Source organism: Homo sapiens, chromosome 12 (genome assembly GCF_000001405.40).
Source record: "Homo sapiens chromosome 12, GRCh38.p14 Primary Assembly".
NCBI classification, from domain to species: domain Eukaryota; kingdom Metazoa; phylum Chordata; class Mammalia; order Primates; family Hominidae; genus Homo; species Homo sapiens.
In genome coordinates, this window is record NC_000012.12 from 28,145,031 (window position 1) to 28,708,846 (window position 563,816).

Below are 563,816 nucleotides of genomic sequence, written 5' to 3' on the forward strand. Positions count from 1 at the left end.
GAAATGTGAACTAGCATGGCATGTTTGCAAGAAGACAGTCGAGGCTGAACCTAGGTAGTGGTTCAGTAAGGCAGTAAGGCAAATCAGGGAGATAAAATTAATGGGGCGAGAAGGAGCCAAATCAGGAAGGGCTGTTTATGTTCATCAAGGAAAGGAGGTGATGTTTTTTCTTACGGGTGTTCTAAGTCACTGAAAGGTGTTAAACAGAGAAGAAACATAGTTTTGTGCTTTAAGTACCAGAAGCAAAAATGTAGGCTACAGATTCAAGAGGAAAAAAAGGTAGGAGAGCCTGCCAGCAATGAGAACTGGTAGGAGGCTACTGCAGCAGAACAGGCAGGAAATGATGAGGCTTGGAAGCGAGACAGAAGCAGTGGTGCTGGAGTGGATTCCATGTATATCCATAGAGTCGCTGAGACTGAATGACTGATTGGATACGTGAGTAAGGAAGAGGAAGTGATCCCGAAGTTTCTAACTTGGACACTAAGATATAATTAAATGAAAGGAAGTTGGACTGGAAAGATGATAAAAGAGAATTTAATTTTGGATATGTTAAGTTTAAGGCATTTGTGATAGATTTAGCAGGATATCTATTAGGAGCCTAGCAAGTCTGAAGTTCAAGAGAGGGGTTTATACTGAAGATAAAAAGTTGAGAGTCATAAATACATGGTACTTGATATTATAGGAGTCGGTGAGATTACCCTGGGAGAGTGTATAGAAGAAAACAACAAGTGCAAGTCCCGGCACTTTGGGAGCTTGAAGCAGGAGGATCTCTGGAAGCCAGGAGTTCGAGACTAGTCTGGGTGAAATAGTGAGACCCTGTCTCTACAAAAAAAAAAAAAAAAAAAAATTAAGAAGCCAGGTGATATGGTTTGGCTGTGTTCCCACCCAAATCTCATCTTGAATTGTAGCTCCCATAATCCCCACATGTTGTGGTAGGACCTGGTGGGAGGTAATTGAATCATGGGGGCAGGTTTTTCCCATGCTGTTCTGGTGACAGTGAGTAAGTCTCATGAGATCTGATGGTTTTATATAGGGCAGTTCCCCTGCACACACTCTCTTGCCTGCAGCCATGTAAGTTGTGCCTTTGCTTCTCCTTCACCTTCCACCATGATTGTGAGGCCTCCCCAGCCATGTGGAATTGTGAGTCAATTAAACGTCTTTTTCTTTATAAATTACCCAGAGTCGGGTATTTCTTCATAGCAGTATGAAAGTGGACTAATGTAGTCTTAGCTACCCAGGAGGCTGAGGCAGGGGGATCATTGAGCTCAGGAATCATATTTCAGCCTGGGTGACAAAACATGACCCCACTGAAAGAAAGAAAGAAAGAAAGAAAGAAAGAAAGAAAGAAAGAAAGAAAAAGAGAGAAAGAAAGAAAAGAAGAAGGAAGAAAGAGGAAGGAAGGAAGGGGAGAAAAAACAAGTGTAAGGACAAAATCTTATCTTGGAGAAAATTCAGAGTGTAAAAGAAACTAATGTAGAAAAAGAAACTAAGGAAGGAGAAGATGGAGCAAATAGAAGTAGAAGATTAAGTAATTGCCATATAAAGGCAAACATTTCAAATGGCGCTTGGTAAATATTTTAAATTTTTTTGTAAAATAGGTTGAGATAATAACTGAAAAGTGCTCATCAGATTTTAAAGCTACAGAGTCTTTGGAAGCCATCACAAGAACAACGTTTTGGGAGCAAAGCAGGGAGAAGTCAGACTGCAATGGATTCAAGAGCGAAAAAGGAAGGGAGGGAGTAACAACATCAGGGTGGGTTACTTTTTTCAAGAAGTTTGAGTATGAATAAAAGGAGAAGGAGATCTCCTCCTCCTCCTCCTTCTTTCTTCTTCTCCTCCTCCTCCTTTCTTCTTTTCCTCCTTCTCCCCCCTCCTCTTCCTCCTCCTCCTTCTTCTCTTTCTTTGTTTTTAAGAAAGGAAACATTTTTCTCTAAAATAAAGGAAAAAGGCTCTATTCCATAGAGGTGCTCTGATTTGGGAGACTGCTACAAACATCTGCTTTTAAGAATAATTTTTTCATCTTAGGTTTTTCTCATCTATAGTTATGTTTCCAGGAGCACAGTTTGATCTATAGCAGACCGACCTCTATGTTAATAGCCTTTTGCCCTACAATAAGATTCTATTCTATTTACACAGAAGAGTATGTGGACTGAAGCCAACAACTAGAAAGAAAGGAAAATCACTCAGTGAAATGAAATCTGCTCAGCAAAATGTGTAACAGTGTAACCATATATCATAGTATTTTTTATTATTTTCTCTTTACTAAGTTTATTTGATGGATCAAGCATTAATTCTTTTTTCTTTTTCTTTTTTTTTTTTTTTTTTTTGAGATAGAGTCTCACTCTGTCACCCAGGCTGGAGTGCAATGGTGCGATATCGGCTCACTGCAACCTCTGCCTTCCGGGTTCAAGCGATTCTCCCTGCCTCAGCCTCCTGAGTAGCTGGGGTTACAGGAGCCCACCACCGTGCCTGGCTAATTTTTTTATTTTTAGTAGAGATGGTGTTTCGCCATGTTGGCCAGGCTGGTCTTGAACTCCTGACCTCAGGTGATCTGCCCACCTTGGCCTCCCAAAGTGCTGGGATTACAGGCATGAGCCACCGTGCCCAGCCTCAAGCATTAATTTTTAAAGCTATTCAACATGCACTTACTTTGTACAAAGTCGAAAGTGTTAGAGGTAATCTAATGACAATTATGTACTAACATACCTGAGCCTCTCTCTGTTTCCTTACATATGTAGAAAAAATGCAATGCATAAAGTGATTCGAATCCATATGGTTCTCACATTTGGGAAATTTAAAACCTATTTCAGACATTACCTTAGCCAGCTTCACAGCTCTAAAAAACTCTTTTTCTGAACTCTATATTATCACCTTAGGTGGAAAGTAAGGTGTGTGTCATTATGTTGAATTCTGCCTTCTATTCCAGACAGTACAGCTTTTGCAAACAGTTTTGTCTGACTACATGGTTTTTTGAGTCCCACAAATGAAGTACTCTGTTATCTACTTTTCCCACTCCCAGCCTCTATTTTACAGATGAGAAAACCTGAATGTATATCTTTACAGAGTTTGAAGACAGAGAAGAATCTTGAAGACTAAGGCTGCTTTTTGCTTGTAACTAAAAGCAGAATGACTGGAACTGGCAACAGGAAGGCTGTCTTGAAACCAGGCAGATTCTCTCTCATTTCTCATTTCTCCTTCATTCTTCTGTGTTTCTTCAATCCTGCTTCCTCTATGTCTTAGTCAAAAAGGTAGAATATAGCCCTACTTTATATGCTACAACATTAAATATGCCCTAAGCATAGAATACTGAATCTCTTTCTCTCCAACCACAGTTCCAAACCCCTGAGGGAAACACAGTGGTTCAGTTTGTAAGCCTAATGGATGCTTCTTGCCGGCTGCACAGGTACAGCTGGTTCACTGAGACAGTGGTATTGCTATAACGCAAGAGTTTAATTAATGCAGGGCTAAACCATGTGCAATACGGGAGTTGATTACTCAAATCAGTCTCCCTGAAAATTCGGAAACTAGGGTTATTTTAAGAATAATTTGGCAGGCAGGGGGCTAGGGAATGGGGAATGTTAATTGGTCAGGCTGGTGATGAAATTACAACAGATCAAAGCTGTTTTCTTGCAGTCTTCAGTTCCTGGGTGGGATCACAAGACCGATTGAGCCAGTTTACGGGTCCAGGTGGCACTAGCAGGTGCATCAGAAAGCAGGGTCTGAAAAATACCTGTGACACTAACCTTAGGTTTTAAAATAGTGATGTTATCTATAGGTACAATTGGGAGGTTATAATGCTTGTGACCTCTGGCTACATGACTCTTGAACCATAATTTCTAATCTTGTGACTAATTCGTTAGTTTTACAAATGTGATTTCAATACCCAAGCAAGGAGGGAGCAGTTTTTGGGAAGGGCTATTATCTTCCTTGCTGTAAGGTTAAACTATAAACTGAATTCCTCCTGAAGTTACCTTGGCCTACACCCAGGAATGAACAAGGTCTGCTCGGAGGTTAGACGCAAGATAGAGTCAGCTATGTCACATTTTTCTTACTGTCATGATTTTGCAAAGGTGCCTTCCAGTTTGGATTGAATATCCTCTCAGAATACAGTCAGCTGTGGTCCAAAAGTACAATCACATTGCCTAACATGGCTTCCAGGCATATATCTCTGTAGCTGGAAGCAGAAATAGTTAAAGGGATCATTGTAGGCCAAGCGGATATTAAGCAGATATTCTAAAATGTGTCCATTAGAAAAGCTACTCCCACTTTGTGTTATCAGAAACGCTACTCCCATTTTGCCTCCACTCCCCATCCGAAACACACTATTCTATAGGTCAAGGTTATATGGGAGAATTCTTGATGCACTTCTCTTTTCACTACATGATTTATCTTTCTTGACAATAGGCTGATTATCATTAAGTAAGCTGCAAGAAATGCCAGTCAGCTTCTTTTTACGCACTCTAAATCCCTTTCTCCTACTTTCCTATTCATTTCTTTCTGAGAAATTAAAGATAATGCTGCATGTATGTTAGAGAGACAATTTTTTTCAGAAGATCTTAGCCTGGTAGTAGCAATTCCTTCTTTTTTAACAATAAATTTTACTGTGTATATTTGAGTTTTTCATGTTGTTATGTGATACATGTAGATAGTAAAATGGTTACTGTAGTGAAGCAGGTTAGCATATCGATCATCTCACATCGTTATCTTTTTGTGACAAGAGCAGCTAAAATCTACTTATTTAACAGAAATCCAATCCAATACAAATTTGTATTAACTTTATCCCTGTACATTAGATCTCTAAGCCTCTCTATCCTTCATATCTGCTATTTTGTATTCTTTGACTTATGTTTCTCCATTTCCTCTCCCTGCAACCCCACAGTGGTAACCACTGTTTCATTCTCCATTTCCGTGTATCTGGGCTATTTTTTTTCTTTAATTCCACATTTAAGTAAGATCATGCAATATTCTGTGTTTGGCTTATTTCACTTAGTATAATGTCCCCAGGTCTATTCATGTTGTGGCAAATGGCAGGATCTTATTCTTAATAATATTCCATATGAGTGTGTGCCACACACACACTCACACCTGCCACATTTTCTTTATCCATTTGTCTGTCAATGGACATTTAGGTTGTTTCCATATCTTGGCTATTGTGAATAATGGTGTAATGAACATGGGACTGTGGATATCTTTAAAAGGTGGTGATGTCACCTCCTTTGGGTATATACCCAGAAGAGGGACTGCTGGATACTATGGTAGTTCTGTTTTTAATTTCTTTAAGAACCTCCATATTCTTTCCTGTAATAGCTGCACCAATCTATATGCCTACCAACAGTGTAATAGAGTTCCCTTTTCTCCACATCCCTCACCAACTTTGTTATCTCTTGTCTTTTTGCTAATAGCTATCCTTACGGGTATGAAGTGATATCTCATAGTGGTTTTGATTTGCATTTCCCTGATACTAAGTGGACGTTGAATACGTTTTCATACACCTGCTGGCCATTTTTATTTCTCCTTTGGAGAAATATCTGTTCAAGTCCTTTCCCCACTTTTTAATCAGATTGTTTTTCTCCTGTTGAGTTGTTAGAGATCTTTATAAATTTTGGATATTAACCCCTTATCAGATATGTGGTTTGCAAATACTTTTCCCAGTTTGTAAGTTGCTGTTTCACTTTGTTGATTGTTTCCTTTGCAATGCAGAAGTGTTTTAGTTTGATGTAGTCTCCTTTATTTATTTTTGCTTTTGTAGCCTGTGCTTTTGGATTGATATCCAAAAACTACTGCCAAGGCCAATGTTGAGGAGCTTTTCCCCTATGGCCAATATTGAGGAGATTTTCCCCTATGTTCTCTTCTAGAAGTTTTATGGTTTCGGGTCTTACATTTAGGTCTTTTATTCATTTTGAGTTGATTTTTGTGATGAAGATTCAATTTCATTCTTCTGCATGTGGAGATCCAGTTTTCCCAGTACCTGCAGTAAATATTTATTAAAGAGACTATTCTTCCTCCATTGTGTCCTTTTGGTGCCCTTGTTGAAAATAAGTTGGCCATCTAAGTTTTGATATATTTCTGGGCTCTATATTATGTTCCATTGGTCTATGTTTCTGCTTTTATGCTAGTGCCATGCTGTTCTGATTACTGTAGCTTTGTAACATACAGAAAGTGTGATGCCTGTGACTTTTTCTCTCTCAGTATTGCTTTGGGATTTTTTTGTGGTTCCATACAAATTTTAGGATTGTTTTTTCTATTTCTGTGAAGAATTGCCATTAGAATTTTGATAGGGATTTGCTTTCCTTTTTTAAAAAATAGATTTGGGAGTTACAGGTGCAGATTTCTTACAGGGATATATTGTGTAGTGGTGAAGTCTGGGCTTTTAGCCTACCCATCAACTGAACATTGTACCTAGTAGGTAGTTTTTCAACCCTCACCCACCTCCCACCTTCCCCTCTTTTGGAGTTCCCGGTGTCTGATATATATATACACACACACACACACACACACATATATATATATATATATATATATATATATATTTTATGCTTTAAGTTCTAGGGTACATATGCACAACGTGCAAGTTTGTTACATATGTATACATGTACCATGTTGGTGTGCTGCATCCATTAACTCGTCATTTACATTAGGTATATCTCCTAATGCTATCCCTCCCCCTGCCCCCCACCCCACGACAGGCCCTGGTGTGTGATGTTCCCCTTCCTGTGTCCAAGTGTTCTCATTGTTCAATTCCCACCTGTGAGTGAGAACATGCGGTGTTTGGTTTTTTGTCCTTGCGATAGTTTGCTGAGAATGATGGTTTCCAGCTTCATCCATGTCCCTATAAAGGACATGAACTCATCATTTTTTATGGCTGCATAGTATTCCATGGTGTATATGTGCCACATTTTCTTAATCCAATCTATCATTGATGGACATTTGGGTTGATTCCAAGTCTTTACTATTGTGAATAGTGCTGCAATAAACATACGTGTGCATGTGTCTTTATAGCAGCATGATTTATAATCCTTTGGGTATATACCCAGTAATGGGATGGCTGGATTAAATGGTATTTTTAGTTCTAGATCCTTGAGGAATCGCCACTCCCAGTGTCTGATATTTCAATCATTATGTCCATGTGTGCTTATTGTTTAGCTTCCACTTACCAGTGAGAACATGCAGTATTTGGTTTGCTGTGTCTGAGTGAGTTCACTTAGGATAATGACTTCCCACTCCATCCATGTTGCTGTAAAGGATACGATTTCATTCTTTTTTATTGCTGAGTAGTATCCCATGGTGTATATATATGACATTTTCTTTATTTGGTCAACCATTGATGGACACTTGGGTTTGTTCCTTGACTTTGCTATTGTGAATAGCACTGTGATAAACATGAGGGCAGGTGTCTTTTTTACACTTCTTTTCCTTGGGTAGATGCCCAGTAGTGGGATTTCTGGGTCCAATGTAGTTCTATTTTTCAGTTTTCTGAGAAATCTCCATACTGTTTTCCATAGATGTTTAACTAATTTACATTCCCACCAATGGTGTATAAGCATTCCCTTTTCTCTGCATCCATGCCAACATCTGTTGTTTTTTTTGACTTTTATTAATAGCCATTCTGACTGGTGTTAGACGATAGCTCAGTGTGGTTTTAATTTGCATTTCTCTGATGATAGTGATATTGGACATTTTTTTCATGTGTTTGTTGGCTGCTTGTATTTCTTCTTTCGAGAAATGTCTGTTCATGTCCTTTGCCCAGTTTTTAATGGGGTTGTTTGTTTTTTCTTGTGAAGTTGAATTCCTTGTAGATTCTGGATATTAGCCCTTCATCAGATGCATAGTTTGCAAATATTTCTTCCCATTCTGTGGGTTATCTGTTTACTCATAATTGGTTCTTTGGCTGTGCAAAGGTTTTTAGTTTAATTAAGTCCCATTGTCTATTTTTGTTTTTATTGCATTTGCTTTTGAGGACTTGGTCATAAATTCTTTGCCTAGGCCAATGTCCAGAAGAGTTTTTCCTAGGTTTTCTTCTAGGATTTTTATAGTTTCAGGTCTTACATTTCAGTCTTTAATCCTTCTTGAGTTAATTTTTGTATATGGTGAGAGATATGAGTCCAGTTTCATTCTTCAGCATATGGTTTTGATAGGGATTTCTTAAGCTCGACCAGCATGTTTTTAAGTATATAAGTGGAGGGAGATTATCTCTAGAACACGGGGACAAAAGAATCAAAACACATGACCCTTGCTTCCCCAAAATGAATTTCCAAAATATTGAGAAATAGCATATGCACATATGAACTAAATAGCAAAAGCAAACATCTAGCAATGTAAGCCATGCTGCGTATTGATTACTGAAGAAATGGAAAATAAGGACAAAGAACGGGAATCTTCAGGGAAATTTTTCTCATGAAGGGAAATTTTTAACAGGTCTTAAGGAAGATCATAGTAATTATACTTCAGAGGTTGCAAATTTATGGCCCATGTTTTGCTAGGCCAGCATGATGTTTTAAAAAACAACTTAGATTTGAATGCCTGTCTATGAAACATGCCTTATCCAGTTTAGCCATCCTTGGTACCACTACGTAGTGTTTTATTCCATCATTTACTCTATCGTGAGTATATTGTTTGCCTGTCAACTGAGTACATTTAAATTTGTAGCTCCTAGATGTAAGTTGTCATAAAGTAGTGGGCAATCATTCATTCTTGGGAGACGAGTATGTGCAAAGGCAAAGAGATGTGAGCCATAAATGTGTGTGTGTGAAATAGGGATGTAATAGAAATTGTCCTATATGAAGCTTAGAGACTGTTGGTGGAATTACAATAGATGAAAAATGGTTAGTTCCAGAAGGACCAAGTGATTGAGACCTGTAATTACTAGTCCAGAGAATTTAAATTTTCCCCATTAAGCAGTTGTCTACTACTTTAAGTTCTTGGGTTCAAGAGTTATTTGAGTTACTTAAAAAAAGATATTTGACTGCTATATAATGGTTAAACTTGATTGAAGAGAAAGATATGACCTTGAAAGCTTTGCAGTACTCTAGGTAGGAGATAATAGTTTGGATAAAGGGGGTAGTTCTGGAGGTGAAAAAAAACAGAAAAGAGAGTGTCCTAACAAGTAAGAGAAAAAGTGTTAGACAAGAACTATACAGAAATAAGTTATGAAACTACCGTTTCCACAGAGAGTAAGAAAATTGGTGAGAAATGGCAGGATCTAATGTGCTGTTACAAAGGTGGCAAAATAAATAAAAGCTGTTTTTCATATTAGCACACAGCAGCTCACAATCCTGTTCATGGGTTTATTGCCTTCCAGCAGTTACTCACGGCTCTAGCTGCTTGACTGTGCCTCTTGTCAAGAAAGAAATAGCAGCCATATGGGGTCTTCTGTATTTTATTCATTAAAGCTTCTTTTATTTGTTGTTTTAATGTATTTAATTCACTAAATTATTACAGATGTTTTATATTACAATGCTAATAAGAAAAATACGAAAAGATGCCCAACTTCTTTTAAGCCTGGTAGAAGTGGAAACATTTTTCCTTCTGCCTGTTCAAGTTTCAGTTGATCCTTTCTGAAAATGCTGACTTAAAATGGATGGTCTCTAACAATTTTAAGTAGTGAGAAAGGGGAACAAATTATAATTGACATTTTGAAGAAATCATTATACATTCTGCTTTGAGAAAGTTCAAGACATTGAGAATTTGGAAGCCTCATGAAGAGCCCACAAAGTGCATTATTTTTTCCCTAGTATCTTCAATACTATTTGAGTACATTAAATATATAGAAATGCTTATAGTATGTTAGCATTTTTTGGTTGTATTTGTTGAAGTGTGTGAAAATCTAAGAACCAGCTTTTGTGGATGGGTTTTGTGGGAAGTACACTTCATGTTGAACAAAGGGAGATAGTCTTCCCAAGCAAGCACTGCATTTATGTGTGATTCATATATGTGGATTAGACCACTTAGGAATAAACACAACAAAGAAAAGAAACTTCCCTCTGGGCTTCATGATTTATATGAATTAAATTTGTCACTGTTAAGGTAGATCCAGAAGGCTCACTTAAGATTGTATTCTCCAAACCCTGGGCTGCATTAAAGCTTATGATATAGCCACAGGTAACTATGTTAGATTTTTCTTTGAACTTGTCTGCTAATTGGAGCCCTGTCACTGCAGAAAGCAGTTTAAATTTAATTAAGGAACAGGAAACTCCCAAGTCTAATTTTGTCCCTGAGTTGCTGTATGGGTTGTCTCTCAGGACTTTAACAGCTGTTGAGTGAAGGTTTGTGAGTGTATACTAAAGCATAACCCAGTGAAACATCACAATCACAATCTAGCATTGTGGCTTCTTTCTACATAGGATAACTCTCCCAATTCCATACACATTGCATTAAACCATTAGACTCCTGCTTACTTTGATGCTGTTTTTAAGGGTACCTTCAAATAAGGGCCAAATTTAATAATAATATAAATTACAAGTTAAACAAATAACTCAATTTTCCTTTCTTCTAGTCTAGATGTAATTTTCCTAATTGTTTTTGGTGCTAAATCCTCCCAAAATAATCAGGTCATCTGAATCTACAGAGAAAAACTGAAATGCAATTAAATTAGAAAATGCATATAAAAAATCTTTGCAAAGAATTAGGAAATTTTAAAATATTATCAAAATACAATTTCAACAAAAACCAACTTCCCAAGACACGTTTATAAATTTCTCTAAGATTGATGTCAAGGGGATAGCAGAACTCTCCTTCCTCCATTAGCTCCTTGGAGCAGGCACAGTATGCATTCATTTTGAACAGTTTGCCTGTGGAGGCAAGAGCTTCACAAGGTACTGACATGGGAGACTTGCGCTAACATTAAATAAAATTTACAGGGGCCATTGGTTTGGGCTGAGCTCCTGCATTAGGCCCAACAAACCAAAGTAAACTGGAGTTACTGATGCTGAAGTTCCACACCATCAAGCCAAAACTAAGCTGTTTATCTGATCTTCTGAAAAACCAGGAGAGAGAGAGATTTAATAGCAAAATCCCCAAAAGAGGCCCATTTTAGCTGGCATGATAAGGAAGTCCCCACTGCTTTAAGCTTTACAAGGAAAGTAGCTGAAACGATCAATCCCTTTTTGCTCTGTTTCTGCTTTCTTCAGCTATTTTCTGCCCATAAAGCCAAACTCTCCTGCTCAGCTCGTTGGAACACTCATTCCATTTTATAGAATGAAGTGTTGCCTGATTCTAGAATTGCGAATTAAAGCAAATTTGAACTATGTTTGTTATAATTTTGTCTTTTGACACTAACCATGGATGTTCAACTTTTTTTGGTGGAAATTATATTTGCATATAGAAGAGACATAAAATATAATTAGTAAGCATTCTCAAATTGCCAACAATACTAACACTTTTAAAAAACTAGCAGTTTTATCTCAAATGAATAAAACGTTGGGATAATTCTGTGAAATCTTTCACTCCTCTTCCAAGTATGTTGCTTTGAATAAATACAGCTTAAGAATCTCCCTAACATATTGTTACCATGTTACTATGTGCTGTAAATGCAATAGTCTTAAAGACCAAATTCTAACCACAACCATGTATTTCCTTTGTTTTATATATTTAGGTCAGGCACTTAACATGGCTTTAACATAGTTCCTTTGTGGTTTAATTTCCTTTGTGATTATTTATTTTATGTAATGGGAGTGTAAAAATGTCCCAAGGACTGAAAACAAATTGCAGCTCCTTTTTAACATAGGCACTAAGAAGTACTCTGTTACTTTGCCTTTGGGTGAATATTAAACTTTCAGGATCATTTTGGGTAAAAAATGCAACAGTGAGACATTTACATTTTCTTAATAAAACAAACACGGGAGACTACATTCACGGGCATTCTTTCACACTCTCTTGGGCCCAAGTCTTATAACAAACAAGGAATGAGAAAATATGGACTCCTCAGTGTGCAATGCCACTCAGCAGCTCATAACGGCTCCCTGGAGATATGGAAGGATTCCTGGAAGTATGAAGAAGGAAAGGTGAACTAAATCATCAGGGCAGGACCCCAGGGTCGCTCTGAGCTTCCTAACCGTGCAAAGGGAGATACGCATCCAGCTTGTAAGTGCTAAAGCTGCAAAGAGGTTTTTCACTCCAAATTTACCATCGAGCCTACTAATGTGTGTTTGCTTTGGGCACTTCAGCTTATACCTTGATAGCGAACAGGTCTGTTTTAATGGTACGTGTAATTTTCAATTCTCATTAAAGGTGTTGTTTCTCAAGACGGGAGTTTTTGTGGGTTTTTTTGTTTTGTTTTAATATTCACTTACCTGTTCATTTAGTAAGTAACAGAAATATATTCTCTTATGCTTTGGACTTTATGAACATAATGTATTCATCAAATTTTAAAATGCATCTCTACTAGAATATCCTTTTATTTTACCTGGGACTTAACAAAACTTTAACACCTGGATAAATTTAGAGTTCTTTTGAACTAAATGAAATCACTCAATATCTAACAGTTACTTTACAGCTGTTAATAGTTTTAACAACTTTTTTCAGTTGCCCAGAGGAGGAAAATGTGGTCCATTTCACCTCCTTATATAAAATAAAATGAATTTCAGTGGGAACAATAGTTTAAAAAAGGGAAGGCCGGTTTATTTTCATAGGACGAGCATTTCAGTTAATTAAAAAACTAAGAATCATGCTTAAATTAAATCATTTTCCTTAAATTAAAAATAAGAATACTCTAAGAAATAGATAAAAAATGAATAATGATTTTCTTCCAATTCATATTTTCATTATGGGTAGAGAATATATTTTGAAATGACATGGAGAAGTGTTTTCCTAAAAACATTTATTATCTGAATCACGAAGTGCAGTTTTCCTAAAATGTAATAAAAGTCAACATTATGTTAAATTAATGGTAAAGAGAAACACATTTTTAAATAAATTTTTTTTTATTAAAACACATTTTAAATAAATAAATAAATAAATAAATAAAAAGAAAACACAATTTTAAATAGTCTTTGTCTTTTTTTAAGAGGATGTATAGTCAAGAAAATAAAGACATAATTATAATAAATATTATTCTGAAAATTTACAAAATTATTAAACAAAATCAGATACTTTAAAAGCTGGTTTAAAAAATTTAATATTATTAAAACTTTCATAAGTTCTTTTCTTCACCCAAGAAAGTTATGATCACAATACTGCCTAATTTGTGAGGACGTGTTTTACTACATAAACAAATAATTGCATACAAGCATGATTCTGCAGTTCAGTTCACAATGTTTAAGACCAACCATGCTGATTTAAATAAAAATATTTCCCTAATGAACCCTTATTAACTTTCTTTTTTCATAAAACATGTGTTTCCACTACTTCCAAAGGTCTGGTAATCGTTCATGCAAATGAAAAAAAAAAATATGTTTTCCATACATGCATAAGTTGTTCCACAAACATCTGGTAACGAAACTTTGAAAGCTGCTAGATTCTGAGCCAGCCCAGGTGTTCACTACAACATCTCTAGAACTAAGAAATTGCTCGCAGTAATTTGTTGCAACTCGTATTGGCATTTTTACGGTTATGATGAGGCAAAGGGTGATGACATCATGTACTAATGTTATGAAGGTGCTGTGAATTCAGTGTGAAAATTCCATCAATGAGTGATTGTTACTGAAATTGACTACATTGGTGGCCATCACATGTTGCCAAATGAAACATCTGGGCACAAAGTTAGCAGTGGCACACCTTGTAAATAACTTAATTGAAATTAATTGCCAGAAGTTTGCAGCACTGTACATAGTTAATAAGTACCATTTCTCATTCTTCTGCAATGTTTTGGGCTTAAGAATCTTGTATTTTTGAATTCTGTTGTAGTAGCTTGCGATGAAAGTAAAACATGTAGAAAATGTATGATGAAACAAGAAGACCATAAGGAAATAAAAAACATTATGTAAGGAAGAAAACATTCAATCTTCTATACCTTCTTTCATTAATAAAATTTTTTTCACAAAAATAATTTTTAAATTTATGTATAAAACCATTTTTCAAAAGAGGAATAATTTGAATAAAAGAGGAAAATGTTGAATAATTAGATATAGGTCTCCATTTGTCCAGAAACAAATGTCCAGTATTTTGCCCAAGTTGTAAATGTCAAGTGCTTGTTGTGTTGATAAAAACATTTGAAATTATTATATATAATAAACCCACACATCTGAAGAGACCAAAAGGCTGTTCTATGGAAAAACCTGGAAACTAAGATTAAGAAACACAGGTCTTATTTTTGCTGTACAGATTCTTACACATTTAGCCTCTTCATACCTCATAAATGCAGAAAACAGGTAGCCAAAAATATAGACTGCAGCAAAGACGTTGCAGTCAACACAAATGAATTGTGGTGTCACTAATGTAGCATTGCTCAGCCTGAGAAGATGTTCAGTAAATATTAACATCAATTCCTTGTTCTTTCCTTCTTAGCTCCCCTTACCTTTCAATTTTTGCTTCTTAAAAAAAGTTTTGCGAATGTAAAGCTGTTTAAAGATACTGAATGTCGATATTTTAAAACCGGCTTGAAACAATGAAAACCCAATTAACAAACTGAAGTTTATATTTGCCTTGAAAGTACCACAACTTATATTGACATACTGTGACATAAACTTCCATAATGCCCTTAATATTTCTGAAACTTATATATAAGATATTTATTTTTTTAAATATTATTTTGTCCTGTATGGTCAACATGAAGATCCATATGATTAACCTGTTTTAGAGTTTAATACTAGGAAGAAGTTTTCCTAACTGGTATGATTCTTTTTATTATATTTTAAAAACCCGTGTAACTAAAAAACCCTGTATCTTTTGGCTTGACTATGAAGGTCAAAGCTAATTTTTTTTCCTTAAGTCAATAGCTATCCTGAGGCCAGGCCTTCTGGTACAACCAAATTGCCTTTTCTGCCCTTTCCCTTTTATATTTCTTGAATTTTGTGCTTTTACCTTTGCTTCAATCATTAGTTATATCTGTTCTCTATATAAATTAGCTGGGGTTTAAATAATACATACTCTAGAACACCTAGAACTGTCAGTTGGTATTCTCTCATATAAAATATTTATGATTCAAAAAGTCTATTCTTCCTAGAGCCGTAGAATATTTCATATCTGAATTTTTTGCTCTTTATAGCTCATTATAGAAAAAAATCACACTTTATAACAAGAATATTATATTTTGTTTTTGATAAGAGTCTCTTATGTTTACAAATATAGCTTTTCATATAATCACACAACCTAGGTTTTACAAAAAAAATTTAGTTTCTTTTTCTGAACAGAAAAAAATACCTTCTATCTCTTCATAGAAGTAATGGTGGTACTTTGTCATAATGGACGTATTGTTCAGGCAGAGTGAGTTAAATGCGCCATCCAAATGCAAGAAAGGATTTGATTTAATCTTTGCTTTTGTTAGGAACACGCATGGAGAGTATGGGCAGAGAAGCAGTTTTCACTTATGGTTTTAATCTTAAATGTTTGAATCCCTGTAAGTTTCCTTGAGGATAATATTTTAATGGTATCTGAGCAAATTAAATAGAATGGAGAATATGTGGAAGGAATGGCAATTAACAGAGTCATATGAAATCAATGACAGTTGATTTCTAATCGCATTTCCACTCGGCTAGTTTTCACTACAAATGAATTTATTTTATAACAAAAATATATAAATATTTTGGAGTTGCATACAGAGCTATATGATTTTAGGGTCTATCTCCATGGTTTAAGGAATAAAATAAGTTCTAGTTCTTAAGGATCTTGCTATTAATAACAACAACTGCATGTATTAAAGCTATACAAGAGTTTAGAGGAGAACAAATGAGTCAGGGATTTTGCTAATTAATTGTAGAATTGACAATTTAGGAAGGTTGTTAGGAGACAGTCCTGAACAGCAGTAGAAATAAAGAGCAGGATGTATAAAAATGCTGAAGGAAGGATCAAGCTAAAAAGTATTTCTCAGAGATAAATGAACAGTTCTAATTCTTGTTTTGGTGTAGCATTTTTCTTGCCAATATCTGCATACTCTAGGAGAAAGTAAATTCTTTAGCTAGTTTTTTTGAATCCAAAGCACTTGCAATGGCTTTGAGAAAGTCTTACTAAAAAAACTGGTATGTAGCGGCCAGGCGTGGTGGCTCACGCCTGTAATCCCAGCACTTTTGGGAGGCCGAGGCGGGCAGATCATGGGGTCAGGAGATCGAGACCATCCTGGTTAACACGGTGAAACCCCGTTTCTACTAAAACATACAAAAAATTAGCCGGGCGTGGTGGCGGGCGCCTGTAGTCCCAGCTACTCGGGGACTGAGGCAGGAGAATGGCGTGAACCCGGGAGGCGGAGCTTGCAGTGAGCGGAGATCGCGCCACTGCACTCCAACCTGGGCGACAGATGGAGACTCCGTCTCAAAAATAATAATAATAATAATTAAAAAAATAAAAAATAAAAACACTGGGAAATAGTAAGATTAATAGCATGGGAATGGATTATGAAGATCCATTCCTTCACTCAACTAATTTGGCAGCATCCATTATGCTTCAGGTCCTCTGCCAGGATCTAGGAATACAAGACCAATAATCCTACTACTGCCTCATCCTGTAATTAATATTCATAATAATGATCTTAACTTGTTGAAAAAATATTAAATTACATTAGGTAAGTTTTATTTCAAAAGACGGAGAAGTACAGAGACAACAAGTTGACTTACGGTGTTAAAAGTCAAGTTAATGGTTATGCTTGGTAGAAATGGGGGATGGGTAGTGAAAGGAGGGACCACAAAAGAGGCTTTTGAGAATCTGGCAGTGTGTTTCTTGACTGTGTGTGGGTTACAGGAGTGTACGTGAGTGTATTTGCTTTGTGAGCATTCGCTGACTTGCACATTTGGGATTTGCACACTTTTCTGAATTTTTACTTTAATAAAGATGTACATAAAGTTGAAAAAAAAGGCAAGGAAATATTTCATAGGTAATTGAAAGACATGTCTTCCTTTCCTTTTTCAGCCAAGCTTCGTCAGCTTTTTCTAACTCCTAAAGCCACTACAACATTCCAACAGATTCCATCTGACAGTCCAGTGATCCAGCTCTGAGATTGCTAATGACAGAATCACCATCTCCTATGGCCACTCTTCAATCCCCTCCTGTGATGGCTCTAGTCCCTTTGATGCTTTGGCTATTCTTTCCTTTTGAAACTTTCTCCTAATTTGGCTTTCGTGATGCCGCACTCTCAGAGCCTAATTCTAATTATTAAACTGTTGCTTCTCAGCCCCCATCGCTAGATTTTCTTCTAACCACTTCTTAAATATTGGTGTTCTGGGTTCCACCCTCAGCCTATTCTCCTCCCTTCTTTCTGGTTTTAACTACAGTCCATCGAAAATGCTCAAATCCGTATCTCCATCTCCAAACTTAAGATTCATTTTTATATTTTGAATTGTTTAGTTGGCATTTCCACCTACTTTCTTTTAAATAACTCAAACTCTGTAAGTTCCAACTGAAATTATTGTCCAAATGTCAGAATTCTGATTTTCATCAACTATTTCCTGTCTCAATTAGCAATCTATCCTTAGCCCAGTCATCCAAGGTAGATATTTGTGAAAAATTCTCTTTATGTCATTTTTCCCTCAATCCCCACATGAATAAACCACCATGTTTGTAATTAATACCAATTAAATAATTTTCAAATTTACCCTCTGTTCTCCATTTTGATGAAGTAGGTTTAGTTTGTACCCTCATTTTCTTTTTTTCTCCTAGAATATTTTTTATATCCCCATAAATAGGTCCTCTGTCTTAGATCTGGACATCCCTCTTGTCTGTTATTCACATTGCTGCTATAGTCATCACACTGCTGCTATAATCATCACACTGCTATCAATACTATATATAGCACAATCCAAAGAGCATTTCCTGGTTAGGATGGCAGCATGAACACAGCTGTCTAAAACCTCAATTAACATCTTCCTATTGAAATTCAAGAATGGTTTAACCCCAGAATTGGTACTAGAAACTATGGAAGGGTACCATTGACCTGTCACAACACTCAAGAGATTCCTAATAGTTTTAGGGCAAATGGAGCCACGTTGAGGAAAAAGTCAAGAGAACCTGCTCTTATGAAATAACAGAGGAGGCCAGGCACAGTGGCTCACGCCTGTAATCCCTGCACTTTGGGAGGCCGAGGCTGGTGGTTCACCTGAGGTCTGAAGTTCGAGACCAGCCTGGCCAACATGATGAAAACCCATCTCTACTAAAAATACAAAAAATTAGTCAGGCGTGGTGGTGGGCACCTGTAATCCCAGCTATTCAAGAGACTGAGGCAGAAGAATCACTTGAACCCAGGAGGCGGAGGTTGTAGTGAGCCGAGATTGCACCACTGCACTCCAGCCTGAGCAACAAGAAAGAAAGAAACTCTGTCTCCAAAAAAAAAAAAAAAAAAAAAAAGGAAAGGAAAGAAATAACAGGAAAGATCAGAGGCAAGTCTATAAACTGAGACAATGGAAAGTAATCTTTTAAAAAAGGACAACATTTAAAAGTGGTTGAATGAGAAAAGGGAAGATTTAATAAACTAAAAATGCAATGGGTTTTTTAAAAAGTCTTCATAAGAAAAGAAGCAACATTGCAGAAAATAAAATTAGTTTTCAGAAGAAAAAGGGTGGCGAGACAAAGGGATGAGAACAAAGATGATAGATCTATATTTTTGCCATCATAAGCAAGAATGTAAAGAGCATTCTTATATATAAATCTTTGCATGTTATCTGCTTATTTCTTTAAAAAAGTTTTAATTGTAGAAACACTTGGTTGTGCACTTAGAAAAAATCTGCAATGTGTTATCGAATTACCTTACAAAATGATTATATAGATTTATCTGTTACCAACAGTGTTTAAAAAATATGAAAGATGGCCAGGCACAGTGGCTCATGCCTGTAATCACAGCACTTTGGGAGGCCGAGGCAGGCAGATCACTTGAGGTCAGGAGTTCAAGACCAGCCTGGCCAACATGGTGAAACCTCGTCTCTGCTGACAGTATGAAAATTAGCTGGGTGTGGTGGCACGTACCTGTAATCCCAGCTACTTGGGAGGCTGAGGCAGGAGAATTGCTTGAACCCATGAGGCAGAGGTTGCAGTGAGCCGAGATCACACCACTGCACTCCAGATTGGGTAAGAGAGTGAGACTGTGCCTGAAAAAATAAAAATAAATAAATAAATAAATAAATATAATACAAAATATAAAACCAAATTCCCTCATATTCAATTTCATATGACTATTGTAAAATTTTAAATCCTTATGTTGCTATATTGTTTTAAATTCTATTAATGTTTATCTTCAATATTTGAAAATATACATCTCAAAATTTGTTGACAGTGGCATTAAGTTTGCATCAGGATTTCTGTTATTTAAATTGAACTCACTGTTGAACTACCTTTGGTACTCTTCCCAATTCCTTTTTTACTATCATTTCTCCTTTCTTTTATTGTTTATTTTGATGCATCTCTCATTGGGCTGGGACACCTCTTGATACATTTTTCATTAAGGATATTTGGGTTTTTATCCATAATATGTACACCCATATTCCTCTTCCTTGGTTCCCTTAACCCTCTAATTAACAATTGTATCTATAGCCCAATTTTCTTTAGGAATAATCACATTTTACATAAGGTATAACTACATTGATAACTCCTAGATGTTAAAATATTCAATGAACATGAGTTTAAGAAAAAAAATGAATATTTGGGTGGTATACTTTCTGAGCCATACATATAAGAGAATGTCTTTCTGTTGCCATCATATGCAAACAACAATCTAGCTGGGCATGACTTTTGTTCTTTTTTTATGGTCTCCTGACATTTGCAGAGCAGAAGTCAAGGGCTACCACTCCTCGTTAGAATTTGCCAATAAGAAGCAAGTGCTTCTTTCTGCAGCCAAATACTGCAGAAAGGTGCAATGGATCAGAGAATCCATGTTGACCAAATGTACCAGCACAAAAGTGGAATTGAATCTTCTCTAAAAGAGAGCAAGCGATTTTTTGACAAACTCCATAATGAAGTTAATAGTTAACTGGAGTGACTCATGCCTGCAGTCCTAGCTACTTGGGAAGCTAAGGTGGGTGGACTGTTTGAGCCCAGGAGTTTGAGGCTGCAGTGAGGTATGATTGCACCACTGCACTACTGCCTGGGCAACAGCAAGACCTTGCCTGTAAAATAAATACATAAATAAATTTTTAAAAGAAATTAGTAAGACTTTGGAAAAGATCAGCCACTGTGAAAAGTACATCAACCATCAGCTTGAGCACAGGGTTCAAGAATATCCTGCAGCTCAAACCCAGCTGAGTGATGTAAGGAGCCAGCAAGGAAGTGGTGGAGTAATTGAAAGGACCAGACTTCTGTCTGAGGCTACAGAAGACAGAACATGTAAAACTAGAAATGGAAGAAAAGTGCAGCAGCATGACTGATGGTGATTCTTTGGTTAAGAGGTGGTGATTCTTTGGTTAAGATTAAACAGAGCTTAACAAAACTGAAGCAAGAAACTGTTCAGATGGACATTAGAATTGGTGTTGTGGAACACACATTACTCTAATCAAAACTGGAGAAACCCAGTGTGACTAAGGACATACACGTGACCATTATTCCAGAATCAGCAATAGATTCATATTAAAACAGGGTTTTTTCATGCTTCTGATTAGTCGTTCTTTATTTCAAATTACATCTCATGTTGCATAGATTTAAAAACATAATTATACCTCTTAAGGCATGTTCAATGGGTATTTTTTATACATACACACATATTCTATCATGGTGATTATGGTGGTTAAAGCCTTTACATTGAATATAATGCTTAATAAAATAATTACATTTTTTTAAAAAAAGAAGGATTGAGGAGATTTATAGGGTAGATGGGCATGGTAGCTCACATCTGTAATCCCAACACTTGAGAGGCCAAGGTGAAAGGATCCCTTGAGTCCAGGAGTTTGAGACTAGCCTGAGCAACATAGCAAGACCTTGTCTCTGTAAATAAATAAATAGCTAGGCACTGTGGCGTGCACCTGTAGTGTGAGTGCTACACTACAGCTACTCGGGAGGCCAAGGCAGAAGGATCACTAGAGACTAGGAGTTCGAGACTACCCTGGGCAACATAGGGAGACCCTGTCTCTAAAAAAAAAAAAAAAATTCCATGCCTGGTGGTGTGTGCCTGCAGTCATAGCAACTCAGGAAGTTGAGGCAGGAGGATCACTTGAGCCCAGGAGTTTTAGATTACAGTGAGCTATATCACATCACTGCACTCCAGGCTGGGCAACAAAGTGAGACCTTGTCTCTAAAGATGTGAAAATAAAAATACAATTTAAAAATAAATAAATAAGTAAATAATTTCAAAAAGAGAGAGATTTATAGGACACAAGAGGAGAAACCACTTCTCTGGAGGCAGTTGGAAACTAACATGAGCAAATATGAGATTCACAGTGGCTGTCATGAGAGTCCTTGACAACTACCTGCCATGGTGTTTCAGGCTGAGCTCTTGAGTTTTGAACTTCCTGATCTTTGTTTTTTCAGGTCTTCCAACAGTTGAATAAGCTCATAATTATTATAATAAACTTTGTATCTTAATTACATGGAGTAACTTCTGTTTTCCTGGATGATTACTGATTGATATAATATAGAAAATGTATTTGATAAAATTCAATATCCGATCCTTAATCAAAAAATAAAACCCATAATAAACTAAAAATAGATATTTAAAAATATGATAATATATCATTAGGTTCTATCATGTTTAATGATAAAACATTACAGGCATTCCAGCAAAAGTCAGAAATAGTACATGATGCATGCTAATACCATTATTATTTGCTGACGTATTTCTGTAAACTTTAGTCCACGAACATCAGGGTGTAATTACAGGATAGGAGAACAAAATATTCATTATTGTCAGATGTGATTTTCTTTTACTCTATAAAACCCAAATGAATTAAAATCAGTAGAAACTTATGAATTTTTCTTCATGCCAACAAAAACAAAGTCCAGTTATGAAATGTGGCGGGGAAAATTTACAATAGTAATATATATGCACATACATATGTGTGTGCATACCTATTTATATCATGATCAAACTTAACAAATCCATAGAAAGTGCATGAAGTAATCAATAAAACTTTTCTTAGAGAGACAAGTTTTGAATAAATGGAAAGACACATTACATTCTTGGATGTTGAAGATTAGGTATTATGAAGGTATCAAGGGCCTTCAGATTAATTTTCACCAAACTAGTCAATTACACTGGTTGTTTCAATTTTTTAATAAACAGCACCATTCAAATTTTCACTCCCTCAACAATAGCATAAAATGTTTATGGTGTCTTTCTAGTGTTTTAAATTAGAAAAAAAATGGCCATTGTTCTTAGCCTTAAAGATATATTGGTGATTGAAAGACTTAATCGTGCTAAAATGCCAATACTATCCAAAACCATCTACAGGTCTAACATAGTCTTTATCAAAATCCCAACAATTTCTTGTCTTATGCTGAGTAAGAAAAATTCACCTTAAAATTCATATAGATCTCTCAAGCCCAGGAGTTCAAGGTTGCAGTGAACCATGATTATGCCAGCGCACTCCAGCCTGGGTGACAGAGCGAGACCCTGTCTCAAAAACATAAATAAATAAATAAATAAATAAATAAATAAAAAGAAAAAATTTATATAGACTCTTAAGGGAACACAAATAGCCAAAAAAATCTTGAAAAACGAAGCAAGTTGAACCTCTCACACTTCCTGATTTCAAAACTTGTTACAAAGCTAAATGAATTAAAACTGTGGTATTGGCATAAAGACAGATAAATAGACCAATGGAACAGAATAGAGAGCCCAGAAATAAACTCTTGGATATATGGTCAAATGATTTTCAACAAGGGTGTCAAAACCATTAAATGGGAAAGAACAGTCCTTTCAACAAAAGATGTTGCAAAAACTGGATATCCACATGCAAAAGAATGAAGTTGGAAACTTACCCTATGTTATGGTTTGGATGTGATTTGTCCCCACCAGAACTCATTTTGAAATTTAATCCCCAACATAGCAGTGGTGGGAAGTGAGGCCTAGTGGGAGATGTTTGGGTCATGGGGACTAATCCCTCATGAATGGATTAATGCCTTCCTGAGGGAGTGAGTGAGTCCTCCTGCTCATGGGAATGAATTGGTTCCTGAGAGAGCAGGTTGTTAAACACGGTCTGGCTTCCTTGGTTTCTCTCTCTTGCTAACTCTCTTGCTATGTGATATCTTTGCCCCACTTCTCTTCAGCCTGAGGCCCTCACCAGATGCAGCTGCCCAATCTTGAACTTGCTAGCATACCAGAATTATGAGTTAAATAATCCTCTTTTCTGTGTAAATTACGTTGCCTTACATTGTAAGGTATTCTGTTATAGCAACACTAAGTGGACTAAGACACCTTATATCTTATATAAAATTAACTCAAAATGGGTCAAAGACCTAATGTAAAAGCTAAACCTATAAAACTCTTAGCAGAAACAGAGACGCTTCATGATATTGGAGGTGGCAATGCTTTCTTGGATATGATACCAAAACACATGCAAAAAAAGAAAAAAACGATAAATTTGGACTACATCAAAGTTTAAAACTTTGTGTATCAAAGGACACATTCAACAGAGTGAAAAGACAACCCATGGAATGGGAGAAAAATATTTGTGAATCATATATCTGATAAGGGGTTAGTATCTAGTATATGTAAAGAACTACAACTTAACAACAAAAAAAACCAACTCAATTTAAAAATGAGCCAGGGTCCTGAATAGATAGATATTTCTCCAAAGAAGATATACAAATGACCAATAAGACCATAAAAAGATGTTCAATGTCACTAATCATTAGGTTAATGCAAATCAAAACTACATGGAGATACCACTTCACACTCATTAGGATGGCTACTATCAAAAAAACAGAGTAAGTGTTGGTGAGGATGCCGATAAAATGAGCACTGTTGGTGGAAAGATAAAATGGTGCAGTCACTATGGAAAATAGTATAGTGATTCATCAAAAAAATTAAAAAACAATAACTGGCCAGGCGCAGTGGCTCACGCCTGTAATCCCAGCACTTTGGGAGGCCGAGGTGGGCAGATCACGAGGTCAGGAGATCGAGACCATCCTGGCTAACACGGTGAAACCCCGTCTCCACTAAAAAATACAAAAAATTAGCCGGGCGTGGTGGCGGGCGCCTGTAGTCCCAGCTACTTGGGAAGCTGAGGCAGGAGAATGGCGTGAATCTGGGAGGTGGAGCTTGCAGTGAGCCGAGAACGCACCACTGCACTCCAGCCTGGGCGACAGAGCAAGACTCCGACTCAAAAAAAAAAAAAAAGAATAACCACATGATCTAACAATTCTACTTCTGGGTATATACGCCAAAGAATTAAAAGCACGGTCTTGAAGAGATCCTTGCACACCCATGTACATAGCAGCATTATCCACAAGAGCCAAAAGGTGGAAACAACCCAAGTGTCACTGATGGATGGAGGAATGGATAAACAAAATGTGGTGTATGCATACAACAGAATGTTATTCAGCCTTAAAAAAGGAAGAAAATCTGACACTTACTAAAATGTGGATGAACCTTGAGGACATTCTGCTAGGTGAAATAAGCCAGTCAGAAAGAGACAAATACTATATAATTTCACTTACATGAAGAATGTAGAGTAGTCATATTGATAAAGACAGACAGTGGAATGATGGCTGCTAGGGGCTGGTGGGATGGGGGGAAAGGAGAGTTATTGAATGGGTACGAGTTTCAGTTTTGCAAGGTAAAGGGAGTTCTGGAGACATGGTGGTGATGGTTGCACAACAATGTGAATGTACATAATGCCACTGAAGTGTACACTTAAAAATGGTTAAGAAAATAAATTTTGTTAGATATACTTTATCACAATTAAATGAAAAAATAAACACATGCTTTCATACAAAAATACATGCAGATATATTAGATAGATATTTAAGGAAATAAAAACTAGAGATTTTTAATTCTCTTATGCTTTTCAATTTTCAGATAATAATTATAATCTAATTTCCCTAGTACTCCCTTGACTTCCCTTTAGGATACCAGCCAATGTTTTGAATTTTCCTACTGTCAGAAGTCTTGGCCCAAGATAAACTTTTCACTCCCTCCTTGTTTTCTAAAGGGTTCAGGCATTCAGACAAACTCCTAAAGTAGACACTGTCCTTCGCCTCAGATGGCTTAAATTCTGTAGGGGTATATTAACAAGAGAGGAGGCAATCACAGTACAATGTGGTGGTCTCATCTTCTAAAAGTTCACCTGATGTCCTGAGGGTGCTGAAATCATGAATGCGTTAGCACAAGTAGGTGACCAAGCAAAGTGACTCTGATAAATTGCATAAAGCCTTTCAATTAGAATTTGTCCAGACACACATTAAAATATAAAGCACAATAGCGCATCAATACTAGAGGCTATTTTTGTTCTAAATAATTATATAGGTATGAGGGCAGGGTGGAGAGAACAGGATTAATATGTAGAGGACTCCTCTGTCGTTTACACAGAAAAAAAATTCAAGCTATAGGGTCTATAACTGTGGACAAGAGATATCTGTTTAGTAGGTGTTTCAGGGGCCAAGAAAGATATGATTATAAAACTCATGTGGCAAAAATATGCTACTAGATTTTGTTTTTTGGTGACCAAGAAATAAGTCTATGCTACTTATAATGTCATATACTTAATTTGAGTAGACAAATTAACAGATGAACTCAAGACAACTCCAAAACTTTCTATACAATTGATTGAAAAAATTGCCACAAAAGCAGATGCTTCAGCTTGGAAAAGTTTCTTTGACAGATTGGTCTCTGGGTTTTGTAATTGTTAACCAAGTTAGGGAAAAATATTACAATATATTTGAGCCTAACGGGGCTCCATCACAGCCATTTTCAGTTAGTACATAAAAGATGTTTTTATCAGGGAGTTACATTTTATTCTTTCTTTCTTCAATAGGATTATTACTGATTCCTTCAAATGTTCTTTTTTTATTAGAAAGAAAAACATATAGAACATGATTACATAAGAGAAAGGTTGCAATTGTCTCTGTGTTAAGCAGAAACTTTCCATTTGCTAAAATTAGGGTACATTTACATTTTTAATAACAGCTAAGTTTAACAAGCCTTATTTTCCTCAGTGGTGGGAGGACACCTTGCAGCTCCTCCCATTTATTGTGACAATGTAATTCAACTCTGTTAAGCTTAAGTGAACAATATAGCCCTCTGATTTTCACTTTTAACAATTGCAAAACATTTTAGTAAACAAAATGTTGCTTCTGTAGACTTTTGAAGGTATCAAGAATAATGAGCCCTCCAAATACATCTGAATTAATTTATAAAAGATGAAAAGATAAGAAACTATTTAGCTTCATAAAGATTTTGACTAGGATTTTTTTATTTAAGATTTTTGGTAAACACACCAATTTCTTTCCCAAATCTCCTTCGCCTGGGTCCTGTATTTCAATGAATGAAGTCATCGTCCTCCTACATCAGCTCAAAACCTCAGACTATGTTTTGACTTCTTTCTCTCTTTACCCCACCCACATCTACTTAGTTTTTACTCATACCAATTCTACTTTTACAGAATCCCTTGCTTGCCTTCTTTATTCAATCTCAAAGCCTACAGGATTAATGAGATACCTTTTTAACAGATCTCCCTACCTTTGGGAGCTTATTTATCAGTCCATCCCACAAAAAAACTGCTATATCAATTTTTTTAGTACAAAATGCTGAAGCTGATCTTTTACTCCTATAACAACTTCCTGTTGTCAGTTCAGTTTTTGGAGTATGGCTGGTATTCAGTACACTCAAAGACATATTCACTCTATGACTCTTTAGCATTATTTCCCACTACTACCTTTCATATACCCTAACCGTCTAGGTCCTTTAATTTTGTGCATCCATGATGTTTTCTTTATTTGGCATGTGCTTTCATTACTCTCAATATGTCCAAATGCTTTCTGCCTCACCTGTGAGACTCAGCTCAAATTTTGAACCCTTTCCAAATGCCTTTATCTTTTCCTTCACTGAATTCTCTTAGTATTTTATATGTAACTCCCACTTTATGTAATTTTGATAGTGTATTAATTTTCATTTACACTTTAATCCCTTGATAGATTTCAAGTTTCTTGTAAGCAGGATTTATAGGTACTTTATCTTGTTATATCCCACATTCTAATTGTTCGATTAATATTCACTGAATAAATCTGTATGCAATACTGGAAACTCTTGAGAATTCAGGTGTGAGATATGTGAAGCAAGGCAATTTATCGACCAGTGGATATTATACATTTTTAAGTCTAAAAGAGACACTTGACCTCAGCAATGCCAAAATCATTGTCATAAAATTGAAACTATTATACAGAATTCACTAAAACCTTATTACATGATCTCTCATGCGGTAATTGGTTAATTTTTCAATGTTAAGAATTCCATGTACAGGGCACAGTACAACAAATCTAATAAACAACTTTCATAACCTATTGTCTTGCCTGTTGTCTGGTTCTGATTATTTGACATTGGTTTTTCCATAGGAGACATCCAATGCAGGAAGCAAAAGAGTTGATTACTGCACACTGCCCTCTGGTGAGCCACATGGGTAATCTAGAGGGGGAAATTCAGAGTTGAGAATGTAATTCACTCTCCATGCCTAGGATGCCAGTTAGTGCCAAAGAATTATGTCACATTTTGTGATGTGATCACTTCTCTCAACTGTATACTCTCCTGAGCCTACTAATTCTTTCCATGCAGGTCATCAAATGGCCATCAGTTGGTAAAATTTTCCTCTTCATTTAGCCAAAAATGGATCCAGAATATTTGTAATGAGTCTTACTAACCCAAGCTTTTCAAAAAATTGTGCTATTACTTCTACCATGACATTTCCCTGCATCTTCATATATCCCCAAAGCATTGTATGAAAACAATGGTAAAACATGTTGTATTAGTCCGTTCTAGCATTGCTATAAGGAACTACATGCAACTCGGTAATTTATGAAGAAAAGAGGTTTAGTTGACTCATGGTTCCACAGGCTATACAGGAAGCATGGCTAGGGAGGCCTCAGGAAACTTACAATCATGGTGGAAGGTGAAGGGGAAGCAGGCACATCTTCACATGGTGCAGCAGGAGAGAGAGAGCAAAGAGGGAAGTGCTACACACTTTTAAACAACCAGATCTCATGAGAACTCACTATCACGAGAACAGCAAGGGGGAATCTGCCCCCAAGATCCAATCACATCCCACCAGGCCCCTCCTCCAACACTGAGTATTACAATTTGACATGAGATTTGGGTGGGGACACAGAGCCAAACCATATCACATATTGTTCTCAGCTTGCAGAGAAGTCAGATTCTTTGTAATTGACATGCTAAATTCTCTACATTCACATAAACGAGTCTTATTTCATATATAAAAACATGGAGCTTTCTCATTCTTGAGGAGAAGTCCAAAAATCAAATAATCAATCTTATAACATTAGAAGTACTCTTTGATTTGGAAGGACCACAGGTATGTCTAGCTTTTGACCATATCAAAACTGCCATATTGCTGGGTGATATTACTCATTTATTACCAGCTGACTGAATACCATTCACAGCTAAATCAATAATGAAAGCTTCAGAACAGGTATGAAACCACTCAAACCTCACATTCTAGGAGGTACACAAATAACCCAGTGTCTAACGTTCATTAGCTTCTGAAATCAACTCTATTTGCTGTTTGTACACAAGTATATTTGTCCATTTTTAATTCTATTCCTAACTTCAGGAATCTGCATTTTGTAAAAGTTATACAAATAATGGATGATCTTCAAATAAGTGTAAATATCCTTACTGAAAAAAAAAACACTTGTAAAAACATAGAATAAATGCTTTCTTGTTTAACGGAGTGCTAAACTTGATAAAAATATGTCCCCATTTATCAAAATTTTGACTCTTCAAAATCCAAGCAACTGATTGATCATCTAGAACCTACTAAAATAGAAATGTAATTTTTCCTTACGTTCTTTATCATGCAGTTGAAAGTTTAAATTATATAAGAACAAAAAAGGGGGTAAGGAGGAAGCTGGAGGGCCAAAGTGAGGGTGGAATTTTTCAAAAAAAGAAAAAAAAAATATAAGAACCACATCCTTTCTTGAATCTCAATCTTTTAATTGTCTGAGGCCATTTATGCGCAAACTCAGTAAACTGGTTTTTACTTATTGTTAATTTATTTTGCTTTCAAATAAGAAAGCCTTCTGTGAGACACTTTCCTGCTGGTTTCTGCTGATTTGTTGCTTAACTGTGGGTACTAGTTTCCTGAATTCAGAGAGGAGTTCAAATAAAATTGCATCTAAGTTCATTTAACTGTAAAACTCTGTTTCTAATGATATCAGACATTAATGAATAATGATTTTAAACCAACAGATATTAACTGTATGTGTACTATATATTTAAACTCAATTTTTGTATTGTATATTATGTAGCTTAAAAGGTACCATAAGGATAAATGGTATATATCAAATTGCAATTTCCCATAGAAATAATTCACTCAGTTTTGTTTTCATTTTGTTTGTTTTTAATCTTCTCTTTTGACTACATTTGAGAGGGAATTTCTGGCTAGCACAGAATCCTTTTTAATTTGTTTCTGTATAATGTGCAGCAGATATACTTAATTAATGAACTGATTAGCAACTTCCTTAATTACTTTCCAGTAGTTTTTTTCATTATTAAATGTTCAGCCTTTGAATGAATATCTACCAATATATGCCATCACAATTTAATCAAATAGAATATATCTGTATTTTGTATTGTACTGAAACCGTCTAAAATAAAGCAAATATTTATATATCAAATAGGGAAATTGACAGCATTGTATGTGATACAACACAATATTATAATGCATTATATGAAGTCCTTAGTTTGCTTTTTCTTATATCTAATTTGTTTTGGTTGGTACCATGCAAAAAATAAAAGGCAACCACTAAGTCATAGAATTTAAATGGCATATTTTAAATGACTTTGACAATTTGTATATAATGTTGACTGACATCTTATCTTCATATAAGGCTTTACAGTTTTTTAATTAATAAACTTTATTTCTTAGAGCAGTTTTAGTTTCACAAACAGCAGAAAGTACAGAGTTCCCATATATTCCCTGTCCCCACACATGCCTTACACCCCTACTACCAGAGTACACGTGTTACAGTTGATAAACCTACATTGACACATCATTACACACAAAGCTCATGGTTTACATGAGGGTTCACTCTTGATGTTGTATATTCAATAGGTTTTGACAAATGTATAATGACATATCCATCACTGTAGTACCTACAGAATAGTTTTACTGTCTGAGAAATTCTCTGTGCTCTGCCTATTCACCCTTTTCTCCTGCCAATCCCTGTCAACCACTGATCTTTTAACTGTCTTTATGGTCTTACCTTTCCCAGAATGTCATATAGTTAGAAGCACAGTATGTAGCTTTTCACAGATTGGCTCCTTTCACTTAGTAATATGCATTTAAGTTTCTTCCTTGTCTTTTCAAGGCTTGATAGCTCATTATCTTTTCATGTTGAATAATATTCCATTGTCTGATATACCATAGTTCATTTATCCACTCACCTTCTGAGGATCTCTTGGTTCTTTTCAAGTGTTGGCAATTATGAGTAAAGCTGCTGCAAATATCCATGTGCAGATTTTTGTGTGGACCTAAGTTTTCAATTCATTGGTTAATTACCAAGGAGCATGATTGCTGGATCATATGGTAAGAGTTTATTTAGCTTTTGTTTATTAAACTTGCATCCTGAAACTTTGTTATAATTGCTTATTAGTTCCAGGAGGGGTTTTTTTGGTTAATTGTTTCAGATTTTCTACATAGTGTTTCTTATGTGAAAGACATTATTTTAGATGTTGTGGATACAAAAATAAACACATAATCCATGTCTTCAAGGATTTCATAATATATAGGGCAAAAGGTGTAAGCAAATTATTACAATGTGGCTTGTGAATGGCTATAATATTAGTATAAATGAAGTGTGATGAGGCCTCAGAGAATAGGCAGCTAATATAATCTGGAAATTTCAGAGAAGACTTTCCAGAGGAGGTTGAGTCTGAGTTGAATCTCCAGGGATGGACAGATGCTATCCAGGAGACCGACAGAAGGAAGATTATGCCTGGAAGAGGAAACAGCATGTTCAAAAACAAAGATGAGAATGCTTCATCCACAGAGAAACTTCCTAGTGGTTTAATGTGATAGACACCGAGATGCACCCCCAGATTCCTCTTCAAAGAGGATTTCCTATGCAGCTGCAGGAAATATGGCCAGTAATTTATAGCTGTCTGTTCAGGTTCAGAGAGCAGTCTTTTCCAAGGTCCTACCCTTAACCAGGGCAATCTGCATCTGGTAGAGGAGAGAAGTCTGAATACAAATGCAGGACAACTCTGATAGACATATTTGTTCCAGAGCTTTCTGCTGAGTTGGCTGAAGTTCTGTTGCGTCTGTATCGCAGTTCAACTTCTCTCTCTGACCAATGCTGTTTCACTTCACTTCCTATCAAAGGTTTGATCCCTAATAAGCACCCTGCATGCTGGCATGCTGAAATTCTTGTTTTGGCGTCTGCTTCCTGAGAATGCAATCCATGAATTTGGTACCAGGACTGGTCCAAGAGAGTAGGTGATGGGCTTTTTGCCTGAGTCATTCATTGCCTCCTGGCATTACTTGTGGTAAATGGAGCACAAACAGCTATTATCACAAGGTAGTAATCAAATTATTAACATTTTCACTGTTTGTGAACTGGCCAGATGAATCAGATATATTTGAGATGTATGGGGAATAAAGTAGCGATAAAGATAAAGGAATTGGATGGCTATTGCTAAGCGGTATTGATGCTCTACACAAAGATAATGAAAAAATCAGAGCGAATAACAAGCAATTAAAAACCAAGTGAGATTGTCAGAGGGCCTCTTTGGCTGCATAAAAAAGAAGCTCTCATTTCCTGCAGGAGGAGGCTGGAGAAAGGTGAAGACCAAGACTAGACTTTATAGTCAGAGTAGCTGAACTTCAAAGATGGTTATATGCCCACTAAGATAGATGGTTAATAATAAGCAAAGTTGAAATGCTGGGATTGCCATGGAAGAAGGTTGAGGAAGGGAAAGGCTGAGGAAAATAAGCATGCTGGAATGAAAATACAAATAAGGCTGGAAGACTGAGAGGAATATGTTCCATGGGAAGGCCCAAAGGATACACAGTTTACCAAGGCTGTAATGAATGAGCTGGTGAAAGAAGCACTAGCAACACTAACAAGCAGAGTAGTGATGCTCCTCTTTAGGCCAGAGGTCACTGTAGGAGAGGCCATTACAGAACCTGACTCATTGGTAACAAAGAAGTTGATAGAACCCTGGAAAAACAGAGGCCAGTTGTGGCATTTAACTGCCAGAAGCCAGGGATTTTAAATAATTGTAAGCATCAACAAGGTCAGAATGGCAGCCCAGAAAGAACCACAGAATTATGGAACATATTAATAGAATTTGACAATGCTAGAGACAAAATAAATTGGTAGTGACAATGGAATCACTCAGCATGTACTGTTAGAAGAAATCAAGCATGAATAACAGAGTGATACTTTATTGTGTCATAATCCCTTGCCCAGTTTATGGGCCTGAGTCAATTTTCAGACCTGTATCTCATTCATTGACGTGTTTAGGCCTCCTGGGGATGGACCTTGTGATGCCATGGCAAGTACACCTGGTAATGATTCCCTTAGTCCTTCTTCAAAGGGACCAAAGGCCATTTACTTGGTGATACGGTTTGGCTCTCTGTCCCTCCCAAATCTTATCAGAAATTATAATCCCTACATGTTGAGGAAGGAACCTGTAATCCCCACGTGTTGAGGGAGGGAGGTGGGATCATGGGGACAGTTTTCTCCCTGCTGTTCTCATGAGATCTGATGGTTTTATAAGGCAGTTTTCCCTGCTCTTGCTCATTCTCTCTCCTGCCTCCTGTCAAGAATGTGCCTGCTTCCCTTCTGCCATAACTGTAAGTTTCCTGAGATCTCTCCAGCTGTGCACAACTGTGAGTCTATTAAACCTCTTTCCTTTATAAATTACCCAGTCTCAGGGAAGTTCTTTATAGCAGCATGAAAATGGACTAATACACTTGGGTAATGTGAACCAGCTGGACATTTAGTTGACACTGATACTAGGAGAACCAACACATTAGGGCCTTAATTTATAGTTGGAGCATGTGAAGGCCAGTTTTAAAAATGGAATTCTGTCCAGATTCAGCTTATATTGGGCCCACTGGTTGCAACAAGGACCACCTGACTTATAAAGCTTAAAATATTAACTATCTGTTCCTGTACATAAAAAGTTTGCTAACCCCAGATCTAAAGGATGCAGAATGGTCATACCCATCCACTGGATTCACTCGTCTTGCTTCTGCAAAAATAGGATGGATCCTGAAGAATGACTATAGACTTCCTCAAGCTCAACCAAGTAGTAGTAGCCCTCCTGACAGTTATTATGCCAGATGTGGTATCTTTATTAGAGTGAATCAACATGGCCTTAGGTACATGGCATGTGGTCTTCAGTTTGGTGAATGCATTCTTTTCCATCCCACTTAGATTACAGGATCAAATATCATTCAATATGCATTCACATGGAAAGAATAAATATACATTAACAAGGCAGTAGCAGCCGTGAAGTAGAGGAAGGAGAGCGAAAGCATTTAAGGAACTGCATCTGAAAAGAACCAGTGGCTATTCCACACTATATATCATCCCACTCCTCTTTGTAATAAAATCCCCGAATTTTAGCAGGCCACAAAGCTGCCCAGACAAAGAGGGCAGTTTGAAACTTACCCTGTAGCTCGGTATGGCTATGTGGCCAAGTTCTAGCCAGTGAGATGTGAGAGTAAAATGTTTGCCTTCTGTGCCCTGCTCTGCTAAAGAAGAGGTATGCCCTTCACTTCCCCTTTTCCCTTTTCCTGCTAGTTAGAATGCGGACATAATGGCAGAAATTGGAGCACTTATATTAGACCGTGGAAAGGACGCCATATGTTGAAAATGGGAGAACAACAAGATGTAAGGAGGTCAAGTAGCGTCTCCTTACGTGGAGCCACTGTATCAGCCCTGCATTGCCTAGGCTTATGCTTTTATGTGAGATAACAATTAGAACTTATCTTGTTTAAGTCACAATTATTTTGGAGTCTTTGTTAAAGGAGCTGAAACTAATGTTCTAACTAATGCAAGTGCTTACAAAAGCAACTGAGCAAGGAGGTTGGATAGGTTGTGTGGAGGACAGATGATAACTTTGTTTTGGAACACGTAAGTTCTAATTTCTTGTGGGACGTCTATGTACATATCTAGTAGGCAGCTATAAAATCTAGTCTTAACTGAAATCTATTCTTAGCTATTCTTAGATAATTCTGGACCGAATAATTAAAAAAAACACCAAACTTTCACTGGGTCATCAAATGTGGATATGGTAAATGGGTTTTGTGTAGATATGTAGAATACATTAATGTAGATTGAGAAATAAGTTTATGTAGAAGATATATGTGTATTCCAGAATTATTTACGTTAAGGTGATATCGTTTGTGATGAATAGAAAAGATTACCAGAGAATGCCTAAATCCAAGTGAGAAGAGAACAAAGGATAGAAACTTGCAGCATAGCTACAATGAAGAAGAAGGTGAAAGGAGACTGTGAATTGGATAAAGAATCATCTGAAAAGTTGGAAAATCAGGATAGAATAATTTTGTTGAGGTTAATACAAGAGTAAATTTCTATAGACAGTGACTTGCTCTCTCAAATGCATGTGTATTTTAGTGAATAAATATAATTAAGAGTTAATATATCCCATAGCTACATGTAGTGATTATAAAGCATATTCATGTCACTACAGATGATTAACAATGGACATTTATGCTATTATTATAAATTTGGGGAAATGATGCCTATGCAAGAGGTAATCATATGGTGATTAAGAACTAATAACATTTTCTTAGCAAAGAGCATGCTGTTATTCATATTATTTTTAATAGGATTCTTATAATCCATATTTTACTCAGCTTAATTATCAAATATTTCCATAAGAGATTAACTTGTGGGTATCTTACAAACATAACTGTACTAAAAATATGACTTCATTAAAGCAAAAGACAATTTTATTGCTACTTAATCTCTAGTGAAGGCATTATCAACATTTGTTAAATTGTATAACTTTGATAGAAAATTATTAGGCAAATTATCATATGACTCTGGGGTTTAAGATACATATCTTAAGCAAAGATTCTAATAAGTGTATGAAACTAATATATAGTATGTATAATAGGCAAAATAATGCCTTAGCTCTTAGTGAATTTCCTTTTTTCCTCAAAAACACAGTGGGTTTGTAGCTTACTACCACAGGCAGATTTAGACAACTGCAGGCTTGATACGCTCTCTGACTTTATGTCCTTATAACTATGTATTCAAACTTATAAAAATGTTATCAAAGAAAAATTTGACTAGTCTTTATTTATATTTTAAATTGGAAGCCAAATATTCTTGAATTGACAATATAACAAATTTACAGGCAGAGTTAGTGCCTAATAGACATAATTTTCTTTCAGATGTTTGGATAATTTTTTTCTCAAAGTTAGGTTAAAGTTTGACATAAGAACACAAAATTCCCTTTTATCATTAGGATCATATAAAATCCCTAACCTAAAGAAAGAGGAAAAAGCAGGAGGACCTTCCACTGCTCACATACAACACTTTACTTGTTCTTGTCAAGTTAAAAGAGTGATCAGACTCTCAAGAGAGTGCTGCTTGGGGTTCGACTGTGTTCTTTAGAACTCCATTTTTCAAACTTTAGAGTTTTCTCATGATGTGTAAATTTTGTGGTGCACCAAAAATTTTGAAAAAGTTTAGTTCAAACTCAATTTATCTTAGTCGTAGTAGCTCTTGCCTGGCTTTCTGCCCAGAGTATTGCTTGGTACATCTGCAAAAGTGGTGCAGTAACTACTAAGGAAGCAATACAATAGTTAAATACAGATGTAAAGCCTAGCTTGCTTTTTGATTTTTTAATGCGTATCATAAAAAGTAGCATTTAGTTGGAGAAAATATTAACAAACCATGCATTCAACAAAGGTCTAATGTCCAGAATCTATAAGGAACTTAAATCAACAAGCAGAAAACAAATAATCCTGTTAAAAAGTGGGCAAATGACATGAACAGACACTTCTGAAAAGAAGATATACATGTGGCCAACAAACATATGAAAAAATGCTCAACATCACTAATCATCAGAGAAATGCAAATCAAACCCAAAATGAGATGCCATCTCACACCATTTAGAATAGCTATTATTTAAAAGTCAAAAATAACAGATGTTGGCGAGGCTGCAGAGAAATGGGAACTCTTATACACTGTTGGCAGAAATGTAACATAGTTCAGCCCCTGTTGAAAGCAGTTTGGAGATTTCTCAAAGAACTAAAAATGGAACTACCATTCAATCCAGAAATCCCATTACTGGGTATATACCCCAAAGAAAATCATTCCACCAAAAAGACAAAGGCACTTGTATGCTCATTGCAGTACTATTCACAATAGCAAAGACATGGAATCAACCTAGGTGCCCATCCATGGTGGACTGGATAAAGAAAGTGTGGTACATAATCACCATGGAATACTATGCTGCTATAAAAAAGAATGAAATAATATTCTTTGCAACAACTCGGATGGAGCTGGAGGTCATTATCCTAAGTGAATTAATACAGAAACATAAAACTAAATACTACATGTTCTCACTTATAAGTGGGAGCTAAACAGTGGGTACACACAAACATAAAGATGGAAACAATAGACACTGGAGACTACAATAAGAGGGAGGAAGTGGGGGAAGGGTTGAAAAACTATTTACTGGGTACTATGCTCACTACCTGGGTGATGAATTCAATCATATACCAAACCTCAGCAATGCACACTATAGTCTTGTAACAAACCTGCACATGTGCACCCTGAATCTAGGGTAAAGGTTGAATTTTTTAAAAGTAAAATTTAGCAGCCAGAGGTATGTTATTTAACAAATGATTAAAAATTATATGAATGATTTAGGTGTTTAATCCAGAATACAAAAAATATTCCAGCATAAATTTTTGTTTATAGAAAGTTTAATTTCACAAATAAAAGTTATTTGTTCATTTATGTTTTTTAAGTATGTAATGAAGACTAAAGGAAATAGAGTGGACACATGTACTTTCTATTGATAGTCACTACATTTTTTAGTTATTTATTTGGAGATAATAGTTGAAGGCAACTTATCATATAAATTAATTTTGTTAATTTGTTGTAATGATTACACAGATCAAATCATGGCTTCTCTTCTCTTTCTGCTTGGGCTTTCTTTTCTGTATTAGGCTCTGAGATACTTGAAGCAATTTAAGGGAGTGATTCTTGCCCCGTTATGAGTTCAGTTAACCAGGCAAGCCAATATGGTGGCCAATGACAATTTTCCAAAGAGTGAGAAGTTAGGGATCATGTGTCTCCTAGGTAATGGAGATTTCATAAATGGGTTATGTACAGCACTGAATCCAAAGGAGACCTGATTAGAGAAAGGGCCAGAAAAGTGTTATTTAAAACTTTCACAGTTTACTCTTTAATTTTGTATATACACAGTGTTACAAATAAATATTTGAAATGCTTTTCTATTGGTTTAATGTGGGAAGCTGAGTAGTGCAGGAATCTGAGAGAACTGCACTCAGGAACAGTAGCTCATATTCAGCCTCATTCTGGCATGAGCATGGACACAGAAGAAAGTAGTTATGGCTCATTTCCATTTTTATAAAAAACAATTATTTTCTAACATTTAATAAGAGGTTAGAAATACAGAATCTTTCTACCAGTTAAAACATTTGGGATTGCAAGTAACAGAAACCCTAATTCAAACTAGATTAAACAATAGAAGGGATTGTTCACATAAATGAAAAGTCCCATGGAGGTGAAGGAAGCTTTAGAATTGATTTGATCAAAGTTTCAGCTCCATTTCTCTGCATTATATCAACTTAGTTTTACTGTCTGCATCTGCTTTGTCCTCAGACTGGTTTCCTTTACAGTCACAAATTAGTTGTTAAAAGCAGGAGGGGTTACAGGCTTCATCACTTATAGGAAGTTCTTCCTGACAACTATCGAACAATTGTCCTGAGGTTTGTACTTGTTGGATAATCCCTGAAATAATTCATATGATTAGGGTAATGCTATGATTGGGCTAGGACAGGGTTGTCCACTCACAATAACTGTGTCAAGGAGGTTGGGGTAACTTTTAGCTTAGACCAATCAGGACTCACCCTTAGAAAAGGGATGGGGTCAATCTCATTGAACACGGCTGAAAGCTACACAATGGGGTGAGGGTAAAATGCATGTTTGAGTAACAACTACCAGGTCCACTGTAGTATACTCTTGTGCTCCCCAACCATTGTAATTAACATGTATCTTTCTTTTCCCCACTCTCTCTCTCACTCCACAATATGTGATATGGCTTGGCTCTGTGTCCCTACCCAGATCTCATCTCCAATAGTTATCCCCATGTGTTGAGGAAGGGACCTGTGATCCCCATGTGTTGAGGGAAGGAAGTGATTGGATTATGGGGGTGGTTCCCCCATGCTGTTATCGTGATAGTGAGCGAATTTTCATGAGATCTAATGGTTTTATACGTGTTTGACAGTTCCTCCTTCACAGGCTCATGCTCTCTCTCTCACCTGCCGCCATGTAAGATGTGCCTGCTTCTCCTTCTGCCATGATTGTAAGTTTCCTGAGGCCTCCCCAGCCGTGCAAACCTGTGAGTCAATTTCCTTTATAAATTACCCAGTGTTTGGAAGTTCTTTATAGCAGTAAGAAATTGGACTAATACAATATGTTAGGTTTACCTGGAATTCCTTCCTTATGGTCTAGCAACTAACAACAAATGTTAATAAATGCAAAAAGCAATAAATGTAAAAAGCAATGAAAAAGAAATGCAAAAAGCAATGAAAAAATAAATGCAAAAAGAAATGAAAAATGCAAAAAGCAATGAAAAAGAAAGGTCAAAATCACTGCAATAAAAACTCCCAATTAAAGAGGGGACACAGGCTGGGCACAGTGGCTCACTCCTGTAATCCCAGCACTTTGGGAGGCTGAGGTAGGCGGATCACCAGAGCTTGGGAGTTCGAGACCAGCCTGACCAATATGGAGACACACTGTCTCTACTAAAAATACAAAATTAGCTGGGTGTGGTGGCACATGCCTGTAATCCCAGCTACTCGGGAGGCTGGGGCAGGAGAATTGCTTAAATCGGGAGGTGGAGGTTGCGGTGAGCTGAGATGGCACCATTGCACTCCAGCCTGGGCAACAAAAGCGAAACTCTGTCTAAAAAAAAAAAGGGACACAGTGGTTTCTGATCCCTGTCATACTCTGTAGACAGGAATAATGAGGACTGTTGGCTGGCAGTGGTATGTGTTCTTTCAGCAGTTACTCTTTTGCTCTCTATGTCCTCCACTGCCCTATCTGAGATGGTCATTGGGGAAGATCCTCTTTTTGGGAGGTTGCATCATTTTGCTAGCTCATCTCCTATTAGGTTGAGTTTAGATATTTGAGGATACTCCTAACATTAAATAGTCACAGGCTATCATCAGTCAGCCTTGAGATTTATTTAACAATACATTTTCCCTTAAATATTAGGTTTTAGAACTATTTGCTTCTTGTTATTTCTGTAGGCAAGTAACCATGGCAAAGACCATGTCTAGCCCTAGTTTTTTTATCTTGGAATTTCTGTTTCCTAGTAATCCTTCATGTTCTGCTGGTCTAAATTTAGTTTAATAGCTTATCCCGATATCTTCACTGGGGATATTTAAAAAATGAACTTGCATGGTAGAGGGAAAGGCAATAACGTTTTATTCCTTATCTCCATAATGGGCATGGTATCTCTAGTAATCTTCGTAACGAACATGATTCTCCCTTTCGTTAAGCAGAACATTAAATTTTTCCACCTTTGGCATGCTATGATTACTGAAATTTTAGACATTCAGGTTTGAAATTTGAAGGGTGCTATTTCTAAGTGTGTAGGCTACAGGGTTTGCTAGCTTCTTATAACCTTGCTCACGTAAGGTAGGAGCCGTCTCTGAAATACATTACCCAATTTACATATGGTGAGCATCATTGATTCATTAATGGAGAGTCAATTTATAACTTCCATTACCTAAATTAACGAACCACAAATTTCACCCATTAAAACCTATTTTTAACATTAATTTTATTGATTAGCAAGGTCTCCAGTAATGGGAAATAATAATAAGCACTAATGGTGGCTACATTTGGAGTGCAGCTCTTCTGATTACCTATCAACCTGGAGTATAAATTCTATATGATGGCAACTGACAATCATTAGAGGGTAGGGTAAATCTGGAAACACACATGTACATTTATATCAAATTATATACACTAAAGTCTTTTAAGGTGAAGTATAATAATAACAAATTTAAACTGACTTAACTAATATTCAGTACCAGTGAGGGTAAGTAGAAAAATCAAGCTCTGTATTAATTTGACCTAAAAGCTGCCATAACAGAAGAAACCAGTAGATTAAAAGGAAGGAGGCAGAAAAGTGTTTATTTAAAACCTTCACAGTTTACTGTTTATGTCCTTCTTCTTATATACAAAGTTATAAATCTTTGCTTATTTGATCAGGGTTCCAGCTTTTTTATTTTCTTGGTTACAAGATGACTGCCCTCAGTAACAAGAACCACATGCTTTCTCATTTATCAAGGGAGAGAAAGGAGCCACAGCCCACAATTTTGGGGCTAAAGTCCTGTAATTGGTGCCAATTTGCTCAACCCTGAACAACATCTTGTGGCCAGGGGAACAACGTAGGTTGGGATTGGGTTATCTTAACTGGACTAACTTTGGAGATAAAGGTGAGGTTAATTTCACCTCAATTTCTTAGGTGTACTATGCACAATGTGGGAAGAGTGGAATAAATGTTGGGATTGCAACTACAGTGTCCATGATAATCACTTTCAAAGCATATATATATGTAACAACTATATTGTTAGTTGCAGTTAAACTAGATCTAAGAATATGTAATTGTGTCTGACATAATTTTTTATGTTTGATTCTTAACAAGTTTTAAGTCCGGCTCCTCACCTGTTCCCTTTTGTATGATATCTGAATCTAGGCAACTTGATGAGAAAGCTTGCCTAGATCCAAATATGGTGCAAAATAGGTATTTCCTATTTTGGTGCTGGTGGAAAATTTGAGCCATACAGTCCCTGCCCTGTGTGGGCTTTTTCACCCAAGCGCCATGTCCTAGCCATGAAAAAAATCCCAATAGCTTTTTCTCCTACTCTCTCAAGTCATTTTAAAACCTGCTTAGGAGGTCTGCTGTACTCTTCCTAGAAAGGCTCATTATGTGAGTAATAAACCTTTTTATACCCTGTTGGTGCATATGTGGTATGCTAAGTCTTGAAATAGGAGCCAAAGTTTGGGTGAGGGTTCATCTCATTTCTGTGGGTGACTGCAACAGCACATAAACTTCAATGGCAGTTTAAATTCCTGCAACCTATCTGCTGTGGTCTGAATGTTTTTGTCCCCCCACAATTCATATGTTAAACTTAATCACCAATGAGATAGCGTTAGGAGGTGGGGCCTTTGGGAGGTGATTAAATCATGAGGACACAAGCCTCATGACTAGGATTACTGCCCTTATAAAAGAGGCTCCAGAGAGCCGCCCTGTCTCTTCCACCACATGAGGACACAGCTAGAAGGCACAATCTATGACCCAGAAAGCAGGGCCCCACTAGACATCCAATCTGCTGGTGTCTTAATCTTGAACTTCTTAGACTCCAGACCTGTGAGAAATAAATTTGCATTCATAAGCTACCCAGTATTTTTCTATAGCAGCCTGAACAAACTAAGATACCATCATTGTAGTGTTTCATTATTCTTATCACCAAGTGCCCAATCTTCCTCTTGATGACTACAGCCAGAAACCTGGAATATATCTTCAATTCTTTCTTCTTCTTCTTACTCCTCCTTTTTTTTTTTTTTTTGAAAGGGTCTTGCTCTGTCATCCAGCTGGAATGCAGTGGCACAATCACAGCTCACTGCAGCCTCCACCTCCCAGGCTCCAGTGATCCTCCTACCTCAGCCTCCCACATTGCTGGGGTTACACGTATAAGCCACCGTGACTGGCTTCTTTCCTCCTTTTTTGTTGGCCATGTGCCTTTAAAATCCTTTCTGCCAATTTCATGGGTACCATCTCGGCTCAGGCAGTCATTAATTCCTCATTTTAGTTATTTTATGTCTTCTATCTGGTTTGTTTGTTTTTCTAGTCTTGGCCCCGTCTCTCCTACCCAATAATCCTTCCTCTATACTGCTGCTGAAGTAATTCTTCTCCAACCTTGCTTAACTAATTCAGCAATTTCCCATTACCTTCAGGATACAGTTCAAACTCCTTAACACAGTTTACAAAACTCTTCATCATCTTACATCTACATTTCCCATTTCTCCTGCTGCATACCTGCATACCACAATGTTTGCTTCTATGGTATGCTTACCTGCAAAATATACTTACCTCCACAGTTCATAGACAAGGAAATATATACAAAGGTATATGTTCCTTTTTCTGGAGCATACTCATGTCTTTCCTTAGCTTGGTCAATTCCAATAGATTCTTCAGGACTAATCCTGAGCTTTGATACATTCTATGAGAAGTACTTCCTGTTTAACCTAGGCTGAGTGAGGTGTTCTTTCTCCACCTTTTAGCAATAACCTTTATTTCAGTGTTTATTATCACTGTAATATCTGATTTGATTGTATATTTTTCTAGATGTGATTCTCTTAAGGGCAGGCACCATGTTTTTCATCTCAGAAGGTCACAAACTATTAGGAAAATGGGCTTGCAGATACATGTACAACAAAGAATAATAATTGAAGATGGCTCATGGAAAAAGTATTCTGAAAAGTAAGAGAGGCACATGTTCTAGAGAGACAAGAAAAGGCACAATAGAGAAATTAGAGCCCTCATACATTGCTGGTGAGAAAGTAAAATGGTACAGCCACTTTGGAAAACAGTGTGGTAGTTCCACAAGGGGTTAAACATAGAGTTACCATATGACCCCGCAATTCCACTCTTAGGTATATATCCAAGAGAAATGAGAACATATGTTGACACGAAAACTTGTACATGAATGTCAACAGGAGCATTATTCATAATATTCAAAAAGCTGAAACAACCCAACCGATGAAGGGACTTTGAAAACATGTTAAGTGAAAGAAGCCAGTCACAAAAGACCACACATTGCATGATTCCATTTATATGAAATGTTCAAGATAGACAAATGCATACAGACGGAAAGTGGATTACTGGTTGCCTAGGGCTGGGGAGAGGAGGGAGAAGTTGGGGCCAAAGGGTATGGGGTTTCTTTTTGGGGCTGTGAAAATACTCTAAAATCGAATGTGGTAAAGCATGCATAACTCTGTGAATATACTAAAATCACTGAATTGTTTATAAAGAAAAAGATTACTGTGGGGAAGGAAGAAAGATTTCATGGAGTTGGTAGGATTTGAATTCACTGATAAATAAGTGATATAAAAAGCAAAGTGATGTGCTATAGTGAATAAACAAGCCCTTCTGTTGGGCAGATCTGGCTTTAAATCCACTTGGTCAATTTACACTTCCTAAATCTGTAACCTCATCTAAAGTGTAAATATATTAATATACCTACTTTGTAAAATTATTGTGGTAAGTTATATATGGGATTTAAAATATTTAATCTAATGCCAGGCACATAGCAAATATTAATAATAAATATTAGTTACTTATTATAAATCTGTTTAGTATGGAATACAGTTTAGTATTGAATATCGGGACAGAGTGAACATGTAAGTACATCAATGGGAAGGAACTCCCAGAAACTAATCTGGTTTCCAGCAGAAAGAGATATGAGAGACAAAATAATATAAAGGTAACCTTACTAAGTTTAAGAAATATTTATGAATACCTTTTTTCTAACTACTAGACACTTTGCTAGACTGCTGGATACACAAAGACAAATGAGAAGTGAGTAGATTGCTGGATATACAAGTGAGAAGTGGTCCTTGACTTGGTAGTCTAGTAGACAGATAAAAAAATATGTGTAAGAAAGCATTACATTTCTTACAATAGAAATGTTTTTTGTATGCATAAAGAAGGGGGTGGGCTGGAAAAAGAATGTAGTCAAGGTGACTTGCTCAATACTGAAACTGCTCATTAACTACTTAGGCCAGCACTTATGGCAGACTTGTCAGGATGCCTTGCTAATATTTTCCACTTCCAGTACAGAACAGAGATTACAGGTTTAAGCCAATTTTGTTCAACAGATGAGAAACCCAGTGTCCAAGGATGAAAGAATACTTGTTATACAAGGAATGTGAATATTCCAGAGATTTATGCTCAAAGTCCCCAGGTTAGTGTCTTTCTTTCTCACTAGACTGTAAGCTTCTTGAAGACAAATATCTTGAGTGTTACCTTGCTCACTCTTGAATTGTCAAAACTTGGCCCAGGACTAGGTATGTGGTATACAATCAATAAAAATTTGTTGAATGAATGTTCTTCAAAATCCTTCCATGGCAAAAACAGAAGAAACATTCACGAGTGGACTGCTAGTTGACTGTTTCTCTCATCGCTATTGACAGTCTGAAATGGACAAAGACATCTATATAATCATTCCTTCCTTTCAAATAAATAATCTGTGAATTACGCTATTCTTTTCCTATTGCTTCAGGACAAGCTATTTGACAGAAAGCTTTTAAGAAAGGCTTTGCAAGAAAACTCTGCAACAGAGATGGCACGTATGAATTGCTGTGATCTGGAGTTGAAGACAAGAACAAAAGTAACTCTAGAGCAGAATTCTTTGACCAAAGTCATCTTACTGGTTGGCGGAGGCTCTCAGTCTACTTGCATCCGGTGCTTGAGAGTTCAGACAGGCAAAGATGAGAGGTAGCATCTAGTCAACATCCATTTCTTGAGCACTTACTACATGTCAGCCACTTTGCTTAGTCCCCGGTTTTACTGTGCTCTGCTAGGAAGTGGTGAAGAGATTCGGCGGGATCTTCTTAGGACCAATCCTACAAAGTTCCAGATGGAACTCATTTTGATTTGGGGGACGGTTTACTTGCAGGGATTAGGTGGAGAAACAGGGCCTGCTACTCAAGAGGAATGAGAAACTGTAACTAACAGGAGGTAGACTGGGAAGGAGCATGGCAAAGTCACCCCTTTTCACAGGGCAACGCTCCAAAGACCACGCTCAAGCTGGGGTGGCAGGGCTCTGAACATGGGGCCCCGACCCGGGCCTCGGCCTGGGGCCACGTGACGCGCGTGTTTACGTTGAGTGACGGGCGCTGTGTTGGGCGGGCCTTGGCGGAAATCAACTTCCGGGGGCAGAGGTGTTCGAAGCCGGGTGGTGCGTGGGCTACCCCAACCTGTGTGGCTGGGCCGCGGTCTCCCCTCAAGGGCCTGGGGCCGTGCCTCGGGTGTACGCGTAGGGGTCTGTGTGCTGGGGGTGGCTCACCGGGCAGCGTGGGTGAGCGGCGCAGCGGCGGCAGCGGAGAGCGAGAGAGGGGAGCAGGTAAGTGAACGCTCGCCTTCCGGGGCCTGGGTCTTGGGGTCGGGGCCGCGCGAGGCGAGCGGAGAGCGCCCCACCGGGGGAGGAGCGCGGACGAGCTTCCGCCGCCTGCAGCCCGCCTGCTGCGGCCTCGCCCTTGGCTGTCGCAGCGACCAGGAGTCAGGGGGCGTGACCAACCTCCTGCGGGAACGGAGCCAGCTCCCGGGGGTGGGAGTGCCCACTCGTTCCTGCGCTCGCCGGTGGGTACCGGTATCTGCACGTCCCAGAATCGAGTGTTTTCGAAAGTCTACGCCCACGAACACGTGATTATTGTGTCACCGAAGCGCCTACCGAACGGAGACCTTGATTCTTGCTTAGATTACACAGAACGCGCCTGGTTTATGTATCCCCTTTTACTTTGCCAAGTACATTGGGGTAAAAGCTCTACAGCGTCTGCCAGCCACATTTCCTTAGAGTTTCTTGGGCCACATGTTGCAATAAAAGTGGCATTTCAGGGTCAAGGCAGGAGCCAGTAACTTTGCCAAGTGGTGAGGTATCCTTCGTCCCCGTTAGCACGCCTCCCTTTCCCAACAATAAAGATATTTTCTCCATCTGCGCGTGTCGCCTACTGCGGAGGAAAGCTTTGGACATGAAACCTATTTTTGGCTTCACTTTAAGGAGTGGAACTCTATTAAAAGCTGCGCTGGTGTTTTTTTGGTAGGATGATGTTGCTGCTGCTACTCTCACTTGCTTCCTTGATGAGAGTTGGGGCAGAGCTCGATTTCCTGGAGGGTAAAGTCTTGGCCACAATTTTAGGTGACTCAGCGGCCCCTTATGAATTCTGACTCTTTCCTTCCCTCCCCTCTCAGCTGTGCGGATACTGATGCCACCTTTCTCTCCAAATATTAATCCGGGTGGGAGTTGGATGATGGTTTTTGGAAGCAGTTTGCATGTTGCGTGGTGGAGTTATTGGAGTGGGCTGACATTTTACTTCACAATTTAAGGCAACCCTTCCCCCCCCCACAATATTTAGTTGGGTGGGGTGACAGGGACTGACAACAAATTCGCTGTTGTGTTCCCTGCTGTCGGAGAGTTCTACACTTAATGATCACCTGATTGCCCTCTGCTACAATTTCTATTGCGTTGAGGGGATTGGTTATACTGTCTGTACCTATTAGGTAAATGTAGTAAGGGTCATGCCAGGCAGAGTGCACCTGCATGGTGTTGGCTAACCAGTAAACTGTGTGGTAGAGAATTGCCCTGGTTACGAAGTTTGGTATCCTCCAGGCTGCCTAGGAGGGTGTTCTGTGGGCTGGGAAATCTTATGAACTGGTTTCCTAGCAACAGTATAAGCCCAATGGAATAAACATAAAGAAAACAAAGTGATGAAAGTTACAACTTACCTCTTAACTTTTATTAAATGGAAAAATGTAGCTTCTTATTGGAGTGATCCACTCAAAACTTCTGAGACATTTTTGTTTATTTTGATCATCTTAGTACTTAATAACACACAAAAGAAACTGCAGAAAATCATTCCAGAGGGACATCACTTTGGTTTTGGGTGGCATTAAAATAGAGAAAAAAGACGTTTAAAAATGAGCTTGTCTGGAGCTTAAATGGACAAACAGGAATTTGGTGTAATAGGCATTTTATGTTGTACTCTTATCTATATGTGTCAGATGTATGCATTACATATGATTGTTATGAATGAAGATAGTAGAAGACGGAGTGGGAGTGGAGTAGAGTGGATGGGTGGATAAGACTGGTTCCATTAAGTAAAATGGAAGGGGAATGTTTTAGATAAGTTGTTCCCAAACTGTAGGTCATAATTACAGCACTCCTTTGTCAACCTGTTCCTTGTGATTTTTAATCTTCCTTGAAAGTTTATCAAATTTTCTTATTTTCTGTCCAAACAATGAGAACTTAATTGAAAAAGGCATCTCTCTTTGGATTAACTCTTGGTGTTTATGTATATCTGTTTCTTATTTACTAACGATAAATTAATATTTTAGATTTCCAGTATTTTAAGGATTTTTGGTCTCCTTACTGTTCCTCCCTGCCCTATTCCCATACCCAGTAAGTTTGGTTTAGCTCATTTAAACTGATGCATATTTTTAAAAAGGGCATATGTTGCTTTTTTTAAAAAAAATCAAGTTTTATTGAGGTATGATTTATAAGTAAAAAAGTAATTTTTATTATATTGCTGTATAAAGTCTGACAAATGCATATAATGGAACCACTGCCACAATCCAGACAAATAATATTCCCATCATTCTAAAGTTTCCTCCCCTCACTCATAGGTCCTAGCAACCACTGATCTGTTCTCTGTCCCTGTCTATAGCTTTGTCTTTTCTGGTATGTTATGTAAATGGAATCATACAGTATGTAGCCTTATGTTTCAGGTTTCTTTCACTTAATGCTTTGATTCATCCATGTTGATGCATGTTTGTTGATGCTTGGTTGTTTTTTACAGCTGAGTAGTATTTCATTGTGTGAATATATCATAGTATGTTTATTCGCCATTTGATGAACAATTTTTGGCATTTAGGAATGAAGGTACTGTAAACATTCATGTGCTGTTCTTTGTACATTAAGGTGCAAGTCTTTGTGTAGACATATGTTTTCATTTCTTTTGGTTACACATCTAGGAATGGAATTCTTGGGCCGTGTGCAAGTGCATGTTTAACCTTAAAAGAAATTACCAGCTGGGCGCAGTGGCTCAGACTTGTAATCCCAGCACTTTGGGAGGCCGAGGTGGGCAGCTCACGAGGTCAGGAGATTGAGACCATCCTGGTCAACATGGTGAAACTCCGTCTCTACTAAAAATACAAAAATTAGCTGGGCGTGGTTGCGGGTGCCTGTAATCCCAGCTACTCAGGAGGCTGAGGCAGGAGAACTGCTTGAACCAGGGAGTCGGAGGTTACAGTGAGCTAAGATCGTGCCACTGCACTCCAGACTGGTGACAGAGTGAAACTCCGTCTCAAAAACAAAAAAAAAAAAAAGAAGGAAATTACCAAACTGTTTTCCAAGGTAGCTGTTTCATTTTGCATTCCCGCAAGTGATGTTTGATGTTCCAGTTGCTCCACATTCTGGTCAGCACTTGTCATTTTATTTTTAATGTTAGCTATTCTAATATGCGTTTAGTGAAAACCCATTTATGTTTTAATTTGAATTTTTCTTCTAACATATTGAGCGTCTTTTCCTGTGCTATTATTTGCCATCTGTGTATCTTCTTTGATTAAGTGTCTGCTGAAATCGTTTGTTCGTTTTTAATAGGGTTGTTTGTTATTGGTTTGCAAGTGTTTTATACAGTCTGGATACAAATTCATTATCGTATATATGTTCACAGCATTTCCTTCGAGTCTGAGTCTGTAGTTTGTCCTTTCATTTTCTTAACAGTATCTTTCAAAGAGCAGAAGTTTTAAATTTTGGTGAAGTCCAGTTTATCAGTTTTTTCTCTTATGATTTGTGCTTTTTTATCATGAGAAATTTTGCCTAATCCAACGTTGCAAAGATTTTTTTTCTTATGTTTTCTTCCAGAACTTTTATAGCTTTAAATTTTAGATTTAGGTCTGTGACCAATTTCGAGTTAATTTTTGCATATAGTGTGAGGTAGGGGTCAAGACTCTCTCTCTCTCTTTCTCTCTCTGTGTGTGTGTGTATGGATGCCCCAGTCTTGCAGCACCATCTCTTGAAAAAGACTATTCTTACTGTGTCCAGAATTGGTTCCTTCCAGTGGGTTCTTGGTCTTGCTGACCTCAAGAATGAAGGCACGGACCCTCGCAGTGAGTGTTACAGTTCTTGAAGATGGTGTGTCCGGAGTTTGTTCCTCCAGAAGTTCAGATGTGTCTGGAGTTTCTTCCTTCTGGTGGGTCCATGGTCTTGCCGACTTCAGGAGCAAAGCCACAGACCTTTGCAGTGAGTGATACAGCTCTTAAAGGTGGCGCATCCGAAATTGTTCATTCCTCCTGGTGGGTTTGTGGCCTTGCTGGCTTCAGGAGTGAAGCTGCATCCGAAATTGTTCATTCCTCCTGGTGGGTTTGTGGCCTTGCTGGCTTCAGGAGTGAAGCTGCAGACCTTTGCGGTGAGTGTTACAGCTCATAGAGGTGGCGTGTCCTGAGTTGTTTGTTCCTCCCAGTGGGTTTGTGGTCTCGCTGGCCTCAGGAGTGAAGCTGTAGACCTTTGTGGTGGGTGTTGCAGCTCATTGTTATAGCTCGTAAAGGTGGCGTGTCCGGAGTTGTTCGTTCTTCCTGGTGGGTTCGTGGTCTCGCTGGCTTCAGGAGTGAAGCTGCATACCTTCACTGTGAGTGTTACAGCTCATAAAGATAGTGCGGACCCAAAGAGTGAGCAGCAGCAAGATTTATTGCGAACAGTGAAAGAACAAAGCTTCCACAGCATGGAAGGGGACCCGAAGGGGTTGCTGCTGCTGGCTCGGGTGGCCTGCTTTTATTCCCTTATTTGGCCCCACTCACATCCTGCAGATTGGTCCATTTACAGAGAGCTGATTGGTCCATTTTACAGAGTGCTGATTGGTCCGTTTTACAGAGTGCTGATTGGTCCGTTTTGCCAGAGTGTTGATTGGTGCATTTACAAACCTTTAGCTAGACACAGAGCGCTGATTGGTGCATTTACAATCCTTTAGCTACACAGAAAAGTTCTCCAAGTCCCCTACCCGATTAGCTAGACACAGAGTGCTGATTGGTGCGTTTACAAACTGTTAGCTAGACACAGACTCTGATTGGTGCATTTACAATCCTTTAGCTAGATAGAAAAGTTCTCCAAGTCCCCACCTGACCCGGAAGTCCAGCCGGCTTCACCTCTCATTACTATCTTTTCTTCATTAAATTTCTTTGGCTTGCCTTGTTAAAAATCAGTTGAGTATGTTTGTGTGGTTTGCTTTGTGGACTCTATTTTGTTCCATTGTTCTGTGCGTCTGTTTGGCTAAAACCTCAGTCCTTATTATGGTAGCGTTATAGTGTATCTTGAAGTCAAAAAGCCTGAGTCCTCCAACTTTGTTGTTGTTTGCCAAAAATTTTTGAGTATTCGAGTTCTTTTTCTTTCCATGTACATTTTAGAATCTCTTTATTTCTATATAAAAGCATTGTGGAATTTTTAGTATGATTGCATTGAAGTTATGGATCCATTTGGGGAGAATTGACATCTTAAAAATGTTGTTTTCTAATCCATTAATAAAATACCTTTCCTGTCCCACTGCTATGGCTCATGCTTGTAATCCCAGCACTTTGGGAGGTCAAGGTGGGAGGATCGCTTGAGCCCAGGAGTTCAAGAGCAGCTTGGACAACATGGCAAAACCGCATCTCTACAAAAATGAGAAAAATTAGCTGGGTGTGTTGCCATGCACCTGTAGTCCCTGATACTTGGAAGGCTGAGGTGGGAGGATTGATTGAGCCTGGGAGGTAGAGGCTGCAGTGAGTTGTGATCATGCCACTGCACTCTAGCCTCTGCAACAGAGAGAGCCTCTTTCAAGAGAGAAAACAAAATGAAACAACCTTTCTACGTTTATTTGGTCTTTGATTTCTCTCTGTTTTTAAGCTTTCCGCATAAAAATGTTGCGCATATTTTGTTATGTTTGTATCTAAATGTTTTATGTTGTTTGGTTCTGTTGTAAACAGTAACCTTTAAAAATTTTTAAATTTCCAATTACTTATGTAAGTGAATCAGTATTTTAATATTGATCTTGAATTTTTGAATTTTACAACCTTGTTAAACTCACGAGTTCGTTCTAGTAGCTTTTGTAGCTACTGCTGTCTGCTGGTAGAGACAGCTTTATTTCACATTTTCTCATTTGTTTGCCTTTTATTTTGTTTTCTTGTCTCTTTGCACTGGCTAGGACCTTTGCTAATGTTAACTAGAACAAGTCAGATCAGCACAGATATCCTTGCATTGCTCTTCATCTTAGTAGAGAAGGTATACAGTCTTTTACCATTGAGTAGTTAGCTGTAAGTTTTTTGTGGATATCATTTTGACCCAGCCAAGGAAGTTCTCTTTAACTCCTGCTTAGAGCTTTAAAATTTAATCACAAGTGAATGTTATATTGCTTTTTTTGATTGTGAACATGATAGTTGATTACAGTAGAAAGTTGGAAATAAAGGAAGACTATAAAAAAAGTTACCCTATTTTCAGTAATCTGAGGTAACTGCTGCAAACATTGTGGTGGCTTTTCTTTCAGTCTTTTCTTTTGCAAATATATTTTAAAAACAAAATTGTTAATATTGTTTTATATTTTGCCCTTTTCACTCAGAATCACATTGGGAGTACTTGCATCATGAATTATTTTGAAAACTTGATTTGTAATGGTTATGGGTTATTGTGTTATATGGATATGCCCATCATTTAATGATTTTCTTATTGTTAAATAGTAAAATTGTATTTCAGTTTTCCCTGTTGAAATTAACATTAAATATTTGTGCTTAACTCTGATAATTTTTCAAAGTAATTTATAAAAATATGATTATCACTCAAAGTATATACATTTTTTTTTCAGGTTCTTATATCCACTGCCTCTGTTTGGTGCTCTTGAAATTTGTTCTTTAGGCTATTTATTGTAAGAAATTTGGGGTCAGTATCATTGGCTTTTTGGGCATCACCTTAAGGTAGAATCTTTGAATTTCAGAAACAGAGTTCCTTAGAAATCGGTCTAGTTCAAACCGTTTTTTAAGCGGTTTAGAGTCTGTAATCATTAAATAACTTTTCTGCCTATACTATTTTGTTTCCACTGATCTATACAGAATTACTGATGAATTACGTATAATGTAATATACCACCTGTGCTCTTCTTTTGATAAGAATTATAGAAATCTTTGTGCCTAGCTTCATGTAAAACCCTTTATGTATGTTGTTTTATTGAATTCCAACTGCTACTTTTTGGTAGTAACATTTTTTTCCATTTCATAGACAAAGGAAACTGTCTCCAAGTGAGCAAACTTACCTAAGGTTGTATTAATAGTAAGTGGTAGAGCTTGAGTTTGTTCACAAGTCTTCCTGAATCTGTGCTTTTATTTGTAGGCTATACTATGAGTATTATGTTATTTTAGGTATTTTGTATATATTATGTTTATTTTGAATATATTAATTTTAATGCTAACAATAAATTTACTAAGCAGATTAGCAAATTAGCATGAGATGTTATCAGTACTTCTGAAATGTTTGTCCAAATTTATATCCTCTTAAGTCTATTCTTATTTTCTAAGTGGCGTAAAGATTATTGTTGGCTATATGCCATACAATTTTACTTAAATAATTAGGATCATATTTACTGTGACTAGTAGAGGATACAACAATTTATTTATTTTGAAATGTGAAGAATTTTGTAATTATAGGTTTAATAAATGGAGATAAAAAATAATGTTAATTACTTTATAAAATGAGCTCTGTTATAATTCTGGTAAAACAATTTGTTTTCCTTAGAAGGATATGTACATTTTGGTATTTACATTTCAACATGGACTATGTGAATGAAATAATTAGTTTGTGAAGTATGAAATCACTTTTTCCTTGTATTCAGAGAAGGTTGGCTTTTCTGTGTCTACCACCTCCTATGTTTTTTATTATATTCAGCCCTGTGGTTAAAGAGTAGGTCTACATAGTCATTTTAAAAAGCTGCTTACATTTTATATTATGAGAATTCAGAACTTCTGCAATTGTAGTAAAGACAGTGCTGCAGTGTTATGCAAGATCCATTAATCTATGAATATGCTTCACTGACAGATGGGCTTATATGAATATTATTTAAAAACTACATGCTTAGACATCAGTAAAAGATAGTGATTAAAGATGAGATTAAGTATCATTTTAATTACGAATTTTATACAGACAACTTAAAATTAGGTTAGACCTTTTGCTTAGTTTGCCAAAATTGGGCATGAAAAACAAAATAAGCCTGTGAAAGCTGAATGACATTAAATGGGCCACCCTGAATCAGAAGACAAGTGGCAATGAATACCTATTTTCCATTTTGCTGAATGAGAAGAATGTTTAATAAATGGTGATAGTTTTCATGAGATATTTAGATATTTTAAGTTTTATCTCTTGTTGGTTATGCAGAAGAGATTTATTTCTCTTTTTATTCAGTCTAGCAATTTCTGACTTATGAGTGGAGTGTTGAATCCATTTACAATTAATGTATTTACTAATGCTTAAGGTAGTATTTATGTCTGTCATTTTGCTATTTTTTCTGTATATCAAGTAATTTTTTTCATTCCTTAATTACTACATTATTGCTTTCTCTGCCTTTTTTTGTATTAAGTATATATTTTCTAATGTACCATTTTAATTTCCTTGATGTTTCTCTTTTTTTTTTTTTAAGAGACAGAATCGCCTAAGCTGAAGTGTAGTGGCGCCATCATAGCTCACTGCAGCCTCCAGCTCCTTGGCTCAAGTGATTCTCCTGCCTGAGCCTCCCTAGTAGCTAGGACTACAGGTGTGTGCCACGATGCTTGGATAATTTTTTTATTTTTTGTAGAGACAGGTTCTTACTCTGTTGCCTGAGCTGGTCTTGAACTCCTGGCCGCAAGTGATCCTCTTACCTTGGCCTTCCAAGTGCTGGGAATACAGTTGTGAGCCACTGCACCCGGCCTTGACGTTTCTTTTACTAAATATTTTTTGAGTTCTCAGTGGTTGCCCTGGGACTTACAAATAGTACCTTATTTTATAACAATCTATATTAATTAATACTAACTAAGTTTAAGTTTACAAATTTTGTTCCTATATATTCCCTCCCCTTCCTTCATGCTATTATTGTGTAAGTTACATCTTTCTACATTAATACAGTATCCATTAACACTGATTTATAATTCTTGATTTATGCAGCTGTCTTTTCAATCACATAGGAGAAAAGAGCCACAACCAAACATACATTTATATTTTCTTTTATATTTACCTATGTAGTTATCTTTACCAGTGTTCTTAATTTCTTTATGTAGATTCAAGTATACTGTCTCTTGTCCTTTCAGTTCAGCCTGAGAGACCCAGGTTAGTATTTCTCATAGATAAGATGTGCTAGCATACATTCTCTTTGGTTTTGTTTATCTGAGAAAGTCATAATTTCTTCATATTCAAAGAATAGTTTTGCTAGAATTAGAATTCTTAGTTGGCAGTCTTTTTCTTTTAGGAATTTGAATGTATCTTTCCACTGCCTCTGGCCTCCGTGGTTTTTAGTGAGAAATCAGATAGGAAATCTTTTTGACGATTCCCTATTTTTGATGAGTTGCTTCTCTCTTGTTGCTTTCAGTATTCTCTCTTTATGTTTCGAAAGTTTGGTTATGATGTGTTACAGTGTGGATCTCTTGAATTTTATCCTACTTTGAGTTTATTGAGCTTCTTAGATGTATAGATTAATGCTTTTCATCAAATTAGAGAAGTTTCCTTGTATCGTTTCTTCAAATATTCTTTCTGTTCCTTCCTTTTTCTCCTCTTTTTCTGGTTCTCTCATTATGCATATGTTGGTATGCTTGATGGTTTCCTATAGGTCTTTGATGCTCTGTTTATTTTTCTTCATTCTTTTTTCATTCTGTTCCTTAGCCTGGATAATCTCAATTGACCTATCTTCAAGTTCACTGATTTTTGTGCCAGCTCAAATGTGCAGTTGAACTCTTCTAGTGAATTTTTTTTTTTTTTTGAGTGGTAGCTTTTCTATGTTTCTTTTTATTTATTTATTTATTTATTTTTATTGATTATTCTTGGGTGTTTCTCGCAGAGGGGGATTTGGCAGGGTCATAGGACAATAGTGGAGGGAAGGTCAGCAGATAAACAAGTGAACAAAGGTCTCTGGTTTTCCTAGGCAGAGGACCCTGCGGCCTTCCGCAGTGTTTGTGTCCCTGGGTACTTGAGATTAGGGAGTGGTGATGACTCTTAACGAGCATGCTGCCTTCAAGCATCTGTTTAACAAAGCACATCTTGCACCGCCCTTAATCCATTTAACCCTGAGTGGACACAGCACATGATTCAGAGAGCACAGGGTTGGGGGTAAGGTCACAGATCAACAGGATAAGAATTTTTCTTAGTACAGAACAAAATGAAAAGTCTCCCATGTCTACCTCTTTCTACACAGACACAGCAACCATCCGATTTCTCAATCTTTTCCCCACCTTTCCCCCCTTTCTATTCCACAAAACCGCCATTGTCATCATGGCCTGTTCTCAATGAGCTGTTGGGTACACCTCCCAGACGGGGTGGTGGCCGGGCAGAGGGGCTCCTCACTTCCCAGTAGGGGCGGCTGGGCAGAGGCGCCCCTCACCTCCCAGACAGGGCGGCTGGCCGGGCGGGGGGCTGACCCCGCCACCTCCCTTCCGGACGGGGCGGCTGGCCGGGCAGGGGGCTGACCCCCCAACCTCCCTCCCGGACGGGGCGGCTGGCCGGGCGGGGGGCTGACCCCCCCACCTCCCTCCCGGATGGGGCGGCTGGCCGGGCAGAGGGGCTCCTCACTTCCCAGTAGAGGCGGCAGGGCAGAGGCGCCCCTCACCTCCCGGACGGGGCGGCTGGCCGGGCGGGGGGCTGACCCCCACCTCCCTCCCGGACGAGGTGGCTGCTGGGCGGAGACGCTCCTCACTTCCCAGACGGGGTGACTGCTGGGCGGAGGGGCTCCTCACTTCTCAGACGGGGCGGCTGCAGGGCGGAGGGGCTCCTCACTTCTCAGACGGGCGGTTGCCAGGCGGAGGGTCTCCTCACTTCTCAGACGGGGCGGCCGGGCAGAGACGCTCCTCACCTCCCAGACGGGGTCGCGGCCAGGTAGAGGAGCTCCTCACATCCCAGGCGGGGCAGCGGGGCAGAGGCTCTCCCCACATCTCAGACGATGGGCGGCCAGGCAGAGACGCTCCTCACTTCCTAGATGGGATGGCGACTGGGAAGAGGCGCTCGTCACTTCCTAGATGGGATGGCGGCCGGGCAGAGACGCTCCTCACTTTCCAGACTGGGCAGCCAGGCAGAGGGGCTCCTCACGTCCCAGGCGATGGGCGGCCAGGCAGAGACGCTCCTCACTTCCCAGACGGGGTGGCGGCCGGGCAGAGGCTGCAATCTGGGCACTTTGGGAGGCCAAGGCAGGCGGCTGGGAGGTGGAGGTTGTAGCGAGCCGAGATCATGCCACTGCACTCCAGCCTGGGCATCATTGAGCACTGAGTGAACCAGACTCCGTCTGCAATCCCGGCACCCCAGGAGGCCGAGGCTGGCGGATCACTCGCGGCTAGGAGCTGGAGACCAGCCCGGCCAACACAGCGAAACCCCGTCTCCACCAAAAAAATACAAAAACCAGTGAGGCGTGGCGTCGCGTGCCTGCAATAGCAGGCACTGGGCAGGCTGAGGCAGGAGAATCAGGCAGGGAGGTTGCAGTGAGCCGAGATGGCAGCAGTACAGTCCAGCTTCGGCTCGGCATCGGGAGAGGGAGAGGGAGAGGGAGAGGGTTTTCTATGTTTCTTCTCTAGTGAATTTTTGAATTAAATTATTATACTTTTTAATTCCACAATGTTTGTTTCTTTATTTTGTAATCTCTATCTCTTCATTAATAATCTCTATTTGGTGAGATATTGTTATCATACTTCATATATGGTTTTCTTTAGCTCTTTGAAACTGTATCTAAGAAAATATTTAGAGAAAACGTTTTAGTGTCTTTGTCTCATAAGTCCAATGTCTGGGCTTCCTTAGGGACAATTAACTGCCTTTTTTCTCTCCATGTATAGATCATCCTTTCTTGTCTCTTGCATGTCTCACAATTTTTTGTTGAAAATTAGATAATTAAATAATATCTAATGTGGTAACTCTGGAAATCAGATTCTCCTTCTCAGGGTTTCTTCTTGTTGCTGCTCTTGTTATTTGTTTGCATAGTGACTTTCCTGAACTCTTTATGTAAACTTTGTATTCTTTTATGTGTGGCCACCAAAGTCTCTGCATGGTTAGTACTGGACAGCGAATGATTGGACAGTTATTTCCCTAATGCTTGGAAGCAATGAGTCTCCCAGCCTTTGCTGGTGGTCTCTGTGTGCATGATGGGGCATGCCTTCAATGCTTAGACAGGCAGTTTATAACTCTACTTTAGCTTTTAGTTCCCACTTGTACAGAGCTTAAAGTGTAGCAAGAAGTCAAAGCTTAGGTCACCTTTTCAATTCTTTACTGAGTACTTGCATGAGCTTGGCCATCTGGAGTTCAAGGAATATGTTGGATCTTATCAAAATCCCCTATTGACATTTCATTACCTAGCTTTTCCTTTTAAGATTCTGGTCAGCTTGTTGTTTGCCCCAACTGTTACTGCCACCTCAGGCAAGCTGATGTTAAACAGTTGGCTCTGTTTGTTTTTGACAAATGCTATCTGGGGAAAAGGTTATTGGCACTGGACAAGCTCTTAGGTCAAATAAAGACAAGTAAAGGAGTGGTGTTTTCCAGGGAACTGCCAGACAGGTCAATAATGACAATTTCTGGGAATGGGGTTTTGGAGGAGGTCCAACCCTATTTTGCCCCTCCTGGTGGCTGCTAGGCTGCTGGATTTTATTGTGATTTTTGAGCCTTCTAGTTTTCAAGGCTCTCATGGTACTGGGGATAGAGGGATGAGATTAAAATGCCATAAAACTTGCTTTTCTTAATGAAAATCAGCCATTTTTCTGTAATATGTTCTTCCTAGATTGATGCAAGCCTTTGATTAATTTCTAGAGTTCTGAAAAAAGTTGACTTTGACAATTTTTGCCACTGTTGTTCTTGCTTTATGGAGGAAAGGATTTTTGGAGTTCCTTAACTCCACTATTCCTGCTGATGTCACTGTGTAGTATTTTAATAGCCCAAGTTCTTCTTAATGTCACCTTATCCCAATTATACTTATATTCCACCACTTTGCTTCATGTTTATCATCTGTGGTATACAGCTGCATATAAGAGATCATTTAGGGATTATTCTAATTCAGATATGTAAAAATTTCCCATATGTAGCAAACCATTTAACAATATTAGGCATCTGCTTAGTGCTGTGAAAATTCTGCAGGATGAAAATTACAATCTGTTCCTAAATTTAGGGAGGTGTCTGCAGTATAGTTAGGAATTTATACATGTAGAAAAAGTTGAATTGTTGATTATATGAGTGAAAGAGATCTGATAAGGTAGAACGTAAGCTACTTTTATTAATAATAAGTAGTATGGTGCAGACATAGAACATTATTAGCCATTATGTAATTTTGTTCTTAAATAATTTGAGTCAGTTTTGAATAGAGGAAATCTTCAGTTTAGGCTTGTGAATTATGGCTAAAAATTCAATTGAATTGCCAAAATGATTATACTGAATATTATTAAACACTGTGTGCTATGCCTGAACATATTACTTGGAGAAATTAGATTTTCTGGTTAATGGAATTTCCTAGTTAAAAAAAACAACCAGAAGCCCAGTTTTTCCTTGATTTTGTGAAAATGTCTAGACATGTATTTGTGGGTTTTGATGCCTTAATTATTGAAGGTAAATGATCTCTCCCTCTGTCCCTTTTTAAAGCATTTAACTGAATGCTTATCAAGCTATGGTACCTGGCAGTCATAATTGAGAATATTATTTTCCAGTGCTGTAGAAGAGAGTCACATGATTGGTGCCCTCAAAAAATTGGTAAGAACATGGGGTTAAAATGTAGCTGTATTGCATCTTCGGGTTCTTACGATATGAATATATGTGAGTTTTTGTGTTTTATTTAATTTATATCACTTTTCTGCATGAGGAAGACATTAATGGTTTGCAGATGTTGTAAATGATTACTAGAGATGCTTTTTCATGCTCATATTAGCCAGTCCCTGATATGCATTTATTTTGATTATTAATTTTCTGATTAAAAATAAAATGATGCATACTGGCATTTTTTGGGGAAGTAATGCTATGATATATTTCATCATTCAGAATGCAAAATTAGCAATTCCTAGTGTAAGCAATTTCAAATTTTCACACTCATCATGAATTTAAGGATGCAAAGGACCTGCTTTATATTCCTGCATTTTTTTGTGAGGGAAAGTCATGTTAGGTATTTCTAAGATGTATTTTTCTCTTCTCTTTACTCTCCTTATTACATTTGAATCATGTGTAGTTTTAAGCTAGGTATTTATTTACTTATTTGTTACCAGACAGGTGTCTCATGTTTGGGTGGTATATATTGCTGCCAAAGGCTCACCACAGAGTTGCTCAAGGTGAAGAGAGTGGGTTTCTAGAAGTACAGCTAATTCTTCTGTAGCGTCTAGTTAGTGTAAAATATAAAAAATCAACCAAATACATTTATACACAATTAAAGGAATACTTATACGCAATTATAGGAATTTAGTAAATAAAACTTTTTAGTATCATTGCTACCATGCATAATTAACATTTTTAAGATTTATTACGTATTTACTCAGTAGAGGAACAGAATCAGTTGACATTTCTTTAGGACCCTGACATTATGGCATATGAAGAATGTTGGGAGTGCCTAGATTGCCTGTTGGAAAGCCTTGGATTTTTAGTTAATGACTCGGCTAGTCTTCATAATGGTGAAGAGGAAAACTCTTTCAGATATTGCTCATAGGATGTCAGTTTTGTCAGGAATATGCTCAATTATAGAGAGAAAGGAGAGTGAAGAGAGAAGGGAGAATGAAGAGGGAAAGGCGAATGAAGGTGTGCTTCAGACTTTTTTTTTTTAACATGCAAGTCTAATAGTTATATTGAGTGGATTAAAGTCTATATGAATTAGAAGTCATTTATAGATACTGGTACTCAATTACATATTAAGTACAGAGGTAAAAAAAAATGACAGGTTATTCATACTAAAGTCAGGATGAGATGAAAAATGTGCTGAGTATACCAGCACTTTTAATTCAAGGAAAAATGAAAATGAGTGGTTAAAACAAGTGTTAAAAGAAAAACTTCAGCCAAATTAAATTTAAAGGAGTTTAATTGAGCAATGAACAATTTGCAAGTTGGGCAGCTCCCAGAATTACAGCAAATTCAAAGAGACTGTATTGCAGCCACACGGTGGAAGAAGTTTTGTAGACAAAAAAGAAATGACATACAGCAATTGGAAGTGAGGTATAGAACATTTGGATTGGTTCCCTTATTTGAACACAGTTTAAACACTCAGCAGTGTATGAATGGTTGAAGTCTTTCTGCTGGAATTGGCTAAGACTCAGCTATTGTTACAGACGCATACTCCTAAGTTAGGTTTTCAGTCTTGTCAACCTATTAAGTTAGGTTGCAGTTGGTCCACAAAGACTCAAATATACAAGTATAGAGTCCTTCTCAGGCCATATTTGGTTTGCTTTAGCAGTTCTCCCCTTTTGCTCATTTTCTCAATTTTTGAGAGATTGAGCACAACTTTAGTCATTAATGTCACAATCATTGTAGTAAATGTACTTATTTGGTCTTGAAACCCACCAGGAAACAGTAGAACAGTGAGTTTTGCAAAGGTAGGAACAAGAGTACCTCCTTATGCTGGAATGTCCTGTTTACAGGGGAAAAACAAACCAGGTCTGTTCTCCTGTAGGATCTATGTGTTTCCTTAAAGTCTTAGTTTGATTATGTCACATTCAGCATGAGCAACTCCAGTTTTGTTTGGTTTGGTCTGTTGGGGCCTAGTGAGTGAGCTCAGTCTAAAACAATGGCCACCCATAATTTTGTTTAAAAAAATTCCACCTTTTTGGTCAGGTTCTCAGGTGAGAGTGTGACCAAAACTTAGGGCCTTAGCACCACTCTCTGTTAACATCATTTGGGTTTCCAGTCTCAGCATGTCATTCATAGGTTACAGTATCCTCATGGTCACACATTTCTTTCAGCTCTTGTCATTCCACTTGAAGAGAGACCGTTAGATATTCTAGAGATGGCTGCATGCAAACATTTAAAACCTTTGAGAGAATACAGTGCACTAGGGAGACTATTATTATGACTACGGGAGGATAATACCAAGGGTTTGGAGTATGCTCCTTACCTAGGGTCCCCATAAACCAAACCTCCTAAACTCAAATAGATCAGAGAATGAGCTAGATAAAGAGTCTACTCACTTAACTAAGTAGTTTTTTCATTAATCCCCTGCAACTGAGTTTCTATAATACCTGATGTTTTCTCTATAGGTCGTAAGTGCCAGTGGCTGCAGGTACTTCTGTGTTTAGCCACTTAATACTATTTAGCATGACTTTTACAAGAGAATTTAAAGTCTGTTGTGTAACCCTAGCCTTTACAGTATATAAAGCCTATCATGCTATAGAGCCTATCATGAGGGATACATTTCTAATCATTGCCTCTTTTATTCCAAACCGTGGAAAAAGGACCTAACAAATGATGCCCTTCCAGGGAAGTGAAGGCCTCCAGGCAATGTTTTCTTTAACCTAGGTTGTGGGTTAAGAGGAGTGAATCAATGTTCTGTTTCTGACTGATTATGAGGCAAAGTTTCTCACTCACATTGGGCCTTCATCTTTTATCTCTCAAAGTGTAAGATTATCCATGTATAAGGCTGGCTGCAAAATTCTTCACAAATGAAAGTATATCCTGTAAGTGCATACAACAGACCTTTTTTCCACTTCTATTGTTCATAGAGACATAAGCAAGGAAGAAAATATTCAAAGATAAGAGTCTAATGATAGTAGAGAAATCTTAATCTGTGATCTTGGGAAAAGCTGTTCACATCAAGGATGCTGTCTTCTTCTGGGGAGAAACTTCTCTGGTTAGCTTTACCTTAAGGATTTCAATGGGTGTACAGTTCCAAGAGTGTGGAGGGACCCTTCTCAGTTGTGAGATTATGAACCCAAGGTTCAAGGTTCCAAAGTTTTGTTGCAGAATGGATGGCAAGGGCAGTCTTTCTCTGATGTTCTCAGAAGATCCAGTCTTTGGATTCTGAAGGGGTTAATTGTCCTCAAAACCATAAAAAGCTTTATTGACCTGATGAAAATACACTGGGCACAATAATTTCGTGTTATAAGATCAGTCCTCTTGCATGGGAAAGTTTGTATACAACCAGAAAACATGCATTGAAAATGACAAATGAAATCCCTTTATAAATGTTTAAATGGCCCATCAGGTAGGCAAATGTACCTGAAGCTTTGATTGTCTTCTGAAGAATATGGAATGGAACATTGGTTATAAACTATTTTCACAATTTATAAGTCACCACATCAATATATTTAATTTGGATCATTTTATCTTTTCCGTGATGAGTCATGGAATGCAGAACTTTTAATAATAAAAGGTTTAAGGACTCAATAAGGACAAGGCAGCTGTTCTGGTTTTTCATGAGTCCATGCTTAACATTGGACTTGATTCTCCAAATTAGGTGCATAGCACTGATAACTGATAGGTTATCATAGGTAATTTGACTTAGACCATGGATTTTATTCAAATTGTGTATCTAAATAATTTCAGTATTTGCTCATTTAGCATGAAAATCTGGCAAAGTATTTCCTTGGTATTTAATTAATTTTTGTTCTACTTGGATTAGCAGTTTTATAACCCAGTCAGTCTTTTCATTAAAGTTCCAGGAATTCTTACCCAGTTCAAATGACATGATTCTAAAGCTATTAGAAACCTGTATTCAAGAGTACTTTTCAGGGTCCTCTCCATCTTTCATGAACCTCCTGAAAGACGCCATGCTTTTGAAATTTTGAGAAACTGCATCAGCATTAAGCAATTAACTGTGGAAATGACTTTAAATAGTTATAATTAAAAACACAATTGACAAAGAAATTTGGTTATTTCTGTGGTCTACAATAACTTAACATAACTTTAATTATGATTGATAGCATATACTCAGACATAATAGAATTTTAGAAGTCCCATACAATTTTGGAACATATATTAATATAATTCACTAAAGTATAACTTGGAGACTAAACATTATTTTTATTTTGATAAAGTTTCCCATGTAACTTAACATGCCAAATAATCCTGTTTACCTGTCTCTTAAATGCTTCAGGGGCCCTCTGGAGCATTCCAAAGTTGGATGTCAGAAAAGACCATTTTAAAGGTGAAATTTGATTTTGAGAAGCCTATCAAATATTTTAAAGGTTTAAAATACTTGATATTATGAAATAGAATCCAGGTTACTGTAAGTCATTCATTTAGCCAAAATGATGATTTAAAAAATTTTTAAAAAGGTAAAAATCTTTACTCATTGATAGAGGGAAGACTTAACTTTTGTCTCTTGTCTTTCCCTTCCTTTTTGGTAGTTTATTCAAAAGGCAAAGAAAATCTTTCATTATTTTATTTTATTTTATTTTTTGAGATGGAGTCTTGCTCTGTCACCCAGGCTGGAGTGCAGTGGCATGATCTTGGCTCACTGCAAGCTCTGCCTCCCGGGTTCACGCCATTCTCCTGCTTCAGCCTCCTGAGTAGCTGGGACTACAGGTGCCTGCCACCATGCCCGGCTAATTTTTTTTTTTTGTATTTTTAGTAGAGATGAGGTTTCACCATGTTAGCCAGGATGGTCTTGATCTCCTGACCTCATGATCTGCCTGCCTCAGCCTCCCAAAGTGCTGGGATTACAGGCGTGAGCCACCATACCTGGCCCATTATCTTTTAATAGTTCATGAAAATATTGTTCAAGAGAGAAAGCCAAATTTCACCCTTGCATTAGTCTACTATTAATGTCAATCCCAATTTTTAATAAACCTTATAAACAAATCAATTCAATCTTGGTTTGACCATAAGGTGAGATTCTCATAAACCTTTTATAACCTTTTACAATTTTTGTGAAAGAGAAGGTTAGTGCTTTAAGAAAAACCCTGTTGTGCTTTTATTCCCATTTTCAATTTATGGAAAAGCTGAAAAATACCACTTTAAATTTGGCCAATGTGTTCACACACAGAATTTCTTTAATAACGTTAATTATTTATTATTTCTTCTTCTTCTTCTTCTTATTTTTTTGAGACAGAGTTTCACTCTTTCGCCCGTGGTGTGATCTCGGCTCACTGCAACCTCGGCCCCTGGGTTCAAGTGATTCTCCTGCCTCAGCCCTCCGAGTAGCTGGGATTACAGGTGCCCGCCACCAGGCCTGGCTCATTTTTGTATTTTTAGTAGAGACAGGGTTTCGTCATGTTGACCAGGCTGGTCTTGATCTCCTGACCTCAAGTGATCCACCTGCCTCAGCCTCCCAAAGTGCTAGGATTATAGATGTGAGTTGCTACACCCAGCTCAAGATTTTTTATAACACTTTCACAACTTGTTTAAAACTTTAGCTTTATCTAATTTTAAACAATCCTTTAACCCTTTAAACTTTGCAAAAATTTACATCCCATGCTTTCTTATAATCTTTTACCAAAACACATTTCATTCTCCTCATACTTTGCATGTAAACCTATTTTTTTCAGTAGTCTCAATTATATGTTAAAATGGTAATTCTTAGCAACTTTCACTTTTGGTGCATAAATTTCTTTTCATTAATCCTTTCATAACTTCCGTAGACCATCTACAACATGCTTGTACTTTCTGACTTGTCCTAAACATCCTTCTTTTTAAACAACCAGTCATTTTTTACTTTAGGACAATAATTTACCATACAAGATCCTTTCTTATATAAAATCTCTTTTCTTTATAACCCTCTTTGCATAGCTAGGGAACTTGGCTAATTCCATATGTCCCCAGGGCTTTAAAGTCAAGGCAGTGTATGACCTTAAAGCATTTAACAAACCTAGTATCTGACCTGAATAATTTAGATCGTATATCTTTATTTTTGCCAAAAATCTTTAAAATGTTTTATTTCCCAAAGATTACTAAATTCACTTGAACTAAAAGGCATTACAGTTTTTATTTTTCTTTCAAAATATTTAAGTGCCTATTTTTCTTTAAACCAATTAATTAGAGCTCTTTTATATAAACATTACACACACAACACATATATAACTGCACAGACAGAAGATTATTACAGTTGTTGTAAGTTTCTATTTACCAGTTTCTAAGTTTTTAAATTGGATTACTGGCTATAGGATGAAGTCTTTGGAAGAACAGGGCCAGGAAAGGGTCTCTGGTGCCTCCTGTTTTTCCCAAGGAGTCCCAGGCTGTTAGAGCTTGAATATCTGCTTTTAATTAAGCTGACTTTTAAGCATAGGACTCTTTAATAAAAGTTCTTATAAATTTTTTATTACCTGACTTTAGCCAGGACAAACAGCTGATATTTTTGTGTTTAAAGATAGAAAAATTGAAGATGATTTGTGGAGGGTAAGATAATTAAAAAATGGTAAAGGACACCCAAATATCAAGCAGAAAGTACTCATTGCCTAAGCTGGGAATTGCACCCTGAGCCAGCAGCCATTGTGATGGCAGAGACTGAGACAGTATTGCCAAATAGTTACAAAGTCAAGCTTCCAGGGACATACAAAACAAGACGGAGTCTCATTTATTATTATTTTTTTCTTTTTCTTCTTTCAGGTATCTGCAGCAAAGGTTATTACTGACCAGTTTGCTGGGCCATCTTGAACAGCGAGGCTTCCAGGGTTTTAGGCACGTATTTTGTCCTAAGGTACCCCTCTTTATGACAGAACAATACAGAAAGACTAAGCACACTAGATTCACTACAGCTTAAGACCAGCCTCAGAATTCTTTTTTGTGTTAATTAAAACTTCACAGAGGAGATAAACAGTGATTTTTACCATTCATTTAACCAGTTTGAACAGAGAAAAAGAGGCCAGAAATCTGAGTGGTAAGAAATTCTTACCCCTTTGCCAACATGCCAAGCCTCTGGGTTTCCTTTCCCTGAGTGGCCCTAGTGACCTGGCTCACCGCACCATAACCCTGAGGCCCAAGCCACAACACAAAGGAAAATTATCTTTTTCCATTCTGGCCAGTGCAAAATACGTGTGACAAAACATAGACATTAGCGAGTCTGCCTAGCACCCAATATCAGACTGGCAGGTTTCAAAATTGCCCCCAGATGGGCCCCATCATCCCTAAATCTTTTTTAGAAGCTTCTGCATATTAATAGGCATCCCTAGATGAGATTAATTTGGGAAACTTCATTTTTAAATGCACTTCTGTAGATTGTTGTTCACTTGGAATGTTTTACTGTAAGTTATGTTTAGTAAGATTTTGTCATTTCTGTAAGAGTTCGTTGCCTCTTGGGTCTAATGTGTAAGCTGGAAGGAACTCAGTTTTCTAGAAATTAAGGATCCCATTTTTTACCTAAAATGTTGGCTTTACTCTCAGGTTCTCTTGATTAACTTAGCCAGTTCTTTTTTTTTTTTCTTACCTAAGCACACCAGAAAAATGAAACAAAGGGGTAGAATGTAAAAATCCCTGTGTGAATTTTCAAATGCCAAATTTTATAACCCCTACAATATTACAGTTTGCTACCAGTTTCTTTGTGACCCAGTCAGATGTAAGAGGCCTCTAACTGGTCCCTAGCCAGTTAATTTCTGGATCAAATCCATTCCTGGACCCAGTCCAGTTTCTGTCATGACTTCCAAACCCAGTTTGGATTAGAAATTTGGTCAAAGAAACTCAGAGAGCTCAAAACACAAATCCATGGAGTTCTGAAATCCAAGAGAGAACTTACCGCAATCCCCAGCCACTGTGAGATCAGTGGACACAAATGGGTCCTGCAGGTACCTTGCTTGTTCACTCAGTGCTCCTGGGGGTCGTTAGAAGCTCTGCTTTGGATCCCGCTTCTGACACTATCTGTTAAAAGTGAAGCTTCAGCCATATTAAATTTAAAGGAGTTTAATTGGGCAATGAACGATTTGTGAATTGGGTAGCCCCCAGAATCACAGCAGATTCAAAGAGACTCCAGTGTGGTGGCCACATGGTGGAAGATTTATAGACAAAAAAAGGAAATGAAGTACAGAAATGGGAAGTGAGGTACAGAACAGCTTGATTGTTTACAGGTTGGTGTTTGCCTTATTTGAACACAGTTTGAATGCTCAGCAGTGTATGAATCATTGAAATATGGCCACTGGGATTGGCCAAGACTCAGCTCTTTTACAGGCGCATACCCCTAAGTTAGGTTTTCAGTCTTGTCAACCTATTAAGATAGGTGCAGTTCATCCACAAGGACTCAGATATAGAAGTATGGAATCCCTCTCAGGCCATATTTAGTTTTCTTTAACACAAGTTTTCTATCATCTTGGGAAAATGTGAGCAAACTAGTTATTTATGTGTTTCCCTTGGTGAACAAGTCCGTTTTTTATTAATGAGGCACTACTAGCAGACCTTTGATTGATGCATAAGCAAAGATTTACTAACTGCCAAAACTGAGTCTATGAAAGTTAAATAATGGAGAACTGAGGTATGTTGAGAAGCAAAATTCAGTTTAATAGAAATCTTTATTTGAGTCCTGACTATATTTCAAGTACCTGTACTAGGCATTGGGGGATACAGGAGTAAGTGCCACTCTGGGTCTTCAAAGACCTCACAGTCAATTATTTAAGAGTTTTAATAAACAAATAAGTTATAGTGAGTTTATTGATTGGGAAGGAATGGGATCTTGAAAATTGGAATGGGGATGCATGGAAAGACCCTGATGAAGCTGGGGACTTTGAATCCCTAAATTCTGATGAGTCTTCTTTGCCAGTTGAAGAGACCCCCACACACCTAGTGGGAATGGCCTCTTTACCCACCTCCCCTCTGCCCCTCCTTTCCCCCCAGGGGAATTAATTCTGCATTGCCCAAGCAAACTGTAATGGCTTTCCCTGAGGAAGTTGGCATGCAAGACAATTCTCAAGACCTCTCCCCACCGACTCCTCTTTGTTTCTAGACCTATAACTACACTCAAGTCTTAGTAGGCCCCTAAAGATGAGGCACAAAGTGTGACCCATGAAGACATGTACTACACTCTGAAATAAATGCTTAAGTTTTCTATTTATACAGACAAAAGTCCAGAGAACATGTGTGATCATGCATATTAAGGGTATAGGATAATGTCAGAAGGAACATAAAGCTGGATCAGACCAAATCTATTGATATGGGCTCACTAAGCAGAGATTCTGCAGCTTGGGGAATTATAAAAGGCTCTAACATTTTGTTTTCTTAGTTTGCTCCCATCATGAAAGGGACAGTGTTTTGTTCTTATTCCTGCTGGAGTAGACATTGAATATAGATTTCCTTTCCCTGCATGCATTGCTTCTGCCAAAACTACCAGACATGGATTTAAAGAATACCTTATCTACTATCATGGTATTAATATTACACACAGCATTATTTCTGATCAAAGAACTCACCTCACAGCAAAAGAAATGTGGCAGTGGGCCCATGTTCATGGAATTGACTGGTCTTAAGATGGTCTCTACTGTAGTGAAACAGCTGACTTGATAGAATGGTGGAATGGCTTTTTGAAGACTCAATTATGGTGCCAGCTTGGTGGCAGTGCCTTGAAAGGCTGGTGCAGGATTCTCCAGAAGGCTGTATATATGCTGGATCAGTTTCCAATATATGGTGCTCTTTCTTCCATTGCCAGGATTCATGGATCCAAGAATCAAGGGGTGGAAACAGGAGTGGCACCAGTCATTATTATCTCTAGTGACTTGCTAGCAAAATTTTTGCTTCCTGTTCCTGTGAACTTATGCTTTGATGACCTAGAGATCTTAGTTCCAGATGGTGGAATGCTTTTACCAGGAAATAAAACAGTGATTCAGTTGAAATGGAAGATTCTAGCCTGGTCACTTTGGACTCCTCATATCTCTGAATCAATAGGCAAAGAAGAGAGTTACTGTGCTGGCTTGACTGATTGATCTTAACTACCAATGAGAAATTAGATTGCTGTTCTATAATGGAGGTAGAGTATGTCTGGAATACAGGGTATCCCTTAGGATGTCTTGGTCAGTGGAAAACTGACCAACCCAACCCAACCCAAGCAGGAGTACTATGATCCAGATCCTTCAGGAATGAAAGTTAGGGTCACCCCACTGGGTAAACAGTCACAACCAGATGAGGTGATTGGTGAAGGCAAAGCAAATACAAAATAGGCAGTGGAAGAAGATAGTTATTAATACCAGCTATTAATACAGAAACAAGGCCTGTAATTGTCATGTGTATTTCCATCTTATTTTGTTATGTTTGTGTGTGTGTGTGTGTTTGTTTTCTGTCCTCTTTTATTCCCTTGTCATGTAATATAAGATAGTTCGACTATATATAATAGTATTTAAGTATTGTTTGCTTTACATCATAGTGTTTAAATTACAGGATATCAAGGGAAATAGAAATGTCATTCAAAATCTTTACTTCCTCTTCTTGGAAAGGGGCTAATACATTTCCAGTTGTAGTCAGGATAGTTGCATCACGTTAGGTGGAATTATGACCTTGTTATTTTCTTTATTTGGAGACTAAATATGATTTGAGGAGGTGCAGATGTGTGCCAAGTGGACTTGTGATGCTTAATTTTATGTGTCAACTTGACTAGGCCATGAGGTACTCACAGATTTGATTAAACATTATTCTAGGTATGTCTTTGAGAGTATTTTTGGATATTAACATTTGAATTGGTAGACTGAGTAAAGCATATTTTCCTCCTTAATATGGGTAGCCCTCATCCACTCAATTGAACATGTGAGTAGAATGAAACAGTTGTATAATAAGAAACTGCTACTTCTTGACTGCTTGAGCTGGAATGCCAGTCTTCTCTTGTACTTGGACTGTAACTTACACTATTGGCTTTTCTAGTTCTCAGGCCATTGGACTCAGACTAGAACTTACACCATCAGCTTTCCTTGTTGTCAGGCTTAACATTATTGATTCTCCTAGCTTTCCAGCTTGCTGACTGCATATCTTTGGACATCCTGGCTTCTATAATCTTGTGAGCCAATTTCTGAAATTAATGTTTCTCTCTTTATTTATATACACACATATACCTCCTCTTAGTTCTCTTTTTCTGGAGAACCCTGATTAATATGCTTACCAAAAAAGTAGAAAATTAGTTGATTATTTCCTCTTCCAGTATAACCAACAGTTTGTGGTTGGCATGATGTAATGTCAGATATGAAGCTAATAAAATTTTGAAATAATGTAGGATTATCTTACCACTGTATCTATTAAGAAGAGTGGCCTTTAGCTTACTTCATAATTTGCCTTTATTCTTTGTGGTATCCCAAAGGCAACTTAAGAAATAAATGACTAAATACTATGTAAAAGGAAGATGAAAAAAAGTGAAATGCTTAAAATGCCTAGTACAAGCAGAATTTATAGTAAATATTTTAGAAAGCCAGACATAGACAGAAGCAGTGGATGTACACTGTCAAGTATATGAACATTTAACAAAAGTGACACATACCTGCTGTGGCTTCAATATATTTGGTAATTCTCAGGAATTGATACATCTTTTTTAATTTTCACCACAATGCCATTTTAGATTATTGAAGATAGTCATTATGCCCGTTTTCCCTGTTGAGGGCTAAAATGTTAATCAGATATACTGGTTAAAGATTTAATATACTTAAAATGGAATCTTATGCTGAATAATGCTGCTTAAATTAAAAAGAGAGGAGAAACCCATCAATAGCAATACTTAGTAGTACTTAATCGTTGTTGTTTTGTTTTTTTAAGTAAAGAAGGAGTAATCATGAAGACTCTAGGATTTCCTCTTTGATCAAAAGCTTTTAGGAGAAAAGAATGATCCTTTGGATATTTTCAGCATTTAAAGCTGTCTAATTACCATACATTCTTTCCATTGTGATTGTGTAGCAATGCTGAGGTTTGGAATTATGCAGATCATTTAAGCTTTCTTTGTTGTTCATCAACTCTCACTAGAATCCTTTCTCTGTGTTTCTCACGTTGGATTATATAGCAAGCTTTTGTTGGTTCTTAGCTTTAGAAAATGTAGTCATTTTCTAAGCACAGCAAATATGTATTTCTCTTGCAATTCAGTTACTTTAACATGGTTTCAGTAAGTAAAATAAAATATATATAGTGCCTCAAAAATATCACAGAATTCAGTTATGCTACCGAGAAAGTTGTGCCATCTTTTTGGGAACTTATGTGTAATGAACTGGTGGACTTTGTCTACTCTCCCGGAGGAAGGTAATCATAATAATTGAATAAAACACCATTAATTGGTTTTGTATGTAGAGAAGTTGGGGTGTGTGTTTGTGAGTGTGTATAAACTGTAGCATTCTTTTTATATAGTTATATATTTTTTATTCATTCTTAAAATAAGGTAACAGGCAATCGTTGAGAGCAGTGTTCTTATAATTGCTCTCTTCATCTATGAAACTGAAATTTCTTGATGGCTTTAAGTGTGTTTGTTCAGGAGAGAAAATCGTTGTGAGGGAAGTAAATAGAATGTTACTTTCATGTTAAGGGATTCTTTGTTTTAGCCTTTTAGAATATAAACATCAGAGAATATCATAAGCATCAGGGAATCACTTGTAATGATGGTAAAGGAACCAACACTTCAGAGAATTGCACTTACACTTAAAGACCTGTCAGAGAATGTTTAAAATTAGAAACAACTTAAATGTGTATGAACTAGTATATGGATAAAGGAATTACAGTACATTCGTATAATACTACTCAGCAATAACAATGAACATTATTACTACTGCTTCCCTGTTACCCATAGTGTACACATCTTCCCTTATAATAAGGAAATTACGGCCCGAACTAATCTCTTAACATGCTACTAGGAAATATGCAAAAATGAGCAAGATGGTAGTATTGTGGTACTGACAACAGAGGTGCTAGAACAGATTAGAATACATAATTGAATATGTGTACGTGTAAACACACAGAATATATGTATATGTAAACACACATATTTGAAAATTTTAATTCATTATATCCTTTAAATATCCTGGGGTGGTAGTAGTTTGCAAATGAGCTAAGTTTAGTTGAACATATTTGAGTTATACGTAGCTTGTGGAAAAATTTTAGGAAATTTTCCGAAACAGCAATTTTGAACTGACTGCTCAAGCTTGTATTCATTTTTATAGGTAGACTTCAGATGTTTTCCCATGTATTTGAGAAGTTGAAGTCAGTAAGTGAATCAAAAGATATTAAGCATTTATTAATTATTTTTCTGTGCCACAAAGGGACAGAATTTTTAGAATTGCTGGAGAAAGGCAGAAGACAAGACTGTAAAGGTAAATATGAACCAAATTGTGAAAGGACTGTAGGATTTCATGGTAGGAATAGATTACCAACAGCAGAGTGGGAGAAGTAGGTAAGTATGGGCATGATGAAGGCGACCCTAGGCAGGCTAGGATAAAACTCTATGTAATCATTATTTTATGTAACTACCTGAAAAAAAAAATAAGGCTTTAGTTTGGATGCAGGGTGGTGGTATGCTCTTATTTTCAAATTAAAAGTAAGATACAGACTTTTACTAAGCAGAAAGATGATTATAATTTGGAAGAACCTGATAACTTTCACTATCCGTGGCAGCCTGGTTTACTGTAGAGAGCTTAAAAAATCTTGATGTAGGTGACATCCTTTTCTTACTTATCATCTAAGGTTGTCTTCCTGTTTACCTATTATAACTGTCCCCTCCTGTTCCAGTCTCATTCATTTTCTAGTTTGGTGACTCCTTGCTCTGTTCTCACTTCCTCCATCCTCCGTGTTTGATCCCTTTAGATATCCTTTTTTTAAGCTTACTTGCCTGAGACACTTTACATACACATTGCACATCTTTTTCCCCTAATATCTTACTCCTTTCCCCTTTTGATTTTGGTAGCTACTGTAGTTCTGCCTAAGAGATAATCTTTTTCTCTGGGCTTTCAAGGGAATGCGCATTCGACTGTTGGTCTACTGTGATCTTTCTACTCCCATTCCTGCTAGAGGAAGGGATTTAGCACTAGTGACAAGCATAGAGGCTGTGATAAAAGTCTCTAATAGAAAGCTCGTTTTCATTACTTCTTTCTGTATATCATAGTGATTTAAAAATCATTTTAAATTTAGGTGTATAAACAATTAAAATCACCAATAACTCCTCAAGCTGGAAGACAAAATTAAAAAAAAAAATCACCAATATTAAGTATGTAATTTGATGACTTTGACAAATATTTACATATGAGAAACCACTACCATATTATATGGAATATTTAATCACTGCAGAATGTTCCCTTGTGCCTCATAAGACTAGACCCCGTCCCACCACCTCTGGTCCCTGGCAACCACTGATTTGCTTTTGGTCACTGAAGTTTTGCCTTTTCAAGAATTTAATATAAAAGGAACATTGCAGATGTTTGTGTGTGTGTGTGTGTGTGTGTGTGTGTGTATGTATGTATGTGTGTGTGTACGTATTTGGTTTCTTTGACTTGGTGTAATGAAGATTCTTTCATATTGTTGCATATATAAATAGGTTTGTTCGTTGTAATTGCTGAGTAACATTGTATGGATGTACCATTATTCCTTTATCCATATACTAGTTGATACACATTTGAATTGTTTCTAGTTTTAAACATTCTCTGACAGGTCTTTATGTGGACATATGTTTTCTCTTAGGTCAATAGCTTGGAGTAGAATTCTTGGGTTGTGTGGCAAGTGTATGTTTAACATTATACACAATTGCCAAACTTTTCCAAAGTGGCTGTATCAGTTTACATTCTCACTAGGTTACATGAGAATTCTAGGTGCTCCATATTCTCACCAACACTTGATATTGTGAATCTTTTTAAGTAGCCATTTTAGTAGATTGTACTGGTACCTGCATTTCAGTTTTAATTTACATTTTTCTAATTTCTAATGATGTTGTACGTCTTTTCATGTGCTTAATTGAGATTATTAGATCTTTTATAAAGTGTCTATTAAAATATTTTACCAATAAAAAATTAGGTTATCTTATTATTTATATGTAAGCTTTCTTTTTATATTCTGGATATAAGACCTTTTCAGATAGGTTTGTCAAATATTTTAGTCCAATCTGTGGCTTGCCTTTTTATATATTCTCAACAGTATACATTTTTAATTTTAAAATTTGGCAAAATATACATAACAAAATTTACCAGTGTAACCATTTTTTTTTTTTTTTTTTTTTGAGATGGAGTCTCACTCTTTCACCCAGGCTGGAGTGCAGTGGCATGATCTGGGCTCACTGCAAGCTCTGCCTCCTGGGTTCATGCCATTCTTCTGCCTCAGCCTCCCAAGTAGCTGGGACTACAGGTGTCTGCCAGCACACCTGGCTAATTTTTTGTATTTTTTTAGTAGAGACGGGGTTTCACTGTGCTAGCCAGGATGGTCTTCATCTCCTGACCTCATGGTCCTCCTGCCTTGGCCTCCCAAAGTGCTGGGATTACAGGCGTGAGCCACTGCGCCCGGCCCCCATTGTAACCATTTTTAAGTGTACAGTTCATCAAAGCTTAGGAGATATGTATACATTTGAATATTATAGTATCTTGATTAATTTATCTGTCATTATGAAATTTCTCCCTTTAATATTCTAATTTGTATAATATGAATATAGACATTTCAACTTTCTTTTGATTGATGTTTGCATGGTGTATCTTTTCAACCCTTTAATTTTATCTCTTTTGTGTTTTCATAGTAAAAGTGGTTTTTTTGTATGTGGCATACAGTTGGGTCTTGCTTTATCATTCAGTCTGCAGTGTCTGCTTTTAAATTTAGTTGTTTAGACCACTTACACTTAATGCAATTATCATTACATGGTTGAGTTTAAATATATCATTTTACTATTTGTTTTCCTTTTTTTCCTTCTGCTTTTTTCCTTCTTTACTGATTTATATTGGGTTTGAGGATGCTTTTAATGATTTCATTTTAGACCGATTATGGACTTCCTAGGTGTATATCTTTGCTAATTAATTAATTAATTAATTAAATGCTGTAATGTCTACAATATACATCTTTAACGTATTAGTCCACTTATCAATATTTTTCCGTTTTATGTACAGTGTAAGAACTTCACAACAATATGCTTTTATTTCATCTCTCATTGTGGTATTGATATGCAATTTACTTCTACATATTCTATAAAGCCAACAATATGTTTTTTAAATTATTACTTTATATATTCAGTTATCTTTAAATTTTTAGATTTACCCACCTGTTTGCTATTTCTGGGACTCCTAATTTCTTTTGTGTAGATTCAGATTTCAATCTGTTTTTGTCTTTCTTCTCCCTGAAGAAATTTCCTCAATATTTCTTTTAGTACAGGTCTGGTGGCAAATAATTCTCTTACCCTTTGTTTATCTGAAAAAAAAAATTCCTCTTCAATTTTTAAAGGTATTTTCTCTGGGCAAAGAAGTCTATACTGCCATGTGTTTTTTCCTCTTTAAGTTGAAAGACATATCTCCATTATATTCTGTTTTACATGGTTCTGGCAATAAGCCTACTTTTATTCTTATTTTAGTTCTTTTGTATATAATGTGTTCTTTTTTTCTGGCCTAAATACAAATATTCTCTTGTATTAGTTTTCTGTAATTAGATTATGATGCGCATTAGTATGATTTCTTTATGTTTGTTCTTTCTCGCTATTCTTTAGCTTCTTGGGTCTCTGGTTTTATAGTGTTCATGAAATTCAGAAAATTTTCAGCCATACTTTTAAAATAATTTCTTCTGTATCTTCCCTTTTTGGGGGCCTCCAGTTACACATGTTTTAGACCACTTGAAATTATCCATTTTTTCTCAGTATTTTTTCCTCTCTGTACTTTATTTTGAATAGTTATACTATTGCTGTTTTTTTAACTTCATGATCTTCCACAGTGTTTAATATGCTGTTAATCTCATCTTTTATGTTTTTTGTTTCAAAGTTCTCCTCTGTAAGTTTCATTTGAAACTTTTTTATATCTTCCATGCCTCTCATCATCATGACCTTTTCTCTGCTTTCTTAAAAGTTATAAAGCATATTTATAATAGCTGCTTTTATGTCCGCTGATTCTCTCCATCTCTCTCATTTCTGTGTCTGTTTCTATCAAGTGATTTTTCTCCTGGTTATGCGTTATAGTTTTCTGATTCTTTATATGACTGTTATTTCTTTATTAGATCTCAGGCATTTTGAATTGTTTTTTGTTGATTGCTGAATTTTGTTGTTTTAAATAGTTTTGTATTTTGTTCTGACTCTTTGTTATGTCACTAGCAATCAGTTGGATTATTTTGAGGCTTACTTTTAAGATTTGTTAGCATGGCTCCAGAGCAGCCTTTTGTTTAGGTCTAATACAGCCCCACTACTAAGGAGATACCCTCCTGAGGATTCAGCTGAATGCTCCATATATTACTAGGTTTATCCACTCTGACTGATAGGAATACAAATTCTTGCCAGCTATGTGTGAACTCCAGATAATCTGTTCACTCACTTTTGTTGTTCTTTTCCTGTCCTTGGGTAATTTTCTCCCACGTTTATGTAGGTTAGAACTCAGTTTAAGACTTGAGAAGACCTTTCTTTCTCTGGAGCTCTATTTCTCAGATGCTTGGACTTGTAAATTTTAGCTGCTTTGTGAACTCTTAACTCTGCCCCTTTAGCTCAGTGAGAGGTCAGTTTTACTTGGCTTCCCCCACCATACTCTTTGGCCTGGAAACTGACTCCAGTTTGTAAGTTTGGGAGTTATAACTTTGTTTCGTTTCTTTTGGGAATCACAATTTTGTGCTGTTGTCCAGTACTTGAACATCATTATTTCATCTTGTACATCCTTTGTTCAGTTTTCTAGTTGCTTTTTCTCATCTATTGTTCATTTTTCTAGTTGCTTAGAAACTAGAGGTTAAATCTGGTCTCTGTGTTTCCACTTTGGTTGGAAGTTAAATGCTATCTGTATACTGTAATTCATATTTCCTTCCAACCTTTATCATAATTTTACTTTGAAGTAACCACAGTGTAGAACCACAGGGGTGGCGGTGGTGGTGGTGGTGCTGGTGCTGGTGAGATGTCTGTGAGTAAGCTATTGGTGATATGTAGGAAGTATATGTTTTAATTTTTCATTTACTCTGTTCATCTTTTATGATACTTTATAAAGTAAATCTTGTCACCCTGTCTATAAATCTTTGCATAAAATGTATACACTAGGGATATGTACTATATTTTTTGGTAGTTCCTATATTTTAGACTTCTCACTTCCTATTTTTACTAAGCCTTGAAAAACCAGGCATTTCTTACTTCTGTATCCATAATAAATCATGGTATTCAGCTGCTACTTAGAATACAGTTGTTTTACCATAGAATGAATTTTGGTGTACAAATTTTATGTTTGGTTAGTTAGAGATCCTCAGTATAGTTATAGAATTTCCCTTTTCGTTTTCTGAAATGGATCTAATTTGGTCATTTTTTAAATCTGTATTCTTTCTGAGTAGGTGACAATCCTAGGGCTTTTCATCCTTGGCATTATTATCCTTTTCGTTGTGTTGGAACTATATAAGATAGCTACAACTGCACTTGGGTGGCTCTTAGTACTTTGGTCTTTTTAGGATTTATATATGTGGTAACAAATACCACCAGTAATATCATCTCTAAAGGTTGAAGACTATAGATACATAGAATTTAAAATTGTTTCTTTTGTGAACTCATCTATTTTTCCATTCTTCTTATTTCTTCTGGAAATTATATGTGTTCTTTAAGGGTATGCAGGGTCTGACAAGGTGAGCTTCGCCAGCCTATCCAAGGGTGAAGTCAGCACCTTACATAAAACCAAAGTAGAGGGGGAAAAAACCTAGTCAATTTTAGTGGCAATATGGCAGGAAATTGAAAGTGTGATGAAGCCTGTGTTTGCACATAAAGGTGAACTTGCAGCTCTTGCATGTTTCTGGGTTTTATGGTGTTCTTATCTCTCGTAGGGACAATATAAGCCATGGTTAAAGATAATCCTTTACTTATTTACTTAAAGGAGTAGGTGGACAGTTGGTGATGCTGAGGGTCAAGGTAAACTTTCTGTTTTCTGTTAACATATCTAGTACCTGTCTGATATTTCCATATGTAAATGAGTTTCTTTGTCATCTTTGCATTATACTCTAGGCAATGCTACATGCTAGCCTGACTGTGGTTTCATTTGGCTTCCTTTTTCTGAGTCTCTATACCTGTTCAGTGTACTTAGCTTCTAGCGTTCTGGTGCAACTACCTGGCACTCATTTCTTGCTTTCTCCTTTTGACTGTCTCTTAAACAATATTGTCTCCTGTATATTTCTTCCTTTCTCTTTTGAAACTTACCTCAATATTTTATATCTGATGTAATATCTCACTAGGCTATTATTATGTAATTTGATAAATTGAGTAATTGTAATGTATTAGTGATGCTGCTACTGATGCAAAATCAGTTTTAGGAGGTGTTAACTTATACTATTGTAGCGTTAAGCACTTTTGAGTTAGATTTAATTTAATTCATTTTATCTTCAGAGCCAATTTTTAAGCTTTATCTAGAGTCTTACTGTGAGGAAAAGAAATGTCTTCTTAAAAGAAGTAGGCTTTTAAAACTGTAAGATTCTCCTTGGAGAAAATTATTTCTCTTGAAACTCAGGCCATTGGAGGTATGTTTGCAGTGTTTCCTTGGTAGTTCTAAATCAGGTATTTTCATGGATAGTCTGCTTGTCTCAGAAAGCCTAAAGCGGAGTCTTTTACTTGGGGAATGCTTAAGTGCTCCACAAATCAGTGACCAGAATCGTTTCATTTTGTGCCCATGTGGTTTCTGTGGGTGGTTGGTTGTTTTAAAAACTGTTTCAAAGAAGTACATTTTTTTTCCTGGCAATACATGTGTATCCTGTGTAAGTATTTTTCATTATTAATAATTTTGAGAAAAACCAACTCCAGGTCATAATGCAGTTGGCTTAAGTCATGGGGTTTTATCCAGAGTCATCCCATATGATTTTGGGTCTGCTTTACCAACAATTTATTAAGCTGAGGTTCCCAAAGGGCATGTTTCTACTGTCATCAACCTATTTTTGGAAATTATTTTTGTCCATTTTGTGTAAATCAATAGTTTTTAAGAGAAACTCATGAGACTTTTAGGCTTAATTTCTTCTAGGCTTATATACTGGTATAGGGGGGAGTATTTCCTCCCTTTTTCTTTCTCTCTGTATAGAAATTTCCATTTCTGTTTGTGACTTGTTTGTGATTCCAGCTTTTTCATTGTGCTTTGATTTTCATCTTCTTCCTCATTTAGGCTTAGTGGTTAGAAATCTTGTCTTTAATTGAATCTCAAAGTGGTTAAGTTTTTGTCATTTTGCGTTTTCCTGTCCAACAGGGAGGGTTTGCATCTGTAGGTACACTGAAATCTTTAATAATGAACTTGGGTTTAAAGAGAAATTGAATTAAATTCTTGAGTTATTTCAGAAGTTGTAACATCATGCTATTCACATTTCTGGCCACAGTGAAAGTTTTTGTGAAAGTGAAGTTTTGTAGGAAAAAGCTTAATGTGTCAACAGCCCATAGTCTTGGAGTGGATCTTTAGGAATTGGCTAGCGCAGAATTACAACGGTAAATAATCTGTGTAAATTTTCTAGCTAACAAGTGAATATTATTTTTAATTAGGAAATAACCAGGAATAAGACTTGAGAGATCATCTCTCCTAACTTACTTATTTAAGAAAGGAGGAAATTGGACCCTAGATATTAGGTGACCATCTTCAAAAATGGTGTAATTTAGTTGAAGAATTAGGACTAGAGCCCCATGCCCTGATGCCAAGTTTAGTGCTCTTTCCACTACCTTGGGATCTCTTCTCATCCTATTCCAACAAAATAAGAGTTTAAAGTGTAAGATACAAGATTCTGCTTTGAAAATATCCAAATACATTGTATTTTTGCAATATAAAATTGGAGTGATGAGAGAAAACTTATAAATTCTTGTGCCATTTTCCCCCTTGATCTGTGAAACAGTACTGATAGTATCTGAGGTTGTCATTTGGTTATTTTAGGAAGGAAATTGTATGGCCCTTATTTTGTTTGAATCTCTTCTTCATCATATTAAGGTAATTTTTAAAAGTTCTTGAGCTAGAAAAACATGCAAATAAGAACCTCCTGTATTGGCTGCTGTTGACTGCCTATTTAGCATTACCCCTTTTCCCACTACCCCCTTTTTTTTTTGAGACAGAGTTTCACTCTTTTTGCCCAGGCTGGAGTGCAGTGGCATGATCTCGGCTCACTGCAACCTCCGCCTCCTGGGTTCAAGTGATTCTCCAGCCTCAGCCTCCGGAGTAGAGTGGCTTGGATTACAGGCACCTGCTACTACACCTGGCTAATTTTTGTATTTTTAGTAGAGATGGGGTTTTGCCATGTTGGCCAGGCTGGTCTCGAACTCCTGACATCAGGTGATCCGGCCTTCCTTGGCCTCTCAAAGTGCAGGGATTACAGATGTGAACCACCACGCCCAGCCTCCCACTACCTTTCTAACAGATCCTTTGTTTTGTTTAGGCTTCTAACCCTCCTTTATGTGACTCAGAGAAAGGAGACCTCATTCCAAGTTCCAGGATTAATTCTGGTAAGTCTAAGTGAAACATAGTAATTCCTTTTCTTTGCTGGCAGCAGGTTTAAGGATGGGCAGATCACAATCTCAAAATATTTTTGTCATCTTGCTTCCAGCCTGTTGGTGAAGCTAAATATAGGAGGCCAGAGCCAAGGGAATTAGAATTTCTGAAGCTCTGACTTGCAGTATTTAAAGACTGCTCTACCTTGGGCCTTCTTGTTATGTGAGATACTAGTTATACATCTCCTTATTGATTTAACCAGTTTTATTTTGGAATTTTCTGTTACTTCCAGATGAAAGTATTCTGTCTCATGCATCTAATACTTTACTTGTGAATGAAGATTCATTATGAGGTAGGTTTTTGGCGATTAAATGGTTGTGACTGGAACAGGGAAGACTATTAATAGATTGGAAACTAGGAGAATCTTTTATGAGATTTTTAACTGGGTGAATAACAAAGTCGTGGTTCATATCCTTGTAGCTCCACCTCGTTTCTTTTCCCAGTGACGTCTTAAATTCTGTGGATTCTATTTGTTCCTTATCCTCTTTGACCTCTATGACATATGTTAGATCTGTCTATATCTTTCTGTATTTCTGGTCATACCTTTTAAATTTTATTTACTGACCTATTTTCCTCTGCTTATCTCTTGAATAGTAATGGTTTTCTGTGGTTTTATTCTTGGCCTACTTAGAAATATAAACATTATTATTTAGAACAGTTTTATCTTTATAGAAAATTATGACAATAATATAGAGAGTTCTCAGAAACCTCATACCTTTTATTAACATTTTACATTATTGTACATTTGTTTAAATGAATGGCCAATATTTATACATAATTATTAACTAAAGTCCATTCTGTATTAATATTCCCTTTATTTTTATCTACTGCCCTTTTTCTGTTCCAGGTTACTGTCTAGGTTATCATACATTTAGTGGTCATATCTCCTTAGGCTGCTCTTGGCTGTGACAGTTTCTTAAACTTTACTTGTTTTTGATGACCTTCACAGTTTTAAGGAGTATTGGTCAGACATTTCCTGGCTGTGGTGGTTTCTTAAACTTTACTTGGTTTTGATGACCTTGACAGTTTTGAGGAGTATTGGTCAGACATTTTGTAGGTTATTCCTCAGCTGAGATTGATATGATGTTTTTCCTCATGATTAGACTGGGGTTAGGGTTTTTAGGAGGAAGAGCATAGAGGTGAAGTGCCATTTTTATCACATTGTATCAAGGGTACTTACTATCAACTTATCATTGTTAAGCTGTGACTTATTGTGACTTATCATTGTTGATGTTTACTTTGATCATTTGGCTAAGGTGGTTTTTATTAGGCTTCTTCACTGGAAAGTTATTCTTTTTCTCTTATTCTGTATTGTACTCTTTGCAACAAAGTCACTATGTGCAGACCACACTTGATGGGGAGTTATTTTCCACCTTCTTGATAGTGAAGTAGCTACATAGATTTTTTTGGAATTCTTCTGCATGGATGATGACCATGGATATTTATTTTCTACTTGGCTTGGCCAGTTTTAAAATTGTTGATGTATGTTGGTGATTTCTAAATATGTTTATCCTAGCGATTCTTTCTACCTCTTTTTTTGAACTCTTTCTCTTTCTAGTCAACTTCCTATTAGACCTTTTCCTTTTGGTCTTTCTTTTATTGAAACCTCGAACTCAAATGTGTCCATATTGTCTAAGCCCAAACTAATTATTCTACACCTCATCTACTTCATTTTATGCCTTTTTGTACCCAAACTTGCTTTTTCTTCCCACTTACTGAAGGTAGAAACCGATGGGATCCTTTAGTTTTCCTTTTCCTTATTCACACTCCCTTATTACCTCTTACTTTGGATTATTAGTTTATTGCATAGATTTCCCTCAAACTAGCCTATTCTACTTTCACACTGTTATCTACATTGCCTTATAGCCATTTTTTTCTATTATGCATGTCACTTATTCAAAATACATCTTATTTCTGTTTTCAGAATTCTTCAATGAGTTCTGTGTTTGCCTCTAACTGATTTTAGGTAAATTACTTGATCTCACTATAGCATTGTTTTCTTATTGAAAAAGAGGAGGTGATATAGAAATTTTCTAAGGATTAAAAGTGATAGCGTGTCTAAAGAGTTTAGGAGTGTGTCTGGAACAAAGTAGTACACTCTAAAAGACAGTTATTTTTATTGTTCTTTGCCTCCTTCCAAACTCCTTATCATGACTTTTCATAATTTTGCTTCTAGCCACCTATCTAGTAACTTCATTTGTAGTTATTCTCCCACCATAGGTACCTTATCATTCAACAATTCCGCATTATTTGTGGTATTTTTGGTTTGCCATACTATGTGCTTTATAAACCTGTCCTTTTGGCTATGTCTTTGCCAGGAATGTGCTTATCTTTTTTGACGAACAGGAAAACTGGCTTTTACTTATTCATAGTATTTAACTTAGATATCCTCACCCATGAAGAGTAAATTACTATCTTTCTCAGTTGTTGCATAGATATATTGTGTACTATATATACGTTTGCAAGTCTGTCTTTCTATTAAACTGTGATATCCAAGGACATAAGGACTTAATTTAATTCATTGTATGATTCCTAGCACTTAGTATTTTCACTCTGTTAACATTTGTTGCATAGATTACCTCACGAATACAGAATTCTTATCGATGGTAACCAGGCTTCTGCTTGAACCCTTCTAATAGTGGGAAATTTATAGTTGGAGAGCCAGTGATTACTTGTGGACAGACCTAAATTTTAGAAAGTTATTTTCATACAGGTTTGAAATCTGCCTACCTTTAACTTTCATTTGTCTGTTCTCTGGACCCATAAAGAGTTAGTCTCTGCATTCAGCATTTTCAAGTATTTGGGTACCAAGTATGTGTTAAGCACATTTCAGAAGTCTCTTGGTTGGAAATGAAAGAAAGCTGAAACATGTTAGGTTAAAAGAAATAAATTTGCTCTTTAACTTTGATTGTCTCCAGACTTTTTGATTGTTCACCTCTACCAAGAATACATTTTTGAGGATACATCCTCAGTGTGGGTATATTTATCTGTACATTTTGTACATATATGATTATAACAATACATTATGTACATTATAAAACACAGAGTATGGCACTTTTCAAAGGATAGTACAACATAAAAGTATCTTATTTTATGTATTGTAGTCTTTTCTTCTTACATTCTGGTGGATTGTCTTACACATCCCTCTTCTCAGGGAGGTGTATACATACCATTTTAAAGGCCACCTATATATGTAATCAAACTGTATTATGGGCAGTGTTGGAGCTGGTCTTAGAGATGACTGTAGATAGCTCTGGGGGTTCTACTTTTTTCATTGCTGCTGCTGCTTTTTTTTTTTTTAAATGGCTTTACTCTTTCAGACTGGCTTCTTTCTGGAGCTAGGATCATGGCTGCTGCTGGCTTTGGGCTAATTTCTTCATAGCTTTTATTGATTTATTCAACAAATTATGAATGGAGTGCATATCCTGAGCCAGATACTATTCTAGGTGTTAGAAATACAGCAGAGAGCATAAAAAAGAAGAATATTAAAGTGGTAAGTGCTATGCAGAGAATTAAAATAGAGTGATGTGACAGTAATTAAGTGACTACTTTAGGAAAGCCTTTGTCTAGAAGAGACATTAAAGCTGAGATACGAATCAGAAGAAATAGCTAGCCATGTAAACATCAGGAGGAAGAGCATTCCAGGGACTGGCTAAGGCAAGATTTCTAAAATGGGACTGAACTTTTGCATGTTTGAGGAAGTAAGAGAAGGCAGTTGAGTTTAGAACTTAGTAGAAAAGGAGAGTTTTGTGATCAGAGAGAAACAGAGCTTTTCTTCTTCCATCTCTAGTTGGAAACATCCCAGGGAAGGACTCTGATGGATCCAGCTTGAGTCAGTTTCCTATCCCTAAGACTGATTATTAATGATGGGGACATATTTTGGTTTTTTTAGCTCACGTTGGACTAATTGTCTGTGTTTGTGGCTAGAAGAAGGTTTGGAGGAAGGGTTTTGGGTTGACAAAATTAAGAGATGCTACTTATTATGGACCTTGTGAGCCAAGAGCTTTTCATTATATCAGCTAAGAGTTCTGTCTTACCCTATTTGAAGATACCTGTTCTTTATCTTTGTTGACTTTTTATCAAGGCTAAACTTTTCATTATTCATTCTTCTCAGAAATGATTCTTTAACCACAAGTATTACTTTAACATTGCATTGTACTTCTGAGGGTGAGAGATGGAAAGAGAAGATGGAAATCTCAGTGTATTTTGGGAATATATCCTTTCCATTCCCTTAATGTCCATTTATGTATAAAGGATATGTGTAATCTGGGGTCATTCTGTACTTCATTGCCTAAGGCAGGGAAATTGGCCAATGTATTTTTGATAGTGCTTCTTAAATTAAGTTGAAAACTCAATCCTCCATATATTCTGGGTAAGCAAGTTTTGGGGGGCATATTTTTGCTTCTTGGCTTTTGGTAGTATTAAAAGCTTTGATAACTTTGGTAGTGATGTTTGCATGGTTTGAATTATGTGCAGCAGTGAGTGGACATAATATTAAATAGTGGTATTTACTAGTAGGAGCAAAACTGAGTACTAAATTTCAATGTTTCTGAAATGGTGTGGTTGCAATAGGTCAATAGCTACATGCATATTTCTTGAAGTCACTGGAAATAGGTGCCTACACAGAAGCATGAGGCTAATTTCTACAAATAATTGAATATGAGATATACTGTTATTAAACTGTAATAATTATGTATTTGATTTTTTTTAAAGAAATTATGCTTTTTGTTTTTTGGAGACAGGGTCTGGGTCTATCACCCAGGCTGGAGTGCAGTGGTGTGATCATGGCTCACTGCAGCCTCCACCTTCTGGACTCAAGTGATCCTCCTGCAACAGCATCCAAGTAACTGGGACTACAGGTGTGTACTACCAGGCCCAGCTACATTTTGTATTTTTTTGTAGTGATGGGGTTTCACCATATTGCCCAGGCTGGTCTCGAACTCCTGGACTCAAGTGATCTGCCTGCCTCCACATCCCAAAGTGCTGGGATTATAGGCATGAGCCACTGTACCTGGCCTTTATGCCATTATTTAATTTACAGTGTTCAAGCTAGGTTAGCTTTTACATTATAAAGCCAGATCTCTTACATTAGAGTATCAAGGTGAGCCTTCTGTGTTTGAGTGTTTAATTTAGATGTGAAATGTTTGATAGGACACTATACTAGAGGCTCTAAGAAATAGAGCTCTGTGGTGAATTTCTTTTCTTTACTATTACAGATTTCTAATGATACTTTTCTATGTTGTAATTTTGGGTTTGTACATGTGGGTTGTGAGAAATAAACTGGAAATCCTGTCTCTGTGGGTTGGAATCTGGTGTGGCTTCAAAAGGCAAACAAAATATTCTAGCATTTACATGCCAGGTAAATTTTTTAAATGGACTTTCCATAGGTTCCAAACTTCTGGGGCCAAATAATATAAAGTAATATTGTAGTTGCAGACAGACTTCTGTTGGCATACATTTGGTTTCTTAATTTATGATGGGACATCAATAGCTGATTAAGCAAACAACTAAAGAAATATCTTTGTACATCCTTAGTACAGCTTGTTCCTGTTCATTTGTGACAAGTTGTTTGGGAAAGAGTTTTGAGATGGCATGCTAAGACTTGATTTCCTAAAAGTCTAGTGGGTTTTCTTTGTATTTTAAAAGTGAAGAGTGTATTTCAGGATTGAGAATTTTCTGCTTTTTATAAAAGACTTTATAATTGGGTAATTTTAGATTTTTAACTGTACTTAAATGAAGATGCACATGTTTTTACCCCCTCCTTTCTTCTATTAATAATTTATTAGATAATTTTAAGAAAGGAATATTGTAGTATTATGGTGGCCAGATTTAGAAAGGTCTAGGTGAATTTACTGTCTTTCAGTTCACTTTATTCTTGTTTATATGAGTGGCTGGAGATATCACATATAATTTGAAGTTTACATCTGGTTTTATGTTAAGTGAATCTGATTCAGGCACAGCTATCTTCAATGGTGATTTTCCCAGCTGTAAATTAGGAACTTGGCATTGAACACTATGTGGTTTTGTGTAAGCAGAATTTAGATTGTGATATTTTCTGTCGCTTCATAATTCTAATTTTAGACTTTCAAAGTAGGATAATTCACTCCAGAAAGTCTGAAATCTGTGATTTTCCATACACTGCCAGGTACATTGATGTCAGTGGTTTGAATCAAACTGAATATCCTTTATAAAAAATATGGTGGATCATTTTATATATCTACCTGTAGAATTGTGACCATGGGTTTTCTGTTTTTTTATTTATAAAAATGTAGGAGATTCTTTTTATTTGCATTTGAAAATTTCTTGGAAACACATAATACAGTGATATTTATGGAATTTTCCTGCAGTGGTAGTAAATGTGAAGAGTGAGGGATAAGTTTAGAGCACAAGCCTCTTACTGGTCTTTTGCTTTACTTAAAAATTTTTTTTTTCACTTTTCTAATTACTTGTCTGAATTGCACAGGGTTTCAGTTTGAATATTGCAGGTACCATGAAGTCTTTTCTTGTAGCTATTATGTACTTGTGTGATGCCATCAACTAGATTATAAGTGCCTTGAGCATAGGGGTTACTATAAATTCATCTTTGTATTCTATTGTACTTAGCTTCTCACATAACAACTAATATAGGATAAGTATAATGAGTTTGTTGAATTAAATTAGATTGATCTGAATTAGAGGGGAGGAATTAGACAATAGAAAAACAGGGATGAACTTAGAGAAGCTAAGTTTTGTGGTCATTTGAGATACCTTGTTAATTTAGTTTTAAGTAATCAAGAGTGGTGATGTTTTATTCATCTTTAAAACTGTTATGACTGAACGGTCAGAAATGATGGTATGTCTTGTTCTGTTACCAACTAGCAATTTATGTTTCAGTAAACTGCTCTATGTGATAATTCTTGTGTTAAAAATACCATTACTCAAAAATTAGCTGGGCGTGTTGGTGCATGCCTGTAATCCCAGCTACTCAGAAGGCTGAGGCAGGAGAATCACTTGAACCCAGGAGGCAGAGGTTGCAGTGAGCTGAGATTGCACTCCAGCCTGGGCAACAGAGCAAGACTCTATCTCCAAAAAAAAAAAAAAAAAAATATCATTACTGGTTTTTGTTTCAGGGGATACATCTCATGAATTAACTGATTTCCTAAGTCTTTTTTTTCCCCAACCCTCCATTAAAAAAATTAATGTGTAATTTACATATATCACAAAATGTACAGATAGAGGGTGTATCGTGTGCTGAGTTCTGATAAATATATACCTGTGTAACAATACTCCAGTCAAGATACAAACATTTCGATCTCCTCAGAGAATTCCCTCATTCCCCTTGTAGTCTATCTTTCTCCATACCATTCTCCCCCAACCCCTGGTGTCTACTCTTCTGATTTCTGTTACATATATTAGTTTTGCCTATTCTTGAACTTCATATAGATGAAATTTTATAACATGTATTCTCTATTACTGGCTTAATTTATCCAACATGTTTTTGATATTTATTATATTTGTGAAGCCTTTTTGAATAGTGTAGTGAAAAATGTTAGAGAACATCTCCTTGTTATTGGTGAGAAAATTTCTGTGAATGTTAATATTTAATTCAGAGATTAAAGAAGAATCTATGTAAAGTGACAATACCTACAATATCCTTTTTTGACCCAAATAGGAAGTAGTTCTTTTGATACTTTGAATATTGAATATTGGAATAGCTTTGTGAATACAAGGTCCAGTTTAATCTGGAAATTAAAATCTTCATTTATTTATTTTGTTAGCATAAGTCAATTTTGTCCTAATTATTGAACCCTGACTTCTCTGAGAAGATCATCTTTCAGGTTTGGGAGGAAGAAACTCTATTCTTACTTAGTTTTTAAACTCACATTTTTTTTTTCGTATTGTTAGATAAGGTTATATAGACATGAGCCTCTGTTACTTTAACAGTGCTTTTGAAACAGCTAACAGTTCATTCTGGGATATAAGTCAAATATGTATTGCTTAACTCTTGGTATCATCTTTATTTTTTCAAAATTGTAAAATACCGGTAAAATTGATCATCTTTACCATTTTAAAGTGTACAGTTCAGTGGCATTAAGTAAATTACATTGTTGTGCTGCCATCACTATCATGCATCCACAGAACTCATCTTGCAAAATGGAAACTTCATCATTATTTCTTAATTTAAAAAGCATTTTTCAAAAAGGGATTATAATATTAGCTCCTTTATCCATTTAAATTGGTCCCATAATTAAGTTTATAAAAATATTTTTGGCTAAAATGGATAGTCATGAAAATGATATGTACATGCTTTATAACATATTTGTAGTGTAGCCTTTTGGTATTAGACCCAAATCTTTTCTATGAACACAGGTCTCCTTATTGGAATTTATTGTAAATTTTTCTTAAATCACACCTTTAAATATCCTCTTTAATTTCTAAGTGTAGTGAGACAGTTGCAAAATAGTCTCAGTGGAGATTGTCCTAAATTTTTATAGTCTTGTACTTGACAGAATTTTTTTAAAAAGCAAGTGGTCCTTATCAAACTGTTACAAATAGTCAACTTTTTCATGGAAACAACTACTTCTGCTGCTATCTTACAGATTTTTAAAGATATTTAGTGAAATTATACATTAATAGACATAACCCAGATAAAAATGTTTGGAAACAAAAATAACTGTTTCTTGATAGTATACAGTTCAGCTAATGGGAGCATGAGTGCTAGGTCTTGTCTTATTAACCACTACCCCTTCCTTCACACTGTGAGAATCAAAGGTAATGGAGAGCATTGGTTAACATCATGACACATGAATTTGTTATGTGGCAGATAATGCAAAGAACTTGTAGCATGGATAGTAAGTTGATAATTTGAAAGTTTTTTTTTTTTTTAAAGTTTCAGTATCTTACAGCTACCAATTGTCAGTCTTCTTTTCTATTGTTATAAATAGGGAGTTTGTTCATACTGTAAAATAAAATTACAGTTTTTGTTTGTTATTTATTGCTGTTTAACAAGCTACCCCAAACTTAGCAGCTTAAACAACTGTGTCAATTTGCTCATGATTTTGTGAGTCAGGAATTTGAGAATGATTTTGCTGGTCTTTGCATAACTGGCAGAGTGCAAGTTTGATTAGGTGTTTTCTGTCTTCATGTGCTCTCTCCACATGGCTAGTTTGGGCTTCTTTACAGCATGGTAGTCTCAGCATAGTCAAATTTCTTATATGGAGGGTCGTTTTCTCCAGAGTTAAGTATTCATAAGACAGGAAGTGGAAGGTGCCTATTTCTTAAGGCCTGGGCCCAGAAAATGGCACATATCTCACCCATGCTACTGGTCAAAGATACCACAAAGCTCACCCACATTCAAGGGGAGGAGACATAGACTGCTTCTCTGTAGAAGGCACACCAAATAATTTGTGGCCTTTTAAAATCTGCCAAAGGTTTAAATGGTGTATATAATTAATGGCATTCTTATTTTTAAAATCCTGAGAATATTTCTGGTGGATGTCAATGTTAAAGACTATGGAGGAACACATAGGTCTACATTTAACTGATTCAAATTATAAATGAGTATGAAACAACTAGAGAGAGTAAAACTGACAAAGGATAGAATGCTGGGCACAACTTCATTATAATAAGGACTACTGTAAAGTTTCTATTTATTAATCCAACTCTTGTTCTCCCACCATTAGGTTTCAGTTAATGCCGCATAGCATTAAAAAAAAAAAAAGACGAGGAAAATGAAGCTCAGTAATGTGTATAGATGAATTTGAGTTACAATCTTCTGGCATGCTGCAAATCCCATTTGGATTCCTGGTAACAGACATTTTAGACTACAGTATGAGATAATTTTGTTGAGTGGACTAGGTCTGAGTATCATGTTTGAGAAGGCAGCATTTAAAATGAATTTGACATTTATAAGTATTTTTTTTTTTGGTACTTAAGCTGTGCGTAGTGTTATTTTTGTGTATGAGGAGGTAAATTTTACCTTGGATTGTTAAATATAGTGTCTTATATCATCTGTAATCATAAAGGACAGATTTTCTCAGTAACATTTTGTCAGTGACACAATTTTTCATGACCAGTGAATGCTAGCTGAAGAAACTGAAAATTTTCTGAAATTGTCAGTATAAATCATTTATTTCAGTAGACCTTGCTATGCTTTGCTGTTGGAAGTAAATATAACTTTTCCTAAGATTAGTCAAAATTCACTGAGTTTGTGTCATGCTTTGTTAGATGCTGAGAATAGATCAAAGTTTGATCTCTATATTTTATTTAATTGATATCAAATGAACATAATTAATGATGATGTTGAATTTTTTTTAATACAAGTATGAAAATGCCCTTTCTCTTTGTGATTGTTTGGTACTAGTCATTAACTTTGTTCCCATTTTGTATAAATATTATGTATTAGAAGTTAGAGGCAGTTTTCTGTGAAGAGTATTTCTACTTGATTTTATGTTATTTGATAAATAGATGTTTTGAATAGCAGCATAAAATTAAATGTATAAATTTAATATTATTGCTGTATTGTAATCTTTTTCTGTTTAATTTTTTGGCTTGCATTATTTTAGTCGAGTAAAGTATTTTGTATCTGTTATTTTTATGGTAATATATCTTTTCTTCATATAAAATAAAATTTGAGACCTCTGCATCCAAAATACTAAATATAAAAGTTTATAAATTATATTAAAATATGTCTCAGATTATATAGAGTGATGCGTAGTCATTGTTACCTTCAAATTAGCCACTTGGTGAAATATGTCACTTTTTAGTCGCTAGACTATGTTTGAAAGCTGTAAAATACTGGCGAGCCACAATTTAGGACCACGTAAAATGTGAAAATCGGGTTTATGGAAACAGATTAGAATTTATTTTCATTATGGAATGTTTTGTTTCAAAGTTTGTTGAAAAAATATATTTTGATGTATAATAAAGGTATATAGTATGATGTTTGTGAGATTATTTTTCAATAGTTTAAAAATACTTTTTTATTTTATGTAACAATATAATGGTACATTTCAAGTAAAGAATTTGTTCAAATCTCTATCTCCCTTACAAAGCTAATGATTTTATGTCCCCCTTTAATCTGTTTTATTTGAATATAGTAGGGACTCTTTTTAGAGACTTCTTTTATAGAAAATTGTAGGTAGAAGTGTATACAAGTAAGGTAGTGTATGCTAATGAAAATGGAAAATAGATCACTAAAATTTTGTTTGTGTATCTCATATTATATTGTAAGTGATTTAATTATTTTCTTTGATTTTCATGCAACTCTAAATATATCCCTCACTAATAGTTATGTTTAATTTCTCCCATCCATTTATGTTAATACATACATACATGTGTATTACACATACACACACACACACACACACACACACACACATTTTTTAAAAAAAGTTGTTGTAGGCAGAATAATGTCCTTCAAAGATATTAGGTCTTAGGAACCTGTAAGTGTTACCTTGTGTGGAAAAGGGTTTTTGAAGATATGGTTAAGTTAAGGGTCTTGAGATGGAGAGATTATTCTAGATTATCTGTGCGGGTCCTAAATACTATCACAAGTGTCCTCATAAGAGATAAACAGAGGCATAATCTACAGACATACAGCAGAGAAGACAGTGTGAAGATAGAGTAGAAAGAGATTTGAAGATACTAGCCTTGAACATTAGAGTGATGAGGCTACAAACCAAGGAATACCAGCAGCTATCAGAAGCTGGAACAGGCAGGGCATGGATTCTCCCCTAGAGCCTCCAGAGGGAGCCAGCCTTCCCAACTCTTTGATTTCAGCCCAGTTTGAACTTCTGGCCTCCAGAATTGTGAGAGAATAAATATCTGTTGTTTTCAGCCACCAAGTTTTGGTAATTTGTGACAGCAGCCACAGGAAACTATTATGTGTGAATATACATTTTTGAAATCACTGAAATATTTAATCATAGAATAGGAAGGGATCCCCGTCTTAATTGACCGGCTCCTCTCTTCCTTTGACTTGAACATATTCACATGTGGACTTCTCTACTCTTTTTACTATTATTACATCCTTATACATTGGGTCACAGCTTTAATATCAGCTCCACAGATGAGCCCTCTTTTACTAATTAATTCTTAATTTTTTCCCTATATCAATCCCTTTTTTGTTTTCTGTATCATTCATCATGTACATTCTTGGGGCGAGGAAAATCTTAACCCCCATTGTAAGTCTACAACCTATAAAGAAAGATATATTTGTATGAAACTTAACACATGAATGGAAAGATATACCACACAAACAATTGGTAAAAATATGTACAGTGCAGAGAAAGGACAGAGTTGATATCTGTTCTATATAATAACTTCTTAGATAATGACAAAAAGGAAACAAACAGCACTATATGAAAATGAGCAAAAGATATGAAGAAGCCAGTCCAAATGGCCAACAACATATTAAAAGATGTTCTAACTTACTAGTGTGATATATAACCTTGTATCTATCATACTGCCTCCTTCAGCCCCCACCTTTAATGAAAAGAAAGAGAAAGAGAGAAAAGAACCAGCAATAACATTGTATTGGCAAGAACCTAAGGAAAGAATTAGTTTTTATATTTTGCTGGTAGAAATGTGAGTTACTAGAGCCTTTGTAGACAGTGATCTGATAATATCTATTAAAATTAAAAAAATATATTTATACCAGTTGACCGTGCAGTCTTACTCTTTGAAATCTAGCTCATAGAAACACACTTCCATATATAAGCATTTCTGTATGAGCATTTGTTTCTAGTGGCAAAAACTGGAAATGCAATTTATGTCTATCAGTAGGGGAATTGTGAATGTATTTATTATGTATCTACATAATATATCTACATAATAGAATCTTAGTAGTCATTAAAAAGAATGAATCAGATATGCACCAGTAAACTTGGTGGGATTTGCATGGGGAATTATTACATGAGAACAACTAAGATAATTAAAAATGTGTGTGGCAGCCAGGCACAGTGGCTCATGCCTGTAATCCCAGCACTTTGGGAGGTCAAGATGGGCAGATCACCTGAGGTCAGAAGTTCGAGATCATCCTGGCCAAAATGGTGAAACCCCATCTCTACAAAAGTACAAAGATTAGCTGGGCATGATGGTGGGTATCTGTAATCCCAGCTACTCGGGAAGGCTGGGGTGGGAGAATTGCTTGAACCCAGGAGGCGGAGGTTGCAGTGAGCTGAGATCACACCATTGCACTCCAGCCTGGGTGACAGAGCGAGACTCTGTCTCGGAAAAAAAAAAAAAATATATGTGGCATCTTAAATTAAAAAATGTAGTGATAACACCATTATATATGTAGACATATATATGAGAATACATATTTTTATATGTATGAGAATAGAGGTATATAGTAGATGGTTAACTTGGACCATTTTAATGGGCAAATGGATGGAGCTGTCATGTTGTGGGAGGGAAGTTGGAGAGGGTATTTGAGGTAGGGAAACATGACTACTAATTTATGCTTTAAAGTTAAAATTAACATTTATGTGTTTATGTATAAAGATTTTTTAAAAATTGCATGTGATGGCATTAATTAGTATAGCTCCTGTGGAAAGTGATGCAGTAAACCCTGTCAAGCAGTGTTCATACTCTTTGAGCTAATCATTCTATATCTGGGAGTTCATATTAAGGTATTAAATTAAAAGAAGAAAAATGTTAATGTGTGAAGTCATCATTGTGCTATTAACTATGTAATATGGAATATTATATGCTAGGAAATATAATAAAGTGTATCCAACATAAACTCATGCTGAAACTTCCTCTTTTTGGACTTTACATCCAGAAAAATTGTTGTCATATTGATGGGATGTAACACACAGGTAAATAATACAATTATGAAGGGTACAATGATAAAGGCTGTTACTTAGAACTATAGACTATATAATAAATGAAAAAGAACTTATAATTGCATGTAGAATTAAAATATATATGTATTTATTTGAGTACTAGAAGGAGATAAGATAAAATGAAAACAGTGTGGGGGGATTATAGTAAATTGTTTTTATCTTGTTTTGACAAATCTGGAGAACAGTGTTGCTCAAATATTAGCAAAATTTAGAAGAAACACTAAAATTTAATATCCAGCTCTTGTAACTGTGGAATATATTTTCTTTATAATAAAACAATTTTGTAATTTTGCATAGGCATTGGCAGAATGTTTAAATTTGGAATCAGATTGGTATTTCTGTCAATACTTACTCTGAAAGCTGCAGTGTCATCATGAGTTATTAAAGATAAATCTTTGGTTTCATGTGCCATATTTCTTACTAGGAGTAAAACTAGGTCTAAGTCCATTTTACGCTTTCTAATAGTTTCCTTTTATCTGTTGATTCCCTCTTATGCATGTTTTCTACCGTTTTCACTGTATTCTTGTATTAATCACAGTTTTTAAAAAGTTTTTGTCTTAATGCTTTAACGAATAGATTATCTCTTGGTCTAGTTTTATTGATTACTTCTTGACTTTTTTTTCCTTTTTGTTTATCTCACAATTTTTGTCACCCACTGTAAAAAACTGAGATAAATTATATTTATTCTCTGAAATGGGAACACCTATTCTTCTGTCAGGTCATTGGTTTGTGTTTCTAAAATATACTAAACTAATGTGTTATGAAGCTAAGGCAGATAGGTGATAAATTTGTAAAGCAATTGAAGGAAAAACTCAGTAAGTCAAAACACATTTTAAAAGAGACACGTTTAAAGTTTTTTTTATATAAATGGAATCGTGCATTATGTGACCTTTTGGGATTGGCTTTTTTTTTTCACTCAGTGTAATACCTTTGAAATCTCTCCAACTTGCATGTATCGGTAGTTCTTTCCTTTTTATAGCTGATAAGTATTACAGTGGTAGAGATGTGGCACAGTTTGTTTAACCATTCACCTATTTTAGGACATTTTGGTTGTTTCCAGTTTTTGGCTATTACAAACAAAGCTATGAACAATCATGTACTGATTTTTGTGTGGACATAAGTTTTCATTTTCCTGGGATAAATACCTAGGAGTACAATTGCTTGCCCTTATAGGAGGTATATATTTAATTCTTAAAGAAACTGAACAACTGTTTTCCCAAGTGATCATACTGTTTTACATTCCCACCAGAAAAAGTGGATCTTTCAAACCACAAATGTTTGAAAGAGCCACTTTCTCCACATCCTTGCCAGCATTTGGTATTGTCATTACTTTTTATTTTTGCTAGTCTGGTAGGTATGTGGTGGTGTCTCATTGTGGCCTTAATTTCCATTTCTCTAAAGATTGGTGATGTTTAACATCTTTTTATTTGCTTAGTTGCTATCCCCTTTGTATATCTTCTTTGGTGAATGTCTCTATCTTTTGTCTATTGAAAAGAACATGCTTTCTTTTCATATGTGCATGGAACCTTCACCAGAATAAACCATATCCTTGGTCATAAAACAAATTTCAGTAAATTGAGAAGCATTTCCTGTTCTTTTTTCCTGAAAAAGTTTGTGTAGAATTTGTGTACTATCTACTGACTCCTGGTATTTGTCTGGTTTCAGAGGGTGGGAGGGTTTTCTGCCTTTCCCCCAAGTGGCAGCTTGCAGTTTTGCTTTGTATGAAGAATAGTTCTAGGATATGAGTAGCTAATCATTTCCTTCATTCCTGTACCATAAGAAAAACTCTCTCAGGTAATCTAATCTGTCCTCATCTTTCTCTAGAGTTCTCGATGCGCATTTGGGTTGTTTGTGGGGTTTACTATTGCAAACAGTGTTACCATGAATATTCTTGTGCAAGACTTTTGGTATCCGTGTGTGAGAGTTTCTCTAGGGCATGTTACTAGAAGAGGAATTTCTCAAAGTATACCTGTGTTCTTGCGGGGCGTGGTGGCTCACACCTGTAATCCCAGCACTTGGGAGGCTGAGGCAGGCAGATCACCTGAGGTCAGGAGTTCAAAATCAGCCTGGCCAACATGGCAAAACCCTGTCTCTACTAAAATTACAAAAATTAGCTGAGTGTGGTGGTGGGCACCTGTAATCCCAGCTACTTGGGAGGTTGAGGCAGGAGAATTGCTGGAATCCAGGAGGCGGAGGTTGCAGTGTGCTGATATAGCGCCATTACACTCCAGCGTGGGCGACAGACCGAGACTCCTTCTCAAAAAAAAAAAAAAAAAAAAACGAAACAAAAAAAACTCATATTAGGACTGATCACCTTGTTATCATATAAAGTTGTTATAATATACTGTCATATTAAATATACTGTCATATTTTTCTTCTAATTTTGTCTTGAGGTCTCTCAAGTGGCTGTAAACTCTAGCCCTGCCCTGAGGGGGTGCCAGGGGATTTGGTCATATGATGCTTATAATGGGCCTTTCACAGGATACTTCTTTATCCCTGTGGACAGCCTAAGTGTTTGACATGTGACCCAGATGTCCTTCTCATTACAAACAAAGAAGCTTGTTTATACTGGCAGGTGCCCTTTTGGCGCTTGCCTGACTTGTGTCCAGTTTATTCTTAACAAGTTAGCTATTCTGTAGGAGAGCCCTGACCAGGAAAGGAGTTAGATTTAGATGTGTTGGTCAGGTGAGACACAGAGGAGGCAGCACAACCAAACATAGGAAATAACAGAAGCAGTATATTACTTACGGATCCCACAGAAAAGAGGGCAGCATGTTTCTCAGGGCCAGATGGGAAAGGGGAAGCCATCTGGGACTTGGAGGCTCCACCAGTGGGTGGGGAGAGAGAGAGAGAGAAAGAGAGGGAGAGAGCAAGGAACCTGTGAGTCAAAGCCATTATTGGGGTCTAGGTTGTTATCAAAGAGTTTCCCTGCAGGGAATTCTAACTGTGGGTGACGTGGTTTGGATCTGTGTTCTCACCCAAATCTCAGGTCAAATTGTAATCCCCAGTGCTGGAGGTAGGGCCTGGTGGGAGGTGCTTGGATCATGGGGACAGTTCCTCACGAATGGTTTAGCACCATCCCCTCTGTGTGGTGCTGTTCTTGTGATAAGGAGTGAAGTTATCCTGAGATCTGGTTTAAAAGTGTGTAGCGCCTGCCCCCCTCTTGCTCCTACTTCTGACATGTAAGAGGTGTCTGCTTCCCCTCTGCCTTCTGTCATGATTGAAAGTTTCCTGAGGCTTCCCCAGAAGGCAAGCAGATGCCAACATTGTTTCCTGTACAATCCTGTACAACCTGCAGAACCGTGGGCCAATTAAACCCCATTTCTTTATAAATTACTCAGGCTCAGGTATTTCTTTAAAGCAATGTGAGAACGGACTAATACAGTGGGTTTACAGCAAACAGACTTCATTTCCTTGGTCACGCTGTGACTGAGAGATGGTCACTGCAGCTTATCTGGGCAGTCCGTGCAGGGTATGGGAGTCAGTAGGGTGAGTCAAGTAGGTTGTATCCAGCTGTCCCATAGGGAAGTGGTTACTGGGAGGCGATCGTATAAGGTAGATATCTGGAACAACAACATAGAGGAACTGGGTGGAGGCAGACAACTGGAAACTGTGTCGAGTGTGACTAAGCCCAGTTTCTGATATGAGAAAGTTAAACATGTTTAAAATGTATGCCAAGGCAACATAAAATTATTAGAATTCACTACATTCACCAAAAATATATAACATCAAACAGGTAGCAAAATTTGATAGATTGGTATACGTAAATTAGTACCTCTCCTATTAAAGTGGGAAATTTTAAATTAACATTTGTGGTTATTGGTAGATAAAAAAGTCAGCAAAGGGTATACAATATATGAAGAATACAGTTCATGGACATATACAGAATTCAATATATAAAGAATGAAAAAGAGATATATAACATAAATCAGAGATTAAAAGGAAAATGAGAATACTGTTAATTATATGTGACCTATGTAAAAATAGACATTTCTAGGAAAATATTACTTGTAAAAACCGAGGGAGAAATTAAAAGTCTGAATCTTCCCACAAAGAAAGCAACAAGCCCAAGTGATTTGCCAATAAATAAGTCTCTACCAAAATTTTGAGGAATAGATTATTCCAATCTGTTGCAATCTTTTAAAATTAATACAAACAGAGGATAATTCCCCAGCAAGTTCTGAAAGCCCAGCATAATCCTGACATCCAAATCAAATGAAGACACCAAAACAGATGACAATTACAGATGTATTTCACTTTTAATATAGAGCTGGTAATCCCAAACAGGACAGTAGCAAATTGAAACCAACATTTAAAGAAGACAAACATCATTGCCAAATTGGATTTTTCCCAGGTATGCAAGGATGATTTACTAATAAATGATCCATAAATGTAAGCAACATTTACATTGATAGATTAAAAGTGAAAAACTGTATAATTAAAATAGATACAGAAAATCATTTGATAATCAGCATAAATTCATGATAAGAATGCTTAGCAAATTAAGAAAAGAGGGAACATCTCTAAACTGTCAAGAAATATTTAAAAAACAACCAGTCAACCAACCATCATCAGCAATCTTCCTAAATGGGGATAGATGAAAAGATTCTCTTAAAGTCAGAAATGATAAAAGCATGCTTATCACATGTTCTGATTATTATTGCTGTATAACAAATCCAAATTTAATGGCACAAAACAGCTGTTTTATTATGCTTATGAATTCTGAGGGTCAGAAACTTGGACAATGTAGAAGAAGGCTTTTTTTTTTTTTTTTTTTTTTTTTTTTTTTTACAGCTCTACTCTTTTCAGTGCCTCAGTTGGGATGATGTGAACGTTGAACACTGGAGGTGACTTGCTGGCTAGGGGCTGGATTCATCTTAAAGTATCTTCATTTATATGTCTGGTGATATGATGCTGGCTGTTGGCTGGGAACTTAATTAGGCAGTCAGTTGGAAAACTTACATACGGCTTTTCCATGTGATATCTCAGTGTGGGCCAGTTTGGTCTGTCTCACATAATGGCATCTAGGCTCCAAGAGCAAGCAATACAAGAGCAAAAGACAGAAGCACATTGCAGTGAGCTGAGATTGCGCCATTGCACTCCAGCATGGGCAACAAGAGGGAAACTCTGTCTCAAAAAAAAAAAAGAAATAAGAGTTTACTAAAGTTGAGTAGGTAGATTAATATAGAAGTCAATTGGATTGTTATTATAGTAACAACAAATAACTAGAAAGTATAAAAGAAGACATTGAAATAGTATCATAGATACTATCATAGGTGCATTCCTATTTATTGAATGCACCTAACAAGAAATTTTTGAGACATCTTTAGGGGTATTTATAGAATGTTATCAGTAGTCCTTTTAGAAAAAACTTAACCATGGTATATCTTAGTTGTAGGGCTCACTCACTATCATAAAGATTCCTTTTCTGCTGAAATAATCTTATAGCTAGAAACAGACCCACAGTGTTTATGGGTCTGTTTATACTAGAATAAATTTGGTGTATGATAAAGATGGCTTATCAGATTAGCAAGGAAAGAAGTTATTGTATAATAAATGTAATCAGGAAAAATGATCCATATCAGGAAAAAAAAAGAATTAGATCTCTGCTTCTACCATATAAATACTCAAATACAGATGGCTGAAATACTTAAATGTCAAAAATAAAATTTCCTTGTAGTAAATAAAGGTATATACCTTTTATAGATGGCAAAGGATTTAAAAAATAAGACTAAGCAACTGATAAATTGTTATTAAAGAATAGATTAAGAATTTCTGTTCATCAAAAGCTGCCTTAAATAAAGTGGAAACACATGTTATAAACTAGAAGATGTTTGCAATATACACAGCTGACAAATGATTAATATCAAGAATTATTTTAAAAAATTTATCCAATTAAAAACACAACACAGTCAAAAAATAAAGATGTGAATAGGCATTTCACAAAGGAGGAACCACATATCATTGATAATCATATGAAGAAATTTTAACTTCATTAATGATCAGGGAAGTCAAATTAAGTACAAAATGAGATGCCATTTAAAACCAAGTGTCAGGAAGGATGAAGATTTATGGGACCTCTGTATTCATGCCACCATTTTGGAAAGTACTTTTTCATTTTCCTGTGAAACTAAACATAGACAAATGTTACAACCCAATTATTTTACTCATAGGCATATACTCAAGGGAAGTTCTGTGTATAAACAAAAGTAGATGTATTGAAAAATGTTCACAGCATTTCTGGTCTCAATAACAAAATCCTGTAAACTACCCAGATGTCTCTTGATAGGAAAGTGGCTGAATAAACTTTGGCATATAATTAATATAGCAGCCAAAAGAATGAATAATAGCCATAATAATATTAGCAACATAATATCATAAGAAAAAGTTAGGTCCCCCAAATTGACATACTGCAGGATACCCTTTAAAAATAGTTCAGATAAAAGTAATATGCTTTTTGGTAGTAAATATAGAAGAGATGAAACATCATTCATTTGAAAGTAAGGGAATGATGAAAAAATAAATTAAGGATTGTGAGTCCAGATAAGCACAGGGAAGAGTTATATGTATTACAACTTACTGTCAGGGTCTTCAGGTTTATGTTGTCAACACTGATTTTACCGTGATTACTATGTGACACTTTTCTCTATTATTTGTTGTATAGAGCACATTCTTGTGCCTTGATATTGTGATATATTTGTAGACTTTTTTTTACAGGACCTATTTTTACTTTTAATCATTAGTACCAATGCAAATCACAATTTTGTCATCATGCTTATTTTGCTTATATGGGGGACTCCAAAGATCATATCCCATAGAGGCATGGATTTGGCATTCTTGTTTTGAAAGATTTGGAGTTGAGATTGACATGATAGTTTTAGGGTCTAAAACATGATTGTTTTAGAAATAGTTATACAGTATAATGAAAGGATTGGAGAGCAGAATGACAAGAAGTAAGTTCTGGTAGTTTTCAAGAAATAGTGATAGAGATCCAAGCCACAAAGATGGTCACTAGAGGAGACAAGAAAGGATGAGTGGGGAAATAATATAGAATTAACTGACTTACCTGCTGTGGTGTAAAGTGTCAAGTGAAAAGTAAAAGGTGACACCTGGGTTTTGCATCCTGGATGGATTAAAGAAGGATAATACTATTGACTGAAAAGAACAGATTGAGGAGAGAAAGTAGTTTGTGAAGAAAAGGTGAATTTGGCTATAGTAATAGTGTAGTTTCATATATTTAGAGTATCTTAGAGTGTAATACCTTAGAAGTCCTCTGATCAGCCTGTTCATTTGACATATGAGGACACTGTGGCCCAGAGAAAGCGTAGTGATTTGGCCAGCATCATATGGTTCAAACACAAATTTCTGTGTGATTACAGGATATGGATCTGATGGAGATGAGGATGATAGAAGCAACTAGGTTACAAAGGTCCATTAATTCTTGTTAGGAATTTTTACTTTGGGCTGGGCGTGGTGGCTCACGCCTGTAATCCCAGCACTTTGGGAGGCCGAGGCCGGTGGATCATGAGGTCAGGAGATTGAGACCATCCTGGCTAACATGGTGAAACCCCGCCTCTACTAAAAATACAAAAAATTAGCTGGGCATGGTGGAGGGCGCCTGTAGTCTCAGCTACTTGGGAGGCTAAGCCAGGAGAATGGCGTGAACCCGGGAGGCGGAGCTTGCAGTTAGCCGAGACCGGGCCACTGCACTCCAGCCTGGGTGAGAGACCAAGACTCCGTCTCAAAAAAAAAAAAAAAAAAGAATTTTTACTTTGTAAAATAATGAGAAGCCATTGAATAAGGTTTTAAGTAGGAGGAGTATTTAGAAGGAACACTTAGGTTGCAGAGTGGAGAATGGACTAGAAAGGAGCAAAATTGGAAGCAGAGTACTGTTTTGGAGTTTGATGCTATAAACTAGATGAAAGATAATGGTGACCTTGCTTAGGGTGAAAGTATTGGGGATTGAGAGGAGTAGATGTATTCTGGAGGTATCTGGGACAGCGGTCCCGAACCTTGTTGGCACCAGGGACTGGTTTTGTGGAAGACAATTTTTCTATGAACTGGAACGTTGGGAGATGGTTTTGGGATGAAATTGTTCCACCTCGGATCATCAGGCATTAGTTAGATTCTCCTAAGGAGCACACAGCCTAGATCCCTCATATGCACAGTTCACAATAGGGTTCGTGCTCCTTTGAGAATCTAATGCTGCTGCTAATCTGACAGGAGGCAGAGCTCAGGTGGTAATGCTTACTTGCTGGCCACTCACCTCCTGCTGTGCAGCCTGGTTCCTAACAGGCCAAGGACCCAGACCGGTTCGTGTCCGCGGGTTGGGGACCCCTGCTCTCGGAGATAGGATTTTGTGATTGATTTTATATATGGGGTGAGAGAGAGAAGTATGAGGCAAAGATGACTGCAAGTTTTCTTCTTGACCAAATGTGTTATAGAGGTAGTGGCAATCACTGGTCTAAAGACCCCTGGAAGAAGGGTAAATTTGAGGTTGGTGGGGGAGATGTTGAATTCAATCTTGAGTTTTGGTTGTATTGCATTTGAGGTTCCTGTTAGATTACAGTTGTCTCTTGGCTATGTAGATCTGGAGCTCAGGAAACACATCTAAATTAGAGATAGAGATACCATAGCTTATGTTTGTAAATGAATCCAAAGATGTGAATGAGATAGTCCAGGGAGTGTATCTAAAGTGAAAGAAAGGAAGGGTTAGGTTGGAGCCCTTTGGAGCACCAAAATTTAAAGGATAGGTAGAAGAACCTGCAAGAGAGATTGAGCTAAAGCAGTTAGAAAACTAGGAAGAAGGAAGGAGTATGATAGTCTTATATAGCATGAAGTGAGAAGTGTTTTGAGAAGAAAAGACTAATCAAATGATGTTAATGTTCAAATAAGACAAGGAATTGTTTCATTTTGCATAATAAAAAGGATGTAATTGGTTGCAGGCATGAGATATAACAATAGTGTCTGAAGTTGAGCTGTGAAAAGGATAGGACTGTGGTTGGAGGACACTGTATTTGAGGAAGGTTTTGTTTTTGTTTTTGTTCTGTTTTCATTTTTAAACTGTAGGGCTTGGAGCATGTTTCATTGTTGATGAGAAAGAGCTAAATAAGAGGAGGTTGAATAGTTAAGAGGAAACAATTGAGAGAGCCAAGTCTCTGAGAGCCCAGGTTGCTGGGAGGGTTTGGGGGTTAGTCTTAAGTAGGCAGAAGGGTTCCTTTTTCTTTGTGAGCAGAATGAGTTGTAATAGCTGAGTACAGATGCTGGTAGCTATAGTTTTGGTAACAAGAAGTTGAGGGACTTCTCTTAAAATGCCTTCTGTTTTCTTTGTTAAGCAGGAGGCCAGGCTATTTGCTTTGATAGCAGAAAGGAATAGAAAGGCTGGAAGTTTGAGGAGAGTTGGCAGTCTTTGAAATAGCTTTTCTGGAGAATGAGAGAAATAACTTTAAAGAAATACTGGGTGTGTTGGGCAGCACTGTGAATCCAGTTGAAGAGGGGAAACATGAATTTTATGTGATTTTGTTCTGATAGTTGTCAGCAGAAGACAGGTAATTGGATATTATTGGTGGTTCCTGGGGTGGGAGGGAGGTGTTATCAGTTGCCTTGCAACCACTCTGGATTCTGAATCAGCTGAGGAATGGAACCAAGAGTTGTATAGAAATCAGAGTAGCAACTTTATTGTTAAAACCTGGCTTGGGCCTAAATCTGAAATGAGGTCTCCCACAGGTTTTCTTCTAAATTAAATTTACCCATCTGGTCACAGGCAGAATAGCTAAAAAACAAGTCTCTGTGCTTAAAGAATGAAGTTTTTCCCTGATGAGCTTCTTTATGGGAGCTAAACTGCAAGAATAGTATATTGTTTGAAGGCACCAAGTTCCCAGTAAGGAGCTCAAAGAGGTTGTACTTTGCATGCACACTAAATTTTATAATTAATCTTAGCTAACAGTGACACTTAGGGATGTTTTGCTCTCACTATGATTACTTTTTTTTTTTTTTGAGAGCAGTAAAGAGGATAAAGGACTACAGTACTTCTTCAATCACATTTCCTTCTATTGAAAACAGGCCTGTGCTCTCTTTTAAAATGTGAGGAGAGGAAGTAGTATATCTTACCTTTAGCATTCATTGAGCGATGAGATTTTGCCAGATAAGAATACAGTTCATACAGTGAGAATTTTGAGTTGATAGAGGGATAGCCCTGTAAAAATGTTCATTTTTTGGTTGGGAATGTATGACTGGCCCCTGAGAAGTGATTAGTTCTGCAAAATCTGTGTAGACTACTAAGATTATGAGAGGGCATACATTTTTTGAAGGAGAAGATAATGAGATAGAATCAGAGGGCTATCAGCCTGGGAAAAGATTGCTATTAAGGAGTTGGAAGTTGAAGACTTAACCAAAGAGGGTGAGGGTAGATATAAGGGTTTGGAGAGTAAATGTCTTGTAGTTTTTATTTTTGTTGTTACTTTTTGGGATGTGTAAGTTTTCTGAATGAAGGTTGGTAAAGACAGACTTAATTGATAACAGATGAAAATTATAAAGGAAAATTTAGTTATTAGTAGTTGGGATGTTTTCCTATTGGATCATTTATGAATATAATGTTTTTTAGGTAATAAATTTACACCTCAGTTTGCTTTCTTTGGACTTGTAATAATCTGCCACTGGCCAAGTTTCACTGGTAGTAGAATTCATAGTATGGCAATACTTCTTTAATTCAGCTTCATAGGCAGTTTCAAAATTATTAACCCCAATAATAATTGGACACTTGATGAGAATATAAAGTAGCAATGTAGTATCTTTTAAGATATTGGTCCTTAGGCACAGTCTTAATATGGGTAGAGCTGTTTCAATGCTAGCAACTGGGTCTTCTAGTGCCCAAGATCCACTGTAATTTTCTTGGAAAAGTAAGAGGGAAAAGGAAGTCATGTGGGAACTATTAGCAACTAATTTGCTGTCATTCAGTCATTTATTTTGAAGGCATTAATTCAGAAATATTCTTTGAGCCCTTACTATGTGCTAGGAACTGCTCAGTTCAATTGCTGGAGGGTAAAAAAAAGATGAATAAAGAAAGGATCCCCACACTACCTCCAGATTTCTTATATAAACTTAGGTAGACAGTTACATTTTCTTGACCCAATAAGCCTGAAATTCTGTTCTTACATATTTTGACTCTTCTAATTAGCTCAGTCTTAATTGCTTTCTATTTTTAACTTTAAGGTTTGAGTGTGTGTGTGTGTGTGTGTGTGTGTGTGTGTGTGTATTTCCTTTGTTCTGTTTTCTCTAATTTCTGTTTGCCCAGAAGAGTCAGAAAAAAAACCACTTGTCTCTGTTGCTTCTAGGAAACATGGCATTAAACAGGATCAAATGGAAAAGTATTATTGCGACTGTGAGGATGTTAGCAAGTAGTTTTCCAGATCAGATGGAGATTTAGTTGAATGCTAAGTGGACAGTGTTAACTAATAGGATATTTGGGGACGATCAGATAATTTGGGTGGTCTCTTGAGATTTTATTTTTTGAAGTCAGTTATCAAAATGTCTTTATTAGACCTTTTTAGAAGGGGAGGGGTGCAGGTTGGTTAGGTTTTGAGCAACTTTGGTGTCTAGAGATACAATCTTGTATTTGGTATGAATACTTGTAATATGGGAAGATGTTATAATGGAGACTATTATGAAAAATCCTAATTTATTTGTTGAGTAAATGCAAATTTAAAGCATTTATGTCTTTTATGGTTAGTTTTGTAAAGAAAAACTTTCTTGAGTTTTTCTCAGAATATTTTGATAGAACTAATAGGTAGCTGGCTCATCATGCCATGTTGTTTTTTTGTGCTCATAGTTTAAAATTGTAATAAGGCTTGCTATGAAATACTGCTGTCTTCTGTGTCCTCCATGCTTTTCCAGCCTCCTCATCTCCTTCATACTGGTTTCTCTGTTTTCATTTGGTTAGTTCTCTAGTCACTAATTCAACTCTGAAGTTTCCCCTAATTGTTTAAAATTACACTCATGATGGTAAAACATATGAGCTAGTCTATTTCATTTCTTGAATACATGTCTCAGGAGCTTTCTGATTTGCTCCAATCTAGACTGGAGGTATCTCTTCTTGCTTCATAGGTATTGTGGAACTCAGTTCACTATTATTCTGGGAGAAATCCCTTTGCTTTTCACTTTAGTTGGATCTTTCCTAATCCTATGTCTTTTTCTTTCTTGTCTTATTCTCTTGGTTTACTCCATAGCTTTTAAAGAAAGTGTGCAATAAAAATTGTTTTGAGACTTTACAGGTGTGAACATGACTTTATTCTTCCCTCAATTATATGTTGGTTTGGTTGAATATAGAATTCCATGCTGTAAATCATTTTCCCCCAGAATTTTAAAAGCATTATTAGTCCATTGTTTTTTACCTTCCAGTGATGCTGTTATGAAGTGTGAGACCATTATGTTGTTGGTCCTTTGAATGAAGCCTATTTTCTCTCTGGAAGCTTGTAGGATCTTCCCTTTGTCTCTACTGTGCCTTGCTGTGGGTTTTTTTTCTTCTTTTTTTCTCTTGGACAGTTGATATACCCATTACTGGATATAATATCCTTTTGTTTTAGAAAATTTTCCTGAATTATTTTGTTGATGATTTCTTTACTTTTGTTTTCTCTTTTCTGTCTTTCTTGAACTCCTAGAGTCCTAATAATTAGATATTACGTATCCTAGGCTGGATCTTGTAACTTTTTTTTACTCTGACTTCCCATTTTTTTCTCTTATACTTTTTTAAAAGAAAATTTCCTTAATTTTATTTTCTATCCGGCAGTTTTTCATTTCTGCAATTATATATTTTTATTTCCAAGGCCTCAGTCTTGTTGTTTACTCCTTTCTTGATCATTTTCTCCCCTGAAATTAGGGCATCCTGTTCGTAATTCATGGATGAACTATCTTCTGTTGTTAACTTTCTGAAGATACTATGGTTTTGTTTTTTTCTTTCTTGGATAGTCTTTGTTTATTTCATCCTAGTTTTCTTTTATGGTTTGGTCTCTATTTTTTTCTTCTATTTGTTTTTTAATTAGATGCTTTCTTCATCTCTTTGGTCGTCCTTGATAGTCTGTTCACATGTAAGATTGAGGCACTAATAAAGTAGCAAACACTTATATAATGCTTAGAATGTATCAGATACTGTTCTGAGTGCTTCATCTGTTTTAACATATTTAATCCTTGTACTGACTTTAGGAGTTAGCTATTATAATATTCGATAGATGAGGAAACTGAGGCACACAATGTTTTAAGTAAAATGCCCAATGTAACACAGTAAGTGGCAGAGCTGGAATTTGAATCCAGCCATCTTAACTCTATAGTCCCTTCTTTTAACCTTTATGCTGTTCTGCCTGTTATTAAAATTAGAAGCTAATTGGAAATTTTGTGCTTGTGGGTGGGATTTGTCAAAGTAGTATTTCATGAGTGAGTTGTTTCTTTGTGGAACGTCTGATAAGGTCCTTTTCATGGGTTGAGTAGATTCATCACTGAAGAATCTGCAGCTCTTCTGACTAGAGGTTTCAGCCCAGCCGCTGTTGTTTTGGTTGCTGAGTAGTGAAAGATGTCTGGAGTTACTGGTCTACATATTTAACCACCCTCTCCCCTCCCCAAGATATAACTTCACCTAGTCCACCTGTGTTGATATCTTCCTGCCTGGAGACCCTCAGCTTTACCCTGTCCAGGGAATGAACCTCCAGTCTTCTGCTGTGGTGATAAATTGTAGGTTACCCAGTTGTGCAGATTCTGGCAGTGGTCTTAGCATATACCTATGACTCTTAATTTTGAGTTTCGGTTTTACTTGACTTTCAGTACCTCCCATTGCTGAGCCTTTTGAGGATTCTCTTATGTATTCATAAGTGTGATTCTCATTTTTCCAGTGACTCATTTTCCTTGTATTTGCTTTGAAATTTCTTGTAGTTTTCTCATTTCACATTCTCTTTGACCTAATTTTTATGCAGAAGCCAATAATCAAAAGAAATCTTTGTATTCTTACAGGGATACCTTTCCGTAAAGATGAATAAAATGTGTGTTTTGATGTGCCATTTGACATTTTCTGTCAGATCTGTTGAAATCTTTCTCAAATGTCTCCTTCTACCTTAGGCATTTAATGATGCTTCCAACCAGATATATCATCTTCTGAAAATCTTTCTTCTTACTTTGGAAATTTTTTCTTCTCTTTTGAGACTCTTTTACATCTTATGTTATTTGTATTTGAATGCTTTTCTTACACTCTGCCCTCCTCTGTACACCAGACTGTAACTTCTTTGAGGACCTTAACTGATACAGAATTGCTGAATAAAAGTTTATTACATTGTGTATTCTGTATATGTTTTGTCCTTTTGTATGTCTTTCTTATAAAACATTTTTAGAATATCAGCAGTGTATTAAATATTCAGACTAGCAAAGTAGGGAATTAATACAATAAGGCAAAAAAAGAGATTAAATTTAGATATAAAGAAGTTTGAGAATTGTTAGACCTTGATATTGTGAAAACTTTCAGCGTAGATTCCTAATTATAATGAAGTATACACCTGTCTTTCTGCCATTACACAAAAGAATGAATTATGTGATCTGTTAATGTTTTGGCCAGGCTTATGATTCTGTAACTTAGATGTCAGATATATTTGCTGTTGCTACATTCTTATAATATTTGTAGTTTAATGGGCTATAATGTTAAATGCTAGAATATTCTAAAATACTTGATAAGAATGCACTTTAGATAAAGTAAATATTTTAAATGTATTGGAGTAGCTAAATACATAAATAAGCCCACATTTGTATATTTCCTTTTAAAAACTGTTGATTTTCATATTTTATAAATTTTATTTTTACAAGTCAATGCTGTTAATTTTCTTTTCTCCTATTTAAAATGCTCAGAAGTAAACTATTGCAGGAATTGAAGTCTAAATTATATGCAGAAAGATTATTGCTTTAAAAATATTTCTCTAGAATTATATGTTAAGTAACTTGGGACATAATTTGTTTTTTTAAACGTATTAATATTTCTTTGAAAATAAAAGGAAGAGTATCATCTGCTTTTTTTTTTTTTTTTTTGATGGAGTTTCACTCTTGTTGCCTGGGCTGGAGTGCAATGGTGCGATCTCGGCTCACTGCAACCTCCACCTCTCAGGTTCAAGCGATTCTTCTACCTCAGCCCCACAAGTAGCTGGGATTACAGTCGTGTGCCACCACACCTGGCTAATTTTTTGTATTTTTAGTAGAGGCAGGGTTTCACCATGTTGACCAGGCTGGTCTTGAACTGCTGCTGACCTCAGGTGATCCGCCTACCTCAGCCTTCCAAAGTGCTGGGATTACAGGCGTGAGCCACCGAATATGTAAAAGTTGCTGGAGTCTGGAAAACATCAGTGGTCACTAGTATGTTCTTTTGCAGAGCTAAATCAGAACTTAGGAAACTGACTGTATTTGGTTCATTACCACAGTCAAACAAGCTGAAATGATTGTTAGATGTGGGTATTTGTTTTTATTTTCAAATTTTCTGTCACCTTACAAATAGTTTATTGGGAAGTGACTTAAGAAAACACACAGAAGCATTACTCTAAAAATTCCATTCTTTTGAAACCATATTATTTGAGTACAGCATATGTAGATGCTAAAAATTTTTTGTTTCTTCAGATTCATGGGATACATGTGGAAGAGATAAAGTTGGTGTTTATAGTTTGACTTGGTTAATTCTTGATGTTCATATCACTCTTCTTTCATAATTTCTTCATGAAAAATGTAGCCACATACAGATTTCTGTTCACTTGCAACACAGAATAATGTGAGTTCCATTTCAAACTAAACATCATCAAAAGTTTCTGAAAGTCTGGTTTATATTTTTTAGGTGCTATACGTGGATGACCTGCTTAGTTTTAATTTTTGGAGAAATACATTTTATAAAACATTTTCATCAGATTGCTAAAATTGTGAGTAATGGTAATGATACCATGATTATATTCTGGTTAATTTAATACCTTTCCTTTTTACAATATGTTTCTGTCTAAATATATATTTTTTAGTGTCATTACCTACTGAGTTTCTGTGAAAAGAATTTCCTTTGCCTGTTAAAACAATCGTTGAAATTAATGTTTTTACTGTTTTTTTCTTTGACAATTTTTTGAATTTTCTTTTTGAAGGTGTTAGCACTAGTTTCCAGAAGGTAAAGCACAGATATAGATGACTACTTAAAGCAAATGACCTTAGAAAATGCCCTTAAGATTAATGTTTAACATATAGTTTAATATGTATAGCTATTTTTATTTTAGAAGTGGGAAAGGATTGTTTTCCTGTAATGAAGTCCATCTTGTATTACTGAGTCAAGGAAACTATAATCAACATTTGGGTATGTTCACTTAAAGTTTTCTTTTTAATTTAAAACATTGCTTTTTAAATTAACTTTTAGGTTAAGGGGTACATGTGCAGGTTTATTACAAAGACAAACTCCTGTCATGGGGGTTTGTTGTACAGATTATTTTGTCATATGGTCACTTCTGAATGATAGAAAAATAAACCAATTATTACTGACTAGAGTATTACTTGCAGCTATAGATTCACAATTACAGGTTCCAAATTGTAAATTAAGAAACAATCTATATGAGAACTTATTTTTCATTTTAATGTATACTTCCTCTTACTAATTTCACCTTTTCAGGTTATTTAGTTCTTGCATGGTTTGTTTGATAAAGCTGCTGCTCCTTTTTTTTTTTTTAAAGCCCTGATACTAATGGTTTTATCTTTTCATTTTTATGATATACATTTAGGACTAAAAAAGCAAATAATATTTGAGTGCTTGTCTCTCTTACATACTTTAAGAGTAAAGAAAAGAGGAATTCTGGATATTTATTTGTGTTTTTCTCATCCCTCATCTCCCATGAATACATGACTTGATTTATCTTGATCAGCCTAGTAACTTGCTCCACATTTTTCCAAAAGTGCAAAGCAGTTTCAGCTAAAAATACACATATCAAAATGATCCAAAAGTTGTGGCCACAGCTCAAAAATGCTGATCAATTTTGAAAATCTAAATCAGCCTTGGCCCTGAAACCGAGGGAAGAACCTTTGTGGTAGGGGACAGATTTCCAAAAACTCACCACAGTCCTGTTCTTAGCTGGAGTTTGTGCTGATGTTGCCAGACAACTGAGGAATAGATGCAAAAAGCAGGAAGCATTATTGAATTGAGCTCTAGTGCCAATTTGGGAAAAGCAAATTAAAATGTAAAAGAATATTTTTCCACTCCTGGCATCTCAACATAAAATGGCAAAATACATGGTTGCTGAAAAAGTTACAGAAATTGCTAATTTTGCCAAAAAGTAAAAGCCAATTGCAAATTCTTTTTTGCATAAAAAATGCATAGACAGTTAGAAATTCTAATTTACAAATAAATATGTATACATTTAAGTTGGAGAGTATTTTGACATAAATGACTGTGTGTGTGCGGGCTTGTTTCAATATCTTATATTTTTCAGGTGCCACTTGAAGAATGGATGATGATGATTTTGGTGGTTTTGAGGTATGCACTGTTATTTACATTAGTTTGTTTTAACTTTGTGGGATTATAATGGAGTAAACTATTTTGAAAATGTATTATATTTCATTGGCATTCATGATATTTCCTTGATCATTTTAATGTAATTCTGGAGTAAAAAGATGAAATCAAGAAAAATAAAAAAAAACCCTCTAAAAATTAAAACTGATGTATTATTATAGAACATTTGGACTTGCCCATAGGAATGGTTTAAATTGAGTTAATTAAGTGCTACCAGTGTAAGCACTAAAGGAAAGATTTTAAAAATTGTCAGCAGATGATTTTATTGGGATACATGTCTGTTAGGAAATACTTGTGAGATGATGGATGAGTACTAAAGATCCTGTCACATATTTGCATGTTTATACCTGCAATGAGTTGATTTAGTATATTAAGTACATAGCCTTTTGGTGGTTATAAAGTTAATTAGTATGTTTGTATTGTTAGATTATTCTAGTAGGTTAGGAATGGATACTTTGTAAGTGGAAATTGTTAGCTGAAGGAGCACTGTCTTTTCCTTAATCCTTTTCAATGTGTGTTCATTTTATTGAAATATTTTATAACCCAGTTATTTTTATGGAGCCAGTATAGTCTTGCAGGAAAATCTCTGGATTAGGAGTCAGGAGGCCTGAGCTCAAGTCCTGGAACTACCATCAAGGGAATGCTGTGATTTTTTTTTTTTTTTTTAAAGAATTTTACCTACTTTGGATTTGGTAAAAAGGGAATTATAAAAACCAGGGATTGTAATTAATGACCTTAATAGGATGAATAAGATGTTAAGTATATATTCAGTGTTGTGAATTTCATGAAAGAATGGTGTGAGGTTTTTGTTAGGATCTTCTTCTCTTTTGCTGATCTTTAAAATCAGTCAATATGGAGTATAGACATACCTGTTTTCTCTATTTCATCTAAAACTGGTTTTTGTTTAAGCATGCTTGTATGCTTAATATTTTGGTTTTGTTGAGTGATTGAATCTTATTTATGTTACTGAAATGTAACATTTATTTTTGTTAAAATGCCTTCCATTTTGAGGAAAATGTATGTTTCAGATATCATCTGGCTTAGTTTATTGTTTAGAAGTTGTTATTTGAGGGTTACAGTCTGGCATAGTCTTCTTTATTTAAACCACACTTCATGTATTATTTAGGAAAAAAATACAGTGGATAGTGTTCTGTAGAATAACAGTATTACACTTTGTTATATTCATCAAATTGATTCCTTTCAGTACTGCATAGGTACAGGTTAACCAGTGTTACAATTTAATTGTAGTTATTAGGTTTTTCTTTCTTTCCATATCCTGCTGTATAAATAGGGAAGGTCTCTACCCTTGGTTATATAAAATATGTTCATTTTTCATAGTTGTAGAGAATAGCTACTGTATTCTGTGTCACTTAGCTCCTGTGTCAGATTACCCCTTTTAACTTCTCCTTAAGGGGTTGGCAACTCAGTGGAGAATACACATTGAAATTCTGGCTCTAATTTTTAGTAGAAAATTTGCTGTGACCTGGGCATCTAACAGACAGAAAACTCTGTGCTCTTACCTACAAACTCAGTATTCAGTAATTGTTCCAAAATAGGACGGCTTGTTAATTGAAAACTTGAGTTTTAGAAATTCTCTAAATATTGAAAGCTATTAACTCTAGGTAGTATATTATTCAAGACAGATGAATCCTATTTCTTTGAATTAATCTCTAATTGGGTCTTGTGCTAATTAATTAAAAGAATTTGGTGTCTATATTTTTTAAAGACAAATATTTTTCCTACATAGATGGTTAAATGTGGTAAGTTAAGTTAAAATACTTAAATATAAAGTTTACAAGTGAAAATGTGATTAAGAATATATAAAATAAAAATATTGACTAACAGTAGAGTTATCTGAATAAGGAAAAAATTTTTACTTGAAGTTAATAAGGCATGGGTACTGGGGGTGGTGAGTCATGATAGGAGTGGTAGGAGTTAAGACTGAAAAGCAGTTATTTAGAGGGAATATGAAAATGTCTGGTGTGTTATAGAAGATATGCCTATTGAACTGGAATGCTTGATCACTTAAATAGCATTTCTGCTTTTCACATCTTCTAAAATAATCTTGCCTTTGTCTTGTAGGCTGCGGAGACTTTTGATGGTGGAAGTGGTGAAACCCAAACAACATCTCCTGCTATTCCTTGGGCTGCCTTTCCTGCAGGTATTGGTATCCAGGAATTAGGGTTTTTTTTTTTTTTTTTCCCATGTAACATTTTTGGCAACTCTTTGAAACCCTATTTCTCAACTTTTTTACTTGTCCTTCACTGATCTGAAAAATGGAGTGATCCAGATTTACTCTTTAGGTTTTTAAAATAACAAATTGTGAATTACATAACACATTTTGTGATGGTGACTTGAGGCTGATTCTAAAGATGATATCAGGAACATTAAATGAAATTAAACTACAATTTACATTTTTAAATTTATCTTAGTTTTTGGAAGGTGAGGTGCCCAATAACTTTTTTAGGTTGTCCAGTTCATTAAAGATTCCTTTTTATAGTCCAAAAATAATTTATCATCTCCAACATATTTAAATTTAGAAGTGTGTTTGCAATAAAATTACTTAAAAATATTGAAAATTAAAATTAAAAATTAAATACAAAAATAAATCCATTATTGACAGATGTTTCTTGGAAGACCTCATGTTTAATATTAATTTATGTCAAAAGAATATTTTGAGCTTTCAGAGTTTTCTGTTAAATCTGTTAAAGTTGGGAGAAGATGAAAGTATTTTCTTCAACAGCTCTGCCTAGACCTCAAATGTTACAGTTATTTATTGTAAAATATTAATCAAGTGCTTATTATGCATTAGGCACTATGGGGATATAGAGATGTATGGAACATAGTCTAGTCCTTTACTTCAAGGGTAGATAAGGTAGGCACATGCATATTTGTAATATGAAATAGATTTGTCATTTGGGAAGAATGATGATTTTATCATCCATTTATTTAGCAAATTCTTATTTTCATACCTGATCTGAGTCAAGTAGTAACCTGGCAGCTGGAAATATATGTATATGTTTATACAGTTGATCTGTTCTCTGAAGGGTGCATATAATTTCAATAGGCAGATATGGGAGAATGAGGAAAGATTTTGAAGGGAGAAAGATAAATGGAACAAAAGTGTAAATGAGAGAAAGGTGATGGCATTGTTAGGATGCTCATTTTTATTTGAGGGCTGTGTGTTATTTCCTTTGCTGGGAATTGTCTTTATTGCTTCTCATTGCTGTTCATTCCTACCCCCTTATGATACTAACTCCTATGTTTTAAAAGTATTTCTTGCTTTAATTTTTTTTTCTGGGTCACCTTTCCAGCAAACCCTCCCATGTCTACGTGCACCTATTATCTGACTTTCATGTTGGACAGCAAGTTTTGTGGGTTAGCCACTATGTCTGTTTGTCCTGTTGTTATATCTTAAATGTGGGGCATAGTATCTGGCTTATAGTTGGCTCTCAATAAGTATTTGGAGGATGAATAAAGAATAAAGTGAACAAGGGAACTAGTAACTGAATGAATTAACAGATTAGCATGGCATTGGAAATGGATAGGGAGAGCTGGGATAGTAGATGATATTTATATAATGGCTCAGGATTTTTAGTGTGCTGTCATGCATTTGTTTATTGTAAAGTAGGCAGAGCAACTATACTCTTTCCATTGTGTGGATGACAAAATGGTTTTAAAAAGTTTTATCATTTGATACACATAACTGTGTTTAGGGATGAAGTGTATTCTTTCAGATTCTATTTCAGTTCTTTTTCAATAACTCAGGTTTTTTGAAAAGAGTTATCAGCAGGACTGTCTGGATGTGACAGTGAAGGAGGAGTTAAAATTGATTTTTGAGGTTTCAAGTCTTGGTTCTGAAAGAATGGTGTTACCATGAACAGAAATAGAGAATTTGAGACTTGGATTTGGACAGATGGAGCCTTAATGAATTAATGTTAGACATGTATAATATATTTAAGGAACCTGAAACTCAGAAGAAAGGTTAGGGCTGGAGTTCTTGGTTTAGGAGTTTTCCCATTGATAATGACACTTAAAGTTGTAGGAGATTGCTGGGAGGAAGAGTACATAGATAGAATAAGGCTGAGTAGATTAATTTGGATGTTTAAAGGTGTGGAATAGGAGGAGGTAAAAGAGATCTGAGAAGTAAGGGGATTGTGGGCTAGTGCTGCAACACAGAAATTAGAAGTAGAAAATTTCAAAGAAGCTATGGGCACTGATGCCAAAGGCATTAGGGAGGTCAATGAGATTGGAGGCTGAGAAAAAAACCATAGATGGTCATAAGTGGCTTTTGAGGAAATGATTTCAGTAGACTGGAAGTTTAAGGCAAATTGTACTTCTTTACTTTTTATGAAAGCATGAACAGAGTCTCTTTTCTTATAATAAAACTGTGGCAAAGTACTAAAAAATTGTATATTATGAGCAAATTATCTAATTCCTCTTCTCTAGGAGTGAATATTATATGTCACATCTGCACGTCTGTGTATTAGTGGGTCAAGTTCTCAAACCTTCGCGAAACTGGAATTAAAGGACAAATCATCTGGCACACACACACATGCACACACTCACACTCACACACTCTTTTTTCCCTCACTCCCTTTGAAAAATTAGATCTGAAGAATTAACTCTTTCTAGATTTTCTCAGTGACTTGCAGAAATGGAGAATAACAAACATGGCTAAGGGCTGAAGTTAAAGACATGGTGCATGTTTGCTCAGCCAAAGCTATCTTTTTCCTTTGTTAGTTGTCTTCCTCTGACTGGAGAAGTCTGCCTCTTGATTCAGGTAGCTGGAAGTTGTTTAGGTGAGTGTGATGTGAACAGCTTACGTAGCTAACAATGTAATCATTTCCACAGTAAAGACCTGAGAAGATAGGAACCCCTTAAGAGATCTAAGGCAGATTCTTTTCAGTTGAAGAAAAGACTAATTTTCTCCTTTTTTCCCACCTACCTGTATCTTAGCTGTCTATAATCCATATGGAAAATATTTTAAAAAGACATGATGATTAACCAAGCTTTACCACAGCTTAAAATCCAAGAAGAGCACTAAGAAACATTTGGTTTACATTTTTAAAGTTTTTTGGGGAAAATAAAAATCTTCATTCTTGGGGTTAGGATAAAGGATTTTGTTAAGTAAAGAATGAGGTGGGTTTGGTGAGCCTAGTGATTCTACTGCTTCAGGACAGGCCAGTAGGTGGAGGAGGATTTCATAATAGCAACTGGGATAATAATGTATTTCTTAAAGTGTCTGTATAGCCTGCAGTTCTGTCAATGGGTTGAGGTGCCTCAAGACATGCATCTTACTGTATGTTAGCATTATTTACATAGTGAACTCTTAAAATGCTAGCTTATAGGCAATGTTGATGAAATTAATGAATTGTCAGTAAGAATAAATGAAATGTGCATGCTGATGCTTTATACAAAGTATTATCTCTAGGCCTGTATCTCCTTAAGTTATGATATCTAACCTGTAAAATGTGTCTTTACACCCTTATTGTCATAGGAATTGCAGAATGTAAATACGAGATGAATGAATATGAAATTATCAAGCTCTTTTCCTAATTCCTTTACTCTCCATAAACATTTAGAAATTATTACTTTATTTTAGTGAAAGCTACCCAAGGAGAAGAACTGCCTTTCTTTAAGCATTTTCCTCTCTGTTTCATAGCCTAACCCTCCACATTGCCTTCCATGCTATTCTGCTTGAAGCCTGTAAGCCAAACTGTGATACACATAGTGTTCCCATTGTCTGTTCCTATATTTTTGTCATTGCTCCTGATTGTATTACTTACCTCATCTTCCATCCACTTACTTGAGTCTTATTTTTCTTTCAAGAAAAAGTATGGAGCTATCACTGAATTTGTTCTGCATCTCATTAACTGCTACTTCTTTTGAGTTTACCGTTCTTTTACTTCTGTACCAGTTGTTTGGTCCTTAGCATATGCTAATTTGTATTTTTAAAATTTGTGGTAAAACACATAAAACATAAAATTTACCATCTTAACTATTTTTAAGTGTACAGTTCAGTATTGTATATGTAAAACCGAAACTCCGTATCCAGCAAACAACTCCCCATTGCCCCCTTCCCTCAGCCTCTGGCGACTAGGATCCTATTTTCTATGAATTTGACTATTCTAGATACTTTATAAAGTAAAATCATACAGTATTTGTCATTTTGTAACTGGCTTATTTTACTTAGAATAATGTTCTCAAGGTTCATCCATGTGGTAGCATGTATCAGAATTTCCTTCCTTTTTAAGCCTGAATAATATTCCATTGCCTATATAGACCACATTTTGTTTATCTGTTCATTTGTTTATGGACACTGGGTTGCTTCTACCTTTGACTATTGCAAATAATGCTGCTATAAACATGGGTGTCTAATTTGTATTTTTAAATATTTTATAAGTATGACTCCCATCTCTTTATGTCTATGTTAGTCTGAGATTTGGAGGGTAGTGACTGTGTTTTAAACCTGTTGAATCCTTGGTGTCTAGCATAGCACTGTGCCTTTTTAATAAACAATGTGTAGTAATTATTTCTTGATGAGTAGAGCAGATTTACTTTGTTAACTCTTCTTGATTATTTTTAATTCTTTGGGGATAATTAGTCTTTCTATCATAAGTTGAAAGAAGGCAAAACCAAACTTGCCTTCAAAAATATATTAATCTCAGAAATCTTAGCTAATTACTCAAAGGCAGCTAAAAAGCTGTTTTTTTTTTTTGGTGCTCAATTAACTTTCCTGGTCATTCTCAATGCAAACATATGACCTGGAAATCATGATTAACAAGAGCAGTCACAGATTTTCTGAAAGAAACAACAGCTATTTTGGTGACCTTTTCTCATCTCTTCCCTGGTCCTGCTGTATGCCAGTAGGTAACAATAGAGACTAGACTAAATTTTAGTTTAATATATTACAGGTCTAGAAGGAATAAGAGTAGTATGTAGTTCTTTTGCCTTCTTTTTTTCTAACTTACTTTTCTAAACATTTGTTTCCAAAGAAAAATCATCTCCAACTTTGCAGAGCATCTAACATAAGAAAGTTTTTGAGTTGGCTACTCATAGCACTGTATTTTATAAAAAAATTAATAATTTTTTTTGGCTAAGAAATCTCTTTTAAAAGAAATTATTCACAAGTAACTGTCTTTTATAAATGTTCATAAGGCTAGTAATGCTCTACTTTTTAGTAAACTAATAAGAGCAGAGACTTTTCAAAATGAATGGCTATCTTCTTATATATAAATATGTATGTATATATGTATATATATGTGTATAAGAATATAGGCACATATATATATATGTCTGTCTGTGTGTGTGTGTGTGTGTGTGTGTGTGTGTGTGTATTCTGATTTCTTCCTTTTCCCCCTCCAATGTAAATTCTTTACCTGTACTGATTTGAAAGGACTGTATCATGACTTGACCTTGCAATTTCTAAGAAGTTAGTCTTAGTTTGGTATTACTACATGTATTTTATTTTATTTTCTCATTGTAGCGGACTCAAAGTTTCAGAATCCATGGAGTTTATTTAAATTAATTCTTTGGTTTGTTTGTTCATTTGTTTATTCATTCACTCACTTAGCATATATTTGAAAATTTACTGTGTTTCAGACACCAAATGCCATGACCCGTGCACCTTATTTCATTTTCAGTGATGCCATATAAAGGCTGTCATCTAAAAGGACAGGATGTCTCATGAAATGTGTTGTTAATATTGGCAAACACTTTCATCAGTAACTTTAAGTTCAAATCTTTGATAGCAGCTACATGAAAAGAATATTATGTCAGAAAGTGTTGTCATGTTGCCATTGTGTACAATGTGGGTGGTGCTGTTTTAGAGGCAAAGAACTGTTCACTTTTTATGTTTAACTGTATAAATATAAATTGTCTAGAAGGCGAAGTGGGAGGCAAAACCTTGAATAGTGTCCTTTCTAATATGTTTCTAAGTTCCTTGTAGCACTACACAGACCACATTAGAATGCATTGACCATCAAAGGGAAAAACAAGCTATCCAGATAGATACTTTAATCCAAATTAGCTCCTTCCAAACAGCTTATATAGAGGGCAAACTAAACTGTCACAAGCTGACCCTTTAGAAGGAATAATGGGAATTGGACCAGCAGATGTTGAACCAAATAAGTTAGATGTGGTTCACTTTGCATCTGGAGCTATTTGCATACAAAGCCAACAGGAAAGTTCAAACATTTTTCTCAAGACATTGGCAGAGAGAAACCTGGAAGACAGATGCCTTTTGGATTTCATGGTTCAATTTTTCCATTCTCCATTCTGTCCAGGAAAACCTAGGACAACAGATCGGTCATTTTATTAATATCCCATTACTCTCCTTACTAACCCTGTTTTTCCAGTAGAATCTGTGTTACATATCTATGAGAGCTCAGAACCTGAGTCCACAAATTTTTGTTTGAGGAAAAATTGTCTCAATATTTTTCTTCAGATTAATCTGTAGTTTGTACCTAGTAATAATGAATGTTAATCAAATTCATTTGTCTGATTTATATTTGAGGTAAAATTTGAAGGTGACTTATTACATAGTCACATATGTGCATTATGGTAGGCAGTATAGGTAATGCTTAAAAACTTTCCGTCTGTCTTTGTATTTACATTAGACATTTTTGTCAGGACATAAACCAGATTTCTGTTGAAGTCTAATAATTTTGTAGTGCCTTTACACAGATTATTTGAATAGAAATTTGTCACATATCTTCTTTTTGCTACATCTTGTATTTTCTGTTTAACTCCTAGGTTATTAACTCACCTTCTTTTACTCTGGAGCCAGTTTTTAAAAATGACGCCTAAAATGATAGCTTCTATAAAGCTGTGAATTATTACTGTACATATAAATACTAGTCTTGATGTGGGTTTTCAGTAATTTATTGCAGTTCATGTTTTTATTAATGCATATGATAGGAAGTATACAGTGATATTTGCTATGCTTCTGAAGATTAGGTTTATTATAGTGTGGATTAGAGTCAAATATCCGTGTTGTGGAGTGAGGATTTCTGTCTTTGCCTTCAGCTAACTATGTAACTTCTGTGAATCTCAATTAGCAAATCTATAAATTGAAAGACTAGATGATATCTAAACAATTCTTTGAGATTTTGAATTCTCAGTTTAGTATTTTATTTTCTGGTCATAGTGTCTGTAACATGAATAGCTTTTACTAGGTGAATTATGGTGCCTGGTTTAACTGTGTGGTATAACTGACAGTACTAATCTAATAAATTACGGTGGTTCTAAAAACATAGAACACAAATATTAATGTGAAGAACTATAATTCTTAAGAGAAACCTTGTCTTTTTCGGTATCTTTTAACAATCAATTACTGTTCACATTGCTTTTTCTAACAGTATTTTATGGTACCTGCTTTATCTGTTCTATCTGAATCTGAATTTGCTTTTTAAGGACTGTGGTGTGCATTTTAGGATATTTTAGGATATATTTAGAGAAAAGTAAAATAGTTTGAAAATAGTGCTATAGGGATTTTCTGATACTGCTAAAAAATGAAGGTTTGGCAATGAGTATTTTTTCTATAATATGAAGATAGTGCTCTGACTCTTTATAATCCTAAGTTAGCGCCCCCCGCCCCACCAAAAAAAACCACTGGAAATAAAACAAAATTTAGATTCCATTTAGCTCAGAAACAGTAGGAATCATTGCCTACCATTCTTATACCAGTATATACAATTCTCATCAGCTATCCATCCTGAATTACATTTTTTGGCCTCAGAAAAGATACTTTTTATTGTTTTTGAGAGACACACGTATGTACATATATATATATAGTATAAGGGTATGAAAGAAAAGGGAAATAATGCAAAAGATATACAGTGAAAAATTTTTCTTTTATCTTAGTTCTCTAGTCTCACTTCTGATGCTATAGTTTTATAAATTCTTTTTTAACCATCCCAATATCTTCCAGGCATGTACAATTGTGTCGTGTCTATTTTTTTAAATAGAGATGACAGTGTATTATATATACATAGTAATACTCCTTGCTTTTTTTTCCACAATAATTTGGAGACCTTTCTGTAGAAGTACTTATAGATTTTCCAAATTCATTTTAGTGGTCGCATAGTACTGTTTTTTAAGGATATATTATTATTAATGTAACTAGTTATTTTCACTTCAGTTCTTGCCGTTACAAACAGACCTGTAGTGAATATTCTTGTATTTTCAGCAAAGCTATTTTAATTAGGATGATAATGTATATTGTTTCTGTGACTTGAAAGATTATTTAAAATTAACAGTTTACTTACTAATTTTACTAATATAAACATAGAACAAGACATGCTCTTTGACTCTGAACAGTGTCAAAATTTATATTTGAGGTCATATATACCTAATTAATATATATACCCAATTAATATATTAATTATATTATATGTTATATAAATTATTTATTATATATAATTATATAATTATATATATTATTTATTATATATAATTATATATTACTATATAATTATATATAATTATATTATTAATATATAATTATATATAATTATATAGTAATATATAATTATATTATTAATATATAATTATATATAATTATATAGTAATATATAATTATATATAATTATATATAATTATTATAATTATATATAATTATATTATATATAATTATTATAATTATATATAATTATATATAATTATTATATATAATTATATATAATTAATATATACCCAATCTTAATTATATAATACTTAATTATATGATTAATAATTTAATTATTAATTATTAATTAAAAATTAAAAATTAAAAATAATTAATAATAATAACTTTTTGAGACAGAGTCTTGCTCTGTTGCCCAGGCTGCAGTGCACTGGCACAATCTTGGCTCACTGCAACCTCTGCCTCACGGGTTCAAGAGCTTTTCCTGCCTCAGCCTCCTGAGTAGCTGGGATTACAGGTGTGTGCCACCATGCCCAGCTAATGTTTTGTAGTTTTAGTAGAGATGGGGTTTCACCATGTCAGCCAGGATAGTCTCCATCTCCTGACCTCGTGATCTGCCCACCTCGGCTTCCCAAAGTGCTAGGATTACAGGCGTGAGCCACTGTGCCCAGCTGGATTATATTTATATAATAGAACACCATACACCTGGAAAATTAACAAACTATAGCTACATATTAACAACATGGAAGAATCTCATGACCATCTGTACTGTTCTCAGAGTACCTTTAAGAGATCAGTAGGAAGCCTTAAACTGACAGACTGTTCTATAATGTTAGATTCTATAACACCACATTTTCATAGAATCTGTGAAGTCTAGAATATCAGTCTCCCCTTTGGTTCTGGAATTCTTCTTGTTCGTTAGAATGAGGGCTCCATTATTTTGGCCACAGAGCTATATCCAGGACTGCTTCAGAGCAAGCCCCGTGTCTGAATCTTCAGAGGGTAGAAGTCATCATCCTGTTTACTCAGTAGGGATGGCATGGGGAAGGGAGGAGGGAGTAGATTTTACCTAAAATCTACTGTGGATGAATAGTGCAATATGAGACTAAGAAAAATTTTTGAATCTGACCTCAAGTGTCTGGTATGGAGGTCACAGACTAAGACTGGACCTGAATCAAACAGAATAACCTCCATCACTCACTTCCTCCCTCCCTTTACCCCTGAGATTCTTGTATTGGACTCTTGGGCCTAGCTGTAGCTGGAAACAGTAAATGCTTTTGCTGTATGAATTTTCAAGTGGCCAGACAGGGTTGAGGGACCCACAGGAACATGAGACTTACAGGACAAGTACAACCAGAGGTTCTGACAGATATGCCCTATGCACATTTGGCTTGATGTCTCTGTACTGATGCCCGTAATGAATACTGTTGTTGCTAATGTGTATTTTAAATGAACTTATACTTTGTATTTACTCAGGTTGAGTTTTCATGTATTTCCTCCCTCTTTTTAAAGGTTGGGCATTTGAGCTTCTTAAACGGTGTCTCTAATTCTTGGTGGTATTCTCCTCTGTATTTGTGGTACTTCCTCTTTGTGGCAGGCGGAGTGGGAGGGTACCATGATTTCTTGAGATTCTGGAATCTTCCAACCCCTTTTTGTGCCCATTCTCTCCTTGTGATTATCTATTCCATATCCCACCCATCAGCAATTTCTGTAGTTTCTAAGTTCATTCAAACCAGGGATGTTTTCAGTTCTCTCTACTTCCTTGGTCACTATCTCAGTCAAAAGCCACCATCATATCTTTCTTAGATGACTTAAGCACCTTTTTTTCCTGCATCCACTCTCAGTGTCTGCTCCCCCCAACCAACCCTGCCACCCATGACTCCATTATTTTAAGTGGCACCAGAGAGGGCTGGGACACAGTGAATGATCAGTAAATGTTACCTGTTTGTGACATTTGATTTTAAAGTTTAGAAATGTGTAGGATTTATGTTTTCATTTGTTGTGGATTCCTGAATATCAATAAAACATGATTTGATTATAATTTTGGAGGTTGTAATTTTGACTTATGATATTCCTCTGAATATTTTGTTGTAATTCCTTTGTTGGGCACTAAAGATTTGTACCTGTTATTAGGAATCTCCTGAATAAATTTTACAAACTAATTGCAGTTATAAAATCCTCCATGATTTGGGTATTGCTGTTGTGCCTAATCAAAGTTTTTTTTAGTCCCAATTCTGATTTTTGTATTAATTTACATGATTATATTGGCTTGCAGCTAGTATGCATTAATTTTTTTCCTTATTAAAGCATTGCTGAGGTGATAATCATTTTTAATAATGATTTAATTAATAAAAATGTTTAATAATGATTTAATAATTTCATTAATAATGAAAATTTCCTACATTTACATTAAAACGGAAAATCTTCTAGATTTGTTTTTTTTGGAGTGACTGTGTTAAAGGCTAGTTTTATTGTGGACCTCCTCAGATAGATTGTTTTAGTTAATGGACCTTCCCAAGTAATTTTAGAATAAATCACAGAGACTGCCTAAAGTACTTAGAACACAAAGATGTTTAGAGATATACTTTAGAACTGTGAATCAATAGGGAAGGTATTACTTAAACTTAATCCTATAGAAAGTTTGCTAAAGATATGAAGAGTTTGATCATTTTGTATCTGTCAAGTCTGAGGCCATAGAAAAGTGGATAAAAGGTGATTTAGCTGGTTTGGAGGAAACTTTAATTCAATGTGGCTGACAATACAGCGTTGACAAAATACTGTAATCAAATATTACACACAATTTGATTATTAAGAAATGCTTTAGTTATGTAAATCAACTGTTACTTTTCTTCATCTCTTAAAAATTTACGAACACAATGTTAATTTTATTTCAAGGAAACATTTGCTGATAGAATTGTACATTAAATGTGCGAATAAACATTTACTCAACTCATCAATCCATTAGGTTCCTAAAGGAGCAACCTTAAAGTAATTTCAACCCTTGGTCTTATAATCTAAACACAAGTATTTTGCGTCGATGGAATATGTTTGATTAAATTTGTGAAATTTACTTCTCCTGATTTTTTAAAAGACAAACTAGATTCTCATTGGTTATGATCCTGCTTGACGTTAGGAGGTAAGACTGTTTACGTTCAACCTTCTATTGTTTGATTTCTCCCCCATTCAACAAATTATTGTATATCAAGCACAGGTGAGACAATGGGGAACAAACAAGACAAACAAGATGTTTGCCTTCCTGGCTTTTGCAAACTAGTAAGGTACACCGAAATTAAATAATTATTCAGATTCTTACTTAATTATGACTAGGATACACTTTTAAGGGGAGATATGGAGTGCCAGCATAGCGTGTAATAAAGGGATAGAGAGAGTGAGGTAGGTACCGCATTATAGCTAGGAAGAATATCAGATACAGGCAGTGTTTGAGTTCAACTCAGGATTAGCAAGGCAAACGCCTATGATGTTAAGGGAGGCAGGGCTTACAAAAAGCTTTACAGCAGAGACAGAGGGAAACAGAGAGCATGTTTTCAAGTGTTAACTTTTGGCAATGTAGATACACTGTCAATTTTATATTTGTTTTCTGATTAATTTCTCTTTCATGATCATTATTTTCTATTGTCTATTTTATTGTTTATTATATTTTTCCTAATTTTGTAAATTTTATGCTTATCTTACTACTTTTAACCTTTCTTTTCAGACAGAAGTATTCCAGGCTATGATTTTCCCTCTGATTACTGCTTTAACTGTATCTTGCCAATTTTATTTTTAAATTACAATTTTCAGATTAAGTGATACTTGAATTTTTTAAAAAGTATTTCGTAATTTCCAAGTATGGGGCTTTTCCAGTTGTTTTTATTGTTATTGTTTTCTAATTTGATTGCTTTTTATTGTTATTGTTTTCTAATTTGATTGCTTTTTGGCCAAAGAAAGTTATTAGTTTGGAAGTTATGTACTCTGCTTCTTTTCTTTCCGTAGTATCCCTGGAAATTTTCATAAGCATTCTTAACTCACTAAAACCTGAAACTAATTAGTATCTTTAGCCTCCTCTTGAAAAATACAAAGAATGTGGAACATTTGAAATTTATTAATTTATTCTTTTGTTATTATGCTATTGTGTAGCATTTTAAATGTGTATATATATAAGTATTGTATATGCATATGAAATACATACTCAATACATAATATATGCTATATATTATATATAAATATAGATATTATATATATAAGTCCACAAGACATTATTATTAGCAGTATTATGCTTGTTTGGAAATACTTATTCTTGTTAGATAGATTCCTCTAGCTTTTAAATTGACAGTTATTTCTTTGGTCTGCACAACGTAGATATTACTCCGCCATCTTCTGATTTCCGTAATTGTTTTGGGAAGTTAGTTGATTCCATTAGTTGTTGTTCCATTGAAGATAATTGCTCTTTTCTTTCTGGATCACTTCATGATTTAACACTATGTAATTGTTCTGTAGTTTTACTGTGATATACTACATAAAGATACCTTATTTTCTTTGATTAGAATTTTTTGGGCTTCTGAATGTATGGATTGAATCTTTAGATTTAAGAAGCCCAAAAAGCTCAACAAATTAATTATGGGAAGTTTTATTACTTCTGAAAATTCTTGGCCGTTGTTTTTACCAATGTTGTTGTTGCTCCATTCTCTTTCTCCTTCTGGAACTCTAGTTAGTGTTAGTAAAGTCGCTTTTTTTTTTTTTTGAAAAAAAATTAAAAAACTCTCTCTACTATGTCCATTAACCTCTTTTTCACGTTTTGGCTGTTCTGCCATCTGAGTAATTTCAGATATGGCTTTTATTTCACTACTTCTTTATTGTCTAAGGTGATGTAAATCTGTCCATTGAATTTATAATTTCAATTTTCTTTCTTTCCTTCCTCCTTCTCTTTATTCATATATTCTGCTATTTGATGCCGTAATGCTCTCAAAAGTGAAAAACTATTCATGTGAAAAGGAAGCATATGGGGACCTTATGTGCTAGATTCTGATATTAGTGTGTTTCTACTGCTAAGACATTTGTACCTTTAATGCACTTTAGAGTATTGTATCATTATTGTAATATATGCTTATGGCCTAATTAGAAATGATGTCAACTGTGCTTGTATAAAAATTCTTTTTTTTTAAATTATACTTTAAGTTTTAGAGTACGTGTGCACAATGTGCAGGTTAGTTACATATGTATACATGTGCCATGTTGGTGTGCTGTACCCAGTAACTCGTCATTTAACATTAGGTATATCTCCAAATGCTATCCCTTCCCCCTCCCCCCACCCCACAACAGGCCCCTGTGTGTGATGTTCCCCTCCCTGTGCCCATGTGTTCTCATTGTTCAGTTCCCACCTATGAGTGAGAACATGCGGTGTTTGGTTTCTTGTCCTTCTGATAGTTTGCTGAGAATGATGGTTTCCAGCTTCATCCATGTCCCTACAAAGGACATGAACTCATCCTTTTTTATGGCTGCATAGTATTCCATGGTGTATATGTGCCACATTTTCTTAATCCAGTCTATCATTGCTGGACATTTGGGTTGGTTCCAAGTCTTTGCTATTGTGAATAGTGCCGCAGTAAACATACGTGTGCACATGTCTTTATAGCAGCATGATTTATAATCCTTTGGGTATATACCCAGTAATGGGATTGCTGGGTCAAATGGTATTTCTAGTTCTAGATCCCTGAGGAATTGCCACACTGACTTCCACAATGGTTGAACTAGTTTACAGTCCCACTAACAGTGTAAAAGTGTTCCTATTTCTCCACATCCTCTCCAGCACCTGTTGTTTCCTGACTTTTTAATGATTGCCATTCTAACTGGTGTGAGATGGTATCTCATTATGGTTTTGATTTGCATTTCTCTGATGGCCAGTGATGATGAGCATTTTTTCATGTGTCTTTTGGCTGCATAAATGTCTTCTTTTGAGAAGTGTCTGTTCATATCCTTCGCCCACTTTTTGATGGGGTTGTTTGTTTTTTTCTTGTAAATTTGTTTGAGTTCATTGTAGATTCTGGATATTAGCCCTTTGTCAGACGAGTAGATTGCAAAAATTTTCTCCCATTCTGTAGGTTGCCTGTTCACTCTGATGGTAGTTTCTTTTGCTGTGCAGAAACTCTTTAGTTTAATTAGATCCCATTTGTCAATTTTGGCTTTTGTTGCCATTGCTTTCGGTGTTTTTGACATGAAGTCCTTGCCCAGGCCTATGTCCTGAAGGGTATTGCCTAGGTTTTCTTCTAGGGTTTTTATGGTTTTAGGTCTAACATTTAAGTCTTTAATCCATCTTGAATTAATTTTTGTATAAGGTGTAAGGAAGGGATCCAGTTTCAGCTTTCTGCATATGGCTAGCTGGTTTTCCCGGCACCATTTATTAAACAGGGAATCGTTTCCCCATTTCTTGTTTTTCTCAGGTTTGTCAAAGATCGGATAGTTGTAGATATGCAGCATTATTTCTGAGGGCTCTGTTCTGTTCCATTGGTCTGTGTCTCTGTTTTGGTACCAGTACCATGGTGTTTTGGTTACTGTAGCCTTGGAGTGTAGTTTGAAGTCAGGTAGCATGATGCCTCCAGCTTTGTTCTTTAGGCTTAGGATTGACTTGGTGATGCAGGCTCTTTTTTGGTTCCACATGAACTTTAAAGTAGTTTTTTCCAGTTCTGTGAAGAAAGTCATTGGTACCTTGATGGGGATGGCATTGAATCTATAAATTACCTTGGGAAGTATGGCCATTTTCACGATATTGATTCTTCCTACTCATGAGCATGGAATGTTCTTCCATTTGTTTGTATCCTGTTTTATTTCATTAAGCAGTGGTTTGTAGCTCTCCTTGAAGAGGTCCTTCACGTCCCTTGCACGTTGGATTCCTGGGTATTTTATTCTCTTTGAAGCAATTGTGAATGGGAGTTCAGTCATGATTTGGCTCTCTGTTTGTCTGTTATTGGTGTATAAGAATGCTTGTGATTTTTGTACATTGATTTTGTATCCTGAGACTTTGCTGAGGTTGCCTATCAGCTTAAGGAGATTTTGGGCTGAGACGATGGAGTTTTGTAGGTATACAATCATGTCATCTGCAAACAGGGACAATTTGACTTCCCCTTTTCCTAATTGAATCCCCTTTATTTCCTTCTCCTGCCTGATTGCCCTGGCCAGAACTTCCAACACTATGTTGAATAGGAGTGGTGAGAGAGGGCATCCCCTTTGAAACCAACGAGAACAAAGACACAACATACCAGAATCTGTGGGACACATTCAAAGCAGTGTGTAGAGGGAAATTTATAGCACTAAATGCCCACGAGAGAAAGCAGGAAAGATCTAAAATTGACACCCTAACATCACAATTAAAAGATCTAGAGAAGCAAGAGCAAACACATTCAAAAGCTAGCAGAAGGCAAGAAATAACTAAGATCAGAGCAGAATTGAAGGCGATAGAGACACAAAAAACCCTTCAAAAAATCAATGAATCCAGGAGCTGGTTTTTTGAAAAGATCAACAAAATTGATAGACCTCTAGCAAGACTAATAAAGAAGAAAAGAGAGAAGAATCAAATAGATGCAATAAAAAATGATAAAGGGGATATCACCACCCATCCCACAGAAATACAAACTACCATCAGAGAATACTATAAAACACCTCTATGCAAATAAACTAGAAAATCTAGAAGAAATGGATAAATTCCTCGACACATACACCCTCCCAAGACTAAACCAGGAAGAAGTTGAATCTCTGAATAGACCAATAACAGGCTCTGAAATTGAGGCAGTAAGTAATAGCTTACCAACCAAAAAAAGTCCAGGACCAGATGGATTCATAGCCGAATTCTACCAGAGGTACAAGGAGGGGCTGATACCATTCCTTCTGAAACTATTCCAATCAATAGAAAACGAGGGAATCCTCCCTAACTCATTATATGAGGCCAGCATCATCCTGATACCAAAGTCTGGCAGAGACACAACAAAAAAAGAGAATTTTAGACCAATATCCCTGATGAACACCGATGCAAAAATCCTCAAGAAAATACTGGCAAACCAAATCCAGCAGCACATCAAAAAGCTTATCCACCATGATCAAGTGGGCTTCATCCCTGGGATGCAAGGCTGTTTCAACATATGCAAATCAATAAACGTAATCCAGCATATAAACAGAACCAAAAACAAAAACCACATGATTATCTCAATAGATGCCCAAAAGGCCTTTGACAAAATTCAACAACCCTTCATGCGAAAAACTCTCAATAAATTAGGTATTGATGGGACGTATCTCAAAATAATAAGAGCTATCTATGACAAACCCACAGCCAATATCATACTGAATGGACAAAAACTGGAAGCATTCCCTTTGAAAACTGGCACAAGACAGGGATGCCCTCTCTCACCACTCCTAAAAATTCTTTTTTTCTTAGATCCATGACCTATGTAAGTAATTTATGAATTTATATTCCTTGATTATTTTTAAAGACATTTGGCATCTTTATGTAATAGAATATTGTATGTATGTATGTTTGTGTGTGTATATTTAATCATGTAATATATATGATTTTCAGAATTTTTGAGTTATTTTTCTTTAAAAAGAAAGGGAATTATTATTGGTAATGATAGTACTGTTGAATAAACCTGATGTCATTTTGGATTCACTGGGTGTAAACCAAAGAGATATATTTGTTTTCTAGAATCTCCTACAGTAAAGTGAAATAAACAGGCAATCATACTTCACAAGTGCATGAGGAAAATAACTATTTTCTTTCTCTTAATGGGAAGGATATAAATTATATGAATGGTGGAAAATGTTTCACATTTTCCTGTTTCTATCATATACAGTGTGCAGTTCCCTGTGTAACTCATAAATTGATAAAGATCTTGGCTGAGGGGTAGATTGTAGTATTTGCCTTATTCAGATTGCTGAGTACTGTTAGGTTCTTGAGTCTGAACCAGCCTTTCAAGGTCTTGGGGCAAATGATTTTTTTCATTTTCATAAAAGGACAGTGATTTTTTTATGTTTGAGAGTATAGAAATTTAACTGGTCAAATTTACTTTAGAAAAACTGTTTATTGTTTTGCCCATTGTGAATATTAGTTAAGATTTTTGTAAGCTAACAAAAAAATCGAATGTTACAGAATCTGTGCTATAATCCCTGTGTTCATCTGTTGAAAATTATATGTATATTTTTAAAGGTTTATATACAGTTATGTGTGTAATTTAGAGAAATTTCAGCTGTTTGTATTAGGTATTAAATTTTTAATTATGTTTTGCTTACCTGCTAAGACTTACGGGAAATGAAATTTCAGAGATATGGTATCAGTTTTCCTAAAGGCTAATTGAAGCCATATTTCATAAGCTTATAACTTACAGTGATATAGTTACAAGTTTGGTAAGTAATGTTAAATATTTCTCTGTAAGATCACGCAGAGTAGATGTTAAAATTAACAAATGTCTGAGAACTGAAAAAGCCTGGGTTCAAATATATTTTTATAACAATAACCCCAAAACTGACCTTCTTCATAGTATTGAACATTTTAGAGATTTATAAATGACATTGTCACAAAGGGAATTTCTAATACTCATCATGAATTCTATAGGTATTACCTCAATTAAATTACAGTTTGGGTTTTTTCTTTGATGAGGATAATAAATTTTTGGTATGTCAGATGTTCTTTATTTTAAAATTATATTGACTTTTAGCTAATTCAGTTATTTAACTTTTAGCAAAAACTGAATACAACTGCATTTGGTAAGTACCATTATAGGTTGAACATCCCAAATCCAAAAATCCAAACTGTGAAATGCTCCAAAATCCAAAACTTACATGATGCTGAAAGCAAATGCTTATTAGAGAATTTTGGATTTGGGACTGTCAAATTTGGGATGGTAAATATTCTGAAATCTGAATACTTCTGGTCTCAAGCATTTTGAGTAAGGAGTACTCAACCTGTAGTCAATTTTTTTCTATTTCTTGCATCAACCCTCCTCCTTTTTTTCACTTTGATCAAGTAGGTCAGATTTAACATCTCATCTGGGCTATTATAATACTAATTTAACTGGTTTCTTTGCCTTGTAATTCATTCTATACATGGTTTCCAAAATAATTTTTATGTAGTCATCTTTACATAGTAGTTAGTTTAGAACTACCCTAAGTTCTTTTGTCTCTCTTTCAAGGGCCTTTGTGATCTGGTAGTAGCCAGACTGTAGACTTTTCATTCACTGTTATCCTTGTCATACTAGTGGCCCAGTGAAACTGAAAATTACTTTGTACCTCCCGGCACATATTTGCAATTTGTTCCTACTTCTGGTTCTTTGTTCTGGTTGTGCTATTCAGCTAAAACATTTTCTCCATCTCCGCATGTTCAGATCACACTCTTCCTTCATAGCCCAGTTTAAATGGCTCTTTCTCTACTGAGCTTTTCTGTCAGTCCTCTAGCCTGCCTAATCCCAAATTTTGAAGTGACTGTTCTTTTTCATTAATTACTGTTTAGTTTCGTCTGTGGCATTTTATACTGTTAGCTAGTCTCTTTTTCATTGTCAGTCATGACACTGCATACCCCTGGTTCTTTCCTACTATTCTGATCTTCCCTTTTGACTTCTTTACTTATCTTCTCTCTCCCTTCCTCTTAACAATTGTTTTTAGGGTTTTGTCCTTGATCCTTTTATATTTTCACTTCGATGAAATCTTTTAATTGAAGATATCCAGATTTATGCCATCATTCTTGACCCTTCTTTGGAGCCTTCCTGCCTTGATCAATATGTAACTTAAAGTCAGCATCTCTAAAACATATCTCCCCTTTTACTGTTCCACACTTGAACTCTTATTTCTTTTCGCACTTAATAAAATCACTGTTCATCTAGGAGCATAAGCCAGATAACTACCTGTATAAGTCTTTCTCAAGTCTTTTTGTTTATTCAGTATAGTTAGGACTGGAGTGTCTGTAATCATCATGTTCCTTTTGAACTCTTTACTTTTCAATTATATTGAAGTACTTGCTGTTCCCTAAACACATCCTGTGGTTTCATGACTCTGTAGCTTTTAATATGCTGTTCTCTTTGCCTGGAAAGTCCTAGTAAGAATTATACAGACTTGGATATGAATCCTGGCTTCACCATTAACAGCTATGTAACCTTGGTCAACTTAATTAGCCTTTCAAGTACCTGTTTCTTTATTTGTAAAATGGTAATAATATATACTTTAAAAAAGTATTGTGAAAATCAAGTGTGAATATGCACATATACATGCATACATATTATATAACTTATATACAGGTATATTAATATGTACAATAGTTAATTATGCATATACGATTACAATGATAATATATACTATTAAAGATTAAATGTGTATATATGCTTGATATGGTGCTGTTTAAATACTCATTTTCCTCTTTTTCTTACCTTTCCTCTCTTGCAAGCTCTGTGTCATATATTAAGCTTACCTTAGGATCATTAGTTTTGTGAAGTCTTTTTTTTTTAAATATGATGTAATCCTTTTCTTCACTGTACTTGTATTTTAATCTTCCAAATCTTTTATGTGATATAAAAGTTTGTCTCTGTATCTTTTCTAGAATGTGAGCTTTAGGATTGGGAAACTGTCTTGTTTATATTTGTATCCTCTTTAATAAAACTTTGAAATAGCATCTTATGAGACCCCTCAAGTTAAGTACAGAAGTCATGCACGTATAAGTATATAGACTTTCCTAGGAGAGAAGTTCATAACTTCTTTTAGATTCTCAGAGCAATCTATTCTTAAGGTGAAGACTTACTGGCCTAGATTTTGATGCACAAAACAAATATTCCACTGAACTAAACCATGCATTTCCTGACCCTGGGAAGGGAGGCACCAGCTCCTTTCTGGTTCTGAATCACTTTGGTGGGAGAGTAAATGGAAAGCTGCTGATCCCACTCCTCACTTTCCTGACTCAACTTTTGGTCCTCCAGCTCTTTCAATTATGATTTTGTAATTAGAAATTTCCCTATATTAAATCTTTCCACTTGAAATTTCTAGGGAAGTTTGTCTATTCCACTAAATCCTTTTTTTTTTGTACTAGCACATTATAAGTTTTGGTTGAATTAATAGAATATTACATGAAAAAATGCTAGAAACTTTATTTTTCTTTCTGTAAAGCATATTCTCATGGTGCTGGACAGATTAAAAAACAATATATTTTCTTTGTAATATCTCTGTGTATATATACGATGCAGTGTTCATACACTTTTGTTTATGCAGTCGGGTGTGGTCTAAAATATGATAACATCATATCTACTATTTTAGATATAGCTCATATTTATCTGCCTCCTTCATTTGAGTAGTTGAGAATATAAACAGAGGAAATGGAATTAAATCTCCAAATGTATTTGATTCTTTTTAAAAATTTGTCTCAAAGGCACTCTGATATGAGCAGAGTGTCACCTTTTAAAAAGTCAGTGTACAGACTAGAACAGAAAGTACACAATTCTTTTCTCCTGTATTTGATCTATTTAAACTAGCAGTCATGCTTGTATTTTGATAATACTATAAGATTTTAGTAGAACTTTTTAATAATCTTATACAGTTGAATAAATCTTTTATGTTTTATATGTGAAGAGAAAAAATTATTTTTGTATATTACTTTCAAATTCTTCTACTCTTGTAACTATTTCTTATAGGTCTTTCACTTTTTTTTCCTGTATACATCTCTGATGTTTGGATTTACCATCTGAGTGTGTTTTATGGTTTAATTCAGTCTGAAATACTGCATTTACAACATGACACTAGCTGTAAAAACATTCTGTCTGTGAGGTAATAACTGATCTTACTGTAGTTGTCATTTCTGTTGAATGAGTAATATATAATATAGAATTCTTTTTATAGTCTATATGTCTATAATGGTGATGGATTAGATCTTGGATTAGAAGAACATATAGGTAAATGATTTGTATACCTTTGTAAATACCCTTCTATTAAAGATAATTGCTAATTAATGATTAGTGAGTTACTAAACCTTTTATTGAGATATACTGTGCAGCCTGATGCAGTGGCTCATACTTGTAATCTCAGCACTTTGGGAGGCTGAGGCAAGAAGATCACTTGGGGCCAGGAGCTCAAGACCAACCGGTGCAACATAGTGAGACCGCGTTTCTTTAAAAAAAAAAAAAAAGCCAGGTATGGTGGCATGCATCTGTAGTCCCAGCTACTTTTAAGTCTGAGGTGAGATGATCACTTGAGCTCAGGAGTTGGAGACTGCAGTCAGCCATGATTGTACCATTTTATTCTGTCTTTGGTGACAGAATGAGATTCTGTCTAAAAAAATAAATAAATAAAAAGATATCCTATGCAATATGGCTTTCTGTTTGAGACTTGTACTGTCCATTTTTTTCCATCTCTGTATGTCTTCATTTATCAATTACTTTTTCTAGAAAGTGTTTGAAGCATTGATATTTGGCAGTAGTCTATTTGGTCTTAATGCTATTTAGTCTTAATAAATTTGGAAGTTTTTATTCATTAAGCAATTTTAGGAAAGATTTCAGTATCATTGTTGTATGGACATGGTATTTGTATCAGTCATGGTTCAACCAGAGAAGCAGACCCAGTAGGAGATACATGTTATAAATAGTTAGCTTACATGAGTGTGGAGCTGACTAGACAAGTCTGAAATTCATAGGCTGTTCCATCAGGAAGGGCGGGTTAGAACCCATAGGCACAGGTTGAAACTGCAGTCCACACACAGAATTTCTCCTTTACTAGGGAAGTCTCAACTCTGCTTTTTAAGACCCTTCAAATGATTGAATCAGGCCATAATTATCTAGGGTAATCTCTTACTTAAAGTAAACTTATTATGGACTTTAATCACATACAAAATACCTTCACAGCAACATCTAGATTAGTGTTTCATTACTAGCTTATCCAAGTTGACATTTCAAAAGGCTATCACAGTATTCTTATTTTCTTTTGTGTATGTGTATGTTTCTCTGAATCTATTTAAGTATAGGTTTTGCTATAATAATTATTATTTTTCCTTAGTCTGCCATTAGCAACAGTGTTGTTAGAGTAGTGTATAGAAAGTAGCTGACATAATTAAAAGGGAATGATTTTAACCCAGTCTTTTGATCTTGTTTCTGTTTTTGCAGTTTTGTAAGTTTTCAGAAACTTGCTGACCATTGTTGCTGAAAGGACATACTTTTTTGGTTTGACTTATCCCATAGTACCTTGGATTTAATGTTAACAGTGCGAAAATCTGTTTGAATATTTCTCCTATTTCTCTTATCTGTGCATGTATAGAAAAGACTTGTAAACTGTTGAATTGAAATATTGATTGAAAAGATATTTTAAAAGATAAAGGAGCCTTCTGAATATCATAACTTAAAGGTAGAAATGTACATATATCTCAGGTAAAAGACAAAAAGGATAACTAAAAGAATGAAGATGAACTTTACTCAGAATATTTACAATGAATAAAATACAGCCTCACGTACTACCGTTAAGTTGGTAATGCGTTTTATTTTTCTTACCTTCGATAATTTCCACCATCCTACCAATACAAAACATTTTTTTACTCCAAGTTAAATCTAATTAAGATGATTTAAGGAGCATTGGGGGATAATGATGCTATTTATTATAGAAGCTGACTACTCTGTGTGCTTTTGCATAACCACAGCTTAGCTACCACTTATAAGTGAGAACATGTAGTATTTGTTCTTTTGTTCCTGACTTACTTCACTTAGATAATGGCCTCCAGTTCCATCCAAGTTGTTGCAAAAGACAATATTTCATTCTTTTATATGGCTGAGTGGTATTCCATGGTGTATATATACCACATTTTCTTTATGCACTTGTTGGTTGATAGGCACTTAGATTGATTCTTTATCTTTGCATTTGTGAATTGTGCTGTGATAAACATACACTTGCAGATGTCTTTTTGATATAATGATTCCTTTTCATTTGGGTAGATATCCTCTAGTGTGATTGCTGGATCAAATGGTAGCTCTACTCTTAGTTCCTTGAGAAAGCTCCATACTATTTTCATAAAGGTAGTTTAATGAGGTTCAATTTATTTATTTTTGTTTTTACTGCATTTGCATTTGGGATCTTAGTCATAAATTCTCTGCCTAGGCCAATGTCCAGAAGCATTTTTCTTAGGTTTTCTCCTAGAATTTTTATGGTTTCAGGTCTTAGATTTAAGTCTTTAATACATCTTGGGTTAGTTTTTACATATGGTGAGAGATAGCGATCCCGTTTTATTCTTCTACATGTGGTTATCCAATTTTCCCAGTACTATTTATTTAATAGTATGGTGTCCTTTCCCAAATTTATATTTTTATCTGCTTTGTTAAAGATCAGTTGGTTGTAGGTATTTGGCTGTATTTCTAGGTTCTCCATTCTGTTCTATTGGCCTATGTGTCTACTTTTGTACCAGTTCCATGCTGTTTTGGTTACTATAGCCTTGTAGTATAATTTGAAGTCAGGTAATGTGATACCTTCAGATTTTTCCCTTTTGCTTAGGATTTGTTTCTTTGAGCTTTTTTTTTGGTCCCATATGAATTTTAGGATTTTTTTTTTTTTTTAGTTCTGTGAAAAATGATGTTGGTATTTTGATAGGAATTGCATTATATCTGTAGATTCCTTTGGGGAGCATGGTCATTTTCATAATATTGATTCTTCCTATCCATGAATATGGTATGTTTTTCCATTTGCTTGTATCATCTATGATTTCTTTCATCAGTCTTTTGTTGTTCCTGTGTAGATGTTTCATTTCCTTGGTTAAGTATATTCTTAGGTATTTTATTTATTTTGCAGCTGTTGTAAATGGGATTGAGTTCTTGATTTGATTCTTAGCTTGGTCATTATTGGTGTATAGCAGTGGCACATTTTTTTTGTTTCATGAAAGTTAATGGTTGTGTAAAGGTTGAGTATCCCTTACCCAAAATGCTTGAGACTGGAAGTTTTGCAGATGATAAGAGTTTTTCGGATTTTGGAATATTTGCATATATATAGTATTTCTTGGGGATGAGACCCAAGTGTAAACATGAAATTTGTGTTTTATGTATAGCTTATACATATAGCCTGAATGTAATTTTATACAATATTTTAAAGATTTTTTAAATATGAAATGAAATTTTGACTGTGACCTGTCACATGGGATCAAGTGCAGAATTTTCCATTTATGATATCATGTGGATGCTCAAAAAGTGTCAAATTTTGGATTATTTTAGATTTCAGGGTTTTGGATTAGGGATGCACAATCTGTGTTAGTAATGAATTTAGTGGGGGTATGTTTGTCTCTGCCAGGCATGCTATTCTTTTTCAGCAGTGAGTGTGTTTGACATGGTCTGGTTCTTCTGAAATCAGATTTCTCTTGTAGCATATTTAACAGGAATTTCTAAAGTGTTTCTTATATAAGGATAGCACTCTTTCTAATTGTAAACATTCATGATACAGCCTTTCTTCTTCTTTTTTTTTATATTGAGTAGGTTTTTTTCCATTGGAGTATTGGAAAAAAGGAGTTTTCTAGGCATGTACTTCTTGTTATATGGAATACTGATAAACTTTGTTTTCTTGCTAAAATTTTAGTGTGCACAGGTAGCTTTTGAAGATGTCTAATGCAAATTAGGCTTTCTGGACTGTCTAGCACCCTTTGCTTTCACCCTTTGTGATTATACTTTTTTGTATTTAATGCATATCTATAGAAATAGTGATTGTTGGCCGGGCATAGTGGCTCATGCCTGTAATCCCGGCACTTTGGGAGGCTGAGGTGGGCGGATCATCTGAGGTCAGGAGTTCAAGACCAGCCTGACCAACATGAGGAAACCCCATCTCTACTAAAAATATAAAATTAGCCAGGTGTGGTGGCACATGCCTGTAATCCCAGCTACTCAGGAAGGCTGAGGCAGGAGAATCGCTTGAATCCAGGAGGTGGAAATTGTGGTGAGCCGAGATCGCGCCATTGCTCTCCAACCTGGGCAACAAGAGTGAAACTAGGTCTCAAAAAAAAAAAAAGAAAAAGAAATAGTGATTGTTAGCCAGTCCTTCTCCATCTCCTTAAATACGACCAGATATTACTTAGGTTTAATGAATTGTATATGTTGGGATGAAAGTAGCATGACTGTATTCGTGGTCAACAGTGAGGATTAAAGATAGGCTGTTTACTCTGAGATATATTCTTTCTTTTTTTGCCTAGTCGTTGGACTACCACCTGTGAAATAGCGTATATTAACTGTCTCTTCCTACAAACATTCTAATGAAGTAAGGTTTTTACTATGTGAAACATAACTCTCTTTGTATGAACTCAACGTTTTTTGAGGAATATTCTCTAAACGGAATTCTAGTATGGAGGGTTGGTGGAAAGAGCACTGCTTTTAGGAATCAGAAAATGTCCATTGTAGTCTTAATCTGTTAATGTTTGACAGGATAATTTAGGCAATACTTGATTTTTTTTAGAACTTATTAATTGTAAAATGTGAAAATGGAGAGGATTGAAATGGTTATCTAAGGTTTCTTCTATATGCTGTCTCGTTTGCAGACACTGGGATGTCATAACCAAGTGAGAAGTTTTTCAGAGTTTCTCTGAAGGGGCTTTCGAGATGAACAGTTATTTTCTTGTTGAATTTGCTCCTGTTCGAGGTTGGAAACTGAATCTTGCAGACTCACTAATCTCATTTTATCACTATATTGAGAATAAATCCACCTCTCAGAGACAAGCTAAGCTTATGAAACTTAAATATGAAGCCTGAATGTTAAGTTAATTTACAAGGAGAAATTTCTGTGCCAGAGACTGGAATACTCAAGGTCCATTCTCTCCCTACATGCAGAACAAATGTTAAGTCATATTATGATCAAAAGGTACATAATGAGCTTGGAATTGGAATAAAGAGAATTAAATAAATCGAGTTTAATGATATTGCAGCAATTTGCCAATAGGACTGGCAAAATTTAAAATGTTGGCTTAAGTGCCCTTTCTCTGGATAATACTTAGATGAACCCTGCCAGTGTTTATCTGTGTTTCTTTATTTAAATTTATTTCCTTTATTTAAGTTTCTATGGCTGATTTCCCAATCTTTCTGATTGATCTTATTATTTATCTAAATATATTAACTGGATAAATTAATATTTTGTATTTTAGTCTTTCTGGCTTGGGAATAGCTAGCTCTCCTTTATTTAGGAGACTTTGCATATCTATGTTTTGATCACCTATTTGATGATTATTCTGATAATTTTACTTCGTAAAGCAATTCGCAAATCATTATAATTATTTATCATAAAACTTTTAAAAGAAAAATAATGTTGTTCTGCTCATTTTTTAAATGAGGAACCTAAGGCTCAGTGTCTACCCTGGAGTACTGAGCTCTAATGTAGAACTGGGATGTGAATCTAGTTCTCAAATCCAAGTTCTTTTTCTACAGTATGCTTTCTAATTGGAAGTGGCTTGAGTCAAGGGAACACAAAGAGCTAAGTATATATTTAAGGTATTTTAAACTTCCAATAAAGAAGTTTTTTTTTTCTTATCTAAGTTATACCTTCATAGACATTAAAATAAAGCTTCTTTTTAAAAAACTTTTATTTTAAGTTCAAGGTTACGTGTGAAGGTTTGTTATATAAGTAAACCTGTGCCATGGGGGTTTGTTGTACAGATTATTTCATCACCCAGATATTAAGCCTAGTGCCCATTAGTTATTTTTCCTGATCTTCTCCCTCCTCCCACCCTCCACCTTCTGGTAGGCCCCAGTGTCTGTTGTTTCTCTCCATGTGTTCTCATCATTTAGCTCCCACTTATAAGTGAGAACATAGAGTTTTTGGCTTTCTGTTTCTGTATTAGTTTGCTAAGGGTAATAATGGATTTTAGCTCCATCCATGTTCCTGCAAAGGACATGATCTCATTCCTTTTTATGGCTGCATAGTATTCCATGGTGTACATATAACACATTTTTAAAATCCAGTTCATCCACTGATGGCCATTTAGGTTGATCCCATGTCTTTGCTATTGTGAAATGCTGCAGTAAATGTACACTTGCATGTGTCTTTATGATACAACAATTTATATTTCTTTGGGTATATTCCCAGTAATGGGGGGACTATTGGGTCATATAGTAGTTTGTTTTTAGTTCTTTAAGGAATTGCCACACAGCGTTTCCACAGTGGTTAAACTAATTTATACTCCCACCAACAGTGTATAAGTGTTTCTATTTCTCTGCAACCTAGCCAGCATCTATTATTTTTTTGACTTTTTAATAATAGCCATTATGACTGGTATGAAATAGTATCTTACTCTGGTTTTGATTTGCATTTCTCTAGTGATCAGTGATGTTCAGCTTTTTTTCATATGCTTGTTGGCTGCATGTATGTCTTCTTTTAAAAAGTGTTCATGTCCTTTGCTCAGTTTTTAATGGGGCTGTTTTTCTCTTGTAAATGTGTATAAGTTCCTTATAGATGTTGGATATCAGATCTTTGTCAGATATCTAGTTTGCAAATATTTTCTCCCATTCTGTAGATTGTCTGTATACTGTATTAATACTTTCTTTTGCTGTGCAGAAGCCCTTTAGTTTAATTAGATCCCATTTGCCAGTTTTTGCTTTTGTTGCAATTGCTTTTGGCATGTTTGTCATGAACACTTTGCCTGTTCCTGTGTCCAGAATGGTATTGCCTAGGTTGTCTTCCAGAGATTTTATAGTTTTGAGTTTTACATTTAAGTCTTTAATCCACTCTTATGTTAATTTTTGTATATAGTGTAAGGAAGGGGTCCAGTTTCAATCTTCTATATGTGGCTAACTAGTTATCCCAGCACTATTTATTGAATAGGGAGTCCTTTCCCCATTGCTTGCTTCTCTCAGCTTTGTAAAAAATGTGATGTTGTAGGTGTGAGGCCTTAGTTCTCGGGTCTCTCTCCTGTTCCATCAGTCTGTGGATCTGTTTTTGTAGCAATAGCATGCTGTTTTGGTTACTGTAGTCCTCCTGTAGTACAATTTGAAGTCAGGTAGCATAATGCCTCCAGTTTTGTTTTCTTTGCTTAGGATTGCTTTGGCTATTTTTTGGTTCCATATGAATTTTCAAATAGGTTTTTCTAGTTCTGTGAAGAATGTCATTGGTAGTTGAATAGCAATAGCATTGAATATATGAATTGCTTTGGGCAGTATGGCCATTTTAATGATATTGATTCTTTCTATCCATGAGTGTGGAATGCTTTTGCATTTATTTGTGTTATCTCTGATTTCTTTGAGCAGTGTTTTGTATTTCTCATTGTAGAGGTCTTTCACCTCCTTGGTTAGCTGTGTTCCTAGTTATTTTATTCTTTTTGTGGCAATTGTGAATGAGATTATGTTCCTAATTTTGCTCTCAGCTTGACTGTTGTTGGTGTAATAGGAATGCTAGTGATTTTTGTATATTGATATTTTGTATCCCAAGACTTCACTGAAGTTACCAGCTTAAGGAGCTTTTGGGTGGACACAGTGGGGTTTTCTAGATATAGAATCATGTTGTCTGCAAGCAGGAATAGTTTGACTTCCTTTCTTTTTATTTGGATGTACTTTATTTCTTTCTCTTTCCTGATTGCTCTGTCCAGGACTTCCAATAGTATGTTGAATAGGAGGGATGAGAAAGGGCATCCTTGTCTTTTGCTGGATTTCAAGGGAAATGCTTTCAGCTTTTGTCCATTCAGTATGATGTTGGCTGTGGGTTTGTCATGTGTCTCATTATTTTGAGGCATGTTCTTTCAATACCTAGTTTATTGAGAGTTTTTAACATGAAGGAATGTTGAATTTTATCAAAAGCCTTTTTTTGCATCTATTGAGATAATCATGTGTTTCTTGTCTTTAGTTCTATATAGGTGATGAATCATATTTATTAATTTAAGAATGTTGAACCAACCTTGCATCCCAGGGATAAAGCCTCCTTGATTGTAGGTTTTTGATGTGCTGCTGGATTTGGTTTGCCACAAGTGTTTTTGCATTGATGTTCATCAAGGATATTGGCATGAAATAATTATTTTTCGTTGTATATCTGAAAGGTTTTAGTATCAGGGTGATGTTGACCTCATAGAATGAATTAGGGTGAAGTCCCTCTTCCTCAGTTTCTTGGAATAGTTTCAGTAGGAATAGTACCAGTTGTCCTTTGTACATCTGGTAGAATTCAGATGTGGATATGTCTAGTCCTGGGCTTTTATTGGTTGGTAGGCTACTTATTATTGATTCAGTTTGCGAGCTTGTTATTGATCTGTTCAGGAATTTAATTTCTTGCTGGTTCAGTCTTAGGAGGGTGTATGTGTCCAGGAATTTATCCATTTCTTCTAGATTTTCTAGTTTGCATGCATGGAGGTGTTCATAATATTCTCTAATGGTTCTTTGTATTCCTGTGTGGTCAGTGATAATATCCCTTTTGTTGTTTCTAATTGTGTTTATTTGGATCATTACTTTTTTTCTTCTTTATTTGTCTAGCTAGTGGTCTATTTTACCAATTTTTTCAAAAAACCAACTGTTGGATTCGTTGATCTTTTGAATTTTTTTTTTTTGTCCCAGTCTCCTTGAGTTCAGCTCTGAGTTTGGTTATTTCTTGTCTTCTGCTAGCTTGGGGGTGGTTTTGCTCTTGGTTTTCTAGTTCTCTTAATTGTGATGTTAGGTTGTTAAATTGAGATCTTTCTAACTTCTTTTTGTGGACATTTAGTGCTATAAATTTCCCTTTTAACACTGTCTTAGCTGTGTCCCAGGGATTCTGGTATGTTGTATCTTTGTTCTCATTAGTTTCAAAAGACTTCTTGATTTCTGCCTTCTCTTCATTATTTACCCAAAGTTATTCAGGAGCAGGTTATTCAATTTTCATGTATTTGAATGGTGTTGAGCTTTTTTCTTAGTTTTGAATTCTATTTTTATTGCACTCACATCTGAGAATGTTTGTTACGATTTCAGTTCTTTTGCATTTGTTGAGGAGCATTTTATGTTTGATTGTGTGGTCAGTTTCAGAATACATGCCCTGTAGCGATGAGAAGAATGTGTATTCTGCTGTTTTGGGGTGGAGAGTTCTTTTCTTTTCTTTTTTTTTTTTTTTTTTTTTTTGACGACGGAGTCTCACTCTGTTGCCCAGGCTGGAGTGCAGTGGCGCGATCTCGGCTCACTGCAAGCTCCGCCTCCCAAGTTCACGCCATTCTCCTGCCTCAGCCTTCCGAGTAGCTGGGACTACAGATGCCCGCCACCACGCCTGGCTAATTTTTTGTATTTTTTATTAGAGACAGGGTTTCACCGTGTTAGCCAGGATGGTCTCGATCTCCTGACCTTGTGATCCACCCGCCTCGGCCTCCCAAAGTGCTGGGAATACAGGCGTGAGCCACCACACCTGGCCTGGGTGGAGAGTTCTGTAGTTGTCTTATCAGGTCCATTTGATCCAGTGCTGAGTTTAGGCCCTGAATATCTTAGTTATTTTTTTTTGCTTTGATGCTCTATTTCTGTCAGTGGGGTTTTGAAGTCTCCCACTATTACTGTGTGGGAGTCTAAGGCTCTTTGAAGGTCCCTATGACCTTGCTTTATGAATCTGGGTGCTCCTGTGTTGGTCGCATATACATTTAAGATAGATCTTATTGAATTGAGCCCTTTGCTATTATATAATGCTCTTACTTGTCTTTTTGGATCTCTGTTGGTTTGAAGTCTGTTTTTTTCTGACATAAGGATTGTAATCCTTGCTTTTTTTCTGATTTCCATTTGCTTGTTAAGAGTTTTCTCCATCCCTTTATTTTGAGCCTATGGATGTCATTACATGTGAGATGGGTCTCTTGAAGGCAGCATACCATTAGGTCTTTGTTCTTTATCCAGCTTGCCACTCTGTGCCTTTTAATTAAGGCATTTAGCCCATTTACATTCAAGCTTAGTACTGAAATGTGTGGATTTGATTCTGTCATCATGATGTTAGCTGTTTATTATGCAGACTTGTTTGTGTGGTTGCTTTATAATAGTGTCACTGGTCTGTGTACTTAAGTGTGTTTTTGTAGTGGCTGGTCCAAATAAAGCTTTCATCAATGCAATAGGAGCCAATTGTTTTTTATATTTTGTTCATTGTAGATGTAGGATCATATTATAGTTAAATTATCACTTTTTAAGGAGTTAAATGCTGAATATTCTAAATTTCTGATTGATATTTACCTTAAAGATTAGTTTGTGAGGCTTCATACCCAACTCATGTTTTTTAAAAGTATGCTATATTTTAGCATTGGTATTTCTGGTTAAAATGTTAAGTTTTTTGTAAATTTTAGTTTTTTATGTTTATCAAGAGGTATAACTTTGGTATTTTACTGTACTCTTATGGCAGAACATTCTTTATATGAAGGTATTTCCTCACCACCGTATCCTTGTTTTTTTTACTTTGAAAAAATGTTAGGTTGGTGCAAAAGTAATTTCTGTTTTGGACCATGAATTTTAAATCATTATAACTAGGCTTGAACCATCTTTATTAAGCAAATTAGGAAGCATTACAATCAACACATTTTTGCCAACAAGAAACAAGGTTGTTTATTCCTGTAGTGTAAAAATCCATGCTTCAGGATTCAGTAACCTCTTGGAAAGCATTTTCTGCACCCTGCTGGTTGTGGAAATGTTTTCCCTGAAAAAGTTGTTGAGATGCTTGAAAAAGCGGTAGTTGGTTGGCAAGAGGTCAGGTAAATATAGCAGATGAGACAAAACTTCATGGCTCAATTCGTTCAACTTTTGAAGCATTGGTTGTGCAACATGTGGTCAGGCATTGTCATGGACAAGAATTGGGCCCTTTCTGTTGACCAGTGCTGGCTGCAGGCATTGTAGTTTTCAGTGCATCTCATTGATTTGCCAAGCATACTTCTCAGATGTAGTGGTTTTGCTGAGATTCAGAAAGCTGTTGTGGATCATACCAGCATCAGACCACCAACCAGTGACCATGAACTTTTTGTGGTGCAAGTTTGGCTTTGGGAAGTACTTTGGAGCTTCTTTGCGGTCTACCTACTGAGCTGGTAGTTGCCAGTTGTCATATAAAATCCACTTTTTGTTGCATGTCACAATCTGATTGAGAAATGATTCATTGTTGTTGCATAGAATAAGAGAAGACAACACTTCAAAATGATGATTTTTTTGATTTTCGCTCAGCTCATGAGGCACCCACTTATTGAGCTTTTTCACCTTTCCAGTTTGCTTCAAATGCTAAATGACTGTAGAATGGTCAACGTTGAGTTCTTTGGCAACCTCTTGTATAGTTGATCAGCCTTGATGATTGCTCTCAATTGGTTGTTGTCAACTTCCAATGGCCAGCCACTGTGATCTTCATCTTCAAGGCTCTTGTCTCCTTTGCAAAACTTCTTGAACCACCAATGCACTGTACGTTTATTAGCAGTTCCTTGGCCAAATGCGTTGTTGATGTTGCGAGTTGTCTCTGCTGCTTTATCACCCGTTTTGAACTAAAATAAGAAAATTGCTCATATTTGCTTTTTGTCTAACATCATTTCCATGGTCTAAAATAAACATAAAATAAACAGCAGGTAATATGTCATCAGCAAAAGAACATAAAGTGAGAAATGCCCATTAAAATGATGTATGACATAACCACATTAATTTAAGAATGTGTTCCAACATCAAACAGCGAATTCCAACAATGCAAAAACTGCAGTTACTTTAGCAACAACCTAATACAAATGAAAGTCTACCGTTTTCAATTTATTTCACCCTTATGGCTGATTAACTTTAATGGATATAATAACAATAGAACTTTATTTAAACTACATATTCCTTGTAAATTTGGGCATATAAAATTTCTTGGAGGTCATTTAAGAGTTTAGGTGTCTAATAGCTGCTATTTCTTTTAACCTGCTTGAAAAGAGGAGATAATGACACCTAACATTGAGTTGAGAGTTGGAGTCTTTAGTAGGCTCAAATTTTGCTTTTGAGTCCCTGTTATGGGTTGATGGCACATGTGTTTAGGTATCTAGCTCTAAGTATATGTTGGTGTGATGACTAAGTTTTTTTTTTTAATAAATAGTATTTTCACCATATTAATATAAAATAGGCTGGTCTTCTGCTGTTGAAACTATTATGATTATCAAATTTATAAAAGCCACAAGAATGTAGTATATAAATTGTCAGGTAGACGTACATTGCCTTTGTTAATACTTAAATAGAGTACTCTATTTGGGTAGTACCCAATGCTTCTCAAACTGTAGATGTACACTTGGGCAAAGTGCCCTCAAAACTCTAAAGTGAATAATTCTGTTTATGTACAATAATACTTACGTTGTGTGTACTCTGGAAATTATTATGGGGCTGTTTATGTCATTTTAGGATGCTGAGTCAGCTTCTGGCAAATGGTATATTTGTAATCTGACAACTGTCAATAAGGTGCTAAAAGTCTTTTTCATAGATATTTCTATTTTATGATTTAAATAACAGGCAAAGAAAAGAAAGAAGATTTTAATTTCAAAATACATAGTGATTAAGTCAAAGATTATTAATATACATTATAAAAAGATTAACAGCAAGAGTGTCTTGGGCATATAGATAGAAAATAGAACAGAAGAAGCTCATTCAGAGAATAAGACATAAAATCTGCAACTGAAGAAAAACTAGCATACATAGAAGTAAGAGAACTGAAAATAATCTTCGTAGCTTAAATGAATGCAAATTGTGGCAAGCTTTATATTGAAGGTTCAAAGAAAGAGAAGAAAGAACAAATAATTGTGTTTCATTTTGCTAATATTCACATACTGTAACTAGATTTCCTATTATAATTAACTGGATGGGCAGAAGGGGACTTTAAAGTAGTTTTGTTTTACTTCATTAAGTCTTGTTTTCTACTGGCAGTAGGATATAGTTAAGAGCTTATTTGAGGACTGTTGCTTTTATTTTATTCTTTTAATTGGCATTGTTAAATCACTGTATATATGCTAGCTAGTCATGTTTTGCTTTCTCTTTAGGCATTTAATGATAGACTGTTGTTGGTATCAATTAAATATATACTTTATGAAAACATTAGTTTCTTAAAATTCTTTTTGAAGTTTTCATCTCTCTGTCTCTTTTTAACTTATCCTTTTCCTATTTGGTTCTCTGTAGTCTGTTTCCTTGTCTGTATTTTTTTTTTTATTCCAGGAGATGGGGTCTTGGTCTGCCACCCAGGCTGGAGTACAATGATGTGATCATAGTTCACTGCAGCTGCGAACTCCTGGGTTCAAACCATCTTTCCACCTCAGCCTTCCCAGTAGCTGGGACACTGTGCTCACCTCCTTGTCTGCAGTGCGCCTGGCTCCTTGCCTGTATTTTTCATTGTTTTTTTAACTACTGGAAAAATAACACACACACGCCCAAAATCTTAACATGATTTTAACTTGCATTTTTAGTACTTGTGGAGTGGAGAATATGAGCTTGAGATTTAGAGTAAAACAGACATGAACTCTGCTCGTGACTTGACAGTCTTCTAGTTTGTGAAATTTTGTACTTTATAATTAAACTCAGAATCTTAGATTCTTCATTTATGAAATGGTTGTTATAGGGAGGACGAAATAAGTTGACACACACACAAAAATACTGCACAGCACCTAGACCAGAGTATGTACCAGGTCAATGACAGTTCTCTCCGCTTTTTTCATTTCACTTAACAGAAATTTGAGCTGTTCTTTTTGGTCATTGATAGGCTTTGGCTCTGTGTCCCCATCCAAATCTCATCTCGAATTGTAATCCCCCCATGTCAAGGGAGGGACCTGGTGGGAGGTGATTGGGTTATGGAGGTGGTTCCCCCCGCATGCTGTTCTTGTGGTAATGAGTTCTCACAGGATCTTCTGGTTTGAAAGTGTCGCCCTTCCCCTTCTCTGGCTCTCTTTCTCCTTCTGTCTTGTGAAAAAGGTGCCTGCTTCCCCTTTGCCTTCTGCTGTGATTGCAAGCTTCCTGAGGCATCCCCAGCCATGTGGAACAGTGAGTCAGTTAAACCTGCTTCCTCTTTTTTTTTTTGAGATGGGATTTCACTCTTGTTGCCCAGGCTGGAGTGCAGTGGCACGATTTCGGCTCACTGCAACCTCTACCTCCTGGGTTCAAGCGATTCCCTTGCCTCAGCTTCCCGAGTAGCTGGGATTACAGGCAGGTGCCACTACACCCAGCTAATTTTTGGATTTTTAGTAGAGATGGGGTTTTGCCATGTTGGCCAGGCTGGTTTGGAACTCCCGACCTCAGGTGATCCACCTGCTTCAGCCTCCCAAAGTGCTGGGATTACAGGTTTGAGCTACTACGCTTGACCTAAACCTGCTTCTTTATACATTACTCAGTCTCAGGTAGTATCTTTATAGCAATGTGAGAATGAATTAATAGTCATGTAAAAAAAGATATTTTAAAATGAAAACTATTCATTGTCTACATTCAGCACAAGTTTCAGGGTTATCTGATTCTAGCCCTGTTCATTGTCTTTGAGTTATTTTATATTTACAGCTCTTCATATGTTGTAGGAACTGATAGACATGAAATTCTGATTGACTCTGCACCTTTAGAAAAAAAGCAGTTGGACCTCCATTTGCAATTTATTTCAATATTTGTTCACTCTCTATAAATTTGTCCTATTTTAAATGATTTTTCCTTTGAAGTGATTATAACATTTGCCTGGTTCCCTCATTGTGTGAGTAGACTAAAATCTTTAATATATATCTACTTTATCGCTGTGAGTCAAGACTTTATCTTTTTTTTGAAAATCATGTTTTTATATTTAAAATATTTCCAAGAAATGTCAAAATGAAAATTTTAAATTGATTTATTGAACACCTTTGATATACAGCACACTAATATTTTAATCATTTGCTATTTGGAGTGTTGCAATAGTGATATTAAACTACAAACAATGGCAAGTCGTTCCATGACATCTGACAACTAAGTACTTTAGATAATAATTTATTTATTTTTTATTATTTTAATACCAATGTGATAATCTCAGGGTAAAGTTTTCTAATGTAAAGGATTGCTCTGTATCTTACATTACATAGTGTCTTGAATATAGTGCTACTCTACGATTGTATTTTGAATAAGTGATTAGATAAATGAGTCCAATAAAGAACACAGGCACTGTTTTCTTAAGTGTGTCATTATGTTCTAATGAGTTTAAAAAATTTCTTAAGGATCTAGTTTCCAGAGACTCAGGAACCAAAAACTACCTCAGCAGGAACTTAACATTTTAAAATGATGTGTTCGAAATGTATCACTTTAGCTTAAGGTGTGATATAATTTTTTTCTTGCACTTCAGAAATTGCTTAGAATTTTGTTCACTCAGTGTGAGCAAGAGTTAAAAGAAAAAAGCCTTTTATTTTTAGATAGTAAATTTGGATAAAAAGATACTATGATTTTGGAATATTCCTCCCATATTCTTCAAACTGTTTAGACTCCTTATATCATTTTTTATTGTATTTTACTTCATTAGTTTATTTCTATTTTCATTTATTTTTGGATGCTGTGGTATTTTCTTGCTGTGATATTAAAGAAGCAGTGGGGAATGAAATTTTTTTAAATTTTATTTTTTAAATTTTTTATTTTTTAAATTTTCCCATTCAAAAAGTTACATTTATATTTATGTTTATATTATATAATTTTATGTTGACTATGCTAGCAAAAGATTACGAGGCCTCTTCCTCTGCATCTCTTTTAGAAATGGTAACAGTTTTTTTTGTCATTTGCAGAATTCCGAAATTTGATTATTGCAATTTGTAGTATACAGGGTTACCCAAACAGCCCTCTGGAACACTGTTATTCCTCAAAGAAGCGAGTAGAGGTGGAGTCTTTGTTTATAGTATGCCAATAACTCTAGAAAATAATTAAAAATAACTAAAATGGTAGACATTTTATCAATGATGTAATCATTTTATTAAGGAAGTGATCATTTTTATTTCCTATGTTCCTCCATCTTGGCCTTTTAAAAGCTATTATATATTTTTCCTTCAATTTCCAACCTAGATGTCTTAGATACATCCTAAAATCCATTATATTACATCTATATATCTATACATATAATGTATAAACATATACATTATATATCAAGGGTCATTTCCTGTGAGTAACCCTCCTTGGATAGAAACAAGGATTTTCTAAACACTGACTTTCACCATTTTCTGTAAATTTTAAAAGAAATGTGTACACTTAGTTTCAAATTTTTTTTAGTAACATCTTCATATTTAGATATGTGATTTGGATCTCCATAAGCACTTGCAAATTCTTTGTTTTTTCATAACAGTGATTTCCCTACATGAGTGATTTTCAAAGGTGTCAGCAATGAGCATTGAATAGGAAGATGTGGGTTCAACAACATAGACCTGAAAATACATTTGGGGATCAGAGGTGAGATGACAGTTTATGAAAGCAGATAGTCACCAGCCTCTAATGTACCTAAAAGATGAAAGAATGGGATAAAAACAAGGACCTGCATTGGATAATAGGGTGTTTGAATGAAAATTAAAGGTCAAAACTATTTTCTGAGTTACAAGATATAAAAATCATTATTTTATTGGCATATTCTTCTTGAATTATTTTAATCATTAACAGAGATAAACAGATTTTTTTGGGGGGTATAGGTAAAAGTGCATGGCTATTTTTACCCATTTCTTATTTAGAATTAATAAGAGTTATTATGTTTATGTAAAATGAAACAGAAATGACCACAAACAGAATTACTGGGAAAAAAAATTGCACACTGTTTGGAAACTTGGTGCTCCTTCGCCTGTGTCATGTTTTGACATAGTTAGCTTTTTGTGCTTTAGAAGAGATCTGTCAATGAAAAATGATATGTCCAAGTGACTTGCTAGTTACCCTTACAAAGGTAAAAATGAAGAACTGCCATTCATTGCACTTTTGATTTGCTTTGTAGCTGTGAAGGAATATTGTGCTGACTTATATTCTCTAAATCTTAGAACACCAAGGATTTCACATTTAAAATAAAGCAAATTGTATCTATACTCTGCTTAAGCATTAAAAGCAAGCAAACAAACAACATACCAAAAGAAACAAAATTTTATAGATTTCTCTTAAAAAATTTTGGCTGTGTTTTTGTGGAAGTAGGTGTTGTTGGGCACACCTGATTTCCTGCATTTAAAGATTTTGGGCATGAGGACTGACATTACACGATTTTTAATAGACCAAAGAATACTGTAAGCACTTTGGAACTTTAAAAATTGCACCTTGACTAAGTGAGAAGATATTTATATTTTACATACTAGAATTTGTAATTTTAAAATTATGTTTACAATTTCCCATTTATTAAGCACACACATTTAAAACATGTATACCATCGTTACTATAAAATAACATTTTGTGTCTATATACGTGGACAATATTTACTAGGACAGATTTTCTTCTAAGGGTTGAATGTTATAGGGCAGTCACCTTAAATTAGTGAAGCTATGTGAATTGTAGCATAGCAAAAACTGTAGAGGTTTAACTGAAAAAAATCTAGTTCTCACTTAGAGGGAAATAATATGCTCTCTTTTCTTTCACAGATGCTATTCATTTGTTTTCTCATTTTATATTAAAAATTGGATTTGGGTTATGAAACACTTAGTAAACATAGTATCAAATTCAACAACTTTCTGAAAATTCCTCTGATGCCTCATAAATTGATAGTGCCTATGAATTGTAAGCACTTTACATTCAACTTTTCATATGTCTTATTGGTCTGATTAGCAGGATGCCAGAAAGGCTTGCATCTCCAAATTTTGTGTTTATTGGTCTGTTGCTGATTGTTGAGTTTTTTTTTTTTTTTTCCCCCCACAAAAGCTAGTTGGCCCCTATTAGTCTTTACTTTGAAGCTGGATCTTTTCCTATCCTATTAACTCAGAGCATGCTTTGATTGGGGGTTAACGTGACTCCTGGGGGTTGATTATTTCAATTAGGTAGGATATTGAAACAAAAGTCTTTAGAAGTATATTTTTAAGCAGGTATAGTTATTTTTTTATTTTTTCTTTGTTGTATTTAAAAATAACACACCTGAATCTGCTATTTAAGAACTAGAGTGTTAACCAATTTCATAATTTTTCTTCTATCCTATCCCTTTGCCTTTGTCCCTAGAGGAACCACTGTCCTCCATTTTATGTTAGCATTTCCTTGATTTTGTAAAAAAAAAACAACAACAACAACAACAAAAAATTGTGTGTGCTTGTGTGCACATATATATATATATAAGAGCTTTGCTTGTTTATGTGCTTTATAAAAATGGGTTCATACTGTTTGAAATCTTCAGGATTTATATTTTTAACCCAAATTTTGTCTCTAAGATTCAGTCATGTTGTTTCATATATCTGTAGTTTCTTTATTTTCACTGATAAATAATTGATTATGCCACAACTCAGGTACCCATCTTATGTCAGTATTTAGGTTGTTGCCACTTGTTTGCTGTTATGAACAGTAACTGGTGGAAACTTTCTGATATATATTTTTAGTGGTAGCAAGTCTTTCTTTATTTAGCAGTTTTGCCTAGGGAAGGATTTTGTGGAGACCAAGTTATTTTTCCTCTGGTGAGTAATTCTTGAGATGTGTTGTTTCTTTTTTATTATATAATTTCCCCTTTGCTGTTTCCTCTTTACTTTTATTGTGACTTACAGAAAACCTTGAAGAAATGGACAAATAATTCCCATATATCCTTCATTCATTTTCTTCAAAGGTTAACATTTTACCACATTTGCTTTATCATTTTCTTCCCTTTCCTTCTCATTTTTCTTATTCTCCTCAGTATTTATTTAGTGTTCTTTTTGTTCTTACACTGAGGACATTCAATCAAAATACTATGTCCCAAAGTAACTTGGGTTAGTTCTTACCCCTCCCTCTCTCATACTGTGTTATGTGATCAGGTTATTCATTTGCAAGTTCATTTGTTGTTCTTTGTATTCTGTTTTAGGATTTCTCATTCCCCTGCCTGTTGATTTCATTTTTCTTTTATTGAGTATGTGAAACGTTAACATGGTGCCAAAAGTTGAGAACTGTATTAAAACCTATATTCAGAGAAGAGAGATTTCTTGCCATTCATTTATTATCTTTCGACCTCATTCCTGCCGATCTTCCACTATCAGTCCTGTTTGTTTTTGGCTTTATCCTTCATACATTTCCTTTACAGCAAATAAGTAGATGTATGTATCTTTGTCTTTTCATATATTTAAGGGCCTTTTGTATATTTTCATTTTGGTAAATCGTTCACATCTTTTGCTCATTGTATGGATATTTTTTATTCCCTCAACCTTTTTTTCCCTCTAGGTTTTAAATGTTCTTTATTTATTAGGAATATTGGCCCTTATCTGTGATACATGTTATACATATTATTGTTTTCCCCAGGTTTTAAATGTTCTTTATTTATTAGGAATATTGGCCCTTATCTGTGATACATGTTATACATATTAGTTTTTTTTCTAAGTTGTTAGTTGGTTTTTATATTTGTTTTGACAGAAAAAACGTTTAATATATTATATGATGAAATTAGTCAGTCTTTCCTTGTGTTGTATCTATAATCAAGCCATAGTTAGAATGCCCTTTCTTATGTCTAAGGTAAAGAAGAACTCACTCATGTTTTCTCCTAGGGTATATGATCTCATTATTAGACTGTTTAGATCCCTGATCCTCTTTGGAGTTTCTTTTTGTGTATGATATGATATAAGGGTTTAATTTTATTTAATACTTTTTTCCAAACAACTAATCAATTGTTCTATCACTATTTATTAACAAGCCCATCTTTGACTCAGTGATTTGAAATGCTGCTTTTATCACATACTTGCTTCACACATACTTGGATCTATTTTTGGACTTTCTGATGTGTTCTTCTGATCTGTTAATTGCTGTGCCAAATAATATACCATCTTATTTATAGAGATTGTATAACATAATTTAATACAGCAAATTTTGATAAATAGTATGTTTTAATATAGTTTAATTTAGTATATTTTAATAAGAGGGAATGGTATTCCTCATATAGCTTTTCTCTTTTAGGGTTGTTCTGTTCTCTCAAGCTCACTTTTTTAATGTCACATTTAATGCCCATTTATCTAACTTCATTATAAAAAACTTATTGGGATTGTATTAAGCCTATACATTAATTAAGAGAGGACTGGGATTTTTATGATATTTAGATGTTCTATCCTATTACAAGAGATATCTTTACCTTTGTTTAGGTCTATTTCTTTGTCTTTCAGGAGTGTTTTAAAGTTTTCCTCACATTTCTTGCTAAATTTATTCTTAAGTACTGTATTGTGTCTTTGTTGCAGTGAAAAATACTTATTTTCTTTACCATTACATTCTCTAAATGGTTATTGTTTTTACATATGAATTATATTGGTTTCTGCTGGTCAAGTTTATATCCTGCTGCTCTTCTGAATGCTTTTATTATTAGAGTTAATTTTATATGTATTCTCATGATAGAAACATGAAATTATTTTCACCTTTTTTCTTTTTTTATGGTGCTATTTCATTTCTCTTGTTGACTTGCATTGATTTGTGCCTTTAGTACAATGTTTAAAGATAGAGAGTTAGTAGGCATCCTTTTCTTATTCCTCATCTTTACGGAAACACCTTTAATCTTTTCCCATTAGTTAAGTTGCTGCCTTTAGGGCTGAGGTTTATATATTTTATTTTCTTAAAAAGCGTCCATCAGTTTCTATTTTCTGATTGTTTTTAACTGAAATGGGTGTTCAGTTTTATCACGGGCATTTCCAGAGTCTGGAGATAATCATATAATTTTTTTTAAAATTCTGTTATTATGGAGTATTATATTAATGAATTCTTTAATAGGTAACCAGTCTTGCATTCCTGGAGTAAGTTCTATTGGTTCATTACATATCATTTTAATATGGTGCTGGATTCATTTTTTTAATATTTTATTTAGAACTTATACTTCATTATAAGTGATACTCTAATCTGAAAATCTTGAATTTTTCTGATTTTTAATGTCTTTATAAGGTGTTACTATTAATGTTATGTTAATTGTAGTGTTAATGAAATTTTCCTTCATTTTCAGTGTTCTTCTCAATTTTAGAATATTGGGTTTGTATAATGTTTGAATTTTTGGTAGAAATCCTCTTGAAATAATCTGAGCCTGATGCTTTCTTTGTTGGGTAGTTGCCTATTTTTTTCACAGAAAATTTATTTTTAAAAGTTGAAAAAAATATTTAATCAGATCAACTTTTAGAAACTACATTTCTTTAGGAATTTTTTCATTTTTCTAAATGCTTTGATTTACTTAGAAGTCTGTAGAAGAGCCTTATTGCTTACTAATTTTTTCTGTTTTGATAGCTATATTCTCCTTGTCATTTAATTTTGTATATTTGAGTTCTTTCCCTTTTATTGTTAGTTACTATTTTGTTTAATTTTCATTTGAAATTCAGGATTTTGATTAGTTATATGTACCCTTTTTTCTTACTAATCTACTTCAATGAATGCAGTATCTTTATTATTTTCCTTATTCTACTTTTTAAATTTTCTTTTTTGTTTCTTTTTTAGTTTGAGCTCGGAATTTAATTCATTGTTTTTTAACTTCAGGGCTATGAAGTTTGCTTTCTAATCACTGCTTTAAATGTATCCCATATATTGTTATGCAATGGTTTGTCACTATTTCTTAGAAATCTTATAGTATCTTAACAGATAATGAAAAATTAGAATTATATTGTGCTTGGGTGAATAATGGGATAGGTGTGAAAAGATTTCTGGAAAAGCTTGTTTTGAATGTTGCCAACTTATAACTTCAATGACAACTTCCATTTACTGAATGTTTAGCATGTATCTGTCACTGAGCTCTAGGTGGTTGGTATGCATTATCTCATTTAAGCTGTATAACATCATTTTGAGCTACCTATTATTTCCCCATTTTCACAAGAGCAAACTTTGGCTTAGAAGAGTTATTGTAATTTGCCTAAGGCTGCATAATGCATAAATTGTTAATGTTTAAATTTGAATCCATTTCTTATGGCTTTTACCTAGACAGTAATATTGTGAGGTCACAGAGGTCAGTACCTCTGACGGGGCAGAGTCAGGGAATGTTAGTAGTATGGTGTGACTGGAGTGAAGTTAGCACTTAGTGGTATCATTTCTGGCTTGAGCAAATGGTTTTTTGATGTATTATTAACTGAGATGGAAAACATGAAGCAAAGCAGGTTTATTTAAGATGATGGGCAAGCTTGGTATACCTGTTGGACAACTGAATGAAACTATCTGGTAGTAAGGTGAGTATATAGATCTAGATTTCTGCAGAGTGATTTATACTGGAGATGTATTGGGTATCATTAGCTTAGAGGTGGTAATTTGAAGAGTGGGTTTTGAAAGTGGTAATCTGGAATATTCAGTACAGTGAGAAGATCAGAAGAGATATGAAATAATGAAACTTGTGGTTTATTGGAGAAAGAGCCTGAAAAGGAATCAAGGAAATGGTAGTCAAAGTGTTAGGTAGAAATATAGGAGATCATGTGTAACAGGCACCAAAGGAGGAGTTTTAAGAAAAATGGAGGGTCATTATCATTCTCTGGAGAACTAAAGAAAGATAAGATCAGAAGTGTTTATTTGATTTAATAGTATCTGATACAACAAGTAGTATCTTAAATAACAGATCCAGTGGAGTTATGAAGATTGGGTCGAGGAAGAAGAAAATGGAGACGGGTTATGAACTGTTGAAGAATTTTTGTTATGAAGAGAAAGGGTCATAGTATGGTACTAGCTAGTATGTGATTCAGAGTACCTTCATTCCCTCTCTCTGCTGTCCTCCTTCAACCTCTCCCTTTCATCTCTTTCTTTTTCTCTTTTCTTTCTTACTCGCTCCCACTCTTCCTGTTTTCTACCTACTTTCCCTCCTTTCTCCCTAACATGATACACTTGAACATTTAATGTTACAGGATGAGAATTTAACTTGGGACAGCATGACATCTTATCTTATGCCTATAAATATGAGTAACATAAATAAATATTAAAATAGGTGTTAGATCAGAATGAAACTGTTAATAGTTTCTTGAATACAGGATCACAGCCACATATATACCTTTAAACATACTTGCTCAATAAATTTTAATGATAATCTTTGAAATAATAAAATATCAACACTTTACTAAATGCTTTACATGTTTTCCACAATTTCAACCTTATCAGCAAAATCTCTGCCCATTTTATAGATGAGAAAACTGAAGCACAGAGAAGTTAAGTAACTTGTCCATTGTTCTATACCTGGTATGGCAGTGTGGTTCTAGAGTCTATGCTCTTAATCACAAGGCTGTATTCCTTCTCACTCCACTGTACTAGTTATTTTCATGCCTTTAAAAATTCATTAGTAATATTTTTGTTGTAAATTATGATACAGAATTAGAAGTGGGAATATTTTGACATTTTGAAGAACTCTCACTATTCTACTTGTATAGAATAGTGAAGATTAGAAAAAAAATAATTTCCGAAGTAGGGATACCAAGTACAAACATCAATTAAAATTTCACTTTTCTGTATTTGAGTTAAAGAATTGAAATGCTTGGCCAGGTGTGGTCGCTCACACCTGTAATCCTAGCACTTTGGGAGGCCGAGGCGGGCGGATCATGAGGTCAGGAGATCGAGACTATCCTGGCCAACATGGTGAAACCCCATCTCTACTAAAAATACAAAAATTAGCTGAGCGTGGTGGCGAGTGCCTGTAATCCCAGCTACTTGGGAGGCTGAGGCAGGAGAATTGCTTGAACCCAGGAGGTGGAAATTGCAGTGAGCCAAGATCACGCCATTGTACTCCAGCCTGGGTAACGGGGTGAGACTCCGTCTAAAAAAAAAAAAAAAAAAAAAAAAAAGAAAAAAAAAAAAAGAAAAAAAGAAATGCCTATGGGTGAAGCTAGACTATATTAATTATATAGTATGGCACATAATATGTCAAAAATGCAATATTGCTAAAAATGCAATATTGCTACATAATAAAAGTGTGTATAAGATAATTGAATTCTTAGAATATCAATCACAAATTGATGTATTTGTTATTTTGTTTATATCTAATGGCCTTATAAATGTCTTTCTTCAGGGAAACATGCAATTTTCATTGTGAGCTGCCTTCCAGAGTTTATGGTAGAACTTCACTGAAGTTGCTGATGCCAATGTGGAATAAAGGTCTTTATAGTTTAGAAAGTTAAAATGTATAAATGGGCTGCACCAAAAAGTGACTCACTTTCCTTAAATTTTAAAATACATAATACAAACTTATTTGAATTTTTAGAAAGAACACTGGAAAATCAAGTAATATATGTACGACATGTTTATCTTGCTTATATCCGTACTTTTGTCCTATGTCATACTTGATATTTGGATTCCCTTTCAGGACCTTTATATTTGAGCTCTAATCACAATCTATTTTTCTTAAAGCTAATTGAAAAAGAAAAGAAAAGTTATTATTTTTCTGTATGGACAATTCAGCAAACTTAAACTGACTTTATTTTAGCATGAAAAACCTTTTGTTTGTTACAAAAGAGACTTTAATGCAGATATTGTTGGATTAGTTGTTTCAAAGTAATTGTTCTTTCCCCTTACTTATTTTATTGTAATAAATATTAATTGGTTGACTTGCCTACCGAGTCATAAAGCCATTGAGTACATGGGTGCATCTGTATTGCTCACTGCTGTCTCTTCAGTCCCTAATGCCTGTGACTGGCACTGGTAGGTACTCTAGCGCTTTTTAAAAAAATTAAATGGATTTTTCTGAATGAAATGTATGAATATATAATATATATATATGAGTATTTTCTCTATGTTGGAAATGTACTCCTTATGGCACTGTGTTGGTATGTAAACACTAAGACTTTATAAAACTATTTTGTTTGCCTGGATCTTACATGGAAGTGTCATGTTAAATTAAAAACACTAGTTTTAGCTTTCACAGATTGGGCCCTGAGGAATAGTCATAGAATCCTGATTTTTCACTCTCATTGCTTTTACTTTCCTTACTTTTTTCTTTTCCTCTATTTCAGCTCTCTTTCTTCCTTTCAACCTGTTCCCTCTCTGTTTTCTCTTTAATAATCCTATCCTTTTTGTTGTTGTTGTTTTTCTTTAGTATCTGGAGTCCATCTTTCACCATCTTCTCCTGAGATTGTACTGGACCGTGACCACTCTTCTTCCATTGGCTGCCTCTCTTCTGATGCCATTATTTCATCACCAGAGAATACACATGCAGCAAATAGCATTGTGAGTCAAACTATTCCAAAAGCACAGGTAAAGACAAACATATTTTTAAAGGAGGTTTGCATATTTAAAAAATTGCCTGCTAATTTAATTGTTGCTTTTTTAATTTCTTTTTTAGCCTATTTGTCTAAAAGAAGTATTTCTGCAATAGATATTCTAATTTTGAGGCTAATACTTAGAATTCAAAAAAACTATATAATATGTTTGTGTCGTGGCACAATTGCAAAGTATTTAAGTAGCCTTAGTTACCAAAGTATGATTTGAGTATCTCATTTATTAAACTTTACTTGGCTTTGCATTTCAAATCTTGAACTTGAAAAGGGAAAATAATACAAAGAAGAATAAGTATTTCTCTTTTCAGCGAATCTTACCGCACATTTTCAGGTATTCAAGCAACTATTTCAATTTTAGAGTAAAAACCAAAAATATAGCAGTTATAAGGTTTATTCATTCAAATATTTTTTAAAGCAAGAATTTATGCTAGCTGCTGAAGGTAGTCCCAATTTCTAAAGTGCTGTACACAATTTTGAGTCACCTGTTAATTTTGCGAGACAGTGGTGATCAATAGAGGTCATTGATAAATTTCAGAGTTTGATTTACAGTTTAAAATATAAACAAATTCTAGGTCTGTGTGTAAATTTAAGAACTGTTAACAACCAGATATGTCTATCCTTATTCATACATTTTCAAGCACAGGAAAAAGTTAAGTCTTTTAGTGCATTGGTAGCAAAATAATGAATACTTTAGATTTCAAAATTAAGAGGAAATTTTGTTTCTTACAGCAAAGATCGGGTTGTTGTAAAAGTTTGAGGTCTTCTCTTGATTTACTTAAAGGGTGAAATAATTTCGGAACCTTTTCAACAACTTAATTTCCAAATGTGGTTTCTAGTGCCCTTTGGATGTTTTCATTATTGGTATAGTGTAAACTTTCCTCTCTTGTGTATTTTTTTTTTTATGTGGTTTAGATTCAGCAATCAACACACACTCATCTGGATATCTCACTTTTTCCATTGGGTTTAACTGATGAAAAAAGTAATGGAACAATTGCCCTTGTGGATGATTCTGAGGATCCTGGAGCCAATGTATCTAACATACAGCTTCAGCAAAAAATTTCAAGTCTGGAGATTAAACTCAAAGTATCTGAAGAAGAAAAACAGAGAATTAAACAGGTATATTTACATTTGCCTAAGAAATGTTTGAATTGCAAATATTAGAAATTTGATATAATCTCAAACTCTGATTAAAAACTCATCAGAGGAAGAAGATACTTTTCTCCCTTGGTTGTAGGTTTAAAGCAGTCATGAGCTTATCACTTAGAAAAGCCTTTGATAAGAAATATATTTTACATATGTACTTTTAAAGATATGAACATCGTTTACTAGGTTTTTTCTAACTATTGCTTTCTTTTTTGGTTTATTTTTATTTACTTTGAAAGCAGGTAGTATTGTGTTTCTTATGAGGAGGTGAAATTTTGCGACATCAACTTTTCCCTATGGGAAGTTAGGCATCACAGGATATTTGACAAGAGTACTTAGGTATACAGCCATTTTAGTAAATTCTTTACTTATGCTTTCTTCCCTGTGAATATATAGCAAATTTATAGAAAGTGTATGTAGAGGTAGATTATGTTGATGAAATTAGTTGAGATGCTCATATTCATTTGTTGGAATGAGTAAATGTTGTGTCCATGTTTGATATTGGCCTAGAAATTAGAGTGAAGCATATAATTTATAATATTGTTAGATTTTAAGCCGTACTTCCCATGGATTCTTTCTCTGACAAATGTTTTCTGACATGTTCATTGAAAAAACTAATTATATTTTATGCCATTAAATATTACAAAGCTTGTATTTGTATTTTTATTTTAGGATGTGGAATCATTGATGGAAAAGCATAATGTCTTAGAAAAAGGCTTTCTAAAAGAAAAAGAGCAAGAGGCCATTTCTTTTCAAGATAGATACAAAGAACTTCAGGTAAGGCGATTGAACTTAAGATTTAAAATGTAAGCCTTTTGATGAAGCATGTGCTATAATTTCAAAAAGTGCATAATGAATATCTTATGAATGAAGAATCAGATACTTGCTTAAATATATAAAACTGACCAACATGGGCTAAATTAATGGGAAGACACCCATTTTGAAAAATATGAGTCTGTGAGCAGCCCTGAGGATTAGTAGTTTGAGGCCCAAACAATTTGGTAAGAAATATTCTGTTTCTGATGGATACATTTTGGGAACTGTTTATTCTAATTTTTGTTATAATAATTACATTTGAATTACATTTAGAATCCTGTAATCCAGAACTGAGACACTTAACTTTTTTAAATAAATTGTCTCCTTTTCTCCTTCCTAAATTTTCTTATTTATTTCTTCTACAGTCTAACCTAACACAGTAAATGGCAACTCCATCTTTCTAATTGCTAAGACTAAAACTAACTCATTCCTTTTTGTACTTACTCAATGTCTGTTTCTTTAGCAGGATTTGTTGGCTGTACCTTCAGAATATCCAGGTTTCAACCATTTATCATCATGGTCAGCGCTATTAACATATTGTATATTATCATTATTTCTCCCTTGGATTACTAAAGTATATTCTAACTAGTCTTTTGTTTTTGTCACTGCCCACGTGCAGACCATTCCCCCCATTGCAGCCACTGTGATCTGATTGAAACTTAAAGCTAGTCATGTCATTATTCTGTTCTAAAACCTTCGTGGGCTTCTTATCTTTCCCACACTAAAAGCCAGGTCCTTAAACTGGTTTTCAAGGCTCTGTGTTCCCTTATGTCCCTTCTTCCTCTCTTTTCCTTGCCTCTTTTTCCTCAGTCATTTTTCTTTTTCCTAATGTCCAGAGTGCTCAGATTCCCTCAGATACCTGCATGGTTTTCTTCATAGCCTTCAAGTCTCTGTTCAAGTATTACCTTATCAGATAAGCCTTTCCAGACAATGCTGACATCCTCTCCATCCACCTTATCATAGTCTGCTTTATTTTTATTCCTAGCACCTTTTACATTTGACAAATTATATATTTACTTGTTTATTTGCCTGGATCACTGTAATAGTCTCCTAAGTGGTCTTCTGGCTTCCATCCTTGTTCTTTTCCTTCATGAGTTTTTAATTCAGCAGGTAAGAGTAGTGTTTTAAAAATGTAAATCAAATCAGATCCCAGACTCAATTCCTATTTTCATTCCAATATACATTTTCAAGCTTCTCCAGTTTACCCTCAGGTATTTATTTACACCAAGCTTTATAATAAGGTATAGGTGAATGTGTGAGTATGCGTGGGGAAGGACATTCTTTGCCTGTTGGAGGGGTATGGTCCATGATTCACTCACATATCTCTGCCTGGAATGCTGTTCCTCCTGTAGATAAGTTTCTTAAAAATACAAAACTTGGAAATAAGAAAAACGCAGGCAGTGTGTCTTTTCAGTGCCTGTGATGACATTGTTTAATGTGCCCACCTCAGGAGTACTTAGGAGAAAGTACTTTATTTGACTCACTGTTTATTCTTGAATAAAAGTCTCAGATGTAGTGAAGTTACATGTTAATTTATAGATTTTTTCCCCTGAAGAGATGCGAATAATTCTGTCTGTTAGAAAAGATAACTTCTAAGAATATAATTAATTGCCCTGTAGGATATTAACAAGTTTTATCTCTAACCTAGTGCTTTTAGTCCAACACTCCATGTTGTTAAATTTCCTATCTAAATCCTGTTCTTCACATGCTGCTTAAACCAGTCTTAGCATCTTATTCATTCGGTCTTATAGGATATTAACCAGTTTCGTCTCTAACCTATTGCTCCTAGTTAACACTCCATTGTTAAATTTCCTATATAAATCCTGTTCTTCAAATGCTTCTTGAACCAGTCTTAATATTCATTCAGTCTTAAGATAAATGATTAATTCATTAGTAAATGAACAGAATAAATCTTTGGTATATCTTCAATTGGTATTTACATGAGTCAGATTAACTTTTTGAAAATTATACTTTTAACAGCTCTCGCTGAACTCTAGCTTCCTTCTGATATTTGCTCAAATGCTACTCTTGTGGAGGCTTTTCTTAATCGTGCTGTATAAAATAAGGCCCTTTGTACTTGCTCAGCATCCCCTAGCCCTTTTTATTTTTTTCTTTTCCATACCGCTTATTCCTACCTGTTATTTTATTTTGATTTGTTTATTTTCTGTCTTTTCTCCACTACAGTGTAAATTCCTTGAGATTAAGGAGTTTTCCTTCCCAGTAGTACTTGGCATATAGTGCATGTTCAATGAATACTGTTGGATGAATTGAATAGATGAACTAATATCATGCACCCTGCTCCCCAAGGACTAATTACATTGTGTATAGCCACACTTACTGACCTCATCCTTGGAACTATGGTGCTGATTAAAAGGCATAGTACTGAATAATGAGATAACTTTGTGTTTCTTTGTCTCCACTGAATGACTTATTCTGGACCCTTTAGTGAGACATACATCTTTGAGAGTTCAGTTTTTCCATCTATAAATGGGAACAGTAACATATCAGAGAGACTACGTGAGACTTAACGTATATCACTTTGGGTTGTTTTTACATTAATGACCAATATAAATGCTATCTGGCATTATCATTGTTGTCTCACTGCGTTTACTATTAATAGTGATAATCTAGGAGTGATGACTTGAGTCTTCAAAGCTAGTTCCTTTTGTAGGAATCAGTACTTTCAAAGAAAACTTTTTTCAGATGACTTCATTTTAGGACCTATAGGCTTCTCTCTCCTTTTTATAGCATGGGAATAAAAGAGTAACTTACGGAGTGTTAAACACCTTGGCTAAATAAATTATAGAAAAATGTACCAGGAGGTCTCATAGCCAAATCGAAGTTAAAGTAGGCATACTGTTCAGTTTGTATGTCACCATACCATCTCTGAGGAAAGCATTTCTATCCTCAGTCCCTTCCATTCATTTGATGTGCCAATTCTTTGTTTTTTATTTGGTTATTGTATATTTCAGTTCTAAAATTTCCATTTGGTTCTCCTTCATATCTTCCATTCTGTGCTTAAACTTTCTATTCTGTTTGTTTCAAGCATGTTTCATAATTCCCTGCCGAAGCATTTTTATTATGGTTGCTTTAAAATCCTTGTTAGAAAAATGTCATCTCAGTGTTACTATTGATAGTATTTTCTTACCCAAGTTGAGATTTTTCTGATTCTTAGTATGATGAGTGCATTTTAATTTTATCCTGCATATTTTGGGTATTTTGTATGATACCTTGGATCTTATTTAAATCTTGTATTTTAGCAGGCCTCATCTGATACTGTATAGTTTGGGAAAAGATTAACCATTTTGTTAATGTCAGGTGCAAGTAAAATGACAAGTTTTCCACTCAGCCCCCTTTGACACCCTGGGTAGGAGGGATACTGCCTTACTCCTGAGATAAGGTGGGATTTCAGGGCTCCCACAGGCCTTAGCAGATACATCCCTGGCTGGGAGCAGGAGAGGCACCTTATTACTGTTCCACGGGTGCCTTACTGTGAGATTAGGTGAGATCTTCTTACCTCTGGATAGTTATAAAAGTTCTGGCTTCCCACTCAGCTTCCTCTGACACAGGAAAGGAGGGAGAGAGAGTCTTTTTCCTTTTGGATGGGGATAGAAGTCCTAAAACTGTCTTCACAACCACTTGGTTTTCTCTGATACCACATCGAGGTCATCTATGGGCACTGCATTGTTGCTGGGGCGAGAGTGGAAATCTAGGCTCAGTACTCGGCCTTTTGTGACAGAGGTGGTTTAAAAATAAAGGCGAAACTTGGAAATAAGGAAAAAGGTGAGCAGTGTGTCTTTTCAGTGTCCTATAGGGACATTGTTCAATAGGCCTACACTATGACTATTTAGAAGAAAGTATTTTGTTTGAGTCATTGTTTACTGTTGATTAAAAGTTTCAAAGTTAGGGCCATGCGTGTTTTTTTTTAAATTTTTTTTCCATGGTATTTGGTTGGTGTAGGATGTTTATTGTCTAAAAGTTTTCTGTCTTGCTAGATTGTGCCTTTCATGGATGGCCCTTTTGTTACAGAGGATTGACTTTTATTGGGGCTTTTGTGCCTGTTGGTGTTTCCTGGTTGCTGGCTATTCCACTCCCCAGTTTGGGATATATGAGGCTAAAAGAAAACTCACAGAACTCACTGCTTTGTCATTCCTTGGATTCCCAGGTCCCTAGTTAGTCTGCCTTCCCTCTGCATTCCAGAATCCTCTTAAATTTGTTTTAATAAAATGTCCAAACTTTTTAGCTCTATTTATTGATAGAAATAGGGAGAAGTGTGTCTTTTTAATTTTAATCTGGAAGTGGGATAGAAAGCAACCTTTTAAATTTTAGTTATTCTTTGTTGTAGCTACATCAGGAAATTGATATCAAAGTTAAAATACATTAATTTGAAACAGGTAACTTTGAGTCGGTTTTTTTTGGAGGTGGGGAAACAGGTTAATGAGCTCCCATGGAGTCATTCTAGATAGAGGAAGGATGCATAAAAATATATGGATAATTCGAAATGGGAGATAATACATAAATCTCTATATCTGCTTTATATTTACTAAGTTTGTGCATATTTATGTGTATGTGTTAGATATTCTGAAAGTGTATTTTCAACAAAAATATTTACATTGTACTGTAAATACCTGATTCAGGAAGAATTTAGAAATCTTAGGCTTCCGTATTTGACCTTTCTGCAATCCAGTTCTTTCTGAGGGTTATGGACTTCTTTCAAACTAACACAAAGTCGTTTCTACCTAATAATTTCTTAGGAATAAGAGATGTGATTAAATTTGTGAGTGTCAAAGGAGGCTACTGTATGTTAAATATGTATAGGATGAAATATTAGCAAAGTAAGTTTTTAAATAGTGATATGGTTTGGCTGTGTCCCCACTCAAATCTTATCTTGAATTGTAGTTTTCATAATTCCCACATGTTGTGGGAGGGACCTGGTGGCAGATAATTGAATCATGGGGATGTGTCTTTCTTGTGCTATTCTTGTGATAGTAAATGTCTCACGAGATCTGATGGTTTTATAAAGGGAAGTTTCCCTGTGCAAGTTCTCTTCTCTTGTCTGCTGCCATGTGAGACGTGCCTTTCACTTTCCGTCATGATTGTCAGGCCTCCTCAGCCAAGTGGAACTGTGAATCCATTAAACCTCTTTCTTTTATAAGTTGCCTAGTCTCGGGTATGTCTTTATCAGCAGTGTGAAAACGGACTAATACAAACAGTGAATATATATTAAATTTCTTGTTTGGATTTATGGTCTGCCAGTCATCCTTTAGATAATTGAATCTTATTTATGACATATTTTCTGTAGAATATGGCAATTTTTTAATATCAAGGTATCTAACATACAGGTCTTTTAAATGTCTGTGAAGCTTAATGAAATGAAAAGAGTTATTTATGATGACAGGAACAATATACTGGTGCCTGCATCTCTGTGGTATCCTAAATAAAGCAAAACATTTAGGAGTCCAGTAAGATATTGCTAGATTAAATTAGCTGAGAAGTTCTTTCTCCTTAAGAAATGTTAGTATGTGTATGTATTTATAAAAATAGTATGTGTAGTCTGGAAAATGTGGACAATATAGAAAAAGGAAAACAAAATTTATAGCTATTTCTCACCATGAAAATTCTAAATATTTTCACCTGATTTCAGAATACTGGGCTCTGAGTTTTCAGTTTTGGAAAATCTACTCCTCTACTTAGGCCAGGTTTTGGATGTATCTGTCAGAATTTTTGTCTGACAAGAGAAAGAGTAATTAATAAATGGAATGTTTGTAAAACCTTTAAACAAACTTTTAAAAAACAACATTAATGATTACAGATAATTCTAACAGTGTTATTTTATGTGATATGGTCTAATTACCAGGATAGGTGGAGAGGCGTGAATGTGCCATAACAAAAGGAAATAAATACTGTGAACTCTATAGTACAATGGGGGTGTGTGCTATGTCCCCTTTTCCTGTTCTGTCCAGGGTGTGTAGCCTAACCAGAGGAAGAAAAGTGAGTCATGCTGCATTTATCAGAAATAGCTATTTAAAGGACTTTCACAAAACTTGAATAGAGAACTCCTCATTTTAGTACAACTTGGATTCCAGTCCCTTTTGTCTCCTTTCTTTGACTCCTGTAACAAGTGGGTCAACACCTGTGACAAGCACTCAGGAAACTTGGCAGCTCATCAGATAGCACATGTCCTCATGCTGCCACATTTCTAAAAATTCAGTTACCAGACACAGCTGGTTATAAAATTATTATCTTTGATAGTCGTCAGTATTGGTATCTATGGCTAACTTTGGGAATTTTTTGTGTAAACTTTTTAAAGACTGGACTTAATTCTTTCACATTCCATTTTCTATTGCAGTGCCTCGTGGCTACAGCAGCTTGATTATTTGGCTTGAAAATTTAATTAAAAAAAAAACAACTAGTACTGTTTTATGAAAATAAAGTGTTTCAGAGGACCTTAAATTTACCTATAAATGGATTTATACAGCCCCAGACTACTACTTACATTCTGTTGCTGATTTCACAGATTGTATTATTTAAGTACCAGTAGATATTAATCTAAATTTTTTCATGTACTCTTTAAAAATAAGTACTAATCAGGTGTTGGACATTGGGCGCTTGGCAAGAGGCTACTATAATAATTGTGCTTTATAAAGTTGGTTAAGGGGTAGATTAGATCAGTTGCTTGACTACCCAGAATAGTTAACTTGATAATCTGGTATGTAGAGAATTTAGCAGTTATGTGTAGGTAACCCAAAATATAGTTTGCGGTCTTATGTAGGATTGGAAAATGCTGAAGGAAATATTAGTACACATTAAGCATCACTTGAAGACATTCTGTTCATTTACATATTTTTTGGCATGACTAAACACTCTGAAGATGTATCTTTGTCAGAATTGTAGTCTGACAAGAGAAAGAGTAATTAATAAATGGAATGTGTGTAAAAAATGAAACAATAAGGATTTTATATTTTAGTTGGTCTTACATGCATTTCTTTTAGTAGTATATTTTAGATTAGATTTGATGTTGGGAAATGTATGTATTTCTGTTGTTAGGAATCCCATCCTCTTCATAGGCCTTATAAAATGAGAGTCACTGTGAGAGATCAATCATTGTGAGATATGGTCAAGTATTTTCTTTCTTATTTCAAAGCTAATTGAATGATTGAATTATTCAATCCATAGGTTAAATACTAAAATTTGGAAGACCTCTTTGTCAAACTGTATTAGAATAATAAACATTGCCATAATAAGCATTTACATTCATTAAAACATGTCTATATAGTGTAGAAAAGTTTATTCAAACCAAACAGGTAGAATTATTTATATAGAAAGAACAACATGTTAAGGGTATTTTACTTAATGTGTCAGTTGTATATATATATATATATATTTTTGTTTTTGAGAAGGAGTTTCGCTCTTGTTGCCTAGGCTGGAATCAGTGGCATGATCTTGGCTCACTGCAACTTCCACCTCCCTGGGTTCAAGCGATTCTTGTGCCTCAGCCTCTGAAGCAGCTGGAATTACAGGCATGTACCACCACACCCGGCTAATTTTTGTATTTTTAGTAGAGATGCGGTCTCACCATGTTCACCAGGCTGGCTTTGAACTCCTGACCTCAGGTGATCTGCCCACCTTGGCCTTCTAAAATGCTGGGATTACAGGCATGAGCACCATACCTGACCTTGTATATTCTTAAAAATAAGACTTTCAGGTCCAAGCAATGAACTTGAAAATTTTGCTTTATACAGTAGTTTTCATGAATTTCTGCATTTCATCTGTTTTGCTTCACTTATTTGACTTCCTTAAATTTTAGAACAATAATCTTCAATCCAGGATCACATTATACTTTCCAGGAAAGTTTCAAAAAATGCTAAATTAGTGGCTGACACCAGTTAATTAATGTGTTCAAGTGATTCAAACATCAAAAACTGCATATAGTAAATAAAGATATATAGTGAAAAGTCTACACCTCATCCTCTGCTACATCCACCTAGTTCTTTTGTGCCCTCAACAGGTAATTCCTGTTTTTTTTTTTTAATCCTTGTAGAATATTTTATAATGCAAACCAAGGCCAATGATAAATATACATATATCTCCTTCCTTCTGTCTCATTTAGATAATAGTGTACTAAATATTTATTTAGTTAAGATTATTTCTTGGAGGCCTTTTCATAGTGACTCATATAGAAATTCCTATTCTTTCTATGAACATCTGAAATACATTATTTTCTTCTATCATAAAACATTGCTGTCAAAGTCTAATAGCAATCTAATTCTTTTTCCAGTTTCTTGTTATATCCTGCTTTTGGTGATTTTTGGTTGATTCCTCTAGGTTTACAATATGTCTTTCTAATATATGTAGTTTCAATTTCTTACTTTACAGTTTTAAGAAGTTATTACATTATAAATTTAATGTTTGTTTTATTCTCTGACTGTGTCTTCCTTATGGTGACTCCTGTTATTTGTATGTTGGATAGTCTTTGCCTTCTACATTTGTCTTTACTTGACTCCTTTTTATTGCTTCATTTCTTTTTGATCTAAAATTTGCTCCCCCTTTTATTCTTTAGTTTAAATAATCATTTCTGAAATGATTTATTCTGTCATAATTCTTTTCTAAAATCTCTCATCATTTCTGAGTTGTTCTAACTTTGGTTTATGTTGTTCTTTAATCTACTTTATCATTTTCCAAGTATCTTTTAGCTTACTGTGTTGAGTTTTTAATCTTTCTTTTTATTTTATTTATTTATTTATTTTTACTTTCAGCCAACTCACACCTTTTTTTTTTTTTTTTTTTTTTTTTTGCTATTCTTTTATTTTCTATAGGGCTGTCATTCTGGTCCTTCTTTTTTTCATATAATAGCATTGTATGGGATTCAACTAATGTGCTTCTGTTGTTTTTACATGAAATTGGTTCTCTTAAACTTTTTAAATGAGTCATTTAAGATAGTTTTTTTCTCTCATTTTAAAATTCTGTGTTTTTGTCTGATAAAAAAAATATAGTGGCAACATTTTATAATTTTCTGACTTCATTTACTTCTTCCACTTTTATCTTGACCCTCTCTTTCTTCTCTCTCTATTGTCTCTGGTTTGGTCAATTTGGATTTTCCCAGCAATTTGTCCTCAGTGTCGGGCTTTATCTGGAAAGTATTTAGAGTTTTTTGGGCCCACTGACTCCTTATTGAAGACTGCTTGTACTTACCTGAAATTGTGTAGACCTCTCTCAGTTTCAGCTACTGTTCTTATCTTGGCATGCTGACCTCTCCAGTGAGTTTCTGTTAGCCATTTCAGAGTTGCCATGTCTGTCTGATGTCCTGTTACTTTTACCTTTTTTCCTGCACAGATTCGGATGCCATACACGTTTTGGGACTATTGATGGTTTGTCTTCACCTGTTCATATTTTGGCATTCACAAGGGATATAGATTTGTGATAGGAATATCCCAGTTTGTGCTTCTATTTTTTAAAAAATTTGTTCTGTAAGGGATTTTTGAGACATCTAAAAGCTATACTATTGTTAATACCATATTCTTAGATTCTTTTCCCTGCTGATTGCTGTTAAAGGGAATTATGTGTGGTAAGAAGGGTTAAACACATGCTTTCCATGAGGATACTTATTTTTTATGGAATTAGTTAGTAGATTGCTGGGACCTGGAGTTCTCAATCTCATAGCAATAAAACTTGAAGGAAAAGACCATGTTTTCTTTATTTTTGTATACTGTTATTAAGCACTTACGGGTGTCTGTGTCTCTAAGAATTGTTGAAATGAAAAAAATGTTTGGAGAAAAATGATTTTTTCAAGTAGTTTTTTTATTGTTTATTTTCACCTTGAGTTTTATAGAAAATTGATCATACATTTGCCTAAGAGCCACTAAAGTTGACAAGCTTCATTTTTTATTTTTTAATTTTTTTAGAGAAGATGATGAACTAGTTTTATGTCCATGTGTAGGGGTGAGTGCAGTGATCACAAGCATATCTGTAGGGTTACCACTTATTTGATTCTGTGCACTGAAACATATAACTTGTATTTGTACCTTTTTTTAATCAGTATTTGCACCTTTTTATCAGTATTTGCAGATACTGATTACCAACACCATGATTGATGTTCCTAATAAGCACCTTAAGTCATTTTTCTTTCTTCACTAAAGTATTGATTTATAGAATAAACATTTCACTTTTATACTGTTTCTCCTCATTCACTATCTTTATTCTCTGATTAGTAGTCAGCAACTTAAGTAAAATAAGGGCCATTTCACAAAAATAAAAATTTATTTTTAAAAATGAAAATAGCTTTAACTCTTTTTTTATTAGAAAAAACTAGCTTATTTGATACCATTTAAACAATGAGAAGAGTATACAAATTTTATTAATTTTATCACCTAAATATTCAGTTTTTAATAGAAACAAAAACAATTTATTACTTTTCTAACCATGAGGGGAAAATGTACAACTTAATAATTTGATTATTAGTACGGTGGTTCATATCTGTAATCCCAACACTTTGGGAGGCTGTGGCAGGAGGATTGCTTGAGCCCAGGTAAATCGAGACCAGCTTGGGCAACTTAGTGAGACCCCATTTCTCAAGAAAAAAAAAAAGAAACCAAAAAACGAAATTAGCTGCTGGGCATGGTGTGTGCACCTGTTGTCCTAGCTACTTGGTAGGCTGAGACTAAAGGATTGCTTAAGCCCAGGAGTTTGAGGTTGCAATGAGCTATGATTGCACCACTGTACTCTAACCTCAGTGACAGAGCCAGACCCTGTCTCCAAAAAAATTTCTTTTTCAATTATTTGTTACGGAATAACAATAGCAATGAGAAAATTAACTGACATTTTAGTCTCAAAAAATGCCAAGAATTGGAGGCAGTTATGAGAATTAACAATATAGGTACAGGTTTTTGAAATTTTGTGCTGGCTTTTATTTTAAAGGGCTTATGTCATTTTCTTATCCCTGTTCTAATAATTGAGAAAATCAAATTGTCATTTTATTTATTGGAACTAAATGGAACAGTTTTGAAGTCATTGGGAGAATATCATTTTCAAAATCTACAAACTAATTGATGCCAGTGAGAATGTTTTTCTTCCGCCTTGCTACCTTAGTCATCATCCACAGTAGTAGACATTTAAAGTAGTTGCTAGTACTTCCTCAAGTCCAAGATGACATAGATGTTTAAGGAATGCCATCAATTTACTGATAGGTTTTGAGGGGACAGAAAAGACTAAATTATATTTTAATACCACCTAATTCAGAAATCTTAAGGTGTGATGAAATATGCATCTTAGACTTGACTCAGTAAGTAAAATGAGTTTTTCTGTTCCAAATGTTTTTTAAGGTATTTAGAATTTGTAAACAGTTAGTTTGGAAATTTAAAATGTTTTTAAAAGAAAAATCAAGTAAACTGTTTCGGTGAATTTAAGCAAATAAACTTCATGTATTTTAGCACATAGAAAATAAATATGCTTATAAATGTAAAAATAATTCCATGATTTAAGCAAATTAGCATCATTAAACAGATTTGCAGCAGAAAAAAGTATTAATGCCAAAAAATGGATTAAAAGTCCACCTTAAGTTTAGGTGCTTAGATTCTCATGATTCTGCATAAAGTCTTTTAAGCAAACATCTATTCTGTCAGCAGTAATTCCGCCTTGGATAAACCTCATTGGCTACGATACTGCCATTGTGCAAAGTTAAACATTTATTCTAAATACAGTTGTCCCTCAGTATCTGTGAGGGCTTGGCTCCAGGACCTCTCTTAGATACCAAAATCCATAAATGCTCAAGTCCCTGATATAAAATGGCATAGTATTTGCATATAACCTGTGCACATCCTCCTGTACACTTTAAATAATCTCTAGATTAGTTATAATACCTAATACAATGTGAATGCTATGTAAATTGTTGTTATATTATATCATAATAATACAATATAATAATAAGAGAAAAAGTCTATATATGTTCAAGGTTAGTTATAATACCTAATACAATGTGAATGCTATGTAAATTATTGTTATATTGTATCATAATAATACAATATAATAATAAGAAGAGAAAAAGTCTATATATGTTCAGTGCAGTTGCATTTTATTTCTTCCTAATACTTTTTTACCCCCAGCTGGTTAAATCCCTGGATGCAGTACCTACAGATGCAGAGGGCTGACTATATTCACTTGGCCATACAATTTTTACTCATTTATTATTGTGAGAGATTCCAGGCTGTATGCTAAATCTTCATACTTTCTTGCAAAGTTAGACAGTACATGACCTCTTTTGATCTACGCTAATACCAAGGTTTATGTGAATACATTTCAGAAATGCTATGCTATTATAATTATGATACTTTTTCTATGACATTATTTCATCTCTTATAAATTTAAGAACCCTTTAACATGGTCTTTTTAGGAACATATAATTTGGTAGAATATGGTTTTGATGTTTATTTACGGTTACTCCATATGCTATTAGGTTGTTTATAAGTACATTTATCACTTTAGAGGGCTATGTTTTATCTTCTTTGCTAGATAGTAAATTACCCAAGGAACATTCCCAGAGTGCACACAGACTTTTTTTTGTAGTCAATACATGTTTTCGACAAGTGCTTAGTGAGTTTTTTCTTTTTTTTTATGTGCTTAATGGCAATGCCACAAAATAGGAAAACATGGACTTACAATGTGGCTAAGCCTCATCCTCATGCAGTGGTGAAGCAAACCTGTTATTTTTGAATATTCTAGTTTACAATCTCTAAGGATGTATTTACTGTATTTCCCACTTATCTGAGGTCAGACTTTGACCTCAGCCATTCTAGAACAAAGCCACAGACCTCAGCAGTAAGTGAAGACTAGTTTGAAGCAAATGCTTATAAAATCAGTACACTTTATTTTGCAGGTAAGTAAGTCATAGAGTGTCTCAACCAGACAGTTAACATATAAAATAAAAGAGAAAAGATACATTTGATCACAGTGGCCAGAAAAGCATGTTGAAGGAGAAGACATATTCAGAGTTTGGAAATTTGAGAAAATTTTGGTAAGGGTTTAGGTGGCTCCCAGTGTCTTTGTTGTCTTTATATTCATTTGCTGAATTTTGAACTTTGGACTTTTCTCAGGTATAAGTGATTTAAGCGATATTGCTATATATTGGTAAGAGTTGAAGAGCTGTACTCTCCTTTTCTCATTGAATGTTTACTTGTTGAGAAGGCTGTGTGTGTTTACATATTCTGTTTGAGGGAAGAAGGACATTGTGGTTTTGAAAGGAATAGGTAAGAAATCTACTATGTAAAACTGTTTAACAATGCAGAGAATGGTGTCTTGAATGGAAGAATGCTTATGTATAGTAAATGCTATTTGAGCATTTTTTTTGCTTGGTTTAGTTTGTTCATTGCTACTTCATCTTTATTATTTAGCTCTCTATTTGAAAGCCACTTGCTGAGACAGCCTTTTTCTGACCCTTCTGGTTAAAGTAGTTCTTCCCCATATCCCATTCCTCTTTTATTTTCCTCAAAACTTAGCTGAATCATACTTGTTTATATAGTTATTGTTTGGCTGTTTCCCTTTCCTCCCAGAATGTAAGTTCCTAGTGGGATAAATTTTCTTACTTAACTATGATATTATCAACTCCTAGAATAGTGCCTTGCACATAAAAAAAATGTTGATTGGTTGACTGAAATGTGTGGTTTGTAGACTGCTATGGATTGAATGGTTTCCCCCTAAAATTCGTACATTGATGCTCTCATCCCCATTTTGATGGTATCTGGAGATGAGGCCTTTGGGAGTAAATTAGGTTTAGATGAAGTCATTAGGATGGGGTCCTCATAATGGAATTAGTACACTTATAATAATAATAGACATCAGAGAACTTGTTGTCTATGTCTCTGCCATGTGGGGATACAGTGAGAAAGTAGCTGTTTTACAAGCCAGGAAGAAAGCCCTCACCGGAAAATGATCATGCTGGCACCTTGATCTTGGGCTTCTAGCCTCCAGAATTGTGCAAAATAAATTTTTGTCATTTAAGCTACCTAGTCTATGTTATTTTGTTATATTAGCCGAACAGTCTAACACATGGAGTATAGCTGTTTTATATTTAAAGCTATAGTGTATTGTATCATTATATATGTCATATATTACATCACTATACGTATATCATTATACGTATAGTATATATATGTGTAGTGTATAGTGATACATATATCACTATAGTGATATACATGTAGTGATGTAATACACTATAGCTTTAATTTATAAATATATGGAGGAAGTTTTTGGGATACAAGCATTAGAAATGTTTATTTTCTTTAAAGCTAAGAAATGACTTCTACCCTATTAAATAAAAATTTCTAGGAAAATAATGAATTTACTTTTAGCTATAGATACAGTGTAGAAAGCATTATAATTATGCAAGATAGATGTAATTATGTTACCTACTCCATCTGCATCTAAAATTACAGGATAGTTGCTAGGGAGCCTCTCAAGTTAAAGCAGCATGTGAAATCACAGAGCAGCATGAAATCTGCAGAATCTGAAGAAAAGCACCCTTCATGGCAAACATTAACCTGCTCTTTACTGCATAGGAATTTGTGGATATGGCAACAGCTCCAGTCCTTCTTCTGCTTTGAGACATTACCAATGACCTCACACATTTAAAAAATCCTTGGCCTCTTCTTTTGCTTTTAATTTCTTGAAACCTTTCTTCCCTATCATTTTGGACTTTTTCCTCACTTGGTTTTTGAAGTTTCTCCCATTTTTTTGTAGTTTCTTACTCTCAAGTCATAAGTTTCCATTTCTTTTTAGTATGCGTATATTTTCTATGTGTCTCAATATACCTTCTCTGCTTCCTTATTTTTTTCTCTGTCATACAAATTTTTTGAGGTTTTTCTTAAAACACATAATTTTTCTAGTAACATAGTCTAGTAAAAATTTCAAATATAGAAATCCATAACTTAGAAAGTAAAAGATGCCTATAATTTTATACTTTATGGATAACTTCTAGACAGATAGTATTAACTTGTCTTCCAGAATATTATACATATTTATACTTTCACCAAGAAATACATGAGAATGCCTGTTTTACCATATCCTTGCCTACTGGGTATTGCCAGACTTTTAATATGCCAGTTAGAGAAGTAAAATATAACTTTTGATATTTTAATTTTTATTTCCTTATTAGTATGTTAGATTTTTTTCATATGGCTGTTGATCATTTTTCCCCTACATTTCCTGTATCTTTTTATTTTTAATTTAAAAAATTCTATTTATCTTAAGTGATTTATAAGAACCTTTATATATTAGGATTATTTACATTTTATCATATATTCTGGAATTTTTTTATGTTGATAGCTTTTTCTACAGTTGATTTAAAAAATTAACTCTAGTAAATTTTTTAGTAATGGTGTATACTGTTAATTATTATATATTTTAGTATATAATAGTATAAGGTTAGTCTCTTATATATGAGTTTTGGGTTAGAAAATATTTGTCTATGTTCAATTCCGGTCATTTTGTAGTTTCATTTTACATTTAACTTTTGATCTATCTGGACTTCGTATTGATAGAGTGAGATAGAGTCTAATTACTCCTTTTCCCACACAGTTAGCTTGTTACCATGACAATATTTGTAAAACAGTCCCTCTTGTCCCTTCTTATTTGGAATGCATCTTTGCCGTATATTAAATTTCCATATATACTTAGATATATTCTAGATTTGATTTCCATTTCTGTTGATATGTGTCTGTGTATTCCTGTGATAGTACCACCTACATTTCTGTTTTATTGCACATTTAGAGATTTGATAGGGCTATGCTTTCTTTTCTTAACTATTCTTGCCTGTTACTCTTAACAGTTGAATTTAATAATCATTTAATCAAGGTTTTAAACCCTGTTGCGATTTTGATAGAAATTTTGTTAAATTCTTAGATGTATAGATGCAAAATTGACATTATTCTCTATTTTTAGGGGGAAGTCATTAGAGTTTAGACTCAGAATATAAATAGGTCTTTGCCAAATAGTCAGGTGGGGAAGGTAGCTTCTTATAGACGGAGTGGCATATGCAAAGCCCTGCAGTTGTGAAATAACATGACCTGTGTGAAAAACTGCTAGTACTAGAGTTTCAGTAGTGAGGGATATTGGTATGTCAGCATAGGATGTGAGGGGAAGGCATTTTTGTAGCTGAATCTGAAAATTTTGTTAGAAACTGTCAAAATGTTTTTAGCAGTTGAGTAACACTAAACATACTTGCATTTTGGAAAGATATTTCTTGCAGTTGATATGGATGAGTTGGAGGGAGATGAGATGGAGTTAGAGAGACCTTTTTAGAGTCTGCTGCATTAGTCCAAGAGAAATACAGAGATCTTAATAAAGTAAAGAAATACAAATAAAGTTGGAGGAGAGGGAGAGATGTTTGAAGGATATTTAGAACATTTAGAAAATGTAACTTGGGGGTGAGAAAGAGGAAAGAATCTAGAATGGCTTGGCTTTGAGATTTGTGAAATTCTTCAGACCCTAATTTGTAAAATTTCCTTGTGAAACTTTAAAAAAAAGTATGGTTCACAAAAATAATGATTGTTTCTTTCACTCTATAGCAAATTAATAACAGCAAAGTGGGGAGGGGGACTGTCAAGAGGTGGGCAAATAACCTTTATGTGCATTAAATCTTCTCTTCCTCAGTCTCTCTCAAATCATTAACATTCTTTCCCTCAGCAATGCCATTGCCCTAGCCTAGGGAGCAATCACCTTTCACTCAGATTACTGTAATTTTACTTTTCTCGAATCCAATATTCATGCTGAAGCCAGAATAATTCTTCAAATCCGATCATTTTATTCTCTGGCTTAAAACTCTTCAGTGGTTTTTCTCTTTTCCTTAGGATTAACGTCAACCTTTGAAAATACCTTACAAGGTTTCATTTTCCTTACTTGTAAAATAATAATAATAATAATACTTCCTTTTTGAGTTATTGTGAAGATTAAGTTAGTTCATGTTCTGAAGTGTTTAAGAACAATGCCTGGCACACAACACTGTAATAAATGTTTGCTCATGTTATTTTTATTTTTTGTTTAGTATCTTACTTTCCATCCCATCTAGACCGTAAGAACCATACAATTTGAAATGATATTTTTCTTTTGATTGATATTCTCAGTATTTAGCACAGAATATATTAATATTAAATATTAAATGTATAACACATAATTTTATGAACGAATGTCACTTGGAAGCATAATAATGAAGCATTCAAAAGCTCTCAAGCAGAGGCAGAATGTGCTATTTGTCATAATGTAATAGGAGAATGAATTTTTATAGTATTCTGTGTTGCTAAGAAAAACAATTGCATCCAGTTGCTTTTGTTATAAGACAGCAGCTCTGAAATGTTTTTATTGTTTGAAGAAAGATATTAGATAAATTGGGAATCACATAAAAGTAATTGAATGTATACAAATAGAAAAGAAAAACAATGGCAATGTTTGGTTATTAACTAAAATTAATAGATACCGTAAGTGATTTCTTTATGTAAGAAAAAGTTGCTCTGTTAGGAGGTCTGAATGTACTTTTTCTCCTGAAATGGTTAAGAAACAGGTTTATTCATATATTTATTCATCTAACAAAAATTTTAAAAGATGCCTTCTATGTTCCAAGTTCTATTTTGGGTGATTGTGATACATTAGCGGAAAAACAACAAAAATCACTGCTTATGGAGTAACATGTTAGTGGATAAGAAAGACAGTGTTTAATAAACATAAAAATAAGTTAATTATAAAGTAGAAAGTGAATAAGTGATGAAAACTATAGCAAGGTAAAGGATACATTGTGAGTATTGGAGTAGAGGAGGGGTGGGTTATAATTTTTAGTGAAGTGATCAGGATTTCATTTAAAAGATGACTTTAAAGCCAAAAGTTGAAGATGGCAAGAAGAGGAGATTTTAGGCATAAGAAACAGCCAAGGAAAATGCACTGGATTAGGAATCTATTAAACCAGTGTTGCTGAAGCAGAATGAATGAGGGGGAAGTATAATGGGAGGTGAAGTTATTTAATGATAGAGGTAGGGCAAGGGGGTGGGGAGGGCTTAATGATTTTGAAACTTCTATTTAGGAAATATTATTCTATTTTAGTTGTGTTTAATTTTATATTTTAAAAAATGTATAGACCTAATCAAATTATGTTTAAACAATATGGCACAGTAAGGAACTATAGGAAATAAAGGATTTTACATTCTGCAAGATATTTGATAACAAGTATATTCCTTGCATACAAAACTTTATCAGCAAAAGTAGCACTCTTAATTCCTTTATAGTTGAGGCATATATGCCTGGCCATATGCTTTGCTTCCAAAAAAAGTTTTTTTGTCTAAGAGATATTTGTGGCAATCTGTATTTTTCCCTCCAGTGGACCCCTCATTTGTTCTCTGTGCCATTATATACATGATGCTGAGATTCTGCTTAGAAGTAAGACACAAGTCCACATTTGTTCCACTACAATTGTGAGACATTGCTGTGGCTCAAACTACGGTTCGTTTTTGAGCAAGACTAAATTTTTTGGACCATTTGGGATATTTTTTATTATACATCTTTTGTAGACTTATAGCAAATTTAATGTTTGAATGATTTTTATTTTTATTTTTATTTTTTATGTTAGAATTGTTTTTTTTTAAATTTATTATTATTATACTTTAAGTTTTAGGGTACATGTGCACAATGTGCAAGTTAGTTACATATGTATACATGTGCCATGCTGGTGCGCTGCACCCACTAACTCGTCATCTAGCATTAGGTATATCTCCCAATGCTATCCCTCCCCCCTCCCCCCACCCCACAACAGTCCCCAGAGTGTGATGTTTCCCTTCCTGTGTCCATGTGTTCTCATTGTTCAGTTCCCACCTATGAGTGAGAATATGCAGTGTTTGGTTTTTGTTTGAATGATTTTTAAAGCTATTTTCTGAGACAACGTTAAATCTCCATTCTATTTATAGAAAATTCCACAGCTAATTTTAAAAAAAGAAACAAGTGATGATAAATGAAACCGGCTTTATTGTAAGCGGAATTCAAAGTGTTACTAACAAAGCAGGTCCCCCCCAAAATGGGTTTCTCTGTTGAGTGCCATAAAGCCAGTACACAAAACTGAAGGTGAACAACAAGCAATGAAGGTTTTATTCGATGCAATAGAATTGAAAAGCAGGAGGTTGGCTCACAAATCAACTTCTCAGCTCATGAGAGCCGAAAGTCACAGATATAGGGCGTCTTTAATGAAGAGGTTGGGCATTAAAAGTAAGGAGAAGAATATTCATGTCTGTTCTGAAATGGGCAGAGAACTTCTCAAAACCGGAGCGCTACCTTTTTGTCCTTTTAGGGTTTCTTCCAATACTTGTCATAGTGATATAGGAGTTAAAAAGAAATTATTTAGGCAGATAGAGGGAGGGTAGGGAAGTCCTCAGTAAGGTTTTCCTTTTAATGAAAAGCAGCCCCCAAATCATTTTCTTTTCTAACAAAGGGCAGCCTGTAAAATTGAGCTGCAGACATAGACAAGCAAGCTGGAAGCTTGCACAGGTGAATGCTGGCAGCTGTGCCAATAGGAAAAGGCTACCTGGGGGCTATGCATGTTCAACATGGTGGCTCCATCTTCCCTGTCCCTTCCAAACCATGTGTGTGTAAGGAGCAGACAACATGGTGCTGGCCAAGTAGAAAATCCATTTGTATAATAAAAAGATTAGGGTGGAGTGGCCATCTTCCTTGCACTATGTAAATGTCACACCTGGTCCAACCAATCTTTGGGCCCTATGTAAATCAGACACCACCTCCTCTAGCAGTCTATAAAAGCCCATGTACTTCAGCATGGGCCAGAAGTCTCACAGGAGAAAAAGAGCTATTCCCCTTTTTCTTTCTTTTGCCTATTAAACCTTTGCTTCTAAACCCACTTCTTGTGTGTCCACATCCTTGATTCCCTTGGCGTGAAACAACGAACCTTGGGTATTTACTCCGGACAACGACGCCACTTCAGTAGTGATTGTCAGCTGTCCTGGCACTGGTGGGAGTGTCATTTAGCATGGAAATTAGATTATAATGAAGTCTGAAGTTCTTCAGAGGCCAAGTGAGCTGCCATGTTGAATCTCATCAGTCTTAGCAGGTTTGGTCATAATAGGGAACTTCTGACCTCAGGCATCCTGTTTCCTAAAGATAAGCAGAGTTAAGGTGAGATAGGAATTCAGCTAGGCAGATCTTGTAGGCGTTATGCTGGGTAACAAAAAGATCCCCCTGTGTAATATATTCTTGGTAATATAGGGGCACTCTGTTAATTTAACACTGAAATTTAACTTTTAAATTTCTTTGCCTTTCAGGGCATCACAGTTTATTTGATGTTTGTATGGCTGTCAACATCTCTAAGAATACAGGAAAAATGAGTCTTAGACATGTTGCCATCTACCTTACATTATTATCTAGAGAAAGGTATTTGAACTACATTTCACCTTCGATTTCCACATCAGCTGTTTGTAGCTTTGGTTGTTGTTTTCTGTGTGCTAAACATATTGTATTTTTTTTCCATTTACTTATTTGCAACTCATTTTTCTGCACAAAAGTTTTGGATGTCTTTTGTGATTTTCAGCATCAAACTAGAAAACTATAAATTAAAAAAAATCAGAATTAGTGACTATACACATATAATGGAATATTGAGGCCAAGAAAAAAATAAGTCTGTAGTTATTGTCAAAACATTTGTTGAAACTGAACTGCAGCTTTTATTTTCAGATTGCCAATTTAGAAAGAGCAACATAATAATTTGTAAGGAAAAGCTGACTCCTTGCATAGTGGAAGTTGTATAGACATTTCATAGGATTTGCAGTAATGATCCCTTAAAATTTGGGTGAAGTGCTTGTGCTTAAAAGCAGTAGAATTGTTAAGATGTAGTGAGAGAATATAAAACTTTCCTCTGTCCATAATGATGTTCTGTTGTTCATTTTATGAGAGAGGCATCACATTTTCCAAATGGCAATGACTAAAAAGAATTATTATTTTTTATGAATGTGTTAGATATGATATAAACAGATGCGATTTTTTTTTCTTTTTAACTCCTTTATTGTTTATAAACTGAACATAATCTTTCTTTTTAGGACACTCAGCTATAGGATAGTTTATTGAATATAGATGCTTAAAATAAGAAAAACAGTTTAAGTCAGTAGCTTAAAGGTAGGAAGCAAATGATAAGCTTCAGACAATGGAAAAGAAATGAGAACCAATGGTGTTTGGAAAAAAATTGTAAACCATTTACTTTCCACTAACCTCATAAAATGTGTCTTTCAAAAAATAAAAATGCATTTTTCATACCTGGACTCTACATATGGTTTTGAATGGAAAATAAAGAAGTCTTCCTGAAATAATAACTGAAGAAAGCAAGTTAAAATGTGAATCACTTGCCTGTTATGCAAATAATGATTCAGTTCAATGTTGGATTTCAAGGGCCAATAATTTTTATGAAAGTATTACTAAAGCAAGGTGTTTGGGTTGGATTTTAAAGTCTATGTCCTTTGGTTGACTTTCCGTCGTTTTATTCATTTTAGAGAGCTTGTTTATAATATTGTGGCATGTATTTCATTCCCACCAAATTCTTCCTTTTGCATCCTTGGCACCAATGTGGACATACAGGATCTAAAACCTAAAGATATATTTCATAGGTGAAACTGTTTTTCCATGTCATAAACTCTCTTGTGCATATACCTAAATATATTATATTTAATTTTATATGATAAGGTCTACATATACTTGAGACACCTTTTTATTTAAATAGGAATTTGAATCAGTAATTACTGACTAAATGACAGACATAGTGTATATAGATCTTATAAATTGTCAGATATTAAGGACATTATTAAGGATTATTATTTTTTTTATTATACTTTAAGTTCTAGGGTACATGTGCACAACGCGCAGGTTTGTTACATAGGTATACACGTGCCATGTTGGTTTGCTGCACCCATTAACTCGTCATTTACATTAGGTATTTCTCCTAATGCTATCCCTCCCCCAGGCCCCACCCTGTGACAGGCCCCAGTATGTGATGTTCCCCGCCCTGTGTCCAGGTGTTCTCATTGTTCAGTTCCCACCTATGAGTGAGAACATGTGGTGTTTGATTTTCTGTCCTTGTGATAGTTTGCAGAGAATGATGGTTTCCAGCTTCATCCATGTCCCTGCAAAGGACATGGACTCATCCTTTTTTATGGCTGCATAGTATTCCATGGTGTATATGTGCCACATTTTCTTAATCCAGTGTGTCTTTGATGGACATTAGGGTTGGTTCCAAGTCTTTGCTGTTGTGAATAGTGCTGCAGTAAACATACGTGTGCCTGTGTCTTTATAGTAGCATGATTTATAATCCATTGGGTCTATACCCAGTAATGGGATAGCTGGGTCAAATGCTATTTCTAGTTCTAGATCCTTAAGGAATCGCCACACTGTCTTCCACAATGGTTGAATTAGTTTACACTCCCATCAGCAGTGTAAAAGTGTTCCCATTTCTCCACATCCTCTCCAGCACCTGTTGTTTCCTGACTTTTTAATGATCGCCATTCTAACTGGTGTGAGATGGTATCTCACTGTGGTTTTGATTTGCCTTTCTCTGATGACCAGTAATGATGGGCATTTTTTCATGTGTCTGTTGGCTGCATAAATGTCTTCTTCTGAGAAGTGTCTGTTCATATCTGTCGCCCACTTTTTGATGGGGTTGTTTTTTTTTTTGTAAATTTGTTTGAGTTCTTTGTAGATTCTGCATATTAGCTGTTTGTCAGATGGGTAGATTGCAAAAATTTTCTTCCATTCTGTAGGTTGCCTGTTCACTCTGATGGTAGTTTCTTTTGCCGTGCAGAAGCTCTTTAGTTTAATTAGATCCCATTTGTCTATTTTGGTTTTTGTTGCCATTGCTTTTGGTGTTTTAGTCATGAAGTCCGATTAAGGACATTATTAAGGATTATTAAGCAACATTGAGGTGGCTGCTAAAATATTTTCATAGAGTGCCTTGATGGGCACACTATAGGGGTTGCAGCTAGACTGATAAATACTACACTTTAGATTATTGCTGTTGTAGAGCTTATAACAATCCAGTGGGTTATAGGTATTTAACTGTGATTACTTCTCATACTTCAAAGTTTTGCCCTTTAAAAAACAAACCAAAAACCCCTCAGATATTGGAGAAAGCCTATTGAGAAGAGATTGTCATCACAAGTAAGGATAATAAAACTGATTTTTTGCCTGCTCTTTTGGATTTGTTTCATTTCAGCAAAGAAAGGTTATGCTTCCAGATTAGAATTTATTTTTTGTGTTTTCAATAAGATATCTAAGACAAAGGCATCTGTTAAAACTGTGATCTAGTGGCTTCTAAATGTATTAAAAAGATTAGGAAATATTCTGAGGCAAAGACTCATTGATTTCCTTTTATATTTATTTCACCTTGGTGATAATAAAAACGGATGGAACTACAGGCTAAATACTACTTTCTAGCCCCACAGTATGTTTAAATACAATCTTAACGCCATGCTTGTGGTTTTTGAGTTGTCAGTAATCTCCTGGATGAATATTGTAGACTGGGTATTTGCAGCCAGCACAGCTGTCTTCCTGACAGAGGTTCATGTGAGGAAAAAACGTCAGGCTGGGCTAAAATTACAGGACAAAATAGAAGCAAAAGTATTGTATTCTATGAAAATGGTGATGATGGGGTAGTTTTGCCTTAAGCCCTTTTGAAAAATCATTTTTAAAACATTATGGAAATGCCACAGTTCTTGAAATATTTTTTTCCCCTTGTTTTGAAGCCTAAGATATTATGGGACAATAGTCATAACAAATTAGACTATGTTTCAAAAAATTACTTTGTATGGCACAGTTCTTTACCCAGAGCTAGGAGATAGTTCACTGTTTTTGTGCAGTTATATTAGCCCTGATATGCCTATTTAGTAAGCATATAGTAAGCATGCTTTAGTAAGCATGCCTTTAAAATCACTGTTAGAAACTCTGGTCTTTGAAGTGTGCCTCTTTGGGACACATTTCTTAGGGCTTGGAAACCAAACAGATTCTTACCAGCTGAGCTCCTAGTTTTTTCTAGGAATAGATTATGAAATACGTAAAAATATATAAGAAATGGTTCCTACTCTTAAGAATCAAACACTGGAGATATCATATGTGTAAAACAATGTGAGATGTGATACATTTTTAAGGGTGGAGTTTAGTAATTTTGTAGATGGGGGCTACAATCTTCAATCCTTCTTTAAAAGAATTGTTTATTTCCTTCATAGTCAGAAAATACTTAATGTGATTAAATGTTTCATTAAGGTTTTTACAAATTAATATGTAAATTTATTTTTATCCTTCATTCAGAAAGGATTCTAAGTGTCTATACTTACTAGTAAATTACATGTTTCATAATTAAACTGTAGGAATGCTATTCATAACATACTGACATAGGAACAGGTAAATCAGATCTGGGACTTATTGCTTCAGTAAGGACAAAAAAATCAGTAAATAAAAGGTCCAGATAGTACCACGATGATACATTAACTTGTGTTAAGGTACATTTAACATCTCTTAAGCGATTTAAGAGTGACTTTCATGCCTAGTTTTTGCAGTTTTCATTTTAAGGAAGATATTGAAAATCCTGGAGGAGATTCAGAAAAGAGCATCCTAAGTAACTGAAGGGGAAGCATGACCTAAAAATATGATAGCTTTTAAAGATTATTTTTAAAAAGATGATTAGAAAACACTACTTTTATATACCTGTATATTACCTTTCATAGGAATAAATTAACAAATGAGAAAAAATATTTGATCAAACTACTTATCTTGACTTTTGATTCAGAAAATATGCTCTATATTTTGTGGAAGTTAATAAAGATTTGGGAGTATTAGTGGTCTTAAAATGGACCAAACTAGTTTAATGCTCTGCTCATCCCCTCTGACTTTTCTAGGACGTAGCTCCTCAGTTGTTTTCCTCACTCATCAGTATACAACCTTGTTTTATGTGTGTTTCTGTGGAAATCCCCTTATTAGATATTCCTGATTTATTAACATTGACCTCATGGCCAACAGCGCTGTAACTCATGCCTGAGGGAAGCTTATCTAACACAAGTGTTTTTTTTTTCGTAAGGCATGTCATAGCCTTTGCACTTATGAACATTAGGCAGCACCTTACTACTATGCTTGGGGACCATTTTAAACAGTGAAATCACAGCAGTAAGCAAAAACTGTGAAAAACATGGTGTTAAAAAGACCAAGAAAATGATACTTGTTTATAGTATGACAGTTGAAACAAGAATCATACAATGCTCTACCTGGTATGACCTTAGCTGAGAATGTGTATGTTGGGCAACTGAAAATTTTTCCCACTTTGGGGTCAGGCATGGTGGCTCACACCTGTAATTGCAGCACTTTGGGAGGCTGAGGCATCCTGATCACAAGGTCAGGAGATCGAGACTATCATGGCTAACATGGTGAAACCCTGTCTCTACTAAAAATACAAAAAATTAGCCAGGAGTGGTGGCAAGTGCCTGTAGTCCCAGCTGCTCGGGAGGCTGAGGCAGGAGAATGGCGTGAACCCAGGAGGTGGAGCTTGCAGTTAGCCGAGATTGCGCCATTGCACTCCAGCCTGGGTGACAGAGCAAGACTCCATCTCAGAAAAAAAAAAAAAAAAAAATTAAATAAACAATAAATTTTTTTTCCCACTTTGTGCATGTCCACAAATGACCACAAAAGCACCTAGGATATTTATTTTTGGGTTACAAATAAGTTTAGCCAGTAGGCAAACTCTTAAATATGGAATCTTCGAATAATATAGATTGACTCCATCTGGGAACAGATGGCTCTGTTCATGTCTCATCTTTTGCTTTTCACTTTTATCTCTATCTTGGTATCTTTCTAGAGATACTCCTCAGGGAATCTCGGCTTTCATTATTTTATTTCCTGTACTTGAAAATCTATTCTTGATTACCTTTATTGCAGCTTTAAATTTAGAAATCATTAGGATTATTTTTCAGTGGCGTTTCCATACGTCAGATTATATAGACTTTATGACAGTCTAGTTTCTCACACGTGTAATTTGTCCTTTTAAGTTCTAATGCGAATGTGAGTTACAAGTTTTCCAAAATGTTTTTCTATTTTTTTGTAGCTACATCTCTGTTGAAGATCTTTTTGTTAATCACTGAGTTATTACCTTTTAAAAAATATTGATGATGATTTATTTTGGTTTGTTTTTGTACTTACATGACAGACTTCTGTGCTTATCTTTTATTTGGAATTGAAACGACTTCTGGCAGAATTTATGTGTGTGTGTGTGTGTGTGTATGTGTATGTGTATGTGTATGTGTGTCTTTTAGCCTTAAAGTATCAAGTGCAGGGAGGGGTTTATGAGTTTTATTTGTTAGAAGTCTAACAGCTTGAGGAATGTGAGGCGCTATATGTGGCAGGGATGTTTTCTTGTTTGGGAGACTTGCTTCCAAACAAGTGCTTGCAGATATGGATATCTGGTGTGGGAGTTAGGAGTTTGTATAGTTCTATTCTTTATCTAGCTTCTGGCCTCGGGCAATTTGAAGGAATGGTTTTTGAAGAGGAAAACGGGTTTTATTTAAAACTAAAATATTTAAGCACCTAATATGAGCTCTTTATATTCTTGGCATTATATTAATAGGTAAAAACCTCTTTTCTCTAAAGAGTTCAGGTGGCCTAAAATCATCTATTTTTATTTCTTCTCTATCCTTGCCTATGGCATCCTTTGTCTTTGGTCTAGTCTGGGGAGGGGTTAGAAACCAGATAACTAGCCTTGTTGGAATTGCTCAAAGAAGGGCAGGTGGCTTGCTTCTGTATTAGGGTTTGGGAACATTCTCCTTGCACATAAATTCTGGAGCACAAATTTTGGATACTTTTATTTACTCCTTAGGATACATTTTTTTATACTTTAGAAAATGGTTTTTTGGATTTCTGGGTTGCCTAATAAAGTAAGGAAATCCAATGGGGCAGTATCATATACATTTACCTTACAGGAAGTGTAACTCAGTGTAATGGCAAAAGCCAAAAGCACTTGGGCACCAAACCAACCAAACATAACAGTAACAATCCTCATATCCAAATAGACAAAATTAGCATATGCCCTAGAGTGTGAAATGATAGGTATATAGCCTGTTCGTTTCATCAGTCAGTCTTCTAAAATGTCTCCTTAATAGGGTTTAGAGAAGATACCAAATATTAGGTACTGTTTAGTTCAGTGTTTATGTGTGTGTGTATAAATATATACAAATTTAAATATATAAAAATATATAAAATATTTAATATATAAATATTTAAAAAGTTAAACATTAAAATATATAAAATGTAAAAAATATAAAATATAAATATACATTTATATTTTATACATATATTTATATTATATATATTTATAACATATATTAAATATAATGTTTATAATATAAATATTATATTTATAAATATATATTCATATAAATATGTAGATAAATACATAGTATACTTATATAATATATAATACATATAATATATAATATATAATACATATTATATATAATATAATATATAATACATATTATGTATAATATAATATATTATAAATATTTATATATTTAAATATATATTCACATATAAAATATATATTTATATATAAATATTATGTATATATAAATATATAAAAATACATATATATATATTTGAGACCAGGTCTTGCTCTGCTGGAGCGCAATGGTGTGATCACAGCTTACTGCAGCCTCGACCTCCCAGGCCCAAGCGATCCTCCTACCTCAGTCTCTTGAGTGGGTGGGGCTACAGGTGCATGCCACCGTGCCCGTCTGATTCTTTTATTTTTTGTAGAGACTGAGCTTCCCTTTGTAGCCTGGCTTATCTCAAACTCTTGTCCTCAAGCAGTCCTCTGGCTTTGGCCTCTCAAAGTACTGGATTACAGGCAGGAGCCACCACACCTGTCCTCAGGATTTTAATTTTAAAAGTATTTTATTTAAATACTTCAACCATTTTTAGTAGAATTCTCCCATAAGGCAAACATTCTTATCTCCCCTTTTTTTCTCATTATTTTTGTCTTTTTAGAGATTATATTAACTCTGTGTTACCATATGTTTGGTGGAAGGACAGCTTTATGAGTGCCAGTTCTTAAACTGACATGTAGACAGTGTTGCATCATGGCCTATAGAAAAGTTTGGACTGTTTTTTTTTTTTAAAAAAAAACCACACAATTTTTTATCTATAGCAGAGATATTTGCCATAGATTTTATTTCCTCGGAAATGATTATTGGTTTATTATCAGAGAGTAAATTTGAACTACTTTTTTTTTTTACCCTTAATCCCCTTCCCAAAGAAACACAAATGGCTCATTCAATCTAATTTCTTAGTAATAAATAGAAAAAATAAACAGGCAACTCCTAGTCACCAGGGCCCTAATTCAGAAGAACAGGATACTCCCAGAGTAGAACTGGTTGGAATATTTTATGCTTGTCTAGCCTGGTTAGTTGTGAGCAGAAAGTAATTACTAATTGATGGCAAGGAAGGAAGAGAATCTGATTCATAGGTACTCTAATCAGAATAATAATAATTGGAAAATTGGGACGTATCCGTATTATTTTAAGTGTGATTTTTAAAGTGCTCCTTAAGTCCTAATAGAACAAAAAAGATTTATGCTGTGTATTATACATATTAGAAATTTTAGCAATGGTTCCAGTGTTGTGATTTTTGTAGTTATGGTTACATTATCTCTTAAAGAAAACTTTCATAGACTTAATAATTCAACTTCAACATTTTATTTTAGGCTAACATTTTGGCAGGGGTAGGCTTGTTGGTGACTATTTTCTGAAGCTTGAAAAGTCTTGCTTAAATCATAGTAAATTGTTATTTCTAGTATGCATGGCATTTTTCATTCCTAGAAATGAAGAGTCATTTTTGGAGATGTTTATAAAACATGAAAGTAGACAGGAGAATAGGAAGGTCTGACATTGTTCATGCTTTTGCAGCTACAGGTAATTCATTTTCAGATCACCTATCTGCCCCTAATGTAATATTCCCATTCCTGAAAGTAGAGAGGAAAAAAAGTAGTCCTTGCTAGAATGTCCTGTGAAAAAATATTTTTTAAACTAAAATTTGATAACTATTCAAACTTTATATATTTATATGGATTATTACATGTAATTTTCACTTTAAAAAGTTAACTGAAGACAATATTTTTCATCTTTTAGTATATTCAAATTCCTTCTATAATAAAATTGTCAATAGCTCTGTGTTTCATCCTGATGATATGCAAAATGCTTTTCCTGCATCATTGTTGGTTCAAGTTACTAAGCGTTAGTAAAGCCTCAGTATCAAGTAGCTTTTCCATCCAGGTCAATTGCCCCCAGTTAGAAATCATTAATTTCATTATATTTATCTCAATTTATTGCATACTTTTGAAGGTAATCACTGTTCCTAGGAGATAAGTTATCTTTCATGCCAAGAATCAGTTGTAATATTTTCCATAATACTTCCACCAAATAACAACATGTATTTGATGTTTTTCGTTAATGAATAATTTGAATGTGATTGAATTCATACTGCTCCTATAGCATTATCTATCTAACATAACAAACCTGCCCCATTTTAAAAATAAATTCTTTATTAACATAACTTTATAATATCTCATCTTAGCAATGAAACATGCTTTTCAAAATCATCTTGTTTTTTATCTAGATCATTGTTTTCTTTATTATTTTAAAATCATGTTATTTCTGAATATCTTTATGCAGGAAAGTCTGTCTTGATTCATGACCTTGTTTTTTTTTTTCTTTAAAGTTACGGTTATTTGAAGAGGAATTATCATAGGATGGAAATACATACTTTAAATTGGTTTTATGAAAGTTTGAACCAAGTTACATTGTCAGTGCTTATCTCATACTCATCTATTGATCCACTTAATACATGGAAAAAGAGTTTTAGTACTTGAAAGTTAGAAAAAAATACTACCTTTCAATTTGAATTTTTGAAAATTACTCATTGCCTTGGACTAAAATATTTTTATCAGGTAGTTTTTGTTTTGTTTTTCTTAACTCTCTATTCCCATTTTTTGAACATTTTTCCTTTTGGGATTGCAATATTTCTTATAAATTTCTATAGTTTTTTTTATGCTATGAGTATTGATTTAAACTCCATTATCTAAGTTCTGTTTTTTGGTGAATATTTTTCCTAATAATTTAATGCATCATTAATAAATAATGAGCACCAGCTCACCAGATATTGTCAGGGGTGAAAGTTCTGAACCCAAGAGACAGAAGTCTTGAATTTACAGTCTATATTTTAGTGGTGTATAGACATAGAGCAAATAGATGAATTTGTAGTTTCTCAGGTGGTGATGGTGCTTTGAAGAAAAATGAGGAATAATAAGCAAGCTGGAAAATGGTAGGATATGGTCTTTTATATAGGGTGGTAATGGAAGGCCCCTCTGGCAAGATTATATTTGAGTAGAGACTATTAGCAAGTACAGGTATTGGCCCTTATGGATCTTTTTTTTTTTTCTTATGTACTTATCACAGACTTTCCCCTAAACTCACCCCCATAGTGTTTTTTTTTTTTATTATTATACTTTAAGTTCTAGGGTACATGTGCACAATGTGCAGGTTTGTTACATATGTATACATGTGCCATGTAGGTGTGCTTCACCCGTGAATCTTGAGTGTGTGTGTGGGTAGAGAAAACAGTGTGAATGCCCTGAGATAAGATTGTGCTTGATGTGCTTTCAGAAAGTACAAAGATGTTTGGGTGCTGGAAGGGGTAATCATGCAAATAATAGAGAGATACCAGGGGGCCACCCTACATAAGGCCCTGTAGGCCAAGGTAAGGATTTTGGATTTTACTCTTATTGACGTAGAAAGCTATTTTAAACAAGAGTGCCATGATTGTCATGAATTAAAAAAAAAAATCACTCTGACCTCTGTGGGGAAAATACACTGTATAGGGTGGGGAGAGACCAGTAGGATGCCATTGCCATGTTCTGGGGAAGAGAAAATGGATGCTTTGGACTAGGGCAGTGGCAAATGGAGGTGGTAAAAAGTGGTTGTATTCTGGTATATTTCTTTTTTTCTTTTTCTTTCTTTCTTTTTTTTGAGACGGACTCTCGCTCTGTCGCCCAAGCTGGAGTGCAATGGCGCAATCTTGGCTCACTGCAACCTCCGCCTCTTAGGTTCAAGCAATTCTCCTGCCTCAGCCTCCCAAGTAGCTGGAATTACAGGCATGCACTACCATGCCTAGCTAATTTTTATATTTTTAGTAGAGACAGGGTTTCACCATGTTGGCCAGGCTGGTCTGGAACCCCCGACCTCAGGTGATCCACCTGCCTCGGCTTCCCAAAGTGCTGGGATTACAGGCATGAGCCACCATGCCCAACTGGATTCTGGTATATATTTCAAAGGCAGAGCTGACAGGGATTTCTGTCAGACTAACGTGAAGCATGAAGGAAAGGGAGTAGTTTAGATCTTTGGTCTGAAGAGCCTGAAAAATTTTCCATTTACTGACATAGGAAATCTGAGGGAAGAAAATGTTTGGAGAGGTGAGGGAATCAGTTTAGTTTGGGGAAGGTTAAATTTAAGAAGACTTTTAGTTATCCAGTTAGATAGTTGAATAGGCAGCTAGTACATGAACCTGGCATTAGGGGTTTGGGGCTGGCATACTTAAACATGTGGCTAGATGTGATCACCTTCAGAGTAAATGTAAATAGTATCATCCCTCCTTATCTGTATCTGCAGATTTGATCGACTGTGGATCAAAAATATTTGGGAAAAAAAAAACAATAAAAATAATATAGATAAAAAATACAATATAACAAGTATTTACATTTTGTTAGGTATAATAAATAGAGATGATATATAAAGTATGCAGAAGGATATGAAGAGATTATGTGTAAATACCATGCCATTTTATATAAGAGACTTGAGCATCTGCAGGTTTTGGTATTTGCCTGGGATCTGGAACCAATCCTGCATGGATACTGACAGACAACTCTGGAGAAATTTGAGCCCTGAGAAGCAGTGCCCAACCACGGACTTGAGCTAGAATGCCCAGGTTTGAATCTCACTTCAACCAGCAGTGGGGCATGTTGTTTACTCTTAATGAACCTCAGTGTCCTTGTCTGTAAAACAAGGATAAACACAGTACTTATCTGTAATAGTTATTGTGAGGATCAAATCACTGTATTAATATGAATATACACACATATATATGTATATATACACACACTACTTATAGCTATATTTTGTATATAGTACCAGTGGTTGCTAAATATTTTGACATTAAGACCCCTTTACACTCTCAGTCATTATTGTGGATCACAAAGAGCTTATGTTTATTGATATTTACCATATTAGAATATAAAACTGAGAAATTTAAAAAATGTTTAACTCATTTAAGAAACTATTGTAAACCCTTACATATTGGATAATATTTTGGGAAACATAGCTATATTTTCCAAAATAAAAACAAATTTAGTGAGAAGAATGACATTGTTTTATCATTTTGCAAATCTTTTTACTCTCTGTCTTCATGGAAGACAGCTGTATTCTCTTATCTCCTTGTTTATTCAGTCTTTGGTGATATCATAGGTCATGCAACCTCTGGAAAACCCCAGTGTATATTCATGAGAGAATGAGAGTGAAAAAGAGAATATCTCAGTAGTTTTATGAAAATAGCTTATGAACTCTCTAAAAGGGTTGCAGGAATACTCAGTTCATTACATTTCTTTTGCTGTGGTAATGGCCTTCATTCCTTGGCTCATGGTCCTCTTCCATCTTCAAAGCCAGAAATGGCTGTTTGAGTCTTTCTTATATTGCATCACTGAAAAGGGAAAGGTTTCCCTATCCCCCTTGCAGGGTGTGTAATGGGGGTGTGGCTTGCTTCTTTGGTGGCCCGCTACTTATACCTGTAAGGGAGCATACAGATGGGCAGGTTGTGGGGCTCCAACCCCATGGCAGTGTCTAGGGGTGAATGTTTACAGCTCCTGAGGCTGCAGTGGGTGTGTGTTATCATGTGCTCTTTTAGTTTAGCCATCTGCGGGCTGCTTGTGTTAGTCAGCTTAATTAGACCCCCTGCCTATGGCAAGGACAGAGGGCTTTCTGTATCCCGAGGTTCTTGCCTTTGTGTACTGGAAGAATTGGATCCCATGTGGGCTTGGAGAATGAGTGCAAGGTTTTATTGAGTGAAGGTAGTTTTCAGCAGATGGGGTAGCCAGAAGGGAGATGGAGTGGGAAGGTTGTTTTCCCCTGGAGTTGGGTTGCTCAGTGATGCGGGCTTTCTTCTGTCCACCCCAATCAAACCCTGTGTCATTCTGCCAGTCGATGGTCTGCTGCCTTGCTGACGTCTGTCGGTGTGCTTTTCCACTGGCGTCCTCTCAACGTCCAGCCACTACATCTTCTTCTGCTGATGTGCTCCCCTTGAAATCCAGCTGCTTGTGTCTCTGCCTGCTAGGGTCTCAGGGATTTTATAAGCATAGGATGGGGGCATGGCAGGCCAGGGTGGTCTTGGGAGATGCAACATTTGGGTGTGAAGGCAGGAGTGCCTGTCCTCACCTAGGCCCATGGGCACAGGTCTGGGGGTGGAGCCCTAGCCAAGGACCATGCCCTTCCCATCCCAGCACTTTCCGGCCCCCCTCCCATATCATCACTTTGATACTAACTCTTCTGGCTCCCTGTTCCACATTTAAGGACTTTTGTGATGACATTAAACTCACCAGAATAATCCAGGATAATCTCCCTATTTTAAAACCATCTGATTAGTAACATTGATTTCATTAACTACCTTAGTTCCTTTGTCTTGTAACCTGATGTCTCCATAGGTTCCAGAAATTAGGATGTACTTGTTTTTAGGATGCCATTATTCTGCCTATTACACTTAGGATTCCTTGACCACACTTTGAAAACTATAGTTCTGTGTAGATGTTTCCTGCTATTATTTCATCATCCTCATTATTTCTGAAATTTGAGGTACTTCCACATGTTGAGAGATGTGGAGGAACTAGTAAAAGGAGGCTGAGAATGCGTGGCTAGTGGGTTTGCCATCCAGGCCAAGAAAAGTCTGTTTAAAGGCAACAGTAGTTAACTGTGGCAAATGCTGCTGAAGGTTATCTAAAATCAGGACTAAGAAAAGACTGTTGTGTAGATGTATTAGGCAAAATATTGCCCTCTTAAGATGTCCACCTCCTAAATTCCAGAATCTGTGAATATGTTGCATGTCAAGAGATTCTTTAAAATAGGTGTAATTACGATCTCAGACCTCAAAGTAGAGAGATTCTCTTGGATTCCCCTGATAGCCCCAGACAAATTACATAATTCCTTAAAAATATCGAACCTTTTCTGGCTGTGGTGAGAGACACAAAGAAGCATGAGAAGAATTTGATGCCCTGTTGTTTCTGAGATGCAGAAACTGTGTGCAAAGAACTGAATTTTGTCAACAGTTCAAATTAAGAAACAAAAGAAGCCCTTCCCTAGAGCCTCCAGATAGAAAGGCAGTCCTCCCTACCAGCATCTTCATTTTAACCCAGTGAGACATGTTGACTTCTGACTTATAGAACTGTAAGATAATAAATGTGTGTTGTTTTAAGCCACCGAGTTTATAGTAATTTGTTATGACAGCAATGGAAAACTAATATAGTAGGCCATTTGTTATGTCAGTGGCCAGTTGTGGCATAGTGGTGGGGATGAAAGTCTGTTGGAGTGGATTTAAGAGAATGAGAGGAAAGGAAGTGGAATCAGGATGAGTATAGAAAATTCTTCAGTGTATGAGGGGCAAGAGAAGATTTATTTATTTTTTTGCTGAAAAATATTATAGCAAGCTTCTGTCATGGGATTGATGCAGTTGAGTGGGAAAATTGATGACCAAGTGAAAGAGAGGCCTTGAAGGTTGAAGATGGGGAGAGCAATACCCCTGAGTAGATGAGGGAATATAGGATCTAGTGGATAAGTATGGGGTGTTATCTTTAGATGGAACAAAGTTCTTGCAGTAATAGTAGGGAAGACTACATATGTGGGTTCAGGTACATACAGACTAGTGGATGTAATAGGCATATGTGGAAAGGCATTTCTGTTAGCTTCCATTTTATAAGAATGGAGTAAAGAGAGTTGAGGAGATATTGGAGGTTTGAGTGTGAAGAAAATGTGAAATAGGCTGAAGTTTGTAGACAGACAGAATCACTAATACTGCATATCATGCCTTTTTATTTGACATAGCCAGATAACCTTAGATATTCCTCTTAGGAGTCTGGCCTATCAAACTTAAGGCATTGAAGAGTAGAAAATGCATGTTTTGTGTAGTCAGGGATATGTTTGGTGGGGATGGGGAGGTGGAGAGAGAGATTGAGAGACATTGAGCAAAGAAAGTAATAAAAGAAATATGTTGAGAGAGACTGAAATAGAGTGAGAGCAGGAGATATACACATACATTGACATATATTGTGTAATATATATATATATATATATATTCAAATACATATACAACCCCTCTTAATGTCCCTATCAATTTATCACATATAATAAACAGCATAATGTAATATATACACATATGTTCATATGTGCAAGCACACATATTCATTCGCATAGCCATATATCATATGTATATATGGAGGTGGGAATGGGAGAGTAGAAGGAGGAGCTTGAGGGAGAGAGTTTGAGAGGAATGATACTGAGCCATACATTCTCAACTTTTCCTTACCAACTCAAGGATTCAGGTCACCTCACCTTTTATGTGTAGAGAGGGAGAGAGAAAGGGTGGGGTAAGAGGTCAAGAGAGTTGTTGAGTTTCCTATTACACAGAAAAATGAGCTTAGGGAAAAGGTGTCTCCAACAGTTCAATTTCTTTACCTGTACTTTCATTATTTATAAAATATGGAGGGGAGAGGAATGTTCCTTTTTCATCTTTATGGTCTTTTCTGGTTCTATAATTATACAACTAAATTTATGTAACTGGTTTGATAGCAAATTTTATACAGCAAATTCTTATGGAATATTTGTTTCTCATTTTATAAAACGACTTCTCTAGAAATAATGTATCATCTGACCTTTTGGTACACTGGTAATTTTGTAGTCCTATCTAGGCTGATGCCTCTGTTTTTTGACAGACACTATGCATTATTCTAACATTAATTTTAGGAAAATTGACATTACTTTTCTAAGAGTGAGGTAATGTTTTTGCTGGCTTGCCAGCTACTTTTGCCAGGATAGGAGAGAGAGAAAAATAGCATCTGAAAGATGTGATTCATATTTTATAAGTCACAAATAATTTTTTCTGGTATTTTAAATTCATATCTAAAATAGTTATTTTATTTTGGAACCAATAGATATTTTAACAAAAGGAAAAAAAATAGTGCAGTGTGAAATTTTTGGAGCATACTTGTAATAAGAAATCAAAGTTATACTAAAGAGGTAACATTTATATAAGAATCCAATGTAGTCACTAGCAAACTTAAAAAAATCTTACTTGGAGTTAATAAAACCACATACTAATCATTGCTTGACTAGTTTTATAAGGAAATAGTGAAATTTGGTGATCTTTTTGCCAACAGATAATATTTGCCTATTTTTCCTTCTGTTTACTTTTCATCATCATTAAACTCCAATGAATATGTATTAGAAAAAACATTATCTCTGTGGTAAAATATAGAGTAGAAGAAGTTTCCCTGTAGCAATGGGCCTTCTTTCCATTTCTATGAATATTTTACTCTCATTTGAAAAAGATTTATTTCATATGTGTCATATGCTTATCCATATTCACCATCAAATTTTATCGGCATATATAGTCTTCACTCTGAGACAGAAGGTTATGATAAAATCTCTTTATTATCCTCCCAGTTGTCATCAAAAATAAAAGGAAGACTCTGAGGAAAACTAATGTTTCCTGACTGGTTACTATGTGCAAGGCACTATGCTATCTACTTTGAATGCATTTTCACAATAACCCTGTGAGATTGTTGTTATCTGTTTTACAGATGAGGAAAATCAAGTTTAGCTATTAGCCTTTGAATGAGGGTTTTCTTTTAGACCCATGAGCCTTCCACTATTTTCTCCCTCAGTAAATATTTTCTAAACATTGGTTGTTTATATCCATTGCTTAATGTCAGCCAGATGCCAGTAGACAGAGAAGGCATCTGCCTACACTGAGTTGAGGGGAAGCTGGTATTATTATTTCCTCTCAATATGTCAGCCTTTGTTCCTCAGCTTTGGTGTCAGCCACCTCATCATTAGAAATTTATTTCATTGAGTTAGGTTTCTAAGATAGACACTTAGTATTTTATTATTTTAAGGTTAATAATATATTTTTTGAAATGGCAACATCTTCATGCAGTTCAGAATTTTAAAAAGTACAAAAGGCTATACAGTATAAGGCCCCCTTCCCATGGTATCTGCTGCCCACTTTTCCTTTCTTGTGTCAGCCAATGTTAGCAATTTCTTATATATCCTTCCAAATATATTTTAGGTATATATATACAAATTTACTGTGTATATGTGTATGCGTGTGTTTGTGTGTATGTATACATACATATATATTCATGTTTTAATATAAAATTTATCATACTTTTTCACTTAACATAACTTAGATTATGTCAGTATAGTAAGAGCTGCTTCTTAATAATCTATTTAATGGGTGTACTATCATTTATTTAACAAGTTCCCTATATTGAACATTTAAGTGTTTTCTGACCTTTTACTACAGTTACCTTATGTATTTAGATACTGTTATTAAATATGGAAACTGAGACTTTTATAGCTATTTATTCACTTACTATCTACACTTACTGCAGTGTAAGCTCTAAGCACAGGTAATGTCTCAATTAAAACAAAAAACTCTTACCAAATTACAAATAAACATAGTTTAAAGAGCCATTTCTAAAGCTTTTTTTAATGAAAAACACTATTCACAGGTCCTTTCTCCTTCCTGCCATTTTTCTGGTGCCCCAACAGCAATTACTTTCAACTTTTAAAATTAATATTTATGACCATGTTTTTAAATAACATACTTTACAATATTTCTGCTTCTTGATTTTTCGGATCTTATGTATTTTTACCTCTGACCCAAACCTAGGAGTTCCTTTATTCCTCCAATATAGTTATATCATAAATTTGACTAGATCAGTATTCAGTCTTTACAGTATAATGGTTATGTCAGTGCCATTGATCCCTGAATTATATCACATATTATGATTAATTTTTTCTTCCTGAACAACTTTTTATCTTTAAATGAATATTGTCTTTTATGCATTTTTATTCATTGTGATTTTTTTCCATGCAATTTTTTTTTGGCTAATTTTTATTGTGATCTTATATATATTTGATCTTAATTAACCGAGTTCTTGGGACTTAATTGACACTTCTGTCTCTCACAGGTGAATTTGTGGTTAGTTCTGTTGAGAGCTGTGAATCTCAAGTGTCCTGGCGCTATGCTGGTTATACATCCCAGGGTCTTTAGTGTAGTTGTCTATAACTAGTTATTGTAATTTGTTGCCACCCCAGTGCGTGTTTTTCTGATTGAAAACCATATAAAAACCTTTGTTCTTGAGACAGCCTTGACTTTTAGAAGTGTTTTCTCTATAAAAATCAAGTTACAGTTCGGTTTTGGGTTTTGGACTCTTGGAAATTTCCCTTCTTGTAAGCCAAGTACTACTCTAAGCATTAAGCTATGTTATGATTTAGTTGTGTTTTTACTGGAGACACTTTTAAGTATAAAATAGTGCTGGAGATGAGTTTCTGGGCCTATATTTGTCTATTGTCTAGAAACTCTAACCGTCCCTTCAGTGTGTAGTATTTAGTTATGGGAAATTTATTGAATTCGTTTTTTGCTTTTTTATTTTTTTATATTTACCAGTTTATTAAGAAGAATATTTTAGAGAATACAAATAAAATAGCTAGATGGAGAGATACATAGGGCAAGGTATGGGAAAAGGGCATGGAGCTTCCATGTGCTCCCTGGGATTGCCACCCTCCAGGAACCTTCATGTGTCCAGTTATCTGGAAGCTCTCCAAACCCTGTCCTCTTGGTTATTTATAGTGGCTTTATGAGGTAGGCATGATGATTAAACTGTTGGCCATTGGTGATCAACTTGACCTTCAACCTCTATCCTTTCCCTTGATGTTGGGGGACGGGACTGAATGTCCCGAACCTCTAATCCTGCCTTGGTCTTTCTGGTGACCAGCCCTACCCTGAACCTATCAGGCAAAAGACACATAAAAGACAACACTTTGGAGACCCCAAGGATTTTAGGAGTTATGAGCTAGGAACTGGCAGTGAAAATCAGTATATATGTATATATCATAATACTGGAGGCCATCCTCTGGTTTTTGACCATGGATTTCTCACATCAAAAGAATATACATAATTATTAATAATTTGTTCAGTCCATCATATTGTTTGGGGGTCTCCCAGGGTGAGGCCATTCACGTTTGCAGATTTCCTATCAATCTTCTCAGATTCCAGAAGCAGAAGTGGTCCTGACAAATGCACAGCTTTATTTACCCTTTCAGGGATCTGGAACAATTGAGCTAAGAGACAGTATCATCTCTTGCTCTGAGACTCTTTAGAGTTGTTAATGTAATATGGAATTTCCTTCAGTTAATAACCCACTTATTCATTTCTTTACTCTCAGCTGTTACTTCTTCTTCTGTCCATTAGTACCCTATCTTTTTCACCTTTGGAAGGGACATTAGAATTGCTGCTGTGTTGGTCTGGATTGCAGGGAGCAGGTTAAGTTTACCAAGTACCTCTTCCTCAGTCCATTCCCATTCAGATTAGGTACAGTTACTTAGGTACAATACTAGTGAGCTATTTTTACCACCAGACAATATAGCTACATTCACTTTTAACCCCAATTTTGCTAGATGGGGGTGAAGATGTAACCCACCCCCATCAGGCCCTTTAGAAATTATGAAATGAGGTTTAAAAACATACTGACAATTCCTTGCTTAGAAATCACCCATGCTTCCAGCATTTGTAGTTGCAGCTCTGGTCCTAGGACCACTATATCAGGTAGGGGAAAAAAAGATATTTTTAAAAAGTGATTTGAGGAAGAAATATAAAAATGCAGTTGTTATATCAGTGTATTTCTCCCTTGGCAAGAATTGTATAGTGTGCATCACCCCCTCTCCCCCAGATCAGCCAGAAAAACAGAAATCTAGTGGGGACACTCCTTTAGTCCCACTTATGTTAAGTGTGAGCACACACTTGTGAAGGCATGTAAGCCAACCATTCATGCCTTTATTTCCCTGTTTTAGACAACCAAGGTTTCAACTGCCCATCTACTTCTCTATCAGACTATTACATTACTCTAAGGAGGCCATCTCTCTGTCCATTGTTGGACATTATGGGCTGCACAGTGTGTTCCTTGGTGTGAAGAAATGATGGTCAACTATCCAAATTCATACAGTATCTTCTACTCTGGTGGAATACTGTCAATTCCTGTCAAGACCCATGTGTAGCCCTCCAGGGCTACCAGCATCGGTCTCATTTGCCAGCTATGTTTAGGGCCACCAGGGAATTTGCTCCATAGCCATCTGCAGCCTCTGTCTCCCTTATTGACAAATAGAACAGTTCCTACTGGCATTATGTATCTGAGAGTGTGCAAAAGGAACATGCCTAGATTCAGCCCACGTCTGCACTGCTGCAGTGCCCGCGTACCCACTCATGTCGTAGACCCAGGTGGCCACCCCAAGGCAGCACACAGGGATATCTGCTTGTTGATTTCAGTCACCTTCCAAACATGGAAAGGAGTTCTGATGAGCATTGACTTGTTCTGTTTTAATGCATCCCTCAAAATGTTGATAGCACCATGATCTACATGAACCTTGAATTATTTTTGATGTGTTACTGTTTTGTTTTCTCTCTTCTTTCTGTAACAACTATTGTTTGGTTGCTCGATCTACTGAATTGCCTGTTTTATTGATTTTTCTTTCCTTTATTTTCTCTCTCTAATCTGTCTGATTTTCTTAACTTTGTTTTTCTTTTCTTTTTTCTTTTTAGTCAGGGTCTCGCTCTGTCACCCAAGCTGGAGTGCAGTGGTGTGATCTTGGCTCACTGCAACCTCTGCCTCCCAGGCTCAAGCGATTCTCCCACTTCAGCCTCCTGAGTAGCTGGGACTACAGGTGTGCGCCACCGTGTCTGACTAATTTTTCTACTTTTTGTAGAGACGGTGTTTTGCTCTATTTCCTAGGCTGGTCTCAAACTCCTGACCTCAAGCAATCCACCCACCTTGGCCTCCCAAAGTGATGGGATTACAGGTGTGAGCCACCATGACTGGCAATCTTATTTTTCAATTGATATTTTTATATGAATTACTATGTTTTGTATTTCCAAGAGCTTTATTTTTTGTTGTTCTTTGAGTCTTCTATTTTTATAGCATTTGGTTCTTGTTTTATGAGTGTCATATCTTCTCTTATTTCTTTGAGGATGTTAATATTATTTTTTATTCCTATATAATGTTTCTTCTAACTGTGCTTTTTCCTTTTCTGTTATTGTCTGATGATATTTGTCTTTCATTTAGAAGCTTTCTCTAAATGTTTTGTTTTCCAGAGGTATCTTTTATTTAGGAATAGGGCGCAAAAGGTTGTTTGGAAGCTCTATGCTGACAAATGGGGCATGATGTAGAGCAGACTTGACTGTATAGTTATAATGACGAGGCTGTTTATTGTCAGCCCTCTCCCACTGTCAGTGTCTTTGAGCAGGGCTAGTTTTATGAGTGTACAACCTCTGTATTTGCACAGGGCCCTATGCTTATAAGGGCCTCATGCTTGGTTTAATCTACTATTGACATCTTTAATTTCTTAGTTTTTGAGTAAGGTTTCCACATTTTTATTTTATACTGAGTCTCAAAAATTATTTAGCTGGTCTTTCTTGCTTGGTTTGATAACCTTCTCTAGAGAAGGTCCATTTAGTCTCCTGTCTGGTGAGGATAATTCAGGCTAAACAGGAAAGATTTCAGGGCCTTTATATTTACTGTGGAAACTTTCACTCCTTTTCTTGTTTACTCTGGTACTCCTGCCCTCATCTGTGCCTAACGTTCCCAGTTTAGAGACCTTCTGTATTCCCCGCTTCAGAGAATAGACCCTCATTCCTCTGTTACAACTGTATAGGGTCAAGCTCTGCAGAATGGTAGAAGTGATCTGGGGAGGACTACAAATTAAGCAAACTTTCAGGCAATCATCCTGCTCTTAGGATTCCTTTTACCTACTCTTCCAGAGTACTTTGCTGCTACCAAATCCTGAGTATTTTGGGTTTTCTGCAGTATTATTGAATTATTTCTCACTTTTCACACTGCTTCTTTAAGATTGTCTTTTTTTCATTTTGCTATTAAAGTTAGCACACATGCATCTGCTTTTAGTCTTTTGTTTTCTCAACTTTGACTCTTTGCCTTTATACCTTTGTACTATTACAAGCAAAACAAAACAAAACAAAACAGAAAACCTATACTCTTTTTCAGATATTTTAGTTGCATTTTAGGTGGCAGCAACAGTAGGTACCTATGAATAATCTGCCATTTCTTTTAAAGATCTGGTATTATTGCTATTAATTTTTATTATTAAGATCTGTGTTAAATAGTTGATATTCTGTTTAGGAGAGGTAATTTAGACAAATAATTATTTTTAGATGATTAATTTAGACAAGTAATTATTTTTAACACTTAGGTAAGAAGTAATTTGAAAAAGGCCATGTCATAATCAGGAGAAATATCTTATTGTATTAATGTACTGGTGTCCCGGGCATACACTGGACAAAGTAGAAGTTGAGGTACTTGAGGTTTTTTGGTGTGTGAAGGAAGAAGCTCATTCAAAGGACAGTGGAAAAGTACAGTGTTTGACTTCTAGGGCTGCTATAACAAATTACCACAAACTTGGTGGATTGAAATACAGGAAATCTATTCTCTCACAGTTCTGGGGATTAGAAGTTTGAAATTAATGTGTCAGCAGGGCCACACTCCCTCTGAACTCTTTCCTGGGAAACTCTTTCCTGTTCTCCTCCAGTTTCTCATGGCACGTGACATTTACTGGCTTCTGGCAGTATGACTGACTCCAATTTCTGCTTCTATCTTCTCCTGGCCCTCTTCCCTGTGTCTCAAATATCCCTCTCTTTTCTCTTATAAGGGAATCAGTCATTGAATTTAGGGCACATTCATAAATCTTTACCTCATGGGTCCTTAATTATAATGCAAAGACCCTATTTCCAAATAAGATTGCATTCATAGGTACCAAGGATTAGGACTTGGACAAAACTTTTTAGGGGCACAATGCAATCTGTTACCGTGTTCTTCCTGGCCCCACAAAATTCCTGTCCCTCACTGTGCAAAATACATTGACTGAGTCCTAATGTTCCCAGAAATCTCAACTCAATAAAACATCAGCTTTACATTGAAAATCTCATCCAAATAACATTAACTCAAAAGTCTCAATGTCATCATCTGAATCATCTAAACCAGATGAGGGTGAGACTGAGTGTGATCAAAGTTCTTTTATTGGTAGACCTGTGAAACTAGAAAACAAGTCATCTGCTTTCAGAATACAATGGTGGTACAGGCATCAGATTCCCGTCTGAAAGAGAAAATTGGAGAAATAAAGGAATCACCAGTTCCAAACAAATTTAAAACACAGGAAGGAAAATTCATTAGGTTTCAAGGCCTAAGACTAATCCTCTATGGCTTGATGCTTTGCCATCTAAGCCCATGACTACAGTTTGGTGAGTTTCTGGACCTGTGACTCTAGTTTGATTATTGTCTGGGCCTGTGCTCCAGGTCAGTTGCCCTCTGTGCCCATGGCCCTGGCTTGGTTATGTTTTCTACTTGCAGTTCTGTTGCCATCTGTGCCTGTGGCTCTGCTGGCCTCTGCCTCTGCACCGGTGGCTCAAGCTATGCCTCTGGGCCCTGGGCTTTGCAACCGTAGATCTAACCTCAGGTCATTCCTCCTTTTTTTTTTTTTCTGAAGATTAGCACATATTTATAGCTTCCTAGTCTAATGAGCCTACTTCCTCCCTGTAGAATCTCAGCAGTCTGACAGTCATTCTTCATTTCATTTATTTTTCCTGCATCCTAGGCTTCATCCTAGGCTTGCTGTATATCTCCTTCATTCTAGGCTTGCTGTATTTCTCTTAGTACACCATTTTCAAAAACCTTGTGAATCCTCTGAGTTAAGGGGATTCATGCTATTAGACAAACAAGTTCTCCACAGATCTTTTCTGGATAACCCTATACAGGCATGCCTTGGAGATACTGCAGAGTTTGGTTCCAGACTGCTGCAGTAAAGCAAATATTGCAGTAAGTGAGTAAGATGAATTTTTTTGTTTCTTAGAGTACATAAAAGTTACATTTATACTATACCGTAGATTATTGTATGTAATACCATTCATGTCTAAAAAATGTACCTAAATTAAAATGCTTATTGCTAAAACATGCTAAAAATCACCTGAGCTTTCATTGAGTCATAATCCTTTTGCTGGTGAAGGATTTTGCCTCAATGTTGATAGCTGCTGTTGATAAGGGTGGTGGTTGCTGAAGGTTGGTGTGGCTGTTGCAGTTTCTTAAAGTGAAACTATAATGAAGTTTGCTGCATCTATTGACTCTTGCTTTCATGAAAGAGTCCTCTGTAACATGCAGTGCTGTGTGATAGCATTTTACCCAAAATAAAACTTCTTTCAAAATTGGAGTAAGTTCTCTCAATTCCTGCCACTACTTTGTTAATTAAGTTTGTGTGGTAATATTCCAAATCCCTGGCGGCCATTTCAACAGTGTTCACAGCATCTTCACCAGAAGTAGATTCCATCTCAAGAAACCACTTTCTTTGTTTGTTCCTAAGAAGCAACTCCTTATCTGTTCGAGTGTTATGTAATTGCAGCGTTCAGTCACATCTTTTACTTACAACTCTAGTTTTCTTGCTATTTCTACCACATCTGTGGTGGAAAGGAATTTATTATTATTATTATTTTTAGCAGTAGTTCTCAACAATGGTCTTAAAATATTTGGTAAACCATACCGTAAACAGATGTGCTGTCATCCACGCTTTGTTCTTCCTCTGATAGAACACAGGCAAGAGCAGCATAATGCTTAAGGGCCCTGGATTTTGTAGATGGTAAGTGAGCATTGGCTTCCACTTAAAGTCACCAACTGCATTAGCCCCTAACAAGAGTGTCAGCCTGTCCTTTCAAACTTTGAAGCCAGTCATTGACTTCTTCCCTCTGGTTGTGAAAGTCCTGCGTGTCATCTTCCAAGAGAAGAATGTTTTGTCTGCATTGCAGATCTGTTGTTTAGTGTTGCCACCTTCATCCACTATATTAGCTAGAACTTCTTGATAATTTGCCGCAGTTCTACATCAGTACTTGCTGCTTCACCTGACATTTTTATCTTATGGAGATGGCATTTTTCCTTCAACATCATGAACCAATCTCTGATAACCTCAGATTTGTCTTCCACAGCTTCCTAACCTTTCTCAGCCTTCACAGAATTGAAGAGAGTTATGGCCTTGTTCTGAATTAGGCTTTGGCTTAGGGGGAAATGTTGTGGCTGTTTCAGTCTTCTCTCCAGACCACTAAAACTTTCTGCATATCAGCAATAAGGCTGTATCACTTTCTTATCATTTGTGTCTTCACTGGAGTAGCACTTTTAATTTCCTCCAAAAACTTGTCCTTTGCATTCATTCCCATCTTGGCTGTTGACCTGAGAGCCCTTGGTTTTGGCTGCTCTCAGCTTTTCATATGCCTTCCTCACTAAGGTTAATTATTTCTAGCTTTTGATTTAAAGTGAGAGCCATATGACTTTATCTGTCATTTGAACATTTAGCTGTTATTATAGGGTTATTAATTGGCCTGACTTCAATATTACTGTGTCTCAGAGAATAGAGAGGCTCTAGGAGAGAGGGGTAGATGGGGAAATGGCTGGTTTTTCAGTCGAAACACATACAACATTTATTAAGTTTGCCATCTGATATGGGCATGGTTTGTGGCACCTGAAAACAATAGTAACATCAAAGATAACTGATCACAGATCACTGTAATAGATGAACTAATAATGAAAAATTTTGAAATATTGTTACAATTACCAAGATTTGACACAGAGACACAGAGTGAGCACACAACTGTTGGAAAAATGGTGCTGATTCATGGGGGAAACAACACACATTGGGGCCAATTGGAAGGTGGAGGGTGGGAGGAGGGAGAGGATCAGGAAAAACAACGAATGGGTAGTAGGCTTAATACCTGTATGATGAAATCATCTATACAGTAAACCCCCATGACCCAAGTTTTCTACGTAACAAACCTTCATGTGTACCCCTGAACTTAAAAGCATTCAATTTGTAAAAAATGCAGTATCTGTGAAGCACAATATAATGAAGTACAGTAAAATGAATTACATGCACTTAGTGGCTTAAAACAGCAGAAAATTATGTTATGGAGGTCACAGTTTTAAAAATCAACATCTTGGCAGGGTCATACTGCCTCCAAATGATCTAGGGGGAATATTTCTTTACGTCTTCCGGCTTCTATTAGTGACTGATACTCTTCAGCATATGGCAGCATAACTCTATCCTCTACTTCTTTCTTCACGTGCCTTTCTACTCTACATCTCTGTCTCAAATCTTCCCCTCCTTTCTCTTGTAAGGATACCAATAATTGGACTTTGGGCCCATCCTAAGTCCAGGATAATCTCATCTTATGATTCTTAACTAATTGTATCTACAAAGACACTATTTCCAAATAAGGTTACATGCGCGGCTACCAGGTTTTAGGACTTGGACAAACCTTTTAGGGAGGTCATAATTCAACCCACTACAAGTACCACTTTTAGTATATTTAAATATATGAAGGCAAATAATAATACTGTGGACAGGAAAACACACTACACAGATAAATGACAAGAGCATTAAAAAGTGATTTTTAGTATTCAGCCATATTCCTTTTTTTGATCAAATTTTAAAATGTGTTGAGAAGCTGTGTTATTAGCAAGTTCCTTTCTGCTTCTGGGGTTAAAATTTACTCAAACTTTGGAGACCAGACTTAAAGTGGGAAAAGCCATACAATATTACAAGAATTCTAGAGTGTTTTAAATTCTTATTGATCGGGACGTTTGTAGATTTATTGTGTATATATAGGTTACAGGCCTTTTCTTTAACATTCAGTGACTAAACATTGTTTCTTGCTGTAACCACAAAGTAGGGAGGATTTGTTGTAATTGTCCCATACAAGTAGGCAAAGCTGGTCTTAGGATTGCAAACTTTGCTCTTCCCTTCTCCCTCCTGCCTCTCCTTTTTTCCTCCTCTTTTATCCCTCTTTCTCCTTCCCTTGCTGTCCTTCCTTTCCTTGATATTTTCCTCTTCCTACATCGTTTTCTTCCTTCTTTCTGCCTTCTATTTTTTTTTCCTCCTGTGCTTGGCCTGAGTTAGTTTTGAGCATCTGCCTTTCAAGGCTCCATGCCTTTGAAGATCTTAACAAAGCTAAAGATAAATAATGATCTGAATCTGATGCTAATAAACTGAATCTGATGCAAAGTGGAGTTTCTTTCCTATTGGAGCACTTGATAAGGTGACATTGAAGTAGCAGTGGGAACAGAGCCAATCCAATCAACAAATTAACCAGGATCTCAGCTGGGGTTTTGCAAAAGGCTACATTTCTCAGGCTGTGTAGGATTTGGCCTTCATTCTTTGACAGAATGTGGTTGGTAGAGGACATGTTGTGCTAATGGAGAATTGACAATGGCAACAATCATGGCACTGTTGTAAACATATCATCTTCTCTTATGAAGTTCATTTGAGTAGTTGTTTTCATCTTCAGGGTGATGAATTTAGTGTGACCTGTTTATTCATTCCGCTTTGGCTCACCACCAATTTCTTTCCTTAATGTTTTGCCTTAGACATGGATATAAAATTGTCATTTCTGGGGTTTGTAAATTAACATATAGGAAAATTGATTACTTCTGTGCTTGTATGAGTAGATTGTGAGGTCCTTTGCATACCTTCCTCACTGTATCTGTTAGGAGAATTCCAGGAGAAGTTTGCTTTTTTAATCCTGTTTCTGATTGAGAGGATTCAGCAAAGCTGATGGCTTTGGAATCTGCATGCCATGAAATTCATGCCATGTGTTAAGGCAGCCATTATTGGAATAGGAGCAGTGATTAAAATTAGTCTTTTGAGATTTTGGTTATCTTACTCTAGAGGGACAATCTTATTAAGGGCATCCATTTTAGTATTGGAGATAGAATCCTATGGCAAAATTCTTTATTTCCATTTGTAATATTTATACTTTTAGACTGATTCTTATCATGTGTGTTTTTTTTCTTCCATTTTATATTTATCTAAATTTGGAATTAGTTTGTGAGACTGGGGATGATTTTGAAGGGTCTGTCATGTGCTGTTATTTGTTACTACATGTATAGAGAGACTGAGAAATGAGACAATGTAGAGGTGGAGACTAAACATTTATTCTATGGGAAAGACTTCTGTTGCATAATGTTGTATCATGCTCATGAAACCTACTTTCGTTGCAAGGATTATGGCTCCTTTAGGAAAAACAACCAGGCTTATTGCAGCTGTCAAGTGATGTGGTTGATGAGAACTGAAGAGGTGTTGTTTTGTTGTTTTTCTTCTGTATTGATGGTATGCACATATGGTATAATCTTATCTTTTTTTGCACTACTCTGGCATTTATAATTAGGCCATTTAGATGTGTTGGATTTTTCAGATTTTGGGAGGGGTAATTTTGTACCATTTCTCATTCCGAATTTTTTCATGTATGGGTTGTATGTTATCACACCATCTTTATTTTGATTTCTTGCCCCACAGATTTCCTTTTGGAATATCTGGAGGTGTTTGTGTCTGCCTTCTCCAATACAGTGGATTCGTTGTTGTGAAAGGGATGTAATCTTGTGGCTTCCAAGAAGGTGGTGGTGAAGCCTATATTGGAAAACCTTTCTCAATCAGATATTATTTGCTAATTATGTTCTATAGTGGAAAACCTTTCTCAATCAGATAATATTTGCTAATTATGTTCTATATTGGAAAACCTTTCTCAATCAGATATTATTTGCTAATTATGTTCTGGTAGGCTAATTATAGACTGGCTCTTGACCAAATAATTTGGAAGGTGAAAAGCAGCTGCTTTCTGATAGATGGAATATAATGTGGTTAGTTGATCTTTGGAATTTCTTTATCTTTTTAAGATCACTGTAATAATTCATTCCAAACACATCAATTAAATGCTGACTTTTAGCCATCCGTGTAGCAGAGGATCCTGTTGCTATGCATGAATTAATTTCTTAGAAGTGATTAGTAGAGGTTCTACTTGGCTTGGCAATTGCCAACAAAAATAGAATATGAGCTTTTTAAAAGAAAGCCTTGGTTCAGATATTCATATCGTGTATTGTCATCAATATACCAGTGATGGTTACTGAACAAAATTTTTGTTAATATTTCACTTTTTTTGGAAAGCACCTTTATTTGTTGATTGTATGGTTCCTTGTTTACATGTGTCTCTATTAAAAAATTTCTTGAATACTCATCATGTCCAGGCATATTAAGAGTATGAAACTTAGGTATATTTAATCATTTTAGCTAAGAAGCAGTTGGGATTGGAGCAGTTATGGGTAGTGGAGGCTTGGTTGGAATATGCTTCCATTTACCTTTGAAAAGCACCTTTGCATCAGTTTTTCAGACCAAAATTTCTGGTTAGCAGTAATAAATTGATGAATGACTATTTCAGATTTTACGGACCATGACTAGTTATATGTCTTTGCTTCACCAGAATGTATGAAATATGATATGTGATTCTGTGTTTTATTGAGTTATATACAGAAAACATACCTGTTGATGAGGGAATGAGAATACATTCTAATAGCTTGATTTTTGATAGGATATTTTCAAATAAGCATTAGGGTGGCTATCAGGAGATCTGATTTAGGGTTTGCTGTGCCCTTATTGAACAATACCTGGCACACAATCATATTATTTTAGTGACCTTGAACACATTTTTTGACTTATCTGGGCCTCAGTATCCTCATTTATAAAATGAACATATTGGAATAGTTTACTTTTGAAGTCTTTTTTTGCTTAAAAAATCCACAGTTTTATTTAAGGTGAGGATATTTGCTTTTGTCATCTCTTTCTAGTGATGTTTTGGGGTTTGACATTTTGAAAGAAAGTTATTATTGTGGTCAAATTTGGCTTGACTCCTTTAAAGATAGGCTGTAAATATTTGGCTGCATATTCTTGAAATGAATTTTAGTATGACTATTTGGTTATTCCTGTGGACAGACTGTTGTGTCACAGTGTGGTTGTATGATTGCCATTAGTAACTTTGAAGTAAGCAAAGGAGGGTTAATTGATCTGTTTGTAACATACTGTATTATAGGATAGTATTAAGGAAGTTGGAAGTGTATCTTAGAAATAATTTATTCCATCTCCCTCATTTAACAGATAGAGAAATGTACCCAAAAAATTTTTTTAATTTATATGCTTAGCTTGTATCAGAAAAAGAACATTGATTTTATTCTCATTCAGTCATTCAACAGACATCTACTTGAACCTGTCAAGGAGCCTACTTTTGAAGACCAGGTTGTGAATAATGTTATTAACACTTTTATTTTGATGTAAAATAGTTCTGCTCTAGTTCTGTCTCTCTCTGATGAAGAAGGAAACACCTTTCGTACTTCCCAAATATATTTGGCCTTCAAATCTTGGCCATTCTAGTTCTTCTTTATTCAGTGCTTATTGACTGAGCTGACATTTTATATAAGGCAGCATTTAAGTTACCTATATTCAGTGTCAAGTAAAATTTCACGCTCTCAAATTGTATTGTCAAAGTGTGAAATCTTTCTGATGTCCTTTTTTCCTCACTTTAATAAGTGCCATAGTGTTGTGGAGTACTAGCACTACCTCTTCCAATATAGTGGGGGCACACAGGAATGAACAATAAATGTAATACATAGTGATAGGTGCTATGAGAAAAAGCATGATTAGTGGATATTGATCAGTGGTGTACTATTTTATATAAGTGGTCAGGAAAAGTCTCTCTAGTAAGATAATTTTTGAGCATGATGTAGAGGAAGTGAACATGCAATATCTGGGGTAAATAGCCTTTGAAGCACAGCAGCAAATAGCAAGTATAGCAAGTGTAATAGTCTTACACTTTTAATAGCACACCAATACTTTTTTTTTCTTTTTGAGACAGAGTCTTGCTCTGTTGCCCAGGCTGGAGTGCAGTGGCGCGATCTCGGCTCACCGCAACCTCCGCCTCCCGGGTTCAAGTGATTCTCCTTCCTCAGCCTCCCGAGTAGCTGGGACTACAGGCTTCCACCACCACGCCCAGCTAATTTTTGTATTTTTAGTAGAGACAGGGTTTCACTATGTTGGCTAGGCTGGTCTCGAACTCCTGACCTTGTGATCTGCCCGCCTCAGCCTCCCAAAGTGCTGGGATTACGGGCGTGAGCCACAGCACCCAGCCTACACACCAATACTTTTTAATAACTAATGTCATTATTCAGAGCCATCGATATTGAATGATTACACTATAATTATTCAGAGCCATCGATATTGAATGATTACACTATAATTGAAATGATATACATTTATTTTCAATTTGTAATGAATTAGGCCAAATAATATATTCGTCTTTAGTTTCATTTAAGGCATCTAGGGTAGTGTGCTTTGCCTTAGGCTAATTAACTCTAATTTTTAAAGATTGTCGAATTTTTTTGGTAGTCTCTTCAATTTTTAAATTAGTAATAGGTATTGTCAAGAAAGAAAGAAAATAATATTTAATCAGATAAGTTTAAAAAATCCTGATTTTAGTAAAGGTAAACAGATTACTTATGAGTTTGTCAGAGGTTTTAATATGTGAATATATGTTGTTAATTTCCACAATTTGTTTGACTATGGTAGCCTATTTTATATTAGCTTTTCTATTTTGTAAAGCAGTCTCTGGGTAACACTAGTGTATCTGACTGCATATATCCCCAGGGTAGGATATATGCATCCCAAGAACTGCCTATTATGATCCACTAGGTTATAAACATAAAATGGCAGAATATTTCTATTTACTTTTAAAATCTTGAGCAATGAGAATAAAAGCTATGCTAATATTTAGTATATGGGTTGGTGCTTTTGCCTTACCTAGGTCCTTACATGAGACAGTAATATACTATTTGTGAAATAACTTGACATGAATGGGAGTTCCAAAGTGATGAGTTTTAGTGATGTCCTCATTTGTTTGCTTGTTTATAGTGTAGTATATTACAGGAATTTTCTTAAACAGGTTAATGGATTTAGTTATTATTACCTAGTTTTAACTAAAGGAGCTCCCACAAAAATGGGAAACTATCTTAAAGTAGATCGTTGCCATGAAACATGGATTTATAATCCTACTAACAAAAATCTGTGTTTTTGACAATTGCTGTTGATTCTTTATGATTAGGTAGTTGAATAAATTGTGATTTAGCTGTAATATGACAAGATAAAGGGCTTACCAGAAAAAAGAATAAGATGTTGATAATGAAATGGAACCTGTTTAATCAGTAAGGTATAATAAATAAGGGGAATTGATGAAAAAGGAAGTGGTAGCAGTAAATGGACAAGAACTATCAGCATTCTCTTTTATCCTAAATATAGTTGCAGCTTAATTTTCTCTCAGAGCTCCTTCAAGTGACAGTGAGTTATCCTTTGCAGTCATTCACGGTGGGTCACAGGCTGGCAGAGGCAGTGCCAGTTGCAGCACGTGTCTTCTGCTGTCATCTTAGGCAGTAACACCCAGCAAGCCAGTGTCAGAAGGGGAGTGTGTGGAAGATTGTATAGGAAGTTTATGTGGTTCATCACTACAACCAACCTGGCATTAGTATAATAAATCCCACTTGATTGAGATGTATTCTTTATGTCACTAGGTTTAATTTGCTATTATTTTCTTTGGGATTTTAGTTTTTGTATTTATAAAAGAGATTTAACTCATAATTTTCTTTTCTTCTAAACAACTCTGCAGATTTTAGTATAAGGGGTATGTTGTCCAAATAAAATATGGTAGGGAGTATTCCTTATTTTCACATTCTCTGGAAGAGTTTGTGGAAGATATCTGTTAATTTTTTCTTAAATATTTCTTAAAATTCACCTATTAAGCTTTCTGTGTGTACAGATTCCATGTGTCTGGAGAATTTTTTGTGTATGTGTTTGTTTTTTTTAGTTAATACAGGTGCAGTTTCTTTAACATATATAGGACTATTCAAATTTTGTAATTCTTTAGTTTTGGTAAATTGTGTTTTTTATTTTAGTAGTTTTAAAATTTTATGTAAAATGTTATATTTATTGATATATTTTGTAATATCTTTTCATTTTTAGAAATATTTATAGATTATATAATGTCCCACATTCGTGCCTGATGTTGGAAGTTTTGTGGGTTTTTCCACTTCATTATTTATCATCTTTTTTAAATTTTTAAATTTTTATTATTTTATTATTATTATACTTTAAGTTTTAGGGTACATGTGCACAATGTGCAGGTTAGTTACATATGTATACATGTGCCATGCTGGTGTGCTGCACCCATTAACTCGTCATTTAGCATTAGGTATATCTCCTAAAGCTATCTCTCCCCACTCCCCCCACCCCACAACAGTCCCCAGAGTGTGATGTTCCCCTTCCTGTGTCCATGTGTTCTCATTGTTCAGTTCCCACCTATGAGTGAGAATGTGCGGAGATTTATCATCTTACTACTTGTTTCACTTTTTTCTCGTCTTTTTTCTCTTTTTGCTTTCTTTGGCTTCCTCTGTCCTATATGTCTTTTAAAAGATTTTTAAAAATATTTTCCATCATATTAAATATTCCTTTTGCTGTAGTCTTTATTTTTTTTCACTGTCTTTTGGTTTCCTAATTCTGTTTCCGGCTCTCTTTCATCTGATTATGTCATCTATTGAGTTATTAATAGTACATATTTCATAGATCTAGAATTTCTATTTTATGGATTCCAGTTCTCTGGTGAAAATCTCTATCCTATCTGTTTTCTCCATTTCCCTTCTGTTTTTTGGATGTGTTAGGAACTCTTACATACATTTTAAAAACTCTGTGATAACTAGCATCGAAACCACCTATGGACCTATCTCTGGAACTATTTCTTTTGTCTTATCTGTTTTCTGTGTGTGTGGGAGGGGGGCGGGAGGGGGTGTTTCTTTTTGTTTTTTCTGTTGTCATTTCTGATAATTTTGTTTTGGAAGCTGGACATCATATGTGAAAAACTGGAAAGATTGTAGGATGTTAACAGTGTCCAAAGAGACTTCATCCTCTCCTGTCCTAGGTAGGTAGAATTGGGGTCTAATCATATTCCAGTGGTTCTCAAACTTTGGGATGTATTAGAAATATAGAGGCCAAGGCTTGTTGCAGTGACGCAGGGTTTCCCATCTCTTGATCCATGTCAAGAATTGGCAGATGCCCCAAGGGAAAGTACCTTTGCCTTGTGTTATCTCACCTCTCAACATGGTTTTCCTTTTTCTCTTGTTTCCCTTTAATTCCTCATTGCCTCAGTGTTCTCCAATGCTTTTAAGCAAAGCTTTATATATATATATATGTTTTCTCTTTGTTTCCAGCTGTAGCATTGATGTGCCACAAACCACTGAATCATTCGTGGAAGCAGCAAAAGTCTATGGTTTTATTATTTTGAAAACAAAACAGAAGAAAAACTCATGGTTTTAGTTTCTTTTTTCTTTCAGGAAAAACATAAACAAGAATTGGAAGACATGAGGAAAGCTGGTCACGAAGCCCTCAGCATTATTGTGGATGAATATAAGGTAGAGGTTTGAGAGTGTTTACTTTTTTAAACCTTGGATAACTTTAGTAAAAAATGTACACATGTAGGTATGTGCAAACATATACAAATTATATGTGTAGTCTTATTTTGCTATAGAATTTCTTTCCATTCAGCAACAAATATCCATTGAAAGCATACTCAGTGGATTACAAAGGTAATATTAGACACTGTTCTGAATTTGAGAAAGTTTGAGAATATTTGAGAATATAGTATCAGCAGGTAAAGAAATTCAAGTACAAAATAATATAGAATTAGTTGCTAGATTATCTTTTTTGTCTCTGCTGTGGTTCCTCTGACAGGAAAAAAATTAAGGCATGAAATATATCAGAAAAAAATATTATACCTTTTTGCTTTTCTTTTCTTAAACAAATTAGATAGATTTGGGTACACTTTAGCAATAACAGAAATTATCATGTCAGTATCATACAGTAAAACATTAATATTTAAAATTATTTTAAAAATTATTCAATTCTGTGCCTGCATAAGCTGAAATATTTAAAGCACATTGAGCATTTAATGTCAAATTTTTATTTCCCTTTAAACTTCATGTTAGATCATTTTTCTTTTACAAGTAATTAAGGATGAATATGTTTTTATTGAAATAAAATTCAAACAATTCTCCCTAGAAGTAACCAGTATTGGCAGTTCCATTGTATATTCTTCTAAGAGATTTTTCCATCTACTTTTATATACTTAAATGCTCATAACAAGCTATATAGTTTTGAATTGATTAAAAAAAATGTTATCTTACTAAATTTACTCTTTCTTGCTGTATTTACTCACTGACTTGGAGATATTTTCATGTCAGTACATATAAGCTTTTCCTATTTTTGTTACTCTTCTTTAGTTTTTACAGTATAAATATACCATAATTTGTTTAACCATACATGTTTACATAGGCATTTTGTTTTTCATTGTTCATTATAATAATAAATATAAAAAATCCCTATTACAGTTAGAATATAGAAATTTTTGTGTTGTTGATTAAACTTCCTCACTAGACTTGTTAGAAGTTAATGTCATTTTAGTTGATAATTTAGTGTCAGAAGCTTCCGTAAATCATTTGGGCCGGGCATGGTGGCTCACGCCTGTAATCCCAGCACTTCGGGAGGCCGAGGCAGGTGGATCACAGGAGATCGAGACCATCCTGGCTAACACGGTGAAACCCCGTCTCTATTAATAATACAAAAAATTAGCCGGGCATGGTGGCGGGTGCCTGTAGTCCCAGCTATTCGGGAGGCTGAGGCAGGAGAATGGCATGAACCCGGGAGGCGGAGCTTGCAGTGAGCCGAGATTGCGCCACTGCACTCTAGCCTGGGCAACAGAGCAAGGCTCCATCTGAAAAAAAAAAAAAAAAAAAAAAGAAAAAAGAAAAATCATTTGGATAAAAGTAGGAAAAAAAGTAGATCCAGAATTAAGTGAAAAGTGTTTTTTTTTTTTTCTTCACCTAGGGTATTAAAATAGTCTACTAGATATGTCTTAGGACATGAAAGGCCATTTTTGTGACCATACCCAATATAGTAGTTGATGCTCATTGTTAAAAAGGTCATTAAAAAATGTCTGATTTTGGCAGAGCATGGTGGTTCACATCTGCAATCCCAACACTTTGGGAGGCCGAAGTGGGTGGATCACCTGAGGTCGGGGGTTCCAGACCAGCCTGGCCAACATGGTGAAAACCCGTTTCTACTAAAAATATAAAAATTAGCTGGGCCTGGTGGTGCACACCTGTAATCCCAGCTACTTGGGGGAGGCTGAGGCAGGAGAATTGCTTGAATCTGGGAGGCGGAGGTTGCAGTGAGCCGAGATTGCGCCATTGCACTCCTGCCTAGGTGACAGAGCGAGACTCCGTCTCAAAAAAAAACAAAAACAAAAAACAAAGTCTGATTTTTATAGCAATGATAATTGGCCCTTTTATAATGTTTTTAATATTTTTTCTGTTAATGTAAACCAGTTTTACAGTTATTGAGTTGAGGAAAAGTCCTATATTATTATAGTATTGATTTTGTCAACTTATTTTATCCCTAACGCTGAGGGTGGGAGGAATTAAAATACAATTGGCCTAATATATTTGCAGATTCCATAACCATGGATGAGAAATGTTTGGGGAAGAAAAGCAATAAAAATAACAGTACAACGGTAAAAAGTAACACAAATTACTTGCTATCTAGAAAAAGAGAAGCATACGGTAAAATAATTATCACATGAACTTCTCATGCATGAATGTAGGATCAGGAAGAAAATCATTCCACTTCTTGTTCTGTAATGTACCACAAACCATCAACACATTATGATTTTTTCTATATGAATTATTTTACCTTTTTTCCATATTATTATGAAAGCTGATTCTCAGCATATTTTAGAACACCTTCGTTGCAAAATTTTACATGATATCCAGTATATCTGATAATATTTCTCCTCAGAGTACTATAATATTATTGTACAAGATGTGGAATTCAACAAGTCATATGATTAATCAATATGCAATGAATTTTCACTGATTTAAAAGTATTTATATCCTTTGACTATAAACTGACTGTGAGCTATGAAATAAAAAATTAAATATAACTTCGTAGGCAATTTGATTGAATTCCTAATCCATTTTAGCAAGTCATCTTATAACATCTGAAAATTTTACATTTCTCTTTAACTGAGTGCTAAGTAATGGCGCTGGACAAATATGTAAAATGAGTAGCTCTTAACCAAATTTCTTCAAAATGCCATTTGTAAATACTAGAATAGTTTTCACTTATGATTTTAACCTCCTTAGTTACCAGTATTGAAATTTATACCAATAAATACGTTTGCAGCGAAGAAAATATTGTGGAGTTAGAACCAAAAAATGATTTAAAAACATCAAAAGCAACCTGTTTAGAAAAACAGCTAAGCACACTCACAATAACAAGAAAAGTAATTTTTCATTAATATTTTTAAAGCCGTATTTTACTGTAGTATATGAAAATTTGATAGATGATTTGTTAATTATTAGGTATTTCAAAAGGAAACCAAAATATCTCTAGTTACTATTGTTAACAAAAGTTGTGTGAACATTCTCTTTGCATTTATTCATTTCTTAATTCAACAAAGATTATTCATTATCTTCTTTATACCAGGGATTATTGTAAATACAGCAGTGAGCAAAATATTCCAATCCTTGTTTCAGTGGGATATAATTCCATATCTACATTCCATGACTACATATAATATTTAGGAAGGAAGGAACTTAAAGTCATAGCATTCCTTGACATTTCAGTTTTCAGGGCTTCACACTTTTACCTCTCCCTCCCCTGTAAATGTTTACTCAAATATGCAACTGGAATAGAAAAATCTGTTACTGTCTCACCACCAGTCCTGGCTCCTGGGGATCTTACGTCTTTCTAGTTATCCTGGACTAGATGTAATCAATCACTTTTTTCCTGTCCCTGTTGAGCTGAAATATTGTTGAGGAGTTTGAAAAAATGCTCCTTAGAAAAGAAAGTGGAAAATACCAAGTAAAGTAAAACAAAAATGGCAAAAGCCTAAAATGTAATGCATAGGAAGATAACTTATGTTTGTATAAACCTCTGCTTTCAGAAATATGAAGACATGACTTTTTATATTTTTCCTACTTAGTACAGATTAAAAAAAAAACTGGATATTTTATATAAAAATATAGTCCCTGAAATAAGTCCCTGAAAGTAAGACAGAAACAGGCAGACTAGCTAGGAACCATGACACCCAAGTAACTACATAGTAGTGGGTTCCCCGGATTTTCTTTTTACCCTTTTTGTCCCACTAAAGCACTGGAGAAGTGAGTAACCCAGAAATAGCAATGGGCGTATAGAAACAAACCTCACGAAAAGCCTGCTTTCTCTAACCAAAAGCCTCCACCTAGTAAGACAGAAAACTATTAGATAATACCCATTCTACTTCCACCAAGTACCATAGGAAGAAATGGCAGTGAAGGCTTGTTAGAGAGAGAACTTAGATTTTCACTTTTATCAGCTTATAAATGAGGAACTCTTCTATCTCCTCACTGGGGTGGTGTTAATGAAGGTGAGGCAGGGAACTAGGACTTTAATTCATGCTGGGCAATAAGCCCCCTTCCTACGAGTGTCGGGATAGGCCATCTAGGAAACTAGACTTCTGCCCTAAGCTGGCGTTGATGAGGTATTCCTCCCTTACTGTGTTGGGAAGGTATCAAGGGATACCTAATGGGAATCAAGACTGTCATTTCTGCTTGGTAGTAATGAGGCCACTCCTCTGTGGTTTCAGTGGATGGTTTGTGGGGAACAATAATGTGGTACCCTTACTCCTCACAGCCGGACTGGTATTGATGGAGGCCTGGTGGGAAGCTGAACTCCCAACCATGTCCAGAAATAACAAGGAGATCCTTGTTCCCTGTATGCTGAGTGCTAGTAGAGGCTGAGTTGGGTACTTAGACTTCCACCCTACCTGGAGGTTTTCATTTTTCTCGGCTGGAGTGGTGTCCTGTCAGAAGAAATCTCCTGAAACATGATTTCAAACGTCTAGATTTCAATTAAAAAATACTTATATAATACTCATATCAGGAACCAAGAATATTTTGTCTTGAATGAAAACCAAAAAGGACAACAGATGCTGAACTGAGCAGATTCCAGTTTTAGAATTATTTGTCAAGAATTTTAAGTATCTGACAAGGATTTTAAATCATTAATTACAAAAATGTTTTAACAAGTGATTATGAACATTCTTGAAACCAATGTGAAAACAGAAAATACCCGCAAGTGTCAGCAAAGTAATAGACTGTATGAAGAAGAACCAACTGGCAATTTTAGAAGTAGAAATACAATAACCAAAATTAAAAACTCAGAGATGGGCTCAATAATGGAATGGAGAAATAAGGAAAGAATCAGTAAATTTGAAAAAAATAGAAATTACCCAATTCGAACAGTATAGAGAAAACAAACTGAAAACAAATGAATAGGGGTTTAGGAATTTGTGGGATTATGATGAAAGACCTAAAATTTATGTTATCCAATCCTGGAAGGAGTGAAGAAAGAAGGCAAAACTTAAAAACATTCAAAGTAAGATTAGCTCACAATTTCCCAAATTTGGCAAAAGATAATACTGCATATTTCAGAAGCCAAATGAACTGCAAATATGATAAAGACAAAAACAAACAAAATGCATGTCAGCACCCACTATAATGGTTAATTTATGCATCAGCTTGACTGGGCAATGGTTTCTAGATATTTGAGCAAATTTTATTTGAATGTTTTTGTGAGGATTTTTTTTTTTAATTCAGATAAGATTAACATTTACATCTGTGAACTTTGAATATGGCAAATTTCCCTCCATAATGTAGGTGGGCAACATCCAATCATTTGAAGGCCTTAACAGAACAAAAACTGACCTTCCCTGAACAGGAAAGGATTCTGCCAATAGACTGCCTTTGGGTGCAAGCTGCAACATTAGTTCCTTTCTGGGTCTCCAGCCTGTCAGCCTTGTTTGCAGATTTTGAACTTGATAGCCTGCATAATCACATGAGCCAATCCCTTAGAGGAAGTTTTTCTGTGTATTTGTACATATATGGATTTATTTCTCTGGAGACCTTAATACACACGTAGCTAAACTTCCCTCAACCAAAAATTGAAAATCTTTAAAGCAGCCAGAGAAAAATGACATTTTACCTACAGAATAACAGAAATATGATAGACGTTTCATCAGAAACTATGGAGGTCAGAGGAAATGGAACAAGTGCTGAAAAAAGAACTTTTAACCACAAATTTCATATCCAACCCATATTTTTCCTTTAATTCTTTTGTTATTGAATAACTTATTTTTGGTGACTTTAATTCTTTTAAAATTACTGAGGCTTATTTTATGGCCTAGCCTCTGATCTATCCTGTGCACTTGAGTAAATGTATATCCTGCTATTGTTAGATGGACCATACTCCAGATATCTATGGGGTAGATGGTTTATAGTGTTGCTTAGGCTTTCTCTATGCAGTTGATAATCTGCCTAATTTTTCTAGCCTTTATTTAATGTGGGGTGGTGAAATCTCTAAATATTATTGTTGAATTGTTTACGTCGCTTTTAATTCTGTCAGTTTTTACTTCATGCATTTTTTGGATATTTTGTTAGTTACATATCTGTTTTTAGTTGTTACATGTTAATGTTAGTTTGTTTTCATACTGTTATAAAGAACTACTAGAGACTAATTTATAAAGAAAAGAGGTTTAATTGCCTCACAGTTCTGCCTGGCTTACAATCATTGCAGAAGGTGAAGGAGAAGCAAGCACCTTCTTCACAAGGCAGCAGTGGGGAGAGAGAGAAAGAGAGAGAGAGAGAGAGAGAGAGATCAGAAGTGCACACTTTTAAACCGTCAGATCTTATGAGGACTCACTGACTACCATAAGAACAGCATGCTGGAAATCTGCCCCCGTGATCCAGTCACCTCCCACCAAGGCCCTCCCCTGACACATGGGAATTACAAATCAAGATGAGATTTCGGTGGGGACACAAAGCCAAATCATGTCATTCTGTCCCTGGCCCTTCCCAAATCTCATGTCCTTCTCACATTTCAAAATACAATTATGCCTTCCAATGTCCCCTAAAATCTTACCTCATTGCAGTATTAACCCAAAGTCCAAGTCCAAAGTCTCATCTGAGACAAGGCATATCACTTTTGCCTATGAGCCTGTAAAATCAAAAACAAGTTAGTTACTTCCAAGATACAGTGGTAGTACAGGCATTGGTAAATGCTCCCATTCAAAATGGAAGAAATTGGCCAAAAAAAAGTAGCTACAGGCCCCATGTGAGTCTGAAACCCAGCAGGACAGTCATTAAATCTTAAATCTCCAAAATCATCTCCTTTGACTCCATGTCTCACATCCAGGACATTCTGATACAAGAGGTAAGCTGCCAAGGCTTTGAGCAGCTCTCCCCCTGAGGCTCTGCGGGGTGCAGCCCTGTGGCTGCTTCCACAGGCTGGCATTGAGTGCCTACAGGTTTTTCAGGCATACAGTGCAAACTCTCAGAGGATATACCATTCTGGGGTCTCAAAGATGGTGGTCCACTTCTCACAGCTCCACTAGGTAGTGCCCCAGTGGAGACTCTGTGTAGGGGATCCAACCCCACATTTTCCTTCTGCACTCCCCTAGTAGAGGTTCTCTGTGAGGGCTCCTCCTCTGTAGCAAACTTCTGCCTCGACATCCAGGCATTTACCTACATCCTCTGAAATCTAGGCAAAGGCTCCCAAATCTCAACCCTTGCCTTCTGTGCACCTGCAGTGCCAACACCACATTGAAGCTACCAAGGCTTGGGGCTTACACCCTCTGAGGCAATGGACCGAGCTGTACCTTGGCCCTTTTTAGCCACAGCTAGAGCTGGAGTAGCTGGGACAGTGTGCCATGTCCAGAGACTGCATAGAGCAGTGCGGCCCTGAGACCATCCCACACAACCATTTTTCCCTCCTAGGCCTCTACGGGCTATGGGAGGGGCTGCCATGAAGATCTTTAAAATGCCCTGAAGACATCTTCCCACTGTTTTGGCTATAAACATTCAACTCCTTGTTACATATGCAAATTACTGCAGCCAACTTGAATTTCTCCCCAGAAAATGGGTTTTTATTTTCTATTGCATGTTCAGTCAGTCTGCAAATTTTCCAAACTTTTATATTCTGCTTCCCTTTTAAAAATGAGTTCCAATGTGAGATCATCTCTTTGTGAATGTATGACTGTGCACTTTCAGAAAAAGTTCACTTCTAGAATGCTTTGCTGCTTAGACATTTCTTCTGCCAGATATCCTAAATCATGTCTCTCAAGTTCAGCATTTTACAATTCTCTAGGGCAGGGGCAAAATGCTGTTGAGTCTCTTTGTTAAAGGATAGCAAGAGTGACATTTGCTCCAGATCCCAATAGGTTTCTCATCCTCCTCTGAGACCACCTCAGCGTGGGCTTCATTGTCCATATCAGTGTCAGCATTTTGGTCAAAACCATTCAACAAGTCTCCAGGAAGTTACAAACTTTCCCACATCTTCCTGTCTTCTTCTGAGCTCTCCAACATGTTTCAACCTTCATCTTTTACCCAGTTCCCAATTTGCTTCCACATTTTTAGGTGTCTTTATAGCAGCTCCCCACTCCCAGTACCAATTTTTTGTATTAGTCAGTTTTCACACTGTTGTAAAGAACTACTTGAGACTGGGTAATTTATAAAGACAAGAGATTTAATTGACTCACAGTTCCACATTGCTGGGGAGACCTCAGAAAACTTATAATCGTGGCAGAAGGCAAAGGAGAAGCAAGCACCTTCTTCGCAAGACAGCAGGAGAGAGAGAGAGAGCGAAGTGGGAAGAGCCACACTTTTAAGCTGTCAGATCTCATGAGAACTCACTCACTATCATGAGAACAGCATGGAGGAAATCGCCTCCATGATCTAATCACTTCCTGCCAGGCCCTTCCCCTGACATGTGGGAATTATAATTCAAGATGAAATTTGGGTGGGGACACAGATCCAAACCATATCAATCTTCCTGATGGATTCACTCTCTTATCATATTTTTTTATCTCTAGTAAGATTTTTTTTTTGGTATAAAGTCTATTTTTTTCTGATATTTAATGTAGCCACTCCCATTCTATTTTGGTGGTGGTTTGTATAGCAGGGGTCCTTAACCCCCAGGCTGTGGACCGGTACCATTTCGTGGCCTGTTAGGAACTGGGCTGCACAGCAGGAAGTGTTGGTGGGCAAGCAAGCATTACTGCCTGAGTTCCACCACCTCAGATCAGTGGCATTATATTCTCATAGCCATGCAAAACCTTATGGTGAACTGCACATGTGAGAAATCTAGGTTACATGCTCCTTATGAGAATCTAATGCCTGATGATCTGAGGTTTAACAATTTCATCCTGAAACCATCCGCTTTACCCTAGTCTGCGGAAAAATTGTCTTCCATGATACCGTTTCCTGGTGCCAAAAAGGTTAGGGACTGCTGTATATATTTTCCCATCCTTTTACTTTGAACCAATTTGTGTCTTTGAATATAAAGTTTGTCTCTTGTACAAATAGAATTATATGCATATTATTTTAAACAATTGCTTTTTAAATCAGTTAAGAAAAGAGAAGCAGCATCCAATTATGCTGTCATTTAAAATTACCCTTATAATTACTGCTCCCTCCATACCAGTGGGTTCTGCATCCATGAATTGAACATTGTATTCATTAGGTGAGAAATCCATGGATATGGAGGGCCACATTTTTGTATCTGCAGGTTTCACAGGGCCGGAGGCTTGAACAATCTCAGATTTTCGTATCCTAAATGGTCCTGGAATCAGTCCCTTTGGATATCAAGTGGCATCACTACCTTTACTGGCATGCTTTGTTTTTCACATAGATCAAATTACTATCTGGAGCTGCTTGCATTAGTGTGAAGAACTTCCTTTAGTATTTATTTTCTTCTTCAAATTTTATGGTTTTGGGTCTTAGATTTAAGTCTTTAATTCATCTTGAGTTGATTTTTGTGTATGGTGAGAAATGGAAATCCAGTTTTATTCTTCTATATGTGGATATCCAGTTTTTCCAGCACCATTTGTTGAATAGGGTGTCCTTTCCTCAATTTATGTTTTTGTATGCTTTATCGAAGATCACTTGGCTGTAAGCATTTGGCTTTATTTCTGGGTTCTCTATTCTGTTACATTGGTCTAAGTATCTAATTTTATACCAGTACCATACTGTTTTGGTTACTACAGCTTTGTAGTATAATTTGAAATTCGGTAAATATGCTTCCAGATTTGTTCTTTTTGCTTAGGATTGCTTATTTGGGCTTTTTTGTTTTATATGAATTTTAGGATTATTTTTTCTATTTTGTGAACAATTATGTTGGTATTTTGATATTAATTCCATAGTATCTGTAGATTGCTTTGGGCAGTGTGGTCATTTTAATGGTACTGATTCTTCCAGTCCATGATTATGAGATGTATTCTCATTTGTTTGTGTCATTAATGCTTTTTTTTAAAATTTTTTAGCAGTGTTTTGTAGTTCTCCTTATAGAGATCTTTCACCTACTTGGTTATGTATATTCCTGGGTATTTAAATTTTTTTTTTGTAGCTATTGTAAATGGATTGTGTTTTTTATTTCATTCTCACCTTTGTTGTTATTGGTGCTACTGATGTGTGTACATTGATTTTGTAACCTGAGACTTTACTGAATTCATTTATCAAATCTAAGAGTTTTTTGGAGGAGTCTTTGGGGTTTTCCAGGTATGCAGTCATGTCATTGGCAAACAGAGATAGTTCAAATTCCTGTTTTCCAATTTAGATGCACTTTATTTCTTTCTCTTGTCTGATTGCTCTTGGTAGGACTTCCAGTACTGTGTTGAACAGAGGTAGTGAAGATGGGCATCCTTGTCTTGTTTCAGGTCTTAGAGGAAATAATTTCAAATTTTTCCCATTCAGTATGATGTTGGCTGTGGTTTGGCATGTTTGGCTTTTATTACTTTGAGGAATGCCTCTTCTGTGCCTAGTTTGTTGGGGTCCTTTAGTATTTATTATAAGTTGTATCTCCTAACAATTAATTTGTGTATTTTTTCACTTGCATTCTTTAAAGTTAGTTATTTAAAAAATAAGATTGTAGGCAGTTTTTGTTCGTTGATTTTAGTACTTTGAATATGTCATCTCATTGCCTTCTATCCTACATATGAGAAGTAAGCTGTTAATCTTTTTCAGATTCTCTTATACACTATGAGTTATTTTTATCCTGTTTTCAAATTGTCTGTTTTTCACTTTTAGTATTTTGACTGTGATGTTTCTAGGTGTGTGTCTTTTCATTTATTCTATTTGGAAGTCATTTAGCCTCTTATATGTGTAGATTGTTTTTCATCAATTTTGGGAAGTTTTCAGCCATTCATATTTTTTCTCCTACTTCTCTTTTCTCATGTGTTACTTTCATTATGTATGTGTTAGTTTTCTTAATGGGGTCTCACATGATTTTTAGGTGTAGTCATTTTTGTTTGTTATTTATCCTTTCTCTGTTCTTCAGATTGTATGATCTTTATCAGTAGTTCTTAAGGTTTACTGATTCTTTCTCCTCGTAACTGACATCTATTAATACAAGTTTCTATACATTTTTTTTTTGAATAAATGCTTCTCAATTTGTTGTAAGACCTTTGATCAATTTTCCAGAGACTGAATGATTGCTTTGCCAGTTTACCTTGTCACATGATTTGGCTGTGTCCCCTTCCAAATCTCATCTTGAATTGTAGTTCCTATAATCCCTACATGTCGTGACAGGGACTCAGTGGGATGTGATTGGATCATGGTGCAGTTTCCCCCATGTTGTCCTGGTGATAGTGAGTGAGTTCTCACAAGATCTAATGCTTTTACAAATGTCTGGCATGTCCCCTGTTTGGACTTCTCCGTCCCGCCACCCTATGAAGAAGGTGCATTGCTTGCCCTTCACCTTCTGCCATGATTGTAAGTTTCCTGAGGCCTAACCAGCTATGCAGAACTGTGAATCAATTAAACCTCTTTTCTTGATAAATTACCCAGTCTTGTGTATTTCCTTCTAGCAATGTGAGAACGAACTAATACACCCTACTTAACAGATGACATTCTGGAGTAGAGGTTCCCCCTGCTAGCTCCTCATATTGCCATTCCAGAAGTTCCACCCCCCTTTCCTTGTTTTTTAATCCAAATTAAAATAGTGGTTACTCTGTTATCAATATTCTTTATTTCAAAAATGATTATCCTGAGGTCAGTATTATGAAAGACTCATGACATTCTCTTTATTCTCAGTGCATTGACAAAAGTTGAGGGTTTGTTTACGTCATCTGGTCGTATTGGATCACCTCAACCCATGGATCTTTGCTGATTTCTTTTTCCAATTCTTTTTTTAAAATGTAGGACTGTTCTTTTGCATGAATAATTTGAGATTACACATTTCATGAGTTTCAGAATATATATTTTGGGTTTATCATTTAAAAAATTGCTGTTGCTTCAAATATTAATTTAAACCTTAATAAAGTGCCATATTTATTTTCCTCATGGATAATCGGATAAAACAATATCCTAAAGCACATTTTTATTAGCAATATCTTATGTACCTAACACCATTTAAATGAACTAGCACTTTTTAAAGCTCCCAAATCATGTGATCAGCTGTTTCTGATTTAAAAATAACAGTAAGTTATGATAGGACTTAAACTTTTCACAAATAATTGAACATTCTGATTCACCTAGAAATAGTCCTGTATTTAAGAGATTAGCTGACCTCATCCAACTGGAATTTACTTATTTTGAGTATGTAACTCTGTGTTCATACAACTTTAAATCATCTATTCCAGGAGCTGGCTAAAGAAAATCTGTAACCCAATCCATGTTTAAACCAATTTAAGACCTAAAGTTATTATGTTCTATTAGGCCTAATATTCTTATTCTGTCTTTAGTGATTTTATATAATAATTTATAGACCTTTATTCTTTGATTTCCTGAAGGAATGTTACATGCCTGCCAGAATTTATACTTTGAGACTGCTAAGTACTTCTGTTAGTAGAGCTGATTACGAGCATAGATTTTTGAATTCAGACAGACCTGGATCAGAGCCCCACTTCTGCTATTTACTAATATTTTGACCTTGGGCAGTTTTTTTTTTTAAACTATTTTAGTTTCTTCTTCAGTAAGTGATGGAATAAACCATGGAACCTATTCATAAGAGTGTTGTGGGGATGCAGTGAGAAAAATGAATATTGCATGGCTAATAATTAAGCTCTTAAGAAATATTAGGTATTATCATTATCATTTCTATATGTAACATGTCAGATTTTTTTAGTGTAGCAATTGCAATACTTTTTCATTATCTCATAGCTGATCATTAGTTGGTTGTCTTCGTATAGATTCTTATTTCAGTCTTCTTAGAAATATCCACTTCGGAATAAAAGATTGTGGCCCATCTCTTCACCTTCTTGGGCTCAGTTAAAGGCAGCATTCTTTCGTTAACTTTGAAAATAAATAGATTGCTACAGATTGATGAAAAGGACGTGAAATTTTGTTGAAGTACAAAAGAAAACAAACAAAACTAACCTAATGTGCCTCATATGCCAAATTTTCCCATGTTTACTTAATTTTTTTCTCTTATGTCATGATTTCAAAAATCTTTTATTCTGATAATTAATGACAGTAAAATTAATGTACATCTTGGAAGACTACATAGGCACATGCCACATCGAAGATTGTTTACTGCAAGCAACATAAGAATTTTCCTTTACTTGTTTAATTGGGCTTTTGTCTTGAACTTGTCATTCTCTAATATATGCACTCGCTCAGACTTCATGAGTTCTTAATGTCTCATCTTAATGTTCTCCATCAAAGATTACCATCTTATCTATTATGTAGAGTATCATATTTTTGAGATAATGAGGAACTGTATTAGCATGATCCTTTTTTGTTTTAAGGTCCACTCAACAGTTGTGATTGATCAGGTTACTTTAATCCTTTGATTCTCAACTTCTACAGTGCATAGTAAATTATTTGTGTTGCTTTTTAAAAATGCATATGCCAAGGAGTTTTCTTTCCTGGAAATTCTGAATCTGTAGATGTAGGTAGGGGCTAGACATTTGTCGAGTTTTTCTTTTTTAAAAAAAATTCTATTAAGTTATTCTGCTACCCCATGGGAATTATTAACCATTGTCCTATCTTTTTATATTTGTTGGTCAATGTATTCTATTTTCTTTCAGCCATTATTTTTCTAATTTTTGTTATTAATTAATATTGAGTCTCTTAAGGTTTTGTGGGTGGGTGTGCATACGTGTATGTGCTTATATTGTATCCCATTGAAATTACTGAGAATTTTTTTCCATATAAGAAAGATGAAACAAACCCTAACAGAAACCAAATGAGTGTATGATGGACTGCTGTTTTTAATACTTAAGAAAAAAGTGAGTTTTAGCTGTAACTAAGAAACAAAAACTTGTCCTACGTCAAGATTAAAAAAAACAAAAACTTATTCCTTGTTTTCCTTGATGTGGGATAAGTGATCACAGTAAGAAAAGAATTCTTTATAGTGCAGGATTGGTATAATAGCACAGAGGGACTATCAAAGAAAGTCATACATGGAAAAAATACAGGCATATTTGCTAAAATAGATGTAACATTATAGCTTAAGGAATATGATGCCTTGTATTTTTAAAGAGAAAGTATCTTTTTGCATAGAGGTGTTTACTTCTCATTTTTCTTTTCAGAACTTTCTCCGTATACATCTATTCAGTTAATAAGGTAGATATTAGTGCTTGAGGTAAAGTCAATTCAAATGTTAACTCATTCTCAAAATGACTGTTCTTTGCATCCTAAATAACATTTGGGAAGAATTTTCCAAAGGAAGTATTTAGTTGACTCAATCAGTGTGTTAAAATTCAAAGTTGGAATTCCTGCTAACATGGTACAATAGTGAGTGGAAAGCACTCAAGAAATTAAGTTCAACATGTTGTTTTTATTTTGTCTCATTTTGAGCTCAGTTCATTAAAAATTCCAACTTGATGCAAATAAGGTATGAACATTTAGGTTAAAACTTTTGTTTTGCTACTGTGTAAGGAATCTCTTTTAAGGCAATGACAGCTGCCTCCTCTCTTCCCCCTATTTTTTTTTTTTTTAATATCGTGTTTACTTAAAGATAGATCAGTTAGAAAAGGGGCTTTCCCTTTTGAAACTCTCATCTAGAGAGGTTTTTAAAATTTCATTCTGTAGTGATTTTCACAAGTTGTTTTCGTGGTTCTGGCTTGCCTTGTTTGTTTTTTTGATGTTATACTCCCTGTTGTTTTCGTTTTTTAACTTAAGGGATTTAGACGTTTCACAAATTATACCACATAGGAAAAGTGTTGAAACATTATCGAATTTTGATGTAGTTGACAGATTAAAAAGAATGCTAAGTAGAAAAATAGCCTGAAAAAGGCAAAAAAGAAAATGTAGTTTGTTTTAATATTTTATGCACACACCAGATAAATTATAACTGTACTGATTTAAAGGCGTATTTATGTTTCTTGGCCCATCTGTGGGTGCCTAAACTAAACATTCTCTGTATTGTTTTTTGGACATGTGAAAATTAGTTACTTATTATTACATTCATTTTGAAACCAGAAGGGTTTATTTTTTAATTTTTTTATATCATCTTCTCAAACTCTAGGGTTTTCCCCTCTGGTATTTTGTTTGCATGCATTTGGCCAAGCAGAATACATTTTAAAAACTTATCATTATAAGTACCTATACATTTCAAGATATTGCCACTACAGCTAGACATACAGACACACAAACTCATTTTGCATTTGCAGTCTTTGTTTCTGATGCTTGACTAAGTTGGTGATCTTTAATTCTGTGTATTATATTCCAGATGGCAAAAACCAGTCAATGCTGGTCACTTGAATAGTACTTATAAATACTTTACCATCTTAATGAGAAAGTAAGGAATGAGGAGATTGTTTTCTAAAGCTTTACTTAGATCATTTTATGAAGATAATTTTCTGATATTTTTCTCTTCCTCTTATATTTAAATATTAGGGTATTGAATTAGGTACAATGAAGTTTTAACTTATTAGGCACATGAAATTTCTGCTACTTACAGTGAAAAAAGATGCAAAATTGCTACATACACTTTAGTAGCTCTAAAATCATTGTGATGAAAATTCTCAGTATACTAATTTCCTATGTTAACCAAAGTTTGTTTTGTTGAGAGTTTTGGTCTTTTGTGCATTTTCTGAAAAGGTCAGATATATGCTAAATACTTTTTGTTAAGGATTGCTTTGAATTTTAGCAATGTAAAATATGTCACATGCCAGCTTGAGTATCACATGACTGCTGTATTCTTATTTTTCAAAAGCATCCACTTGCTAGTATTTTATTTGAACTCTTAAATTGTTTGTACCGTTTTATGAAGGAGAACATATTACATTTAGGAGACCAATATTTTCCCAGGGTGTAGAGTTACTTGTATTGTATAAAGTTCTTTTCCAAGGAGAGAGAAACAATTTTGTTTTCTCTTCCTTTGATATTTTCCCTTGATTGGATATTGCTAAGTTTTTGCTCAAAGAGAGGAAAAGTAAAAATTAAGATATGTAAGACCTGACAGCATATCTTTATTTGAATTCCACCATTTTGTTAATCCAAAGGTATAAAATAAATTTATAGTTTCAGTTATTTGATTGAATAAGGATTCTCATAAATTCCAGCTTTTATCATATGATCAGATTTTTCCTGGACAAATAAAGATGTTTGCTGTTGCCAATAGAGTTTGGCCCACTAGCATGCTAGCTAGATACTAGTGATTGGTTTGGAGCTAAGGACTTGGCTTGTCCTTTCTTATCCCTCCCACCAACTTAACCTCAGTGGAGGATTGAGAAAGATTTGGTAGTTGAGAATACTTCTGTGTGCCTCTGTGTTTCCTGGGCTTAGCCAGAACTTTGCATGCACAGCTATTCTTGTGGTTTTTCAAGCCAGGCCAAAACCAAAAGGTATTGGAAACCTTGCCAGAAGCCTCATTCTAATATAGATTTAAAGCTTGCCTTTATACTGTGACTGGTCCATTAGCTGATAGTCAAAGGAATGAAGAGGAAACCTTCATTCTATTTTAGGAATAAAAATTTCAAGTTTCTGTTGTGTAGCAGACTTTTAAAAATAATTCCAAAGATAAAAGACCTTAAGATGTGTAGAGTTTACATAAAAACCCTAGAAGAAAACCTGGGAAATACCATTCAGGACATAGGCATGGGCAAGGACTTCATAACTAAAACACCAAAAGCAATGGCAACAAAACCAAAATTGACAAATGGGATCTAATTAAACTAAAGAGCTTTTGCACAGCAAAAGAAACTACCATCAGAGTGAAGAGGCAACCTACAGAATGGGAGAAAATTTTTGCAGTCTACCCATCTGACAAAGGGCTAATATCCAGAATCTACAAAGAACTCAAACAAATTTACAAAAAAAAAAAAAAAAACCATAACCCCATCAAAAAGTGGGCAAAGGATATGAACAGACACTTCTCAAAAGAAGACATCTATGCAGCCAACAGACACATGAAAAAATGCTCATCATCACTGGCCATCAGAGAAATGCAAATCAAAACCACAGTGAGATACCATCTCACACCAGTTAGAATGGCAGTCATTAAAAAGGAAACAACAGATGCTGGAGAGGATGTGGAGAAATAGGAACACTTTTACACTGTTGGTGGGAGTGTATATTAGTTCAACCATTGTGGAAGACAGTGTGGTGATTCCTCAAGGATCTAGAACTAGAAATACCATTTGACCTAGCAATCCCATTACTGGGCATATACCCAAAGGGTTATAAATCATTCTACTATAAGAACACATGCACACGTATGTTTATTGCAGCACTATTCACAATAGCAAAGACTTGGAACTAACCCAAATGTCAGTGATTTAGTTAGTAACTTAACCCAGTGATAGACTGGATTAAGAAAATGTGGCACATATACACAATGGAATACTATGCAGCCATAAAAAAGGATGAGTTCATGCCTTTGCAGGGACGTGGATGAAGCTGGAAACCATCATTCTCAGCAAACTATCACAAGGACAGAAAACCAAACACCGCATGTTTTCACTCATAGGTGGGAATTGAACAATGAGATCACTTGGACACAGGAAGGGGAACATCACACACCAGGGCCTGTTGGGGGTTGGGGGGCTGGGGTAGGGATAGCATTAGGAGAAATACCTAATGTAACTGACGAGTTGATGGGTGCAACAAACCAACATGGCACGTGTATACCTATGTATCAAACCTGTACCTTGTGCACATGTACCCTAGAACTTAAAGTATAATAATAATAAAAAAGATGTGTAGAGTTTAGTTAGTTGTTTCAGACATGTAAGAACTCTTTTCCCTCTCAATAATTTTTCACTTACTAAAATGAACTTTTCTGTTTTATACTACATCAGGTTAATATTTGTGACTAATGTTGCTCAGACCTGAATGTTGTAGCAATGTGAGTCTCATTCTATCAGAATATTCTTGATTAATTACAGATTTCTGCTCATTATAACAAATTCAGGCCACTGTATCATTAGTTTCTTCCAAGGGCCATAATAAGATTATTTATTCATTTTGACCTGATTGAGATTTGACCTGTTCTGATGCAGTTGAAAGTTTTTTTCGAATCTGTTTCTAAGCTTGTTCAACAGGTTTCTATCTTCAGTAATAATGCTGGAGGACTGATTATACAGTAGCATTTGTAAAGGGCATATTTCTTTAACAATATCAATCAATATAATGTCAATTATTTAGTTTTTAGTCTTTCATTATTCTAATGAACTGAATTATCAGTAAGGTCTATCTAGATTCAAGCATTTTCAGTATTAGAGAAAAGCACTACCTAATTATACTGCAGGAAAAGTACTTGTATGTGTGTGCTACAGATTTATTTTTATTTATTAGCCACCAATATTTCTGTTTGTGAAAGGCCACACAATATAGTTGTTACAGGCAAGGGAGATAAACTGATGAAATTTAGACATGCTTACACTCATTAAGGATATATACACAAAAAACTATTTGTAAAGATGATGGTCTGTAAAAGTTTACTTTTGATTTTTAAATTTCTTTCCGGTTTGAATAGATATTGAGAATGGTTAAATTTATTATTTATTCTGAACTATAAAACAGACTGAAAAGAAAAGCAGAGATGTAATAATTAATGTGAGAGAGAATAGCATTTTAATATGTCTGTTTTGTTTCTGATTGCAACCCAATATTAAAATGGATGTTTTGTTTTTAATCCCTACCTTCTAGGTAATCAACTTTGGGAAACCTGATTTATGAGAATATTGATTTTATACCAAGGATAAATTAATAGGGGATATAATAATTTGCCTTATCAAAATATCATTTTTTTTTGTCATGGTAACATATGCACTTAATGCAAAATTGAAAAGATATAGAATTATGTATTATAAAAATTAATTTTGCTCCCATTGGTATTTGGGCATCAGTCTTCTCTTTTTCCTTTATCTTTTCCAGAGATGGGATAATATGCATAAAGTTGTCACATTTCTGATTTTCGGTAATTTGACTGTCAAATTGCTTTATAGCAATCGGAGGCAAATTCCATTTGAGAACTAATCCATAGTCTGCTTTAGTTCATTTTACTCAGTTCATCAAGTTCAAAGGTTACTGTATTTTGTTGTTTTAGTAGGATATTCATGTAGCCAATTTTTTTGATAATTTTGTAACAACCCAATCTGAGCTGTTGTTAAATCAGCAAGCACTACTTGGTGCCATTTTATTATAGTGAGGTATTTCCATATCATTTACTATAGTAATAATTACCCTGAGCCACTTGGATGGCTTTGTCCCTTCCTCTGAGGCTTCTTCTCAACTCACAGTCAAGGTGGAGCTTGGAACTGCAGGGGACCTCTGGCCCTGTATCTGTTCTGGGGATGGCATCTCTTCTAATTTTTTGATGCCCAAACTGATGGATTTTAAATATTTTTATTCACCCTTAATGTAATCACATCTGTCAGGTACCAATGGTAACTTTAAACTGAGAAATAACTAATAGAAGTATTTATACTTGTTATCTAAGTTCACAAACTCATTCACTTAGTCTCACAATCTAGTCTGCCTCAAAATTTAGTCTTAACATGTTTGCTGTAATAACATTGATTTAAGTCAAACCTGTAATCTCTTAATGTTGATGGCTTTTCAGTATGAGGAAAAGTTCTAATCTTTGAGATCTATATTTTATGAATGGAACTGAATTAATTGGGAGGAAAATACTAATTTTAAAATAATATTTATAATAAATTTTAAAATATTTATTTTAATCATCATAAACCTAGTAATTAAAACAATAATGTTGATCCTAGGTTGAATCCACAGAACATGAATTTCCTATGTCATAAAAAGTAGGTAATTTAACTCTCAAACAACAAACTGTTAGAATACAGGATTTCACCATTAATGTAAAAAAAAATTAAGTGTCATAATTTGTCAGAATGCCTTCATCATTGGGAGAGAAGAAACTCTTCTTCTCCTCATATATGAGATAAAATGAGGAATCTAATACATAGAGAAACATGGTGCCTTGATGGAACACATGTAACCAACAGAAGAGGAGTTGTAAATAAAAGCCACATCATTTAAGGCTTGATTCAGGGCTCTTTTCAAGAGTATACCGCCTCCTTGCAAAGTTAATTCATATGTATTTAAACAAATATTTTAGACATCTAGATGAGTTTATTTCTTCCCATGATCAGTGATTTTATATTTCAGAAAATGAGATGCATAGGCCTTTACTGTATTAATAACTAGGTGCTCTACTTAATTGTATGAATGATTATGAAGAGGTTATTTTGGTCAGAATTTTTTTTTCCCTTTCCTTTTTTTAAACTGAAACTGTAGCTCTTATTCAAGTCACAAGGAATAATGTGGCATCTGAGGGAGAGGGATATCCATATGGCAGCCTTTCAAAAGGTTAAAGTATCTGGAAGGCAGACATGCAGAGTCTCTGTGCTGTACTTAATTTTAGAAACTTCTTAATTTTAATGTGTTGTCCATGGCACAAAAGAAATTTTCACTGGGAGACTTTTGTGGTGTTTGAGGTAACAACTCTTATGTTACTAGATTCCCTTAACAACAAGGCCAACAGGAATGATTCCCTGTGTCCTGAAGATTTTCTTTGGCTTTCACAGCTTCCAAGGCACTTTATAGCGTGGCTAGACTTTATTGAATTTTCATGTTTAGATCTACACCCATAAGTTAACATTTTCCTTTTTGAATTGTGTAGTACTACTGCACTGTAATTCAAATACACAGAAAAATCTGAGATTCATTGCAATTCCAAATGCTTCAGATCTGTAACAGGATAAATTTTCAGCAGCCTCAACTTGACCTTGCTACTTCTCTTCCTTTTTTAAATTAAGGAAAAATTTGGAAGGGAGAACTTGTTTGTTTCTTAATTCAGCTTTTCCAAAATTTTAGGTAATAGTTTCCATCACTATCACTCTTCAGACAACTGTAATTTACTCTTGAGAAACATGTACCTTCATTCTTCCCAAAGGTTGAGTTCACAGAGTCTGGATGTTGCCTAACTTCTGCCTGGCTGGGCTGCGGGAGACCATGATCCTGGACTTGAATTTGGATCCAGATTTGAGTAAATGAAATTTTTAAATCTAAATTGAGTGTTTGTCCCAGAGAATTACAAAGAATTTTACATTGAACTTTTAGATCATCTCTTGATGATAGATTTTACTCATATTATTTCTTTTATATTCCAACAAAATTTTCTGAAACGTCTAAATACTGTTTTCAGAGATGCTTAATGTTTCTCCTCTAATACAACCATGTACCTCAGAGATTATTGGTTCACTGATCTGAAGCTCTTTTAAAATACATGGCTATGTGTGTATTTGTGTGTATGCATAATTAAATCAAGCTATCAGTTTATTCTTCTGAATTATAGGCAAACAAAGCTATAGATTGAAGTTTTAGACCTCCAAATTGGCTAAAGATATATTTAATTAAGCCAAGAGCCATTGGGGATTAAGACAAGTTGGTAACCAAGAACAGCATTCAGGGCCAAATCTAGTCATTTGCCATCATTTGGATACTATTTCTTCATTTTCATAGTCTTTTTTTAACCAGTCTCTTCATGATAAAATGGAGAATGTAAGTATTGCAGAAGAAATGTATATTAATAGACAAAGTATCCAGATGAGGTTCAAGTAATTATTACTTCATAGATGTACTTGCAGTAAATATATAATTATTACTGATAGTAAGTATATTTACAGTACTGCTTGCAAGAACATGTAAAAACATAAACTCATGTAGTTCTTATTAGGATTAACTCTTTCACTACCAGAGAGAATAATTGCATTATCTTTAATTCTAGAGCATATACAAAAAAGTTCATGCATGGTGCATGAATTATCAGTTTCTAACTTCCATGCATATGTGTAGCCCACCAAAATCAATGCTACATATTTTCATTCTTACACGTTGTCCATTAATGGAGAAAATTTTAATAGCATTTGAGTGTCTTTGGTATTTTTCCAGTACCTAGAACAGTGTTTAGGAAAATATTTATTGACTAAATGAATAATAAATGAATAATTGAGTGACTGATAAAAATGAAATAGCTGCTTAGTCCACGAAAAGAGAAATCTGCTTTACTGGGCTAGAAAAGCTAAGACAAATGGAAACAAATGGTTAAAACTGATTTTTTTTTTGTACCACTGTGTCTTTTCATGTGATTTTGGCCATATTTATTAACCACAGTGTCTGTCTTCATTTGTAAGGCAGGTATGTAAAGTTCATGGAGGAAAAATAGATGAATGATTCTGTAAAACGACTGCGATTCATCATTTTTACAAATGTACCTCATTCAAGTAGGCTCTCTTTTTGAATAATAAACTTACGATTTGTTTGCAGTTTTGAGGGGATATGATAAGACATGCTAACAATTTAATATCCTTACAAAACTTGAAGTAATATTTTGCTGAAAAAAGGGCTTGTACCAGAAAAAAAACATAAAAATATCTCTTCATAGCTTTAGCTTATTCATTTGGCAGATACCTTTCAGTTTTGCTCATGTTATTTTTAGTTAAAAATGAGAAAACAGAAGAAATAATAGAAATAAATTTTTTAAACGATAGAAAAAAGATGTTTAAATAATTTGTGATATTTTTCCAAGAAAGGTGAAATTGTGGTTGATTTCAGATGATACTTTATGATTATTTTGTATATACTATTATCCTCAAGCTAAACTAAGTGTATAATTACAGGTATAATCAACATAAAAGTTTTAATAATTTCTGTATGAAGGGACAAATAATCAGGCTTGCCTAAATCATGATTAATTTGTTTAGTTACTCAATGTATTTGTCATATATCTTCTATGTGTCAGGCACTGTTGTAGGTGCATTGGGTATTATCAGTGAGGTAAACACAGATTCCTAGTCTCTTAGGTCTTAAATTCTAGTTGAGAGATTATATTTGTTATACGTTTTGCTTCCTGCTTGCACTGTATCTTTATATTGTTCTCCATTTGTAAAGTATGACTTAATGGGTTGTTAGATAAAATTATTTTGTGACTTTCAATATAATTTAATTATTGTTGCTTACAGTTAGCTATGTAGGATTCTTTTATGGTCACATAATCAGTACAAAGATGATATTAATATTTTGAAGACCTTATTCCTTAGACACATCTGCTCTGCAAATCTGGACAATCATTTAATTTGATGAGGCTGGAATCAGATCTGAAACAATGGGGCTATTTCAAGGGAGGAGAAATCTGTGGATTTGTTGGGACAATGGACTGTAGTCTGGGTTGCAGTAGTCTACTTTGGCTATACTTATGTCATTCAAATTCCAGCATGCAATCAGTTCCACTAAAGAAATACACATCTAATTCTCACGTGTATTAACAGTTGGGGTGGTGTGGCATGATTTTTGACTTAATACCTTTGTTTTCTATGAGTTTATAATATACTTTTCCTTCCCAGAATTTATAGTCCTTCACACTATTTACTCACAGTTGAGCCCGTGGAGTAAAAAGAATGAATATTTCTTGTCTTAGATAATAACTTAAAAAATTGAGATCTCTGGTCGGTACCAAATGGACTTGGTAACAATTTTGGTGACTTGTCTTGGTAGTTATAATTTGTAGCTTAGTGAACTTTTCAATAAATATTGGTACTGTTGATAGTATATATTTATGTAATATCAGTTTTCACACAGGGATCATTACTTACCAAGTAGCTATTACATCAGCTGGTTATGTACAAGGCAGTCTAAAAAGCTGTTCATGAAGTTATAGTTCCCGTATTAAGAGACCTACAAATTTTTTAACACTTTAAAAATTATTCTTTTTTCTTTTTTCTGAGATGGAGTCTTGGTCTTGTCGCCCAGGCTGGAGTGCAGTGGCATGATCTCAGCTCACTGTAACCTCTGCCTCCCGGGTTCAAGCGATTCTCCTGCCTGAGCCTCCTGAGTAGCTGGGATTACAGGTGCACTCCACGATGCCCCACTAATTTTTGTATTTTTAGTAGAGATGGGGTTTCATCACGTTGGTCAGGCTGGTCTCGAACTGCCAACATCGTGATCCGCCCGCCTCGGCCTCCCAAAGTACTGGGATTACAGGCGTGAGCCACTCTGCCCAGCCTAAAAATTATTCTTAAAGTGTGATAGTTTTCCTCAAGTTTAGTGAATTAAATCCTCTTGGATAATACTACAAATCTCTGATAAAACTGTAGCTAAGACATAAATATGTTCAAAATCAACAAAACATTTTCTGCCCTTGATAGCATTCTTTTATATATAGAATATGTTGGTATGTATCTTGGCATTTCTATCTGTATATACTGTGAGAGTCTTAATGCTTTATGGGTGTTTAGAATAGTTGAAAATAGATTAGAAATGAAATTATTCTTTCATATATCTTTTTTTAATGTTGTAGAAGCTCAAGGAAGCCTCTTTGTCTTGGGTATCTGTAGAGACAGTTACAGAAGAAGACAATCAGCAAATGTTAAGATTATATTATGAGATGTGAGAAACGTAAAGGAATCTCTGTGTATTATGATATATTAAACTGGAAGATAAATATTCAGTTATACAATAATAGAGCAACTTATAAAGGCATGTGGCTAGTATCAATGTGTATTTGTATATCCACAGTGCTTAATCTAATAGTAGGGACAGTTTTGGAAATTACCTTATTTGCTTGGACTGTGGCACTAGTAATCACACAATGTTGAGCCATAGGACCAATGCTTAAACTCCTTGTTGTTATACAAGTTCTTTTAATACCCGACACCTGCCTTCTTGCCTAATCATTTAGCTCCACTCTTAACTCCAGCTTCTGTACTCCAGCTATTAGTTTTGTTTTTAATTTTTTAGTTCCATAGGATTTTGGGGAAACAAGTGGTATTTGGTTACAAGAGTAAGTTCTTTCGTGGTGATTTGTGAGATTTTGGTGCATCCATCATCTGAGCAGTATGCACTGAACCCAATTTGTAGACTTTTATCCCTCACCCCCTTCCTACCCTTTCCCCCAAGTCCCCAAAATCCACTGTGTCATTCTTATGCCTTTGCAGCCTCATAGCTTAGCTCCCACTTATAGATGAGAACATGTGATGTTTGGTTTTCCATTTCTGAGTTTCTTCACTTAGAACAATAGTCTTCAGTCCCATCCAGGTTTCTGTGAATGCCATTAATTCATTCCTTTTTATGGCTGAGTACTATTCCATCATATATTTATACCGCAGTTTCTTTATCCACTCGTTGATTGATGGGCATTTGGGCTGGTTCCACATTTTTGCAATTGTGAATTGTTCCGCTATAAACGTGTGTTCAAGTATCTTTTTCGTATAATGACTTCTTTTCCTCTGGGTACATACCCAGTAGTGGTATTGCTGGATCAGATGGTATTTCCACTTTTAGTTTTTTAAGGAATCTCCACGCTGTTTTCCATAGTGGTTGTACTAGTTTACATTCCCACCAGCAGTGTAAAACTGTTCTCTTTTCACCATATCCCTTCCAGCATCTATTATTTTTTGATTACGGCCATTCTTGCAGGAGTAAGATGGTATTGCATTGTGGTTTGATTTGCATTTCCCTGATCATTAGTGATGTTGAACATTTTTTTCATATGTTTGTTGCCATTTGTATACCTTCTTTTGAGAATTGTCTATTCATGTCCTTAGCCTACTTTTTGATGGGATTGTTTATTTTTTTCTTGCTGTTGTAAGTCCTAGCCAGAGCAATCAGACAATAGAAAGAAAAAGGGCATCCAAATTGGTAAAGAGAAAGTCAAACTGTTGCTGTTTGCTGATGATATGATTGTATACCTAGTAAACCCTAAAGACTCCTCCAAAAAGCTCCTAGAACTGATAAATTAATTCAGCAGAGTTTCAGGATTCAAAGTTAATGTACACAGATCAGTAGCTCTGTCATACGCCAACAGCAACCAAACTGAGAATCAAATCAAGAACTCAACCCCTTTTACAATAGCTGCAAAAACATAAAATACTTAGGAATATACCTAACCAAAGCGTCAAAAGACTTCTACAAGGAAAACTAGAAAACACTGCTGAAAGAAATCATAGATGACACAAATGGAAATACATCCCATGCTCGTGGAAGGGTAGAATCAATATTGTGAAAATGACCATACTGCCAACAGCAGCCTACAAATTCAACCCAATTTCCATCAAAATACCACCTTTGGAGAAAGCAAACAAAAACAAGTGGGGAAAGGACACCCTTTTCAACAAATGGTGCTGGGATAATTGGCAAGCCACATCTAGGAGATTGAAACTGAATCCTCATCTCTCACCTTATACAAAAATCAGCTGAAGATGGATCAAGGACTTAAATCTAAGACCTGAAACTATAAAAATTCTGAAAGATAACATTGAAGAAACCCTTCTAGGCATTGGCTTAGGCAAGGATTTCATGAGTAAGAACCCAAAAGCAAATGCAATAAAAACAAAGATAAATAGGTGGGACTTAAACTACGGAGCTTTTGCATGGCAAAAGGAACAGTCAGCAGAGTAAACAGACGACCCACAGAGTGGGAGAAAATCTTCACCATCTGATTCAAAGGACTAATATCCGGAATCGACAAGGAACAGCTATTCTTATCTACTGAATGTTCTTTGTGTATAGTGGTGAGTCTAACAGGTCACCAGGGTTGGGGCAACTTTCTTTCTCTGATACCCATCCTGCATATACCTACAGTGTGTGATGATCAAGGGAATGATTGTCTTCAACTTCAGACTGGGCGCAATGTGGAAGACTTTTAAAAAAAAATCCTTATATACCTACCTTTGTGGGCCTTTTGTTGATCCATGGATTTAAATGACTGAATGGGGCTAAAATGAGACATTTGAAATATATAAGAGGCCAGTTACTCTTGCATAACTTTCCTTTATGCTCCCTTATCACATCTTTGGCTCTTATTTTACTCATTATCCTCCTTGACATTTCAAGGAGAATGAGTATATAGTGTACAAATCAACCCCTAGAGGAAGACTACCTTATTCAAATTGTACTTCTTAATTATGGAGAGAGAATATTATTTTATTTTATTAACTTACCTGTCCTCCAAAGGATATAATATACTAAAAATTGCAGTTGAATATTGAGTATTTAAATATTGAATATTTAAATTGTGGGATTATTTGGAACCATGGCAAATAGGGAAGTGAACACAGTTCTTTCTGTTAAGCAAAATGATTCTATAATACCCTAAGTCCCTAAATAGAATGACATTTTTTTCTCTTTACAAAAGATGCTGTGATTATTCTAAGGGAATTTTTTATAACTATATTATTTTTTAACTTTTCTGAAATCCCAACAAATGGTATGTTTCCACACAGGTAAGTTAGATTTATATCATCTAGTCACATTTTAAAAGGATTAAGCTTTTGTGCCTTACATAAATTAATCATTGTGGAATCTTTGGAAGACACTGTAAATCAAGGGTTAAAGCAATTCTAGTAAGCATTTTCCTTATATTTTGATAAAACTCAGAGCTTTATTTTCCTTTACTAATGTGCTAGTAATTTGCAGCTTCATAGTGACGAATACTGAATTGTAGGAGTAGTAGCATCATCAGAGAATCTTACTTTTGCACAAGAAAGTTAGTTTGAAAATTTGAGACTTATTTAGAAGTTTTAAAAATATTTTTGTCTCAGCTTTTAAAAATACATGCCTATTTATCCAGCATCTTAATACATGGTGTTTTCAACCAAGTAAATCTGTATTCATAACAGAGATTAAGAGATTTGGCTGATTTTTTTTTTCTTGGTGAATATGCCAACGGTCTGTTTTCTATAAGACATGTCTGTTTCAACTTATTATTTTGGTTATGAGTAGTTTAAACAGACATCTAAAAATAGAATATTTGCTAGAGTTCTTATAGAATGATTTAGAGTTTATAAATAGCATGAAAGATATTACTGAGAACTTGTTGATATAACATACAAAGCTAAACAGAGAGAAAGAAAAAAGATGATAATATTCTAAGCATCTCTAATAAGGAAGTGAGTGGGTGAAACATCATCAAATGCTGATTTGGTTTTCCTTGAAACAGTGGTAATATCTTTATATTTATCTGACTTGAGTTCCAGCATTTACAGTATCCAATTAAGTATGCTCAGCCTCCCAAGTTTTATTACTTTTTATGCGTACTGCCTTGAGACTCTTGACTTACCTACTTTGACTTATACCTTTTCACATTAGGAGCGTGAACTTCCTGGGGGGCAGTTCTTTAATGTTTGAAGTTGCTCAGAGTTTCCATCTGCTTTTACTTGACTTGTGGTCTTGAAGATCATGCTTGGCCCATGGGATATTACAGTGTGCCGAGAGGATGTGGAGTTTTGTCAGCCAGTGAAATATGTCTGGCCTTTTTTTCCTTTTTTCTTTTTCTTTCTTTTTTTTTTTTTTTCAGCAGCTTTCATACACTCTTCATCCTGTGTGGTCTTCACTGAACCAAATTTATATTTAACAGAACTACTCACCCTCTCTATCATCTTCTGTGACTTGGCCTTTTTAAGGAGAAGATGTGTGGAAGGAACGTCTGAGCCAAAAAATTGTTATCTTGGCAATAGGAAAATGTAAAAGCAAAAGCTGAAAGTAATGTTATATATAAATGTGCTTCAGTATTAACAAATACATATTTTGTAATTTAGGAGAATATCGTATTACAGTATGTACAACTGTCAAAAATATTCTCGTGCCAACAGTAGATTCCCAAGTTTTGTCTGTGATCCAAATGACTTTTTTGCTTGTTTTCAGGCACTACTGCAGTCTTCAGTTAAGCAACAAGTAGAAGCTATTGAAAAACAGTACATTTCTGCAATTGAGAAACAGGCACACAAGTGTGAGGAGTTGCTAAATGCTCAGGTAATAAAAGTGCACATCCATTATATATTTATACTTTTCCCCTGACTCTCTCCCCTGAGAGCTCTATAACTGTTTATTCAGTTCTGTTCCATTTACTTGGTGTATTTTGGAGAAAAAATGTGCTTATGTAAACTCAAAGATTGAGAATTTTATGACAGACTCAAAATAGAACGTAAGACCTGAAATATGTGGGTCTCCCCCACATTAATGATTATTCTTGTGTTAATTTATGGGTTATAATATATTCTCCAAATAACAGAAGCAAAGAGATATCTATGAATGCATTATGGCGAGTAAATGATTTTTAGTGAGATAAGATTTATAAATAACATTTGAATTTTTAAAGCACCTATGTATGTTTATGTTACCTTTCATTCTGTACAGGCATTGGCTTCTATTTGAGTTTTTCTATTCAAATTTTTTTCTTTTCTTGATTTAATATCTTAGCTTAAATTATTCACTGCTTTACATTAAACAAAGCAGCTGAAGATTTATAGATGTGTCATAGCATAAATAATGTATGTAAGAATTTCCTAGTAATATTTCTCAAAGATATAAAATTTGGAATGTGAAAATTAAATTGACTTCATATAGAGCATCTGTGTTATATCATTGGAAGAAAATTTACTGAGAATTAAGAAATAAAATTAGGAGTAGAATTTAAATGGAGATTATAAATATACCACCTTATTCTCAAGATTGGGGTCAGTTCTATTAAGTATTTTTCAATGTCATTTTAATAAGTGGCTTGGAAGAGGAAATACACAGAGAAATACACAAATACAATTATACTGTTTTAGGTAGTGAAATACCAGGCTGCCAGAGATATGAAATATAAAACTTTATGAATGGATAGAAACAGCATGAGGCATATATTAGCCGGAATGGACTTGGTTGTGCCCTAAACTCTCTGGCTTCAAATAGCAAAAGTTTATATTTTACTCATGCTACATACTCATTGAGGTCTGTCTTGGGGCCCTGTCTCATGTTGTCCTCACCCTGGGAACTCTACTGATATTGTAATTGCGACGTGGAACATTACCTGATACAATTTCGAAGTGAAAGAGAGCCGTGTTAGATTTGTATCTGTAATTAAATACTCTGGCCTGGAAATGACACATTCGATTTCAATTTATATCCACATGGTTCCACCCAATCACAATGGGGCCAGAGAGTGAGAGCCTACTATGAACTTAGAAGGGAGAGAACTGGAAATACTTAGTGAATAGCACAAATATACCACATTCTTTTCTTTTGTTCACCAAATAGTCAAAGTCTCTATCTCACAGGCAAATTAACCTATCTTGTCCTCCTGGGAGAAAATCTAAAAGTTCCATTCAGCCATGGCCTCAAGCTCAAAAGTCCAGGAACTCTGGGAAAATAGGAGGGGAATAGTGTGCTGTATTCTCTCCATTATCAGGTCCAGATGTGGTCCCTTTTGACCTGAAGAAGTAGAACTAAAATCTAAATTGTTTATTCCCAACATGCCTAGTATACAGTGGTGAGACAAAGGTAGGGTATTTACTGTAAACATTTTCAATAGGAAAGGTGAAAAATTAGAGACACACAGCTATCATTAGTATGTAACAACTTTAAAATCTCACTGGATAGATTAAATAAGAGCCTCTGCCCACGAGTAGGGATTGCTCTTTCATTTCCCATGATTATCTTTTCAGAGTTTTTTTTGACAGCGTTCCTAGTCTGTTGCTCTTTGGGGTCTTGTAGGTTTTTTATTTTTCAGTATCTTTGTTTACTATATTTCAAATGGATTTTGAAGATTATACCATTTCTGAACCTGCTTCCTGTCTACAAAATATTGGGAGCCCAGGGGTCGTTTTAAGTAGCAAATAGTTACAGTTAAGGGTAATGATTCCTTTGGTATCTTGTCCTTTATAGTAGTCAGCTCTGTTAAGGCCGTATCCACAGTTGTTTTAGAGAACTACTTTGTATTTTTTTTTCTTTTTGAAATTTTTTTTTTTTTTACTAGCCTGCCTTTGTAAAGTTAGAGAACCGCTTTCTAAATTTAATATGTTTATATGCTTTGAACCTCATATTTGTCTGTCTGTCTCTCCTATTTTATTGCAGAGATATGTTCATTTTATCAAACTAGGGTGGAAGAAATCTTGTCTCTTTTCCCTAAACCATATAGCCTAAAACAGCCATAGCTTTATTTTATCTGTGCTTGGAGGCACTTTATTGAGTTTTTAATAGTGAGTGTGGCTAACATACTTAGTTTACTACTTGCTGCAAGGCCAAATGTAGTTGGTATTTGTTGCTGAAAGCCTTCTCAGTTGTTTCTTAAGTGGTTGTGCATGCAAGTCTTCAGATTTCTGTACTTTTCTATTTCCTGTGATTTGATGCTTGAGAATTTTCTTTTTTCTATGAATTCGGTGTTGAGCTTGTCTTTTTCTTATAATGCCTTCTCAAAAGTGGCCTATTATGGAGTTATTAAAAGGATTCAGCCAAGTTACAGATTAAAAGATTAACACATGAAAATCAGTGTGTTTCTACACACCAGAAATGACAAATTGGAAAGGAAGTTAAGAAAGCAGTTTCATTTACAATAGTATCTACGTTTAACCAAGGTGATAAGAAACTTGTATTCTACAAGCTACAAAACATTGCTGAAAGAAATTTAAAATGACGTAACGAAATGGAAAGATATCCCCTGTTTGTTGATTGGATATACTTGGTGAAGAACACCCCAGGACGTTTATAGGATTATAAGCGGTTCAGTATGATGCTTTTTAAGTGCTACTTAAAAAGCAAAGATTAGTCGTTGCAGTGGCTCACGCCTGTAATCCCAGCACTTTGGGAGGCCACGGCGGGCCGATCACAAGGTCAGAAGATTGAGACCATCCTGGCTAACAGGGTGAAACCCCGTCTCTACTAAAAATACAAAAAATTAGCCGGGTGTGGTGGCGGGCACCTGTAGTCTCAGCTACTCCGGAGGCTAAGGCAGGAGAATGGCGTGAACCTGGGAGGTGGAGCTTGCAGTGACCCGAGATCATGCCACTGCACTCCAGCCTGGGCGACAGAGAGTCTGTCTCAAAAAAACAAACAAACAAAAAAAAAACAAAGATTAAAGGGAGATTTGATTAGTATGTATTAATAACATCATGTAACATATAGAAATGGTGACTCCACATTTGTTTTTCAAATTATATTTCTTAAGATGCCATTTGAAATGAAATTAGTACCTTCAGTTTAACAACAGCAGAAATGTCTTTGAGAAAAGCGCAAATCTAATAGCTGGATGGTTCCTTAGGAATCATTTGGTTCAACCTTTTCTGTTTCTTGCTCTCTCTCTCTCTCTCTCTCCCCCTTTTTCAGATTAAGAATTTCAGTTAATTCTAAAGCAGAATAATTAGAAGCCTGCACTCTAGAGTCAGACTATATGAATTGATCCCTGGCTTTGTCACTTAGGGCAAGTCTCTTAATCTCTCTGTGCCTCATTTTTTTCCTCTATGGATGAGATACACAAGTAATTACTACCTCATAGTACTATTATATGTATTATATGACATCAGATGTGCAATAGTGCTTAGATTAGAGCTTGACATATTCTGGGTGTTTATTGGCTGCATTATCTTTGTAATTCTTAGCTAAGACTGTTTGTATAGCTAGTATCAGAACCAGGGCTGGGATTCAGGTTTTCTAATTTCTAGTCTTTAGAAGAAAAGTTTGTTACTGGTATTTCATATGTTGTCTTGTCAAAGAACCTTTACTTTTTACAAAATTTACTTTGGTGTCACTGTTGTATATGAATACTAGACCAACCTTTTCTTCCTCTGTACTGTTTCAACTTACACTTTTGACACCAGATGTGTGGGAGTTTTCTGCATCAACAACCAGTTCTCCAACTGCCTGGACACCAAATCGGTGTTCTACAATTCAATTCCATTCTGACACTAACTCATCAAAGTTAACGTTCGACTTCACAAGTTTAACAGCTCAGTCCCAGAAGACTGACCTCACTTCAGATGCCAGTTGCAAGTATTAGGTCCCCAGGGTACCCACACTTTCCTCTGACTTGACTACAGTGTTATGAGTTTCCACAACTGGTCTCCCCTTCCAGTTTGATAATTTGCTAGAATGGCTCACAGAACTCGGGGAAACATTTTACTTACGTTTCTTGGTTTGTCATAAAGGATACAACTCAGGAATGGACAGATGGAAGAAATACATAGGACAAGTTATGGGGAAGGAAGGAGCCTGGTACAGAGATCCTAAAATCTTGGAATTTTCAGGGTGATAAGAGTATCTGTGGTAGCTTCGAGATCAGCATGGGGGCTATCATCAGAAAAACCGAGGCATGAATAAAGGGTTGAAACTTTCAGCCTCATCCCTCCAGCATCCAATGGCTTAATAAGTTACACCTATATAATGAAACTCCTAAATGAAGGAGTTCAGAAAGCTTCTGGGTTGCTGAATACATAGAAGTGCTGTGCTTTATGACACTGTACAAAGACCAGTGTATTTCTTAGTGTATCACAGTCCCTCTCTCCTCTTTATTTAATGAGGGACTTTTGTATGACATGGCACTCGGCTTGGTTATAGGAACGTAACAGTGAGAGAGGGAGTGAGACATAGTTCTTCTAGTAAGCAGTAGAACAGATGATATAATTTTAAAATCATATAAGTTAGGATGGAATAAATAGTAATACAAAACTACATTCAAGGGCATAAAGTTCCATAGTATTAGGTGAAGGAAGACTTATAGGACTAATGATGAGTTCTCTCAAAGTTAAGGCATCTAAGTGAGGTCAGAACTGAGAGATTAGCATGAAAGAGGCAGATGGAATTGCATATTAAAAATCTTTCATTTGAGAAAATATAAGTGTTAAGGGTAAGACCATATGAGGGTGCTAAATGAAAAATGACTATATTTCATAGGAAGGATCATAAAGGACCTTACCTGCCACATTGTCTGAAAGAACATTGGGTGCTATTAAAAGGGATTATCTAGAGAAGTGACATTTGTTCAGATTTGCATTTTAGAAATACTACTGTGGCTAAAGTATAAAAATTGATCGGAGGGAATATTAGTAGCATGTAAAATAGTTAAACAGCTATTTTAGCTACCCAAATGAGAATGTTGGTAGCCCAAACTAAAGTGTGTGGGTAAGAATAGAGAGATTTTGATGGTTTTGAGTGATATTAAGGGAAGAGAAACCGGAGACTTTGTGGGAATACAAGAGCAGCAGTAGATGCTCATTGATAAAGGAGATTTTGTGTGTGTGTGTGTGTGTGTGTGTGTGTGTGTGTGGGCATGTGTGTGTGTGTTTGTGACACAAACACATATATTTTATATATATAAGTATGTTTTTATGTAATAGAATATATTTTTCTGTATGGGGTCCAAATTTTTGGTTTTGGCAATTCACTGAAATAGGCAACTTAAGACACGAAGCATGGTTTGGGTTGAAAATTTTTAGTTTTGGATATGTTGAGTTTATATTGCCTGTGCAAGATGCCAGAGCTGTCAGACAGTTGAATCCAGGGTGGAGAACTTACGAGAAAGCTGGTAATAGATGAATTTGAAAGTCATGTAAGTATATAGTCCTAAGTATATAGATGGTCATTGAAAGTGTATCTATGGATGAGATCAGAGAATATATAAAATGAGAAAATAATTCAACTTTGAGAGACCTTAACATATAAGGGATAGGCTAAGACAGCTCATGAAGGAAACTCTCTGGAAAGAAAGATAGTAGGAAACCCAGAAATACAGAGCATTTTGCAAAGAGAGAGTTGCTAACATTTTCAAAGTTTGCAGAATAAACAAGATAAGGACACATAAATGACCATTTCATATGGCAACAAGAAAGTATCACTAACAAGAGTAGTTTCAACAGAGTGGTGGAAGAACAAAGTAGATTACAGGATGAGAAGTAAATGAAAGGTGAAAGTAAAGAAACAGATGACAAGTCTTTGAGGAGCTTAGATGATAAAAGTAAGAGACAACACTGTAGGTAGAGGGACCTATGAAGTGGAAACATTTTTATTTGTTGGTTTCCCTTGTATTTCGGCCTAGAAGTAGAGCTCATTTAAATGTATGGGCGAGAGCCCCAGTCTAGAAAGATTAAAAAAAAAAAATTGATGGAGTGGAGTCCTAAGAAGGAAGCAATGAGTGGAGACTAACCTGTCTTAGGTAAGCAAATATTTTGAGGGGCCTATGTGTGTATGCAGTGGGGTATACATGTGTATAGATGTAAATATAATTTTAAATACTATTTGTATCTTTGATTATAGCATTTATGAATTTTTTTTGAGTTACTTTCCATCACTACTTATAAAATCCAAATTCCTATAAAGGATAAGTACAATATGCTATTTATAATTCCTTAAGTGCTATTAATAGATATATATAAAATGCTACCAATACACATAAGATAGAGACACTATCTGTATTATTATGTTGCCCTTAATCTTTTATTAAAAAAGAAAACCAAGCCTGGCTTTTGCCCATAATGCCTTGTCAAAAATAACCGATAGCAACCCACACACATTTTAAACATATTCCTGTTTATTCCCTTAGAGTTACAAGTACTTTGTTGAATTGAGTGCTAGAATATAAATTCCATGAGAGCTAGGTTATATATTTATTCTGTATTCCCCAAATCTATCAACTTTTTGGAGTGAGCTCTACATAAAATTAAATGTACTCATTCTATAGAAATATATACACTCATATATCTATCATCAACAATCAAGATATAGAACATTTCTATCAACACAAGAAGTTCTCTTATCCTTTATAATTACCTTCCTTCTATAAACTCTGGATCCTGACAACCCACTAATCTATAGTCTGTCTATTGATTTGTTTCATTTTTTCTGTTATTTCATATAGAATGAATTATATGGTATCTATTCTTGTATGTCTAGGTGCTTCTTGTGTGTCTAGATTTTTTTGAGATTCATCCATATAGTCACATGTATTAATAATTTATACCCTTTGATTGCTAAGTAGTATTCTATTGTATGGAAACGTAGCATTTTGTTTATTCATTCACTTATTAAATATTTAGATTGCTTAAATTTGGGGCTGCTTTAAATGTTTGCATATAAACTGTGTGGGGATATATATGTTTTTATTTTTGTTTGTAAATATCTAGGTAAGGAATTGCTGTGTCATATGGTAAGTATATGTTTAACTTTAAAACCAACTGCCAAAATTTTTTCCAAAGTTTTATTATATTTGACATTCTCACTATCAATGTATGAGAATTCTCTTTGATCTGCTCTCTCAGCACTTGGTATTGTCCATCTTTTTCACTTTAGCCAGCTTTGGGGGAATGGGGTGTGGTATTTCATCTCATTGCACTTATTTGGCTGTTGAAGGTTAACATCTTTTCATGTGCTTTTTATTTGTACATTTTCTTTGTAAAGTGTATATTCAAATCTTTTTGCTTATTTTATTATGTTGTCTACTTTCGTAAATATTCATGAGTTTTTCATAAATTCCAGATACAAATCCTTTGACAGATATGTGCACTACAAATATTTTTTCATAGTTTCTGTCTTCCTTTTCACTTCTTGGATGGTATCATTAGACAAACAAAGCTTTTTAATTTTTATTTCAAATTTATCATTGTTATTAGTCAGCTCTCACACTACTATGAAGAAATACCCAAGATTGGGTAATTTATAAAGAAAAGAGATTTAACTGACAGTTCTGCATGGCTGGGGAGGTTTATTAGTCTGTTTTCACCCTGCTAATAAAGACATTCCTGAGTCTGGGTAATTTATAAATGAAAGAGGTTTAATTGACTCACATTTCAGGAAACTTACAATCATAGCAGAAGGGGAAGCAAACATGTCCTTCTTCACATGACAGCAGCAAGGAGAAATACCGAGCAAAGGGGGAAAAGCCCCTTTAAAACCATCAGATCTTGTGAGAACTCAACTATCATGAGAACAGCATGAGGGTAACTGCCACCATGATTTCCTCCCACTGGGTTTCTCCTGCAACACTTGGGGATTATGGGAACCAAAATTCAAGATGAGATTTGGGTAGAGACACAGCCAAACCATATCATTTCACCCTGACCACTCCCAAATCTCTTGACTTCACATTTCAAAACCCAATCATGCCCTTCTAACAGTCCTGCAAAGTCATAACTCATTCCAGCATTAACTCAAGAGTCCAAGTCCAAAGCCTCATTTGAGACAAGGCAGATCCCTTCTGCCTATGAGCCTGTAGAATCAAAAGCAAGTTAGTTACTTCCTAGATACAATGGAGATACAGACATTGGATAGATGCACTTATTCCAAATGGGAGAAATTGGCAAAAATAAAGGGGCTACAGGCCCCATGCAAGCCAGAAATCCAATAGGGCAGTCATTAAACCTTAAAATTCCATAATGATCTTTGACTCCATGTCTCACATCCAGCTCACACTGATGCAAAAGGTGGGCTCCAAAGGCCTTGGGAAGCTCTACTCCTATGGCTTTGCAGGGTACAGGCCTCCTCCTGGCTGCTTTCATGGGCAGGCATTGAGTGTGGCTTTTCCAGGCGCACAGTGTAAGCTGTTGGTGGAACTACTATTTTGGGGCCTGGAGGATGGTAGCCCTCTTCTCACAGTTCTACTAGGCAGTACCTCAGAGGGGACTGTGTGTGGGGGCTCTGACCCCACAGTTTCCTTCCTCACTGCCCTAGCAGAGGTTCTCCATCATGGGTCCACCCCTGCAGCAAACTTCTCTGCCTGGACATCCAGGCATTTCCATACATCCTCTGAAATCTAGGTGGAAGTTCCCAAACCTCGATTCTTGATTTCTGTGCACCTGCATGCTCAATACCACATGCCAAGGCTTGGGGCTTGCACCTTCTGAAGCAATAGCATGAGCTGTACGTTGGCCCCTTTTAGTCATGGCTGGAGCTGAAGCAGCTGGGATGCAGGGCACCATGTCCTGAGGTCTCTCCACACCCCCACCCCCACCCCCACCCTAGGACTGGCCCAGGAAACTATTTTTCCCCCCTAGGCCTCCAGGTCTGTGATGAGAGGGACTGCTGTGAAGACCTCTGACATGCCCTGGAGATATTTTCCCCATTGTCTTGGCAAGTAACATTTGGCTCCTTGTTACTTATGCAAATTTCTGCTGCAGGCTTGAATTTCTCCTTAGAAAATGGGTTTTTCTTTTCTGTCACATTGTCAGACTGCAAATTTTCCCAACTTTTATGCTCTACTTCCCTTTTAAACATAAGTTTCAATTCCAAACCATATCTTTGTGAATATATAAAACTGAATGCTTTTAACAGCACCCAAGTCACCACTTGAATGCTTTGCTGCTTAGAAATTTCTTCCACTAGATATGCTAAATCATCTCTCTCAAATTCAAAGTTCCACAAATCTCTAGGGCAGGGACAAAATGCCGCCAGTCTCTTTGCATAGCAAGAGTGACCTTTGCCCCAGTTCCCAACAAGTTCATCATCTCCATCTGAGACCACCTTAGCCTGGACTTATTGTCCATATCACTATCAGCATTTTGGTCAAAGCCATTAAGTAAGTCTCTCAGAAGTTCCAAACTTTCCCACATCTTCCTGGCTCCTGAGTCCTCTAAGCCTTTAGGAAGTTCCAAACTTTCCCACATTTTCCTATCTTCCTCTGAGCTCTCCAAATGGTTCCAATCTCTGCCTGTTACTCAGTTCCAAAGTCACTTCCACATTTTCGGGTATCTTTACAGCAGTACCCACTCTCTGTGGTACCAATTTACAGTATTAGTTCGTTTCATGCTGCTAATACAGACATACCCAAGACTGGGTAATTTATAAAGGAAAGAGGTTTAATTGACTCACAGTTCAGCACGATTGCGGAGGCCTCAGGAAACTAACAATCATGGTGGAAGGGGAAACAAACATGTCCTTCCTCACATGACAGCAACAAGGAGAAGTGCCAAGAAAAAGTGGGAAAAGCCCCTTATAAAACCATCAGTTCTAATGAGAACTCCCTATCACAAGAACAGTATAAGGATAACTGCCCCCATGATTAAATTACCTCCCATAAGGTACCTCCCACGACATGTGGGGATTATGGGAACTACAATTCAAGATAAGATTTGGGTGGGGACACCATATCAGGAGGCCTCAGGAAACTTAAAATCATGGCAGAGGAGCTGCTTCACAGGGCAACAGGAAAGAGAATAAGTGCTGAGGGAAGAGGGAAGCCTCTTATAAAACCATCAGATCTGGTGAGAACTCACTATCAGGAGAACAGCATGGGGGAAATTGCCCCCATGATTCAGTTATCTCCACCTGGTCCTGCCTTTGACACACAGGGCTTATTACAATTCAAGATGAGATTTGGTGAGGACACAGAGCCAAACTATATCAATCATGTTTTCTATTATAGATTGTGTTTTTAATGTTGTATGTAAGAAATCTTTGCCTAACCATATGTCACAAAGATTTTTTCTTGTATCAAAAGAAGTTTTGTATGTTTTCCTAGGTTAAGTTTGTGATTCTTAATTATGATTAATTTTTGAGGTAATTTGGAGATACAGTGTGATGAGACAGTCAACGTTCTTCTCTCTGCCAGTCTATTCCAATACCATTTATAGAAAAGACTATCGATTACCCCCATACCTTTGGAGAAAGTCTTACAACTATATGAAATGCAGATTTCTGGACTCTGAATTTTGTTCCATTGATCTAGTATTTCTCAGCATTGGCATTATTGACATTAGGGGTTGAATTTTTTTGTGTTGTGGGGGATTCCCCTGTGCGTTACATGATACTTAACAGCATCCGTCACGTCTACCCCTAGATGCCATGGCACACGCTCAGTTGTGATAACCAGAAATATCGCTAGATATTGCTGACACTTTGACAATATTGAGTTTTCTTATCTATGAACGTTGACTGTCTTTATTTTTGAATAGTTCTTTGATTTCTTTCATCAGAGTTTTGTAGTTTTCCTCTTATAGATCTTGTACATATTTTGTTAGATTTAAAGCTAAATGTTTCAATTAGAAGGATGCTAAATGTTAATGTGTTTTAAATTTCATCTTCCACTTGTTCACTGTGATATATAAGAAAGTATTTGACTTTTTTGTATATTATCCTTGTATTCTACAAGTTTGCTGAATCACTTATTAGTTCCAGGAATTTTTTTTTTTTTTTTTTTTTTTTGTCTACTCTTTGGATTTTCTACACAGACAATCATGTCATCTGCAAAAAAAAAAAAAAATTATTTCTTTCTTCTCAATCCATATACCTTTTATTTCCTTTTTTTGTATTACTGCATTAGCTAGGATTTCAGTGCAATGTTGAAAAGCAGTTGCGAGAAAGGGAATACTTGCCTTATTCCTGATTTTATTGGAAAAGCTTCTAGTTTTTCACCATTAAATATGATCTTGGCTGTAGAATTTTTATTGTTATTCTTTATCAAGTTGAGGAAGTTCTCTTCTACTCCTAGTTTGCTGAGAGTTTTTAATCATGAACGTGTGTTGGATTTTTGTAAAGTGCTTTGACCATTTTATTGATATGATTATGCTATTTTTCTTTAGCTTGTTGATATGGTGGGTTACATTAAATGATTTTTAAAAGTTGAACCAGATTTGCATACCTTGGCATAAATGCCACATCGTTGTCATGTATGATTCTTTTGCTATGCTGCTGGATTCAATTTGTTAATATTAAGGATTTTTGGTGTCTCACAAAATGTTTATGATTATTGATCTATAGTTTTCTTTTCCTGTGATGTATTTGTCTGGTTTTGACATTAGGGTAATGCTGGCTTTATGGAATGAATCAGGAAGTATTCTCTCTGTTTCTATCTTCTGGAAGAGATTGTACAGTATTGTTATAATTATTTAATTAGATGTTTTGTTGGAATTCACCAGCAAAGTTATCTGGGCCAGGTGCTTTCTGTTTGGAAGGTTGTTGTCTTAGCCTCTTTGGGGTGCTGTAACAAAATACTATAAACTGGTGGCTTGTAAACAATAGAAATTTACTTCTTACAGTTCTAGAGACTAAGAAGTCCAAGATCAAGGTACCTGCAGATTTGGTGTCTGTTGAGGGCCTGCTTTCTAGATGGCTGTCTTTTTACTCTAATTTCATGTGGCAGAAGAGATAAGGGATGTCTCTGGGGTCTTATCCCTTCTACCATGACCCCATATCTCTGGGGTCTCTTTAATAAGGGTACTAATCACCTAACTTTCATGACTTAATACTTCCCAAATGCCCCCCCTCCTAATACCATGAACTTGGTGGCTAGGATTTCAACATATGAATTTGGAGACACAAACATTCCAACTATAGCAGTTATTAATTATTGATTTAATGTATTTAATAGATATAGGCCTACTCAGATTGTCTGTTTCTTCTTGTGTGTTTCAGCAAATAATCTTTTAAAGACTTGGTCCATTTAATGGAAGTTATCAAATTTGTAGGCATACAGTTGTCCGTAGTATTCTTTTATTTTTCTTTTAATGTTCATGGGATCTGTAGTGATATCCCTTATTTCATTTCTGACATTAGTAATTTGTGTTCATTTCTTCTTTTTTCTTGGCTAGTCTGCTAGAGCCTTATCAGTTTTTACTGATCTTTTCAAACAACCAGCTTTTGGTTTTATTGATTTTTCCATTTCTTGTTTTTAATTTCATTGATTTCTGCTTCTCTTATTTTTAGTATTTTTATGTTATTTTAGATTTAATTTACTCTTGTTTACTTATTTCCAAAGGTGGAAACTTAGATTGTTAATTTTAGATCTTTCTTCTCTTCTAATACATGAATTCAATATTTTAAATTTTCCTCTAAGCACCTCTTTCGGTGTGTCTATAAATTTTGATAAGTTGTGTTTTATTAAAAATATTTTCAATATCTTTTGAGATTTTTCTTGTTGTTTAGTAATGTGTTATTTAATCTGTAAATATTGTTGGATTTTCTAGCTATTCTCCTATTATTGATTTTCTAGTTTAATTCCACCGTGGTCTGAAAGCAGACCACATTTTGTGATTTCTACTCTTTTAAATTTCTTGAGTTTTGTTTTATGGTCCCGAATTTGGTCTATGTTAGAAAATGTTACATGTGAGTTTGAAAAGAATGCATATTCTGCTATTGCTGGTTGCAGTATATAGACTTCCTTTATATTGAGTTGATCTTGGTGTTGTTGAGTTCAGCTACATCCTTTCTGATTTTTTGCCTGCTAGATCTATTTCTGAGAAGTGGGGGCAATTGAAGTCTCCAACTTTAATAATGAATTATTTTATTTTTCCTTGCAGTTTTGTAAGTGTTTGCCTCATGCATTTTGCTGCTCTGTTATTAGGGACATACATACTAAGTATTGCCATGTTTTCTTGGAGAATCAACACTTTTATTATTATATAATGCCCTTCTTTATCCTTAATAACTTTCTTTGCTCTGAAGTCTTCTGAAATTAATATAGCTACATGTGTTTCTTTTCATCAGTGTTACCATAATACCTCTGTCTTTATCCACTTACTTTTAATATAAATGTGTCTTTATATTCAAAGTGGATTTCTCATAGACAGCATACTGGAGGGTCTTGTTTTTTGCTCTATTATATTTCTGTCTTTTAATTGGTGTTTTTAGACCATTGACATTTACAATAGACCATTGACATTTACAATGATTATTGATAGAGTTGGATTCATTTCCACCATATTTGTTATTCTTTTCTATTTGTTGCTCTTTTTTTTGGTTTCTATTTTTGTCTTTCATACTTTTTCTACCTTTTCTGGTTCAAATTGAAAATTTTATGATTTAATTTTCTCTCCTGTCTTAGCCTATTAGTTATAATTTTTTTTCTTACTTTTTAAGTGGTTGCCCTAAAGTTCACACTATACATTTACTAGTAACCCATATTCATTTTCAAATGATGTTATGCCATTTCACAGGTACTGTGAGTACCTTACAATACTAAAGTATTCCAAGTTTTTTTATCCTGGTGCTTATATCATTGATGTCATTCATTTTACTTACACAGAAGTATACATACTCATATATATTGTTGCTATTGTTATTTTAAAGAAACCATTATATGTTGCATCAGTTAAGAAAAAGAAAAAGTTTTAATTCACTTATTCCTTCTCAGATGCTTTTTCCATGTTTATGTAGTTTCAAGCGTCTGACCTATATAACTTTTCTTTTCTCTAAAGCTCTACTTTTTCTTTGGCCAGATCAAAAATGTTTCTTTTTATTCTGGTGAACACAAGATGATACATAAATTAGCCTCAGCTTAAAGGTACTCACTGAAATTTGAAAATGCTGAATAATTCTCTTCAAAGCATCCATCCCTTTCAGGGCTTCTATTTTTCAACATGTGACATCAGAATAAAGTTCTGTATTTTGGTTTTGTTGGCTGGAAAAGTGACTTCTTTGGTAGTGGTAGAAAAGCCAAGGTTTGTGACTTGAAGGCAGATTGTGATGCTATAAGCAAATTTTGGATTTTTTGAATACTTTTTGTCCTATATATTTAGATAACAGATATGAGATATGTAGATAAATAAACATATGCAAGCACATATAGTTATAATGTCTATGTAATGTCCATTCAGTAGTATGTTTTGTAAAAAAAATCTGCAAAATAAGAGTATGTCAGCAGTAACTACCCTATGCATCCCCCTTACGAATGGTGAATCCAATCAGGTAATTAGCTCATTCCAGGTGATTCCCATCAGCCAGCTAGCTCAGCCCAGGTGACATTATTTTTTCCTCAATTTTTAAGTTCCAGGGTACATGTGCAGGATGTGCAGGTTTGTTACATAGGTAAGCGTGTGCATGGTGATGGTTTGCTGCACAGATCAACCCATCACCTAGGTATTAAGCCCAGCATCCATTAGCTATTCTTCATGGTGGAAATCTCTACTTTTAACATTTCTTGCGAGCCTGTTCTTCCAATAAAAAAAAAAAAAAAATCCCTCAATTTTTGAGAAAGTCGTTATTAGTGTACAAGTCTTTGTATGGACTCATGCTTTTATTTTTCTTGGATAAGTTATTAGCAGTAGAGACCTAGCTAGGTCGTATGATCAAATACCTAGCTAGGTTGTATGGTAAAGTATATGTAAAATGTGTTTTCACAATTTTGCTCATTTGTTGTTTTCTTATGATTGAGTTATGAGAGTTCTTGATATATTCTAGATATAAACCCTTCATCAGTATGTGATTTGCAATTGTTTTTATCACAGTCTGTGGCTTGTCTTTTTATTTTCCTGATATGTTTCTAAGAGCAGAAGTTTTAAGGTTATATGAAATCCAACTCATCAATTTTTCTTCTGTGGTTATAATTTGGGTGTCTTATCCAAGAAACCATTGCCTAACTCAATATCAAAAGAGGTTTTTCCTATGTTCTATTAAAGTTTTATAGTTTTAATTCATAGTTTATGAATCATTCATTTTGAGTTGATTTTTATATATGGTATCAGATTTTAACTATTTTTTTTTGAATATCAATACCCAACTCTTCCAGTCTTATTTGCTGAAAAGCCTATTCTTTTACCAGTGGATTTCTTTTGTACATGACATGGTTTGGATCTTTGTGCCCACACAAATCTCATGTTGAATTTAAATTCCCAGTGTTGGAGTTGGGGCCTGGTGGGAAGTCATTGAATCATGGAGGCAGTTTTCTCATGAATGATTTAGTACCATCCCCTTGGTTCTATCCTCATGACAGTAAGTTCTCCCAAGAAGTGATTGTTTAAACGTGTGCCACCTCCCACCCCGTGTCTTGCTCCTGCTTTTACGATGTGATGTGCTTGCTCCCCCTTTGCTTTTCAACATGATTGGAAGCTTCCTGAGGCCTACTCCCCAAAAGGAGATGCTTCTGTGTTTTCTGTACAGCCTGAAGAACAGCGAGCCCATTAAACCACTTTTCTTATACATTATCTAGTCTCGGGTATTTCTTTATAGCAATGCAAGAATGGAATAATACAGTACGTTTGTCAAAAATCAATCGACCATATATATGTGGATCTATCACTTGATTCTCTATTCTCTTTCATGTATCTATTTGTCAAACTTTACTCCATTATGATACTGCTTTATTTAGCATGGATATTTAGTCAGTTTTGAAATCAAGTACTGTAAGCCCTCCATTATTTTTATTTTGCAAAGTTGTTTTGGATATTTTAGGTTCTTTGCATTTCCACATAACTTTTATAATCCAGTATTGTTTTTATTTTACAAAGTTGTTTTGGATATTTTAGGTTCTTTCCATTTCCATGTAACTTTTATAATCCACCAAGCAATTTCTACAACAAGGCCTGTTGGTATGTTGATTTTGGTTGAGTTGAATAAATTTAGGGAGAACTGACATTTTCACAATATTGAGTCTTTGTACCTATGAACCAGGTACATTGCTCCATTTATTTAGGTCTTCCTTAATTTCCCTCAGCAGTGTTCTAAGTTTTCAATATTCAGGTTTACTACATCTTTTGCTAGATTTATCTCTGACTAGTTCATATTTTTCAATGTTAGTTTAACTTTTATAGTTTTTAGTTTTCAATTTCAATTATCTCATGCTTGCTGCTAGGACATAAGGACACAATTGGTCTTAACCATATACATAGATATATACATATATATATATATTTTTTTTATTTTTTATTTTACTTTAAGTTCTGGGATACATGTGCAGAACGTGCAGGTTTGTTGCATAGGTATACATGTGCCATGGTGGTTTGCTGTACCTATCAACCCGTCATCTAAGTTTTAAGCCTCACATGCATTAGGTATTTGTCCTAATGCTCTCCTTCCCCTTGTCCCCCAACCCCCAGTAGGCCCTGGTGTGTGACGTTTCCCTCCCAGTGTCCATGTGTTCTCATTGTTCAACTCCCATTTATGGGTGAGAACATGTGGTGTTTGGTTTTCTGTTCCTGTGTTAGTTTGCTGAGAATGATGGCTTCCAGCTTCATCCATGTCCCTGCAAAGGACATGAACTCATTTGTTTTTACGGCTGCATAGTATTCCATAGTATATATGTGTCACATTTTCTTTATCCAGTCTATCAATGATGGACATTTGGGTTTGTTCCAAGTCTTTGCTATTGTAAATAGTGCTGCAATAAACATACTTGTGCATGCGTCTGACTTTTTAATAATAGCCATTCTGACTGGCGTTGAGATGGTATCTCATTGTGGTTTTGATTTGCATTTCTCTAATGACCAGGGATGATGAGCTTTGTTTCATATATTTGTTGCCCACATAAATGTCTTCTTTTGAGAAGTGTCTGTCCATATACTTTGCTCACTTTTTGATGGTTTATTTTTTTATTTTTTTATTTTTTTGAGGCAGAGTCTTGCTCTGTATCCCAGGCTGGAGTGCAGTGGCATGATCTTGGCTCACTGCAACCTCTGCCTCCTGGGTTCATGCAATTCTCTTGCCTCAGCTTCCCAAGTATCTGGGATTACAGGTGTGCACCACAATGCCTGGCTAATTTTTGTGTTTTTATCAGAGACAGGGTTTCACCATGTTGGCCAGGCTGCTCTCGAACTCCTGACCTCAAGTGATCCACCCACCTCTGCCTCCCAAAGTGCTGGGATTACAGGGGTGAGTCACCATGCCTGACTTTAATCTTATATTCTGTAATTATCTAAAATTGTTAGTTTTAGCAGCATTTTTTGTAGGGTTTATAGAATTTTCTACATAGATATGTTTTCTAAGTATAAAAGGATGTTGTTGCATCTTCCTTTTTAATCTTGATACCTTTTATTTCTTTTTCTTATTGCACTTGCCAAACTTCTAATACAATGTTTAAATAGAAAGATGAGAAGCAAATATTTTTGCCTTTTGCTTGATCATAAGAAGAAAGCATTAATTTTTCCATTATTTTAGCTGTACCTGTTTTTGTCAAAGCCCCTTTATTAAGCTGAGTATTTTTCTTTCTATTCCTAGTTTTTATTCCAGGAAAAAATGTTGCATTTTGTTGAACAAATGTATATACCTGTTTATCTTTGTGTTAAGTATAAGTGTGTGCATGTTTTTCATATATTCCCTTATCCTTTTAAAATATCTATAAACTTTGGTGATTATCTCTTGTCTTAGTCTAGATAATTGTAATCTATGTTTTCTTTCTTTTTGCTGATTAGTTTATTAGAGATTTATCAATTCTTTTTTCTTAACCTTCTCAAATACCAGCGTTTGGTTTCATTGATTTTTAAGTTTCTATGTCACTGATTTCTTCTGAAACCTTTATTATTTAATTTACGTAACTTAATTGGCTTTCAATTTGCATTTATTCTAGTGTTTTAAAATAGGGGCTTAGGTCTTGCATTGAGGCTTTTCTTCTAAAATGTAGATATTTAATGATATATATGTCCTTCTAAGTACTACTTTAGGTGCATTTTTCACATTTTCAAAGGTCATGTTTTCATTTTCAATTCAAAATACTTTTAAATTTATCTTTTGATTTTTTTTAACCACTAGGTTATTTAGAAGAGTTTTTATTTAGTTTCTAAATATGTCGGTGTTTTTCAGATGTATTTCTTTTTTTTATATTTCTAATCTCATTCTGGTTTTGATAGATAACATACTTATGTGGTTTGAATACATTTTGAGGTTTCTTTTATGGCCTAGACTATAGTCTGTCTTTGTAAGCATCCCTTGTCTACTTGAAAAGGTTGTACATTCTGGTGTTGGTGGAATTTTGTATAAATATCATTTAGGTCAAATTTTTTGGTGTCTTGTCAAGTCTTGTGTATTGTTACTAATTTCCTGTGTACTTGTTCTGCTAGTCATTGAGAGGCAAGTGTTGAAATCTCTGACCGTACTTTTGGATATGACTAGTTCTCCTTGCTGCTCTGATTATTTTTTGAGTAGTTTTGACACACTTATATTTAGTGTATTCACATTTAGGATTATGATGTCTTCTTTATATATTTGTCCCTTTATTACTATGAAATGCTCATCTCTTTCTCTAGTAATATTATTTCCTATGAAATCTACTCTGTATGATATTAATATAAGTTCTCCACATTTATTTTGATTATTGTTAGTATGATGTATTATCCCCTATTCTTGTACTTTTAATATATTGGTTTATGTTTCAAATGGGTTTTCTTGTAGGAAGCATATTATTGCATCTTGTTTTTTATCCAGTCCAACAATCAGTAGCTTTTAATTGTGTGTATGTGTTTTTTGTTTGTTTGTTTGTTTGTTTGTTTTTTTGAGACAGAGTCTGGCTCTGTCAGCCAGGCTGGAGTGCAGTGGCATGATCTCGGCTCACTGCAACGTCTGTCTCTTGGGCTCAAGCAGTTCTCCTGCCTCAGCCTCCTGAGTAGCTGGGACTATAGGTGTGTGCCCCCATGCCTGGCTAATTTTTGTATTTTTAGTAGAGACAGGGTTTCACTATGTTGGCCGGGCTGGTCTCAAACTCCTGACCTCAGGTAATCCGCCCGCCTCAGCCTCCCAAAGTGCTGGGATTACAGGCATGAGCCACCACACCCAGCCTTAATTGTGTTTTTAAAACCCTTTAAATTTAATGTGATTATTGACGTTTTTTCATTTTAAATGTATCTCCTCATTCTTTGTTTTCTGTCTGTTCCTTGTGTTCATTATTCCCTCATGTTTTTTTGCTTCCTTTTAAATTGGATATTTTAATGGTATCATTTTAGGTCTCCTTTGTTGGCTTATCATCTATATGTCTTTGTTATTTTTGTGGTTGCTTTAGAGGGAGGTTAAATAATTAAATGAAGGACAGTTCCTACTGTGTGGTAATGCATAACAACTAAAAGCTATAGTTATGATGGTAAATTTCTTAATTAGTTCCACTGTGGTTACTTTTACACTGAGGATGTCCATTCTTCTGAAATACAAGAAATAGTTCACTCAGACATTGTTACAGATTTTTTAAGGTTTTCTTTTTGAAAAAAAAAAGTATGTTTTAAAATTTTACTGCTCTTACCATTAGCATTTAGCAGTTTTGTGTTTTTAAAACATATGATTTCCTTTGAAATATGGAAAATTTCTTCCCCATTTGATTTTGGAAGTTTCTATATCACATATTTTAATTAGAATATTTGTAATTAAATTGAACAAACACAAAAATGATCTTATAGACGGTGTCAAGATTTAACAGATGATTTTATTGTGAGATATATGCTCCAGATCTATTATGTTTAGAGGAAAAAGTTACAAATAGAGCTAACTCTTGACTTCTTTGTCATATTTCACTTTCTCTTCCTTCCCTAAAGCACCAGCTTTATACAGAATTTACTATGTTTTTACTCTTTCCTTCCTGTACCCATAATTGTTTAGTATAGTCATCCACTGAATAATGATGTTTTGGTGAACGATGGACTGTATATAAGATGGTGGTCTTATAAGATTATAATAGAAAAGAAATTTTCCTATCACCTAGTGACATTGTATAAATGTCATAAATGTCACAGTGCAGTACATTACTCATGAAAATCTAAAATGAAAAAAGAAACCAAGCAAACCACCATGGAATATTTCTGAAAAGAGTGACACCTCAAGAAAAAGCCTCAGGCAGGTCCTTCAGGAGGTATTTCAGAAGAAGGCATCACACCATTCATGAGGGATCCACTCCGATAACCCAGACACCTCTCACTAGGCCCTACCCCCCAACACCACCACATTGGAGATCACATTTCAACATGAGTTTTGGTAGGGACAAACAAACATGGCAAATATGTTTAGATGCACAAATAGTTACTATTGTATTACAGTTGCCCAGTGTATTTAGTATGGTAACATGCTGTACATGTTTGTAGCCTAGGAGCAATAGATTACACCATACATTCTAGGTGTATAGTAGGCTATATCATCTAGGTTTGTGTAAGTACACTCTATGATGTTCACACAATGATGAAATTGCCTAATATCACATTTCTCTGAATGTGTTCCTGTCATTAAGTGATGCATGAATGTATTGAGTTCTTTGTTATTCTTAAATTCTTCCAAATATTATTATTGTTACTTATATTTAATCATGTGGGAGACCAGATCATGCTACCCCAAAATATGAAGAATTGTTGAGTTGAAGGCAGTTAAGAAGAAGCAGATACAGGAAAGCTCTCTGCCTAAAAGTAGGACATAGATTTAGAAAGGCAAGGTATCCTGCCATCATCTCTTCCCCATCTTTCACTCACCATTCTGTGTCTGGAGTTGGTTCCTGCTGGTGGGATCGTGGTCTTGCTGACTTCAAGAATGGAGCTGCGGACCTTCACGGTGAGTGTTACAGCTCTTGAAGATGGCACGGACCCAAAGAGTGAGAGGTAGCAGGGCTTATTTTGAAGAATGAAAGGACAAAGCTTCCAGAGCATGGAAGGGGACCTGAGCAGGTTGCTGCTGCTGGCTGGGGTGGTCAGCTTTTATCCCCTTATTGTCCCCTCCCATGTTCCATTTCTGTCCTTTCAGAGTGCCCTTTTTTCAATCCTTCCTGCGATTGGCTGCTTTTAGAATCCTGCTGATTGGTGCGTTTTACAGAGTGCTGATTGGTGTATTTTACAATCCTCTTGTAAGACAGGAAAGTTCCCCAACTCCCTACTCGACCCAGGAAGTCCAGCTGGCCTCACCTCTCAATTCCACCAGGAAGAATAAAGGTTAGTCACTGAAGATAACTTTAAATCCTTTTTGGCCTGGAGATGGTACCAGTGGAATCTATATTAATAGGCTTTACTAACTGGCTTTTATCTGCCATTTATTTGTCTCACAAATTGCTGCCTCTAGAGACTCAAAAAAGTCCTTTTCCATTGTTTTCTCATTTCTCCAAAAATCGACTGTTCTTTGTTAAAGATACTATATAAGCTAGAACTCAGAACCACCTCTTGAGAACTACTCATTCCCTGGGCATCTCCCATATATATATGAAATATACATGTTAATAAACTTACATTTTTCTCCTATTAAACATTTTTTTGGTATAGGGGTCCTTTCCAACTAAGAGCCTGTTGAAGCAGAAGAAAATATTCTTTCCCCACAGTTCTTAATGGATTTTTACCCCCATATTTTAAATGTTCCTAGCTGCTTCTTGCCTCTTCTCCCTCCTCATGTGTTTAATTTCTTTCCTAAATTATAGTCTTTATTAATTGTAAAGTGTAAACTTAACTAATATTTGTTTTTGTCTGAACATTTTTGATGTTTTTTAGGTAATTTATCTTTTCTCTTTGGTTGTTTTTAATAGTTTTACTTATTCTTGATGTGCTGTAATTTTACTCAGATGATCTTATCATTTATTTTTGAATTTATTTTGTATACATCCTGCTGAGGCGTGACAGTGATAACAAACTGCGCACCTAAATTTGTTCTTCCTCTTTCTTAGTATAGCGTTGTCACTGGCAAGTTGCTCCTCCCACAGGGAACCTTTTCCATTGCTTCTGTTGGGTGATTGCAGTTCATAAAAGCATGCTTTTACCTTTATGCTCCCATGAAATAATCTTTCAAATAAAACAATTGACATGAAATAATACTTTTCAAATTCAATAGTTTAACTTTTAATTTTCCTGGACAGTAAACAAGGTTCAGGTTGCTTAGTGTTTACCAATGATTTGTGAGTGCAAGAAATATGTTTCACTTTCTGATGAATACGGTACATGTCCTTTCTCTACGATCTCTTTCCCTTTTTGCCTGTTAGATAACACATTAAGATGTTTGTCAATGGCAGAACCACGAGTGAAAGGAAATTGGGTCTGTGATTTACCACTTGGAGGGAATCTCCTCATTCAGGAACATTTCCAAGAAAGAAACTTATGTGTGTTAATTTACTAAAATTTTGGGGTTTATTTGTTGATGGTAGCTACCTTTAATACATCAAAACTCGTTTGTCTTTGTCTTTCTAAAATTTTTATACTGTTAGATATATATTTTTTACAGCCCAAAATTTATGACAGAAATATATACCTCTAGAAATGTGTAACAACATTTAAAAAGTTGAGAAATATTGTAATAATAAATGATTATAGACAACAAGTCAGATAGTTTGGATGCCAAGCAAGTAAAAAAAATTCTTATTTTGTCTGTGTGTAGGGGAAGGAAGAAGGTGAAAGTTGCTTTTAGCTTGAAAGTAGATATAGATTACTATTTAAATATTAATATATGAGAATATTCAAAAATATAATTGAAATGTTCAAAAAGTACCCCAACATTTAAGGAATTATTATAATTTAAACATTTTATTTTTGAATCTGCATACTTTATGTCTAGGTTTAATTAAGATTAAGGAATGGGTGCTTTATGCCTGGTCTCCTGTGTGTCACATGATTCTTTTCTGTATGGCACAGGCATTTGATCACACTTGGCTATTCATTTGAGTATCAGTCATTACATTTCCAGATCATGGTAATGTTTTAAAATATTCCTTGTATTCATTTAGAGGAAAATTGGTAATGATATATTGTTACAAGACACCCACTCATTCTGCTTGGGAAGAACAGAAAAATATTGTGGTCTTGGCACCTTAAACAGAGAAAAGAAACATAGAGCAATGAACTTGGGGCAATAAAGTAGAAGTAAAACAAATGACATATTAAGTCATACACAAATGAGATACTCCATAGGTGAATGCCTTAGAAACAATGAAAAAACCCGTTCCTCTTGTTTAATGCATTAACACTTTCATCATATTGAAAATTAAACTCTTTCTTTCTTTGGGAAGGCACTTTTTCTTACTGGTCAAATAATATAGAAAACACTTATGCGGAGATACCTCTAGGGTTTTAAATATAATTAGCTAACATTTTGGTAATATTATGGGCTAAGGTATTCAAGTTATTTTGTTTTCTAGAGTGCTTTAAGGTTTATCTATTTTTAATTTTTTTCTACTTTCCTTTAAGGCTCTTCTCTTTAGGTAAATTTTAGAAACCATGTGAAATGTTATTTGTTTGTAAAGCGGATTTTTTTTTTTTTGAGATGGAGTTTTGCTGTTGTTGCCCAGGCTGGAGTGCAATAGCACGATCTCGGCTCACTGCAACCTCCACCTCCCAGGTTCAAGCAATTCTCCTGCCTCAGCCTCCCGAGTAGCTGGGATTATAGGCATGCACCACCGTGCCCGGCTAATTTTTTATTTTTAGTAGAGACGGGGTTTCTCCATGTTGAGACTGGTCTCGAACTCCTGACCTCAGGTGATCCGCCTGCCTCAGCCTCCCAAAGTGCTGGGATTACAGGCGTGAGCCACTGTGCCCGGCTGTAAAGCGGATTTTAAAATGAGTAGTTAAAAGCAAGTCTTGTTACTGAGGATATATCCATGAAAAAAATAATTATAAAAACATGGAAATTTTTTTGTAATATTGATTTGCATATAGCCTTTATTTAACTAATAAAGATATATATTTGTGTGTGTGTGTGTGTGTGTGTGTACATTTACTTTTCACTACAGAAAAAAATATTTTGAGTCAAAATTTGCCTCCCTACCTGAAAATATTCTTGTGAACTTATATAGTGGTTACAGTCAATATAGGAGACATGATTTTAAAAACTAAGAATAAAGTGGAAAAAAGGCAATGTTGACATTATTTTCTGGAGTTTCAGCATATTTTGCAAATTAAGTCTGGTTTTGTTCTTGATATCATTCAGTACCAAAGCTATTCAAATGTAATTGTCAGGCTGTGTCCTGAATATTCAGCACTGAGGAATGTGTTTTTTTTTTTCTTTTTTCTTGGAAATCCAGTCATGAGGTAATTTATCATGAAGGAGGAATGGCTCTTAGCGTTTTTTGTTATATTTAGATGAGGAGTCAGCACCTAGACAGCACTCCTCACCCAGCTGCTTCTTGGAGTTTCCAAAAATCTAACACAGGAAAAAGGGTACTAATGTCTTTATATCTAATAAGCTTCTTATTAACTTTTATGTTTTTATAGCATTATTTTTGTCAGTAAGTGTTATATCCCCACAACTATTATCATTGTTGTTGCTGCACTAGCTTAGCATTTATATTAAATAGGTAGAGACTATTTCTGGAATTGTACTTTTCTTAAACCAATTCTGTCTTACCCAAAAGCTTCTGGTGTGTATCAAAGGGTATAGATATTGTATGGTGTGTACTGTTAGAGAAAAAAAAACTATTCTGACACTTTTTTAAATGATAAGGAAGACTTTATTCAAGACTACTGCAATAGAAGAAAGAAATTAGGCTCAACCCTGAATACAGTAAGAACAAGAGGGGATGTATCGGCAAGGACAGGTGGGAGTGGGTGGGTGGATGGAAAATTACTGAAAGGATACATCAAGGATAGGGGGAATTGTTGCTAAACTGACCTAACAGGAGGGCAGGCTAGGATGATCAGATGGTGAAGATCGGGAGAAGAATTTGATGAGATATCAAGAAAGGGGGATTTTGTCCAAACCTACTACTAAGTTAGATTCTTGCTGAAGGTGGGTTAAGCATTTCTGGCAAGATCAGGAGCCAGGGTCAAGGCCTAGTCAAAAACAGAGCTTAGAAGAGTCTGACTGAAGATTTTGGTCAAGCAGAGTATCTTGTCAGTACTCAGACACAGACAACTATAGCAATGGTTATACACACACACTTATCATATGTAGTATTATGTATATGAATATATATATATGATTATGGACATAAATATATGAATTGACCACTTCCTATTGGCCTTGACCTTTCAATTTAGTTATGTTGCTTTGATGGTCTCTGGTTTCATCTTTTTCTGTGTATGTATATGGATCTCTTGAGCCTCTCTACCACTCCTCCTCTTTCTAGCATTTGCTGTGTCTGTGATGTTCAGTCCATTGAATAATGGCAGTAGGAACCTGTATGAACTTCTAGATTTTGGGCCTGAAATTTAGGATATTTGCTTTTACACAGTTCTTTACATTCAAAATGTGTGGTTATTGGGTTTCCTTTTTTATTAATTTTTAATTTTTTTGCTTATCTTATTTGTGATGTTGGCTTTCATTTATTTTTTCATTTAAAAAGCTATACTTTGCATGCAGTAACATTTGTCATTTTGAAAGTACAGTCCTGTAAATTTTGACAAACACAATCATGCAGCTACTACCATAATCAGAATATAAAACAATTCTGTTACCCCAAAAGATTTCCTCGTGCTCTTTGTAACCAGTCTTATTCCCCATCCCTGATACTTGGCAGTGATCTGTTTTAGGTCTCAATAGTTTTTATTTTTCAATAGTGTTATATGCTTGGAATCAAATAGTATGTTACCTTTTTTGTTTTAGTATTTTTCTTTTGTCTTTTTATTTTTCCCCAGCTTTATTGAGGCATAAATGTATATATTAAAATTGTGTGTATTTAAGCTGTACAACGTGAACCTTTGAGATATATATATATATATATATACACACACACACACATTGTTAAATGATTACCACAGTCAAACTAATTATTAATAACGTATCCATCACATCACAATGTTATTTTTTTATGTGTGTGGTGAAAACATTTAAGATCTACCCTTTTAGCAAGTTTCAACCATGCAATACTGGATTAACTATGGTCCCAATGCCGTACATTAAGTATGTTGCCTTTTGAGTCTGGTTTCTGTTATTTAGTATAATACATTTCCAGTGCACCTATGTTGTATATTTATTCATAGTTTTTCCTTCCATTACTGAGTGGTCCTACATTGAGTGGTAAATGTGTTATATTTTATCCATTTAGCAATTGAAGGAAATTCAGGTTGTTTTCAGTTCTTGGCAATTATGAATAAATCTGCAATAAAACATACATGTGCAGCTTTTGGAATACATATGTTTTCCTTTTCTGGGTTAAATACTTAGGAGTAGCACTGGTGGATCATTTGGTTAGTGCATGTTTAATTTGATAAAGTGTCAGACTATTTTCCAATGTGGCTGTACCATTTTGCATTCTCACAAGCAATGTATGTGTGTTCAGGTTCCTTTGGATTCTCAGCAGCTCTTGGCATTGTCTGTTTTAAGCCATTCTAATAGCTTACCAAAATTTATGAAAAATTTACCAAAAACGTAATTTGTAGTAGAAACTGACAACAATTGCTAAAGCTAGATAAAAATTTAAAAATGAAATAAAACATTCATCAATAAACTGAGACAAAAAACTGTTTTAATTATTCTAAGATGGAAGGTAGTATTATATAGTTGTCTGAAGCACAGTAAGGTAAAATTCAAACTGTACAACTTTTAGCTATTGACTTTGCCTGAATTTCCTTATCTCTTCAAAGACCATCTACTCAAAATTATTTTCCTTTAATGAGATATAATGTGCCTTAATTGGGATATAATCTCAAAGCATAGTGCTGTCCTTTAGAAAAAGCTGAATAGTAGCTATTGAAATTATTATTATGTTAATGGCAGATTAATACTGTAAAATAGATTTCAAAGTTTTTAAGATGTGATATTTCAAAATTAGATTAAACTACTGGATTCTTAGAATGAAAGAAAGGATCGGGCCAAAAAGGTCTTATTTTCTTCTTCCTTAAATTAAATAAAAAGTTTTGGTTGTTATTATATGCAGCCACATTTAGATAAGCGTGACATTCAAAATGTTTGTTGAGAGCTTTATTCTGGCCATTATGAAATTTAAAGTTGAATATCTACCATCAAAATAATTACACAAGATAAAGGCAAGTCAAACAAACTCCAACAGTTAAAAGTAAAAATAAGGCCATTAATTATAATGTTTAATGAGGACTAATCATGTTCTAGGTATTTGTCAAAATGCTTATGTACATTATTTTATACATCCATCCATTCATTCACTCTTTTTTTGTCAGATATTCTACGGGAAAAACAAGCATTTTTTTACATATGTTTTATACCAAACCCTGGAGGGGTCCTAGGGATATAACAGTGAAAAAGTCTGTGCCAGTAAAAGCCTGCAACCCAGTGTGGAAAGCCAAACTCTAGTACTAGGCCATTACAATAAAATAAGAGTAATTAGTAAGAAAAGGATAAGCCCAGAATGCTGTAGAAATCTTCACAAGACCATTTAATCTCACTTTATTCTACCACATCTGTGTAGAAACAACACTGGAGTCAGGCCAACTAGTAAAACTATCATAACTATCATGACGGTAAATATAAGTGGTCTTATTTTCTTTTGCAGTACAAAAATTTTATATCAGATTGGATTTAAAAGCAAAATTCAATCATTACTTATAAGAGTCATAAAAAATGACACAAGAAAAATATAAACCAATAAATCTTTTTTTGTCAATCTAATTTCAATAAAAAGTAAGCAGATGTAGCAGTATTAGCAAAATGGCTACTTTTGTCTAAGTAGAATATTGGACAAAATTTATTGACAGACGTTTTGTAAGTCTACTTTTACTGATATTGGTCAATCAGTAATAGAGGATAACCACCTGGAGACATTTACTTATTAATCAAAATAATTAGTGTCATCAATGCAACATTTACTATGTGCCAAGTAATACAGTTGGTCTCTTTCATGTGCTGTTTTTTTTAAATTATCATTTTTTTTTTTTTGTTCTTTGAGATAGGATCTCACTCCATCGCCCATGCTGGAGTACATTTGTGTGATCATGGCTCACCATAGCCTTAACCTGCTTGGCTCAAGCTATCCTAACACCTAAGCCTTTTGAGTAGCTGGGACTACAGGCACATGGCACCACACCTGGCTAATTTTTGTGTTTTTTGTAGCTATGGGTTCCTACTGTGTCTCCCAGGCTGATCTCGAACTCCTAGGCTCAAGTAATACTCCTGCCTTGGCCTTCCAAAGTGCTGGGATTAAAGGTGTGAGTCACCATGTCTGGCCTAAAAATTTCTTTGGAAAACCACTGTAAGATAGATAGTAGAGGTGATAATCAGTTATTCAGTAAAATTTAGGAAGCTGACCCATATCACATAACCAGTAACTAATAGGTAACAAAATTTGGATTTGATTCCAGATCTAACTTCAAAACTTAAAGCAAAAAAATCACAAATCATAACAATGCATTCTGTTATGTAGAAAATTTGATACATTCAAAGCTCTAGATGAAATTTTTCTATGGCTTGAAACTCTTCTAGACAGGTTTAGATTAAATGGATATGTTTGAGCACTGTTATTAGCTGGACTTTGATGTTCACATAGCTCTAAATGAAATAGAAATGTGAATAATTCTTTTATTTAAAATATTTTTGTGTTATTTTTCCTACTTTAAAAGTCTGATAATCATTAGAGGAATTGTTATATGCCATCTGTATGTATCAGACACTACTGAGTGCTAGCTGATTGACAGCACATAAGACACAGTCCTTACCCTCAAGGTTTGTTTGTTTACCTCAGTGTTTACATGACCCATGGAAAATGAAAGGTAAAGGAAGAAGAAGAAGAAAAGCAAACCCAGAGTCTCACCACTTAAGCGTTGTTATTGTATTTCCCACCTATTTGTTCCTTTTCCCATACTTGCAATTATAGATTATATGACATCTTCCTGTTTTCACTTAACAGTGTTGCAGGTGTGCATTTTATGGTTTTTTTTTTTTCAGTAGCTTGAAAACTCACTGAGGGCAGTGATATTTCATTAAATATTTCTTTATTTTCAATATCTGACATTTAGAATCCGCAAAATTTTTGAATTCACAAATGTTTTTTGAGTTCTTAAATAACTTTTTACTGGTGGCTTTCTATTGTCAGAACTTAGTTTATTCATGTATTTTTCCAGTATACAGAATGTTGCTATGAGTAATTATATCCATGTGTTACTTTCCTTTTTTTGCAATTTTTTCTCAGCATAGATTTCTAGCAGTGGAATTACTATATGCAAGGACCTTTTTTCTCTTCATCTTATTGTTCATGTTATTGTTAACATTTTAAGACATTTTAGCATATACTGTGAAAATTCTTTGTATACCAATTTATAAATCACAAACAATACAAGAAGATGATCATGGACTTAGCTTTTACCAACATTTAAAAAACTATGTTTTAAAACTTATTTTAGGTTCAGGGATACATGTGCAGGTTTGTTATATAGGTAAGTTGTGTGTCGTGGGGATTTGGTATATAGATTATTTTGCACCCAGGTAATAAGCCTAGTACCCAGTAGATAGTTTTTAGATCCTCTCCCTCTTCCCACCCTCCACCCTCAGGTAGGCCCTGGTGTCTATTGTTCCCTTCTTTTTGTCCATGTATTCTCAGTGTTTAGCTCCCACTTAGAAGTGAGGGCATGTAGTATTTGGTTTTCAGTCCCTAGTTAGATTGCTTAGGAAAATGACCTCCGGCTCCATCCATGCTGCAGCAAAGGATGTGATCTCTTTCTTTTTTTTTTTTTATGTCTTTCTTTTTTATGGCTGCATAGTATTCCATGGTGTATATGTCTGTCACTGATGGGCATTTAGGTTGATGAATCCAGTTTGTCATTGATGGGCATTTAGGATGATTCCAACAGTTTCCTGAAGAAGAAGAAATTCCTCCTCAACACTGTAACATAGAAATTCTGCCTGTGTTTACAGTCTGCCTGTTTCCCTTAAGGATTTTGTACTTGCTAGCCCCCACAAGCCTGTGAGCCTGTTCCATAAAATCAGCCAATCTCCCCCTTTTCCTTTATCCTTCTTCCTATTCCTTCCCTGTATCCTATCATTTCTGTTCCTCTGGGGAACCCTGGCTGATACACTTTGTAAATTTGTCTTTATTTGCTGATCCTTGAGATTGACATCACTTTGTAAGGAGTCTTGAGTACTTGTTGTGCTTTTCTAATTTGCCTATACATACTTTGTGCTACTTGTCTCCTGGAGTCTTGTTTCACTATTAATGTATAATAGTCTTTGAAACGGTGGAAACCTGTACTTGCATCAATCACTCTATCACTTTAGGATTTGCCAAATGCTTTAATGTAAATCATTGATTTATTTATACATTTAGACGGATATTGAGGAATTCTGGTTGTTGTCTTTAACATAGTATCCAAAAGTACCAAAATCAATCACATCAAAATAGAGTTTGGCTTTCTTATACAATTCAAGTGGAATTTATCCAATTATATTTAATTCAATACTTTTTTGGTAATTGCCTTTTCATACTAATATTTATATGGGTTATAGGAGGTAAAAGGGTACTTATCAAAATATAAATTTTATAGTAATTAATGGCATTTAATACTATTTTTATCTTCTTAATTTTGTATACAGTGGTTATAAAAATAATACTAATTTTATTACTTTTGGTGTTATTATTCTAATCCATTCTAAGCATACCATCAGGATCACTTGAGTCTCATTCTCATAAAATAAGCCGAAAAAGTGTGCCTTGAGACCCTTTATTTGCCAGGAAAAACACATTTTATTAACTGCTAATTATTGTCCCAAATGTATATAGTTATATGTTAGCAGATTGTGGCTAGCCATAAAATTGTTTTTCTCTTACCACATGCTTCACTTTTCTTTATTCTCCACATACAGTGAATTTAAGAGTTATTACAAAGTGACATTTTAAACTGAAATCTGTTACAAAATAAGAAGTTTGTTTTCTCTTTCTCTTTAATGTATTCTTTGAGAGAGTAGGAAAATCATCATCCTCACTTTAAAAGTATATGTTCACATTACGAAAACCAGGGAAAGAATCGTCCTACTCATTGGTTGGGAAAAATTTGTAATAGTGAGAACTAAATTAGAACTTCTTAACTCCTGTTTAATACTTTTTCTGTAATTCCAAGGTTGTTGTTGTTGGTGTTTGTTGTTGTTGGTGGTTGTTGTTGTTATTGTTTGGCTTATTAATCTCCCTCAATACAAAGATAACTTCTTTCTGACAGAGGAAATTATTAAAAGAAAACAGAAACTCTAGAGTAGTGAAAATACAACAGTTGTGCACCAAGCTGATGCCCTGTCCAGGAGAATTGTGACCAAGGGACATGCAAAATAAAAAAATGAAACATTTCCTGTGATCTTCTGAGGCATTTAAAAATAATGCTCTAAGTACCCTAGACTACAAATAGAGAAAAATTCTTAACTTTCAAAAAGAATATTTATATTTTGCAAACTGTTGATTGTCAGGCTAAACTTAACTTTTGAGGAGATTTGCTAGGCTAGTCAGTCAGGAAAATGGGGAAGGACTTTAATATCTAAATATTAGTAAGTTTCTTATGCAGTCCTAGTGAACAAAAGTATGAAATATACGGGGGACAAAGGCATTAGAGAAATAATTGGCCACACCACATATATCAATGTATGGATTGATATCCACTTGGAGGATAGGACTATGGTAGAATGTCAAGGGGTACTATCTGTATCTTTATTCTGCTCAACATTTATTGCTATGAAAATATTGAAGCATATTTTCACATTTGTATATGACATAAGGTCATATTTAAAGTATTTTAAAACGCTGGAATAGTGGGGCTGAATTCAAAGTGAAATTCAAAAGGAATAAATACTATGATCTTACAGTAAAAACTTCTGCATCAGGAGAGGATTTGGAGGAGCCAAACTCAGCCATACAACATGTATTTAATATTTTTTAACAGTGAGTTTTCAAAGAAAATTTTAAAAACTAATGTAATTTAATTGTGTGTAATTGAAATTTAGTTTCCAAAAAAGAAAAAAGATGAGAAGAGGTAGCCCCAGTCTAACTTAAATTTATATCATATAATTCCTTTTAGTTCTGCATATCATACTTCTAAAAGGTTGTATTCAAATTGGGACATATTGAAAGGACAGTGAATGCAGAGTTGTAGAACAGTTGAAGGCACTTGAAATAAATTGCATATTTGGAAGATTGTTTTATGGAACTTCATACTCCTGATCTTGAGTGACTCTCCCACCTCAGCCTTCCAAGTAGCTGGGACTACTGGCTTGCACCACCAAGGCTAGCTAAATTTTTATTTATCTTTGTGGAGATGGGATCTTGCTGTGTTGTCCAAGCTGGTCTCCAACTCCTGGCCTCAAGTGATCCTCCTGCCTCACCCTCCCAAAGTGCTGGGATTACAGGAGTGAGTTACTGTGCCTGGCCCTAAATCCCATATTTTAAATATCCATCTGTTACTTTGTGAAACCTAATTTTTCCAAATTGAAGAATCCATTGTATGAATCCACCATGTTTTTCCTATCTACTCTCCCAGTAATTGGTAGATAATAGTTTATGCATATATTTAAGTCCTGCCGATTTGTTCGTCAGAATGTTGGTGACAGGCTACAGTCCTACCAGCAATGCACAGAGATCCTGACATCCCCATTTCCCCCTAAATACTTAACATTTTCTAGTTTCTAATTTTTTACTCTTTGAATAAATGATACCTCATTTCTAATTTGCATTTGTCATAAATTTGTTAACTTTTGGAATTACCTTTTCATTAAATTGCCTATTTATTAGTCTTTTTTTCCATTGAAGTTCATCTGTTTTTCTTGTTAATTTTGAGGGATGTGTCATATTAATAATTTAAAATATTAATCCTGAAAAGCTTTTGGGTAGAACACATTTCTTTCTTCTGTAATGTGAATACTAATATTGTCTTTAGCTAAACAATATCCCGAATTTTCATGTAATCCAATTCATCAATTTTTGCCTTGTGGTTTGTACTGTTTTCTTTAAGAATTCCTTTACTTCCTCTTTAGTCAAAGATTTACTCTATGTTTTTTTCCGCCATTAACTTTGTAATTTTACCTTTCACATTTTGGTATTTTATCTGTGTAGATAAAGTTACAGAGCTTAACATTATATATGATGTGAGGCAAAGATCCAATATCCATTTTCATTTATTTCTTAAAGTGAGCCGCTTTTTCTAGTGGCATGTACTTGAGGAGTCCAGATCCTGGTTAAAAACCTATTGTGATTTTTTTTCAGCCTGACCATAAGTATTTCAAAAGGCTTTATTTAGCAAGCTTCACAGGGAAAAACTACTCTCCCCGCACCAGACTTGGTGCACAGCCAATACATTGTAGTCTTTGAAGGAATTTGCCGTCCAAGTACTCTGGACTTCCTGGCTAGCTATGCTCTTCATGTATTTCCATTACTAGCCCAGGCACCTTTTCCCCTAGTTCTCTTTATCTGAGGCCTTTGGCAGAGGTCTTTATCAGGCAACTCTGTCAAACCTCCTTATTGGAAGAAGGAGGGGAAAACCTTAGAGACACTTTTCCCCCTTCTCACTCACTGTTCAGTACTTTCTACTCCTAGCCCTCTCCCCTTTCTTCCTCGTCTACTCCAGGCTCTATAAAACTGCCAGAGCCTTTATTTGGGACTCCAACAGCAGTGAGTTGACCCCATTTTTCTGCTGATCTATCCACCTGACCCTCGACTTGTGTGCTGTTCCATAGGGAAATTAGAACAGGAAGAAATTAGTGCTTTCTCAAGTTTTAGCTTCTCTGTTGTTCTATAGCAGTTAATGATTACAGACTTTCTCATTACTTTCATTTTGGTTTATTATTACCTAATTTTTTACTCTGACACCTGACACTTGAGTGCTCATGGAACTCTCTCTAACTGTTGAGCTCCTGCTAATACTTAAGCAGTGGTTCTCAAAGTATGCTTTTTGGACCAGCAGGCTTCAGTATCAGCATCATCTGGGAGCATGTTAGACATGCAAATTCTGTGGTACTTCCCCAGACCTACTGTATCAAAAACTCTGCATGTGGACCCATCAGTCTGTTTCAGCAATCCCACCAGGTGATTGTGATGCATACTTAAGTTTGAAAACTACTCAACTAACAGTGTACCTTTCACACAATGTTCATCCTGTTTCTGTATCATATATCGTGTTGCTGTATGTACGTGGGCCTCTGAGCTTTCTATTCTGCTCCTGTAGTCTGTTTATTCTTGCATAAATACCATAGTATTTTATTACTATCTTTTATTATAATGTGGTATATCTTAATATGTGATATCACTAGTCTCTTCTCTCAACACTAAATATGTCACTTCACACTTTTTTGCTTACATGGTTTCTAAAGAGAAATCCACTATAATTCTGAACCTCTTCTATGAGTTAGATACTTTGGATCTCTGGCTGTTTTCAAAATTTCCTCCTTTTCTTTGGTTTTGTGTAGTTTGAATATAATACATATACTTTAGGTGTACATTATTTGATATTTATGCTGCGGTAGTGTTCCCTGAGCTTCCTGAATCTGTGGTTCAATGTTTGTCATTAATTTTAGAAAATTTGTGGCTATTGAAAGCTATTACTTGAAATAGTTCTGCTTCATTCTTCTTTTCCTTTTGATTTTTCAGTGTGTTACACCTTTTGCAATTGTCTAACGGTTCTTGGCTATTTTTGTTTGATTTTTTGCCCTTTATTTTTTCCTAAATCTCAAAATTTTGCACTAGATTTAGGAAGTTTTTATTGATCTATGTTCATGTTTGTAATTTTTGCCTTAGTCATGTTGAATCTACTGATGAGCCCATCAAAGGCATTCTTCTTTTCTGTTTTGATTTCTAGCATTTTCCTTTGATTCTTTCTTTGAGCTTCTGCCTATATATTATCCATCCATTCTTGCATATTGTCTGCTTTTTCCATTAGATTCCTAATTATATTAATTGTTATTTTTAAATTCTTACTCTGATAATTTCAAAAATGTTTGTCATATCCGAAACTAGTTCTGATGCTTTCTTTGCTCCTTCAGACATTTTAGCCTTTTAGCATGTCTTATAACTTTTTATGATGTACTATATAATAGCAACTGAGTTTAACAGAATTTTGTGGGACTTTTAATGTAAATTTGGCTAAGAAGTAGGCTATGTTTAATATTTTCTCTTGCTGTAAGTTGCCAGAGGGTTCAAGTTCCTTAAGTATTCCTGTTTTTGTCTCCCCTATTGTCTTTGGCTTCCCTAAGAACTCCTCCTTATACAGAGACTTACAGCTCTTTCAGCTATTATTTATTGTGAATATACCACAGCCCTCTTGTTTTGATGGCAAGGGGTTGGGGAAAGAAGCATTCCATAACATTATGATTAAATCTCAATGAGCCTGTGACTTTCACAAGTGTTTGCTAGCTTCCTCCCCAACCCCCACCTCCTTTATGTGAGATAAAAAGGCTAGAGCGCGCTGGAATCTTGATAATGCCCTGACCCTAGATGAGATAAGGTTCTGATAAAGTATCTTCACCTGAAGAATAGGCCTTTCCTATTAAGAATGCTCTGGGCATATTTCATAATGGTTACACTTCTCTTCCCTTCGCCAGAACCATGAGAAGAGCTTTTATGGTGCATTACAGGGAGATACTGATGGGATTCCTGGAGGGAAGACCCATGAAAGTATGAGAGCAACTAACCCCCCGACCCCACCCCTCACCACCATCGCAAAGCCTTCTGCCCCCAGGAGTTCTCACTTTCATATTTATCCTCACTCAGCTTCCAACAATTCCTCAAAATTGTCATTGAAATAATTGAAATATTTTTACCAGTTTATATCTCCAGCAACTTCTGCTGTGGATAAACAGATTTTGGCTATGATTCACTAGATTTGCATATTTCTCCAAATTTTGAAGTGGCAGTTTGGCTGTGACAGTTCAGATGGATATAAGGAGACATCATTGATCTTTAGTTTGTTCCGTTTTTTTCTTGTTGTAAGGATAGGAGGAGTAATGACTTCCATGCTTTTTATGTGTCAGAGCTGAAACTAGAAAATATATCTAAATATATGTTTTCATTATCTACTTTAGCAGTTTTTGAAAGTTTATTTCAAACTTTAAGCCTTTTCTTAGATTAAAAGCTTTTTTGGAAGGCCTTTCTTACAAATAAGACCAGTAAAGGCATAAAGTAGGGATGAGGATGTCTAGTACTCTGCTGGAGGGACTTTGAAAATTATTGGTACTAAGTATAAACTAATCAGAACCAGAGCTGAACACTTCTGAATACAATTGTTATTTATCAAGCAATCTGTCTTTTATTGATATAAGTACTTAATATTCTCTTTTTCACTACACATAGTACTCAGTCATCATTATTCACAGTGTTCACTGTGTGCCCTCATATACTTCATAGAAATATAGTTTATTTTGGGGGCAGGGAGTATATTGTATAATAGATATTTTATATGAGTGTAGAAAACAAAATATTCTGCATGAAATTCCCCTTTTTGGCCACGCGTAGTGGCTCATGCCTGTAATCCCAGTGCTTTGGGAGGCCGAGGCGGGCAGACCACCTGAGGTTGGGAGTTTGAGACCAGCCTGACCGACAAGGAGAAACACCGTCTCTACTAAAAATACAAAATTAGCCAGGCTTGGTGGTGCATGCTTGTAATCCAGCTATTTGGGAGGCTGAGGCAGGAGAATCGCTTGAACCCAGGAGGCGGAGGTTGCAGTGAGCTGAGATTGCACCATTGCACTCCAGCCTGGGCAACAAGAGTGAAACTCCGTCTCTCCCCAAAAAAAAAAAAAAAAAAAAAAAAGAAAGAAAAATATCTTTTCATCTAGGGAATGTGTGTTTCTTGCATATGGAAGAGTAAGGCATCGTTTTTTAATTTTCTACATTTTTTCTTTAGATGTATGTGTATCTTTTACGGAAATATATCAAAAGAGTTTGATGTGATTACTTCATTTCCTATCTAAAATATATTTAAAATATGATAATCTTTCTCAATATGTTACTTATCAAATCTGCATTTCATCATAATTATAAGGTTTTTGTGAGTGAACAGATGGGCTTTTCTTAGGTCTTCTAACAACTTAAAACTCTCAGCTTAATTTTGAGGAGTGGGCAGGGAGTCTAATGTCTATATAAATTTTTTTTTATTGACCTTCCAATTTCTGTCATGTTATACATGCTTCTGACCTGTTTTGCCACTAAACCAGTAATTTAGTCCATTACTGGTCTGTGTAAATCTTAGCCACAGCTATTTCCCAAGGTGGTTTTGGGTCTAACTAGTGGTTGGTGTTGATGTCCAGCAGGAAATCGTGCAAACCAGATGATTGGTGTGGTTCAAACTGTAACCTTGTTAAAGGATTGGTCAGGTTGCACTTAGGGGAGTTATTTAATTAGTTTCCCAATAATGTTTGTGCACAATTTTTAGGTGACCACTGATTTTTTCTTTCATCATGATTCAGAAAAAGACAGTTACTTGTTTTTATCACAGTCAAGTTTTAATCCAGTATTCTTTCTACTTTATATTTAGGCAGACATTTTGATAACCAGTAGTACTGCTCTTGAACAAGAGTATCTGTAATGATATTATGAAGTTAATTTGAGGGCTTTCAATGTACCAGGCAACATACTAGAAAGGATTTTTTTAATATAAAACATTCTTTGCCTTTAATAAGCTAGTAACATTATCATGGGAAACATATAAAATGAATTATAATATATAATAAACAATACATTCGTGATGGAAACATGCTCTGGGATTACAGATAACAGACCAGTCAATTCTTGACTTTTTAGGGAAGAATTCACAAAAGAATTGACATTTAAAAGGGCCTTGAAAGACTGGCTTTTGACTAGCAGAGAAAGTAAGGGTATTATACATAGAAATAGTATGAGTTAAAAATTAAGTTCCTTAAATGCATGTGTATTTTTTCTTCAGGTAGATTGAAATATTACTCATGTAAAGTAAGATGCACACATTGTAGATGTGCCACTCTATGAATTTTGACAGACTTACACAATTTTGTAATTACAAATCAAGATTAAAAAAAAATTTAATCGCATCCCAAAAAAACTCTCTGATGCTCTCTTGTAGTCAATCTGTAATGTATTTTTAAGAACTATCAAGTAGAATCTTTAGTGGAAATTATTTTGACCTTTTGTGATTTTGAGTCACTTCATTCTGTATGGTACATTTCATCAGGAATTTTTTTTTCTAGCCTTCTAAATGTGGCTTATTTTGTTGGGTGTCTTAGTACAGTAATTTAGGGAAGACTATTATAAGTGTTAACTTTTAATACTATTACAAATATTTATTTTCATTTTATGTTACAATAGCTATTTCTAATAAGTGGGAAATGTATGATTAAAATAATCTTAAATAGAAAACTTAGTTTATGATTTTTATAAAGGTCAAGGCATCCCCCAAAAATCAAAATGATAGTTTTTAAAAGGAAAGGATGGAATAGAACAAGGGAGAAAATGCTTAAAATAAGTGTTTTGACTTACAAACTTCAAGGTAATATTACCTTAGATGTAGGATTTACTCTCTATTGTCAGAATAATTCTTAGCACATTCTTGTATGATTTCCAAAATCAGATATATTCACTGCCCTAAAGGAGTTCACACTCTGGAATGGAAATCTTATTACTAACATTATATTTATTGACACACAACATTATTGGAAAAAGTAGACATTACATTGAATTTGTTATGAAGAAATTACATACTGTATATATTAGAATAAACCTAAGAAATTATGTATAGATTCCATTAAATTTTTGTATATGAAAATGTTAGCATTCACTATTTAAAGGATAGTGACCTTCATTACAGAATTGATAATCCATTTGTGAATTTTTCCATAAACATGTATTAGCCTAAAAATTATTCCACACTTCTCTGTTTCCATATGTAGTTACTTTTCCTGGAGAAATATTTCTAGACATCTTTATGTCATACTCACTGTTACCCAGTGAAGGAAAGTTCCTTATGTAATTTGTGAGTTTAGATAAAATAAATAAACTTGGCTGCTTCAGTTCCTTCTCCCCATGCTTTTCTTGGGGTCTGCTTACCTGCAGAGACTACATTTTTGACTACTTGTCTTCGTATTAGTTTATATAGAGAAATGCTCTGCCCATGGCATGAATGGCCTGTACTTGCTCAGTATTGCCATTGACTTAGGCTTGTAAGTGTGTCTACTTCAGCACAAAATTTTATGTAGAATATTTAAAAACTTTGCAAGTATGACATTTTTAATCTCTCTTCATTGTTGAGTCTTAATTATTACATTGTGTTCAGAGAATTATATATCACACACACACATATGATATTAATTCTTTGAAATGTGATAATGTCCTACTATTGGGTGAGTTTCCATAAATGTTTCACATATGTTTGAAAAGAATGTATATTCTCCAACTGTTGGTTTTAGTGTTTCCTATGTATCTATTAATCAAGCCTGTTAAATTCACATTTTGTTAACATACTGATTTTCCATTGCTTGATCCATTGATTATTGAGAGAAGCATGTTAAAATGCACTGCTACAATAATAGGTCTGTTAGTTTTTCCTTCTGTTTCTCTTACTGCTTGCTTTATGGAATATGAAGTTATGTTATTAGGTACAAACAAAACTGTTCTGTCTTCCTGTTGTTATTTTGTAGTGATGTCTACTTTTGCCTAAAGTCTATTGTAGATATTAATATAACTATTTCAGTTTTATATTGGTTACAGTTTTCCTAATACCTATTTTTCCATTCATTAATTTTCAGTTTTTCTGGGTTTAGATATATCTCTTATAAGCAGGTTCTAGCTAGATTTTTGTTCTTCGCAGCATCCTTGAATGGAAAGTGCAGAAAGTTCCCATATACCTCCTGTCCCCCAAAGTGACCTCTCTGCCATTGTGAATTCCCTGTACCTTTGTTACATTCCATGAATCTACGTTAATAAATCATTATCACCATAATTTGCATTGGGGTTCAGTCTTGGTGGTGTACATTCTAAGAGTTCTGACAAATGTGTAATGACATATATCCAATAATGTAATATGATACAAAATAGTTTCACTGCTCTAAAATTTCTCAGTGTTCCACCTAGTCATCCTTCTCTCCCCTCAATCCCTGACACTGATCTTTTTACTGTCTCTATAGTTTTGCCTTTTCCAGAAGGTCGTATATTTGGAACCATACAATATGCTGCAACTTTTTAATACTGACTTCTTTAACTTAGTAATATGCGTTTAGGTTTTCTCTGTGGCTTGATAGATGATTTCTTTTTTTCTTTTTTAAATTAAATTTAATTTAATTTTAAGTTCCAAGATACATGTGCAGGATGTGCAGGTTTGTTACATAGGTAAACATGTGCCATGGTGGTTTTCTGCAGATGAGTTCTTTTTAGCGCTGAATAATAGTTCATTCTTTGGATGTACCACAGTTTATTTATCCATTTACATACTAAAGGACATTGCTATGGTTTGGCTCTGTGTCCCCACCCAAATCTCATCTCGAATTGTAATTCTCATATGTTGAGGGAGGGACCTGATCACCTCCTGTCTAGGGAGGGAAGTGTTTGGTTTATGAGGGCAGTTTCCCCATGCTGTTCTCGTGATAGTGAATTCTCATGAGATCTGATGGTTATATAAATGGTAGTTTTTCCTGCATGCTCACACTCTTTCTCTAGCCTGCTGCCACGTAAGACTTGCTTGCTTCCCCTTCCACCATGACTGTAAGTTTTCTGAGGCCTCCCAAGCCATGTGGAACTGTGAATCAATTAAACCTTGGTTTGTAAATTTCTCAGTCTCAGGTATTTCTTTATAGCAGTGTAAAAACAAAGTAATACTGACATCGTGGTTGCTGCCAAGTTTTGGCAATAGATAAAATGGATGTAAACATCCATGTGCATGTTTTTTGTGGACATGAGTTTTCAACTTATTTGGGTAAATACCACAGAAGTGTGATTTCTGGATTGTATGTTGAAACCACATTTAGTTCTGTAAGAAACTGTTAAACTCTCTTCCAAAGTGTCTGTACCATTTTGGTTATGCACCAGCAATAAATGAGAATTGCTCTTGCTCCACATTCTCAAAAGCCTTTGGTGATTTCAAATGCTGGATTTTGGCCATTCTGACAGGTATGTAATAGTATCTCGTTTTAATTCACATTTCCCTGATATGGGAAATGTGATGTGAAACATCTTTTCATATGCTTATTGCCATCTCTGTATCTTCTTTGGTGAGCTGCTAAAGTCTTTTACCCATTTTTTTTTAAGTCAGGCCTTTTTTTGTTGTTGAGTTTTAAGAGTTTTCTGCATGCTTTGGAAAATAGTCCTTTATCTGATACATCAATCTTACGTATTTTATCCCAGTCTGTGGCTTGTCTTTTCATTCTCCTGACACTATCTTTCATGGTGCAGATGTTTTTAATTTTAATGAAGTTCAGCTTATCCCATTTTTGTGTGTGTGTGCGAATTGTGCCTTTGGTGTTATATTTAAAAGTCATTGCTGTACTTAAGATCATCTAGATTGCTTTCATATATTATCTTCTAGCAGTTTTATAGTTTTTTGTGTTTTATGTTTAGGTCTTATTTTGAATTAATTTTCATGAAAGTTATATGGTCTGTGTCTAGATATAGTTTTTTGCGTGTGGATGTTCAGATGTTCTAGCACCAATTTTTTAAAAAGACTATCTTTTCTCCATTTTATTCCTTTGCCACTTTTCAAATATCAGTTGACTATATGCAGTTCTATTTTCTCTCTGTTCTGTTCCATTTATCTATTTGTTGATTCATGTGCCAGTATCATAGTTTTGATTACTATAGCTTTATAGTAAGTACTGAAGCCAGGTAATGTCAGTCCTCCAACTTTGTCCTTCTCTTTCAGTATTGTATTGGCTATTCTGAGTGTTTGTCTCTCCCTGTAATCTTTAGAATCAGTTTGTTGATATCCATAAAATATCTTGGTAGAATGTTAATTGAAATTTCATTGAAACTCTAGACCAAGATGAGAAGAACTGACATCTTGACAATATTGGATCTTCTGATTCATGATCTCAGAATATTTCTCTATTTAGTAATGATTTCATTCATCAGAGCTTTGTAGATTTTCTCATATAGATCTTATGCATATTTTGGTAGATTGGTAATTACTATTTCCTTTGTTGGAGACTAGTGTAAATAGTAATGTGTTTTTAATTTCAAATTCCACTTGTTTTTTGCTAGTGTAAAGGAAAAAGATTGACTGTTCTATATAAATCTTGCGCTGTGCACCCTTACTATAATTCCGTATTACTTCCAGGAGTTTTTGTTGATTCTTTGGGATTTTTTATATAGACAGTCATGTCTTTTGTGAACAAAAGATGGTTTTATTTCTTTCTTCCCAAGTTGGAACATCCTTTCCTTGTTATTGGTCTTAACAGGAAAGCATCAAGTCACCATTAAGTATGTTAGCTGTAGATTTTTTGTAGATGTTCTTTATCAAATTGAGGACATTTCTCTTGTTTTATAGTTCGATAATTTTTTTTAAAAAAATCATGAATACCGATTTTGTCAAATGCTTTATCTGCATCTATTGATATGATCATGTGATTTTTTTTTCCTCTTTAGCTGTCCATGTGATTGATTACATTAGTTGATTTTTGAATGTTGAGCTATCCTTGCATACCTAGGAGAAAAACCCAGTTCATTGTGACATATTATTCTCTTTATACATTGTTGGATTTCATTGCTAATCCAATTAATTTGCTAATTTTTGAATTTATGTTCATACTGTTCTGCAGTTTTCTTATTAGGCCTTAGGCCTTGGTCTGGTTTTTTTTTTTTTTTTTTTTTTTTTGATTGGGGGGTGGGTAATGCTGGCCTCTTAGAATACATTAGAAAGTATTCCCTCTGCTTCTATCTTCTGGACAAAATTATATTGAATTAGTATAATTTTTCCTTAAATATTTGATAGAATTCACCAAACCCATCTGAAGTTGGTGCTTTATGTTTTTGAAGGTTGTTAATGTTTTGATTAAATTTCTTTAATAAGTATAGGCCTGTCCATGTTATCTATTTCTTCTTTGTGAATTTTGGCAGATTTGTGCATTTTTAAAAATTGGTCCATTTTGTTTCAGTTAAAAAACTTGTAGACATAGATTTGTTCATAGTACTATTTTATTTTCCTTTTAATTTCCCTGGGATATGCAATGATATCCTCTCTTTTACTTCCAACATTAGCAATTTGTGCCGTCTCTCTTTTCCTTGGTTAGCCTGGCTAGAGACTTACTGATTTTTATTGATCAAATAAAAACCAAATAACCAGCTTTTGGTTTTGTTGATTTTTTTTCCTCTATTTTCTGTTTTCAATTTCATTGATTTCTGCTCTTATTTGTATATTTATTTTGTTTTGCTTACTTTAATTTGCTCCTCTTTTTCTCCTAAAATGAAAGCTAAGATTATTGATTTAGTATTTTTCTAATGCTAAAAATATATTCTGGGCACTGCTTTTAGTACCTCCCACAAATTTTGATAAATTGCGTTTTTTTTTTCTTTTAGTTCAGAGTGTTTTTACATTTCTCTTGAGACATGTTTTTTATCCCATGAGTTATTTAGAAGTGTGTTGTTATCCAGGTATCTTGGGATTTTTCAGCTATCCTACATCTATAACTATCCTAATTTCTACTTGAATTCCTTTATGGTGGGAGAGTGAGTATTCTGTGATTTCTATTCTTTTAAATTTTTGAAGGTTTGTTTTATGGCTTAGAATGTGGTCTATGCTAGTGAATGTTCCATTTGAGTTTGAGAAAGAATGTTTATTGTGCTGTTGTTGGATGAAGTCTACAGATAGCCAGTATATGCAGTTGATGACAGTTTTGTTCAGTTCAGCTGAGGTTCTTATGATTTGTGGCCATCTGGTTCTGTTCATTTCTGATAGAGGTGTATTGAAGTTTCCAACTATAATAGTGGACTTATCTTTTCTCCTTGCAGTTCTATCAGCTTTTTCTCCCATATTGATACTTTGGTTGTGGGTGAGTTTGCATCCAAATTGTTATGTCTTTTTGGGGAAATTGACCCCTTTATCATTATGTAATGTTCCTTTTTATCCCTGATAATTTATTTTGTTCTGAGGTTTCCTGTGTCTGAAATATAGCTAGTCTGTCTTTCTTTTAGTGTTAACATAGTATATCTTTCTCCAACCCTTAATTTTAATCTACACATCTTTACATTAAATTTTTTATTTTGGACAACATATAATTCAGCCTTTTTTGCTCCACTCTGACAATCTCTGTCTTTTAATTGTTGTATTTAGATCACTGATGTTTAAAGTGATTATTGATCTATTTAGCATAGTGTCTACCATAACTATTCTTGTTTTCTGTTTGTTACCCTTTTTTTCCTAATTTTGTCTTCCACAATTTTCTGCCTTTTGTGGTGGTTTTATCTGACCATTTTATATGATTCTTTTTTTCTTTTTCATCAAACTTATCAAATCTTTCTCTTTTTAAATTTCTTTTTATGGTTGCCTTAAAGTTTGTACTGTACATTTACAACTAATCCAATTTAACTTTCAGAGGATAGTATGCCATTTCACAGATAGTGTTAATCCTTATAATAACATAATGATTCAAATTCTTCCATTCTGTCCCTTGTATCTTTGTTGTCATTCATTTCACTTATACTCAGCAGATATTAATATATGCATAAGTGTACATATCAAATATATTGTTGCTATTATTTTAAGCAAACTACTAGATCAATTAAGAATAACAAAAATAAAACTTTTAAAATTTTACCTACACTTATTACTTCTCTAGTGCCCTCTTTTATGTGGATCTGTATAACTTGCATCATTTTCCTTGTCTCTGAAGAACTCTTTTAACATGTCTTGTTGAGCAGATTTTCTAGCAACAGATTATCTCATTTTATCTGATCAAGTCTGTATTTATCCTTCACTTTTCAGGGACAATTTTGCAGGGTACACAATTCCAGATTTTTTTTTTATTATTATCTCATACTATGTATCTCAGCATAGAAATCTAACATGTTCTGTAGAAAAACATGGTAATGCATACTTTTAGGAATTCATGTGTACTCTCCTCCAATCTTGTAGTTTAAAATGCCCATCGCCTTATTAAAGATTTTATATTAAAATTGTACAGCTGCTGTTAATCTTCTTTGATCCCAGAAATCTTTTTTTTTTGAGACAGAGTCTCGCTCTGTCTCCCAGGCTGGAATGCAGTGGTGCAGTCTCTTTTCCTTGTAGGTCACTCCTAATACTTGTAATGCCATTTTCTACAAAGTTGTTCTATACTTCATGTTTTAGATTGTTATTAAAACAATATTTAATTAAAAAAATAAAATTCCATCCATGATTTATCAGTAAAAGTGTCCTTTTTTTGTGGGCCTTTTCAATATTTATTCACGTGTACATTATTTTGCATAGTTACAATGATGATAATGGTTTCAATAATTTTATATTTTTTCTTCAAATAACATTTTATAAACATATATCTAGCTTGAGGCATAGTTTTTATTTAATTGTACCATACTCCCTTGTTGTACATTTAAAATATTTTGGGTTTTGCACTTTCTAAAGAATGTTGCCTTATATATCTTCATGCATATTGTTTTTATTCCTTTGTATTACATGAAGTGCCCTGCTTTTACAAATAATCCATTGTTAAATATATAAGGCTGATTAATAACCTTTCGTGATATAAGAGTTTTTATTTCCAAGAGAGCTAAACATTTTGACATTGATAATTCTACCTTACCTTTACAGCTAGATTCTTCAATTATGTTATTTCAATATTATGTACTGGTCTTTGAATAGAATTCATTTAGACCATCCTGTGTCCAATAAATATCTAGCTAAGGATGACAATTCATATCTTTTTAAATGTTTAATGTTTTCATTTTATCACACTTGCATTCAGCTTATGAATCCTGTGCCTCTTATCACTGGTTTCAACACTTTTCATTTTCCTTTTTTTTTAACAAAATAATTTGGGTAAAATTCAATGTTCTGTCATAGAAACGGAATACAAATGATAAGAACTATGCACCTGAAACTGGTTTTGTGTCTGGTAGATTCTCACTCTGCAATAAAGTATTCTTTTGTCAACTGATTTTTTTAAAGGTCTGATTCTAACTGTATTAGGCACATTACCATATAATTTATGAAAGTGGAGTTTATAAAATAGACATGCATGAAAAATTGAGGACTAAATACGTAGTATTTTCTGATGATACATTTTTAGGAATAGGAATTGTAGAGTGTAAGGATGTTTATGACACTTAAGCATCAAATTGTTTCCTCAAAAGTACTATGTTAATTGTGCTACAGTTTGCAAGTGTGCATTAATCTGTTTCTTTCTTTTCTCTGCTGCTATGGTATGGATGTTTGTGTCTCCTCCAAAATTCCTACTGCAACTTCAGCATCTTTGTAATGTCCATATCTCCGGTAGTAAGAGGTGGGCCCTTTGAGAGTTGATTAGGTCATGAGGGCTCCACCATATAAATGGGACTAGTACTTTACAAAAGGGCTTGAGGGGCAAGTTTGGCTCTTCTACCATGTGAGAACATGGCCTTTGTCTGCTCAAGAGGACATAGCATTCATGGACCATCTTTGAAGCAGAGAACAGGTCCTCACCAGATACAGAACCTAACCTGCTGGTGTCTTGATCTTAGACTTTCTAGCTTCCAAAACTGTGGGAATTTTTTATTATGTATAAATCATCCAGTCTGTGGTATTTTGTTACAGCAGCACAAATGGACTAAGATACTTGCTAAAATAATTATCTTATATACATGCATTATTTATTTCAAATGCCCATTTGAAGGCAACTGTTAGGTTGAAATAAGTTTATGGATGCTCCCTGACTTAATGACAGTTTGACTTAGGATTTTTCAACTTTCTGATGTGAGAAAGCTGTATGCATTCAGTAGAAACCATAACCCTGTCATGAGTTGAGAGACTTACAACTTAGGATGCATTTTCAATTTATGATATTTTTGACATAGAATGGATTTATCATGGCATAACCCCATCTTAAGTTGAGGAGCATCTGTACTAAGTTGTACATAGGCACTCATAGGGAATAATAGAATTGGGATACATTTTCAAAAGCTATTTCACTTGAAAATGGTTGAAACAGAAATAATCCTCTGCTTAAATTGAGGATTGTCACAATCTTTGGCATTTAATAAAACATACACTATCCAAATATAGAGACATCATATGAAAATATAAACCAGGCCTGCCTTTTTAATGCTGATGCATCTCCCAATTTTTGTGTCATTCCTAATCACTCCCTTAAGTCAAAGTCCTACTTAAATAGGAAGAACAACTTATTTGCTAATTTTTTTCTCATGCCTATCAGTAATATGGCTATTTGGTTGAAGTAAATCTGCTATTATAGTTTTATGTTTTATTCATAGTAAGAAGCTTATTGCTATTATTTTGGGCTTGTGGTAACTTCTTTAAGTAGATTTAATCTCACAGTTTATCTATGTTAGGTTTTGTTTCCAAATATTATTTAATCTGTTGGCCCATAAATGGGTGAAATGTCCGTGAATCATTTTATTTTAAGAAGTTTATTAAATTTATTTAGTGTCTTTTAAGTCATGTTAAGTGGAGGCGTATTTACGAGTGTGTTTAAGACAATCTTACCAGATCACTTGATCTTACTCAATGTTTAAGCTTTATAGAAGGTAAAATAAGATGCTCATGAGTTTCTGTTACAGAATATATACTAACCCCCTCCACACACAATACACAAAATAATGTGAAGTTTGTGGATGTATGGTCAGTGGAAGTTTATACCTGAACATGAGCCACCATGATTGCTTAGTCTAAAATGTAATGTACAGAAAACTGCCATGTGTGATTGTGATTAAATTTGTCTACAATATCTTTTGTGACTCACATTCCAGGAAAGAAGAGGTTTTTTTTTTCTTTCTTTTTTCTTTTTTTTTTTTTTTAACAGGAATCAAGTAAAAACCACAGAACCTCTATATTTATATTTGAGTCTGAATCAAACATTTTCACTTGGAAGAATTTTTTCCAAAGGAGGGGAAAACAACTGTTTCTGAGTGCCTTTATTTTAGGTTAATTTTTTCAAAAGATTATCTCTGACACCTTTGCATTAAGTATCTAATGTATTAGTGGGACTCCATGGTTTGCATTTATTTCTTCAATTTGCTAAAAAAAAAAAAAGTCTACTAAAATTTCAATTTTTGAAAAGCAATTAATAGAATATCTTAGATAAGCAAAATGTAATAAACTCTTCACTATTTTTGGATGAGGTCTACTGGTATAGATTTCAGTTAATTTTCCTAATGCCTTTTTAAATTCTGGAAAGCCATCTTGTTAACCAGAGCAATCAGGGTAAATGACCACATGTAACCTATGTTACCGTGAAAACAAAGCAATATTAACTTTTCCTTAACTAGTGGCTTTGTTTATAAGTAGGAATAATAGTGAAGCTGTATGGCCTGTTTTGTTTCTCCCATATTGCCTCACTAGGTATGATGGTAAGTAATTATTGCCTAATTACAGAGCCCTGCTGTGAAATGAACACAGCCTGCATGTGTCCTATGCCTTTAACCCAGTTCGTATACAAACCAATTAGTATACCAGTCTAAAGCTAGAGTTAATGATTGCACAACTCTTAATTTTAGATTGATCATTGACCTATATGTAAAAGCTCTTAGAAGAAAATACAGTAGAAGATCTTCTTGACCTGGATGTAGGCAATAATTTTGTGGTACACACAAAGCAATAGTCATAAAAGAAAAATCGATAAATTAGGGTTTATCTGATTGAAAACTTGAAAACTTCTGCTACTTGAAAGACATCATTAAGAAAGTGAAAAGGCAAGCCACAAACTGGGAAAAACATTCATGAAACATATATCTGACAAAGAGTTTATATCCAGAGTATATAAATCAGTAATAAAAAAAGAGAACTAAAAATATATGAACAGCAGGCTTAAAAGAAAAAATTTAGAGGCTGGGAGCAGTGGCTCACGCCTGTAATCCTAGCACTTTGGGAGGCCGAGGTGGGCGGATTGCCTGAGCTCAGGAGTTCAAGACCAGCCTGGGCAACACGGTGAAACCCTGTCTCTACTAAAATACAAAAATTAGCCAGGCGTGGTGGTGTGCACCTGTAATCCCAGCTACTCAGGAGGCTGAGACAGGAGAATAATTTGAATCCGGGAGGTGGAGGTTGCAGTGAGCCAAGATCGTGCCACTGCTCTCCAGCCTGGGTGACAGAGCAAGACTCCATCTCAAAAAAAAAAAAAAAAAAAAAAAAAAAGAAAAGAAAAAGAAAGAACTTAGAAAATATAAGAATGGCCAATAAGCACATGATAAAATACTTAACATTTTTAGTCATTATGGAAATTCAGTTTAAAACCATAATGAGAGAGAGACTTTTGTACATCCAGTAAAATAGCTAAAATTTAACAGACTGAAATCACCAAATGGTGAGTGTGTAAATTAATAGGAACTCTCATACATTACTGGTAGTACAACCATTTTGGAAAAAGATTTGACAGTTTTTTATAAATTTAATCATACACAGTCCTACTAAGTATGCAAAAGAAATAAAAATGTATATCAAAGAATGTCTGTGATTCCTTTATTCACAGTAGCCAATAACTGGAAGCAGTTCTAAATGTCTATCTTCAGGAGAATGGGTAAACAAATTATGGTATATTTATACAGAGGAATGCTGCTTAGTAATAAAAAGGAATTTACTGATACATACAACTAACTTGTATGGATGAGTATTACAGATTTTTTGGCAGAGCGATGAAGCCTGTGTGTATGTATACATATATATATATATATCTCATATGTGTATATATATCTCTCTCTCATATGTGTATATATATATATCTCATATATATCTCATGTGTATATATATATCTCTCTCATATATATATCTCATATATATCATATATCTCATATATATATCTCATATATATATGTATATGTGTATGCATGTGATATATGGTCAGAGGAAAATATCAGAACACTTGTTGCTTTGGGGAAAGGGAATTTTTTGGGTAATGAAAATATTCTATGTCATGATAAAGATGTGTATCACACAGCTAAGTGCATAGCTAAGATTGTTCAAGCTTGTATAGCTAAGATTTGTGTATTTTCATATATGTAAAATCTACCTAAAGAAAAAGACTTTTAAAATAATCATTATCAAGTAGGTAGTGGGTGGCATTACAGATGATAAAAGATTGGCAGAATATTGATAATTGTTGAAAGTGAGTGATAGGTGTAGAGAGTTCCATTATTCTATTTTGTTTACTATCTATATGTTCAAAGCATTCTGCAGTAAATGTTTAAGTGTGAAAAGACCAACCACAAACAAAAGAGGAATTACTACTGCCTGTGTATTCAGAGAACACATTGAATCCAGGAGGATGCGTTGTCATTCTCTAGGTGATAGACTGAGGAGTATTAAGAATGAAGTGTTGAGAAAAGGCTATTTCAGGCATTCATGAAAATTCGTGACATATTTTACTTAGAACCACATTGTTATGTGTATGAAATGATGAGGAGTTTAGACGTTATACAATAGACCAGAGTTTTTGAGTCCTTGTTTGCCAAGGATTCTTTGAAGATTTGAATTCACAGTGTCATTATACATAACTCTGAAAAAAATAATACAAGGGCAATTTTCTGAAAAGGCCAATTTGCCGCTGTGAATGGCACATACTGTGTAATAAAACTGTTCTAGATTTTTAGAGTGATCTGAAAAAGATTTGTGAAGTCTGAAAGTTTCACATACCAAGAACAAAAATATACTTTCAACTTTTTGGTTTATCTTTCTTGTTCACTCAGAGGGCATGGATCTAGAATACCAAATCAAAAAATGAGTATGAACTGGGAAGATAAACTCTTGAGTGAGTATTCTATATTCTCAGTAGATAACAATGAGAAAGTATATATGTTCATTTTAGATCAGAAACAAAAGACCGTTTTTGAAATAATTGATTATATTTTACAAGGGAACAAGGTTTTAAAGTATTTTATGATCAAATGTCAAAGTATGTTTGTTTGTTTGTTTGTTTTCATGAATGAAGAGAATAAGTGCCTAACTTGTCTCAGATTTTGGTATCAGTTCTATAACTGTTTCCTATAAGAAGAAAGGCCTGTATAAAATAGTATTGAATATATGCAGGAGGCTTTTATGAGGTAACATTGTTTATGTGTCTGTATATGGATTGTATGTTATGACGGCTCACAGCTAAAAAGGTTTCTAGTATCCTGTATCTGTTAAAGTTGGAAGGAGATGGAAATAGGATGTTCTCTAATTTTTTTAAATAGAAATCTCATGGTTTGAATTTTTTTCCCAGGTCTAGTTTAATGAATTATCTGTTATGATCTAGGTCTCTAATTCTTCTCCCTTAATAGTTAATTAGGATAATCCAGAAAAGGAGTCCTAGGCAAAAAAAAAAAAAAGAGAGTTAAGCAACATTTCTTAGTCTAGGATATATTCCATTTTTCTTGTCAGAACTATAATTTGCTGCCCTCGACCTCTTTTCTAAGCTTTAAACTAATATTTCAACAGACTTCTGAACAGCATACTAAAAATTAATACTCCATTGGCATCTGTAATAAAAGCAAATAAAAGAGGCTATATAGAGCAAAGTGGTTTGTAATTTTTTATTTATTCATTCATTCATGCATGCATGAATGCCTATGTTTGTTTATTCTATAAATACACTGAGAGCCTCTAGAGGGTAAACTTCTGTAAGGTCTAATGGAAGCAACAGATGGATGGCAGGCAACAGAATGTTTGATAGTACTTAATGACAATAGAAAGAAAACCTAATATGATGAAAAAAAGAAAAATGAGACTAGCAGTAGAGCCATTAGCACTGAGACTTAGACATGTGTGGTGCCACTATTAGCATGTACTCTTGACAGTGTTTCTCAAGCTAACTGGGATGACAGAACATTTTTTAAAAATCTGTCAGGGGTTTATACTTGTACAAAATAGAATAAAAATTATTAGACAAACGAAATGGAAAATAAATACAAAGTACAACCCTGATGTTTTGTTATTAGGTCCAATAGTTATAAAAATTAATAAATGTTTATAAAACTTGCTAAACGCAAACTATAAATTTCTATACTGTGGTAACAATAGTTTGCAGAACCTGTTTACTGGTTTTTGACCATACTATTTCTATATCCCTAAACCCTTCAGTGAAGGGGAATGGTGATAGCATCATTGGTCACAGGCCTCTAGGAATAGCATAGCCCTGTTTCTATAGGGTTATTTAACAAACTGAATGATAGCACAGTAAATTCACTTAATGTGCCCCTGATGGAATTGTTGTGCTAAAGAATTTATTCGTTATAGAAGTCTGCCCATCAGCAACAAATTAAATTATATGTTATGAAACCTATTGAGGTGGAGAAGAATGGCATTCATTTACAAAAATTTTCTATCACAATTTTTAAATGCTGAAATTTGTCTTAGGGGCATAGTTACGATAATTTAGAAATTTATTTTCCACTGAACAATTCGTATTTCAATTGTGATGGGTAAGATTATATGAATGTAATATTTGTGAAAAATAATCACAAAATAAAATTTGGGCAGCCAGCTAGCCAAGAGAGATTGCATTTGGAGAATAGTACCAATATAAGTCCCGCGGAGGTACTTCCTCTGCCATTTTAAGATGGAATACTCTGCAGCCATTAAAAAGACAAGATCACGTGTTTGTGGGAACATGGATGGAGCTGGAGGCTATTACCTTTAGCAAACTAATGCAGGAATAGAACACCAAATACAACACATTCTCACTTACAAGTGAGAGCTAATTGATAAGAACTCATGAATACAAAGAAGGGAACAACAGACACTGGGGTCTACTTGAGAGTGGAGGGTAGGAGGAGGGAGAGGAGCAATAAAGATAACTCTCGGGTACTGGGCTTAGTACTTTGGTGATGAAATAATCTGTACAGCAAACCAACGTGACACAAGTTCAACTATGTAACAAACCTTCACATGTACTCCTGAACCTAAAATAAAAGTTTTTCTTAAAGATTTTTTTTTTTAAAAGCAGTTCCTTCTGCTCAATCATGGGAGGATAGAAAGATTAGAAATTTATTAAAACAATAGAAGCATTTCAGCAGAGAATATCCTGCACCAACACCTTTTCTTTTTCTTTCTCACTTCTTTATTAGCTAAACTATACCTTTTCTCCTTCTGATGTTTTGACCTAGTGTCATCTTAAAGAAATTTAAAATGTTAGTCTTAGTTATATATCAGTTTGTTTAAATCTGTTTTCAAAGGAGTGCTATCTAACACTTAGATTTATTATTGGCATGTACTGTTTTAGGAACTAATATCAAATGAGTGATAATTTAGTTGACATTTGACTATGCAATCCTCCTAACAGCATATTATGGTGGGTATTAGAATTATTTGGGATAGTTGGATAACTTGCCAAAGGTTCAGAGCTGGATTTGGTGAATTAAAACACTAATCTATCCTACCTCTTAGTCCCCCTCCCCCACAAAAAACCCCAGATCAGTAAAATGACACATATAAGGGACCGAAACAAAACCAACAAGCAAAAACTAACTAGGACAAATAACTATGAAAGGAGATAACAGGTGTACAATTATCAACTAATTTAGCAGAGAAGAGCAAGTTGTAATCTTAGCTTATTGAGGTGAAACCCATGAAGAAGCTGGTTTGTCCTGCAAAACCCTAGAAAGCTGTGGGAAATACAAGCACTAGGTGCTGTATAGCTCTGAAAACAAGAGGAATGGTTGAAAGTCTATATGACTAGCAGTTGTGTTCTCAAGTCCTCTTGTGCACTGTCTCAGTCAGCTCAGGCTGCCATTAAAAAGCACCCACCATAGACTGGCTTAAACAACAGGAATTTATATTTACAGTTCTGGAGGCTAGAAAGTCCAAGATCAAGGTTTCTGCTGAGTAGGCCTCTTCTTTTGGCTTGTAGGTAGCCACAGTCTTGGCTGTGTGCTCACACAGAGAGAATACGCGAGTGCTCTTTTCCCCATCCTCAGGACTTTGTCTAATCCCAGTTACCTCCTAAAGGCCCCATCTCCAACTGCTATCACATTGGGGATTAGGGCTTTGGCATATAAATTTGTGGGGGAGGGAGGTAAAAAATATTTATTCCTTAACACACATCATACTTAACTAGGGGATTTATTGTACATCCTAGCAGAACAAAAGAGAAATCAAAGCAGATAATCTCTGAACTCATAAAGGGCAAGAGCAAGGCATGGGACTAAAAACAAGGAGATTAAACCAAAGACCATTACTGAGCAGTGAGGTCTCCACTATGCCTCTTAACACATTGCTCCTAGAATGCTGAAAGTTTGGCTCATAGCACCACTTAAGAGACTGGAGAATTTTTTTCTAAGCAAAAAGACTGGCTCAAGAGAAAATGTTCATAGAACTAACATTTGGGAATCTCCACAACCATGAAAAATCAGTTCAATATCTTTTGTGGCTATTGTGAAGCTTACTCACATACACAGAATTTCCTTTCAGCATTTTTCTGTTTGAGGTTTTAATATAAATGAACATAAAATTGTTACCAAACAAAAACATCTCAAATGAAGAAGTTACTGACTCAAAGGAACAAATAAAAAGAAACTTCAAGGAAACAGAGACAGTTTAGAAGTAGGGAGAGCCCTCCCCTTCAAAAAACTATATTTATATAGTTTTTTGTAGTTTTAATATAAATACAGTTTTATGAAGGTGAGAGGTCCTCCTACTTCAAGTGATCCTCCCAACTTAGCCTCCCAAGTAGCTGGGACTACAGGCTCATGCCACTATGCCCAACTAATTGTTGTATTTTTTTGTAGAGACCACGGTTTTATCCTGTTGCCCGGGCTGGTCTCTAACTCCTGGACTCAAGTGATCCATCCATCTTGGCCTCCCAAAGTGCTGGGTTTACATATGTGAGCCACCTTGTGCGGCCTCAAAAAACTATAATTCTGATTTATAAGAGAGAGAAAAGAACCAAGTAACTGCAACAAAAATGTCCACTTCAGAAAGGGAGAATGATGAAATAAATAACAGTGATTGGTCAGTAGCAGATACAAAGTATTTCTGGACAAAAAGAGCAAGGATTCCTTTCTCCAAGAGTGGAACAATTTCATTGATTAGGTGCTCTGGCAGTCCATGATTGTTTTCTGTAGGGGAGTCTCCTTTGCCCGTTGTCCTGTTATTGTTAGAAAAGGTGTAATTTGGTATTTTTGCTAGAGTACAGTTTGAGAGTATGCATTAAAATATACAACTTGCTCAACCTTCAGCCTGTTAATATGGTTTCTAGGAATTTCTCATAAGGCTATAATTGTACAATTTCACAAAGATGCATGCATAAAAATAAACATTTTTTAAAGTGAAAAATTGGGAACAACATAAAAGTCTATAAAAAGGAGAATGGTAAAATATATATTAAATTTAACAAAACAAAAAGAATAATGCTATATACTATAGAGTTCCAAAAGGTTACAGAATACTACTTATATATAAATTCATTATATAAAATATTGAATAAACAGCTCTCCAGAAGGATGTTTGCCTAAGTGTTATCAGTGATTTTCTTTGGGTAATGGGACACTGGGATATTTTCACTTCTTTATATTTTTTATAATGAGCATATATCAGTCTTACAAAAATCAAAATACATTGTATTGAAACACATGGGTTTTGAATAGCCTCTTGTGAATTATTTGTTTGCTTTACAAATTATCTATGTTTAATTTTAAGATCTAAATTTTGGCTGGGCACGGCGGCTCATCCTGTAATCCCAGCACTTTGGGAAGCTAAGGTGGGAGGATCACATGAAGCCAGGAGTTCAAGTCCAGTCTGGGCAACATAGAGGATGAAGGAAGGAAGGAAGGAATGAATAAAGAAGAATGGGAAGGGCAGGGCAGGGCAGGGCAGGGCAGGGCAGGGGAGGGGAGGGGAGGGAAGGGAAGGGCAGGGCAGGGCAGGGGAGGGGAGGGGAGGGGAGGGGAGGGAGGGGAAGGGAGGGGAGGGGAGGGAAGGGGAGGGGAGGGGAGGGGAGGGGAAATTTTCCCCTTGCCATTAAGTATCTTTCTGAATCATTTGTCCTAATACCAATTGCAATTTGTTCAGGAAACATCTTATTTTAATAATAGTAGTAGTCTGAAATGACAAAATCGGAAGCATAGATTACTCTTATTCTGTTACAGCCAAATGGCAATGAGGCCTTACTTGACATACGGATTACATTATGTAGCTTTTAATTACTATAGGTAATAATGAGGTATAATGTACTGGGCTGCTTTTAGTATTAGATAATTACTACTACCGATAATGATTATATAGGGTAGGATTATTGTTGAAATAAAGACCTAGTAACTTACCTAGCCTCTCTAAGTCTCAGCTGACTCATCTGAAAATAAGAAGAATGTGGAAGAATTCGGCAGTTTGTTGTGAGAGTTTAATGTGGTACTACTACATATAAAGCACTTTCAACAGTGCCTGGAACCTCAAAAGTGCTATTATTATCTATAAGTATGAGAAAAGCCAGTAACCCAGTTGTATTTTCTCAAGTGAATCTGTGATTTTACTTAGGATATATTTTATGTAGGATGCTTCTTTCAAACAGTAAATTTCAGGTTTGTTCTTACACAAACAAGCTCAAAAATTGTCTTCTGTTGTAGGATACTGTCAGAATTAAGAAATGACATTCAGGAATGAATTTTATAAACATCACATTGTCATTTTAGCTAATGTACCCTCTTCAAATTTAGTTTTTATTGGACCACTTAGGAAATTTAGCCCACTTATAATGAATTACTTAGTGATTTCTATTAGTTTGACTTCTAACATTACCAGTTCTTTTTAAGGAACATTTGTTTTCTAAGTTATTAATAACTCCAAAAATTTTATTCTGTATTTTAATTCTAAACATTTTTGTTTTATTTGTGTTATGTTTACCTCTTCCCAAGCCTAAATTGAATATTTTTGGTCTCATACAGTTTTTAAGTCTAATTATTTGCCTGGTATAATATCTTTGTATATTTTCTCATATGTATATTTCAAATAGGGTTAGGTATTGTTTCTGATCCTATGAAATTCTGCGTGCATCTAGATTTACAGAGAATATAAAATTAAAATCTCAGTTATTAATACTTATACGTTAATTATGTGGTAAGTCTACTCATTTGTTAATTAGCTGCCTTACATAATTTCATATAGTACCCATAATTTCTCAGAGTCATGTAATGATTTGTATCACAGTTTGGATTTGTTTTTAAGGAAAAACACATCTTTCATGTGATTTTACTTACTCTCTTGAAAAACACAGATGAAAAGTAACATAATTAAAAGCAGGAATAACAGATTATCTTAAGTAGACATGGACTGTTTGGTCACTTACTCTCAATATAGACTGTCTCCCTAAAAATGTTTTAAATAAGAACAACTTTAAAAGACACAAATCTATTTTAAAATATTGGATATCCAATGAGTTTATATTTAAAGGAGGCTTGGATATAAATAGCATTCCAAATCTGAGAAAATATCTTACTTGCCTTTAATAACTGAATGAAAAATATATGAGTAGCAATACATATTTTTTAGTTTTGTTTCCACATCAGTGCACTGTTCTGGAACAGTATTTGCCTCATCGTTATTGGAGATACTGAGGCTGCAAAAGTTGAATATTCTCAGAAAGGTCTATTGAAACATCAAGTGCTTGGTCCATGGTAACTGGTTGATAGTTATGTGAGCTTTTTCTGTAGCACATCAAAATAAAAATAGATACATTAACTTTATACACATTTATATTACCTGTTACATAATATTTCTTGGACTCATTTCATAGATTTAGTTTTTGAATCTGTGGTAAAATCTTGAGGTGACAACAATTAATAAATCTTTCAATTTTTTTTAACAATGCCTTACTAGGAACACAAATAATCTATGATGATAGTTGTTCATCAAGCAGATATTTTATATTTCTCAGTTATCATCTAATTGCTTCATTGCTTCTGTTGCTGCAAGCTAATAATAATCATTTTAGTGAGTAATTTTTCGAAATTTAATCTTGGAAAATACATCATTTTCTGATTAATTTTTCAATTTTGAGTAGTTGTTCTTAAGTTAGATTTCTTGTCATATACTCTGTTGAACTTGGGGCTAAGAAATGTATCTTGGCTGATTGTAGAAAGATGAATTTAGTGTTTTTTTCTCCTGAACCTTCGTTTTAGGGAAATTCTCATTTTTTCCTTTTGTAACTACTTCAATTTTCTGGACAAATGAATTCTACCAGCTACTCTCCTTGTTGACAGATACCTGTCTCAGAGCCATAATATAATTTGCTTATCATTCCTTGTAGCATCAGAGGCTCCTTGAAATGCTAGATACAGAGAAGGAACTGTTAAAAGAAAAAATAAAGGAAGCTTTGATTCAGCAATCTCAAGAACAGAAGGTAATACTTTAACTGTGCTCAGAGTGTAGAAAGAATGTGTTCTGTTACCTCAAATAATACATTTAATGTCTTTCCAACTGTTTTATCATTTGACAGGAAATATTGGAAAAGTGTTTGGAGGAAGAAAGGCAAAGAAATAAAGAGGCATTAGTATCCGCTGCAAAGGTATTTCCATCTGTAATAGTGGGTTGCTTGTAAGTAAGTGGAATTAAAAAATGGAATATATTAATAGTATTCTCAATCTTTTATAAAATGTTTCATTCCATAAAAATCGTTTTTATTTCTTTTATTTACTTTTAAACTTAAGATATGACTACTTATATTCTTATTAAATTCACATCACACAAGATAATGGTAGCATTGAAATGCTTTACAATGTAGGTTATTAGTTACTTATTATAAAGAACATATATGTTGCAACACTAATATCCACCTGCTATTTGTTGCATCTAATTAGAGGTTGTGTGTGCATCTGTGTATCAAGGTAAGTAATTTTTAAAGCCAAGTTTAAAATAACTCATCTAAATCATGTATTCATAGATATAAAATATACACACACCAACAAATACACTTTTAACACTTACTTTTGAGTTTTAGATTTAAAATTAAATTTAGCAAACAAATATTGAATGTCTCATATCTGTGTATCACTATGCCAGGGTTAAATTCAAGGGTGACTATGATTTTGTCTTTTTCTTAAATAATTTATAATCAGATAAGAAAAATACTATTTATATACCAAGAGGGCAAGGAGGAATGCACTAAATTATTATGAGTATGTACATCATATATCTATGTCATAGAAGTTTTTTTAAAGCAATAAATTACTTTTGAATTGAGCCTGAAAGGATGGCTAGCATTCTGAACAGAGTTTGAATTTTATTCCATAGGATAAGGGAGACATATTGACATTTTAAAAACATGTTTGTGATCTAATGGTAATTGACATTAAGTTTTGGGAAAGTAGAGGCAACAAAAGCTAGAGGCAGGGAAAGAATTCATAGAATGCATCAAAAGTCTGTCTAAGAGATACTGAGTGGTAGAAACAGACCAGTAGTAGTAGTTTGGAAAGGAAAGAAATAGACAAATTCTAGAAATATGGAGAAGATGGAGTCAACATATATGTTTGATGTGAATAATATAGAAGGTGGACAAGTTGTATACTGCTAGAGTATGGATTTAAGAACAAAATGGAAAGTAGCCCTCTTTCTTTGGAATAGAGTTTGAGGTGATTTAAAGCAAAAAGTCAAATTTTAGAAAACTCGTATCTGTTTTCCAATATGTATGTTCCTGATGAGATTTATGGTAACATTAACAAATGTGATTTTTAAATTATGATATACAGAAATGTGTCAGCATCTGGAGAAGACATGTAACTCAGTGAATCAATATTTTTCACATAAAAATGTTAAAAATTATGCATCGATAAATGATTCATTCAGATTGCAAGAAAGGACTGTAATATAATAGCATGAAAATTTCATTTGACATAATTTTATTTTCATTATGACACCTAACCTTTAAGAACTAGTCCTTGTCAAGTTCTGATGTGAAATCATCAAGAATATCCACAATTATTTAAACTGGCTACTAAATACTCAGTTTTTCCTACAACCTATCTGTGTGAGACTGGGTTTTCTTTATATACTTCAACTAAAAAACATCATTACAGATTTAACACAGAAGGAAGAAATAAGAATTAATTTAGCTGTCTTCTGTTAAGTCAGATATTAAAGAGATTTACAGACACATACAGTAGCATTTTCCTTTTTTAATTTTAGAAAGTAGTTTTTCATAAAATATATTATTTGTTAATATCATGCAATTATATTAATTTTAAATGAATTAATAATTTTATTTTTTCTTGAATTTCTAATATGTATTAATACATATGATCAACATAAACAAAATCTCTTTGATATCCTCAATAATTTTAAGATTGTAAAGGGATCTTTAGACCATATAGTTTGAAATCTGCTACTCCACCCTAAGGCCTGATTTCTTTGAAGATTAGAAATGCCATGGAAATTAAGTAGGAATATTTGTATAAAAAAGAATAATAGATTTTATTTTGTAGCAGTTATTTACTATGCATAAAAACAGCAATGTTAGAACTAAACACTATAGGATCAAAGTTTTTTATCTTTTAGGTTAACCAAGTCTGTTACTCAAGAAATTATTATGCAGTCTTTCAAATTTGTTCTGGTCTTTATTTATTTTGAAGCTTGAAAAAGAAGCAGTGAAGGATGCAGTTTTAAAAGTCGTAGAAGAAGAAAGAAAAAATTTAGAAAAAGCGCATGCTGAAGAAAGGGAATTATGGAAGACAGAACATGCAAAAGATCAAGAAAAAGTATCTCAGGAAATTCAAAAAGCTATACAAGAACAAAGAAAAATAAGTCAGGTTAGTAATATTAACTGTTAGTAAATATTTACTTTTTTCTCATTTTTCTCAAAATGAAGTACCCTTACTCTATCTTTTATCTTACTTAAAACAACCTTAGTAGATATTTATGACTTTTTAATTTTTAATTTTCATTTTGATGTTTATATTTTGAATTAATCATTTTTAATATTTTAATGTGCTTTCATCTTTCTGATATTGAAAACTTAGTAACTGACCATTTTACCCTTTTACTTTATTTTCTAAAAGGTCAAAACAAAATTTATGTTTAGTCATTGCAAATATATTAACCTTTCTGTGTTGTTTTTCCTTTTCTCATACATAGAGACACATACGCACACATGCACACAGACTCAATCAATACAAAATAATATATTTGTGTAGAAAACAATTTGATTCAATTAATTTATAATTCTAATTTGTAAATCTCTATACCTATAGTTGGTAACAATAATTAATAAAACCTCACAAATATTCCCTATAGTCTCATAAAGATACATAATGATCAACAGGCATGACCTACATGCAGAATAACTTTTGATTGTTTATCTGACAATTAAAAACACTACCTTAGTTTGTTTTTCTGTAATTGAATTTGCACAGTTCTATTTTACTTGAATTAGTCTTTTTATATATATATAGGCAGAAGTACTTAAATAAATCTTCCCTTAAGTATCAAAAGCAAAAGAATAACATTCATAGAAGTCTAACATGTTCAAACTGTTAAATATACTACAATTGTTCATTCACATTATAAATGCAGCTAAAATGACTAACCTTTCAGATCAACCCAGATTTTTTTTATGACTCATTAATCTTAATGAAGCCGTAAAAAGCTCAAAGTTTTTAATATCCAAGATAAAAGTTATATTTTTAAAAGATGTCACTTGTTTATTCTCAGGAACACACAGTTACCCATTTATTACAAAAATTAAACAGATCTGTAGGTACCATCTATGTTAAAATAACAGTAGTACAGTAGCAGATCTTTTTTTTTCTTGCGTTTTTTCACTAAAGCAATATTACCTTCTAATTCTTACCGTAACCTATCAATAAATATATATTGAGTACCTATTGCATATAAAATGTTTGTCACTTCAGTTGGTTGGAATTTCATGCCAGTAAGGTCAAGTTCACTGGCTAAGTTCTTATTCGGGAGAGTTTATTTAAATTTGTTTTATGACCCCGAACATTCCTGTAACCTCACATAGATGTGGGCCATTCATCACTTGAATTGGGTAAGAAGGCATGAAAAAAATCAGCACATATTCGTCATCCTAATGGAAAAATATATATTTTAAAGAGCACACTTCTCTGCTGATTTGTCAAGAGTCTACAAGAAACATGCAGTATATGATACACTACTTTGAAATTTGTCTTCTATAGGTTCAGAATATGGTGAAGACAATCTAAACATGTCTTGAATAAATTATATTAATTTCCTTACAAATGTTTGCACGTTTTGCTAGAAAGTCTCTGCCAAGTTAAATTATATATCTCTGTATCATTTGGGTGGATTTCAGGACATTTATTTCTTTGTTTGGAACATTATTCCTTATTTATTTTTCTTGACTCTATATGTTGGTTTCTATGCATTAGAAATAACAGCTACCTCTCACAGTCTTCACTGACTGGCCTTGTACTGGTGAAGACCCACACCAATCAACCTAATCAGAGATTTTGTGGGCCTCTCAAACCTTTATGCTAATCCAAACTGCTGTGTTTGTTGTTGGCACCGCATAGCTGTCTATAGTACATGGTGTTCCAATGCTTGCAGATAGGTGAGACAGAAGCCAGTCTCCCAGGAGCCCCTGGAAAAATTCGAACTTTGGACACGTAGTCCAGCTCTTTCCCTCCCTAGGGAGAGGCTGCAGTCTGAGGTTTTTTGCCATCTTTCTTGGACTGGGCAGGAGAGTAGGCTATAACAACTGTTTGCTTGTTAATTTAAGCCGCTATCTTTATTCTCACAGGCCCCCAGGCATCAGTAGTATGCCAGGTCCTGTTACGGCTCTGAGATAGGTAAGACAGAAGCGAGTAACCTGGGCAGTTTCTAGAAAGGTTGGTTGGACATGTAATCCAACTTTCTTCCCACCAGAGAAGTTGAGAGCTGTGGGTTTCCTTTGATCATATGGCACTGTACTGGGGATAGGGATTGTGGTGAGAGTTAGGTCTTGAGTTTTCCTACCAGTTTCAGTATAGCCGGTTTCATGCTTGCCCAGGGTGAAGGACCCTTTCAGTTTGTCTCTGGATTTCCCACAAAGGGTATTTGTGCATGCGTCGTTGTAAATTGAGTGTTTCCATGGAAGGACAGAGGATCCAGGGTTTTCCTGTTTCACCTCTTGTTGACATCATCTGGTATTTTAATATTTTTCTAAATTCCCAAGGTAAAGGAAAAAGTAAATGAATAATGTATCTGATTATAATCATTCAAAAAAATGAAAATTATGCTAGTTGTAAAATACCAGCTACAAGAAAAATAGGCATGTAGAAAACATGCAGTAAATATCCTGAAGAGTATACTTCCCAGAAGATGCTTTTTAGGACTTAATTGTATTTGTTGTCCAAAATTTTCAAATAAGTTTATAGATATCATTTATTAATTAATCATATTAGTTTCCTAGGAAAAGCCAATTGGAAAAACTAATATATTACTACAGATTGGTTTGTATAAAGTCCCATGAGCTTAATTAATTACCCTAAATTAGTTTCGTTGCAAGACTAGAAGTATAATTTATAAATAGACTTTACCCCTGGGCTACTAGTGATAGGAATCTGAAATACTGCCTCTTCATTCTGTACATACCCTGGAGGATTTTAACTGAGTTTCACATTTATAATTAATGTCCTTGTTACTTCTTTTAGGGAAAATCCCTCAAATAAAGGGCATTACAAAAGCTGACAGATCATTATCTGATAACAATAAGGGAAACAATAATAGTTCCCCATGTTCAAGTTTCATTAAGTTGCCTTTATTCTAAGCAAATATATTAAGTTAGTTTAGCTAAAAAGGTATTTTTATGTTTTTTTTTTTCTTTGTAGCTTTGCCTGCAGAAAATAATAGCAGTAAGATAATAGCAGAACTGGTGGTGGTGGAGATGGCAATAATTAACAACATTGACTATCATTAATTCTAAGTGCTGAGCACTTTTCTAATTTTTTTAGATGTTTTATGTCAATTCCTCACAATGACCTTATGAAGTAGGTACTATTATTATCCCCATTGTTACAGATGGGGAGACTAAAGCTTACAGAGATTATGTAACTTGTTTTAGGCCATGTGACTTTTTAGAGGAGTCAACAGTCAGTATTCAAATTCAGGCAGTTTAACTCCTGAGGCCTTGTATTTTGCCACTACTCTATTCCATCTCCCTGTGTTCTCATCTTAGTATAAAGTACAGATTTATGTCATTTATCATTTAGTGTTTGAAATGATCCTAGGAAACTGATAGATAAGTTCTATAGGCAAAACTTTAAGAAGGTGTTATTTTTATGTATTGTCCATTCTGTAACATTTATGGCGCCTCTGCCATGTTTTGGCACTGTTACACGTTTCTGACACACAACATTAAGCAAGATAGTCAAGGCCCCTGTGCTTTCACAGAGCTTACATTCAAGTTGGAAAAGAGCTATGATAAGCAAATCATGCCGTGTGGTGCTGTGGGCTAGGAAGAAAAAGTTTGGGGTTATATATTTAGCTGATAATGGTTGTAGGGGATTTCTTTAGACAATATAGTTAGGAAAGAAGCCAAACTCAGTAAATTTTCATTTCATATAAGTCAATTTATATGAAATTCTAGGGAAGACAAAAGTGATATGAGAGAAGACACATCAGTAGTTACAATAACTGAGGGCAGGGGAATTTTTTGAGGGCGATGATAATGTTTTATGTCTTGATTGTGATAGCGCTTATATTTGACAAAACATATCAAATTACACACTTAATATTTGTGAAAATTATATGTAAGTAATACCTTAATAGAGCTGATTTTTAAAAAACAAATGACTATCAGAATAACTGACTGGATGGATGGTGATTTTGGATGTAATTTCATTTACTGAGGTGAGAAAAGGTTAAGTTTCATGGGGTTAAAAAATCTAATTTGTGTGTATTAAATGTGTGATGCTTATTCATGAGCCTAGAGGAAATGTTGAGTAGGCAGTTAGAAATATAGAAATGGAATTCAGGGGAGTTGTCAGGCCTGGAGATAGAAATTTTGGATTAATAAGCATATAGTTGTTATTTAAAGCCAAATAAATAAAAAGGAAATAATTTCTAGATAGGGTTCTATGACATTCTTTTATGGATTGTGTCCATCTTCTACCTAGAAAGAATATGGCCACTTTAGATTAACTGTAAATAGTTTCACACGTAACAGTTTTACTTCAGATGAAATAATGAAAGTGTTAAAGTTATTGGTGCTGTCTGTGTCACCCTGTAACCCATGATTGAGTAGCCAGGCATTCATCCAGACTTTCTAGGAAGCTCAGGTCACCACTACGAACAACAGCTTCTGCCACTTTCTGCTGAGCCCCAGCCTAGATGCAGAAGTCAGTGCTCATTCTGTCTTTTAGGTGTTTGGCAGCTAGTTGGGATACATAGACCTGAAGAGCCTCTCTCCAGGGACCTACAAACTGTTTTGAGTATTAACTGAAGGGACTGACTTTTTAAAAGCTTGGAAGCCGTTTTTGAATTCTAAGGTTTAGGTCACTTCACAGCACTCAAATGTTCTTTTAAAGAAAACTAAAAAGCAACCATAATTAATAGCAGTTAATATCTTTCTTTGTCTACTAAGTCACAGTAGAAATTAGGAAATGATCTAGTATGGCAACACAAAAACATTGTGCAACTTAAGCCACTTCAATTATTCCTGAGAAATGAAAAGGGAAAAATCAGCTTCTGCTTTAGAATTTACCTCCAGATTTCCTCTCTGCTAGTACTGGCATTTACTGAGGAGATAAATGTTAAACTATGACAGAAAACCGAGTACCTAAGGATTGTGGTAGATAATTCTCAGAATTTACTTGAGAGATGTTTTCCTTTGGCCTTGATCGTAAGTTAAGACTAAGTCTTAGTGTTGATTGTAAATTGTACTTTTTTTCTGAGATAATAAGAGGAAAATTTATGACCCTGGCTTATTGATTTTCATATTAAATTAATTCTGGGTCACTTAAAAGTCTTTGTTAAGTAAAGGAAAAGACGTTTGTTATTGACACCAAAGTAGGCAAAAAGAGGATAGTCATTAATTTTGCTGTTCTAGCAAAATCCTGTAAAAGAACTCCAGTGCACACAGACACTCAAACTATGTCTGACGTTGGAAGCTCTTCATAATGGTTTATAACCACAGCCACTGTAATTTGGGGTTATGTTTTCCCGAGAAGCCACAGACATTACAATCAGTGGTTAAATTTTCCTTAAGAAATTTAGTACTGCCACCTGACCCTTCTTTTAAAAAAGGAAATAGCATTTCTATTTTAGCTTAGCAGGCTATTTTCACAACCCTGAAATTTTTCTGTGCTGACTTCTTTAGTTTTGATTCATTCATTCATTTTAAATTTTTTATTTACAATACTTTGATAATAATCTAGATGATAATAAAATCATAATGACATTTTAAATTATCAAATGTATCATATCTATAGAGAAATTATACCTTTTCATCTAAGTCCTTTTTTCCTTCTATTATATTTTTTTCAGTTATAGTCATTCAGTGAGATGTCTGTAATACAACATCTGCCAAGTTTTTCAGTCCAGAGAATGAGAATTCATCCTAGATTTTCCCTTTTGTCCTCATTTGCACACCTTTTTTTTTTTTTTTTTTTTTTTTTTTTTTTTAAGATGGAGTCTCACTCTGTCGCCCAGGCTGGATTGCAGGGGTGCTATCTTAGCTCACTGCAACCTCCCCCTCCTGGTTTCAAGCAATTCTTCTGCCTCAGCCTCCTGAATAGCTGCAACTACAGGTGCACACCACCACACCTGGCTAATTTTTGTATTTTTAGTAGAGATGGGGTTTCACCATATTGGCCAGACTCAAATTACTGGTCTCAAACTACTGACCTTGTAATCCACCCACCTCACATCTTTTTAATTATCAGAACCTTTCCATTTTACCTGAAAAATAATCCTTAAACATATACACTTACTTCAAACCTGTTATCTTTGTCTCAATATTCTTATTGCTTACCTTGACCTCTTATGTAGACTTCTTTACCTCCAGTTTTGTGCCTTTTCAACTTGGAGTGAAAAATGGATATCATTCTCCCACTTTAAATTCTTCCAGTGCCTCCCTGTAGCCTATAAGATAAAAGATAAGATAAAAGTTCAAACTACTTAGCATAAAATATACATCTTTCATTGACCTGGTCTTTACCTGTCTAGCTCGTCTGCTGCTGCTCTGTTTCACATTTCATGCTTTTAGAACCAAGTGGCTGGTACACATAGTGGGCTATTTTATGGTCTTGGGCCTTGGTTCATACTGCACCATCAGCCTAGAATCCCATTGCTTCCTGACTGGCAAAACCCACTCTTATTTCATAATTCTTCATTTTTACCCTCCATAAAACTTTTATTTCCTCCCTGCAGATTAAATCAAGTGCTCCTCTTGAGCATTCAGTATATAACTGTACCACTGCTCAGCCATATTATTATAAAAAGACCTGTTTCTATGTCTTCTCCAATAGATTATGAGCACCTTGAAAGGAGGAGCTGAGTATTAACAAACTGCAATAGATTATAATATATAGGACCAGCACTGTTTTAAGGAGACATACTAATCTTTAAAAAATCAACTGGGTCTCCAACAACACAATTTGGCTCTTAGAGTTTTGGTAGCTTTTAATTGGAACATTTTACCAAGATTAGAGTTATTTAAAATAGTGCTTCGGATGTTATTATCCCCTTTTTAAAGAAGTATTCATCACACTGTCAGTTGGATGCCAAACTGAACTGATTCTTATTATTGTTACTCAATGAAAAACTTGGAAAATACTCTGAGAGGTCAAGGATAATTACTTTCAGCTTCAGAAAAATGTTTACTTTGAACGACTAGTATATATTTGCTCTACAGTGATGAATGGCTGCATGAATACAAGTAGAATTTTTAGGTCATAGTAAAGTAGTACACTCTCTCTCACTGGTCAAACGGAAGCATTACATTCAACTATACCATTCATGTAGATTCAAAAGATACCATGTTTTAAAAGACACATTTCCAAATCAGAATGAGAATGTCTTAGACATTCATTTGTACCTCCTCAGCATCTATTCCTCTGTTCCCAATGTGATAGTTTATTTTTTAGCGATGTGGTTTAGAGGAAATTTAACCTACTTTCTAATTTACATATAGGTACTTGTTGATCTAGGCTAATAATTATTTTCCATCCCCATGTTCCAAGGATGCATACATAATTTGAGCCAAGCTCTTCAGACTCAATTTGAGGACTTGCCTCCTCAGGTATATAAACTCTGTTGTTCACAGTAAGAAAATGAGGAAATCTTTAAAGCTGTTAGTAATTGTCTTGGGACCATATATGTAGAGCTTTTGAGAAAATAGAAGCAACATCATTGGCAGAGCTAAGAACTGAAGAAGTTTGCCTCCTGATCACATTGTTTGCGTACTAGATGGAGCCCACTCTGAAGTTCGTTTACGTTCTCTCATATGAGACTGTAACTGCTTTTTTTCCCCTCAAGTCAATTTGTGCTGAATTTTCTGTTACTTGTGATCAAAAGAATTTTAACTGATTGTCAAATGAATGTGCTAAGGAGTAAAGAGGGTTAGATTTGAGTCCTAGCTTGTGACTCATGTAATTTTGACCAAGTTTTAAAAATGTATGAGGCCCACTTTCAGATGTCTAAATGGGATTAATAATACCTGCTTTGCATAGTTATTGTGAGGCCCTTAGAAACGAGACAAAAAAGAAAGATAATAGATTGGTGAAAAAGCTTAGAAACCATAACTATCATGCAAATGTTAGGTGGTATTGTGACAAAGCAGGAAACCTTGTCAAATACTATTGAAGGAACTGAAGCGTTTAGCCTTGAAAAGAAAAAAAGATAAAGCCACATTCTTCACATATTTGCATACTATATATACACATGTAAAAATATCAAAGGGATATTATATATAGATATAAATATATCTGTATGTGTGTGTGTGTGTGTATATATATATTTTTTAACTTAGCTGGAGAGGGACAGATAGAAGAAGTAGGTGAAAATTTTTAGCTCACTGCTGTCTTTTGGTCTCTTAACCATGGGGATACATTCTGAGAAATGCATCATTGGGAGATTTTGTAATGCAAATCTCATAGAGTGTACTTCTAGAAACCTAGGTGGTACAGCCTACCACACACTTAGGTTATTTAGGTATAGTCTGTTGCTCCTAGGCTACAAACCCATACAGCATGTTACTGTGCTGAGTACTATAGGCAGTTGTAACACAATGGTAAGTGTGTATCTAAACAAAAAAAAAGAACAGTAAAAATACCTGTTATAATCTTAAGAGACCAATGTTGCATACACAGTCCCTCATTGACAAAAATATCATCATATGGTCTATGACTGTACAAACTGAAACTATGAAATCACAGTTGATCTAGCAAAATGTGCATCGTTTTATCCAGGATTGATAAGATGAATTGGGTGGAAGGTTGAAGAATGTGTGTATTAGAGAATATAATCTCTACTGTCCTTTCTACACTATGGATATCTGTTTCTATTCCTGTATTATTATAGGTGCAGGGCAAATTCCTACTTCACAGATTTGCACCCAATTACTAATATTTCAAAAATCTATCATTTTTATAATTTAATTCTAAAAAGTTCTTTTTTCTGAAATAATTACAGTAAAATCCTTTTACAATACATTTAAAATACTTATATTGTTGTTTTATAAGCTTATAACTTTGGTTAAGTAGCCTAAGTTTTCTAAATTTCAGGGTATACATGCCTCTCAAAATCATCCTGAGGATCGAATGATAATATACCTGACCATTTTGTTAACTTTTAACCTAAAAACGTAAAGCATGACTTTTATATTTTTATTTTAATCCTTTTTATATTCTATTTCATTTAGCTCTATGTCTTTCACACACATCTTTGTTGGGTCACAGAATCTTCAGTACCACTAAATTGCTAATAAGGCAGCATAAATTCATTTCATTTACTTAGCACAGTGCCTGGAACATAGTATGTGTTGTTCTTGCTAGGATGGCCACCGTTGTTGCTTACTACTATTATTATTACCATGTTATTTACTGATGTAATTTTCACATCTAACATAGTGCCATGCATAATAAGCAGCAGGTAAACAGATGGTTACTGATGATTACCAAAATGCTGTAGTTTTCCAAACTGTGTATCAAGAGAGGGTGCTGCAACGAATTCATAAGGATGCTGCAAGTTTTTTTTTTTTAATCAGAAGGTAATGCAGCAATACTTGAGTTCTTGAAACCAGATGAACTACCAGCTTGTCGATATTTGTTTATGTTACATTTCTTTGTCTTTTATTGTATCTTTGTGAAGCTGGCATTTTGGATGTTACTGAGATAAAAAGCAAATACTATGCAAAAACCATTGTGGAACAGAACATGAGAGTGTTATTATCCCATCTTATTCCAAGGGTTAAGAAGTTGTGCAATGCCTAATATGTACAAAATTCTCATGAGTAGGGAACTATAGTTAAGGATGAAATAAAAATAGTTTCCTTTCAATTTTTATATATTATCTTTTCAAATGGCTAAGTTATCACCTACCTAATTAATATATGGAACAACTAGGTATTTCTTTTGGCCTAGTAGGAGCATGAAAAAAATTACTGAGACAGCAAGAGAGCCATAAACTAAGACAGTTGTAAGAAGCTATAATCTAGTGTGTACCCATAGAATAAGTTGCTCTGGGAGACACAAGAAATGTAATATGTAGTCTCTACTGTTAAGTAGATTTTCTTTGAATTGGGGAAACAAATCCACATGTTCATTATGATGAACTGTGCATCTGCAGTTTGTACCAGATACTATCGTAGTATTCTAGTCATAAAGACTATGCTATGTCATAAATATAGTCTGTGGTTTCAAAGGGATATCCAGTTGGTAAGATAGACAAGTAAACTGATTATTATAATTTTGAGCTACAGAGTGCTTTGAGAGTGATAAAATATAAGATATTCTATGAGCACATTTGAGGAGTACTAGATCTACCCACATTGTGATGTAGAAAGCCTGGAGCATTTCAGGAAAGGCTCCTAGAGATGATGATACTTAAACTGAATCAGGAAGAAGGAGAAGTAGGCTTATTAAACAGAGGAGAAGGATGAAGAGAAATCATTCCAAGCTCAGAGAGCATGGCATGTCCGGGAAACTGCAGTATTTCCTATATACATGACATGAGTATTTACTATATACATGAAAACATGGTAGCTTCTACAGAAGTTACAAGTATGAATGAGACTTTCTCATTGTTTTCAAAGATATTACAGTGAACTACAGAAATATGTCAAATTTATAAATTGTTCCAATTTGAGATCGAGTGAAATATTACAAAGTACAATATGTTGAGGCAGTTGAAAACACAGAGATGGAAATGAGCACAGTGTTTGGTGGATATCAGTTTGACAAATCGAAATGTTTTTTGGGACAGTATTATAAAACAGAGATGGAATTAATATACATGAGCCAATTATGAGAACATTGAAGTCAAAGAGACAAATTCGGATTTAATATTATCACAAATGGAATGCTACCAGAGGCTCCACTGGCACAAAAAGGACAAGAGCTAAATATTTTTTATGGAAGATGAACTGGACAGCCTTAAATGTGATGCACAGAAGCAAGAAAAAGTCTAAACATAAGAATACTCTTTAGAAGTTGCTGGAATACTTGACATGCATGAAGAGGGCAGCATAGCCCACATGATGGCAGTTGAAAAGGTGAAGAAAGGACAGATAAACACTTTAAGGGGAAGACTGAACCTGGTGACTGGAAATAGGATATGAAACCAAACATGTCTCTAAGACTTGACATTTTGGTGACTGACAACATTTGCTTCTGATAAATATAATTCAGCATGTCTGTCTCTGGGGGTAATAATAAAAATTGACCATTTTGGGGTAATCCTGGTCAGAATAACAATAAATGAACAAAAAACTTTTTTTTGAAGAAGTATAGCAAGATGGTGGAATAGAAGGCTTCACTGACCATCCTTCCTGCCCGGACACCAGTTTAACTTCTACACAGAAAAAGCACCTTCATAAAAACCAAGAAGCAAGTGAGCCAAATACTTGATTTTTACTTTATATTGCTGACAGAGACACTGAAGATGTAGGCAAAACACTCTTAAATCTCTGACACCACCCCTCCCCATCCAGAGAGTGTCTCTCTGCCCTGGGGAGGAGAACCAGCAATTGGGAGGCATTGATTCAGTGCTGCCCTTGTTATACCAGAAAGCAAAACCAGACCAAACTTACCTGACTCCTGCCCACTGAGTGAGCATTTAAATCAGCCTTAGCCAGAGGGGAATCACTGATCCTAGCAGTCAGTAGGAACTTGAGTTCCCCCAAGCCTTACCACCATGGGCTAAAGTGCTCTGGGGCCCAAAATGAATGCAGAAGTCTAGGCCACAAGGACTGCAATATCTAGGTGAGTCTTAGCACAGAACCAGGCCAAAAGCCAGTGGAATGGCGGTGCATGCAACCTACTGAGACATTAGCCAGGATGGCTGAGGTAGTGTGGCATCACCCATCCCCAGCCCCAGGTTGTACAGCTCCCAGCTCCAAAAGAGACCCCTTCCTTCCACTTAAGGAGAGGAGATGTAACAGTAGGGAGGACTTTGTCTTGCATCTTGGATACTAGCTCAGCCACAGCAGGATAGAGCATTGGTCAGAGTCACGAGGCCTCCTTTCCAGGCCCTAGCTCCTGGGCGACATTTCTAGACATATCTTAGGCCAGAAGGGAACCTGCTGCCTTGAAAGGAAGGACCCAGTCCTGACAGGATTTATTCCCTGTCAACTCAAGAGCCTTTGGGCCCTGAATAACCAGCAGCAATACCCAGTTACTATATCAAGGGCCTTGGGTGAGCCTCTGAGACTTGCTGGCTTCAGATGAGGCTCAGTACATTCCCAGCTGTGGTGGCTAAAGGATGAGACTCCTGCTAGAGAACGGTAGAGGGAAAAGTAAAGGGGACTTTGGCACCTCAGATACTAGCTCGGTCTCAGTGGGGTAGAGCACCAAGTAGACCCCTAGGGTCCTCAGTTCTAGGACTTGGCTCTTGGATGACATTTCTGGAACAGCCCTGGGCCAGAGGAGGAGTTCATTTTCCTGAAGGGTGAGTCCCAGCCCAGGCAGCATATGCTACAAGCTAATGGAAGAGCCCTTGGGCCTTAAGGGCTCATGAGCAGTAATCTGACATTACTTTCTGTAGGTCTGCAGTACTTCACATAGGCCTGAGGTGCAGTAGCCATTGGGTGAGGCTCCTCTACCTTTGGAAAGGGGAGGGAAGAGTGGGAAGGATTGTACCTTGGGGTTTGAGTTCCAGCTCAGCCATAGTGTAATGGAACACCAGGTAGATGTCTACAGTTTTTGACTCTAGTCTTTGGCTCCTGGACAGCACACCTCTGGACCTGCCTGAGGCCTAAGGGAACTCACTGCCCTGAAGGGAAGGACATAGGCTTGGCCTGCCTTGCCACCTCCTAATTGTAGAGCCCCAGGGCTTTGAGCAAACCGAAGTGGTAGCCAGGCCTTGGGTGAGACTTAATGCTGTGCTGGCTTCAGGTCTGACCCAGCACAGTCCTAGGGGTGGTGGCCCCAGCTCTAGTTGGCTCAGAATAGAGAGAAAAACTTCATTTGTTTGGGAGAAACTAAGGAATGAGAACAAGAATCTCTGCCTTGTAGTTTGGAGAATTCTTCTGGATCTTGTCCAAAACCATCAAGGCTGTACCTCTATGAGTCTACAAGAACCACAGCATTCAGTAAGGGTCTCCGCTAAAGAAGTTCCAGCTTAGATTATAACATCCAAGTTCCTTTCAAATATTTGGAAAGCCTTCCCCAGAAGGATGGATACAAAAAAGCCCAGACTGCAAAGAATAAAATAAATACCTAACTCTTCAATGCCTAGACACAGACAAACATCTGCAAGTATCAAGATAACCCAGGAAAACATGACCTCCCCAAATAAACTAAATAAGACACCAGAGACCAATTCTGGAGATACAGAGATATATGACCTTTCAGACAGGGAATTCAAAATGGCTGTTTTGAGGAAACTCAAATTCAAGATAACACAGAGAAGGAATTCAGAATTCTATCAGGTAAATTTAACAAAGAGATTGAAATAGTTAAAAACAATCAAGCAGAAACTCTGAATTGAAAATGCAATTGGCATACTGAAGAATGCATCAGAGCCTTTTAGTAGCAGAACTGACAAAGAAAAAAAGAATTACTGCACTTGAAGACAGGCTATTTAATAGCAGAATTGATCAAACAGAAGAAAGAATTACTGAGCTTGAAAACAGGCTATACACAAAGGAGACAAAAGAATAAAAAACAATGAAGTATGCCTCCAGGATTTAGAAAATAGCCTCAAAGGGGCAAACCTAAGAGTTATTGGCCCTAAAGAGGAGATAGAGAAAGAGATGGGGATAGAAAGTTTATTCAAAGGTATAATAACAGAAATTCCCAAACCTAGAGAAAGATATCAGTATCCAAGCCCAAAAAGTTTATAGAACACTAACCACATTTAATCCAAAGAAGACTACACCTCAAGGCATTTAATAATCCAATTCCCAAAGATCAAGGATAAAGAAAGCATCCTAAAAGCAGCAAGCGAGAATAAGCAAATAACATATAATGGAGCTCCAATATGTCTGGCAGCAGATTTTTCAGTGGAAACTTTACAGGCCAGGAGAGTGTTGCATGGCATATTTAAAGTGCTGAAGGAAATAAACTTTTACCCTAGAATAGTACATTCAGCAAAATTATCCTTCAGTCATGAAGGAGGAATAAATGCTTTCTCAGACAAAAGCTATGGGATTTTATCAACACAGGACCTGTCCTCTATAAGAAATGCTAAAGGGAGTACTTCAGTCAGAAAGAAAATGACCTTTATGAGCAATAAGAAATCATCTGAATGTGCAAAACTCTCTGGTAATAGTAAGTACACAGAAAAATACAGAGTATTGTAACACTGTAACTTTGGTGTGTAAACTTTTATCCTAAGGAGAAAGAATAAACAATGAACCAATCAAAAATAATGACTACAAGAAGTTTTCAAGACAATACAGTAAGTTATAATAACAAAAAGCTAAAAACTGTGGGGATGAAGTTAAGGCAAAGTATTTTCTTTTTCCTTGATTGCTTATTTGTGCAAACAATTTTAAGTTGTTATGAGCTTAAAATAACGGGTACTAAGATAGCAAGAAGAGGAGACTACAAAACAACCACACACAAAGAAAGGCCAGAGTATGCCCTTCTTATCAGTAATGACATTTAATATAAATGGACTAAACTCTCCAATCAAAAGCTGTAAACTGGCTGAAGGTATTTTAAAAAAGACCCCTTGATCTGTTGCCTATAAGAAACACACTTTATGTATAAAGTCACACATAGACTGAAGAAAAAGGGATGGAAAAAGATATTCCATGCCAGTGGAAACCAAAAATGAGCAGGAGTAGCTATGCTTAGACAAAATGGATTTCAAGACAAAATTATAAGAAGAGACAAAGGTCACTATATAAGGAAAAAGGAATCAATTAAGCAAAAGGATATAACAGTTTTAAGTATATATTCATGCAGCACTGGAGCACCCAGGTATATAAAGCAAATATTAGAGCTAAAGAGAGAGAGAGAGAGACTCCAGTAAAATAGTAGCTGAAGACGTCAATAGCTCACCTTCAGTATTGGACACATCTTCCACAAGGAAATCAACAAATCAACACTGGAGTTAATCTATACTATAAAGCAAATGGATCTAATAGGTATTTAGAGAGCATTTTATTCAAAGGTTACAGAATTCACATTCTTCTCCTCAGCACATAGATCATTCTCAAGGATAGACCATATTTAAAAAGTACAAAATAAGTTTTAAAACATTTTTAACAATTTGAATAATATCAAGCATCTTCTCTGACCAGAATGGAATAAAACTAGAAATCAATAACAAGAGGAATTTTGGAAACTACACATATACATGAAAAGGAAACAGTATGCTCCTCAATGATCAGTGTGTCAATGAAGAAATTTCAGAAGGAAATTGAAGCATATTATGGAAACGCAACATACCAAAACCTATGTGATACAGCAAAAGCAGTACTAAGAGTGTAGTTGATAGCTATAAGTGCCTACATCAAAAAAGAAAAATTTCAAATAAACAACAATGCATCTTAACTAGAAAAGGGGGAGCAAACCAAACTCAAAATTAGTGAAAGAAAAGAAATAATAAAGATCAGAGCAGAAATCAATGAAACTGACATGAAGAAAACAATACCAAAGATCAATGAAACAAAAAAGTTGAGTTTTTTGAAAAGTTAAACAAAATAGACAAATCTTTTGCCAGACTAAGAAACAAAGAGATGATCCAAATAAAATCAGAGATGAAAAAGGAGACACTACATCTGGTATCTCATCTAGTATCTATACTACATCTAGTATCTCCTACTGGCTACTAGGAGCAACTATTTGCCTATAAATCAGAAAATGTAGAAGAAATTGACAAATTTGTAGTTACATGCAACCTACCAAGATGGAATCATGAAGAAATTTAAAGCCTGAACAGATGAATAAGAAATAAGGAGATTAAAGCTGTAAGAAAAAGTCTCTCAGTAAAGAAAAGCCTGGAAACCTGATGGCTTCACTGCTGAATTTCACCAAACATTTAAATCAGAACTAATACCAATCCTTCTCAAACTATTCCAATTAATAGATGAGGATGGATTACTTCCTAACTCATTCTATGAGGCCAGTATTACCCAATATCAAAACCAAACAAAGACACCAAAAGAAAGAAAACTACAAGCCAATATCTGTTAAATATTGATGCAAAAATCCTAAACAAAATATTAGCAAACCAAATTCAGCAGTATATTAAATGATTATTCATCATGACCAAGTGAGATTAACCTTTGGGATGCAAGGACGGTTAACAAATGCAAGTGAATTAATGTAATACAAAATATTGACCAAATGGAGGACAAAAACCATTTGATCATTTCAATCGATGTTGAAAAAGCATTTGATGAAATTCACCATTTCTTCATGATAAAAACCCTTAAAAAACTGGGTATAGTAGGAACATACTTCAATATAATAAAAGTTATATATGACAGACCCTCAGTGGGTATCATACTGAATGGGGAAAAACTGAAAGCCTATACTCTTAGATCTGGAACACAACAGGGATGCCACTGTCATCACTCTTATTCATCGTAGTACTGGAAGCCCTAGCTAGAGTAGTCAGACAAGAAAAAGAATAAAAGGCATCCAAACTGGAAAGGGAGAAGTCAAATTATAATTATTTTTTTTGCAGATGATTTTATATTTGGAAAAAACCTAAAGATTCTACTGAAAAAACTATTAGAACCGATTTCAAAATTCAATAAAGTTGCAGCATACAAAATCAACATACAAAAGTCAGTAGCATTTCTATATGCTAAATGAACAATCTGAAAAAGAAAACAAGAAAGTAATACCATTTACAGTAGGTACAAATGAAACTAAATGTTTGGGAATTAACCTAACCAAACAAGTGAAAGAGCTCCACAATAAAAACTATAAAACACTGATGAAAGAAATTGAAGAGGACACCAAAAAATGGAAAGATATTCTGCATCCATGGATTGAAATAATAAATATTGTTAAAATGTCCATATTTCCCAAAGCAATCTGTGGATTTAATATAATCTCTATCAAAGTACAAATGACATTCTTCACAGAAATAGAAAAAAAAATCCTGTAATTTATATGGAATCACAAAAGTCTCAGAATAGCCAAAGCTATCCTAAGCAAAAAGAACAAAAATTGGAGAAATCACATTACCTGATTTCAAATTGTATTCCAGAGCTATAGTAACCAAAGCAGCATGGTACTGGCATAAAATCAGACACACAGACCAATGGAACAGAATAGAGAACCCAGAAACAAAGCCACACACCCACAGTGAACTCATTTTTGACAAAGGTGCCAGGAACATATACTGAGGAAAAGACAGTCTCTTCAGTAAATTGTGCTGGGAAAACTGGATAGCTGTATACAGAAGAAGTAAACTAGACCCCCATCTCTTGCCGTATACAGAAGTCAAAATGGATTAAAGACTTAAATCTAAGACCTCAAACTATGAAACCACTTCAAGAAAACATTAGGAAAGCTCTCCAAAACATTGAACTGGGCAAAGATTTCTTGAGTATTACCCTACAAGCACAAGCAACCAAAACAAAAATGGACAAATGGGATCACATCAAGTTAAAAAGCTTCTGTATGGCAAAGGAAACAATCAACAAAATGAAGAGACAACCCACAGAATGAGAGAAAATATTTGCAAACAACCCATCTGACAAGAGATTAATAACCAGAATATATAAGGAGTTCAAACAACCCTATAGGAAACAATCTAATAATCCAGTTAAAAAATAGAGAAAATATTTGAAAAGACATTTCTCAAAAGAAGACATACAAATGACAAAAACACATATGAAAAGATGTTCAACATCATTGATCATCAGAAAATTGCAGATAAAAACTGCAGTGAGATATAATCTCACCCCAGTTAAAATGGCTTGTATCCAGAAGACATGCAAGAACAAATGCCTGGCAAGGATGTGGAGAAAGGGGAACCCTCATACACTGTTGGTGGGAATGTAAATTAGTACAGCCACTGTGGAGAAGGGTTTGGAGGTTCCTCAAAAATCAAAAATAGAACTACCATAGGATCCAGCCATCCCACTCCTGGATATATACCTAAAAGAAAGAAAATTAGTGTATCAGTGAAATACTTGCACTCCTCTGTTTGTTGCAGCACTGTTTACAATAGCCAAGATTTGGAAGCAACTTAAGTGTTCATCAATAGATGAATAGGTTAAAAAAATGTGTTACTTATACACAACAAGTACTATTCAGCCATAGAAATGAATTATGTCATCCTTTGCAACAACATGAATGGAACTGGAGTTCCTAATGTGAAGTGAAATAAGCCAGGCACAGAAAGACATACATTACATATTCTCACTCATTTGTGAGATCTAAAAATCAAAACAATTGAACCCATGGAAATAGATAGTGGAAGGATGGTTACCAGAGGATGGGAAAAGAGTGTAAAAGTCGAAAGAAATGAAAAATAGAAATGAAAAGATCAGAAAATTAGACAATCAATTCAAGAAGTTCTTCACATAATTTTGAAGAAAAAAATACAGTGCAGGAAATCCTAATACTATGTTACTATCTCATGAAAGTAAATCTGGAATTAAAGAACATGAATTTCTAGATTGTAAGACATGAGTTTCTAGATAGACCTGTAACTAGGTTCATCATGAAATTTTTGAGGAACAGAGCCAAGATACATAAAAGTTCCCTCAGAGGGAAAAAACAATGTGCAAATTATGAAGACTCAGAATATAATTAGGCTTCTCAATAACCTATGAAATTCCGCAAAATATTTCAACCTAAATACCTATATATGAACAAACTATCAATTGTGTGTGAAGGTACAATAAAGACATTTTACAGAGAAACTAGATATCGAAACTTTTACCTCTCATATGTTTTCAGGAATCTCCTGGAGGAGGTACTCTACCACAGCAAAGGGTAAACCAAGAAGAAATAATCCACTGGGATCTAGAAAGCTGGGAGATTCAATTCAAGGAATATATAGGGAACCCTCAAGAATAGGACTGAGGGAGATCTCAGAATGGACATTTATTTAACAGACCCAGAGAACAACCAGTCCAGTTTGGAGATAGGTCAAGGAAGTTGTATCTCCAAGAAGACAAACAGAATGTTTCATATCTTTAAGCATATTGAGAAGATATATACAACTAGGAGAGAATTTGGGCATTAACTCATAATAATTATTTACTCAGGCCAATATAATATAGCTGAAGTGACATTGTTTTGTTTATTTTCTCTCTCTTTTTTTTTGAAATGGGGTCTTGATCTGTCACCCAGACTGGAGTGCAGTGGTGCAATCTCAGCTCACTACAACCTCCGCCTCCCGGGTTCAAGCAATTCTCGTACCTCAGCCTCCCTGAGTAGCTGGGATTACAGGCGTCTGCCATCATGCCCGGCTAATTTTTGAATTTTTAGTAGAGATGGGGTTTTGCCCTGTTGGCCAGGCTGGTCTCGAACTCCTGCCCTCAAGTGATCAGCCCGCTTCATCCTCCCAAAGTTCTGGGATTACAGGCATGAGCCACCACGCCCGGCCCATTGTTTCATTTCTGAGATCATGTCTTAAGTGGCCTTAAATGCTTTCACACTGTTTTGAAACCCTCTTCAGCTTCCATGTGAAAAATCTTAAACTAGTCTATTGGAGAATGGGAGACCACAGAAGGAAGAGACAAGCACTCCTATCTGAAGCCATTCTAATAGTAGCCAGCTACGTTAGATTGAGCGGCTGATTGCAGATACATGAAAGAGCCCAGCCAAGACAAAAAAGAACCGCACAGCTGAACCCCTCCCAGATTGCCACCTTGCAGAATGATGACCTAAATCAGGGATTGGCAGACTTTTTCTGCAAAGGTCAAGACAGAAGGCTTTATGGGCTAAGAGGCTTAATTGAGAATATTATATAGGTGCTTATATAATGAGAAAAAAGTTAACAATTTTTATTGAAATTAAAAGTATAATGGATTACAATTTTTAATATAGATCTAATGAAAAGAGGAGAATTCTCTTTGGGGTAATAGCATCTGCTTGTTATTTAAAGCTAGTTATACCTATCATGAAAATTGGTCACAAATGTTTGTTAGTTGGTTGTTAATGCTGATCTGTAATGAGAGATTCTACATATTTAATCTTTAAAATGTCTTTTCACACAGACAAGTATGCTAAATATTTATAGTAATAAATGAATATATAATTTTGATTGAGTACAGTCATCACTTGGGAGGCATTTATAGAATTCTAGGTTCTCTTAATATTTTCCTTTTAGCATGTCATTGCAGTGCAGATTAATTACTTCCAGTTGAAAGTTAGATGAAAGTTTCTCAAATGCATAAGTGGATTTGGAAATACAGAAGCTTCCTTTGCACTTGCATCCATGTCTGGAACTTCTGGAACTGTAGTTTGAGTTCATAAATTTGTGTGGAATAGAAGTCTTACTTTTTTTTTAAGCTGTTGTTGCACAGGAAGTGTATAAAGGAGCTAGACTTTGTGATTCAAACAATGTTGATTATAGTTCAAATGACTACCCCATAGTATAAGTCTTGCTGCAGATAAGTGCTATTGTGCATTGTAATTTTTAATTTAATTTATTAAGAAACATTATCTAGCTTGAAACAAAAGCTAATGTCTTAAGCTATTCATTGTTTGGTAATTATGATTGAGTGGTTCTTCTTATTCAGAAAAACTTTCAGTCAAAGCCCTGAGCTCAAAAACAATCACAGCAACTCTTTACTACTGCTAAGCCATTGGACTGCTGTATAGGATGGCAAGTCAGGATATTGAGCTTCAGTTTCAGACAGAAATTAATAGAACTGACAATGGCCTAGTCAGCACAAACAAAAGAAGTTCACTCTTAGCAGTATTCATTCAGTAATACATGGTGAATTCAGATATTTTCTTCAAAACACTTCCTGATGAGTAACTATGAGTTTTAAATAATTTACTTTTTCACAAATTTTAGATATTTGTTCAAGTAAGCCTTCTTTCATTCCACACATATTTTTACTATTGTCAATTGTTAACACATCTTAGCAGATTCCAAGCCAGGTTGTACTGAATTAGTGTTTCTCACCTTTTTTGAAAAGTTTCCTACCTATAGTTGTTCCATGCAGACTATTCATAGAGCCTAAGTTTGAATAACTTCAAACTTGGCATTGATTCCTGAAATAAATAATTCAACAAATCATCTGACTCATGAAGAGCCAAGAAAACTACTCAAAAATCATTTACTTTGTTTTTTAATTTACTATTGATTTTGCAACCGATGCCGTCAATCTCATCAAGCCCCTGTTCTCACAAAAAGCTATTCCAAACAAGCTCCTTTCTTCCCCCTCAGGAGAACATTTACCTGGCTGCTTTAATTAAGCACAACTTTTAAAACTCACCATTGGTAAATGGCATTTCTGACTTGACTAACAAATGATCCACTCGGAAATTTAATTTTAGTTGTAGTGTGCATGTGTGTTTGTGTGTGTGTGTGTGTGTGTGCACGTGTGTAAGAAATCTGTTGTCTTGAAGGATTTTAAATTTTGTAATTTTTCGATGATTGCTCTCCTGTTGAGAATATTGTGATGAGTGCTTACTCTGGTAATATTCACATTTATTATTTCTTTTAGCACAGTTACAGTCTCATTGCATAATAAACACTTTTTTGACATCTAATCCATTATCAAAATATCACACTCCACTCTGCCTTAAAAGTGCAACAAAGTCGTTTTTTCTTGTTTTGGCATGATAGACATGCAGTGAAGTTAAAAATGATAATAATGTTACATTATGACAACATTCATGGCACTCAAATGCCGCCAAATTATTACTGCATCACTATAGTTTGTAATGCACCAAACAGCACTATGATGGGATGAGAATCATGTCATAAAATATTCTCTTTTTTTCAACATTAAAAAATGTAAAAAGTATTCTAATCTAGTGGATTGTACCAAAACAGGCAATGGACCGGATTTGGCTCATTGGTAGTAGATTGCTGATCCCAGGTCTACATAAATGGTTGTATTTTAAGCCACTAAAGATTAATGTTGTTGTTACACAGCAAAAAGTAATATATTTACTATAGATTTACTCAAATCCATAATCTATCTAAAGAGGGAAGATAGGGGGACTAAAAATATCTATGTGTTAGATTTTGCAGTGTTTCTAAGAAATAAGGCAAATTCTTCATTCTCCACACTGAAAACTCAAAAAGTAATGCCTGAAATTGTAAAATTGCAATAAGAATGTTGGAGATATTGAGAGAACATGAAAAAGAAAAAAAAAAGAGCAAATGTAAAAGAACAGAAATTATAACAAACTGTCTCTCAGACGACAGTGCAATCAAGCTAGAACTCAGAATTAAGAAACTCACTCAAAACTGCTCACCTACATGGAAACTGAACAACCTGCTCCTGAAGGACTACTGGGTACATAATGAAATGAAGGTTTCTTTTGGGAAGTGGGAAACTGGTAAGGATGGAATTCATAGGAATGGTTACACAGGGACGTCACCATTATTGATAATATTCTACTTCTTAAACTGAGGGGCAAATGGTGTGCTGTGCATGGTATTTTATTTATCTTATTTTGTGTGTTAAAATTTTTCTTTACATATATTAACATAAACAAATTTTAAGGAATTAGAGAGTTAAAATTTTATTCAAGAGAATACAAGTATTGACTCATTTTTATCTGACTTGGAAGTCAACTCTAACTTACTGCCTTCCTTCATTTTTTTAAGGCTTATTATCACTTTGAGAAAAGCATGCTGCTAATCATGTGAAAACATTTGCAGGGATAGAATGTAGGATACATGAACTCACACTGAGGGAGAAGGAAATATTTTAATCCCTTCATAAGTAGCTGTTAGAGTATTCATGAAAATATTTTGGTAGCCTTTCTTACAGTGATTTATATTATGCTTTTAAGCTACATGGTACTGTATATCTATTAAAATTTTTAGAGGATTAAGACTGTGAGATTTATTGATAGAGTTTACAGAAGGGCTTGTAGCTCCTTCCTAGTAAATTAACTTTGGCCTTGATTGAGAACAATACAGAACAACTTTAAAATTACGTGTGTTGCAGGAAAAAAGTTCATTGTATACCATCATGTAATACCACATTTTGGCCCCCATTTTCCCTCTGTCTTGAGTGCTCTTGCCCTCTCTCCCCCTCTTTTATCATGTAATGTATTCTACCATGTTATGATGCAGTAAGAAAGCTCTTACCAGATGTGGCCCCAGTAAGAAAGCTCTTACCAGATGTGGCCCTTGGTCTTCGACTTCTCAGGCTCCAGAACCATGAGGCAAACCATGAATCAATTTTCTATATAAATTACCCAGTCTGTGATATGTTACAGCAGCAGAAAATGGACTAAGATATCTATTTAGTAATACCTATGAATGGAGACATTATGGTTACTAGAAAATTACATTTCTGATTATACAGGCTTGTTTCATTTTGGGGGTTGCTTGTTACAGACACTAAAATGTCACTCATTTTCCTAGTATTTTGGTTAAAAAAACTGCATCCAATACAAGGAGTATAGTTCATTACCCCCAAATCACTCTACCCATACTACTGAATATTAGTTTTTCTTAGTAAGAATGGAATTTTGGACAATCTAAAAGACTTTCTCGTAACTTTAAATGAAACTGTTCTAAATATACATTCTTCTCAGCACCACACTGCACTTACTCCAAAATTGACCACATAGTTGGAAGTAAAGCACTCCTCGGCAAATGCAAAAGAACAGAAATAACAACAAACTGTCTCTCAGACCACAGTGCAATCAAACTAGAACTCAGGATTAAGAAACTCATTCAAAACCGGTCAACTGCATGGAAACTGAACAACCTGCTCCTGAATGAATACTGGGTAATGAAATGAAGGCACAAATAAAGATGTTCTTTGAAACCAGCGAGAACAAAGGCACAACATTCCAGAATCTCTGGGACACATTTAAAGCATTGTGTAGAGGGATATTTATAGCACTAAATGCCCACAAGAGAAAGCAGGGAAGATCTAAAATTGACACCCTAACATCACAATTAAAAGAACTAGAGAAGCAAGAGCAAACACATTCATAAGCTAGCAGAAGGCAAGAAATAACTAAGATCAGAGCAAAACTGAAGGAGATAGAAACACAAAAAACCCTTCAAAAAATCAATGCATCCAGGAGCTTGTTTTTTGAAAAGATCAACAAAATTAATAGACCACTAGCAAGACTAATAAAGAAGAAAAGAGAGAATAATCAAATAGATGCAATAAAAAATGATAAAGGGGATACCACCACCGATCCCACAGAAATACAAACTACCATCAGAGGATACTATAAACACCTCTATGCAAATAAACTAGAAAATCTAGAAGAAATGGATAAATTCCTGGACACATACACCCTCACAAGACTAAACCAGGAAGAAGTTGAATCTCTGAGTAGACCAATAACAGGCTCTGAAATTGAGGCAATAATAATTAATAGCTTACCAACCAAAAGAAGTCCAGGACCAGACAGATTCACAGTCGAATTCTACCAGAGGTACAAGGAGGAGCTGGTACCATTCCTTCTGAAACTATCCAAATCAATAGAAAAAGGGAATCCTGCCTAACTCATTTTATGAGGCCAGCATCATCCTCATTCCAAAGCCTGGCAGAGACACAACAAAAAAAGGAATTTTAGACCAATATCCCTGATGAACATGGATGCAAAAGTCCTCAATAAAATACTGGCAAACCGAATCCAGCAGCATATCAAAAAGCTTATCCACCATGATCAAGTGGGCTTGAACCCTGGGATGCAAGGCTGGTTCAACATATGCAAATCAATAAACGTAATCCAGCATATAAACAGATCCAAAGACAAAACCACATGATTATCTTGATAGATGCAGAAAAGGCCTTTGACAAAATTCAACAACCCTTCATGCTAAAAACTCTCAATAAATTAGGTATTGATGGGACATATCTCAAAATAAGAGCTATTTATGACAAACCCACAGCCAATATCATACGGAATGGGCAAAAACTGGAAGCATTCCATTTGAAAACTGGCACAAGACAGGGATGCCCTCTCTCACCACTTCTATTGAACATAGTGTTGGAAGTTCTGGCCGGGGCAATCAGGCAGGAGAAAGAAAGGGTATTCAATCAGGAAAAGAGGAAGTCAAATTATCCCTGTTTGCAGATGACATGATTGTATATCTAAAAAACCGCATCGTCTTAGCCCCAAATCTCCTTAAGCTGATAAGCAACTTCAGCAAAGTCTCAGGATACAAAATCAATGTGCAAAAATCACAAGCACTCTTATACACCAATAACAGACAAACAGAGAGCCAAATCATGAGTGAACTCCCATTCACAATTGCTTCAAAGAGAATAAAATACCTAGGAATCCAACTTACAAGGGATGTGAAGGACCTCTTCAAGGAGAACTACAAACCACTGCTCAACGAAATAAAAGGATACAAACAAATGGAACAACATTCCATGCTCATGGATAGGAATAATCAATATCGTGAAAATGGCCATACTGCCCAAGGTAATTTATAGATTCAATGCCATCTCCATCAAGCTATCAATGACTTTCTTCACAGAATTGGAAGGAACTACTTTAAAGTTCATATGGAACCAAAAAAGAGCCCGCATTGCCAAGTCAATCCTAAGCCAAAAGAGCAAAGCTGGAGGCATCACACTACCTGACTTCAAGCTATACTCCAAGGCTGCAATAACCAAAACAGCATGGTACTGTTACCAAAACAGAGATATAGACCAATGGAACAGAACGGAGCCCTCAGAAATAATGCCGCATATCTACAACCATCTGATCTTTGACAAACCTGACAAAGACAAGAAATGGGGAAAGGATTCCCAGTTTAACAAGTGGTGCTGGGAAAACTGGCTAGCCATATGTAGAAAGCTGAAACTGGATCCCTTCCTTACACCTTATACAAAAATTAATTCAAGGTGGATTAAAGACTTAAATGTTAGACCTAAAACCATAAAAACCCTAGAAGAAAACCTAGGCAATACCATTCAGGACATAGGCATGGGCAAGGACTTCATATTTAAAACACCGAAAGCAATGGCAACAAAAGCCAAAATTGACAGATGGGATCTAATTAAACTAAAGAGCTTCTGCACAGCAAAAGAAACTACCATCAGAGTGAACAGGCAACCTACAGAATGGGAGGAAATTTTTGCAATCTATTCATCTGACAAAGGGCTAATATCCAGAATCTACAAAGAACTTCAACAAATTTACAAGAGAAAATCAAACAACCCCATCAAAAAGTGGGCAAAGTATATGAAGAGACAGTTCTCAAAATAAGGCATTTATGCAGCCAACAGACGCATGAAAAAATGCTCATCATCACTGGCCATTAGAGAAATGCCAATCAAAACCACAATGAGATACCATCTCACACCATTTAGAATGACATTCATTAAAATATCGGGAAACAACAGGTGCTGGAGAGGATGTGGAGAAATAGGAACACTTTTACACTGTTGGTGGGACTGTAAATTAGTTCAACCATCGTGGAAGACAGTATGGCGATTCCTCGAGGATCTAGAACTAGAAATAGCATTTGACCCAGCCATCCCATTACTGGGTATATACCTAAAGGATTGTAAATCATGCTGCTATAAAGACACATGCACATGTATGTTTTTGGTGGCACTATTCACAATAGCAAAGACTTGGAACCAACCCAAATGTCCATCAATGATAGACACGATTAAGAAAATGTGACACATGTACACCATGGAATACTATGCAGCCATAAAAAAGGAAGAGTTCATGTCCTTTGTAGGGACATGGATGAAGCTGGTAACCATCATTCTGAGCAAACTATCACAAGGACAGAAAACCAAACACCTGCATGTTCTCACTCATAGGTAGGAATTGAACAATGAGAACATTTGGACACATGATGGGGATCATCACACACTGGGGCCTGTTGTGGGGTAGGGGGAAGGGGGAAGGATAGCATTAGGAGATATACCTAATGTAAATGACGAGTTAATGGGTGCAGCACACCAACATGGCACATGTATACATATGTAACAAACCTGCACGTTGTGCACCTGTACCCTAGAACTTAAAGTATAATAAAAATATATAAAAAAAATAAATGAAACTGTTCTGTTTGTATGTTGGGATTACAAACACAGATACAAATTTCTGGCATATATACCCTAGATCAGAGTTGTTGGCTGTGGACATAGGATCATACTATGTGAGTAATACTTTGCCCATATAGGAAGGAAATGAAAATGTGTCTATCCTTTTCTTTGTTTAGACCAATGTTTAAGAGTTAGCAACTTTTGAAGATGTTGTGCTAATGAGCTAGCCTATTTACTTTTGATATATCATATGGGGTGAGGCAAGGATGACTATGTATGAGATTAATAAAGACTGTGTTTGTTGACTCATGTAAAGACTATATAAATGGCAAGAAGAGCAACCAATCTCCATGCTATTATTGGTAGCTCTTTACATCTTGGGTTGCTGACATCGGCCTTAAGCCTTCAGGGTCCCCACTACCTGGTCCCAGCCTTTCTTTCTTTCCACTTTTCCCAAGAGAGCCTTCATCTGTAGCCAGAAGCCTGAAACATATACTCAGGTTCTATTTTTGCGCTCTTATACCCAATGTCATATAAACTATTATTCCTAAATAACATTCAACATGAGCTACTTACACAGATCCCTCAGTCTTCATCTTCTTTCCACACATGAAACACCTATTAAACCTCAAGTCAGAGCTCACCTATTTTTTTAAGGTTTTCTCTGACCATTGTAGACATTGTGATATCTCCTTCCTTATAACTCAAACTAGTATTACCACCACTCATTAACCACAACGTCCTTTAAGATCTCTTTTAGTGTATGGTTATTTCAGTTTCTGTGCATTTATATTTTATTTTCACAAATAAATTAGAAACTCATCAAGAGATAGACAAATATAGCTTTCAGTATTTGGGACTATTTTTTACACAAAGTAGGTATTTAGGACATATTTGACAAATGAATGTATGAACAGAGTTTGCTACCAACCACAAACTAGAACCCAGCATAACATGTGTATCTCATCTTTGCACCTCTAGTTTATCACTCATTTTCTAAGGTGCATTTCTACAACCACATGTAACTTTTAGAGTAATACATAATTAGATAATATGCATGTATTTTGTGTAGAAACAAAAAATAAGTAAAACACACAATTTCCCCAGAAAATTAAACAACCACATAGTACTATGGTTTACAACCCACAGACCAGAATTCAGTTAGTTGGTGATACTTGTTTTCTGTAAATAACTGAGCTATGTTTACAGTCCTTAACAAAATTGCCCTGATAAAGGGCAGACAACCACAGGCATTTCACTTGTTCATGATCCTGTGATTACTGAAATGTATAGTAGATTTAATGGATGCTAAAGCATAACTATACTTTTAAGCAATAGAGAGAAATTATAACATCTTATGTAAAATATCATATAAGTTTTTAGCCCTGAATGACATTCAACATGACCTATTTAATCATAACAGTATAAAAACTGATTCCAGTCATTTATTTTTAAAAAATAGTGTATGGAACTTTCTCCACATTTGAACACTAGTTAGATAATCATTTGGATAGGATGTTTCTGCATATATTTTTAGATAAAAACATTCCAATATGACTGATGTATTTTCACAAATACAGCATAACATATGTGCAATTGAGTACCTTTCATTCCAAACTATTCACCTTAGGATAGTGTTTCTCAACTGGAAGCCATCTAGTGGGTAGATACTCGGTATGCTGCTTACACACAGGATGCTCCCTTACAGCAAAGGATTGTCAGTAGTTCCAAGGTTGAGAAACCCTTCCTTAAAGAATATACCATGTTCAGTGGTGGTGTGATCACCAAAATATTTTGGAAAATACTTTTCAGAATTTCCTGTTTGAATGTACTTATTGGTGGCAACTCTTCATTCCTTGCAAGCTATGTTTTATTTTAGATTAATTCTCATGACTCCCAGGAATGATATATTTAATTTATGGAACCAACAAAACATGCAAGCAGATATTCACATACCACTTGCATACATGCAAACAAAATTTATTAATCAATTCTTACTAATTCAGAATTGGGCCTGATTAGAAAGTAGAAGGCTTAAACTTTACTTTTATATAACATTCAAAGGAATAATTTATACACGAGCAGTTTTTAAGGATGAGCTTCACAACCTTGACTGTCAGTTAACTCCCAACTGGGGAGGATAGAATCAAGTGAAATTTTGTACTGTAAATGGTCTTTTGCCAGCTCAAAAACAAGGAATGGTAGAGCCTCAAAAATTTCAACTGAGAAGGTATTAATAATATAAACACTCAGCTCCCTCAAAAGTGTTAACTGAATAACTTTCACTAACTCTTCATGTTTTTTTGGTTATAGCCCATTTATTTAAATTGATGCTTTTGCTTTTAGTTAATATGTTTCTTATGACAGTTTTTTATCTGCAGTTGTAAAATTTCAAAAGCCCTGAAAACTAAGGATTTTTGTAACTCACCTGTTAGCAAAACCTGACTTGAACTAATGTGAAGCTATTTATACTTTTAATTGACTCATATAATGTGAATATTCATATTCTTCACTACAGAAGTATTAACATGTTATATTTCAGAGAGCTTAGTATGTATGTAATATTTTTACCTTTCTAAATTTGAATAACTTCAAATTCTAAATTTGCAAGTGTGAAGTCTATAAGAATTATAAAAGCAGATGCTGAATAGTTTTATTCTTATGTTTTTCTTTTATAAATTGCTGTAGTTTTTCAACTTTAATCTTTTGAAATAATTATGGAAACAACTTTGTACTCTATCAATGGAACCAACATTTAATGTACTCAGTGATTGAAAATAAAATAGTAAAATTTTTCAAAGACTTTCAGAATTTTCAGTTAATTTTATAAGGAAGGGAATAAAAAATAAGTATACCAATATTAAAGTGATAGATGATATGATCAAGCAAATGACAAGAGAAAATGTGTATTGCCAATATTTTTCTAAATTAAATGCTCAACATCACTTGGTAATCTTTTAAGAGTACAGGGTAAAATGAGATGTCATTCTCCCCAAGTAAGCAAAGATTCTAAAAACCGATGAAAATAAATGTTATCAAGGATGCAAGAAACTAGCCATTCCTATGGGCTTCTTATAAGAAGAAATTTGTACAAAATGTCAAAAGATACATTGAGTTTAAATCCTTTGGCCAAAAATGATTCCACTTTTTGAATTGGTCCAAAGTAAATATCTGCAATGTAGCACAAAGATACATATGTGGATGTTTGTCACTGCTGTATTTTATTTAAAGTGACCAAAATACCCATGATTAAAAATTGGTAAAATAAATTATTATGCAACCCTATAATATAATGGAAATCATATTATAGAAGAATATGTAATGTCTCCAGAAAATGTCCAAGATATAAGTAAAAAATGCTAGAGTTTAGAAAATAGTATGTACAGTTTATCCCATCTTCTGTATATCCAAGTATATATATGTGTGTCTTTCTTTGTGTTTGTATTTTTCCACGTTTCCATTTTTTACAGTAAATAGATTTGAAATAGAGAATCCTTTATATTATTGTATATTTTCTGAGTTACATATAAATATCTAAAATTAATTGGGGAAAACTAAGCAAAGTCATACATACAGTCCACAAAGTGAAGAACCTCCAAGAATCAAAACTGAAGCAAATATTCTGAGAAACTCAAGCCATTTTCCAATTGATTGCCTTGATGTCCAATAAAAAAGGGTGGTACCTATAGATGGGAATGAAAAGATTTTGCTTCGTGGCATTCATTCCATTTCATGATACACTATTGTAGCAGAAAATATCATGACTTCCTGAGAAGTGTAGTTTTACAGAATTTTAGTTTGCTTTCTGTATTTGCAATTCTGAAATCTCTTAGCTACCTGATTACTATTTCAATAAACGGAGAGTACCATTTCCCTCCCTAGATCTCTCATTTCAAATACTAGCACACTGGGTGGAATTTTTACCTCTTACTTATGGTGTCCAGCTCACAACATCTTAATCTGGCAAGAGGACCAAACTAGCTGTAAATCTTACCACTCAGACCACACTTGATTATTGTGTGATGGCAAAATTAAACGTGAATAAAACAGGTAGAGCATTAGAGTGTTCTTGGAAGAATAAACACAAGTTGGAAGTCTTATGTGGATAGTGCAAAATACAGGAAGGCAATGAATCATGTAAACATCAAATGAAAGGTTGGTAGGGAAGCCATTGGAATCTGTCAGGCACTCCCTGCAATAAATGGCATATTCCGTTCCTTTCCTTTCATTCAGTTTAGGAAAGGGAGTTCTGTGAACTCTCTAACAGATCGCAAAAGATTCTGTAAGTTCTTATTCCTGTGTAAAGGTACACTTTGAATAGAATGAGCTGAAACCCGCTGAAGAGGATGTTTAGTTTATATGAAATGGACACAGATATGTCATAGTGCTCACCTCCCTGACTGTTTTGCCTTCTCCCACAAACAGGAAACTGTTAAGGCAGCAATAATAGAAGAGCAGAAACGAAGTGAAAAGGCTGTGGAAGAGGCAGTGAAAAGAACAAGAGATGAATTGATAGAGTATATAAAAGAACAGAAAAGGGTAAGTATCTCCTGAAGAGTTTTAATTTGTGCTTCAATAAACTGAATCAGTGACTTCCATACAATAACATGAAATTGTAAAATATTTAAAATGTCCTGTGTCATCTAACTTACGGATCTTCATCTAAGGATATTTTCTGATATAATTATGTATTCTGATAGTTATGTCTATAAACATAAATCCCATCTGTCAGCAAAAACAACAGTGAATAATTTGTTGGTAGACTCCTAGAAATAACCTATATCATTTCCAATTTAGCTTTACTTACAAAGATAATAGACAGTTCTACATTTTTAGTCTTTTGCCATACATTTGTTAATTTCTTATAATATTCATAGACATGTGTATGCATCATTTAAGCTTTCTGACTGTATTAACACCACTGTAGTTCTAATGGACATAATTACAGTTAGCAAATTCAGGCTCTTCTGCCATAGTGCCATTTCAAAACCATAACTCAGAATATGCTTGTAAGAATTTAGGATGCATATTAAAGCTTTGAAAAAAATAGCATTTTCATACAATGTGGTTTTATTAATGTTAGTCTGAAGAGTAGCTGAAACTAATGGATCTAACTTGATTTGTTGTCGTTTCAATAAATCTTCAGTCCTCTAAGCAATACACAAAATAAGAAACTCTTTAAGATTAGATGTTTACTGTAATCTTCTCTGTAATAAATATATATAATAAAATATATAATAAAATTTTTCACATGCAGTGTTTTAGGATGTTTATATGTTTAGTATATGTTACATATTATATAAATATATTTATTTGTGCAAATATATAATATATTGCAAACATATATTGCATTACATAATGTAACAAAACACACATAAACAGTGTGTATGAGGAAATTTGACACAATAGCTAAACTTAATTGGTGGTCAAAATGGCAAAATAAATAGAAAATATACGATAAGATATTATCCTGCAGTTGGCAGTTCAAGAAGTGCACTAAAAGCTCATGACACTACTTTAGTCCTATACTTTTTTTTTTTGTTTTTTTTTGAGACAGAGGCTTGCTCTGTTGCCCAGGCTGGAGTGCAGTGGCGCGATCTCCGCTCACTGTAACCTCTGCCTCCCGGATTCAAGCAATTCTTCTGCCCCAGCCTCCTGAGTAGCTGAAATTACAGGCGCCTGCCACCATGCCCAGCTAATTTTTTTATTTTTTATTTTTAGTAGAGATGGGGTTTCACCATGTTGTCCAGGCTGGTCTTGAACTCCTGACCTCAAGTGATCCACCCACCTCAGCCTCCCAAAGTGCCAGGAATACAGGCATGAGCCACCGTGCCCAGCCATCCAGTGCTGTTAACTTGAAGTCAAATTTGGTATGATACAAAGAAAATCCCCATCTCTTGATGGCTACAGTTAGGTTTCAACAGAGGAGAATTTGTCACCAGAGTAAAAACTTCCTAAGTAGTCTTTCCAGATAAATTAACCACTCACAGAAACATTTTATATTGGATTAAATCTTTGTACAGTTTACCTCAGAGTGTTTTTAAAAGCATTTTCACTCAAACAAATTCCTGATAGATGCCTAACCTTCTAAGGGGAAAATTCTGGGCCAAAGAGTCAATTGGCTTTTCAAAGGAGTATTATGTTCTCAGAAAACTCCTATTTCCATATGTACCTACAAAGAGTTTATTTTAAATAATCTTGTTCAAAAGTAATCATGCAGCAAAGGAATTATAGGTACATTTTATATGCATACAGGGATTGCAATTGTGAAAGAACTTAAGTATCAAATAAATTCAAAGACTTCTTGTGGGTATTTGCTTTTTTATCATCTCTTTTTAAAATTGTTTATTTTATGTTAGTAAGAACACTTAACATGAGTTCTTCCTCTTAAAATTTTAAGTCTATAATACTTTATCATTGACTATAGATGTAGAATGTTGTACAGCAGAGCTTTAGAACGTATTCATCTTGCTTGACCGAAACTTTATGCCATTGTTTGGGTATTTCCTGTTTCTCTCTAACCCAATCCCCTGGTATCCACCAGTCCACTCTGATTCTATGAATGTGACTAGTTTAGATACTCTGTATAAGTGAAACCATGCAGTATGTGTCTTTCTGTGACTGGCTTATTTCACTTAGCGTAATGCCCTCAAGGATCATCCATGCTGTTCTGTATTGCAGAATTTCCTTCATTTTTAAAGCTGAATGGTATTTTGTTGTACATATATACCACATTTTTTATCCATTCCTCTGTCAATGGATATTTAGTTATTTCCACATTTTTAGTGTCTAGTCTTAATAGTATATGGCCAATCTTTATTTGAGCTCTGAATCTGAATGAGAAATTATATAACAAAGCAAACTCATTCATAAGATTATTTTAGACTAACATTTCTTTGGTTGAGATGGATGATTTTTCTTAAAAGAATTTTAAAGATAATGTTACTTTTTTTGTCAAAGGGAGTTATGTGGCTACCATAAGAAGTGCCTATAATAAGAATAAGAAATGCCTTTTTAAGAGATATCTGTTCCCCACATGAAGCAAATTAACTTTGAAAAGAGCTGACAATGAACTCTGGCATTTAGTCTGTGTGTTCTTGCAAATCATACTAAAGGCCTAGTATTCACTTGTATTAGTCAGTAAATCAGTTACCACATGTAGAGACATTATTAAAATAACAGCCAAGAAACCGTGACATTAGCTTTCATTTGCACTGAAGTTCTACTTCTCTTTGCTTGTTTCCTTATATATTAAGGAGAATAAATCTAATACCTACCTTGCAGAGTTGTTATGAATTAATACATGTAATAAAATAGCAGCTACAGTAAGGACTCAATAAATATGTGTTATGCTTATCATCTTTACCACATTATTTACAGAAAGTAGAAATAACTAGCAGCATTATTGTTGCTAATTAAAAAATGTGCTCTTTAGAATAGTGTTTGGTGTTCTATTTCCTCTGAATTTAAAGTGTGAATTCTAAAATTTTATTTCTCTTCTGTTACTAATTCACAGAAGATTAAAACTGATTTAATCAGTACACTTGTAGGAAATTTATTACTTCCACTTTGGGATTTTAAACTTTTATTAATAATACATGCTGTGGCATATTTTTAATATTTGAATGTTTGTATCTTTCCAAACAGAAAAGCTATAAAAAAGTAAATAAATGATCTGAAATGGAACTAATTACTAATTACTAGACCTCTTTATTATGTAAATTTTAAAAAATTGAGATTCTCTATATTCTTATTTTCCAAAAATGTATTTCAGTATTTTGAGTTAATTTTTATGAATATCTTGGGGTTTGGAAAATTTTCATACACAAAAAAGATATCTCAGAGCTTATAAACTAATACTTAGGAAAAACAAAAGTTTTTTAGCAAATTCATAATCTTCTTGTCTGTTTCCAAAAGACTGAATTAGGGCAACTCACATCTACTTCTTCCTTTGGAAGATGGATTTCTATTTACATCAGAGAACACATTTCCAGAATAAAAATTTTCCTTTCCCTTCTCCAGGTTTTTTTTTTTAAACTAAAGAGTCAACTTGAGATTTTCAACATTAGACAACTTAAAAGCCCGATAGACCTTGTTTCCAACTGAGCTTGAATTTCAGTTTGTGAAGTAATCTTCTGTTCTTGAAGTTTTTGAAAATCTTTGAAGGAAGAAGTCTACTTGTATTAGGTCCTACCTTTTTTGTCCTTTGTCCTAGTAGTCTTTCATTAGACATCATCATACTTTTACCAAATTCATTAAAAGTTTGAAATGAATACTTTTCCCCTACATCTTTTTTTTAGTCTTTTGCTTTTAAAAGACAGAAAAACACAGAATTAAAAATTCAAAATGCTTAATTTTTGAAATACCTTATGGATTATCTAACAATATAAAACACAATGGATTTACAAATTGCTATATGAGGTTACATAGCTCTTTCTGTGTATCTGAAATTAAGTACTTAATCAGTTATCCATTCCTGTTAAGTAGTAAAATTATACTCAGAATTATACTAGAATTAAAGTTAGAATTCTGAGAAAATTTTAATTTTAAATGCTATTTACCAATTTTTATGTGTGAAATCAATAGAGATGTCACTAAACTTTAAAAATACCTAGTATTCGTCTGGTCTAAACATCTTAGGACAAAGGGGCTACCTGTACATGTACTAATTAAGTAAATTATAATTTACATTCAAATTACATCCTAAATTATTTACTAAGTCAGATACATAGTACTTGTAATATTAGTCCGAGTCATAATCATAACCAAAAATTACTATGTAATGAAAATATCCAAATAAGGAGAGCTTTTAAAATGATCAACCAGAAAGATAATTTAAATCAATGATGAATTAGTTTTAGTAATAAAAATGCCTTTTTATAAGAATTCTACCTCATAATCTTTTTAGAAATTTCTCTGTAAAATCTATCATGCTAATCCTGAGGAAAAAAAAGGATCCTTACATTGAATTTACAACTTTACTGTGGAATCAAAAAGGTAATCTGTAGCCTTAACACTCATAAATTTTCCATTGAACTTGGCAGAAATTATCTAATTTTAATGGATTTAGACATTTCCAATATAACTTATATAATAGAGAAGAAAAGGCAAACAGGAAAACCTAAAAAGATTTAAAAATATATTTAATCTTTCTGTGGATCAGCAAGGTACCTGCAAGTACAGTGATTTGCATTGAAAGACCATATTGTATTTTATTAAAATGTAAATTTTGGTTTCAGACTCTCTTCAATCACTGTAAATTCTATAGCAGAAGTTGCAAACTGCAACTCATGGGTCAAATCCGGCCTGCTGCCTGCTTTTATAAATAAAGTTTAATTGAAACATACATTCACATCCATTCATTTTTGTATTGTCCACTAACTGGTGTCATGCTTCAATAGCAGAGTTGAGTAAAGAGAGACCATTGGGACATACAACCCAAAATATTTACTATCTGGTTCTTTAAAGAAGAATGTTTACCAACTCCTGTTCTAAATCATAAAAATTATCTTGCGGGGAAAGTTTCTTCTTTTCAGCCCTTTAAAATTTTTATTCGCTTCTTATGCCTCAGGGTAACTAGACAATTGAAGTCTCTTAGGTGCTATTCTGGAGAAGATTTCTCTCTATGTATTAATTGCCAGATAAGATATTATAATACATCATATCTGATCATTAGTGCCATAAATTTTATTTTATAAATGGAGATGGCAGAAAAATGAGATGGGAAAGAATACATCCCTGACACTTCCCTAGGGAGGAATAATTTGTGGTTTATAATGACCGACAGCCCTTGGATTAGAACGAAGAGTTCCAACCCATCCCACAAGTTAAGACTGTTACACATGAGTTTGCTATGAGGGAGGAAGTGTGAATAACATTCAGCAAGCAACAACTACTCACAGCCAAGCAGTGATTCCTAAAAAATAAAATCTCATCCAAATGTAATAAAATACTATTTTTCCTCTTAAGAAACAAAATTATTGCCTGTGTTTTCTAAATCACCTCCAGGAAAATAACCTTCACTTTAGAGTATCCTTTTAATTTAGGTTTTTAGAGAAGAGTAAGAAGCAATTTTCTTTACTTCAAAGGTTTTGTGGTCAAGGCATTGTCAGAATTTTTTAAATATAAAAGGGCTCTTTTAATCCAGTTTTGCTGCAATATTCTTGGATGTTTGCATCTCCAACTATTAAAAGATAATATTTAGACAAAATGAACTTTCCTTATGTTCTGACCAGTTACACAGTTACTTGAATAAACCATTATTTCAATATAAGTTATTTAATATTTCATGGTCCCTTACTTTTCTCTTCTTAGAAATATAGAAGTTTGACTAGCTGATCTCTAATGACTCTTAAAGTCCTAAAATTCTGTTAAGACTATGAGTAACATTTTCCTTGACAGTTGATAAACCCCTTGAGAGATTTTTAATTCTTGATATAAATCAGTTGCATCATAGTAGTTACATTGTATGGTATTTATAAATTAGTGTAGGAAAATGGCGCTTTCCTGACATTTCCCATCTTCCTGCCCCTTTCTCATCCTAATTACTCTTGCTTCTATCCAATCTGGAGGAGGCTGTGTAGTTGTATGTGCAAGAAGTAGCTCATTAACAATTCAGCATCTGTGGTCTAAAGCATCTGCCCTTGTAACTTTTGATTTGGGTCTCATATTTGAAAATGCTTTTATGTAACCAACACATATTAAAAAGCATACTATACCCTTACATTCATTATTGCCTGTTTTCGGTTGTACCTCATTTTTTGATGCCAAAGGGAATTTAGCCTTCTCTACATAAGCTATATTGTAATTTAAATCATCAGAAGTTTACCTTCCAAATTTGTATAATTATATCCATTTCAGGTGGCACAATAAACAAATGGAAAAATATTTGGATTTAGAAAAATAACCAGTACTAACCATCTTGCCAAATGATGTTTCAACTAGGTCACAAATTTATCCTTCTTCTTAAATTAAAAGCTTAGGAAATTTGATGTGAAAGAGAGGTTAGTGAAGGCAATGAAGTAAACAGATTTTAAAGGTTTTATAGTTGTTTAAGGTTAATATAATTATGATTTTAAAACTTATTCACTATTTCTCTATCTTAAACTCTTTGACAGTTTATTTCACAAATTATACTTTAAAATCAAATTTATTGCTATCTCCCACTTTATATTTTATCAGTCTTCTTGATGGTCTGTCTTGTTTTGCTCTTTTCACTTGCATAAGAATAATCTTGAAAAAACTTACTGACATGTGGACAATCACACACTTTGGTGAGATGACCCTATTTGTCATTTCCATTTCAACTGTGGTAATTGAGATGATGTTAAAGATAAAGCCCAATGCTTAGATTATATCCCATTATTCCTGTAGCAAGGAATATAAAATACGTTTTAACTTAAAATCAAAATGTAAATTTATGTATGTACACATAAAAACTAGTTTGGTGTAGCAGTTAATGCGGTATTTTTCATTGGTTTTTGGGTGGATTCTAATCGAAGTACAGTGAGCATAAAGACTTTGGAGGCATCTAGTATATGAAAATGTTTATCTCTTTTTATGTAATGATTCAAAATTGTTCATCTAAGTAATCACTTCTTGAATTACTATAATGACAACTAACTTTATTCTTTGGTAAAATGATTTAACTTTAAAAAACATATATTCACTGATGCAGGAGAATCACTTGAACCCAGGTAGATCAAAAAAGTTGTGCGAGACCAGAAGCACCATGTCTTTTAAAGCTTAAAGCCTTATTTTGGAAGGAAAGTATAAGAACATACTCCTTAACGAATTAAGTGAGGTCAAAATAATAGCTTCAAGCAATAATAGACACCATTGGCACATGACAGTGCTTGAATAAAGACCAAATGCATTATGGTGACAACAATTGACAACAGAATTCCAGAAGATCACTTAAGCCTATGATGATCAGGATGGACTTTTGGTTTCTGTCAAATGAAAACTAAAATGTGGACTAGGCTATATAATAAAAAGAGGAAAAAGAGTCTGCGAGAAGCCAAAGGATTTGGTTTCTTAAAAGAATAAGCAAATTTATATATAAAAATTTTTGTAAAGAAGTCTATTTTCTAGATTCTTGATATACCTTTTGGATGCAATTCTAGAATATCTTGGCTCATAAAGCTCAGATTATTGGGGGCAATAGACATGGAGGGAATTTTTTTGGCTTATTATATTGATATGCCCTTCAGCCATCCTTAGAAGTCAAAAATTTTGTGTGTGTGTGTGTGTGTGTGTGTGTGTGTGTGTGAAGGTGTAGGTGTATGTATGTGTGTATATATCAAAATGTGTGTGTGCGTGTATGAAGGTGTTGGGGTGTGTGTGTGTGTGTGTGTCTGTTTGAAGGACCTCTATTTGTGAGCCGTTTATTAAGGGACCACAATTGCCTTCACTGTTCTCACTCCAGCCCATGCTATTAAACTGTTTAGAAGGAAATGGAGAATGAAGTGGTATTACAAATTGCCAGCATCTTAATCTGTCTATATCTATATATTTACACAGCATGCATCTGTGTATACTTTTCACTATCCCATCTTAAACTGCATATGGAGAAGCTTCAGTATAAATGTTTTTTTTTCATTCTATAAAGAAATGTTATGAATACCCTTAATAGTTGGAGCACTGTGCTTAGGCTACAAGGACAAATAAAATAACCAATAAAGAGAGCCTTATCCTAGTATTCTTAATAATGATACATATTTGTTTAGCAACTGAAATTTATAAAGATTTTTTTATATGTTATTTGACTCTTATAATCTATAATCACTTGCATGTTTATTATTCTTTTGTAAACCAGAAAATCAGATGGTAGAAATTATGGTTCTGAGATTACATCTAATAATGGCATAGCTAAAATTTGATCCAGTGCTTTTTCTACTATATCACACCAGTGGCCCTTGTCAACTTCCTGTATACTAGCAATTTCACTTTACTATCTAGGATGAAGCCAATATCTGAAGAAAATTATTAAAGCCCGCAGTAGTTAGAACCAGTGAAGAGTTACAGCTGTAACATGAACAGCTAAGAGAACTAGAAGGGCAGGAGGTACTCAGTAATATACAAAAGGACTGGCCAAGAGAACAGCCCACATGTCACCACTATATTTTATTATATACTTTAACTATAAAACTATGTTGTTTTTGTTTCTTATTTAGGAAAAGATGATGATAGTTTCATGGAAATCATTGTTCAGAGTGAATTATTAAAGATATAACCTTGAAAAAGAGTTTCAAAGATGTGAACTTGTTCAACTAAGAAAAAGTTGCTTGCTGTAAAAATTCAGCAATATAGGCTCCCAGAAAACAGTACCACAGTTATCACCTCAAAACTAAATAAATACCTAGAAATACTCAACTTAAATGGAAATTTAAGTTGTTTAAGTAAAATGTTCTGTATTAGAAAAAATATATAAAAGAACCACCATTTATTGGGTCCCAAGTTTGTCCAACATACAATAATGGGTGCTTTATATTTACTGTCTCAATCCTCACAACAACCCTAAAATAATACCTCATTTTACAGATAAGGAAAATTGAGAGTCAGTGATATTAGATAACTACCCAAAATCAGTACGAGGGTCAAGATTTTAACTTGGTTCTGTTTGACTGCAAACTATATGGTGAGATTGTAGGATCTACCTTGGTAAATTTTTAAGACTGATTGAATAATTTACACATTATTTTTCATATAATATTCTAGGAATTATTACTTTTTCCACTAACAGGAATTAGTATACCTTTCTGTTTTTACAGGCTCCATCTAATTTGTGCCTTTTCAGTAAGACCCAGATAAATTGGGAAGAAAAGTAGAACTTTGGTCACATGTGTATATATGTACACTGAACACAAAAGCAGCTAAGAAAATGCTGTTTGTGGATTTTACCTTAGAGGGACAGAACTTACATGCATGGAATATGCCCCAACATGTAAGGATTTTCAAAAAGTGCTAAAACAAGAAAACTTAATAAACATACACTACCTGGCTGTCTAACATCAATATATTCCCATTGCCAATATTTAAACCTAACCTTCAAAATACATTCTTCTTCCATACTTACATATAGTAACAGTAATACAACTAAAATAATAATAAAATACTGAAGGTATCTCTTATAAAAACAAAAATGTGCTCACTCATTGTCTACAAAGAGGATGACCTGAAATATTCTGTGGCACCCAACCACAAGACAAGTATTGCTGAGAGCGTGATTGGTCTGATCATTCAACTTCTGCTGTCACAATCATCTTGAATCTCTGTCCATGTATATGAGAGTCATTTGATATGGCTTTCTACTTGAGCATGCCCAATTTAATAGGTTGGAGGATTAGCTAAAACAAGTTCATTTTAGGCAGATCAGGTCACATTTGTTTTTTCACAGCCAAATATACAATGTTGAATAACACTTAGCAATGAGCTCAGTGCTGCTTTTCAAAGGGATAAGATTTCCCTGCCTGATGACTTTGTTCCAAAACCTTAGAGATTTCTGCTGGGATTCCTCTATTAGAACTTTTCACAGGCTCCACATAGCATCTCAGTAAACTGCTAACGGTTCTAACACCCATTGAATCTATTGGTCGTTAATTAGGGCCAGGTAGATGTGCTATAGTATGGACTAACAAGGAAGCCTCCTTTTTTTCTGGGACCTACTCACAACTAGAGGCTTTCAGGTCACTTCGTAAATAGGTTAAAGCAGGATTCCCAAACTAATGTATAAATACCACAAAGAGTTCCACCTAGCAATGTGTCTCTTTCTTAGTAGCAGGAGGTACAAGGTGCATTAAGTTGCCTTTAACTTTGTAAAGCCTATCCTGGTATATGCAAGATCACTGGACCTCCAGAAATTTTACTGAGGTATAGTTCTTATATTTTCATGTGCTATATCTTACACCTTACTGGATTCATAGGTATACTTTCACTTATTACTTCCTGCTTTCTAGGTTCTGGACACATATGTCATCAATGTAGTTGTCATACGTGATGGTGAGACACTAATGATCTTTGTGAAATATATTGTAGTACAGAGCCAAATAATTTATATAACCCTAAGATGAAATGGTTTACTATTGTACCTGTCATATAAACACAGCTGTTATAGGTGTTCTCTGTGTATTGAGATACAGGGAAAAAGCATTTGCCAGATGAATAGTTGTATACCTGGTCCTAAGAGCTCTAGATGTACATTTTTAAATGCACATCTACAACAGCAGCTGCATTTGAAATCACTGTCTGATTAGGTCTCTTATAAATCACTTCCTCCAATGTCTACTGCATACTCTGGAGATAACTATATTATGTGTTTAAGGCCCAGTTGGGCTGGATATGAGACAGATTCAGATGGAAACTTCATTCACCATTTGATTCTGATAAGCATCCATTCTGACCAGTAGTACAACGTGGTCTTCTAGGTCTTCAGTTTTAGTGTTGGTTCAGAGTTACTATACAATGATACACAAAAGACCTGATATTTCCCTTTCTCCAGTATAGCTACCTTGATGAGGAAGGCCAAACTGAGGATTTACAGTCTCTATCTGTGATATTATTGCGATAGACGTTTTCAAGGATGGGCAATCTCCTCTTCACTCAAAAAACCGTGGGCATGTGAATTGACTCAGGACTGGACATTGGGGAAGACATTACAAATTTTTGTTGTAGTAACTCATGTCAGACCTTTGTTCATTAAGTCTGGATATTTTTATAATTTTAAGTTGGACTTTTTTGGATGCCTATCAGTTTTGTTCATATGATTCATCTGATCAAGTACCCAAAGCTGATGTCCCTGCAGGTCAGAGCATTCTGATTACAACTCAACCATGCTAGCAGTAACAGTAACCATTTCCTCCTGCTTCTTGTAATTAGGTGTATCTACTTGAGTTTTGCTACCTCAGCGTCCCATAACATTGGAAGCCACGTAGCCCACCAGCATTCGTAGCCTACAGAAGGCAGACACTGTTGTTCACAGACACTGACTTTTACCTTTCGAGGAGCAATGTTACAGAGCAATTGGTGGCCTTGATTATTGCTTGAATTGAGAATTTAGCATCGTGAGACTTTAATTATCTTTTTGAAGCTGTTGTGTGAAATTAGGATCAACTAATTTTGTTTTTGAATTCCTCATGCTCTTCATATTTTTCCATGTCCATAGCCCCTGGATCTGGTAATAGAAGTATCCAAATGTTGGGCCACTGAAAGTCTTGCCTTCAGTGGTCACTTTATTTCAAGTGGCTATAGTTAATAATTTGTTAGTTTGCTGCTGCACACTATGAACTACCAGATTTTACATTTTTTTAAAGAATACCAGCTGAATCTTTACAGCCATCGACCCTTACAGAACCAGGTAACTAAAATCTTTCCGATTTTCCTGAGGTTATATTGTCTTCAACCACTTCTAGAACCAATTTACATATCAACCAGGGTTCTTCTTTTAAATAACAGAAGCTGCTTTCATCTGACTAAGCAGCAGAGGAGTTTATTAAAACGATATTAGGTAAGCAGCCAAGTTGCTAGAGGGCTGGAAAACCAAGGTTAAGCTTCTATGAACAATAGCAAAAACTACACTGCAAAACTGGCTAAAGATAAACCACTCTTTGCTGCACATTCCCATCAAGCACTAGGATAAACTATTGCATAGTTCAATCATTTCCATCCCCCAAATTTGGATACTTCTATTATCATCGTCACGAGCAAAATAGATGCTATACAGAGACCTCTAATTCCTCACTTATGAATCAAAGTCTCGCACATTTGACTCTGGTTAGTGGAGCCATAGGAGCAGAGCAGGCTAGATAACTGAGTTTTCTTGGGTTTTATGCAGGGGAATCATACCTCATAAGGCTGGAAATTTTTTAAACATAGGGAGGATATCAAAAATCAGAAAACATTACAAATGGCCACTACATTCTTTAGTAAAGTCTCCCAAGTTGCTGTGGTTACTGAAGAAATATTTTTCCAGCTTTTTAGTCTTTTGGCTAATTCTAAAACTGATCCTTTGAAGTTAAACTAGGTGGGTTTCATTCTTTCTAGAACAGAACATTAGCAATTGCTAGGTTCATCATTTTGTAGAAAGTTTGCAGCTTGGCCACCATAATATTCTTTTTCAAGTAATCTGAGATTTTCTACAGTTAATGCCTAAGTTATACAACACTGTTCAAAGGATATGCAATACTTTGGATAGATTAGGTTCTGGGTTCTATGTAGTTGTACTAAAAATAGTTCTTAAGGTATATATATATATGTATATATGTAGATATAAGGTATATATACACACATATATAAGGTATATATATACATATATATATACATATATATATATATATATGTAGGATTTTTTGTAAATTTTAGTGATTAAACTTATCATTGTGTTAATCAACAGTGTTTCCCCCTGATTACTCAGGGATATTTCATATATGTTAGTTATAGTACTTTTTTCATAGAATGATGGCCACCAAGTTTACTAAAAAAAGAGCTTAAATTTCTTTCTACTAAATTCATCTAGATGAGATTTCCATTGTTTCTTGAGTCCTTGGCATCATCTGTTCTCTGTATTTATGTGTCCCTCTAATCAATTAATCTGTTTCTTCTCTCCTTCTCCCCATTTTCTTGCTATTGAACCTGTTATCCATGGCCTCTGCTATTTTTCAACTCTGATTGTAAGTATAAAACTGAAGAAAATAATGAGAAACTAGACAGCAGAGTACTGTATCAAATTAAGTCACACATGTTAAGCTTGAACAAGGAGAAATTTCCATCTTAACTTTGTAATAAGTATACAGGTTTTTTGGTATCTGTTTTCACAGGTTCTTATCACATCTTTGATGTTCTGGTTGTTAGAGAAGGTTGTGGCTCGGGACATTATACTACTAAATTGCAAAGTTAGATTCCACCAACCCATTTGAATCTTTTCCAGATGACTTTTTTTCCAATGTGGATGATTTTATGAACATCTGATTTGAAGTAAAATATTCCAGGATAAGCTGTATATCCAGCAGCGTACATTGAGATTGAGTCATAAAATAGTCCCACTATTCTTTTCACTATGGTTTTTTATTAATTTTTGCATGTATAATGTGATTAATACCTTGTACTAGGAGCATATTAATCATATCTTCTTTGCCATTTTACAAAAATTTAAATGTATACTTTTTATTCATCTGTGGGGATATATGACATTTAAAATAACTTTATGGCTTAGTATTTCCTTTGTAGTTTAGAGTACTTATTCGTTTAAGCTTTAGTGTGACTATAATGTATTCAACCCTTTGCTTTTGTCCTCAATATTTACTCCATTCCTGTGGTTCACATTTCCCTTTCCTTATGTATCATGTGTTGAAAATGAAAATATCTTGTCTGGGGTGGAGCTTAGCCATGGAACTAAACAAACATGCCCTCTCCTTCTGCTCTTAGTTGGTTTTACAGGTTAAGTTACTTAAGAATCCTGTTAAGAACAACAAGAACAACTTTACATATACCTTTCTGCATCATTATATAATCATAGTTAGTAAAAATCTCTTTCACTTCCTCCACCAGTGTACAATGTGATTCATTCACTCCTTTTATATTTATGACTCACACATCAGTAGAGAGGTTATTGAAAATAGCATACATATTCAAAAATGAAAGCCCTTGAATTTAGTGAAAGAAATTAAGCCACTTGAACAGAATTTCCAGTACTCAAAAGGAAACTGTGATGGGCACAGAAAACTGTGAACAAGGCATGTTCTTCTCATGTCAAGAGCAGAGTGCAAGAGAGAAAGCCCAAACAGGTAAACATTGCAAGCTTCTGATTATGCCTTATCTGCTGATATCTCCAAAGCAAGTTATATGGTCAAGTCCAAGGTCAAGAAGCAGGGACGTACATTCCATATACCATGAAGCCAAAGCATGTCACACAGTCAAACTCAACATCAATAGGTGAAAAAGCCTATTTCTCCCACAGAGGTGAGGAAAAAGAATGGCTAAATATTTGATCAATAATTATTTAATCTACCATACCACCCAGTATAAATTAGCTATCTTCTCTCCTACCAACCTTACTTTATAGTATCACTACTCTATTTTTTCTTCTTAGTGCATAAAACTCTTTGAAATTATGTTCATGTTTTTATCATTCACTATTCATTCAGTGAACAAATACCATCAAATACCTAATATATGCTAGGTAGCACTCTTAAGTGCTAGGGATATATCAGTAAATAAAACAGACAAAAATTCTTGTTAATTATCTTTTCCCCCTACTATAAAATATAAGCTCTAAAAGAGAAAAGACCTCATTTGTTTTGTTCACTGCTGTATTCTCAGTATCTAGAATAAGCCTGAAACATAACAGATGTTTAATGAAATGTTGCTTAATGAAGGAATGCCATTAAACATTTATCTAATCTAACTCTGTTTGTTCAAATTCCTTGCTCACTAAGCAGCTTTCTGATTGTGATTTGTTTCTAGCATAGGGGAAGCTTTTATGGTCAGTTTTATGAACTTGAGTTATTTCAAGTCTTCTCTTAAGAAAAAGATCTATGCCTGGTATTTTGATAAATCTGTACCTGCATAGCTGAAAAATCAATCCTTGAATGTAGTAAATTCACAAACGTAAAACCACCCTGAGCCTGAGCAACTTCTGTTGGTTAAGTAGTATACATTTAATTCCCTTCTAAGCAGATACAGTTATTAACAGTAATGCAAAGAGTTTTCACTTGGAATATATGGCACCTCACTTTTATTATTATTATTATTATACTTTAAGTTCTGGGGTACATGTGCAGAATGTGCAGGTTTGTTTCATAGGTATACATGTGCCATAGTGGTTTGCTGCACCCATCAACCTGTCATCTATATTAGGTATTTCTCCTAATGCTATCCTTCCCCTACCCCCCACTCCCTTACAGGCCCAGATGTATGATGTTCCCCTCCCTGTGTCCATGTGTTCTCATTGTTCAACTCCCACTTATGAGTGAGAACATGCAGTATTTGGTTTTCTGTTCTTGTGAGAATAATGGTTTCCAGCTTCATCCATGTCCCTGCAAAGGACATGAACTCATCCTTTTTTATGGTTGCATAGTATTCCATGGTGTATATGTGCCACATTTTCTTTATCCAGTCTATCAATGATGGGCATTTGGGTTGGTTCCAAGTCTTTGCTATTGTGAATAGTGCTGCAGTCAACATATGTGTGCATGTGTCTTTATAGTAGAATGATTTATAATCCTTTGGGTATATACCCAGTAATGGGATTGCTGGGTCAAATGCTATCTTTAGTTCTAGATTCTTGAGGAATCGCCACACTGTCTTCCACAATGGTTGAACTAATTTATACTACCACCAACAGTGTAAAAGCGTTCCTGTTTCTCCACATCCTCTCCAGCATCTGTTGTTTCCTGACTTTTTAATGATCGCCATTCTAACTGGCATGAGATGGTATCTCATTGTGGTTTTGATTTCCATTTCTCTAATGACCAGTGATGATGAGCTTTTTTCCATATATTTGTTGACTACATAAATGTCTTCTTTTGAGAAGTGTCTGTTCGTATCCTTCGCCCACTTTTTGATGGGGTTTTTTTTTTTTCTTGTAAATTTGTTTAAGTTCTTTGTAGATTCTGGATATTAGCCCTTTGTCAGATGGATAGATTGCAAAAATTTTCTCCCATTCTGTAGGTTGCCTGTTCATTCTGATGATAGTTTCTTTTGCTGTGCAGAAGCTCTTTAGTTTAATTAGATCCCATTTGTCAATTTTTGCTTTTGTTGCCATTGCTTTTAGTGTTTTAGTCATGAAGTCTTTGTCCATGCCTATGTCCTGAATGGTATTGCCTAGGTTTTCTTCTAGGGGCACCTCATTTTTCATTGAGGATCCTGCTTACTTTAGATACATCATCTTCTTTGCTTCAAGGCTTCTGCCAAAAATAAATAGTTTAATGATAAGATATGAGTCATTTCTCACTAGGCTCATACATAGCACCACAGAAGGTATTGGCAAATAGCTAAATAAATAGATACCGTTACCAAGTTTTGAGTCTAATGAAAATTTATCTACCTATTAACTTTGGTCAGTTTAGCTATTTCAAGAACTATGTCTTAGAGTATGTATTTACTGTATAAAACCAAGTAAAAACTTAAAAGATTCTCAGAATAGATGTATTCCATAGATATTTGAACTGCATTATCAACAGTCAGCACTTGGAATGTTCCCTGCCCTCCCCCTATTATCTCTGAAGCCATAATTTTATTTTTATACTCAATCTGTTAGAGTCTGATAAGTGTATGATCTGGCAAATCTTTCATTTCAAATGAAACAAGTCATAGAAATTCTCATATATACTTCAGGTTCTTCAATTTTTTTAAATGTGTAAGGCTATTAGATGCCCTTTATATAGTCATTCAAGAGTTACCACCATTTGCTGAAGAATACACTATTATTTAACTATAGTGGTTCATAGTAAAATACAAGTGATTATAAATTGTTTTATACAAATGGTGATGTAGCACCAATTCTATAAGAAGCACTCTAGTCATCAGCAAACAGGGACAATTTGATTTCCTCTTTTCCTAATTGAATACCCTTTATTTCCTTCTCCTGTCTAATTGCCCTGGCCAGAACTTCCAACACTATGTTGAACAGGAGTGGTGAGAGAGGGCATCCATGTCTTGTGCCAGTTTTCAAAGGGAATGCTTCCAGTTTTTGCCCATTCAGTATGATATTGGCTGTGGGTTTGTCATAGATAGCTCTTATTATTTTGAGATACGTCCCATCAATACCTAATTTATTGAGAGTTTTTAGCATGAAGGGTTGTTGAATTTTGTCAAAGGCCTTTACTGCATCTATTGACATAATCATGTGGTTTTTGTCTTTGGTTCTGTTTAAATGCTGGATTACATTTATTGCTTTGCGTATATTGAACCAGCCTTGCATCCCAGGGATGAAGCCCACTTGATCATGGTGGATAAGCTTTTTGATGTGCTGCTGGATTCAGTTTGCCAGTATTTTATTGAGGATTTTTGCATCAATGTTCATCAAGGATATTGGTCTAAAATTCTCTTTTTTGGTTGTGTCTCTGCCTGGCTTTGGTATCAGGACGATGCTGGCCTCATAAAATGAGTTAGGGAGGATTCCCTCTTTTCTATTGATTGGAATAGTTTCAGAAGGAATGGTACCAGTTCCTCCTTGTACCTCTGGTAGAATTCGGCTGTGAATCCATCTGGTCCTGGACTCTTTTTGGTTGGTAAGCTATTGATTATTGCCACAATTTCAGAGCCTGTTATTGGTCTATTCAGAGATTCAACTTCTTCCTGGTTTAGTCTTGGGAGGGTGTATGTGTCGAGGAATTTATCCATTTCTTTTAGATTTTCTAGTTTATTTGCATATAGTTGTTTGTAGTATTCTCTGATGGTAGTTTGTATTTCTGTGGGATTGGTGGTGATATCCCCTTTATCATTTTTTATTGCGTCTATTTGATTCTTCTCTCTTTTCTTCTTTATTAGTCTTGCTAGCGGTCTATCAATTCTGTTGATCCTTTCAAAAAACCAGCTCATGATTGTATATCTAGAAAACCCCATTGTCTCAGCCCAAAGTCTCCTTAAGCTGATAAGCAACTTCAGCAAAGTCTCAGGATACAAAATCAATGTACAAAAATCACAAGCATTCTTATACACCAATAACAGACAAACAGAGAGCCAAATCATGAGTGAACTCCCATTCACAATTTCTTCAAAGAGAATAAAGTACCTAGGAATCCAACTTACAAGGGATGTGAAGGACCTCTTCAAGGAGAACTACAAAGCACTGCTCAATGAAATAAAAGAGGATACAAACAAATGGAACAACATTCCATGCTCATGGGTAGGAAGAATCAATATCGTGAAAATGGCCATACTGCCCAAGGTAATTTATAGATTCAATGCCATCCCCATCAAGCTACCAATGACTTTCTTCACAGAATTGGAAAAAACTACTTTAAAGTTCATATGGAACCAAAAAAGAGCCCACATTGCCAAGTCAATCCTAAGCCAAAAGAACAAAGCTGGAGGCATCATGCTACCTGACTTCAAACTATACTACAAGGCTACAATAACCAAAACAGCATGGTACTGGTACCAAAACAGAGATATAGATCAATGGAACAGAACAGAGCCCTCAGAAATAACGCTGCATATCTACAACTATCTGATCTTTGACAAACCTGAGAAAAACAAGCAATGGGGAAAGGATTCCATATTTAATAAATGGTGCTGGGAAAACTGGCTAGCCATATGTAGAAAGCTGAAACTGGATCCCTTCCTTACACCTTATACAAAAATTAATTCAAGATGGATTAAAGACTTAAACGTTAGACCTAAAACCATAAAAACCCTAGAAGAAAACCTAGGCAATACCATTCAGGACATAGGCATGGGCAAGGACTTCATATTTAAAACACCAAAAGCAATGGCAACAAAAGCCAAAATTGACAGATGGGATCTAATTAAACTAAAGAGCTTCTGCACAGCAAAAGAAACTACCATCAGAATGAACAGGCAACCTATAAAATGGGAGAAAATTTTCGCAACCTACTAATCTGACAAAGGGCTAATATCCAGAATCTACAATGAACTCCAACAAATTTACAAGAAAAAAAACAAACAACCCCATCAAAAAGTGGGCGAAGGACATGAACAGTCACTTCTCAAAAGAAGACATTTATGCAGCCAAAAAACACATGAAAAAATGCTCACCATCACTGGCCATCAGAGAAATGCAAATCAAAACCACAATGAGATACCACCTCACACCAGTTAGAATGGCGATCATTAAAAAGTCAGGAAGCAACAGGTGCTGGAGAGGATGTGGAGAAATAGGAACACTTTTACACTGTTGGTGGGACTGTAAACTAGTTCAACCATTGTGGAAGTGAGTGTGGCGATTCCTCAGGGATCTAGAACTAGAATTACCATTTGACCCAGCAATCCCATCACTGGGTATATACCCAAAGGACTACAAATCATACTGCTATAAAGACACATGCACACGTATGTTTATTGCAGCACTATTCACAGTAGCAAAGACTTGGAACCAACCCAAATGTCCAACAATGATAGACTGGAATAAGAAAATGTGGCACATATACACCATGGAATACTATGCAGCCATAAAAAATGATGAGTTCATGTCCTTTGTAGGGACATGGATGAAATTGGAAATCATCATTCTCAGTAAACTATCACAAGGACAAAAAACCAAACACCACATGTTCTCACTCATAGGTAGGAATTGAACAATGAGAACACATGGACACAGGAAGAGGAACATCACACTCTGGGGACTGTTGTGGGGTGGGGGAAGGGGGGAGGGATAGCATTCGGAGATATACCTAATGCTAAATGATGAGTTAATGGGTACAGCACACCAGCATGGCACATGTATACATATGTAACTAACCTGCACATTGTGCACATGTACCCTAAAACTTAAAGTGTAAAAATAATAAAATAAATTAATTTAAAAAAGACTCCAACTCCAAAAAAAAATAAGTATATTCAAAAGAATCATATTAAATTTGTAATTACAGTTTAAATGGAAGGGAATTTAATGAAATTTGTAATCAATCTTTGAATATTAAAAAAGTTTCAAAAAAAAAGCACTCTAGTAAGAAGAAAGTTTTTGTACAATCCTATACCAAGAAAATGTTTCCCAATACTTTTATTGACAAGAGTTTTGAGTTCTGTTGCACAGATTTTATTTATTCTATTCATTCATTAACAAATATTTGTTGAATATTTATATACTGGCCATATACCAGGACCCTGAAATGGGAATTAACCAAGCTCTAATGGATCAGAGAACACTTCCCAGCATAGTAATTTCTAAGCTAAAATTTTAAAAATGACTTCTGTCTCCACTTCCCTCATATCCAATACATAGTGAAATCTATCTTCAATATATATTCAGAATCTGATATATATTGCTGTGAACTCTTATCAACTCTTGCTGTCACCACTGTCCAAGCTATTATGTTTTGCCTGATTTCTACAAGAGCCTCCTAACTGGTATCCTTACTTTTACTCTTACACTTCAAAGTCTACATGGCTCCTTATGTTTGCTTCTTTCTTTCACAAGCTACGTATGTAGGCATGCTTATGTCACTTAAAATATTCTTACGCATCTGTTTCACTTATATTATAGACCAAGAAAAAAATGCCGTGTCTGGCAGCTAACTGACTTAAGTGAAGTTTAGTAGAACAGTTTCTCTGTAGTTATAAATTTACCTGTAGAAATTCTTTTGGAGTTGTCATTTCAGTTTTAGAAACTTGCAACAAAAATGACAGATCAGTAGTGGCACTTACAGAAAAACCTAAACTATACACTTCAAACTCTAAAAGCTATTTCCAATAGTACTGAAAATAACAATGGTTACCCATTGTAGTATCTGCGGAATGAACTAATTTTCACCTTATGTTTTTTAATAAATAGTTTGCCAAAATATTTGGCAGAATTATTCAGCAAGGACCAGAAAATCTTTGCCCTTCTTTTTAGTTTTTCCAAATTTCCCTGCTCAAAGAATCATTACTATTTGCCTTTTTTCTAATTTGGGATGCGGGAAAACTAATGGAACGCTGAATTTTGTATATGAAGTGATGGGAAAGAAAAGATTTTTGTACCCTGCACTGAAATCCCATCTTACTGGCTTCTTCTTATTGCTACCTACCGGAGAGAGGCATAATATTCCATGTCCTTGAAAGAGTTATTCTGCGAATCGAATGCTACAGTAACTCAGAGAATTGAGTTTCGTCTACGGCCATACCACCCTGAACGCTCCCGATCTCGTCTGATCTCGGAAGCTAAGGAGGGTCGGGCCTGGTTAGTACTTGGATGGGAGAGAATTGAGTTTCATCTTTCCACATTAAAAAATGAAGTTAAAGCATCTGTAAAGCAAAACCCAAAGTGATTATTCATTTCTTTCCTTGTTTAAGAAACATGCAGTTACTACTGCTGCACTCCTCTCCTAATGATCCTGATGCCAGGAATTGCAGATTCAGATTTACCACACAGAGTCTTGACCCACAGCTATACCCCAAAGAGCAACCACATCCAAGACACAGAAGTGAAGCCAAAAATAATGAAAGCTTCTGTATCTGAAAAGATTCTTATTTAAGATCTCAGGTGAGCCTATAGAATTGTGGACTCAGGCAATCAAACATCAGTCAGACATTCAGTTTCTTTTCATTTGCCTTGTATTTCTTGAAGTCCTACCAAGAAGTGCTCCAACGGAGAGCAAACAGAGATGACTGCTTAAACAGCACCTTTGCGCCACAGGAAAATTTCCTTTAGGTAAACAGTGTTTCAATTCCTATGTAGATTTCACTGTATGTGGATGTGTATTAGGGCTAAAATCAAAAAGCAAATTAATGATTACACATATTTCTGGAAGCAGAGACAAATTACTAAGTCTTATTTGTATTTACTTTAGTTAAACAGTTTAAATGTTTGATGTGAATGTGATACATAGCTACTCTGTATCTATAGGGTCCTTTAATTGCAAGCAATAGAAACTGAATCAGACTAACTTTAGGAAAAGGGAATTTGTTGAAAGGTTATCAGAGGCATGATAGGAAGCTGTATACCAGACTTGGTAATGGGTAAAGAAGCAAGACATCTTTGGAAACTCAGAGGCAGCAGCAGCCTTAACAGTGCTCTCATAATGAAAAATAAACTGGCCAGGGCACCATTACTAGGAATGAACAAAACTAACCATTCCTGCATCTTTGTTTCTCCACTGACTATGTAAATTCCAAGGAGGAAGCATCTAATTGAACTAGTTTGGGTCACATGCTTGCCTCTTTGCTAGTGAAAGGCAGGATTCCTAGTTACAGTCCAGTGAGTAAGAATTAATTCCCCAATGGAATTCAAATTGTCATTAGGAAGGAGAAATAAATGCTGGAAGCTAAAAAGCAACAAATGTTTAACACAGCCACTATTTATTCATTGTGTATGGTTTACCAGTCACTGTGATTCATGTGCATTATCTCATTTAATGCTTATAACAGGGCTAGTAGTTCAGATCCTGTTATAATCCTCATTTTACAGGTAAGAAAACTAAAGCTTTGAGAAAGGTTAGATAGCTTGTGCAAGGTCACACCACTAGAAAGTGGCAGAATCAGAACTTCAGAGAGAACACTCATAAAAGCCATACTTCTCTTGACAGAGCTGTGTATTAGCATTGATGATAATATTTACTGAATCTGTCCTTCAGGGGTAAAAAAAAAAAAAGACAAAACCAAAACGATAAAAAACATGGTATGTAGATAGATCAAATCTACCAGTAGTCACATAAAACGTAGACATTCTTTATGGGAATCAAGCTTTGGGAATAAAAGTTGTGTAAATGCAGAATTCATATATGTGCAGATAATTTTTCTCTGATGCAAATTCATGATTTAATTTCTTAATACAGTGAATGATTTGAATATCTTAGTGAAGCACAGTCTTGAGCCTGCAAATCAAGCTTTATAAATAGGCTTGTATGTTTCTTGGTTTATAGAGAAGAGATTAAGGGGGTAAAAAACTTCCAGTGTTCTCCAGTTACATAGTTATTGCCATCTGGAGATGCTAAACAATCTTAGTAATCCCAAGAATGAAATGAGATAATGAGCATAATGTGGCTGCTAACCTCTAAACCACACTTTTGTAACCTTGGCATAATTGACATTTTGGACCAGATAATTCTTTGTTGTGGGGGCTCTACAGTCACTGTCCCATCTGTAGCAGCATTTGGTGGCCACCACCCAATAGATGCCAGTAGTAGCCACCCCCTAGTTGTTACAATCAAAACAGCTGACTTCAAAATCACTGCCAGTTTTCTCAATGACATTCTTCTAATCACTAAAGTAAGTATTCTGTTATAAAGATATTTGTCCAAGGGATTTATACAAACTATTCTGAATATTTGTCAGTTGTCTTTTCTTCCTTTCCTCCCTACCCTTGCCATTTTTCTAAATTCATCTTTGGAGAAAACACTGTTTACCATTGAACAGGATGTTCTTCCTAATTCCTTCCAGCTCTAGGAGTTAATGTCTTTTACTGTGCTGTATCCAGATTTAATAATCAGCTGATACTAGGTACTAGTACAGTCTTACCAGTTTGCCTTAGGTCAGATGCCTTCAAAAAGGGCTCTGTGATAGAGATTCATGTGCAAAAAATTCATTAGGGAATGCCCTGAAGTTCAGCACCTATCGGGGTGGAGGAAGTGTAGGATCAGGCAAAATATAGTTGCACAAGGGCTTCAGCTGATCCCTTAAGGAGCTCTGGAGCTGGGATGGCCCTTCAGGGTTGAATCACCTTGGGGAAAGGGGACTGATCTTTTGTACCCATACACTGACCGTTGATTGGTTGGGGGAGGCTCTCAGGAAGAGGGCGTGACCTTGGCCAAGGTAGCAGTTGTTGGAGAGGGACTCAACTGAGTACCACAAACCACTACTTCCAGCAGCTGGAGAAATTAGTACATTAGTCCTGAAGGCAGGCTCTGAGTAGTGCGCCACAGGCCATGTTTTGTACACTCAGATCCACTTCCTCTATATAATAAGTTCTTGTAACAGCTCCTCTATGATCCTGTTAGTTTCTCTGGTCTTTTCTGGGGAGACTTAAAAGAGAAAAGTTAGTGGGAAAAGCTGTAACTCCTGCTACAGCTGTTCTCAGGAGCCAACTGATTCTCATCTCCCTTCTCTGTTCTTTTTTCTGGACTCCTCTTATGCTTGGTTGAACTCTTGTTCTAGGGGTTTACCTGATGGGATAGCACAGACCTGTATCCATGGGACCTATAAGGCCCTGGGTGCTGTATTATGGCTATGACTGCTGTGCTTGTCTATTTACAGTCAAAATTAGGCAAGGGAGTTCCAAGAGATACCCTACTGGATCACTTGGATGCCAATCATAATTTTACTTTATCCGATTGTGTAACAGCCCTACCTCCTTTTATTGATCAGGATCAATTACCTTTGCTTTATTTCCCTGTATAGCGTTCTTGACATGTGGAGCCTGAAGTGACCAGGTGACAGTAGTAGCTAAAAGTGTAATGAAACTCATTCTACTGTTTCCTCTCGTGGAAGCATTCCCCCTCCAAGAGTCAGTACCTCTAAAGCCCAGAGTTTGCAAGGGTGAGAAGCACATATTATCTGAGTCAGTTATTAAGAATGGCGATAAGTAAGTAGGGCCACTCTTATTTCTACCCCTCGGTTCCTGAACCCATAAATTGTACTTCTGGGAAACATAGGAAACATAGCTCTATTTAATGGTTATTGATATACAGTGTATTCTGTGACCTAGAGAGTGGATTACAGGATATGATCTCCAAGGTGAAGTCTTAGCTCTGCCTTCAATAGGCCATTCCATCATTCTGTTAGGCCAGTAACTTCTAGTTGTATAGTCTGTGATAAGACTTCTATCTGCCATAGCAGTTATGGCATTTCTATTTCACGTAATGTGGACTGCTTTCTGTATGCTTCCAGGAACCACCGTAGTTGTGTCTTAGCATCCTCTCATGTAGTCTTTCTGGGGTGCTAAATCCTGTGAGAGAATGTTCCCATATCAATAATCTCTCCATTATGCAAACACAGGTTCTGTCTCCTCTTGATCTAGCACTCTCTCATACGTAGTCTCCTGCCTCCTGTGGATACATGTTGGCTAGGTCCTACAGTTCATTTGATATATACTGCCTTTCTAAGCTGGATTATGATGCAACTTGATTCATGGCATTGGTCTGGGATCCAAATGAGGAGGTGCAAGGTAGATCTTGGTGGCAGGATAGGGGTGGTAGTAGTGGAATTGCATGTGTCATCATGAAAGACTGAGTATTATTTATTATGTTTAAACAAAAGGGAAATGCTAGTCTCTAGGTAGGAGTATAATACACATCAACAGTTTAATAGAGCTTATTTCTGGATGAAAACATGAGTGACTTAAAGGGTTTTATTTATATCATTTTTTAAAGTTATCTTTAAAAATAATTCTCTGTAATCATTGTATAATTAAATATACATTGTATTTAAAGAGCCATATATAGGCTGCACACTGTATTAAAAGATATGTGTGATAGCCAGCTAGGTACTATTCGAATGAAAATATTTGTATTGCTCTTCAGCGCTGATGATTATGGGAACAAGAGAGTGGGGAGAAGAAGGAAACATAAAATTTCTATTTATTACAAGTGGGTATTAATATAGTAGACTCATGTGTAAAGACTATTTCTAGTCCAAAATGTTTGGTAAGGGAATATTATTTTCCCATAGATATGAAATCCATATCTCTTGATCCAAGAACTCACCTCCTATTTCTGAACTGGTAATAGTTTTGCATGCTCTAGTAATGCATCAGTTATCATCCTTGAACTCTTCTTTCTTGAGAGTATGATTATCAGGCAAGTAGGGGTACCCATGTAGAAGGGAGTAGAGACACCAAGGGCTGAATCTTGAAATTGCAAAGGATGGAGAAGCTGGTTTTTGATAATAAATTGAAATAAAAGAGTTTCCCTGAAAGTCTTTCATGCTTCTTACCTAACATGAAATTATTTTCAAATAATTAGACTTTGAAAAATAGTTGGTATATTAGGATTCTCCAGAGAGACAGAGTCAATAGGGCATGTGTGTGTGTGTGTGTGTGTAGAAAGAGATTTATCATAAAGGACTGGCTGTCATGATTCTGGAGGCTGAGAAGTCCTAAGATCTGTAGTCAATAAGCTGGAAACCCAGGAGAGCTGATAAGTGGTTCCAAAGGCCTGAGAAGCAGGAGAACTGATGGTGTAAATTCCAGACTAAAAGCTGGAAGATTGAAATCAAATAAGGGCTTATGTTTTAGTTTCATTCCTAAGACCAGAAAAGATCAGTGTCAGACAGGAGTTCCTTCGTACTCAGTCTTTTTGTTTTAGTCAGGTCTTCAATCAATTAGATGAGGCCACCACATTAGGGCAGGCAGTCTGCTTTACTCAGTCTACTGATGTAAATGTTAATCTCATTTATAAACACCCTTACAGACACGCCCAGAATAATCTTTAGCCAAATATCAGTATCTCAGTTTAGTAGATACATAAAATTAACCACCGCAGATAATGATTTTTTGCATAAATTCATTTATCATGTATTTATTGAACCTCTGTCTTGTATTTAATCTTTTGAATAATATAAAGAGCTATGAGATAATTTTTTTAGCTGGAGGAACATAACATCCAAATTCCTCTCTTAAGAATAGTTTTGGACATGGGCTGGGAAGAAAGTCTTAGCATGTTCAAAACAGAATTCTTGATTTCCACCACCCATCACCTGCCACATTTGCTCCTTCACAAGACTTTCTTTTCTCAATAAATGGCACCAGCTGCACAAACCAAAATCCTAGAAGTTATCCTTTCTTCAAAGCTCACATAAAGTCTTCTGAAAAGGTCGACATGTGTACTTCATAATAATTCTAAGTTCATCAGCTTACCACCTTTCTTCACTGTATCCCCTGTAGCCCAAGTCACTATGAACTTTCACCAGGTCAAATCTGTCTTCAGAATATCTCTCAACTATGTCACTTATCACCATCTCCACTACTGTGTCACAAGACCAAGCTACCATTATCTTTACTAGGACTACTCGCTTTCACTCTTTCACCCACTCCCACCCTACTACAGTACATTTTCCATACAGCAGCTAAATTCCCAGAGCATAAATCAGATCACGGCATTCCCATACATGAAATCTTCCAAAGGTTTTCCAAATGTCACCTCTTCAGAAAAGCCATTTATGGCCAATTTAGGCCAAAATAACTGCATATTATCCTCCCTGCACCTGGCATGTTGTACCACCAATGCATTATTTTTTTTCCTAGCACTTATCAGTAACTGTAATTATCCTATTTACTATTTCAAATGGTGGTCGTCTGTTTTCCCCTCAAGAAGAATGAGGGGCCTTAAAAGAGCCATGTGGTTCCAGTATAAGCAAAGGTGCTGGATAGTTTGTAGGCACTCATTAAATATTTGCCGATTGAATGAGAATGGAGGTCACAGCAAGGATTCCTCTTGCCAAAATACTTGTTCTTTTCAGCAGAGTCTGAGGAAAAGCTGTACTTGTTTTGTACTTTGTTTTATGAAGGAGCTTCTGCACTGTGTCTGCGCACTCATATGTCAATTTTGTGTTGGAAAAAAAATGATGTGGTCCTTTGCTGTCATTTTATGCGGCTGGCAGGCTTCTGTTTCCACCATAACCGGGAGCTTTGCTTGTTGCTGGCAGATGAGCATGATTATCAGCCATGAGAAAATAATAAAAGGCTCTCAGTTCTAGGATACTCTAGGACTTTTCATGTTTTCAATGAAGTAAATTAACTCTGTTCTTTCATTTTATGGAAATGGCTCTGAATCTCATTAAAAACACACATGTATATGACTAGATGGATTTTGGGACTTACCATCTTGTGTTCATCTTATTTTTAAAAAATCTCATTTTTAAAATTCCAACCACTTTTGCCTACTCGGAACACTCATATTTGGGTTTCTATGGTGCATTCCTCTGCGAATAGGTTCTTTTTTCCAGTGTATTTTCCTACCTTGTGTACAAATGTCTTTTTTGTATTTGCAAGGGAAAAAGTACCATGCCAAGCACCAAAGTTTAAGCTTCTCCATCAATATTACTTTTTCATCAGTTTTTTTTCCCCTTTTCCCAAGGGAAAAACACCTTAAATCAGCATGAAGAATATTCTCTGTAGCTCATGTGGAGTCTGATTTAGGACAGAAATAAGTGCATTCCAATTTTCCTGTTTTCTATATTTTCTTTTTCAATGCCATTGACTCTTTCAAGCAAGACATATTTACTAAGGCCAGCTATCTATCTAGCACAGTAAGACGTATTGTGGGATAAAGCAGGGGTCAGCAAAACATGGCGAATGGGCCAAATCCAGTTTGCCCGGTGTTTTCTTAAATAAAGTTCTGTTGAAACACAGCTTCACCCATTTATTTACGTATTATTTATGGCTGCTTTTACATGCAACAACAGCAGAGTTGAGTAGTTGTGATGGTGACCATATGGCCTACTAAGCCTGAAATATGTTCTCTCTCTTCCTCTACAAAAGTTTGCCAGCCCCTGGTGTATAAAGCATGACCTCCATTCCGATAGGGTTTATGAACTAATTGGGTTGCTTGTTAAAACACGAAGCAATTACTGAATCAATAAATGCCAAGTTGTATGGTACGGAAGGGATTCGATGCCACAGAATGGTCATTGGTTAGGAAATAAATCTCATTTATAGAGAACTGATTAGTTAAGTATGTCAAAATGCAGAAAAGGTCCTTATATTATATGGCCTTTCCTCCCTCATGCTGTACTTCTTTAAGTCTCAGCTATGCTGTAAAATTAAAAGATATTCAAAACTGTTAGCAAAGCTTTTCCTAGATGTAAATCTTCCAGGACTCCCTCAAAGGTATGCTTGGCAGAAACAGGACAGGATTAAGATTGCTAAATTGTTCAGAACCCTGCCTGGCAAGTCATAGATCCTCAGCTATTGCTTGAATAAACAAAAGAACATGCAAACTATAAAAGAAGGGAAATCCGATGCAGCTACATCATAATAATAGCTAATGTTATTGAGTATTCATAATATTGCTGGTATTTCTCAGCAGGAAATATCCTGATTCTTTAAAGAGTAAGTGGTAGTGGGCATGTAAACTGCTTAGCTCAATGCCTAACACATGGCACATTATAAGTGTTCAATAAAAGTTTTTACTGTCATTTTTTTAGAGGGAATTGTATACAAGTTGAGAATCCCCAATCTGAAAATTTGAAGTCCAGAATGCTTTAAGTAAAAACTTTTTGAGCACTGACATATGTTGCTCAAAGAGAATCCTCATGGGGATATTTTGCATTTAGGATTTTTGGATTTGGGATCCTCAGCTGGTAGTTATAATGCAAATATTCCAAAATCAAAAAAATCCAAAATTCGAAACACTTCTGGTCCCAAGAGGGATACTCAACCTGTGTTCTCTTTCAGAGAGAGTGCTAATTGTACTCATATGCATGAAAGTAAGAAAAGCAGATAAACTGACCCTTAATTGTATCACTCTCTTGATTAAGCATTAAGAAAACATTTGTATTTGATTTTCTAATCCTGTATTAGTTTGTTAAAGATAATGGCTTCCAGCTCCATTCATGTTCCTCCAAAGAGCATGATCGTGTTCTTCTTATGTCTACATAGTATTCCAGGGTGTATATGTACCACATTTTCTTTATCCAGTCTGTTATTGATGGGCATTTAGGTTGACTCCATGTCTTTGCTATTGTGAATAGCACAGCAGTGGACATATGCATGCATGTGTCTTTATGATAGAATGATTCATTTTCCTTTGAGTGTATACCTAGCAATGGGATTTCTGGGTTAAATGGTAATTCTGTTTTTAGCTCTTTGAGGAATTGCCCACTTCTTTCCACAATGGTTGAACTAACTTACACTGCCATCAGCAGTGTATAAGCATTCCCTTTTCTCCTCAACCTTGCCAGCATCTGTAATTTTTTGACTTTTAAATAATAGCTATTATGACTGGTGTGAGACAGTATCTCATTGTGGTTTTGATTTGCATTTCTCTAATGATCAGTAATACTGGGCTTTTCTTCATACGTCTGTTGGCCACATGTATGTCTTCTTTTGAAAAGTGTCTGTTAATGTTCTTTGCACATTTTTTAATGGAGTTGTTTTTCTCTTGTAAATTTGTTTAAATTTCTTATGGATGCTAGATATTAGACCTTTGTCAGATGCATAGTTTGTGAAAATTTTCTTCCATTCTGTAGGTTGTCTGTTTACTGGTAGTTTCTTTTGCTGTGCAGAACCTCTTTAGTTTTTTTTTTTGTTTGTTTTTTGTTTTGTTTTAGTTTAATTTAATCCCATTTGTCAATTTTTGCTTTGGTTGTAATTGCTTTTGGTGACTTCGTCATGAAATCTTTGTCCATTCGTATGTCCAGAATGGTATTGCCTAGGTTATCTTCCAGGGTTTTTAAAGTTTTGAGTTTTACATTTAAGTCTTTAATGCATCTTGAGTTGATTTTTGTATATGGCATAAGGAAGGGGTCCAGTTTCAGTCTTCTCCATATGACTAGCCAGTTATCCTAGCACCATTTATCAAATAGGGAGTTCTTTCCCCATTGCTTGTTTTTGTCAGCTTTGCCAAAGATCAGATGGTTGTAGGTGTGAGGCTTTATTTCTGGGCTCTCTATTCTGTTTCTTTGGAACAACAGATGCTGTGACCTACTAGAGGGTAGAGGGTGGGAAGAGGGAGAGGATCAGGAAAAATGACTAATGGATACTAGGTTTAATACCTGGGTGATGAAATACTCTGTACAACAAACCCCCATGACAAAAGTTGACCTATGTAACAAATATGCACATAGACCCCTCAACTTTTTTAAAAAAAGAAAGTGGTGAAAATGGAGGGTCTAATTTACAGTCTGTAGATAGGTCAAATACTCTACCCAAACTCCTTTCTTCCCCACCCCCAAGAAAAAAAGAAATCATTTGTGTTTTTTTTCCCCCAACTGTACCACCAGTACTCCAGATCTCAAAACCAGTGGTTTCTAAGATTGCTGTTTTCTTATTTCTTATGGGGGACTTCGGCAGGGAAAAATTTTTGAAAGGCTAAAAATGACTGGAGAAGAGGACTTTTTTCCCCATTAGCTAAAGCTTTCATTTTGTTGAGGTACCTCCTATTATTGGTTTTGTGAAATGTGACCTTCTCCCTGTTTCACATATCCATGTATTCTCCCTTGGATCTTGTAAAATGGCCTCAAGAGAATAGATTGGGATTTCTAGAATATTTTAATAATGTAGCCCTGTTGGTATTTCCCTAATTGATCTTATGCCCTTTTTGCTAACTCTTTAGTTAACTCTTTAATTCAATGTAGACTATTTGTAAAATAAATTCAGTGGATTTAAACTTAAGAAAAGAAAACATTCTTGTTTAGAAAATACATAGGAGAGTGATAAGTGATAATCTTAAACAAGCTGTTGTTTCATAAATGCAGAATCATTCTTTTTATTTAGTAATGCTGATTATCAATAATAACCCATTAATATGTTTTAACTATCAACAAAAATTATAATATCTGAGGCTGCATCTACTCAGAAGCTTACTTTTATAAAAACTCAGTTTCGTTTAACATAGATTCTATGTTATTTTTTTCCTCAATGAATTTTCATGAAGGAAGCACACCTGTGTAACAAGGACCCAGGCCAAGAAGCAGAATATTACCAACATCCCGGACCCTCACCTCCCCATCCACTCCTTCCAGTCACTACTATCCCCTCAAAGGGAACTACTTTCTTGCCATAAAGAACATATATTACAAAGACTAATTGAAAGGGGTTAGTTAGTATGTCCTTTTAATAAGTTCACAGAAGTATTACAAGAGCAATCTGGCATTTTAAGAAGAGAATAGTCTTCTGACATTGAAGCATTTCATGCTAAACATGTCAAAATGTTTTCTACATCATCAGTAATGTGCTCAGACAAGTTTAATATAAAAGCCTTCAAGAGCAGACAGTTATTTTCCTCTTCTTGAAGAGTGAGGCAGACTTTACCTGAAAAAGTTAATGATTTTAAAAAAAATCAATCTGTTGGGGTTTCATTAGGATACTGTCTTGGTCTGTTTTGTGCTGCTATATCAGAATACCTAAGACTGAGTAATTTGTAATGAACAGAAATTTATTTTCTAGGCTGAGTGTAATAGCTCATGCCTAATCCCAGCACTTTGGGAGGCTGAGGTGGGCAGATTGCTTGAGCCCAGGAATTCAAGACTAGCCTGGTCAACATGGCAAAACCACATCTCTACAAAAAATACAAACATTAGTTGGGCATAGTGGCATGCATTTGCAGTCCCAGCTACTCGATAGGCTGAGGTAGAAAGATTGCTTGAGCCCTGAGAGTCAGAGGTTTCAGTGAGCCAAGATTGTGCCACTGTACTCCAGCCTGGGTGACAGAATGAGACCCTGTCTTAAAAAAGAAAGAAAGAAAAAGAAATTTATTTTCTCACAGTCTCACAGTTCTATTGGTGAGGAAGTTCAGGTCAAGGTGCTGGCATTTGGTGAAGGCCTTCTTGCTGCATCCTCCCATGGCAGAAGATGAGAGGGCAAGAAATAGAGAAGGGGGCTGAACTCATTCTTTTATAAGGAACCCCCCTGACATGTCAACCCTACTACCTCAGTAATGACATTAGTTATCCCTTCACAAGGGCAGAGCCCTCATGATAATCACCTCTTAAAGTTCTCACCTCTAAATACTCTTACAATGGCAGTTAGATTTCAACTTGACTTTTGGAGGGGATATTCAAACCACAGCAGATGCCCACTAGTCAGTCATGCAAACTAGCCAGAAATAGAGATGTGAAAAGTAAATTTGAGTGAATCTTTGTTGTGTCAATACCCTATACATTCAGTAATTTTATGTTTTTATATTTCACTAATGTCTGTAATCAAATTCATATCTCTCCTTCTCCTGTGCTCCAAAGGCTGTGCTAATCTATTTCCTCATCCTAGTTTTTCTTTGTTTTACTTCATGTTATATGCTTTTAAATTACTTAAACAAAAAAGGATGTCATTATAATTGTTTTTCCCAAATGTTTAGTTTGGCATCTGTTGCAAGGCCTTAGTTATAGGCTGAAGTGCCAAAAGCTTGAACTGAAAACAAGAATGTGGTGGGCAAGCCTGAGATCTGAATTCAGAAGTGGTGTTTATATTTTCCCAAGGGCCTTATTAGTGAGAGTCCAAGCCCTAAATGTTAACTTGCAACACGTTTGAACAGACTGACTTTTCTGTTTTGTTAAGTATAATGGCATATCATTCTGTATGGGTACTTCTGTAAACAATCTTCTCTTTTAACTGCCCTTTAAGCTACTAAACAATGTTGTCAAATTTGAGGCTGTGTTTTTGTTCAATATTCCATGGCACATATTCACACAATAGAGTTTTATTTGTTTTTATTTTATTCATTTCCATAGATTATTGGGGAGCAGGTGGTATTTGGTTACATGAGTAAGTTCTTCAGTGGTGATTTGTGAGATTTGGGTGATATTTGGTTTCATGCTTAACTCCTTTAGTGGTGATTTGTGAGATTTTGGTGCACCCATCACCCAAGCAGTATACACTGCACCCAATTTGTAGTCTTTTATTCCTCACCTCCTTCCCACCCTTTCCCCCTGAGTCCCGAAAGTCCACTGTGTCATTTTTATGCCCTCACATCCTCACAGCTTAGCTCCCACTTATGAGTGACAACATATGATATTTGGTTTTCCATTCCTGAGTTACTTCACTTAGAATAATAGTCTCTGGTCCGATTCAGATTGCTGTGAATGCCATTAATTTATTCATTTTTATGGCTGAGTAGTATTCTATCGTGTATGTAGACCACGGTTTCTTTATCTACTCATTGATTGATGGGTTCCTGATGGCTTCCACCTTTTTGCAATTGTGAATTGTGCTGCTATAAACATGTGTGTGCAAGTATCTTTTCATATGATGACTTATTTTTCTCTGGGTAGATACCCAGTAGTGGGATTGCTGGATCAAATGGTAGTTGTACTTTTAGTTCTTTAAGGAATCTCCACACTGTTTTCCATAGTGGTTGTACTAGTTTACATTCTCACTAGCAGTGTAGAAGTGTTCTCTGTTCACCACATCCATGCAGACATCTATTTTTTTTTAAATTTCTTATGGCCATTGTTGCAGTAGTAAAGTGGTATTGCATTGTGATTTTGATTTGCATTTCCCTGATCATTAGTGATGTTGAGCATTTTTTCATATGTTTGTTGGCCATTTGTTTATGTTCTTTTGATAATTGTGTATTCATTCTTTTGATAATTGTGTAAAGTCCTTAGCCCACTTTTTGATGGGATTCTTTGTTTTTTTCTTACTAATTTTTTTGAGTTGGTGGTACATTCTGGATATTAGTCCTTTGTCAGATGTATAGATTGTGAAGATTTTCTCCCACTCTGTGGGTTGTCTGTTTATTTTGCTGACTGTTTCTTTTGCTGTGCAAAAGCTCTTTAGTTTAATTAAGTCCCAGTTATTTATCTTTGTTTTTATTGCATTTGTTTTTGGGTTCTTGGTCATGAAATCCTTGCTTAAGCTAATGTCTAGAAGGCTTTTTCCAATGTTATCTTCTAGAATTTTTATAGTTTCAGGTCTTAGGTTTAAGTCCTTGATCCATCTTGAGTTGATATTTGTATAAGGTGAGAGATAAGGATCCAGTTTCATTCTCCTATGTGTAGCTTGCCAATTATCCCAGCACCATTTGTTGAATAGGGCGTCTTTTCCCCACTTCATATTTTTGTTTGCTTTGTCGAAGATCAGTTGGCTATAAGTATTTGGATTTATTTCTGGGCTCTCTATTTTGTTTTTGCTTAGTCTTGCTTTGGCTATACAGGCTCTTTTTTGGTTCCATATGAATTTGGGGATAGTTTTTTTTCTAATTCTGTGAAGAATGTTGGTGGTATTTTGATAGGAATTGCATTGAATTTGTAGATTGCTTTTGGCAGTATGATCATTTTCACAATATTGATTCTGTCCATCCATGCGCATGGAATGTATTTCCATTTGTTTGTGTAGTCTATGATTTCTTTCAACAGTGTTTTCTAGTTTTCCTTGCAGAGGTCTTTCACCTCCTTAGTTAGGTATATTGCTAAGTTGTTTGTTTGTTTTGTTTTGTTTTGTTTTGTTTGCAGCTATTATAAAAGGGGTTGAGTACGTGATTTGATTCTCAGCTTGGTCACTTGGTGTACAGAAGAGCTACTGGTTTGTGTATGTTAATTTTGGATCTGGAAACTGTTGACTTTTGTCAGTTCTAGAAGCTGTCTGGAGGAGTCTTTAGGGTTTTCTAGGTAAACAGGTCATCAGCAAACAGTGACAGTGTAACTTCCTCTTTACCAATTTGGATGCTCTTTGTATCTTTCTCTTTTCTTTTTTTTTTCTTTTTTTTATTATTATACTTCAAGTTCTAGGGTACACGTGCACAACGTGCAGGTTTGTTACATATGTATACATGTGCCATGTTGGTGTGCTGCACCCATTAACTCATCATTTACATTAGGTATATCTCCTAATGCTATCCCTCCCCCCTCCCCCCACCCCACAACAGGCCCCGGTGTGTGATGTTCCCCTTCCTGTGTCCAAGTGTTCTCATTGTTCAAATCCCACCTATGAGTGAGAACATGTGGTGTTTGGTTTTCTGTCCTTGCGATAGTTTGCTGAGAATGATGGATACCAGCTTCATCCATGTCCCAACAAAGGACATGAACTCTTCCTTTTTTATGGCTGCATAGTATTCCATGGTGTATATGATGTGCCACATTTTCTTAATCCAGTCTATCATTGATGGGCATTTGGGTTGGTTCCAAGTCTTTCCTATTGTGAATAGTGCCGCAATAAACATACCTGTGCATGTGTCTTTATAGCAGCATGATTTATAATCCTTTGGGTATATGCCCAGTAATGGGATGGCTGGGTCAAATGGTATTTAGTTCTAGATCCTTGAGGAATCGCCACACTGACTTCCACTATGGTTGAACTAGTTTACAGTCCCACCAACAGTGTAAAAGTTTTCCTGTTTCTCCACATCCTCTCCAGCACCTGTTGTTTCCTGACTTTTTAATGATTGCCATTCTAACTGGTGTGAGATGGTGTCTCATTGTGGTTTTGATTTGCATTTTTCTGATGGCCAGTGATGATGAGAATTTTTTCATGTGCCTGTTGGCTGCATAAATGTCTTCTTTTGAGAAGTGTCCGTTCTTACCTTTTGCCCACTTTTTGATGGGGATGTTTGATTTTTTCTTGTAAATTTGTTTAAGTTCTTTGTAGATTCTGGATATTAGCCCTTTGTCAGATGGGTAGATTGCAAAAATTTTCTCCCATTCTGTAGGTTGCCTGTTCACTCTGATGGTAGTTTCTTTTGCTGTGCAGAAGCTCTTTAGTTTAATTAGATCCCATTTGTCAATTTTGGCTTTTGTTGCCATTGCTTTCGGTGTTTTAGACATGAAGTCCTTGCCCATGCCTATGTCCTGAATGCTATTGTCTAGATTTTCTTCTAGGGTTTTTATGGTTTTAGGTCTAACATTTAAGTCTTTAATCTATCTTGAATTAATTTTTGTATAAGGTGTAAGGAAGGGATCCAGTTTCAGCTTTCTACATATGGCTAGCCAGTTTTCCCAGCACCATTCATTAAATAGGGAATCGTTTCCCCATTTCTTGTTTTTGTCAGGTTTGTCAAAGATCAGATGGTTGTAGATGTGTGGTATTATTTCTGAGTGCTCTGTTCTGTTGCATTGGTCTATATCTCTGTTTTGGTACCAGTACCATGCTGTTTTGGTTACTGTAGCCTTGTAGTATAGTTTGAAGTCAGGTAGCATGATGCCTCCAGCTTTGTTCTTTTGGCTTAGGATTGACTTGGCAATGCGGGCTCTTTTTGGGTTCCATATGAACTTTAAAGTAGTTTTTTCCAATTCTGTGAAGAAAGTCATTGGTAGCTTGATCGCGATGGCATTGAATCTATAAATTACCTTGGGCAGTATGGCCATTTTCACGATATTGATTATTCCTATCCATGAGCATGGAATGTTCTTCCATTTGTTTGTGTCCTCTTTCATTTCATTGAGCAGTGGTTTGTAGTTCTCCTTGAAGAGGTCCTTCACATCCCTTGTAAGTTGGATTCCTAGGTATTTTATTCTCTTTGAAGCAATTGTGAATGGGAGTTCACTCATGATTTGGCTCTCTGTTTGTCTGTTATTGGTGTATAAGAATGCTTGTGATTTTTGCACATTGATTCTGTATCCTGAGACTTTGCTGAATTTGCTTATGAGCTTAAGGAGATTTGGGGCTGAGACGACGTGGTTTTCTAGATATACAATCATGTCATCAGCAAACAGGGACAATTTGACTTCCTGTTTTCCTAACTGAATACCCTTTATTTCTTTCTCCTGCCTGATTGACCTTGCCAGAGCTTCTAACACTATGTTGATTAGGAGTGGTGAGAGGGGACATCCCTGTCTTGTGCCAGTTTTCAAGGGGAATGCTTCCAGTTTTTGCCCATTCAGTATGATATTGGCTGTGGGTTTGTCATAAATAGTTCTTATTATTTTGAGATACTTCCCATCAATACCTAATTTACTAAGAGTTTTTAGCTTGAAGCGTTGTTGAGTTTTGTCAAAGGCCTTTTCTGCATCTATTGAAATAATCCTGTGGTTTTTGTCATTGGTTCTGTTCATATGCTGGATTACACTTATTGATTTGTGTATGGCAAACCAGCCTTGCATCCCAGGGATGAAGCCAACTTGATCATGGTGGATAAGCTTTTTGATGTGCTGCTGGATTCGGTTTGCCAGTATTTTCTTGAGGATTTTTGCATCAATGTTCATCAGGGATATTGGTCTAAAATTCTGTTTTTTATTGTGTCTCTGCCAGGCTTTGGTATCAGGATGATGCTGGCCTCATAAAATGAGTTAGGGAGGATTCCCTCTTTTTCTATTGATTGGAATAGTTTCAGAAGGAATGGTACAAGCTCCTCCTTGTACCTCTGGTAGAATTCGGCTGTGAATCCATCTGGTCCTGGATTGTTTTTGGTTGGTAAACTATTAATTATTGCCTCAATTTCAGAGCCTGTTATTGGTCTATTCGGGGATTCAACTTCTTCCTGGTTTAGTCTTGGGAGGGTGTATGTGTCGAGGAATTTATCCTTTTCTTCTAGATTTTCTAGTTTATTTGCATAGAGATGTTTATAGTATTCTCTGATGGTAGTTTGTATTTCTGTGGGATCGGTGGTGATAACCCCTTTTACCATTTTTTATTGCGTCTATTTGATTCTTCTCTCTTTTCTTCTTTATTAGTGTTGATAGCGGTCTATCAATTTTATTGATCTTTTCAAAAAACAAGCTCCTGGATGCATTGATTTTTTGAAGGGTTTTCTGTGTCTCTATCTCCTTCAGTTCTGCTCTGATCTTAGTTATTTCTTGCCTTTTGCTAGCTTTTGTATCTGTTTGCTCTTGCTTCTCTAGTTCTTTTAATTGTGATGTTAGGGTGTCAATTTTAGATCTTTCCTCCTTTCTCTTGTGGGCATTTAGTGCTATAAATTTCCATCTACACACTGCTTTCAATGTGTCCCAGAAATTCTGGTATGTTGTGTCTTTGTTCTCATTGGTTTCAAAGAACATCTTTATTTCTGCCTTCATTTCGTTATGTACCCAGTAGTCATTCAGGAGCAGGTTGTTCAGTTTCCATGTAGTTGAGTGGTTTTGAGTGAGTTTCTTAATCGTGAGTTCTAGTTTGATTGCCCTGTGGTCTGAGAGACAGTTTGTTATAATTTCTGTTCTTTTACATTTGCTGAGGAGTGCTTTACTTCCAACTATGTGGTCAGTTTTTGAATAAGTGTGATGTGTTGCTGAGAAGAATGTATATTCTGTTGATTTGGGGTGGAGAGTTCTGTAGATATCTATTAGGTCCGCCTGGTGCAGAGCTGAATTCAATTCCTGGATATCCTTGTTAACTTTCTATCTCCTTGATCTGTCTAATGTTGACAGTGGGATGTTAAAGTCTCCCATTATTATTGTGTGGGAGTCTAAGTCTCTTTGTAGGTCTCTAAGGACTTGCTTTATGAATCTGGGTGCTCCTGTATTGGGTGCATATATATTTAGGATAGTTAGTTCTTCTTGTTGAATTGATCCCTTTACCATTATGTAATGGCCTTCTTTGTCTCTTTTGATCTCTGTTGGTTTAAAGTCTGTTTTATCAGAGACTAGGATTGCAACCCCTGCCTTTTTTTGTTTTCCATTTGCCTGGTAGATCTTCCTCCATCCCTTTATTTTGAGCCTATGTGTGTCTCTGCACATGAGATGGGTCTCCTGAATACAGCACACTGATGGGTCTTGACTCTTTATCCAATTTGCCAGTCTGTGTCTTTTAAATGGAGCATTTAGCCCATTTACATTTAAGGTTAATATTGTTATGTGTGAATTTCATCCTGTCATTATGATATTAACTGGTTATTTTGCTTGTTAGTTGATGCATTTTCTTCCTAGCATCGATGGTCTTTACAATTTGGCATGTATTTTCAGTGTCTGGTAGTGGTTGTTCCTTTCCAGGTTTAGTGCTTCCTTCAGGAGCTCTTGTAAGGCAGGCCTGGTGTTGACAAAATCTCTCAGCATTTGCTTGTCTGTAAAGGATTTTATTTCTCCTTCACTTATGAAGCTTAGTTTGGCTGGATATGAAATTCTGGGTTGAAAATTCTTTTCTTTAAAAACGTTGAATATTAGCCCCCACTCTATTCTGGCTTGTAGAGTTTTTGCCAAGGCATCCACTGTGAACGCCACAAAGATACTCCTCAAGAAGAGTAACTCTAAGACACATGATTGTCAGATTCACCAAAGTTGAAATGAAGGAAAAAATATTAAGGGCAGCCAGAGAGAAAGGTCAGGTTACCCACAAAGGGAAGCCCATCAGACTAACAGTGGATCTCTCGGCCAAAATTCTTTCTCTTTTCTGATTGCTCTGACTAGGACTTCCAGTACTATGTTGAAGAGGAGTAGTGAGAGTGGGCAGCCTTGTCTTGTTCCAGTTCTCAGAGGGAATGCTTTCAACTTTTCCCCGTTCAGTATTATGTTGGCTGTGGGTTTGTCATAAATGGTTTTTATTACCTTGAGGCATGTCCCTTGTATGCCAATTTTGCTGAGAGTTTTAATCATAAAGGAATGTTGGATTTTGTCAAATGGCTCATGTGATTTTTGTTTTTGATTCTGTTTATGTGGTGTATCACATTTATTGACTTGCATATGTTAAACTATCCCTGCATCCCTGGTATTAAACCCACTTTAATCATGCTGGATTATCTCTGATATGTTGTTGGATTCAGTTAGCTAGTATTTTGTTGAGGTTTTTTGCATATCTGTTCAACAGGGATATTGGTCGGTAGTTTTCTTTTTTGGTTGTATCCTTTCCTGATTTAGATATTAGGGTGATACTGGCTTCATAGAATGATTTAGGGAGGCGTCCCTCTTTTTCTGTCTTGTAGAATAGTGTCAATAGGATTGGTAACAGTTCTTTTTTAATGTCTGGTATAAAGCTGTTGTGAATGCGTCTGGTCCTGGACTTGTTTTGTTGGTAATTTTTTATTACCCTTTCAGTCTCACTGCTTTTTATTGGTCTGTTCTAAGTATCTAATTCTTCTTGATTTAAGATAGGAGTGTTTGTCTTTCCAGGAATTTATCCATCTCCTCTAGGTTTTCTGGTTTATGCACATAAAGGTGTTCATAGTAGCTTTGAATGATGTTTAGTATTTCTGTGATGTCAGTTGTAATATCTCCCATTTCATTTCTAATTGAGCTTAGTTGGATGTTCTCTCTTCTTTTCTTGGTTAATCTTGCTAATGGTAATTCAATTTTATTTATCGTTTCAAAGAACCAGCTTTTTGTTTCATGTATCTTTTGTATTGTTTTTTGTTTGTTTCAGTTTCACTTGGTTCTGCTCACATTTCGGTTATTTCCTTTCTTCTGCTGGGTTTGGGTTTGGTTTGTTCTTACTTCTCTAGTTCCTTGAGGTGTGACTTTAGATTATCTGTTTGTGCTCTTTCAGACTCTTTGATATAGGCGTTTAGGGCTGTAAACTTTCCTCCTAGCACCACCTTTGCTGTATCCCAGAGGTATTGATAGGTTGTGTCACTATTGTCATTCAGTTCGAAGAGTTTTTAATTTCCATCATGATTTCATTGTTAGCCCAATGATCATTCGGGAGCAAGTCATTTAATTTCCATGTATTTGCATGGTTTTGAAGGTTCCTTTTGGAGTTGATTTCCAGTTTTATTCCACTGTGGTCTGAGAGAGTGCTTGATATAATTTCAATTTTCTTAAATTTATTGAGGCTTGTTTTGTGGCCTGTCATATGGTCTATCTTGGAGAAAGTTCCATGCACTGTTGATTAGAATGTATATTCTGTGGTTGTTGGGTAGAACGTTCTGTAAATATCTGTTAAGTCTACTTGTTCCAGGGTATAGTTTAAATGCATTGTTATTTTGTTGGCTTTCTGTCTTGATGACCTGTCTCGTGCTGTCAGTGTAGTATTTAAGTCCCCCCACTATTATTATGTTGCTGTCTATCTCATTTCTTAGGTCTATTAGTAATTGTTTTATAAATTTGGGATCTCCCAAATTTATATATTTATGATTCTGATACTTCCCTGTTGGACAAAGCCTTTTATTGTTATATAATGTCCCTCTTTGTCTTTTTTAACTGCTGTTTTTAAAGTTTGTTTTATGTGATATAGGAATAGCTACTCCTGCTCACTTTCGGTGTCCATTTGCATGGAATGTTGTTTTCCATCCCTTTACCTTAAGTTTGTGTGAGTCCATATGTGTTAGGTGTGTCTCGAAGGCAGCAGATATTTAGTTGATGAATTCTTATCTATTCGGCAATTTTGTATCTTTTAAGTGGAGCATTTAGGCCATTTATGTTCAATGTTAGTATTGAGATGTGAGGTACTATTCCATTCATCATGCTATTTGTTGCCTGTATACCTTGGTTTTTTTTTTTTTAATTGTATTTTTGTTTTATAGGTCCTGTGAGATTTATGCTTTAAAGAGGTTCTGTTTTGATGTGTTTCCAGAATTTGTTTCAAGATTTAGAGCTCCTTTTAGCAGTTCTTGTAGTGCTGGCTTGGTAGTGGCAAATTTTCTCAGCATATGTTTGTTTGTCTGAAAAAGACTGTATCTTTCCTTCATTTATGAAGCTTAGTTTTGCTGGGTACAAAATTCTTGGCTGATAATTGTTTTGTTTGAGGAGGCTAAAGATAGGGCCCCAATCCTTCTAGCCTGTAGGGTTTCTGCTGAGAAATCTATTGTTAATCTGATTGGTTTTCCTTTATAGGTTACCTGGTGTTTTTGCCTCACAGCTCTTAAAATTCTGTCCTCCATCTTAACTTTAGATAACCTGTTGACAGTGTGCCTAGGTGATTATCTTTTTATGATGAATTTCCCAGGTGTTGTTTGAGCCTCCTGTATTTGGATGTCTAGGTTTCTAGCAAGGCTGGGGAACTTTTCCTCAATTATTCCCCCAAATATATTTTCTAAACTTTTAGTTTTCTCTTCCTCCTCAGGAACACCGATTATTCTTAGGTTTGGCCATTTAACATAATCCCAGACTTCTTGGAGTCTTTGTTCATATTTTCTTATTCTTTTTTCTTTGTCTTTGTTGGATTGGGTTAATTTGAAAACTTTATCTTCAAGCTCTGAAGTTCTTTCTTCTGCTTGTTCAATTCTATTGCTGAGATTTTCCAGAGCATTTTGTATTTCTATAAGTGTGTCCATCATTTCCTGAAGGTTTAATTGTTTATTATTTATGCTATTTATTTCCTTGAATAGTTCTCCTTTCACTTCTTGTATTATATTTTGGATTTCCTTACATTGGACTTTGCCTTTCTCTGGTGCCTCCCTTATTAGCTTAATAACTAACTGTCTGAATTCTTTTTCAGGTAAATCAGGGATTTCTTCTTGGTCTGGATTCATATTTGGTGAGCTAGTGTGATTTTTAGGGGGTGTTAAAGAACCTTGTTTTTTCCCATTACCAGGGTTGGTTTTCTGGTTTCTTATTTGGATAGGCTCTGTCAGAAGAAGGTCTAGGGCTCAAGGCTCTTGTTCAGATTATTTTGTCCCACGGGATACTCCCTTGATGTAATACTCTTCTCCTTTCCTAGGGATGGGGGTTCCCGAGAGCTGAGCTGTAATGATTGTTATCTCTCTTCTGGATATAGCCACCTAGCAAATGTATCAGACTCTGGGCTAGTACTGGAGGTTGTCTGCACAGAGTCCTGTGATGTGAACCATCTTTGGGTCTCTCAGCCATGGATACGAGCACCTGCTCGGGTGGCAGTGGCAGGGGAGTGAAATGGACTCTGAGTGTTCTTAGCTTTGGTTGATTAGTGTGCTATTTTTGTGCTGGTTGACCTGCTGGGAAGTGGCACTTGCAAGAGAGCATCAGCTATGGGAGTATGGGGGGGGAACATTTGGTAGGTGGGGCCCCATAACTCCCAAGAGTATATGCCCATTGTCTTCAGTTACCAGGGTGGTAGGAAAGGACCATTAGATGGTGGCAGGGCTAGGCATGCCTGGGCTTGGACTCTACTTGGGCAGGTCTTGCTGCAACTGCTGTGGGAGATGGGGGTGAGGTTCCCACGTCAGTGGAATTATGTTCCTAGGAGGATTATGGCTGCCTCTGTTGTGTCATGCAGGTTGCCAGGAAACTGGGGGAAAGACAGGAGTCACAGGCCTCACTCAGCTCCCGTCTAACCCAAATGGCTGGTCTCACTCCCACTGTGCCCCCCCGCCAAGAGCACCAAGTCTGTTTCCAGGCAGTGAGTGAGCAGGGCTAAGAACTTGCCCCATGTTACCCACCTCCCAGCTGTGAAAGTAAGCAGGGCTTTCCTTCTCCCCCCACCTGTGGAGTCTGCACGCTGGATTCATGCCCTCTTCAGAGTTCTGGCCAGGAGACTTCTCAATCGGTTCAAATTGTTGCAAAGTTCCACTGGAGGTTTCCTTCTCCCTGTGGTTTTTTTCCCAGTGCCTCTGGCAGCCCTCCTCAAGGGCCCCTGTGAGGCAAGGCAGAAAATGCCTTGCTAGGGGACCCTAGCAAGCCCACAGGGGGACCCTAGAGCAAGCCCACAGGGCTTTGCATGTTGCTTCCTCTACCTCTGTATTTCCCTTGGCTCTCTAAATTGACTCAGTTCCAGTTAAGGTTAGAATCTTTTCCCATCATCTAGAGCTTCAGGTTCCCCAGTGTGGGGGTGTATTCTGGGGCAGACGATCTCCCTTTCCTGCTTCCACAGTTTGGGCACCCACAGTATTTGGGGTGTCTCCCAGGTCCTGCAGGAGCAATCCACTTCCTTCAGAGGGTCTGTGGGTTCTCTTGGCTTTCCTAACGTTTTCTTGCACTGGTTCTGGAGCAAAAGTTCATGATGCAAGCCTCCATATGATGTTCTGTACGTCCAAGTGGGGGCTGCAATCTAGTCCTGCCTCCCGTCTGCCATGATCTGTTTCACCCCACTGAAGGTTTTTGAGCAGGAGTGGCTGAGTCTCATATTTGTGACTTACCCAGAGGATGGTTTAGGGGTTTTTATGTTTGTTTTTTTAGAGACAGTGTCTTGCCCTGTCACTCAGGCTGGGCGATCTTAGCTCACTCGAGTTTTATTTTTTGATATTTTCAAAAGTATAAACAACTTAAATGTCTATCAATCGGAAACTAGTTAAATGAACTATGTTACTGTGGAATACTATGCATCCATTAAAAGAATGATATTTATCTATATTTGTTGATATGGTTGCAAAATCACCTGAATCATATGATCCTATTGAAATATATTTTGCTATATCTGTTTCTATGTATATGTATGTATGTATATATATATAAAAGTATATTTAAATAAGCAAAGGAAAGATGATTGATGCTTTTCTGTGAGAGGTTGGATTGTGAGAGATTATGCTTCCTACTTTGTACTTCTTTATTTAAACATATGACATACTGATTATGTCTTACCTCTAAAAAGAGAAAAACAATTTTAACAGACTGTTATTTTGTGTTTGTTTCTTATATGTCTAGTGTTTTGCTGTTTTTCTCTTAAATTTTAAAAGTTTATTCAGAATCTTCCGCAGAGCTTTGCCTAGAACAGCACACAGGTTTGACTTGAGTATACCAGACAGATGTAGCCTAGAGTTTGAGCCATGTCATGCATAAGGGGACGTGATGACTGGTGAAGTCAGTACCAAGACTGGCAATGGCATCAGGGTCAGAGAGAGTTCTTTAGCTGAGTTTTCTACTCATTCATCTAGGGGAGTTTTGTAACTTTAATAGGACTAGAGAAACATTTACATTGAGGCATTAGGAGCATGTTCACACTGCTCAACCCACAGGATTAAGAATGAGATTTATGTAAAGTGAGTAGGGTTAGATGAGTGCATGCACTTGGTCCTCCTGTTTTCTAATTGCCGAAGAAGCGCTTTGAGATGGGGAACAGGAATGTATGTGTAGACAAGGGCATATTTTTCAGTGAGACACGATAGGATATATTCTTCAATAGAATGAAGTTAAGAAGGCGAATCTAGTTATTAGTGGTTTGTTGAAATAAAACTAATTTGGAAAATAACTTGTTTCTCATATGTATCTCCATCAATTATTTGCTTAATCTTCCATATATGTCTTTTTTTCAAACTGGCTTTTTCATGCATACCAAATCCCATAAAAATTGAAGTTATTCTTTCTGACTAGAAATCAGAGAAGATTTATAACTGCTTGTAATTTAGGTGAATATTGATTTACTGCAACAGTCAGATGAACTGGAGATAGCATTAACACCCTCAGGAAATGAAAAATGCTAAGAAATAGTACTTAATTAGAAACTGTGACAGATTGTATTTTCCAAAAATGGCCACAGCAGTTTCTCCAGTCCCACATTCTCTCTGTCAGTAAACAGCATCTATTTCCCTTCCCCTTTAATATGGGGCTGAACTTTATGCCTGTATCAACAAACTGAGTGTGATGGTTATGACATTGCATGACTTTGAGTCTATGTCATAAAAAGCAATAAGGCTTCTACCTACCTCTTTTTCTCTCTGAAAACACTCACTTTTGGAACCAGCCACTATGCTGTGAGAAAACTCAAACTAGCGTATGAGAGAGGATCCATATGGGATGGTCCACATGCAGAGGAGCTGAGGCCTCCAACCTTCATCCAGCATCAACTACCAGATGAGAGAGCGAATGAGCCTTCATATGATTCTAGCTCCTAGCCTTTTAGTCTTCCTACTGAAGTCCCAAACATGGAGCAGAGACAAGCTGTCCCAGCAGTGCTGTGTTCAAATTTCTAACCATAGAATTTGTGAGCATAATTAGTAATTATTTTATACCATTGAGTTTTGCAGTAATTTGTTTTACAGCCATAGTAACTGGTACAGGGCCATTTCTCCTATACTCAGAGTGGATAAGGATGTGTCAGCAGAAAAGAACATGGTTCTTTTTAAGAGATAATTTTATATCTCCATGGTGTGACCTGGATTCAAAGAGTAATTTTTAAAGATATTTGTAGCTAATATTTTATTTGAAGTGCACAAAGAAGAGTAACCAGAGGACTGGTTATTTTAAAAACTGCTAAATAAAGCAGTTTTTCAGTGACCACTGAAAGGAGTCTCCTTTAGGTCCAATTAAATACCCCTTGAGTGCTGTGGTTTGAATGTGTCCCCAAAAAGCATATGTTGGGAACTTAATCCCCAGTGCAACAGTGTTATGCCAGTTATAAGAGGGCTTGAGGCTCTCTCTCACCTTCTGTTTGCCCTTCCAGCATGGGATATCACAGCAAAAAGTCCCTTACCTCCAGAAACATAAGCCAAGAAATTTCTGTTCATTATAAATTACCCAGTCTCAGGTAGTCCATTATAGCAACACAAAACGGACTAGGACATTGAGATTCTAGGTTGTTTTACGATTTGGAATGTTATCCAGACTGATAGACCAATCCAGAATATTGTCTTATGTGCTTTTCAGAGATATTTCAACATGGCATTAAATAATTCCTCCAGTTTCACAAACACAAAATTGGTAATGCCGTGAAGAAATAATTAGGTGAGAGCGCTCAGTACTTTAAATAGATCTAACAAAGTTTGGAAAATGAATGATCCTCAGTAAATGAAGATTTTATGATAAAAATTAAGACTCGACAAATTATCAAAATTTTTTATAAATTTCAAAACGTATGTAATTTTCAAATAATCTCATATATTATTACTAATTTTGTTTTCCCCTATTCAGGTTGATTATATGTGTGTACCATAAAAATAAAGGCAACCTGCTATCTATTATTTAGTGATGCAGACCTCTTTTTCATGTGATACTGTATTTTATTAATAGATAATGTAAAATTTAAAGAGTACCATCACTCATGTACTGAGTACTTTGAAAAATAACTTGCAGTTTCTTGTAATTGTTTTCTGTCATTTGCACACATTATTTTTGATGGCAGAATATCATTTGACTTCTGAAAATTTTGAAAATACCTTTAGTTTTTTGGAGCAATTGCTAAAATAAAGTAAGTAATTGTCTCTTCTATATTTTTGTTCTTTATTTAGTAAATTCAGCAAACATTTAGTCAGCTGCACCATGTGCCAGGTACTGCTCTAGCCTTTGGAAATACAGAAGTAAATACATCAGAATCTCTGCGTTTCTAGTTTTTCTTAGGGAGCTTACATTTTGGTGGGGTATGGAACTGACAATCAAGTATGATGTTTTGGGATGGTAAATAGCATAAGGAAGGAGCAGGGTAATGAATTAGTGATGCAGATGAAGAGCTGGGGTGCTCTTTTAGATAAAGTGAGTGAGATCAGGCCTCAGAGATTAACTGAATTGGCACTTAAAAAGAGACTTGAATGTAGAGAGTGGGACCAAGTCATGCAGCTATTTTGAAGAAGGAAGTTCCTTATAGAGGGCACAACATATACAAAAGCCTGACTGATAAAGAAGAGAACCTTTGAGAAAAGGTAAGGAGAACAGGATGGCTAGAGCTAAATGAGCAAATGGAATACCTTTATGAGATGAAGTAAAAAAGGTGATGGCCCACAAGGAAAGTGAAAAAAGTGATTGAGATGGAGGGGTGAATATCCCTATCAAATATTGCTAATATGTCTAGTGAAATGTGGATTTACAATGGAGTAGTCATTAATTCATGTAGTATCTTATTATGTCACATTGAAGGGACTCAAAAAAATTGTAATTTAATGTCTAAAAGGGATTAGTGGATTTACAGTCATAGCAATTATTTTTAGTTTTTAAATATCTATATATATTTCAGAGAAGTAAATAGATGACAACTAAGTTTTATGCATAAGATATATTACAAGGATAAAATGGGAGAGACAGAGGGATGAATACAAAAGTTTAAGGAAAGAGAAGGAATGATGTAAAATTTTCTAGTTAATATGTTTATATATTTTTTAAATAAGTGATGGTTAGGTATACATAGGTTATATCAGAAAGAGTAACTGTTCGAGTTATTATGTCAACAAGCATAGTACACAGGAAACTCCATGTTTTATAACTAGGAAGCTTATGATAAAGTTTTAGATGGCAACTTAAATATATGTGAGGGTCATACAAGACCTAGTATTTGAAGACCACTGAATTAAATCAATTTGAGAACGGTATCAAGGATTTGTAATATACTGGTTTATAGTTAGTTTTCTCTATTTCATATGATGTATTGTACCTCTAACTTTTATCAGCCATGAAGAAAATGGGTATCATTGGCTATTGGTCCATGAAAATAATATTGAGATGGGTCAGTATAAGTTCTGTTTGAAAACCGTCTCAAAACTTACGGGTTAGTAGCATTCGTTCATTCAGAAAACCTTTATTAAACACCTACCAAGAAGATACAACTATTATTTCCTCATAGTATGCCCTATTTGGGCACTGTTGATTAGTTACGGTAGCCCCAGTGGCATAGGTGATCTGGAAATTATATCAGTGCATTTCTTTAATATTTATTATGCTTAATTTATAAGCAAAGCACATGTCTCCAAGAAGCTTTAATCAAGTTGCTTGCTTTTACATATAACATAATTCTATTTTAAAATATTTTCATTGAATCTCTTTTCCATTTTTTGAGATTCGTAGAATTGTGCCTGGCTTATTCACAGTCAAAACCAGACACCTATAGTCTTAATTATGTGCAAGTTTCCACAGTAAATAGTTCTTATTTTTAAATTAAATTTGTTCATTTTATTTTCCATCAATAGTTTACGTGGCTGTAAAATATGTACTATCTTTGAATCTTTGCTTCCTCACTAACTTTTGTGGTTTTGACTATCGAGTAATTAATGATTAAGTAATTTTGCCAATAAACCACACTTAAATTACTTATTATTGGTAACTATAGTTGAGATGTTGTGACTATTTGATAAAAAATATATCTGTTTACTTTCCCTTCTTTGTATTATCAAAGATTATTTTGTTGTACATGTAATTTAAAAGTATGTAGTTCTCTTTATAAGTCAAAAATACAGAAAATATAGCCATTACAATGACCCTTAATATATATTTATTTATCATGCTCCTCTTCTCCCTTGCCTTTTTAGAATAAAATAACAGAATAATGAGAACCAGATTTTTAAATGTCGTTTTGCTGCAATTTTTTTTCAAGCATTATTTGAAAAGTGTTTCCATAGCCTTTCCACTAACTTTACTATTTGATTTGATCAAGAGAAGTACTTTAGCACATATGGATATTTTGATTCTAATCAAATGTTTTTGTTCATTAATTTTTTCTTATACTTGTTTTATTTTAGGTTCTGAATAGTCTTTTACTGTATTACTTATTCTTCCTTAAAAATGTAATACAGTTGTTTTAAAAAGATAACCACACTACACATATTATTTTTATTAAATCTTCATCTTCTATCATAAAACTATGTACGCTAATTCATTGTAGCAGTATGAGTTCAGATTCTGGAGCTAGACACTTACATGTTCTAACTATGGTTATGCTACTGATTTCAGACATAGAACTTTTTGGTATTTTAATTTCCTAATCTGTAAACTAAGAATAATGATCATAATTTAGGCAGTGCTTACTTTCCATCCTACTTTTGAGACTTCCTTTGAAAATCATAAGTGAACACAGTGAAATGAAGGAAGGAATTCTCAGTTTTAATATTTATAATTTATACAACTTTTTTATGAATAGTTATATACCAATGGCCATGACAGGTCATTGGCTTTTCCAATATAAGGAACCTTGTAGAGGGAGCATCAAATAGTAAGGTGAAGTTCTACAAGGCAAGGAAATGCCAGTCAAGCTTTCTTTGCTTCCTGGGATTTTGTCCCATTGTTTGATGATTGCTCCAAATGGTCAGTTTCTCAACCAAATCCAGCACTTATGATTTTTTTTCCTGTCTACGGGACATGTGTAGAAACTCTTCCTGATACTCCCTGGAGGCCTCAATCCTTCGATTGCTGATCTTAACTAAGCAAGACTCAAACATGTCTTTTCTTAATTATGGTTCAAGACTCCTTTAAAAATGGAATCCATATTGGTACTTTTTAGACTAATCCATGAACTAATGAACTTTTGGTACTCCTAGCTCTAATGCTATATTTGAGAAAAACTACTGCAGAGGACTTTTAAGTCTGCATTAGTGTAGTGATCATCCTCTCCAAACGTTATTCCTGCTTTCCCTCATTTCTCTATCATTTAACCAACCCAGGCAAGGTTAGACACTTAATCCATTTAAATCTAAACCTCTGCTATCACCAAAAGACTATATTTTTGGTAAAGTTTGTGTGTGTATATATGCTGACTGTAAACTTAAAAATATACATCAGTGTTTTTATTGAAGAAATAAAGAGCTATAAAATGAGACACTCATACAGCTTTTGACTTCCAGATTTTTATAGAAAAGTAGGTAGGACCTACAAGTGTTCAGAAAATATGATTAGATTTGCTGTTTGGCATGCATACATTTAACAGATGTTTAATGTGTATAGTTTCATTTGGTACAGCTGTCTTGGTATTTCCTGAATACTTTTAAACTCCTTAGTATCTTTTATTTAAAGAAATCTGGAACTACATCAGCAAAACTGTCTTTATTTTTCATCCGGGCATAATGATATCTATATAGGAAATGAAGTGGCAAATCACATGGATAAGCCATACCCATGGAATGTCTATATGATAATAGTCTGCATTTGACCACAGATTATTTTTATTACTTGATCCTTCCATTCCCTTGCACAACGCCATTTATTTATGTTAAAACAGAAGAAGACAAAGAGTTTCAGTGCATTTGCATGAATTAATTGGATCCTCAGAGAGGACACTGCAGCAAAGAGCAGATCTCTTAGGATAGCATGACTAATTCATATGGTATTTTAGTGGCATCCCAGTTGCAGTGTGCACTTGGATAACTTTTTTAAACAACAAAATTATTCTCCCTTTGCCCTTATTAATATTACTCCCTAACTTCAGTACAGTAGAAATGATGCTTGGTAAAGATTGGTAACATAAAACATTTTAAGTAACTTTTACCAGATTTTATTCTGAACTTTGTTCTCACCTATAAAACATATGTGGGAAACGGGCCTGGTGCGGTATCATGCCTGTAATCCCAGCACTTTGGGAGGCCAAGGTGGGCAGATCATGAGGTCAGGAGATCAAGACCATCCTGGCTAACACGGTGAAACCCCGTCTCTACTAAAAAATACAAAAATTTAGCCGGACATGGTGGTGGGCGCCCATAGTCCCAGCTACTCGGGAGACTGAGGCAGGAGAATGGCATGAACCCGGGAGGCGTAGCTTGCAGTCAGCCGAGATAGCACCACTGCATTCCAGCGTGGGTGACAGGGCAAGACTCCATCTCAAAAAAAAAAAAAAATATATATTGTGGGAAATGGAAAGTTTTATCTATTGAAATAACATTTTAGAATGCAGATAATGGCAAAGGGACCAGTTCTATAGGAAATGTTTACAACAATTTCCTTGTTTGGGATGCCTAAAAATCAAATATAGTAGGCCAGTGTTAGTTGACAAGAAAAGAGAATGACTGAAAAAGAAACAAAAGTTGCAAAAGCTTTTACGCCAGCTCATAGATTCCACAGTTATGACATTAACTTACGAAATTTCTATCTAAAATGCTACCAATTGTGGTTTGTAAATGCCCCTGCAGGTTTTAAATGAAAAGGACAGAAAGATCATTGGCCTATTCTTGCTTTCATTTGTTTAACATCACTGCATTGTCTCATTTTATTGAAAAACCTAGCATTAAACTATAGCATGACCTAGAAATATGTTTCATCATAGAGAAATATAGTATACAATTAGGAGTATGGGATTTTAAATCAGATTTTCTGGATGAAAACCAAGCTTTGTTTTTTATTGGATGTGTACATTTAGACAAGTACTTTAACCTTTCTGGGCCAGTTTGTTCTTCTGTACAATGGAGATAAAATACTGCCTACTTAATTTATGATTATTATGAGAAATAAATGAGTTAGCATGTGTAAATTGCTTAGAACACTGCTTGGGATATAAGAAGTTTACTTTCAGCATTAACTTTTAATGCTTTTATTATCATTGGGACAAATTTTCCTAAATGATGATTTTGATCAGAATGTCTTTGGTTCTACTCATTCTTTTTTAAAGTATTTATTAATTTAAATACCTTTTTGTTCCAGAAGTGATTGTGGCAACTTAAAACAATATGTACTGTTAAAACTGGTGAATAGAAAATGAGCATCAAAATATTGAGACTGAAACTGATATTCAGTATAAATATATATGCCATAAGATCCTGCCAATCAAAATTATTCTGCAGAACCAGCTTGTTCTGGGGAAAACCTACTATCATATTTTATCCATGATATTTATGATTTTAAGTTGATTAGGAACCTTATATTTTTTTCAGGACCTGAGTTAAATTTGTTGTTGTGGCAACATTTCATTGCTGTGGTTTTAAATCCATCCCCATAATATATTTTTAACATTTTTAGGTGCTGTTTTTTTTCTTTTTCACTATTCTAGCTATAACTGCAGATGCTCTACATAGCAGAGAAAGGGGGAAAAAAAGGAGGAGGCACTTGCCAATGCAAGTTAAACAAATTTTCTTTCGTACATATATGTTCAGGTAATAAGCATAGCTTGATCATTACAATTTTTTTACTCTTCATAGACTCTTAAGCTATTATAGGAAATTCTATTCCATTGGTTGTTTTCCAGTCTTCACATTAAAATTTCCAACTTTTCCATAAATTTTAGTGTCATTTATTTAGTATTTTGAGCTTGTTCTCAACTTCTCAAGCTGATCATGTAAAAACTAAAGTTTTGTTTTTGTTGTAACAGATATGCACAGTGTAAAGTTGGTACCTTTATCACTTAGGATTTATATTTGCCTCCTTGTACCATAAACTAGAAATAACAACAGCATAAGCAAGGTCAGAAGTAAACAGTTCAGAGCTAGTACAGAAGCTAAACAAAGTCATAAAAGGATTCAGAAATCATTCTGTCTTTGTACTTTTTCTATTCTTAGCATTGACTTACATCATTAAGGCTACAAAAATGACTGCCAGAGCTCCAGCAAAGATATTTGTGATGACTGGGGGAAGAAAACAAAAATCCAAGGAACAAAAGGGGAAAAGAACAAGTGTCTGTCCCACTTTTAAGGAGCACTGTTGATGATTTCGCCCAATAACTGCCACTCTCATTTCTTGGCTATTTCCAGCTGGGAGGAAGTCTTGGGAATAATGGCCTGCATGTGTGTCCATAATTCCTAAAATTAAATGGGAGCTCTATTGATAAAGAAAAGTACATATTAGAGAGGCAACTGGCAGGTTTTGCTATAATCTCTAATTTCTTATATATTCTTTTTGATAGGTGTTTAGTGTTCTTTTTCTTTTTTTTCTTTTTTTTCTTTTTAGGGGTTTTTTTTAATTTTAGGGTTTTTTTATTTTTAGGGTTTTTTTTTAAGTTTTAGGGTACATGTGCACAACGTGCAGGTTAGTTACATATGTATACATGTGCCATGTTGGTGTGCTACACCCAGTAACTCGTCATTTAACATTATGTATATCTCCTAATGCTATCCCTCCCCCTTCCCCCCCCCCCACAACAGGCCCCGGTGTGTGATGTTCCCCTTCCTGTGTCCAAGTGCTCTCATTGTTCAATTCCCACCTATAAGTGAGAACATGCGCTGTTTGGTTTTCTGTCCTTGCGATAGTTTGCTGAGAATGATGGTTTTCAGCTTCATCCATGTCCCTACAAAGGACATGAACTCATCATTTTTTATGGCTGCATAGTATTCCATGGTATATATGTGCCACATTTTCTTAATCCAGTCTATCATTGTTGGACATTTTGGTTGGTTCCAAGTCTTTGCTATTGTGAATAGTGCCACAATAAACATACATGTGCATGTGTCTTTATAGCAGCATGATTTATAATCGTCTGGGTATATACCCAGTAATGGGATGGCTGGGTCAAATGCTGTTTCTAGTTAAAGATCCCTGAGGAATTGCCACACTGACTTCCACAATGGTTGAACTAGTTTACAGTCCCACCAACAGTGTAAAAGTATTCCTATTTCTCCACATCCTCTCCAGCACCTCTTGTTTCCTGACTTTTTAATGATTGCCATTCTAACTGGTGTGAGATGGTATCTCATTGTGGTTTTGATTTGCATTTCTCTGATGGCCAGTGATGATGAGCATATTTTCATGTGTCTTTTGGCTGCATAAATGTCTTCTTTTGAGAAGCGTCTGTTGACATCCTTCGCCCACTTTTTGATGGGGTTGTTTGTTTTTTTCTTGTAAATTTGTTTGAGTTCTTTGTAGATGCTGGATATTAGCCCTTTGTCAGATGAGTAGGTTGCAAAAATTTTCTCCCATTCTGTAGGTTGCCTGTTCACTCTGATGGTAGTTTCTTTTGCTGTGCAGAAGCTCTTCAGTTGAATAAGATCCCATTTGTCAATTTTGGCTTTTGTTGCCATTGCTTTTGGTGTTTTAGACATGAAGTCCTTGCCATGCCTATGTCCTGAATGGTATTGCCTAGGTTTTCTTCTAGGGTTTTTATGGTTTTAGGTCTAACGTTTAAGTCTTTAATCCATCTTGAATTAATTTTTGTAGAAGGTGTAAGGAAGGGATCCAGTTTCAGCTTTCTACATTTGGCTAGCCAGTTTTCCCAGCACCATTTATTAAATAGGGAATCGTTTCCCCATTTCTTGTTTTTGTCAGGTTTGTCAAAGATCAGATAGTTGTAGATAAGTGGCATTATTTCTGAGGGCTCTGTTCTGTTCCATTGGTCTATATCTCTGTTTTGGTACCAGTACCATGCTGTTTTGGTTACTGTAGCCTTGTAGTATAGTTTGAAGTCAGGTAGCATGATGCCTCCAGCTTTGTTCTTTTGGCTTAGGATAGGTGTTTAGTGTTATTTTTCAACATCTGTTTGAGAAGGTGCTATTGCCATTTTTAGGCAATAACATCCCAGTTTAGCTTTCTTAACTGAAAGAAAATCTCCTTTACTTGTTTACAAGAAGTAGGGATGTTAGGATTTTCTTACATTCTTAGATCCAGGTGGGAGGCAGCAGTGATTTTAAGAGTACCGACAAGGAGGGCGTTTTCCTGCTTGGTTCCCTCAGTAGGATAAATCTGTTTTAAAATGTGCCAGATAGATGGTATTATTTTTGTTTGTTTGTTTAAGACTTCAGTGATTCATCACTGTAAAATCCTGAATGATGAGGAAGAGCAGCTCTTTTTATGTAAAAAGAGAGAAAAAGTCTGTTCACAGTAACTTTCATTTAATTAAGTGGTGCTTTGTTACCTTGGTTTAATTTTGAATACCAGGGGATTAGAATTCCTAGTGGGAATCAGGCAGCTTTCACTTGTGTAGTTAGCCAGTTTTATCAGTAGTGGAAATATGAAAGTAAGCAGGCAAAGATTGTACAAGCCTAGCAGGTAGCACAAGGTGAGATTTGTACCCCACATTGTCTTTATGCGTGTTTCTCCTTTATTGCATCATGAACCTAGAAAGTAGTAAGTAGTCTGTTGTTTTCATACATAGCCACCGAGGTTACAGATTCTTTAAGGCAAGGATTTTTTATATGATGTATTTAATGTGCCAGGCTTTTTTAAATGCTTCTGTTGCATTTTCAGGGAACCATTTGTATATTGCTATAAAGAAATCTGTCTGAATCTACTGTATATTAAGAGAAGATAATTACATGGTTTAATGACTGCATCTACAGGGCTTTTGGCACCTTGACAGGTTTTTGCATTAGTGTAATGCAATGCAAGAAACTCCTGCATATTTACAGCAAAACAGATATTGTGCCAAGGCCTCTAGCCATAACTGAAGTTCTTATCTGAGAAGGCAGCGTAGTATTGTGGTTTAAAGAATAGATTTGGGTGTCATATGCACCTGGATTTCAGTCCTAGCCCTGCTACTTGGGCAAGTCATAACTTCGCTAAGCCTTAGTGGCTTCATTCATACAGTTACCAAGAGAATAAAAATTTGATAATACATTGTAGATGTCTCCAATGGTACTTTGTCCTTATTAATCCCCTGCCTTTGAGTCTCGGCTGGACTGAGTGAGATTGGGCTATTAAAAGATTGTGGCTTCTGTCTTGAGTGCTCTCTCACTCTCATGGTGCACTCTTGCTTTCTTTCATATTCTCTTGGATTGCTTATTTTGGGGGAAACCAGCTGCCATCTCATTAGGCAGCCTTATGGAGAGGCTCACATGGGCTAGATTGGAGCTGGATATTTTGAGGCCTCTCAACAGCTACTGAGTGGGTTTGGAAGCAGATCCTTCCCCAGTTGAACTTTGAGATGACTAGAGTCCTAGCCTACAACTTGATTACAACTTCAGTAAAGAACATGACCCAGAGGCACTCCTGTAACAGTGCCCAGTTTCTTGACCCATAGAAACTGTGAGATGATAAATATTTGTTGCTTTTCATTTTAAGCCACTAGGTTTTGGGATGCTTTGTTGCACACCGATAGATAACTAATACAGCACATAAAGAGGTCACCTGTGCATAGCAGGGAGCAAGTACTACCAATCAACAAGTATTAACAGTTAAAACAAGAAAAGGTCAGACTTAATCTAGCATTATAGGATTATTTGTCATGTAATATAAAGTAAGTTTCCATATGTGTGTGCAAAGAAAAGAATAAGACTTGTGGACAGTCTCTCTTGCTTGTTTCTGTAGATTGAAACACAAAGTGAAATATCAATCATTTGAGAATTTAAAGATAGTATAGGAAGACAAGAACTTAAAGGTCATCTAACTTCTGCTAATATTAGGTTTAAATTGTTAAAGGTCAAAACAAAAGGAAGGATACATAGTAATTGACAGATATTGTTCTTTAGATTGAAACAATAGGATTGCTAAAATCTATAAAAGTTGAATTGATAAAAATACAGCAGAAGTTGTGTTTGTTACTTCAGCAGTAACCTAAATGATATATTTGGGATCCCTATGTTAATTTAATTTAGAAAAGACTATCCAACAGATTGTAATATTTTTATTATATCATGATCTTGAAAAAAAAGATATAGGAAAAGGTTTTTCATTGTTTTGGAGCATGTAATCAAATTAGGTTGAAAAACTTTATGTGGCCTGTTATATTAAGATAAGTTAGCCTGCCTTGCCGGAATCAATTCATCTTATATTTGAGATAAATTGTTTATTTACCATTGAACTCTATAAAGTAGGATGTGGAACATATTTATTAATATGTAAATATAGCCTTATGGATCAGAACCCCAAGATAGGATTTCTGTGCAGCTACTATACAATATTATCCACCTTTGCTTTTCTCTAAAATTCTAAATCTATGGCTTTTGTTTTTTAAGTTGTTTTGGAAATTTTTAGATTTTCTTTGGAAATTGTTGGAAACAGTTGTTACCAGAATTATTTTCTTTTCAAATTCATTAAACTTTACATATGGAAAGTTATAGTAGATTCTGCCCAGATGATTTCTTGAAGAGCAAAAATGAGTATTTCCATTTCCCAGTGGATTATTTGGTAGTTTGGGGTAAAAAGACAGAACTATGCAAATACGATGAACTTACTTTAGATGACTCAAAACAGAGAATTTACTTACCAGGCATCTTTAAAACAAAAGAAAAAAATAGTTCTTTAGTTGTGGTCAAAAGGTTTTAAGACTCTTTATACCCATTTTTCATGCTCTAAAAGAGCATCTGTAATTCATCTTGTGCATGCTGGGAAGTTACACAGCTTCTTTATATGTTGACATTTTTGAACTATCTAAATAGATAGATGTGGAATATACTCTAAAGTCAAGAAGTATTCTCAAAGAATAGGAGACAGGAACTCTGATTTGAAGTCTTCATGGAATGCGAATGATGGCTTTGAATGTTGTGGTGAAGAGGTTAGGCCTAAATTTTCTGACGTTCAAAGTTAAGGCACCCAGCACTGCGTTAGTTCAAACCACTGGCCAGATTATGTTGAATATTTTAGAGTCCAAATTATTCTTAACATGTATTTTATATAAAACTATTATCCTGAAATTGGTTCAGAGTCTCTTTCAGTGATTCTGAGAAGTTCATAGAAAGTGAACATTTTTAATCCTCCATTTCCCAAACTTACTTGACTTAAAGGTATTTTTTTTATTTTTAATAAGCAGGACACATGCTGTACAGAAATGGCATTTTGTGGAACACGTTGTAAGAAACACTACTCTGATATATGAGGACCTTAACAATCTGGAAAATAACTGTTTGTTTCCTAGGGCTACTGTGGCAATTTACAACAAACTGAGGGGCTTGAAACAAGATAAATTTATTTTCTCACAATTCTGTAGGCCAGAAGCCCCAAATCAAGATGTCATCAGGGCCATGCTCTCAAAGGCTCTAAGGAAGTCTGTTCCATGCCTCTGTCTTAGCTTCTAGTGATTCGGCCTCCATCTTCACATAGACTTCTCCTTTGTATCTGTGTCTCTGTTTCTCTTCGTGTAAAGACACTAGTGATTGGATTGAAGCCCTACCCTAATCCAGTAAGAGCCCATCTCAGTTTACATCTTAATTACATCAGCAAAAACCCTATTTCCAAATAAGCTCACATTCACAAGTGTGGGGGTAGGACTTGAACATATCTTTTTGGGGGACACAATTCAACCCATTACAATAATTATCTGTTGAATCGAATATCCCACTGTTCTCTTACAAGATCATGTGCTAGCAAGCTTGTGCAACCCGCCTTATTTTGTTGTTTTTGTTCTGTTTTGTTTTGCTTTAGGTTTTTAGCAGCTTGAAGCCGTGGTTTTTAGTTTCTGTTTCTAGTGATAAGCAGAAAAGAGCGATGGGGAAGGGACTTTACTGGCCCAATCAGAAACAGAAACTAAGAACCCATGACTGTATTCTCTTCCTTGGACATCCCCGAGTGTCCCAGGACTTAGTCCTGTAACCTTTTCTCTTTTATCCACTTTCATTCCCTAAATATTTTTATCTGTGCTTTAAATGCCTTCTATATGGAGATGACGTCCACGTTTTTATTTCAAGGCCTGATATCTCCCCTGAACTGCAGACCCCTATATCTGACATCTCCAACATGTCTGATGAGATTAGACAAATTTATCATGTCTGAAACAAAACAGTTTTCCTCTGGCCAACTCACTCCAGCTCCAGTCTATCATATCTCAGGATAGGACACTATTATTCAAAGAATCGCCTTTTATTTCTCTTTTCCTTTCATCTATACTTCCAATCCATCAGCAACTCAAGTTGGTCCTGTCTTAAAATCCTAAACCTGAACTGTTCTTAAGCCACCATTGCCAATATTCTGGTCAAATTTATATCTTTTCCAGACTGAAAGTCTCCTAGCTGGCTTTTCTTCTTCCACTCTTGTCCCGCTACAGTCTGTTTTCCACGTAATAATTTGTACGATATTTTTCAAACAAAGCATGGTCATACTCCTGCTGAAAACTCTCCAATGTCTTCCCATCAAACTGCAAACCTTTAGGGCCCTTTATGCTCTGGCCTCCATCTACTTCTCTGATCTCCTCCCCTACCAGTCTCCTCCTTGGTAATTTTGCTCCAATCTTAATGGATTTCTTACCAGTTCTCCATCAAACCAAGTCTGCACCCCCCTTTTGGAGTTTTTTCCTTGTGTTTCCAGCTACCTTGAGAATTTCTTTCCCCATGTTTTTAGATAGCTCCCTTCTTGTCTCTTTTCAAGTCTCTTAATTACCACCTTCTCTAAGTGGTCTTCTCTAGTCACTTTACCCATGAGTGGATTTGCTGGATAGCCATCCTAGCTCTTTGGAAAAATGAAGTCATTTTTAAGCATTAATTTAAAATATGTAGGAGTGTAAGTTGGAAAAGTAACATTGATAAAGGTAGATGTAACATGTTCACATTTCTTAGTGTATTTTGTTGGTAGAAGCTCAAAACATTGAAAGTGCAATTAGTACTATGTGTATTTGACACACACACACACATACACATACACACATATATATATTTCAAAACAATGAATTATATCTTTTTGGATGTGAACAGTCTTCTTAATAAACAGTCCAATTAAAATAAGCCAGATGTGTTTGTAATTGACTTTGAATGTTGCACTTTAGACCAATGTAAATTCACCATCATATTGCATTTTAATGACTGGCAAATAAAAAGCTAAGGTCAAGAGATGTTTTATTTTTCTTTTACTTTTGCAATGGCATGAAACACTCATGAAAGGGTAAATCTAATACATGAAATTATTAAGAAGACATGCTATTTCCCCCCACAAGCTTAATAAAATTAAAAATTTTAGTAAGTAGTATGCTTCTAAAAGGCTTTCAGCAGTTATACCAGCAAACTGAAGCCTAGTTGTCTATTTCAGAAACTTCAGAATTTCCAGATTTTTCAGATATGTGTAAGAGCTGAATAGAAATTAAAGCAACAGAAAATGGAAGAGAAAACAAATCGGTTAGAGCTACTCTATTATGAAGAGATTTTTAACCCCATATCAAAAAAATATTTGCCACCACTACTCTGGACATAATATTTTTCATTACTATGTCACAGAATACAAATCTTTGATTCACTTTGAAATGAAAGCCACAAATACAGAACTAAGTCCCATACCTTAAGGAGCAAAAAAGGTGAATATTTTGCCAAAATTCTTCTCGCCTCAATAAAGGATAAGAAGGTCATGCCTAATAAAACAGTAACTGTTGAAATTCAGGAATTTGCCAAGAACATCAGTTTGATGTATTTGTTTCAAAGAGAGGAATTCAACATCCTTATAAGAGAAAGGTTGTATGTGTTCCATCCCACAGCCATGATCTATGTACTATGCCCAAGAAGGACCCACAAAAGTGGAAGCTCAGCTTTGTGATGGCCCAATCTCTGTTTTCCTCCTCATACAGTATCGGTTCGCCTTGTTGCTTCTTAAAGTATTGTGCTCCTGTTTATTTAAAGGATTCTTACTTTCAGAGTGCTCTGGGGAGGGAGTGGTAAAGATGTGAAGTGAGCCTTGGCAGCTGCCTAAAACCAAAACCTTCATGCCTACCATCTTATAGTCAGTAATTCCTTGGTGACATCTAACACAAGCAAGAGAAGCGTGTGGTGTGTTTAAACAGAAATCTATCAAACTTTTTTTGTCCTTATATATATATCCTCTTAAAAAATTACAGAAATACTCCTTTTGAATGCACAAATTCAGATTATTGTTACTTAGCAACAGAGGTTGAATGCTTGTTACACATTGTGAAATTGTACTATATTCCCTCAAAAGGAGAAAAGTTTCTCATTTATCTAGCTTCTAAAAATTCTAAGATATTAAGTCATATTTGTTTTTAATGTATCTCCTGATTGTTCTGGGCGATTTGTGAAGGATTTTGAATTGTTAAAGCTAGCACATATGTTATATGTACACAAGTTATGAAGCATAATAGTAAAACAAACACCCATGAAGCCACCTCCAAACTGAATTACGTATCTCATCCTGCCAGATTCATCCTCCAAATACAACTATCCTCAGTTCAGTTTTTATTGCATTGTTTACTTACCTTAAAAAGAAATGGGTTTTTGCCTACTTATATGTCTCAAAATAATATACCGCTGAGTTCTGCTTATATTTTGTGCCTATGATAAAAGAGTTATGAGACTATCTGTAGTCTGGTCACTTCCTTCTTAAACTCAGTTTTCTTACAAATGCCCACTAATTTATATTCTTCTGAAATATTTTATATTGGCAATATATGTTATATTAAGGTTTATTATAAAGCTGTAGTAATTAAAATAGCATTACATTTGTGTAGAGATAGGTGAATTGTTCAAGGGAACAGGATGGAGAGCCTAAAGACAGGTTCCTGCATATATGGAAAGCTGATTTATAATTGGAGGTAGCATTGCCAACTACATATTCTTTGGCTCATACAATTTCCACAAGCTATACTAGCACGTGTATACAGAGGTCTGTGTTGAAGGATGTTCATTACAGCCTTAATTATAATAGCCAAATATTATGAACAATCTTAATGTCTGTGAATATAATGCTTTAGAATATTAAAATATCTGTTACATATATTATAACTATAAAATGAAAACTATGCAACGGTTTAAAAGGAAAAAAAAACAAGAGACACTGATCCTCTATAACACTGCAGTTGGGACTGATAACTTAGTATACTCTCTGGGAAGAAATTTGGCAATATGTATCACAATTTACAATATGCAGATGTGACAGATTTCAGTACCTTGAACATCTTTTGAAGGGTGTGCACTCAGGTTGTAAATTTTATTGCTTGAAAAACAACAAAAAAGTTAGAATAAACTTACATGTCTGTCAATGGGAAAGTAGCTAAATAAATTATGAAATACAGTTAAGCAATTTTTTAAAATGAGATAGGGAAAACTTCCAGTAATGGCAATGAAATAAAGTGATTGTGTGGACCCTCTCAAACTTAAGAATTATAAGGATTATAAGATGTGGACCACATATTTTTAAAAACCCATCTTTAAATGCTTAAAAACATCCAAAAGTAGACAGAAATCACTGGAGAATGGACTGGAACTGAGTATTGGTATATTCTTCTGTACTGTTTAATTTAGACCAAGTGCAAAATAGTTTTAGAAGCTGAAAATACTTAGATTTCAATCTGTTTTACATATATTAAAATGAAACTTTTAAAACTATGACTTTAATCTCCCATGTATCTTTTAGATTAGGTTAGCATGCTTTGGTTCTTAGCATTAAAAGTACATCTGTCATTTTCCAGTAGATTGCCTTGTTTGATTGGGGTTATGTATCTTGATTCACTCAATCTCAGCAAATATTTATTGCTTGTCTAACATGTGCCAGACCCCCTCTAGATGCTAGGGATAAAGTAGTTAGCAAGACAGACAAGATTTCTGCGTACCTGGGTCTTACATTCTAAGATCTCTTTTGTTTAATAGTCTTATAAGCATAAGGTATGTATTCACCTGAAGGTATCATCCAGTAGAGGAAGAAGGAAAAAAAACTGTGAGGAAAAATGATAAGCAGAAATCTTACTTCTGTATATATAATAGAATCTCCGAATATTGGAATTGAAGGGATTCAGTATAGTTCAATGATTTTACAGGAGCATTTTGCTAAATATAGTGATTCTGTTTGTTTAATTCTTAGAATATTTCAATATTTTAGTCATCCAATTTTTCAGCCATTTTGAGTATAGTAGATTATGGAAGTATACTTTAATGAGAATTATTGTTCAGGTTTGCCTTTGTGGGGGATGCAGGGGCTTGTGAGAAGAATGACAACTTTTACATAAGTATGACAAGTATATTATGAAATGGAATTTATTTGTCTTTTAATTCCTCCATTGTTCTGTAACCTATAGGGAATGTGTTTGCCTAGTTTTGTTATTTTTACCCTATGGGCAAATTTTTTAGGGCCAAAAAGTTTGAAGCTTTTCTTCTTATATTCAATAATGTTTACCATCCAGAGAGTTCTTTATTATATATAATCCAAATGATTTCCCTTACTAACCCTCTTGTTTCGTTTACCATATGAGTTTGCTATTGAAATATTAAAACATCCTAATAAAACATCTCTACCTTAGCCAAGGGACAAGAACAAAAAAAGTTTCAACAGTATCAAATATTTTGTGTGTTGTTTTATTTTTTTAAAACAGAGTCTCACTCTGTCACCCAGGCTGGAGTGCAGTGGCGCAATCTTGGCTCACTGCAACCTCTGTCTCCTGGGTTCAATAAATTCTTTTGCCTCAACCTCCTAAGTAGCTGAGATTACAGGTGTGCACCACCATGCGCAGCTAATTTTTTATATATTTAGTAGAGATGGTGTTTCACCATGTTGGCCAGGCTGGTCGCAAACTCCTGACCTCAAATGATTCGCCCACCTCAGCCTCCCAAAGTGCTGGGATTACAGGTGTGAACCTCTGCACCTGGCCTCAAATGTTTTTTAAAGCATACTTTTCCCCAAAACTTTCTCTAATTTCAGCAAATTGTTTATCTCCTCCCTTATAATTTGTTCCACTAAACCCTGTGTATGATGTGATTATGCTGTGTTTCTGTGCTATGTACTTATTTTGTTACTTGTATCTGTAATATATTTGTGGATGTTTGGTTGCGTATATACACTAAGAACTGGCATTTTAATACTATTTTATGTTTTCTGAAATCATTCTGATCAAATGTATGATATTTCTCTAATAACTGAGTAACAACATCAGTTATAAAACTATAATGATTATCATCTCATCTTAGATGATTTAGGCCAGAAAGAGTGACTTTACTGTCATTCAGTTGAAAGTACTATTTGATTTCCTAAATTGTCTCATCTGGAAAGTTTTTTCTAGTGGGCTTCAGAGACATAATATTCTTTATCCTTCAACTCAGTATTTTTTTTTCTCTTTCTCTCTCTCTTTAAAAAAATTAAACAGCTCGATCAAGTCATCCGCCAAAGAAGCCTGTCCAGTTTGGAACTGTTCCTCTCCTGTGCACAGAAACAGTTAAGTGCTTTAATAGCTACGGAACCAGTTGACATTGAATAAAAAGAACATGACAAACCCACACTGGCATTGGATAAATCATATTACACCTTCAAAATACACACTCTGAATTATAAAGATGTGTTTGTTTTCTTTCCAAATCATGTAGAATTGATTTCCAGTTCAAGGATAAACCAAAACAATATTTAGAACTATCAAGTGATCTAATTTATTTTCTTTTGGTTTCTTCTTTACATTTACTGTTATTTTATTATTATTAGTAGTAGCAGCAACAGAGTATGATATGACCCAAAAGCCATTGTAAAGTGCCACATTACCAAAATTAATTAAGTAAACTTTATAGCCTGTGGGAGTCTATTATATATTATTTTGCAAAAGTAGTAAATATATTATTGTTTCATGATGACTCTTGATGAGATGCTAGAATGTAACCATACATTTATCTTATTTTGAGGATAGAAATAGCATGGATTTCAACATCACTTATTTATCTGTATAATTGGAAATAAAACACCGATATGATAGAGAATCATTCCGGCATTACCTAACCTCTTCTGCAGTTGGATCTATGTATTTTCATTGGTCTACTGAAAACAAACAATACAATTAAAAGCACTAAAGATTATTATATTAATTCAACTTTGATCTGATATATCACTTAAACTAAAGGGGTGTGTGTGGTGTATGCTTGTTTCCTATTTCTGCTCTTTAAAGATACTTTGAATCAATAAAACCATTAGTCTACAAATCAAATTGTGAACTTAATCTCTAGAAAGAGAATATAACTCAGCCATTTATAGGAATTTAGGTTCAAGTACAGGATATATGAAATCTTTTCCCAGTATTTCAGAATGTACTTAATTCACAGGCAGGATGCTTCAATGCAAAATCATGAATATTTTTAATTCAAAACTAAAATGTCATTAATATGTATGTATGCAAATGTTTTATCTTATTTTCTGAAATGCATCTACTTTCATGGGCTTTGTACGTTTCTGAGATTTCTCAGTGTAATAAAAAGAGCTCCCAAACTTATTTGGTTGTTACTTTTTGTTTTTTTTTAAATTTCTTTAAAAAATATATTTTATTTTTTTTTAGAATTTTTCTTTCTCAAGTTGAAATTTTCTATCCTAAGTCGTTTTATCACTCGAATATTTTAAGAACAAGACTAGCCTTCCTTATAGACCTGCTTGGCCTTCTAGCCCTGCTAAATTTTAATTGTAGATCCTTAGACAAGCTGCCTAACTAGTTAGTTAGACAAGCTGCCTAACTAATTTGAGTCTCAGTTTTCTCATTTGTGAGGTAGAAAGAGTGATTTTTATAGGCTATTAAAAAAATAAATCTTGTAAAGTACCCCATATAGTGCTTGCTGGTATAGCCTCCAGTTTATAATAATTTCCCTTTCTCTGGAAATTAATCACAAAATACAGGTGTGAGTACCTACAAACAAGTGGCTAAAGCATAGCATTCTGCCCCTCTAACCTTGACTGACTGACCCACAGGTGAAGACCTGACCCCAAGTGGGCCTCTTATGAAAAGTCTTATGGTGACATCACTTCAGCTTCCTTACCATAGGGAGACAGACATGAACCCCTATTTCTGAGGTTAGAGGTGACCCCAACCCTTTTTTTCCTGAGTCTCAGATTCTGTGAGATACCTGAATATTCTTCCAATATGTTATATTGAATATTCCAATATTCTTCCACTTAACTTTTTTCCCTTAAGCTAGCCAGAGCCAGTTTCTATTATGTGCAACCAAAAAACATTACCCAAAGCAGTCAAGCACAGATCCCAGCAAGTAATCCCTGGATACTTGGCACTTGTTGGCTTCTCATTTCCTCTACCGTACCAATCCGCATCCAAAATGGGAACACTCTTTGATTTATTTTAAGGAATGTTAAAAATATAACTGAACCAAAGCCTCTATTGTCTAACAAAGCCAAGTAAATCACAGATACCCAAAACTATGAACAAACAGTGCCCTATTTAAAAGCTTTCTGTCACTCAGAATCTAGAGTAGAGGTTTAAACTCAGCTTTGCTGAATGCTGACTCACGTTCCATTTCAAAGGAGGCTTACTCAGTGATTGCTTTGAAATCAAAACCAGAACAATGTCCCTATGATTGGTGTTATTCTTCAGTGAGTCAGTTATCTATTATTATAACTTCTTTTTTTTTATCTGACAATTAAACTGAACGGAATCAGGAAATGTTCTCTATATTTAAAAGAGTAATACATCTGAATAATAAAAAATGTATATATAAACCTGGAAAATATTTATAAAACTCCCAAAGAAAAGGAGACTTTGATCAAAGCACTCTGCCTCTAGTCTTCTGTTTACATACTAGTAAACAGCTCTGCCATATCTCCAAAGACTCTGCTAACAAAAAGCAGAAAGCCAATGTGTTCTGAATCCACAGGCTCCTTACTTGTAGGCATCACCATCAGCATCACAGTAAGTGGATGTTATCACTATATATGAGAGCCCACAGTTGTGACTGCTGGGCTCTTTTTTTAAGCCAGGCAAAACTAAAACTGTTCTCTGAATTTAACTGATAAACACATTTTTAGCCCACCCAGTCCCCCATAATCCACAGGCTACTTGCTCACCAATCATTGGTATATATAAGTAGAAGGGAAAGAGCAGGTAGAATTTTCTTTGATCTGGTTTTGTTTTCTTACCCCACCTTACCAAGCATTCATTCTCAACAAGTTGCTCCCCCTTAAATTGTCCCCATTCCTGGGGTCACTATATATTGAACTTTTCCTATGGAGTACTTATATAATTAAATAATGTTTTAATTGTTATTTATAATTAATAATTTGTGTTTTTATTTATGTCTGCCTCCTCCTAAGCAGAGAGACCACATCTGTTTTGTTTGTTATATCAATGCATTTCATAGTGCCTAGCCTGTAGTGAGGACTTAGTGTATAATTGAGTTAATAAATAATTGAATCAATCAATAAAACAATTATTGCACCTGCAATGTAATTAACCAACTAATTCCCAGCTAATAGATTCTGACTACCGCTTTAAAGGATTTAGCTAAAGTTGCTGTGTTTCTGAATGAGATCCTGTAAGAAAATTAACGCTCATAAAACAGTAAAACCTACTTTCTATATAAATCAGTAAAATTTCTGAAAACTCTAAAATGAACTCTGCATTTCCAATGATACTCAAATGACTAAATCACATTGATTGAAATGTGCTACCCAAATTTAGAAGATCCTCTAAATATAAGTAGGGAAGAACATATGGGAAATTATATGTGAAATCATTTCATATGGTGCTGAGTTGGGCCTAGCTACAAGAGTAAACAGCGTCTGCTTGAGAGGGCCATAGAACAGCATTAAACCTACTGGTCCGTCAGTTTGGAGTTGGAACACATAGGGAGCAACAACATTTAGAGGACAGACTGAGTGCATAAAGTTTTGTGATCAAGAGTAGAAGATTCAGAGGGCCCAGTGGAAGTTATGTGTAAAGAGAGGAGAGGTGCTTAAGATTGGGTCAGATCAGGGAATGTCCAGAGCAGTGTATGAGTCCTGGTGATAACGATGCCAAGAATATCTGACAGTATTTTTCAATTCATTTCTGACTCTGAATTGTGATACAGATTGGCCTTGTTGTGAGAAATACACAGAAATCAAGAAACAAACTTATTCAAAAGGTAGGAAAATTTGACTCAGTCCTGGCAAACATTCGGTTCTCAGAAGTCTGGTAGCTGATTTAAAAAGAAAAAAAAAATGAAGCCACAGAATGTACAAATTGCTGACTTCAACACAGCTCAGATACTGAAAATAGATAGTAGAAGATTTCTTGTGACAAGATATATATGTAATGAATTTTGAGTTTTGTCCCTTTTATTGAGGTACTTTTTTCTGAAATTGTTACAACCACTAAACAGCACTACATTTTTTGAAACATTTTTCCTATAGTATTTTTTGGTTTTTTGCCTGATTAGCTGCCAAATGTAAATGTTTAATTCAACTCTACAAAAATGTTTAACACTTAGTGATTCAATTAGTAAGTTTATACCTATGGTCTCAGTGAGCTATTCTTTAAAATTCATTATATGTTATAATTTTATAGGCAAACTAATATGTTTTTATGATTCTTGGCTTTTTATAGATAAAAATAAGCAACAATACATGTTTTTCTTATAATTTTCTCTTTTTTTCTTATAAAGCAGGAAAAAACTTCTATATTCTGTGTCAGTTGGTTGCAGTTATAGAAAATGCAGTAAACTAGGTAGAAATATCAAATAAGATTTTTATAAAACTGGTCTGTATGGTTCCAAGCAATCCAGATAAATAACCAGCTACGGTCATTGAAGAGTAAGATGTATTCACTTCTATGTGAATGAATTCAAAGTGCAACAGTGATTCTACTTAATATAAATCCTTTGATATACTGGCATTTCCGCACAGGAAGAATACTTGTGTTCAGAAATATGTGTTTTATGCCTATTCCTTAGAATTTTAGATGCATATTCTCAATTATACATATTAAATAGTCCACAGAGAAACCTAAACTTCTGTAAAACTCATAACGCAGTGTTATTTAGACCCTAACCTCAAATGTAACAAGGATGGTACCCTCATTATTTTTTTATTCCCTCTTTCTATGTGATTCCATGGCTTTAAATAATCTCCATGTGCTAAAGACCACCACATTTGTAGCTCCAGCCCATTTAAGTGCAGAGTCCTAGATTCAGCTGCCTACTTGATATTTCCACTTAGATGTGGTACTTAACATATCAAAAACAGTATTCTTCATCCTCACTCCACCTCTGCCACCCAAATTCTTTTCTCATGTGTGTCTTTTCTAATATTCCTCATCTCAGTGAATGTCAGCATCATCCCTCCCTGCTTCCCCTCCCCATTCCCTACACCAAACTCAGTCCTGTCAGCTCTACTCAAAATATATCCTGAATCCATCTGTCTTTTTCCATTCATTCTGACCACTACCTACCAAACCAGTCTTTATGATCTCTAGCCTAGACTTTTGAAATGGCCTTCTAAAAGAGTACTTGCTTCCATTCTTGCCCCCAAGTATTCTGTATTATAGCCAATGATCTCCTAAAACCTAAATTTATTGAATCATTGTAAATGTAATGTCTTTATGGTAAAATGTATTCATTGTCTCATTCTGATTCCAGGAACATATACAATATAGTAGGAATAGATGTAAGCCATTTGTTGTGATGTATGTCACTGAGGCAGGGATGCTAACAGAATCAAGTCTGCAGATGATAAAAGTTCAACTGAGTTGAAGAAAGGGAGAAAGTAAATGAATAGTTAAGAGACATGCAAACCTCCATTGATATGTATGTAACCTCTTGGGAGTCAGCTGGCTTCTTTTTCTTCCCCTTTTCTTCTGTATGACTTAAAGTTTGACCTGCCTGCTTCTTTCTACTCTACTGTTAGTTACTCTCAAACTAAAGTTTCTCTCCTTGAAAGTTTACTTGGGAACAGAATTCAGTGTTATAAATATCCACACTCTCGTTCAGTTTTGATTAAGAGTTCCATTTGTGATGGTGAGAAATCTGGGAGTAAAAAAAGGACTCCTTCCTGTTGTCTTTTCCTCTCTGGCCCCTTTACCTTTTGGTGAATCTTTTCATACAGAATTGCATATACTGCAAAAGAATATGCAGCTTCAGGCTATTCTTGACATTCTCTGACTGAGTTGGAGTGTCGAGCAAATAGGAGCTTGGTACAGGGTAGTTAAGGAAAAGCCCAGCAGGGCATGAAGGCCCAACAACATGTAACTAGCCTCACTGGCCATGAAAAGTTTACTCTTGTCTCTTCTTCTCCCTGCTGTGTGACATCACCAATTCTGTCATCATGGCAAACACTGACCAAGAAATACCAGATAGGAAGCTTAAGTAAAATGGGAATGGGGTCAAGAGGGAGGGAAAATTGCAAAATCCAATAAATCTTAAATAAGAGCAGCAGGAAAGGAAAGGGCCATTTTATTGCCTAAAACCACCTGGCTTTTAGGTAACAGTTCCAACATGTCCTTTTTTGAATAGCTGTTCTAATTATTATATATTCAGCTGATTAATAGGAGTACTTGATAGGTGGACTGTGTCAGGTAGCCTCAGGCAATCCTACTTCAACAAGCTGTCAGGGAGCCATGCCATGCTTCTTTATGACATAGGTGAATTTGATAGGCTCACTAGCAGAACATGGGATCACAAGGCTGGAACCATTCCATTTCCATGAAATAATTTAAGTAAGCCAATACAAGGGGAAGGGGTGGGAATAAAGGTCTGAGATGGTCTTTAGTTTTACATTTTGTGCTAGAGGTATTTTTACATACTTTTAAAGAATAGAGGGTGCCTGTATCTTAGTACACTTAATAAGAAAGAAAAATTATACTGTAATTGGGTATCGTCGTTGTCAATCATTTGGCAATGTTACCTGATAAAAGTTTCTGAGATGATGGAAACTCTCTCTATATGCACGGCCCAGCTTGCTTGCTCCTAGCTACATGTGGTTACTGAACACTTGAAATGTGGCTAGTGTGACAGAGGACACTAATTAATTTTATTTTATTTAAATTTTATAGTTACATGTGACTAGTGGCTACTCTTGGAAAATGCAAATATAGAGATTCCCTTGCCAGAGGGGAAGCAGTAACCAAGTTATTTCTCCTAATCACACAAACACAGTTACGTTTGTTTCCTTCCTTTCTTTTTAAGATTGGTGTGTAGAGTAGGCATGTCATGAGTACAAATGCATGTGAAACACTTCAAGAAAAAAAGAAAGCTGAGAACCCAGTGCTGTTGATATATTATTTAATTGCATAATGCGTACAGATTAAAGGAGACCTTACTGGAAAACTTTCTAGTGTATGATTCTTAGAGCTGGGAACACTTCTAGTTTAGTGCCACCAAGAAAGGATTTCTCTGATCTTCGGCCAAAATTATCCTAAAAATAGAAACTCGTCTATTTAAATTTGAATTTCTGCCTTGGTTTGTTTTTGAGAGTTGCCTGGAGAATCATTATGACCATAGTTTTAAAGATTAAGCAGAAAATGAGTAACTGCATATAAAGATTCAGACTTCCAAAATGGACTTTGGGGAATGCAAAATAATGTCTAATTATTATGCCTTTGAAATTATTTTACTTACACCACCGCCCCCCCCCCCCGCCCCAGTAATTGAATTTGTTGAGAAGTAGCTTTTCGTTTTAAAAAATTACTGAGCTTGAATTATACCATGTATTGTGCTAGTCATATTACAACTAGTGAGTGCCTTTAACAGTTCTGTGAGGTAGATACCTCCTATTAAAGAAGAGGAAAGCAATGCTTACAGAGGCTAATTAACTTACCAATGATCACTGCCGGTTCCATACCAGGTCGGCCTGATGCCCACGCTTTTCACAAGGGCAGGTATTGCCTTTTGCAAGTAATATTCACCTACTTTTTTAAATTTAGCCACGCATTCTGTTTGGATTCACTTTTGTAATATATCTCCCACCAAAGGATGCTAATGATCTTTCTCAGCACAAGCTCCAGGCACAGCTTTTTGACAACCAGATTATGCTGAGTGGTATATCACCAAAGCTGCACTAAGCCCTCTGGCTTGTGAGGCATCAGACCAGTTTGTATGCTGGTGGGACAAAACTGTGGGAAAATCATTTCCCTTCTATGCCAAATTTCATTTAATTGCTATTGTTTACCTAGTGGGAAAAGACTTATGTTCCACAGCTCAAGAAAATCAATCCTACTTCAATACAGTGACTTAACCTGGAGTTACATTAGCTTAATGAAAAAAAGGCCTGGCTGAAATATAAAATCAAGAAATCAACTATAATTTAGCTAATATAATGTAACAATAAAAATTCTTCCAGAAGATTAATCTTCCCCAAAGCTCTAATCAATTCTTAAAATCATCAGTCCAAATCAGTAAGTCAGTGGCATAATAAGCATTATAATCTTAACATTTTCAAAGAAGAAAATTGAAAGAGTGAATAAAGTAATTTCATTCTGTCCTAAATTTTATTCAAAGAAAGAACATAACACAAAACCTGAAACTACCAGCTTCTTTCCTCAAATTTTACCTATTCATTGAAACTGATACAGCTCATCCATGATATCAGCATGGGAAACCACATCACATATTATTTGGAAATACATAAATGAGTATTGTTCCCATTGCAAAACTTAGAGATTTGCGTTCCTCCCTTTCATAACTTACCATAGTTCATCCAGCATGGAGCCAGCCTCCCTGGTTCAAGTCTCAAGGCTGTCATTTACCAGCTTAACATATAAGATCTCCAGTGCCTCAGTTTCCTCAGTTTTAGAAAGACGACAATAGAATGTACTTCATAAGATTGTTTGAGTGCTAATACATAAAAAGCAATTAAAACCGTGTCTGGCCCGTAGTTAAGAGTTTATGTCCTGTATTCATAAAGAAACAGTGGCTGTTTACATCATCCTTACTTTTAAATTTGTCACTATTTTTGTTAATATTTTTAGGATTGATGATATATTATTTTTTGGCTTTTAAAAATATGTTTGGGCTGAGTGCAGTGGCTCACGCCTGTAATCCCAACACTTTGGGAGGCCGAGGCCAGTAGACCACGAGGTGAAGAGATCGAGACCATCCTGGCCAACATGGTGAAACCCCGGCTCTACTAAAAATACAAAACTTAGCTGGGCGTGGTGGTGGGCACCTGTAATCCCAGCTACTTGAATCCGGCAGGCGGAGGGTGCAGTGAGCCGAGATTGCACCTCTGCATTCCAGCCTGGCAACAGAGCGAGAATCCATCTCAAAAAATATATATATGTTTGTTATACTGATTCATTTGTTCTGATTGACAGTTTTCTGTTAAACTGTGTCTTACTTTATTTGAAGAATGTTTATGATCTATCATCTTCCAGCGAGATGTTCTGTTAGCTTCTAAGTAAGAAGCTTAGAATTCTGCAAAACATTTTCAGAGAGGGTGCATAAAAATAATGCTTTATTGCATGACTTTTTTTTTTTTTTTTTTTTTTTTGGTGGCAGCAAATATGTTGAGAATTCTAAGATGCTCTTTCCTTCAGTGGTTATCTAAAAAGTGTTAAACTGTGAGCATCTGCCTGGCATGCAAACTTCATGTTTTACTGTTGTGATTATCCCAGGCAGCAGATCACAGGTATGTTTACCTTCAACAGACTTAGTCCCTTAATTTCTTCCCTGTCCTCCTTTTCCTTCTTCCCCAGTCTGCTGAATTCCTGTCTGCTATGAAGAGTGGTGACAAATACTAATCTGAACTAGACCACAGTCATATAAAGTCAGATTGAGGACTTGGCCTTGTATCAAACCTGAAGTGGAGGGGAAGGGTGGAAACTGCTGTCTTGTAAATAGCCACCCAGGGCGTAAGCCCTGAAAACATGTAAATATCACTATGTCCCATATGCATTATTTCTCAATTTTGTCATGCTACCTTTGCCAGCTAGTTTAACTGAGTATGATTTACAGTTATTTTATTGAACATTTTTTGACAATTTGAGTACAGTTCTGGATGTAATATTAAATCCTCTTCTGGCTCAGCAGATTGCAAAATTGCACGTTCTGTCTACACATCAAATCCTAGGTCTGGAGGGGAATTGCAGACTTTACCTAGTCCAGTACATCCAGAAAATACTGCGTTTGAGCTTTTCCATAGCAGATGGTATTTCACCCTATCCTAAATGACATCCAAACAAGAAGATTGATGATATGATTAAAGACTGTGAAGAAAGGTTAAAATTAAGCTTGGCTTCTGTTTCTTTTAAATTCATAAAATTTTTTCTTCTTCAAGGATCTCTAGCCAATTCCAATGGCTGAGCCAATAAGTTTAATCATACCTTTATGACTGAAGAGGAAACTAAATATGGTAAATAAATGTTAACAATTTAGTTCTAAATTGTTTGTGTCAACTTTATATATCAGGTTTGAGATTGATCAGTTTTTTAATCTATCTGGAATCTGGTGTTGAAAAGTCCCAGAAATAAAAGCTATTCTAAAGAAGTTTCAGAAAATCAACTCAATTCTTGTAACCTTCATACCCGAAGACTGAGTAATTTATAAAGAAAAAGGTTTAGTAGACTCACAGTTCCACACGCCTGGGGAGGCCTCACAATGATGGCAGAAGACAAAGGAAGAGCAACGGGACTTCTCACATGGCAGTGGGCAGTAGAGTGTGTGCAGGGGAACTCCCCTTTATAAACCCATCAGATCTCAAGAGATTTATTTATTCACTATCGCAAGAACAGCACAGGAAAGACTTCCCACAGGGTCCCTCCCACAACATGTGGGAATTATGGGAGCTACAATTCAAGATGAGATTTGAGTGGGGACACAACCAAACCATATCACTCTTTTATAGATATTTTGCTATGACCAGAAACCAAAGCTTTGCCTACATGAGTTTACATTATAATTACATTACATTATAATATTTTTCTAAGAATTCCAAGAAAAAAGTGTAAATGGTCCAAGGAAGGAAAATTTGCTTTTTGTCAAACTCCCATTTGTTGAATATGATATATTTAGCAATAAAATGAATATTTGGCTCAGAACAATACATTCTAATCAGCTTTCCATTGAACATGCCATCATCACAGTTTCTGTAATTATTTAGAATTCTTTATTGAGCTATAATTGACAAAGGAAAGATAGATTGCATTAAAATACTAGATACATGGCATTTAAAAGTTGTTTTAAAATAAGTTCCCCTTGATTTTAACGTAAGCTTTGGTTAGGTTAAATAAAATGTTTTCAAACTCAGAGTTCCCCTCTGTAATCAGCATCTAAGATCTGATGTTACTTATTATTACTAAGGAGTTTCTTCAACAATTCATTTTTTATGATTTCTCCACCTTAAAGGCTTATGATACTGTTATGAATTTCATAACATTATGAGATCTCTGCTTCTGGGACAGAAGGATAGATTGATCCTATTTCCCTACTCCATGGCAGGTAGGTGGAGCAATGCCACGAGCACTGTGGGGCTGCAGGCAGAGTGATGTGTATCATGCCAAGCCAAACCATTTATTTACTGCTGCCAGACCCTCCAACCCAGAGCTCTCCCTCTGGGTGACAGTGGAAGAGGCCTTTTGTTGAGATTGTGGAGACACAAGATCAAAACAGCATCACTGAGTTACCACATGAAGTACAGTTACCTTAGAGGGTCTCCTATATCTACAAATGGTTATAATTGAAAAATCAACCCTTTTTGGGGTAAGTCACCGAGAACTGGGAGTTTTCTATTATTATAGCATAACCTGATCTGTCTTATAACTACAAAAGATAAAGCAAACCTCAGGAGAACATCTGGCCTCTTTACATTACCATTCCTTCAGAATCTCTAGAGACCCACCTAAATCTTGTTGTTCCAAAGATCACATCAACCTCAACAACAATGATTATTTTTTCAATCTAATGTTTATATGCACTACACAAGATCACCTGGGATGCAAAGATGATCAGGATACAATCCTTTGCCTTGGGGTTAATATAAAAGTATTTTCCAAGGTTATGTTGAATCATTTTCTGTTGGGAAATTTTACTGAAAACTTTTTCCCTTTTTTAAAAATTTCTTAATTTGAAAATGGTGTGCACACGTATACACACACATACATTAAGAGTGTATGTTATATTGTTATACATTCAGTCTGTATGAATGTTATAAACATACGTGAGTATATACATTTGAAGGGGTAGGGGAGAGAGAAAGATACAAGGTGCTACATACCTCAGTTTGTCTTTTGATAAATTCCAAAATCCAGACATAATAAATTTATAATCAGTGTAATTGTAACCTACCTACAACATCTTGCACAGAATAAAATATCGTTTCCAGATAATAGGGAAATCACATAACTCATTTCCAGCCAGTTTGTAACTGGTATTTTTTTTCTTTTTTTCAGAGTTGTTTGAAAGAAATTGGTGCAAGAAAAAATAGTTTTGCTATTACGTTATATTTACACTTAGTAGCAGTGTTTTTTGCTAAATCAAATGCACGTCTTATTGAATTAAAGCCAAATAACTGCTTTTCAGCCACACCTTACTTAGCACCTTAGCTTGCCTCTGGCCTGGGTATGCTACTGAGTGTTGACAAGCCCGTCCTTCATACTTCAGATAAATGAAAACACTAATTTATGGAAAAGGCATGTGTGACATCTGGGCTTAGCTTTTCTTCATTTAGTTTGATAATCCAGTTTTTAAAATTGTCAGTAATAAAAGGGTCATTATTAATGTTTCTATTCTATTTTTCATGCTAAAGGTTTTGTTGTTTTTAACCTGTATTATCTCATTCATCCCTACACACCTCCTTCAGTGGCTAATGGTGTTATTATGGTATGTATTAGGAAAGTAAGACTAATTAACTTCCCTGAGGCACACAGATATCGAGTGAACAAACTACCATCCCAACTCAAGTCCTTGCTTCCATCACATTTTTTAGTATCACAGTTTTTAATATAAAAAAATCATTTGGCTGGGCACGGTGGCTCACGCCTGTAATCCCAGCACTTTAGGAGGCCGAGGTGGGTGGATCACGTGAGGTCAGGAGTTCGAGACCAGCCTGACTAACATGGTGAAACCCCGTTTCTACTAAAAATACAAAATATTAGCTGAGTGTGGTGGCGTGCGCCTGTAATCCCAGCTATTCAGGAGGCTAAGGCAGGAGAATCACTTGAACCCGGGAGGGAGGTGAAGGTTGCAGTGAGCCAAGATCGCACCATTGCACTCTGGCTTGGGCACAAGAGTGAAACTCTGTCTAAAGAAAAAAAAAAAAATCATTTTACTAATATTCCCCTCTCTAAAGTACTTCTTTTTAAACACAACATTTCAAAACTCCAGATTCCCTTTGGAATTGCTAAATAACCTCTAACAGAGTTTCTGGAAGTGTAGACTATGGATTACCTGCATCAGAATTACTTGCTTGGGTGATTATTAAACATGCAGATTCCTGGTTCTCTGCCTAAACTTTTCGAATCAGAATCTCCTAAAGAAGCTTCAGAAATTTTTATTTTAATTTATTTTCCAGATGATTCTAAACACATAAACATTATTCCCAGACAACTAAAGAAATATCTCTAAGTCACCACAGATGTGACTGACTTCATTGAAAGTGTACTTCAACAAGTCCCTTTAAGTTTGACCACTTCATGTATGTCAAGAATCTGAACAGTGAATTAACTTTAGCTAATAGTAGGAGCCAAGAAGGTGCAATGGTAACTGAAGAGAAAAGGGTAATAAGAAAATTTTTTCTTAGTTTGAAGTGTAATTTGAAGAGACACTCAACATAAATATACTAGTGGATTAATTTTAAAATATGATGTTGAAGAAGTAGAGAGTAGAATGGTGGTTACCAGAGGCTGGGAAGAGGAGTGGATGAGGAAGATGTTGATCAAAAGGTATAAAATTTCAATTAGAGAGGAGGCATAAGCTTTAGTGATCTATTGCACAGAATAGTGACTGTGATAAATAATAGGCACTGTATATTTCAAAATTACTAAAGGAGTAGGATTTAATGTTTTCATTACAAAAAATGATAAGTATGTGAAATGATGGATTCAGTAATTAGCTTGATTTAGTCATTCCACAACGTAAGCATGTATGAAAATATAGCATTGAACCCCATATATAGTTCTGATCAATTAAAAATAAGATTAAAAACAGGATGACTACAGTCAATAATAATTTATTGTATATTTTAAAATAACTAAAAGAGTGGAATTAGAATGTTCCTACCACAAATGATAAATGCTTGAGGTGATGCATACCCCAATTACCCGGATGTGATTGTTACACATGGTGTGTCTATATCAAAACATCACATGTAACCCACAAATATACACATCTATTCTGTACCCATAATAATTAAAAATACAAAACTTAAAAATAAAAATATATATGTAAAAAAGTAAAAAAATCAAAAACTAAAAAATTAAAAACTATTTAAAACTAAAGATGAGAAAAAATATGATTTTATAGGAAAAGTTATCCAAATAAAATGTCTATAGTTTAAAAATAAATAAAATACAATATTCAATGCTGGCTTTAGGAAACATAAAAAACAAAATTTGTGAACTAGGAAGCCTATGATAAGGAATAATTTGAATATAAAAAGGAAAATGAAGCAGGTTCCTGGTGGAGAAGTGAGGTGGGGGTTGTCTGTCACCGTGCAGAGATAAGGAAAGAGGCGTGGAAGGGAATAGCCTTTGAAAACAAAATAGCCTTTGCACACATTCTTTTAACCCAAGGTTAAGTAATAATATCCTGTTTTCCAGTTTAAAATTTGAGTCACAGAGAAGTTCCATGAATTGCCAAAGGTCAGTCAGTTAGTCAATGGCAGAACTAACCATATTCCAGTGACTCCAAATCGGCTGCTCTTTCCACCTAATTATATTGCATTTTCTTTTGTTTTAAGCCTTCCAACTAGTTTTCAGCCCATCTGAGGATTTCATATCTGCCCAAGTCAATTTGGATTAATGTAGCAAGGCCTTGGGAAACCACATTCATATTTTTGTGCCTTTCTTAGTATGTTGTTTTCCTTCAGAATAATTACAAACTTCTGTGTTTTAATTACAATGACTTTTAGGATGCTGCAGATTTCTTCCAATCAGTTGGCTTTTGTATTTTCTTCCTGTACCTTTTCAGCACAAGACTTCTAAACTGTCTTATACCTGAGTGGGAGTGTTCCTTAGGCAGAAACCCTAACGGATAGAGCCTGTTTCCATGGCGCGATGGAGGATCACTGAAGTAGGCTCTACTGAATATTAGGTGTAAATGCTTTCAGGTAGCCCTTCTTGGTTGACTTAAACTATAAAGCAGTATTTCTTTCAAGCCATTTGGAGGCAATTTACAGGCAAAAAAACAATGTGGTCTACATAAAAGCCATAACTCTGATTTCCATGTGTCATGTGCATGTTGCACAACTCCACAGATTATTCATAGAAACAAATTAGGAAAAGGAAGCAACTCCGCAATATGTTTTGATGAAAGAATCACTGAGCATCTCTTACTTGGCTGATGGTTAGTATCTATGTTTGTTTATAAAACCTATGCCAATGTAATGAAATGGCTCCTATGATGTTCAAGGAAATAGATGATTGTATTATTACGATAGTTGTGGCTTTTCCATAAATAACTTAAAGGCCAGATTTCTCTCCCCATTAAGAATCACTTCCTTATGCAATTTAGTTCATATTTGTTTCTGAGGCATCACTATTACCACTCATCTGAGATACATAGATTCCCCCTCTCTTCCTTGGTGTGGTTCTGCCACATCTTCAAAGGCTTCTGTGGAGCCGGAGATGGTCAAGGAGGTGGTGACTGAGCATGGGATAAGCTTCACTATCATTGACAGTTCTGCCATTACGCTCTTTACTGCCACCTCACAAGGTTATAAAGATGTAGCTGACTATTCTTGTTTTCTTTTTTTTTTTTTTTCCTGCTTCAGGTTTATTTGTACAAATAGCACAGGAAGACACCAGCCCCATGCAGACGGCAGCCCAGGGGGGTCGCACCAGTCCTTCTGTCCTCACGTTGACAGATGGAGATCTCTACTCTGAAGCCTTTGTAGGGCCCTGGGCACCTTTAGAAGCCTGAACTGGAACTGAAGCTGGAGTTGCAGCCTGGGCCTTGGTTTGATCCTTGGCCTTTGGCTTGCACAGCCTGAGCCCCTTGGCAATGCGGGCATGAGCACGCTTCCCAAGCTTGGGGTGGGCAGTGTAGGCAAGTTGATCGAGCTTGCAGCTGACACCCTTTGGGATCTTGGGCTTAACCTCAAGGGCTTTACAAGGGCCTTGATAGCCTCAGCACGTGCACTCATGGCCTTGGCATTGTTAGCCTGCATCTTCTTTAGGCCTTTCTTGTGCTTCTTGGCAAAGTGTATGCTCCTCAGGAACTTGGGGTCCACTCCCTTTAGAGATTAGTGATTGGGGTTCCTTTGTGATTGGAGTTTCTTGATGCCATTTCTGTGCCATTTTCAGGACTGGTTGTGTGTGGTGTGGTTCTTGGACTTGGCGATGTTTGCACCATAAGCCACAGCTCCCATAGCTGACTATTCTTATGCACGAGACAAAACCAAAGAGAATTATGATATATCGTGGGAAAAAAAGTTGACCATCCACTTAATATTTCTGTAATCAAAAAGAAAAATCTCCAAAGTTAAGGCTTCATAAGCAGAGTCCTGTCCACCCCAGTTCCTAACCTTGTTTCTTGTCCCCAGTTCTACTTTTCTTTCCAAGATATAATGCCCTTTTTTATTCCTCCACTCTTTGAAATCAACACCTACTTATTGGGAAATTTCACTCTTTATCCACAAAAGTTATCACCACAGGACACATCCTGTTAGCATTATTTTCGAAACTCTAAGCTTCTTCTTGGAACTATTAAGAATAAGAGGCCAGTATGGTGGCTCATACCTATAATCTCAGCACTTTGGGAGGCTGAAGAAGGAAGATCTCTTGAGCTCAGGAGTTTGAGACCATCCTGGGCAATATAGTGAGACCCTGGGTGTAGTGGTGCATGCCTGTGGTCCCAGTTACCTAGGAGGCTGAGGCGGGTGGATCACTTGAGCCCAGGAGTTTGAGGCTGCAGTGAGCTATGATGGCACAAATGCACTCCAGCCTGGCCAACATAGCAAAACACTGTCTCAAAAAAAAAAAAAAAAAAAAAGGAAGAAGAAAGTATCAAGTACTAAGTCATAAACCTTAGCCTGCTACCTTATAAACTAAGTTGCTCCCTTACCCTAAAAAATCTTGGGCATGGGTTTGAATTTATTCCCTGAATTGGCCTAATTAACCTCTTAGACAGATATCATCCTTCTTTCCAATCTCTATGAGATGAACAGGCCTCATTCATACTTAGGCAGTTCCTCTAGTCTCTGGAGAGGTGGGGGTGAATTATAGGTAGGTCATATTTATGCAGCCATAAGGAAAGAAAGGATTTAGTCCAGTGAACAGATTACAAAGTGTTGGTGTATTAATCCTGTATTAGTCTGTTCTCATGCTGCTAATAAAGACATACCCGAGACCGGGTAATTTATAAAGGAAAGAAATTTGATGGACTCACAGTTCCACATGGCTGGGGAGGCCTCACAATCATGGTGGAAGATGAAGAGCGAAGGGACTTCTCACATGGCAGCAGGCAAGAGGGCGTGTGCAGGGGAACTCCCTTTTATAAAATCATCAGCTCTCCTGAGACTTGTTCACTATCACGAGAACAGCATGGGAAAGATCTGCCCCCATGATTCAATTACCTCCCACCGGGTCCCTCCCATGATGTGGGACTTATGGGAGCTACAATTCACGATGAGATTTGGGTGGGGACACAGCCAAACCATATCAAATCCTTAGTAACACGAGCATTTTATGATGTTATAAAATCACTCTTCTTCTTTGTTTTTGTTGTTTCATGAGTGATGGATAACTTCAGAAGATTGTGTTGGCAGTTAGCAAGGTTTGAAAGAGGTGTGTTCAAAATTTGATAGATTTTTGACTATTTAAAAATAATTGTTGAGGAGGAGCAGTTCTCATGTGGCCTTCATGCAGAGGGAACTTAGAAGTGTAAGCCTCCTGACTTCTGTCTGTCCCTTCACCCACTCTGCCTCAAAGCGGCTAGACTGATTTTCGGATTGGTCTATTTGAAATGGATATGATTGAGTTTAATACCTCTATCCCTCTTCCTTTGGGAGTGAGCTGTCTACATGATAATCCTTTCTCCACCACTCCGTGGGGTCAGCCTTCTCCCCATCTGCAGGAGGCAGCTCTCACTGAGTACCACCTACCACCACTGAGTTCAGTGGACAATGAGGACACCCAACCGCCTCGTTCTGAGTTGTGTCTTCCAACTTCATCTTTAGTAACTCATCTCTTATCTCTTCACCTCCCTGTCTTACTTTTCTAAATGTTCATCACTCTAACTGGGAAGTGAGATACTGTGTATTAGGCCCCCAGCCCTCACAAACTCCAGCAATGAACACTAAGCTACACAAGGTGGATACAAATAACTATTGATTGTTTTGCGAGGTGAGTAGTTTGTATTAGGTAGAAGAAGAAAGGGTAGGTGAATCTTCTTTCCTTCAAGGAACATGTAATGACACATAAACGGTTAGAAACAATAAGAGAGGGATTATAGGCCTTAAATGAGTGGAGCAGACAGAACTAAGGAAAATTAGAGGAGAAAGATATTGGTTGGAAAGCCTAATAGGGAGTTAAAGTTTCAGCTGAGCTTTAAGGGAAGGTTGGTACATGCATTCCAAAAAGTGCAGAGTGTTCTATTAATGGAAAAGTAAGCACATCAAGCTGGTTCTATTGCAAATATATATTTAAAATTACATCCTGTAAGTAACTGAAACCTCTATCATTACATTAAAAAATGTAAAACCTTCTGGAGCAGCCGAGTACATGGCAGCAGCTGCAACATCAGCATGTTCCGTCTCACTCTTTGCACAGACAGCACAACTGCTAGTGATGTTCACAATAGACTTGGGAGAAATTTTGACACGGAATAACTGTGATATTTAAGGAAGAAAAAAAACGCTGAAAGTTGATGCAAAAACTGAAGTCTCTCCCATGTAATTACAATGAACATGCTAAACAAAGATGGAATTAACCCTGAGAACTTAAAGCCAACAAGAGGAGTTGGCTGCACCTGCATCAGAACAAAATGTGGTTGGTCCCTGACCTGGCATAAGACAGGAAAGTCACCTGTGTAGTAGAATTGTGGGCACAAGCACACACTTCATTCAGGCGAAGGCTCAGTGAGAGACCTTATGTCCTGTCCTGCCCTGAGAGATGGAGGCTTTTAGATAAGCAGAGGAAAGGGGGTAAGACACCCAGCACATGGAGGGAAAACAAAAGTCTCAAGCAGGAAAGTATAGAAGATACTTAGAGAAGACAGGGCAGGAGTGCAGAGATTTTGATGTCTATAAACCTTGGTTGACCTTGAAGATTTATCTTTTAATGCCATTATCTCATGTTAATTAATAATGGCAACTTAACTTTTTGTCTTCATGGCATTGTGACAACACTGCCTTTCAGCAGCCATAGTGATGTTACTGATCTGCTTTTGCCTGGTTTTCTATGAGTAAACTGTGTGCTGAGCCAGCCACGTGCTGTGACTCAGGCCTTCTTATGACCAGTACCACCAGGCACTCACACTGCTGTTGGCCAAGAGCTGCCTGTGGCCATACAGCAGAGACAAATTAATACTAACACCATCCTTACGTTTGGGAGACAGGCTAACAGTTTACAGGCTCCAGAGCACTTTCACATCCCTTCACATTTAATCCTTGGATCACATCTGGTGTTATTCAGGCACAACTGGAAGGCCACGTGCTGGTGGACCACATCTGGAATAGCCTATGTTGAGAGACACATCTGGCACTCTTCCCCCATCACCTTCCTTCTTTTCTCTTCAGAGAACTTGGGACACGGAGTCAAGACACCTTGCTTTCAAGCCCAGGTCTTCTATTAACTGACCATGGGCTTGTAGGCAAAGTCACACCACTTCTCTGGGTATAATTGCATACTGGGTGATTTCTAAAGCCTCTTCCTGCTCCAAGATACTATTATGCTGTGACAAACTGGAGAAGTAGACAGTGACGATATTGATAGGGAACCTCCTTAAAAATGGAGACCCTGTTATTCAGAGAATTTAATGGCTTCTAATCCAGGATTACACAGATGGTAAGCAGTAACATCTCTGGTTGTTTCATTTAGTGTTTTTTCCACTACATTGCACACATGTGCGTGAGCACAATGTGGATTAACCTTGACCCGCTTAGCTCTAGCTCAGATAACCAGATGCAGATGGAGGAATCCATGCTTTCAGCGAAATTACATTAATTACTTGGACGGTATGTGGCTAAATAAGATTCCACAAACTGACAGCCTGCAGACAGGATTTGTCCTGAAGCCCTGTTTTGTTTGGCCCCTAGCGTGTTTTATTTAAAAAATTGACATGTTGCTATACTTTAAATTTGGGATATTTACATAAAAATCCAAAATTTCAAGTTCTCTTAAAAAGCCAAAAGATTTATGATTGGCTGAAATGGGCTCATCATTATATTGTCCCTTCAGTTAGTGTTTTCAAACTTCCATACTGTTGACATTTTGGGCTGGATAATTCTTTGTTGTGGAGAGGCTGTCCTGTGGATTTTGGGATGTCTAGCAGTATCCCTAGCCTGTGCTCAGCAGATGCCAGTAGCACCTTCTCCTCTGTTGTGACAATCAGTGTGACATTTCCAAATGTCCTTTGGCTGGGGGGCACAAAATTCCCTTATGTTGAGAATGATTGTTGTAGGCATTTGAATAGGAATCCTTGGAAAACAGAAGAGCTGGAGAAGATGTAGTCCAATGCTCTCAGTTTACAGAGAAGGAAACTGAAGCCCAACCGGAGAGGTTAAGTAACTTGCCCACGGTGACACAATTGGAACAATGGTGACAGACCTAGGACTGGAACCCAGGTCCTCTGACACCTTGTGCAGTGCATTTTTCACCTAGATCTGCTTCCAAAGCCCTCACCTGCCAACTGTGTGAGATGACGGGTACATTAATTTGCTAATTTCCCACCCACTTTAATTGCTGATCAGGAAGGCCTGACGGCTGCTTTCACTTCCTTGCAAGTGTGTCCAGAGGCAAGCAGAGCAGCTCCCCATTCCAAGGGAGCATTTCCTGGATATAGGCGGCCCATATTGTTTCACTCAGATTGGAAGGGGTGTTGCATAAACATTTGCCTTATTCTCTGATCCAGTCATTTAAATAAGATTTTTCTCATTCCCAGCCAATTCAGATCATCAGTCTCTTTTGCATTCTTGAATCAACATTTCCTCCAAAGCCGCTAAGAAAGTGTACAGCCAGAAACAAATGTTTGTGTGAAGTCATTTGTCACTCTGCAAATTCCTTAGGAATGTGGTTATACAACAAACAGTTGGATGTTATCATTTATATGCCTAGAATTTGTTTCATTATCTGAAAGCTCATCCTTTTTGATAAAAAAAATTTTAGAAGTATATTAATGATTTATCACAGGAAGTATTTACTTTTCACAATAATAAATTCCTCTGATGTGAGAAAGTACCTACCAGGCTCACTGGACCAGAAGCCCTGAGTGCTTAGGCTTCAGTTTTGGCTCTGTCACTATCCAAACTGATGGCCTAAACAGGGCCATATCTTTCTCAACAGTGTTTTCTGAGCTACCACTGAGATCCCTTGACACTCTCATATTGTATGAGTCATATTCCTGTTTCATCTATTATAGTCCCTGTGAGCTTTCTCCTATAATTGAGTCTTGTTCTACCTGGTTTGACTACTGCATTTTTGATAGAGAAAGCCCAGGAAACACCTATTGTAAAATGTTATTCATTTACCCACTTACAGTGGGACCAGCCCACAGGTTAATTTGAAATTTTTCTAGTTGTCAGTGAAATATCTTAGTTAGAAAGTAACTTTGCCAGACAGTAATTTTAAACTCTGCTTTGTGGGTACAATAGTCCCCTCTTATCCAAGAGGGATATGGTCCAACACTGCTAGTGGGTGCCTGAAATCATGGATTGTAGGAACCCAATCAAACACAGTTCTGTTCACATCCACCCACAAATTTAATACCTTTTCCATCCTAACTAAGCGCTTGTCATGCACTGTGGCCATAATTTTGCAGTTTAAAGGGCAACAGCAAAACTAGCACACATTTTTTTTTTCCTCTCCACAATTTAACAGATAGGTCTGTTTTTACTGTAGGTTTTAGCAACTTCAGCATACAATTCTTTTTTTCTTATTAAGTTGAGAACCTCCTCCTTTTCATGTAAAGAAGACTATGGTTTCTTTTTGGTATATCCAAATTGCCTTGCATCACTACTCTTGTGGTTAGGACCTTTATGAAGTAACATAAGGGTCCCTTGAACACAAGCACTCTGCTATCATGACAACAGATCTGTTAACCAAGAAATCTACTAAGTAAATCACAGGCAGGGAGGGTAGATAGCATGAAGACGCTGGACAAAGAGAGGATTAACCTCCTGGGTAAGATGGGGAGGGAGGGCACACAGTTTAAAACGTATGAATTGTTTATGTCGGAATTTTCCATTTAATATTTTCAGACCACGGTTGACCACAGGTAACTGAAACCACAGGAATGAGATGACAGGTAAGGGGTTACTACTGTATATCCTTCTTGGATGTCCTACTGAGTGTCAGAATCATTTGAGAATGCAATGATGTGGGAATCAACTTCCTCCTGCCTCCCACTCCACTTAGTCCTCCCCTTCAATGTGGTGGACTTTTCATATATTGTGACCTGAAGTTTACAGAGGACTGTTGTGTGACCACTCACTACTGCAAAATCATACTGCCCTAAATGTGTTCTTATTTTCTTGGCTTCTATCCTGGCACATCTCTCTCTGGCACAGTGTCCGTCCACCTCAGCTTCTGATTGTCTCCTTCCTTTCTTTCCTTTGAACTTGATAGGGGATCAGAGCATGAAAGACAGATGGCTCTAAAGAATAACAGAATTGCCACATATGCAAGAGTTGTGTGTCACCTCCCTTGTGTAATGTTTGGGTGGGCTTGATCATAAGGTCCATTTGGACAAGTGGAGGAGGGGAACAAGTGGTACAGAGGCTCAGATGCATGAGTTGGAAAAATGAATAGAGTGTTAAGGGAGCTGCAATTTGGACTCACCCAAGACATGCCAGATTCTGAACACAGAGCTGTAAGACTCCCTGCCAGAGAAATCCTCATTAAGATTAGTTGAGGCACTGGGCAAGCCTGGGCCCATGGATAAAGCCTTCAGTACCCAGAACTGAGCAGGTCCAGGAGGCCAATACAAGCAAGTCACTTTATCTCCTAATGTCACTCGTTTATAATCTGACCCTTATTGTAAGTCTCTGTGTGAAGGTATAGTTTTCTTTTATCTCTTTATCAAGAAGGAAATCAAATTGACTGACTTAAATTTTTGCTTATTAAAACACCGTTAACAATTAGCATTGAACATTGACTTTATGCGAGACATTCTGCCTGTAGTATTTTAGCAGAAGATCACAGGGAAGTTTAAGGGTAATTGTTGGCTGTTCTTGAGTATGCCTTCTTCCTTGCTTTGTTAATGAAATAAGTACTGAGTTTTAACTGGGTCCATGGTATCCCAGCTAAAGAGTACATCTTCCAGCTTGTCTTACAGATTGTGGTGGCCATGTGACTAAGTGCTAGCTCATTGGATGTGAACAGAAAAGGTGTAAACAACTTGAGGTTTATGCCCATAAGGAAGGATTGTGCCTTCTCCCTCCCCTTCTCCTTTCCCTCTGGCTGGAAGGTGAACGTGAGGCAAGAGTTGAGAAAAGACAATGTAGCCACAAGATGAAAGCTGAGTGTTGAAGATGCAGAACAGGCCAGGAGGAGTCTGGTCTCGAGACTGTGGAGCCATCCTCTCAGCTCTAGACTGATTATGTTCAGACTAGCATGAGAGAGAAATAAATGCCTTCTTCTTTTAAGCCACAATTATTTTGACTTGTTATAATAGCCACACCTGTTTCCTAACTGTTACTGCTATTCATTTTGTACCCTTTGTGCAAATGAGCATCTAAGCCTCAAAAAAGACAAATAACTGGTCTAAAATTGCTTCTGGAGTGGTCCCCTCATACAGCTCAAATGCAACGCTTTCTAGTCGAATTCCTCTCTGATATGGAAATGCCAGTGAAATCATACAGTCCTTTCCCCACACCAAAGGAATGCCCAGCTCTGAACAAAGGGTGCCTTCTGGAACATGTGCCTGGCTGGGCTTTCTTATGTGTGAGCCCATGTCCGGGGTGGGCAGGGATGCATTCTTTGTTAATCTCCAACCTGGGACTCCACCCACGTCACAGGCTGGGTTCCTGTGGATATTAAAATAACCGATGTGGTGGGTCAATAAATCATAAATATTATCACATTTACCTAGTATCAATATTACTAGTATTTAAGGGCTTGTGTTTGGAATGTTATATATTTTAAAAAAAGGCTTTAGCACCGAAATAAAGAATATGTTCCAAGTTACTTTGTTTGTTGACTTAAAATTTTTAAATATTGCATGTTAGTGAGATTTGGGTTGTGAGAGCCATGATGGCATCTCTGATTTACTTTTTTTTTCAGGGATACTGAGGGGCTACTTGTGAGATGGCAAAAAAGAGATATGGCAACCAGAATTTCCCTCAGTCGCCCCTGACAAGTTCTCCTACATCTTCACACAAAGTAAGAGGGCCGCCACTTCACGGTGATCTCAGCACTCCTAATGCCATTTGGAAAATTCTGGACTTGGATTAAGCACTACTCAGGCAGGACAGTTCACAGATATCTGTGAGCCATGACTTAAGGCCCATCATCTCTGAAGCTATTTCCAAGTTAGTTAGCATCATATGGACAAACAGAGGGAGAGGCAGAAAGAGAAATTTCTTTTCCTGCAACGTATGTGTTATGTTAACAATAGGATACAATGAAGTTAGGGAATCATGTATGAATGTAAATGCCCCTGCATCCCCACCGTGTTCAGTACTTTATGTATTACCTTTGTCTTTTCCATGATATGCTTCTTACACATTCCCCCACTCTTTCCATGGTTATCTGTCAATTGTCAAATGCTGTTTACCTAGAGCATCGGGGTTCTCATTTGCTAGACTTTTTTTTTTTTGCAGTTTATTATTCTTTACCTCTGTTTACTAAACTCCAGCATCTCACCTACATTATGTAACTTTTTATCAAAGTTAAGTGAAATGTAGATCTTGAATTTTCTCTTTCTTCAATAATTCTTTATTGCTTGTGAAATATATTCCTATAATATTGTATATGTGACCAGGGGACCAGATGGGACAGGAGAAGGAAAATGGTTTTTAAGTGATGCAAGGCGATGCTTATTGTCTGTCAAGTCAGGACTATGAGGCCTCACAACGTGGAAGCAAGGCAGGCACATTTCTTCACCTCTGAACATTCTTGACCGGCTACTGTATGCCACAGCCTAGGGATAAAAACTTGAGGAAGGGTCTACCTCTGCCTCTGGAAGCTTATAATCTGTGGTATAGCCAAGTAACAAAGGATTTCAGAACAGTGTGCTGGGTGCTGCCATGGGGATAGCCACAGGGTGCTGGGGGAACAGGCAATAGTGATACCCAACTTGGTCTCGGGAGAATCAGGGAAGGTTTTCTGCATGGGAGGGTGGTGTTCAAGTGATACCTGAGTAGAGGCTGTCCATGCAAAAAAGTGGAAAATATCATGGCAAGCTTCCAGAGATGAGAAAGTTTGGGATCACCGACTAGTTCCATGCATCTGGAGCATAGAGTGGAAGTAGCTGAGTACTGAAATCCAAAGACGGGGATGAAAGCAGAGACTGGATTAAAAATCCCTGAGAGCCAAGATATCAAGTAGGTAAGGGGCAGAGGTCAAAATAAATGGATCCAGCCAGTCTGAGGAAGATTCACCTACACCAATGCTGCAGTCTGAAGCTGGATAAGAAGAAGGGAAGGAAATAAACATTTTTGAGTGTGTACCATATACCAGACCCTGTGCATCACCTAATCAAATTATCACACAAAGCTTTTAGGGGGTATAATTGTCACCATTTCATGGCTGAAAAACATGGCCTCAAAAGATAGCATGATGGGTATCACACAGCTTTTGAGTAGTAGGTCTGGGATTCAAATTCAGGTCTAATTCCAAAGCCTGTGTTCTTTCTGACCATAGCAATGACTCCAGAGCAACAGGCCAGCGAAGAGAGGGCAGGCTTTAATGAATGAGATAGAAGCTACAGTGAGTCAGACTTGGGCTTCAGGTAACCACATGGAGGCAGGGTAACAGCTGGCACAAGACTTCCAGGAAATGGGCAATGTTTGGAAAGATATGTTGACAAACTGCCCAGGCTGTGGGGCATGAGGTCCAAAGGTCAAAGTTTAGAAGAATAAAAAGCAAAATCAAATTTCTATGTAGAAGAAGCTAACTAGAAGTTGATATAGAAGCATGAAACTAGACAGAAGAGGGAGGAGTTAGAAGAAGAGACAGGGCCAAGTGCCATGCTGAGAGGCCGAAGCTACAGAAAAAGTGTCCAAGGAGAGAGGCTCCTGGTGATGGGGTGGCTGAAAGACTTTAAAGAATAGAAGTGTCTGATATGTAATCATAGGTTGTTTGGTTGATGTCCTGTAAACTCCAACAATTGCCCCAATTCTCCTGTTAAAATCCATCCCACACATCACATAGCCTTGTGTTTGAGACAGGCTCCCGTAGAATGTCCAAACAGGAAGACGGGGAATGTTCAGTGTGGAGTGACAGGGTACACAGAACAGAGAGCAGGCACAGAAAAGAGAGGGAGCCCGTACATGGAGTGATTAGGCCTCAGCCAGAGGTAGCCAGGAACATTATAAACAACTTGCCCACATGTCAAAGATTAGCAGAGAGTTTGAGAGAGTTGTTAAATGGCTCACCACATAAGGAAGGAGAATGCAAAACAATTTCATTTGAATCCTGAAAGGGCAAGCTGAACTTAGCTGATGTGTGGCTTATGAAAAGAAGATATTGCTAATAGAGCTGATCAAGGATTAAGTAGGCAACCTTGGACAGCAGTTAATTTTCCACCCCTGGGAATGTGTAGGCAAAGAGGACACAGACCCAGACATGGCAGTGGTAGGACAGATTCAGGTGTCAGATGGGGACAGACTGCATAACCCATTGAACTCCCTCCCAACCCTGAGAGTCCAGCCTAGGAAAGCAAGTTTAAGGCTCCCAAATGAATTAAGTATCCAAGCAAATCGGACTTGCATTTGGGAATGCACGTTTGACAAAACTCAGAATGAATGAGTCAATAGGAAATCCACCCAAACAGGTTAAAATTAAAACTGAACCATTAACATCCAAGAGAAGGATAAAGCTGCCTTGCTAGTCGACTTTCTGATTCAATCCAAGATTTCTCATGTGTTTCCTGCTCCTCTTAATGAGTCACTTGGTTTAGACAGTCTAGGATTTGCTTTCAGAGCAGGTGGATAAACTTACCTGTCCCAATGGAGATTTAGGTTTCAACACCTGCTGAAGATGCATCTAACCTGTTGAAGATTTTCTTGCATTTTTAGATTCATGCCCGGACCTAGCCATCCTTTCTCCCAGTTCAGTAGTGATATCCACCAGGCTGGAGGTGTGTTGAAGGAATGAAAGTGCACCAGCTTCAAGAGAAAAGGAAACAAACAAAAGTAGAGCAAGAAAGATTGAGAACAGCAATGTAGGCAGAAAGCTGGTAACAATGAGCTCTCTTCTCTCCATGACCTGGCCAGAAAGAAACAAGCAAATGCTGTTACAACCCCTTAGACTGTGTGCAAGGACAGGGTACACACCAATTGCTAAAGCACATGTTAAAAGGTTAAAATTTTAAACGATTTCCTAGATTTTCTCTTATACTGTGCTCAGAACAATATGTGCAATTTAGAGGAAAAAAAAAACCTAAGTAAATATGATATTCTGCTAATGCTCTTTTATGTGTCAGCCAGGAATGAAGATAGCTTAGGTACATGAAATTCATAGACAAACCATACGTTTTAAAAAAGCAGACTTTATTGGTTGGAATTTCAGCATGAAAGGTATTTCTGCACCCACCCATGGTAGGGCAACAGTCAGAATAGTTAGAAGTCACGAAGGAGGAGGAGGCAGGAAGAACCTACAGCAACCACAGACTAGATCGTCCGCCCTAAGAAATTGACTGTAGACCTCAAATAGTTGCTGATATTTGAAATAAGAATAAAATTTCCCATATGCAACCAGTCTAGGGAGGCATTCTTGGTGACATTTTCAAATTGTCCCATCTGCCACAATCCTCCACTCAGCAGGACTGAACACATCTCCAGGGGTCAAACCCACATGGATTAGATTTGAAAGACCACGAAGTTCAGTTCTTTCTTCAGAATGTCCTCCCTTTGTGGAAACTAGAAGTAAATTAACAACCCCACCTAGTAATTCCAAAAGATAGAATCACATTTAAGCTACCCCTTGGCTTTAGAAATGTTTTTCTTCCAAGAAACTACTTTTGAAATAAGTAAAAAATGTTAAAGCTGACCACTCATCTTTTCATTTTAAGAAGTACTTTTGAATCCTTCCTCCAGGCCACCATGCTAGACATGGAAGATACAAAGATCTATTGATGCCTTTGAATAGCCTAGAGTCTCTTGTTCGTATGAACAAGATTAAGATCCAATAAATTAATCACAAAGTGCAGATGTGCACCCTGAGCCTAAATCTGCCCCCCAGGTATTGGGAAAGGCCTCACAGCAAAGGTGGAGACTGAGCCGAGCAGCTGATGGTGAGTGGGAGTTTATCAGATGACAGACAGGTGAATTGCATTTCAGAAGGAGGGAATAGTATGTTGCAAAGGTACCAAAGAGGGAAAGAGTATGACAGTGGCTTGAGGAGAGTAAGTGGCACCAGGGTCAAGGGAGTGTGTTGCATGCTCTAGTCATGCAAGTGTTTTCCTGGAAAAAGAACAAATGCACTGTGGTAAAATTCAAGTGCATTCCTATACTTAAAATTCAACAGATCTAAAGATAGTAATTCAGAGCAAAAGGAAATTAAAATATTTGAGCAGTTTCTTTGTGACACCTGAAAACAAGTGCCAGGGGATTTATGAGTTATTATCTCTAGAATAGGTCGCTTCATGGGCCTGTAGCCTGCCATCACTCAGGGACCCATGCTGAGAAGCCTCTGCTCTTGGGCAAATGCTCTGCCCTTGCTGTCTTAAAATTCTTTAGTACATTTTGAACAATGAGCCTTGGCTTTTCATATTCCATTTGTCCCCAGAAATTATGCAGCTGAGCCTGAGAACAGAACATTTTCAGATAACTTGAAATAGCTCAGTATTGTATTTAAAGTGGAAAGAGGGAGAAGTGGTAGATGAGGTTGAACATGTAGGCAGTGGCATATATTGAAAGGCCTGGGAGTCTCGCTAAAAATTTAAAATGTACCTGTAGGATATAGAAGGTCATTGAAGAATTTGAGCAAGAAGTAGCATGAAGAGATGTGCTGTTTAGATCACTCTGGTGTAATGAGTCGATAGAGTGGAAATATAACAAAAAGTTTCCCATTTAAAATAAATGCACTTTCCTTGTTTGAATTTCGTTTCTTGGGAATAAAGTTTTGATCCGTCTTAAAAGTCTCTACGAGGAATAATTGCTGTGATTAACTTCCACCTTAGGGTAAATTAAGATAGCAAGATCTGTGAGCTCTCTTGAGAACTGGATGTAGGAAAGGGAGAACAGAAAACAGGAGGCAGAAGGTTCTGTGTATAGATGGGCAGGCCATACAGAAGCCGGGCTTCTGGGGAAAAGCTTAGCCGTCTCTTCATTCTTCACAAGCCTAGCCTGATGACACATAGAGATTTTTTTCTTTTCCCAAAAAATGGCCTTTTGGCATTCTCCCTGCCTGTTTCATTATTGCAGTGTTTCTTGTGTGTTCCCCAGGAAATCAGCATCTCCATCACCTGGAACTTGTTAGACGTGTACTCTCTGCTCCACCCTAGTAGCACCAAATCAGAAACTCTGGGGCTGGAGTCCAGAAACCTGTTGTTGTAATCCCTCTGAGTGATCCTCAGGCAGCCAGGAACTGTTGCTTCATTGTAAATTATCTGTGCCTCTAGAACTCAGATATTATAAGAAAAATGGTGGAAATGTCCATTTAGTATCAGAATGAATAATCAAAAGTGACTTTAATATCAAAAAATGTTCAGTCTTGTTCTAAACATATTTTTACATGAATGTACATTCAGCGAGTGATCTAGGGCATACATGATTGCAAAATCTTCATAGGTGTTAATGCCATAGTTCCAGAATGACTTTAAAAGGGCATATATTACTGCACGAGCAATGAATCATAGCTTCTGCAGTTAATGGTGGTATTTAACAAAACAAAATAAAGATGATTCTTTTCTTCTTAAGCAAGCATGGTCATTATTTTGGAAGAATGTTTTTCTTGTACCATCATCTTCTAAAGGATCATGTCTGCTGATAGTGCTGGAATTTTTCATTTATTTGTGCCTGACATTGCACCAGTAATATTGCAGCTATGATAATACATGTCCAAAGGTGACGTGTTTACATAGCCTATAAGGTTTCTGAAATGCAGTCTGATTTGCTGCTAACACCAGCATATCTCAGATTCTTTCCGTTGTCCTCCACGAGTAATCCAATATACAAGGAAGGATAAAAGAGTAAACACTTTTGTGATAATCCAAATTTTTCCAGTGGAATTTTAAACAGTTTGACAATTCAGTCTTGTTAAAAAGTGATATAAAATAAATGCTTCTTTGCAAACAATTGTCCAACAAATATTTTAATTCTGTCTCATATTCTCACAGTGGATTGTTTTCTGAGTCTTTCAGTGGAATTCTTTCAAATTAGAGCTCAATGATCTTCTTTATATTTTATCCAAAGTTTAAAATACATGAACCTGTCTCTACTTACTTGAACAATGGCCTCTATTATGGTGTCTTTTTCTTTAAATCCAAATATTATACTCAGCATTTTAGGAATTCTCTATCCCAAATACAGCCAATTAAATTGTCTATAAGTTATTCAGAGCCTTAGAAAATGAAATGAAATGGGAGTTTGTACTTTGAAATGAGTTCAAAAATGTGTACCATTTGTCAATGCTAATCTCTGTCGAATAGGCCTCATTATCTTCTGGTTCTGCGGCTAACAGATGAAATAATCTGACACAGACTTCTTTAACAGAGATATTTCTTCCTAGGAGAAGTCTGGCCTAGGAGGTGGAGGATGCAGCGCACCAAGATCGCACCACTGTACTCCAGGATGGGCACCAGAGTGAGACCTTGTCTCAAAAAAAAAAAAAAAAAAAAAATGGTCCCCAGTGTGGGAGATGGGGCCTGGTGGAAGGTGTGTGGGTCGGGTCATGAGAGTGGATCCTTCATGAGGTGCTTGGTGCAGTCTTCACTGTAATGAGTCAGTTCATACAAGATCTGGTTGTTTAGAAGAGTGTGACACCCTTCCCATCTCTCTCTTGCTCCCTCTCTTGCCACGTGGCACATCTGCTCCTCCTTTGCCTTCTGCCATGATTGGAAGCTTCCTAAAACCCTCACCAGAAGCAGATGCCAGCACCATGCTTCTTGTAGAGCCTGCAGAACCATAAGCCAAATAAACCTCTTTTCTTTATAAATTACCCAGCCTCAAGTATTCCTTTATAGCCATGCAAAACTGAGACAACACACATATAAAAAGTTCATCCCCCAAACATTTAGGTGTTCCTCATCCTAAAGGACCTCAGTTATGGTGTCATCACCTTGTTGGCCAAGTGAAAAGTTTGGAGATGTTTGATCACCTCACGGGTAGTTCAGATGTCATGAGGGCATGGAGTTTCCATTGGGAACAAAGGGAAGAGAAGGTGTTTTGGAAGAAAGAGGTTAATTCTCAGCCTGGAGCATGTGAGGAAAGGCAGGAGATAGGGACGGAGGTGCAGGTTTTGCGCAGGCAGGGTCAAGTGTAAGGATCCAAACTAGGGCAGAGGCTAGAAAATGAGTGAAGGGGGTGGGAGGAGAAAAAGGAGCTCCAGACTCTCTCTTGTCCTTGCCAGTAACTGGTAATGAGTGGGTCCCCCTCCTTCACTGGGGAATACCCCTTGGCAGGACATTCCTCCAACCCCCTAGACGAGAAACGTTCCTATTTTCTTTTCTCCTCAGCTTCCAGTGAGAATGTTTCCAGATGGGAACACCGTAATGCATGGGATTATTTCACAGACAGGACAAGGTTGTACCAGACAGGCTGGGGTCAGGAGGTGTCATGATCCCATCTCACAGAAAACACACTCCAATAAGCAACCAAAGAAGTAATTTGAATTAATTCATAGTTTTATCCAGTCCCTCTAAAACAGTTCAAAATGGGACTGGGGAAGAGAAAGTGCATTTTCATGTCATAGAAAAGCAGCAAAACGTTGTACAAATTCATTCTCCCTTAACTTCACCACTTTTTGTATCCACCACTCCTGTATCTTCTGAAGCTTTCTCTCATTTTTCAACTCCCAACCTTAATTCCCATTCTCTTCCCAATATAAATATACTAGCTTCTCCAGGTCACCCCCAGTTATTTACTTACACCAAACTTCATAATAAGGTCTAGGTGAATGTGTGATTGCGTGGCGGGAGGACATTTTGATTTGTCTTCTGTCTTCCCCCGCCAGAGTGTAAACTCGTTGGTGGGTTAGAGACTTCACTCCCTTCTGCCTGGAGCAACACCTGGCTTGTACTGAGTACTCAGTGACATTCATTAATCAATGAATATGCTTATATTTTGTATCCATGTTCCCTAAGGGGTAATTACATTGTTTGTAGCTGCACTTACCAACCTTATACTGGGAATTACTCTGTATATTAAAAGGCAAAGCATTGAATAGTGAGAGAAATTTGTTTTCTTCTGTCTCCATTTAATGATTTGTCCGGGGCCCTTTATATCTTTGCAAATCCAGTTTCTCTATCTGTTATTGGAAACAATAACACACCTGAGAGACCATCTAAGACCTAACATACAGAACTTTGAGCTTTTCACAGTAAAAGTCAGTGGCATTATATTGTTGTCTCACTGCTTTTAATGTTAATAGAGACCAGCTAAGAATGATGACTTGAGTCTTCAAAATGAATATTCAAACTTAAAATGTCTTTCTCTAGTCTAGATAGTACTTCCAAGGAAAGCTTTTTTCAGATGATTTTACTTCGGTACCAATGGCCTCTCTCCTCTGTATAGCATGTGCATAGAAGGGTAAACTAACTGATGAAATATTTTATCACTTGGTCTAACCAGGGGATAGGACAATGTACTCATAGTCAAATTGAGCACAGAGGAAGGCACGCATCTGGGCACCACATCCAAAGAAAGCCTCACTGTTAAATATATATTTGTGTGCATCTCAAAACATAAAAAGTCAGTATTTTTAAAATACATTTCAATAGCTAGAAAATGTCTAAGGAGAACGTGTCTTCTCCAGAACAAAGAACTATCTCCTTTTCGCTCTCTGCCCTCAGAGAAAATAAGATGACCAAAAAGATTGGAGTTTCCATAGCCTCAGCAGTTGCAGGTAGGAAGCTGAATAGAAACAACTTTTCACCAATGGAAATGATCTGGTGGTAAGTGCCTCATTGGCCCACTGGAAATTTGTTTTCAGAAACTAAAATCAATGGGAAATCCTTAACCTGGGAAGGCTCTGAGCTTTAGCAGCTTCGATAGCAGAGCTGGTAGCATGCTAAAAAAGGTCATGGAAGTAAACCATACATCAGGGAGCACATTTATTATAACGAGATTAGGGACCACATTTATTATAATGGGATTTATTAGAACAGGATATTACAATTATAATTGCAATTAGGGATTACAATTGTTGCTAACAATTGTAAGCATAGAATGGCTCTATCTAAGTTCAAAAGAAATTAGGAAAATTCTCAGGACACCTCTGGGAGGAGCAGGAAGCATTCCCTATGCTAGACATTCCTGATCATGCCATCAGAAAGTGGAGTGGTCTAGAGTCTTTGATAAAGAAAGGTCAGAGATCACCAGGGCATTTGACTTGGTTCACCTCCGCCTGCCAGAAGACTCCCCGAGAACACTTTTTCTTCTCTCCCTGATCAACTGAAAGAGTGTAGCAGCAGGAAAATAGCATCTTACTATAAAACAGATAAGGATTTCTATCCTATACTCCCAGAAGAATGGTTAATGGGTGGTTAAATTGTTACTGATTTAATTCAGTATGCTCCTGCAACAGAATATGTACTTAGCAGGCTGGTGAATTAGAAACTGCTCTTCATTAAGGTGACAGTGAGTAAGCCTACTTGAAGCTTTTCTCTGTTGTCAAAATGATAACGATATAATCGTTATTATACATAGAGAAGGAATAATGGTAGAGCGCATGGGTCATGGAATCAGTGCCTGCTTTTAATTCCTGATGCCATAGCCTACAGGCTCTCTGGTTCCCAAGCAAGTTACTTAACCTCTGTATGTTTTAGTTTGTTCAACTGTAAAATAAAGATAACCACAACAGCAACAGCAAGTAGTTTATAGTGTTTATTATGAAGTGTCATGCCAAGCCTTATCTTAGTGTTTCGTCTTCATTGACTAATTTACTGCTTTCAACAACCCTATGAGGTGGGTACTTTTGTTACATGACTCCTGAATCTTTTCTCCTCTACTCCAGTGAGTCCCTAGAAATACTAGATAAACATGAAGGATGCTGATGTGCTTTATGAGCATTATTTCATTTAATCCTCACAACACTGTGATGCAGAGGGTGCTCTTATTTTACTCATTTGTCACTTGAGATGACTGAGGCACAGAAGGGTTAAGTAACTTACCCAAAGACAGGAAGTGGTGGTGTTGAGAATTATAGGCCGTCAGACCTATAATGGTATAAATGGTCTAAATGGTATAAATACCATGTTCTTGATTATAATACATCCTATCAGAGTTTCCCTCATTTGTTAAAAGGGGGATGAAACCAACTCAAATCACATGTTTGTGAATGGGAAGCATTTAGAAAGGATGACTGAAGGGCTACCTTCAAGGCTTGCATCAAAATAAACAGAACTGATAGACACAATCGAAGCTCTGGCTTTAATTTTGTTGTTGTTGGTTTCTTTTTCCATGGTACAGGATTTTATGATGACGTTTCCATGAGAAAAGGGATCATGTGGTCATGTAAAGTAATCAACAAAAAGAATGTAGGAAAGGGTACTGGTAAGTCATATGAGGAAATCGCTCACAAGATGTTTGTCTCTGTACTGACATGAAATTCCCCCGAATGTTCTGTTTCACAATCTACAAGATGGAAGAAAGTTGCCTCTAGAGGACGCCAAAGTGATCATGGCACTTTTTAAATTTTTTTTTTTATTTTTTAATCTTCCTTGTTTCTGTAGATGTGGCATAGACTCCCTGCATTTCTGAGGGTTTCTGGATGATCCTTAAAAATCCCCTCAGGGCTTTTGTCTGGTTTGGAGTGTGAGCCAGGGTCACCCAGAAAGCTAAATGCAGCTGCTGGGTGATAAAAGTCCTGTGGTAAACTGACTTCCAGCTAACCACAGGCGGCAGAGAGCATCTAATGCAACCACAAAGTGGTTTGCTGGCACAGAACTTCCCCAACCCTTGGAATGAGATACCAGGGGATGTTGTTTAGTCTCCATCTTGGAACTCTTTCTTGTAGCAAGAGGAAAATTCTGATATCCATCAGTCTGAAACCATTTGAACACAGCTTTATGTGGAGATGAACATGTTGTCTGTGGGATCTCACAACCCCAAGTCCTATGATCTTAGAGGAGATGCTTAAACAGTTAATTATAAAACAGGCCGGCATAAACATGCTGCTGCGGATTGACAAACTGTAGTAGAATATCAGAACTCCTTGGAATATGACAGAGTTATTTTTCCAAAAATACGAAATTAAATTTTAACACAAAATTTTAAGCTCTTGGTGAACCTCCGGAGTCTTCAGTTATGCATGCCACCCCGAACATGCTGTCAGCTCAACCTGCAGTCCTTCCAACGGACATCCTCTGTGAAGGTCACTCTGTGGAACTTGCATAGAACCACTGGCTTGTTGCAATCAGGTGGCTGCTTTGAGGACCTTGTTCTGAAGAAATTGAAAAGGACAGCATTAAGACCTTGAGTTTTTTCTTGAAAATATTGCCACTGCTTATTCTTCAGCACTGCCTTTAAGCTAGAAATGGATGTACTTAATGGCTGGTATTCACTGAAAAATGAAAACTATGTTAAGTTTTTAAAAACTTTAATGGAGAGGGATGAGGCTGTTGCTGTAGCTCTTCAGTGGCCTTGGTTGTGTCCATTTTTTTTTTTTTTTTTTTTGAGGACTTGGAGCAAAAGCCTATTCCATGCTCATTCCATGATTCCTGCTAGGTCTTTCTTCTCCAGACACTGGTAACCTAGAACGGAATGGCCCAACTGTCTACATTCTGTGGGCTATAGCAAATGCATGAACTCTGCTTTCAAGGAGAAGAAGATTCTGGCGTGGGGCTTTTAAATTGCCTCCAGGGGTTTTCTAAGTTGCTCTGTATTAAAATGTTCACAGTTTTGGGTAATGCTGTTGGAATTGGGAACTGAGTAGTGCCATCCAAAACCCTGGGCCCTGTACGGCCACAACACACTGTTTTATCTCCCACTCTCATACCTAATTTCAAGCCATCAAAGCATGATAAAGCTTATGAGTAGAATTCTCTGCCATTGGCTCAGCTCCAGGTCCTATGGCAGGTGCACGAAGAAAGCGGAACAATCAACATTCTCTGTTCTTTCTTTGATTCCTTCAGTGTAAGAGGTAAGGCTGCCTGTAATCCTAGCACTTTGGGAGGCCGAGGTGGGTGGATCACTTGATGTCAGGAATTTGAGACCAGTCTGGCCAACATGGTGAAACCCCGTCTCTACCAACAATACAAAAAAAATTAGCCGGGCATGGTGGCACATGCCTGTAATCCCAGCTACTCAGGAGGCTGAGGCAGGAGAATCACTTGAACCTGGGAGGCGGAGGTTGCAGTGAGCCAAGATCATACCACTGCACTCTAGTCTGAATGACAGAATGAGACTTAAAAAAATAAAAATAAATAAAAATTTAAAAAAGGTCAGGCTGTTCTTGGTGTGGTATGGTGGTATGGCTTATAGCTAGCTAAGGCATGCGGGACTTCACTCCCTTTCATGGACACAGTTCTCATGCAACCCTGGTATTCCTTAGCACCTGGGAGGAAACTGATCTGTAGCCACCTGAAGATGCTTTGGGGAGTGAGCCCAACCTGATCCCCAAGGGAGGCCATTAGGATGCTTCTGTCTCCCAATGGAGCTAAATAAATGACGCGTGTAAACCACCTAGCACTCACCCCAATGTAGGTGATAACTCTTCTAAAAGCAATGCTAGCAAAAGCCTGATGCTGCTAAGATAAAATCCTGTAGCCACAAGAATGCCTTTCAATTCCTTTGTCTCCAGAAAAAGCAGTTCCCTGATTTCATGTGCTAACTACAGGATGATCTTAGAATCCCCAAATTAGACCTCTTTAAAAATCTCAGTATTAATCTTGCATGTGCTTAGGCCTAAACAAGATGGAGATAGCAGGTGAATAATCATTACATTGAAGCTAAGAGTTTTGAGGATTCTACAAGGAAGATAATTATTACTTGCTATTATAGGCATTGAGATTTCTGGATTCTCATTTCTGATAGCTAACAGCCATCATCATAATGTGGTGTGAATTTTGGACACTTAGAACCTATTTTTAAGGCCTACTTTAAACATTGAAAATAAGAATATACCATGCAACAGATTTGCGAACTACTGCCAAAGGAAATATAATCCATTCTTTAGAGACAAGAAATAAATTAGTCAAGTTCACTTTACGGATACCATACAATCTATGAAGACACATTCTCCTTTTTATTTTTCTGTGAAATTCCAAGGATATTCTGTCACTTGACTAGATAAAGCCCAATTTCCAACCATTACCTTTTTTAAAACCATGTTCTAAATTCTTCACAACTTTGGGCCTACCTGTCTCTGTTTATTCTCAATTTTAAAATGTCACTGAAATGCTAAACATCAGCGCTGGAAAGAACAGTTAGAAACTTGTAGTCTCATCCTTTCATTTCATAAATGAAACAGAGACTTAGAGAAGTGAAATTTCATTAGGTTAGGTAATGGCAAAACTGGAATGAAAACCCAGACTTCCTGCCCCCAGTCCAACAAAATTCAGATCCAAATATTACAAATGACACGTGATCTTCTCTGAGATATGACTTGCTGCTGCAAGATTCCAGGCAGAGAGCATCAAACGCAGCTACAAGGAAAAGGAACAGGGCAGGAAAGAGGAAGATTTGGGATCTCTGAGGCAAGCCTTCTATGCTTCCTCTAAATATTGGCTCTGGGACAAAGCCACGTTGTGCTACCCAAGAAATGGCTCTGAAAGTTCAAATATTGAGGTAGGAGTTTTCTTACGTCCATGTGTGATACCATGGAAGTTATTACAATTAAACCTAATGGGAGTAGATATTAATCCTTAAGAAAAATATTTTTTGAAGGCAAGTTTCCTGAAGCATTGTGATATAGACTTAGGCTGCGCTTATAAATTAATGCAGATCTGATGGCTGTCACTACTCATCCATTCATTTATTTCCTCACTGATTTATCCAGCAAATATGTATTGAGTGCCTAGGACATGTCAGGTCATAAAGTGGTGAGCAGGAGAGACACAGCCCGGGCTCCCGAGAACTTATAATTTAGTGGCCATGGCAGACACTGAACAAGCATTTATAATCAATTATGGAGGGGCACACCACAGAGCTTCACCAGGAGCTAAAACCCTGGATAGACATTCTAGCTCAGTGCATCTTGTGGATGGTATTTTGAGGAGTGGTGGGGCATTTGGGGTTGTTAGAAGGCTGGAAAGATGCTACCGGGCTCCACATTTGCTGCAGAATTGCTGGATGCCTTGCACTGCACCACCCAACTCTGCAATACAGGTAGTTGTCCCACATCCCTGAAGACTTTTGAGTCCTTGCTGGACATTCACAAAGGTGAAAACCCTGTTCATAATTACCCAAGCCTAGACTCTAACTCTGTTTTATTTATTATTTATTTATTTATTTATTTTATTTAATTTTTTTTAAGACGGAGTCTGGCTCTGTTGCCCAGGCTGGAGTGCAGTGGTGTAATCTCGGCTCACTACAACCTCCGCTTCCTAGGTTCAAGTTATTCTTCTGCCTCAGCCTCCTGAGCAGTTGGGATTACAGGCACCCGCCACCACGCCTGGTTAATTTTTGTGTGTGTTTTTTTTTTTTTTTTTTTTGAGACGGAGTCTCGCTCTGTCACCCAGGCTGGAGTGCAGTGGCACAATCTCGGCTTACTGCAAGCTCCGCCTCCCGGGTTCACGCCATTCTCCTGCCTCAGCCTCCCAAGTAGCTGGGACTACAGGTGCCCACCACCACGCCCGGCTAATTTTTTGTATTTTTAATAGAGACGGGGTTTTACCATTTTGGCCAGGCTGGTCTTGAATTCCTGATCTCAGGTGATCCACCAACTTCGGCCTCCCAAAGTGCTGGGATTACAGGAGTGAGCCACTATGCCTGGCCTCTAACTCTGTTTTAAAGATCTACATGAAGTATCTTTTGCACAGCTTTGACATATACTGAATATTCAAAGAATGCATCTAATGTAGAAGAACATATTTTGTTTTGATCAAAACTTAAGAACGCAGTTCACAATTTTATAAAAGCATGTCAACAATGGCAATACTGCCAGTAAAACATAATTACTGGCATTTCTATCAGGCTACATTTAGAGCTCTCTCAGCCATGAGGATTAAGTAAAATTACTCTTCTTTTATTACTCTGTGAATAAAGGTAGATTATTTTATCTATGAATTTGATTCCTGATTGGTTTGTGAAAGCAAGTGAACAGACATCAATAATAGACAGAAAATTGTACTCTTCCTCCTCTCTGCTGTCTAAAATTGCCTTTGATGATGTCCCACAACTGACAATGTTTGTGGCTCTGCCGGCTAACTTGTTACTTGGTTAGGTAAAGCAGAGGTGCTTTTCTCCTATTTCAATGACTCTGGCTTGAGAAGATGACAGATGGAGGAGAAAACCAGAAGCCTGAAGGGATGTAGATGGTGTGACTGCCCACTCCTATGTCATCTTCAGGCTGCACCATCCTAAAAACATGTATCAACCTAGATTTTGGATAACTAGAAGACTACACTCAGAAAGGATTTAGTGTGAAAAAGATACACTATGGAGCTAAAGCCACAAGAAAGAGTCCCAAGATGCCAACTGATGGCAGTGAATGCAGGGAGAGCCAGGAGGTGGGTGGAGGAAGGCATTTCTCTGGTTCTACCCACTACTCCAGTCTTCTGGCTGAGGCGATGCAGGAAAGAGTCTGAGTTCACAATGTATGTAAGTTCTGGACTGTAGGCTTAATAATACTCAGAGGGTCCCCGTGTTTCTCAGAAGCCTCCTGGAAGTTCAGCAGCCTCATGTGCCATAATGTTCATAGACATTTTTATGATAACCTCTTATGTCCTAACCTTCTGAGAAACAAGGGTGTAGGCAGCTGGACAGCTGGCAGACAATGACCTTTCTAACAGATGGAGAAGGGTAGAAAACGTTGGTGACTTAATTTTATTCTTTTTGCTCTGAACACTCAGATACGCTAGATAAGCAAGGGTAGAGGAGGGTCCTTGGAAGGAGGACATAACACAAGCAGGAGGCCCTCCCTGGAATCCTCAACTACACTCGAAGACAAGGCAGACTTGGCCTGTGAGAAATAACCTCTGCACGAATTAACTGAACTCCCTATGGCTTACACTTACCAAAGCCAGCATGCTTCTTTCTTAGATGTCTTAGAAGAGTTGTTGTTGTTTTTGTTTTTGTTTTTGTTTTTGCAATCTCAAGTCTTAAGAACAGAAGCCTCTTCTGGTTACAGAGCTGGAGTTTGCGATTGGCGCATTCTTCAGATAACATTAGTGGGACTCCTGCCACTGCTGTAAAAGGAAAACTGTAGCATGACCACATGTATCAGCTAGGATTTTTGACTCTTGGGAAGTAGACCCCATGTGTGAGGTTAGCTATCCTGGTAGCTGGGATGAGATGACCAACTTGTTTTTCCAAGGCCTCCAAATTGTCTCAATTGGCAACTAATTTTAGTCAAAATGAACTTATTCCAGATTTGAACCAAGGACTGAGAAGAGCAAGGCTGAATATCCCATTTCAACAGCTATCCAGATTCTCCATAATACTGTATATTGAATCCTTATAATAAGCTGCTTTGTGAGTCTTGGTGCTGGTTCAGTATTTTCATTGCAGTGATTACCCTATGGTCTGTTGGCCAGCTGAAGCTGGAGTACTCTTTCTCTTGACACTTTTCCATAACATCTCTCATCGGCCCAGTGAAACTTGTTGTTAAGGGCAGAGTTAATCTATTGCAGTCTGCCTTGCCGCATTATGCCAAGAAGCTTGGTGTATTTCTTTCAGTTATTTCCATAAGGACAATTCACTTCTTTGGAAGAGTTTTAGCTCCATCGAGTTAGTAAACAATGCATCTACAAAGAACGCTCTTGAAAACAGTCTCCCCACCCCATCCTAAAAGTGGGGTCCCTATTGACTAAACTGACACCAAAATGGAGGCACTATTCTACATACTGGATTTCAATATGTGTATGCATATGAGTATTTAAATATTTGTATTGTTCCAAAAGGAATTTGTAGAAACTTTTAAAAAAGGAACTAGAACATCCTTCAGTGATGTTGCTTCCTAATTCCAATTCATGTCTACCGACTGCCACTCCTACTACTTGCTTATAGCTTGTAACTGTGCCAGGCACTGGCAATACAGAGATGATTAAGGTGATTCCATGCTAGTAGGAAAGAAAAACAAATAAATAAACTAGATTTCTGTGTGATACATGTAGAGGAGCCAAAAACCTCAACATTACCAATCACTGCTAAGAGAGCCCAGCTGATTTTGCTTTAAATACTAGGGCTGGGGAAGTAAACACATTTGTCAGCAGCTGGACAGCCAGAGTGTCCCAGATGAGGGATATGCAGTGAAGCTCTCACCCAGCAGGAATGAACTCTGGGACGACACCTCTGCTGACACCCCTGGCCCCGTCTATCCCACCCTCCATCTAGTTTGCCCCCTCACCCTTGTATTTTCTCTAGCTGCTCACTTACGGTGCTTTCACCATTGTGATTTTTTTCCTTGGCTCTATTGTGATTCCCTGGCATAAGCCACATCTGGCATCTTCTCTCTTGGACCCTGTCTCAAGAACAACATTCAGTCCCCTGGCTTAGCATTCTCCCCTCCACCAAGTATCGAGGGTTCTACCCCAGGCTGTCCTCCCTCCACCTGATCCATTGTCTCTGGGCTTCAGGAGTAGGTGCCAGTTCAGTTCCAGCCACACCCCCACTCAGTTCTCAGTAGGGCCAAGGGTTTTTTTGCTTTGTTTTGTTTATTCCCTCCTTAGGTCCCACCCTTACCCTCTTCCTGCCATTTTGATAGAAAGTCCAGTGCTTTAACAAACTGAAAAACATATTAAAGGCCAAAGTCTGGATCAAAAATTAAAATAAAACATAACTAAAACCTAGAACACGTTTACTTTTTTTTACAGGACTTGTGCCTTTTCCCCCCATCCCCCAGAGTGATAAGTGTTACTGGTGTAGCAGAACATGAGAATCATAAGGCCAAAAAGAGGCTGCTGAGGGGAGTGTCTGAACCATACAACGTCCCCGTACCCAGAAGAGGCTTCCATTTGCTAGAGATCTTGTGGCTTGTGCTTTTAGGACATTTTATACCAGTATTATCAACAGAAATATGATGTTAGTCACATGTATAATTTTATTTTCTAATAACTACATTAAAAAAAGTAAAACAAAAAAATAAAATTATTTTAAATATTTTATTTAACTGAAAACATTCTCATTGCAAAATACTACATAAAATTGTTACTGAAACAATTTACATTGTTTTCTTTTCATAGTAAGCCTTAGAAATGTCAACCCAGATGCTAAATTTTCAACAAAGTTTAATATAGAACTACCAAAGGAAGTGCTATTAACAAAACAGTGGAATAGAAAGTCTGAGCCCTTGGTTCCTCCACCAAAAACACCAATTTGGCAACAGTATACAAACCAAAATGCATGTGTGAGAGGTCTAGAATTCACTTAAGCAATTGCAGTACCCCAGATGAGCATAAAACTGGGAATAAACCACATTAAAATGAATAAGAAGAGCAAATTAACTTTACTCGTGTTAGCCCATCTCCCAAGGCTGCACAGCTTAGTGCTGAGACAGAGATTTCTTTGGTCCATGACTTCTCCCTGAGGAAAGAATCAGAATGAAACATAATCCATTGTTCCTAGCCTTTTGTACTGCTGCTTGAGGGACCAGTTTCTGTTTTACCTCACCTGGAATGCTGATGGGACTGGCAGACTTTGAATACCTGGGGACAGCTAAGAACAAAGGCAAGGGACAGGCAGCTTACCACAGCCTGCATATTTCAGCAAGATTTGGTGAAGGCACACAAATAAAATTTATCCTCAGGGAGGGAGGAAGAGGAATAGAGTATGCCTCCAATGACCTGGCTCATGGTACAACAGTCAGACAACAGAGGGTGCAAGACATTATTGGCTTTTGAAAAAAATGAAATACATAGTAACTCTCTCCCTCCCCCAGTTAGGTATCTACACATGCAAATCCAGAGAAGACATATCATAGAAAAGATCTGAAAGGCTCCCAGAATCTTTAGCCACGATAATTGATGAAATTCTTTCCCTGTAGAGGCCAGTCCATAAAAAAAGGGAGAGGTGGCAGTTTCTTCAAATGCGCAGATACTAACAGAAAGCCACAGGAACATGAAGAATTGGGGAAACATGACCCACTCAAAGAAACAAAATTCAAAGTAATTGTCTTAAAGAAGCTCAGTGACTTAGTTTATAATACAGACAGACAACTGCCTGAAATCAGGAAAATAATACATGAACAAAACTAGAATATCAACAATGAGAAACTATAACAAAGAACCAAACAAAAATTCTGAAGCAAAAGAATAGAATCACTGAACTGAAAAATTCACCAGAGGTCTTCAACAGCATATTTGACTAAACAGAAGAGAGAAACAGTGAAATCAAAGAATCAAAGACAAGTCATTTAAAATTATCCAGAAGACCAAAAAAAGAAAAGAAAAGAATAAGAACCAAACACATTATGGAAGTTCAAGAAAGGGAAGAGAAAAAGGAGCAGAATGCTTATTTAAAGAAATAATGGTGGAAATGGTCATCCGAGATTCATGAAGCTTAACAGACACAAATACGAGGAATCCAAAGAAGTCTATGCCAAGAAACATAATTAAATTATCAAAAATCATAGACCAAGACACATGATTAAATTGTCAAAAGTCAAAGACAATGAGAGAATTTTGAAAGCAGCAAGAAACAAGCAGCTCATTGTGTATAAAGTAGCCCTGTAAGACTATCAGTGGATTTCTCAGCAGAAACTTTGCAGTGGGAAGGAGATGGAATTATATTTTCAAAGTGTTGGGGGAATAAAAATGTTACCAACCAAGAATACTACACCCAGCACAGCTATCCTTCAGAAGGAGGGAGAAATAAAGACTTTCTTAGACAAATGCTGAGGGAGTTTATTACCACTAGATTTGCCTTACAAGAAATGTTAAAGGGAGTTCTTCAAATTAAAATGAAAGGACACTAAACAGCCACATCAGAGCATATGAAATTATAAAAGTTACTGGACAAGATACGTATATAAACAAATATAGAATAGTATTATATTGGTGATATGTAAACCACTTTTAATTCTAGTGTAAAAGACAAAAGTATTGAAATTACTGTAATTATTAATACACAATATAAAAATTGTTTAAAAATTTGTGTAAATTGTGACAACAATAACATAAATGTATGTGTGAAGTAAAAGTATAGTTCTGCCAAAACAAATTTGTGTTTAATAAAAATAATTTACATTGCTTCAACTTTTTAAAAATTAAAACAGTACAAAGCATTTCTCAGTTTCACTAGCCATATTTCAAGTACTCAATATCCCACATGTGGCTAACAGCTAACATATTGGACAGCACAGCTTTATACAAAAAGTGCTTATTCATAAGCTTTACCTCACATCAGGTCAGCAAAATTTGGAAACTATTTTCCCCAGTGAGCCAACAACAGTCATTGAATGGGAAGAAGGGAAACAGGTCCCACTTACACTCTCTTGGTCTTTCAAAGGCCCCACAAATGACATCAATTGGCAAATTATTTCCTGTAATTTCAAACTTTTCTTCTTAAGCTTAAATTTTTTCAGAGAAGAAAAAAACCTCAAATACAACACAGATGGCATTTACTAGTAAAATATAAATTTTCTTTACCCATAAACTTCCCATTTTGAGACTTTGCTAAGAAAATGAAAACTATAGTTCATGTTAAATATTTGTGTAATAGTTAAAAAATAAGAAATAAAACTTTAAATTGAAATCCAGCAAATAGAAAAAATAGATCCAAGAAAACACCCTATTCCATTGGAAGACAGAAAGAGGAAGATACAAGTAGAAGAAACAAGGAAAAAGTATGGTAAAAAAAACAACAAAAAAAGATGAAAGAAATAGGTTAAAATTTATTATGAATCATAATAAATGCAAAAGGGATAAACTTTTCTTTTAAAGTGGGAAACCCCAGATTTTAAACAAATCTAGCTCTATGCTCTTTATGAGACCCACTTAAGATGAAATGATGCTAAAAGGATGGATAAGGATATAGCAGACATACTCACTGTCTACCAAAAAACTAATGTTAGCAATATTATATCCATTGAATTTAAAATTTGGCTGTTATACAGGATTTAAGCATAATGAATTATTACTACGTGTAGCAATAAGAATAGATCTCAAAAATATAATAGTTCATGAATTAAGCAAGTTGCATAACAAATGAACAACATATGATTTACATATAATTTAAAAATATGCACAAAGCAATAACATGGTTATTCTGTGGATATGTACACAAATATTTACAAGTAATTTTTTAAAGATGTGAAGGCTATACACTAATTTATAGTAGTGATTACATTGCAGAAATGGGGAATCTTGAAAAGGAGACACAGGCTAAAGAAAATTTCTATTTCATCAGTAACTTTTTTATTTTTTTATTTTATTTTAAGAAAATGATGTATTCATATACTTCTGTGATTTCCTTTAACATATATTCATGGGGAAAAAAACCTGAGAGCAAATAAAGCAAAATATTAAGAGTATTTAATTGTCAATAGTGGGAGTAAGAATGTCTGTCATTTAATTCCTTGTACTTCTCTGTGTTTTTTAAATTTTCAGAAGGAAAAAAGAGGAGAGGGAGGAAAAGATCAAGGGATGGGGAGAAAATGACATAAGTAAATGATCTGTCCAGCTGTTATATTTTATAATTAAAAAATAGACAAAGCACAGAAACTAAACCTAGAAAGTCAAGAAAACCTTGGAAGTGTCACAATTGGTTACAGAAGTGAAATTGTCCAACCTTTTCTATCATTGCTTGTCTAAGGTAACCAATGCTTTCAGTACTTAATAAAACAATGCCAACATTTTTGGCTGTTTTAAATGTTTCTTAATGTTCTTATTCAAAGCCATGTGTTTAATTTTAAAAATCTTCAATATTTTAAGTTGCCAATCTGTTGCTGCTTTCAGATTTCAAAGAACCAGGGGAATAATATTTTATAAGCCTATAAAATGTTAAAAGTCTTTACCATTTAATTATATTACACAAAGTTATGGCTCCTAGCTTAATAGCTGCTGTATTAAAGAAAAGTAGGTTTTGGTAAAGACCAGAGTGGCCCAGTAAAGCAAGCACTACTACATTTTATTGCTTCATGTAACTTTACTTACAAGATATATTTGCAATAAACCTTGTGTAAGTTTTCATGACCATGTGGATAGGTAAATCTGAGAAAGTGGTTAAAGCTATCCTGTTTTAAATATTAGAAGTATATTGCTATGTTCTAGCTCATCAGCTAGAATACTCTGTAAACTTTGAAATCATTTATCAATTCCACTTAAAAAAAGAAACCATTACACATGGGTTTTCACCAAAGGCTTAAGATAATTGGTGTCCAACAGTATAACAGCTTTCCACATTATTCTTTTCATATGCTATCCCAAAACTATTACCTTCTTTTGGACAGGATATTTGAATCAGTCAGTCAAGTATTTATTAAGCAGCTACTGATTTTGTCCTTCCTTTTACCTCACGGAATCATTTTATTCCTTGATTGTATGTGTGTGCATGTGTGTGTGTGTACAGTCCTAAATTCTTTCAGAGGAAAGCTTTGTTTCTTAAGTTTAAAGCCTCTGTAGAAAATGAGTCTTTGAAGGCACGTTTTACTTCTTGGTTTCTGTAAGCATCATTGAAATGAGATTTAAAAAGTACAAAATAGTATAAAATAACACTAAATAAATACAAAATAGAGAAAATCCATAACAATTTGAGACTAGGTTAGAATCATCAGAAGACAGGACAAGAATTTCTGGAGTACAAAAAGCAGGTAGATAATGGGGAAGTGTTGACTGAAACAAGACTGTCTCCTTCAACTAAGGTAAAATCCGGTTCCTTAATTGAACCCTAAATGAATTCTAAGTTTCATATTGAAGGATCTCAGGGAATGTTACCTCAAAATATAACACTTTAGTATGCTGATTACTTTGAACTGAGTCCTATGGGGAAGAGCAGATGCAGGCAGAGGCTTTCTCTGAGCTCCCCTTATCTCCCTAGAGAGAGATCCTCTAAAGGATCTCAATGGTCATGAATCTCCCTCCCAGAAACTTACCAACTCAGATCACAGGAGAGGAGACTAGAGGTTGACCTTACACCCAGACTAGCACTTCTCCTTCTGAGGGCTGCTTCTAGCCGATCTGTATTATCTGAGAGACTTTTTATCTGTATATCAAGACCTTTATTCACCTTATAATTCCTCCTCTGACTCTCCCATAACTTGTGCCACCCCCTGCCAAGAATCCCCAAGCCTCTATTATTTTCTGTAGCTCAGGATGCTGTATAAGCTTCAATATGAGACCCTCTTGGCGTGTCATATTTTGTGGGACTCTCGTGCATATGTATATAATTAAATATAGTTTTTCTCCTGTTAATGTATCTAATGTCCATTTAATTTGTAGCCCAGCCAAGGAAACTAAAAGGGTAGAGGAAAGCCATTTTCCACTCTCCTACAGTATTAGAGAGCAAACAAAGCAGGAGTATAAAATTTGGTGTAGATTGGGTATTAATTGCAGATCTGCTATGGAACATCTGATCTGCCTAACCTTCCACTATTCTCTTCTCCCACCTCTGCATTTACAGGGCAACTGACAGTGGCAGTGTATATCCACAGGTCATAACTAAAGAAATGCTCTGAAGAAGTTAATCAAGCTTCCTAGAAATAACCAGTTCTTAGGTATGAATGTGCACATGCCATAGCAAATCTATCTTCAGTTTGGCAGATGATGGCCACTCTACCGTTCCCCGGTGCAGCCAGTTGTGAAGTCTGACCCATGCACACAGCTCAAGAACAGCCCTCCACTCAGCAGGGAGGTCTGCTGGGAAAGCAGACTACAAATCAGCACAAGCTACTAATATCGATCAATCAAATGCCTTTATGCCAAACATAAATGGGCAACCAAGAGAGGTGAGGAAAGCCAACAGTACACAAGAGAGGGCACACAGCATTTAATCATGAGGAAAGTAAAGATAACTCAGGAAACTGAAGATAAGTTTTTAATAAATTAGGAAATCCAAGAACAAAGAGATTTATTCAAATTGAAAACTAGAATTTTCATAGTTTTCAATAGGAGGCTGGATGAACACTTTTCAGAATGTAGACCAAAAAGAAAAGAGAAGAAAATTAATATAAACATACAGAGACGTAGAAGATTAATTCAGGAGACCAAACATCTATGAGAGGTTCCAGAATCTAAGAACAGAGAAAATAGAGGGGAGGAAATAATTTTAACACTTTTTGAAGAAATTTCTTCTTCTCCTGGGCTGGACAAAGGCATGAATCTTTTTATTGAAAGATAGCACACTATACCAAACAGAAATTAAAGAAAAATATATTCATATTTGTACATAGACTACAGAGGTTTTAAAACACCAATGACAAAATCTACAGAGTAGAAAAAAATGAAACAGGTAATATAAATTTCTTTTCAGAAACATTGCATGCTCAAACTAGTGATGCGATGGCTTCATAATTCTGAGAGAAAATTATGTTGAACTTAGCATTCCATACCCAATGAAATCATCAATCACTAAAAGACAAAACAATGACCTATTCAAATAGGTCTGAGAAAATGTTGCTTTCTCCTTTCTGTAAAATTTTCCTTGGAAATGTACTACTGCAAAACCAAAAAGGTATCCAAGAACAGGAAGATGTGTGTGTCAAGAGAAGTATTATAAAAAGAATTCTTAGAATGATTATTATGCAGCAGGCCTAGAAAGCAACCACTCAAAATCAGAATAGGCAGCCAGAGGGTTCTAAGTAGGATGTCTTCAAGAGGAAAGTGAAATTACTGTATGTTTACATACAGTCATGTATGTAAACCATTAAAAATAGAAAAAGGCGCAGAAACTAAACTTAGAAAGTGAGGAAGCATGTTTAGGAAGCTCGGTGTGCTTAGTGATTACTACATGCATAGTATTATCCTGACAACTACAAAAAGAGAGAATGAAACACAGAAAGAAAGAAAATTAGAAATGCTAAAGAATCTGTAAAAGGAAGTTATAATGTAAGTATAAAGCAAATGAAAAAGGCATAATTTTGAGCAAATAATGAAATACGATAATTTTTTTTGAATTTAAATGTTTGAGATAGTTTCTCTCAAAAAGTCCAGTTTTTGTGTCACAGGATTACGTTCTTTCCCCCATGTTTCATCTTATACATGATGTATTTCTGCAGCCTTTAATGTTTACATAATCTTAATATTACCAATGCTGTTTATGGGTCCTCAGCTTTTAAAATCATTTCATTGACATATCATGGAAGACAATTATAGATTCTGAGAGCAACATATACCTTACCAAGTTTGATAATTTCAGAGTACTGATACAGCTCATATAAATTCAGATAGCAGAGCTGGAAGGAAAATGAGAAGGCATGTAAGGACTCTCGTTTTTAAATTTTATATCTAACTTTCTTGAGAAGTAGAAATAGAGGCTTCAGTAAATTATCTAAAGATAGAAAGGCAACCCCAAAAAACTAAAAATATAACTAAAAAATATCAGTAGACATAGAGGAGAAAGGCAGTAACTTGGGCGAGCTGAATTTGTACCTTTCAAACTGGGTTGAGGTTATGTGGAGGGATGGAGATGGCAAAGCAAAGCAGGATTAATGCTGTAATTAATCCTCAAAACTATGAAACTTATGAAACCCTAAACCACGAAACTAATGAAACTTAAGCTTCAGGGGTCCTTACTTGTCCAGGCCCCTTCCAAGGCCTGGAAATACACACACACACACACACACACACACACACACACACACACACACACACAAACTGTCATTTGAATTATGTTCCTTTAAGACTCTCATAGAGTGAATACCCTTCAAGCTCCACAAAACCTACACCTGGCCCTGGAGGTGATGAGCTGGAGATTGAAGAGGTTGAACAACTTACCTTTGGGGAAAAACCTGGGGAGACAGAGTTCTGAGAAACTGTTGCCCTTTAATTTGACTCACCAATGCTGTTTAAACTCTTGAGTATATATACATATAGCTTGCTTTGTGTTGTAATTTATTTTGAAGTATTAATAGAATACTTCCCCCTTTCTGTGCTTATCTTCCTTCATTATACGGTAACATCCATCTCTCCCCCATTTCCCATTCTACAACCTCCTTCCCTGATCCTTCATCCACCATCCCAAACAACTAGACATAAAGCCATTCACTTGGAAAACAGAAAACGAAAGCTGCAAATCTTCTTTTATTAATTTCAATAGGCACTCTTCTGAGTGAAAGACAATATTCAGGTGTTATTTGCAGAATGAGATTTTTTGTTGGTTTGTTTATGTTTAAGGAACATATTAAAAAAACACCCAGGTGCTGATAAGGAGGATGAGAGTCAGGGACCATGGTCCATCCAAAGTGAGATGAGACACTGAGATACATGCTCCATTGCCAGTGTGGTTGGAGGTTGAATTAGTGCCTCTTTGTCCTTCCTGGTGAGTGTGGCCAGCAGATTAATAGTCAATTATTCGTTCTACATCTGGAGAGTCTATCTGGAACCCCCACTGGATTCCTGGTCCAGTGGCCAAGGACATTTGTAGGCCCTTGAAAGAGAATGTAATAGCATGAGGGAGTAATGTAATAGCATGAGGCGGTAGCACTTGCCCCTGACCCAAGAAAGGGTAGACAGGGACAGGAGAGTGGTGAGCTCTACAGCTCTGGCCATGAGCAGTATGTTTCTTACTATAAGCATATGAAGAAAAGAATGCTGAATCTTAGTGCCAAGTTTCTTCACCCTCCCCAACAAACATATTGTATAAATATGTAAATTATATAATGTATAAATTTTATATGTATTATATATATTTTTTTTCCTGCAAAAACATTTACTGAACTCTAAATATTCCCAAGGCTAGTCTGCTAAAACTGAACTGATGAAGTCCAACGGTGTAACTATTTAAAAGTGCCCAATATATTGTGCCTAATTGCTTTCAAAAAGCCGTGGGCCAATTCATACTTCCACTGGCAGTATATGAGCTTACTTCCTCTAGGCAATGTTATTTTTATTATCAGTTATTTTCAGGGTCGGCATAATGAGGGGGAAAGAACACTGGATTCTGTTTTACCTCTGCCTTTTAGTTGTCAAGTGTTTTTGGAAAAGCCCCTTCATCTCCCCAGGCCTCTGTTTCCTCACCTGAAAATAAAGTGAGATTGTATCGTTGGTCCTCAGATCAAGCATTGACCTCAACTCAGCAGCATTTGATAGAAGAAAATCACCTAGAATTTGATAGACATGAAAATTTTAAGATTCCACCCAGAGATACTAAATTAGAAATTCTGAAACTGGGGCCCATCACTCTGTGTTTGAACAAGCCTCAAGGTGATACTGAGGCAGCTAAAATTACATCAATACAGCTAAAAGTGTTGTATTGGATAATATCTAAGTTCCATTTTAGTTCCGGCACCTTGATCCATCATTTTCAAGAAGATAAGAGAACCAGAGAAATTTTCAATGTGGGTTTGTTGGCATGACTTTTTGGTGTACATGAGAACTGAACTTGACAGAGATATTGTTGCATCTGGTTTCTCAAACATTTTCATCAGCATCTCATGATGGATTTGATTTTACTGTGGAAAAACAAGATTACCAACAATGAGTTGTGGTGACAAGAAGCAATATGGTGTAGTGGATAAGAGACAATTGTGACATCAGGTAAACTTGAGTTTGAATCATGGCGGATGCTAAGCTGTGTACTTGGGGCTCACTGCCCTATTCTGCAAAATTGAAATAATTAGAGTATGTACTCCATCGAATTGTGGTCAACATTAAATAAGGACCTACATGTAACTAAATCTAGTGTCTGACATATAGAAGGTGTCTAATCAATGTACACTATTACTTATTATTAAAAAGATATTAAAATATATTATTAAAAAGATAAAAAGCTCAGATTATTTGCATAAAAGCAGTGCTCATTACAGCACAAGTCCACTAAGAAATAAGTAACACTAAGAGCTAAAAAAATCATTAACTAAAGAATTAACCTGGGCTAAGAAACAGGTGAGCTGTAGAATGGTGGGAAGACATAGTTACAGGAAATATGCCATGCAGTTTGTTCTTTTTCAGTAAAGATATCTTGAAGCCATGTATAACCATTCTTTGCTAAAACTACTATAGGATAGGAAAGGGTAAGATTTTTCCCCCCAAAAGCTGGTGTACTGAACTTTTCTCATTCTCTTTGGCAATTTTGTGTCCCATTTTTATTTTTTATTTCACAAACCCTAACAAACTAGGATAGTGTCTATTTATAATCAAATGACCTAATTATCAAGGTCCTTCAGGGGAACTGTATCATGATCCTAAGCAGGGTGTTTCCTATACAAGTGAGAGCACACTTTTTAATTACAAATGAATTCCTTTCAGGCCCAAACTAGCTTCCCTTCCTCTTACCGTAGCCCTGTCCCAGTTCCTAGAAATGTTGACCTTTTTCTTCTACACCATGTGACATCCATTTTCACTCTTGTATTCAACTTTTCATTGCTGGTTTCCTTCAAACAATGTCTCTGTGTGACTAATTCTCACAGTAAAAATAGGATGCTTTTCTGCATTTTCTCAGTTTATCAACGATTTTTCTGTGGATTGGAATTTGGAAAAACAAATTTTCCAAAAAATGCTGGGAAAGACTTTCCTACAGAAACACTAATCCCTATAATTTGCAATCCCATCCTAGAAAGAGGTCCCTTGTTTTAAACAACTAACAATATAAACTTGCTCTATTTTGTAAAACAGTTTTGTCACATTGTCAGTTTCAGGTTCTTGACTTTGCCACACAAAAGAATCTGAGAGGAAGTCCAAAGTAAGAGTAGGCAAAGAAGTGTATTGCAAAGCCAAAGCACATTGAGAGAAGCAGAGTGGGCTGCTCAAAGTTAGTGACAGCAGCTAGTGCCTCAAGAGGGATTCCCTTTACGCAAGCTATTCATACATATTCATAAAATACTGGTGATATCAAGAATGCAAAAGTGGACATGCAGTTGGAGCATGTGCTCAGTATTTACATGCTTTAACATGAATTGCATGTGTCATTAACATGTAAAATATCCACCTAGAGGTGTGTTTTTTACTATTAAAATGAGGAAAATGTCACTCACAGGTAAAACCCAAGCCTAGCTGCACATGCGGGACCCTGGAGACATCCTTAGTTTTCCCCAAGGCAGGAATTTGTAGCGTATAGCTTCTTGGGCTTTTGGTGCTGACTGGCTGGAGACTGAGGAAGCTACATTATAAATAAGGGACTTTTGTTCTCTTCCCCAAGCTATATTGCGTATTAGGAACTTGTAAGCATCTGGCGGTCTGCTGGTGTCCTGTAGGACTATTTATCTTGCAAAATAGTTAGGTGCTGATGCACAAGGAACCCACTGCAAAAGAGCCCACGGGGCTTCACACAAGGGGACAAGGCAGTATGGCCTCCTAATCTTACTTATTCTGCTTCAATATGTCTATCTTTGTTGTCACCCAAAACTGTATGACTAATTTCCTTTTCCTCGAAAACCTAGCTTTTGATGTTCTGATAGCTTATTGTGGTACAAGTCAAATCTACTTCCCATATCATCATGATTTGCTCATTAACCTCCAAAGCCCAGGTACATATGGATTTCAGAAAATGGTGGTTAGCGAGAGAACATTAATTTGAAGAATTGGACCCACAAACATTAATTCATTCTACAGGAATGTATGACCACATAATAAAAGCCATACGTGCTAGAATTGGGGTCATAAAAAAGAATAGGACATAGTGTCTGCCTTTGATCAGTTACATAAACAAATGATATGGGTTCCTGTAGAAGATGTACTAAAGTAGTGGGGTGGGAGAGTTTTGGTAGAACTTCATAGAGGATAGACCTGAAGGTGAGTAGGAGTTCATGTGGGAAGAAAAGGGAGAAGATATTTCAGTTTCAAGGACTACCATATATAAAGACATTTTCCTTTAAAAATCCTTATGAACGTTGCTAGACTGCACAAAGACCTGATGTGATAGCAAATGTGTTGGCCACAGAGTGCAGCGTGGTCAGAGTGAAGTGTGCATTGAGCAATGCTAGCATTGTTGAGGTGAAGCTGTAGAGAGTTTATTATCCGAAGAGGATGGTAATAGAGCTGCACGGCCCTGCATGCCATGCTAAGTTTAGACAATCTGTGAGCAGTGGAAAGTTATTGGAGGTTACTGAAATTATTAAATTAGCTATGCTTCATTACATTCCCTTATCCAGCGATTTGATAGAAGAAGCTTCTGAAGCTGTTCTCTGTGATTGTTAGTTCTGTTAGAAAACTGTCAATTTGAGAATTTTATTTCTAATTCAATTCTCTTGAAGAAACCAACTTAACTGCTCAAATTTCAGTTTTGCTGAACAGATATTTATTTAAGATCTTCTATATGCCACACGTTATTGTTGGTGTTGTGTGTACAAAGAAGGGTAAGGCAGATGCTCTACCATAGATGATTTTTGTAGTCAATGGAGCAACAGACATCTAAGCAGATAATATCAGAAAGTATGTACAGAACACTGTGAGCTTATCCTAGTTGGGCTTTCATGGGTATTTTGAAAGATTTCTTAGGTTCTGTTGTATTTGACTATTTACTGTGAGTCATAAATAAATAGGTCAGCATTCAAAAGTTAACTAGGTTGGTTGAGAATAGAGAGGACACAGATGCTGAAGTAATTTCTCTCTCTCATCCTGTCTCATGGTGGAAACATAACAAAAAAAAATAGGCAATCCTCATGTGGAAGCTGCGAAAAATTACACAGTTACAACATCAAAATTGAATTATGAATTTTATGAACATAACAAAAAATAGGTGATCCTCATGTGGAAGTTCTGTGAAAGAATAGGCAGTTTCAATATCAAAAGAGAATTATGAATTTTCTGGGGTTGTTTTAAAATATGGCTTTTAGAGCAACTGGAATTCATTAAAAATCAACTATTCGAATTATCTTTTCCTAATGAAGGGAACTGTTTCCAACTACTTTAAAATGTGTGTTTCAGGTTAGACACAGCCCTTCTTTGTTCATACTTGAATGATTCTTTCTTCTTGTCACTAATTCAATGAACACAATACTTCTTCTGTGCAGTCAGTGTAGTCTCATTTTTTTAAAATTAGGAAACACAGAGAGGGTAAGTAATTTACCCAAAGCCACACAGTCAGACAGTGTTTGAGAAAGAACAAAATTGAAGTTCCTGACTCTCAACCCAAGATGCAGTTCAATAGGCCATGTAACTTCCTCTTGAAAATAGTTATACACACCATAAGGCTATTTTTTCTTGTTTTCACAAAACATGTAGTCACTGTTTTTTTATACTAAACTCTTGGAAGCTCTGGGAATAAATTAGTTTCCTTGAAAACACTTAAACAAATCTATCCACATTGGTTTGTTATTTTATGGCTGCTCATGAATGCTGGATTCCTGGCATTGTTTTTATTTTTTTTAAGGGAGCAGTGATTTGTTTGCCTTTAAAAATGTATGTCTAGAATGAGATTAGTTTACTCTGCTATTTTGTGTAATAAAACTTTGGCTATATTGGATAAAGCACAGTACTAGGAATGGCTCTATATTTGTAGTTTTGCTGTGTAGTAATCAATTATTATATTTCCAACTTTGTTCAAAATACTCTGATTCCAAGGTATTGGCATCTTGCAGGATGACGTCTTCTTACCTTCTATTCTATTCCCCTCATTTAGCGTATTGGGACAGAATACATCTAAAAAGGCAATGAAAAAGGTGTTTTGAGACATCCAAGTTAAATGAGAGGACCCTGGGGTCATAGCCAAATAGAATCTAAACACCAAGTACCTACTTTTCTTGAGCAGAGATTGCCTTTATGGTCATTTTGTTACTGATATTGGATCAATCAACAAATATTTGTCTGTACTATGTGGTGATTGCTAGGATTATTTCCCCTTTCATCTCGAATTTTCTTTCTTTTTCTCCTACTGCCACCCTATTCCTTCTCCTCCCCTTCTCTCCTCTCTAAGACTTCTTGTCCTCATTTCCTCCTCTCTGCCCCTTCTCTGAGCTTCTACTATGTGACAGGCCCTCTGCTAGGCACTGGAGGTAGGAATTTAAGACACGCTCTGTTTACAAACATCTCATCATCTACTGTTGTGGTTTTCAAAAAGGTTTGACTCACATAGAAAAGGCAAAAGGCTTGCCAACCTCATTATCTAACTGTTCCTACTTTTTAGCAAATAAAGGAAATGGTGATAATGAAGAATTAGAGAATCCCATAATAAAAATTGTACTAAATTTTAATATCTCAGAGAGATAGTTTTGTTTAATCATTAAGATTATAGACCCTTGAGCCCAGCTGTCTGAATTTGAATCCTGACTCTGCTCTTTTGAGTTATTTATGTTAATAATTCCTATGCCATTGGGCTGCTGGGAAGATTAAAGCTTACAGAAATGTGCCTGCTGCATGGTAGGCATCATACATATAGCCATTATTATGGTTACTGTTATTAATAATATTCCTAAGTTATTTGAAAAAGTAAAGACTATGCACTTAAAAATAGAAGAAAGGTGTTACATTTCAGTACATCTAGAAGCCTGTTGTGACTCTGAGGGGCTGAGGACCATACTTGAGAATCATGTATTAGTGAAAAAAATCACTGGTATAGATGTTATACTAGAAACATGCTCAGGACAAGTTTCAATGGATGCACAGTGGAGAGAAACATAAAGATCTAGCCTCAGATACACTGGTCATTCTGAAGAAGATGAGTTACTTGTAGGCAGCATAGAGTTGGATCTTATTGTTTGATTCACTCAGCCACTCTATATCTTTTAATTAGATAATTTAATCCATTTACATTCAAAGTTATTATTGATAGGTATGGACTTACTCCTTCCATTTTGTCAATTTTCTAGTTGTTTTGTGCAGATCTTTTTTTCCCTTCTTCCTTTGTAGTTTGATGGCTTTCTTTGGTGGTATACCTTCATTCCTTTCTTTTAATCTTTTGTGTGTCTATTATAGCTTTTGCTTTGTGATTACCTGAGCCCCATATAAAATGTCTTATACTTACAACAAGTTCATTTAAGCTGATGACAGCTTAATTTTGAACACATGCACAAACTCTCCACTGCTATTATCCCTCTTTTCATGGTTTTTAAAATTAATGTCACATTTTATATCTTGTTATAATATTTATCTTTTTAAGCAAATGATTGTAGCTTTGGTTGTTTTTAATAGTTTTGTTTTTTGGCCTTTACCCTGGAGATATTATTTATTTACCTACTGCTATTACAGTATTAGAGTGTTTTGGATTTGACAATGTATTTATTTTTACATGATGGAGTCTTGTTCTGTCAACCAGGCTGGAGTGCAGTGGTACAATCTCAGCTCACTGCAACCTCTACTTCCTGGGTTCAAGCAATTCTCCTGACTCAGCCTCCCGAGTAGGTGGGACTACAGACATGTGCCACCATGCTCGGCTAATTTTTGTATTTTTAGTAGAGACGGGGTTTCACCATGTTGGCCAGGATAGTCTCGATCTCTTGACCTTGTGATCTGCCTGCCTTGGCCTCCCAAAGTGCTGGGATTACAGGCGTGAGCCACTGTGCCCAGCTGAGTGTTTTACTTTCATATGATTGTGTTACTAGTGTTCTCTTCTTCAGCTTGAAGAACTTCTTTTGGCATTTTTAGTAATGCAGGTCTTGTGGTGATAAACTCAGCTTTTGTTTGTCTGAGAAAGTCTTTATTACCCTTCGTTTTTTGGAAGAGAACATTGCTATTGCTGGATATAATATTCTTGGTTATCATTCTTTTTCTTTCTGGATTTTGATTATATTATCCAACTTCCTTTTGCTTGCAAGATTTCTGCTGAGAAGTCCACTGATAGTCTCATGAGGGTTCCCCAACATGTGACAATTTGCTTTTCCCCTTGCTCTTTGTCTTTAACTTCTGACAATTTGATTATGATGTGTTGTGGTGTGGACTTCTCTGGATTCATCTTACTTGGTGTTCTGTGGGCTTCCTGGATCTGGCTTTTTAATTCCTTCCTGAGACTTGGGGAGTTTCTGTCATCATTTAAAAAATACTCTCCATGCCCCTTTCTCTCTTTCTTCTTTTTCTGGCATGCCAATTATACATAAGTTGTTCTGCTTGATGGTGTCCCATAAGTCTCTTAAGTTATCTTCACTCCTTTTTATTCTTTTTTCTCCTCAGATTGGAAGATTTTCAGTGATCTATCTTCAGATTCTCTGATTCTTCTGCTTAATCTAGTCCATTTTGGACCCTTCAAATGAATTTTTCAGTTTTGTTATAGCATTTTTCAGATCTATGATTACTGTTTAGCACTTTTTTATACTTTCTATTTTTTGTTGTTGTTGTTGAAGTTCTCATATTATTCCTGCATTGCTGTCTTTACCTCTGTGAGCATCTTTATGACCATTGTTTTTGAATTAGCTGCAGAGTAAGTCCCAAAATTTTGCTTCATTTGGGTCAGTTTCTGAATATTTATCTTGCTCCTTTGTTTGGAGTATATTACCCTGGTTATTTTCCTTGATTATCTGTGTTGGTTTCTGCACATTAGATAAGACACTTACCTTTTTCCATCTTGTTAGACTGCACTTGTGGAGAAGAAGATTCACCAATCCATGCTGCTAGAGATTTTAAGTTGCATTCCAAATCTTTGTGTTTGTCCAGACTGCTATCTCTGTTTTTTGTGGCCCCCTGGGGCTTAGGGTGTGCCACATTTTGTCAGTAACCTGAGACTGGTATGATAGGCATCATGCTCCTTAGATGTAGCTGGAAAGGTTGAGTGCTGTGATTTTGGGAGCTGTATGTGAGTTCCAGTTTTTTTTTTTTTTTCTATCTTGACAGTGAGGGTGGGCTGGGTGTAGGTGTTTATTTCCTACTTTCTCTGGGCTAAGCTAGGGAGAGGATCTTTGGAAAATATCTGTATTCACTTTCAGGCTACACCTTCTGATCCTGGAGGGATAGCTGCTGGAAACGAGCTCAATATGCATCCACCTGTGTTTTCTGTTGTCTTGGACCACTCTGGATTGCAAAGCCCCCCTGGAATTCTAGAGCTAGGTCATCAAAGAGACAGTCCCCTAAATGGGGGCTATGGAAGTTGTGGTGCTCTGTGCATGATCAAACTTCTTCCTAAAAGATTGGACAGGCCTGGATTTATCTCTGGAGTGAACCCAAAGGAGATCTCATGAAGTGCTGAACTCTGGCTCTGGCTATTAAAAATTACTGTTTGTGTGCCCTGTTAGCTCCCACTGTAAGTTCATTAGAAACCATGTCATCAAGCAGCCACTGGGACTGTGTGTCATAAGCACCTTCTAGAGAGAAAGTGAGAGCTGAATGCTCCTGCCCCTTTTCTGCACTCCTTCAAGGGAGTGTAGCCCCTGGAAGCGTTTGGGCATCCATTTAAAACCACTTATTTGTTCTGGGATCAAGGGAGACTTACATATGCATAGGCCCTTCTGTTCTCAGAGCTACTAGATTTAGGATAGAGTCCTTCAGAAGGCAGCTTTATCTAGATCTATGATTACTGTTTAGTACTGTTTTATACTTTCTATTTTATTGTTGTTGAAGAGCTGTTGATGTGTGTCCTAAACCTTTTCAGGGGATAAACAGGAAGTTACGTTTCCTTCTTTTTGTTTTTTCTTTTTTTTTTAGGCCCTTTCTGCATAGCTCCAGGAGGATAAAGTCCCTGGAGGTACTTGCGTGCCACTAAGAAGATACCTATATATGCCAGTCCCTTCTGCTCCCAGAGCTAGAGGATTTATGGTGCAGTAACTTAGGTGGATGTTGTAAAATCTAGTGCTCTCAGTGTGAGTACAATTTCCTCCCATGCTGGTGGTGGGTTGATGATTGTCTCTTCGACTCAACAATATAAATTAGTGAGAAGTTCAGATCTTCAGTTAGCCACTGGATGGCTGTTTTAAAAATCCCTTCTGGAAGGAGACAGGGAGCTATGTTTTTAAGGCTCTTTTTTGGCACTGCTTGCAAGGGGACAGAATCCCTTAAAAAGCCTGTGTGCCCATATAAAACTGCTGCTTTATTTCCTAGGGTCTAAAGGAACATGGCTGTGTTTAATTCCTTCTGCCCTAACAGTTGGTGAATTAATAGTCAAACTGTGAGGAAATTTGGGGTCAGGGCCCTATATGTGAGATCCAGATCTTCCTCTACACTGGGGAAAACTGGGTGTTGGGGACTCCTTTCCCTATATTATGGTGCATGTCTGTGGTGGGGCCATGCCCTAGTGTGCCTCGGCTTCTCTTACCTATTTGATGTGTATATTTCAGCTTTTTATACCCACAATGTGTATATTTTCTCAGTTGCTCTGTGAGTAGGAGTCTCTCAACTCATCTCTGACATTCTGTCAAAAGGAATTGATCCATAGATAGATGTTAATTTAGTGTGTCTCTGGGTGGAGGCAGAGTCAGAAGCTTCCTATTCTGCCATGTTGGTGATGTCTTTGTTAAATAAACTTAATAATATAAAAGTAATACATACTTATAGCAAAAAAATTCAAGTCCTATAAAAAGGTATTAAATGAAAAAAAGTTCAACTCTCTTCCCATCCTCCTGCCATACCTCATTCTCTCTTCCCAAATATATCAACTCAAAACTGTTTTCTATGTAGTTTTCTAAACATGTACCATATCAATACAATAAATAAGTATTTTTCTGTCTACTTTAACTTTTTAAACATAACTGGGAGTCACCTATACATACTTCTCTGCAAATTGCTTTCTTCCCTTTAACAATCTCTCTCGGCCAATTTTCCAAATTAACTCAAATATACCAACTTCATGATTTTTTTACTAGATATATATTACTCCAACATTTGGATATGCACTGGAATAAGTACTAAGCAAGCAAATATGTGAACATCTATATGTGTATGTGTGTGTATTACATGTATATTTTAGTGTACCTGTATGAGTGGAATTTCTGGGTCAAAGAATTTATACATTTTAAATTTTGATTAATATTGCAAGGTTGTATTGAAGAGGATGTTTTTTCTTCTGTTTTCCAGTTTCATTGAGGGGTAGGCACTTCAGCAAAACCCTTAAGAAATGAAAACACATTGCAAAAAGCTAACATTGATTATTTTGATTTGGATATAGTCAGAGGAAGGCCATTAGCATAGTAAAAACTATCCTAAAAGAAGTCATATAACATGAGAAAGGAAATGCGGATTTAGCCAAAGAAGATTTGAAATAGAAAGGGCAGAGACAAGGGAGAGAAACAGAGGGCTGGCTGCTAGCCAGTTGACACATACAAAGAAGTGGGATCCACAGTTAAAAGCAAAGTAGAGAAAGGGGGGTTTGGCTATACTGCTTTAATTTTTTAAGAAAGGGAAATAATTTTATGTTAACTTATACAGATCAAATCAAGTAAAACAAAAAGAAAATGAAATTCAATTTCTCTATAGAGAACAGTAGGCTTGATGTGTGAAGAAGGCAGATTTCATCCCTCTCAGAGGAAGAACTTTCTCACCAGGACCATCCACATATGGAGGGGCTGCCTCAAGCCCATTGGGTGGTCTGACATAGGCTGGGTGCCCAACCCTCAGCCAAGGCCCTTCCTGCACTGGGCGGGAGGAGACTGTGTTAAATGATCTCTAAGACTCTATTATACTGTCATTCCTTAAACTAACATTTATTGTTTACTTTGTACCAGGTAATCTACTGAAGTGCTGAATGTGAGTTATCTCATTTAACCTCACCACGACTCTGTGAGGAAAAGAAATATTATTATATACATACAGTGTTTCCTCCACTTAACAGACAATGAAATCACAGTTTTAAACTGACCTTCTTTTCACCCCTGTTGCTTCCAGTCCAAGTGTTTTGGTCTTAAACATAGTGACTCAGAGACACCAGCCAGTTGCAACACTCTTGAACTGAAAAGATATACTATATGCAGAAAGTGTTCCTGATGATGTAGTTACAGGAATCCTGAGGGGAACAGGGAGGGATGCTTCATTTGGAACATACTAATTGATACCTAGTGTTACTGGATACTCTGCAGGATGTTGGGGAAATCATGGTGATGAGTCTCTGCCTTCCCAGGGGTTTCAGATTCGTGAGAGGAACCAGCAAGTTAACAGAAAATTACAAAGAAGCAAGTGCTTGGTTAGGAGTTAGGCCAGGAATTGAACCTCCCTTGGTGGTTTGGATGCTCAAGGAGAACGTTTTAGAATAGAAGGGCTCTAAAGCTGAAGGAGAGTAAGAAGTACTGAGGGTGGGTGGAGAGCTGGGTGTGCCTTGAGATGGGCATTCAAAGGAAAAGGAAGGCTGAAGCTACACTTCTGGCCAACAGCCAGGGGTTTAGTTAGGCTGGAGGGCAGCATGGGAGGGGCCAGAGGAGCTACCTTTGAGTTGAGAAAGCAGGCAGGACCTTTTTATGGCCTAGCTAATGAGTTTGGATCTCTTCCTGAGGGCAATGCTTACTTAAATTTATATAATAACTTTATTATATATTTATAAAATAAAATTGCAGTTACATTCCTATATTCTTAACAATAACCCTGTTCATATTTGAGTTAATTTTAAATTGGCTGCATTTTACCTAGAAGCTGAAAGTCCAGCATTTTCCACCTTTAGCTTAGGTAAGGTGAGGAATTGGAGCTCATGTTGACTTTGACATGCTATCTCTGCAGGCTACTTCACCCAACAGGTTAAAAAATTACACTGAAAGCAGTGCCCCCACGAAACTTCACAGTTGAGATTGGAGTTGGGGGGTGCAGTAGAATAGGTCTATCAGGAAGAAATGCTTCCCTCACTCTTTCCACTGTGAAATTGATCACACAGATAGTTCCTCAGGGCAGTCAGCAGGTTTGGGAAAGGTGAGAGGCAGATCAAACAAGCATAATGAGTCATTTAGACCCAACCTTGGCACAATCTTTTGTCATCCTCATCATTCCCTATGGAAGCCTAAGGCAGGTGGCACAGACTCTGTTGTTTCTCTCCTCTGGGCTTCTTTGTGAGCCATGTCCTACACTCCAGACCTGGAGGTCCACTCGTGTCAGTTACCCTGTGTAGATGAAATAATGCACATTGTACTGGGGATGGGGACATTATGTCTGAAGATCAATTCTGGAATTCCACCCAGGATCATTTTTTCTTGTTGGTGGTTTTCCTGCTTTGTCCCATGAAGTATTCTCTACAATTCAAAGCAAAGAAAATGAAAAGTCTGAGAGTCTGAGTTCCTAGAGATAGGAATACCTCTATAAAACAACCTCTAAATAATTCCAAAATGCTCAACATGTCCCTATTTATGTCAAATAGTCTACGGACAGAAAGCCTATTGCTTATCCTTGGATGGCTCCTAGTGAAGAATGTCAGATAATGCAAGAATTTTTCTTTTTTGCTAATTTTATTATTTCTAAAATTTTAGTTTTTACATAAGAAATATATGGCATCTGGTGAAATTATCTCACCCTATCTGAATTTAACTCCTTCCATCAGAGGACAAATGTAGATTTCCACTGACTTCACCAAAAATGCTGCATTTGTGTCTTAGATCAAACAGTGACCCATGGGATTATATAAATCATAAAATAATTGTTCTAGAAGAAGCTTGTACATAAAACATTCAAATGCTCCAGTGATGAAAGTCCTCCCTAACACAATGTGTGCCCAAGTGGAATAGCAGCACTCCCTCCTCTCCCCTCAAATCTTATGTGTGTTGAATATAATAAGACATTTGAAGGTATAAATCTTATAGCGAGCCAGGAGAGAGATACTTTTGATCATAGGATTGTGAGGCCAGTAAAAAGGCTCAGAGGATGAGCAATGGCATGTGTAGTGCAGGGTTAAACTAAAGCAAATTATATATATACATATATATGTGTATATATGTATACATATACGTGTATATACACATAAATACAAGCATATATATGTGTATATATACTTGTTTGTGTTATGTATATTTGAGTGTGTGATATATATCACATGTGACATATATATTTGATATATATATCTCTCTCACACACACACGTATGTATAGGCTTGAATAGAGATCATACATGGAGGCAGATGTTAAGTCAGGAGGCCAGCAGGTGGGAGAGGGGAAATATTTGAGTAAGCAGTGCTGAGTGTGGCAAAGGAAAGGATTTATGTGAAATGCTCTGAGGTGTAAGTCCTGCCTAATGGATTTCTGTCTATGCTGTGGTACCTAAGGAGAGAGAGACTTGTAACAGGGTTCTAAGCACAGGATCTACATGATCCAGTTAATGGGGGCAGAGGTATTGACAGGGCACTTCATCCTGGAGCTGAAAATGTGGCTTGGAGGCAATATAAAGGACTGAATTCTTTTCCAGAGGTAGTTTCTGGCTTGGAAGATAAAGCAGGTTCAGATTATAAAAGCCAATATATGTATCAAGTTAGATTTAAGGAAAACTGAGTATTCTATCTATTAGTGTATATGCCTCTCCCCACTGCAGTACATTATAACACATATCCAGAATGTTTAGTCCTGGAATATGCTGATGAGCATCTCTGGGGAGGCAAGGATGCAGAGGAGTAGGGAAGAACTGAACTTGGATTCCAAATTTGCACACTAGAGAGAAGAACCAATGTTTATACTCTTAAGCAGAGTATACTAGTTTCTTAGAGATGCCATAACAAAATGCAACAAAATGCATGGCTTTAAACAACAGAAATTAATTATCCTATTGTTCTGGAGGCTCTGGGGGAGTATCTGTTCCATACTGTCTCTCAGCTTCTGGTGGTGGCTGCAATCCTTGGTGTTCCTTGCCTTGCAGATGCATCATCGAAGGAAGAAAGAGGAAAACAATATGAGAAAAAGATAAAAAATGGGTGGAAAGTAAAGAAAGATAAGAACTTCTAAAATACTTTCTTTAAGTCACAGATGTTGGATCAGTTCAATCAAAGCTTAACATTCTAGTTAGATTTATAGAACTGCAAAAACACAGAAATAGATACACATTTAAAACATGGAAGAAAAAAACTTTTATCAATAAAAATTATTGTAAACATTTGAAAGCATGCTATGCCATAATATGAAGTTCAAAGTAGGTTTGAAATTTCTGTTTTGTGAAAGCCTAACAGTTTTACGTATCACAAGGATGATGAAGAATGGGCTCTTGTGATGGCAGTTCACCATTTCCAATTCATTTGTTGGGTTTAGAAAAATATTTCAGAGTCTCCACTTCTCTTAAGAGGAATCTTGTCTTCCATTTTTCTGTACACATTAAGCCTTAAATTGCTCCCACAGGCCCACGTGTGCAATATGTACTACACTGTTGCCCACAAGGGTTTAATATAAATGTGACATCCTGCTGTGTAAGAAGAATTGTGCTGTGATTTTATAACTAACATTTTCAGAGGGAGCCATTATTTAAAAGACATAAGAATTCAAGAACCATTTGGCTGATGAGATTTGAGCCAATTGGGATCAACTACCCTGTCATCATTCATGCAACAGAACATAAATTTGAATCAGATGAAAGGAAATTTGCAGGTCAAATGCAATGGGTTCTTCCAAACTGTCACAGTGAAAGACAATGCCTTGCTTGAGTAGAGAGGAAGAAATAAGTATCCTTTTTAAAACATTAAATATCAGAGTGAAACCAAAGCAATTGAACGATAGCAATTGCCTCAGTCTAATGACCTCATTTCTGTCATGCAACCTGGAGAAACAAGATGTCAAAAATAATCCGTTAAAAAGTAGAGCAAGATACATACAAGACCTATATGAAGAAAACTATAAATCTTTATCAAGAACATAAAATAAGACAAATAAATAGGGCATGTACCATGCTCTTGGATGTAATTATTCAATATTGTAAAGAACTCAAATTACTCCAAAGTACTATATAAATGTTACATAATTTCAAAGCTCCAATGAAATATTTTATGAAGCTTAATTAATAGTTTCTCAAATTTATCTAAACTTGCAAGAATAACTAATAGGAAAATAGTTTAAATAGAAAAATTGTAGGGGTCTCGATCAATTAAACTAAGGGTTACTGGTGTCGGAATAGAGACAGTGATCATTGAAATAGAACAAAGTTTAGTAATCAACTTTTTACACGTAATAAATATGACTATGATAAAGGTACATTTTGAATGAAGAGGGGAAATAATTTCATGGGGAAAATTGGTATCTCATTTGAAAACTACGTTAAGATATTTTATGGAGCTCACATAATTCATTAAAAAATTTAATTCCATGCAAATGGAAACAAAAAAAGAATGAGGAAAAGCTGTAGTTATATCAAATAAAACAGATTCAAGACAAAAACTATAAGAAGAGACAAAGAAGCTCATTATATAATGCTCAATAGGTCAATTCAGTGAAAGGATGTAACAACTGTAAATATGTATTACACTGCACTGGAGCACTGAGACATATAATGCAAATATTATTAGAGTTGAAGAGAGAGTTAGAACCCAATGCAATAATAGCTGGAGACTTCAGCACCCCACTTTCAGCATTGGACAGATCATCCAGACAGAAAATCAACAAAGAAACATTGGATTTTATCTGCACTGTAGACCAGATGGACCTAATAGATATTTACAGACCATTTCATTCAGTGTCTGCAGAATACATATTCTTCCCCTCAGCAAATGGATCATTCTCAAGGACAGACCAGATGTGAGGCCACAAAATAAATCTTAAAATATATATTGAAATAATATCAAGTATCTTCTCTGACCACAATGAAATAAAACTAGAAATAAATAAGAAGAGAAACTTTGGAAACCATAAAAACACATGCAAATTAAACAATATGGTCTTGAATAACCAGTGGGTCAATGAAGAAATTAAGAAGGAAATCACAAAGTTTCTTGAAACAAATGGTAATGAAAACACAACATACCAAAACCTATGGAATGCAGCAAAAGCAGTACTAAGAGGGAATTTTATAGCTATAAATGCCTATATCAAAAAACTAGAAAAAACTTTATATAAATAACCTAACAATGCATCTTAAAGAACTAGGAAAGCAAGAGCAAACTAAACCCAAAATTAGCAGAAAAAAAGGAATAATAAAGATCAGAGCAGAAATAAATTAAATTGAAATAAAAAGTACAAAGGATTAAAGAAACAAAAAGTTGGTTTTTTGAAAAGATAAACAAAATCAAAAAACTTTTAGCCAGACTAAGAAAAAGAGAAGACTCAAATAAATGAAATCAGAGATGAGAAAGGAGACATTACATGTGATACCACAGACATTAAAAAAATCATTAAAGACTACTATGAGCAACTATATGTACATAAATTGGAAAACCTAGAAAAAATGGTTAACTTCCTAGACACATATAACCTACCAAGATTGAATCAGGAACAAATCCAAAATCTCAATAAACCAATACTAAGTAATGAGACTGAAGTCAGAATAAAAAGTCTCCCAGCAAAGAAAAGCCTGTGACACGATGGCTCCACTGCTGAATTTTACCAAATATTTGAAGAAGTAATATCAATCCTACTCAAACTATTCTGAAAAATAAAGGAAGACGGAGTATTTCCAAACTCACTGTATGAAGCCAGTATTACCCTGATAGCAAAAGACACAGAGAAAGACACATCAAAAAAAAGAAAACTATAGACCAATAACCCTGATGAACATTAATGCAAAAATCCTAAACAAAATACTAGCAAGCAGAATTCAGCAACACACTAAAAAGATCATTTATTATGACCAAGTGGGGTTTATTCTAGGGATGCAAGGATGGTTCAATATATGCAAATTAATCAATGTGAGATATCAACAGAATGGAGGACAAAAGACATATGATCATTTCAGTTGATGCTGAAAAAGCGTTTGATAAAATTCAATATTACTTCATGATAAAAGCCTTCAGAAAATTGGGTATAGAAGTAACATATCTCAACACAGTAAAAGCCATGTATGGCAGACCCACAGCTAGTATCATAATGAATGGGGGAAAAAATGAAAGCCTTTTCTCTAAGATATGTAACAAGATAAGAATGCCCACTTTCACCACTGTTATTCAACATAGTACTGGAAGTCCTAGCTAGAGCAATCAGATAAGAGAAAGAAATAAAAGGCATCCAAACTGGAAAAGAAGAAGTCAAATTATCCTTGTTTGCAGATGATATAATTCATTTGGAAAAACCTAAAGACTCCACAAGAAAATTGTTAGAACTGATAAATTCAGTAAAGTTTCAGAATACAAAATCAACATATCAAAATCAGTAGCATTTTTATATGCCAATAGTAAGCAATCTGAAAAAGAAATCAAGAAATTAATTCTATTTACAATAGCTACAAATAAAATGAGATACTTAGGAATAAATGTAACCACAAAGTGAAAGTTCTCTACAATGAAACCTACAAAATTTTAATACAAGAAATTGAAGTATACATAAAAAATGAGAAGACATTTCATGTTCATGGATTAGTAGAACCAGTATTGTTAAAATGTCCATACAACACAAATTAATCTACAGATTCAATGCAGTCTCTATTAAAACACCAATAATATTCTTGATAAGAAAAGAAAAAATAATCCTAAAACTTACATGGAACCACAAAAGACCCAGAATACCCAAAGCCATCCTGAGAAAAAAGAACAAAACAGAAAGAATCACAATACCTGACTTCAAATTATACTACAGAGCTATAGTGACCAAAACACCATGGTACTGGCATAAAACAGAGAGATAGACCAATAGAACAAAATAGGGAATCTAGAAATAAATCCATACATTTACATTGAATCATTTCCAACAAGCGTTTCAAGAACATACAACAGGGAAAGAACAGCCTTCAATAAATGATATTGGGAAAACTGGATATCCATATGCAGAAGAAAAAAGTAGACCATTACCTCCTCCATACACAAAAGTCAAATCAAAATGCAAAAAAGACTTAAATTTAAGACCTCAAACTGTGAAACTATTAAAAGAAAGAATTGAGGATACTCTCCAGGACATTGGACTTCTTGAGTAATACCCCACAAGCACAGATAACTAAAGATTTCTTGAGTAATACTCCACAAGCACAGATAACTAAAGCAAAAATGGACAAATGGGATCATATCAAACTAAAAGCTTCTATACAGCAAAGGAAACAATCAACAAAGGGAAGAGTCAACCCACGGAATGGGAGAAAATATTTGCAAACTATTCATCTGACAAGGGTTTAGTAACCAGAATATTTAAGGAGCTCAAATAACTCAATAGGGAAAAAAATCTAATAATCTGATTTAAAAATGGACAAAATATCTAAAAAACATTTCTTAAAAGGAAGACATACAAATGGCAAACAGGTATATGAAAAACTGCCCAACATCAGTGATCTTCAGACAAATGAAAATCAAGACTACAATGAGATATCATCTTATCCCAGTAAAAATGACTTTTACCCAAAAGCATTTTAACAAATGCTGGCAAGGATGTGGAGAAAAGAGAATACTTGTACACTATTGGTGGGAATGTAAATTAGTACACGCACTATGGAGAACAGTTTGGAGGTTCCTCAAAACACTAGCTAGAACTGTCACAGGATTCAGCAATTCCATCACTGAATATTTATCCACAGGAAATGATATCCGTGTGTCAAAGAGATATCTGCACTCCCATGTTTATTGTAGCACTATTCACAATAGCCAAGATTTGGAAGCAAGCTAAGTGTCCATCAACAGACAAGTGGATAAAGGAAATGTGGCACATATATACAATGGAGTGCAATTCATCCATAAAAAGAATGAGAGCCTGTCATTTGCAACAACATGGATGGAACCGGAGGTGATTATATTAAGTGAAATAAGCAAGGCACAGAAAGGCAAACTTCCTAATTTCTCACTCATTTGTGGGATCTGAAAATTAAGACAATTGTACTCATGGAGATAGGGAGTAGAAGGATGTTTACCAGAGGCTGGGAAGGGTATTGGGAGTGGAGACGGTTAATAAGTAAAAAAATATAGTTAGTTAGAATGAATAAGATCTAGTATTTGATAGCATAACAGTGACTATAGTCAACAATAGTTTATGTTTAAAAATAACTGAAAGAGTATAATTGGAATGTGTAGAACATATGATTGAGGTTAAGGATACCCCACTTACCCTGATGTGATTACTATTCATCGTATGCTTGTATCATAATATCTCATGTACCCCATAAATATATACATGTACTATGTAACCATACAAATTAAAAATTAAAAATTAAATTTAAAAAATCAGATGAATTAAAGTATAAACTGTAAAAAATGAAATTGTGGAAGTATTAACAGAAACTGGAAGATAATTTTCTAAATCATATGGGAAAAAGGCTTTTCTCTCCAATACAAAACTCAGAAGTTATATGAGAAAATGATAGATTTGATTACATAATTTTTAACGAGTTTTCTACTCAATAGGCATATAGATGCCAGAATTAGTGGAGGAAATATCTGTATCACATAAAGATTAATTTCGTACTACAGTAAGAGCTCTGAAAAATCAAGAAGAAAGGACAAACAACCCAACAGGAAAAATACAAAGTTAGAATCAGCCCATCATAGCAAAATTACTAACCTCCAAAGGGGACAATCAAATAGTCAACAATCATATGAAAATAAATGCCCTATCTCACTACCAATCAAAAAAGTTTAAACACAATGAAATATTCTGCTTATTGGATCAGTGAAAGTAAAAATAATAATACTTTCTATCATAAGTGTGATGGCCAGGATACAGTTACTCTCCTTCTGAGAGAATTTTCAAAATCTTTGGAAGCAATTTTGTAATATCTGGTAGAATATGAAACATGTGTATCCTTTGATCTGCAATTTTATTTCTATTTTTATTCTAAAATTATTCAAGTATGCACAAAGATATGAGGATTCTTATTTCAGGATTATTTATTATATAAAAATTCAAGCTAAATAAAATGGTAGTGAACATGGGGTTGGTTAAACAAATGAAGGTATAGAGGGCAAGATGGATTAGTTTCTGCAGCTGTAAGAAAATAATCTTAAATTCTCAGATGGTTAAATAAACAAAGATTTATTTTTCGTTCATGGTACATATTCATTGTGACTGAGATAGGTGCTGTGATCTGTGTCATGCTCACTCTGGGACCCAGGCTGATTTAGTTACCACTATCTGGAACATTGCCAATTACTAGGACAGAGAGAAAGAAAGTGCTGAATTGAAAACACAGTGTCTTTAAAGCTCCACCTTAGAAGAAACGTGTCACTTACGGTCACATTTCATTTCATTAAGTGGGCACACCTAACTTCATGGGGCAGAGGAATTTTGTCCTGATGTAGAGTTGAAATAATTAGTATATAACACTAATGACTATGATTACAAATACCACACAATTGTTTAACAAGAATAAATTGGATCCATATGTATATGTATGAAATGCTATACAAAATAAATTAAGTGAAAAAATTAAAATGAAGACAAATTGTGAACTCTGTAGATAATGCTAACCTTCATTGAATTGCACATTTAAAATGGGTGAATTTTATGATATGTAAACCATGTATTAATAAGACTATTTTTAAAAAAGTACAGAACATGTAGGTATTATTTAGTATTGCATTTGGCTTGATGTAGCAGAAACTCAATTATAGTGGCTTAATCAAAAGAGATTTTTGCTTCTAAGGGCTCCAGAAATGCAGGGGATTCAATCCCAACGGAGCTATCTTTGACCAGTTTGGGACATGAGCTGATAAATGCTTTCCCATTTCTTTCCCTGGGCAATCCATCCAGATAATGTGTTTTGTAAAGCTCCTTCAGAGAATCCTGCAAGACTGAACTCAGTTTTCCCATAGTGGTAGCCAACCTTTTCTCCTTCCCTGACCTACTTTACTCCTGCCTTCTGCTGTTGCTTCCTAGAATCACATCCCAAATTAAGTGTCTGATCACAAGCTTTTGTTTTTGGTTCTGCTTTTAAAAGAACCCAGTCTGATGCAAACCATAAAGATAGGAAAGCTATTTCAAGAAGGGCTTTACAAAATGACAGTACTTATGTTGGTCATTTACAATTCAGAAATATAGTTTTATTTATTCATGTATTATAAATTTGATACATAAGAATTTATCCCCTGTGAGACCACCAGTGATTCTCTAGCACCTAACACAATATCTAGTACAAAGTAAGTACAAAGGCCCGCTAGACCACCTACACTACCACCATATACATGTACGAAATCTCAAGCAATGCTTTTTTACATTAATACTCATTGCTGAGGTTTCCATCTTAAAATATTGATTCTCATACTTTGATTTAAATTCACCAAGTAAATTAAAATAAACTAAAAACACACATTTAGAACGACTCTTTAGAACATATTTGTAATTGGCCTACAGGACCACCTAGGACATAATGAGACCACCAATGGCCCTGAGATTCTAATTTGAGAACCATTCATCTGAACCGCAGCAAATGCACATTCTGGCAGAGAATGAAGTGAAATAAACATGCCTCATATTTGTTAATTTAGCTTTTGTCTTCTTTTTAAAAACAGACTTTTTTTTCTTATCCTTCTTGGTTGAATTGCAGAAAGGCAGCCTTAACATCATCACCTTCTCTAGTTCTGGAAAAACAGAAACATAAAAAGAGAAAGGCTAACAGTAGCCTTAAGATCCAACTCTATGGCTTATTGATTGGCCTGATATTAGTGAATTAAACATTCTGGAGAGCTGCCTGAGTCAACTTGCTATGTGCTTCTGAAGGTAATGAATTTATCTCCAGTAGGTGTGTTAACTGCAGTTCATGTATATTTGCTCATTTAGGTGTACCGAAAAACTTAAAATGAGGTGTGGCTGACTTTTCTAGGTGCTGGTCTAAGATCTATTCTATCATTCCTTTTGATATTTTGCCCAGCTGAAAGTCTAGAGTACCCTATTTCTCAAGACTATTATCTGCTGCCAACATCTAATATTCAGGTAATTTTATGAACTACCCAATACCCTATCAATAAATACTTTTCCTACTTAAATCAGTCAGAGCCAGCTAAGATCCTAACCATTTGTAAGACTGATTTCCTTGAGTATTGTTATAAATATTTTACAACACAAAGTGAAAATAATATAAACTACTTAAAAGCAAAACATCCGTAGGTACTTTAAAGTAGTGTCATATTTTTTTTCCTCTGGGTAGGAATATATCCATTTGTACATTTCCATTATATGCTTCTAAAGGTTTTTGCTATTTTAATACCATGATACTATGATTTGGAAAAACCCGTAGTCTTCATGTGAGTGATGAGTCATTAAGAGAATCTGGAAGCTGATTAGTCCTGAGCCTCAAGGAATGTCTCACTAACTCCTCTATGAATAAAGAGCAGATGCTATACATTAGAGAGAAAATAGAAATGAATAGTGTCACCCTGAAAGGAAGCAAGCCTTTGCAAAGGGGCTTGTTCTGGCTTTTAAAGGCAAGTTCAGGTAAAGCTAAGAATTTAGAGCGTAAGCTAGTACTCCACAACTGGGGAACTTGGGCCTGGATTCTGACTTTGAAAAACTGATGGTATAATCAGAAATTCAAAAAATAATAGATGCTGGTGCGGTTGGGGTGAAAAGGGAACACTTCTACACTATTGGTGGGAATGTAAACTAGTAAAACCACTATGGAAAACAGTGTGAAGATTCCTTAAACAACTAAAATTAGAACTACCATTTGATCCAGCAATCTCACTACTGGGTATCTACCCAGAGAAAAAGAAGTTATTATACTAAAAAGATACTTGCACATACATGTTTATAGCAGCACAATTTGCAATTACAAAAATGTGGAACCAGCCCAAATGCTGATCAATCAATGAGTGGATAAAGAAACTGTGGTATATGCATACAATGGAATACTACTCAGCCATAAAAAGGAATTAATTAATGGCATTCACAGCAACCTGGATGGGATTGGAGACTATTCTAAGTGAAGTAACTCTGGAATGGAAAACCAACCATCGAATGCTGTCACTCACAAGTGGGAGATAAGGTCTGAGAATGCAAAGGCATAAGAATGACACAATGGATTTTGGGGAGTCAGGGGGAAAGGGTGGGAGGGAGGTGAGGGATAAAATACTACAAATTAGGTTCAGTCTATACTGCTCAGGAGATGTATGGACCAAAATTTCACAAATCACCTCTAAAGACTTAGTCATGTAACCAAATACCACCTGTTGTTCCCCCCAAAGCCTATGGAAATAAAAAATTAAAAAAAAAAAACTAAATTAAATTGAATAACTGGTGGTAAAACAAGCTTCACAAGCCAGTGTATGTGAGGAAAACAGAACAGGCCAGGTATGAGAATAGAATTTCCAGGTGTCCAGGACTATGGACTTCTTGGAAAGAGATAAAAGAAGCACAGGTGAAAGGACCTAAAGCCCAGGAAAAGACTTATGGGAATCAGGTAAGTAAGTATCTTCCTCACTTGGGAAATAGGAAGGTCCTAAAGAATCCAGAGCAATTATCTGGGGCAAAGGAATGGACGTAGGAACTCTCAACTAAGGATGAAATCAGGAGTACTGGATTGGATGGTGTCCTTCTAAAATTCATGTTTTTCCTAGAACCTCAGAATGTGACTGTATTCATAAATTGTCATTGTAGATGTAATTAGTGAAGATGAGGTCATAGTGGAATAGGGTGTGCCCTTAATTCACTATGACTGGTGTCCTTAAAAGAAGAAACACAGAAAGATGGACACACAGGGAGAATGCCATGTGATGATGGAGGTGGAGGTTGGAACGATGCACATACAAGCCAAGGAATCCAACAATTGCCAGCAACACCAAAGCTGAGAGACAGACCCAGAGCAGATCTTTTCCCAGTACTTTTGGAGAGGGCAAGGACCTGCCAACACCTTGATTTCAGACTTGTTCACTCCAAAGCTATGAGAGAATAGATTTCTGTTGTTTGAGGTCACCTGGGTTGTGGTAATTAGCTACTGCAGCTCTAGGAAACTAATACACCAAGAAAAAGGTGATAGGGACAAGTGTGACTCTTGCTAGACTGAAAGCTCATTTTAAAGTCACCTTGTGTGTTATTGTGAATTGTGTACTTATAATCCACCTTAGAAAAAGTTGAACTTGAGAAAATATATGGGTGCTAGAAACCCTACAAATTCATGGTAGAAAACCCACTCTTTGCTTAGATTTAAGTAAAAATAGTTCAGATATTTGTGCTTCATAAATTATGCTATTGGGGAGAGTGTGTGTGTATCTTGCAAACTCTCCTGTTTGCTATGAATTATGGTAAGAGTGAAAGGGATTTCTCTCTCCTTTGCTCAGATGGGGAGAAGTCCACACACCCCAGGAGTCTAACGGCAATGACACTAGTGGAAAGACCCTGCTCTCTGACTTAGAAATAAACCTGTGAGACCTCTTGAAAGTAATAAATGGCTACTTGAGAAGAATCTATGGCTTCTTGAGAAGATGCATTTGACCTCAATCCTTTCACTCTTCCAACACAGTGTATAGCATATAATGAGCACCCAACACTAACTTGTGGGAGGAAGGAGACAGCAGTTTCAGGGCAGGTAAAACAGGTAAATTGACAAAGGTAACAGGTAAATTGACAATTGGAGACTTTACTTTTCTCCCTCCTGGAATCTCCCCTCCTAGAGTAGAGACAAAGTCTATTTTAAAAGAGCTTGGCCCGGCGCGGTGGCTCACACCTGTAATCCCAGCACTTTGGGAAGCTGAGGTGGGTGGATCACTTGGGGCCAGGAGTAAAAGACCTCTTCTTGATTTCATTTGCTCAAGATAATCTTTTAGGCAAGGAAGACCAGTTTTCTTCTATCTGTATTTCTTCCTCCTGCTGTTTGGGAACTCTTCTAGTCTAAGTTTTCATCAGCTACTTGAGAAAACTGTTCCCTTTTTTGTGCCAACCTCGAGTTTGTTATATTAAATATCTTTGAAATATACACATACTATATGTATTTTAATATTTATGGTGTCTTTATATTCTTATTCATAACTTTTGTATTTCATATCTATGAAAAGGCCAGCAGGCATTTTATATCCAAGTATCTAGTAACAGTAGTAGTAGTAGTAGTAGCAGTAATGATAATGGTGATGATTTTTAATGTTGTTAGCTATCATTTATTCAATACTTATGTTCCAGGCACTACCAGGCACTTTACATGGGTTATTTCTCTTAATCCTTACATTGACTTTATAGTGTACCCATTATTTTTATTCTCTTTTTAAAAATGATGAAACTGAGACCTAAAAAGTTTAAGTAATTTTTCCATGGTCACAAGCTAGCAAGTGTTGAACTAAAGCTTCTTACTCCATGATATGGTTTTGCTGTGTCCCCAGTGAAATCTCATCTTGAATTGTAGCTCCCATAATCCCCATGTATCATGGGAGGAACCCAGTGAGAGGTAACTGAACCACGAGATCTGATGGTTTTATAAAGGGTAGTTCCCTTGCACACACTTTCTTGCCTGCCGCCACCTAAGATGTGATTTTGTTCCTCCTTTGCCTTCTGACATGATTGTGAGGCCTCCCCAGCCATGTGGAACTGTGAGTCCATTACACCTCTTTTTCTTTATGAAGTATCCAGTCTTGGGATACTTATTCATAGCAGTATGAAAATGAACTAATACACTCCGGAACATGTGCTTTCAACTGCCACTCATTCCATTAGTCAAGAAACATTCATGGAGCACTTGTATACCAGATATAACTATTCGAGTGCCTACTCTGTCTACATCTGTCTCATAGAAATGCCCCATTTTCTGCCCCTGCCAAAGAGGCAACTCCCTGAAGCTGTGTTAATGACCGCATGACCCTGCCCACTAATTGTGGATGTCTGTACCAGGATTCAGCACCTAATCCGGGACATAATCAATCTACAGCCTGGATAGTAATGTAGGATCTATATATGATTTCTGTTCTTGAAATTTCATGAAATATTGTTTTCCCTTTTTGCTTAATCTGAAACACATTATTTGAGTTAGCTCAAGTGAATTTATGTCTCAAAAGCCAAGCACCATAACGAAAATACCCTACTATAGTCTAGGAAGGGTTGCAGACATTTGAAGGCACAGATGGTAGTGAGCAGTAGGTGGAGGAGATAATCTCCTTGCCCACATCTCACTGTACTTCTATGTGCTTACAGGTTGCTGGGCAAGAAGGCAGAGACAGATGGCAAACCCATATGGATAAATGAAGTTTCTGAAGAGTCAATAGAACTGTCCGTATTCATGGGTCTTTAGCCAATTTCCTAATTGTAAAGCTCCTCCAACCTCCTTGGGTTGTTCACCCTTTTAGGTGGCTTGGTGTTCTAGGACTGTTGTGTGGGTGAGGAAGGGGTGTAAAGGTTGCATAATCAGATGAAGTCTGAGGGTACTTTAGAGGATTGACTGGCAGTCACTCTTGCTGACCTGGCAGAAAAAGAGGGAATAGAATCAAGTCTTTTTCTCAGGGCAGGGGACCTTCTCCCTCCCTTCAGTGAGGGCGGGCAGATAACTGAACCATAACTCAGGGCTGCAGGGGCACCTGAATACTCTAAGAATGTGTCCCGCACTGACTCTTCACAAAGTCCTTTCTTCTGCAAAGCAGATCTCTTCCTTCTTGGGCCACCTCCTGGAATCAGCAGTTGCACTCACAAGAACCCTGTAGTTACCCCCTCAATTCTTTTCTCTTCCTCTGATATTTTGGGAGAATCCAGCCCCCATGCACTCTGTTTCCTCCTTGTGTGTCCCCCATTATCTTTTGGATCTTTCATAAGAGATTTTGAAGATCCCATAAACCCTGAGTCAAATCTTGGACAAAAGAAAACTGCTTCTCTTTACTTTAGGGCAGGGTGGGCTTATTTGTCAAATACTTTTGGGGCATAGAAGAAACATTTGTATCCCATCATTCCAACATAGCAAAGAAATTGAAGAAAAGCAAAAGAGGTCTTTTTATATTAAAAAAGTTGACTTTTTATATCCTGTCACATGAACTATACTAAGAATAAATGTACCAAAAGAAAGTAGAGAAACGACACCAGATTGACCGCTAAAGAAGGTGACAGTTGAGAAGAAGAATGAGTAGGGTTTAAACAGACAAACAAATGACAAAGAATTTATTTGTAGGTAGAGGAAACTGCATATTCTTATGCAGAGAGGCGTAACAAAGTGGACATGGTTTCCTCACAAGAGCACAGTATAAACTACTTTGGTTGAAAACAAAGAAACCAGAGGATATGATTCCTACTCTTTCCAATGTGTAATTTGATTTGAGAATGCAAAACAGATATGAATTTTTTAAAATCCCAAAATCAAACCAAACAAAACCTTCATTGCGCATACACAATAATAGCTAACATTTACTAGATATCTATGAAGCACTTAAAAATATTGTCCCACATATAAAAACATTCTGTGTCTGGTTTAGTCTCTACAACAACTGAGGTAGATTCGTTTTTATCAGTCTCATTTCACCGAGACTAGAGAGAAGAAATCACTTGTTCATCATTAGAGGGGTGGCAAATGTTGAGGCTGCCTCAAAGCAACAGGTCCACCTGAGCAAGCGAATATGTTAACATAAAGAGAACATTTTGCTTTATTTGATTTTGGAACATGCTTCAAAGAATGCAACCAGATGGAGAACTTCTGGGGCCCATGAGGCTCTGACTGGACACCTAAGCATAACTTTTGCTGAGAAAATGTGTCGACCTGCTGTGTGCCAAGTGAATTTGCACCCTTGGTAGCCAGACCATGAGGAGAAGCCACTGAGTGTGAAGGACACAAGGCCTGGCTTGGGGGCAAAGACCAAACGGTTAGAAACAGAAATGTGTTCCAGTGTTCAGGTTCAGTTCACAATGCAATGAACAAATTGTAATATTAGGTTCTTTTCCTCAATCATCACCAAGGTAGTGGGAACACTTTCTTTAGCTTGGCCTTGTAGAAGGACAGTGAGACCCTCTCTTTAGAGAGAGTAGGGAGTTGATGCTAGCTTTTTCCAGGACACCAGCTTTCTTCAGGACCAAAGCTTTTCTCCAGGACACCAGAAAAATGATGCCCAGGAGACAAGGGTCTCAGGATAAAAATAAAGAATGATTTCCACTTGAGGGCACACTCTTCTTTAGCCAGGAAAGCACCCTTGAAGGCTTATAGACCAGGCAGACACAGAAATGCCTGGGAGCTGAAGAGGCTAAATAGCTACCTTTTGTTTGATTTTTCTGTTCAACATTGTTTTCTCTATTTAGTACTTACACATTATGACATGTCACAACAATAACAATAACAATAGCTACCAGTTAGCATTATGTAAGTAAGGCAGTGTTCCAAGTAGTTTTCACAAATTAACTCAATTAATATTCAAAACAAACTCTTGAGGGAGACTGCCATTATTGTGTCCATTTTACAGATGAGAAAACTGAGGCATAGAGAGGTTCCCATTCTTCACACAACTAGCAAGGAGGCTGAACCAGTGATCCAACCTAGGCATTCTGGCTCTGAAGTGCATGTGAGCAACTCTTCCTCTCTATAAATACTTTTCGTGGGACTCCAGGAGTAAATTCAGCAATCATGAAAACCATTTTGTTTCTTATAATTCATCTTTGACTCAGCCTCCCCATCATAAAATGGGTATAATATTATGGCGATTATTTATGTAATTCATCATGGTTTTTGGAACCGTAGTTGATGTTTAAATAGCACCAGGAGGCCCATTAAATGTGCAAGAAAATGTAGACAAGAAACATTTTCGGCATTGCTTATTGACGATGGCAGGGAAAGTTGAAGTTTCCTTTCAAGTTTTTACTACTCCCAGTGATTCCTTCTTTTGCCTATGGCCCATTTTTCTAGCTCTCCCATGGAGAAGAAAATAACATGGCTGAGTGAAGCCTCCCACCCACATCAAGTCAGCCACTCATAATTAACTTCCTTAATCAAAGGTAACCCTTCTTTTTTGATTAATCATCTTTTTATAGTACACTTAAGAGGAAAAAGAACCAAATGAAAATATTAAGTTGGAGGCAACACAAACTAATTTGATAATATTGCCATTACAACTGAGTAAAGAAATACATGGAGCTCCCCTTGAAATACTTTTCCTGTCAAAATTTATGTCTTTTCTAAAGGGTGTGAGCAAGGGGGTGTTTTTCTTCATACACACTATGTGAATGTAATGAGTAAATGTTAGCTTTGTGTCTTTTTTTGGCCCATTAAGAATTATGCACCATGGCAATCTACAAACAAGAGACTGACCAGGTAGGCAGTGCCAAAATAAGTTTAATGAATCACAGAAAAATGGCAAATTATTTACAAAACATAATTTGGGAGCTGAAGTTGCTATATCACACTTTATGAGAGTACAATCACTCCCTAAGAAATGGCCAGTTCAACCGCATCAGCTGCTATCTCTGATGACTGGGAGCCATGGATTCACCATTTGCAACAAAGCACTCCAATATTTTCCAGGAGCAAAAGCACTTTTCACTGGCCGCTCCAGAGTAGCTCATTGAAGTAGGAGCCAAGCATGTAAATGACCTCCTGAAAGAACTGGCAGCCTTGAAGAACACTGAGCCCCAAAGCGCATGTTGTTTGCTAGGTGTTCCTCCAGCAGAAGCCTGAGGAGGGGAGGCCAGCAAGCAGGGAGGCAGGCAGGCCGGCAGGCAGGCGGAGGTGGGCGGCTGTCTGCGGCAGAGGGTGAAATGTTTATACAGAGCAAGTTAAAAGGTGGACAAGAGACAAATAGCAGTGTGGGGCTGCTCTAAAAGTGAATTTGGGAGGTACCTACTCTAGTCCCAAGAGAAAAAGACGGATGCTAAAGCCAGCATCATTTCAACCTAAAAGCACATCTCCCATGTGGGGTTAAAGTCTTCGCTTCTTCGCAGAGGTAGGCACAGGCTCTCCTGCCCCAGATTCCCCTGGGCACAAGGAGTGCAGAAAGTTTTCCTTGGTAGCTAAGTTGTTTTTATGTGAAACCATTTTGGCCAAGGTGGGGATTTTTCACTTGGGTGTCAGTGGTGCCCTTCTGATGTTTATAAAACGTAGCAAATGTACAATTTGAACAGTTATTTTAGGTAAAAATGTCAATTTCTTCATGGAGTCGGGCACTCTCAGCTCTGTGTTTGAGACAAATTCTTAGATTTTCCAGTGTTGTGAAAACTTTCACCTTGCTTCACATGGTTCTCAAGTTGAATTATGATCCTGACATCCCCCTGCTCTCTGAGGTGCACTGATGGAAGTCAATTAAAAATAACTAGGAGAAGAAAATATTATTTTCTAGCTCATAGGGAGGAGGAGGGGAGATAACACGGATCCTTCCAAGATGGAATTTCAGCTGGCAAATGACCTTATTCACTTCTTTCCTTCCTACACTTCCCCATGTCTAAATGACCCATGAAACTTGGTCGCCTTGCTAGGAATACCACATTGGGACTCACTGCCTCAACACCCTGTTTGTGCCTTAAACCTGAGCTTCAAAGCTCTCTACACCTCAGTCTCTACCTACCAATATGCTTTTACAACCACTAAAATACCTAGATGAATGTGATATACAGAAATCTTTGTCTGAATCATTTCCATTGTTCTTTTTGTTTTGTGACTTTTCATTCTACTCTAAAAGCCTTAAGTGGTCTCCTGATCTAAATTCCTCTTGTTTTTCCTTTCACTTACTTTCAAAGCTGTTTGGAGTCATCCTTATTCAATTGCTTTACTTTCCTGAAACTTGATATATTTCAGCACATAGCTCTGCAACATCCATGCTATCAAGGCTAGAGGTGTCAATTGAATTCAAAAATTACCAAGGGAAACGTTTCATGATATGATACAGAGCTCCTCATGCTTAGAAACTAATTTCTGGCCAGGCGCGGTGGCTTGTACCTGCGATCCCAGCACTTTGGGGGGCCGAGGCAGGCAGATCACCTGAGGTCAGCAGTTTGAGACCAGCCTGGCCAACAAGGCAAAACCCTGTCGCTACTAAAAATACAAAAATTAGCTGGGTGTGGTGGTGGGTGCCTGTAATCCCAGCTACTCGGGAGGCTGAGGCAGGAGAATCGCTTGAACCCGGGAGGCAGAAGTTGCAGCGAGCCGAGATTGTGCCACTGAACTCCAGCCTGGGGGACAGAGACTCCATCTCAAAAACAAAAACAAAAACAAACAAACAAACAAAAAAACAAAACAAAAAAAGAAAGAAAGAAACTAATTTCTTGTGTATTCCTAATCTTAAATTTATGTCTTTGTGTGGATTAAGTGAATGGCTTTTCATCCCTCTTTCCCACCTCATCTATATATTTTGAGAATGATAAGGGTTTTTCATTAGCCTTCTTTTTTACATGAAACAATTCCTTTATCCTTGAGCTACACAATTTATTTCTTGCTTCAAACTTTATCTCATCTTTTTTAGATAATCCAGGCAGATGTTAAATATATAATTTTACAGTCATATACATTTTTATATTCTCTTGATGTCTTGCCCATCATTTTTCTTTTTCAAAGAGGCTCTTGACAGCCATTACTACCATTGACTGATTACCTTTGCTGCATTTTATAGTTATCAGTTCATTTACTCCTTACAACAGTCTCAGGAGATATACATTAATATCTCCATCTTATGGATTTGGAAACAAATTCAGAAACGTCAAATACTTACCCAAGATCCACGGCTCATATGTAGTGACATGGGATTCACATTCTGATCTGCCCTACTTCGGTCTCTGCTTTTGTATACAGCGAGTCATGACTGATACATTTCTGAACAAGAACTCGTCTACTGCAGATGCAGGCTGAACTGTTACCCTCTGTACTTTCCCCATACACTCAGGCGAGCCCAACTCTAATCTGTCACTGATTGTATAGGTTTCAGTTTGTGATGAGTTACTCTGCTGTATTTTTCCCTTTTCCTCCTAGGATCTTCTGTCTACGATTGTCCACTTCAACAAAAAGATTTCTTATCCTGTTCTCTCAACTAAGCAGAGGTAAAAGAATCAAATACAAGCTATGTTTCAAAGCCATTTTAAGTTCTTACATATTGAAATTCCAAAGTAATATATGAATGTATGCTCTTTTTACAAGTTTCAAATAATATCGAGGTATTAGGAGGAAAACATACAAATCTGTCTTCACCAACTTGGGTATCATTTTCCTCTGCACTTAAATTATTTGTGGAAACAAGTAGGGAATATACACACAAACAACAAATACTCCATTTAAACTTTCCAACCAAAACTAACCACGAAAGAATTTAGGGGGCTCCAGAGCTATTTCATTAACCTATTACACAAAAACCAGGAAATCTTTGACCACTTGCTGGGCTTCGTTAGTTATGTTTTTTGTTTGTTTGATTTTAAAATCTGTTTTTGCTGCTTTTTCTTGGGAGGCCTCAGAGATACATCCTTCTTCTGTCTCATCCCTTGGTTATCTTTCTGATCCTTTCCCACCACAGCTTATCATTGGAGATCAGATCACCAGTGTCTCAGTTGGACGCTGGGGTTGGATGCCTTCCACACAACAGTAGGCAAGCTCATGAGACGACATCCTCCAGATTTCAAACAGAATGAAAATAGGCTGTATTAGAAAATTATCATCTGCCTTCATCTTCACCTTTGCTTTGTACCTTCTTGTTTCTCTTTTTATTTTAAGCCCTCCTCGATAGACGCTGTCCATCATTCACACACTTGCTTGAATTTTATTGGACTGCTCTCATTTCTCTTGTCATGTGACCTTCGCCCCTGCCTTTCTTTACAACCACAGAGTCTAAGTTTTAATATGAGACCCACAGTCAGTGGCATCTACTAGTGATGATTTCCCCAATTGTCTCCTCAAAACACTAGAGTGTTTTTATCTTTGGAGAGAATGAAACCAGTTGTTCACTTTACACTATAAACAGCATTAAGAATTTGTGGCTAAAATCTATATATGCATATAAAATTGACTCTTGAATAAGGCAATGGTTAGGGATACCAACCCCTGTGCAATCAAAAATCATACAAGGATTTTTGACTCCCCCCAAACTTAACTACAAATAACCTGCTGTTGACCTGAAGCCACATTGATAATATAAACAGTTGATTAACACATGTTATATGTATTACATACAGTATTGTTACAACAAACTAAACTAGAGAAAGAAAATATCATTAAGAAAATCATAAGAAAGAGAAAATTAAGTAGAGGAAGATCACCACAGAGGTCCTTGTCCTCATTTTCTTCAAACTGAGTAGGCTGAGGAGGAGGAGGAGTTCATCTTGCTGTCTTGGGGTGGAAGAAGTGGAAGAGATGGAGGAGGTAGAAGGGAAGACAGGAGAGGCACGCATACTTGGTGTAGCTTTTATTGAAAAAGAATCTGCATATAATTAGGCCTGCACAGTTCAAACTCGTGTTTTTAAGGGTCACCTGTGTGTGTGTATATATATATATATGGCTAAATCTGGCCTTGGCTATATAATAACTGCAGTTAGAATACTTCATAGGAGGCCAGGTATGGTGGCTCTCACCTGTAATCCCAGCACTTTGGGAGGCTGAGGCAGGCAGATCACCTGAGGTCAGGAGTTCAAGACCAGCCTGGCCAACAAGACAAAGCCCCATCTCTACTAAAAATACAAAAATTAGCTGGGTGTGGTGGTGGGTGCCTGTAATCCCAGCTACCTGGGAGGCTGAGGCAGTAGAATTGCTTGAACCCAGGAGGCAGAGATTGCAATGAGCCGAGATCACGCCACTGCACTCCAGTCTGGGCGATAGAATGAGACTCCATCTCAAAAAGAAAAAAAAAGAATACTTCATAGGAAACATATTTATTCTTTACCTTCACTGTATCAGTGAGAATAGGCCAGGTTCTGCTGCTGTCCAAGAAAACTAAACCTCAGGGGCTTATAACAACAAAGATTTATTTCTTGCTCATGCTATGTGTCTGTCTACAAAGGACCATTTAGAAACTCTGCTCGACATTGTATAAGGAAATCTTCCTATTATTGACTAGATCTCACAACACTTGCTTCTTACAATGGCTTTATCTAAAAGGTGCAGATTGTATAATGCTGCAGTGATTCTAGTTGGGGATTTTGTATTCAATCCAAAAGGATCTTATTTATTCTAAAATTGTTTCCTAACCTTCTGTCTTTTTAGGTTCCTTAATTCAATGAACTAAAGTAAACTTTTATCAACCCTTTTTAAAGAAAATACAGTTGTAAGAAAAGACCATACACTCTGATTTTGATTTGTCAGTTCTGCTTTAGAATTTTCATTTCTCAGATTAGTCCTTTCCATTTTCCATATTCTTCATCTGTTTCATTAAAATTTGTAAAATATTCTGACATTGTCATACTTTTTGCTTTTCAATCTTTTTTATCTATAAGGGCTTTCTCATGATTTATACTCTCACAAAGAGACATTTTTTGTTTTAGTTTTCTCCATATTCATAGGTTATACTAATTTGGTAAGTTTTGTTCCTGTCTTATGTATCAAAAAATATTTATTATCTTTCAAAACATATATTCTCTTGTGCCATTAAAAAATATTCAGCTTCTTTAAAATCTTTTTGATACTTAGGCTTTCTTTTCATAAATGCTTCCATTTTCTGGTTTTATTGTTCTTGGTTCTTTCTTCATAATCATTATTTTGTCTTGCTTTAAAATACTATTTCTTCCATCTTTATAGCCTATCTTATTTCTCCCTGCCTGTTGAATGTCATGTAACCGCAGTGTCATAGAAAGACAAATAACCAATGACAAATAACCAATGACTTATGCATATCTATCTATCTCTGACATGTTCCAAGATATACACATGTATTTGTCACGCTCAAAGACTCTTTCACTGAGATAAATATTTGGAATGTTATTTAAAATGTTTATAAATATTTCTTAATTGTCTATACTTATAACACTACTTCCCTGTAAAGTACAACTTATTGTTTGGTTGCTTATCAGTTTTATAAAAATAGCATAAATATATTAATATAAAGCTCAACCAATGACAGAACCTCCCTGCCTGGGAGCTTAGAAACTCTGTGTCCTGTTATCAACTTAGTGTTAATAATAAGAAGGTAAATTGTTAATGTAATTAACTGATTAAAGAGTTCTATCATAGTATTAGACTAATAGAGTTTATTTTGCTACTTTGGGATAAGCTATTTTAATATTTAATTTAATAGCCACTTCATAATCTGAATAAAATACTGAGACTGAACAATTGGGTTGTATTATTAGTTAATGGCCAGTCCATTTGCAGGAAGTATGTTTCGATTTCTCCATCAATACATATCCTCCTACTATATCTATATCTATATCTATATCTATAGATAGGTAGATATTATGTTGTGTGTGTGTGTGTGTGTGTGTGAATGCACGTGGGTGTGGGTGCTTTAATTTGGAAGTGCCTGAGAATGACATATGGAGACCAGCTACAGAGCAGTAGCCCTAATGACTGGAAATGATCCTTGGAGATGGTGCCCAGTTTGAGGTCAGTGGATAGGGGGTCAGAGAGGCAGGACTCCCCAGGGTGCTGCTCATCTTTTATCATCTTCATCCATCAAGGCTGCTGTGTCACATATAACATTTTCCATTCGTTTTTGCCCCTGTGTTCTGGTACTGCTCAACAGCAGCAACCTGTTGATTCTGGACTGCTAAGTACTCCTGGCTGGCATAGGAGGCTGCAGGGTGACTTAACTGTGGTAGACAGACAGAATTGTTTCCAATGTACACCTAAGGAGGCCCTCAGCAAAGCAAACATTGATTTTGGAGGGGCATTTTTTTTTTCTCTATTAGCTTGCTGCCAGAAGCCTCTAAATAGGATCCCTATTTTTTTTCCTGTTAATCTTAACCCATTTAGAGGCTGAATGATAAAGTTCAAGCCAGTAAGTCCTGCAAGATGTTATAAGACGCTGTCACCTCCCTAAACAGAATACCTCCTAGTGAGGATTCAGTAGGTGATTGAACATGAACTAAAATCTTGGAGGCATCCTGAGTGCCTGGGTGGCCTCTGGTTTACTGCTGGTTCACTGGGTTCCTCTTGCCTCAATGGGCCAACTCCCAGTATTATAAATCATATAGATGTGAACTTCTTCCTGAAGTAACTTGTTTGCTTTATTTATTTGGAAAATTTCGGTAACTGCTCTCTCAACGGCCAGGCTGTTGAATTTGCCATAACTGAGGCTTACTCAAGAATGTTTAGTCTTAACACTGTGTGGTTTCCTTTAGTGACTCCTGAGCCACATTTTGAAGAGAGACGTGCTGGTACTGAAGTATGGTGAATTCACTTCCAGGTAACCAGGGGCACCTCAGAATACCTTCGGTTTCGAGACAAAGTGGGTGGCAATGGTGAAGTGGAACCTCTCTCTAAACAATCCAGACCCACATAACCATAAACACGCGCACACCCACATACACCTTGACGTTTTGGGGGTTGGATATGCACAAATGAATACAGTTTTAAATGGGAATTTTAGACAGAGTAATTTTTAATATTTTTAATGTAGAGGCAGTCATGTAAATCTCTCTTCTGAAATAAACTTATTCCACTTCCTCTTGGTGTATTACATGTCATAAAAAGTGTATTTGAATAAAAGAAAATAAGTACTTTAAAATGAGTAAAATCCTTCATTGGTAGCATTGATGTGAGTTTACATTTGGGGCTCCCAAGCCAAACTGTCAGAAAAGACCACATTATTCTTTGTAATTTGCCAAACAGCCTTCTGGTGGAGAGCAGAGTAAGATGGAGGGATGGAGGTGGGAGGGAAGAGGGGGCTTTACTCTGTATTAAGAAATGCAGAGGCTACTTCAATAGTGTCTGTCCCTGTGAGTAGAGAAATGAGGAAAGTTTTGCAAACCTCCTTTAAGTCAGTGAAAAATTTTCTCTACTTTTAAAAAACTAAAGCATTGGTGAAACCAAAGAAGGAAAATTTAATCTGTTTTTAACTTCATATGGGACATTTTTTAATACTTCTGGGTTTTTGGGCTTTTCTGTGTGTTAAATCGCACCAGAAACAGAAGAAAGCCAGAACATAATGTTCAAGGAACCTGGTCCTTCACAATCCATGGAGAAGGCGGTTTTTTCCAAGACTGTTGCAAGAACATCCCTTCTGTTCGCTTCTATGGTTAAGGCTAAGAGTGCTGAAAGGATTTCTTCCCTGCTGGCGCCCTTCTCCTCATATCCATCCTCAGGCTCTCCAACAACTACAGGTTTTAAAATTTTGTCATTTATATTATACTCTCAAAACTGAACATCTTTATATATGTGCTTGTATCCCTTCCCTAACTCTTTTAAAATGCACAATGCTGTCCAAAATGCTATACTCTAAAACCAAGAGCAAAATATAGAGAGAATTAGAAATGCCAGCTTTATGATTTACCAAGTATTCCTGGGTTCCTTGTGGCAGATTGTATTACAAATGATATTAATTACTTTGAATGTATATAGGGAGAAATGAGGAGGCAGGGCATGGCAGAGGGAAGGAGGATTTTTTAAAAGAGAGACTGAGAATTGCAATGGAGAGCAGAGGGCAGTCCATTCAAGAATTATGATAAATTCCTCGACACATACACCCTCCCAAGACTAAACCAGGAAGAAGTTGAATCTCTGAATAGACCAATAACAGGCTCTGAAATTGAGGCAATAATTAATAGCTTACCAACCAAAAAAAGTCCAGGACCAGACGGATTCACAGCCGAATTCTACCAGAGGTACAAGGAGGAGCTGATACCATTCCTTCTGAAACTATTCCCATCAATAGAAAAAGAGGGAATCCTCCCTAACTCATTTTATGAGGCCAGCATCATCCTGATACCAAAGCCGGGCAGAGACACAACAAAAAAGGAGAATTTTAGACCAATATCCCTGATGAACATCAATGCAAAAATCCTCAATAAAATACTGGCGAACTGAATCCAGCAGCACATCAAAAAGCTTATCCACCATGATCAAGTTGGCTTCGTCCCTGGGATGCAAGGCTGGTTCAACATATGCAAATCAGTAAATGTAATCTAGCATATAAACAGAACCAAAGACAAAAACCACGTGATTATCTCAATAGAAGCAGAAAAGGCCTTTGACAAAATTCAACAGCCCTTCATGCTAAAAACTCTCAATAAATTAGGTATTGATGGGACGTATCTCAAAATAGTAAGAGCTATTTATGACAAACCCACAGCCAATATCATACTGAATGGGCAAAAACTGGCAGCATTCCCTTTGAAAACTGGCACAAGACAGTTATGCCTTCTCTCACCACTCCTATTCAACATAGTGTTGGAAGTTCTGGCCAGGGCAATCAGGCAGGAGAAAGAAATAAAGGGTATTCAGTTAGGAAAAGAGGAAGTCAAATTGTCCCTGTTTGCAGATGACATGATTGTATATCTAGAAAACCCCATCGTCTCAGCCCAAAATCTCTCTAAGCTGATAAGCAACTTCAGCAAAGTCTCAGGACACAAAATCAATGTGCAAAAATCACAAGCATTCTTATACACCAATAACAGACAAACAGAGAGCCAAATCATGAGTGAACTCCCATTCACAATTGCTTCAAAGAGAATAAAATACCTAGGAATCCAACTTACAAGGGATGTGAAGGACCTCTTCAAGGAGAACTACAAACCACTGCTCAATGAAATAAAAGAGGATACAAACAAATGGGAGAACATTCCATGCTCATGGATAGGAATAATCAATATCATGAAAATGGCCATACTGCCCAAGGTAATTTAGAGATTCAATACCACCCCCATCAAGCTACCAATGACTTTCTTCACAGAACTGGAAAAAACTACTTTAAAGTTCACATGGAACCAAAAAAGAGCCTGCATTGCCAAGTCAATCCTAAGCCAAAAGAAAAAAGCTGGAGGCATCATGCTACCTGACTTCAAACTATACTACAAGGCTACAGTAACCAAAACAGCATGGTACTGGTACCAAAAAAGAGATATAGACCAATGGAACAGAACAGAGCCCTCAGAAATGATACCACACATCTACACCTCTCTGATCTTTGACAAACCTGACAAAAACAAGAAATGGGGAAAGGATTCCCTATTTAATAAATGGTGCTGGGAAAACTGGCTAGCCATATGTAGAAAGCTGAAACTGGATCCCTTCCTTACACCTTATACAAAAATTAATTCAAGATGGATTAAAGACTTAAATGTTAGACCTAAAACCATAGAAACCCTAGAAGAAAATCTAGACAATAGCATTCAGGACATAGGCATGGGCAAGGACTTCATGTCTAAAACACCAAAAGCAATGGCAACAAAAGTCTAAATTGACAAATGGGATCTAATTAAACTAAAGAGCTTCTGCACAGCAAAAGAAATGACCATCAGAGTGAACAGGCAACCTACAGAATGGGAGAAATTTTTTGCAATCTACTCATCTGACAAAGGGCTAATATCCAGAATCTACAAAGAACTCAAACAAATTTACAAGAAAAAAACAAACAACCCCATCAACAAGTGGGCAAAGGATATGAACAGACACTTCTCAAAAGAAGACATTTATGCAGCCAACAAATACATGAAAAAATGCTCATCATCACTGGTTATCAGAGAAATGCAAATCAAAACCACAATGAGATACCATCTCACACCAGTTAGAATGGCGATCATTAAAAAGTCAGGAAACCATCATTCTCAGCAAACTATCGCAAGGACAAAAAAACCAAACACCGCATGTTCTCACTCATAGGTGGGAATTGAACAATGAGAACAAATGGACACAGGAAGGGGAACATCACACACCGGGGCCTGTTTTGTGGTGTGGGGATGGGGGAGGGATAGCATTAGGAGATATACCTAATGCAAATGATGAGTTAATGGGTGCAGCACACCAACATGGCACATGTATACATATGTAACAAACCTGCACGTTGTGCACATGTACCCTAGAACTTAAAGTATAATAAAAATATATATATTAAAAAAAAAGAATTATGGCTTCTATCCCTCACACCAAAATGACTCAGTTTAGACTGATAGGTGACTACAGGGTAAAGGGTCACTTTCTGTTGCACAATCCCTTGGATTTCCATGAGTGTATGTTTCTCTAATGTAAGGTTTTCTTTCAGAAACTGGTTGTACTTTCCAAATCTTCCAATGGCTAAGAGCATTGAAGAGTTATACAGAGCAGAAATTGGTAGGTAAAGAAATAGAATGGACTTGACATAGTGAGAACTGTAACCTGTTTGAAATTATGAAGAAACCTGTCTCATTGTAGGCAGAGATATCAAATCACCTTTAAACAGTGCTAGGCAAGCTTCATTGTGAAAAAGAATCACCTGGAAAGCTTGTTAAACACATACTCCTAGGTCCCACCCCTTGGGTTTCTTATTCAGAAGGTTAGGAACTCGACATGAGAATCTGTAGTTCCTACAAGCTCCCAGGTGAAATTGATGCTGCAGGTTCCTGGACTGCACTCTGAAGAGCACTTTTTAAAAACATTGTTTTTGTTCAAGGAAATGGAAGGAGGAGGTGAGAAAATGTGGTGAGTCAATAGTGGGGGTTAGGTAAGTAGTTGCTTAGGTTAGTAAATCAGGCCCACACCATGGTATAAAGATATGATGGGGGTTCTGAGTTGAGCACAATCTATTTCTGATGCTAGAAGATTCTCCAAACCAATTTTTTCTGCAAAGTGAATATACTTGGGGAATACTAGCTGAGCACTGGATTATAAATTTAAACATATTACAACCTTTGTAGGCTCTTCTGCAGCCTGGGTGTAAACCTTCTCATGGGGTCCAAGCAATCATGGGCACATTGGCTGCAGGATCACATTTGTGCTGGTGTACCACATGGAAGCCAGAAGAAAAAGCAATGGCAACCTCCAGTTCACTCCTTGCCTTGCATTGTTTTTGGAAGAACTGTTTGCATACAGTGTGCTCAAAAGTTATTCGATAATTTGGGAGTGGGCGGGGAGACGAAAAACCTGAAAAGAGAGACTCTTTTTTCCCCTGATAATAAGATTAAGGATGGGGGAAGAGATTAAGCTATTCATTAAAATTCAATGTGATCTCATTTGCACCCTGAGTTTGTGGAGCATAACATACTGGCTTAAAGGGGATCAATATATCATACTGGTTTAAAAGGGACTATTATATCAATCAAATGGGGGAGATTGGCCACCCTGGAAGAAGAGAAAAGAGTTGAAGTAGAAACATGGACACAGCATCTTCAGCAGTGTCTGCAGAAGAAAGTGTACATTAATCTTCAAAAACTGTGTTTGTTTCTTCTGGAAGCTCTGTTTCCCATCATGGGATGAATTCAACAGGTAATTTCAGTTTAATATTATAATACCTGCTATCATGATAACCAAGCTAAATCCTCTGACTCAGATTCTATATTCATTAGTAGTTTTGTCAGTCTCCATGAAACACCTGTTGGGATTTTTATGGGATTAAATGACATCTATAGATCAATTTGGCAAGAATTCACATCTTAACAACAATGAATCATAACATTCATTAACATAGCATATCCCTCTATTTATTAAATTCTTTTAAAATTTTCCTCCATAATGCTTTGTAGTTTTCAAAGAATGAACATCTTTTAATCTTTTGCTATATTTCTCCCTAGGTGTTTGATGCATTTTGATGACCTTATAAAACGTATTTCTTTTAAATTTCATTTTCCAAGTGACGTTTACTGGTATATAAGTATATGATTTATTTGGGTTATGTAGCACAGAGTCTGATTCCATGTTTTCATGTTTGACTTCTGACTTCTTATAAACCCCACCTCCCTTTTCCCTTTTGCTCCATATCAGGACAGATTGGTAAGAAAGCCCAAGTGAATGTCCTTTTATGGCACATGTGGGAAATTCAAAGCTGGCAAATCCCCGGCTGTCAATTGGGACTATTTCTACAGTCCCACCCCCTAGCTACTATATAGACCCAACCCACAGAGGCCTGCCCAGACCTGCTTGTACCCTCCCTCCCTCCCATTTCAGGAGTCCCTTGTGTGAATAACAAGTTTTCTTCCAAATTATTTAGTTATGTGGAGTGCCATTGGCATCAACATCCTACCTATAGATTGGGAAAGGTAACATTCTGCCTTCTTGGGATAAACATAAAACAAGGTATGTTGGTCTTATATCCAGCAGCTTTCCTAAATTTACTTACTATCTCTAATAGTTTGAGAATTAATTTGAACTTTCTATGTATAAAATCATATCATTTGTGAATAATTACAATTTTACTAATTATTTTTCAATCTTTTTCCTTTTTTATTGCTTTATTAAACTAGTTAGGTTCTCAAATTTTGAATAGGATTGGAGGCTGTAGACATCTTGTGTTCTTGCCATTCTCAGGAGGAGAAAATGGTCAATATTTTACCATGTTATATAGATCATTAACTTTTTTCGTAGATAACCTTTATCACATTAAGAAAATTTCTGGCTATTTCTAGTATGCCCATGCCTATGTCCTGAATGGTATTGCCTAGATTTTCTTCTAGGGTTTTTATAGTTTTGTGTTTTACATTTAAGTCTTTAAACCACCTTGAGTTAATTTTTGTATAAGGTATAAGTAAGGGGTCCAGTTTGTGTTTTATGGATATGGCTATCCAGTTTTTCCAGCACCATTTATTAAATAGGGAATCCTTTCCCCATTGCTTGTTTTTGTCAGGCTTGTCAAAGATCAGATAGTTGTAGATGTGTGGTATTATTTCTGAGTTCTCTATTCTGTTCCATTGGTCTATGTGCCTGTTTTTGTACAAGTATCATGCTGTTTTGGTTACTGTATCCTAGTTTGAAGTTGGGTAGCATGATGCCTCCAGCTTTGTTCTTTTGCTTAGGATTGTCTTGGCTATATGAGCTATTTTTTGGTTCCATATGAATTTTAAAATAGTCGTTTTTTCTAATTCTGTGAAGGATGTCAATGGTAGTTTAATGGAATAGCATTGAATCTATAAATTGCTTTAGGCAGTATGGCCATTTTCACGATATTGATTCTTCCTATCTGTGAACATGGAATGTTTCCATCTGCTTGTGTTTTCTCTGATTTCCTTGAGCAGTGGTTGGTAGTTCACCTTGAAGAGGTCCTTCACTTCCCTTGTTAGCTGTATTCCTAGGTATTTTATTCACTTTGTGGCAATTGTGAACAGGAGTTTATTCATGTTTTGGCTCTCTGCTTGTCTGTTGTTGGTGCATAGAAATGCTTGTGTTTTCCGCACATTAATTTTGTGTCCTGAGACTCAGCTCAAGTTACTTAGCAACTTAAGAAGGTTTTGGGCCGGGTCAATGGGGTTTTCTAGATATAGGATCATGTCATCTGCAAACAAAGAATATTTGACTTCCTCTCTTTCCCATTTGAATACCTTTTATTTCTTTGTCTTGTTTGATTGACCTGGCCTGAACTTCAATACTATGTTGAATAAGAGTGGTGAGAGAGGGCATCTTTGTCTTGTGCCAGTTTTCAAGGGGACTGCTTCCAGCTTTTGCCCATTCAGTATGATATTGGCTGTGGGTTTTTCATAAATGGCTCTTATTATTTTGAGGTATGTTCCTTTAATACCTAGTTTATTGAGACTTTTTAACATGAAGGGATGTTGAATTTTATTGAAGGTTTTTCTCTGAGTCTATTGAGATAATCATGTGGTTTTTGTTTTTAGTTCTGTTTATGTGATGAATTTTATGTTTATTGATTTGCATACTTTGAACTAGGCTTGCAACCCCAAGGGTGAAGCTGATTTGATCATGGTGAATAAGCTTTTTGATGTGCTGCTGGATTTATTTTGCCAGTATTTTATTGAGAATTTTTGCATCAAAGTTCATCAGGAATATTGGCCTGAAGTTTTCTTTTTTTTTTTTTCTGTTGTATCTTTGCCAGGTTTTGGTACCAGAAACTAGGATTGCAACCCCTACTTTTTTTCTGTTTTCCATTTGATTGGTAAATTTTCCTCCATCCCTTCATTTTGAGCCTATGTGTGTCCTTGTATATGATGTCGGCTGGTTCATTTCGCAGGCTTGTTAATGTAGTTGCTTCATAGTGTTGTTGATTTATGTACTTCAGTGTGTTTCTGTAGTGGTTTGGTAATGGTTTTTACTTTCCATGTTTAGTGCTTCCTTCAGGAGCTCTTGCAAGGTAGGCCTGATGGTGACAAAACACCTCAGCATTTACTTGTCTGAAGACGATTTTATTTCTCCTTCACTTATGAACCTTAGTTTGGCCAGATATGACATTCTGGGTTGATAATTCTTTTCTTTAAGTATGTTAAATATTGGCCCCTAATCTCTTCTGGCCTGTAGAGTTTCTGCTGAGAGGTTTGCTGTTAGTCTGATGGACTTCCTTTTGTAGGTGACCTGGCCTTTCTCTCTGACTTCTGTTAACATTTTTTCTTCCATTTTAACCTTGGAGAATCTGATGATTATGTGTATTGGGGTTGATCTTCTCATGGAGTATCTTATTGGGGTTCTCTGGATTTTCTGCATTTGATTGGCCTGTCTTGATAGGTTGGGGAAGTTCTCCTGGATGATATCCTGAAGTATGTTTTCCAACTTGGTTCCATTCTCCACATCTTTCAGGTACTTCAATCAGTCGTAGGTTCAGTCTTTTTACATAGTCCCATGGTTCTCAAGAGGTTTTGTTTGTTCCTTTTCAGTCTTTTTTTTTTCTAGTCTTGTCTGCCTGCCTTATTTCAGCAAGATAGTCTTTAAGCTCTTATAGTCTTTCTTCCACTGGTTGATTAGGCTGTTGATACTTGTGTTTGCATCATGAAGTTCTCGTGCTGTGTTTTTCAGCTCCATCAGGTTATTTATGTTTCTCTCTCAACTGGTTATTCTAGTTAACAGCTCCTGTAATCTTTTATCATGGTTCATAGCTTCTTTGCATCCGGTAAGAACATAATCCTTCAGCTCAGCGAAGTTTGTTATTACCCACTTTCTGAAGACTACTCCTGTCAGTTCATCCATCTCAGCTTCAGCACAGTTCTGTGCCCTTGCTGGAGAGGTGTTGTGATCATTGGAGGAGAAGAGGCATTCTGGCTTTTGGAATTTTCAGCATTTTTGCATTGGTTTTTCCTCATCTTCCTGGATTTATCTACCTTTGATCTTTGAGGCTGTTAACCTTTGGATGGGGTTTTTGTGGGAGGGTCTTTTTTGTTGATGTTGTTGTTGTTATCATTGCTGTTTGTTTGTTTCTCTTTTAACAGGCCTCTCTTCTGCAAGTCTGCTACAGTTTGCTGGGGGTCCACTCCAGACCCTGTTCTCCTGGGTATCACCAGTGGAGGCCACAGATCAGCAAAGATTGCTGCCTGCTCCTTCCTCCTGAAGCATCCTCTTAGAGAGGCACTGACCTGATGCCAGCAGGAATTCTCCTGTATGAAGTGTCTGTTGACCCCTGTTCGGAGGTCTCACCCAGTCAGGAGGCACCGGATCAGGTACCTGCTTAAGGAAGCAGTCTGGCTGCCCCTAAGCGGTGTAGGTGCGCTGGGCGGTGGGGAATCCCTCTCATCCGGATTGCCTGGACTCTTCAGAGCCAGTAGGCAGGAAAGATTAAGTCCCGTTCCCCCAGGTGCTCTGACCCAGGGAGATGAGAGTTCTGTCTGTAAACCTCTGGCTGCATTTGCTGGAATTCCTGCAGGAAGGCCCTGCCCGGTGAGGAGGTATGGATCCAGCTTCTACCTAAAGAAGCAGTCTGGCCACAATCTGCCACAGCCACTGTGCTGCACTGTGGGGAATTCCACCCTGTCCAAACCTCACGGTCTCTCTATCAACTGGCAGGGAAACACCGCAGACTAGAGCCTCAGTAATGGTGGTCGCCCCTCCTCCCGGGAACTCAGTCATCTTAGGCAGACTCCAGGCTGCTGTGCTGGCCCGCGGGGATTCCAAGCCAGTGGGTTTTAGCGTGCGGAGTTCCAGGAGACGGGGACCTGCTGAGCGAGGCTGGTTGGCTCCCTGGCTTCAGCCTCATTCCCAAGAGAGTGGACAGATCTCCTGCCTCACTGGAGTTCCTGGAGCTTCTGTAGTATGCCAAACCTCTTGCAGCTCAGTGCCTGTCTGAGCGGCCGCGGACCCCAGCAGCTGCCATGGGTCTGCACAGCTTTGTGCTTGGGACCCAAGGCCCCGGTGGTTTGAGAACACAAGGGAATCTCTTGATCCGCAGATTGCAAAAATATGTGGGAAAAGCATAGTTCTCTGGGAGGATAGCACAATCTCTCACCACCTCCCTTGGCTTGGGGAGGGAGGTCCCTTTGCTTACCCCGTGCAGCTCCAGCTCCGGGGTGAACCGTCATCGCCCCACCCTGCTTTTCCTTGCTGTCCGTGGGCCCCACCAACAGCCTAGTCAGTTCCAATGAGAGAATCTGGGTACCTCAGTTGGAAATGCAGATTCACCCACCGTTTACGTTTGTCTCAGTGGGAGGTGCAGATAGGAGCTGTATCTACTCGGCCATTTTGGCCCCTCCTGTATTATCATTTTATATAAAACTAGATTCTGTTATCTAAGGTTATATTGAGTGTAATCATAACTATATTAGTAAAAAATATTGGTACATATTTTCTTTTCTTATGAATCTTCTTCAGGTTTTTTGTATCAAGGGTTTGATGGCTTCATAAAATGAGTTGGAAGTTGGCCTATTTTTCTATTCTTTGGAAGCACATGTAAGATTGGTGTTATGTCTTCTTTAAATAGTAGAAAGAATTAATCAGTAAAATCATCTACACCTGGAGATTTTATGAGAAGATTATTTTTTATAACGGATTTGATTTATTTAATTGATATAGGACTATACAGATGTTCCACTCCTTTTGAGTCAGTTTTGGTAATGTGTACACTATATCTAAGTTAATAAATCTATTGGCATAAAGTTGTTAATAATCTCCTCTTATCCATTTGATGTACTTGAGATCTGTAGGGATGCCCCCTTATATTGGTCGTTTGTGTTACCTTCCTCTTGCTATTTATTAATTTTATTAATATTTTCAAAAAGTCAAAGAGAAAACCTTGTTGACTTTTCTGTTTTATTGATTTCACCATTTGTTTTTATTACTTTTATCCTTCTACTTTCTTTGAAATTATTTTGCTTTCCTTTCTCCAGATTCTTGAGTTAGAAGTATAGATCATTAATTTTAAATCTTTCTTCTTTTCTAATATTTACATGTAAAGCAATATATATCCCTCTAAGCATTGTATGTGGTGCATGCCACACATTCTGATATGCTGTGCTTTTATTATTTTTCTAGTTATCTTTCATTCTCATTCCATAAGTTAATTCCATGTTGGCCATAGGAGATACTTTTTATGATTTCAATTCTTTGAAATTTGTAGAAACCTACTTTATGGCTCAGAATACATTTCAAAATAATGTATTGTTTTGTATTTATTTCTGTAGTTGTTGAATGTAATGTTCTGTATCTGTTAATTAAGTCCAGTTGGTTAATTGTTTTGTTCAAAGCTTTTATATTGTTACTGATTTAGTTTGTCTGTTTTATCATCTCTTGAGATAGTGTCAAGAACAGCGAAGGGCTGACATTTTATTCTATTCTACTCATAATATAGCAAGTAACCTGCCACAGTTTCATCAATCCTGCATTAATTGTGAGGAGTGCCATAATGGAATATTACAGACTGGTGGCTTAAACAATATACATATATTTTCTCAAAGTTCTGTAAGCTAGAAATCCAAGATCAAGGTGCTGGCAGGGTTAGTTTTTGACTAGGCCTCTCTTCCTGGCTTGTAGACAAATGCCTTATTACGGTGTCCTCACATGGACTTTTCTCTGTGCCTGCACTCTCCTGGTGTCTCTTTCTATTCTTATAAGGAACACCAGTCCTGTTGGATTAGAGCTCCACCCTTATAACATTGAACCTTAATCAGCCCCTCAAAGGCTCTATATCTAAGTATAGTCATATTGAGGGTTAAGGCTTTAATATATCAATTTGAGGGGAGAGGGCACAATTTAGTCCATAATAGATGCTGGCAGAAGACATGAGACTTCTGTATTAGAGGCAAAGGACTTTATTACTCATGGAACAGAAGGCAGGAAGGTTTCCCAGTTCCTTCAAGCCCCATAAGTGTGACACAGGTGGGCCTAGATTGATCCTGCACATTTTATAGGTTTGTTTCACAACCCACAAAAGTGACTCTTGGATTAGGAAATCCCAATATTTTATAAATATCTGCAAGCAACCCTGTCCAACCTTTGCCACAGAGGGAGATAGTATTCTTATGATACTGTACAGCAAACAAATCTGCCTCCTGCTCCACTTTCAAAAATCCTTGGAAGATAGCCTGAGATAAAAGTCTGTGAGTGACTCTGCTCATAAAATGTGCAGACCAATGGACAAGGCTGGCTTCACAGGTATGCCATGCCTAGAAGGTGCCTATGCTTGGTGTAATGCTCTTCTGTCACTGGTTTCAAATTATTAATAAGTTATAAGTAATAGAGCCCTCATTTTCATTTTTCACTGGGTTCCACAAATTATGTAGCTCATCTTGTCTCTGGAGAATAAGAATGTGTTACATTCTTATTCCTATTAACACATAAGAATGTGTTATCCCAAAAGATAGTTGTGTTAATGTCTTCAATTGTGATGATAAATTGTTTTTATTTTAGTTCTGTAAATTTTGGTTTTGAATATTTTGAAGCTACATCATTAAAAGAATAGAATTTGAGATCACTTTACATTCTGTTGCCATGAATCTTTTGTCATTATAAAATATTTCACTTTTTGCCTCATAATACTCTTTAGCCTACTTTGTGTGATTTAATATAGCCACGAAGACTTTATTTTTCTTAGTGTTTTCATTTTGTAACTTTTCTTATCCTTTTCTATAAATCTTTGTGTTTTTTTGAATGTAAGATGTTTCTTGTGAACAGCATATAATTGGATGTTGTTTATATATCCAGTCAGACAATCTCTAACTTTTAAATGAAATATTTAGTTGATTTTAATTTAATGTAATTGCTGGTATAGTTAGGTTTAAATATACCATATTATTTTTTGTTTCCCATATGCCTTATCTACTCTTTGTACCTATTTTATTTTTTGTTTTCTTTTATATTGAGCTATTTTTAATATTTTATTTTAGTGATATATTGGCTTTGTTTGTTACATAATATACTATCTCTTTTTAGTGGTTATCCTGGAAATCAAGCAATCCATCCTTTATTTATTACTATCTAACTTATGTTAGTATTTTTACCAAAATCAAAACATTGAAAGATCTTTAAATGTTTAATTTATTTTGATCTCCTATCATTTTGCTCTGTTTTCACATAGTTTGTACCTATACTTATTATAAACCCTTCAAGAAGTTATTATATCTTTTTCCGCAATCAGTTTTTTACATATACCTTTTTATTTTCCAGAGTGCTTCTTCCGTCTTATATATCTGTGATAATTTCCTTTAGCCTAAAGAATTTTGTTCAGTAGATCTTTTGTGGGTGTCTGCTGCAGGAAAGAAATTCTTTTGGCTTGTGTTGGTCTGAGAACATCTTTGTCTTGTCTTTGTTTTTTACAAAATCTTGGAGGGCTTTTAAAAGAGCACTTTAAATATTCATTCTATTGTTATTTAGTTTACATAAATTCTGAGAAATTGACTCATTCTGTTTTTTAATAATACATTGTAATAAACTATAGTCACATATTTTACAGTAGCTGTCTTGAAGTTATTTCTCCTATCTGACTGAAATTTTAAACCTTTTGGCCAAAATCTTCACAACCCCAATATACCCCCAACCTCTCATAACCATCATTCTATTTTCTACTTCTATGAGTTCAACTTTTATAAATTTCATATATAAGTGAGATCATGCAGTATCTGTGTTTCTGTGCCTGACTTATTTCATTTAACCTAATGTTCTCCAAGTTCATCCCTGTTGTCCTAAATGACAGGATTTTCTTTTTGTTTAAGGCTGAGTAGTGTATATATATAATATATATAGTGTATATATATATTATATATAATATATAATATATATAGTGTATATATATATTATATATAATATATAATATATATATAATGTATATATAATATATAATATATTATATAGCGTATATATATAATATATAATATATAATATATAGTGTATATATAGCATGTACATAATATATAATATATAGTATATATAGCATGTATATTATATATACTATATAATATATATAGCATATATATATTATATATACTATATCATATTATATATATGATATATACTATATCATATATAGTGTATATATATTATATAGTGTATATATATTATATAGTATATATAATATATATAGTGTATATATGATATAGTATATATCATATATGTATATATATTATATAGTATATATAATATAGTGTATATATAATATAGTATATATAATATATTATGTATATAATATAAATATTATATATTGTATAATAGTGTATATATATTGTATATAGTAGTGTATATATATTGTATAATATATATTATATAATATAGTATATATAATATATACACATAAGTAATATATATTATATATTATATATGCATATATATATAATTTATATGCATATATAATATATAATATATACGCATATAATATATATTATATGCATATATATTATCTATAATATATACGCATATATAATATATATTATATGCATATATATAATATATATATGCAAGGGGACACTACTAAGTCTTACTTATTATTACATTATATATATACACACTACATTTTCCTTATCCATTCATTCACTGATGAACACTTAGGTTGATTCTATGTCTTGTCTATTTGAATAGTGCTGCAATTAACAGGATAATACAGATATCTCTTTGACATACAGGGTGAGGTGATATTGCATCATGGATTTAATTTGTATTTTCCTGATAGTTAGTGATGTTAGACAATGTTTTCCTATATCTCTTGGCCATTTGTATTTCTTTTGAAAAGTGTCTACTCAGGTCTTTTGTTCATTTTAAATTGCGTTATTTGTTTTCTTGCTATTGAGTTGTTTGAGTTCCTTGTATATTTTGGCTAACATCTTAGCAGATGTATAGCTTGAAAACATTTTCTCCCATTCTGTAGGTTCTTTCTTTACTCTGTTGGTTGATTCCTTTGTTGAGCAGAAGCTTTTTAGTTTGGTTCAATCTCATTTGTCTATTTTTGCCTTTATTACCTGTACATCTGAAGTAATATCCAAAAAGTCATTGCCAAGATCAATGTCATGGAGCTTTCCCCCTATGTTTTCTTCTAGGAATTTTACAGTATTAGACCTCACATTTGAGCCTTTAATACATTTTGAATTGATTTTTGTAGATGGTGACAGATAGGAGTCTAGTTTTAATCTACTACATATGGATATTCACTTTTCACAGCATCATTTGTTGAAGAGACTGTAAATTCTCCAATGTATGTTCTTGGCAGCTTCATTGAAAATCAGCTTTCTATAAATGTGTGGATTTATTTCTGTTCTCCATTAAGTTTTTAGGTCTGTGTCTATTTTTAGTGCCAGTACCATATTGTTTTGGTTACTATAGATTTGTAGTACATTTTGAAGTCAGGTAGTGTGATACCTCCAGCTTTGTTCTTTTTGCTTAACATCACTTTGTCTATTTGGGGTTTTTCATGATTCCATACAAATGTTAATATTGCTTTTTCTATTTCTATGAAAAATGTCATTGAAATTTTGATAGAGATTGTGTTGACTTTGTAGATCATTTTGGGTAATACAGACATTTAAATTGTTTAAATATTTCAATTTTTCCAATCTATGAACATTGAATATCTTTCCATTTATTTGTATCTTCTTTAATTTTTTTCATCAATGTTTTGCCTTTTCTGTATAGGTCTTTCAAGTTCTTGGTTAAACTTATTCCTAAGTATTTTAATTTTTTTGTAGCTACTGTAAATGGGATGTTTTTAAAATAATTTATTTTTAGAAGAGTTTGTTTTTAATATATAAAAACACTGCATATTTTCTATATTAATTTTATATTCTGCAACTTCATTGATTTACTAGTCCTTTTAGTTTTTTGGTGGTATTTTAGGGTTTTCTACATATATGACTATATTACCTGCAAACAGGGACAATTTAATTTTTTGTTTTTCCAATTTGGATTCCTTTTATTTGTCTTCCTTGCCTAGTTGTTCTGGCTAGGATTTCTAGTACTGTGTTGAATAGAAGTGGCGAGAATGAGATTCTTGTTTGTTTCTTATCTGAGAGGAAAAGTGTTTAGCTTTTCACCATTGAGTATGATGTCAGATGTGGTTTTGCAATATATGGCCTTTATTTTGTTGAAGTACTTTCATTCCATAACTGATTTGTTGAGAGCTTTTATTATGAAAAGATGTTGAATTTTGTCAACTGCTTTTTCTGCATCTATTGAGATGACAGTACATTTTTTGTCCTTTATTCTATTAGTGTGATTATCACATTTATAGACTTTCATATGTTAAAATATCCTTGCATCCCTAGGATAACTCCCATTTTATCATGGTGAATGATACTTTTAATGTGTACTGAATTCAATTTGCTAGAATTTTGTTGAAAATTTTTTCATGAATGTTCATCAGATATATTGGCCTATTATTATTATTATTTTTATCCTGTAGTGTTCTTGCCTGGATTTAGTAACAGGGTGATGATGGCCTTAGAAAATGAGTGTGGAAATATTCCTTCTCCCTCAATATTGTGAAAAAATTTGAGAAGGATTGATATTATTTCTTTAAATGTGTGGTAGAACTCAGAAGTGAAACCATCAGATCCTGGACTTTTCCTTAATGGAAGATTTTTTTTTGTTTCTTAAATTGCTCGTTCAATCTCCTTACTCCTTACTGGTCTGTTCGGATTTTCAGTTTACTTAAGATTCGGTTTTGGTAAGTTGTGTGTGTCTAAGAATTTATTCATTTCTTCTAGACAATCAAATTTCTTAGTGTATAATTTTTTTTAACAGTTTCTTATGATCCTCTGTAAGTCTGTGGTATCAGTTGTAATAGCTCCTCTTGAAATTCTCATTTTCTTTATTTGATATTGTTGTCTTTCGTACCAGGCTAGCTAAAGTTTGGTCAATTTTGTTTATCTGTTCAAAAAAGCAACTCTTACTTTCTTTGATTTTTTCTATTCTTTTTCTATTTTCTATTTCATTTATTGCTGCTTAGTTATTGATTTTTCTTCCACTAACTTTAAGCTCAGTTTGTTATCTCAATTTCTAGTTCCCTTGAAGCGTGAAACTAGGTTGTTTATTTAAGATTTTTATTCTTTTTTGATGTAGGCATTTATTGCTATAAACTTTCCACTTAGAACTGCCTTTGATTCATCTCATAAATTTTGGTACGTTGTGCTTCCATTTTTGTTTGTCTTAAGATATTTTAAATTTTCTCTTTTAATTTCTCATTTGACTCATTGGCTATTCAAGAACTTGTTTAATTACCATGTATTTGAATATATTCTAAAATTTTTTATTTGTGATTAGGTGATTTTCTCTAGTGGTATGCTTTGATTTCTTACTTTATATCTTTAGTGTATCTACCATAGGTTTTTGCTTTGTGGTTACCATAAGGCTTATAGAAAACACCTTACAGTTATAACAGGCTATTTTAAGCCGATAACAGCTTAACTTTGCATACAAAATTTATACTTTTAGGACAGGTGTGGTGGCTCACACCTGTAATCCTAGCACTTTAGGGAGGGTGAGGCTGGCGGGTCACTTGAGCCCAAAAGTCCAAGACCAGACTGGGAAACATGGCAAAACCCTGTCTCTACAGAAAATACAAAAACTTAGCCAGCTATGATCACAGCAGTGCACTCAAGCCTGAGCAACAGAGTGAGAAGAGACCCTGTCTCAAGAGAAAAAAATTATATTATTCCTCCACCCCCACCACATTTAAAATTTTTTGTCACAGTTTGCATTTTTTATTGTCTTCCTTAACAAAATAATGTAGCTTTTATTATTTTAATAATTTTGTCTTTTAACCTTCATATTAAACATATAAAAGATATATACATGCCCGGGCATGGTGGCTTATGCCTGTAATCCCAGCACTTTGGGAGGCCGAGGCAGATGGATCTTGAGGTCAAGAGATCGAGACCACCCTGGCCAACATGGTGAAACCCCATCTCTACTAAAAATACAAAAATTAGCTGGGCTTGGTGGCATGCACCTGTAGTCCCAGCTACTCGGGAGGTTGAGGCAGGAGAATCACTTGAACCCAGGAGGCAGAGGTTGCAGCAAGCTGAGATCGCACCACTGCACTCCAGCCTGGTGACAAAGTGAGACTCTGTCTAAAACAAAATAATAATAAAAAATAAACAAAAATATATACACCACCATTACAGTATTACAGTTACTTTTTGAATTTTATTTTACTTTAAGTTCTGGGATACATGTGCAGAACGTGCAGGTTTGTTACATAGGTATATGCATGCCATGGTGGTTTTTTGCACCTATTGACCCATCCTCTCAGTTCCCTCCCCTTACTCCCCATCCCCCAACAGGCCCTGGTGTGTGTGTGTTGTTCCCTCCCTGTGTCCATGTGTTATCATTGTTCAGTTCCCACCTATGAGGGAGAACCTGCTGTGTTTGATTTTCTGTTCCTCTGTTAGTTTGCAGAGGATGATGGCTTCCAGCTTCATTCATGTCCCTGCAAAGGACATGAACTCATTCCTTTTTATGGCTGTATAGTATTCCATGGAGTATATGTACCACATTTGCTTTATCCAGTCTATCATTAATGGGCGTTTGGGTTGGTTCTACGTCTTTGCTATTGTAAATAGTGCTGTAGTAAATATACATGTGCATGTGTCTTTATAGTAGAATTATTTATATTCCTTTTGGTATAAAGCCAGTAATGGGATTGCTGGGTCAAATGGTATTTCTGGTTCTCAATCCTAGAAGAATTGCCATACTGTCTTCCACAATGGTTGAACTAATTTACATTCCCAGCAACAGTGTAAAAGTGTTCCTATTTCTTCACAGCCCTGCCAGCATCTATTGTTTCTTGACTTTTTAATAATGGCCATTGTGACTGACATGAGATGGTATCTCACTGTGGTTTTGAATTGCATTTCTCTAATGATCAGTGATATTGAGCTTTTTTTCATATGTTTGCTGGTTGTGTAAATGTCTTGTTTCAAGAAGTGTCTGTTCATATCCTTTGCTCACTTTTTGATGGGGTTATTTTTTTCTTGTAAATTTGTTTAAGTTCCTTGTAAATTCTGGCTATTAGACTTTGTCAGTTAGGTAGATTGAAAAAATTTTCTCTCATTCTGTAGGTTGCCTGTTCATTCTGATGGTAGTTTCTTTTGCTGTGCAGAGGCTGTTTAGTTTAATTGGATCCCATTAGTTAATTTTGGCTTTTCTTGTAATGGCTTTTGGCATTTTCATCATGAAGTCTTTGTTCATGCCTATGTCCTGAATGGTATTGCCTAGGTTTTCTTCTAGGTTTTTTAAGGTTTGGGAATTTACATTTAAGCTTTTTGTCCATTTTGAGTTAATTTTTGGATAAGGTTTAAGGACTGGATCCAGTTTCAGTTTTCTGCATGTGGCTAGCCAGTTTTTCAAGCACCATTTTTGAATTGGAGATCCTTTCCCATTACTCGTTTTTGTCAGGTTTGTCAAAAATCAGATGGTTTTTGTTGTGTGTTGTTATTTCTGAGCTCTCTGTTCTGCTCCATTAGTCTATATTTCTGTTTTGGTACCAGTACCATGCTGTTTTGGTTACTGTAGCCTTATAGTATAGTTTGAAGTCAGGTAGTGTGATGCCTCTGTCTTGTTCTTTTTGCTTAGGATTGTCTTGGCTATGCAAGCTCTTTTTTGTTCTATGTGAATTTTGAAGTAGTTTTTTCTAGTTCTGTGAAGAATGTCAATGGTAGTTCGATGGGAGTAGCATTGAATCTATAAATTACTTTGGGCATTATGGCCATTTTCATATACATTTTCTTAATCCAGTATATCATTGTTGGACATTTGGGTTGGTTCCAAGTCTTTGCTATTGTGAATAATGCTGCAATAAACATACGTGTGCATGTGTCTTTATAGCAGCATGATTTATAGTCCTTTGGTTATATACCCAGTAATGGGATGGCTGGGTCAAATGGTATTTCCAGTTCTAGATCCCTGAGGAATCGCCACACTGACTTCCACAATGGTTGAACTAGTTTACAGTCCCACCAACAGTGTAAAAGTGTTCCTATTTCTCCACATCCTCTCCTAAAACTTAAAGTACAATAAAAAATAAAAATAAAGAAATAAAAAATAGTATCATAACTATATATCAATAATAACAATAGAAAATGGAATAAAAAAAGTATTTGTAATAGAAAATACAAAATTCTTAGAAATAAATCTAATAAAAATATATAAAATATATGGAGAAATGTTGAAATTAATGAACATTATCAACCTAAAAAAATGGAAATCAATGCTATGGTTCTATGTGAACAAATTTAAGGATATCAATTTTCTCTCAAACTAATATGTAAAATTGATTCAATTCCCCTAAATTATGGTTGTTTTGTGTAAAACTTAACAAATTAAACCCAAAATTCATGTGGAGTGTCATAGAGTCAAGAATAGCTAAAATTCAAATTTTAAAGAACAAAGATCCTACGATTTACTCCACCAGATATTAAAAATTATCATAAATATTTAGTAAGTAAGACCAGAGACAAAGGGAGGAAAGATTGACAACAGGCCAATACGACAGAATAGGTAATACCCAAACAGACCTATGCATAAGTAAACTCAATTTTGACAGAGGTATAGGAATCATAAATCAGGAAGAAATAATGGATTTGTCAAAAATATGAAAAATGGTTAACTCCATTCAAAAAATTTTTAATTATTTCACACTACATGCAAAAATCAATTCTAGGCAGAGTTCAGACAATATCACAAACAAAATTTTAGAACTTTAAAAAAAAAAACAGAATACCTTTATGACTTAGGGTTAAGGAAGAATTTCCTAAATAAGACACAGAAAACACAAGCTGTGAAAGGAACTCTAAATAAATAACTAGATTAAAGTTTAAAACCTTTTTTCAATAGAAGACACCATAAGAAAAGTTAAAATAAACCAATTTTTAAAAAGCTATTTTGTAGCGCACCTACATTTTAAAGGAACATTATTCAATATAGAGCAAAATAACACTTTATAAACTCTTATTTATTAAAAATAAATAAATAGATCACCTAAAAGAGAATGAGCAAAAGATATGCAAAGAAATTTACAGAGGAGAATGTTTAAATAACCAATAAACCTAGGCAAAGATATACTCCCTCACTAGTAATCAAAGAAATGCAAATGAAACCAGAAAGTAAAACCCACAAAATTGTGAGGGCCCTTGATAATTGACCCTTCTGGAGTTTCTAATCTCTCAGATTTGTCCACACTGAGCCTCCTACAATTTGTCAATTACTGTTCAGGTTTTCCTACCCCAGTATTGGTTCCTGAAGAGGTATCTGTTTATGTTAAGTTGTTATTTTGCTATTTGCCTACATCTCCAACTTCAGTGGCACTGATTTCCCTTTTAACCCCACTTCTTTTATGGATTTTTCAGTTTGTTCAGCATTTTACTTGTTAGGATGGAGTGGCAATTTCCAAGCTGGAAGCAGAAACCAGAAGCCATGAGTGCTTTCTTCAGACTACAGAGCTCATTATCATGGTTCTGGTGCTTTAAAAAGTTGCTTTCAAGGAGTGAACTGTCAGTCTGTCTGAAATTGCTTTTCAAAACCTAAAGTATTATTGGTGAATCATTACAAAGAAGTAAAAGCACTATCAATGTAACACTGCAAGAGGAAAAGCCAAAGGAGAAAAGGTCTTATTTGACTAAACAGAAATCAAATGTTTTCTTTTAGGTCTTAAGACACGTGGACATGCTTTAAACTTTTCTATTTGGTTTGGACTTTGATTTACCCAGGGAAGAACTGGCAAACATATCAAAACCTATTATTTCCAATTGGCTTCTGCTTATTTATGCAGTAATTATCAAGATTATATGACAATCTGTTTTGATCATTAAGACAATCAGTGGTAACCCAGAAAGCACTGACTTTTTCAAAAGTAGATTTGTTTGATTTCCTCTCTGAGTGTTGATGTGACCTTGCTCTATAAGTTTCTGATTTCCTTAGATGGATGATCAGAAGCCTAGTTGAATATATCTTTTTTAAAAAATGATGAAATATTTAAACACACAGAAAGTATGCAGAATAACCAAATTATATCATGTGTCTACTTCCCAGATTTGCTTCAAACACTTTTAAGGAAATAAAATACTTCAGATACATTTGATTCCTGTGTAAACTTTACAAATCTCACCTTTTTCTTTACTTCTCAGAGATAATCATTAGGTATTTGTTGCTTCTGTGCACCTTTATATATTACTAGTACCTATTTGTGGACCCTCTGACAGCATGCATTGGTGCTCATATTTTTGCTATTTTAAACAACATTGCTAAAAATTTTATGTATTATTCCTATGCACATATGGGAGAATTTTTCTGGGGCGTATGTCTAGGCTGGGATATCAGTGTTGTCTTCAACTCAATTAGAAATTGCCAAATTGCTTTTTAAAGTGTTTGTATGAATTTACAACCCAGCCAGAAGTGGATGAGCATTTCTGTTGTTCTACATCTCACATGTTTATTAATCAGAATTTTTAATGTTTATTAATCTGATGAGTATGAAACTGCAGTATGTTGCTGTGAGCTCTACCAGGTTCTCACAGTGAATAGTGGAGATAAATCTCCTCAGGCTTCCAGCATGGAGAGAAAAAAAGGAACCATCTTGAAATATTTCAAAGCATTCTGTTCTTAACAAAGTCTTCCCTTAGGAGAAATTATTTAATCAGAGCCTATCCTGCTGAGGTTTTGTCAGAGCCTAACTGATTTCAAAGAAAGAAAATACCCAAGTACAGCTGACTCTTGCCATCATGTACCAACTAAAATGGTGGGTTACAAACTGAGATGCTCTTGTTAGGTTCACAATCCATAGGCATAGGCTCACTAAAAGGCAGAGACCTAATCACAGGACAATAGAACACTTTCACTCCCCCCACACCTTACCAGCACATTACTAAAGTGCTACTAACAGCAGTCCATTTTACCTAGTACATTACATATGGTTATCAAGAAAGCAATTACACAGCATATAAAAAGTAAATATATAATCTGAAGAGATAGAGCAAGTATAGCAAGATAGGCCAGACTCACATATGTATGGATGTTGGAATTATACTGGGAATTTTTTTAAAACTATGATTAATATGCTAGGGGTTATAATGGATAAAGTAGATAGCATGCAATAGACTATGGTCAGTATAAGCACAAAGACTGATATTCTAAGAAAGAACCAAACAAGGAATACTGAGATTAAAAAATATTGTAAAGGAAATGAAGACTACCTTTAATGGGCTAATTAGTAGCCTACACACAGCTGAGGACACTGAGTTTCAGGCTATCTCAATAGAAACCTTCAAAACTGAAAAATCAAAGAGGACAAAGATTGAATAAAAACCATAACAGAATATCCAAAATCTGTTTGATAACTATGGAAGGGGTAACATGCATGTGATGAGAGTACCAGAAGGAGAAAAGAGAAAGGTATGGATAAATATTTGACACAGTAATGACTGAGAATATCCCAAATTAATGTCAGACACCAAACCACAGATCCAGCATGCTCAGTGAACATCAAGCAAAATTAATGCAAAAAACTGCACCTAGGAATATCATAATCAAATTCTAGAAAATTAAAGATAAAGAAAAATTCTTGAAAGAAGCCAGAGGGGGGAAAAATCCTACCTCTTACTTATAGAGAAGAAAGGATAAAAATTACATCTAGCTTCTTCTCAGAAACCATGCTAACAAAAAGAGAGTAGAGTGGAATATTTAAAGTCTTGAGAGGAAAAAAGAAAAACATCAACCTAGAACTTTTTTACTCTGTGAAAATATCACTCAGAAGTGAAGGATAAATACTTTCTCAGACAAACAATAATTGAAGGGATTTGTTGCCAGCAGACCAACCTTATAATAAAGGTTAAAAGAAGTTTTTCAGAGAGAAGGAAAATGATATAGGTCAGAAAGTCAGATCTACAAAAAAAAAGGAGAAGATGACCAAAAAAGGAATAAATGAAAATAAAATATGATCTTTCATTTTTCTTATTCTTAATTGATCTAACAAATAATTTTTCCAAAATGAGCGAAAAAATTGCATTTATTATTACAAACGCATAATAGAACAACGTATTCAATTATGTATATATGTATGCTTATGAGTAAAATAAATGACAGCAATAAAAAAATGAGAAAAATGAGTCCATTATTTGTTATTATAAGGTATTCACACACCAATGGACTCATAAAGTATTATTTAAAAGTGAACTTGGATTAGTTGTAAATATGTATTGCAAACTCTAGGGGAACAACTACAAAATGTTGAAAAATAATTATAACTGATATGCTAAGCAGGGAAAGAAAGGTCAACAAATAGAAAACAGCAACTAACATGGTAAATATTAAATCAATTACATCAACACTCTGAATGTCAATGATCTAAATGTATCAATTAAAAAACAGAGTTTGTCAGTGTAGGTAATAACAAAAAACCCAACTCTATATTGTCTACAAGAAACCCATTTTAAATATAGAGACACATATATATTAAAAGTAAATGGATAGAGCAAAATATACCAGGCTAACACCAATCAAAAGAAAGGGGGAGTATCTGTATTTATTTCAGAAGAGCAGGCTTCAGAGCAAAAAAAACCATCAGTGATTAAAAATGGCCATTACATAATGATAAATGGTAAATTCTCCAAGAAGACATACCAATTCCTAACATGTATGCACCTAACAACAAAGTGTCAAAATAAGTGAGGTAAAACTAAAAGAACTGCAAAGAAAAATAGATGAATCCACCATCATAGTTGAATACGTCAACACACTTTCATTAGAAATGAAAAGATTCATGTCCAGGTGCAGTGGCTCATGCCAGCACATTGAATGCCAAGGTGGGTGGGTCACTTGAGGTCAGAAGTTCAAGACCTCCCTGGCCAACATGGCAAAACTCTGTCTCTACTAAAAAAATACAAAAATTAGCCAGGTGTGGTGGTGGGCGCCTGTAATACCAGCTACTCAGGAAGCTGAGGCAAAATAATGCCTTTAACCTGGGAGGTGGAGTTTGTAGTGAGCCAAGATCATGCTACTGCACTGTAGCTTGGATGACAGAGTAAGACTCTGTCAAAAAACAAAATAAAATAAAGAAGAAGAAAAAAGAAATGAACCAATTCAACAAGCAAAAATCAGTAAGCACATAATTGAACTCAACGATAACATTAATACATTGGATTTAACAGTTATCTATAGACTACTTCACCCAACAACAGCAGAATACAGATTCTTCTCATTGTCACATGGAACATTTACCGAGATACACCACATTCTGGTACATAAAACAACCTTAACTCATCTCAAAATATAGAAATCATGCAATATCTTCTCTCATACCACAAATAAATTAAGGTAGAAATCAATAACTAACAGATAGGTGAAACATCCCAAAATACTTGGATGTTAAACCATATATTTCTAAATAACACATAGGCCAAAGAAGAAATATCAACAGAAAATTTTAAAATATTTTTAATTAAGTAAAAATGCACTTGTTAAAATTTGTGGGATGCAGTGTAAACAGTGCTAACAGGGAAATTTATAGCATTAAATGCATGTGTTAGGAAAAAAGAAAACTATAAAATCAATCATCTAATTTTACACCAAAAAAACTAGAAAAAGAAGAGAAAATTAAATCCAAAGGAAATGGAAGAAATCATAAAAATTAGACTAAAAAGTGAACAAAATTGAAAATAATAAGAGAAAATCAATGAGACTAAAACTTATCCTTTTAAAAGAGCAATAAAATTAATAAGCCTAAGCCAGGTTAATTAAGAAAAGAGAGAGGACACAAATTACTAATATCAGAAATGAAAGATGAGACATCACTACAGATATCATGGACATTAACAGAATAATAAAGGAATACTGTGAACAACTCTGTGCCCACAAATTATATAACCTAGTTGAAATGAATCAATTCCTTGAAAGACACAATCTGTCAAAACTCACACGAAAAGAAATAAGCAATCTGATCAGGCCTATGTCTACTAAGGAAATTGAATCAATAATTAATAACTGTCCAAAACAGAAAACACAAAGACTAGATGGGCTTACTGTGAATTATTCCAAACATTTAAAAAAGAAATTGTAACAGCTTTCTACAATCTCTTCCAGAAGACAAAAGCAGAGGAAACACTTTCTAACTCATTCTATGGGGCCAGCATTATCCTAACACCAACACCAGACAAAGATATTACAAGAAAAGAAAACTACAGACCAATATATCTCATGAACAAAGATGCAAAAATTCTCAACAAAATATTAGTAAATCAAATCCAGCGATGTATAAAAGGAATTATACACCATGACTAAATGGGATTTATGCCAGGTATGCAAGGCTGATTCAACATTCAAAAATAAATTAATCTAATCCATCACACCAACAGGGTAAAGAAGAAAAGTCATATGATTATATCAGTAGATGCAGAAGAATCATTTGATAAAATATAACACCCTTTAATGATTAAAAAAAACCAACTAAACTAGGAATAGCGGCAAACTTCCTCAACTTGATAAAGAATATTTACCAAAAAACCTGCGGGAAAATTTATACTTAAAAATGAAAACTAGAGCCTTTGTAACTAAGATCAGAAACAAGGCAAAAAATGTCACCTGTCACCACTCCTTTTCAACATTGTGGTGGAAGTCCTAGCTAATGCAATAAAACAAGAAAAGAAATAAAATATACATTAATTGAAAATGAAAATGTAACTGTCATTGTTGACAGATGACATGATTGTCTAATTAGAAAATTCAAAAGAATTGACTAAAAATGCCCTCCTGCAACTAATAAACAATTATAGCAAGGTTGCAGGATACAAGGTTAATATATGTCAATCGCTTTCCTATAAACCAGCAATGAACAAGTGGAATTTGAATTTAAGAACACATTACCATTTACATTAGCACCAAAATAATAAAATACTTAAGTAAACATCTAACAAAATATGTTCAAGGTCTATATGAGTAAAACTACATGATTTTCTCTAGTTGTTCCAGCACCATTTATTGAAAAAACTATCAAAAGAAGAACTAAATAAATGAAGAGATACTTCATGTTCATGGATAGAAAAACTCAATATTGTCAAGATGTCAGTTTTTCTCAACTTAGTCTATAGACTCAATGCAACTCCAATCAAAGTCTTAGCAACTTACGTTGTGGAAACTGTTTCCATACAAACTGATTCTAAAGTTTATATAGAGAAGCTAAAGACACAAAATAGCCAGCACACTATTGAAGGACAAGAACAAAGTTAGAATACTGATACTACCCAACTTCAAGACTTACTATAAAATTACTATAATCAGCACAGTGTGGTATTGGTGAAAGAACAGCCAAATAGTTCAATAGAACAGAATAGAGGAGCCAGAAATAATCAACTGATCTTTGACAAAGGAGAAAAGGCAATACAGCAGAGAAAAGATACTTTTTCAACAAATGGTGCTGAAACAACTAGACATCCAGATGTTAAAAAAAAAATCTGGACATAGTCCTTACATCTTCAAAAAATCAACCAAAATATATTAAAGACCTACATGTAAAACACAAAACTGTAAAATTCCTGGAATATAACATAGAAAAGAATCTAGATGCCCATGGATTTGGCAGTGACTTTTTAAATACAGCAACAAAGGGACCAAAGGGACAATCCATGAAAGAAAGAATTCATAAGCTAGATGTAATTAAAATTAAAAATTTCTGCTCTGCAAAAAACAAAATAAAAAGACAAGCCACAGACTGAGAAAAACTATTTGTAAAAGACATATCTGATGAAGACATGAGTTATTCAAGGCATATAAATAACTCTTAAAACACAACAATAAGGAAAAGAACAACCTAATTAAAAAATGGGCCAAAGACTTTAACAAGTTTCCCACCAAAGAAGATATAATAATGACAAATAAGCATATGTAAAGAAGCTCTACATTATATATAATCAGGGAAATACAAATTAGAACAATAACAAGATAACAATGTCTATCTATTAGAATGGCCAAAATCCAGAACACTGACAACACCAAATGCTGGAGAAGATATAAAGCAACATGAACTCTTATTTATTTCTGGTCATAATGCAGAATGGTATGGTCAATTTAGAAGACAGATTAGTGGTTTCTTACAAAACTAAACCTACTTCTACCGTACAACCCAGCAATCCCACTCCTTGGTATTTACCCAAAGGAATTGAAAACTTACAGCCATACAAAACCTGCACATGGATGTTTATAGAAGCTTTAATTATTTATATTTGCCAAAACTTAGAAACAATCATGGTATCTTTCAGTAGGTGAGAGGATAAATAAACTAAGTGAAAGAAGACAATATGAAAAGGATACATACTGCAAAATTGCAAGTGTAAGACATTCTGGAAAAAGCAACACTATACAGTAAATTGATCCATGGTTGCCAGAGTTTAAGGAGGACAGCAGGATGAAGAGATGAAGCACGGAAAATTGTTAGGGCAGTGAAACTGCTCTGTGTGACACTATAATGGTGAGAATGTCATTACACATTTGTCCAACTCCATTGAATATACAATGCCAAGAGTGAACCTAATGTAAACTATGGACTTTGGTTGATATATGTTGTTTATAAAGAGATATATGCTAATCAACATATTAGCATATATATATATATTAAAACAAGAAATGGCACTTCTTGAGACAGAGGTGTTTCTTGGTGAAGACCAGTTTCATACCAAGACGTGCTATTGCATGTGACCCATTAATTTTTCAACTCACGGAGATCCACTGTGTCATATCACATTTTCATTCTTCCTCATGCCCTTATATCCTGACATCTCTCCTTACTCAGATCAAATTCAACAGTCATTATTATCATTCTATCAAATAGACTCTCAACAGCCTCATGTTTATATCACTTCATCATATAATTAGAAAATCACCAACCCCAGTAAAACTCAATTTTTCATTTCTACGAAAAGTTGAATATACATATGCCTGCATCAGATGTATGTAAATATCGCTGAAGAAAAACTCACATTTGTGCTAGCTGATTTGAATTTAAAATCATCCCCTCTGAATTTCAGTGTGCCTGCCATCCAAAATTTTTTATTCCATTCACTCTCTTACTCTTTAAGACAACAATTTTTTGTCCCCTACTCTATTTTCTAAGGCCTCAATTACTCTTCTTAGTCTCACCTTATAATCTTGCTCATAACCATCTTTCATAGTATTTACTTCGCACATTTATTTTGTTTACTGTCTGTATCACTAGAAACTTGGGGATTTGGGAGAGGGGTTTCTGCTGCATTCTCAGTGCCAAGAAGAATGTCTGACCTATAACATTAAACTCTAAAAATTGTATGTATGATATGTGTAAGAGATGCTATTTTGTAAATAGCAGTCTGCAGTATTAAAAGACTTTATTAGCTGAATAAATGATGAATTTACCATAATACAAAGTCTACTTCTTATCTTTGAAGACTCTAAAAAGTAATATTCTTTTTATGCTAAGTAATCAACCTCCAGAAAACTGGCTTACTTTATCAAGTATATACAGGAATGAGTAACTAGTGTATCAACTTATTTGTTTATATTAAAAGGGAAGCAACAACATTTTGTTTATGCCTGAAACTGGCATTTACGGAATAGCACCTCTTTCCCCACATGCAAAGCAACATCCACATGCAAATTATTATCTACATTGTTTGTGTTAAATATATTTCTAGGATCCTTGGCCATAACCAATTCTGTGTATGTGTAGAACAAGACTTCTAGAGACCAGCAGAAAAGAGGTCTTGGAAAGTTAAGAGATAAGCGGAGATTTCAGAGCATGTACATAGTTCCTCTCATACAGTTCTGGGGAGATATTAGAGTTAAAACCCAGTCATAGTTCAGACCCAGCCAGAATGAAGGAGTCCTTTATTAACATAAGGGACAATTCATTGAGACCTCTGAAATGTCACGCCCTAGGAGTACAGATATATCTCCAAGCATAAGGGCAATACTGAAATAAATCCACCCTAATAAAGACTAAAACCAAAACATCAGGATCAAGGTGAACCACTGGTAATTTAATTGACTACCGAACAACGTTTAACACTCTTTTGAGAAAGATAATATAAGCCAGGGCTCTGCAACATATTTGCAATATCCAGTATAAGTCAAAATTTACCAAACTTGTAATGAAGCAGAAGAAGAGTTAGTAGAAGTAGATGTAAATAGTAAGCAGACAATGACTTCAAAATAACTATGGTTCAAAAATGATTAAGAAAAGTAGTGTAAAAGATGGTCAAAATGCATAAAAATGGTCCTTTTAAAAGAGAATTAAATTTTATAAGAAAGAATAAAGTGGATTTTCTAGAACCAAAAACTGTAATAATTAAGAATTCAGTAGATGGATTTAACAATAGGTCTAAGACAAAAAAAGAAAGAATGGCAAAACTCAAATTGAGATCAATAGACTATATCATTTTTGAATACAAAAAAGTTCAGAACAAAATCTAGGGTAGAAGAGATATGTGGTATTGGTCAAAAGCTCTCATATAAGGGGAATTAAGAGAATAAAACAGAAACAATATTTAAAGGTTGAGAATTTTTTAAATATGATGAAAGACATGAATGCCAACATTCAAAAAGCTCAATAGAATAAGAAAATCCACACCTTGGCATATTTATTCTTACTGATAAAAATCAATAATAAAGACACAATCTTAAAAGCATTCAGAGACAAAAATTATATCAGGTAAAGGGAAAAAGCAGTAACAGTCAAATTACAGCGTTATTCAAATAGACAGGCATAAACATAAGGCATCAAAAACTATTAAAAACCAAGGAGAAATAACACCAAAAAAAAAAAAAAAAAAGAATGCAATAATCTCCCAGTAGCTGACCTAAAAGAAACAGAGATATACAAGCTGCCTGAAAAAGAATTCAAAGTAATTATTCTTAGGAGGCTCAGAGAACTTCAAGAAAATAGACAAAAAAAAAAAAAAAAAGATATCAGGAAAACAATAAGTGACCAAAATGAAAAACAATAGACAGATTAAAATTATTTTAAAAAAGGAAATTGTGGAGCTGAAAAATATATTACATGAAATAAAAATGCAATAGAAAGAATCAATAGCAGAATTGATTAAGCAGAAAAATGTGTGAACTTGAAAACATCTTATTTTAAAATTCACAGAGGAGAAAAAAGAAAAAAGAATGAAAAGTAATAAAAATGCTTATGAGATTTATGGACATCATGAAAACAAATATTTGAGTTATGGGAGTTAAAGGAAAGAGGTAATGGGGTAGAAAGCTTATTTTAAAAAAAAATAAATAATAAGAGAACACTTTCCAAATCTTGGGAAAAATATGAATATTCAGATACAGAAAACTCAATGGTCTCCAATCAGATTCAGTTCAAACAGGACTACACCAAGAAATATAATCAAACTGTCAAAAATTATAGTCAGAGAATCCTGAAAGCAGACTAGGAAAAGAATTAAGTCACATGTAAAGAAATTCTTATAAGGCTAGCAACAGACTTCTTAGCAGATATCTTACAGGTCAGAAAAATGTGGGATGATATATTCTAAGTGCTGAAGGAAAAAGTGGCAAACAGGAATACTGTAGTTGGCAAAGCTGTCATTAAGAAATGAAAATGAGATGAAGACTTTCCCAGACAAACAAAAGCTGAGGAAGTACATGGCCATCAGACTTGTCTTATAAAAAATGTTAAAGAAGGCTCTTCAAACTAAAAGAAAAGAAAGCTAATTAGTAAAATGAAAACATGAAAGTATAAAAATCACTGGTAAAAGTATATGCACAATAAAATTTTTAAAACTCTAATACTGAGAAAGTGTGGGGCCAAGACAGTTGAATGGAAGCAGTGGCGATTGGAGGCTCCCATCAGAAAGAGCCATAAAAGCATGTGAATCCTGCACCAGCAACCAAAGTATTCAGGTTTTCTCATCAGAACTGAATAGGCGGCTGGCGTAATCCATGGAGAGGAAGAAAGAGCAGTGTGGTGCGGTGGCCCACTTGAAAGCCACATGGGGCAGGGGAACCCTCACCCCCCAGCCAAGGGAGGTAGTGACTGAGCATGCTACCCAGTCGAGGAAACTGTGCTTTTTCCACGGAACTGTGCAACCTGCGGATTGGAAGATCCCACTCATGAACCCATGCCATTGGGGCCTAGGGTCCCAATCCTACAGCCACGCAGATTCTCAACAGTCTCTCAGCTAGAATCTGCTTAAACCTGCTGAGTTCCCAGAGTTGCTGGGGGTGACCAGCACCACAGTCGCAGCTTTCTGCTGTCTAAGCCTTTTAAGCTCTCTGGGGGAGGAGCAGCAGCCAGCACTGGCACTGATAACTGCCTAACACACTAAGCTCCCTGGGCAGGGAATAGGCAGCAGCCATTTCTATAGCTCCAGGCCATGATTTTCCCCTGCTGGAACCAGGGAGGCTGGATAGCTTGGTCTCAAGAGGTGTCACCCACAGACAGCCCAACACACCAGCTGTGGTAGACTGTGGCCAGAGCACCTCTTCAGGCCTGACCCTGATCCATCCTTGCTCACTGGGTGGGACCTCCCTGCAGGAACTCCAACAACTCCAGCCAGAGGCTCAGGGACACAACCTGGACCTCCCTGGGCCTGAGCTCCTAGGGGAAGGAGTGGCCACAGTCTCTGCGAATTAGGCAACTTCACCTTTCCTCCTGGTAGTTCTGAGGAATACAGGCAGCCCAGATGAGTGGGTTTCCCCCTAGTGAAGCACACCCCTTCCACCAAGGGACAGTCAAAGTGCTTCATTAAATGGGTCCTGTTCCCCCTGCCACCAAACTGGGTGAAATCTTCCAACAGGGGTTGTCAGACTCCCTATAAAGGAGCAACCCTACTGGCATCAGGTTGGTGTTCCTTGAGGACAGAGATCCTAGAAGAAGGAGCAGGCACCCATCTTTGTTATTCTCCAGCCTCCTTGAGTAACATCTCCAGGCAGAGGAGCAAACCAGTTGAATAGGGCTTGAAGTGAACCCCCAGAAAACTGCAGCAGCCCTACAGAAGAGGGACCTGACCATTGAAAGAAAAGCAAACAAACAAACAGAAAGCAACAAAAACAGTATCAACAACAACAACAAAAAGTCCCCACAAAAACCCTATCCAAGCGTCAGCAGCCTCAAAGATTGAAACTAGACAAACTCATGAAGATGGGAAAGAATGAACGAAAAAAACTGAAAATTCAAAAAGCCAGACTGCCTCTTCCTCCAAATGATCACAACACCTCTCCAGCAAGGGTACCGAACTGGATGGCAGATGAGTTGGACAAATTGACAGAAGTACACTTCATAAGATGGGTAATAAAAAACTCCACTGAGCTAAAGAAGCATATTCCAACCTAATGCAAAGAAGTTAAGAACCTTGATAAAAGGTAAGAGGACCTGCTAACTAGAATAACCAGTTTAGAGAGGAATATAAATGAACTGAGGGAGCTGAAAAACACAGCATGTGAACTTCGTGAAGCATACACAAGTATCAATAGCTAAATCAACCAAGTGGAAAAAAGGATATCAGAGTTTGAAGACCAAGTTGCTGAAATTAGGCATGCAAACGAGATCAGAGGAAAAAGAACGAAAATGAATGAACAAAGCTTCCGAGAAATACGGGACTATGTAAAAAGACCAAAGCTATGATTGATTGGAGTGCCTGAAGGAGACAGGAAGAATGTAAACACGCTGGAAAGCACACATCAGGATATTATCCAGGAGAACTTCCCCAACCTAGCAACGTGCAAGTTCAGGAAATAGAGAGAACACCATTAAGATACTCCACGAGAAGATCAACCCCAACACAAATAATCATCAAATTCTCCAAGGTTGAAAGGAAGGAAAAATGTTAAGGGCAGCCAGAGAGAAAGGCCAGGTCACCTACCAAGTGAAGCCCATAAATCTAACAGTGGACCTCTCAGCACAAACCCTACAAGCCAGAAGAGATTGGGGCCAATATTCAACATTTGTAAAGAAAAGAATTTTCAACCCAGAATTTTATATCCAGCCAAACTAAGCTTCATAAGCAAAGGGGAAATAAAATCCTTTCCAGACAAGCAAATGCTGAGGAATTTCATCACCACCAGGCCTGCCTTGCAAGAGCTCCTGAAGGAAGCACTAAATATGGAAAGAAAAAAGCGGTACCAGCCACTGCAAAAACACACCAAAACATAAAGACAAATGACACTATGGAGAAACTGCATTGACTAGTGTGCAAAATCATCAGACAGCATCATGATGACAGGATCAAATTCACACATAAGAATATTAACCTTAAATGTAAATGGGCTAAAAGCCCACCAATTAACAGACTGGCAAATTGGATAAAGAGTCAAGACCCATCAGTGTGCTGTATTCAGGAGACATATCTCATGTGCAAAGACACACATAGGATCAAAATAAAGGGATGGGGGGAAATTTACCAAGAAAATGGAAAGCAAGAAAAAAGCAGGGGTTGCAATCCTAGTCTCTGACAAAACAGACTTTCAACCAACAAAGGTCAAAAAAAGGCAAAGAAGGGCATTACATAATGGTAAAGGGATCAATTCAACAGGAAGAGCTAACTATCCTAAATATATATGCACCCAATGCAGGAGCACGCAGATTCATAAAGCAAGTTCTTACAGACCCACAAAGAGATGTAGACTCCCACACCATAATAGTGGGGAACATTAACATCCCATTGTCAATATTAGACAGATCAATGAGACAGAAAATTAACAAAGATACTCAAGACCTGAACTTAGCACTAGATCAAGTGGACCTAATAGACATCTACAGAACTCTCCACCCCAAATCAACAGAATATGCATTCTTCTCAGTGCCACATGGCATTTATTCTAAAATCGACCACATAATTGGAAGTAAAACACTCCTCAGCAAATGCAAAAGAACTGAAATCATATAAACAGTCTCTCAGACCACAGTACAATCAAATTAGAATTCAGGATTAAGAAACTCACTCAAACCACACAGTTTTATGGAAATTGAATAACCTGCTCCTGAATGACTCCTGGGCAAATAATGAAATTAAGGCAGAAATCAAAAAGTTCTTTGAAACCAATGAGAGCAAAGAGACAAAGTACCAGAATCACTGGGACACAGCTAAAGCAGTGTCAAGAGGGAAATTTATAGTACTAAATGCCCACATCAGAAAGCTAGAAAGATCTCATATTGACAACCTAACATCACAATTAAAAGAGCTAGAGAAGCAAGAGCAAACTAATTCAAAAGTCAGGAGAAGACAAGCAATACTAAGATCAGAGAGGAACTGAAGGAGATAGAGACATGAAAAACCTTCAAAAAAAATCAATGAATCCAAGAGGTGGTTTTTTGAAAAAATTAACAAAATAGACCATTAGCTAGACTAATAAAGAAGAAAAGGGAGAAGAATCAAATAGATACAATAAAAATGATAAAGGGGATATCACCACTGACCCCACAGAAACACAAACTATCATCAGAGAAAACTATAAACACCTTTGTGCAAATAAACTAGAAAATCTAGAAGAAATAGAAAAATTCCTGGACACATACCCTTCCAAGACTAAACCAGGAAGAAGTCAAATCCCTGAATAGACCAGTAACAGGTTTTGAAATTAAGACAGTAATTAATAGCCTACCAACCAAAAAAAGCCCATGACCAGACAGATTCACAGCTGAATTCTACCAGAGGTACAAAGAGGAGCTGGTACTATTCCCTCTGAAACTATTCCAAACAATTGAAAAGGAGAGATTCCTCCATAACTTATTTTATGAAGCCAGCTTTATCCTGATACCAAAACCTGGCAAAGATACAACTAAAGAAGAAAACTTCAGGCCAATATCCCTGTTGAACATCAATGCAAAAATTTTCAGTTAAATACTGGCAAACCGAATACAGCAGCACATCAAAAAACTTACCCACCATGATCAAGTCAGCTTCATCCCTGGGCTGGTTCAACATATGTAAATCAATAAACATAATCCATCACATAAACAGAGCCAAAGACAAAAACTACATGATTATCTCAATAGATTTAGGAAAGGTCTTTGATAAAATTCAACATCCCTTCATGTTAAAAACTCCGAATAAACTAGGTATTGATGGAACATATCTCAAAATAGTAAGAGCTATTTATGACAAACCCACAGTCAATATCACATTGAATGGGCAAAATCTGGAAGCAGTCCTTTTGAAAACTGGTACAAGACAAGGATGCCCTCTCTCATTACCCCTATTCAACATAGTACTGGAATTCTGGCCAGTGCAATCGAGGCAAGAGAAAGAAATAAAGAGTATTCAAATAGGAAGAGAGGAATTCAAATTGTCTCTGTTTGCAGACAATATGATTCTATATTTAGAAAACCCCATCATCTTAGCCAAAAAACTTTTTAAGCTAATAAACAACTTCAGCAAAGTCTCAGGATACAAAATCAACGTGCAGAAATCACAAGCATTCCTTTACACCAACAATAGATGAGCAAAGAGCCAAATCATGAATGAACTCACATTCACAATTGCTACAAAGAGAATAAAATACCTAGGAATACAGCTAACAAGGGATGTGAAGGACATCTTCAAGGAGAACAACAAACCACAGCTCAAGGAAATAAGAGAGGACACAAACACATGAAAAAACATTCCATCCTCATGTACATTACATGTACCCTAAAACTTAAAGTATAATAATAATAATAATAATAATAATACTAAAAGAAAAAAAGTTTTAGGGTACATGTGCACAACGTGCAGGTTTGTTACATATGTATACATGTGCCATGTTGGTATGCTGCACCCATTAACTCGTCATTTAACGTCAGGTATATCTCCTAATGCTATCCCTCCCTGCTCCCCTCACCCCACAACAGGCCCCAGTGTGTGATGTTCCCCTTCCTGTGTCCAAGTGTTCTCATTGTTCAGTTCTCACCTATGAGTGAGAACATGCAGTGTTTGGTTTTTTTGTCCTTGCGATAGTTTGCTGAGAATGATGGTTTCCAGCTTCATCCATGTCCCTACAAAGGTCATGAACTCATCATTTTTTATGGCTGCATAGTATTCCATGGTGTATATGTGCCACATTTTCTTAATCCAGTCTATCATTGTTGGGCATTTGGGTTGGTTCCAAGTCTTTGCTATTGTGAATAGTGCCGCAATAAGCATATGTGTGCATGTGTCCTTATAGCAGCATGATTTATAATCCTCTGAGTATATACCCAGTAATGCAATGGCTGGGTCAAATGGTATTTCTAGTTAAAGATCCCTGAGGAATCACCACACTGTCTTCCACAATGGTTGAACTAGTTTACAGTGCGACCAACAGTGTAAAAGTGTTCCTATTTCTCCACATCCTCTCCAGCACCTGTTGTTTCCTGACTTTTTAATGATCGCCATTCTAACTGGTATGAGATGGTATCTCACTGTGGTTTTGATTTGCATTTCTCTGATGGCCAGTGATGATGAGCATTTTTTCATGTGTCTTTTGGCTGCATAAATGTCTTCTTTTGAGAAGTGTCTGTTCATATCCTTTGCCCACTTTTTGATGGGGTTGTTTGTTTGTTTCTTGTGAATTTGTTTGAGTTCATTGTAGATTCTGGATATTAGCCATTTGTCAGATGCGTAGATTGCAAAAATTTTCTCCCATTCTGTAGGTTGCCTGTTCACTCTGATGGTCATTTCTTTTCCTGTGCAGAAGCTCTTTAGTTTAATTAGATCCCATTTGTCAATTTTGGCTTTTGTTGCCATTGCTTTTGGTGTTTCAGACAGGAAGCCCTTGCCCATGCCTATGCCCTGAATGGTATTGCCTATGTTTTCTTATAGGGTTTTTATGGTTTTAAGTCTAACATTGAAATCTTTAATCCATCTTGAATTAATTTTTGTATAAGGTGTAAGGAAGGGATCCAGTTTCAGCTTTCTACATATGGCTAGCCAGTTTTCCCAGCACCATTTATTAAATAGGGAATCCTTCCCCCATTTCTTGTTTTTGTCAGGGTTGTCAAGGATCAGATAGTTGTAGATATGCGGAATTATTTCTGAGGTCTCTGTTCTGTTCCATTGGTCTGTATCTCTGTTTTGGTACCAGTATCATGCTGTTTTGGTTACTGCAGCCTTGTAGTATAGTTTGAAGTCAGGTAGCGTGATGCCTCCAGCTTTGTTCTTTTGGCTTAGGATTGACTTGGCAATGCAGGCTCTTTTTTGGTTTCCTATGAACTTTAAAGTAGTTTTTTCCGATTCTGTGAAGAAAGTCATTGGTAGCCTGATGGGAATGGCATTGAATCTATAAATTACCTTGGGCAGTATGGCCATTTTCATAACATTGATTCTTCCTACCCATGAGCATGGAATGTTCTTCTATTTGTTTGCATCCTCTTTTATTTCATTGAGCAGTGGTTTGTAGTTCTCCTTGAAGAGGTCCTTCATGTCCATTGTACGTTGGATTCCTAGGTATTTTATTCTCTTTGAAGCAACTGTGAATGGGAGTTCACTCATGATTTGGCTCTCTGTTTGTCTGTTATTGGTGTATAAGAATGCTTGTGATTTTTGCACATTGATTTTGCATCCTGAGACTTTGCTGAAGTTGCCTGTCAGCTTAAGGAGATTTTGGACTGAGACGATGGGGTTTTCTAGATATACAATCATGTCATCTGCAAACAGGGACAATTTGACTTCCTCTTTTCCTAATTGAATACCCTTTATTTCCTTCTCCTGCCTAATTGCCCTGGCCAGAACTTCCAACACTATGTTGAATAGGAGTGGTGAGAGAGGACATCCCTGTCTTGTGCCAGTTTTCAAAGGGAATGTTCCAGTTTTTGCCCATTCAGTATGATATTGGCTGTGGGTTTGTCATAGATAGCTCTTATTATTTTGAGATACGTCCCATCAGCACCTAATTTATTGAGAATTTTTAGAATGAAGGGCTGTATAATTTTGTCAAAGGCCTTTTCTGCATCTATTGAGATCATCATGTGGTTTTTGTCTTTGGTTCTGTTTATATGCTGGATTACATTTATTGATTTGCGTATGTTGAACCAGCCTTGCATCCCAGGGATGAAGCCCACTTGATCATGGTGGATAAGCTTTTTGATGTGCTGCTGGATTCAGTTTGCCAGTATTTTATTGAGGATTTTTGCATCAATGTTCATCAAGGATATTGGTCTAAAATTCTCTTTTTTGGTTGTGTCTCTGCCAAGCTTTGGTATCAGGATGATGCTGGCCTCATAAAATGAGTTAGGGAGGATTCCCTCTTTTTCTATTGATTGGAATAGTTTCAGAAGGAATGGTATCAGCTCCTCCTTATACCTCTGGTAGAATTCGGCTGTGAATCCATCTGGTCCTGGAGTTTTTTTGGTTGGTAAGCTATTAATTATTGCCTCAATTTCAGAGCCTGTTATTGGTCTATTCAGAGATTCAACTTCTTCCTGGTTTAGTCTTGGGAGGTTGTATGTGTCGAGGAATTTATCTATTTCTTCTAGATTTTCTAGTTTATTTGCATAGAGGTGTTTATAGTATTCTCTGATGGTAGTTTGTATTTCTGTGGGATCGGTGGTGATATCCCCTTTATCATTTTTTATTGCATCTATTTGATTATTCTCTCTTTTCTTCTTTATTAGTCTTGTTAGTGGTCTATCAATTTTGTTGATCTTTTCAAAAAACCACGTCCTGGATTCATTGATTTTTTGAAGGGATATTTCCTTCAGTTCTGCTCTGATCTTAGCTTGCCTTCTGCTAGCTTTTGAATGTGTTTGTTCTTGCTTCTCTAGTTCTTTTAATTGTGATGTTAGGGTGCCAATTTTAGATCTTTCCTGCTTTCTCTTCTGGGCATTTAGTGCTGTAAATTTCCCTTTTCCCTCTACACACTGCTTTGAATGTGTCCCAGAGATTCTGGTATGTTGTGTCTTTGTTCTCCTTGGCTTCAAAGAACATCTTTATTTCTGCCTTCATTTCATTATGTACCCAGTATTCATTCAGGAGCAGGTTGTTCAGTTTCCATGTAGTTGAGTGGTTTTGAGTGAATTTCTTAATCCTGAATTCTAGTTTGATTGCACTGTGGTCTGAGATACAGTTTGTTATAATTTCTGTTCTTTTACATTTGCTGAGGAGTGCTTTACTTCCAACTATGTGGTCAATTTTGGATTAGGTGTGGTGTGGTGCAGAAAAGAATGTATATTCTGTTGATTTGGGGTGGAGAGTTCTGTAGATGTCTATTAGGTCTGCTTGGTGCAGAGCTGAGTTCAATTCCTGGATATCCTTGGTAACTTTCTGTCTCGTTGATCTGTCTAATGTTGACAGTAGGGTGTTAAAGTCTCCCCTTATTATTGTGTGGGAGTCTAAGTCTCTTTGTAGGTCTCTAAGGACTTGCTTTATGAATCTGGGTGCTCCTGTATTGGGTGCATATATATTTAGGATAGTTAGCTTTTCTTGTTGAATTGATCCATTTACCATTATGTAATGGCCTTCTTTGTCTCTTTTCTTGGTTTAAAGTCTGTTTTATCAGAGACTAGGATTGCAACCCCTGCCTTTTTTTATTTTCCATTTGCCTGGTAGATCTTCCTCCATCCCTTTATTTTGAGCCTATGTGTGTCTCTGCACATGAGATGGGTCTCCTGAATACAGCACACTGATGGGTCTTGACTCTTTATCCAATTTGCCAGTCTGTGTTTTTTAATTGGAGAATTTAGCCCATTTACATTTAAGGTTAATACTGTTATGTGTGAATTTGATCCTGTCATTATGATGTTAGCTGGTTATTTTGCTCGTTAGTTGGTGCAGTTTCTTCCTAGCCTCGATGGTCTTTACAATTTGGCATGTTTTTGAAGTGCCTGGTTCTGGTTGTTCCTTTCCATGTTTAGTGCTTCCTTCAGGAGCTCTTTTAGGGCGGGCCTGGTGGTGATAAAATCTCTCAGCATTTGCTTGTCTGTAAAGTATTTTATTTCTCCTTCACTTATGAAGCTTAGTTTGGCTGGATATGAAATTCTGGGTTGAAAATTCTTTTCTTTAAGAATGTTGAATATTGGCCCCCACTCTCTTCTGGCTTGTAGAGTTTCTGCCAAGAGATCAGCTGTTAGTCTGATGGGCTTCCCTTTGTGGGTAACCCGACTTTTTCTCTGGCTGCCCTTAACATTTTTTATGATACTATTTTTTATATGTTAATAATTTATCCAGGAATTTTGCTAAATCCTCATATAAGTTTAATAGGTTTTGTGAACATTCTGTTGGATACAAAATCCAATAGAATGATATCATCAGCAAAGAAGGATAATATTGTCTTCTTTCTAATTATGCCTTTTGAAAAATAGCTTAATATTGAAGTCACAATAGGAGGCTCTTATCTTGTTCTGATATAGTGCAAATGATTCCGAAGTTTCATCACTTTAGATGAAGGAAGAAGGAAGTTGGAAAACATTCTGTTTAATGCTTATTTTGCTCTTATTTTGCAAATTGCTGCTTTTCTTTTTTTTAACTTCCCACACAACACTGACTAGCAAATTGCTTATATCATGAAGTCTTTTGTTTTCTGTGCTTTTATTATGTAAAAGTTGCTTTTATTATGAATGTTTACCTAAATGGATATTTTCCTTCATCTACTGCATCTCTTGAGAGATCGTATGTCTTATCGCCTTCATTTTACTAATACAGTGAATAATATTAGACATTCTGATGTTTGGTTATCTAAGAATTCCTGGGATAAAACCTACTTACTGAAACTATTCTTTTGGGCACTGGTGATTTAGTTTCTTAGTATTTAATTTAATATCTTTGCATTTATGTTCACAAGTGAGTTGGTCCATAACTCCCTTTTCTTGGACTGTATTTGCCTGGCTTTGGCATGAAGTCAATTGTAAATTCATGAAATGAATTAGGTAGCTTTTCCAATTTTTCTATTATTTGAAACAAGTTTATGACACGGGGATTATCCATTTATTGAAAGTTTGGTTAAAGTCATCTCTAAAGGTATCTGGGTCTGGTCTTTAGGATAAGGTGACTTTCAATTTCTTTAATTTTTTGGGGGGGTTTATTAGATTTTCTGTGTCTTCTTAAGTCATTTTGGGAAAACTATCCTTTTCTTCTAAGTTTCGATATGTTTGTTCACAGTATCTCTTACTGTTTTTAAAATCTCTATTTTCTTTTAGACTTGTTTTTCTAAATGCATTTTTATTCTACAATTCTAGAAAACAAGGACACATAGGTCCCAAATGTACGTTACACAGTGCCCCCTCCTCACTATTCAGCAATCCAGATCAATATCTTTATTCAATCATTTTGTCTTCTGATTGGTAACTTTATGAGAAAGACTGAGTCCAATTTGATGATTTTTAAAAATTTAACATTAGTTATAATCTTACAGTAATCATGAGGAATTTTTATGTAAATACAGGATTTTTTCACGTGAACAGTACATTCTTGTCAAATTTAGCGAATATTACTGTAATATTCACTATACACCATATAATCAAATTTTTATAAAAAAGTTTCCAGGCAATCTGTTCCTTGTAATTCCTTAGGCCATAAACTACACGGAAATGAGACAAGATCTGCAAAGTGAATGATGACAGTAGTGAGGCAATGCTAAGTGCCAGCTGGGTATGTAAACTAAATAAAGTCTTCAGAAAAAAGTGACATCTTCTTGATTAATATTCCATTACCAGACATAAACATGTTAGAATTAACTATGGGATCTCTTTTGATGAAAAACCACTATAAATGAATATGGCTAAGTTAGCAGGCCTTTAAACAATTTGCTTCTTGGCCAAAACAGATGCTGCTTCCTTTCTCTGATCCCCAGATGCCTATGTTTCAAATGTCTTTATAATAATGAATTGCTTATTTTTTTCTGAGACATTTTATACCATTCTCTACAGTGTCTAGGAAGAAAATTCAAGGCTGCTGTTTTCCACCAATATCGAGAGGATAATCCCTTTATCTTAAAATTATGACATAGATCTCATCAAGATTCCTACTCTGAAAAGTTTCATCAATTATTTTTACTGTTACACTAGGATTATAATGATTAGTAGTACATGATATTGATTTACCTATAATCTCTGAGAATTCCTTCGACCATTCACATACATATTATTTGCTAACACAAGAAAGTAGGTTAGTGAAAATGAGTTACAGAGCCCCTTATATAGCACTTTAGGATATAAACCACCAATACAAAGGCAGAGTTTACATTAGATAAACTCTGAGGTCCCTTTGTGCTCTAATAATCATTGATTTTATGATCCTAACAGGTGATTTGCTTTCAAGTAAAGACTGTGGGGCATCTTACTGTGATTTTTCTATGTGGTGGCTGAAATTTTCATTTATACTGTCACATTATTATTTTAAAGGAAAACGCATTTGAAAATGTTTTCATTCATCTGCTCTACCTTTATTATCTTATGGATACCTTTCTATGATTTTGCCTCCCTTTCTTTGTATCTGTTGCCCTTTTTATTATTATTTTTGCTCTGATTTTGGTGCCTTCTCATCATTGTTCTCTTTTCTATTGTTTTTACCTTTTGTTTTGGTGGCTTTCCTTGGAAAAAAGTGGAAAAGCATTATTTGATTTTACTAGTACTTGTAAGATGCATCTTCCTAGATAGGTTCATAGAATGGTATACCGTAGGTAAAAAGTGGAAAAAAAAAAGTCTAATTTGTGTGTTCTTTCTAAGAGTGGTTCAGTCCTATCTCTGCTGCATAATATCGGTCAGAGTATTTAATTTGATCTGATAGGGTAATATTAATTGTTACTTTCTAGAGTCATTGAGAAGAATAAATAAGTTAACATGCGTACTTATTTGCCATTAAGGCTAGGTTTTAATTAGTTGTCTGTACAAAATTCCCAGTTTCTTGAGTTAGCACAGTGAACTGAGAGTCTTTCATGTGAACACCTATGTTGATTCATTCAGTCAGAAGCAAAATTGTATATTTCTACTCCTGTTCTAAAACCCTTGGAATTTATTTTTGCATGTATTTTCTAGTGTTTTTAAATTTTTTCTAATATAAATAAATCTTTGCCATCTCTTTAGGGACTGAACCTTCCCTTTCAAGTTTGATTTTCCAAGTGGTCCTCTGAGGAATGTTGGCTCAGTTTTGGTATGGAGGGTCTGGCTCAGTTTTGGTATGGAGGCTATGACAGGTAGAGAAATAGGGCTCCAAGAGAAATGGTGTTTCTTTGCAAGTCATGACCTCCAGTGAGATCAGTACCTGTCTTCTAGCTGAGAGGACCCATTTCATAAGATGAAGCTAGGGAGGCCTCATGGGTTTCAGGGCTTAGAGGTAAATTCAGTCTTCTATACTCAACAAAATTTTGTAATTCTATTTCTCAGGGTTCCAATTTTTCCAGTCAATACCCTAACTTTCACAACCTTCAAACAAGAGATGCTCTGAGGTTGAGAATTAAACCTTCATTGCAGTGTATGTGTGCTAAGGTTTGCCTCTGCCTGTGCTTTTTGACTACATCAACGCTGTGGATGTAAGACATAGATTTCTGAGGACGTTCACATAAACGTCCCAATTCTCTGATCATTCTTGGGACTGAGAATTAAAAACCCGGATTCTATAATTTTCATTGTAATGTTAAGTGGGCTTTTTTATAAAAAGACCACCCCATCCCACAGTCCTGTATTTTACCTGCTATACATATTATATAAAGGCAGTCACCACTTAATCCACCAACGCCACAACTTCAATTGGCATTTTATTCAAGGTGAACACAGGTAAATTTAAGTTTCCTTAGATTATCAGTATTTGTATCCTTTAATGCTACCCAGATTGACATTACTCAAAACCAACTAGGTCAAATATTAACAATCAGACATTCTTGACCTTGAAAACCTGTTGCCCACAACCGTTTCTAGTACCAAATACTATATGTTAAAGTTCAGTTACAGATAATGGAAACCTCTCTGGCTAGTTTGAAAAAAAGAACAAATATAGGAAATTACATGTTTCCAAAACAGTTGGTTCAACTAGGAAAATAAACTGTGAGATGGGCTTCTGGGAAAATCTCCAGAACACTACAGTGTTGGCCTGCTCCCTCTTTTTATGGTCAACAAGCTGAGGTATCAGGAAACTGCTGCCACTACTATTGCTTCAGGACCTCACTGTTGCAACCATGATTCAAGCCAGCAAATCAATGCCCAATGATCGGCTTGCAATATGCATAAACACAGGCAAATGGGCACTGGGCAGAAAGCACAAACACTTCCATAATTGTGCTAGTAGGCAGGAGGAGCAGAAGTGTGGCCTCCACTCTTCACTTCCACTTTCTGACTTTCAGTAATGTACCTTCAGATTATGTCCGTCTGAATATATTTATGCCTGTCACATTTTTTATAACCAATATTGAACAATAGACCAAAGTTTATTTAACCACTCCCATAAGGAGGGACACTTAGGTTGTTTGTATTTTTTTGTTAATATAAATAATGCTGAAATGAACATATTTGTATGAGCCTTCTTAGCCACACATTAAATGTTTGTAGCCAGCATGGAAATGAAGTAGTAGAATTTCTAAATCATAGGGCATGCTCATTTTCAACTGGAATAGATAATACCAAATCATTAAATTGCCTTCCTAGGCTACTGTTCCAATTTACTTTTTATCCATAATGTTTAGCAATATCTACTTCTACAAATCCTTAACAATAGTTGAAATTATCAAAAGTTTTAAAATTTGCTAATTTTGAGAGTAAAAAGTTGGCCTTATTTAAATTTTCATACACCCAATTATAAGTGAGATTGAGCATCTTTTTAATTTAATGTTTTTATTTCACCTGTGAATTACCCAATTTATGACCTATGCTCCTTATCTTTTATTCATTTTACTTTTCTTTTCCTTTTGATTTGATTTGCCATTAATTATTTATGACTTTTAATTTTTATGACTTGTTTAGGCAGGCCTATCTTCCCTGACGTCATAAACATAGTCTTCTGTATTTCCTTGTTTTATTTTTGTAGCTTTGATTTTTATGTTTTGGTTTTTAATTCATTATAGTTTTTTGAATGCTGTGAGGTGGTCTAATCTTACCCGCTTATTACAGTAATTAGCCTCTTATCTCGATATCATTTATTGAATAGTCCATGCTGACTTCAAATGCTAATTTTCTCTTGAATTAAACTTTTATATATTATGAATCTTTTTCTTGCTTTCTAATTGATTCCACTGAATAATTCTGTAAAATCACAACCCTATAGTAATTTGTATAGCTTTAAAATATATTTTTATGTCTTATTATTAGTCTTTTCAAAATTATATTAGCTATCTTATTCTTTCATAAGAATTTCTTATTTAACCTTAGCATTTCCATAATATATTATTTTTGGCTTTTGATTAGGGTTGCATGGACTTACAGATTAATCTATATATTTATAACATTGCATCCGTAAATTAGTATAGCTCTCCCAAGACTTTTAGTACGGTTTTAATTTTAGCTCAAAAAAGATTTAAATTTCATGTTAGTTTTTATGTTGGTCAAAGTAAGTTATTCTAGCTAAAACAGTTAGATTTTCTCGCTCACATCACAGTGCAGTGTGGTCCAGGCTGAATGGTGTTAGGCTTCACCCAGTCATTCTGGGAGTTTGGACTGACGCTCTGCTATGATCAACAAGAGACTCCCAAGTTGTCCTGTGTCTTATTATCTAGCAGGAAAACAGAACAGAGAGAGCGTGTGTGAAGAATAATTCAGGACACTTTATGAAATTGTATACTAATTGTATACATAATTGGAAATTATACAATTTCCAGCCTTGGAAATTGTATACATAACTGTTGTCTACATTCAGAACTTGCCTCACTTTGCTGGCAGAGAGGCAAGGAAGGTAGTTTTCATGTAAGTCCAGGAGGAAAGTAAAATGATTTTGGTGAACTCATAAAATTGTCTCCTCAGCCTACTGATAAAGTCCAAGATAATCAACTGAGAAACGATTAAAACTAGCGAGAGCTCAGTAAGGTAATTGAAACCAAGATTAGCTTACAAAAAGAACTCATCCATTTTACATATTAGTAATGACCAATAAGAAAATATAATAGCTGATATGACAAAGAATTTTCTTCCTGTGGTATTATATTGTTTCCAAATAGTAAATGTTTTGGCTTTTCCTTTCTAATTTTTTGAACATGTATGTTTATTTTCAATTTTACATTTAAATACTGGAATATCTCATGATATTGAATTGAATAGGACGCACTCTCTTATTTGTGATAATAAAATTGCAATTGGTTAAAAAAAATTCCTGGAATGCCGCTGGCTGGATTTCTGAAATGTTTGTCTTGATGAAACTTCTTGCTTCATAATGAAAGACATGATTTTGAGATCATGCTGCTGATAATGCCACTCTACTTGTGTGACTCTGTGCTTTCTCTTTCCAAAGAGACAATTTTCTTATTTTTAATGTGCATTCAACATGTGTTTCTAGAAATTAAGTTTTTATTTTGTTATGGTTTTAAAATACAACAGTTAAATACGAGTCGTAGTGATAATTTAAATACAGACAGGTTAATTTAGTATTCCCATCAGAATTGTTTCTGTATTTCAGTTGCCCACATGGCCTATAGGCTACCAAACTGTATTGTAGAAATTATTTGATTTGTTATTACTTTTTATTGTTGGTGTAAATAGTAAAATTTGCATGCAAGGAATGCAGAGTTCAAGCTCTTCTTTCACCATTTGTAATTTACTGAGCCAGCTACTTAACTTTTCTTGCCTTGATTCAATTTCTGAAGAGACTAAAAATGTTTTTCCTAACTAAATGATGTGAGCTGAACAGATGTCTTTCTGTCCCAGTTTTTATGGCAAACTCATTTTTCCGCAATTTTTTATTGCCAATTTTAGTACTGATAACTTCCCAAATTATGCCTCCAGGACTGGTCTCCTTACAGAGATCCCACTGAGGTTTCCGCATTCCTGCTGAAAGCTCCATTTGAATGAAAGCTAAACACTTCAAATATACTTTGTCTCTTACCTCAGCTTTAATCTTCTTTCTGTGTTCTCAATCTGTATATACAGCATTACAATTTGCTCTGTTGTTCAAGAGGGAAAACTTGGAGTTATCCATGGCTTGGCCTCCACACTTCCTCCACTTCTAATTACTCATCCCAGCTCGAAAAATGTGTAGTCTGATGTTCCATTCCATCCCAACAACCACCGAGTGAAAAAAGACATCTCATCTGTCACTGGATCTACTGCAATAGCTTCCTAACTTTCTTCCCTGCTACCTTTATTGCTGCTAGCATTGCTTTGCAGTCTTACTAAGTCTACAGAAGTAAACATGCTACCTGCTTCAAACCCTTTGATTGGTCTCCATTGCCCCCATCTGAAAGTCATGTGCTTATACTTTCATTCAACAATATTGAGACCCTGATGGGTGCCTGGTACCATGTGGGGGCTCCTACTTTCCTCTCTTTGGCATGTGAGATCTCTGATAATCTGACCCCTTTTGAACACCATCTCTGGACACTCCTCTCCTCTCACTCCAAATTCCTTCCACACAAAACTGCATTTTAAAAAATTGATAAACTCGGGCATGGTGGCTCACGCATGTAATTCCAGCACATTGGGAGGCCAAGGCGGGTGGATCACCTGAGGTCAGGAGTTCGAGACCAGCCTGACCAACATGGAGAAACCCCCATCTCTACTAAAAATACAAAATTAGCCAGGCGTAGTGGCACATGCCTGTGATCCCAGCTAATCGGGAGGCTGAGGCAGGAGAATCGCTTGAACCTGGGAGGCAGAGGTTACAGTGAGCTGAGATTGTGCAATTGCACTCCAGCCTGGGCAACAAGAGTGAAACTCTGTCTCAAAAAAAAAAAAAAAAAAAAAAATTGATAAAATCTAATTTTTGAGCAATTTTAAGTTTACAGAAAAATTTAAGTGCAGAGCATGCCCACATACACCCTCAGACGGTTTCCCCATTATAAACATTTTGCATTAATGTGGCTTATCCATTACAATTGATGAGCTGATATTGATACATCATTATTAACTAAAATGTTCACAATAGGGTTCACTCTTTATATTGTACATTCTGTGGGGTTTGACTAATGTTTGATGACTAGTATATTAGTCTGTTTTCATTCTGCAGAGAAAGACATACCTGACACTGGGTAATTTATAAAGAAAAGGAGGTTGAATGGACTCACAGTTCCATGTGGCTGAGAAGGCCTCACAATCACGGCAGAAGGTGAAAAACACATCTTACATGACAGCAGACAAGAGAGAATGAGAACCAAGCAAAAGGGGTTTCCCCTTATAAAACCGTCAGATCTTGTGAGACTTATTCACTACCATGAGAACAGTATGGGGGAAAACACCCCATAATTCAATTACCTCCTACCTGGTCCCTCCTAGAACACGGAATTATGGGAGCTAAAATTCAAGATGAGATTTGGGTGGGGACACAGCCAAACCATATCAACTAGTATCCACCATTATAGTATCACACAGAGTTATCTTATCACCTTACAAACTCCCTGTGCTTAACTATTTCCTTCCTTTCTCTAAAAACCTGCCAACCACTGATCTTTTTATTGTCTCCATAGTTTTGTCTTTTTTGGAATATCATACAGTTGGAATCGTACAGTATGTAGTCTTTTTCATATTGGCTTCTTTCACTTAGCCATATACATTTAAGTTTTCTCCATGTCTTTTTATGGCTTGTTAGCTTCTTTCTTTTTCTTGCTGAATAATCTTCCATTGTATGCCTGTATGTACCAGTTTGTTAATTTATTCATCTGTTGAAGGACATTTTGGTTGCTTTCAGGTTTGGAATAAAGCTGCTATAAACAATTATGCACAGATATTTGTGTGGAACTGTGTTAGTCTGTTTTCACATTGCTATAAAGAAATACCTGAGAATAGGTAATTTATAAAGAAAAGAGGTTTATTGGCTCACAGTTCTGCAGGCTGTATGGGAAACATGATGCTGGCACCTGCTTGGCTTTTGGGGAGGCCTCAGAAAACGGATAATTATGGCAGAAGGAGAATGGGGAGCAGGCATTTCACATGGCAGGAGCAGGAGCAACATAGAATGAGGGATGGAGGAGAGGCTACACATTTTTAAACAACCAGATCTCATGAGAACTTGCTCACTATCCACCATCATGAAGACAGTACCCAGGAGGATGACGCTAAACCATTCTTGAGAAATCTGCTCCCGTGATCCAATCACCTCCCACTAGGCCTCACCTCCAACACTAGGGATTACAATTTGACATGAGATTAGATGGGAACGTAGATCCGAACTGTATCAGGAACTATTACACTTTCCATGCCTTTGTACTTCTGAACTTCCTTCTTCTTGAAATGTCATTCCCCCTTTTAACCCTTTGCCAAGTCTAATTTCATAACTTAAATTTAGTTTAGCAAATACTTATTGAATAAATTCTACAAGTCAGGTGCTTCTATTAAATAGTTAGGAAACAATTGGGAACCAGATAAGCATAGTCTAGTTCTATTTGCAGAGATAGACAATTAATAAGCGGTTACAGTGGAGTATGTTAGTGCTATGATGCAGCTGGAACTTAAAAGAAGTTGCTAACCCATCTTTGGAGATTGAGAGAGACTTTCAAAGGAAATCTGACTGATCCTTCAGGACCCAAGTCCTAATATCTGCTACTGAATAAAACCCTCAGACTTGCCCTGTGCTGTTTGCAACCACTCTTCCATCATCCTTTATGTTTTTTTTTTTCACTTCCTTTCTGTATCAATTTCTTTGACCAATCTTTTTGTCTTCTGATCCCAAGACTTGATGTATTTCCCTACTCATGTGATCTAAGCATCCTTACTCAGTCTGTATTTTAGTAAGTATCGCATTGTAACATTGTAGTGTAACAAACTGTTGTGATAATAAACTTGTGTGTCTCTTTTACCAAATTGTAAGTGCCCTGAGAGCAAGGAGGGGATTTTATTTTGCTCATTTTGTATCCCCAGAGTCTAGTACTTTGTTTGGCATGTAGTGTCTGCTAAGTATTTGATAAATAAAAAACATTAATAAAGATTACCAAAAACATATGTAAAATACAAAACATTATATGTGAATTTTTCAAGTAGTGGTAATATAGGGTACTTTTGAAAAACTAGTATCTATTATATATTGCCACTCCTGCCTGAGTTTAAACTAAAACCAGGAAAACATGTGTTCTTTTGCGGTTTTCTACGAACACAAAATTTCGTGAACATTTCTCTTAGAGGAAACTTGTAGGATTTGAATTCCAACCAAATATGAACAGTTAAAAAGAGATTCAAAATAAGACTTACACGTGCAAAGACATTTTATCATAACTTCTATGCCAGAACACAGATTTTATTTATAAAATAGCTTAGTTTTCAAAAATATGGATTCTGAGATTATTTTGACAGCATCATATTTTGTAATGGAATCATTAAAACAGAGCTGAGATACTATTTCTCTCTTTAAAAACTACTATCGTGTTTATATGCTCTGTCAAGTTTCAGTGTTTTCATTCTCATCTTTTCCTTTTCATATATTTTTATTTTCTGTGTTGCTTATATTCTAATTATTTTTTCCCAAAACGTGTTCAATTGTCTCTTTTATATTGAGTGGAAAACACAAATGAAATATGGCTTTTTATTGATTAGTACATGCAGTTTTTGAAAGGCATTTGGAGACTGTATGAAAGAATACATTTCATATAACTACCTAACACCATTTTCAGATTTACTATCAATAAGTAAATTAATGAATGTTTCCTTATATGAAGATCACTCAGTGTATAAATCTGATTTCTCAAATCTGTGTATGAGCTTCTGAAAATTAAGAAAAATAAAACAAACAAAAATAGACAAAAGCAAAACCACAAAATGCTGTGCCTGCCTAGTCATCATATATGGAATTCTACCTCTACACATGCCCTACCCATATACCCAGGGCATCCACGCACCCTCTTGGTGTCCTACTCACATGACAGAAATTAAAAGAAAATAACAGAAGAAAAGATACAGTTCACGAAAAATAATGATTTGTAAAATTTAATTTCTCCCTAAAAGAATGAGTAATTATAAAATCCAAAAAATAGGAACAGAACACCATAAAAGAGAAATACCTGAAGAAGTAGAAGTCTTTATAATTAAGTGCACAAAAACATTAAAAAAATTTTTGGAAGATAAGTTTGAAGACATTTCAGAGAATATAGAACAGAAAGGTAAGGGGATGAAAAACATAAAGTCCAGTTTTTAAAAATGGGGAATTGGTACCTCCAAATAGTACCAATTTGAAGAATGGTATAAAAATACCTCTATTCCCAAACATCTTTCTCAAGAAGCTACTACAGATATTGTTTCACTAAAACAGGAGACCAAATCAAGACAGACGAATATATGGAATCTGGGAAACAGAAAAACTCAAGAATCAGTGAGACATAAAGGGATTTTTCAGGATATAGCTTAGCTAAAGGGTAATCCCACATAACATAAATGCCTCAGATCTTCAGAGTAACTAGTCCATGTAAAATCAGGACAGAGAGACCCAAAAGGGACTTTATAAGAAAAAAAGAAGCTGAGATAATCAATTACTTAATGCATATGGCTATTTTGAGAAGAGGTATACAATCCAATCCTTTCATGATTTTGGAAGAATTAGTACTACAGTCTCAGCATTCAGTCAGGGAAACAACCACAATGAGTGTTCAAGGATAATTATAGGCTTAAGTTGTACATAGTGTAGAAGCTGGGACTGTGAAGTGTGGAAGGGGCAATAGGAGAATTAGAGAATTAAACCACTAGCCAGCCCCCCGAAAGCCCTGGCACAGGTGGATAAGTTGGAGCTTGTAGGAAAATCTGAGAAGCCAAGTATGTCCAGCTGCCGAAAGGGATTTCCCAGAGGGGAGCTTGTGGAGAGGTCTATGGGAAGCTCTTACTTCTGTATATCTGACAGTGGGCTCGAAGTCACTGTTGGTCAGCAGAGCCAGGGTCCAGAAGAACTGGACAGGGAGTGGAGGAGAGCAAGCGGGAGGCACCTCTGTATTTGTGATATGGTTTAGCTCTATGTCCCCCACCCAAATCTCATAGTTGAATTGTAATACCCAATGGTGCGGGAGGGATCTGGTGGGAGGTGATTGAATTATGAGGGCAGATTTCCCCCTTGCTGTTCTTGTGATAGTGAGTGAGTTCTCATAAGATCTGATGGTTTGAAAGTGTGCAGCACTTCCTGCTTTGCTCTTTCTCTTTCCTCCACCATGTGAAGAAGGTGCTTGCTTCCCTTTTGCCTTTCCACCATGATTGCAAGTGTTCCAAGGCTTCCTCAACCATGCCTCTTGTACAGCCTGCAGGACTGTGAGTCAATTAAATGTCTTTTCTTCATAAATTACCTAGTGTCAGGTATGTCTTTTTGGCAGTATGAGAATGGACTAATAAAATTTGTCATAATTCTGTCCATAAAAATATACTTGGAAAGCTTATTCAGTGCTTCATCTCCACCTCCAAAATCTTGCACAAATTTCCGTTTTGGCCCATTCTAACTTGGAACTATACAGAAAAATGAATTGTGGGAAACATTTCCCAAATTAAGTAAGTTAACAACAGAGCAATTCAACATAAGTAGATATCAGAGGCTAAAATAGCAAATTAAACAAACAAACAAAAACCAATTCTAGGGAACTGTTGACTCCAGGGTAAGAAACTTCTGCATGAGAAACAAATACAGCATTTCCCATGGCTCATCTCTGAATAATATTAACATCATCATCATAAAACTATCTGGCATATTGATGTAGCTGCAAATCATAGCCACATTGAATGGATGGGAAGAAGGAGAATATTTGTGTGGGGAATCACTCTGTCCCCCAGGCTGGAGTGCAGTGGCATGACCTCAACTCACTGCAACCTCCGCCTCCTGGGTTCAAGCGATTCTCCTACCTCAGCCTCCCGAGTAGCTGGGATTACAGACACCTGCCACCACACCTGGCTAATTTTTTTAATTTTTAGTAGAGATGGCTTTCACCATGTTGGTTAGGCTGGTCTCAAACTCCTGACCTCAGGTGATCCACCTGCATTGGTCTCCCAAAGTGCTGGGATTACAGGCATGATCCAGCACCCAAATCAGGGAAGGAAATATCATAAGAAAAATAGGGACTGAGAAAACGTCATAGGCAGTAAAACATTTCTGATTCCTTAGGGTAAAATTACAATAAATGGGTACCATTAAACTCTTAGTGGAAACAGCAATTTCCTCCAACCTATGAGTAAAATCCATTTGCAAATCACTAGTGAGAATTTACTTACTTTGTAAAACAATAGCAGAGTACATGCACAATTATAATAATTTTAAAATGCATTTTTGTGATCCTATTAATAGCTCATCCCAAAAAAATTGAAACATGAATTACTTAATTGCCTTAGAGCAGTAGCTAGCTCACAATTAGCAACACATTGGTTTGTGCTGTTTGCAATTTTGAGGGTGACTTGTTAACTAATACTGAACGTACTATGTTTTAATTAAACTTAACTAATCACTTAAGAAAATCCTCTTAGTGAGAATTTCAGGTATGCAAACAAGTTCTTGAGAAGTCTGTTATTGAAATAACTACTGGTTTAGTCCAATTGGTAGTGATATTTGAGCTTAATATTTTTTGGATAAATGCATTAACTAATCAAATAATTGGTCTAACATGAGTGGAATCTAATGTTTAAAGTTTTCAAGGAAACTGTAAAAAAGGATACAGGATTAGAACATACTCTAAGACAGGAGTATTTCCATATAAGGGCACTTAATCCAGTGAGCAGGAACAAGGTACTATAATACCATTCTGTAACTTCCTCATAATCAATACGTTGATTGATGAACAATTTCAGATTGTTATCTATGAATTTTGAGTCAATGTGAGCATTTTAGGGATTCTAGTCATTAGGTTAAACATTCTTAGAAAGACAGGATATATTTGGACACTGACAAGTTTCAATTCTTGCTTGAGAATCTTTAAGATTTTATGTGATAAGAGTGTGGACCATTAAATTCCACTGAGTTACACTCTTGTACTTTTTAAGTCAGGGTAAAACAGTGAGCTAATCTGTAGATGGTAGAGGAGAGACAGAGAGAGAGAATGAAATAAACATTCAGAGAGAACTAGAGTATACAAAGAAAAAGAAAAAATGGCTGCTTGACTCTGAAGGATTTCCAGTTTTTTGTCCTACTTTAAGAAGCGATACTGTGTGTCCTGCTCTTGAATTCCATACGTAGGCAAATATCTTTACAATATATCCCACCCCAGCAACACCTCAGTGATCCACTGTCCCGATTTGCTCAGAACCTTCCCAGTTCTAGCAATGAAAGTCCCACATTCTTGGAAATCCTTCAGTCCCAGATAAATATGGACTGACAGTCACCGTAATCTGCATATTTTCCTCGTAAGCTAATGTGATATGGGTTTTGGAAAATACCAACCAGGAAAGCCTTGATTAAGACAGACGCTTTTAAGTTACATGCAACTGATGAAGGCCTTTTGCGTCCAAAACCTCTGTTACACATCTTACCTGCTGCTTGGTTCTATTATTTACAACTCAGCAAATGATGAAGCATGAGCAGGAGAGTTGGCATAAGCAGAGATGAGTTAATTTTAACTAAATCAGGCAGTTACTTCAGATTGGAGTGATCTGTGTTGAAAGGAATTACTCCCAAAAAACATATTCATTAAAATATGTTGCAATTTTTAATGTCCTCTGAGTTACATTTGGTCACAAAGTAGTTTTAAGACAGCAAATTTTACCAAGCAATTCACTGTACTGAAATAATGCTCTTTCCTTTCACACACCTATAATAAAGTAAATGTTTTGCTCTTAATTATATATATATATATTATATATATAATATATAATATATATATATAATATATATATAATATATAATATATATATAATATATATATAATATATATATTATATATATATATACTTAATCAGGGACGTTATACTTCATAAATTGATTTGCTGCCTTTGAAATTGTTTGGCTGTCAATATTTGCAGCTGATACAGTTAAATGACTGCATGATCTGCAAAAGAGGTCAATGAATGCAAGGGAGGTCAATGCCATAAAAAAGCTGAGGAGATGATTACTTAAGAAATGACAGCAGCAACAGTCTGAGCAGCAACACAGAGACCACCCAGAGAGGCTGCCTGTCAGCTGTGGCTGCCCCCACCCACACCCAGTTTGAGAAAAGAAATGATGACAGCCTAGTGAAGAGGCACAACTCTTACCAATAAAAAAGACTGTCAGCAGCTTTGCAGATGGGCTCAGAAAAGCCTCTTAGCCTATAACACACTTATCTCTCCTCAAATATCCCTAGCTTTCTACATATTTATTAGGGCCATCAGTAAATGAAGAGCAGGGGAGTATGAAAAAAATATGACTCATGGGGATGTCTTGTATCCATACAGCTCTTCAATGAACATTTTCTTTGACCCTCTTAACAAAATGTTGGAGAGGCAAGGCAGTGGAATTATAATTATTCTATTTTGCAGATCAGAAATAAGGAGAGTTCTGTGGTCTTGCTCAACTGGTTAATACCACTATGTTATTACTATTAGCTAATGTTTATTGAGCAATATGTATTAGACACTGTGTGAGCTAAGTACTTTAAATGGATCATTTCATTTGCCCTCAAAGAACCATTTGGGGTAGATAATATTATTTTTCTTTCTTCTTTTATTTTTATTTTTTTTTTTGAGATGGAGTCTCACTCTGTCGCCCAGGCTGGAGTGCAGTGGCTCCATCTCGTCTCACTGCAAGCTCCGCCTCCTGGGTTCACACCATTTTCCTGCCTCAGCCTCCAGAGTAGTTGGGACTACAGGCGCCCACCACCACGCGCGGCTAATTTTTTTTTGTATTTTTCGTAGAGATGGGGTTTCACTGTGTTAGCCAGGATGGTCTCGATCTCCTGACCTCGTGATCCGCCCACCTCGGCCTCTCAAAGTGCTGGGATTGCAGGCGTGAGCCACTGCACCTGGCCAATATTATTTTTCTTAATGTACGGATGAGAAGACTTTGGCTCAGGGGGTTATAACAAGATGTCAAAGAAGTAGAGCCAAAATCCAAGCCTGGAGTCTAGAATCCATACTCTCCACCTTGTTTTGACTCTGTAATATAAATCAATACTTTTGAATGCCTATTGCTTGAGTTATTTTGCATTTTGGGAATTTTGCCATCAATGTTTTAGACTCTTGTCTATAAGCTTAGGCTAATTATTTGAACATTTATCTAACAGATTTATTTAGTGCTTAATATGTGCCAGGCATGGGTATAGATTTTGAGAAAATACTCACTAAAACACCGGCCACCTTTTCTATGTAAAGATAGTTAAATTCTTTGCTTTCCTTTAATCTTTCTTAATTAGTTATACAAGGATGCTATTTTTCTTCCTACATGGGAACTCCCATATACACGTTGTGGAGCAATAGTAGGAATCATCAGGCTTAAGAAACATTGGCAAGAGGTTTGGAGTTCAGAGACTTTTAATAAATATGCATAAAACAAAGAGAAAGGACTTGCCAGACAGTAAAATGAACAGTGTTAGGGAGAACACTTATCCTCCACTGCCCGTACTACTCTGTGGAAGAAATCTCCATGAGCGTAACTCTTTTGACCTCTCTTTGGCCCGTTTTTCATTCTTCTCCAGATCTGAGTTTTGTAGAAGGAATTGGAAGTATAGGGCTTAATCTCTTCTGTATTTAGCTGGGAGTCTTGTGGCCTGTAGAGAGGTTGCATATGTGTCACACCCTCTCTGCAGGTGTGGCATGTTCTGGGGAGGACTGCTGATGTCCTGTGCTATCTGTGAATAGTAAGTAAGCTTGCATATTCAGCGATGAAGTGTCATAAACCCATTAGGCTTAAAGCTGATGCTCATTCTCTAATGAGTGGTGTCTCTAGTGAGGGAGCAAACTGACAGACAATTCTGATATATGATTTATAATTCCAGAGAAGATATAAATCCATTGATTCTTCTCTGCCAATTGTTTGGATTTAATAAGAAGTAACTCTTTATCTTCCAAATTCAGACAAAATTCAGAAAAACAAGCAGGAGTGAGAGATTAAAGTAACTTTTTAATCATAAGCACTAGAGATACCACTCTATTAATTTCCAGCATGCAATATGTACATTCCAAGTCCTTAAAAGCTGCCCAGTAAATGTTTGTTCACACAGAAAAGAATGGGATTCAGGTCTCATTTGTAATGTGAAGTGTTTGTTTCAATAATTTCTCAAACTCCAATTCGTATCATCCTGAGATTCTAATGAGAGATGAATGGGGTTAAAAAAATGCAAGGAGGACTTCTACTTCCAGTAAAGATAGAGTAACAGGGACTGAATTAAATGATCTACCTTAAACAAGTAGAAAACTGGTCAATATACATGAAAGAAAAAGTTTTCAGACCTTGGACAATAGGTAATTACACAAGATGATCCCTACAATTGCACCAGCTTATAGGCTACAAGTTTGAGATAGTCTATTAGTTAGGGTTCTCCAGAGAACCAGAACCAAGAGAATGTATATACATATATAGAAAGAGATTTATTATAAGGAATTGGCTTGTGCAATTCTGGAGGCTGGGAAGTTCAAAATCTGTAGCCTGCAGACTGGAGACCCGGCACAGCTGATAGTGAAGATGCAGTCCAAAAGCAATTCGCTGGAGAATTTCCTCTTGCTTAGGCAGGCCAGGCTTTTTGTTCTATTCAGGCCTTCAACTGATTGGCCTTCTATTCCGGCCTTCAACACTTTGTGGAGGACAATCAGCTTTACTCAAAGTTCAACCATTTAGACGATAATCTCATCCCAAAGTCTTCAAGAAAAAGACCCAAATGCAACTTTCAGCAAACAAATGCTGAGAGAATTCATTGCTATGGAGAATGTTAAAGGACGTTCTTTAGGAAGTAAGATTATTATATAGACATTTGGATCTAAACATGGAAAAGAATAGTGCCAGAAACAGTAAATATATGGGTAAAAACATTTTTTACCCTTTTTAATTTCTTTAAAGAATATTGACTATTTAAAGTAAAAGTAATAACAATTTATCATAGAATTAACAGCACATATGGAGGTAAAATGCATGACAACAATAGCATAAAGACCAGGAGGGGGAAGGGAAAGTGTAGTATTGTCAGATTCTTATACTATGTGTAAATGAGCATAATATTTGAAAGCAGATTTTGATAAGTTAAAGATGTATTTTTTTTTTTTTGCTCTTTTTAATTTTTTTTTATTATTATACTTTAAGTTTTAGGGTACATGTGCACAATGTGCAGGTTAGTTACATATGTATACATGTGGCATGCTGGTGCGCTGCACCCACTAACTTGTCATCTAGCATTAGGTATATCTCCCAGTGCTATCCCTCCCCCCTGCCCCCACCCCACAACAGTCTCCAGAGTGTGATGTTCCCCTTCCTGTGTCCATGTGTTCTCATTGTTCAATTCCCACCTATGAGTGAGAATATGCAGTGTTTGGTTTTTTGTTCTTGCGATAGTTTACTGAGAATGATGATTTCCAATTTCATCCATGTCCCTACAAAGGACATGAACTCATCATTTTTTATGGCTGCATAGCATTCCATGGTGTATATGTGCCACATTTTCTTAATCCAGTCTATCATTGTTGGACATTTGGCTTGGTTCCAAGTCTTTACTATTGTGAATAGTGCCACAATAAACATATGTGTGCATGTGTCTTTATAGCAGCATGATTTATAGTCCTTTGGGTATATACCCAGTAATGGGATGGCTGGGTCAAATGGTATTTCTAGTTCTAGATCCCTGAGGAATCGCCACACTGACTTCCACAATGGTTGAACTAGTTTACAGTCCCACCAACAGTGTAAAAGTGTTCCTATTTCTCCACATCCTCTCCAGCACCTGTTGTTTCCTGACTTTTTAATGATTGCCATTCTAACTGGTGTGAGATGATATCTCACTGTGGTTTTGATTTGCATTTCTGTGATGGCCAGTGATGGTGAGCATTTTTTCATGTGTTTTTTGGCTGCATAAATGTCTTCTTTTGAGAAGTGTCTGTTGATATCCTTCGCCCACTTTTTGATGGTGTTGTTTGTTTTTTTCTTGTAAATTTGTTTGAGTTCATTGTAGATTCTGGATATTAGCCCTTTGTCAGAAGAGTAGGTTGCGAAAATTTTCTCCCATTTTGTGGGTTGCCTGTTCACTCTGATGGTAGTTTCTTTTCCTGTGCAGAAGCTCTTTAGTTTAATTAGATCCCATTTGTCAATTTTATGTTTAAACCTGATTGCAACTACTAAAACCAGCCAAACAAACAAACTTCTATAGCTAATAGAACAATAGAAAAGAAAACAAAATAGAATCTTTTTTTTCCTTCCAACTTTTAAGTTCAGGGGTACATGTGCGAGTTTGTTACATGGGTAAATTGCACATCACTGAGGTGTGGTATACAAATGATATCATCACCCAAGTAGTGAGTACAGTACCTGATAGGGTAGGTTTTTTTTTTAAAATTTTTATTATTTTTTTAGACAGAGTGAGACTCTGTCACCTAGGCTAGAATACAGTGACTTGATCTTGGCTCATTGCAACCTCTACCTCCTGGGTTCAAGGGATTCTCCTGCTTCACCCTCCCAAATAGCTGGGATTACAGGTATACACCACCATGCTCAGCTAATTTTTTTTTTGTATTTTTAGTAGAAATAAGGTTTCACCATGTTAGCCAGATTGGTCTCAAACTACTGACTTCAAGTGATCCGCCTGCCTCTGCCTCCTAGAGTGCTGGGATTACAGACGTGGACCACTGCACCCAGCCCTGATAGGTAATTTTTTGATGCTTACTCTCTTCCCACCTTTCACCCTCAAGTAAACCCTGGTGTCTCTTGTTTCCCTCTTTGTGTTTGTGTGTAACCAATGTTTTACCTCCCACTTATAAATGAGAACACGCAGCATTTGGTTTTCTGTTCCTGTGTTAATTTGCTTAGCATAATGGCCTTCAGCTGCATCCATACTACTGAAAAGGATATGTAAGAAACTTACTCTAAATACAAAAATACATGAATTATAGACAAAGGTATCCCATGCAAATACTAATCCAAAGAGAGCTTGAATGACTATATTAATTAATGTCAATGTAGATTTCAGAGCAAGAAATATTATCACAGATTAACAGGAATACTTCACAATAATAAAGGGATAAATTTATCATAAACATATTAATCTTAAATGTATATGCTACTACTAATTTCAAAATCCATGAAGCAAAAACTGGTAGAACTAAAGGAAGGAATAGATAAATCCACAATTATAGTTGAAGACTGTAACACTCTTATCTCAGTAATTTTTAAACAAGCAAATAAGAAATCATAAGTTTATAGAAGACTTGAGGAACAGTATCATCAATATAGGACACAAAAGCTGCTGAGTAACCCATTTGTTTACAAATATACACAGACCACATTTTAGGCCATAAAATGTATCTTACTAAATTTAAGATGATTGAAATCATATGGACCACAAAGGAAGTAATCTAGAAATCAATAATGAGAAAGATACATGGAGAATCCCCAGTCAACTTATGGGATGCAGCAAAAGCAGTACTTACAGGAAAATGTTTCTGTCAGTTCTGGCTGCTATAGCAAGAATACCATAGACTGGGAGACTTAAATAACAAACATTTATTTCTCATAGGTCTGGGGGCTGGGAAGACGAAGTTCAAGATGCTAGCTGATTCTATGTCAGATAAGGGGATTCTTTCTGGTTTGCAAACAACTACCTTCTCATTGTATCCTCACATGTTTTGAAGGGAGAGGGAGAAAGAGCACATTCTCTCATGTCTCTTCTTATAAATGCACTAATCCTATTCATGGGGAATCCATCTTTCAACAAATTACCTCTTAATACCACCCTACCACCCTTTAATACCATTACGTTAGGGGTCAGGACTTCAACATACAAATTTTGCAAGGACACAAACATTTAGTCTATAACAGGAAATAATGCTAATAGTAGAAAAGAAGAAAGGTCTCAAATCATAAGGTGGTCTAAATCTCCACCTTAAGAAACTAGGAAAAGAAAATTAAACCCAAAGTAAGCATAAAGGAAGAAATAACAAAGATAACAGAAATCAATAAAATCAAAAACAGAAAAAAAGATCAATAAACTGAAAGCTCGCTATTTGAAAAACTTAAATAAAATGGAAAAACCTGTAGCCAGACTGATCAAGAAAAAGTAAGAGAAGTCACAAATTACAAATACGATAAATGAAAGACTCTAAAGACCTACAGACATTAAAAGAATAACAAGGGAACAATATGAGTAAGTGTCTGTCTATAGATTTCACAACTTCGAGCAGGATTTCTCAGATATTTTCAGGTTGCATCTGCTAAGAGTGCTTTCAGTAGCAAATGACAGAAAACATGACCTACAGAAACTTAAACAGCTAATTTTTCTCATGTGACAAGACACTCAGAGGTAGATTGCTTCAATGACAATTATGTCAGGGTCTAAGATGGTATCTCTGCCATTCTGTAATCTTTTTCTCATGGTCACAGGCACCAATCATATCAGCATTCAAGGCTGAAAGAAAGGGCTAGGAGTGAGACTGGCCATGCATAACCCTTTTATCAGAAAAGCAAAAGCTTTCCCATAAGCTCCCCCACACCCACACCAAGCCGACTTCCTTTGACACCTCATTGGGCAGAACTGGGTCCCATGACCTTTATTAAATTCAACCTTAGAAGGTTGGGAAGTCTAATGTCTGTTAAAGTGATTTAAGGTGGAGAACAGCCCTGGAAAATTCCTGAGCAGACAAAACCATTAGGAATTGAAAGTAACCTTAACCTCACTTGATTACAAACATAAGTTAAATTTGGCATTTACAAGCATTTACAAGAAATGCTTGTATTAGAGAAAAATGAATCTTAAACTCAACCAATGAGAAGCTGCCAAGTAACTTATTAGAGGTCTATAACAAGGGACTTTCCAGAGGGACAGACCAAATAAGAGAGCTGTGTAACTGTAACCAGTCTGGTATTGTCTTTGCTTTACTTCTACATTCACCCTATAAAAGCCTGTCCCTTACACTTCTTCAAAAGAGCCTGAAACCTCTTTTGGTTTGGTGCTTCCTAATTTATGAATCACTGTTTGTTCAAATAAACTCTTCAGACTTTTTATTGTGTCTCAGTTTACCTGTCAATGTATCTAAAAAAGGGCAGCAGGATTTTAATGTTTGGTCTGTGTTATGAGCTGAAATTTGTTTCCCCAAAATTCACATGTGGAAGTTCTAATGACTAGTAATTCAGAATGTGACTATATTTAGAGATAGGGTCTTCAAACAGGTAATGAGACCTTCATTGTGGGGCCTAATCCAATCTGACTGGTAGCCTTAAAAGAAGAGAGAACTTGGACACACAGAAATAGCAGAAGTGCATGCACCCAGAGGAATGGTCATGTGAGAACAAAGCAAGGAGGCATCCACCTGCAAGCCAAAGGGAGAGGCCGCAGAAGAAACCAGACCTGCCAACACCTTAATCTTGGACTTCTAGCCTCCAGAACTGTGAGAAAATAAAGTTTTGTTATTTAAGCCACCTTGTCCATGGTAGGTTGCTATGGCAGCCCAACAGACTAAAACAGCTTGGTCCAAGGGTTTCTCAACAGAGAACATTACTCTGTAGGTGAGCACTTGGAAATGGTAGAGAATATTTTCTAGTTATCACAGTGACCAGGAAATACTCCTGACCTTTAATGTGCCATGGCAAGATGCAAAAATTCTCACCATGGGCAGTATAGTCCTGTGTAACTAATAATTAGCTCCCTTTCTTCTACTGACAGCAGCTTTCCTTCTGAGAAATGATGCTTTAAAATTCATGACCTTTTGGTCAGGAAGGTGTACATTGTTGCCCCCCACCAAAAAAAAAAATCAAGGGTCCCATTAGCAAGAAATAAATAAATGATAGTTGAATAGAAATCAACAGCATCACCCCAGAACTTAAAGGATTAAAAAAAAAGAAAAGAAAAAAGAAATCAATAGCATCTGCCCGACTTTGATGGTGTGTGGTCACTCCTGCTACTGGGCAAGAAGGGGTAATCTGTTGGGTTGTAGACTTCACAGAAATAAAGATAAATTATCAGTGTGTATTTCCGTTTTGCAAGAAAAGGTTCTTACAGATCTTTTAAAAATTCGTTTTGAAGCCAATCTATTTTTCAAAGGATCAATTTCTTTACAAAATGTAGTGATACATGACATTTGGCTTCCTCTTCAGTCACAGAATTTTCCAAGGTCAAACTTAACATTGTAACTTTCAATCTCATGATTTTCTAACAAAATTAGTTTGGAAAAAGAAAATAGGTTATAAAGGATATAATTTAATATTAGCCTTCTGCATAAAAAGCAAGAAAAATCAGGTGAAAATTTATTGGTTTTGAAAAGGAACAGTAATTAAGTGTTCCTGAACTGAGAAGTTCACAATATTTTAGGGAGCCTATCCTGTCTCTCCTTATCCTTTCCCAGTAAGTAAGGTGAAGATTAAGTATTATTTTGCATATTTCAAAAATTTAAGAAAGTAAATCTGAGCAAATTGCCATAATTATATGGTGAGTCAGTGGTTGAGCTGGGGATGGAACAAGGGACTGACTGGATGTTGAAAACTGGTCTCCTGTCTGCTGTCCCCCATTCCCAAACCACATCTGGGCAAAACATGATGGGACAGCTGCTTCCTCCAAAGCTCTGCCTTCACAAAGCTTTCACCTAATTAGGCTTATTTAAAAGCAGAATCTTGTATGAAGGCTTATTAGAAAATTTCCCTTTTCTGTTTAATTCTCTCCTGACTTAGACCTGCTTTTTAAAAAGTCCTTGCTACTTTACTAACCTAATTTGAATCTACGAGTTCTATAACTGACCCTGTAACTTGGAAAGTTTTTGTTTTTGTTTTCTTTTGTTTATAAATTGGTATGTTCAGACCATCTATCTTTATTGTCTTTGTTAATTTGTTGGATTTAAAGCCACCCTCTTGCTTATTATTTTCAATTTGTTTAATCGGTTCTTTGCTCCACTTTTTTCTGCCTGTTCTTGGATGAGTTGCTTTTATATTATTTCATATTATCTTCATGGTGGGCTTATTCCTATCTCTTAAAAAATTTTGGTAACTGTCCAAAAATTTACAATATATGTTCTTTTAAAAATATTTTAAATTTTCGTGGGTACATAGCAGGTGTATATAGGCATACAATGCATAATGGTCACATCAGAGTAAGTGAGGGTATTCGTCACCTCAAGCATTTATCCTTTCTTTGTGTTACAATCAAATTATACTATTTTAGTTATTTTTAAATGTACAGTTATTATTGACCATAGTCACCCTGTTGTGCTAACAAATACTAGATCTTATTCATTCTATCTAACATAATTTTGTAGCCATTAACCACTCCCCACTCTCCCCACTCCCACTACCATTCCCAGCCTCTGGTAACTATCATTCTACCATCTCCACGAGTTCTACAATCATCACAATCCAATTTGAATATTATACTGCTTCATATGTAGTTTAAGAATGTTATAACAGTGTGTTTCCAATTCTTCCTTCCCATTTTTATGCTATAGTTCTTACACATTTTGCTTTTACATATACTACAAATACATAATATGCTGCTACTATTTTCTCAATAGACAGTAAAATTAGCATTTTTAGCATTCAGTTCTGCAAATTTTGACAAATGCATACAGTCATGTAGCCACCACAATCAAGATATAAAACAGCTTCACCACTTCCACCCCCTCCAGATTTCCCTGTGTCTTTTTGTAGTCAATTTCTCCTTCTACCCACATTCCTCGACAATGCCAGTCTGACTTCTGTGGCTTAGGCTTTGCCTTTTTCATAATGTCACGTAAGTGGACTCAGACTCTGTAGCCTTTTGTGACTGGCTTCTTTCACTTAGTATAATATATTTAAGATTTTTCCATGTTGTTATGTTTATCAGTAATTTATTCCCTCTTTATTGGTAAGTAATATTCTACGGTATAACTCTACCACAGTTTATTCACATTAATGTCAAAAAAGATTGGAGTTGTTTCCAGTTTTGGATGATTATAACTAAAGCCATCATTAACATTTGCATGCACATATTTTTATAGATTTAAGTTTTAGTTTCATTTTGGTAAATGACTAGGAGTGGGATTCCTAGGTTATATAGTAAATGTATGTTTAATTTTATAGGAAGCTTCCAATCTGCTTCCCAAAGTCATGTACCATTTCACATTCTCACTGGAAATATCTAAGAATTTCAGGCTCTTTACTCTCTCACCAGCACTTGGTTTCATCAGCTTTTTTTTTTTTTTCCTTTTAGCCATTGTAATAGGTGAGTAGTGATATTGAGTAGTGTTCAAATTTGCATTTCCTTAATGACTAAAGGTGTTGAGTATTTTCTCATATGGTTTTTTGCCATCCTATATTTTCTTTGGTGAAGTGTTCGAATTTTTTTGGCTTTAGTTATTCATTTTATTTTTATTTTTATAAAGTTCCTTATATATTCTGAATACAAATTCTTCATTAGACATGTATTTTGCACACATTTACTTCTAGTCTCTGGCTCATCTTCTCAATCTCAACAGTGTGTTTCAAAGAGCAAAAATTTTTAATTTTGATGAAGTCCAATTCGTCATTATTTTTCTTTTAAAGATTGTGCTTTTTTGTTGTTGTTGCATCTAATAACTCATTGCCTAACCAAAAGACAAAAATATTTTCCTGTGTTTTATTCTATAAATTCTGTAGTTTGTCACATAGGCTTATAAGCCATTTTAAGTTAATTTTTAGATAAGGTATGTGAGATTCATTGTTTTGCATATGGTTGTTCAGTTTAGCTCTGTTTGCTGAAAAGGTTTTTTTCATTTAATTGAATTTGTATCTCTGTTAAAATTATTTTATCATAAGTATCTAGATCTTTGTCTGGATTCTCTCCCCTGTTCCACTGACCTTTCTACTCATTATCCAAAATCACTCTAAATCAATTATTTTTTGGAAAGTCTAAAGATAAGAAAAATGTATTTTAAAATATTTACATTCATTTTAATTATATTTGAAAATCTTCATGTCTTTATGAAGGTGCAAGTCTGGTATCATATTTCTTTTTGCCTAAATAATTTTCTTGTATATCTCTTATAGTACAGATCTCCTTGTAATAAATTCTCTCAGCTTTTGTTGCCTAAAAAAGTATTTGTTTATATTTCTGAAAGTTACACACTGGATATAGAATTCTAGGTTGGCAAGTTTTTGTTTTGTTTCTGTGAGACTATTTTAAAGATGTTGCTCACTGTCTTCTTGCCTGCATTGTTTCTGATGGAACATCTGCCATCCTTTTCTTCAGTGCTTAATGTATCTTTTCACTCTGGCTGTTTTTGAAATTTTCTCTTTATCATTGATTTTCAACAGTTTGATCGTAATGTGCTTTGGTGCAGCTTTCTTGACATTTTTTGTGCTTTGTATTTATTGAGCTTCCTGTATCTATGGGATTATATTTCCCATCAAATGTGGAAAAAATTTTAGCTATTACTTTTGCAATTTTTTTTCTGCTTTCCTTTCATGAAGACTCCAGTTACATGCATAGTAGGGTATTTGAAGTTATCTCACAGCTCACTTTTACTTTGTTAATTTTCTAAAATTCTCTGTCTCTCTTTTGTAGGAGATTCTATAACTTCTACTTAAATAGTCCTTTTTTCGGCAACGTCTAATTTGTCATTAATTATATCCAATGTATTTCTCATCTCAGACATTGATGTTTTCAACTGTGGAAATTTGAGGACTGTCTTGTTGTCTTCCATGCCTCTACATGCTTTTTGAACATGTGGAATTCAATTATAACCATTTTAGTGTTCTTACCTGTTAATAATAACATCTGTATTAGTTATGGAGCAGTTTTAATTGATTTAATTTTTTCTCCATGTTGAGGGTCATATTTCCCTGCTTCTTCAGATGCCTGGAAATTTTTTACAATTCTATTTGATTTCACAAAGCCTTCCCGTTTTAGGACAGTTTTAAATTTACAGAAAAACGGTGAAGATAGGACAGAGAGTCACCACATACTCCACACTAAATTTACCCTACTGTTAGCATCTTACATTAGTGTTGTATATTTGTGATAATTAATGAACTAATACTGATATATTATTACTAACTAAATTCCATAATGTATTCGGATTTCCTTATTTTTTTTACAGTGTCTTTTTCTGATCCTAATAGTCATATCTAGGATACCAAATCACATTCAGCAGTCACATGACCTTAGGCTGTTTTTGGCTATGACAGTTTCTCAGACTTTTCCTGTTTTTGATGACCTTGATAGGTTTGAGGAGTACAAGTCAGGTATTTTGTAGAATGTCCCTCAACTGACATTTTTCTGATGTTTTTCTCATGATTACACTGGGATTTTCTGTTTTTGAGAGGAAAACTGCTGGTGTCATCACATCATATCAAGGATACCTATTACTGACATGATTTATTACTATTGATGTTATCCTTGATCACCTGCCTGAGATAATGCTTGTCACATTTCTCCACTGTAAAGTAATCTTTCCCCTCATTTTCATACTGTGCTGTTTTGAAGGAAGTCACTATGCATAGTCCATGTGTAAGGAGTGGGGAGCACCCTCCTTGAGGGTGGAGTGTATACATAAATAGTTTTGAATTCTTCTGGGCAGGACTAATGTTTTATTGAATTCCAGACTGTTGAATTTTACCTTTGTTCTTGAGCTTTGTTTTTGGATGCAGTTATGTTACTTGGAAACTGTTTAATCCTTTGGGTTTTGCTTTTAAAGTTTGTTAGGTGGGACCAGAGTGTTGCATTGTCTATGCCAAATTATTCTCCACTTCTGAGGCAAGACCCTTCTGAGTGTTCTTACCAATGCCATGTGAATTTTGAGGTTTTCCAGTCTGGCTGGTGGGAACAAGCAATGTTCCTGGCCTTACATGAGTGCTGGGTACTACTCTCTTTAATCCTTTTTGGATGATTCTTTCCCTGGCTTTAGATTATTTTCTAACACGAATGTGGTGATCTATAAACTCTGCTGACGATTCCAGCAAGACCCTCTACAAATATTTGTAGTTCTTGCTCAATGCAGCACTTACTTCTCCAGTACTCTATCCTGCTAACTCTAGCCATTGTGGTTTTCTCAGACCCTCAGCCCTGTGTCCTCAACTTAGGGAGTTTGTTGGACTCTGCTAGAGTTCTCTCTCCTGGCTGTGAGGCATGTAAACTCACTAACGACCTAAGCCTGGACAAAATAATACTTGCTTCATATGCTTCCCATATCTTAGGGATCATTGTCCTTCATTGCTTATATCCAGTGTTTTGAAAATATTGTTTCATACATTTAGTCTAATTATTTTATTCAGGCAGGAGGGTACATCTGGTCTCTATTAGTCTACCTTGGCCAAAAGTGGAAGTCCTGTCTGCCACTCTTTTACTCTAACTTTGAGTTAAACTGACCACCGGCCAGTTTCACAATATGCTGTGTTCTCACCTACTTCTGGCCTTTGAAGATTCTGGCTGTTTCAACTCTTTTATATTTCTTTTTTTTTCTGATCTGGCACATTCTTTAGCATATTTTATATCTTTTCATGGAAATTCTTTCATTCACTCATTTATTCAGTTTGTAGCTACGAAATCTCACTAGGTGTCTTTGTGCTATCATCTTCTTTGATTCTCACAACGTTTACAATTAAACTTTCTCAAATTCGTATGGTTAATGGATGGAAGAAGGGCTTACATTTTTGTCTATATGACTGCCCATTTTCTTTCCATTATGCACTATGATTTTTCTACATTATTTTTGAATAACTACAATGCTTCCAGCCTTGAATTTGAATGATTTTGAAGTGGTCTTAGTTCTAGAAAATATGATTTATATACTCAGGCATCTTCCAATATTGCTAAAAGAACAATAACGTACTTCAAACAAACAGAACAGTATAAGATAGTGTAGGACAAAGGGTTAAATGTTTTATAGGGGATTTTTGAAGTGCCTTTTAAGACATTGTAAAATGGGAAGATCAATAATCGGCTAGAATAGTTGACAGTGATTCATGGAGGACACGCAGGAGGAGCAAGATTTGATGCATAGTGAGGACTTGCCTTTATCAAATCTTCCTGATTCGTTTGCTGAGGCCCAGGAGTGTTCCATAAAATAATTTGAAGTACTTAAGATATCAGCTCCTTCATGCTCAGAGTATCTAACTGGGAACAGTAGTCATCCATTTATCCCTTAGTTCCAAATAGGTAGTATCATATTTTATGAAGTGGAAAGATTGTGAAGTATGGGGACAGAGAAAGAAAAAAATAGCTATTGGTAAAGCATAGTAAGGATAATAATCAGAATAGAGGGGAGAGCAGGGATAGCATGAGATGGGCAATTATAAGAAAGCTCAGATAAAAGAGGAGTTGTGAGACTGTGAAATAGCACCTAGACAAGTCACTCTACAAATTTAATGCCCATTTGTAATACCACCTGTTAAAAAGTGCCTGTAATCCCAGCACTTTGAGAGGCCGAGGTGGGAGGATTGCTTGAGGCCAGGAGTTTGAGGCCAGGTTGGGCAATATAGTGAGATCCTGTTTCTAAAACAAAACAAAACAAAACAAAAAAAACCAAAAACCCCCCACAAAAAACAAACAAACAAACAAACAAACAAACAAACAAAAACCAGATGTGGTGGTGCATGCCTTGTAGTCCTAGCTACTTGGGAAGCTGAGGTGGAAGGATGGCTTGAGTGCTGGAGTTTGAGATCAGCCTGGACAACATAGTGAGACCCTGTCTATACAAAAAAATAAAATTAAATGAGTAAGGTGTGGTGGTGTACACTAGCCCTAGCTATTTCGCAGGCTGAGGTGGGAGAATCACTTAAGTCCAAGAGTTGGAGGCTGCAGTGGGTTTGATTGTGCTGGTATACTCCAACCTGAGTGACAGAGCAAGGACCTATCTCCAAAAAAAAAAAAAAAAAAAAAAGGGAAGGAAGGAGAAAAACAGATAAAAGAAAGAAAAGAAACTAGAATAGTATGAAGAACATTTCTCAAATCAAAATAATAGTCTCTAAGTTCTTAAATTTCTTATTCCCCTTTCACTGTTTTGTCTCCTTACTTTTCTGTAGAGTTTTATGAAATTATTTCTTGACAGATTAAAGGTTATTGAATAAAAATCTGTTTACTACTTGAAGAAAGGGAGAACAGTAAAAGTATTTGATTTTTATTTAATAACCTTTAATCTATTTTGCTGTGGCAGAGCAATATTGGAAGGATTAATTTAAATATCTGAGAATATGTGTTTGGGTGGAACTAGTTCTATTCATCTCTTGTATCAACTCATCAGATTAAAACAAGATCCTTTAAGTTTGGGTTGAGGAAAGAAGAGCTGGACAGGAAGAAAGAGAGTAAGTTACTTATGCTGCTCTCTGAGCCAGACTTTCATCCTGCTATGCCCTCACTTTCCAAGGTAATTTCCAGGGGTGGAAGGTGAGCAAGCTCCAAACTTGTCTACTCCACCATGCATAAGAGAGAGGAACTGAAATTGCTGCATGGTGTATCTAAGTGAGATAGACCTTAGGTACCCTCCCAGAGTCCCTGAGACTCCCTCAAAGATGTGGATACAGCCAAATATTTTTTCATGGTAAATGATCAGATGTGATATTGAGAATTGGAAGACCCAAAGGTCTCATGGTCTGAATAAAAGGATACCCTCAGCAGATGGGCATTCAGTCACCTCAATGGATGCAAACACAGAAGAAGAGCAATAGCGAAGCACCAGATTCAATAATGTGCTTAGCAGCAGATGATGGATGCCTCTCTTTGCCCCATCCACGCTCCATTGACACAATCTGGCGTAACTCATGGAACTTGGATGCACCCTGGGGAGAAAGAGCCATGGGGGAAATTTTGAATTTACTAATGGCAAATCTTATAGCACTGGATATATCTGCAATTGATCATGATTACATTTCCTAACACCAGGCACATAGGGGATTCAAAGTACATATATTACTTTGTGGAAAAATATTAAAAGGTTTGCACATCTGAATCTGTGTCTTGTAATCCTGTGAACTCCATACCTCTACTGTTGGAAGTAAATTTACCTACCAGCTTGGAGAGATTAAGAGAAGTGATCTCTGGGTCATAATTCTAACTCTACTATCAGTTCCTTATGGTGTTTTGCCTCAATTTCTCTTTTTGTAAAAGCAAATTTGGCTTTTCTTCTTATATGCTAATGGTACCTGGGGGTAAGGACACCATGTGGTTTCAATTTTTCAGAGTGCTGATTCAGCCGTGTATATTTCACTGTCAGCCTTAAATATAGGAGGGAATTTTATGTGTAACTTTTCCTGTACTTGGCATTCGTTTCCAAGTTTTTGCTTACTTGGGGCTTATAATATGGAAATGTATTCCTGTGACCTTGGGAGAGATGTATATTCAAGGTAGAGGTTTATAAAAAAATAGTCTTTGATTTTATTTTTAAAAAGTAATATGATGCACTGCCACACCTTTGTAATATGATGTCCTCGACATGCTGAGTCCTCAGGATTGAGAGATATTAAAGTTGAGCCACTTGGGCACCTGTAATTAAAAGCTATTAATGTTTTAAGG

At 35.7% G+C, this 563,816-nt stretch overlaps 1 protein-coding gene, 1 long non-coding RNA gene and 4 pseudogenes across 38 annotated transcripts, besides 17 other annotated features; 3 read left to right on the top strand and 3 right to left on the bottom strand.

Moving 5' to 3' along the window:
* IFT57P1 (IFT57 pseudogene 1) lies at window positions 20,205-20,819 on the top strand (annotated as a pseudogene).
* Window positions 38,323-38,492: an enhancer, noted in NCBI's record as "experimental_27323 CRE fragment used in MPRA reporter constructs". NCBI's record gives its function as "activates a minimal promoter by MPRAs in K562 erythroleukemia cells, with activity observed for both the introgressed and non-introgressed 12:28336371 variant alleles {active_cell/tissue: K562}" and the evidence as "EXISTENCE:reporter gene assay evidence [ECO:0000049][PMID:34662402]".
* Window positions 40,595-45,708, bottom strand: LOC729291 (uncharacterized). Its single transcript, NR_148936.1, has one exon. It is a non-coding gene; the product is annotated as an uncharacterized LOC729291 (long non-coding RNA).
* Window positions 45,393-45,442: a silencer, noted in NCBI's record as "silent region_4315". NCBI's record gives its function as "represses an Ori minimal core promoter by ATAC-STARR-seq in GM12878 lymphoblastoid cells {active_cell/tissue: GM12878}" and the evidence as "EXISTENCE:reporter gene assay evidence [ECO:0000049][PMID:35858748]".
* CCDC91 (coiled-coil domain containing 91) lies at window positions 45,426-405,136 on the top strand. 37 transcript variants are annotated; one of them, XM_047429083.1, is made up of 18 exons: window positions 45,426-45,611; window positions 63,483-63,533; window positions 65,933-66,004; window positions 80,765-80,831; window positions 81,110-81,169; window positions 110,551-110,632; window positions 112,172-112,215; window positions 114,334-114,412; window positions 160,619-160,776; window positions 161,712-161,915; window positions 162,615-162,719; window positions 217,408-217,485; window positions 246,274-246,381; window positions 305,131-305,223; window positions 305,320-305,388; window positions 307,448-307,624; window positions 339,022-339,135; window positions 404,033-405,136. In XM_047429083.1, the coding sequence occupies exons 7-18, from the start codon at window positions 112,186-112,188 to the stop codon at window positions 404,141-404,143; spliced, it is 1,326 nt and encodes a 441-aa protein (XP_047285039.1). In that variant the 5' UTR covers window positions 45,426-45,611; window positions 63,483-63,533; window positions 65,933-66,004; window positions 80,765-80,831; window positions 81,110-81,169; window positions 110,551-110,632; window positions 112,172-112,185; the 3' UTR covers window positions 404,144-405,136. The 37 variants fall into 37 exon arrangements, with proteins under 37 accessions (XP_047285039.1, XP_047285046.1, XP_047285037.1 ...); XM_047429090.1 differs by having other exon boundaries at window positions 160,619-160,749; XM_047429081.1 differs by lacking the exon at window positions 63,483-63,533.
* Window positions 45,473-45,902: a silencer, noted in NCBI's record as "silent region_4316". NCBI's record gives its function as "represses an Ori minimal core promoter by ATAC-STARR-seq in GM12878 lymphoblastoid cells {active_cell/tissue: GM12878}" and the evidence as "EXISTENCE:reporter gene assay evidence [ECO:0000049][PMID:35858748]".
* Window positions 46,586-46,880: a silencer, noted in NCBI's record as "tiled region #4473; HepG2 Repressive non-DNase unmatched - State 2:TssF, and K562 Repressive DNase matched - State 5:Enh". NCBI's record gives its function as "represses a minimal TATA promoter and a strong SV40 promoter by Sharpr-MPRA in HepG2 and K562 cells {active_cell/tissue: HepG2 | K562}" and the evidence as "EXISTENCE:reporter gene assay evidence [ECO:0000049][PMID:27701403]".
* Window positions 57,372-57,572: a silencer, noted in NCBI's record as "peak1636 fragment used in MPRA reporter construct". NCBI's record gives its function as "represses an SCP1 promoter by STARR-seq MPRAs in K562 erythroleukemia cells {active_cell/tissue: K562}" and the evidence as "EXISTENCE:reporter gene assay evidence [ECO:0000049][PMID:32103011]".
* Window positions 82,158-82,327: an enhancer, noted in NCBI's record as "experimental_27354 CRE fragment used in MPRA reporter constructs". NCBI's record gives its function as "activates a minimal promoter by MPRAs in K562 erythroleukemia cells, with activity observed for the non-introgressed 12:28380206 variant allele {active_cell/tissue: K562}" and the evidence as "EXISTENCE:reporter gene assay evidence [ECO:0000049][PMID:34662402]".
* Window positions 84,657-84,826: an enhancer, noted in NCBI's record as "experimental_27355 CRE fragment used in MPRA reporter constructs". NCBI's record gives its function as "activates a minimal promoter by MPRAs in K562 erythroleukemia cells, with activity observed for both the introgressed and non-introgressed 12:28382705 variant alleles {active_cell/tissue: K562}" and the evidence as "EXISTENCE:reporter gene assay evidence [ECO:0000049][PMID:34662402]".
* Window positions 108,058-108,237: an enhancer, noted in NCBI's record as "active region_6154". NCBI's record gives its function as "activates an Ori minimal core promoter by ATAC-STARR-seq in GM12878 lymphoblastoid cells {active_cell/tissue: GM12878}" and the evidence as "EXISTENCE:reporter gene assay evidence [ECO:0000049][PMID:35858748]".
* Window positions 108,248-108,407: an enhancer, noted in NCBI's record as "active region_6155". NCBI's record gives its function as "activates an Ori minimal core promoter by ATAC-STARR-seq in GM12878 lymphoblastoid cells {active_cell/tissue: GM12878}" and the evidence as "EXISTENCE:reporter gene assay evidence [ECO:0000049][PMID:35858748]".
* Window positions 136,192-136,392: a silencer, noted in NCBI's record as "peak1637 fragment used in MPRA reporter construct". NCBI's record gives its function as "represses an SCP1 promoter by STARR-seq MPRAs in K562 erythroleukemia cells {active_cell/tissue: K562}" and the evidence as "EXISTENCE:reporter gene assay evidence [ECO:0000049][PMID:32103011]".
* Window positions 145,724-145,893: an enhancer, noted in NCBI's record as "experimental_27393 CRE fragment used in MPRA reporter constructs". NCBI's record gives its function as "activates a minimal promoter by MPRAs in K562 erythroleukemia cells, with activity observed for the non-introgressed 12:28443772 variant allele {active_cell/tissue: K562}" and the evidence as "EXISTENCE:reporter gene assay evidence [ECO:0000049][PMID:34662402]".
* Window positions 168,112-168,281: an enhancer, noted in NCBI's record as "experimental_27419 CRE fragment used in MPRA reporter constructs". NCBI's record gives its function as "activates a minimal promoter by MPRAs in K562 erythroleukemia cells, with activity observed for the introgressed 12:28466160 variant allele {active_cell/tissue: K562}" and the evidence as "EXISTENCE:reporter gene assay evidence [ECO:0000049][PMID:34662402]".
* RNU4-54P (RNA, U4 small nuclear 54, pseudogene) lies at window positions 174,305-174,433 on the bottom strand (annotated as a pseudogene).
* Window positions 359,991-360,160: an enhancer, noted in NCBI's record as "experimental_27646 CRE fragment used in MPRA reporter constructs". NCBI's record gives its function as "activates a minimal promoter by MPRAs in K562 erythroleukemia cells, with activity observed for both the introgressed and non-introgressed 12:28658039 variant alleles {active_cell/tissue: K562}" and the evidence as "EXISTENCE:reporter gene assay evidence [ECO:0000049][PMID:34662402]".
* Window positions 360,364-360,453, top strand: RNA5SP355 (RNA, 5S ribosomal pseudogene 355; annotated as a pseudogene).
* On the bottom strand, window positions 419,531-420,141 carry RPL29P27 (ribosomal protein L29 pseudogene 27; annotated as a pseudogene).
* Window positions 423,112-423,312: a silencer, noted in NCBI's record as "peak1639 fragment used in MPRA reporter construct". NCBI's record gives its function as "represses an SCP1 promoter by STARR-seq MPRAs in K562 erythroleukemia cells {active_cell/tissue: K562}" and the evidence as "EXISTENCE:reporter gene assay evidence [ECO:0000049][PMID:32103011]".
* Window positions 437,588-437,757: an enhancer, noted in NCBI's record as "experimental_27720 CRE fragment used in MPRA reporter constructs". NCBI's record gives its function as "activates a minimal promoter by MPRAs in K562 erythroleukemia cells, with activity observed for the introgressed 12:28735636 variant allele {active_cell/tissue: K562}" and the evidence as "EXISTENCE:reporter gene assay evidence [ECO:0000049][PMID:34662402]".
* Window positions 437,588-437,907: a biological region, named in NCBI's record as "Neanderthal introgressed variant-containing enhancers experimental_27720 and experimental_27723".
* Window positions 437,738-437,907: an enhancer, noted in NCBI's record as "experimental_27723 CRE fragment used in MPRA reporter constructs". NCBI's record gives its function as "activates a minimal promoter by MPRAs in K562 erythroleukemia cells, with activity observed for both the introgressed and non-introgressed 12:28735786 variant alleles {active_cell/tissue: K562}" and the evidence as "EXISTENCE:reporter gene assay evidence [ECO:0000049][PMID:34662402]".

Bases quoted from the DNA above. Each gene is read 5' to 3' on its own strand.
- CCDC91 (NM_001352079.2), top strand. From the start codon at position 112,186: ATGGATGATGATGATTTTGGTGGTTTTGAG. The intron at 305,389-307,447 runs GTATTTCCATCT...TTTATTTTGAAG, and splicing joins CATTAGTATCCGCTGCAAAG to CTTGAAAAAGAAGCAGTGAA. The intron at 307,625-339,021 runs GTTAGTAATATT...TCCCACAAACAG, and splicing joins AACAAAGAAAAATAAGTCAG to GAAACTGTTAAGGCAGCAAT.